Source organism: Hypanus sabinus, chromosome 25 (genome assembly GCF_030144855.1).
Source record: "Hypanus sabinus isolate sHypSab1 chromosome 25, sHypSab1.hap1, whole genome shotgun sequence".
Classification (NCBI taxonomy): domain Eukaryota; kingdom Metazoa; phylum Chordata; class Chondrichthyes; order Myliobatiformes; family Dasyatidae; genus Hypanus; species Hypanus sabinus.
In genome coordinates, this window is record NC_082730.1 from 18815744 (window position 1) to 19221743 (window position 406000).

The following is a 406000-nucleotide window of genomic DNA, read 5'->3' on the forward strand; positions in this document are numbered from 1 at the left end:
TGCACGAAGTATAAGGAATAAAGTAGATGAGCTTGAGGCTCAGTTGGAAATTGGCAAGTATGATGTTGTGGGAATAACTGAGACATGGTTTCAAGCAGACAGGGCCTGGGAAATGAATATTCAAGGTATACATCTTATCGAAAGGACAGACTGACTGGCAGAGTGGGTGGGCTGGCTCTGTTGGTGAGGAATGATATTCAGTCCCTTGCAAGGGGGGGACATAGAAACAGGGGATGTAGAGTCAGTATGGATAGAACTGAGAAATTCTAAGGGTAGAAAGACCCTAATGGGAGTTACCTACAGGCCCCCAAACAGCAGTCTGGATGTAGGGTGTAAGTTGAATGAAGAGTTAAAATTGGCATGTCACAAAGGTAATGATACAGTTGTCATGGGGGATTTCAACATGCAGGTAGACTGGGAGAACCAGAATGGTACTAGACCCCAAGAAAGGGAGTTTGTGGAGTGCCTCCGAGATGGATTCTTAGAACAGCTTGTACTGGAGCCTACCAGGGAGAAGGCAATTCTAGATTTAGTGTTGTGCAATGAACCGGATTTGATCAGGGACCTCGAGGTAATAGGAACCATTAGGAGGTAGTGACCATAATATGATATGTTTTAACCTACAATTTGAAAAGGAGAAGGGAAAATCGGATGTGTCAGTATTACAGTTGAACAAACGGATCTATAGAGCTATGAGGGAGGAGCTGGCCAAAGTTCAATGGAGCAATACCCTAGCAGGGAAGACAGAGGAACATAATTGGTAGGTATTAAATGGTAGGTATTTCTGGGAATAATGCAGAAGGTGCAGGATCGGTTCATTCCAAAGAGGAAGAAAAATCCTAAGGGGAGTAAGGGGCGGCCGTGGCTGACAAGGGAAGTAAAGGGCAGTATGGAAATAAGAGAAGAAGTATAACATAGCAAAGATGAGCGGGAAACCGGAGGACTGGGAAGCTTTTAAAGAGCAACAGAAGATAACAAAAAAGGCAATACGCCAAGAAAAAATGAGGTACGAAGATAAACTAGCCAAGAATATAAAGGAGGATAGTAAAAGCTTCTTTAGGTATGTGAATAGCAAAAAAATAGTTAAGACCAAAATTGGACCATTGAAGACAGAAAAGGGTGAATTTATTATGGGAAACAAGGAAATGGCAGATGAGTTGAACAGGTACTTTGAATCTGTCTTCACTAGGGAAGACACAAACAATCTCCCAGATGTAATAGTGGCCAAAGAAACTAGGGAAAAGGATGAACTGAAGGAAATTTATATTAGGCAAGAAACGGTGTTGGATAGACTGTTGAGTCTGAGGGCTGATAAGTCCCCGGGACCTGATGGTCTGCATCCCAGGGTACTTAAAGAGGTAGCTCTAGAAATCATGGATGCATTGGTAATCATTTTCCAATGTTCTATAGATTCAGGAACAGTTCCTGCTGATTGGAGGGTGGCTAATGTTGTCCCACTTTTCAAGAAAGGAGGGAGAGAGAAAACAAGGAGTTTTAGACCGGTTAGCTTTACGTCAGTGGAGGGAAAGATGCTGGAGTCAATTATAAAAGAGGAAATTATGACACATTTGGATAGCAGTAGAAGGATCAGTCTGAGTCAGCATGGATTTATGAAGGGAAAATCATGCTTGACTAATCTTCTGGAGTTTTTTGAGGATGTAACTCTGAAAATGGACAAGGGAGAGCCAGTGGATGTAATGTACCTGGACTTCCAGAAAGCTTTTGATAAAGTCCCACATAGGAGATTAGTGGGCAAAATTAGGGCACATGGTATTGGGGCCAGAGTACTGACACGGATTGAAAATTGGCTGGCTGACAGGAAACAAAGAGTGGCGATTAATGGGTTCCTTTCGCATTGGCAGGCTGTGACCAGTGTGGTACTGCAAGGTTCAGTGCTGGGATCGCAGCTGTTTACAATATACATTAATGATTTAGATGAAGGGATTAAAAGTAACATTAGCAAATTTGCTGATGACACAAAGCTGGGTGGCAGTGTGAATTGTCAGGAGGATGTTATGAGAATACAGGGTGACTTGGACAGGTTGGGTGAGTGGGCAAATGTATAGCAGATGCAGTTTAATGTGGATAAATGTGAGGTTATCCACTTTGGTGGCAAGAACAGGAAGGCAGATTACTATCTAAATGGAGTTGTTAGGAAAAGGGAAAGTACAACGAGGTCTAGGTGTTCTTGTACATCAGTCAATGAAAGCAAGCATGCAGGTACAGCAGGCAGTGAAGAAAGCTAATGGCATGCTGGCCTTTATAATAAGAGAAATTGAGTATAGGAGTAAAGAGGTCCTTCTGCAGCTGTACAGGGCTTTGGTGAGACCCCACCTGGAGTATTGTGTGCAGTTTTGGTCTCCAAATTTGAGGAAAGACATTCTTGCTATTGAGGGAGTGCAGCGTAGGTTCACAAGGTTAATTCCTGGAATGGCGGGACTGTCATATGTTGAAAGATTGGAGCGACTGGGCTTGTATACACTGGAATTTAGAAGGATGAGAGGGGATCTGCTTGAGACAAATAAGATTATTAAGGGATTGGACACGCTGGAGGTAGGAAGCATGTTCCCGCTGATGGGTGAGTCCAGAACTAGAGGCCACAGTTTAAGAATAAGGGATAGGCCATTTAGAACAAAGATGCGGAAAAACTTTTTTACCCAGAGAGTGGTGGCTATATGGAATGGTCTGCCCCAGAAGGCAGTGGAGGCCAAGTCTCTGGATGCATTCAAGAGAGAGTTAGATAGAGTTATAGATAGCGGGGTCAAGGGATATGGGGAGAGGGCAGGAACAGGGTACTGATTGTGTATGATCAGCCATGATCACAGTGAATGGCGGTGCTGGCTAGAAGGGCCGAATGGCCTACTTGTGCACTCCTGCACTGTCTATTGATTGTGCTGAGGACTGCTCACGTGTCACAATGTTTCTGGCACTAACAAGGCAAGCCCACGACTCACTAACTGTACATCTTTTGGAATGTAGAAGGACACTGGAACACCCGGAGGAAACCCACACAGTCACGGGGGAATGTACAAAACTCCTTATAGAGAGACAGGAATTGCACCCCAATCGGTGATCACTGACGCTATGAATTGTTGTGCTAAACAAGTCTAGCATGTCATTTTACATACTCCTGCAGTCTACATGCTCACTCAGATATTAGGTCCAACATATCAGTAGCTGCATATCAATTTTATCATTTGTCTGCACACCAATCTTTTCCTGTGGTCTTGTAGATCGCCAAAACCTCTGGTATTGACAGATAACGATGTCTCTTGCACTTGAAGGAGCAATTAGCTTAGAATTTAATTGTTGAACACACTTGCCCCCACAGAGATATCAATATGCACGTCAAGCATGAGTGGAGTCTGATGCAGCAATTGCCTTTGAGGTAGATGTAATGTTCTTAAATTCACAGGAACTTTCCTGTTTAGTAACTGCACATCATACTTTATCCTCCAGGGGGCAATCTATCCCAGGCTCGCCACCTTACAGAGCTGGATGTGGTATTATGCAGCAAAAACAAAAACAAATGCAGATACTAGATAGTTGAAATTTAAAAAAAACAAATGCTCAAAATAGTTGGTCAGATGGTGCTTGTGGAGAGAGGAACAAGCTTTGTTCTTCAAGATGATGGTCTTTCATCAGAACTATTATCCTGCCTTATGGCTGTCTCCAGAGAGAATGCAGATCTCTGTATTTACAGTCAGAATTAAACAGATAAGTTAAACTTCTAGGATTATGCTGTAGAGTAATAGAGCCTTGGAGCAATGCAACACAGATACAGGCCCTTCGGCCCAACAAGTCCCTGCTGACCTCCATGCACACCCAGCTAGTCCCAATTTCCTGCATTTAGCCTATAAACCTGTATGCCTTGCTCCTCTACATAATTAACCAAATGCTTCTTAAATGATAGTACTGCACCCGACTTAACCACTTTCTCTGACAGCTTATTCCATATACTCACCAGCTTCTCTGCGCAAAAGTTATCTCTCAGCTCACTTTAAAATATTTCCCCTCTCATCCTAAATCCATGCCCTCTAGTTTTGGTCTCCCCTACCATCCACCTTATTTATAGTACGTTTATCATAACTTTAAATATTTCTATAACATTTCTCCTCATTCACCCATGCTCCGTGGAATAAAGACTTAGCCTGCCAGCCACTCTCTATAACTCAGGGCCTCTAGTCCTGGCAATATGCTCTAAATCCTTTCTGACCTCTTTCCAGTTTAACCTACAACAGGATGCCCAAAACTGTACACAGCATTCCAAGCTTGGCCTCAGAAAAGACTTGTACAACTGCATCATAATGCAACAACTCGTATGTTCAATGCCCTGACAGATGAAGACCAGCATACTAAACACCTTTCTCCCACTCTGTCTTTATGTGTTGCTGCTTTCAATGAACTAAGCACTTGTATTCCTAGCTCCCTCTGTTCCATTACACTCCCCAGTGCCCTACCATTCATAGGATGCATCTTATTCTGGTTTGACTCTACGAAATGCATCATCTTACACTTTTCTCTATGCCTGTGTGCTGGTCTGGGAGTATGCTTGCCTTTTTTTCCTTTTATTGTTCTTCTTCATTTTGATGATAATCACTCGCCACCAATGCCCATGTCAAAGGAATGCGATCTTCGATCCGACTACCTCAAGCAGATTCAAAGATGCAATGTGCTTTTATTATCAAAGCAGGCATGCAGTATACAACTGTGAGATATGTCTTCCCGCAGGCAGCCACAAAACAAAACCCGTTCACAAAACCCGTTCAAAGAAAACATCAAACACGCAACATACAAAAAAAAGGAACAAATTGTGCGAATGACACTCAGAATATTAAACATTAAACACAGTTGTTGAAGCAGTCTAGAACTGACAATTCTATCTATCTGCAGTTGAAAAGGCTCACTTTGGAACACACTTTAACAGTGTGCATACTCAGGAATCTCACACACAGCGCAACAGTTGTTATACACACAGATACCGCAAGCACCCCAAGGTGCCTCACGGGAATGTTACCAAACAAGAAACTGACTTTGAACCACATAAGCAGTGAGATAGGCAATTGCCAGTTGAAAAGGGAGGTCGAGAAGACTGCAGAGCCAATTCCATTATGCTGATCCTTGCATGTGAAGGCATGGCCTGAAATGGTGCTGTGATAGATACAGGAACTATCAAGTAGTGGATTACAAGGACTGGGTAGGCTCAAACTACCATTAATGCACAAGGCTTCGTATACACACAGTAATTTTCTAATATATCAAAATAAACTTTATTCATAATTAAAATTACAAGAGTAAACTGTGCATTGCCTTTCATTCTAACATTTATAGTCAATGTGTTATGTACTGTTCTATACATTCCTTAAAACTAATAGTACTGTTGTTATTCATGTGACCTCTTGTGGTGGTACAATAACTGAAGAGCTTCCTCACCCAACTCAATCCCTTCCTAATCAGTAGCAGGACAGATTTTTTAAAACTAATAGGAAAATTACATCCGGAGCTTACTTTACAATTCCTTTATTGCCATTCTGTGCCATATAGAGTTTTCCTTTCAAAGTTCAAAGATAAAAGTACATTTATTGTTAAGGTATGTTTACTTTATACAACTCTGATATTTGCCTCCTGACAGGTAGCCAGAAAACAAAGAAACCCAATAGAAACCATTAAAGAAGACAGTTAAACAAACAGCACACTCAATGTGCAGAAAAACAAAAAAAATACTGTGCAAATGCAAACGACATTCAGAACAGAAGTTCACAAAAGTGAGTCACAGACACGAAGCCAGGCATCACTGGAGCTGATTCAGGAGCCCGTAGCTGTAAGTCACCACCTCAGATCACGAAGCAGCAAGTTGAGATGGGCCATCCTTTGCCTCCAGCCTGACCCCCTGACTTTTTCAATCTAGCCTGGTGTTTAAATCAACCAAACCTCAGGTCATTCCTCACTCTTGGATCTAGACCCAGTCACTTCGATATGTTCGCAGGCCCAAGCCCCATCACCTTGATTTAGCCTGTACCCAACATTTCCAATTCTGCCCAGTGCTTAAATCAATCAAACCTCAGATCATTCCCCACTCTTCGTCCTGGGCTCCCTTCGACTCTGCCTTGCCTCGCCTCAGTCCTGCCACGGCAAATTGCCTCAAAGTCTGCCCCAGCAACGGCCATACATTAGCTCATTCCCCACCCTCCAGCATGGACTCTGCTGTCTCAACTCAGCCCAGAAATGCCATGCCACAACCATCCAGCATCTTCCAGACTCCAGTCCACACCTCAAAAACATCAGGCCATACAGATGGTTCAAAAATTCAACACTGACAGGTAAGTTACAGGCGATTGTTTCCAGTGATCGTTTACCAGAAGAAGTGTGATTAGTAAAGTATTTAGTTGTTTACTTTATTTTGTGTGCTGCCTGAGTTTCACCAGCACCATCTTTGCTGGTTCAAAGGCAAAATCCTAACTAGTGACCACTGTCGCAATACCTTTACCACAAGAGGGATAACAGTCACTCAAGCAGGTAGTTTGTCACTGACTTTTCTGTTGCATTAAGGATAGACATTAAATGCTGGTATTTGCAGTGGTGGCCACATCCTCATATGGAAGTATATTTCCTGCACACAATTCATAACTTGAAAGACTAAATGAAGAGTTTTCAAAAAAATTCCATGCAAGGAAGTGTGTGTTATTGTCAGAAAATGTTGAGAAGGCTTGACCCAAGCACAGAGCAGTGGAGATGATTTATCAGTGACCGATAACTAATAAATAAGCTGCAAAACAACAAGCCATGAAGGGCCGCAAAGCAAGAGAGAACAGATACTAAACACAACAAGGCAACGAGATAACTGAAGGCCAGGAGCAACTGGTTGAGGTTAGCTGGTTCGATGGGTGAACAAGAAATGTGGATGAGAGGTGGGTTTAAATAGGCTGCAGGTGATGAGTTGGAAATGAGTGGCAGGTGACTCCTGTTAGCTGTGCGGAGACTGGGAGGTGTCTGCCTGTGCGGGCCTTAAATTAGTAAATAACAAAAGGACAAAGGTGCAAGAGAAAAAAAGATGGATAGTTAAAAGTCATGGGAGGAAGGATCAGAGGGTTGAGAGGAGGTCTATGTGTTTTTTTTTGAGATTGGTAACATTATAAGCATTTGCTGTTTGAGTGAACTGGAGCAGTTATTATGATCTGAAGGTGTTGAACATACAAAAGGACTGCAGAGGTTGTTGTTCTACATTTACTATTCACTGCCGTGAAGCAAATGTTTTCTAGCTTTGAGCATGAACAAACAGTATCTATGCATGATGCTCCTAGAGGGGGTATCATGGGGTCATATTGCACAGGAATATCATCCATTGTCACATGTTCCTGTAACTGTCTAGCTGGTGCCAAGATGGCATGAAGCCATCCCTGTGAAAAAATCTCACAGCTTTCGGGTTGAAATCTATATTTTGCTGCTTCATTCGGCAGTAATGTCTATCATTTTATTGTGATAATACCTTTTTATTATGGACGAGGTTTAAAGAATCGTGGGGCAGTACTGAATGCTGCATGACAACAAAATTTTTATTTGTGCCACCTTGGGCATGTGTGGCACAGGTTTGTGACAACTGCAATCTTTCCTATCCCTGTACCTTTTCATTAAAGGAGGTACAGGAGCCTTAAGTTCTTACCTTGCAACCATCACACTCCTAAACCGGGTGGATAGCTTCACTCGACTCAACGTTAAATTAATTCCACAACTTACAAACTTATTTGCAAGGACTCTACAATTCAAATTCTCAGTATTATTTATTTATTTTTTAACTTGCAAGCTTTGTCTTCTTTTGCACATTGTCAGTCTTTGTTTATGTATAGTTTTTCATATATTCTATTGTTTTTTTATCTGTGAATATCTGCAGGAAAATTATCTCAAAGTAGTATATGGTAACATAAGCATACTTTAATAATAAATTTACTTTGGCTTTGAAATTTTGACTTGATAAGTTATATTGTACAACTCATTCCTTATACCCATCCTCTCTGTCTGGCAAATTTGCCCATCATGTTCCTAAAAAACCTTCCCCTACAGCTTAAATCTTTACCCTCTAGCTCGATTGCCGAAACCTACAAATAAGATTGTCTGCATTCACCATAATCTACTGTGGTCTTATACACCTCTGTAAGGTCACCCCTCAATCTCATACATCACAGGGAATAAGTACCTAGCCTACCCAAGTACTTTATATAACCCAGGCCCTCAGGTCCAGTTGATACCCTTGTAAATCCCCTCTGCAATCTCTCCAGCTTAATAGCATCTTTCCTATAACAAGGTGACTGAAACTGAACAGAATACTTCGAGTGTAGCCCCACCAACTGGAACATAACATTCCAACTTCTATATTCAATGACCCTACTGATGAAGTCCAGCATGCTTAAAGCCTTTTTCATCACCTTGTCCCATTTCCTTGCTTGTTTATTTATTTCTTTACTTGTTTGTTTGTTTATTTATTATTTCCAGCCTGATGAACCACTGACCAGCAACCCCAATTTACCTACTTACTTTTTGCCCATTACACTACTGGCGTTTAGGGCAGCAATGAAGGTCGTCTATCTCTGGTGGTGTTCAGGGCTTCCTTCACCACGTCTGTAGCTTCCTCTCATTCTTCACCACTGTCAGTCTTGCAAGCCCTGGGTGATGACTAAGGAATATCATTGCACTCAGATGTAGAACAATTCTTCATTGCTGTTTCTGTAACCATTTTTTTTACAAGCCAGGGTTGTTGGCCCTGAACTGAACCCCCCCCCCCTCCAAACCCAGAGGATCAGTGGACCACTCTTAGTCTGACCTCTACCCTTTGACCTGTTTTGCATGGGTGACCCTACTAAGACCCAAAGCAAAAGACCTTGACTCCAGCCAGCACAGCCCCCTGGGTCATTGAGACATACAAGCCTGCAAACTGCAACAAGGTTACGGTCCTCTTGGAGGTTTAACCATAGCTGAACCCAGATTTAATCTTAGGCTAACCACAAGACAATTTACAATGATCAATTAACCTACCCAGAGAAAAACACACCACCACAGTCCTGACATTTACAAGGTACATCATTATTTGGAACCAGGTTCAAGGGAACTGAAGGTCAGCGAAGAGTATGATTGAGGAACAAATGTGAGTTTTCAGTGTCCAGTTAATGAGCGATGACAACCTCTCTCTCTCAATATTATGTGTACTTGTATCTTCACTGGCTGGAGCTATTCTGCCACAACACCATTTAATGTAAACTCCAACGGCAAGATCTCCAATTCTTCATCATCTAAGTGTGTCCTCCTCATCCTGGCAAATAACTGAAATTTCTGATGCCCAGCACAAGCTCTCCTCTCATATGTTTGCCACTTTAGGAAACCTAATACATTAGAAAACTGACTGTGCCCACCCACTGTGTTAAAGTCATAGATGGATTGTACAAACCACCGGCCTTGACCCAATTGCCCCACTATTGGAAACTGAACGTTCAAGCAGACTTCGATCTCAACTTCTGTAAGTGCTTTATAGTCAATAAGGTGTTTTCAATGTGTGGCTATTGTGGTAATTGTTATGCCAAAACTAATTGAAAGAAAAAAGTGGAGCCAGGAGATGTTGTCTACTTCGTTTTTACTTTTAATGTGGATGCATATGACATGGTGGTGTAATGACGTATGCCATTCACGTACTTTTACATATAACCCATAATGAATTATTTAAATGAAAAAAAAACACTTATTAAAAATATATACATAACAGTAATGTATGAAAAGTGATAGTCAATGTATATATAGCAATGCTCATAAACAGCAGAGCACATAAGCAACATATCTGGCTTGCTAGAAAGGGGGAAGTACTGGAAACAATCAACACTTGAGGCATCATCTGGGTAAAGAGAAGGACAGAGCAACTGTTGCTACACCTTACCCATACCTAGCGTTCAGCTATATTTTGGTGGTTTCACTTCCTTTTTGCAGCTTTCTGGCCCCTCCGTATCCTGAGGCTTCAGTCTCACGGTTGTTCTATGATGCTGAATGGTCTGCAAGCGGTGCCAGACCACAGGCTGCAGAAACTAAGACCTCCTATGGACCCCTTATGGTGATCTGCTTGTTACCCCATTGAATTTGCAAATGTCCAAGTTTTTAAAAGATATAATTTTCATGCATTAATATAGAAATCTAAATTAGAAAAATAATGACTTCATTTCAATCCATGTGCAACATACATAAGTTTAAAACATTGATAAGATAAAGGAATACACTTTGTAAAGTTTGGTGACTCTATTCGGATGATGCAGTAACTATCAGAATCAGGTGTATTGTCACTGACATCTTCTTCTTCACGTGCCTTGCGCGTTACATGCTTTGGCGATCATGGCTCTCCACATCGAATGATTCTTCACAGCGTCAATGATATCTCGCACACTTCGATCCGCATATGTTGTGAAATTTATGGATTTGTGGCAGCAGTAGAGTGCAAGACAGATGAATGGATAAATAGAAAGATAAGGATGAATGAATAGATAGATAGATAAGTGGGTAGTTAGATGGATAAATACAGTAAACAGACAGATAAATGCAGTGGATAGATAGACAGATAAATTCAGTAGTGCAAAAGAAGAATATTGAGGCAGTGTTTATGAGTTAGTGAAGCAGGCCCCGGCTCAGTACTTCATGGAATGCCATAGCTGGATGTGGCAGAATTCAGAGATGGCAGAATCTGTCTCCTGGTCACTGTTGTACATCTGCGCTAAGGTGCACCATTATGGATGGCTGGAACATGCTGGCATACACACCAAATCCAGCCAGAACTTCTGTGCAGGATCAACGGCTCCCTATCAGCATAACGGTCAGCTTACGTCAGGCAGAACGACGTTACGAGAATGATCAACATCAGTACGAATGAAGCTGACTTAGTGCTAAGCAGGGTCAGGAAGCTGGGGAAACTTCTCCTTCACAATAGTGCCATAGAATCTTTTATGTCCATCAGTAAGTTCTCCACAAGTCAAAGGACAGCCTGCACTGATAAATAAACTTCTTCGCCATTTTTTCTGTGCACCACACTCCGGTCTCGGCGACCACTTTTTTATTCCAAGTGGTTGTCTTGGAAGATTCTGTGAGTGGTCCCCCACCTCCTTCTCACAGCACAGTTGTTTGTTTTTATGAGGCTGAGTCGCGAGCTCGACACTCAACCCAGTACGGATGGAAAGTGTGTCCAGGAGCGGCCCGAATGGATTCGAACTCGGGAACCTTCTCTCCGGAGTTCAGCGCTGATGTCACTGCACCACCAGGTGGCCATTACCGGATCAAAGTATTGAAAGTTTCAGCTCAAAGGCACTTTGCCACCTGTACAATGCAATCAAATCAACTGAAAATGGTGAATAAATACTGTCCCTTACAATAACATCCCCAAAAAATGAATAAAATAATGTCATTTAGGTCTTTGCTTTGTCAATTGGTTTCTCCCAGACCATCTATTTCACATTCTGGGATAAATAAGTAACAGCTTGTTGTAAGCATGAGGAAGTTTGTAGATACTGGAGATGCACACAAAATGCTTGGGGAGCTCAGCAGGTCAGGCAGCATCTTTGCAAAAAGAATAAAGATGCTTCTGCAGGACTGGAAAGGAAGGGGGAGGATGCCAGTTGATTGTGTTGAACTTCATTTGGTCAATATTCCAACGGGAACCCTAGCCTTTAATCTGAATAGGCTAAAAGTAAACCGTACAGTATATAAATGTTAGTTAGAAAATTTACTATACCCTCCAATAGCCTGGCTGCATTCATATTCCAGACCCTGTGCAAAATAATACTTTGTTTAATTTACTCATAAGATATAGATGCTGCTGACAAAATCTTTCCCAATTACCCTGAAGAGGTTGGTGGCCAGCTGGCTACTTGAAACTTTTCAATCTGTGTGCGAGATGTGCTCCTACAGTCCTGTTACAGTGGGAGTGCAGGGTTTCGGTCCCAGCGATGACACATGGTTGGTTGATTGTTTCCAGGTCAGCAGGTCTATGAGCTTCATTGGAAAGCGCAACAAAGTTAAAAGTTGTGGAACATCCCATCCTGTTACCACCATCTGAGAGGAGGTACAGGAACCTGAAGACCCACACTCAACATTTCAGCAACAGCTTCTCCCCTCCACACTTCGATTTCTGAATGGTCCATGAAGACATGAACACTACCTTCCTGTTCCTTTCTTTTGTATGACTTATTTATTTTGTAACTGTTAGTAATCATACATCTTTGTGGAGTATTGGTGCTGCAAAACACCAAATTTCATTTCATATACTTAAGTCAGAGACAATAAATCGGCTCTGATGAAGACTTTCACAGGGGCTCCCAACCTGGGGTCGATGCCCCTCGGTTAATGGTAGGGGTCCATGGCATAAAAAAAGGTTGGGAACCCTTGCTCCATCAGAATTTTGATGAAATCTGATGTTCCGACAAAGGGTTTTGTGTCAAGGACATGCAGATATGGACCAGGTGCAGAGGGAGAGACACTAAAGCTGACAAACAGGTCACTGACTTTTAATAGGAACTTTTAATAGGAAAATAAAAGGAAAAACTGTAACCTCTTGGCCAAAAAGGCCGTTAAACTTTCAAACTGGGTTGTGTCTAGACAGCCAAGGAAGGCCAAACATCAGTGGCAGTTCAGGTGAGTCAGCAAGATAGAAGGAGAGTTGTGCTTGCCTTCTAACACAGCCTGGAGGGGTTCACCGGAAAGGTGGATCTTGTCGCTGCTAGAGGTTAACCATCTAGAGCCTTAACATCAATACTGTTGCTCAATTTCCAAGTCAGAGCTCTCCATTCTTGAGCCAGAGAGATATCCATGAGGTTCCTGACTGCCCTGGAGTCAGTAAATGCCTGAAGTTCATGGGTCTGAGGTCTCCACAAAAAGGAAGCTGGGTGCATTACACAAGTACAGGAAGATACTTACATTGAGAATCAAACCATTGGAATTCCCCTTCCTGCTGACAGAGATCCTCTTTAACTGGCCACTTGGGCCGCAATGCTCAGAAGTGTTCTGGATTGCCCTGGTCAAGGCAGGAACCTTCCTCCTCAGGATCTAAGGAGCAAAGCTTTCTTTCTTTGCACCAATCAGCTGCCTAGTTGTCAATTCAAATGGCCAGGTTTATCAGGACGTCCAGGTGTCCTACTTGTCACCTACAGCAATCACACACTGAACCCCTGAGCTTAGCTCACGCTGGAAAGCCGTGATGAAGGATCTCTCATTCCATCCTGTCTCAACCCCAAGAATGTGGAACTTTATCACGTAGTCCCCTCACTGTCCCTTTCCCTTGGCACAGGTCCAAGAGTTGGCGGGCAGCCTCTGGACCCCGTACAGGAACATCAAAATCTCTCTTGACCTCGTCTACAAATTGCTGGAATGCCTGGGCTGCAGGAGGACCTTGTTCCTGTAGAGCATTGAACAAGCTGTGTGGGGGTCCATCTTAGAGATTCACCAATTCATGTATAACATCACCAAATTGACCTGACTGGGCTTGGAAAGTCAGCTCACACTATTTAGTAAAATTCCTGCAACCATCAGGGTCACCAAAGTACCTGCCTGCTGAAGGAATGCTCAGTTCTGGCTCAGGTGTTGTCATGGGAGCTGGAGCACAGGGTGGCTGAGGCTGACGAGACTGTTAAAAAGTAGGTTGTGGGCAATACTGGGAGGGGAACTGACCTGCCTGAAGGCTGCTGAATTGCGGGAGCAAGAGCAGTGAAGGCTGTCACCGGATTCTGGTCGTCGGTAGTAAACTGCCAAACTGCGGCTGTTAGAGCAGTGATTGCTGCAACCTGCTTCCGGTTGTCAGTAGCGAGATGCTGAACAGTCGCTATAAGGCCTGGCACCTGTTCTTCCTGCTTGGACTGGGCCTGCCGCTTTGAAAGTAGCTGTTACACTGCATGAGAAATTTCGGTCAACTTAAACTCTGCTGATGTTAGCTTCTCCTCTACGTACTTAGAACTGGGCTGGGTTTGTCATTCTGTGAGTAGCTGTCGCACTGCAAGAGTCACCTCTCCCATTGCAGCCTCGCCTGACTGTATCTTCTCTCCTGTCTGACCACTGAATGTCAGGGCCGTGGTCAGCTGTTTTCTCCCAGCTGCGTACATTTTCTTTCTGGTTGAATCTTGCTGACAAGGATGTTCAGTTATGGCCCAAGTGCAGAAGGAGAGACAATGAAACAATTCACTGGCTTTTAATAAGAACTGTGCAGAATTAAAGGAAAAACAATAAATGCTAGGCCAAAACTCTCAAACTGAAAGCTAACACATCACTGCGGCTCAGAAACAGTAATTTAACACAAAATAGGTACCTCTCCTTTGGTATGAATCTAAATTACACTCTTCTTTCATGGAACAAGGACAAGGGTAGACAAGGAACATTGACATTCCTATGCTTTAGGTCAAGATTCGGCAAACCTGAAATGAGTGGAAGGGAGTTAAATACAATCACAATGAAACACTAATGGGCAGGAGTGTGCATAGATTGCTGACCCTGTTCTCAGCCCGCCTGCAGACCCATGGTTGTAAGTTTTGAACCTGAAACAATAATTATGTTTTCCCAACCATGGAATTATCACACTATTGCACCAAATCATGGCATTACAACATTCTACGATAGCACAAAAACAGATCATCCATTGTGCCCACCAAACTATTGCCTGCATTTGGACCATATCACTCTAAACCCCTCCTGTCTATGTACTTATCAAATGGCTTTTGGATGTTGCTATTCTACCAGCCTTCACCACTTTGTTTTGCAGCTCATTCCACATATGAACCCGTCTCTCTGTGAGAACTGTGTTCTCCTTCTACAGATGCTGCCTGACTTGGAGAAAATTTCCAGCTTTTTCAAATTTTACCTCAGTTATCCGTCATCTGCAGTTTTTTTGTTATTATTCAGCATTGTTGTAGGGTAAAGTGGAGTTGGTAACAAGTTCAGGTTTAATTGTCATTCAAGCTTACATGAATACAGCCAAAAGAAACAGTGTTTCTCAGGAGCCAAGGCGCAAAACACAGTACCAACAGCTCACAGCACATATAGTTACAATTCCCATATGTCAACTGTTCTAGGGGTATTCAAGGCAATCTTAAGCGTTTGAGTGAAATACTGGAACAGTTTGTGTCTGTGGAACCAAATTCCTTGCAAAAGAGGGGAAACAGAGAACCGTAAACACAGAAGATTCTGCAGATGCTGGAAATCAAGAACAACACATACAAAATGCTGGAGGAACTCAACAAGCCAGGCAGCACCTATGAGAGGAATAAGCAGTCGATGTTTCAGGTTGAGGCACTTCATCAGGACTGGAAAGGAAGGAGGCAAAAGCTGGAATAAGAAGGTTCAAAGTAAATTTATTATCAAAGTACATTGATGTCACCATATAGAACACTAAGATTCATTTTCTTCTGGGCATACTCAGAAAATCCATAATAGAATAATAACCATAACAGAATCAGTGAAAGACTGCACCAACTCGGACATTCAACCAGTGTGCAAAAGATAACAAACTGTGCTAATATAAAAAGAGATAACAATAATAATGAATAAGCAATAAATATTGATAATGTGAGTTGAAAAGTCCTTGAAAATGAGTCTACAGGTTGTGGGAACATCTCAGTGATGGAGCAAGTGGGTTGACTGAAGCTATCCTCTTTGGTTCAAGAGACTGATAGTTGAAGGGTAGTAACTGTACCTGAACTGGTAGTGTGAATCCTGAGGCTCCTGTACCTTCTTTCTGATGGCAGCAGCAAAGGTGGGGGGGGGGGGGCAGAGAAGGAGTACAAATAGAGAAGGTACAGTGCAGACCTGATGACTCTTCTAATTCCTTTCACTGAAATGTTGCCCTGGATGTCCTTTAAGACAATTTCCAGTATGTGTCGCCTTCCCTCTGCCATAGTTGACTTCCCTGCTCTCTGTACTTCTGTTCTCACCCCATCTCCTCCCAGCTAGAACATGGATAGACTTTCCTTCATTGTGAACAGTTGTTACCATACACCCGTCAGACTCCTGAATCAGTGCGGATAACTCCACTCACCTCAATGTTGAACTGATTCCACAACCTATAGACTCACTTTCAAGGACTCTACAACTCATGTTCTCAAGATTATTTATTAATTATTTTTTACTTGTTTCTTTTTTTTAATCATTTGTATAATTTGCACATTGGCTGTCAGGCTTTGTTATTTATAGTTCTTTATAAATTCCATTGCATTTCTTTATTTTCCTGTAAATGCCAGCAAGAAAATTAATCTTAAGGTGACATACTGTATATGTAGTTTGATAATAAATTTACTTTAAACTCATCTTCACCATTCCAGTTTAACTGCTTCCAAATTTAACCAATTATTCTCCATAATTTCTGTGAAAATTGAAGATACTGCTGTGGAAAGTTCTGGCACTTCGAAAGGGATTTGAATGCCAGACACAATTTCTCTTCCCCTCTGCTTTCAGCATTTCTCTGGCTCACCAATTCATATCCACCAGCTACTCCCCTTCTCAAAGCATTTTCCATTGCAATGGCTGGAGTTGCAGCACCTACCCCTTTAGTTCTCCTCTTCCCACTGTCCATGGACCCAACACTTCCTGGACAAAGCACAGGCTCAGGCACACTTGTTCCAATTTAGTGTGTTGTATTTGGTGTGCACAATGAGGATTCTTACTGAAGAATCCAAATGCAATTGAGTGAACACTTTCAGAATTAGTTTCAGGTTTAGTATCTCTGGCATAATGTATGTCATGAAATTTGTTGTTTTACGGCAGCAGTACATTGCAATACGTAAATAAAAACAGTAAAAAATCAAAAATCTGATAGTGGAGGGGAAGAAAACATTGAGTGTGTATCTTCAGGCACCTCCTTGATGGTAGCAATGAGAAGATAGGATAGGGGTCCTTCATGATGCCGTCTTGAGGCATTGCCTTTTAAAGATGTCCAGTACACGGGGGAGGGTAGTGACCATGATAAAGCAGGCTGTTTACAACCCTCTGCAACTTTTTTCGATCCTGTGCAGTGGTTCCTCCATACCAGATGGTCATGCAAACCATTTAGAATGCTCTCCATGGTAAATATGTAGAAATTTGAGAGTCTTTGATGACATACCAAGTCTAGGCAGAGCACTCCAGTTGAATCTGGGTCTCTGGACTTGTGACGCAGTCACTCTACTAGCTAATTTATTCCACTGTATTTCAGATCAGTACATTAACCCTACTAAACAGCATAGTTAGTCTAGGCAGGTCTGAAATAGTATTTTCATTTGTTGTGCATTGTTTAATTGATAACTTTTGTAACATACACTTCTGAACTCAGTTGCTGTCTGGTGAAGTTTGCACATCCTCCCTGTGACCATGTTGGTCTCCTCAGCCATCTTTCCTATGTTACAGCTATTAGTATATTTGAAAGAATACTCTATAGTTATAGGGTGGGAGAGTGGCTCAACTTCCAACACCAGAGTCCCCAGTTCAATCCTGACTTCAGGTACTATCTCTGCAAAATTTGCAGGTCCCCGTCAACCATATTAGTCTCCTCTGGGTATTCCAGTTTCCTTCCACATCTCATAATGGAGGTTCAGCAGGTTAACTGGCCACTGCAAGGTACCCCTAGTGTTTGCTGAGCAGTGGAATGGGGGGGGGGGGGGCAGGGACTGCTGAAGAAAGGTGGGAAGTCTAGGAGTAATAGTCAAGTTCAATTTTCTTTTCACTCAACTGTATACATGTGTACTGCCAAACAAAACAACATTCCTCTGGACCAAGGTGCACACACAAAACACAAATATTTAACAAATAATAAAATAGATTTCAGAAGATTGACATTTAGCATAAAGTGCATTTACAAGACATGTTACAAAGAAAACAGTATAACATTAATGGCACTTCATCAGCGATGAGACCTGGCTGGTGGCAGGGTGTTCAGTCGTCTCACAGCCTGCGGGAAGAAACTGATTCACACCTTTATAGTCCTTGCCCTAATGCTACCGTACCTTCTGATGATGAGGGGGGTCAAAGAGATTGTAGGACGGATGGGAACGGTCCTTAACAAGGCTAAGGCCTGCGTAGGCTCCGTGGCCTGTTTCTCTGCTGAATCTCCATTATTCTCCCAGGGGTCATGTCAAACTGCGAGGTGCCAGTAACCCCAGGAGCTGCTTTGACCTTGGGGCGGGTGTCAGGTGCCGCGGGACAGAGCGCACCGGGGACTTCTTGCGTCGCTGAAAGCAGGTACCTGAAGATGCGGCTGACAGCTCTGCACCCCGGAAATCACCAAGACATCGGGTGGAAGCAGCTCCGGTGGCGACGGGAGCGCGCGGGGAAGCGCTTCCCCTCCATCTCCGCCAGCGGTGGAGGGCGCGCCCGGTCCACGGCGGGAGCGCGCGCGTACGCTGCTGATGTGAGTGAGTGGGTATGTGTGTGAGTGTGTGTGTGTGTGTGTGTGTTTTCCTTTGCAGTAATGCGGCGGCCCCGGTGAAATGCGCCTGAAATAGAGCGAGGAGGAGCGGGAGGACAGATCCATACCAAAGGCAGGCAGAAGAAGCAAGGAGGACGGGTAAGAGAAGGAGCTGCGGACTGGTGGGGAAAGGGAGCCTGGCTCGGGAACTGCGGCCGGCCGGGCGGAGCGCTGGTAAACTTGGTCGCTGCGCAAGCTGCGGTACCCGCCCGGAGCGATCGCGGAGCTCGGGAGTGGAGACGGGGACACCGGCACTGGGTGTCACACATAGGAAATACAGTGAGCATTGTAAGAATGGGGGAGCCCACCTCACCAGGAATCCATGGCACCTCTGTGGATGGCGTTGCAGGTGCAAAGGATGCTCTCGCCCCGTCCCTTTCTCAAGCAGTTGGAGACCTTGAAAAGATGTGCAAAGGTGGGGGACCTTGGGCCTCCTGGATTCTTAAATAAAACCCCATTCATGTAAGATTAGAGAGTTTCCTTACGTGGGGGTGTGGTGTGGATGTCCTTTTGACGTGGGCCCTTCTTCGCGGTTAAGAACCCCATCTGATACACGAGCGGTTTATCTAGGGCGATGACCAACCCGCTGTGGATTGTAGACCCCCTTTCAAAGGATCCTAAGCTGCGGAAGCGGCCCTCTGGCAGGGAGTAAATTTGCGCCCGTGGGTCTCTCTTCCAGGGCCGTGGGGACAGGGGGTTAGGTGAGGACGAGAACTCCTTAAGGGAGCTGCACAATCTTCAGTGCCTGCCAGGATATAGATCTCCATTGGCAAGATGATTTATGGGGTCATCTAGTGAGATTGTGATCAATCCCCCCCCCCCATCCCACGGGGAAGGGCGTCAATCCCCCATCCCTATCACGTGCCCTGCGCTCACCTGAAAGGCACCCGGGGGGGAGGGGGTGATGGTGGTCTTTGTAAGTTCTGTGGGCTTTGTGAGACCTTTCCTCCCTGTCCAACCCAGCCGTTCCTGGCCATCCAAGTAAACTGTAACTCAAGCCACGCGAGAGACGCCCGCGGTGCACAGGGGCTGGCTCACGTTACTCATTATTCATTCAGTTATTCACCGGGTCGTCGTTGGGTGTTTTTTTTTTATTCCGAGGGAGCGGAATCTATTTGCTATCGATTTGGTGCAGTTTAACGAGGCGCTCTGCATAGTTGGCAGCCGGGCAGGAAATGCTCCGCACTTTCTCCATCCCGTTGCTTTTATTCTGAAAGGCGTTTTGCCGGCGATCGAGCGCTCAGTTCGACGAGAGGTGCGGGGAAGTTCGCGGCCTGCCTCTTCATAAATTGCGGTGACCTCGGTTTGAGTTGAGCGAGTCAATTCCGCTTCAGCACCGTCCGCACTGCACAATCAAACCGGGTGATGTTTAGCTGTCAGCCCCAAACTGAAAAATGCAGGAAATTGCACATCTCAGTAGATGCCCTTTAACTGCTGGTCTGATTTCCAATCAATTCCTTGTACGCTATGATTAATTAATGTCTCGCATGCGCGCGAATGGACCCTGAGCTATCAGTTTAAAGCCGGTTCAGTGAGGAGGAGTGACTTCGTCCTACATTGAAACAAAACCTGGCTGTCCGTGAACACGCACAAAATGCTGGAGGAACTCAGCAGGCCACGCAACATCGATGGAAAATAGTAAACAGTCGACGTTTCGGGCCGAAACCCTTCATCGGGACTTTGTGTGTATTATTTAATTTCCAGCATCTGCAGATGTTCTCTTATTTGTGGTCAGGCTGTCATTTTGAGCCCGATGTCACGTTTGATTCCCCAAGGTGAGATGTGAATCTAGAGATCTAGAAAGCTAATGGCATGCTGGCTTTTATAACGAGGAATTGAGTATAGGAGTAAAGAGATCATTCTGCAGCTATACAGGGCCCTGGTGAGACCCCACCTGGAGTATTGTGTGCAGTTTTGGTCTCCAAATTTGAGGAAGGACGTTCTTGCTATTGAGGGAGTGCAGCCTAGGTGCACTAGGTGAATTCCCGAATGTTGAAAGATTGGAGCGACTGGGCTTGTATACACTGGAATTTAGAAGGATCTTATTGAGACATATAAGGTTATTAAGGGATTGGACACACTGGAGGCAGGAAGCATGTTCCCACTGAAGGGTGAGTCCAGAACTAGAGGCCACAGTTAAAGAATAAGGGATAGGCCATTTAGAACAGAGATGCGGAAAAACGTTTTCACCCAGAGAGTGGTGGCTATGTGGAATGCTCTGCCCCAGAAGGCAGTGGAGGCCAAGTCTCTGGATGCATTCAAGAGAGAGTTAGATAGAGCTCTTATAGATAGTGGGGTCAAGGGATATGGGGAGAGGGCAAGAACGGGGTACTGATTGTGTATGATCAGCCATGATCACAGTGAATGGGAATGCTGGCTAGAAGGGCCGAATGACCTACTCCTGCACCTGCTGTCTATTGGATCAGATATCCAGGCCTTTACTTCTTAGGCTCGAAAATCCTGTTCCTAGGCTGGGCTACCTCGAGATCTGACTATCCTCCTACACTCCTGACCGACCTCCCATCCGCTACGTAACTGAATTTTGGGTTCATCCAAATCGCTGCAGTCTGTGTCCCAACCTTGGAGTCTCATTTGCCTGACGACCCCATCCTCCTTAATCTACTCTGATTTCCTTGTTATTACAGTAAACTGATTTTGAAGATTTTGTTCATCTCTAAAATGCCCCATTCCTCATCTACGTGTCTCTTCCTGTCCTATGACAGTGCAACGTATCTGCATTCTTCTACTCTGGTCCTCTGGAGTTTTCACCCTTAGCAGTCTGTCTTCAGCTGTAAAGTCCTAAATTATGGAAAACCCTCTTCCTCCCCGGACTCCCTGCCTCTCTTATTCCAACTATGGCAGGATCTATCCCCTCTGGCCTAGCACAATTGTTATTTGTTTTTATTTCTGTGAAGCACCTGAATATTTTGCTTTGTTAAGGTTACACCATAATTTTATAACAAAGATGAGGGTTTTTTTTAATCCAGAGAGTGGCGAATCTGTGGAATTCATTGCCACAGGCAGCTGTGGAGGCCAAGTCATTGAGCATATTTAAAGTGGAGGGTGATAGGTTCTTGATTAGTAAGGGTGCAGCCATGCGATTGGTATATTTAAGTTGGAGGTTGATAGGTTCTTGATTAGTATGTGTGTCAAAGGTTACGGGGAGAAGATAGGGCAATGGGGTTGATGGTGCTAATAAATCAGCCATGATGGCAGAACAGACTTGGTGGGCTGAATGGTCTAATTCTGCTCTTATATCTTACGGTCTTATAAGAGGAAACTGATGAGATTGATGACAAGTGGACAGGAGATTTGTTCATTCTTGTTATTTCAGGGACAGTAATAGTAAAATATTACAATGGGGTAGTCTGTAGATTGAGGATGGTTTGGCAATCTGACTGCATATTAGTTATTTCATATTCACAGTCTTTCTGAAAACAGGTTCAAATTTCAAAGTAAATTTATTATCAAATAATGTATATTTTACCATATACTACCTTGAGATTCATTTTCTTGCAGGCATTTGCAGGGAAAAAGGAAAAACAGTAGGATTTCATGAAACAACTGCATACAAAGACTGACAGGCAGCTATTGTGCAACAGATGACAATTTGTACAAATAGAAGTAATCCTGTGAACAGGAGTTGAAAAGAATCTTTGAAAGTGAGTCTGGAGTTGATAGGTTCAGTTCAGAGCCATGGTGAATGAAGTTGTCCATGCTGGTTCTGGAGCTTGATGTTTGAAGGTAATAACTGTTCCTGAACCAGGCTGTGTGGGTCCTAATGTAGTAGTGAGAAGAGGGCATGGTCTGGATGGTGAGGGTCTTTGGTGGGTGCAGCTTTGTTGTGGCAGTGCCCCATGTAAATGTACACAGTGGTGGAGAGGGCTTTACCTGTGATGGACTGGGCAGTGTCCACCACTTTCTGTAGCCTTCTCCATTCTTCGGCATTGGTGTTTCCATATTAGGGGCTCATTCCAATTTCTCCCCGGTTATGGGACTGGCACTTGGCAATTTGTCCACGTAAAGAATGAAATAGTACAGAAGATATTCAGATAAATCAGAAATAAAGAAACTAGTGAAGTGGAAATGTTGATCTTATCCCTAACCTCCTCTGCTTCTGTCACACCTGCCATTGATAGTCCAATGTCACGTTCACTGGTTAAACATGCAAATTGCTTGAATATGATAGCAAAATGAAATTACCAATTTTATGATTAGGGAAGTTTTAGTACATACAAGGTCGACCCTTTAGAACAGAGGTGGGCAGGAATTACTTTGCCGGGGGTAGTGAATTAATTGCCACAGATGGTTGTGGAGGCCAAGTCATTGTGTGTATCTAAAGAGGAGGTTGATAAGTTTTTGATTAGTAAGAGTGTCAAAGGTTATGGAGAGAAGGCAGGAGAGTGGGATTGAGAGGGAAAATAAATCAACCATGATGGAATGGCAGAGCAGTCTCGATGGGCCAAGAGGCCTAATTCTGCACTTATGTTTATGGTCTTATGGCTGTACCATATCGATGCACTAAGATAGACAACATCTTTCAGTTAAAAATACAACATGTCATGCCAAAGCAGGCTATGTACTGAGAATGCACTCTGTTGGAATTAGTGATCTACAACATTGTTCTGGATCAGCAGGATTTCAGTGATCTGCTCAAGGTCAATGAAACTTTAATCCATGTGTAGTGAGGGAGAGGGGGAATTTCCAGATAGACTTGTTCAGTACACAGTCACACTCCAGAGGAAAGCAAAGGTTCAGGGAGAGATGTGGAAGTAGCATGGTCTGAGGAGAGGTAGAGCAGAATATTTTGCCAATTTCAGAAAGTGCTTGTTGTGAGGAAAGTTTCTTTCTTGAGGACAAAAGCAGCAAGATTTGTGTCCTAAAAGGCTGCCTATTCACCGTGAGGGTGTGGGATAAAGAGGAAATGAGAACTGTGATAGTACAGAGGAACACAAGACATAGCAGAAGATATTAGACATCCAGCCCCTTAAATCTGCTCCACCAGTCAGTAAAATCATGTCTTTTACCTCAGCATTTTTCTTCGTATCCTATAAAATCCAAATATCTGTTGTGATTTTTCTCAAAGGTTTCAAAGGAACATTTAATGTCAGAGAAATGTATACAATATACATCCTGAAATTCTTTTTCTTCATAAACATCCACAAAAACAGAGGAGTGCTCCAAAGAATGAACAACAGTTAAATGATAGAACCCCAAAGACCTCCAGCTCCCCACTCCCACGCATAAGCAGCAGCAAGCAATGACCCCCCTCCCCCGCAGTGAAATAGCGTTGGGGACCCCACCGAACACTCAAGCGTGCAGCAAAACATCAGTAAAGACACAAACTTGCAGTGCCCCAAAGACTACTCGATAACCCGGTAATTAGACATATCACGGGCTCTCTCTCTCCCTAATAAAGGAAAAAGAGGTGTCCTTGATTCACAGTGAGAGGAGAGGCATAACAAACAACTCACTGATTTAGGATGTTAAAAGTCTGTTGCGTCACTTCTTCTGAGTTCTGTGTCCAAAGATCGTAGGCAGATGTTAAAAAAAGGTAGGGTGAAGATACTTTCAAAAAGTTTCAAAATATCAAAAAAACTATAAAGAGCAGTAAACAGTTAAAAAACTAAATCAAATCAGTATTTAGTGTGACCACCCTTTGCTTTTAAAACTGTATTATTTCTCTTAAGTATGCTGTTTTGCAGTTCTATATGAAAATCAGCTGGTAGGTTGTTTCAAGCATATTGGAGAACTTTATTGTCACCAAACAATTGATACTAGAGCGTACAATCATCACAGCGATATTTGATTCTGCGCTTTGCGCTCCCTGAAGTACAAATCGAAGTAAATATAATAAAAATTTAAATTATCAATCATAATTAGAAAATAGAAAAGGGAAAGTAAGGTAGTGCAAGTCAGATCTGGATATTTGGAAGGTACGGCCCAGATCCGGGTCAGGAACCGTTGAACAGTCTTATCACAGTTGGAAAGAACCTGTTCCCAAATCTGGCCATATGAGTCTTCAAGCTCCTGAACCTTCTCCTGCAGGGAAGAGGGACAAAAAGTGTGTTGGCTGGGTGGGTTGTGTCTTTGATTATTCTGGCAGCACTGCTCCAACAGCGTGCGGTGTAAAGTGAATCCAAGGATGGAAGATTGGTTTGTGTGATGTGCTGGGCTATGTTCACAATCTTCTGCAGCTTCGTCCGGTCTTGGACAGGACAACTTCCATACCAGGTTGTGATGCACCCTAGAAGAATGCTTTCTACAGTGCATCTATAAAAATTAGTGAGGGTTTTAGGGGACAGGCCAAATTTCTTCAGCTTTCTCATGAAGTAAAGGCACTGGTGGGCCTTCTTGGCAGTGGATTCTGCTTGGTTAGACCAAGTCAGGTCATTTGTGATATTCACCCTGAGGAACTTAAAAGTTTTTGACCTGTTCCACCTGCACACCACCGATGTAGAAACATAGAAACATAGAAAATAGGTGCAGGTGTAGGCCATTTGGCCCTTCGAGCCTGCACCGCCATTCAGTATGATCATGGCTGATCATCCAACTCAGAACCCTGTACCTGCTTTCTCTCCATACCCCCTGATCCCTTTAGCCACAAGGGCCATATCTAACTTCCTCTTAAATATAGCCAATGAACCGGCCTCAACTGTTCCCTGTGGCAGAGAATTCCACAGATTCACCACTCTCTGTGTGAAGAAGATTTTCCTCATCTCGGTCCTAAAAGGCTTTCCCTTTATCCTTTAACTGTGACCCCTCGTTCTGGACTTCCCCAACATCAGAAACAATCTTCCTGCATCTAGCCTGTCCAATCCCTTTAGAATTTTCTATGTTTCAATAAGATCCCCCCCTCAGTCTAATAAATTCCAGTGAGTATAAGCCTAGTCGATCCAGTCGTTCTTCATATGAAAGTCCTACCATCCCAGGAATCAAACTGGTGAACCTTCTCTGTACTCCCTCTATGGCAAGAATGTATTTCCTCAGATTAGAGGACCAAAACTGCACACAATATTCCAGGTGCGGTCTCACCAAGGCCTTGTTCAACTGCAGTAGAACCTCCCTGCTCCTGTACTCAAATCCTTTTGCTATGAATGCCAACATACCATTTGCCTTTTTCACCGCCTGCTGTACCTGCATGCCCACCTTCAATGACTGGTGTACAATGACACCCAGGTCTCATTGCATCTCCCCTTTTCCTAATTGGCCACCGTTCAGATAATAATCTGTTTTCCTGTTCTTGCAACCAAAATGGATAACCTCACATTTATCCACATTAACTTGCATCTGCCGTGAATTTGCCCACTCGCCTAATCTATCCAAGTCACCCTGCATCCTCTTAGCATCCTCCTCACAGCTAACACTGCCGCCAAGCTTCGTGTCATCCGCAAACTTGGAGATGCTGCATTTAATTCCCTCGTCTAAATCATTAATATATATTGTAAACAACTGGGGTCCCAGCACTGAGCCTTGCGGTATCCCATTAGTCACTGCCTGCCATTCTGAAAAGGTCCCGTTTACTCCCACTCTTTGCTTCCTATCTGCCAACCAACTCTCTATCCACATCAATACCATGAGCTTTAAGTTTGCACACTAATCTCCTGTGATGTAGATGAGGTCGTGCGGTCCGCTTCTCCTTCTGAAGTCAACAACCAATTCCTTCGTCTTGCTGATGTTGAGGGATAGGTTATTGTCTTTGCACCATGCCACCAGGTTCTTAATTTCCTCTCTGTACTCAGACTCATCATTACCCAAGATACAGCCTACAATTGTGGTGTCATCAGCAAACTTATATATTGAGTTCGATGGAAACTTGGCTACACAATCATGGGTGTACAGTGAGTACAGTAGAGGGCTGAGTACACAGCCTTGTGGGGCACTGGTGCTCAGAGTGATTGTAGAGGAGAGCTTGTCCCCTATTTTTATAGCCTGGGTCCTGTCTGTGAGGAAGTTGAAGATCCAGCTGCAGATCTGAGTGCTAAGACCCAGGTTCCGGAGCTTAGGAATCAGTTTATTTGGAATGATGGCATTAAAGGCAGAGCTGTAGTCGATGAAAAGGAGCCTTACATATGCGTCTTTATTCTCCAGATGTTCTAAGGAGGAATGTAGTGCCAGAGAGATGACGTCTGCCATTGACCTGTTGCTCTGGTAGGCGAATTGCAAAGCGTCAAGGTTAACCGGTAGGTTATGGTTGATGTGTGCCATAACCAATCGCTCAAAGCACTTCATAGCAATTGATGTTAGAGCCACAGGTCGATAGTCATTCAGGCATGCCACCTTGCTTTTCTTCGGCACTGGGATTATCGTTGCCTTCTTAAAACACGAGGGGATCTTAGACTGAAGCAGGGAGCAGTTGAAGATGCCAGCAAACACTCCAGCTAGCTCGCTTGCACAGGCCCGGAGAACCCGTCCTGGGATGCCATCTGAGCCCATCGCCTTCCTTGGATTTATCTTCAGGAAGGCTCTTCTAACGTCTTCCTCGGTGACGATGAATCTTGATGCCACCAGGTCCGGTTCATCCGGAGGGGGTGGGACGCTCCTCTTCTGTTCGAATCTTGCGTCGAATACGTTAAGTTCATCAGGAAGAGAAGCGCTACTGTTATTGATATTCCCAGCCTTTTCTTTGTGCCCAGTGATCTCATTTAGACCCTGCTATAGTCTACTGGTATCCCTCTGGTTAGCCTGAGCTTCCAACTTGGCTCGATATTGCCTCTTGGTACCCTTGATGGCTTCACAGAGTTCACGCTTCTTCTGCAGACTTTGGCTGTCTCACTTCTCTCTCTCCAGGTAATCCCAGACAGCCTCAATGATGTTGAGATCAGGGCTCTGTGAAGTCCATACCATCTGAAACCATATAAAAAAAAGTCTAGGGTGTAGGCACCACTGACTGATAGTTACTGTGTGGTGAAAACCACCATATTATTCCTGTTACAAAACCACCATATTATTCCTTTTACAAAACCATCATATTATTCCTGTTATAACCACCACAATATTCCTGTTTCCTGTTTGAAATCCAATCAACACACACAAAATAGTGGAGGAACTCACCAGGCCAGGCAGCGTTTATGGAAAAAGTACAGTCGACGTTTCAGGCCAAGACCTTTGGGCAGGACTATTGTTCCTGTTTCTGTTTTCAATCCTCCCTCACCACATCAGTATATTAACCTGATTCCCATGTGTTTTCTTTTTGTATAGTAAACTCTTCTCGAGTACCTTACGGAAGTCCAAATGTACCACACCTCCTGGTTTTTCTGAATCTTCTACAACTTGTAAAAAAAAAATCTATAAACAGATTAAATAGGATCGCTAAACTCAAACGCAGTCACTTCCTTCAAGTGTCAGGCTGATCAACACATCTACCCAGTAACACAACCCACCACTCACCATCATTACATCCATATCGGCCACTCCTCTCCACAGCCCCTCAGCATCCCCCACGCACTGCCACTTCATGCTTAAACTGTACACCTCATACCCATACTGACACTGTCAGTGTCTTGTGTTTTCATATGTCCTGCTTCTACCTAGTCTCTCAATATCCCTTTGATCTCTGTGTCCTCCTGACCACTCACAATGTACCCAACACTATCGTCAGCAAACTTGGATGAGTGACACTCGATTCCTGCAATCAAGTTACTTAGAAAGATTGTGAGCAGAAGGTAGGGGGTGGGGGGGGTGGGGGGGGGTGGTGTGTGTGTGTGTGTGTGTGGGGGGGGTGTGTGTGTGTGTGTGTGTGTGTGTGTGTGTGTGTGTGTGTGTGTGTGTGGGGGGTGTGTGTGTGTGTGTGTGTGTGTGTGTGTGTGTGTGGGGGTGTGTGTGTGTGTGTGTGTGTGTGTGTGTGTGTGTGTGTGTGTGTGTGTGTATATATATATATCAGGGGGTTGTTAAGATTTCCTCTGGCCATAGATTTCCTATGGTGACATATACATACTTCGATAATAAATTTCTTTTGAACTTTGAGTCACTTTGTTGCTTTATCATTTCCTGTCAGAGTCATCTTATGTACAGATATTCTTGCACCTAGAGTCTCTTTATGTACATATAACCAGTCTATATATACTGCATATACATCTATATGGTTACACTCAACATTGCGTTTTATAGGATTATTTTTATACTTATATTTATTGTGTCTTTTATGCTTATTGAGGTTTTTTTTAAATGCTGTATTGGATCTGGAGTAACAATCATTTTGTTTTGCTGTAAACTTATGGACTGAAGAATGAGAGTAAACAATCTTGTATCTTGAATCCTGAATATGCCTTCCATAGATCATGCTTTATCGGCTGAAGAGTATTATTTTCCTAGTGCTCTGTTACTAGATCCTCAGCAATTGATTTTGACAGCCTGCATGGTTGAATGGGTGTCTTTCTTATTCATTGATGTTTGACTACAATGAGAGGCATTGATCGTGTGGATAGTCAGAGGCTTTTCCCCAGGGCTGAAATGGCTAGCATGAGAGGGTATTGTTTTAAGGTTCTTGGAAGCAGGTATAGAGGAGATGTCAGGGGTAAGTTTTTTTACGCAGTGAGTGCGTGGAATGGGTGGTGGAGACGGAAACAATAGGGTCTTTTAAGAGACTCCTGGATGGCTTCATGGAGCTTAGAAAGATAGAGGGCTATGGGTAAGCCTAGACATTTCTAAGGTAGGGACATGATCAGCACAGCTTTGTTGGCCGAAGGGCCTGTATTGTGCTGTATGTTTTCTATGTTCTAACTGGTCTGTAAAAATGTGCTTTCTTAAATACTGGTGTTGCATTTGCATGGAAGTTCAGGCAATAACTTAGAGATTCTAAATTAAGGAGATAGTCAGAGTCTTCTGTAGACACAAACAAGCTTCCACAAAGGATATGCAGTGTCTGGAGACTATCATGAGGCATGTGGAAAGTGATTTGGAACTCAAGGGGGTAATACCCAATTGTCATGGTTTATTTTTACCTACATCAGCAACATCAATAGAAACAAGGAGGAGATTGTGTTGAACGGATTTTTAAAAGTTAAGTTATAAAGTAGGGCCTGAGGATAATAATGCATAAAGGCTGAGAGTCAGGAGAATTAACTGATCAGCTGATGTTGGGAAGAGAGTTTTATTTTCACAAGAGATTGGCAGGAGTATTGGGACAGGACGGAGTCACTGTAATGGGGCGGGTTCCAGGCAAATGGCAATAAGTTGAATGCCCAAAGGAGAGGGTAGATAGTAAAGGCTTTGAACTCGTAAAATATGGTTTGTTAATTTAGTGCAAATGGCAGTAGCTTTAACAGCTGTATGATTGGCTCGATGATGATATTCTCAACTTTGGATCAGAGTTATAGATTAAAATTAAATATTCAATTTATACAACATTAAATATTTTATAGAAAATTCCTAAAATTTATATGTGCATGCAAATTTTGCAACAGTAAACAGTATTTTATATTTTTCCCTTTCTGCTGTCTACATGTTGTAGCCATAAACAGGAGATTCTGCAGATGCTGAAAATCCAGAGCAAATCACACAAAATTCTGAAGGAAATCAGCGGGTCGGTTCAGGCACCATCTGTGGAGAAGAATAAAGAGCCGATGTTTTGATCATGATCCTTTTTTTTGTTAATGTGATTTTATTACATTTTGTGCAAAGAGCGTAGGTGAGGGGAGGATTACACAGTAGCTTTCTCCTGGTTTAGACTAGAGCACACAATTTTGCTTGATTCTTAAATGCAGGACTGAGGAGATCTTGTGGTGTCAAGAGGTGTCATCTTGCAAACAGGGACTAAACTATGTCTAATTGGTAAAGTCTGTATGGAAGTGAGAGGAGATGCAGGAGAGTCCTCCAATTGTACCATCATTTAAAATGGATTGAGTGGCCATTTACAAAATGCTGGAGGAAGTCAGCAGGTCAGGCAGATCAATGGAAAGGAATAAATAGTCGACGTTTGGGCCAAGACCCTTCATCAGGACTGGAAAGGAAGGCAGACAAAGTCAGAATAAGAAGGTAGAGAGGGGCAGAAGCACCAGCTAGATGGTGATAGGTAACCCGGGTGAGGGTGAAGTAGGTGGATGGGAGAGAGGGGTTGAAGCATTTTGTGTGCGTTACCCTGGATTTCGGGCGTCTGCTGAATCTTTTGTATTTACAGTGGGCATTTATCATGTCACTGTTGTTTTAACTTCCCATGTTAAAATTTGCTACATAACAGGGTTTCAAAGGTATTTTATTGTCTGAACAAACAGACAATCTTCAAGAGGTGAAGGATATCATCAATGTGTTGCTTTGATGTTAGTCAGTTTTCTATATGTATTGTCACAGATACACACATGTAGCAGTAAGTGGTTTTCCAGTAACTATTTATTTATCTAGCGATACAGTGCAGACTAGGCCCCTCCAGCTCTTTGATCCACGACACCCCAAAATCCCCACACTAAATTTACACTGAATTAATCACAGGACAATTTAAGTCTTTGGATGGTGGAAGGGGAAAGCCTAGGCTTTCCATCCATGGAGCGGATGTACAGAGACACCTAACAGAGCGGCACCAAAATCAAGCTCTGAACTCCAACGCCCACACCCCCCGAGGAGTAATAGAGTCGTGCTAACCTATACGCTACCATGACACCCACTTTAGATGCTGCACCATGTTTTTCTGGTTGCAGAATGTACTATTTTCTCTTTGCTGTGCAGTTATATATGCCATAAATCGTAATTGCTCTTCAGAAAGTGACAGGAAAGGTCAAGAGTTTAACAGTCCTTCAAATCATCATCCTTGCACTCTTAGTAATTCCGCTCAGTGATTTGCAGACGTACTACCTACTGTGGTAAATGAATACTTCAGCTTATTTATCTTAACATATGGCATTGAAATTTAACCAGCTTGGGGCTTTGTATATTTTGGCATCTGTAGCATAGCACGTTTTCCCCAATGAAGTGTGATGACAAAGTGTGACAGGGAGCAGATGGATACTGTACACATAATACATTATTGAACCTACTGTGTAATTATTGGACTTTGCACGCCAAGCTCTGTCTGTATACAAATCTCTTTATAAAGGACCAAACTAGTGAATTTTGCACCTAGGTAGAAACTTCCATGTAATAAAACTATGCATTGATTTTTTTTGAATGGGAATGTTTTTTTTTTAAGAACATTTAACCTCTGCCCACTAGCAGCAGAGAACTGATGACATTAGGTGCCAGTGAGAGAACTCTTATTTCTGAGTCAGAAGGTTCTGGACACAAATCCCACTTCGAGAACCTGAGCAAATTAGAAACAAAAGTAAATCGATATCTGGAATTTGCAATGGTCAGTGCTTTTCACAGTCTTCTCACTGTGACTCAGATTTAATTGGTTGAATGGCTTTCTGTGATAATAATTCCTTAGTTTTATGACTCCTATCTTAAATGTATACTTTCCCTTTGGATCTATAACAAACAAAAGCATTTAGTGTTAGGGTGAAATGTATGGTTTTGTTAGTAATATTAATCAGTTTGGGGGCTTGAGAGATTGCAAAGGATTGGCCTGTGTTAGCCAAGTTTTAAAAGAATGATTCAAAGGATTCAAAGTACATTTATTTATCAAAGTATGTATGCAGTATAGAATGCCGAGATTCGTCTTCCCACAGACAGCCACGAAACAAAGAAAACCGAGAAAGAAAATCATGGAAATTGTTCAAAGAAAAAGCATCAACCCCCCTCCCCATGTGAAATTAGGATGTCAACCCCCAATGCAAAGAAACAAATCGCACAAATGGCAACAAGAACATCAACCGCCCCCCGCCCCCACCACCAACGCAGAGAAATGAATTGCACTGAGGAGCCTGTTTGTGCACTGTAGTGCAAGCACTCAAATCGAGTTTGACGTCCACCAAAAGGGGTTGTCTATTGGTGGGTCCTCAGCTGGCTGTGGATTCCCTTAATGGAGAATGCCTGTGCATGTCTTTGTTTAATGAGAGGAGGCTGATGGGTGGGCTGCCACCACACGGTGTTTGACAGATTGGGGTCAGGATCCAGTGGCATGGAGTGGGAGCCCTTCACTGCTGTAGCCTTCCTCCACCTTCACTGCCATTGTGATGTGTCATCATCTTCTATCAGCTCTATTGTTAAGGTCTTTGGTTGGATTGTTCTTTGTCTGAAATGTCCCCCTTGACCTTACCACCATGGGTGACCCTACCAGAAGCTATGTGGCCAGATGGAAATATCCATTCAACATCACTTACTGGATCTCAGGAACTCACATACCTCTCCACCATGACAAGGCAACGATCCTTGGAGAAGTCTAAGCTACATCTATCTACGATTCCATGGCAATGACCAAGACTGTTAGATGGACAGATGTTAAGGGAAGCAAAAGGCAATCATATGGGAAGGGATATTTGAATGGGGTATCACTCATGACCCTAGTAAATGACAAAGAAGGCTGGAGGGCCATGATCTCTTATGCTCACAGTCTATGTAAGTTCCAGTATCTGTTAGTCAATATTTCTGGACAGTTAGTTGCAAGAAACTTTGAGTTTTGCCCACCACACACAAAATGCTGGAGGAACTCAGGAGGTCGGGCAGCACCTACAGAGAGAAGTAACAATTTCAGGCAGACACCCTTCATCACCCTTAAAATGTCAACTGCACATTTCCCTCCATAGATGCTGCCTGACCTGCTGAGTTCCTACATCATTATGAGTGTATTGCTCAAGATTTACAGCAACTGTAGAATCTCGTGTTTAAGAATTTCCCATAGTCTTTTACCACAGAAGCAAAATCCTGTGTTTTGCATTGTGTGCAGTTTTTTCATCGATTCTATTGCATTTCTCTGTTCCTCTGTGAATGCTTGCAAGACAGTAAATTTCAAGGTTGTATATAGTGATACATATGTACTTTGATAATAAATTTACTTGGAACTTTAGCCTTTTGTACATTTCACTGCACCCAGTTGGTAGTCTGTCCTTGATATCAGGAGAGTTTTATATCTTTCCTGTTGCTGAGCTTTGAGAGATTGAAACACAGAGCAGTAATCTCACTCTGTAAGTGTGATCTCAGACTGATTGGAAGGTAGCATTTGCCAGCTCTCCAGAATTGGCATAGAATCTCCTGGAACTAATGATTAATCCGCAGGATTTCACTGGTAGGAAAACCCAAGAGCATTTGTTTGAGTAGTTCTGTTTATAAATTGTAAAAATATGAGCATTGGTACAAGCAAAAATACTGTTGAGTGGCAGTGAAAAAAAGACAATTTGTGTACTGAGGTGCATCATCTTGCTGGGGTTACCAACCATGTAGGATTTTCCAGGAACGATGGATGATTCTCATAAGCAGCTGTGGAGAAACCATTCGTAAGCATCTAGGATTACCAGCCCTTTTTATAACATGGAGCTTTACATTAGGTGTGGGGGTCCTTGCACCCCAGGTTGGGAGCCCCGGATTTAGATTATGAGACATAGAGTAGGAGCAAAATCAGGCTCTTTGGCCCATTGAGTCTGCTTCACTTTCAATCATGGCTGATTTACCTTCCGCTCTCAAACCTGTTCAAAACTAAGTTTATTATCAAAGTACATATACACCATATACAACCCCAAAACTTGTTTTCTTGTTGGCATTCTCAGTAAATCCAAGATACACAGTAGAATCATTGAAAGACCTCACCCAACAGGATGGATAAACAACCAATGTGCAAAAGACCACAAACTGTGTAAGTACAAAAGAAAAACAAAACAATAAATACTGAGAATGTGAGATGAAGAGTCATTGAAGGTGAATCAATAGGTTGTGGTAACAGTTCAGTGATGAGGCAAGTGAAGCTATCCATACTACTTCAAGAACCTGATGGTTGAGGGGTAATAACTTTTCTTGAAGCTGGTGGTGTGGATCCTGAGACTCCTGTACCTTCTGCTTTTCCCCATAACCTTTGGCACCCTTAATAAACAAAATCTATGAACTTCCGCTTTACCTATTGAATATTGAAAAGCCTAGATAGAGTGGACATGGAGAGGATGTTTCCAATAGTGGGAGAGTCTAGAACCTGAGGGTACAGCCTCAGAATAGAAGGAAGTTCCTTTAGAAAAAGGACGAGGAGGAATTTCTTTTGCCAGAGGGTGTTGAATCTGTGGAATTTATTGTTACAGATGGCAGTGAAAAGCTAAGTCATTTGGTATATTTGAAGTAGAGGTTGATAGATTCTTGATTAGTAAGGGCATCAGTGGTTACAAGGAGACAAGCAATATGCCAGAAAATCGGGTAGGTGGTGTTGGTGCCGCAAAAGATAAAGAAGTACCAGCTTCATTTGTCACCTGTGCATTGAAACCTACAGTAAAATCTGTTTGCATCAAAATAAACCAGCGAGGATTGTGCTGGGCTGCCTGCAATTGTCACCACACTTCAGGTGCCAACATTAGCAGGCCCACAACTTATTAATCTTACAATTCTTTGGAATGTGGAAGGAAACCGGGCACCCAGAGGAAACCCATACGGTCACAGGGAGAACATACAAACTGTTGAGAGACAGAATTAAGCCATTCCGACCACTGAATCCCCATTCTTTTTTTCTTTATTTCAAGCAATCGGCTGTGTTTTACTCATTAGATAACTGGGTGTCATTGGGCTGGAAGGGCTTGTTACCATGCTGCATCTGTAAATAAAGAAAATTAAATAAAATGAAACCAAGGATGAGAAGCACATTCTGCTGACTAGTTGGAGACAGTAGATCACGTGGTGCAATCACTGACATTTGGCAAGTCAACTTGCAGACAGCAGAGTTTCTGTCTGAAAGTTCATGCTGGATACTGAGTTCTGATCTGTGATGCTGTCTGTCGGAGGATGCCAAATCGAGCTACCATCTGCTCTTGCAGGAGGGATGTAAATGATCTATGGAAAAGAGACTGGGGGTGTTCTCCCTGGTTTCCTGGCCTATATTTCTACCTCAACAACTGCAACCAAAAGGACCCTTTCAATACTCTTTAGCCCATCGTTTATTGTCATTTTTTGTGTGATGTTGCTTTGTGCCAAATTTATCTAAAACTCTGGTTAGGCCACATCTGGTATATGGCATACAGTTCTGGTTACCCCACTAAAGGAAGGATGTTGAGGCTTTGGAGAGGGTGAGGAGGAGGTTTACCAGGATGCTGCCTGACTTAGAGAGCGTATGCTATCACGAGAGGCTGGATAGACATGAGTCGTTTCCTCTGGAAATTCGGGGACTGAGGGGAGATCAGATACAAGCTTACAAGATTATGAGAGGCATAGATAGAGTGGACAGAGGGTATCAGTTTCCCCGATTGGAATGCCTAATACCAGATGCAATAAAAGTGAAAGGAGATAGGTTCAAGGGAGATGTGAGGGGTAAGATTTTTACTCAGAGAATCATGGATGCCAGGAATGCGCTGCCTGGTAAGGTGATAGAGGGGCTTGTAAGAGATGTTTGGATAGGCTCATGGATATAAGGAAGATGGACGGATAGGGACGTGGTGTAGGTAGGAGTGATTAGTGTTTGAGTGTTTTAGGTTTGCTTTTTAGCTGGTTCGATACAATATTGTGGGCCAAATGGCCTTTTCCTGTTCTGTACTCTTCTATGTTTTTAACAGTGACTGAACTTGAAATTGGTGTCTAAGGAAAAGCTGAAATAATGAAAAGTTCTATATAAATGCAAATCTTTTTAGATGTTCAATAGCTTGCACATTCAGCACATACACAGTCAATATTGCGGTGTGCAAGAGATCAGAACTGAACAAAGATATTTCAGAGGATTGGAGGGGGTTCATGAGGGGTGTAGATAGGGTAAATGCAATCAGGCTTCCTCCACTGAGGTTGGGTGAGACTAGAACCCCAGGTGATAGGTTAAGGGAGAAAGGTGAAATATTTAAGGGGAGCATGAGGGAGAATTTATTCACACAGAGGGTGTGGAGGAAGCTGCCAGCAGCTGTGATGGATGCTGGTTCAATTTCAACATTTAAGAGAAATAAATACATGGTGGTGCAGGACTAGACAGAATAATGGAATGGCATGGACTAGACAGGCTGTGCTGTTGTGCTCTATGACTCTACGAGATTATGGAAATGAGGGGAAAGGCAGCAGTGGGACTGAAGCCAGTGTTGACATTGTAGAATGCAAGGCACAGGTGGACCGAGAGATTACATAGCTCAGCAAGCATGATATTGATATGGGAAGAAGATTTGATGCAACTTAGAAAACAGGCAGCAAAGTAATGGGCCAAATATTTATTATTACAAGATGTGACAGGATCTGCGCCAGAAGATGTGGAATATTTTTACTGCTTTACTCTTCTGGAACACAGTGGAATAGAATCGGGACAAGGCCACACAGTCTTTCAGACCTGAAACACAAGATTCTGCAGACCCTGTAACTCTTGAGGAGCACACACAAATTGCTGGAGGAACTCAGCAGGTCAGGTACAACTGATAGAGAGGAATGAACAGTTGATGTTTCGTGCCAAGAAGGGCCTCAGCCTGAAATGTCAACTATTTATTCCTCTCTGTTGATGCTGCTTGACTTGTTGAGTTCTTTCAGCATTTTGTGTACGTTTCTGTCAAACCTGCTCCACCATTTAGTAATATCTCATCTGAAATTGTAAAACTCTTTCACTTTCCAGCCTATTCTTGTTCTTGATTCTTCAGTGTATCTTAATTTTGTTCAATGATGAAGCACCCAGAACTTGTGTAGGGTATTTCAAAAATGCACAGAAAAAAATTTATCTTATCTCAGTGTTAAATGTCTAAATCTTTGTGCTAAGTCTATAGTTTTCCAATAATCAATATTTCCCAGGGAAGAGAAACAGCCCCTCAGCATAGAAACATAAAATAGGAGCTGGAGGTACCCACTCAACCTCAAGATATCTCGGGCAGCATGTTATTCCCTGCTCTTTACTCTGCCTTAACCTGCATCAGCAAAATGATCATTGGCTCTCTCATCTTACCTATGTTTCAGAAACTGTGGCCTGAGTTCCAAACCAGGTCTGTGAAATTGCCTGACACAGGATTGTTGTTGTTGCGTATTTAATATTTAAGTAATATTTGAGTACTCTTGTAAATATGGTGTTTGATTAAGCACTATTGTTCGTTGCAACAATTCATTACGGGGTATATGTATAATTACATGAATTGCATATATTGTCACACAGCTACGTGATATGTGTATGCCTCACTTAAAATAAACACCACAAGAACATAAGATATAGGAGTAGAATTAGGCCATTTGGCCCATCGAGTCTGCTCTGCCAATTCATCATGGCTGATCCAATTTTCCTTTCAGCCCAAAATCTCCTGCCTTCTCCCCATATCCCTTCATGCTCTGACCAACCAAGCATCTATCAACCTTTGTCTTATATTTACATAAAGTCTTAGCCTCCACAGCTGCCTGAGGCAAAGAATTACACAAATTCACCACACCTCCATTCTAAAAGGATGCCCCTCAACTCTGAGGCTGTATCTTCCTTACTTAGATTCTCCCATCACAGGAAACTGTATCACAGAGTTAGATCTGCATTCCCAGACTCCTGCATCTTCCTTTGAATTAATTTAATGTTTGGAAGTTACAAAACATAACCGTCATAAACATGTTCCTGAATCACTGAGTGTATGCCTCTGGTTTCTGTGCCTCCTTCCTGATGGAACAATGTCCTGGGTGATGGGGTCCATAATAATGGACATTGCTTTTCTGAGGCACCACTCCTTGAAGGTGTCTTAAGTACAACAGTGGCTAGTACCCAAGATGGAGCTGACTAATTTTACAACTTTCTGTAGCTGTTTCGGTGCTGTGCAGTAGCCCCCCTCCCTCTTACCAGACAGTGATGCAGCCTGTCAGAAAAGTTTTTGAGTGTTTTAGTAGACAAACCAAATCTCTTCAAACTCCTGATGAAATATGGCTGCTCTCTACCTCACTTTTTTTAATATACAGTATTTCTGTTTTTGCACGTTTTTAAAAATCTATTCAATATATGTAATTAATTTACTTGTTTATTTATTATTATGTTTTATTTTATTTATTATTATTTTTCTCTGTGCTAGATTATGTATTGCATTGAACAGCTGCTGCTAAGTTAACACATTTCATGTCACATTCCAGTGATAATAAACCTCATTCTGATTCTTGCCTTCTTTATAACTGCATCGATATGTTTGGTCCAGGTTAGATCCTCAGAGAATATGACACCCAAGATCTTGAAATTGCTCATTCTCTTCACTTCTGATCCCTCTATGAGGATTGGTTTATGATCCTTCACTTACTCTTCCTGAAGCCCACAATCAGCTCTTTTGTCTTACTGACGTTGAGTGCAAGGTTGTTGCGGCGATACCACTCGACTAGCTGGTATATCTTGCTCCTGTACGCTCTCTCATCTCCACCTGAGATTCTACCAATGATGGTTGTATCCCCAGCAAATTTATAGATGGTATTTGAGCTATACCTAGCCACACAGTCATGAGTATAGAGAGAGTAGAGAGCAGTGATCCAAGTATGCACCCCTGAAGTGCACTAGAATTGACTGTCAGCGAGGAGGAGATATTATCACCAATCTACACAGACTGTGGTCTTCCAGTTAGGAAGTCGAGGATACAGTTGCAGAGGGAGGTACAGAGGCCCATGTTCTGTAACTAATCGATCAGGATTGTGGAACGATGGTGTTAAACACTGAGCTAGCGTCAATGAACAGCATTCTGACATAGATGTTTGTATTGCCCAAGTGATCTAAGGCTGTGTGAAGAGACATTGAGATTGCATCTGCCCTAGATAGGCAAATTGCAATGGGTCCAGGTCCTCACTGAGGCAAGTGCTCATTCTAGCCATGACCAACCTTTCAAAGCATTTCTTCACCGTAGATATGAGTGGTACTGGACAATAGTCATGAAGGCAGCTCACACTACTCTTCTTAGCCATTGGTATAATTGTTGCCTTTTTGAAGCAAGTGGGAAGTTCCGACCATAACAGTGAGAGGTTGAAAATGCCCTTGAATGCTCCCACCAGCTGTTTGGCACAAGTTTTCAGAGCTTCACCAGGTACTCCGTCAGGGCCTGCCACCTTGCGAGAGTTTACCCTCCCTAAGGCAGCCTAACATCGGCCTCCGAGGCAGTGATCACAGGGTCATCGGGTACAGCAGGGGGTCTTCACAGCTGTAGTTACAGTCTCCCTTTCAAAGCGGGCATAGGTGGTGTTGAGTTTATCTGGCAGTGGAGACATTGTTGCCATTCATGTCATCACCCTGATTTTTGCCCTTCAGTTTTCCATCCCACCTGCACTGAAGTTGCTGATACCCGGTGAGGTCCTGATATCGTGTGCCATTTGATGGGTGGAGGGAGGAGAGGCACTTTACAGTCAGTGGCCACTTTTTAGGTACTTGATCATTAATGCAAGTATCTAATCAGCCAGTCATGTGGCAGCAATCCAATGGATCACAGCATTCAGACATGGTCAAGAGGTTCAATTGTTGTTCAGACCAATCATCAGAACGGGAGAAGAAGTGGCTTTGACTGTGGAATGGTTGTTGGTGCTGTATGGTGTGGTTTGATTATCTTAGAAACAGCGGAGTTCTTGGCATTTTCATGCACAACAGTCTCTAGAGTTTACAGCGGATGTTGTGAAAAACAAAAAAAAAATCATCCCATGAGTGGCAGTTCTGTGGGGGGAAATGCCATGTTTGATGAGAGAGGTCAGAGTAGAATGGCCAGATTGGTTCAAGCTGACAAGAAGGCAACAGTAACTCAAATAACCACACATTAACAAAGCGCTGTCCGGAAGATCTTCTCTGAATGCACAACACATTGATCCTTGAAATGGATGGGCTACATCAGCAGAAGACAACAAACATACACTCAAAGGCCACTTTATTTGGTATAGGAGGTATAGTATAGGAAAGAGGGAGAGGTATTATATAGTGGAGTGATTCTGCTGTAACAGGAGAGTTAGTGTGACTCTCACACTGCTAATGCGGTGGAAGCAAAACCAGTACAAGTCTGTTCATTCCCATCCACCTTCCCCAGTCCACAGGAACAAATCTACTTTTCATCTATGAGAAAGAACGACAACATTCTCATTGTTATCAAAAACTTCACGCGATCCTAAAAATTTCTTCCCCCAGTCAGTTAACCTGATCAACCTTTCTAGTTACTACCTCAGCACTCCCATCTCTGCATTGCATTATAAACAGCACTTTTTATAAAGCTATTTACATTGTAACAACGTGCTGGTAGTTATGCATATTTTATTCCATATCTGTACTTTAACTGCCAACTTTTTAAATATAGTTCTTTATTCTTCGTAATTGTTGAATGTTGTTAGTTAGTGCATGTTGCAGCCTGACCAACACACCACAGCAAATTCCTAATACATGTAAATATAAATGGTAAGTAATTTGTGTTCCTGAAGTAAAATCTTTTTAAAATCAAGTACAAAGGGGATGCCTATGTGAATGATGTGTAGACAGTAATGTCATGGTTGCTGCTTCTCCATAACCTGTCTGCTGATTGCTTCTTTGAAGTTCTGATTAGAACAGTTTAATTTTTATGGGACCTCGTGCTGCCCTAATGTTTATTTCACTTTTCATGACAGATATAATTGCTTTCCTGAGCCTAACAATCAAATAGCAATGTGCCTACCAAAGCTGCAATAGATATCTTTTTCTTTCAGTTTTGTTCATGCGTGTACATTGAAATGGGCAGACTATTATTACAGAGACATCTATAATCGCTTGTTGTGGCTGCAAGCTTAAATCATTCCCATTGCCTTTGTGTTTGATGAACTAACGTAATTGCCTTCTCAAGACTTGACATAACCCAGGAGTAAAGCAGCGAATGGAAGAATTGAGGATGACTGCATAAAAGCAAAATATATGCACCGAAAGTTACAGTATGGTTCCCTCTTGTTAATAACATCGTGGAGGAGATACAAGAGCCCGAAGACCAGAGCTCAGCAATTCAAGGACAGCTTTTTCCCCTCTCCTATCTGCACAGAGTCTGTGTCCATGAGGGGGTGGCGTGGTAGCGTAGTGGTTAGCACAACACTTTACAGTATCAGTGACCGGGGTTCAATTCCCACTGCTGCCTATAAGGGGTTTTTACGTTATCCCTGTGACTGCGTAGGTTTTCTCCCACATTCCAAAGGTGTACCATTTGGTAGGTTAATCAGTCAGTTTGAGTTGTGACATATATGTACTTTGATAGTAAATTTGCTTTGAGAATGTGGGGAGAATAAATGAAATAGGATTACTATTAAGATGAGTGTAAATGGGTGGTTGATGGTCGCTGTGGACTTGCTGAGCCCGAGGGCTTGTTCCATTTCTGTGCCACTCTCACTTTTGCTCTTACATTTGCTAAATCCTTGTCTGAAAATTCTTCATGTGTTACTGAGTCATCAGTTCCACACGCAGAGTCTGTGTCCATCAACGTCCAAGCCTGCAAAAAGGGGTTGCATATCGCCAGCAAATTTCATCATGAGGATGGAAATCTTCCTGCAGAAACATAATCCTCCATCACAAAATTACATGGGTTCAAGATTGGCAGGAGAATTAAACCAATTAGTCTGATCTATATCTGCATCCAAACCCACTGGGATATCAACATGTTACTTTGCCAGATATTATTGATGGGCTTGTGTATTGTGAAGTAAAGCAGTGATCAATTATACTATGTGACAGCTTCCTGCTCCTGTCTTTAAATTATTCCCTGCCCCCTCCCCCCCCCCCCCCCCCCCGTTGCTGTTAATTGTTATGCTACACACGGACTGATTTGATGTGATGCTCTTTCATATTAAAATACCTCTGTAAACTGGCCATAGAGTCGTAAAACTGTATGGCATGGTACAGTCCCTTCAGCCCAACTCATCCATGCTAACTAGGTTGCCCAGCTGAGCTAGTCCATTTACCTCCACTTGGTTCCTATCCCTCTAAATCCTTGATATTCATGTACCTATGCAAATGTTTTTTTAATCTCGTAGTTGTACCTTCCTCTGGCAGTTCATTCCATATATTCAGCATCCTCTAAAGGTGGAAAAAGTTGTCCCTTGGGCCACTTTTTAAATCTTTTACTTTAAACCTGTGCTCTCTAGTTTTAGGCTTGCCTACTCTGGGGAAAAGACTGAGGCTAATCACCTTATCTGTGCTCCTCGTGATTTTAAAAACCTCTATGAGATCACCTCTCAGCCTCCTATTTTATATGGGCTACAGAAGCCATGTTAACCTCTAACCTGTCAACTGAATGACACGAGATGGAAAACTAGCCCTTATGGTGATCAAGGAGCAAATATAATACTGAATATTTTTGAATCAATTTATGAAGGAGATTGTGGTGTTTGGCTTCTAATCATGTAAAATTTGGTACATAGTTTGTGATGCAGTTGGAATGAGATCAGCAAACCCAAGTTGCTTTGATTCCAATGCTCATTATGTTTATTACAGCGGTTCACATTGGCTTGTACTGAGACAGATAGAAGAGGGATGACAAAGCTATACTTGTGATTGAAGGATGTTTGATGTCAGCAAAGCTGCTGCTTATTGTCCATCTTATGTGGGCTTCTCTTGGAGCCTTTGCAAGGTTAAGGATAAAGACCAGCTTTATTAGTCACGTACTGTACTGTGAAATGTCCCATTTGATGTGGTGCTCCCACCATTGTGTCAGGAAGGGCATGCCGGAAAATTGATCCAGTAATGGTGAAGGAATGCCTGTTCATGTCCCACTCAGAATGATGCATAACGTGGAGGTGATGCCATTTCTGTAACCATTTGGCCTTGTCCTTCAGAGTTACACGAGTCATGGGAGAGGGAGGTCATAGTCCAGTTGGGTTCATTATCACGTGCACAGCTGTAAGGAAAAACTTGCTTGCAACAGCATCACAAGCACATTGCATTAGAGACACAACTGTAACCCTCAGGCTCGGCCAGCACGTGTTCATCTAGGGGAGAACAACTCCTGGCCCCGCCAAACTGAGAAATCTCGGTTGTGTGGATGCTGCGTGATGTGTTGCCCGGTTACAAATCCACACCGCAAAATATCAAACCGTACTCAATTTGCGATTAAACGATTGATCTTTACAATTCTCAATTTGACTATATGGTGAGGAAAGAAACAAAGAAGAGGGCCCGTTCTCGTGAGACCGTCTATTGCGCATCGTTGGAGCTCACTGTTCATTCATTTGTTCCCGTCGACCTCCAAGCATAGCCGGCCCTCAGTCCCTCACTCTTCAGTTCACTGCATCTGGTGGTCTTCCGACTTTCTTCATTCGCATCCTCTCTCTCCATCGCTCCCCGACCAAAGACCGTGAAAAACCCAGCTCCCAGACACACATTTCTCCCATTGGATAGCCCCTGCATTCCAATGTCCTGTAATCTCTCGTCATAACCCAAACGTTGCTGCTACAGAGGAACCGTTACATAGAAGCCATTACATTAGCCTTAGCAGTGAAACCTTACAGCGCGTTACACTGCATTTACAAGAACAGCACAAATTAAACACAGCTGAGGCTGCTATTGGTCAGCATTGACCATGTATGTTGAGAGTGAGCTGTCTAGATATGCAAGCATGGGCAGTAGGATATGGAGAACAAGCTGCTGCCCATGTAGCAAGCTCCCCACTCTCCACGCATCTGATGAACCTAAAGGAATGGCAGAGATACAGTATGGCTCCCGCAGTATCACAGAGTTGCCAGTCAGCGTTGAACTCAATGAAGGACTGCCTAAGGGACGCGAGCTCTGGATTTTTCCTCCGGGTTTATTCCCTAAGCCTTTCCCGTTAGTGTGTATAGCTGAGATTTGAGAATAGAGTTTTTCTTCTCATAGGTGAGCTGATAACCACGGCTGATGAGCCCCATCTGCCTAAAGTGACTGGTTTTAACGTGCCAGTAACCCATCTTTGCTCCTTCTTCTGTCAGTAGAAATGGTTCTGCTGGGCTTAATTGCTAAGCCACACACATGAAGGCCTTGATTGTCAGAGGCTACATGAGACACATGCTATTGGGAGCATTTAATAGGTAGTGGGTGCTTTGTCCCATTGCCATCCCCAGCTATAGGAACCTTAAGAAACCAACTAAACATAAATTACACAATTAGATATTTTTTTTAATGAAATTCATTTTAGTGAAAAATGTTCAGAGTGTTTACTATACTGATGTAGTGATTAGGGGTGTGCAGGTTGGTTCAGAAACCAGATGGCTGAAGGGAAACAGCTGCTTCTGAACATGTATTAAATTTTTTGTAGAACTTCTGATATAATATTGTTCCGTTTTGGATGGGTGATAACTTAATGGGGTGTGGTAACTGAAGTGGCAATCAAATAAATTGTATTCTTTGAGTGTTGCTATGGCTTCACTTGTCCTTTGATCTCTGCACCCCTGTCTTGAACCTGGTGTGGTGAACTACATATACCTGTCTGGACACGCCCCCTGCTGACTGCTCTTGTGGCTCCTCCCACAGACCCCAGTATAAAGGCGATTGAGGCCTGGGCCTGGCCTCTCAGTCTCCAAGATGTAGTATGGTGGTCAACCAATGCTTGTTCCTTCGTCCAGTCAATAAAAGCTGATATCTCGCCTTTATGTCTCAGAGAGAGTTATTGATGGTGCGTCACCTGGTAGATGTAGGAGAGGCTGCAAAAGGAACTGGATAAGCACCAGAGGGAAATAAACTTGCAGAGCACTGTGGATAGGGCAAAAGCATGCTGACAATTGAATCGGGAACAATAGAGTGTAATGATTCTGTGACCATAAAAAGTCAGGAGATCAGCCACTTATCTTAGTGAACCCTGAACTATTGTGGATGTAGTTCATAGTTCAAAGGTTAAAAGAGTATAGAGAAAATTTACAAGGATGTTGCTGGGCCTGGAGGACCTGAGTTATAAGGAAAGATTGCATAGGTTAGGAATTTATTCCTTGGAACGTAGAAGACTGAGAGGAGATCTGATAGAGGTGTACACAATTATGAGGGGGTATAGATAATCATATAACAATTACAGCATGGAAACAGGCCATCTCGGCCCTTCTAGTCCGTGCCAACCACTTACTCTCACCTAGTCCCACCTACTTGCACTCAGCCCATAACTCTCCATTCCTTTCCTGTCCATATACCAATCCAATTTTTTTTTAAATGACAAAATTGAACCTGCCTTTACCACTTCTACTGGAAGTTCATTCCACACAGCTACCACTCTCTGAGTAAAGAAGTTCCCCCTCGTGTTACTCCTAAACTTTTGTCCCTTAACTCTCAACTCAGGTCCTCTTGTTTGAATCTCCCCTACTCTCAATGGAAAAAGCCTATCCACGTCAACTCTATCTATCCCCCTCATAATTTAAAATATCTCTATCAAGTCCCCCCTCAACCTTCTACGCTCCAAAAAATAAAGACCTAACTTAACCAGCCTTTCTCTGTAACTTAGGTGCTGAAACATAGAAAATAGGTTCAGGAGTAGGCCATTCGGCCCTTTGAGCCTGCACCGCCATTCAGTATGATCATGGCTGATCATCCAACTCAGAACCCTGTACCTGCTTTCTCTCCATACCCCCTGATCCCTTTAGCCACAAGGGCCGTATCTAACTTCCTCTTAAATATAGCCAATGAACCGGCTATAAACCCAGGTAACATTCTAGTAAGTCTCCTCTGTACTCTCTCTATTTTGTTGACATCTTTCCTATAATTCAGTGACCAGAACTGTACACAATACTCCAAATTTTGCCTCACCAATGCCTTGTACAATTTTAACATTACATCCCAACTCCTATACTCAATGCTCTGATTTATAAAGGCCAGCATACCAAAAGCTTTCTTCACCACCTTATCCACATGAGATTCCACCTTCAGGGAATTATGCACCATTATTCCTAGATCACTTTGTTCTACTGCATTCCTCAATGCCCTACCATTTACCATGTATGTCCTATTTTGATTAGTCCTGCCAAAATGTAGCACCTCACACTTATCAGATTAAACTCCATCTGCCATCTTTCAGCCCACTCTTCTAACTGGCCTAAATCTCCCTCCAAACTTTGAAAACCTACTTCATTATCCACAACTCCACCTATCTTAGTATCATCTGCATACTTACTAATCCAGTTTACCACCCCATCATCCAGATAGGGTAAATACAAGCAGGCTTTTTCCCACTGAGATTGTGTAGAACTACAACTAGAGGTCATGGGTTAAGAGCAAAAGGTGAAAAGTTTAAGGGAAGCGTAAGGGGAAACTTCTTTACTCAGAGGGTCATAAGAGTGTGGAACAAGCTGCCAACGTAAGTGGTACATGCAACATGTAACATTTGATTCCAACATTTAAGAGAAATTTGGATAGGTAATGGTATGGAGCATTATGGGCCTGGTGCGGGTCAATGGGAGTAGCCAGATTAAATGGTTCATCATGGACTAGATGGGCCAAAGGGCTTGTTTCCGTGCTGTACATTTCTATAACTCTATAACTCCAATTCTGCTTCTGCTCACTGGTGAACCTCAAGATGTCAGTAGTGGGTGGAAAAACTATTGTTAAAGCATTTTGCAAACAGAAACATTGATCTACATGTTGAGTGGTCATGTTATGGAGTCAAAGTCATAGGTATCATTTGCTATTCATTGAGGTGGTTACAACTGTATGGCAGGTTCAGTGACTAAACTCAAATCCTCGTTTCTCCCTTGAGGTATTATGGGGTTTCTTTTGGTACTTCAGTTGATAGGAAGAAGCTAAAGAATCAACTATTATGACTAGCATTTAATCTCCTGAAAGGGGCGAATTAAAACCGGAACCTGAGCAGACACACTGTAGTGGGAGACCCAGTCAGTGCTTGTCCTTCTGAGTTATACAAGTCATGAGAGACAAAGGTCATGTTAAAGTTAAATTCGTTTTCATATGCACAACTGGATGTATGCATAGGAACAGTATAATGAAAAGCTTACTCACTGCAATATGAAAGCATGTGGCATTAGAGGCACAGAATTCACAAGAAAAATCACAAGCTGAGCATAAATTATGTAAGAAAGAACACAATTAGAGTTTTTTAAAAATGAGATCCATTGTAGTACAATGCTCATAGTGCTATTATACTGATATATTGATTAGGGTTGTACAAGTTTGTCAAGAAACCAAATGGCTGTTGGGAAGCAACTGATCCAGAACCTGCTTTAAATTTTTTATTGGACCTCTTGTATATTATAGTTGCATTACGATTGGGTGATGATTCATTGGGGTGAGGTGACTGAAGTGGCAATGAGGCAAAATGTGTTACTTGTGTGTTGTTGTGTCTTCCCATATATTCTGTTTCTCACCACCCTAAAGTAATAAATTACATCTTCTCCGTCTATTTTCTCTTTTCCTTTTCCCTTTCCTGCATTCCTTCTCAATTAACTGCTTTTGTGGCTGTTTATTTCCCTTTAATAAGTGAGGGCAAGGAAGGGAGCTCCAAGCCTTCAAAAGGGAAGTAAAATCTCTGTCTTAAAGTCATTGGTCCTAAGCGATGGTGGCAAAAATTGTGGTCTATATGTCCAGAGCAGTATTGGGTCTCTGGTTCTTTTGGTTCCCAGATGCAGGTATGCTTTGAATCTTCTCTTGACTCTCTTCATACTAAGCCAGAGAAAGACATCATTAATGAAAACAAGGGCTTACAATTCTTTGGGCCCTTGTTTCAGAATGACTTCACATGAAGGAAATGAAGTTCTTTGGTAAACATGGGCAAATTACTGGATAATGGCATTGAGTACAATATAACTATCACTATTGCCCCGGGACACCAGCAAAAACTCCTGGTGTACTTCAAAATAGTGCCTTAGGATTTTTCTTATATACATCTGAGATGGACACCAGCTTCCTTTTAACATTTCCTTCTGAAGGCAGCACCTATGAAGTTAACCAGCACTGCCTCTACTACACTGAAATGCAGACTGGGATTTTGCATACCTCAGAATCTGAATCAGGTTTAATGTCACTGACATATGTTGTGAAATTTGCTGCTTTGCATGGTTGAGGTCCTTAATGATGGCTGTTGCCTTTTTTGAGGCATTGCCTTTTGAAGGTCTCCTCAGTGGTGGGGAGGCTAGTGCCTATGATGGAGCTGAGTGAGTGTGAAACTCTCTGTGGCTGTTTCCTGATACTCCCCCTCCATACCAGACGGTGATGCAATCAGTTAGAATGCTCTTCACGGTACATCTGTAGAAATCTGCGAGGGTCTTCGGTGAATCAAGTCTCCTCGCATTCCTAATGAAATCTAGCATATCTCTGAAGGAACCACACACACGAACCTCTGACTCAGTGATGAGAGGACTCAAGACAGAGCTACACACTTCCCAGTACAGATGATGCACCTCAGAGGAAGGAGTCTGTCAGCTTGGCTCATGTATATTGACGGTTTTAACTAGTCAGATCATTAAACATTAATACAAAAGCAAACACAAATGAGAAATCAGCAATTAGCAAGAAATGCAAAGGTTGAATCAGACTGTCTTGTTCATTTCCACATTAATGCTTCTAAGGGAACATTGTAAAAGGAAGAGAGCCAAATGGAACGGCTGCCCAGAGTCCAACCAGGACAAGATTAGAAATTGAATTCAACAGACCTGTATATTTATGGGAAAGAAGAAGGAAACCCTAACCCTAACCCTAATGCTGGAAACTGTCAATTTATTTTACAGCTACAGGTTCTTCTTTAAGCCCTCCTACTTGTTTCTGGGTACCATGGTCAGCATGGACTGGTTGGGCCAAAAAGCTAGTGTCCATACTGTGTTGCTCTATGTCTAACCCTGATCTAGTTTGACTGCTTCCGGAATCCACTCCCAAACAATGCGATTGGCCTCTGAAATGCCAACATTCAGCCATGCCAACAACAGACTGGTAAGATACCTATCACCACTGCAAAGGCAAGTGCAATGTTAGCATTCATTTCAAGAAGACAATATAAAAGCAAGGCTGATAATGCTGAGGCAATGGTCAAACCACGTGCGGAGTGGTGCAAGCAGCATTTGGCCCCATATCTAAGAAAGGATGTGCTGGCATTGGAGAGGGTCCAGAGAAGGTTGACAAGAATGATCCCAGGAATGAAAGGGTTAATGTATGTGGCACATTTTCTGGCTCTGTGCCTGTACTTGCTGGGGTTTAGAAGAATGAGAGGAGGTCTCAATGAAACCTATTGATTATTGGAAGGCCAAGATAGGGTGGACATGGAGAGGATGTTTCCAATACTAGGAGAGTCTTGGACCAGAGGGCACAGCCTCACAATACAAGGATGTCCCATTAAAACAGAGATGAGGAGGAATTTCTATAGCCACAGGGTGGTGAATCTCTGGAATTCAGTGCCACAGATGGCTGTGGAGGCCAGGTCATTGGGTATAATTGAAGTTATAGGTTCTTGATAGATAGATATAGAGGTTGACAGGTTCTTGATTAGTAACCGCATCAAAGGTTATGGGGAGAAGGCAGAAGAATGGGGATGAGACGGAAAATAAACTGGGAATGATCAAATGATGGAGTAGATTTGATGAGCCAAATAGTTTAATCCTACTCCCGTGTCTTATGGTCTTACAGACTGTAGTACCTCATAATAACATGGCACAGAAAAGGCTTTTCAGTCCATTTTGGTATGCTGTCATTGTGAAAAGTCTATTTAATTATTCCCACCCATGACAACTCCAGCTCCCAAGCATGGCTCTTTCCCTACGGCCTTATTTTCCATGCAATTCCCAACACAAGATGTCGTAACCTAAATTTACAATTGCACCTTTCTAATGAAACATTCATAATAAACACAAGAAATTCTGCAGATGCTGGAATTGTTGAGCACCACACGCAAAATGCTGGAGGAACTCAGCAAATTAGGCAGTATCTACGGAGGGGAATAATTAATCCACATTTCAGGCTAAGTTCCTTCATCAGGACTCAACAGGCCAATATTTATAATGCCATTCACAAAACTTACGGGATTATAAGTAGAGCACTGAAGGAAAAAACTGCTTTATTTCTCCTGCTCGTATCTCTGGACTGTTACTTCATTATTGCAGAAGGCCAATCATATTATTTGTTAACAACAACACACCCAAAATGCTGGTGGAACACAGCAGGCCAGGCAGCATCTATAAGGAGAAGTACTGTTGACGTTTCAGGCCGAGACCCTTCGTCAGGACTAACTGAAAGGAAAGATATTATTTGTTATGTTTTTTTGATCTTTTTATTATTGTGTCCTTTATATTTATTAAGTGTTTTAAGTGTGTCATATTCAGAGTAACAATTACTTCATTCGCTTTTACACTTGTATACCGAATAATGACAAGGAACAATCTTGAATCTTACTGCAGTAGGGAAGTATCAGCTGAGGGAATAGAATACAAAAGAAGTATTTTCCTGATCGGTCTTTTGGTCCTAATGTTGCATTTTCATTGAGCAGCTTTGCAGTTCATGATGATTTTATTGGCTTCAGCCACATTGTGAGAACAAATTTAAAACTATCATTTCCTTTCAGAATTTTTATCAATATCTGTTTTTGTTGTTGGTCAAAGGGAGAAGGTCCTTGTGATTAAATTTCTTTTAAAGCACTCAGATGATACCTTTGTATCTCCTCGCTTGCCTTCCCTTTCAGCAAATGCCTTTTCCAGTGATGAATAGTGCAGAGACTCTATAAAACTAGCTTCTGTCATTGTCCTTGAGTAGAATGAATGCAGCCTTGAGGAGAATTGGATAAACTGGCCTCTGGCTCCTCCATTCTCCAAGCAAGGTCACTCTCTAATAACTAACAGGAAGAAACTAACCCTCCATTTCATACTTTTAGTTAGAATTGTTTGTGGCTTCTTTGGAGTGACTTGATCACTGTACTCTGCTCGTTGAGTGGCTTTGTCCTTCAGAAAAGTTTGTCAAATCATGGAATTGTGTAGGATGAATGTGATCAGTAAATGGACTGCTCACTATTTTGAATTTCCTAGTTGGAATAAGGCTACTCGAGTAAATTGTAAACACGAGATTCTGCAGATGCTGAAAATTCATATCAAATTATTTCTCCCCTCCCCCTTCCCTCTATTTTCATTCCCCACTTTGGCTTTTCTCTTTCCTCTTATCTTTTCATCTGCCTATCATCTTCCCTTTCTTCCACGGTCCACTGTCCTCTCCGATCCGATTCCTTCGTCTTCAGCCCTTTACATTTTTCATCCATCATCTTCCAGCTTCTCACTTCAACCCCTCCCTCATCCACCTGGTTTCACCTATCACCTTCCAGCTTCTCACTTCAACCCCTCCCTCATCCACCTGGTTTCACCTATCACCTTCCAGCTTCTCACTTCAACCCCTCCCCCATCCACCTGGTTTCACCTTTCACCTTCTGGGCTTGTACTCCTTCCCCTCCCCCTACTTTCCTACTTTGGCTTCTTCCCCCTTCCTTTCCAGTCCTGATGGTTTTGGCTTGAAGCATTGGCTGTTTAGTCTGGAGTTGCTCCAGCATTTTGGTGTTTTGCTTCATTAAAGTATAAAGTTGAAGTTTTGCAAGGAGAAAGCAGTGTGTCAGAGCATTGATTTATGGGTAGTGACTGTGCTGTCAGATTGAACTAATAACACTGGTCCTTGCAGCAACAGATGAGACCTAGATTAGTCAGCTTGGTAGTCCTTCATGTGCTTAAGGGCCTTTTGGGTGACGGCTGTCTGACAAATACTTCATTGGTGTTCCAAAGAAAAGATTGAAGTCTTGTGGCCTGTGTTGTTCACCCAGCGGGCCAAATGCAATCTTTCATGTTTCTGAACAACTCAAAATGAGGTTTCATTTCAACAGTTTGTGATTCACTGCAGTTGCTAATATTCCATCACATCAAGCTCTTTTGATTTCTGCAATCTTACCATTATTTCCCTTGCTCTGACAATATGGCCATTTGGGATTATAGATTCGTGGTGGTGCAGGTGATAAATGGCGATACAGGCGATCATTGGCCATTCTAGCTGCTCCTGATCAGGAGTGGCCTGCTTCAGGGGTAAGTTTCAGGTCAGCAGTGTTGATATAGGATTGGAGTCACATGCAGGCCAGAGGGGTCAAAGGCAACCTAATACCCTCCTTGGTGGCACAGCATTACAGCTAGCTCAGCTGCATCCTCGAGGGCTCAACCCTCACCTTGCCTGCTGTCTTTGTGGCATCCACACATTGTCCCTGTGCCTCATTGGTTTTCTCTGATGTCGTCCATGTGCCAAAGACAGGCAGATCAGCAGGATAGTTGCCATCTGCAAATTGCCCCTCATGTAAGGGTGGAATCAGGGGAAATCGATGGGAATTTAGGGAGGATAAAATGGGTCGAGGTTGCACGGTTTGATCAATCTAAGTACCGGGCCAATTTCAAAAGGTTGTGTATAGGCCCGAAACATGGCAGCAGAATCCAGGCCCTGAGTCTATTGATAAAACAGGGCATTTTTAAAAGCAAGAAACGACCTGATTCAAACGCTGGGCTAGATGGATTGAAAAGGCAGGGTGTCGGCTCCAGGGGAAGGGTCAGGCCAGTCACTGCTGTGGCTGTGGATCTGCTCCTGCTGGTCTTTGCTTCATGCCTGTGGACTCCCTTTCATTGTAAATGCCATTTGCTTATATTCATTGCTTGCACAATGTCTCTATCTCTACCTCTATCTCATCCCCCCACCCCCGCACACACACATTGAGAGTTTGTCAGTCTTTTTTTAATGGGTCTTTTGGGTTTCTTGTTTTGTGGCTGCCTGCAAGGAGATGAATCTCAAGGTTGTATAATGTATACATAATGTGATTATAAGTGTACTTTGAACTTTTGAACATTAGCGTAACAATGGAAAATTGATTATTGGCTTAGGCTTGGTGGGTTGAAGGGGCTGTTTATGTGTAGCATCACCCTCTGACCATGTCTTGTACGATCTTAGAAAATTGTTGGATGAATTTTTTAAAACTGTTTTCATTTCTTTCATTATTTTATCATGAGTATTTTAGAAACTAAATTCAGCTGGCAACGCTGGAATTAAAGTTCTGTTCTCTGGACCTGCAGCCTAGGTTTATGGATAAGGGCTTCAGTAGTTCTCATTTTCACTTTACCAAGGGAATATAGAGATGCTGTAACAGCAGTATAAACAGACTTTTCTGGAGTCCTTAGAAGGTTTCAGAAATACAGTGTATCCAAAAAGCTTGCATGGAAGCTTTGGAAAAGATGTAGAAGAGGATTATTTCAATCATTTCCAGTGACTCCCAAAGCCCCCAGCCTTCACAACAAAAGTAAAAGGGCAACAGGCAAATTTAAACCACTTCACCAAGCATCTTTGCTTAATCTGATACAAAAAGCAGGATCTTCCAGTGGTAACTCATTTCAATTCTGATTCCCATTCCCATTCCAATATGTCAGTCCAAGGCCTCCTCTGCTGTCATGATGAGGCCATACTCAGGCTGGAGGATCAACATTTTATATTTCGCCTGGGTAGCCTCCAACTTGATGTATGAACATGGATTTCTGGAACATTCCGTTCATCCTCCCCCCTTCACCATTCCCCATTCCCATTATCCTCTCTCACCTTATCTCTTTACCTGCCCATCACCTCCCTCTTTTGATCGTCTCCCTTCCCTTTCTTCCATGTCTTCTGTCTTCTCCTATCAGATTCCCCCTTCTCCAGCCCTTATTTCTTCCACCAATCAACTTCTCAGCTCTTCACTTCACTCCCAGTTTCACCTATCACCTGCCACCTTGTACTTCCTCCTCCCCTCCCCCCACCTTCTTACTCTGATTTTTCCCCTTCCTTTCCAGTCCCAGTAAAGGGTCTCATCCCAAGACGTAAATTGTTTACTCTTTTCCGTAGATGCTGCCTGGCCTGCTGAGGTCGTCCAGCATTTTGTCCTGTGCGGCTTTGGATTTCTAGCATCTGCGGATTTTGTCATGTTTGTGAAACTTAAACCAGGTTTGCCTCCAGGTTGCTCACCATCCTGACCTGGAAGCGTATCACTGTTACTGCACAGCTGCTAAATTCTGGAATTCTCTACCCAACAATGCTGTGGGAGTGCCTTCACCAAAAGGGCTGTAAAGGTTTAAGAAGGCTGCTCATCAGCACCTCCTCAAGGGCTATAATGGTAGTGACGAGGGTGGCACACACACACGATGTTTTACAGTACCAGGGACCTGGGTTCGATTCCTGCCACTTCTGTAAGGATTTTGTACATTCTCACCCTGATCGTGTGGGTTTCCTCCGGGTGCTCTGGCTTTCTCCCACAGTCCCAAAACATGTGTGCAGGCCTCAGTTAGTCTCGAAGGACCATGGATTTGCACCTGGAAAGTTTCCAGGGCGCAAACCTGGGCAAGGTTTTTTTTCTGGAAGACCAGCAGTTGCCCAAGCTGCAAGTCTCCCCTCTCCACGCCACCAATGTTGTCCAAGGGAAGGGCATTAGGACCCATACAGCTTGGCACCGGTGTCGTCACAGAGCAATGTGTGGTTAAGTGCCTTGCTCAAGGACACACACGCAGCCTCAGCCAAGGCTTGAACTAGCGACCTTCAGGTCACTAGACGAACACCTTAACCACTTGGCCACGCGCCAACACCCCAAAACTTACCGGTTGGTAGGTTAGTTGTCCATTGAAAATTGTCCTGCGGTTAGGGTAAATTTAAATCAGGGCTTGCTGGGCAGCATGACTTGACTAGTCTGTTCTGCACTGTATGTCAATAAATAAATGAAAATATCTCTCAGAGTCAACATAAAAAGTTGCGTATTGCAGATGTGGAATATCAGTGAATTCTGCATAAACACAAAAGGAGAACTTGAAGTATATACTGATGGTGTGGGATGAACTAAGGTGTAAGGAGAGTTATGTGGAATTCAAAATAAGTTTATATCTAAGTACATATATGTCACTGTATATGATCAGATTCATTCACTGTAGAACAAAAGTGCAATAGAATCAATGGAAAACTACACACAAAGACTGGCAAGCAAACAGTGTGGAAAAGAAGACAAACTATGCAAATAAAAATACAATAAATAAGTAAATAAATAATGGTGAGAAAATGAGCTGTGGAGTCTTTGAAAGTGAGTTCATAAGTTGTGGAATCAATTCAGAGCTGAGGTGAGTGAAGTTATCCATGCTGGTTCAGGAGATTGGGTAATAACTTCCTAAGCCTGGTAGTTTGGGATCTAAGGATCCAGTACCACTTTCCTGATGACAGCAGTGAGAAAAGAGCATAATGTACTGGTTAGGCACAGGAGTACATTCAGCCAGAGACTCATTCCACCGAGATGCAACACTGAGCGTCATAGGAAGTCTTTGCTGCCTGTGGCCATCAAACTTTACAACTCCTCCCTCAGAGTGTCAGACACCCTGAGCCAATAGGCTGGTCCTGGACTTATTTCCACTTGGCATAATTTACTTATTATTATTTATGGTTTTATATTGCTATATTTCTACACTATTCTTGGTTGGTGTGACGGTAACGAAACCCATTTTTCCTTGGGATCAATAAAGTATGTCTGTCTGTAAGCTGGATGGTGGGGGTCCTGAATAATAGATGCTACTTTCTTGTAGAGGTGCTCAGTGGTGAGGAGGGCTTTTCCTGTGACAGAGTGTAATTATCAGTATTGAACAGTTAGGTTGCTTGATCAATTTATTTTAATTTAGCACAGTAACTGGCCTTTCTGACCCAATGAGTCCATGCTGCCCATTTACACCTATTGACCAATTAACCTACCAACCCGTACATCTTTGCAATATGGTAGGAAACCGGAGCACCCTGAGGAAAATCATGCAGACATGGGGAGAACATACAAACTCCTCACAGAGAGCAGTGGAACTGAACCTGGGTCCGTTATGCTAAATGTTATGCTACTCTGCCTCCTCAAGTGCCAGCATTCTGTGTAATTCTGTATAATGTAAATATAACATTCCCACACTCTGCTCAGAAGCAATTGCCTCTGGATGAGTCCAGTGGTGATTTGCAGATGTTTTGCCATTAGCTGAGGCGTTATAGGGCATTTGTCAAACTGCACTTGGAGTGTTTCAAGCAGTATTAGGCCTCATTTCTAAGAAAAGCTATGCCTGCATTGGAGAGTTTCCAGAGGAGGTTCACAAGATAGATCCTAGGAATGAAAGGGTTAACATATGAGGAACATTTGATGGCTCTGGTCATGTACTCACTGCAGTTTCGAAGAAAGCAAGAAAATGTCATTCAATCCCATGAATATAGAAAGGCCTAGATAGAGTGTTTGTGGAGAGAATGTTTCCTATAGTGGGGGAGTCTAGGACAAGAGAATAGAAGGATGTAAAGAGAAGAAAGACTTTTTGAAGATTTTATATGAAAAAAAGCCACTAATCTATACAAACAAAAACAAAAAGGACTGGGCAGTCCATCCTGAGAATGAAACCAAGAAAATTTAAAAAGTCTTTTTTCTCTTTATGAATTGTTAAGAGGAGAATTAATTAACTTTTTCCTTATTATACATTCTATATCAGATTAATATTATGCATGATTTTGATAATGTTTATTTCACCTCTTTATGTATTGTTACTGATAGATATATTTGAGGTAATTCTCCTCTTGCTTGTATATATGTGCTTTTTAAATCAATAAAAAGATTGAGAAAGAAAGAAGGATGTGCCTTTTGAACAGAGAAGAGGAGGAAATTTTTTAGCCAGAGGGTGGTGAATCTGTAGAACTCATTGCCACAGGCAGCTGTGGAGGCCGAGTCATTGGGTATATTTAAAGTGGTGGTTGATAGATTCTTGATAAGCAAGGGCACAAGGTAGGAAAATGGAATTGAGAGGGATAACAAATCAGCCATGATAGAATGGTGGAGCAGAATTGATGGGCTGAATGGCCTAATTCTACTCCTATGTCTTATGACCTATTCATCAATTTTAAAATGGGCAGTTTAATGGATTTACCATATTCACATGAGAGATGATTCCTTCCCAATAAGTTGTTTCTGAAGGTGTGGTGTTAATTCTCCAGTTTGATAATTAATCCATTCAACTCTTCTAGTCATGGGGTTCTGCATTTCATTGTAAGGTGTGTAATTCTAATTATACCGAACTGAAATATGCAAAACAGAAGCTTCCTGTGTGGCTTTGTGAATACTGTAGATTAATGAATAAAAGATAAATCAATTCTTTTATCGCAAACAAAGAAAAGCACTTCCAATTACTAGGTGTTGCCTGTGTAGCAACATCATCAATTCTCTGGAAAGAGCCAGACATGGCCACGATTTTCCGGTTGGACAATGGGGGGTAATTATAATTTAATTTACTGAGATGAGGTTTTACATCTGACCTGACAGTATTTATAAATGACTCCAAATGACTTGCCGCTGTCTTTTTGTGGTTGTGCACACAAATGAGCGCGCTCATGCGTAGACCCTTCACCACACACGTGCAGACTCGCCAGTCCCAACTCCCATTCATAGACTCAGATAGTTCAGAGACGTCCACACATGCTCATACTACACTTCACCCAAACAGACAACTTGGAATTTGTTTACTGTCGCCTCGTTTGCTGAGGTACACTGGAATATTTACGTTTTATTTTATTTCGCAATACATCTGGCCCTTCGAGCCACGCCGCGCAACCCCCAAAAACCCGATGAGCCCTAACCTAATCACGGGACAGTTTACCATGACCAGTTAACCCACCCAGTATGTCTTTGCAGGGCGGGAAGAAATCGGAGCACCTGGAGAAAACCCAGGCACTCCTTAGGGAGGACGTACAGATTACTTACAAAGTGGCTCCAAGAATTGAACTCCAAACTCCGAAACGACCTGAGTAGTAATAGTGTCGAGCTAACCGCCCCATTACTGTGGCACCCGTGCTTTTGCATGCCGTCTAGCCACAACATCAGGATATCAAGTAGCAAATTCAAATTTATGGTCAATAAACATGTATGCCACAAACAAGGGAAAGTCTGCAGATGCTGAAAATCCAAGCAGCACGCGCAAAATGCTGGAGGAACTCAGCAGGCAAGGCAGCATCTATGGAAAAGAATAAACAGCCTATCTTTCGGGCTGAAACCCTTCAGCAGGGCTGGATAAAAAATGATGAAGAGTCAGAGTAAGGAGAGGAGGAAGAAACACACGGTGATAGGTGAAACCCGGAGTGGGGGGGGGGGGAGCGGTGAAAAAAAGAGTTGGGAAGTTGATTGGAGAAAGAGATACAGGGCTGGAGAAGGGGGCATCTGATGGCAGAAGACAGAAGACCATGGAAGAAAGGGAAGGGGAGAAGCACTAGAGGGAGGTGATGGGCAGGTAAGGAGATAAGGTGACAGAAGGAAATGGGAATGGGTAATGATGGGGGGGAGAGACATTACCAGAAGTTCGAGACATTGATGTTCATGCCATCAGGTTGGAGGCTACCCAGACGGAATATAAGGTGTTGCTCCTCCAACCTGAGTGTGGCCTCATCACAACCAGAGGAGGCCGTGGATGGACATGTCAGAATGGGAATGGGAAGTGGAATTTAAATGGGTGGCCACTATGAAATCCTGTTTTCTCTGGCAGATGGAGCATTGGTGCTCGGAAAAGAGGTCTCCCAATCTGGATCAGGTCTCACCAATATACGGGAGGCCACACTGGGAGCAGCAGACACAGTATTTGACCCCAACAGAGTCACAGATGAAGTGCTACCTCACCTGGAAGGACTGTCTGGGGCCCTGAGTGGTAGTGAGGAAGGAGGTGTAGCACTTGTTCCACTTGCAAGGATAAGTGCCAGGACAAATAGGGCACCAGGAGATTCATTTTCTTGCAGGCATTCACAGTAGAACAAAGAACAAAAACAAAGAAATATAATCAAACCATTCACAGTAAAACAAGAAATACAATAAAATTACTAGAATAACAATAGAACAAGGGGAAAACAATAGTAGAGTGCAGGATGTAGTGTTACATGTATTTAAAGAGAGTACAATGCAGTTAGACAAGGTGCAAAGGTCATGTTCAGGTAGATTGTGAAGTTAGACAAGTTAATCTTTAACGTACAAGAGGTAAATTTCAGAATCTTACAAAAACAAGTCAGGAGTCATCATTGAACTTGGTGGTTCAAGTTTTCAATCTTCCTGATGGAAGAGAAGAGAGAAGGTCCAGGATTGGAGGGGATTAGCTTCTTTCTTGAGGCAACGAGAAATCTGGACAGTGACCATGGAGGGGAGGCTGGTTTTTGAGATGGACTGATCTGTGCCCACAACTTTCTCTGCAAGTTCTTGTGGTCTTGCTGTCACACTCATCCAAAACATCCTCAGCCTCCTTTCGATTCCTCTCCCCCGTTCGGGATCCATTCTCTGCACCCTGCCCATGAAAAGTCACCTTCAAGGAGCGTCTGATGCTTTGTTACGTGTCTCAAATTTGCCAATCCCTCCAGTTTTCCTTTCCAAATCCTCCAAATTGTTGACTGATTCTGGGAGTGGATTTCAGGAACACTTGCTGCACTGCAAGTACAATCTGGGTTCTGAGCCAATATAAAAATGAACTCTGACAAACTCTGGTAAGTTTCACTTTGCCTTGCTGGAACTGATGCTGAAACTCCACATTACTGATGTAGTTATTAACATGGATGGGTGTGATGGGGAAGCCTGGCTCTTAACAAGCCAGGTGCATGACAAGCTGTAGGCAGGTAGAAGCAGATGAAGAGAAAGGTGCATAACTAAAGCTGGTACAAGGGAGGGACAAAATAATAAACAAGAACCGAGAGAGGGAAAGAGGAATGAAAAATGAAAGAGAATGGAGGAGGAAAGGCTGAAAAGGAGAAGGAAAGATGAGAATAACGCGAGGACGGGAAGATGTGAGACGGATGTAGTTCCACTACGTGCATTTCTGGTGGCCCTATTACAGCAAGGATGTGAAAGCTTTGGAAAAGGTGCAGGGTGCTGTTTAGGATTAGAGGTGATGAGCAGTAAGGGTAAAGTTGCACAAACTTGGGTTGTTTTCCCTGGAGTGTCGGAGGCCGAGGGGAGACCTGATAGATAGACCTGGAGAGGCATAGATAGGATAGAGGGACAGGATATAATAGGGTAAAAATATCAATTACTAGGTGGCAAACATTTAAAACAAAGGGGTAAGTTTGAAGGAGATATGGGGAACAGTTGTTTTTACACAGAGAATGACGTGACTGGAATAGGGTGCTGTAGGAGATAGTAGTGGAAGCAGATGTAACAGTGGGTTTAAGAGGCTGTTAATATGTGAAGAATGGAACAATATGGATAATATACAGGCAGAAGAGATTTAGTTTAATTCAGCATAGTGTTTGGCACAGACACCGTGCATCAAAGGGCCTCTTCCTGTGTTGAACTGTTCCAACGTTCGAAAGGGAAATCACTGAGACACAGTATTTGTAGGCAGAGATCATCTTTAAATAGTCTTAAAGCGAAGTTAATGGGTTTTCAGGCTCTTAGCAGAGGAGCATGAATAAACTACCAGAGATTTATCTGTCCTGTAAAACTGATCCTTGCAGCTGACAGATTATTTGGCTCTGGGTCTTGTTTTAATTGGGTTTTGAATCCACTGTTTGTCAAGTCAGATTTGATCCTAGCCACTGTTAGGGTCAGTCTGCAGTAATTAGGCAGGGGGGCTCAATTTACTCAGGAAATGTTAGCACGGTAATGAAATCAGCATCTGGGATTTGGTCTTTCAAATAATAAATTTAGTTGTGCATGATGAGCTGCGAGGGAAATGATTGCCATCACGTATCATTGTTGATGTTGAAGGCAATGTGGATTTTTAAGATTAGGAGTCCAAATTTTATGCGGTACTGGATGTCAGAGGAAGGAGGGTGGGTGTTGAACTTAACCCACAGCCAGCGCGTGCTGACTACACCAGTTACCTCCCACCTCGACAGCTTCATTAGCATATCCTTCAATTCTTTTTATTCAGTCATAGAAAAGTACAGCACAGAAACGGGCCCTTCAGCCCACTCAGCCCATCTAGTCTGTGCTGACCCATTTAAACTTGCTACTCCCATCGTAATCGATATGCTACGGTCATTAGCATATCGTTTAATTCCTTGTACTCACATGTTTCATTTCACAAGTGCCTGAATCACTCTCTGCTCTTGCAAATGGCACTTGATATTAACATTGACGGATGCACTTTGGTGCAGGACTGATGCACGGAGCATGGTTCGATTCCCGGCCAGCGCACCTTTTTCAGTGTACCTGTGCTCGGCGATGTACCTGTTTCTAGAATGGTATGTATGGCGTGCGAAACCGTGTTTCTTCACTTATCTGAACAATAAGCCAACTACCAATAACACTGTGGTGCCCCGAGAAAGCTGCATTGTGAGTTTGTCCAACAGGTGATAGGTATTTTCCAATTACCTTAAAGTTACACGTGACCTTTATTCGTCACGTGCGCATCGAAATGCACTGAAGTGCGTCAGCTAGCGACACAGATTGCTGATGTACTGGGAGCAGTGTCATCAGCATGGCATGCCCGCAGTTTACTAACCCTAAACCGTAGTGTTTGGAACGTAAGAGGAAACCGAAGCACCTGGAGGAAACCCACGTGGTCTCGGGGAGGATGTACAAACTCCTTATAGACAATGGCGGAATTGAAGCTAGGATGCTGGCTCTGTAATAACATCTGCAAACTGCTATGCTATTGTGCCACTCCATGGTAGAGAATTCTAACCCCATTTAATGGCCGAGCAGGTTTGAGTAGCTGAATGCTTGATCTGAGTTTTCCTTCTCCTGGGACAGATGCTTGGTATGGTAAATGTGTGTGTTTATCTGTTGCAGGCATGAATGATGACTGTTCACTGCAGTAAAATAAAATTCACCAATTTCCCTGGTGAAATCTAATCCAGTCCCATTCATGAGGCACATTTCAGTCCACATTAAAAAGACAAATTAAGACACATGCTGATAAATAATATGGCACAAGAGCAATAAATTACTTTTAGCTCCTCCCTTCCACCTTGGATCCAAGATCCACTCCATGTGCTTAACCCCAGCTAAGCTAACTTTCAAAATCACAGTCATCACACAGAAATGGGCCCTTTAGTTCACCGTGTCCATGCAGGCCCACCCAAGTTCATTGTCAAGGGCATACATGCTCCGAGTATAAATGCCAAAGAAACTTGTTTTTTGCAGCAGCAGCACTTTATAAGAGTCTTGGAATGCTACAGCACAGAAAAAGGCCCTTTGGCCCATTTAGTCCATGCCAACCCAACCTTACACATTGTCGCATCTACCTGCAGCCTGACCATAGCCTTCCAACCCCTCCCCATCCATGTAGCTATCCAATCTTCTCTTTAAAAAGTTACAAATGAACCCGTATCTACCATTTCTACTGGCAGATTAGTCCACCTGCACCACCATCTTGAATGAAAAAGATCCCCCTCAGGTTTTTCTTAAATATTTCACCTTTCATCCTAAACCTACAACCTTGAGTTCTAGTTTCACTCAACCCAAGGGCAAAGAGCCTGCATGCATTTTCCCTATCTATACCCCTCATAATTTCTAATACCTCCGAAAGATCTCCCCGCATTCTCCTGTGCTCCAGGGAATAAAGTCCTAACATGGGTGATGCCAGCAGGTTCGATAAACTGATTAGAAATGCTGGCTCTGTTATATGAGTCAAACTGGACACACTGGAGGCTGTGATAGAACAAAGGACCCTACGGAAAATCCTGGCAATTCTGGACAATGTTTCTCAACCTCTGCATGCCACCTTGGCGCTTTTAGTAATAGACTAAAACAACTTCGCTGCTCCAAAGAGCGCTATATGAGGTCATTCTTACCCTCGGCCATTAGGCTTTATAATGAGTCAACCTATAGCCAGGGAAGTGATTGCCCCCTCCTCCGCATACTTTCAAGCTTATTGACAGCTTTCCTGTAGCTCGATGATCAGAACAATACTCTAAATTCAGCTTCACTGGACTCTTTTGCAACTTTAACATACCATTCCAACTCCTGTACTCAATCCCCTGAGTTATGAAGGCCAATGTACCCTATACTGCCTACATAAATTACATAAACTTAAATTAACAAATTACACATAATTTGCAAAACAAAGTGAGTGAAATAGGCATAATGAGATTAATGCATCAGGTCCTCAAGTACCCATCTAAACTAATCCCTCTTTCATTAATTCAGCCAGTCTGCAGGGTGATCCAAGGCTTCTTCCTGAATCAACAGCAGTTCCTTTTCGCCTACACTGCCACCACAGATGCTATTGAACTTGCTGAGGTCAGCAGATTGTGGCTTCAGCCTGTATCCTTCTCTGCCCTGGGTGATTCAAGTGCTCTTCATCTGTGGACTAATTAAATGGCTTTGGAATTAATATCTCCACCACCCCATCAGGCAGTGTTTTTGAGATTACAGCCATCCTCTGAATGGAAAAAATAATACTTACTCTAATTTTTATATCTCTTATCCTTTGTCTTAAACCTATGCCCACTGGTTATAGGTACCCCTGCTGCAGGTAAGATTTTCTCACTTTCTGCCCTATTTTTCCCCTTAAACCTAGCCTATCCAGTTTCCCTTTATAATGGAAATGCCTCACCCTCGACAATGACCTATTGAAGCACCTCTGTACCCTCTTCTACCCAACCACATCCTTCCTATAGTGGGATGACCAGAGTTGCACACAGTACTCCATCTGTGGTCTAACTGTGTTTTATATTGTTGTACAATAATCTCCTTGCTCTTATCTTCTTGACCTGGCAAATAAAATTACCTCCATGTTTTTTTTATTAACTAGCTTACATACTTAATGCTTTTTTTACTCATCCTTGGACTAGAGTCATGATCCATAGCCATCTTGTCTGAATGGTCCATAAATGCCATGAGACTGCCTGCTCCCACTACTTCTTCAGGCAGTGCAATCTAGACTCCAACCAGCTGTCCTCCTCAGATATCCTCCAACTTTCCAACTTCTCACGTTGAACCTATGCCAACCAGTCTGAGAGTCATGGTGTGTGTTGGCGATGTTGGAACCCAGGTGTGGAGGAGGGGCAGACTCCAATGGAGAGATGGTGACCAGAGTCTGTTCATAACAATTCCAATATAACATTGGTTGCTCAGCTGAGCAACATCACAAGACGTAACATTCCCAAAACTAGGACCCTGTGGTTAGCACTAATCAGGAGTCCGCTTAAATAATACAAGTAACATGGCATTCCTGAGCCTATCAAAATAAATTTAACAAGCTTAGACTGAAAGCAACCAGGAGTCCGCATTACAAAAAGCAAGTCGTTCAAGAAAAACACAAGGAACTCTAAACAACTAATAACTCTCATTAAACAACAATTAACTTATTCAGGTGCTCTGAAGACCTTGGAGCCCAGTACTCTCCTGCACCCCACACAGGCCCAAACAGCTCATTACACTTAGACACTGCCACTATGAGTGTTGCTAGCAAACGTTGTACATTCACATACATCCAGTCATTTAATGGTTATTACATCGCAGCACTAACCCTTGAGTTCAATGCTGGTCATAGGTTTCCAGATAGAGAAGCCACCCTCTGCTTCCGTTACTAATCCAATTTGGATCCAATTTGTGAGTGTGCCTTGGATCTCATCAGCTTCAACTTCATGGGCAAACCTTCCAGGTGGGGTGTTTGGAAATGCTTTACTAAAGTTACCATTTATCACACTCCCCGATTAATTTGCTTTAGTGCCTCCTCAGTCAAAATGCTGAGACAAGATTTCCCAATGAAGAAAGCTGTGCTATGTCTAATCAAACCCTCCACTTCCAAGTGAAGATAAATCCTTTCTCTTAGAATTGTTTCCAGTATTTCCCATCCACTGATGTACACAATTCACTGGCTTGGATTTATCTAGCTTATCCCTGCTTCCTTTCATGAATAATCATGTCTGTGCTATCCCACAACTATCTGGTACTTCACCCCTGGTGAATGAAGGTGTCTGAAATCTCATTTTGTGCCTCCCAGAGTGGTTTGGGGCTACATTTCATGTACACCCATATCCTTCTGTTCTTCTGAGCCCCATATTGTTAATTGTTTCTATTTTAGCCTTGTTGGTCCTTCAGGATGTTGAACCTCACATTTTTCAGGATTAAATTCCATCTGCCATTTCTCTGCTCATCTTCCCAACTTGTCAATATTGTTCTGCAGTCAGAGATCATCCTCATCACCATCAGCAATGGCACTAACTGTTGTGTCTGTGGGGTGCTGCGGTCCTTGAGGTCCCTAGTTTCTGGATGAGACAATTCAACTGAAACCCTGTCTGCCTTTGCAGAAAATCCCTAGCGTCATTTTGGATAAGAACTATGGAGTTCCCAGTTAATGTTCCCATATTTGTCCCTAAACTAACATTATTAAGAAACGCATGATGATTTCTCTAAATTACTTGAGGGAATACACTTTGGAAAAGAACTTCTAAAATGCCTATGAATTAGGAGCAAGATCATGGTTAATTGATAGTGACCTCAACCCTGTGTTCCCATCTAACTAAAATAATATTTCACCCCTTTGCCTATCAAGTGTCTACCTATTGCTACCCCAAAAAGAGTCGATTTACATTGCCCTTTGAGAAGACAGTTCCAAAGACTAGCAGCCCTCCAAAAGAAATTAAATCCTCTCACCTCTGTCTTAAACGGGCAGCTCTTTTTTTTAAATGTGGACCGCTTGTTCTATATTCTTCCGTGAAGCAACATCTTCTCCACATCCCCGCCAAGTTCTGTCGGGTTCTTGACTTTATTAGTTGTCCTGAGGTCACAAAAGATACAAAGGAAATGGAAATTTTCTGTGATGGGTAGTTGGAATTGCATTGAGCAAACAAAATATGATTGTGGAGATGGTTTCACCTTTTACCTAGTGTGGAGTGATGCTGTGGGTGGACTGTTGTCCCTTGTCCACTTTCAGGAGACTCTAGTACTCGGCAACCCAGTCCCTTAGTATTCCTTTCCACCTTTCCCTTGACCAACCTCCTCCTCTGCTGGATGTGCTACATCCTCTGCATTCTCATCCCCACCGTGCAAAGGGAGTGGGGCTTGGCATTCAAGCAGCAGCCTGGCCCAGGTCCACGACTATCTGTTGAAAGAGCTGAAGCATCTTGGAATGCCTGCCCTGATTGAAATTGAATCTTGTTTGATGAGAGGTACCATTGAAATGGATGCTGCCCAGTTTGCAAACTGGTGACCTAATTTCTTGGGGTATTGATTGTATTTTTCCTGTACGTCATCACCTGGATCTCTGCACCAGCACTTCAGTGAGAGTTTTGCTCACTCAGGTTTAGTCATCTGATTCATTGTTTCTTGTGTGTGTGTACTTGCATATACTGTTTCTGTTTATCTGCCTGTCCCTCATTTGTTTATCCATCTCTCTCCTACGCACATGGGTATGTCAGTGCATATACAGCACATGTGGAAGCTCCTCCTTCGCCTGTGTTGGATCTCTCAAGCCATCTTCTCCTTGCACTTCTTATTCATAATACACTTGGAAAAGACCATTGAGGGATATAGGTCAAACACATGTAAATAATTAAATAAGCTTGGGCACCAAAGTTGGCATGGGTGAGTTGGGCCTAAAGGCCTACTTCCTTGCTGTATGACTCGCCTGCTTATCACTGCATCTACCTTTCTGACTATCTGAAAGTGCCCAATTCCTGGTTTCGTCTGACTGTTAGTTCTTCATTCTTTATTTTCCACCCCTTCGGGGGGTGGGCAGAATTTTAGAATGCAGAAGTGTGTGAGGAAACATCAACAAGCGTTGGTTTAGCTGTTAACTAGCCATTAATTATTAGTTTGCTGTGAAAGGGAGCACAGGTGGATGCCATGGTAAATATATAATATAGAACAGTCCAGGCCTTTTGGCCCATGATGTTGTGCCAACCTTTAAACTTACTGTAAAGTCAATTTAACCTTTCCCTCCAATTTTTTTCATTCATGCCCCTATCTAAGAGTCTTTTAAATGCCCCTAATATATCTATCTCTACTACTACCCCTGGCAGTATGTTCCACACTCTGTGTAAAAAAAAACACTTCAGATATCACCCCTATACTTTTCTCCAATCACCTTAAAATTATGCCCCTCACATTCGCCATTTCCACCCTGGGAAAAACTCTCTGGCTGTCCACTCAATCATCTTACAAACCTCCAAAGAAGTCACTTCTCATCCTCCTTTGCTACAAAGAAGAAAGCTCTCGCTCACTCAACCTTTCCTCATAAGACATGCTTTCTAATCCAGGCAGTATCCTGGTAAATCTTCTCTGCACCCTTTTTAAAGCTTCCACATCCTTCCTGTAATGAGGTGACCAGAAATGAATAGAATACTTGAAGTGTGGGCTAACAAGAGTTTTATAGAGCTGCCACAAGTACCATGTGACCTTTGAGCTCAATTCCCTGTCTAATGAGGGCCAGCACACCATATGCCTTCTTAACCGGTGTATTAACTTGTGCGGCAAGTTTAAGGGATCAACAGATGTAGACCCCACAATCCCTCTGTCCCTTCACACTGCTAAGAATCCTCCATTAACCTCATATCATGCCTTCAAGTTTTACCTTTCAAAAGTGTAACACTTCATACTTAACCAGATTGAACACCATCTGCCGCTTCTCAGCCCAGCTCTGCATTCTAATAATGTCCAGCTGTAACCTCTGAAAAACCTTCTACAATATCCGCAACTCCACAACCTAATGAATGAGTACATCATGCTTGTCTTCTTTGGCCAAGGCATTGAGTGTAAACACTGGGAAATTATGCTGCAGCTATATAAAGCTGAGTTCGGCCATATTTGGATTTTTGATCAATTTGCACATTACAGGAAAAATGTGGTAAGTAGGCTAATTGGTCTTTGTAAATTGTCCCGTGATTTGGCTATGATTAAATCGGGAGATGCTGGGCAATGTCCCTCGAAGGCTGGGAAGGGCCTAATCTGTACTGTATCTCAATAACTAACTAAATGGAGCAAGACAGATAAGGCAAAGGATTATGGGATTTTGCAGTGCAGTGTTTGGTTTTCATTACCATGGTGATGATGGTCCATTTGCTGTTAAAAAAATTTTGATGTCAAGTTAGATGCTACATCTTTTTTGTTGTCCAAGGCCATGGTGAAGCTTGGAAAGGATTATATTAGTGGATAAAGTTCGAACACAAGAGGGCAGCTTGACACTAAATGCAAACTAGATAATCTGACACCAACATGTATTTCCTCTGGCAGGAGGTAGGTGAATTTTTCTTTCAAGCTGCATCCAAACACCTCAAGGGTTAATGCCTAATCAGCTCACCAGCAAAGACAGAAAAGGCACCAATGATCTTAAGCTATTTCTCTAAGATCACGTATCCTTGCGGGATTTTTTAGTCATCAATCAGATTGTGTTCCTTACTTGTTTGGAAAGGGAATGCATAAAGGGTCATCAAGTATATCAATATGCCATAAATGACAGTGAACTTTGAACTAAAAATTCCAATATGTTTACACCAGCAGTATGGTGAGGGGCCATTAAATTACTGTGCTATTAGCTGTGACTGCCAATCACAAGAGATAGTTGCTATTTGACAGAAACGTCTACAATCTGCTCTGACTTGAATCAATTCTTTGGATCTTCCTTTGCCACACTAATTTCCATTTCTCGCAGCAGTGTTTGCAGCCTTTGTTTTTTATTTTAATTGAATCAACTAAGAAGTTGGTTATCCTGGAGCTGATCTGGGGAATTCCACTTACCCTTGATTCTACCTCTCAAATGCCAAACATTTTAATGCCAAGCACTGAAATGCAAAACGTTTTAAATCTGATTCCCATTCCGGTTCCGACATGTTGGTCCACAACCTCCCCTTGTGCCAAGATGAGGCCTCCCTCAGGGTGGAGGAGCAACAGCTTATATTCCATCTGGGTAGCCTCCAACCTGATGGCATGGATATTGGTTACTCTTTGCAGTTAAAAATAATCCCTCCCTCTCTCCTCATCTTCTATTTCCACTCTGGCCTTTTACCTCTTTTCACTCACCTATCACTTCCCCCTGGGTCCTCTTCTCCTTCCCTTTCTCCTATGGTCCACTATCCTCTCCTGTCAGATTTCTTTCTCTCTTCCTAATCACCTGGCTTCACCTATCATGTTCCAGCCAGTCTCCTTCCCATCCCTTCACCTTTTTATTCTGGCATCCTTCCCCCTTCCTTTTCAGTCTGGAAGAAAGGTCTCAGTCCTAAATGTTGACTGTCTGTTCATTTCCCGAGATGCTGCCTACCCCGTTGAGTTCCTCCGGTACCTTATGTATGTACTTATACACCCTATAGGCAGTTTAGCATCTCCAACTGGCTTACTAACCTTCACCTCTGTGAGCTACAGGGGGAAACTGACACAGGCAAGGGAGATCGACACAGTCACAAGGAGGAAGTGTAAAACCCACAGACAGTTCCAGAGGCCAGGACTGAACCTGGCTCACTGCCTCACCCTATTAATTGTGCCATCATGTCGATATCTTCTTTACTGATCATTGGTAACCTAGTTGAGTTATTCTGAAGATCTCACAGTTTCATAGTCGCTGATATTGGTAGCACCTCATTACTTTTCATAAATTTAATTAATTTAATTCATTTTACATTTTCTTGTCAGGACTTAAACTCTTACTGAATAAAGGTCTCTGCTGATCCAGTAAAGCACTAGAGTAAATTTTTTTGCTATCAGTCCAACCCAGGGAGTGGAGGTTTTTGGGGAAACTTAACCCCAGTATCTCTGAGTGTTTGTTATTACAAACAAATTTTGTGCTGATGGGTGACAATGACAACAGAAGAAACTTTGGAGACATCCTGAGGATGGGCACGTTGTTACATAAAGTACATGGGAGGTCCTTAACTTCCTGGTTCATGCTAATTGAGGGCTTAGGGTCCAAACTGCTGTATGTCGTCACCTCTCAGGCAACTCTCCAAAGGAGACACAAGCAGTGAGTAGATCTGATCATTGAGAAAGATTGCCAGCTGTATTCCCAGAGGACTCAACTGTGGCTTTCACATCGGACATCAATGATCAAACATCGTTTTACTCAGTATTAAGCCACATGGAAGCATTTAACCAGTGTGATTCAGCTGGGCTTTACCGTGCTCAAAGAGTAGCTGCAGTCTTGCTTGTTCGTGTTTTTTCCTTGTCTCTCTTTTCATCAATCCACAACCTAACTTATTATGTCAATAAGAGAGAGAGAGACACCAGGTGTTAGGTGAAGTCTGGAGGGGAAGGGATGAAGTAAAGAGCTGGGAAGTTGATTGGTGAAAGAGACAGAAGGCCATGGAAGAAAAGAAAAAGGGGAAAGGAGCACCAGAGAGAGGTGATGGGTGGGCTAGGAGATGAGGTGAGAGAGGGTAAAGGGGATGGGAAATGGAGAAGGGGGAGACTGAATTACATATTTATATTGGGGGCATAATGCAACATAATTCAGAGGACCCCTCTGAATGCCCAAGCACCTTTAATGGGACAAAGTAATCACATGGATGGTCTAAAAGCTTCTGAGGACAGAGAACCCAAAGATCCAGAATTAGTGTTGTCAATCACTGACTCTATACACTTTAGAGTTTAAATTTAATTTAAAAAAATGTTTTGAGCTGGTAGCTGAAAAAGATCTTTATCCATCATAGTGAATGGCCATTCTGGAGGAGGCAGGGTGGAAGTCTCCTACAGTAGAACATCCAGAAATCAAGGCACATTTTTTAGACTTTTAAGAAAAAGGATAATAGCAGGTGATTCGATACAATTTCATTATCTACAATGACACGGTTGGACTCAAAATACTGAAGTAAACAAATGTTTCTACTGACAAACAAGGGAAAATCTGCAGGTGCTGGAAATCCAAGCAACACACAAAATGCTGGAGGAACTCAGCAGTCCTGACAGCATCCATGGAAAAAAGTATGGTCGACGTTTTGGTCCGAAACCCCTCAGCAGGACAGGAGAAAGTAGATTTAAAAGATGGGGGGAGAGGAGAGAGAGAGACACCAGGTGTTAGGTGAAGTCTGGAGGGGAAGGGATGAAGTAAAGAGCTGGGAAGTTGATTGATGAAAGAGACAGAAGGCCATGGAAGAAAAGAAAAAGGGGAAAGGAGCACCAGAGAGAGGTGATGGGTGGGCTAGGAGATGAGGTGAGAGAGGGTAAAGGGGATGGGAAATGGAGAAGGGGGAGACTGAATTGCATATTTATATTGGGGGCATAATGCAACATAATTCAGAGGACCCCTCTGAATGCTCAAGCACCTTTAATGGGACAAAGTAATCACATGGATGGTCTAAAAGCTTCTGAGGACAGAGAACCCAAAGATCCAGAATTAGTGTTGTGAGGACTAATTCTCTGGGTACAGAAATATCCCAGTTAGTGACAGTGCATCAAACATGCTCATAGGTATATTTGCTCTAAGTGAGAAAATAAGAGCGGTTTCAAACCTTCTTTAATGATGTAAATTAACTGAGGGTGTCTGTCGCCTGGTTCAATGTAGGCCAGTTGACACAACTCCACTTTCTTATCTTACAGTCATGTCAGTTTGTAAACCACATCTTCTGACTGGCCTCCTACTGTGGACCAATAGTCTATGCTTTGTACACAGTACTGCTTGTTGAAAAGGTGTCCTTTTAATTTCAAAACTGATTACTGCTTGTAATTTACATTTGAACAGATTTTTTGAAGATGAATTCTAGTTTGTGTTAATCCAGGTAATTCCTAAAAGATGTTCTGTCTAACATTCCTGAACACCCTCCATGTGTTTTGTCTTTGAAACTAAAAATGATAGTCTCACAATGACTTATCGTGACAACAAAAAGTCACAAATGACATTTTAATTAATTTATTGGGTATTTATTGAGATACAGTGCAGAATAGGCCCTTCCAGCCCTTCGAACCACATTGCCCAGCAATCCCTTGATTTAATCCAAGCCTAATCCTGGGGCAATTTTCAATGACCAGTTAACACACTTTGGAGTGTGGGAGGGAAACCGGAGCACCCAGAGGAAATCCACGCAGTCACAAACAGAAAGTACAAGCTCCTTACAGGTAGTGGCAGGAATTAAGCCCAAGTCGCCTATTCTGTAAAACATTATGCTAAGCACTACACTATCCTGCTGCCCCAAGCTGCACAGGGAAAACCATTTCTCCAGTTTTGACGTGCAGGGTTTAAACGTCTAATTGTAGAGAAGGATGGCAACACCGTCACTAAATGTCAGAAACACTGATACACACGTGGCTGCCAATTAGTTCCAGACCCAGAACAAATGTCATTGACTCCAGCTGGGCTGGTGACTATCTGCATTCATGCACCAAGGCTGTTTATTGTCATTCGAATCTTGCGTGATTGTACTTTCATCTCGCTGACTTTACTGATCCATGCTAACTGCACGCTGGAGCCGGGTAATTTTCTGTGTCAATGGGTATTGATTCCCGAGCAGCTGCTGATCCGTGCTCGGTGCAGATGGGATGCTGCTTGCGAAATTGCCTTCAGTAACGCCCTCCCCCAGTGCACGGCAGGCTGCCAGCTGGTCCTCGTGTTGTCACAGTAACAGCAGACACCTATAGGAGACTGAGTGAGGTCTAAATTCTCATGAAAGGCCACCTCTCTATGCTGGGCTATCCCAGAGAAGGGTGTGGGGTTTTGCTGGGGCACTGGTTTTGTGCACTTTTCATGTTCATTGCTGTATTGACATAACTCAGAGTTTAGCAAGAGGGCTGACTTTATTCAAACCTACATGGTCCTAAAAAAGTGATGTTGAGATGTTCTCACTAGTGGGAAAGTTGTAAATATTGAGAAACAGTTACAAAATAAAGGACCAGTTATTTAAAATTGAGGTGTATAGAAAGCTTTCTAACTCAGAGGGTAGTGAATTAGTGGATTCTCCACCCTTGAGCGTGGTGTGGATTGCAAACTGTTAAGGCTTAGGAGCAGTTAGGCCAGTTATTCGTGTGGTGGGCAAGGGATAGATGTTACAGTGTTCCCTCTCTCCCATTTTCTCTCTTCAGCCTGCCCTATTCCATACAACCACGGCTTGCATACTCTCCATTTTCCCAGTCTATGCACATATTCCTTGTTTTCCATGAAGTCTAAAAACCTACCAATCCCTATCCTTGAATAGACACAACAGATGGCCAACTCCTCTCTCAGGGACCAAGAATTCTAAAAATCCATAATCTTCTGAGTGAAGAACAGGTTAGCTATCCCTTTAACTCAAGCATCTTCACTTCATCTGCCACAAAAGGCGGGATATCCCAGTGAACACCCATTTTAATTCTACTTCCCATTCCCATTCCACCATGTTGATACATGGAGTCCTCTACTACCATGATGAGGCCACTCTCAGGTTGGAGGAGCGACACCTGATATTCCATTTGGGTAGCCACCAACCTGGCTGCATGAACATTAATTTCTCTTTGGTAATTTTTTTCCCTTTTCCCTTTCCTTCTTTACCATTCCCCATTTTGACAATCCTCTTAACCCTTTTTTCCCTACCTGCCCATCACCTCATTCTCCCGCCCTTCCATTTCTCCATTGACCCACTCTTCTCTCCTATCATACTCCCTCTTCCTCTGCCTTTTAGCACCTTCCATCTATCACTCTCCAGCTTCTCATTTCACCCCACTCTATGACATCCACCCACCTTCCCCCTCTCTTGGCTTTACCTATCACCTGCCAGCTTGTACTCCTTCCTCTCCCCCACCTTCTTATTCCAGCTTCTCCCTCATTCCTTTCAGCCCTGATGAAAGGCTCCCAGCCCAAAATGTCGACTGTTTATTCTTTTGAATAGATGCTACCTGACCTGCTGAGTTTCTCCAGCATTTTGTGTGTGTTGCTTTGGATTTTAGCATCTGCAGAATCTTCTGTGTTTTATCTTTAGCTTTAGACTCAGAGCCAGGAAAAGGCTACCAAGCTCCTCTGGCATGTATTTGTTTTAATGGGGTCACTGCATTCTTCTTGCACCTTTTGTTTAGCTATCGATTGTTAAGGCTGATTTATACTTGTGCGTCACATTGACGCCATAGGTAATGCGTCCCCTACGCTGTAGGGTGACATGCACCTCTCCAGAAAAGATACCCATGTGTCGCGGCAACGCAGGCCGCAACAATTGTGACTGGTCCGCTTGGTAGCATGGCATTTCCTCCTACGCGTTTCCGGTTGCTTCTTCTCCGCCATGTCTGTAGGCTTTGCATACACCAACGCGAAATAGATGAACCACATTGTCAAATCTACCTGCCGACATGTGAAAATGAACACAACGCTGGAAGAACTCAGCAGGTCAGGCAGCATCCGTGAGAAAAGTGTAGCCAAAGTTTCGGGCCGAGACCCTCATCAGGAATGGGGGGGGAAGAGAGGGCCGAAGCCCAGTAATAGAGATAGGGGAGGGGGTAGGGCCTAGAGGCGCCAGGTGGAAAACCAATCAGAGGAGAGATAAGGGGGGAGGGGGAGGGGATAAGCATGAAAGAACTGCAGAGATAAAGAAGCAGAAAGTTGAAAGGGGAGAGAGGCAGAGAGGGACCTGGGATAGGGGAAGGGGGAGGGGGAGTGAATTACTGGAAATTGGAGAATTCAATGTTCATACCACCAGGCTGGAGGCTACCCAATGTGTATGCATTCTTTGATCCACAGCACCTGCAGTTGTATTTTTGTGTTTTGACATGTGAAAATGTTTGAAATGCATTTCCTCGTCCATGTCTCTCACGAAGAAACTCAAAAAAGTGGCATAGAAACCCCACAGCCAACTAGCGTTTTGGCGCACACCACGCATGCTCGCTACGGTAGAGCAACGCAGAAGTGAAAATCAGGGTTACGGCGCAGGCTGTGGCATAGCCCATATGCACAAGTATAAATCAGCCTTTACTGGTTGCCCACATTCCAGTTTATAAATGTTAGTGTAGACCTTGGGTGGGATTGGATTGAGGTCAACTGTGATTACACACCTCATCTCACTGGTCAGTGATGCTGAGGGTGATGGTGATGCAATTCAGTGAGGGTAAGAGTCAGTCACACTGCCAAGGCACTGGAGTTACAGAGAGTCAGGGTGCACCATTTGGATTGGGCAGTGTCTCACAGTGTTGTGATCAGACTTATTCCAGATCCTGCAGAATGCCACAATGTACATTACAGCTAACAAAATCCTGATACTTTGTGCAAGGCAGGAACGGCACAGTAGCATCGCTTGTACAGTACCTGCGTTCACCAGTCTTAGAGTTCAATTCCCACCACTGCCTGTAAGGAGTTTGAACGTTCTTCCTGCAATCACAGGGGTTTCATCTGGGTGCTCCAGTTTCCTCCACTTTCCAAAGACGTATGGTTAGGGGTAGTGAGTAGTGGGCATGCTACGTTGGCATTGAAAGCGTGGTGACATTTGCAGGTTGCCCCCCAGCATATCCTTGAACTGTGTTGATCTCAGGTGCAAACAACAAATTTCACTGTATTTTTCGATGTACATGCGACAATAAAGCTAATTCCTTACTTTCATTTGTAGAGTCGCTGCTGCAAAGTAGAAAATTCAGCAGCCACTTTGCACGCAGCAGCCTCCCACAAATGGAAAAATGAATGTGATCAGATAATATTTTCTCCCAGTAATTAATTGTGTAGTAAATTTTCCACATTGAGGACATTGGTCTTCAAGATATTTCCGTGGGTTATTTTTCTTCCCCACCCTGGAGGGAAAGCAGGACTCTGGCATAATGTCTCCTTCTGAAGAATGCCACTTCTTCTCCCCTCAGCACTCCAATGGAGCATCAGCTCAGATTTTTTTGCTCAAATCTCTGGATTAATTTGAATTAAGAGACTTCAGATTTCTAATAGTGCCCATCGTGGGATTTAAATTTGCATTGGCTTAATTATTCAGGCCTCCAACATGTGGTTATGCTAAACATGAATATTATATCAAATTTAGAGATGAACGGTCAGATTCAGTGATCAAGCCTGATACAGCAGGTAAACTTATATATTGTTTTATGAATTGGAATTTTCCCAGTTCCCTCTGCTCTTCACTCGTGGGTGGACAAGACTGGGGAAGATCAGCCGTCACTGCAATGGTGTCTTTAATTTGGGAAGCCATGACAACCTGTGGCAAGAGCCCGGGGAATCCAATTTGTTATCGGCAGACCCAGAAGCAGCTCTATTTATGGGATTACTGGCCTGCAAATCATTTAAATTTAAGTAGGAGATTATTGAATTTGAGATCCTGCTGCTCCGTGGGTCAGTCTGCCTCATGCAGTAGTGCTGGGTTTCTGGTCGTGTACCTGACTCTCTGCATCTGTGTGTTCACAGCATTCTCTTCCCCCTTTCCGTAATTTTAATGTTGTTCAAAGTGTTTCATTGCCATTTCAAAGAAGCAACAGGAAAATTAGGCCATTGTGTTCTATCAGAGTTCTGTTGTTAAACAGAAATTGCCCTTTAGACTCAATGAGGACAGATCCAAAGTGAAGTTGGGAGAACCAAGCAATATACACCAAGGTGGAAAGGGATGCATTTCGTCTGCTCTTCCATTTTATTAAGGCTGGGCAGCATTTTATTTCGGATCCAATGCTACCAAGAGGAAGCAGAAAGTACAACAAATGTATGATGGTCAAACAGATGATAATTTCCCAATGTCAATAACAGATGCTGTTCTTCAGCTTTTGCTATGGTGACACAATCAGTCATAGAAGCCAGAATGATGCCTTGCCGAAGGAGATTTCGTGTCTCACCATTCAGGGTTCAAATCCTGCCACTGTCTGTAATAAGTTTGTATGTTCTCCCCTTGACTCTGTGAGATTACCCCAGGTGGGGTTTCCCTCATGTTACAAAGATGTACTGGTGGTGTTGGTACGTTGTGGTACGTTGGTGTGTTAGAACCGGAAGCATGGCGACTCTTTTGGGCTGCCCCCAGTGCAATTTGGGCAATGATGCAAACAATACATTTCACTGGCTGCTTCAATGTACATGGGACAAGTAAGGCTAAGCTTTATAAACCTAATCTTTCTATCCCTATTTCTTTGCATCAGTCTATATGTTTCATTAGATCATAAGACATAGCAGTAGAATTAGGCCATTTGGCCCATCGAGTCTGCTCCACCATTCCATCATGGCTGATTTATTATCCATCTCAACCCCATTCTCCTGCCTTCTCCCCATGACCTTTGACACCCTGACTAATCAAGAACATAACAACCTCCAACTTAAATCTACCCAATGACTTGGCCTCCACAGCTGCCTGTGGCAATGAATTCCACAGATTCACCACTCTCTGGCTAAAGAAATTCCTCCTCATCTCTACGTGTACAACAAGCTGGAGGAACTCAGCAGGTCAGGCAGCATCCGTGGAAACGAGCAATCAAAGTTTCGGGCTGAGACCTTTCCTCAGGACTGAAGAGGGAGGGGGCAGGGGCCCTATAAAGAAGGTGGGGGGGAGGGTGGGAAGGAGAAGGCTGGTGGGTGTCAGGTTAAAAACCACTCAGAGGAAAGATCAAAGGATGGGGAAGGGGAAGCAGGGAGGGGATAGGCAGGAAAGGTGAAGAAGAAATGTAAGGGAAAAGCACTATGGGTAGTAGAAGAAGGCAGAATCAGGAGAGAGGTGATAGGCAGCTGGAGGAGGAAGCAGAGTGAAACTGGGATGGAGGAAGGGAGAGGGAGGGAATTACTGGAAGTTGGAGAATTCAATAGACAATAGGTGCAGGAGTAGGCCATTCGGCCCTTCGAGCCAGCACTGTCATTCTATGTGAACATGGCTGATCATTCACAATCAGTACCCCGTTCCTGCCTTCTCCCCATATCCCTTGACTCCGCTATCTTTAAGAGCTTTATCTAACTCTTTCTCGAAAACATCCAGAGAATTGGCCTCCACTGCCTTCTGAGGCGGAGCATTCCATAGATCCACAACTCTCTGGTGAAAAAGTTCTTCCTGAACACCATCCTAAATGGCCTACCTCTTATTCTTAAACATGTTCATGCCAAGGGGCTGGAGACTACCCAGATGATATATGAGGTGTTGCTCCTTCAACCTGACATATCCAAATGGGAAGGTGAGGCAGAGTTGAAGTGGGTGGCAACCGGGCGATCCTGTCTGTTGGGACGGACAGAGCAGAGGTGCTCGATGAAGCAGTCCCCCAATCTGCGTCGGGTCTCGCCAATGTAGAGAATGCTGCACCGGGAGTACTGGATGTAATAGATTACCCCAACAGACTCACAAGTGAAATGTTGCCTCACCTGGAAGGACTATTTGGGGCCCTGTATGGTGGTAAGAGAGAAGCTGTAGGGACGGGTGTAGCACTTACGCTTGCAGGGATAACTGCCGGGTGAGAGACCTGTGGGGAGGGACCTGTGGACCAGGCAGTCAGGGAGGGAACGATCCCTGCAGAAAACAGAGGGGTAGAGAGGGAAAGATAAGCTTAGTGCTGGGGTCCTGTTGAAGGTGGCGGAAGTTGTGGAAGATAATATGCTGGATCCGGAGCCTGGTGGGGTGGTAGGTGAGGACAAGGGAAACTCGGTCCCTGTTCTGGTGACGGGAGGATGGGGTGAGGGTCGAAGTGCGGGAAATGGAGGAGATGCGGGTGAGGGCATCATTGATGATGGCAGAAGAGAAACCATGATCCTTAAAGAAAGAGGACATCTTAAGAAAGTGGGAAGAGCCAAAAGAGAAGTTATTAAGTGTGAGTACCAGTTCGGCCAACCAGAGGAGTGTGGTGGTGTCGGGGAACTGGTGAGGTCTGTTGTCAAGAAAGTAGCAGAGGGCTTTGAGGCCTTCTTAATGGGAAATGGAGGTGTATAAGGATTGGACATCCATAGAGAAAATGAAGCGGTTGGGACCAGGGAACTGGTTTCCCCTTACACTCCTTCTTCACCTTTCCTGCCTATCCCCTCCCTGCTTCCCCTGCCCCTCCCCTTGATCTTTCCTCTTATCGGTTTTTCACCTGGCACCTACCAGCCTTCTCCTTCCCACCCTCCCCCCAACTTCTTTATAGGGCCCCTGCCCCCTCCCTCTTCAGTCCTGACGAAGGGTCTCGGCCTGAAACGTTGACTGCTCGTTTCCACAGATGCTGCCCGACCTGCCGAGTTCCTCCAGCTTGTTGTACGTGTTGATTTGACCACAGCATCTGCAGTGTACTTTGTGTTTCCTCCCCATCTCTATTCTAAATGGACATCCCTCTAGACTGATGCCGTGGCCTCTGGCCCAGAACATACCTTGTATGGGAAACATCCTCCCTGCACCCACTCTATCCAGACCATTCAATATTTGAAAGGTTTCAATGCGATGTCCCTCATTCTTCTAAACTCCTGTGATTACAGGCTCAGAGCATACATACGCTCCTCATCTGTTAAGCCTTTCATTCCTGGAATCTTTCTCATGAACCCCCTCTGGACTCCCTCCAATGTCAATAATTTGTCCTTGGTAAGGGCCCAAATCTGTTCACAATGCTCCAAGCGCAGTCCAATAAAGCCTTTGCATTACATCCCTGCTCTTATGTTCTAGTCCTCTCGAAGTTAACACTAGCATTACAATTGCTTCTCAACCTGCATGTCAACATTTAGCAAATCCTGCATAATGACTTCCAAGTCCCCAGTTAGAAAACAGTTCACTCTGTAGCTTTATTCCTTCTACCAAAGTGCACGACCATATACTTCCGTACACTATATTCTATCTGCTACTTCTTTGACCATTCTCCCAATCAATCTAGGTCCTTCTGTAGATTCCCTGCTTCCTGAACATTACTTGCCTCTACATCTATCTTTGTATTGCCTGCAAACTTGGCCACAAATCCATCAATTCCATCATCCATGTCGTTCATATATAACATGAAAAGAAATGGTCCCAACACCCACCCATGCGGAACACCACTAAGTCACTGGCAGCCAACCCAGAAAAGATCCCATTTATTCCCACTCTCTGCCTCCTGCCAGTCAGCCAATCTTCTGTCTATGTCTGTATATATCCTTCAATACCATGGGCTCTTATCTTGTTAATTAGCCTCATGTATGGCACCTTATCATTGGCCTTCTGAATATCCAAGGTCACCACATCCACTCACTCTCCTTTGCCTACCTTGCCTGTATTTCCTCAAATAATTCCAACAGATTTGTCAAAAACCATACTATGAGAAAACCATACTATGGCCTATTTTATCATGTACCTTGAAGTACCCCGAAACCTCATCCTTAAAAATGGACTCCAACATCTTCCCAACTACTGAATTTAGGCTAACTGCCTGATAATTTCCTTTCTTTTGCCTTCCTCCCTTTTTAAAGAATGGAGTACATTTGCAGTGTTCTAGTCCTCCGAAACCATTCCAGAATGTAGTGAATCTTGAAAGTTCATTGCTAATACCTCCACAGTCTCATCTGCTACCTCTTTCAGAACCCTGGGGTGTAGTCCATGTTTTTTATCTACCTTGATATGTTTCATTTTCCCAGCACCTTCTCCTTAGTGATAGCAACAACAATCACTTTTTCCCCTTGACACTCTCTAATTTCTGGCATACTGCTTGTGCCTTCCATAGTGAAGTCTGATGCAAGATACTTATTAAGTTCCTCTGCTGTTTCTTTGCCCCCATTACTACCTCTTCAGCATCATTTTCCAGCAGTACTCTTTATATATTTGAAAAATAACTTTTGTTATCCTCTTACTTGATTGGCTAACTTCCCTTCATAGTTAGTCTTTTCTTCTTATGGCTTACTAGTTGCCTTCTGTAGGGTTTTAAAATATTCCTAATCCTCTAACTTCCCACTAATTTTTGCTACAGTGTATGCCCTCTGCTTTGATTTTTTTGCTGTCTTTGACGTCCCCTATCGGCCATGGTTGTTTCAGTCTCCCTTTAGAATACTTACTCATCTTTGGGATATCTCTGTCCTGTGCCTTCTGAATTGCCCTCAGAAACTCCAGCTGTCATGATGTTTTGCCATCATCCCTGCTAGTGTCCCCTTCCAATCAACTTTGGCCCCTTACTCCACTGAAATACTGATACATCTGACTTTATCTTCTCCCTCTCAAATTTTGGGTAAATTATGATCACTGTTTCCACATGGTTCCTTTATCTTATGCTCCCTAACTTCATTACTCAACACCCAATCCACAATTGCCTTTCCCCTAGTGCACGCAACACAAGCTGCTCTAAAAAGCAATCTTGTAGACATTCAGCAAATTCCCTCTGTTAGGATTCAACACCAATCTACCTGCGTATTAGTGCCTCCAGTGCTCTGTGGGAGAGGATGTTGCTAACAAAACTGCTGTCAATCCAAATGGTCACAGATGGTAGGGGGTGAAATGACAAAAAAAATTGCATCTCTTTAAAAATATGTTAATCTGGGTATCTTGAATATGTGAATTAAAGGTCTCTTTAAGGATCCCTTAATTATGTTAATGAGTGACCCACTGCCAACTTACACTTTGAATAGGTTAATAAAAACCTAAAAAAAATGTTGGAGCTGGAGCTCTTGTGTCTGTCAAAGTGCCTTGTGAAATGTGTTAATAAGCAGCCCAGCAGCCTATTTCCTGTTTAAGGGGTACTTGAACATGTTGAATAGCTGAACTAAGATAGCGCCATTAAGTGGCAACCATGCATGCAGCTCTGATGAGAATCATGAAATATTCCTGTTTAGGATTACTACAGCTAAAATTCACAGAAACAGCAATAGATGCATCAGTAAACAGCATCATTTTAAGGCATTTTTAAAAATCTATTGATTCTCAAAATCAAACCTCACTTGGCAGGCTCAGGTTACAGGTGCAGTTCCCCTTTAAGAAAACAGAAGTGGGGACACCGTATTGATTTACAGGTACGATTGAGACACAAAGGCCTTAGACTTACACTTCGGACTATCCCGCTGGTGAATGTAGAGTCTCTGGGAAATAAAATTGATTACCTCAGACCAAGATTGCTCTACCAGAGAGACATCAGAGACTGCTGTGTATTCTACACATGTAAATATGGCTATCCTCTACCATTTCAGAAGTAATGTTGCAGCCTGCCATTCTCTGCAAAGACATGGCAGCTTAGTCTTTTAAAGGCAGAAGAGGTGGCATATGCTTTATGATTAACTCATCATGATGCACAATTGCGGCAGTTCTGCTCACCTGGCATGATCTAGCAGTCAAATATCATCCATTTTATCTACCAAGGGACTTTTCGCTATCATCCTGGTAGTGGTGTTCATTCCACCTCAGGCCAATATCAGGCAGACACTGGAGAAACTGAGCAACATAATTAGCAGACACGAAACTGCACACCCTGATATCTTCCCTATCGTTGTGGGAGATTTTAGCTAGGCCAGCTTGAAGAAGTCGCCACATGACTACCACCAGCATATCGCCTGTGAACCACAGAGGCCAACACACTTGACCACAGTTATATCACATCAAAAATGCTTACTGTGCCATCCCATGTCCAATTTGGAAAGTCCGATCTCCTGGCTATACATCTACTCCAAATGAATAGGCAGGGATTAAAGGCCACATTACCAGTAGTGAGGACCAAGCAGGTATGGTCACAAGAGGTGGAACAGTGCTTACAGCACTGTTTTGAGTTGGTAGACTGGTCTAAATTCCAGGATTCATCTTTGAATCTGAATAACTATGCCACAGTTATCACTAACTTCATCAAGACCTGTACGGGTGAGTGTGTGCCTTCAAGAACACACCAGACATACCAAAACCAAAAGCCGCAGATGAACCAGGAGATTACTAATCTGCTGAGGACAGGAGCTGTGGCACTCAAGACTGATGATGCAGAAATGTACAAGAAAATAGGTCCAGGTACAACCTATAGAAGGTTATGTTAAGTGTGAAAAAACAATTCCAATTGAAATGGAATTGAATGTAAGTCAGCTCTGCTGGGGTTACAGGTCATTTCTTCCTACAAAATGAAACCTAACATCATGAATGGCTGTGATGCTTCATTCCCAGATGAGGACAATGCCTTTTATGCATACTTTGAAAGAGAGAGTAAAACTACACCTACAGCATCTGGTGACCTTGTGGTCTCTGTCTCAGAGGCCGATTTAAGAACATCTTTCCAGGGGTGAACCACCCCCCCACAAGGCATCAGGCCCTGATGGTGTACCTGGTACGGTTCTGAAAACCAGTGCCAATCAACTGGTGGAAGTGTTCAAGGACATCTTCAATCTCGCAGTGCTGCAGTAGGAGGTTCCCACCTGCTTCAAAAGGGTGGCAATCATACCCGTGCTCAGGAAGAGCAGAGTGAGCTGCCTCAAAGAGTATCACCCAGTTGCATTCACATCTATTGGGATGAAATGCTTTGAGAGGTTGGTTATGGCTGGAATCAGCTCCTGCCTCAGCAGGAACCTGGACATGCTATGATAGATCTACAGAGGATGCGATCTCACTGACTTGGATCTTCTGGATAATAGTAAACCTATGACAGGCAGCTGTTAATAGACTAGAGCTCAGCGTTCAACATAATCATACTCACAGTCCTAATCAACAAGCTCCAAAGCCTGGGCCTCTGTACCTCCCTCTGAAACTGGATCCATTACTTCCTCACCGGAAATAACATCTCCCTCCTCACTGACAATCAATACTGGTACACCTCAAGGATGTGTGCTTAGCCCACTGATTTACACCCGCAACTGTATGGCTAGGCACAGCTCAAATGCCTTCTGTAGATCTGCTAACGAAACATTGTTGGCAGAATTTCAGATGGTGACAAGAAGGTGTACAGGAGCAAGATAGATCAGCTGGTTTAGTGGTGTTACAGCAACAGCCATGCACTCAACGTCAGTAAGACCAAGGAATTGAGATTGTGGATTTCAGGAAGGGGAGGTCGAGGAACTCAGAAATGAAAAGGGTGAGCAGTTTCAAGTTCATGCATGTCACTGTCTTTGAAAATCTATCCTGGGCCCCACATATTGATGCAATTACAAAGAACACACAACAGCTCTATGTTTCATTAGAAGTTTGAGGAGAATTGGCACGTCACCAAAGACTCTTGTAAGTTTCTACAGATGTACTATGGAGAGCATTTTAACTGTTGTATCACTGTCGGGTATGTAGGGGCCATTGCACAGGATTGGGAAAAAGCTGCAGAAAGCTGTAAACTCAAACAACTCCATCATGGGCACTAACCTCACCAGCATCCAGGACAACTTCAAAAGGGAATTCCTCAGAAAGGTGACATCCATCACCCAGGACAAACCCTTTTCTCATTGCTACAATCAAGGAGGAGGTACAGGAGCCTGAAGACACACACTCAGCATTTCAGCAAAAGCATTTTTTCCCCTCTGCCATCTGATTCTTGAATGGACGTTGAACCCATGAACACTAACTCAGTTTTTTTTTTGTCTTTAATTCATCTCTTTTTGCACTACCTATTGATTTTATTTTTTACCATTGCTTAAAAATGTTTTATATATATATATATATATATATATTACAATATATAGATATCTGTTGTAACTTATAGTTTTCATTATCATTTATTGCAATGTAGTATTACCACAAAACAGCAGATTTCATGATACATGCCAGAGATGTTAAACCCGATTCTGAATCTGTTACTGAGGCATCCAATTTATTGGCTCCTTGGGGAAGTTGGTCAGTGGCCATTCCCAATCATGAATTTGTTGTAAGCCATCACCTCACTCCTTTGCACTCCAACTACTGGTGAATTGGAATTGCTTTATTGTTGTCTCATGTACCAAGGCACAGTGAAAAGTTGGTCTCGCATTCTGCAAATACAGATCAATTCATTACACAGTGCATTGAGGTAGTGCAAGGTTAAAATAAAAATGGAGAATTAAGCCTAACAGCTGCAGAGAAAGTGCCAGACAGATAGACAATAAGATCATAAGGAGGTAAATTGGGAGGTCACTAGGGAACCATTGTAGTACTAGGGAACCATTCAACAGACTTAAACAGTGGGGTAGATGCTGTCCATTTCTCCCTCAAGCATCATTTTATAGCACCACCAAAAGTTTCCCACCAGCGACTTTAGCTCTCCTCTGCTCACAGGATTTACCTGAGAACTGCTGCCCAATAAGGCGGTTTAGTAGAATGGGAGGGATCTCATTGAAACCTATCAAATATTGAAAAGCCTGGATAGAGTAGATGTGGAGAGCATGCTTCCTTTAGTGGGGGAGTCTCATCAGAGGGCAACCTCAGAACAGAGGGTTGTCCTTTTAGAACAGTGATGTGGAGCAATTTATTTAGCCAGAGGGTGGTAAATGTGTGGAATTCATTGCCATGACAGCTGTGGAGGCCAAGTTATTGGGTATATTTAAAGGGAAGGTTGATAGGTTCTTGGCTAGTAAGGGTCGCCAAAGTTATGGGGAGAAGGCAGAAAAATGGGTTTGAAAGTGATAAATTAGTCATGATAGGAGCAGACTTGATGGGGCATAATTCTGCTCATATGACATGGTCTTATAGAAAATTAATCTGAGGGGTCTTTATTGACGAGACAGACCTTGAGTTTTGCAAACTAGGCCCAATTACAGCTGAACTTCAGGCAATGATATCACCTGAATGTACTGAACAAAGGCATTTGTGCATTTTTAAGGCTTGACCTATTTTACTTCAGAATACTGCACCAAATGGCCAGAGAGGGGTCTCTTAGTCAGAATCGGCTTTACTGACGTGTTTTGAAATTTTTTTGTAGCAGCAGTACAGTGCAATGCATAAAAATTGCCATAAGTTATGATACAAAATTAAAAAGTAAATGAGTAGTGAGGTAACGTTGATGGGTTTATGGTCTGTTCAGACATCTGAACAGAGGGGCTGAAGCTGTTTCTAAAATGTTGAGTGTGGGTCTTCAGGCTCCTGAACCTCCTCCCTGATGGTAGTAATGAGAAGAGAGAATGTTCTGAATGATGTGAGTCCATAAAGACAGATGCTTGCATCTTGAGGTATTGCCTATTAAAGTTGTCCACGCTGGCACTTTCTCTAGCCTTCCCACCATCATTAGGAGCATGTTGGTTACCACTCAGAGGTATCTAAAAGCTATTGTGAGGGTGATCTGCTTGCTTTGGGCTTAGAGTGGCGGGGAGGCATAGAATAGAAATGGGTCCTTCAGCCCATTGAGTCTGTGCTGACCCTTAATCCGTTTTCCTCTAATCTCCTACACCATGATACATTAAGATCTACGTTAATTTTTTTTTATTCTTCTGACATCCCCTGCAACTCTTTCCAGATTCTCCCACTTGTCCATCTTGAGGCCAATTTACAACAGAGAATGAATCTACCAATCCGCATGTCTTTGAGATGTGGGATGAAACTGGAGCACCTGGACTAAACCTATACAGATATGCAAGCTCCATGCTTGTACCGAGAACTGTAATGTTGATGTTGAGATACATAAGACCATAGGACCATAAGAAATAGGAACAGAATTAGGTCATTTGATCCATTGAGTCTGCTGCACCATTTCATAGAACCTTAGAAAAGTACAGCAGAGAAGTAGGTCCATGCCAAAACCATTCAAATTGTCTACACCCATTGACCTGCACCGGAACCATTGCCCTTCATACCCCTGCTATCCACGTACCTATCCAAAGTTATCTTAAAAGTTGAAATTGACCTTGCATGCATCACTTGTGCTGGCAACTCGTTCCACACTCTCTGAGTGATGAAGTTTCCCCTCATGTTCCCATTATGCTTCTCACCTTTCATCCTTAACCCATAACCCATCCAACTTCAGTGGAAAAAGCCTGCTTGCATTTGCAATGAATCTTAGCTGATTCATTTTTCCTTCCTGCCCCAATCTCCTGCTTTCTCCCTGTATCTCCTCATACCTTGACCTATCAAATATCTATCAACTTCTGCCTTAAATATACATAAACTTGGGCTCCACAGCCACCTGTTGCAACAATTTCCACAGACTCATCACTCTCTGGCTAAAGAAATTTCTCCTTATCTCTTTTTTAAAAGGATATCCCTGTATTCTGAGACTTTGTTCTCTGATTCTAGACTTTCCGTCCACAGGAAACATCCTCACCTCATCCACTCTATCAAGGCCTTTCAACATTCAATAGGTTTCAATTAGGTCACCATCCATTCTTCTAAATTCTTGTGAATACTGGCCCAGAGCTATAAAACACCCTTTAATATGACAAGCCTACATCCTAGGCTACGTTGGGACATGTCACCTGTGATGTAACCTGGGGTCATCAGGTGTAATGACATCAGATACCCTCACCCTTGCGATCCAGCCAGGGTTGATCAGACCCAGGCTTGTGTCCCAGGAGCATTGGTCTGCAGGTCACACCTTTTGATCCATAGCCATCTGGAGGCTCACTCAGCAACCTCTGTGATGGTCCCGATGGCTCTTCTTTGCAGGCCTCATAATGCCAAGGAGAGAGTAGGTTCTGCACAGCGAGCAGCCAGCAAAACCTCTACACCCACCTCTATAGGTTTGTATTGTGCCCTCCACCCCTGTCTCTGGCACTGCTCTGCCAGCTCTTGGCATTTGGCTTTCTTGTGCTCAAAGACCTTCTCCATCCCGTCTTTCTAAGGCACTGTCAGTTCTGCCATGACCACCTGCTTCAGGGTTTCTGATAGAATGACCACGTCAGACCTCAGTGATGATGAAGTCAGGGAACTTTAATTGCTTGCCAAGATCTTAACTTTCTCCTAAGACTCACCACAGAAGTCTTCTGTCCCTGTACTCAGCACGTGTATTGTACTTGGTTTTACTCTCAGTCAAGCCCAATGAGTTTTCCCTCATCTTGCACCAAGGTTGCTATGTTTATTTTGTTTACTTTGCCATGTAAGTTATGTACAGTTTATGTTAATTTATGCTTATCATGGTTGCATTGCTCTGGCCATTTATATCCATGTTGAAGAAGAAAGCCCTTAACTCTAAGTGGAGTCATCAGGACGCCGTTGTGATGGCGTTTTTTTAAGCAGGCTTTCTTATTTTTACGAGGCCGGGTTGCTAGTTCGAAGCTCAACACTGCACAGATGGAAAGCGTTCAAGGGAGGCAGCTGGCTGGATTTGAACTCGGGAGCCTTCGCTCCAAAGTCCAGTGCTGATGCCACTACGCCACCAGCCAGCCTATATCCATCTTGATAGGGTTGTTAAGGAAGATGTGTGTTGTGTTGGCCTTCATTAGTCAGCGGATTGAGTTCAAAAGTCATGAGGTAATGTCGCAGCAATTCAAAACTCTGATTATACCACACTTGGACTATTATATTCAATTCTGGTTGCCTCATTATAGGAAGGATGTGGAAGCTTTACAGGGGATGCAAAGGAAATTTACCAGGATAATTCCTAGATTAGAGAACATATCTAACTAGGAAAGGTTGAGCAAGCTGGGGCTTTTCTCTTTGGAGCAAAGTAAGATGGGAAGTGATTTGACAGAAGTGTATATGATGATAAGGGGAGGAACTGACTAATACGAGAGGGTGTAATTTTAAGGTGATTGGAAGAAAGTATATGGGGAATGTCAGAGGTAGGTTTTTTTTACACAGAGTGATGGGTCCATGGAACGTGCTTCCTTGAGGTGGTGGTAGAGTCAGATAATACTATGGACATTTAAAAGACTCTTAGACACATGGGTGAAGGAAAAATGATTGTCTTTGTGGAGGGAAGCATGAGATCGATCTTGGAGTAGGTTAACAGGTTGGCACAACATTGTGGGCTGAAGGGCCTGTACTGTTTTCTATAACAATAAACTTCAACTTGAAATGCTGGATGTCCATTTCACTCTGCAGAAGCTGTCTGAGCCCCCGAGTTCCTCCAGTATCTTGTTTTCCGTATGTGAAATAATTTTATATGTTTTGTAGCTGAGGCACTGAGAAAGACAATGTCCAGTGTAATAAAGAATCTGCGTTATATTTTAAAATCAAGCCTACACACCTTACTTGCGGGAATGTTTTCTGCCTGAACGATGAATGAAGTGGCTGTAAAAGAACTCCCACTCTGGCTGAACTCTCCCTCCCCCATCCCAGCTGCATCAGAATAACTGTGATCTGTAAAAGGCCACTATTTTGGTGTTTTAACAAAAAATAATGTGCTGTTGTCATGGTGAGCATTGACATTTAGCCAAAGATGATCCCTTCTGTGTAACCGGTGCCCAGTGGCAGTCCCGACCACCTTGTACCAGTCCATGACTGGAGCCCCTCGGAATCTGTTCGCAGTGCAGTCCCTCTTTGCTCCCAATGAAGAGAGTGTTTGGAGTGAGGAGCCCCCTCCTCCTTCCTCCTTTCATCCAGATGTTTGGGAGGAGTGTAGGCAGGGAGGCAGAGTATGCTTGTGTTCACTGTTCAATATCTTCCACTAACTTCACGGACCTCCCCCCCACCAAACACTGTCACTTTCTAACATGAATGATTTATTGCTGCACAACTTCTCTTTGTGTTTCTGTTTTTCTTTGAGCGTTCGTGCGTTTTGTTCTCATTCAGCCTTCAAGATGCAGTGACGTCTTGTTTTGACACCCTGGCGGGAAATTCTCTTGTGAGGCACTTGTCACCGATAACCCCCTTTAAAAGGACTACAAAAGCACACTACACATCTTGGCATCAGTATGTTAGATGTTAACTGGTGTGGTATTGGAAGAATCAGGGGCTCAGGAGGTTCAACAAGTAAGCAAATTGCCTCGTCGAAACACAGCACAATACAGGCCCTTTGGCCCACAATGTTGTGCCTCCTTGAGTTTCTGCTGTAGGCCTTGTTCTGTTGATGCTGGGGACATCAGTTTACTGGAGACATATATGGAAGGGAGACAACCACTCCCCAGACTGTATCAGTGTACTGACTATTGAACTTTCTGTGACATTCTCTAAAACTGGGGAATTGCATGGTACCCCAGTAACTGTCAAGGGTTCAGATTTAGTTTGATTAGGCTGTGAGACGGCCCCGGCTGCTATGCTTGGTGTCTGTGAACTTTGTGGCAATTTGCTCCGCTGATATTATGAACTGATACCAAGGCTTTGGGCCTACTCCAGGCTGATCTGGGGATTTGGCTCTAAGGACTCAAGTTGGTTCGGAATGCTGTTGTTTTTGCTCACCTCTGTTGTTTACATAATTTGTGTTTTTCTTTCTATATGCATTGGAAGTTGGCCTTTATTTTTGGCTTTATTTGTTTTTAATTGGGTTCTTTCAGGTTTCTTGTTTTGTGGCTACCTGTAAGTAGACAAACCTTAAGGCTGTATAATTTATACATTCTTTTGAATCTTGATTGCTGCTCCACAGAAGAGCCTTACCAGATAAGTAGAATCCTATCATTGCAATGATAGAACTTGTCTCTTTGAAGCAAAGGAGGCTGAGAGGCGATATGATCGCAGTATCTAGGGTTTTAAGATGGCTATATAGCATGAACAGTTGGCACCTTTTTCCCCAGGGCACTAATAGCTGATACCAATGGACATACTTATAAGATGAGTGGAGGAACATTAGAGGAGATGTCAGAGGAAGGGTTTTTACACAGAGGTAGGTTCCTGAAACAATGCTGGGGATGATGATAGATGCAGAAATGTGTGGGACATTGAAGAGACTCTTAGATTGGGACATGGGTGAAAAAAGAATTGAGGGTTATAGGCTATGAAGGGGGGAGGGGCGGCTAGATTGATCATGGAGTATGTTGAAAGGTCATGGTAGGCCAAAGGATCCATTCTGTACTGTCCTATTCAATGTTCAGAGTGATGCAGGCTCTGCTTCTACTGTCATTGCACAGGCGCTCTGATCTCGAAGGTGGGCAAGGCAATTAAATGTAGAGGTGAATTTATGAGGTAATTGAGAAGAAGTTTACTTGGGAACACCACAGGGTGAGGATGTTGCATTGTGTAGTCAATCCCACATTCATAAATCTGAACTTGGCTGTTTACTCACTTTCTATTCATGAACCCAGCCAAGCTGTAAACTGGCCAATGGCTTTGTGTCGAACAGCTCCCGCGCAGAGTCACTGATCTGAATGGCACAGGCTTCACAACTGGCTCGTAACTTGTTCCTCAATGGTATCTGGATCAGTTCCCTGTACTTCATCTGAAAGGCCGTGGGCCTTAGGCCTAGCTGTAGTTGCCAACATTGTAGTTCAACATGAGGGACAGTTTGTGGGTGGGGCTTGTTGGCTTGGTCTTATTGTGGTCACGGAACAACAACCCCCCAAGTCCCCCCAAATTATCAAAGGTGTTGAGGTATAAAGAATTTGAACTCAATTTAAAAGCCCTCATACTTTTTGCAGAAATACATTTTGCCTGAATATTGAAACACGTGCCTATCAAAAAACTTTTACTTTACCAGAACTCTTCCTCACAAATTTGATGTAAAAATAATCTTGATAATAATCTTGCAGAGATGCATAGTAGTATCAGAAAGTATAAACTGTTACTTCTACTATGGTGATAATTTTTAGTTATATGGCTCTTTTAGTAAGACCACATAAAATGCACTGGAAGAGTGAACATTGCCACAAAAGATGAATAGCTTTATATTTATCTTACTCCCATAATATTTTGGCACACAGAGCCCATTAACCCCATTAAATTTATGTTAGCTCTTGGAAATTCCTGTTCAATCCCATTCCCCTATTTCTGTGAATCTAATTTATTGTCTCTCGTGCACACATATTCTCCTGCTAACCACCTACACTCAAAAAGTAGTTTACAGAGACCAATTAATCTACTGACCAGCATGTCTTTGGGATGTGGGAGGCAGACTGGAGTCAGCAGGGAAACCCAACAAGTCAAGTTTATTGTCGTTTAACCATGTACACATATACTGTACCATCAAACAAGACAATGGTTCCCCCAACCAGGGTGTAAAGCACAGTAGTACGCATAACACACAATAACTTAGGAAAATAAGGATAAAATAGACAGATGAATTGTGCATAAATGAACAAACTAAAGTAAATTCAACATTGTAAGGTACAGCGCAGATCAACCAGTGACACTTTGAATATAAAAAGCAAACACGAGGAAATCTGCAGATGCTGGAAATTCAAACAATACACACAAAATGCTGGTGGAACACAGCAGGCCAGGCAGCATCTATAAGGAGAAGCACTGTCGACGTTTCGGGCCGAGACCAAACTAACTGAAAGTCAGTTAGCCCTGACGAAGGGTCTCGGCCCGAAACGTCGACAGTGCTTCTTCCTATAGATGCTGCCTGGCCTGTTGCGTTCTACCAGCATTTTGTGTGTGACACTTTGAATATGATGCAGCAGGGAGTTCAGAAGCCTAATGGCCTGAGGGAAGAAACTGTTCCCCATCCTGACCGTTCTAGTTTTTATGTATCAGTGTCTCCTGCCTGATTAGAGAAAGTGAAAGAGGATGCTGGATGGATGGGTGGGATCCTTAGTAACACGAAGGACCCTGTGTACACAGCGCTCCTGATAAATGTCCCTGAAGGATGGTAGGGAGACCCCTATGATCCTCTCAGCCATTCTTACAGTCTTACAGTCCTTCCAGTCCGATGCTCGTCTGTTCCTACACTAGGTGGAGATGCAGCTTGTCAGGGTACTTTCAGTGGTGCTCCTATAAAATCACTTTGGAGGGAGAACTTGCAAACTCCACATTGGATAAAGCCTGGGTCACTGCAGCTGTGAGGCAGCAGACTTATGTGTAGAACTACTGATTACAGTCTGCTGCCCACAGGTGTTTTCAAAGTGAAGAGAGGAAGGCTGGAAATTATGTGTTTGGAGCAAGTTCTCTCCTCTTCTCACGGTGTAAACATGATGCAAGTCCTCAAGCAAACTGCCATTTCTAATAGCACTGGGGCACTTCTTCACCGGGTTATTAAAGAAGGCAGCTCACCACCACTGTTGTAGAGATAATACAAGAGAGGTAATGAATGCTGGGGTTGATGCTCTATGAACCCAGTACTTGTCAACCTTGCAGCAAAACAAAAGGAGAAATCTGACTGAACAATCTACTTAACCATGTGTGTAAGAAAGGAGACTGTATAATTATCAAAACAGGCTGTTGATTGAATTTACAACAGAATGTGTTAATGATCTACTAATAAACCAACATCTGGCACAATGATGAAAATTGCTGAGCACGAAAATGCTCGAGAGGAATAGAATTACACATTTTAGATCTGAAAGGGGCCAGGGATGAAAAGTATATAAAGAGGCATTGTCTGATTCATCACTTATCCTTACCACAACACTCAAGGGTTCAGGTGTTGAGTATGAAATTAAAGCTTTTGTTTTGTAGATTAATAAGGCACAGATTTAACATCTGACGTTATGGTGTCTCTGAAGTGTTTGGATTTGCTTTAGGGCCTCAGTGAGGTGTCACTCTAGACATCCTTACAGATGAAAAAAATGTGCCACAGTACATCAGCTAATTGGAGGTGTGATGTGGCAGTCTGCCAATTAGAATTAATGGCATCCAGTGTTTGTTGGTGGGGGTGAGGTAGGTGACAGGACTGTGTGGAGGACCTATTGATTGGAGCCAGCAGGTGGCTGCTGGAAGTTGTGGGGCCTTTTAATTGTGGGTATCTGTTTTTTCATAATTGGGATGTATTTTTATAAGTGATGGACTTTAAATGAACTTTGATAAGATTGCTGGTATATATGGGTGTTGGAATAAGTACAGAGATCATTTACAAGGATGTTGCCAGGACTTGAGGACCTGAGTTATAGGGAAAAGTTGAACAGGTTCAGAATTTATTATTGGAGTGTAGGAGAATGAGGGAGATCTTATAGAAGTTTACAAAATTATGAGGGACAAAGAAAGGTGAATGTATGCAGGCATTTTCCCTTTAGCAACACACACAAAATGTCGGAGGAACTCAGCAGGTCAGGCAGCATCCATGGAAATGAATAAACGGTGGATGGTTTGGGACTGAGAAGGAAGGGGAGAAGATGCCAGAGTAACAAGGTGGGGGGAGGTGAAGGAGACCAGCTGGAAGGTGACGGGTGAAGCCAGGTGGGTGGGTAAGGTCAAGGACTGGGAGAAGAAAGAATCCAATAGGAGAGGAGTGGACCATAGGAGAAAGGGAAGGAGGTGGAGGCCCAGGGGGGAGTAAAAGGCAGGTGAGAAAAAGCAAAAAGTCAGAGTAGGGAATAAAGGGAGGGGGAGTGAATTTGTCTACTGGAAGAAGAAATCGATATCCATGCCATCAGTTTGGAGGGTACTTTCAGGTTGGGTGAGACCAGAAGTAGAAGTCATAGGTCTAGGGTGAAAAGTGAAATATTTAAGGGGAATTTGAGAGCACTACTTCACTCAGAGGGTGATGCGAGTGTGGAACGAGCTGCCAATGGAAGCGATAGGGGCGGGTTAAAATTGTAACCATTTAAGAGACGTTTGGGTAGGTACTTGGATGGGAGGTGTTTGGAGGGAAATACAGTGAAATTCCATACTCATGTGAAGGTCCCCAGTGTTTATCTGATTTCCACCTTTCAAAACGTTGACTGTTGAGTTGACCCTGCTTGCAAAAACACTTTCTCACCCCACACCCTGTCCCCAATAATATTTGCCCAGAGCTTTAATTCTGTGCCTTTTAGTGTTTGTCCCTTTATCTTAAGATCTGAGAATGGACAACCTCATTAAAATCATTTCAAATGTAATTGCAGGAATTTATTTGAAAGCATTGTTGTTTTCATTTTCTAATTACTGCATCATTTGTTTCTAGTGGAGTTAGGACGGTGCATTGGGAAAGGCTGTTTGTTCCCTCTGGCAAGAGCGTCATAAGCCAGAAGAGGCAGATTGAACAGAATTTCCTGATGAAACAGAGACCAAATCCTCTGAATTGTTAGGGTCAGGAATACTCTGGCTAAAAGGAGATTTGTTTGTGTTCTTAGGAAGGGAGTTAGATAAAACCACAAAGGAAAGAGTCTGACGGTAGTGTGGTGGTTAGCAAAATGCTTTACAGTTCCAGCGGCCTGAGGTGCAACTTCCGCAGTGTTTGCAAGCTCTCCCCGTGCCTACGTGGGTTTCCTTCAGGTACTCCGGTTTCCTCCCACAGTCCAAGGATGTACCAGTTGGTAGGTTATTTGGTGATTGTAAATTGTCCTGTGATTACATGAGGATTAAATCGGGGGGGGGGGGGGGGGAGCGGAATTTACTGGGCAACGTGGCTCGAAGGACTAGAAGGGCTTATTCCACACTGCATGTCAATAAAAAGGGCAGTGTAGGAAAATCAGGATAGTAGAAATCATCAGTCAGCTCTTTAAAGTACATTTTAGCATATGAGGGTACAGTTCTATAAGATATTTTGGGTTCAAGGTTAAGAATAGAACTGAAGAGGTTGGGGAAAGGATTTGGTCTCATGTCATTGGCATGACCACTGTCTTTTGTTGATCATCACTGCTGGTTGTGTAATGTTAATTATTCTATTGTTGGTTTTGTATTATGGTCCTGTGTTGCTTATCAATGATCGATGCAGACAGACAACTCTGATTTGTTGTTTGTTGGATATGAGATCAGAACCACTCAATGGCAAGAGTGAAATAAATATTGTCCTTAATGCAACCCATACACAGCCCTATAAGAAGCAATTCCTATAGGTGACAAACTTACTTCCTCTAACACTCTCCACGTTACACTTTGCTGATAGCACACCTGTTGTTATGAACAGTACCTCTCACTCCTCATCAATCACGCCCGTTGATTTTTTAATTACATTTTTCTCCCTCTTCTGTTTCTCTTTTTACCTAAAAAAAAAGTAATTAAAAAAATAATTTAAACTAACAACCAATGCAAATTTACAGTGACAGCTTGTCAATGTCTTTTTTGGAACATTGGACAAATATCTGTCGAACGGTGCCTAGTCTCGTTGGGCCCACAGTCTCTCTGTGGTTGGTTAGAGCAGGGGTTGCCAACCTTTTTTAGCCATGGACCCCTACCATTAACTGAGGGGTCTGCAGATCCCAGGTTGGGAATCCCTGGGTTACAGTTATGGAGAGATACAATACAGAAATAGGCTCAACCTGGTCTATCCCAAGTATCAAAACACTCAGTTATGCTCTTACAAAAAATCCGATTGCTATTCTTCCCTCAGTTCAAAGTATATTTATTATCAGAGTATGAATAAATTATTCAACCTTGAGATTCATCTCCTTAAAGGCAGCCAAAAAACAAGAAACCCAAAACAGCCCATTAGAAATGGATCAACAAACACCCAACGTGCAGAAAGAGAGAGAGAGAAAAAATACAGATCGTCCAAACAATAAAAGCAAGCAGTAGCACCCAGAATGAAAGTGAGTCCATAGACACGAAACCTGGAGCAGCCTCAGTTCAAAACGTCGTGGAGCTTGCCCCCTGGAGCAACCAGAGCAGGTCATAGCCTCAGCCTCGGTGCAGTGAAGAGCGGAGTAAACGCAGTGGAGCAGTGAGCAGAACTGGCCCAACCCTCTCCTCCAGTCCTGACACCCTGGTTTCTCAATCCTTAGTACTATCACCACTCAACTACAGACTAAGGGAAATTTACAATACCCAGTTGACCTACTAACCCTTGTGCCTCTGGGATGTCGATGGAAACTGGAACACCTGGCGGAAATGGGAGAGTCCAGGAAAACCCATGGAGTCATGGCAGGAATGTTCAGACTCCACACAGAGAGCAAACTTTGTGGACTGTTTGTCCAACTCCCATCATGGAGGAAGGTACACAGCAACCATGCCAGGACCAACAGACTGAAAAACAGTTCCTGCAAGCATCAATATGTCCAACCACTAAAGGTTGATTTAAGCTTCTGTGTAGTAGCCTATGCCATAGCCTTCGTAAGTGGCCTGCACTGTTGTGAGCATTTATACCTGTGTGTTGGAGTGTCTGCATCGCTCTGCAATTCACCACCAAAACGCTAGTTGGCGGTGGGGTTTCTATGCCACTGTGTAGAGTTTCTTCCTGTACTTCAAACAAAGGCGACTGAGCGCATCATGTTGGAGTTGGAGCTAGTAAATGTTGAACAAGGGTTACTTTTATTGAAATTACTGCAACACAGAAAAGAGAGAAGACGTCGGAGGAGATGGTAAGTACGACCATTGAACGTATTGAGACAGAAGGAGAGTGAATTTTCTGTGCTTGTTCGGCCACTGAGAGCCATGGGCGAGGAAATGCATTTCAAATATTTTCGGATGTCGGCAGGTAGATTTGACGATTTGGTTCATCGTCTCCAACCATTTATTTTGCATCAGTGTATGCACAGTATGCCTATAGACAGGAGGAAATGTGATGCTACCAAAGCGAACCAATCACAGTTGCTGTGGTCTGCGTTGCCGCGATGCGCAGTTCCATTTTTGGAGAGGTGCACATCAGGCTATGGCGTAGGGTAGGGCATAGGTTATGCAGCTATGCTGTGCCTACGGCGTCCATTTGACGCAGAAGTATAAATCAGCCTTAACCCATCTACCATACTCCCCACCTCTACTACTTTACTGTTTCCTATCAGAGTTACCTTATGTACAGACACTCCTGTAACTAATGTCACAATGTGTGTGTGTATATTTCTTTTTCTTTATTTTTTCATTTTCTTCATTTTCTTTTACACTTTGATACTGGAAATGATGTTAAACAATCTTGAATCATTAAATGATCTTGAACCGAGGTTAGGGTTGAACCCTTGTTCTTTGGCATTGTGAGGTAGCACCTCTTCCCTCCACTTTTGAAACTGCCTTACCTAATCAACAAATCATGCGTGGCAAGATCTTCATTTTCAGAATCCTTGATGCCTTATGAGGTGAATTTGTTGTTTTGCAGCAGCAGTATAGTGCAAGGCATAAAATTAAGATAATTACAAAACAAATAATTATGGAAAGCGAAGGAATAATGAGGTAAAGTTTATAGACTTTTCAGAAATCTGGTTGCAGAGGGGAAGAAGATGTTCCTGACTGTAGGTCTTCAGGCTCCTGTACCAGCTCCTTGATGGTAGGAATGAGAAGAGGGCATGTCCTTAGAGATGAATGCCACCTTCTTGAGGCACTTCCTCTTGATGATGTCTTCAAGGGTGGGGAGGATTTTGCCCATGATTGAGTTGGCCACCAAACTAGGCTGTGATGCAACCAGTCAGAATCCTCTTAACCCTGCATGTATAGAAATTTCAAGAGTCTTTGGTGACATACCAATTCCCCTCAAAATCCTGCCGAAGTAGAGCTGCTGGTGTACCTTCGCTGTGATTGCATCAGTGTGTTGGGACCAGGATAGATCCTCTGTGATATGGATACCAGGAACTTAAGAGTTGCTCTTCCTTCCTACGGCTGACCCTCCAACGAGTTCTCTCAACTTCCCCTTCCTGAAGTCCACAATCAGTTCTTTGTACTGCTGGTATTGAGTTCAAAGTTGTCATCGCAGCACTGAAATATCTTGCTCCTGTACACCACCTCATTGGCACCTGAGATTCTGCCAGCAGCTCTGGTGTCACCTGCGAATTTATAGATACTGTCTTAAGTGTGTGCTCTGCCACACAGTCATGAGTGTATAAAAAGAAGAGGGCTGAGCACACATCCTTGAGGTACCACTGAGCCGGTTGTCAGGGAAGAGGAGATATTATTACCGATCCATATTGACTCTGGTCTCCTGATGAGAAAGTCAACGATCCAGTTGCAGAGGCCCAGATTTAGAAGCTTGGTGATTAATACTGAGGGGATGCTGGGATGGTTTTAATAATTAGCCATGAGTGTTTTTAAATCAATGCAATTTTACAGTGTGGCGGAGATTCAGTGTTCACTGAATTCAAGCTAGACAGCACATGAAGTAATGATATTGCGTTACAGAAGATGGCAGAGGGCTTGGGAGAGTGATCAGAGGTCTTGGAGAGAGTGAATAGCAGGAGCTGGAATGTGAGGGGATACTGGGCCTGAATTTTGGGAGAGGCACAGGGGAAGAGCACGAGAAGGTCCAGGGGTTGGTGCCCTGAGTGTGTGAGGGAGTAGCAAGGTGGAAGAGGGCCTGTTTGTCCTCTTGTTTTGTTCTGGTGTTTTTGCTGCTTGTGTTGTGTGTTGTGCTGAACATTGTGGGCAATGCTCTGTCGGTGGCAGGATGCGTGGGTGTGTTGGTTGTTAATGTAAACTACGCACTTTCCTATATGTTTCAATGTACATGTAATAAATACATCTGACTCTGAATTAACAGAGGAAAGGAATAAGAGAGTGGGTGGGGCTTGTGGTGCTGAGTGAAGAGGGAGAGGGAAGAGTGAAGGAGGAAATTGAAGTTGGGGAGTGTGAGTTACAAGAAGATTAGAGTGGATATGTGAGGGAGATGCACCAAAGGAATGGGTGTGTGTGTGTGTGTGTGTGTGTGTGTGTGTGTGTGTGTGTGTGTGTGTGTGTGTGTGTGTGTGTGTGTGTGTGTGTGTGTGTGTGTGTACATATGCTTTCTAGTGCACTGAAGCATCCACTTATGCAAAGGTTGCGTGACAGAGGCTTGTCTTCATTTATCAAGAATCCCTTTGTCATTAGACTAAATCTCAGACACACACTATGTTAAAACATGCACAGGCCTCTTCCCTCAGAACTGTGATGAACACAAATCATCCCAGATCTCCAGGGACTGCCTAGGAAAATGTCAGGCCAATAAGGATCTGCTCTGCAAAATTTAACTTTCCTTTCTGAATGAGAAAAAGAGGATACTGGCAGATTCAGCATTCATGTTTTATTTTGCATTCCTTGTGTAACACTGATTTAATAAGTAGGTATTTCTGCTGATGGTATTGTGTCTCCATGGACCAAAATATGATAATAGATCTCCTTTGTTTCTTTCAAGATCAGATAAGATGGTACACTTCAATCTATTTTAAATGAACACATATTTCACTGAAGTAACAACATGCCCCAGTTGTAGTTTATGCCACTAGTTCATCATTATAGTGTGAGAATGTCCCGGTCAACAGTGAGGAGCCTCCAGCCTTAACACTGATGTTGAGAGGCAGACCCTGGCTAATGGGGTCTTCTTTTGACAATGGGTATAGTTAAAGCAAAGGTTGATGGGTCCTTGATTAGTAATGTGTCAAAGGTTACGGAGAGAAGGCAGGAGAATGGGGTTCAGAGGGATAATAAATTAACCATGATAGAATGGCAAAACAGACCTGATGGGCTGCTCCTGTGTCTTTTGTCTTATGGTCTTATGGATTTCCCTTGAACTTAACTTGATAGCGCTGTTTTTGATTAAAACTCCACATCACATTTGGGAAATGCCTTTGGCTGCTGTCTGTAAGGAGCCAACATTGTCCTAAGGTTTGCCAGGATCCCACAACACAGGCAGCTAGGGCAGAATAATTGTCACTGACTTATGTTGTAATTTGGTTTTTATTTTGGTGCAGCAGTGCGGTATGAGACACAAAAAATATGTTACAAGAAATAAGGAAATAGTGCGGAAGAGGAAGTGCGAGGAATGTTCATGGATCATTCAGAAACCTGATGGCAGAGGGAAAGAAGCTGTTCCTAAAGCATTCAGTGGTCCTTCAGGATCTTGTACCTCCTCCGCTGGTAGTAGTGGAAAGAGAGCATGTCCCAGATGGTGAGGATTTTTCAATGATGGATACCACCTTCCTGAGGCACTGCCTTTGGAAATTGTCCTTTGATGGAATTGGCGGAGTTGATCTCCGCAGCCTCCAATCATGCATGTAGGAGCCTGCATATCAGGCTGTGATTGCAACACATGTTTGCAATCAATGTAAACCCATAGAGTCTTTGGTGACTTGTCAAATCTCCTCAAACTCTTAGTGAAGTATAGCCACTGGTCCACAATGGATCCTCTGAGATGTTGACACCCAGGAACTAAAAGCTGCTTACTCTCTCCACCACTGACTCCTTGTTGGCTTGCTTGTGTGATGCTTATATACTTTTTTTTCAATTTCTTTCTATATATTAACTGTCTAACCACTTCGTTTCATATTTCTAAAGCTGTAACTGTTAGCTGCTTGACAGAACTGTGCAGTCCAGATTAGAAAACCCTGCAGTAATGAGTTTAATACAGCTAATATAGCTTGGGCCAGCAGAGCTCAGAGTCCAATTGCCGTCTGTAAGAAGTTTGTAAATTCTCCCTGTGACTGTGTAGGTTTCCTCTGGGTGCTCCAGTTTCCTGCTACAGTCCAAAGACATACTGGTTAGTAAGTTAATTGGTCATTGTAAATTGTCCTGTGATTAGGCTAGGGTTAATATAGGTGGGCTGCCGGTGGCAAGGCTCATTGAGCTGGATTGGCCTGTTCCACTATCTCTAAATAAATTTTAAAACATCTATTTCCAGTATGTCATCTCTGCTCTTGAGCTGAGTGAGTGCCTCTTCCTAGCAAAGGCTGTTCAAAATGATTAGGAATCAGTCCCTGTAAAAAAATTAGTGACCTTTCCGTCTGCGCTTTATTGCGACCAAAATATTTACTTGGCCTTCAGATGGGAAGTGATCTGAACATAATGCTTTGTCAGGCAAGAGAACTGTTATTTTAGGAGTTTGCTGTTTCTTAGCTTGAGGTAATATTCAGCATTGTCACATTCCTTTGATGAATGTTGGCTAGCTTGTAGGGCTACTGGGCACAACAAGAATTGTGCCCACGCCATCCACAGCCAGTGTCTGCAAAAACCGAACTGAGTAATACTGTAAGAAGATGATTGTGGGAACTTCTGGAACCTGCACCTTCATTCAATGAGATCTTCTATCATCAGTGTGGTAAATCCTGCGATGTTGTGACAGATATTTTTTACTTCTAGGCATAGGACTAGATTGTGTGTGTGTATAAATTAATATTCCAACTAAGGCACAGAAAGATTGTTGGAATAACTTATTTAAAGTCTTTCCTAAAGAGTTCCACACAATCTTAGATAAATGGAGAAATTTGAGAAAGTGAAAGGGACACTCTAACTTCTAGTAATTTCTACCCCTCCCCCTTCATTCTTTTTCCATTCCCTATTCTGTCTTCCCTGTTTTCAAGTAGAAAAGAAAAACTTCACATGTTTGGCACCCTTCTCTTCTCCTCACCTGCATATCACTCCATTTGGGTCCCCTCCTCCTTTCCTTTTACCATGGTCCTCTCTCATCTCCTTTCAGATTCCTTTTTCTTCAGTCTTTACCAGTTCCATCTATTACCTCCCAGTTTTTCACATTATCCACCCCCCAAACTTCCCCCTCATCTGCCTTTACCTGTCACCTGCTAGCTTATACTCTTTCCCCTCCCTCCCGTCACCTTCTCATTCTTGCTTCCCTTTCTGTTCCTATCCTGATGAAGGGTCTTGGCCTGAAATATTGACTCTTTATTCCTTTCCAAAGATGCTGCCTGATCTGCTAAGTTTCTCCAGCATTTGTTGTGTGTTACAAAATAACAATTTAGAATCAAATTTTAAATGCTCTTAATCGCATATAAGGCTCTGAATAATCTAACTCCTTCGTATGTTTTGAAGTATCTATCCCCTTACATCCCTAATCATAATCTTAAATCCATGAATGTTGTTCGTAGAGCCATGCATATCTCAAAGAAATCTAATAAGAACATACATTTGCAAAACACACAAAATGCTGAAAGAACTCAGCAGTTCAGGTAGCATCCATGGAAATGAACAAACAGTCAAAATTTTGGACCTAGACCCTTCTTCAAGATGTCTCGTGTTTAAAACATGCATTTGTAAAGCACCATTAACCTAATAAGTTTCTGCGCGATGCTTCACAGGTTGATCTAGGACCAAGCCACCATAAGACAGTGTTGAAGCTGGTAACGAAAAGCCTGGTTAGAGGGACTATTTATTTCTAAGGAGCACACACAAAAAGCTGGAGGGACTCAGCATGTTAGGCAGTATCTACGGAAATGAACAAACAGTCCTTCAGGACAGTTATTAAGCTGTATATGGAATTGGAATGGTTTAGTGGAGGTTTGAGGATTAGCGATGCCCCTGAAGCTGAGAAGAAGGCCAGTCTGATAACTCCATCATTGCATACAGAAGTTGAGGCATTTTGCTGCACTTGTACAAGACAATGGTGAGGCTGCATTCCAGATATTGTGCTTACATTTACTCACCCTGCTGTAGGAAAGATGGAATGAAGCTGGAAAGAGCACAGAAAAGATTTGCCCCTCCTCCCCTTCTGACCCCATCCCTGATTTATTTATTTTTCCCCCCTCCACTTTTTGTTCTCTCTCTGCCCATCACTCTACCTGTTCTCCATCTCCCTCTGGTGCTCCCCTCCCCCTTTCTTTCTCCCTAGGCCTCCGGTCCCATGATCCTTTCCCTTCTCCAGCTCTGTATCCCTTTTGCAAATCACCTTTCTAACTCTTAGCTTCACCCCACCCCCTCCGGTCTTCTCCTATCATTTTGCATTTTCCCCTCCCCTCCCACTTTCAAATCTCTTACTATCTTTTCTTTCAGTTAGTCCTGACGAAGAGCCTCGGCCCGAAACGTCAACACTATTTCTCCCTACAGATGCTGCCTGGCCTGCTGTGTTCCACCAGCATTTTGTGTGTGTTGCTTGAATTTCGGCAGATTTCCTCGTGTTGACAGAAAAGATTTACAAGGACATTGCCAGACTTGAAGGACTAAGTTACAGAGGGATGTTGAGCAGGCTAAACCCAATGTTTGACTAGTAACGATGGGACAATAAAAGGCAGGGTTACAGAACAGGTCAGAATCATCTTAGACTGTTGTAATCTAGAGAAGTGTAAACAATATGAACGTAGTAGTTTTGTGGTCATTGGAGGCAGTCAATCAGAGAGTCCATATTTTATATGGTATTTCCATGCACCATAGGAGACCATTCAACCCATCGGGCATATGTAAGCTCACAGAGCAACCCCACTACCACACTAATTTTCCCGTTAACTTCTTCTCACCACATTGCTATCAACTCCTTCTAAAGATTCAATGGGAAGAATTTACAGTGGTCAGTCAACTCAACCAACCTGTAAATCCAGGGGATGTGGGAGGAAACCAGTGCATCCAGAGGAAACTCGTACAGACACAGGGAGAATGTGGAAACTCCACATAGACAGTGCTGGAGGGCAGAATTGAACCCTGGCCATTGAGGCCTACAACAAAGGAATGGGCCCTTCAGCCCACTATGTTCATGATGACTTTCTTGCCATCTTCCTCCACTAAAGGCCATATAAGGATCATTGGAGCAGTGTTGCCATGCGGTCTGTAAGAGAGGTATGTACAGTGAGGTTTGGCAGAAGCCTTTCAGCCAATCGACAGGTAGTTATTTCCCAGGACAGATGGAAACACAACAGAAATTATGGGCGTTTCAATGACTTTGCATGAAGCTCAACTCTACAAGTGGAGAAGAATGAAAAGAAAACTGTAAATGCAAAACCGGTGAAAGAAAAATGGTTTAGAGATGAAGCAAACTGAACAGAGACTGGAAAAGAATAAACCCGTGTCCACTTGATTTGGAGTGGCAATGTTAATCCAAGCCTGCATGCTTCAAGCATTTTTATGTTACAGCTAAAAGGAAGTGTACCTGGCAGTATAGTGGTTAGCGTAATGCTTTACAGCTGTTGTCAGTAAGGAATTTGTAGATTCTCCCAGTGACCGCATGGATTTCATCAGGGCGCTCTGGTTTCCTCCCACATTCCAAAGATGTATGGGTTAGTAGATTAATTGGTCACATGGGTGTAATTGGGCAGTGCAGGCTCATTGGGCTGGCAGGACCTGTTACTGTGTTGTACCTCTAAATATGAAAAATAAAATCTGCACAGGAAGAGAGTGTGTTAAAACCATGGAGGAGGCAAGAGAGTGAAAGAGAAGATTGAGTGTTCAGTGGGAGAAATAGTTTGAACCTATGTAGGCAAGAGGATGATGAAACATTATTTTTTAATAAGTACAATTTGATATGTCCAGTCAGTAAGAGAGAATGTGATTCCCCGCTGGTGGACTGAGTCGTCGAGGACAGCTCTTTGCTTGGAATTATGGGTGTGTGGCATCACCATGATCCCCTGACCTCTCTCTCCCTCCCCCCCAAATCACAGGGGAGCATTTTCATTAAGCAGTAAAGCTGTTGTGGAAAGGAGTATAGGGGGTTGGTTATCTTCCACAGGGGCTTTAAGTCCACCATTACATCAATTACCCACAATTCTTGGCAGAAAAAATGTCATGGTAACCAAGGTAGTCTAAGTAAATGAGGACAAAATGGCCCTGACTTGATGAAATGAGAAGAGAAAGTGGTGCATTGTCACAGTAAATTAAATGAGGCAAGTGTGTAGTGAAAGCAATGACTTTATTAATGGGGGACTATTTGAATAATTAAAGATAAAATATTTGTACATTGGAAATACCAGAAGGGCAGGAACTGTTAACGCTAATACAACCATGAATGTAGAAAGCCTTCTCTAATTAAATGTATTGTCATTATCATAAATTATTTTATGATAATGACAATTAGTTGTAACATTGGTTGTAATATTGCGTGTGACTCACATTAAGACAACTATGCAAAGTACAAAGAGAAGGATGATTGCAAATTGAATACACGTCTCTGAAGCAGTGAGCAATATGATTTCCAGCTGCTTTTCAGAAAAGAATCAGAGATCACATCTCAAATCCTGATAGTTTTGCCTGTGATTGTAAGTCTGCGCAGAACAAGAGAAAGCTCAAGGCTTTGTTAATTTGGGTGTTTTAAACAGCAATGCCTTCCTATAATTAATTTGTTTGTTTCAATGATAAAAGAGGCTTGAACAAAAAGGACATGGTTTCAAGATGAGGAGCCAGCTCTGTAAAAATGGGGTACTTAAAGGTTCTTTCTCACAGAATATAGCGAATCTCTCCCCTCTATCAGTATCTTCAAGAAGGCAACAGTTATCATCAAAGCTTCCCACTATCTTGTCATGCCATCTTCCTGCAGCTACAAAAGGTACACAAACCTGTAGGTACACAACCAGGTTCAGGAACAGCTACTTCCCTTCAACCACTGAGTTCTTGAACCAAAAGGCACACTCCTAATCACTATACTCCAGCAAGCCTTGGATCACTTTGAATTAAAGTGGACTTTTTTTTAATCTAATTGTGTTCTTTCTTGTAAAAAAATTAGTATAATTTATGTTTACTTTCTTTGTGAATGCTGCTTATATGATGCTGTATGCTCCTGATGCTGCTGCAAGCTAGTCTATATGTACATTTGACAATAAACTTGACTTTGGATGTCAGGAAATATCTGTCACAGAGAGTTGTGGTGACTAGATCATTAGAAGTACTTAACGTGGAGCTGGACAATTCTTTGACCATAGGAGGGTTGAGGACTGTGTGGATCTGGTGCATGGGAGGATTTGAGCCTGGGGTAGATTTTCTTGTGTTTTCTCTTCTACAGATTGTCAGTTTTGTAATAAGGGTTCAGCAGCGTGGCAAGTTTGTTTTCAGTTCCATGTGTTGTTGCATGAGGATCTCTATGTCATCCAGCCACCTCAGTATTACACACAAGGTCCATTGGATAATGAATGGGCATGTTCATGAATATTTAGATGGTATCCTTAATGTAGGAGAATGACCCAAGGTATTTCAAACTCAAAGTGCAGCTGAACACAAAATGACGTGCCAAAGAAATATTGAATGTGTTGTTCAAAGGTTTGATCATGGAGTATAGGGAGATAGAGAGGCAGGGTTGTTAAAGAGAGAATTCAGATTCAGAATCAAGCATAAAATGAAAGGTAGGACACTTAGAGCTTCGAAGTAAAGAGGGATCTTGAGATGTAAGATCCTGAAAATGGAAACAGAACTGGATAGGATGGTAAGAAAGGTATGGAGCACGCTTACCTTCATTGGTCAGGGCATTTAATATAAACGTTGGAACCTCATGTTGCAGCTGTACAACACTCCAGTTAGGCAAAATACATATATGTCACCATATACAGCCAGAAGATTTATTTTCTTGCAGGCATAGTCAATAAATCTACAGAGTAATAACGATAACAAATTCAATGAGAGGTGGTGCCAACAAATGACAACAAACTGCAAATACCAAAAGAAAAGGAATCAGGTGTGTCCCCCCCCCCCACCCCACAAAGGTAGAGGTATGAAACCTTTCTTAAGCTGAAATGGTGTAAAATGAAGAACCATTAATGTATATGGGAAAAATTTTCATAAAAGCAAAAATCCTCTTTGTAATGCAAAAACAGGTTACTATTATAGGTCTTTTGTAAAAGCGAAGTAACATAAAGCGAACATTCGTAAAGCGGGGGACACCTGTAACAACAAGTATTGAGAGCCTGAGATGAAAAGTCATTGAAAGTGAACCAATTAGTTGTGGGAACATTTCCATGATGGGGCAAGTGAAGTTTAGTGAAGTTATCCCCTTTAGTTCAAGAGCCTGATGGTTGAGGGGTAATAACAATTCCTGAAGCTTGTGGTGTGAGTCTTGAGGCTTCCATACCATCTCCTTGATGGCAGCAGCGAGAAGAGAGCACATCCTGGGTGATGGGTTCCCTGATGATGGATGCTGCTTTCCTGTGACAACACTCTGTAAAGATAGACTCAGTGGTGGGGAGGCCTTTATCCACTACTTTTTGGAGGATTTTGGAGGGTATTGATGTTTCCATACCAGGCTGAGATACAGCCAATCAATATACTCTCCACTACACATAGAGAGAAGTTTGTTAATGCTGAATCTATACAAACTTCAAAGGAAGTAACTAACTGTGCCACCGATGTATGTCAGACATGGGTGGCAAAGTTACACTGAGCCAAAGTGTGCAGTTGGTTGAAAGGGGGAAGTTTGCCTGCAAAGGATTGGGATGGTCTAGAATGAAGGTGAGAAAGACGTTGGTGAAGATGTCAGGAATGGATGGGATACTGGTACAGAAATGGAAAGCAAATATTATTAAGATGAGATTTTTAGGTCAGGAGCCCATCTTAAGATGAATAAGTCTTTAAACTCAGAGTCTTTGTCCACAACCGTGTTTGGGATGGAAACGGAGTAACTGACCATCATGTTGCCCCAGTGAATAGGTCTGAAGGCAATTGCTGTGGTCTTATTGTATGATTAAACAGTGGGATAATACCCCAACCAAGCTCCACTATTAAATCAAAGAACAACAGCTTCAAGAGATGGTGTGGAAATGTTATAGGAATGGTAGTCAACCCTCCCGGACTATCCATCTGGCCTGTTTCCTTCACTAACTGATTCTTTTAATGGTACGTACCATCTAATTTTGCATTAAAACTCTTATTTCCCAAAAAAAGCTTATCATTTAAAACCCCGCACTACTCCTTGGAGTAGTGCCAGACTCTCATTGTATGGTGGGGAGAAGTAATCAATTTGCTCTTAGCTGATTGTCAGCTACGTTGTTCTTGCAATAGTCTTTGTACCACAGGGAAAAGTTATTTTCACCATTTCTCTTCATTGCTTTAAATTTAAACTCTTGAGTTTACATGAAGCTGACTAACTCAAGGAACGGTGGAGGCAAATAACTTTGATATAATTAAAGCAATAGCCAGCCGGCAGTGTAGTGGCATCAGCAACAGACTTCAAGGCAAATGGTGCCATGTTCGAATCCAGCTGGCTTATTCACGCTTTCCATCCGTGCTGGGTTGAGCGTCAAGCTACCAAATTGGCCTTGAAATGCTATGGAAATGGCAAAAAATGCTGCCCGATGTGCCTCAATGCATGGAACCACAAGTTAAAGGGATGCAATTTAAACATAAATAGGAAAGGAACAAGATTATTTTGATGCAGTTAGATGAGGCAAATAATGGAAGTAACTAGTGTGGAAAACAAATAGCTATTGACTATTTGGGGTCAATAGCTTGTCTCTGTTGCAAATTCTATCCTGGTTTTAGATTTCCATGCCGCTGTTTGATTTATTGAGAAAATGGAAAAGCCAAGTACTACGATCATTTGTTGGCTGAAGGTGCTAGCGTCAGGTTTTCAGGAAAGAGCTACCCAGAGGTAATATGCTAAAGTGCTGGAAATAATGAACAGGCAAGATAGCATTTGTACGGAGAGAAACAGAGGTTACATATAAGTTGAAAAGTTATTGGCTTGAAATATTAAAAGCAAGGATTTAATGTTGAGACTTTACAAGGCACTGGTCAGGCCATACTTGGAGTATTGTGAACAGTTTTGGGTCCCTTATCTGAGAAAAGATGTGCTGGCATTGGAGAGGGTCCAGTGGAGGCTCACAAGAATGACTTTGGGAATGAAAGGGTTAATGTATGAGGAGAGTACTTGCTGAGCCTTGAGAGTAGTCAGAAAGTACTTGTGAGTACCTTCTGACTAACGAAGTTCCTCCTCATTTCTATTGTGGAACTTCTTTAGTCAGAAGGTAATGAATCTGTGCCAGAGACAGCTGTAGAGGCTCATTGGGTATATTTTACATATACTCATTGGATATATTTTATGCAGAGGTTTATAGGTTTATATTTTATAGGTTCTTCATTAGTCAGGGGGTCAAAGGCTACATGGAGAAATCAAGAGAATGAAGTTGAGAGGGACAATAAATCAGCCATGATGGAATGTTGGAACAGACTTGATGGGCCGAGTGGCTTAATTCTGCTCCTATAGCTCGTGGTCTTATTAACTCTGTATTCCTCTCTGTGAAGAATACTCTCTACTGGAGTCATAAGGTCACAGAAGTACTGTCCGATGTTTTTACTTTAGACTTCCAGCATCTACAAGATTTCATTTATGGAAGGAGTTACTCAGGCCTGACTTTGATTCGTGTGTATTGTAAACTGCCACAGATGCACAACATTAGGCTAAAAGGAATTATTCATCCGTGAGATCTGTTGTAATGATCGGTGTTAAACTGTGTTCGTTTGGTTAAATGGTAGCTGAAACTTGAGACCAGAGAGCAGATTAATGCTGTGAGACAAGGATTGTGATGCTCACTTGTACAACATCTTAGATCATTGCAACATCTAAACAAACATGTGTATTATCATTCTTTCTTGTAAAATGAATATGCTTATTGTGCCTGCATAATAAATGTCTAATCAGTTTCAAACACAAAGAGGGACCAGTACGGTACCATAGCAGTTAGCGTAATGCTATTACAGAGCCTGTGAACCGAGTTCAGTTCTGCTGCCGACTGTAAGGAGTTTTTAAGTTCTCCCTGTGACCGCCTGGGATTCCTCCGGGTGCTCTGGTTTCCTCCCACATTCCATTAGTAGGTTAATTGGTCAGATGGGTGTATTTAGGCAGTGTGGGCCCACTGGGCCAGAGGGCCTATTAGTTACTATGTTGTGTCTCTAATAAAATAAAGCATAAATACGCAAACTGCATTATACACATGCAGATTTGTCTTTGGATAATATCTCTATCTATTTGAAAGTTTCTTTGCTTGTCTGGTATTATAAAGGACAGGTACCCCAACACAACTTTCACAAGCTCAGGCTATCCCAATGTATTTTATAGCCAATTAAATATTTTTGAAAAATAGTCAATTTAACAATGTAAGAATTGCAGCACCGGTTTACACATGGGGCGAACTTACAACTAACTCTGGGGCAACCAGGCATTCTCTATTTTTAGTGATGTTGATTGAAGGGGAGAACATTTCTCACCTTCAGAAGAAAGCTATAAAATCTTTAACTTCACCGGAGGGAATAGACAAGTCGCAATGAAAGATGGTACCTCTGGTGATGCAGCACTCCCTCGGCATTGCACTGAAATCCATTTGGATTCTGCGCATTCCAGTGCCTGAAGCAATCAGAACAGGATGGTCCTAAAAGATTGTTCCAACAGGCTTTATGGAACAAAGTGGCATAGCGCTGCCTCATGCCTCCAGTTTAATCGGGCGGGTTGGTGGGTTAATTGGCCACTGTAAATTGCCCCTAGTGTGTTGATGAGTGGTAGAATCAAGGAATGGGAAAAGAGTAAAGAAATAGGATTAGTGTAAGCATGTGTTGGTTGGTGCAGATTTGATGAGCTGGAGGACCAGTTTCTGTGATTTTTAACTCCATGAGGCCAGGCACTATGTGTATAACGTATTGCTTATTCTCTACCCCAAGATCAGCTTTTATTTGTCAGAGGAAAATCGAAACATACAGTGACAAGCCTCATTTGCGTTAATCACCAACACAAAGGTGTGCTTGGTAAGTGCCCGCGTGCCCATGTAGCCCCGGGGAGAGCAGAACAAATTCCTTCCAGATTGCGGTGGGGATTTCAAAGTGTCGCCTTGGCTGCTGGCATGCCAGCCTCTTCACATTGCACACGACCAAAGTGCGGTCAGCCCTCCTGGCTGATGGCGAGAGTGACAGATGGACAACCGGCCGGGGGAGTATCACCGACTCCCCGGCCGAAGTTCGCGTGCGCGCGCAGCGGAAAGCCGGCCGGCCGGCGCCGCGCACGTCCTTTTGTGCAGAGGATTGCCTCTGCTGAATTATTTACGAGCAGCTGAGAGGGCGAAGGAGGGGCTGAGGGAGTGGGGGTGGGGGGGGGGGGGGAGGACAGCTGTCAATAAATAAAACATGATATTGCCCACCCATTGTCAGTGGCGATGATAATCTGGAGCAGAGATATTCTCGGTTTGGAGGAGAGGGAAATGCCAGGTTTTAGCAGGAGGGAAGATTTCACGGGAGGTTGTATGAACAACTCCATTGAGACGGGACTTTAACCAGCAGGTAACCGTGCGTTTCCGTTATCTGCTTGCGGTTTCCATTCAAAAGTGGCTTATTAATTTTTAATAACTTGTAAAGAAAACTGTTCCAGCATTTCTATACATGTTAGGTGTGAAAGACAAGCAGCAGTTTAGCGCGAGTGTCACTCAGTGTGGCTAATCCTTCATCTCTTCAAGTTCTGCTGACTCTGAACAAGAATAAATTGAACCAAGAGGCATAATAGACAAGTGACAATAGAAACAGTGTCTGGCAGACTACCGAGAGCGGATTTAAAGCAAGGTCTTCGCAAAATCTGCAAAAATTTAAATCACAAATCGAATTAAAATTACGGTTCCTTATTAATATACGTACAAAGTGCTGGAGGTGCTGCCGAGTTCCTCCAGCATTTTGTGTTGCTGTGGATTTCCAGCATCTGTAGAATCTCTTGTGTTCATGTTGCTTACTGATATGGGTATTGAAGTACAAAAATGAAAATTATAGGAGGAATCTAATGAAGAGGTTCAAATGTAAAGAATGGCAATCTGGGAGTATATTACGGGCTGGAATACACACAAAAGACTTAGTTGATAACTGGGAGTGGGCTGCAGACTGGGAATTATAGGAAATATCAGGTGGTTTATAGACAGATTAAGAGGGCAGGGCGTTGTGACAAAGTGGAATCTAATTGAAAGATGGAAGATTTGTATGAAGATTTGTAGACAACAATAGATATCTAGGATTTACTGGCTGCAATTGAAGTGTTCATAACATCATAAATATGCAAATAGATTGTATATTTTATATATCTATTATTAGATTATTGCAATGTGATCTATTGTGCTGTCTTATATTGTTGTCCTTATGATATAGCTTTCCTCAATGTTTGGAGAATCTTGTGCTGATGTTGAAAGCAACATGTTACAACATGTTGCTCTGTACAAGGAAAAATGTCTGGATTTCTCTCCCAAAGTGCCAGTATAGACACAAAGGGACAAATAGCTTCCTGTTGTATTGTATCACCCTGTGATTGTGCTGTTGTTGGTGGTAATTTATATGCTCATGTACACTGCTTCATCTGCTCATTTTTATCTATAACTGAATGTTATAGATAAAAGTGTGTGTGTGTGTGTGTGTGTGTGTGTGTGTGTGTGTCCGCTACCCTGTGCGATGAAATGCAAGTTTATCATAGAGGTGTCAAGGTAATTGTATAAAGAACACACACAAAATGCTGGAGGAACTGAAAAGGAAGGAGAAAGGGGTAAGATGAGCATTTTCCCCTTCCTTTTCAGTCCTGATGAAGGAACTCAGCCCGAAACGTCAACCGTTTATTCCTCTCCATAGATGCTGCCTGAGCGGCTGAGTTCCTCCAGCACTTTGTGTGTGTGTGTGTGTCTTTGGATTTCGAACATCTGCAGACTTTCTCGTGTTAATTATATAAGGAGTTTTTTTATGTATAACTAATTCCCGTTTTCTTGGTGACACAGTTACTGTACAAGAATCTTTGGGATGTATACAAGTATTAATATAGATCTATGAGTGATATACTGGTATGTAGATCTCTGTGAAGCTATGGACAATAGAAAACTGGAGGGCTATATAGGTGGGAAGGGTTAGATTGATCTTAGAGTAGGTCAAAATGTCAGTGCAACATCGTGGGTCAAAAGGCCTAGACTGTGCTGTAGTGTTCTGCGTTCTAATACACAATCACATTCTGTACAGATTTGATTGAAAGGTGATTTGAATGTATTCGTTTGTTGCTCTGATGGCATTGCCCCATCCTGTTTTTATTACAAAGATTCAGTGGTCTTTAACGCGAACAAAGGCAGATATTTTTTTGCATAAGGTTAGAATGTAAATGATTCTTTACCCACTTGCCAATAATCACAAAATCCTGGCAACTCAATAGGACCCAGGAGTCCACATGTCAGTTATAAAGCTGCTTCACTTGTAGTTTTCCGCTGGATGACTGGGACCGATCTGCAGAATCTTGGGTCAGCAAAATGTGGATTGGCTTTCTGTTAGGCTGACCCTTGGGACTGAGGGTGAGTTGTTTCTTTCTCAGTTCTTTGGGTTTTAGGGAGGCTGATGAAGGCAATGTGGGTGCCTGCAGATACTGCAACAGGGAGAGCAGGGCTTGCTTGGTGGGATGGGTGGTACACTCCTTCTGTGATTTAGGGAGGGCTTCTCTCCATTCCCAAAGATCAACTCCCGTTTCTCAAAACTAACTTCAATGTAACTACTTCATTTTGAGTGGTCATGGGCCTGAGGTTATCACTGATTATTTGGGATCTCCCAGATGGCTTTTTAAGGAGGCTTTGGGAACAATACTGGATTGCTTCCTCTGCCTACTTGGTGATATTGTGCTATGATGGAGCTCAAAGCCGAATGTCAGGATCAAGAGTCTGGTGTGGGGCATGTCAAAGAAGTGGCCTGTCCAATGAAACCAGCTGATTCTAACTAGCACCTGGCTGCTGAGGATTTTGTCTGGGAGAGGATGCTGACATTGGTTCACTTTTCCTAGTAGTGGATTTGGAGAATACTGTGATTTTAGTGTTTGTGTTGGCAGCCCAGCGTTTCAAGGTGTTTGCCATGGGCAGTTCATTGCTGAATAGTGTATGTGAAGGAATGGTTCACTGTGACTAAGTAGACCACAAATTTCATGCAGGATTTTAATCTTCAAGTCGCTTGAAGATTATTGACAATATTTGACAATAAACTGGACTCGTCAAAGAACACTGAGGCTGTCTACAAGAAGGGTCAGAGCCGTCTCTATTTCCTGAGGAGACTGAGGTCCTTTAACATCTGCCGAATGATGCTGAGGATGTTCTACAAGTCTGTGGTGCCCAGTGCTATCATGTTTGCTGTTGTGTGCTGGGGCTGCAGGCTGAGGGTAGCAGACACCAACAGAATCAACAAACTCATTCGTAAGGCCAGTGATGTTGTGGGGGGTGGAGCTGGACTCTGTGACGGTAGTGTCTGAAAAGAGGATGCTGTCCAAGTTGCATGCCATCTTGGACAATGTCTCCCATCCACACAATAATGTACTGGTTAGGCACAGGAGTACATTCAGCCAGAAACTCATTCCACCGAGATGCAACACTGAGCGTCATAGGAAGTCATTCCTGCCTGTGGCCATAAAACTTTACAACTCCTCCCTTGGAGTGTCAGACACCCTGAGCCAATAAGCTGGTCCTGGACTTATTTCCACTTGGCATGATTAACTTATTATTAAATTATTTATGGTTTTATATTGCTATATTTCTACACTATTCTTGGTTGCTGCGGCTGTAACAAAACCCAATTTCCCTTGGGATCAATAAAGTATGTCTGTCTGTCTTTTTCCTCATGTGAACTATGGTATTACTAACAGAGCAAATCACCTCCATTTATTTTGACCTATTTGAATTGTCATACATAATACATTATGAATTATTGCTAATCAGCCATTCTTAGTCAAATAACCAACCCTTTTGGATCTTTTTTTCTTATCATTAGGGTTTTCTGATTCCATAGAGAAGGCTTCTCATTCAGTGGTTAAATCATTCCATGCTCTTCTGAGATGGTTTAATTCACTAAATTTCAGAATTTCTATCCTGAGATTTCTCCATCTCTCTATCTCTCTTAATTCTGACAAGACCCTTTTCAGAGCCTGCATTCTTGGCAAAGATCTTAATAGTTCTCTATATGGTGCGATATTAGGTGTTTTCTAATTATGCTGCCTGTGAGATGCCCTGGGACATTTTTCTCTATAAAATTCTGTCTTGTTTCTGGTTGTGTTGTCCTTGGATGGGATGGGTAGAACAAAGAAATTGGTATTAGTTTACTATTGTCACATCTACAGATATACACTGAAAAATGTAATTTTGCAAGCCAGCCATAACTTCAAAACATAAGTACATTAAGGTTAGGGTGGCACATTAGCATAGTGGTTGGCATAATGCTTTACAGTACCAGTGACCCATGTTCATTTCCTGTCACGGCCTATAAGGAGTTTGTACGTTTCCCCCCGTGAATGCGTGGGTTTTCTCTGGGTGCTCCGGTTTCCTCCCATGGTCCAAACACGTATCAGTTGGTAGGTTAATTGGTCATTGTAAATTGTCCAGGATTAGGCTAGGGTTAAATCAGGTGATTGCAGCTCAAAGGGCCAAAAGGGGTCTATACTGCACTGTATCTCAATAAATAAATAAATATTCAAATCTTAACTTTAAATTGCACCAAATGTTAATTCTGAACCGTTGCTTAAGTTCACTGGAAACTCACCCAGTGTCTTCAAGCCATCTTGATTCTTCCATTCAGAGATTTGCAATCCAGTAATTGTGCCGATTTAATCACCTTAACCTTCGAAGTGACCTTTACAGTGATATTACCTCAAATGAATGAAAGCATCTAACAACCAGTTTAAGGCCCCAGTTCCTTCCCATTTACTTCTCTTCTGATGGTGACTTTTGAAGCAATTAACTGTCCAATCTTTGGAGCATGAAGATGTAGATTGAGCTTTTTGTTACTGGCTAGAAATAGGGTTGAGTTTATTTGCCTCCACACATGTTGCAGGAAAGTAACCTGATGATTAAGCAAAAGCACTAGTGAATGCATAAGAGCAAGAACTGACCTCTGTTTGACTTTTTTTCATTAAGTGTTTCTTGACCTGATGTTCTGAAAGGATCATCTTTCCTCTCTCCTTTAATACAAACTGATGATGCTGAACTATTGTTATTACAGATCCTGTCAAAGCCACAGCTTTGCAAGTTTTATGACCCAAAGCAATCATGTTGGTCGGTTAGTTAGCCGTTATAAATTGCCGGTATTGTGGAGATGAGTGTTTGGAATCAGTGTTGGAACTTAGAAGTGATTGTAGATTGTTTTGGTGATGTCACATCTGGAGTGAAATGCACAGAATTTGTCCTTTAGTCTACAAAGGAGATACTGGCATTGGAAGCAGTCCAAAGTAGATTCATTAGTCTCTGCAATGAGAGAGGCTAAAAGCATTGAATCTATATACCTTAAACCTTAGAGAGTGGGGTTCCCAACTGCTTTATTCCATGGATTGAGGGATCCATGGACCTTAGACTGGGAACCGCTGCTCTAGAGGAATAGTAGGTATCGAACTGTACAGCATTCAGAAGGGGCATGGTTGATGTTGTGGTGTTTCTGCCAATGAGAGAAGCTTGGAAGAGGGCACGCAGTTACAAGCTGAAAGGGTGATCATTTCAAACTGAGTTGGGTAGGAACTTCCCGCAAAGGGTGGTGAAGCTCTGAAATTCTGTATCCCAGAGAGCTGGGAGACTATTTAAAGTAGGGGGTAGATACGCTTGTGGAAAATCAGGGAATTGAGGGCTGTAAGGAACTGACATATTTTAGGAGATGAAACCTGGGCAGATCAGTTGAGATTGTATTGATGAGTGGCACAGTAATGTAGCGGTTAGCACAATGGTATTACAGGACCAGCGACCCGGGTTCAAGCCCTGCCACTGTCTATAAGGAGTTTGTAAGCTCTCTTTGTGACCATGTTGGTTTCCTCTGGATGGTCCAGTTTCCTCCCAAATTCCAAACACGTACGGGCTAGTAGGTTAATTGATCACATAGTTGTAAATTGGGTGGCGTGGACTACTGGGCCAGAAGGGGCTGTTACTGAGCTGTGCCTCTAAATAAGTGGCCTAATCCTGTTTCTATTTTTGTAAGTTAAGGAATCATACAGCTCATTGAGTCCATGTTAGCCAACACTATTTATACTAATTGCAGACTGTGTTGTTCAATTAACTTACCAATCTGCATATATTTAGGATGTGGGAAGCAACTGGGGTGCCCAGGCAAATCCCACTGTTATCAGTCTCTTGGATGGAGTTCTGGTATGACAAGATGGACTCTTGACCTCACAAACTACCTCTTTATGATCTTGCACCTTATTGTCTACCTACACCGCATCTTCTCTGTAGCTGTTACACTTTATTCTACGTTATGTTATTGTTTTACCTTGTTCTCCCTCAGCGCATGATCTGTATGAACAATGTGCTAGACAAGCTTTTCACTGTGCCTTGGTATATGTGACAATAATATAATGTCATCATAGGGACAATGTGCCAACCAGGGGTTTCCCAACCTTTTTTTTATGCCATGGACCCCCTACCTTTAACCATGAGGTCTATGGACCCCAGGTTAGGAACCCCTGGTGTAAACTCTACACAGATAGCACCAAAGGTCAGGATTGAACCGGAGTTGTTGGAACTGTGAAGTGGTAGCTCTACCAGCTGTGCCATTGGGCTACCTTCGTGTTCTTGCGTAATCAAGTGGAATTAGTGTTGATGGTCAACACAGACTGAATGGCCTGTTGGGGCTTGGTCGCTCATGTCATGGAAAATGGACTTCCAAGACTCTCCATTTTTTCCTGTATGAACTGACTCACTGAAGCACAGTGTGGTGATGTGACAGACAGAAGTGCTATACCTTTCCTATCTAGTAACCAGCAGGTGTGTTAACCCTTGGAACTTGATTTCATTTAGGACAGGAAGCTCATTTGTTCAGGAGGCACAGTGTCATTGAGCACTATAGGACTTTCAGCACATCTATTCCATGCTGACCTGTTCTTCTGCCTAGTCCCATCTACCCAGACCCAGGCGATAGCCTTCCCATCCCATGTACCTATCCAAACTTCTCTTAAATGTTGAAATTGAACCCACCTTCACCACATCCAATGGCAGTTCATTCCACACTCTCACCACCCTCTGAGTGAAGAAGTTCCTCCTCAAGTGTTCCTTAAGCAGTTCACTTTTCACTCTAAACCTATGACCTCTAGTTCTAGTCTCACTCAACCTGAGGAATCTATCTAGTAATTCTTTGTTGCACTCACTCCATCGCAAGTATGTCTTTCCTCAAAAAGGGAAGTCTAATTTGTATAGAATATTCTAAATGCATTCTCAATGATTTCTGAGAAGCCACTTTTGATCTTGTGCACAAGTCTTCTTACACTAAAGCCCACCAGGCTAATATGCCTTCCTAATTGCCTGATTTAGTTGCATATTCACTTTCATTTTATCGTGTACAGGGTCACCCAATTCCATCTGAACACCAAACTCTTTTGCCATTTATAAACCATTCTGTTTCTGAGTGGATGAGGTTGTATTTTTCTATCGGGCATTCTAGGTTTATGATAAGTTACTAATATATATTTTATTTCTTTAGCAGATTTATAGACTAAATCTCAATTCACACCATCATCATAGAAGTTAAATCCATATTCTCTGGATTACTAACTTAGCAACAATACCATACACAAATAAATTCCTTTCAATGTCTTTAAGAAAAACATGCAGAGTCAACAAAATAATTTCTTGATTATTGATCAGGCTGGGAGCTGGTTCCAAATAGGTTATTGATTGACATTGGGCTGATATTTGCATAGTGTAATGATTCTGTTGAAATTCAGTATTGAATTGGGTGATATTGATCAGTTCAGAGTGCAGTGTTCAACACGATATTGATGTGAATAGCTATCAGTAGATTGCTAACTCTAATGGTCCTTGGGAATGCAGCCTGTGTTCTGGACTGGGATTTTTCTATGCCAGTTACCATAGAAGTACTAGATTAGGTAAAGGTGCACCCTGCCATCACACATCCTGCCTCCTCTAGACTGGAGTAAGCTAAGGAAATAGATACTTTATTAGGTACACCTGCTCAGTAATACAAATATCTAATTAGCCAATCATGTGGCAGCCACTCAATGCAGTAAAGCATGCAGACATGGTCAAGAGGTTCAGTTGTTGATCAGACCAAGCATCAGAATGAGGAAGAAGTGCGATCTGAGTAACTTTGACTGTGGAATGATTGTTGGTATCAGACAGGGTGGTTTCAGTATGTTAGAAACTGATGATCTCCTGGGATTTTCATGCAGAACAGTTTCTAGAGTTGACAGAGAATGGTGTGAAAAACCAAAACAACATCCAGTGAGCGGCAGTTCTGTGGGCAAAAATGCCTTGTTAATGAGAGAGGTCAGAGGAGAATATCGAAACTGGTTCAAGCTGATAGGAAGGCGACAATAACTCAAATAACCATGCATTATAGCATTGGCGTGGAGAAGAGCATCTTTGAATGTTACAGCACTTCGAACCTTGAAGTGTATAGGCTACAATAGAGAGAACACAAACATATACTCAGTGGTAACTTAATGAGGTACAGGAGGTACTTAGTAAAGTAGCCGCTGGATGAAGACATTATGGGCTACTCTTTGTAGCTGGAATATTGGTAATCTGTGCCAGGACAGTTTGCATTATCTCCTATTCCCTAGTGTCTTAGGACACATTTCCCTCTGAATTAATTTGTTTAGCAGGTGGTTTTACCAACTGAGTGGGATTAGAAGGAGCATCAAAGCCAGTGTTGTACTTCAGTCTGTGACAGGAGCACTAATCCAAGCTTTTGTTTGGTCACAAATGTAGAAAACTAACAGCCGTACGTGTCCAGCTGATCTATCAAACTGAGCACAGCCCATCATTATCACTAAGCATTTAGGATTGTCAGCCACTTCCAAAGCCTTGTGAAAGGCAAGATCCTCTGATGTAAAAAAAAATCCACCAAAAAGCAGAAAGGTAGAATTCAGCACCAAAATGGAAATTAGAATTGTGCTGGATTGTTCTTCCTCCACTGATGAACCCAATCATAAAAATCAAGTAATGCTTCTAAGATTTTTGCTTCTGTATGTGGCAGTCAAGCAAGAACCAATGCAGGACCTGCTGGGAGGCACCTTCTTCTTTTTCTGTAATTTATTTTTTATTGAAACTTCCATAAGATGCATTTCAGACATTGTACAGATATTTGCCACAAATCTCCACATAATATTTATCTGAGGTATACACTTGTAGAAAAGAAAGGAAAGAAAGGACAAGCAAAAGGAGAAAACTATGTACAAGTAGGGAGTGATCTTTTTTTTACAACCTATTCATTGATTTGTGAGAATAAAATCAGGCCTATGAGGTGTTATGTAGTTAATCAACAGCTTCCTGAAGACACGAGATGCTGGTGCCTGGAGCTATCAAAAGAAAACTGCAGGAGAAATTCAGCAGGTCAGGCAACAGCTGAGGAGGGAGATAGACAGCCAACATTCTGGGTTGATACCCTCTTCTGCTCATCCTCACTGCTATACTCCAACCTCAGCTAGTCAACACTCACTGGAGGCAAAGTAATTAAGCTGGAGTGGGGGACCAATTTAGACCATTACTTTTAAGTTATGGTGGGTTCCCAAGTTGGTAGAATCTGCTTTAAAACATTAAATTAAGTGGAACTGAAAGAGACCAAATTGACCTATCTAGCCCCTGCCAGATGCTTTGATTCAGCAACCAAATTATTCCACAAATCTGCTCCTTTTCCTTAGCCTAGCAATGTTGGCCTATCCAATGTTTATTACTTTGTAAATTTTATGGTTAAATATTCCTCCACCATCCTTTCAGGACATTTAAAGAAGAGTTTCTTCCATGTTATCTCTGATTATTTTGCCAAATATCAGTGTCTCTGGTTACCAATCTTTCTACCACTGGAAGCAGTTTCTCAAATTTCCACCATTAAAACTGCTTCAACTTATAGCTTGCTCTTAATTTTCTCTCCTCTGAGAACAATCTCAGTTTCTCTAGTCTCTCCTCATAGCTGAAGTATCTACCTCTGCAGTATTGTCACCTGGACCTATTTCTAAAGTGTTCACCCCTGAATTAACATTCTTCCCAAAGTGTGTTGGTGTAAATGAGCAGAGATTTCCTGTCCTGCCAAAGGGTTTCAGCCCAAAACATCGACTGTGCTGTTTTCCATAGATGCTTCCTGGCCTGCTGAGTTCCTCCAGCATTTTGTGTGTGTTGCTCGGATTTCCAGCATCTGCAGATTTTCTCTTGTTAGAGATTTCCAGATGGGGCCTCACCAGTGTAAGCGCTATTAGCAATCTAATCAGCCCACTGCCCAGTAAAATAAAACAATGACAACTTGCTTTATCACGGATCTCCCCATTATTTTTCCCTTCACTGCACCTTACAGCTCCTGCTTATTTTTGTTCTGATGAACGTTTCTTGACCAGTTTCTCTACAGATGCTGCCTGACCCATTGAATATTTCCAGTATTTTATGTTCCTCACTTTGGATGGGGATGCTTCTATGCAAATCATTGAATACTTTCTGTCTTTTCTAAATTAGGGTCACGCTGGATGGAATCCGGCCCTTTGGCCCAACTCGTCCATGCCAACTTGCTCAATGAGTTAGCTCCATCTGCTCGTATTTAGCCCATAATCCTCTAAACCTCTCCTATCCATATACTTAACTAGATGGCTTTTAAATGTTACTAATGTACCTGCCTCAACCACTGTTTCTGGCAGTTCATTCCAAATATGCATCATCTTTTGCGTGAAGAAGTTACCCAACGTCCCTTTTACTTTCACACCTCTTATTTTAAACTTCTGCCCTCTTGTTTTTTTTCTGCGTCCCCTCCCTGAGAAAAGGACTATGGGCTTTACCCTGCACACAGAATGCCCCTTATGATCTTCGATACCACTTGTCAAGGCCCCTCTCAGTCTCCTACATTCCAGGGAATAAAACCCTCGACTACACAACCTCTCCTTGTAACTCAGGACCCCAAGTCCAGGCAGAATCCTACTGAACAGGAGAAAGCCTGCAGGTGTTGGAAACTCAAAGCTGCAGAAACTCTGGTGCTGCCTGACCTGCTATGCAAATGAACAAACAGGAGAAGTCTTGGGCTCAGACCCCTGCCCAGGACTGAAAAGGAAGGGGAAAAAGATGCCAGAATAAAAAGTTGAGGTGAGGGGGAGCATCCTAATAAATCTTTTCAGTACTCTTTCTAGTTTACTAATATCTCTCTTATAACAGGGTACAAGAACTGGACGCATTACTCCTAAGTGCGGCCTCATCCGCATCTTATTTAAATGCAGTGTAACTTTGCAACTCCATGACTCAGTGCCCTGATTGATGAAGGCCTGCATGCGGAATCCCTTTCTCACCACCCTCTCTACCTGTGACACTGCTTTCAGTGAACAATGCACTTGCTCTCCTAGTTCCATCTGTTCCATTTCATTCCCTAGAGCCCTACTCTTCAATGCATAAGACCTACACTGTCCTATCTTCCAAAATGTAGTATTCCATATCTATGTGGATTAAAAGCTATTTGCCAATCCTCAGCCCATGTACCTGGCTGTTTAAGATCCCACCACAACTTTTCATAAGCTACAGCACCAATTATTATAGTGTCATCCACAAATTTACTAACCGTGCATTGTATACACACTTGCAAAGTGTTTTTATAATTATAAACCACAAAGTTCCCAGCACTGACGCCAGTGGCACACCACTAGACACAAACCTCCAGCATGAAACCATAAACCCTCAGTCGATACCCATGTGCCATTGGCTATTATTTAGAAACTTCATAGGTAACTTTTACTTTCCATTAATTATGAAATTTTCATTCAAGCAATGAAATTCTGGATTCCCCTTCTCATGCACTTCCTCTTTCATTCTTCACTGCCCTCACTACTTACTCTTTCACCCTTCACAAGTGCAAGAGACTGCATGGATGCTGAGACCAGCATACTTTAGGTCTGTGGCTGAGGTGTCAATAGGAATGCCTTTGGAATGTTCATTCTCCTGAATGGATGCACCTGAACCCTTCCATCAGCCTGCAAATAACAAACTTATATTTATCATTTGATGTATAAATCTTTTTAAGCTCCTGGGTTTGTTTCCAGTTGGTGAGCCATTCCCAACAAGAACATAACCCTGGGATTTGGATGGATTATATGACGGAGATGTAGTCAGCTGAATTAAACATGGTGAATATGCAAATGGTTGTTGACTGATGGAGGCATTTATATGCTTCCATTCAGAATAATGAATACTTAAAAACTGAGCCAAGACTTAAATCAAATTTGGATATTCTCTTAAATAATGATGGCAAATTCAAATGGTTAATGTCATTTGAACCTTTAAATAAGATTCTTGTTTGGAAATCATTCCTTGTGTCTGTTAATTCTTCTATATTCTACTTTTTACTAATGATAGATATTGTTGAAGGGCTTCATCCAGGATGATTCTAACACAACGGGATTAATAATCCAGATAAAACCAGAGTGCTTACAGAATAATTGAGTTTTCAGGCAATAATACTAATAACAATTAGTGTCATTCCCTCATGCCTCAAATGGGTATGAACAACTTCCTCCTTTTGTCGTTTTCAATGACCTGGAGTCAACATAAAAATGAAAGAGTCACAGGGAAGTCTTTGGTCGTCAGAAAGCAAATGATTAATGGCAGGTTCCTCATGCTGCAAAACACTACCCTGTCCCAGAGGCATCATTTACTACACGTATCAGACAAAGAAAGCACACCAGAGTTAATTATCGCATGAGAATGATGCTGAATGACAGCGGGGGAAACATCAGTGATACCAGAAAAAGTCGTGGTTTGGGGGCAGGAGGACAGAGAGTCAGTTGGGGGGGGGGGGCGCGGAGGAGGTAAAAGGTGAGGAAGCATGCTGATTGTTGGGGTTTAATCATAAATCTGTCGGTCAGCTCATTATAAAAGATCTGGAGGGAGATGGACGGAAGCTGCTACAGAAACAGGCTTTTGATATTTTCTCCAGGGATCACCACTTTCAGACTACTAGAGATTTGCATAACCAATAAGGGATTTGAGCCTCATATAACATGTTATTGTTTTGTTTTGATGAGTGGTTATTAATTTCACAGAAAGGGGGAACCTTACACTCTCTGTCACCCTGGACAGAAGGAACTGAGCAGAGCCTCTGGGGTTCTCACTGAGAAGGAAAGTGCTTGCTTTTCCCACTGCATCTTTGATGCCTTTGGGGTGTCTCAATGCACTTCACAGCCAATGAACTACCTTGAAGTATTGCTCGCTATCCAATTTACACATTGCAAGTTTCTACAAACCGCAATGAACAATAGGAATCAAACTGTTGGTTCAACTTAGAAAAATCTCCTAATTTGAGTACATAACAATATTTATGCTGGATGAAAATGTTTTGCTACACTAGGTTACAGCTTGTTGAGCTATGTTTGATGTAGACCTGGACTTGCATTTAATCCAAATAGATACAACAGCAGATTTCTTTTTCCCAAGGGGCACGATTTCTGCTTGTATGATAATCAAGTGATGCTAGTTTTTATCTCCACATTTTGAAATCTTAGTTCAACTGTAATGGTGGATTTTGATGTTACTTTCTGCAGGTCTCTATTGTGTAATGTAAAAACTATGGGACTGGGCCCGTTGAAATTATGATGTGTGCTTGTACCCCTTCTGACTGTGGAATGAATCTCCTTGTTGAACAGGCCTTCACACACTGTATTAACACTCACCTTAACTAGTCTTGGTTTGCATTCTTCCACTCTGCAGCCTCTTCTTCCTGACTAATCTTGTACTGTCTTCTTCAAATGCTTCATTCTCAGCACTCTCAGAATCAGGTTTGCTATCAATGGCATAAGCCATGCATATTATTGTTTTGTCACAGCAGTACAGTATAAGATATTAAGATTGCTATAAGTTATGAAAATAAAAAGTGCAAAAATGATTCACATGGAAGTGTTCATAGGCTTGCGGACGGTTCCGAAATAAGTTGGTGGAGGGGAAGATGCTGTTCTTAAAATGTTGAGGGGGTGTCTTCAGGTTCCTCTACGTCCACTTTGATGGTAATAATGCAGAGGGCACTCCCCAAATGGCAGAGGGTCTTTAATGTTGGATGCCATTTCCTTGAGGCACCACCTACAGCTTCTGACCATTTCTCTTCATCAATCCTCAGAAACTCTCTGCATGTCTCTTTGTTACTACTTTTAATCTTACCCCACTCTCTTTTCTTCACTTGACCTTTCTTGATGGAAAGAGAAATTTAAAATTATGGGCAACACACACAATATTTTGGAGGAACTCAACTGGCCAAGCAGCATCTATGGAAAAAAAAATTGCAGTCGATGTTTCAGGCCAAAACCCTTCGGCAGGACTGGAGAAAAAAGCTGAGTAGATTTAAAAGGTGGGGGGATGGGAGAGAGAACTACCAAGTGATAGGTGAAACCTGGAGGAGGAGGGATGAAGTAACAGGCTGGGAAGTTGATTGGTGAAATGAGGTGAGAGAGGGAAAAGGGATGGGAAATGGAAAGGGGGAGGTGGGTTGGGGGGAGTATTACCAGAAGTTTATGAAATTGATGGTCATGCCATCAGTTTGGAAGCTACTCAAACAGAATATAAGGTGTTGTTCCTCCATCTTAAGTGTGGCCTTCTCACAATAGCAGAGGAGGAATGGAAATGGGAATTACAATGGGTGGCTAATGGGAGAGCCTGTTTATTCTAGCAGACAAAGCGTAGATGCTCAGCGAAGCAGTCTCCCAATCTACGTCAGGTCTCACCGATATGCAGGAGGCCACACCGGGAGCACCAAACACAGTAAGTGACCCCAACAGACACATAGGTGAAGTGTTGCCTCACCTGGAAGGACTGTTCAGAGCCCTGGATGGTAGTGAGGGTGGAGTTGTAGGGGCAGGTTTTGTACTTGTTCTGTTTGCAAGGATAAGAGCCTGGAGGGAAATCAGTGGGGAGGGACGAACGGACAAGGGAGTCGTGTAGGGAGCGATCCCTGCGGATTTTCTCTTGTTTGTTGTTTAAAATTATGCACTGTTTGCAGAATTCTGCTTAATTTTCCACGTGGTTTTTTGTAACTTCAGAGCTGACCGACCATGCCAATGTGAGAACTGTATTCTTTTCCACAGTGACTGTGCAGTTGAATAGTTTTCTGCCATGTACCTGCCTAAGTGTATTTCTGATGATGCAATTTTACTTCCTTTGGCAACTCATTCCATGTACTCACTATCTTCTGTGTGAAACACTTACTCCTCAAGTCCCCCTTAAATTTTTCCCCTTTCATCTTAAAATTTGTTTTGGAATTCCCTACCCTGAGCAAAAGACTTGCCTGTGATTCATTTTACTTTATAAGCATTCTTTAAGGCATCGGTCAGACCGCATTTAGACTATTGTAAGCAGGTTTGGGCCCCTCGTCTAAGAAAATATGAGCTGGCATTGGAGAAGGTCCAGAGGACGTTTACGAGAATGAATCTGAGAAAGAAAGGGTTAACGTATAAGGAGCACTTGATGGCTCTGGGCCTATACTTACTGGTGTTTAGAAGAATGAAGGGGAATCTTATTGAAAGCTATTGAATATTGAAAGACCTGGATAGATTGGATGTAGAGAGGATGTGTCCTATAGTGTAGAGTCTAGGACCACAGCCTCAGAGTAGAAGGAGGTCCCTTTGGAAAAGAGATGAGGAGGAACTTCTTTAGCTAGAGGTGGTGACTCTGTGGAATTCATTGCCATGGATGGCTGCGGAGGCCAAGTCACTGGGTATACTTAAAGCAGAGGTTAATAGGTTCTTGATTAGTAAGGTTGTCAAGGCTTACGGGGGGAAAGGCAGGAGTAAGAGGTTGAAAGGGAAAATAAGCCAGTCTTAATGGAATGGCTGAGCTGACTTGATGGGCCAAATGGCCCAATTCTGCTCCTATGTCTTGTGGCCATCATTTTAAGATCACCCTTCAGCCTCCTACACTCTAAGGAAAACAGCCCCAGCCTCTCCTTAATACTCAAGCCATCCAGTTGCAGCAACATCCTTTTGATTCTGCTCTGCACCTTTTCTAGCTTAATGATGTCCTTCCTATAGCTAGTGATCAGATTTGCACATAGTACTCCAAGTGTGAGTTCGCCTCCATCTTGTGCAGCTTGTGATCACAAAGAAGTCTAATGACCTTAAGTGATCCAGTTTGGTATTTTCAATGGTGAGTTTTAATGGTATGTAGAGTTAAGCAGAAGGCACATGGGACAACCATTTACCCTTCAAGACACATGCCTATGCAATATAGAGGAATGTTGTAATTCCTTGAAAGTAAATTTATTATCAGTGAACGTATGATATATGTTACCTTGAGATTCATTTTCTTGCAGGCATTTACAGGAAAAAGAGTAGAATGGAATTTTACAAAGATACTATATGTAAACAAAGACTGACAAGTAACCAGTGTGCAAAAGAAGACAAGGCGTGCAAATAAGAAGTAAAGACTTTAACATACCAAATACTTCCCAATGGTCTCAATCACTGTCATTAAGGAGGAAAGCTGGCAACAGTCTATGTTGGAGGAAATAATCAGAGCGAGTGTTTAAGAAAAAGAAGAAGAATGATTTAGGAATGGAATTCCATAGTGCAGGCAAACAGAGGTGTGTTCATCAGCGATGGAAAGAATAAATTCAAGGATACCAGTATTACTGGAGTGGAGATGACTCAGATAAGGCAGTAGATGGGAAGGGGAGGAAGGATTGAGTGGGGCTTGAAAACAAGAGCCAGAATTTTAAAAGGGTGCATTTATTGATCTGGGGGTCAGCAAGAAAGCCTGAGCAGGGATTCATTTGAGTTAACAGAATAATTGGGTCAAATTCCATATATTGCTGCTATTTTCTGTCACACCTGGTGATGCTCCACTAATCAGTTCAGGGGTAATTAGAGATGGACATGCTGGTGATCTCCATCTCCCCAGAGTATTATGAAGAAGAAATTACTCCAGTGGTTAAATCTCATGGGGCTCTTTCTTTCTCACAGACAGCTTTCCTTACTCGATAAGCCTTTACAAGTCTTTATTGTCTTATGGCATCCCCAAGGCCACCGTGCAGCCTTACCTCATTATCAGGCTTCTGTGGTGTTGATCATTTACTCAGGGATGCTGGATCAGGAGTTGTGACAACACAGTCTCCATCAGTACAGTTATTCTGGTCTTTGTCATTATGTAGAATTATTATTTACTACTTGTTTTTGTTTATCTTCCCATTCTTTCTCTGGAAGAGGAGGAAAGCCAACATTACTACAAGTCCGCTGTTCCATGGTTACATGTTAAGAGGTCAGAATGTGAGCATACTGGAGACTTAAAGTGGCAAGAGACCAGCAGCTCAGGGTTGTACATGCAGACTGACTGTTCACTAATTCCTACTCATCTAATCATTTTACTTAAATTATTGCAATTCAGGACATTTGGCCCAAAAAACCTTTTCTGCCTCTTGGAAAATGCTATGCAATTATTCCCACTCCAGCTGGCGTCCCTGTACCCTGCAAACTTCTTCTTAAGCATCTGAAGAATCTCTTGTGTTTATCCTTCTGATGTACCTTTTGAAAGTTCATAAACAACTCACTGCATCAGAAAATCTGCTGGAGGAACTTGGTGGGTCACGAACCATCTTCCTGGGTCCTGATACAGGGTCTCAACTGCAAAATGTCAACAATCGCTGACCACTGAACTCTTCCAGCAGGTAGTTTGTTGCTCCAGATCCTAGCGTATGCTGTCTCTTGTGTCGCCGATAACTACTGCCATTTTTAAAAAAGTATTCTCTCCCTTTCTTATCCACTTATTCAAAAAACTTAAATCAGTGTCCCTCCCCCATTACACTTTGAAGAACCTGTCATAATTTTAAACATGTTTATTTAGTATTTTATTTAATTAATTAACTGTGCTGATAATTAAATAATTATTTTGATTTGTGTATTTAAGTATTTACATATTCAGACATATTTAATATTTATTATTTTATAAAAATATAATAGTTATATATTATAACAATTTATGAAAAAATGAATAAGCAGTAAAATAATAAAATAATTAAGCATGTTGATGTGTAATAATAATGAGGTATGTTAGTGCAGTCACCCAGAGAAACCCAAATGAGAGGGAACAGAGAGAAAACCAAATAACACACACAAAATGCTGGTGGAACACAGCAGGCTAGGTAGCATCTATAGGGAGAAGCGCTGTCGACGTTTCGGGCCGAGACCCTTCGTCAGGACTAACCGAAAGGAAAGATAGTAAGAGATTTGAAAGTAGTGGGGGGAGGGGGAAATGCGAAATGATAGGAGAAGACCGGAGGGGGTGGGATGAAGCTAAGAGCTGGAAAGGTGATTGGCGAAAGTGATACAGAGCTGGAGAAGGGAAAGGATCATGGGACAGGAGGCCTCAGGAGAAAGAAAGGGGGGGAGCACCAGAGGGGGGTGGAGAACAGGCAAACAACTAAATATGTCAGGGATGGGGTAAGAAGGGGAGGAGGGGCATTAACGGAAGTTAGAGGTCGATGTTCATGCCATCAGGTTGGAGGCTACCCAGCCGGTATATAAGGTGTTGTTCCTCCAACCTGAGTTTGGATTCATCTTGACAGTAGAGGAGGCCACGGATAGACATATCGGAATGGGACGTGGAATTAATATGTGTGGCCACTGGGAGATCCTGCTACTTCTGGCGGACTGAGCGTAGGTGTTCCGCGAAATGGTCTCCCAGTCCGCTTCAGGTCTCACCAATATATAAAAGGCTACACCGGGACGCAGTATACCACACCAGCCGACTCACAGGTAAAGTGTCGCCTCACCTGGAAGGACTGTCTGGGGCCCTGAATGGTGGTGAGGGAGGAAGTGTAAGGGCAGGTGTAGCACTTGTTCTGTTTACAAGGATAAGTGCCAGGAGGGAGATCGGTGGGAAGGGATGGGGGGGGGATGAGTGGACAAGGGAGTCGCGTAGGGAGCGATCCCTGCAAAAAGCAGAAAGGTGGGGGAGGGAAAAATGTGTTTGGTAGTGGGATCCCGTTGGAGGTGGCGGAAGTTACGGAGAATTATATGTTGGACCTGGAGGCTGGTGGGGTGGTTGGTAAGGACAAGGGGAACCCTACCCCGAGTGGGGTGGCGGATGGATGGGGTGAGGGCAGATGTGCGGGAAATGGGAGAGATGCATTTGAGAGCCGAGTTGATGGTGGACGAAGGGAAGCCCCTTTGTTTAAAAAAGGAAGACATCTCCTTCGTCCTGGAAAGAAAAGCCTCATCCTGAGAGCAGATGCAGTGGAGACGGAGGAATTGTGAGAAGGGGATAGCATTTTTGCAAGAGACAGGGTGGGAAGAGGAATAGTCCAGGTAGCTGTGAGAGTCTGTAGGCTCATAGTAGATATCAGTAGATAGGCTGTCTCCAGAGATGGAGACAGAAAGATCAAGAAAGGGGAAGGAGGTGTCAGAAATGGACCAGGTAAATTTGAGGCCAGGGTAAAAGTTGGAGGCAAAGTTAATGAAGTCGACGATGCCAATGCAGTCGTCGATGTAGTGAAGGAAAGGAAGGGGATGGATACCGGTATAGCCTTGGAACATGGACTGTTCCACAAAGCCAACAAAAAGGCAGGCATAACTGGGACCCATACGGGTGCCCATGGCTACACCCTTGGTTTGGAGGAAGTGGGAGGAGCCAAAGGAGAAATTATTGAGAGTAAGAACTAATTCCGCTAGACGGAGGAGAATGGTGGTAAAGGGGATTTGGTTAGGTCTGGAACCCAAAAAAAACGAAGAGCTTTGAGACTATCTCAGTGGGGGATGGAGGTATATAGGGACTGGACGTCCATGGTGAAAATAAGACGGAGGGGGCCAGGGAACTTAAAATCATTGAAAAAAATTCAAAGCATGAGAAGTGTCATGAACATAGGTGGGAAGAGATTGAATGGGGGGGGGGGAATAAGACAGTGTCAAGGTATGCAGAAATGAGTTCAGTGGGGCAGGAGCAAGCTGAGACAATAGGTCTACCTGGACAGGCAGGTTTGTGGATCTTGGGTAGGAGGTAGAAACAGGAAGTGCAGGGTGTGGGAACTATGAGGTTGGTGGCAGTGGATGGGAGATCCCCAGAGCTGATAAGGTTGGTGATGGTATAGGAGACAGTGGCCTGGTGCTCCTTAGTGGGATCATGATCAAGGGGTAAATAAGAGGAGGTATCAGAGAGTTGCCGCTGTGCCTCTTCCAGGTAGAGGTCAGTACGCCAGACAACAACAGTTACCCCCTTATCATCAGGTTTAATAGTGAGGTTGGGATTGGTGCAGAGGGAGTGGAGAGCAGAGCGTTCAGAAGGAGTGAGGTTGGAATTGGAACAGGGTGTGGTGAAGTCAAGACGGTTGATGTCCTGTCGGCAATTAGCAATAAAGAGATCCAGAGCAGGTAGAAGACCAGAATGGGGTGTCCATGAAGAGGAGGGTTGAACATGGGAGAAGGGATCATCGGTGGGGGTAGGAGAGTCCTTGTCAAAGAAGTAAGCTTGGAGACGGAACCGGCGGAAGAAGAGTTCAGCATCATGGCGTACGCAGAACTCGCTGAGGTGTGGGCGAAGGGGGACACAGCTGAGGCCCTTACTGAGGACAGAGCGCTCTGCCTCAGAGAGTTGAAGGTCGGGGGGAATGGTAAAGACCCGGCACAGATGAGAGATGGGATCAGAGGGGGGAGGGAGGCTGGTAGTGTCAGTGGAGAGGGAAGGGTTGAGCTGAGAGGAAGATGGAGCCTCTGAGGGCCCCGGAGCTGACGATGGGATCTGAGGGAGAGGGGATTGCAGAGTGGTGGTGGGGTGGGGGGGGGAAGCCAAATAAAGCTGTTTTTTGTTGAAGCAAAATAAAAGTGGTATTTTATTTCCCCAATTCTTAGAAAAACAAATTTCAAAGACAGGCACTCTGTTCGGACACTGAACATCCAAACAGTGGGAACATGTTGTTCTGGTTCTGGTACCAAACAAAGCGCCATTGTTGGAATGAGCATTTGTCAGAATGTCAGAAGGCAATGCTGTTACACGAGTTGTGTTCAATGGCATCGAGTGGGCGTCTTCTGCTGGCGTGATAATGTCGTCAGTACTGAGTCCATGTTATATACACAGGATGGAAGTAGCAGGTTAAGGCACTGTAGATTTGTCCGGTCTCCCCTCAACACTTGCACCATTGGCTGCTCAACATGCCCGTCACTGTAGTTCCCCATCCTCTCTCAGCCATTTGGAAAGTGAAAAGGCTCTGTCACGCCCTGATATCTTTTCCCTTTCTGGATCATGCAGTCGGCAACTGATCTTCACTTTCAGGAGATTTCAGCCAAACAAGAATGGTTGTCAATATTTCAGCAACACCAAGAAGACTCCAAAACAGAAGTAATGTATAATTTAAACTCATTGGGTTTTTGAAGAAGGTGACAAAGATGATTAATGAGGGTAGGGGGTGGATGTTTATACATGGACTTTATAAAAGCCTCCCTCAAAGTCCAACTTGGTATGCTGATCCAGATGATTACAGCACAAGGGAACCATAGGTTGGGTTCAAAATTGGGTTGGTCATACACAACAGAGAGTAGTGGTGGAGGGGTGTTATTTGGACTGGAGGTCTGCGATCAGTGGTGTTCCACAAATATCAAGGCTGGGACCTCTGTTTGTGATTTACATATAAGTGCTCTGGATGAATGTGTAAGTGAGATGATTAGTAGATTGGCACGGTAAGGTAGCGGTTTGTGTAATGCTTTACGGTGCCAGCGATCTGAAGCTCCGGGTTCACTTCTCCCCACTGCCTGTAAGGACTTTCTCCTCATGGTCACTTGCGTTTCTTCCAGGTGTTCCAGGTTCCTCGCCCATTCCAATGAACAGATGAGTTAGGGTTACTAAGTGTTGGGCATGCTTTGTTAGCGTTGGAAGCATGGTGACATTTGTGGGCTGCCCCCAGCACACCCTCAGGCTATGTTGCTCGTTGACGCAAATGAGGCCTTTCACTGTATGTTTTAATGTTTCAATGCGCATGTAACAAATAAAGCTAATCTCTTTTGTGAGATGGTATACTACATAAAAATTGGTGGAATTGTGGAAGATTGTCAGAAGATTTAATGGCATATAAACCAGTTGTAAATGTGAATTGAGAAATGGCAACTGGGCCAGTGTGAGGTGATGTACTTTGGAGGCCAATTGTAACTAACATAGTAAATGGCAGGACCTTTAGGGTCATTGATGTACAGAGAGAGATTGGTAGCACGGTAAAGAAGACAAATGGCAAGCTTGGGAAAAGAGTTAACAGTCGACATTTTGGGCTGAAACTTTTCTTCTGGAAGTAGAGTCCCAGCACAAAATGTTGACTGTTTACTCTTTTCCATAGATGCTGCCCAACTTCTGAGTTCCCCCAGAACTTTGTGTATTTTGCTTTGGATTTCCAGCATCTACAGATTTTCTTGTGTCTGAAATGGCATATTTGACAGGTATTGAGTATAAGAGTAGGGAATTCCTGTTACAGCTGGGTAAATCTTCTGGAATATTGGCAGATTTGGAATGTTGCATGCATGACAGAAAGGATGTAGAGGCTTTGGAAAGGGTGCAGAAGTAGTTCACTAGGATGTTGCCTGGGTGGACGGATTGCTAGCTACGAGGAGAGGTTAAATAAACCTAAGCAGCACACACAAGATGATGGAGGAACTCAGCAGATCAGGCAGCATCCATGGAAATGAATAAACGGTGAAGTTTTGGGCTGAAACCCTTTTTTATCACTGGAAAGGAAGGGGGATAATACCAGAAGAAAAAGGTGGGGTGAAAGGAATGAGGATAACTAGAAGGTGATAGGTGAAGCCAGGTAGGTAGGGAAAGTAATGGGCTGGAGAGGAAAGAATCTGATAGGAGAGGAGAGTGGACTGTAGAAGTGAAGGAGGAGGGCCACCAGGAGGAGGTAATCGGCAGGTGAGAAGAGGTAAGGGGCCACAATGGGAAATAGAAGAGGGAAGGTGGAGGGAAAAATATTTTTACTGGAAGGAGAAATTGATAATCATGCTATCAGGTTGGAGGCTACCCAGACTGTATTTAAGTGTTGCTTCTCCACCCTGAGGATGGCCTCTTCTTAAGAAAACCTGGATTGTTTTCTCTGGAGCATCAAAGGCTGAGGGGCAACTTGATAGAACTTAATAAAATTACGAGATGCATTAATAAGGTAGATTGAGTTCTTTACCCAGGGTGGAATTGCTAGGGTCACTGCTTTAAGGAGATAGGGGGGAAAGTTTAAAGGAAATTTATGAAGCAGTTTTTGACAGAGTGTGCTAAATGTCTGGAATGTGCTAAAGGTGTTGAAAGCAGATATAAAGGTAATGTTGAAGAGGTATTCAGAGGGACATATGAACCAGCAAGATACAGAGCATTATGGATCATGTCCAGGTTAGCACAGACAGAGTGAGCTGGAGGGCCTTTTCCTATCCTCTACTGCTCCATGTTTATATAATGAACAAATCTTATAGAGAGCAACGCTGTCTTGTTTGGCTGTGTTCACGCATATTCATGTACGGTTGAATGAATTAAACTTGAATTAAATTGAATTGAGAGAGCTGGCATTAAAAAATTCTGATCTCAAATATAAACATGCTGGACATTCTATTTTAATGACTTTGGTCCAAGAATAAACATTCTACTCAGTGAAATATCACCACGTAGTCTATGTACATCAGTCTGAGATGTCCATGGGCAGAGGTTTGGAAATCTTTACTGCTTCTGAAATTATAAATCGACCATTTCCAAAGAACTGCTTAGAGCAGGGGTGGGCAAACTTTTTGACTTGTGGGCCACAAAGGGTTCTAAAATTTGACCAGGAGCAGATAGATGGAGTGTTTTGGTAATACACCTCATAAGAGAAAATAAAATATCATGGGATATGTAGAAAACATGTGCTTTAATTTCAATTGAAAGTGAACAAATGCATTACAACAAAATATCTGTCTTTGAGGTCCCATGGTATTTAGCTATTTATTGAAATGACTTTTAAAACACTGAAAATTAAATGAATAAAATACAGCTTTTTTTAATAGTAACATTTATTATTTTAAAGCACTGAAAATTCTGTTATCCTTCAAGATATTATCATCATCACTCTCCTCCTGACTGTCTTTATTTCAAAAACGGTAGGAGATGCAGGTCTACTTGTCCTGCTCCTTCTTATTCAATTGTCCCCTGTGCCAAAACTCAACAACGACCAGCACAAAGACAGAACAGTGATAGCGCGCCAGTATGCGGAGCGCGTTATTTGATCTGGAGCGCATTTTTTATTTTGAGAACGTACGTGCACCTGCGCACTACTCATGTCCATCACTTAACAGAAATGACATGTAACATGTAAGGCTTATTGAAAACAATATTTTCAAATGCATTTTTTACATAACACAACGAAGAAACTTATTTTTAATTTCAGTGGGAACAGTGTTGTTGGTCTCCCTTTTTAGCCAGCGCATCAAAGTCTGGGTTTAGTTTTGTTGTGGCGATTCTCAGGATGGATCTGAGGTGTTGGTCAGTTAACTTGGATCTGTGGCTGGCTTTGTTGATGTTCATGACGCTGAACGCCTGTTCACACAAATAGGTCGAGCCGAACAAAGAGTAAAGCGCAAATGTGGAGTAATACGCTGCACCTCAACAAAGGTCAATGTATATAGAGTGCGTCATCTATTGGGAAAACGCCAGAATTGCAGGGAAAAAACGTTAACAAGGTTTATTAATATAATTTCATTAAGTTCTGCGGGCCAGATTAAAAAGCTTAACGGGCTGCATATGGCCCGCGGGCCGTAGTTTGCCCATGCCTGGCTTAGAGCTTTGGGAAGACCAGAGGTGCTGCCCTGATACACTTGTCCTCTCTCTTGTAATAGAATTGTGCAAGGTTTGTTATTTATTCAGCCGAGAAAAGGTTACTTGGTGTGTAACTTCATGGGATGCCTGTTCATTCAGTGGGGTTACTCACTGTGTAACTGTACAAGCTTCATGCTTATTCAAGGTAAAGATTAATAGGCAGGGAGCAGGACGATACCCTTTATTCAGCACTGCATGCATGTATGTGGTACATGTTACATCAGTCGCAACTAATTGTTGTTTTATCACTATAAAATGGTTCTTTGACCAACTACCCTCTGGGTAACACCTTGTTCAGTGTGGAACTTGCTAAAGAAGTGTTTTGTTGAAACCATAACCCGCTCTTTCATTTAATCAAAGTATTCTAGCCTCAACTCATGTTTTCAATACTTATTTATTATTATTTTGATTTTTAAAATAATTTTATATTTGCACAATTGTTGTATTTTGCACATTGGTTGTTCATCTTTGCAGTGTTTTATTGATTCTATTGTGTTTCTTTGTATTTACTGTGAATACAGGCATGAAGATTAATTTCAGGGCTGTATATGGTGACATATATGTGCTTTGATAATAAATTTACTTTGAACTTTGCTAGTTTATATTACCAGCTATTTTATTGTTATCTTAGAAGGAGATATTGAAACAGGTTACCATGATGTTAAGTAATGGTTATTCAACTGTGCACGTGTTGATTACCATATAACAGGACAGAATTGATGCAGATTCAGCAAGTTAGCTCATTATTCAGCAGTGATTGGGTTACTGACAGCTTAACTGTATAGAGTCACTTCTTGGGATAGGGCAGGATTACCCGCTGTAATAAAACAAAAACATAAAAATAGGCTCTTTGGCACATTATGTTGTGCCGATCAGTATAAACCGTAACCATGATCAGTCTAACCCATTCCTCCTACACAGCCCATTTTTCTAATATCTATTTGCCTATCTACGAGTTTATTAAATGTTCCCATTATATCAGTTTCTACCATATCCTCATCTGTGTGTTCCAGGCATCTACCACTCTGTTTTAAAGAAGAACTATCTCTGACATCTCCCCTAAACTTACCTCCACTCACCTTAAACAGATACCCTCTGGTGTTGGTTATTACCACACTGGGAAAAAGGTGCTGGATGTCCAGTCTGTCTTTCCTCTCATACACCTCTAACAAGTTGCCTCTCATCCTCCTTCGCTTCAAAGAAAAGCTGGAGATCGTCCAACTTTTACTGGGAAAACATGCTCTCTAATCCAGACAGCATCCTGGTAAATCTCTTCAGCATCCTCTCTAAAATTTCCACTTCCTTTGATGAGGTGATCAGAAATGAACAGAATGCTCCAAGTGTGGCCAAACACTTGGAGTATGTAGGTGTTGCCACAGTTTTACTGTAGAAGGGTTTCTGTAGAAACTGGAAATGTACAGTAACACACACAATACTGGAGGAAGTTCACAGGTCAGGCAACACCTATAGTGGAAAATAAATAGTTGACATTTTGGGCCAAGGCCCTTCATCGAGACTCAAGAAGAAGGTTCTTGGCCTGGAACATTAACTGTATTCACCTCCATAGATGCTGCTTAATGTGCTGAGTTCCTCCACCATTTTGTGCATTCACTGTATAAAATTCCTGCTAGTAGGGCAAGGGTCACTCATTACTTATTGAACAGTGCAAGGGTTACTCACCCTTTATACTGGAGAGTAAGGGTTATCTCACAGAGTCCTGCTTGTAGTGTAAGGGTTACTCACAGTTTACTCTGCAGGGTAAGGATTATTCTCTATTTATTTGGGAAGAAATGAATGAAACAAATACAGTGAAACCTATGAGACGACTCTTTGTACTGATGCTGGGAGGGAGCCTTTCAAAGTTAAGTGTTTGTGTGGGATGGAGCCTAGCTTCACATAATCTGGCTATTGTTCAGCTGAACTTCAGATTGCTTTCACCATCATTGTTTGCCCATGGAGAAGCGATTTATAAGAAAATGAAGTTGATGCTTACACTTTGATGTGGGTGATGTTTCAGCAAGAAAATGTTGCTGGAAGCTATTACGTTCATGTTGATACCGTTGCACAATGGCTATCAGAGTTGCCGGACTGGGAAGGAAATGAGGGCGTACTGCCATTTGGGACTGGTTGTCTGATTTCTAACCATCTGGAATCCATCACAGTGACCTTTAACTTGCAGGTAATTGCGAAACGAAAGCAGGCAAGGGCAGTTGACAGGATGTCAGTAAGCCAAATTTCACTGTAATTAAACAGCAGGCTCCTTGTCTGGGGAGTGAGGACTCGATCACTTCCACATCTGGGTCATCCTAATTCTCGGAAGGCTGGAACAGGAAGGGACTGGCATGGCTGCTTCTCAGACAGCAGTCCACTAAAGCCTACTTAATGCACATTAAGAGTCACTCTGTGTTCACAAAACCTGGAGCTCTCTCTTATTTGTGTTACTGTGAGTGTTGGCGCTTTCAGGCTGAGTGGCTGCAGTATGTGGGAGGCAGGGAGGCAGGGCGGGTAGTGCTTCTACCTCACAGCTCCAGTATTCCAGGCTGGATCCTCGCCTTCAGCACTGTTGTAGACATGGAGTCCTACAGCAGTGACCCAGGCCTTTCAGCCCACTTGTCCGTGCCAGCCACAAGGTTTCCACCTGGCTCAGCTTTCTCACACATTCCAAGGGCATGCTGCTTGGTAGCCTAACTGGCTGCTGTAAGCTCCTCTGGTGTAGTTGGGTGGGCAGGTGCTAAGGCATAGACTACAGGAAAGTGACTGGGGGAATGGGATTGGTAGGAGAGCGGATGTAAACCAGATGTGGTACAACCATGTTGTATGTAAATGTTAGTGTAAAAGATACGAATTTAAGAAACGACACACAAATTGCTGGAGGAACTCAGCAGGTCAGGTAGCATCCATGGGAACGCATAAACAGTTTCAGGCTGACACCCTTCCTCAGTTCTGGAAAGGAAGAGGGAAGATGCCGGAATAAAAAGGTGGGGGGCGGCGCGGGTGAGTGGAAGGAGGATAGCTAGAAGGTGATAGCTGAAGCCAGATGGGTGAGGAATGTCAAGGTTGGAGAGGAGAGTGGACCATTGGAGAAGAGGAAGGAGGAGGGGACCCAGAGGGTGGTGATAGACAAGAGGCCAGAGAGGGAACAGAAGAAGAGGGGAGGGGGGAGGGAATTTTTTTTAACTGAAAGCAGACATCGATATTTTTGCCATCAGGTTGGAGACTCCCCAGACGGAATATAATTTGTTGCTTCTGCACCCTGGGGGTGGCCTCATCATGACACAAGAGGGAGCCACTGACCAGCATGTCGGAAAGGTTTGGGAATCGGAATTAAAATGTTTGGCTACTGGGAGTTCCTCTTTTGGAGTGGAGGTAGATGTAGAAAATAGCAGGAAGTGTCCATTCAAAAAGAACACAGGTGATCTAATTCTGCCTTCAGCTCTGATTATCTGTTGTTTTCCCATAACCTTTAACTCTCCTACAACATGTCTCACTCACATGGCACGTGGATACAATAGGGTCTTTTAAGAGATTCTTGGATAGGTACATGGAACTTAGAAAAATAGAAGGCTATGGGTAACCCTAAGGAATTTCTAAAGTACGTACATGTTCGGCACAGCATTGTGGGCCGAAGAGCCTGTATTGTGCTGTAGGCTTTCTATGTTTCTACCTTAAAAATATAGATCCACGAGACTGCGGATGCGGAAGTCTGGAGCAACACATTCCTTTCCCCTCACTAAGTTCCTCACGGCTTTAAAAATATTCAATACCTCTGAGGCCAAGAGCATTCTAAAGACTGCTGAACTTCAGAAAAGTTCCCTTCCGTTTGCTCTTTAAATGGATGTCCACATACTTTAAAACTCTACCGCTATGATCTTGATTTCCCCTCTCTCTCCAGTAAGATATGATTCCAGCACGTGACTTAGCGACTGAGCAGTAGATCCGGGGATCGCACTGTAACTCTGTGTAGGGATCACCCAGTAACAAAAGATGGAAGAATGCTATGGTGTTTGACCCCGGAGATATCCGTCCTGTCCACACATGATCAAAACATTGAGGTTCTCCTAATCAGTTTTGAGAACTGTGTATTTTCTGTCCTTTGCGACTAAGAATGTTTCTTGTCACCTAATCATTTTCTGTCAGTCACCTTGTGTACAGACACTCCTGCACCTAGTGTCACTTTATGTACATATAATCAGTATGTGTATATAAGCTAATCTTACATATGTATGGCCACATTCAAACAGATATTTGAACATTGTGCTTTTAAAAAATTTTTTATTGTATTTTTGTTTTTTTATTGAGTTCGTTATGTTTATTTTGTCCTGTCTATTCTGCATTGGATCCAGAGCAACAATCATTTCATTCTCTTTTACACTTGTATTCTGACAAATGACAATTTATTTAGAGACGCAGCACGGAATAGACCCTTCCCGCCCCTTGGCCTGTGCTGCCTAGCAACCACCAACAACCCCAATCTAACCGTAACCCAATCACAGGACAATTTATAATGATCAATTAACTACTCAGTACATCTTTGGACTTGGGGAGGAAACCAGAGCAAATATAGATAACCCACGCATTTCACGGGAAGGATGTACAAGCTCTTTACAATGGATGACAGAATTGAACTCCAAACTCTGGCACCCCAAGCTGTAATAGTGTCGTACAAACCACAATGAGGGGAGAGGTCCCATGTCAAATTCATCTCGCTCTTTGCATGCTTTCCATCTGTGTGCTGGGTTGAGCATTGAGCTGACAACTTGGCCTCATTTTTAAAAAAACATAGACAAATGCTAAAGAAACTGCAAGGTTGCTGCCCGAGGAGAGGAACTAACTAAGCACTACACTACTGTAGCATCCAATTCCAGTAATAATCTTGAATATTGAATCTTCTTCTGGCCAATAGTAATAAAGCAGTTCTGTGGGAAGGAGGGCAAAAATCTGTCCTGAGTAGTGGGCAAGAAAAGTCACTGTGGACACTACCCAGCCTGCAAATTTTCCTAAACCTCCCTTCTGGAAAGCTCAATAGGACTAAAACTTCACACCACCTTAAAAGTTTCTTCCACCAGACTGATCAATCAGTTCAGTTAGCCCCCCCCCCCCTTCCCACTCTTTTTATCTATTACTCCCCAGTCACTGCACTGTATTGTAGATACTTTACCCACATTTTATAATGCTGTTTACATTGTAAACACTTGCTGGTATATACGTACAAATTCCTTATCTGGAATTTAACCTCTAATCTTATATTTATACATCATTCTTTATTGTTCATAATTGTTGTATGTTGCTGGTTTTGGATGCCTGTCATGCCAGCACCCCACAACAAATTCCCAATACATGTAAATGTGTATGGTGAATGGAGTTGATCCTTGATCCTTGAACTATCACCACGGAGCCTGTGTACATGCGCATGAGAGTGTCCATGGGCATTGGATTGGAATCTTGCCCAAAATCTGTACTGCTGTCAACATTATACTGTGACCTTCCCCAAAGAACTGCATAGAGACCTGAGATGCTGTATTAATGCATTTTTTCATTTCTTGTTATATAATTGTGCAAGGCTGGTATTTATTCAGCAGGAGACAGGTTACTTGGTGTGTAACTTCACAGGATTCCTGTTCATTCATTGGGATACTCCTATGTAATTACCATCTGACTGTAATCAGATGACATGGCAACTTCAGGACTGTAACACACAGTCCTCCCCACCAAACAAAAGTGTGCAGGAGCCACAGGACTCAACACCGCCGGTTCAGGAACAGTTATTGCCCTTGAACCAGAAGGAATAACTTCGCTCAACCCCATCACTGAAATGTTCCTACAACATAGAGACTCACTTTCAAATACTCTTCTTTGCATGCTCTCAACATTTATTGTTTATTTATTATTATTGTACTTTTATTTTTTCTCAGCTCAAGCTGATAAATCCTGAGGTACAGCCACACCCATTTCTCGATTGCTAGGGACCTTCAGACTATTCTAGTGGTGTTTTGAATTGTGACTTTCTGAAGATTTACATAAATATTGCTGTGTAGGCCTAATTGTTTAAATGTAACGACTTTAGAATGATACCAGTTGTAGATATTACTATTTGGACAATGTATACCTTGTTCATGTTCCATAGTCTTTGAATTTCCTCTTTTAATTTTGCGTATTTATGGTATCACTTATTGATTTCAGTGTTTGGAATAGTTATATCTCTTAAATAAGTTGTACTTGTTTATCCTTTATATCTGAATGGTTATAATGGATTGTTCTATCTATAATAATGGATCAGTCATAATATAGATTGTAGACCTCTGACTCTCAAACTGGATCAGGCTTGTATTTATAGTAAGATATGGTTTCTTTTAAGAATTTGTACTTCAAAGCAAGATTTTGGTGAATGATGTTTGTCACTTATGTAGTAACATATAGGAACTTGGCTGATAATTTGACTTTGATACTGAAGAAGGCAATAACCAATTCATTGCCCTACTGAACACTCGCCTAAGCCCTGTACTCGCGTGTTAAATTATTGAGATGATTGTAACTTATAACATGCACTTGAGAAATGATATTTACCATTGCTTTTACACCCTAATCAATATTACTTTAATTTGTAGTCATCTTCAACTTGTATCACATGTACGTGAGTGTTAGGATTTGATGGTAATGTGGAAAGAATAAAATAGAATTAACATAGGATTAAAGTAAATGATTGATTCCTTATGATTGTCATAGCCAAGGGAGGTAGTGAGGATAAGCTCCCAGTGGATATTAAATGCTCCCAATAGTGTGTGTCTCAAATAGCCACTGACAACTAAGTTCAGCTCTTGGCCTTGATGTGTGGCTTAGCTACTAAGGCTGGGGGGAACTGTTTCTACTGACAGGAGAATGGGCAAAGTCAGGTCACTGGCTCCTTAAAGCCGGTTGCTTTGGGCAAATGGGGCTCGTCAGCCGTGGTTGGCAGCTCATCTAGGAGAAGGAAAGCTCTGATCTCAAACCTCTGCTGCCTTGCGGCTATACCCACTCACAGGGAAGGCTTCAGGAGTAAACCCCAAGGAAAAATCGGGAGCTGGAGTCCCTAAGATAGTCCTACGTTGAGTTCAATGCTGAATGGTAACTCCTGCAATGCTGCTGGTGCCAAACTGCATCAGTTTCTGCCATTCATTTGGATTATTCAGCTGCATGGTCAACAGTTTGCTTTCCATAATTGTACTGCCCAGGCTTCTGTAGCATGATATCCATGGTTAACCCAACCAATGGGTGGCCTCATCAGAGTAAATGGCTAGTGAGGATGTGTTGGGCTGAAGGGTCTGTTTTCATGATACAGTCATCATGTGGGTTTCTAATGCAGCTACATTGGTAAAAGTTTTTAATGTAAAATGTTATAATTGTATAATATGTCCCGGGAGATCATAGATACATAGAAAACCTACCATGCAATACAGGCCCTTCGGTCCACAATGCTGTGCCAAACATATACTTACTTTAGAAATTACCTAGGATTACCCATAGCCCTCTATTTTTCTAAGCTCCATGTACCTATACAGGATTCTCTTAAAAGACCCTATCGTATCCGCCTCCATCACTATCACCGGCAGCCCATTCCACACACTCACCCTGACATCTCTTCTGTACCTACTTCCAAGCACCTTAAAACTGTGCCCTCTCATGTTAGCCATTTCAGCCCTGAGAAAAAGCCTCTGACTATCCACACAATCAATGCATCTCGTCATCTCATACACCTCTATCAGGTCACCTCTTATTCTCTGTCACTCCAAGGAGAAAAGGCCAAGTTCACTCAACCATAAGGCATGCTCCCCAATCCAGGCAACATCCTTGTAAATCTCCTTTGCATTCTCTCTATAGTTTACACATCTTTCCTGTAGTGAGGTAACCAGAACTGAGCACAGTACTCCAAGTGGGGTCTGTCCAGGGTCCTATATAGCTGCAACATTACCGCTCAGCTCCTAAATTCAATTCCATGATTAATGAAAGCCAATACACGATATGCCTTCTTATCCACACAGTCAACCTGCGCAACCTTTTGACATGAGAGAAGAGATTGTTTACTTTGTTTTTCTTTTTCATCCCACAGTATATTCAAAACTGGCAGTTGGAACACATTCGGAGATAATTTCCTGGGAATAATATACAGTTCATAATTAAGCTAACAGAAGATCTTGGCTTCACATATTTTTTCTTCCTCTGGTTCTGGTAAGTGGAAATATCATAATGCATTCTCATTAGAATAAATTGGTCTTTATTTTATTTATTGAGGGATACGGCATGGTAACAGATCCTTCCGACCCAATGAACCCACATCAACCAATTACACCCGTTTAACCTATTAAATGGAATGTGGGAGGAAACCAGACCACCCAGCAGAAACCATGTGTTCATGAGAAGAACATACAAATTCCTTATAGATATCTGATAGAGTTGAACCAGGGTCACTAGCGCCTTCATGCCATGTTACTGTGATGCCCCTAATCTAACTGTGATGGGACGTATGCTCTTAAGGGTTGAAATCATTCTGGAATGGTCCCCAGCCAGATACTGGCTTGTGCATTAACTTGGGTAAGGCCTCTATAGGAATAGTGCCTGCCCTGCTCAATGTATCTTTCTGGTTGCAAACTATCTGAACTATTTTCTTAAAGGTACTTTTGGCTAACTCTGTGATTGCTTTTGTGCAGGCAGATCATTAGACAAAATCATAGTCGAAGTAAATGTATTATCACTGTCACTGTTTGCTACCTTGAGATTCATTTTCTTGCAGGAAGATAAAGAAATACAATAGCATTTATAATAAATGTATAAATAACAAGGACTGCGAGGAAATCAGAGCACCTGGAGGAAACCCATGCTGTCATGAGGAGAACGTACACACTCCTTACAGACAGCGGCAGAAATGAACCCCAGTTGCTGGTGCTGTAATAGCATTACACTATGTGCTACATTATTGTGCTGATCCTAATCTGTAGGTCTTTAAAAATAATTGAGAAATGTACGTAAGAGGGTGCACTATCACAAAGACTGTCGATGTAACACCATTCTGCATTCTCTTACTGCATTTCCTTTATACTACCTCAATTAACTGACCTGATGAAATAATCTGTATGGATGGCATGCACAACAAAGATTTTCACTGTAACTCAGTATATGTGACAATAATAAACCAACTACCAATTAATTATCAGATTCTAATGAGCTGGTGTATTAATAGGGATTAGAGCAACATACACAAAATGCTGCAGGAACACAGCAGATCAGGCAGCATCTGTGGAGAGGAATATCCAGTCGACAATTTAGGCCAAGGCCCTTCATCAGGACTGCGAAAGAAATGGAAGACCAGAATAAGAAGGTGGGGGAAGGAAAGGATGGCAGGTGAAAGGTGAAGCCAGGTGAGGGAGAGAGAAAAGGGGTGGGGGGAGGATGAAGTGAGAAGCTTGGGAGGTGATAGGTGGAAAAGGTAAAGGGCTGAAGAAGACAGATGAGGAAAGTGGGCCATGGGAGAAAGGGAAGGAGGAAGGCTTCCTCAGGGAGAAGATGGACAGGTGAGGAGAAGAGAAAGGGTAAGAGGGGAGCTGGAATGGAAAATGAGAGGATGGGAGGAATGAGAAATTTTTTGTAGTTAGAGAAATTGATGTTCATGCCATCAGGTTGGAGACTACCCAGACGGAATATGAGGTGTTGTTCCTCCAGCTTGAGTTAGGCAGTCAGGCCAGGAACACCATTACTGTTGTAGATCAGCGGTTCCCAACCTGGGGTGCACGGACCCGTTGGTTAATGGTAAGGGTTCACTGCATAAAAAAGGTTGGGAACCCCTGAGATGAACCTCTAGGTTAGTGTGATGTCTTTCTATGTTAGGATGAGCAAGAGAAGATGACTGAAGAAGCAGAAAGAGGAGTACGCTATGTGACATCTCATTTCTGATCCACTATTCTGTCAGTTGAGGCAGTGCCACTTCAACTTGCACACAAACAAAATAGATACCAAGGACAATATTTAAACGCAAGCCATTCTGCAGATGCTAGAAACCCAGAGTACAAACCCAAAAGCTGGAGGTCTCCTGAAGAAAGCTCTCAGCCTAAAACATTGACTCTTCATTCATTTTCATAGATGTTGCCTAAACTGCTGAGTTCCTCCAGTTTTTTGTGTGTGTTACCAAGAACAATTTGCAAGTAAACAATTAAAAGATTAGGGAATACCGGCATAAAGATTTGACACATTTTTTGAAATTGGTTTCAGGCAGCTGACATGAACAAATGTATTGACCGACAGCAGGAAGTGAAGAAATCAGAACAAAGACCTTGGGCATTGGGTTGTTCCCTGAGGTCTTGGAAATTCTGTCTCAAGTGGAATGTCACATACATGGCATTTAAACCATTGCTTCCTTGCATTTTTATTTTAAAAATAAGTAAAACATTTTGTTTTTCATATTAACTTTAATAACAAAGAGTTTGGGTTCTGCTCCACAGAGAATCTGTGATCAGATTTTAAAATTTGAGGTTCCAACTTGCCTTTTATTCCTTCCTTTCCACAAATGTTGCAGGATTTATAGTAAACAGAGAAAATCAAATGCTTAGATGCTGAAGCAAAGCCAATGATGCATCGGCATGCGCTGGAACTGTTTCCACTTGACGTTTATGAATTGGGGCCAGAAGTCCAAGTCAAACTGTGCAGCTCTGCAAAGGCAGGCAAGTCAGTTGGATAAGAGGCGGCTGCTCTGAATTTATAGAATGAACTAGACCAAATATGAAAGTGGGCAGAACAATGGGAAATGCATTGCTAAAGAAAAATGCACAGTCCTACACATTGGTAAGAACCAAATTGGCAACACATGCAGTCTATGAATGATGTTGCAGAAAGCTGAGGAACGAATTGAGAGAGAACTGGTACCCTCCAATTACAGTAAGATCATCAAATCAACATCAGTATCTACTTCCAGGCCAATGTTTTTAGCAACGAAGCCTCAGAGAGAACAACAGAACAAGTACAACTCCAAACTACCCAGCACTGTCCTGTCAAATGCCTGGATTGGTCTGCCACAGAGCAGTGGTCCCTGTATTCTTGAATGCATCGGAGTTGTGGTTCACCTACAGCAGGCACCTTAGTTTCCTGCAGAGATATTACCAAGCCTCTCTGCAAAATTCTTCAGAGTCTGTGATTCTTACATTGGTCTCATCAGCCACCGTAGAACTAGGGTCTGAGCAAGTTATCTTTACTGCCATGGGACGACATCAGATGAAATAGAATCCGTATGTGTTTATTGAGATCCAGTGTAGAATATGCACTTCCATCCACCTAGCATTTAACCCTAGCCTAATCACAGGACAATTTACAACGATGAAGTAACCCACTAATTGGTACGTCTCTGGACTGTGGGAGGAAACTGGAGCACCGGAAAGGAACCATGCTTTCCGTGGGGAGAACGTTCAGACTCCTTACAGATGATGTAGAGTTGAACTCCAGACTCCGATGCCTCAAGCTGTAACAGCGTTGTGCTGTCCGCAACGCTACCATGACTTCTTTGGAACAGCAGCATTTCAGCACTAAATCCAGATCTAGGGCTTTCACAAGAGAAGCTATTTAGTGTTCTTGGCAGGGGACACCAGTAACACTTTAATCCATGCCTCTGAAACTTCACTGAAAACTGTGCTCCACCACGCATGGCTTTCTGATAATGCTGTTTTCTTTACTTTGCCACTTCAAACATCCTCACTGTGAAGCTCTGGAATTTCTTCCCTAAACCCATGCCTTTCTCTCTCATCCCTGTAGGACCTTTCTCAAATCTTAGCACTTTGACTAAGGTTTGTTAACAATCCTGAGATTAGTTTAGTGCAAATTACTGTCTGAGTTCTTATGCAGACACTTGGGACAGTGTTTCTACATTAAAATATAATCAGATTTATTATCTCTAACATATTATGTGACTTGTTTTACAGCAGAGTATGGTACAAAGATATAAAAATCTATGAATTACAAAAACAAAGAATTCAGAAAACTAATAATGAAGTAGTGTTTATGGGTTCATATACCATTCATAAATCTGAGAGGGGAGAAGTTTAAATCATTGAGTATAGGGTCTTGTATTTCCCCCGGATGGTAGTAATGAGAATTGGTTTTGTCTCATATGTGAGGATCATTTAGTGATGGATGTCACCTTCTTGATGGTGGAGAGGGTTGTGGCCATGATGGAGATGGATGAGTTTTGTTATTCTGTGCAAGGACCCATGGGATCTATGTGATGCAACCTGTCAGAATACTCTCTTCTGTACACCTGCAGAAATTTGAAAGATGTTATATAAATGCCTAGAGTCATAGTTGTTGTTTCTCTCCACACCTTGTGTGTGCATTGGGTAGCAACCTTTTGCCATCTCCTTAGCCTTTGTCTGCTTTTTTTAACGAGGGCGAGTTGCCAGCTCGATGCTCAATCTAGCACGGATGGAAGGCATGTAAGGAGCCGGTCGGATTTGAACCCAGGATCATTCGCCTCAAAGTCTGGTGTGGATGTCACTACCCTATTTACTCTTGCCCATGCTGCACCATAATATGTGGATCCCGGATCAGCCTCTACAGTCACCTCAGTGATAAATGACCATTAGAAGAATATCAAACTTGACTCTACTGATCACACTAACATAGCTGATAGAAGTTTATGCCTTAGCAGAAGTACAGATGCTGAAGAAAAAAAGGGAATGATCAAGAGAATTAGATGGAAGATAGAGACAGCTCAGAAAACAAGTACCTAGCCTTGAAATTCCAGTGCACTTCAATGGGTGACCAGTGACATCCTCATGCATCAGCACGTTGTTGCAAGTTTCGGCTGCATCTGAGAACTTGGGCTCTGGCACAACTAAAAGTTTATTTGTTGTCAAAATGTATGGCTGAGGAGCAGTGCTATCTCTGGGCAGAGCTGAGGGCTGACTGGCAGCTGAAGTCGTGGGTCTGGACTCGTCATTGGCTAACTGCAAAGTGGGATGGATATCAAGGAGGGGTGGAGTATATGGAGAGCTGTTACTGTGCGCTTGCACTCTAAGGTTGGTATGAGAATGGGGTTCATGGCTTGAGCTTAGATGGGTCCAGGGAGAGAGGCATTAAAACCATGCTGGGATAGGTGGGGGGGGCATAAAATCACAAGTAAGGTGGGAACATAACTTCACAAGCATCCCATTTCAGTGCTGCACTGTGAAACGCTTGTTGTCCAAAGTCAAAGTCAAGTGTACTGTCATATGCACAAAACTTACTTGTAGCAGTATCACTTGTACTTGGCATCAGCAGCGTTCACAGGAATAAACAGAAAATAAATTAAATATAAATTTTACACAAATTATACAAGAAATAGCGTAATTAGAGCAAGGTCAATAGTAATGCAAAGTGACAGTCTTGCTAAACTGGGCCGGTTCGTTCAAGAACTGAATGGTTGAACCACACAATATGGGACTTCAAGCTCCTGTAGGTCCTTCTGGATAGTAACTGTGTATGGCCCAGCCTGGATGATGGGGATCTTTGATGATGGATATTGACGTCATGAGTCAGTTCCTCCTTTATATACTATTGATGGTGGGGAGCGATGTGCTCGTTATTTATTGGGCTGAGTCCAATAAATGAAATACTCAGCAGGTCAGGCAGCATCTGTGGAAAGGGAAACAGCCAATTTTCGAGGTATGAGATTCTTCATCAGAGCTGGGAATAGAAAGAGCAAGTTAGCAGAGAAGGAGGGGGAGGGACTGACAGAACAAAGAAATTGGTATTGGGTTATTATTGTCATATGTACAGCGATACAATGAAAAATGTAATTTTGCAAGCCAACTATAGAGATAATTTCAAAACATAAATACATCCAGGCAATTACAAGGCAAAACCAATAATAGACATTGCAGAAAAAGTGTTTTTCCTAAAAGGTTGATAGGTCAATTGGTCATTGTAAATTGTCTGATGATTAAGCTTGCATTACATTGAAGGACTGCTGGGCAGCTTGGCTCAAAGGGCTGGAAGGACCTACTCTGCCTTGTATCTCAATAAAAGATAGTACTGTGCAGCTAGACACTGAACTGATGAGGGTGATTTGTGAACAAAAGTGTTTAATGTACAAGATGTGCATTCAATGGTATTAGAACTGTAGGATAGAAGCCTGGTGGTGTGTGCTTTCAAACTTTAGCATCTTCATCCCGACAGGAGGAAGAGAGAATGACTGGGGTGGGAGGGGTCTTTGATTATGCTGAGGGAAAAAAATAGAATGTCTTTCATCGGGTGAGACCAAATTCATTAATACAGCAGTTAGAGCACATTATGCTGCTTTATCGTTAGCAAGGCTATGGGACCGACCCAGTAGGCCAGAGAGGGCAAAAAAAAGCAAATCGAGCTAAAATGATGACAGAAGTGGCCACTTCTGAAACAGTCAGAAAGAAAGAGTGTGTTACCTAAAGTTGGAGAAATCGATACCGAATCTGGCAAGCTCCCAACTGCCCAGACAAGAAGTGTTGTTCTTCAAAATAGTGTTGGGCATCAATGTAATTGGAGAATTTCAAACTGAGTCTTGGAGGGTGCCTGATCAAATTCCCAGAGGGAAGTGGAAATAGTCACGAGTGGTCTCAGTCCAGGAAAGTTACATAGCACAAAAACGATGAATGTTACACAACCTAGTTTCTAGGTCAATATTAAGGAGTAAGCACATATAAAAGTGATAGCAGAATTCAGATCCACATCATGTGTTAAGTTCCAAAGGATCTATGAAATAGACTGATGCCAATTCACATTAATATCTCCTTTAAGTATCTTCTGTTAACTGAAGCTTGCCAGAGCTCTGCTTACCAGATGGTGTTGGGTTTGCAAGAAAGCAAGACATTTTTGGAAGCTATTTCTCATCTCATTAATCATTTCTTCTTGCCTGCTATAGCAATGTACTTATTTAAAACAAAAATCTGTTTTGCAGCAAGATAAAAGCCATTCTGCATTGAGATAGCTTGACACATAGTTACAATGTTCAAAAAGTCGAGATAATATTAAAGGACAATGGAATAGCCACTCCATCAATCAGAGAAATGAGGAGAGCAAACAGAAAAACAGACAGTGATCAAATCAAGAAATTGAAGGCCAGCTAGCCTAACCTTTGTCATTGGGGAAAATGCTGGAATCTATTGTTATGAAATCAGTAATGCAAAACTACTTCTTAAGCCCATCACCCCTGCTGGGGCACAGGTCACCAACAGCAGCTCATCCAGAGTGCTCTGTCCTGGGCCAGTCTTTAAAGTTTTTCCATTTGCAGCCCACCCATCCTCTTGCTTTATCCTCCCTCTCCCAGGGATGAGATCTTCAGAGCTTCTGTGGACATTTCTGCAGCACTGTACTTTTATGGGATGAGGCTGCTAGTCCATGCCCAACCACTGTCCTTCCACGGCCAGGGTTGGGATCATCCACAGTGGAGTTGACGCGACACTTAGAAAATCACAATCAAAACCAAGCAGAGTTAATGTGCTTTTATGAAGCGGTGATGTATTTGACAAACAGGGTGGTTAAAGCTGAACCTGGTAATTCCCCAAAACATCGGGTACAATGCCAAAAAGGTAACTACCCAATGTGGCTCATGTGGTTAGGGGTAATTCGTATGAATAACAGTCAGGGTAAATGGGTCATTTTTTCATGGGTAAGCTGTAATGTGTATGTTGCCATGGGAACTGATGCTGGGGCCTAATGACGCAGATGAAGGGACCAGATGTACTGGAGCCAATTTTGCTGATGGTGCAGAGGTAAGTAAGAAAGCAAGTTTGTGAGCGGAGTAACTTGCAAACGGGCATGGAAAGGTAAAGCAAGTGAGGAAAATTTAATAGATGGAGCTTCATGTGGAATGCAGAATATTGTTGAAATAGTGTGTCATGTATTGGAAAGTCAATGGTTCAGAGGTGACCCCTGAGCAATCGTTAAGTATATTTTTGATTCAACTTCCTATTTCTTGGTTCTATCAGGGAAGCAGTTATGTTTACCCATCTGCAATTTGCCCTTTTATATCATAATCACTGTCTGTCATCTGAGGCTGTTCACTGCTTTGTCAACGTAATTAACAGAGAAAAATACTGTAACAGCAGCCCCCCTCTTCTGATATTTGCTTTCTGTTTGACCAAGCTGTACTTATTGAACTTGCAATATGTGATAGTGTTCTGTGCCCAGCTGATGTGCTAACTATTGCAGACTTCCCCAGCATCTCCTGAAACAGTAAAGAAGTATTAGTCATCGGGTTACTTAAATAAAAGGTGTTATTGAGGTCAGCGTTCTGAAAGCACTTAGACCCCTCATCAACTTTTGACCTTGGACATCGGTGGTAGGGCACTGAAAACCTGTGCCAGCCATCTGGTGGGGATGTTCAAGAACATCTTCAGTCTCTCACAGATACAGTAAGAGATTCCCACCTGCTCCAAAAGGGTGTCTATCATACCACTGGCCGAGAAGAGCAGGGTGAGCGGTCCCAATGACTGTAGCCCAGTTGCACTCACGTCTACAGTGATGAAATGCTTTGTGAGGTTGGCCATGGACAGAATTAACTACTACTTAAGCTACAACAGGTGCACAGCAGATGCAAGCTCACTGACCATGAGACTTGTAAACAGACAATGAACCAACTCATGAACACTATCTCTCTGTTTGTGCGACTTATTTAATTATGTATGTTTCTTACCGTAATTTATCACTCTGTTTTTAAGTATTGTTACTACAAAGCAACAAATTTCATGACATATATCAGTGATATTAAACTTGATTCTGATTGTACAAACATCTTGAACAGTGATGCCACCAGTAAAATACGGTCATTCAGTTTGTGCCTACGAAGAATAGTTAGGGCTGTCTTCTACACACAGATATACAGATTCTTTAGTTTATGAAACGATTTTTAGAAGAGTTTTATGGACAGATGGATCTTTTCAGGAGGGAGACCAAATCCAAGCCACAAACATAAGTTAAACCCAGTTGTGAATTCAGGTGTAGCTTCTTTCTCCAGACCTGAAGGCATGTTTTCAATTAAGGAAAAGCTCAAAGGTGCACCAGGCAAAAGCAGTGAAGGGTTCTTCTAGGGTTAGTAAAGAGGGCTAATGCCAGGCTTAGATGGATCAAAAATATTGATATAAACCATTTTGGTCCAAATGTTCCTTTTCAGTAGGTTCCCAGTAAGTCTCATGGTTTTGCACCGCATAATTTACAGAGAATCTAATAAAGGGCCATAATGAAGGGTCTCAGCTCGAAATGTCAACTGTTTATTAATCAGCACAGATGTTGCCTGAACTGCTGAGTTCTTCCAGCATTTGTGTGTGTTGTTCCAGATTTCCAGCATCTGCAGAATCTCTTGTGATTATGGTGTAACAGTGTTTAAATTGTACTCTTCCAATCCAGTTGTCAGTGAGTGACTGCTGCTCTCTGAACTCCCATGATTTTCTGAACCAGACTTTTATCCAGGACTTTTATACCTGGGAGGACATTGCATGTATCTATGGAAAAAGCTCTAATTTTGGCAAGAGCAGTGACCATATGTTCATACTCATGACCCACTACCATCATTAACAAGTTCTTCAATGTTTTAGTTTCTTTCCTCTCTTTTCATTTCATTCTTGCTTTGCCTTGTCCAGAATCAGGTCTTTAAATCTCTAAGAACCAGAGTTAGCTACTCACTGGATCCCTTGTGATGACATTGCTTCGTACACTTCCATGAAACAAAGTTTGACAGTGCCTTGTAATGGAACATTAACTGAACATTGGTGTGCTGAATGAGAGAACTCCATGGACCGTGTATAATTCATTGTCATATTCTGCTTGCAGTGGGCTACGGGCTTGGTGGAGTTGGTTACTGGGGTATTTTTGATTGACAGTTGGAGCCATATGGCTGCCTGTGGGAGGCTGAACACTTCCAAGGTAACAATGGCCCCGCGAGACAGATGGACAGCTTTAAAACAGCAAGAGCAAAAAACTGATCAAAGACCTTTGACTTCCTGGTCCTGTCATGTCAGCAAGTGAACCCCTCTCCCGCCACTCTGTCTGGAAGGCAAAGAGCTGGGTATTGTTTTCCATCCCAAACTCTGCCTGAAACCAACTTAAAGTTTTCCACTGTCAGCTCTGATTTCTAAGGGATAATTTCTGCAGACAGTGTGGCCAGTGGCCCCAGGCAGAAGCTCCCTCTGATACTGTTGGTGTCTGCATGAATTCAGTCTAGAAGCCGCCACTGCTTTAAAGAAAATTTATTTCGAGTTGTAGCTTGGTAACAGGCCCTTCTGACTCAGTGAGCCCGCACCACGCTGTTACACCCATGTGACCAATTAATTTGCTACCCTGTACGTCTTTGGAATGTGGGAGGAAAACCTACGGCAGCCAGAGGAAACCTACATGGTCACGAGAGTGCACAAAGAACTTAACAGACAGCGATGGGATTAAAGCATTACAGTAATCACTACATAACTTTGATGCCCCCATACAGGCATAAGCCTACTGAGAAGGTGAAACTATGAACTTTAACTCCAAGTAAAATTTATTATCAGCGTACATACGTGTCACCACATAAAACCCTGAGATTCTATTTCTGCAGTCATAGTTGGCAAATCCATAGAACAGTAACTATTAGCAGGATATGTTAAGTATAAGCATAGGAAATTGTAAACTGTAAGTTAATCTGTGCAAATGCAGATAATAAATAAATAGCAATAAATAACAAGCATGAATAAACAAGATAAAAGAGTCCTTAAGTGAGTGTAGCTATCCCCTTTTGTCCAAGAGCCTAATGGTTGAGGGTTAGGAACTGTTCTTGAATATGGTGGTGCAAATCCTGAGGCTGTTCTCCTTTCGACCTGAGGGCAGCACCAGGAAAAGAGCATGACCTCGGTGGTGAGAAGCTTTGAGGATGGATGCTGCTTTTCTGTGGCAATGTTTCCTTAGAGTTAATAAAGGGTAGATAAATACATTAAAGATTTCTGCAGCTGGAGAGAGGTTGGGAATAGAGCCTGGGAAATAGACAGCGGCATAAATGAAGGGGAAGGGGAGGAAGATGTCAAACACACAGTATATGGTAAGGTAGTGGCTGAGTGCCCCATTAATTCAGAATTATTTATCACATGTATATTGAACAGTGAAATGCGTCATTTGCATTAACAACCAACACATCCAAGGATGTGCTGGGGACAGCCCGCAAGTGTTGCCACTCATTCTGGTAGCAACATAACATGCCCACAATGTTTAATAGGACAACACAATCAGCAACAACAGCAAAAAAAAAGCTCCTTTTGCACCCTCCCTCCCCACCACACAGACAGGCCTCCAGGACAGGCAACTTTTTGACAAGATCGTATGGGGCACCAAGTTTTGGCACATACTCCCGGCCCCCAGGACGGCTGTGGAGCAGTCCCAGAAACACAGCTGGCAGGCAGACAGAACACTGCGTCACCTATTACACATGAGAGTATGCCTCAGTGGTGACAAACACCCACCGTGCCTTGCACTTGCACAACATGTTGACAAATATCCCTCATTAAACTGTTAGCAAAGAAACTTCAGCAAAGAGCACATTTGCAGTTCAGCTCTAAGGACCCCAATAAAGGGGAACAGAACTGGTGAAGGCGAAGGAGTTTGGGGGAAGAAATTCTGAAGTGTAGTGATTCAATAGCTGTGATGAAGCAATTAAAGTTCAAAGTAAATTTATCATCAAAGTACATACAATATATGCCACCATATATCAGCCTGAGATTCATAAAGTAACTTACAAGCCAATATTGAAGGAGCTCAAAGATCTGAGTGGGTTATTGCTTAAGAGGGTTTCAGAGATACAAAAAGGTAACAAATACTGGAAGGGATGGGGCTGTAGAAAGATATGAAAGGCATGTGAGAGTTTTAATAGAGTCATACAATCATTAGAACACTGGTGGAGTGAGAAGTATTATTCATGGGGTTGGGAGAGAGATGTTGGGGGGGGGGGTGTTGAGAGGGATAATGCAGTGCCTATAAAAAAAATTCACCCCCATGGAAGTTTTCATGTTTTATTGTTTTACAAAATTGAATCACAGTGGGTTTAATTTGGCTTTTTTTCAACAATGATCAATAGAAAAAGATCTTTCGTGTCAAAGTGAAAACAGATCTCTACAAAGTGATCTAAATTTATCACAAATATAAAACATAAAATAGTTGATTGCTTAAATATTCACCCCTTTCAAGTCAATATTTAGTTGATACACCTTTGGCAGGAATTACAGGAATTCAATGGTGGAGCAGGCGGACGAAGTTACTTTGAACTCAACGGCTGTGAAGGCAGATGAAGGCTGCAACAAATCCATCAGTTCCAATCATCGTGGTTTCCATGCCATTGGAATCAGTTGGTTGATTTGTGAAGTATCGTGTGCTTTTTGGAGTGGAACATCAAGTACACGCACAGGCATCTTCGCTCTGTGCGTCACATAGATCAACGGAACAAAGACCATCATCCTCGACCTTGAGTGATAACCATGACAACAGCCTTCAGTCTGTGTGGATAGGTCTCTTATCAGCTTTGCACATCTGGACCTTGCAATTTGTCCCCATTCTTCTTTACAAAACTGCTCAAGCTCTGCCAGATTGCATGGGGATCATAAGTGAACAGCCCTTTTCAAGTCCAACTGCAAATTCTCAATTCTCAATTGGACTCTGACTTGGCCTCTACAAGACGTTAATTTTGTTGTTTTTAAGTTATACCTGTTTAGCTTTGGCTTTCTGCTTGTGGTCACTGTCTTGCTGGAAAACGTATCTTCTCTCAAGTCGCAGTTCTCTTGCAGACTGGATTTTCCTGTATTTTGCTGCGTTCACAAGCTTTCCACGGCCTGCTGCAGTGAAGCATCTCCTCAGCATGATGCAGCCACCACCATGTTTCACAGTAGGGATGGTGTGATTTTGATGATGTGCGGTGTTATGCTAAACTTAGCATTTAGTCTGATGGCCAAAAACCTCCATTTTGGTTTCATCAGACCATAGAACCTTCTTCCAGGTGACTTCAGAGTCTCCCACGTGCCTTCTGGCAAATTCTAGCCAAGATTTCAGGTGAGTTTTTTTTCAACATTGTATTTTTCTTTGCCACTCTCCCAAAAAGCTGTGACTGGTGAAGCACCCAGGCAACAATTATATGTGCTGTCTCCCCCATTTCATCCACTGAAGCTTGTAACGCCTCAAGAGTTGTCATAGGTCTCTTGGTGGCCTCCCTCACTAGTCCCCTTCTTGACAGTCACTCAGTTTTTGAGGGCGGCCTGCTCTGGGCAGATTTACAGCTGTGCCACATTTTTTCCATTTTTTGATGATTGACTTAACTGTACTCCAAGGGATAGTCAAGGTTTTTTTTTGTATCCATCTCCTGACTTGTGTTTTTCAAAAACCTTTTCGCAGAGTTGCATAGAGTGTTCTTTTGTCATCATGGTTTCGTTTTTGCCAGGATACTGACTCACCAGCAGTTGGACCTACCAGTTACAGGTGTATTTTTACTACAGTCAATTGAAACACCTTGACTGCACACAGGTCTCCAAAAATGATCTCCATTTAACTAATTATGTGACTTCTAAAATCAATTGGCTACACCTGTGATGATTTAGTGTGTTATGTGGTGTGTTATGTTGTGTTTTATGTTGCGCTTTATATTTGTAAGTCAATTTAGATCACTTTGTAGAGATTGGTTTTCACTTTGACACGAAATAATCTTTTCTGTTGATCAGTGTCAAAAAAATCCACTGTGATTCAATCTTGTAAAACAATAAAGCATGAAAAGTTCCAAGGGGGAGGGTGAATACTTTTTATAGGCACTGTAACTGTTCTAAATAGATGTCTTTGCATCCCGTGGTTATGCCCTGTGGTCATAGACTCCCCCACTAGTGGAAATATCTTCTCAACATTCACTCTGTCTGGGCCTTTCAGTATTCAATTGGTTTCACTGAGATCTTCATCATTCTTCTAAACATTAGCGAGTACAGGCCCAGAGCAGTGACAACAATCCTCATATATTAATCCTTTAATTCCCATGATCATTCTTGTAAATCTCCTTTGGACTATCTCCAAAATCAATGTTTCTGTTATTCTCTCCCTTCGTGCACATTTCCTGACATCATGCTTAACTCTCACTTTAATCCCATCCTTCCTAATTTTGAACTCTGCCAGCAAGCATCCCCATAGCAAATTAACTTCCAATTGCCTAAATTAGATCACCATTAGCATTCCATTCTTGAGGGAATGGAATAGCCCTCATTCTTATCACTTTCAGTTTGAGCATCATCCCCTTGAATCTGCTTAACACTTTCTGCAAGGGCACTGGATCTGCCCAGAATGAATACAGTCTGGATCCAAGCAGAGCTTCCCACAGCTGCTGCACAGTTTTGTGTTTCAGCCTCCTTGAGAGAAAGGGCAACATTACAGAAATATTTTAGAATATTATCTGTCTCAATCCAGGGATTTGATAGGTTTGTTACTTTCATTGATTGTGACACAAAAAGGATTAACATGATGTTGTATTTTCCTTCTTATTTTGGCTGCTTGGTTTTGAGTGTTTAATCCAATTTCTGCAATGTTTCATGATTAGGACAGGTCATCCTCAATCATTTTCATTCTAATTCTCTCTCTGTCTCTGTCTCTCCTTTTCTCTCTATCTCTGTCTCTTTCTCCTATCTGCCTCTCTCTCTCCCCACCCACTTCTTTTGCCCTCTTTCTCTCTCTCTTTCTCTTTGTCAAAACTGTGACATGTGCATGCGATGTAGTGATGTCATCATGCCTGTGAGACAAGCAGATGCCAGAGATAGTTGGGATGCAATAAAGAATGTGTTAACACTCTGAAACTCCTGATGCCTCCAGAGTTTGTTATAATAATCACAGGAGCAGAAGGGGTTTATAGACCAACTCCAATCACATTCCTGTTGCCCATCCCCTGTTTTTCTCACTCATCTACACTCTTGGGGCAACTTAGTGGCAATTAACCCACCTTTGGGGTGTGGGATGAAGCAGGGGCCCCTGAGAAAACCTATAGGAAGAATCTGCAAACACAGACAGCACCTGAGATGAAGTTTGAACTGTGTATCAGCAGCTCTACTGTCTACACTATTATACTCCACAGATGAGCTGTGAATCTTTTAACAAGCGTGGAAATGTTCTTTGGAGCTGTGACTGCTCACAATGTAGAAGAACCTGTCGAAATGCATATGCAATGAATACCAATATTAGAAAGGGTAAGAGTGTGACTTTGACATTGGGTCAAGGATCTGTCATACACTGACAAATCCAGTAGTTCCACAGAAAGTGAAAATATGCTGTTCACTGATTAGTGAAGAAATTAGAGGAAAGAACATAAAGTTGCAATATTTACCATAGGAAACAAGAAACATACCAATGACTTTTGTGATGAAAGGTGTATCTGGACTTGCAAATTTGGTGATTTCTTAAACCTTTCACTACAGAGCAGATTATGTGTGATTTAAGGCAAACATATTTAGTCCAAGTTGTTAAGGGAATGGAATTTTACTGTTTTTATTGATAGACCTGATCACTGAGCCTAAATATCTTGCAATTGGTGATGACAAAGTAGAAAGGAGGGGATATAAACATGAAGCCAAAAGAAGTAGTTGTAGCCCTTAATGGGTACTTAGGATCAGTGTCCATAACAAAGGAAGGCTTCAGTAATGGTGAGATTAGGGTGAAGGATGTGGATATTATGAGATATGTTGTTATTAAGAAGGGGGAGGTGTTGGGTGTTTTTGAAAGACATTGAGGGTGAATGAGCCCCCAGGACCAGACGGGATTTAGAGCAATAATCTGCTGGTGGATCTCAGCACCTCAAGAAGCAGCAGCGGGGACGGGTGTGCAGAAGGAATTATTGATGTTTTGGATCAAAACCCTGCCTGATGCTGAGGGAAGCAATGGAGGAGATTGCTGGCACCCTGTCAGAGATTTCTCTACCTCTTTAACCATGGGCGAAGTGCCAGAAGACTGGAGAAGAGCCAACATCATTCCTCTGCTTAAGAAGGGTGACGGGGACTAACCAGGAAATTATAGACTGGTGAGGCTTACTTCAGTGGTAGGGAAATTACTGGAGAATATCCTTAAGGATGGGACTTGCATGTGTTTAGAAAAGCTTGGCTATTTAAATTCCTTAATGTTACCACATCAGAGAATCTGTCCTGGGACCAGCATGTAAATGCCATCACAAAGAAGGCATGGCAGCACCTCTACTTCCTTAAAGGTTTGTGTAGATTTGGCATGTCAACTAACCTCTATAGATGCAATGTGGAAACTATCCTAACTGATTGCATCACAGCTTGGTATGGAAACTTTGAATCAAGGACTAATTAGGGACAATCAACACGGCTTTAGATCCAAGATTGGTTTGGTCATAATGGTGGAGATGTGCTTTTCTAACTGAAGGTCAGGGGAAAGTGATGCTTTGAAAGGATCCATACTGGGACTTTTGTTATTTATGAATATCAAATGAACAAAAATGTAGGTGATCTGATAAGTAAGTTAGCAAGCACATTGAAATTTGCCAAAGGTGAGGAAGGATGCCAAAGCACACAGCAGGATATACGCCTAGATCAGTGGGAAAGCTGGCGGGAGAAATAGTAGATGAAGTTTAATCCAGTCAGAAATGAGGTGATGCGTAATCGGAGAGCGAATGCAAGAAGAAGGTATGCAGTAAATGCAAAGAATGTTTGGAGCATTGATGTAGAGGGGGATCTTCTTCAAGCCCAGAGCTCACTGAGTGTGGCAGCACAAATGAATAAGATGTACAGCGTGCTTACCTGTATCAGTCAGGACATTGAGTGTACATTGCAGCTGTGTAAATCCTCAGTTTACATTTGGAATACTCTGTGCCATTCATTATAGGAATGATATGGAGGCTTGGGGAGGGTGCAGAAGAGATTCTCCAGGGTGTTGACTTGATTGGAGAGTCTTAGCTATAAGGAGAGGTGGGACAAGTTGGATTGCGTTTTTTCATGAAGCACTGGGTGATGAGGTGTGACTATAAAATATAGAACTATATAAAATTGTGAGACAGAGATAGAATAGGTAGTCAGCCTTTTTTCCTTCGGGTGGAAATGTCAAATACTAGGTTTAAGGTGAGATGGGGACAAGTTTTTCAACACATTAAATGGCAGGTGCCTGGAAAGGTCTGTCAGGGTTAGAAGATATACCAGCAATGTTTAACAGGCATTTCAATGGACTCATGAGCAGTCAGGTGATACAAGAAAACAAATTATGTGGAGGCAGATAAGTCTAGCGGGACATCATGATCAGTTCAGTCTTGATGGGATAGCAATGATGTTCCTGTGCAGCACTCGTGTGTTCTTACATTGGACTGGCATTGCAAAGTTACTACATCAATGCAAAAGTGGCAATAGCAAGTGGAAATTTAATGCATCACTACATATCTTCTCGCTGAATATTCTAAGCTGCACTCTGTCGTGAGAGATAACCAGAATCAGAACCGGGTCTGAATCAGGTTTATTATCACTGACAAGTCATGAACTTTATTGTTTTCTGGCAGGAGGACAGAGCAAAACATAAAAAAAAGACTAAGTTACAACGAACAAATATAATAAATAGTGAAAAAGAGGAGTTGGAGAGAGCGAGTTAGTGTTTGTGAGTTCATGGACCATTCAGTAATCTGATGGTGGAGGTTAAGAAGCTGATTCTGAAACATTGAGTGTGGTTTTCAGGCTCATTCAGCTCCTCCTAGATGGTAGTTAAGAGAAGAGAGCGTATCCCAGATGGCCAGGGTCCTTAATGATGGGGGCTGCCTCCTTGAGGCGCTGCCTTTTGAAGGTGACCCCATAGTTGAAAAGGCTTTTGTCTCTGATGGAGTTGGCGAAGCTTTGGTGAAGTAAAACATCTTCATTGAATACCAGGAAACTGTGGCCCAAAACTAACCAAAGTGGAGATGAAATATTCAGGATGGTATGAAGAATGCAAAGGCCATGCTTCGGGAACACACTCAGGCCCCATATAAGCAGCAGATCTGTCTCACTGAGCAGTTCCTGTCCCACTTGTGTAAAATTCTTTAGTTCCCGCATCACCCACCATTGAAGCCATAAATCCTGAGCAGAAGCATCCTTAGTGTGGGTAGTCAGAAACTTTTTTTTTCCCAGGGCGGAAATATCCTAAACCAGAGGAAAGTATAGGGGGATGTCAGAGCTAAGTTTTTCACACAAAGAGTGGTGGATACATGGAATAGTCTGCAAGGAATGGCAGCAAATGCATGAGGGATATTTAACGGACTTTTAGATAGCCATATTGATGATTGAAAAATGGAGGGCTATGTAGAAGGGAAGGGTTAGATTGATCTTCAAGTAGGTTAAAAGGTCGGCACAATGTCATGGGCCGAAGGATCTGTAATGTGATGTAGTGTTCCATGTTCACTCTTGGGGAGCTGCTGCAGACAGCAGACCCATCGTGACACAAGGACAGCACACCATGAATGCAGGTGAGACAGTGATCGCTATTCTGACTCATGTAAAGATTTAAAACCGTAAAGGAATTAGTCTTCCTTTATGCTGCTGAATGGTTGCATCTGTCAGAAGGAAGGATGAAAAGTTAATCAGAGCAGTGTAAGCAATGCAGATCCTGCGGAGTGAGAGTTGCATAACACTAAAACCGATACAGATAAAACAAAATAGATTTTTATAACATCTATGTTACATGTAAAGTATACACAGTTGGAAACAGGAAGGGTTTAAGATAAAAGTATGAATAACTATAAAGATGAATATTAGTATTACAGTGATATTTCATTTTCATGGGTGGAGACACCTACTGCAGGAAGTTTAAGCATCTAACCTTAATAGAAAATACAGTTAATTCCGAATCAGGCCGGCATATGGTGATAGTGTTACGTAGCATAGAAACAAGCCCCTTGGCCCACCTTGTCTTCAGTAAGTTCTTTACACTGAGAGTCGTGGAATGCCCTGCCAGGGTTGTTAGTAAAGGCAGATATAAAGGGACATTTAAGAAACTCTTAGATAGACACAGAGGAGACAGAAAAATGGAGGGTTATATAGAAGAGAATAGTTGGATTGATTTTAGAGTATGTTAAAAGGTCTGCACAATATTGTGGGCTGAAAGGCATATACTGTACTGTAATGTATGTCTATGTTGTCCTCCTTCCCATCTGTACTACTTCCATTTAGCCGTGTCATTTTTTTGCTTCACCCAGCCTCACCTTCTTCGTATTGTCCAATCCACTATCAATCACCTCACTGACCCTGCTTCACCATGCATTCGATTACTGTTGTGCCTTCCTGGGTTAGTTACCCTTTCCCTCTCCCCATAACTGTCTCTGCTTTATTCTACACATTCTGCTTGGCTATCACCTGTTTGGGTCCACTTGCACTCCTCCCTACCATCTTACTTTTGATCCACTTGAGCTGCACTGTTCCCTTCAGATCTGCATGAAACATTGGATAGGATCCAGAGGAGTTGAATGGGGATGATCCTGGGAATGAAAGAGTTAACATTTGAGGAGAGTTTGATGGTTCTGGGCCTGTGTGTTCTGGAGTTTAGAAGAATGAAGAGGGATCTCATTGAAACCTATCAAATATTGAAAGGCTTAGATAAAGTGGATGTGGAAAAGATGTTTCCTATAGTGGGGGAGTCTAGGACTGGAGGACACAGCCTCAAAGTAGAAAGGCATCCCTTCAGAACAGAGGCAGAATTTCTGTAGCCATTTGGTGAACCTGTGGAGTTCATGGCCACAGATGGATGTGGAGATCAAGTCATTGGGTATATTTAAAGTGGAACTGGATAGGTTCGGAATTCTGTCAAAGACTACAGTGAGAAAGCAGGAGAATGGGATTGCAATGGATAATAAATCAGCCATGACTGAATGGCAGAGTAGACTCGATGGACTGTATCATCTAATTCTGCTTCTATGTCATCTGGTCTCACTCCGTGCCAATTCACCTTTGGGTCCACATGTGCTCTGCCTCTCCCTTAAATCCGCTTGACCTCTACACTGCTGGATCTACTGCTGGATCTGCCTCTACACTGCCAGATCCACTTCATTCTACGGCTTCTGTGCTTCTCCTGGCTGCCTGCTACCCATGTGCTGTACGTGGGTTGCTTGTGCTTTGCTCTGCCTTGTCAGCCTGTTCATGCTTCCCCTTACCCGGTGTACTGGCTTATCACTCCGCACCTCCTCACGTGCTCCGTGCAGTTCCAGTCATTTGCTCTCTCTACTTCCACCTTACAGCCAACACTATTGTGCATCCCTTGGTTATTTTCCCTTCGCTTTGCACATCCTGGTACTCGTTCACCCTGCATGGCTCTTTAAGTCATCACCTTTCCACCCTACTGCCTCTGGCATGTCCTGGAGCCTAGGCCCAAAAGTCAAACCCATGATCAGTGAGGTTTGGTTATTAACACAAATGACACATTTCACTGTGTGTTTCAATGAATATACATGCTCTCTTCCCAATACTACCATCAGGGAAGAGGTACAACAGCTTGAAGACACACACTCAACTTTTTGGGAACAGCTTCTTCCCCTCTGCCTTCAGATTTCTGAATGGACAATGAACACATGTACAGTACCTCACTATTTTTGTGCTATTTATGTAATTTTTTAAAATATACCATATATTTCTTAATGTAGTTTATAGTTTTTTTGTAAGTATTACACAGTACTGTTGCCATAAAACAAGAAACTTCACGGCATATGTCAGTGGTATTAAACCCGATACCGATTCTGACTGGCATGGCTGTCGCGGTGATGCCTCTTACTTGGTGACCTCACGACACCTGCTTGCTGTTGCCATCTGTCCAACCTTTGCATTGAGGGTGAGGGGGGTCAGGAGTTGGGCAAGCGATTAAAGTGGAGGCAGGTTCCGGCTAGTGAGGGAGGGGAAGTCAGCAAGGAAACAGAAGTCAGGATGTGACATTTTCCGTGCAGTATGTCACGAGGGTCAAAGGTCAAAAGGCGATTTAATACCGAATTAATGAACACCTGGCTCTTGGGTTGACGGAGGAGGGCTTTGCAGGCAGCATCAATCGTGGAGCAGGTGGAAGGCATGCAGGCCACAAAAGTGAACATTTGATGCTCTCAAGCCTTGCGGGGTTTGATCCATACGGTAGCTTCAGTACGCAGCTGCACGTTGAACAGTAGATTAGTATCGGCCCCACTGACTCGTCTTTGTGGATTCCTCTGGTAAAAGAGTTCTGTCCAGTAACTTCATTCAGTCAAGTCGAGTTCATTGTCGTGTGCACAAGGTGCGGCTATAACACAAAACTTGCTTGCAGCAACATCACGGGGACATAGATTCAGACAACACACAGAACACAAATTACACAAGAAAGTGAAGAAACAGAGAAAAAAGACAGCAAAGACCAAGGAGCAACTTTATTCACCATACACGTGTTAGGAATTTGCTATGGTGTGTTGGTCAGGGCACAACATACATAAAAAAAACAGCATTCTACGATTATAAACAGTAAAAAAATAAAGTTAGAGGTTTAAGGATGGATATGGAATAAAATGTGCATTAATGCATAAATGCCAGCATGTATTGACAATATAAACACCATTATTAAAAAGTGGCTTAAAGTGTCTACTGGTAAACAGGACATTAGCATACCACAGAAGACTCAATAAGAGACAAGTGCATGCTTTTTAGTCTCCATATTTTAATTTCTTCTCTGGATCTGATCACCACAGGTCACAGCTCCCCAGGTGAGTGGATGGCCTGATTACCAGCTTGCTTGTTTTTTTTTATTTAGAGATACAGCACGGAACAGGCCATTCTGGTCCAACGAGCCTCACTGTCTGGCAACCCACCTATTTAACCCTGTCCTAATCTCAGGACAGTCTACACTGACATTTAACCTGCTTTGGACTGTAGGGAAACGGGAGCACCCTGAGAAAACGTGCATATTCGCAGGGAGGATAGAAACTCCTTACAAAGGATGCTGCAATTGAACTCCAAACTGCAACGTCCTGAGCTGTAATAGTGGAGTGCTAACCGCCATGCTCCCATGTTTGCAATGCGATCCATTTCTCACTTTCTTTGCCCCACCCAATCCCCTTGCCCTTCCCCTACGCTGGCTTTGCCCTCAGAAGCTGGGCTTTGCATTTTCTCTCAGCCTCTGCACTGTTTTATGACATTCTTTGATGCCCAGCTCTGTGAGCACAATATTCAGCTCTTTTCCTTATGTGTCCCTCATACAAAAACAAATTTTACCTAATTGTGCGTGTCTGGGAAGCTTCACATATATTCAACGTGTGCTTTTGGTATATGTTGCTTGTCAGTGTTTACTTGTGGGTAGTTTTCATTGATTCGGTCGTATTTCTTTGCTTTACTATGACTGCCTGCAAGAAAATGAATCTTAGGTTGTATTTCGTGGCATATGCATACTTTGATCATAAATTTACTTTTTATACCTTGAGACTAGAATGAAAGGATATACAGTAGGTCTCAGGTGAAAGGGGAATCTGAGGGGAACTTTGGGGGTGATGTGCCGAGGGTGGAACGAGATGCAAGTGGGAGTGGTAAGTGCAGGTTCAATTGTGATATTGAAGAGAGGTTTGGTGAGAGAGGTATTGAGGCTATGGTCTAGGTGTGGGTTGATAAGAGTAGGCAGAATAACAGGCTGGCATGTACCAAATGGGGAGAGGGGACTGTTTCTGTGCTCTAATACTTTATGACCCTATGTTATGTTTATAAACAACATAATGCATTTAATGACTGTTCTTTGCTAACAGGTGTCGTCCAGAGTACCCAGCCCAGAGGACAGCTTTGCTCTTGGGGAGCACTTAACTGGCAGAAATGCTACCAAGGGAAGGGATCCTACTGCACTTAAGATTGCTGCTCATCTTGACTCTAAGTCACCAAGTTACATCCATTGAAGTCCCTCTCGATCGTAAGTGTTGTAAGTCAGCAAAAGTGATTCTGCAGAGGTGAATAGGCAGGATAGGGCTGCTGCTTGGTGAAAATATTAAAGTCCAGTTCTTCACTCAACTTAACAGGGCTTTTGTTAATAAATGGGATCCATTAACACACATTTATGAAGGTATGTTCATGAATGGCTAACTTACTAGGAGTACAATAATTTCATCATAATCTGTTTTATTTATGCATAATATGTATTAATAATCAGTAAATTAATTGGCATTTTTAACAAAAGTAACTTACGAATCGTAATTTTAAAAAAAGAAACTCTGGAGATATTCAGCAGGTCAGGTAACATCTTTGGAGAGAGAGAAGGTTAATGTTCTCGGTCAGAACTAACGAACAATTTTCAAATTGAAACATTAATTCTGTTTCTCATTCTACACATTCTGTCTGACCTGCTGAGCATGTCCATCCTTGTTTTTTGTTTCCAATACCTAGAATCTACTGTTGCTTGCTTTTTAATTAGTGTATAAATCTGACCGATGTATTGATAAGGATTTGTTAACAAGTAGTATTTATTAATAGGCTATTATTAATATAAATGGTATATTAAGGAGTATGCATTAATAAATATTCACTAATAATCAGTATGTTAATAACTGCACATTAATAGGTCATTCAGTTGCAAGATATTGATAGTTTTTGTTGCTTTTACTAACCTGTTTTGTTTCCTCATCTGTATTCCTTCAATTTGCCTTCAATGGAACAAAAGCAAACCTTCAGAATCAGTGTAAGTTCTTCCTCTTTCTCTATGAACGTAGCCTTCAGGTCCTCCAGTCGGTAAACTTCCAGCCTCCGTATTAGTCATAAGGGACAGGGTGCTTTGATACTCTACAGTGAGGCTATGGACATAGTGCCATAATATTCAGCTGCAAAATTTTTGAAATGTGCTGCAGAGAACTGGCAGAAACCCACAAGGCTTAATGACTATGGAGCCCTATCCCATTAAAATAGTGTATTAGTAGTTAATTTAGAAGCTCAAGGGTTAAGCAGTACTTTGTGTGTGAGGTTCAAGGATATAGAGGATTTCTACAGAATAATAGCTTCCCACTCAAGCTCAATGGACTGTCAACTAAGAATCCCTCTGTATTCTCTGTAACCTTTACCTTCTCACACTGTACCGAGCTAAAGTGATTCTCTGAATTTTCTTTTTATTACAAGGGAGTTGAGAGTTGCAGAGAAATAAAGAAATGAATGTTTATTTGATGCTGGAAACAGGTCAATTACAATTTTACAAACTTCAAAATCAGCATCAGGTTTAATATCGCTGGTATATGTCATGAAATTTGTTATTATGCAGTAGCAGTGCATTGTAATACATAAATTACAGTTAGATATATACATCTAAAAAGGTAAATCAGTGCAAAAAGAGAGAAAAGAAGTTGTCTATTCAGAAATCAGATGGCAAAGGAGAAGAAGCTGTTCCTGAATCTTTGAGTGTGTGCCTTCAAGTTCCTGTACCCTCCTCCCTGATTGGAGAAATGAAAAAAGGGCATGCCCTGGATGATGGGGGTCCTTAATGATGGATGCCACCTTTTTGAAGCATCACTTATTGAAGTTGTCCTGGGGAGGCTAGTGCCCATGATGAAGCCGACAGAGTTCACAACTTCCTTCATCTGTTTCTAATATTCCTGTTTGCCCCTCTCCCCTACTTTACCTATTCCCGCTCCCTTCCATAAAGTGGGAAAGGACTTTTAGCAAAAGGAAGCTATAGATGCACACAAGAGCAAAGGGGACAAGAGAATTTGGATTGGCTGAGACAGACAGGAAGAGACTGGTGGAGTCATGAACAAAATCACAGATCAGTTATGTTGAATGGCCTGTTTCCTAGTTCAACATTTCACTATATGACCTTGGATTAGATCTGTCTCAGTTGATAGATCTGAGGCTTTTGGTGGTGTACTCAAACAAATTCTCTTGCTAGTGGGCATTTTATTTTGATAAAATAATTATTTTGATAACCCCTTTCACAACTTTAGGATGCCCTGAAACATATTCTTGCTGATCGAGTTATTTTCCAAAGCGTGAACTAGACAGCTTTGTGCCCAAAAGGTTAAATACCATCTGCTAGTTGAGATAGAAGTACCAGCTGGATTGTTGGGGCGGGCTGCTTGAAGTAATTACCATGGGATCTATAGTTCACCTTAAGCAAGCAGGAGGGCTGGTTTAACGTTACCTCCAGTGGTGTCACACTCACTCAGGAATGATCTGAAGTAGTCAGAAAGATTATTTTAACTTGTTACACGTCTATTGAAACAAACAGTGAAATTTGTTATTTTTGCATCTTGTCCATACTGCACCAACCACCGCCACTGGGCTATAAACGTGCAGGAACAGTGTGTGGTTAAGGGCCTTTCTCAAGGACACACACGCTGCCTTGGCTGAGGCTTGAACTAACGACCTTCAGATCACTAGTCCAAAGCCTTAACCACTTGACCACATGCCAACTATCAATGACCAACACAGTGTGAGGATGTGCTGGAGGACAGCCTGTAAATGTCACCATGCTTCTGGTCCCAACATAGAATGCCCTGAACTTACTAACACTAACCTATCATCTTTGGAATGTGGGAGGAAACCCAAACAGTACCAAGGAAGAATATACAAGCTCCTTACAACAGCTTGCAAGAATTAAACCCCAATCACAATCGCTGGCACTTTCCTAACAGCAATGCTACCATGCCTCCCAAATTAGGTGAATTAGGTGCCCGAGTCCTTGAATTCAGGAAGTTCTGATGCTTGAGGTCTATGCTTTAGCACACAGCAACTCAAAAGTTGCTGACGAGTTACGACAGCATCTGTACCTATGAACTGGCCATAATCTGTACAGTCTGCAAGTTGCAGGTATGGCCATGAACCAAATTTCTTGCAGGCATTCATAGTAGAACAAAAATAGTAAAAAAAATAATTAAGTTATAGAGTCTTTGAAAGTGAATCATTCGTTGTGGAATCAGTTCAGAGTTGAGGTGAGTGGGGTGATCCATACTGGTTCAGGAGCCTGACGGCTGAGGGGTAATAACTGTGCCTGAACGTGGTGGTGTGGGCCCTAAGACTTCTGTAGCTCCTTCCTGATTGCAGCAGTGAGAAGAGAGCATTGCCTGGATGGAGGAGTTCATTGATCCTAGGTGCTGCTTTCCTGTGGCAGCACTGCTTGTAGATATGCTCAAGAGTGGCGAAGACTTTTCACTGTGATGGACTAGGTTGGATCCACCACCACTTGACAACTTTTTCATTCTTAGTGTCACCATACCAGGCCCCAATGCAACCAGTCAGGACACTCAGTGTATAAAGTGGGAAGAGAGCATGGCCTGGTGGATTGCAGCTTTGCTGCTGTAACCATGGCTGCCAAAAGAGACATCTGAAACACGAGATCCTGCAGAAGCTGGAAATCCGGAGCAACACACTCAGAATGCTGGAAGATCTCAGCAGGTCAGGCAGCGTCTTGTGAAGGAAATGAACAATCAACGTTTGGGACTAAGACCCTTCTCCTTTAGGTTGCCTAGCTGCGTCATCTTCATGGGTGAAAACATAAACCTCGCGTTTCTCTCTGGGAATGTAAAATCCTCCTGAGACTCGTGCTGCAACTTGGCTTTGTATCCTAGCACTGAAACGTTTACGGCGGAGTTTTAATCCAGCATTGGTTGACTGATGCATTGTATCCTTTGTTATGCTTTACATTAAGGACTCGCTGCCAAGAGTTGTGTTTTCGTTGAGGCTTGGCTTTGGTCTGGCTGCGTCTGCTGTGTGGCCCGGCCACCTGGGGCTCCCTGCTCTGGTCCCCCATCCCTCGGCCTCATTCCAGCTGAGTCTTCCCTGCTGCTCGCTGTCACCGTGTTTCACTGCACGCAGACGCCAATCAAACCCTGCTCCCTTTCTACCCTGCTGTCAAGGCCCTCACTTTCGTACTTGTCAGCCAAATCAAGATGAGAACTTAATATTCAACCCCGCTCTCCACCGTCTGCCTCAGGAACTACATCTCCCCTGTGGGGCACACAGGACGCATGGCTTTCAATATATGTTGACATCATCATTTCTCTTTCTCTGGGGTGGTACGGTAGCAGAGCAGTTAGTGCAATGCTTTGTAGCAGCCAGCTGTAAGATTGGGGATTCGATTCCTGCCACTGTCTGTAAGGTGTTTGTACATTCTTCAAGGGACCCTGTGTGCTTCCTCCGGGTGCTTCGGTTTCCTTCCACAATCCAAAGACATACGGGTTGGGATTAGTGAGGTGTGGGCAAGCTATTATGGTGCCAGAAGCATGGAGACACTTGCAAGTTGCTCAGCAGATTCTTCGCTGGTTTCGTCTGACACCAAACTACGCATTTCACTGTTGTTTCAATGTACGTTTGACAAATAAAGCTGATCCTTATCTCTTTCTTCCAAGGAAGGAGGCCATTTTTATTTGATCTCCCTCCTCTCTCTCAATGCCGTCCTTCTCTTTGTCTCCTCTCCCTCCTGCTCTTCTCCTCATCCTCTTCTGCTCATCTCTCTGCTGAAGATGTCGATTTCTGGGGAACCATTTCGCCCTCTCAACTGAGTAGTCATTTGAAATGCACAGGCAGTAAACGTGGCAAAGCAACAGTACAGTATTGTGGAAGAATTGTCAACATTTCCGGTCAAAACCCTGCACCAGGACTCAGATGAAGGGTCTGGATCTGAAATGTCAGCTGACCATTTCCCTCCACAGATGCTGCCTGACCTTCAGAGATCCTCTGGCAGTTAGCTTCTTGCTCCAGATTCCAGCATCTACACTATTGTGTGCTTCATGTAAGGCACTCTTTGTTCAGAAAAGATGGTTGATACCTTGCCAAGGCACTCCATACCTGGTTGCCTGTATTCTCACTCAGTATCTCAAAGCCCCAGCCAATACCAGCCACAGAGGATGGGTGTGATGCTCTTAGGAGAGAGCAGAGTTAGTCCCAACTCAAGAATGAAATTACTGTAGAATAGGAAACTTAACAAAAAGTACAACAGTGTTGGCCTTGTGTGTTGAGGCAGGGAAAGAAAGTTAGCCTTTTGCTCTAATTGTACTTGTCATGTACAGCCTGTTAATAATCTGCCATTTTCCCCCTTTAATTTGTCTCTTGCAGTGAACCAGCCTCCAACCATCACCAAGCAGTCTCCAAAGGATTACATTGTAGATCCACGGGATAACGTAATGATCGTTTGTGAAGGAAAAGGGAACCCAACACCTGTGTAGGTACCAGTGACGGGGGCATGACATGGTCGGGTGGGTAGGGAGGGTTCTGACTATAGGTGAGGTTGCCCAGTCTTGTAGCAAGCAGATTCTATAACTAGAGACTACTTGTGAGCAACTGTAGAAGTGTAGAAGCAATTCTAAAGAAGGGTCTCAGTCCAAAACATAGATGGTGCCTGACTTGCTGAATTTCTCATGCATTTTGTTTGTGCTGCTCTGGATTTCCAGCATCTGCAGAATCTTTGTACATATATAGAACTTTATTGCCCTCCACTGTTGAAAACTGGTTTTGCAGACTAACTGTGGACCTCAAAGTGACTTTAAAAAAAACAGAAAACTATTTGACTAGCACATTAAGTCCCCACCAGCTCTTTGGGGTGCAGTCTACTCGCTACTCGAGTGAGTTGCAAAATCAGGTTGTGCTGAGTTTCCATAACCCCTTCTCAGCTTCTTGTATAAAGTACTCAAATCGTCAAGACCCCGGCAATTCTGAGATGCAGGAGATTCTGCAGATGCTGGAAGTCTTGAGTAGCACACACAAAATGCTGGAGGAACTCAGCAGGCCAGGCCCAAAGCTTTGCCTGTTTACTTCACATCACAGATGCTGCCCGACCTGCTGAGTTCCTCCAGCATTTTGTGCGTATTGCCCTTGCAATGCTAACCCTTCGATTCTGTACTCGGTCTCCTCCAGGAGGCTGAATCTGCATCAGCACCTGTCGGTCAGTGTCAAGAGTGTACCCACATACTGCACAAAAGAAACTCTCCCTATCTCGCCAATGCGTTTACCAATTATTTTATGTCTGGATCATCCGCCATTGTTAATGCTTGTTAAATCTATCAAAATATCCTCACATTTTGAGATAAGCAACAGAAAAAGCTTAAAACCCTCAGCAAGTCCGGCACCACCTGTAAAGGGAGAAATATCTTGAAATGTGGGTGGCACCAAGGCACGTGTGGTAGAGAAACTAATGGTGCAAGAGACCTCGGGTGTTGTCAGTGCACTTTGCACATTCCCCACCCCTCTCCCCATTGAGTATCCTCTGGCTGCACCAATTTCCCCCATATCCTAGAAATATGTAGATTGGTAGGTTAATTGTCCAATTGCCCCTAATATATAGGTCAGAGTTAGAATCTAGCAGGTGTGAGGGTATTATAAAAAGGGATTTATATAAACTAGTGTTTGGTTGGGCTAAAGGGTCTGCTTCCATACAGGACAACTCCTGCATGAATGCATGAATTTCATTTCTCTTTCCTCAACTGTTGGCCTGACCCACTAAATATTTCTGTTTATATTCGATATCTTTTTATGCTATGCTGGTGCTGAAATGTGTGGTAACATTTTAGGCTGTCCCCACACACCCTCGAGGGTGTTGGTTATTGATACAAATGATGTATTTCACCGTATGTTTCGAAATGTACGTGATAAATAAACTGGAATCCTGAATCTTGATTTCCCTCAGTTTTTTTGCCTGCATCTTGTTACAGTCTGTTTAAATGTTCCAAGGAGAACAAACCCAGTTTTCCAGGAAACAGAAGTGCCTGTTAGGCTGCAGTCGAGGTTGCGTGACTACACCGCCTCTGCCCTCTCCCTCTCTCTCACCTCGCCCTGAGCTACATTGTCGGCCAGTGGTCATGTTAATGTCGGCAGACCTGTGCATTGTGCAGGGGAGCTCACACCATCTTCAGCAGGAGAAATAGAAGAGTAATGCTTATATCTTTGCAACATGAATCTGCTGCCAGTGTAGCAGCTATCACAACTGTGCTTGCAAATTGTTTCCTGATGCAACCCTGCTAACCCTTTCATACAGACTAGAGTTTGCTTCTCATTATGTGATCGACACCCGATCAACTTTACTCGCCATATACATTTACAGGTATTAGGAATTTGTTGCGGTGTAGTGGCTCGACACACAACATAAAACACCAGTCAACAAATATATAGAAAAAAAGAATTATATAAATTAAAGTTAGAAATACAGATAAGGAATAAGTATGCATTAATACCATCATGTATTTATGATGCATGCAGCGTTATAAAAAGTGGTCCTAATGAAGGATCTCATTCAAAATTTCGACTGTTTGTGGCGACCCACTTCCTAGCGCACTCGAACCGGCTCACAAATAGCCAGCGCGCCGGCATAAAGGCCAGGTCTGCTTCACCAACAAAGGGAAAAGCTTGCGCGGGACTGTGAATACGTGCCCCCTACAGCATCCGCGCCCAGGGAGGGCGGGATCAGGGAGGCTTTAAAGCGAAGCCGCGAAGTTTGAATAAAATCTTTTTTAACTGCAGTTTACCGACTCCGTGTCGTTATTTTAGCGCTGCGTGTAGCACACCGCTACAATTGGTGACCCCAACGGTCCAAACGATCTTTGGACCGGAGATGACCGGCGCCGCATCTGTTCATGCGGTTTCGTTGAAACTGCCAAGCTTCTGGATGCTGCTACCTCACCTATGGTTCCAGCAAGCGGAACCCAATTCCACATTCGGCAGATAACCTCAGAGGACACACGTTACTACTACGTGGTGAGCTCCCTCGACCAGGACACTGCGGCCCAGGTCGCGGAATTCGTACAGTCTCCACCAGCGGACGGCAAGTACACGGAATTCAAAGCCCTGCTCCTCAGGACTTTCGGACTCTCATGGCGCAAGCAGGCTGCCCGTTTACAGCACCTGGATGGCTTGGGCGACAGACCTCCATCGGCTTTAATGAATGAGATGTTGTCTCTGGCCGGAGGACACAAGCCCTCCCTCATGTTTGAGCAGGCATTCCTGGAGCAGCTGCCTGAGGACATACACCTGCTGCTGTCCAACACGGATTTCAGTGACCCCTGGAAGGTGGCAGCCCGGACGGACTTGCTGTGGAATGACAAGAAGTTGAGTGGGGCGTCCGTCGCACAGATCACCAGGCCACGCTCCCAGCAGCAAACCAGACCAGGCCCGGCCACAGAGCCCGCTAACCCTAGAGACAGGGGTGGGGAGCTCAACGAACAATGGTGTTTCTACCACCAGTGGTGGGGCACAGAAGCCAGCCGCTGTAGCCCACCCTGAAAGTTCCCAGGAAACGCCAGGGCCAGCCACTGCTGATGGCTACGGCGGCTGGCCATCGGGATAGCCTCCTGTATGTGTGGGACAAGCGGTTGGGACGCCGTTTTTTGGTCGACACCAGTACCGAGATCAGCGTCTTACCTCCGATGAGTTACGACACCCGCAACAGGGCACCGGGTCCCCCCCAGAGGGCCATGAACGGCAGCACAGTAAGGACCTATGGCACCCGTACGGTGCAGCTACAGTTCGGCTCCAGCCGGTTCACGAGGGACTTCACACTGGCCGCCGTAGCCCAACCACTTCTGGGTGCGGATTTTTTGCGGTCTCACAGCCTACTGGTCGACCTGCCCAGGAAGATACTGGTCCACGCCGAGACCTTTCAGACGTTCTCCCTGGGAGCTGCCCAGTTGCCAGCCCCTCACCTCGACTCCATCACGCTGTCCGACAACGACTTCACCAGGGTCCTGGCGGATTTCCCTTCGGTTCTGGCACCGCAGTTCACAGCGGCCATGCCCTGACACGGCGTACAGCACCACATCCCGACCCAGGGACCACCCCTCCACGCCCGTGTTCGGCGGCTTCCCCCAGACAAGCTCCGACTGGCAAAGGAGGAGTTCAAGAGGATGGAGGAACTGGGGATCATACGGAGGTCTGACAGCCCATGGGCCTCCCCTCCCCCCTGCACATGGTGCCCAAAGCGACAGGGGGCTGGAGACCATGTGGCGACTACCGCAGGCTGAATGAGGCTACAACACCGGACCGCTACCCTGTGCTGCACATTCAGGACTTTGCAGCGAACCTGCACGGCGCACAGATCTTCTCCAAGGTAGACCTCGTCCGGGGATACCATCAACTCCCGATGCATCCGGACGACGTCCCCAAAACGGTACTCATCACCCCTTTCGGCCTTTTCGAGTTCCTCTGCATGCCGTTCGGCCTGAAGAATGCCACACAGACGTTCCAGTGGTTAATGGATGCGGTGGGACACGACCTGGACTTTGCTTTCATCTATTTAGACGACATCCTCATAGCAAGCAGCAGTCGTCAGGAGTATCTGTCCCACCTCTGTCAACTCTACGCCCGACTGAGTGAATACGGTCTAACAATCAACCCGGCCAAATGCCAGTTCGGGCTCGACACCATTGACTTCCTGGGCCACAGGATTACTAAAGACAGGGCAACCCCTCTGCCCGCTAAGGTAGACACAGTCTGCCATTTTCCCCGACCCACCACAATCAAAGGCCTTCAGGAATTCGTGGGTATGGTAAATTTCTACCACTGCTTTCTCCCTTCAGCTGCCCGAATCATGCGCCCCCTGTTCGCCCTGCTGTTGGGTCTGGGCAAGGACATAACCTGGGATGAGGAGTCCGCCGCCGCTTTCATTAAAATGAAAGAAGCCTTGGCAAACGCCGTGATGCTAGTGCACCCCAGAATGGACGTCCCTACTGTCCTCACAGTGGACGCATCTAATACGGCAGTTGGTGGGGTACTGGAGCAACTCATCACGGGTCGTGGCAACCCCTGGTGTATTTCAGCAAACACCTACGACCGCCCGAGCTCAACACTGGGAACTGTTGGCGCTATACCTGGCAATCCAGCATTTCAGGTACTTCTTGGAAGGTAGGCCCTTCACCGCGTTTACGGACCACAAGCTTCTTACCTTTACATTCACGAAGGTGTCCAACCCCTGGTCATCCCACTAGCAGCGCCATCTGTCCTACATCTCTGAATACACAACGGACGTCCGGTACGTCTCAGGTAAGGACAATGTCATGGCGGACGTGCTCTCTCATCCTAACATTCATGCCCTTTCCCAAGGGGTAGTCTTTGAGGCGCTGGCAGAGGTGCAGCAGGCAGATGAGGAGATCCCTAGTTACAGAACCGCAGTCACCGGTTTGCAGCTCCAGGACCTCTCCGTAGGCCCAGGTGAGAGGACCCTACTCTGTGACATCACCACCAGCCAACCCCGTCCCGTTGTCCCGGCAAACTGGCGGCGCCGTGTTTTCGACTCCAGTCATAACTTAGCACACCCCTCCATCAGGACAACCGTCCGGATGGTCTCCAGCAGGTTTGTTTGGCATGGTCTCCGCAAGCAGGTCAGTGAATGGGCCAAGATGTGCATGCACTGCCAGACGGCCAAAGCTCTGCCGCAGCAGATCCACCCCACCCACCGGCGTTTCAACCACATTCATGTGGATATCGTGGGCTCCCTGTCAGTGTCGCGTGGAGTGCGGCACCTCCTGACTATCGTGGACCAGTTCACAAGATGGCCAGAGGCGATCCCGCTCACCGACACCACCTCCGAATCTTGCGCCCAGGCACTGATCACCACCTGGATGTCCCGCTTTGGTGTACCAGCCCACATTACCTCCGACAGAGGCGCCCAGTTCACCTACAGCCTGTGGTCAGCAATGGTCAGCCTTTTGGGGACACAGCTGCACCACACAACTGCCTAACACCCACAGTCAAACGGCCTGGTGGAGCGTTTCCACCGTCACCTAAAGTCGGCTCTCATGGCCCACCTGCGAGGAGCTAACTGGGTAGACGAGCTTCCCTGGGTCCTACTCAGCATCCGCACGGTGCCCAAAGACGATCTGCACACCTCGTCGGCCAAGTTGGTGTACGGCGCACCCCTGGTCGTCCCCAGGGAGTTCATACCAGCCCCAAGGTACACGATGAAGAAACCGCAGCAGTCCTGGGCAGACTACGCGAGAGGCTCGGCAACGTGGCCCCCATACCCACTTCGCAGCATGGGCAGAACCCGACCTGCGTACCCCAAGACCTGCAGAACTGTAAGTTTGTGTTTGTACGAAGGGGCGGGCATCGGCCACCGCTGCAACGGCCCTATGAGGGGCCATTTCCGGTGCTCAGGAACAACGGGTCCACATTCATGCTGGACGTTGGGGGGAGAGAGGAGGTTTTCACGGTGGACCGACTCAAACCGGCCCATGTGGACGTGGCGCAACTGGTCGAGTTCCCGGCACCGCGGCACAGGGGCTGACCTCCCAAACAGGGTCCGGCCCAGACTGTGGACATTGGGGGGTGTATCGCCAGTTCTGGGGGGGGTTATGTGGTGACCCACTTCCTAGCACACTCGAACCAGCTCACAAATAGCCAGCGCGCTGGCATAAAGGCCAGTCCCAAAAGGGCGCCAGGTCTGCTTCACCAACAAAGGGAAAAGCTCGTGCGGGACTGTGAATACGTGCCCCCTACAGCATCCGTGCCCGGGGAGGGCGGGATCAGGGAGGCTTTAAAGCGAAGCCGCAAAGTTCGAATCAAATCTTCTTTGACTGCAGTTTACCGACACCGTGTCGTTATTTCAGCGCTGCGTGTAGCACACCGCTACATGTTTACTATTTTCCATAGAAGCTGCCTGACCTGCTGAGTTCCTCCAGCACTTTTTATCTGTTGCTTATAAAAAGTGTTGTATTCCTGGCAGGAAGATCACTGTTTGCTCCTCCTTACACCTTGGCTCCAAATATCCAATCTTTTTTAAAAATTATTTCTGTCAATTTTAGTTGGGTGTCCTAGATATCTGAAGCAAGGATGGTGCGATGGGTGTGATTCTACTTCATTGCAATTTCTCGTGTCCATTTACAGTTTGTTGTTAGCCTTAACCCGGTTGCCTACTTGTCTTACTTGGCATCATTTTTGTTCCTAAGGCAAAGATTGTGGTTTCAGATTCTGCCTCTGATAATTGAAAGAATAATCCAAGGTGATAGTGTTATCTATCACTGTTTTCATGGCTGTCCTCAGGAATGGGTCCTTTTTTTTAATAGCATCTGGAGTGTCTGTGAGTATTCATAAGAGGCAGTCATAATGATGGAAAGAGTGATTTATAAAATTATGTTTGTGAATAATTCTGAGCAAGAAGCCTGATTTGTCCTGAGTATTCTTGTCCAGGCAATAACCTGATTGTATTTCCACAGATTCTCATGGACTCGCAATGGAAAGTATTTCAATGTTGCCAAAGATTCCAGAGTGTCTATGAGATCGCGGTCGGGAACTCTGGTCATGGACTTCCGATACAGTGGCCGGGCAGAGGACTACGAGGGCGAGTATCAGTGCTCAGCCAGAAATGACCACGGCACAGCGCTCTCCAACAAAATACACCTCCAGGTTTCCAGTAAGTTTGGACTGACTCTCAAACTATTTGAGGGTACACTTAGAAGGGAGGGGGTGGTATGATTGCATAGCTGTAAGCACAGACACCTTACGGCGCTAGTGATTACCGATCGAGGTTTGATTCCTGGTGTGGTCGTAAGGGGGTTGTGTGTTCTCTCCACTACCACATGGTGCCGTGATTTCATTAGACATTCCAAAGATGTAAAAGTCAGGGTTTGCAAGTTATAGGCGTGCTATGTTGGTGCCAGAAGCATGGTGGCACTTTCAGGCTGTTTCCATCAAATCCTCGGATGCAATATGATGGACTTCACTGTACCTTTCAATGTTTTGATGTACAAGTGATAAATAAAGCAAATTATTAAATTTTTAGAAAACACCACTACAGTGGTAGTTTGATTTCAGTTGCATAACGTGACCAGTATACGCTCAATGGCCACTTTATTAGAAATACCTGTACACCTGCTCGTTAATACAAATATCTAATCAGCCAATCATGTGGCAGCAACTTGGTGCATAAAAGCATGCAGACATGGTCAAAAAGTTCAGTCGTTGTTTAAACCAAACAACAGAATGCAAAAGAAGTGTGATCTAAGTGACTTTGATCGTGGAATGATTGTTGGTGCCAGGCGGGGTGGTTTGAGTATCTCAGAAATTGCTGATATCCTTTTTTTCTATACAAAATATCTTCATTACAAATTCCGTGATATACATACAAAACAGTGACTAACACAATTACTTCACTACAAATAGACAAAACACATTAAACCAAAATGTTTCCATCTCTGTCAATGATGGCAATTACCCCCGCGGAGCCCATCAGTCACAGAACGCCTCTAAGGTAGGTCGCCATGGACTGCTCGTGTTTCTTCTCAATATTTGCTCAGGCACGAACATACTCCCTAAACGTTGCCAGGCAGTCTACCTGGGCAGATCCTCCATTTCCAAGACCCAAGGATGGCTGTTTTCACCAGCCCCAGGAGCAAGCTGACAAGGACGTCCTCATCCCTCCATGCATCCTTCTCACTGGATGACCATATATAAATAGGGGGGGCTAAAATGCAACCAGAATGCGAGAAGCAGATATGCAAAAAGGGGCTGCAGCCTTCCACACTCCATGTACGTGTGGTACACGGTCTCCTCCAGCCTGCAGAAGTGGCATGCGGCTTAACAAAAAGAATTTGTTACAAGGCACCACCCTATGCAGCAGCCTCCACCCTAGATCCCCAAGGTGCTTGGGAAGAACTCGTTCAAAAAAGGAACTTCCATTGCGGACCCCCCCTCCCCCCCACCTCCATGTGGAAAGACTGTGACGGCGGACAAAGGCTAGGAAGTAGAGGGTGTGGAGCAGCAGCCCATACAGGTACCTCCTGCTTGCATCCCTGAATGGGATTGTGGGTGTCGAGGAGAGACGGCTCAAGTTGTGTGGACACGGCTCCCAGATAAGATTGCGGGGCCTGGGCCTGACAAGCAGCTCAGCTTGAGTCGGTCGGCACACTTGAGCCGCACCAACATCCATTGAGATAGGGCAAGGGTTGACACGGACTCCACCCTCTGCCAGAGGAAGGGATTCCCAGCCTGAGGCAACCATGTTCCAGACTCTCAGTAGGTCCTGATAGAAGCCAGACAGACTCTGCAAAGCAGCACTGCTGACGCCCGCCGGTGGTAGCCACATCTTTTTGTGAAGACAGCAGCCCCTCCGGAGGAAGAATATCACTAACATGTGCCACCTGGGAGGGTGCTTGGCACACAGGAATCTCCGCAGGGTCCTGAGGCGGAGGGCCGCCAGTCGCCTACGTATGCATACCAGTGACTGCCCGCTCTCTCCCACTGGGAGACTCAAGACCACTGCAGAGACCAAGTGTTTTCTGTTACCCCAGAAGAAGTCCACTAACTTCCTCTGCATTCTCACTACAAAGGGGGCAGGAAGTGCCAAGGTGACCATTCGGTACCACAACATGGAGGCCACCAGCTGTTTTATGACCACCATCCTGCCTTGATAGGAAAACACCCTGAGAAGGCCTGACCAGCACCCCAGCCGGGTCATGTCTTTTGTCTCCAGGTCCTGCCAGTTCGCCAGCCAGGTCTCCCCAGAAGTACTCAGGTAGACTCCCAGATTGCGGAGGTGTCTGGTGCTCCACTCAAAAGCTCTCATCTCCTCCAGCTGGGAGTCCACCTGCCACTGACCCACTAAGAGTCCAGATCATTTCATCCAGTTGATCCTAGTGGAAGATGTTGCTGAAAAACCTTCTTGGCACTCACACATCCTCCGCGGGTCACTGGGATCTGTCACCATGAGGAGTACATCGTCAGCATAGGCCGAGAGGACGACCTCCATATCTGGTTCACGCAGAACCAGACCCGTCAGCCTTCGCCGAAAAAGGCTCAGGAATGCCTCGATAGCATACAATTGACCGGACATAGGGCACCCCTGTCGTACTCCTCTTCTGAAGGGAATGGGCGCCGTCAGTGATCTTAACAAGGCACTCTACGGCAGAGTATAGGAGCCAAACTGGGGCCACAAAGTGTTGTCCGAGCCCAAAAGCCTGCAAAGTTGCACACCAGGAAACTGTGATCTACCCGGTCAAATGACTTCTCCTGGTCAAGAGAAAGAAACACTGCTGAACTCCTGGGACTTTCACACACAATAGTAGAGTTTACAGAGAATGATGCAAGAAGCAAAACGCATCCAGTGAGTGGCACTTCTGTGACAAAAGTGCCTCATTAATGAGAGAGGTCAGTGCAGAATCGCCAGACTGGTTTAATCTGTCAGAAAGGCGATAGTAACTCAAATAACCACGAGTTACAACAGTGATGTGCAGAAGAGCATCTCTAAATCCATAACACATTGAACCTTGAAGTGGATGGGCTACAGAAGCAGAAGACCGTTAATATGGACTCAGAGTGCCACTTTGTTTACGCACAGGAGCTACTAATAAAGTGGCCAGTTAGCCTATATTTGCATGTACTAGGAATTTGCTGCCGTGTGTTGACATGACATATAACAAAAAACAATATTCAACAATTATACAAAATAAATTAGAGGTTAAAAATATGGATATGGAATAAAATGTGCATAGATACTTAAATACCAATATGTATTTACAATGTAAACAGCACTGTAAAAATGGTTTAAAATGTACAGTGATTGAGGCTATAGATGGTAGTGGTGGGAGGGTGGTAACTAGATTGATGCAGTTAATGATGTAGGATATTCCACAGCTAATATATCAGCCTACACTAAATGTCCAGAACTCATGATTAGAACACTGTGCATGCTATATCTTCAGCCCATAACAGTGATTTATGCAGCAGCATTTTAGTTTGTGTTTTTATTCACAATATAATCTCTGGACCTGCTGCCTTATATGAACAGTGACAAAAAGAGAACTAGAATTGAAAGACTAGTAATCAAATTCAAGTTCAGTTTTAATTACGTGGTAGCACCACTGGGAAGGGGATATGAAAGAGGTGATTTATACAGTAAACCAACACAGTCTGGTTCCTTATGGATCCAAACTCAGCTGTTGTGAATGCTTACCTTCTAACTGTTCCTTGAGCATCTCCTGTAAAGAGTGCTTCCTGTTCTGATGGGTCCTTTCATAGGCCTCCTACTGCCTGCTCCTTTGATGGCAAGAACCATGACACTTGCACTTCACATGACATCCATTTTCTTGTTGTATAATTAATGTGAGTTCTCTTGATTGACTCTGCAGGCTTCAATGCAGTGACTACCTTGATATTTTACAAAGGGACAGGAGAAGTCCTGGTTCTACTGAGATAGTGTATTTACTTGCTTAACACTCTTTTCATTTCCTTCCCCCAATTCCACCCCACCACCGCAGCCAAACTAATATTTACACCTAGCCCTGTCCAATTACTTTACAAGATGTAACAACACTGATTTCTCTAACTTCCTGTAATTTCTCCACCTCACTCCTCTCTTTTTCATTCCTCATTCTGGTTACCCTCCCATCCCTTCTCTTCCACTTACCTTCCCATCACCTCCCTTTGGGTCCCCTCCTCCTTTCTTTTCCTTCCATGTTCCACTGACTCCAATCAGCTTCCTCCTTCTTCGTCCCTTTACCTCTTCCACCTATTGCTTCCCAGCTTCTTACTTCATTACCCCCCTCCCACACCCACCCACCTTTCCCCTCACCTGGTCTCACTGATCACTTGGACACTGCCCATCCTCCACTTTTTTATCCTGGCTTTGGCCTCCTTTCCTTCCAGTCCTGATGAAGAGTCTTGACCTGAATCATTGACTGTTTTTCTCCCCCCTCCATAGATGATGCCTGACTTGCTCCTGTATTTCGTATGTGTTGCTTAAGATGTAATGGGGGACGTGATTCAAAGCTGAATATATTTAGGTTGGGAAATGTTATGATTTGACAGGGATATGCTAGAGCCCACCGCTTGTTTAAAGCCACTGGTATTTATTTCTGGCTGGGATGTACTGAGCCCTTTTACATTGATGACCTCTTTGTGACTTTGATATACAGAAGCTCCCCTGTGGCGGAGAGGGAACGTGGAGCCATTTGTAGTTCAGGAAGGAGCATCCGTGTATCTGCCCTGCCAACCGCCCGCAGGTCTCCCACCTCCTGTCATCTTCTGGATGAACAGCAGTAAGTTTCACTCTGTCACTCTTGGGCTTTTATATTCTTACTAATGTGAATTCTTTCTCCAGAAGTCATATCCAAGTTGCCTTTTGTGGCTTAGGCACAGGATGGTGTGGGAACCTACATGGGAATTTCCTGGACCTCTCATTTTCTCCCATTGTCATCCTTGTCTTCCTAAGAACACCCAAAACAAGCTGACAGTACATTGGACAACCCATTGGATTACCTTCTTGATCCCTGTGCAAAACCTGGTTTCAGCTTGGCACAGGCTACGAGATCATTTTCTTCCCTTTTTCCCTTATTGCTGGATCTTGCCTGCTACTCGCTCAACTCTCCACCTTAATAAGGTTCCCTTTCTCTCTCCTCCTCCTCATTTCAAGGACTCTACAACTCCTATTCTCAGTATTAATATTTGGTTATTTATTTACTTTATTTTTTTTGCATTGCACAGATTGCCTTCTGCACATTGATTGTCAGTCTCTGTGTGTAATTTTTCATTGATTTTATTGTATTTCTTTGTTCACTGTGAACACCCACAAGAAAATGATTCTCAGGATGACATATACATAAATTGATAATAACTTTACCTTGAAGTTATTCCCCTCTGGCTCTTCTGCTCTACGAACTATCACAATCTCCTTATTCTTTTTCTCATTTATACCCTTTCTTTCCTTCTCTGCACCTTACTCCCATCACGTTTCTTGCTCCCTCCCTCTACCATCTTACTTCTCACTCTCACTGATTTTCTTTTCCTCTGTCTCTTTACAGAAGCCCTTCTCCCCTTTTCTCTCTTTGTTTCTGTTTCCTTCCTCTCATTCCCTCAGCTTCCTGAGGAAGGGGAGGGAAAACAAGGAAAATTGGCACAGGGTGAAGACATAAATTCAGAGGTCATAAAGAGATGGGAATTTGATGGGTTGAAGTACTTAAAAAGTTTGACATGGAAGTAGGAGCACCAGTTTGTCAGGTGGGGCATTGTGAGGGACACAAAGTGAATGCAGGGGGGGAAGTTGCAGAGTAACCACACACGTTCCACATTGAAGCTTTCAGCTACACACAGGATTGTGTTTGTGAGTGGTGCAGTGTACTGTGTAAGCACTCGGAGCACGTAGCAAATTGAAGTATTAAACAAGTGGCAAGATAGCATAGCGGTTAGCGCACCACTTTACAGCAGCCAGCTGTAAGGTTGGAATTTCCAATTCCTGCTCGTGCCTCTGAGGAGTTTGTATGCTCTCCCTGAGAGTTTCCTTTCATATTCCATAGATGTACAGTATGAGTTAGTCAGTTGTGGCATGCTGTATTGGCTCACTTTTAACATTTAAGAAAAACTTGGGTAGGTACATGGATGAGAGGGATATGGAGGGATATGGTCCAGGTGCAGGTCAGTGGGACTAGGCAGAGAAATGGTTCGGCACAGCCAAGAAGAGCCAAAAGGCCTGTTTCTGTGCTGTAATGTTTCTATGTAAGTCTGGTGACACTTTGTGGGCTGCCCAGCACAAATTCTCGTTGATTTGCTTTGAAAGAAAAGATGAACTTCACTATACATGGGACAAATAAAGTTAATCATCTCTGTCTAGTATACTTGATGGGGGTTGGTGGTGTTGTGTGGGGTGAAGGGCTATGAGTTGGGGGTTCTGAGGGGAAGATTAGTCAGGGATTGACTCTAGAATTTCTTAGTGGGGGTTCCTGGCATTGTGTGGTGTGAAGAGGCAGGAGATGGATGGGAGAGGAAGATTAGTCAGGGAGTGAATGAGAACAAGTAACTTTATACAATGAGTTTTCTGTGGAGATTTCAAAAATAATTCGGGAATAACCTGTTGGAAATACAGAGGAAGGGAATTCATAGACTAGTGGTATTTGATTAAGAGTTAGTGGGAGCAGTGGTACAGAGGGGAGTGAGACGTTGGGCAGAGAGAAGTCAATGGATTGTCCATGCTGAGTGATGATCTGCTTGCTTTCAGATATGGATCTGATCCCTCAGGATACACGGGTCTCTCAGGCTCTGAATGGTGATCTCTACTTCTCTAACGTGAAGCGCAGTGATGCACACTTTGATTACATCTGCAATGCCCGATTTCCCTTCACTCAGACCATCCAGCAGAAAAACCCCATCACCATCAAAGTACTGACCAGTGAGTATCAATCCTCCTGCAATGGTCTTTCAAGTCATCAAAGAGGTTATTGATCAAGGGTTCGTGATGGAATTCAGTTGCAACCTACTATAATGACGGTAATGTTAAGAAATACAAATCCAGCCATCCAGTGTGGATGAGGAGCACTGAAAGGTAGAAGTGCTGAATACCTTACTGGACTGGTATTCCAACACCCTAAATCTTTCCATTCCAGTCAGAATATACTTCTGCATGTAACCCTCATCTCCTGTGCCAGAGCATTGTTCAATGGAGTCCCCAGCATTGTCCAGCGATGTGATTCTGCTGTGTGGGCATTCTTCAGTCACTCAGTGCCAGCTCCGCTGGTGGAGTCTATGCCGATTATACATACAGTCCCTATGCACTAGCTGGGGTCCTAATTTTCATATGTCCCGTCCATTCTCCGGAGCCCCGGTTTCTGGTCTGCTTTACTCACCAGGCTCTGGGTTTTGCTGTCTGTACACTCTCCAGGATTCCAGCTCTCACTCTTTGTTCAGTCACAGGGGCCTGCTTCTCACTCACTGGGGCCCGTTCCCCTCTCACTGGGGCCCATTCCCCTCTCACTGGGGCCCGTTTCCCACTCCTTTGTCCACTCTCCAGGACAATGATTCTACTCCCTCACCACTCACCAGGGCCCTAGCTTCCACACTCATTATAACTCACCCAGTTCTGTTTCCCATGCTTCCCTGAAACTCATTGGCTTTGCTGAAGTATCACTAGAGTCATTGAATCACAGAAAAGCACAGCACAGAAACAGGCCTTTCGGCCCATTTAGTCTGTGTCGAACCACTTAAACTGCCTGCTCCATTGATCTACACCTGGTCCATAGTCCTCCATGCCCCTATCATCCATTACCTATCCAAACTTCTCTTAAATGTTGAATTCCAGCTCGCATGCACCATTTGAGCTGGCAGATCGTTCCACACCCTCAAGACCCTCTGAGTGATGAAGTTTCCCCTTATGTTCCCCTTAAACATTTCACCTTTCACCCTTAACCCGTGACTTCTAGTTGTAGTTCCATTTGACACCCCCCCCCCATGGAAAAAAGCCTGCTTGCATTTACTCTTATCTATTCCTCTCTTAATTTTGTATGCCTCTATCAAGTCTCCCCTCAATCCTCTACATTCCAAGGAATAAAGTCCTAAGCTATTCAATCTTATCATGTAACTCAGGTCGTCCAGCCCCAGCAACATCCCTATAAATTTTCTCTGCACTCTTTCAATCTTATTTCCATTTTTCCTTTAGTGATATCTTTAAGAAAAAGTAACCAGTACACTAGAGTAGAAATCAAATTAACATCTGATGATCCAGAAAATCTGGCAGCACCAAGGTTTCAAGCATGCCAGAATAACCATGTTTTACTGTAGCTTGAACCCACAGCCCACCAACTCCTGTGGACAATTGCAAGTGCTCTGGGTCTGTGTTTCACCAGGAGGTTTGCTGCTGGCTGACCTTTATGAACATATTTAGGCCTCTTATAGCAGGCTGCAAAAATAGATATAATTGCAGATCTTCTGTATCTTGTGCTGATAATAATTTTAATAGAGGGTTTACATCTTTACTAAATTATTGCTGAAAGGATGTCTTGGAACAAAGTGCAGGGGACTTTTATGAGGAGAGTATCAGGAATGTGGTATCTGAGTTACATTGTTTTCCTAGAAACCCTCAGTAACTCACCTTGGAACAGTAAAGATTGAAGGAGATTTGGATTTTGATAGGGAAGGGAACTTTAGCTTCTAATGGAAAACGGACTTCAGGTAATTGACATAGACAAATGTCAGAAGAATAACGTGGTTTACATGGTGAGCTGTCATGCTGTATAATGCCCTGCCTAATGGAAGCAGATTCAACAAGCTTATTTGAGATGGAACTGGATAAGTCCCTGATGGAGAAAAATGTATAGCATTGCTGGAAAATGCGAGGCAAGTATGACTAATGAGATAGATCTTTCAAAGGGCTGACACAGAAATGATGGACAAAATGGCCTCTTTTACTTCGATGGCCTCTTTTAGTGTCGATCTTTACTTCTCTGTCATCCCATCCACAGAACTAGTCAGTATGGTGATGCAGTTGATTACATTTCAACAAGGTCACATCTTTGATCATTGCTTGAAATCTCTGTTTCCATGTTTACTTAAGACACAAGTGGAGGTTGTTTGGCTCGTTCAGTCAGCCCACTCACAAAGAAATGTCGTGTCCCTGCAAATTTTCCTGTCATGCATTCTCACGCGTTCCTGAAACTACACAAGGGGCAATTTTCAGTGGCTAACTAACCAATCTACCAGCAATTATCTGAGATGTGTGAGGAATCTGGAGCATCTGGATAGAACACAAAGAACAGGTAGAATCTGTAAACTCAACACAAAGATTACAGAGATTCGGAATTAGATCTTCTAAAGAATGTCTGAAAAACCATTCCAAAGAAGCAGAGAATAAAATCACATTGAGCGATCTCAGCTGAACTGCTATCCAGTGACCTTTGGAAGGTTTGGTGAGGGTGTCACCAGCTTCAAATAGGATGCATATCATTATCAATGAGCAGGCTTGTTTAGACTGTTTATCAGAAAGTACCATGCCCATGGAACACTACCCCAGTGGTGGGCCAGATGTTTCAGAACCACAAAGTGGGCAGCAGAAGTACTGATTAAATTTATAAATTAGAAATGTGAATATTTGGCAGCTTTCCTTTTTCCATCTTTATTATTGTTCTCCAATAATAAAGAGCTCTCATATCAGTACATCCGACATCTTGCAACTTGTGAAGTGACCCTGCTATGGAGCTACACATTCCTCAAGTTTCCTTCAGGAATTCATCAAATCTAATGGACAAAGGAGGACCCTTTTGCACAACCTTCTCCCAACCCACTGAAAGAAGTTGCACTCACATCAGATCATGTTTTACTCTATCATAATGCTGCCTCACACTGCTGTTTCAAGTTTTTAATTATGCTAACCTGATTAGTTTTAATATATACGTTTCAATATTTGATCTTCAGTTCACTGATCAGTAATGTATCACTGGACAGATGTTCTTTTTCTCATATTGTGTGTCTCTTTCATTTTTTATAAAATATACATCCTTCAGATAGTTTTCCTGTGATCATCCTGCTTATCTATTGTTGCCTTCAACCTCTTCAATTCTCCCTTGTTTCATAGGACATAGAACAGTATAGTGCACTTCAGGCCCTTAAGCCAACCATGTTGTGTCAACCTTTTAATCTACTCCATGATCAATCTAACTCTTCCCTTCTTCACAACCCATATCCCTCAATTTATCTTTCATTCCTGTCCCTACCTGTGTTTTTAAATGTCCATCCTATATCAGCGTCTACCACCCTCCCAAGCACCTAATGCTCTCTGTGTAAAAACACCTGCCTCTGGCATCTCCACTAAACTTTCCTCCACTCATGTCCTCTAGTGTTAGCCATTGCCACACTGGGAAGAAGGTGCTAGCTGTCCACTCTATCAATGCCTCTCATAATCCTATACACTACACCTCTATCCTCCTTTGTTCCGAAGAGAAAAACCCAGCTCGCTCAGTCTTTCCAGCCTTTCTTCTATATTCCATCTTCTCGTTGCACTTCCATCATCCCTCCACGTCTTTCCCCCTTGCTTCGCCTCTGCTGCCGATTCTCCCTTGTCTCACGTCCTTTTACCCCTCCCAAGTTTCACCATTTCTCCTGCTGTCCTGCTGATCCTGCAAGCTCATGTTATTTTATTTGTTACAGTGGATACCAATTACGAATCAGTGCCAACTGTTCTGAATGAAACTGATGGTGAGTCATGGCACCTTCCAGAAAACTTTGTGTTCTAACCCTCTAATCCCCTACTCAGCTTAACCTGTGTATTAACCTGATGTCTCTCTCTGAGGTGAAAGCTGCACTCAGTTTTTGATGGAGAATTTGCAACACTGGAGTATAGGAGGGAATCTGGTAACTATAAATGGAAATGGGCCCGAAATGCCACTGAGGTATATGGAGCAGCTTTGCACTTACTAGGCTGAATTTATTCCAGGGTTTACTGTACAACTTGGAGAAAATTACGGCCCAAAATTATGGAATGTAGAACATTTCAGGGAAGTACAAGCCCTTTGGTCCACAATGTCATGCCAACCTTTTAACCTATTTAAGATCAATCTAACCCTTCCCTCCTACATAGCCCTCCATTTTTATTAGGGAAGAAATTATAACTGACCTCAGTTTCTGCATGTGCAGCAGTAAAGCAAGGCAAGGTGTCCCAAAGAAGAAAACCAAAGCCCATGTGGCAATAATTAGCTCACACAACATCGCCAAAAACAAAAAAATGATAGGACAATGAGAGGAAGAGCTTTAAGGAGAGGTCTCTGGCCCCGGGGCACCTAGTTCCTGTCACTGAGAGATAGAAGAGGCAGGGGTAAATGTGGTCCATCATTGGTGAAAGTCAAGAACTCCCACCATGGGATTTGTGGATGAGTTTGTTGGCTTGAGAGAGTGTGGCCATATACATTCTGTCAGTGTGATGAATTCTCATGCCAGGTTTTTGACAGCCTGGTGACGCAGAACCCGTCAGTTTCACCAACAACTTGCATTGGACTCGGGTGAAAACCAAGGAAAAGGAGAACACTCAACCCCCTGTGCCTTCTCCTCTTTGCTGTGGCATCACAGCTGATCGGCATCTTAATTCGATCCAGCTGCCTTAACTCTTTTAGAGTTACTAACTTTGTCTCAGGGAAAGAAAAAACACATTACACCCAACTTTGACAATTTCAACAGCTTTCCCTTGAGTTGCCCTCAGAATAAGTTATGTTTTGGGGGGGAGGGGAAGAATGTTTCAAATTTCCAGCATTCTCAGTTACAGATTTACAGTGCTCCAGAGGCCATCTCACATCGTGTGTACCAACTTTCCATCAGCACCACCAGCCAATGAATGACACGAGAGATTGTGCGGTTGCTGGAAATCACGAGCAACACACACAAAATGCTGGAGGAGTTCGGCCGGCCAGACAGCACCTATGGAAGAAAGTGAGCGGTTGACGTTTCTGGCCTAGGCATACTGAAGTTCTGATGAAGGGTTTCAACTCCAAGTATCAGCCGGTCGTTTGAATTTCAGTCCATAGACTTTTCCTGACTGAAGGAAAATTCTCCAGCCTAATCACATCTTCCAACCACCAGATGGACAGACTCATCAAGTATTTGTCTAAGGTCTATTTCAATATCTTCAGGCTTTACCAGCTTTTGGGGTTATGAGTTTCATACTCTGAATGTTATATCATTTTCTTCATCTCCTTTCTATCCTACCAGACCCTGGTTTAGTGATTGTTCTGCCAATCAAAATTGCCTTTCTGAGGCCTGACAGGACACATCAGGTCTCACCCAAAACCTTCTTTGTTCCGAAGAAAGCAGTTGGCTTATCCAATTCTTGCTTAGAGCTATGGTTTTCCAGACCTAGCGTCATTTTTGTAAATCTCCTCGTCCATGTCTCTCATGTAGAAACTCAACACAGTGGCATAGAAACCCCACCGCCAACTAGCATTTTGGCGCACATCAACGCATGCTCTCTACGGCGCAGAGTGACACAGAAGTGAAAATCAGCCCGTACACACAAGTAGAAATCAACCTTTAGTCAGAATCAGAAACGGGTTTAATATTACCGGTATATGTTGTGAAATGTGTTGTCTTTGCAGCAGCTGTACAATGAAATACATTTGCACAAATAATCTAAGGTGTCCAAAGGAAATGTGAAACAATACAGTCATAGTTCCCCAATACCTCCTCTGTGTTTTGCCCATTGCGGTTACAGAGTCATTCAGAAACAGGCACTTTGGCTCATCACATCTATGTTCTTCATCAAACATACATTTGATAATCCCACTTTACTCTTCCCAGAACCTATCAGCTCCCCCCTCCCAGATTCTTCCACCCACCTCCACACAAGGGACAATTTATAGAGGATGCTTAACCTATATACCTGCACATCTTTGGGATGTGGCTGGGAAGCAGAGCAACCAGAGGAAACCCAAGAAGTCTCAGGTAGAGTACAGATTCCACATGGACAGCACTCAAGGTCAGGACTCAGGTTTCCGGAGGTGATCCTAGCAGATCAGCAAATTTTACGCTTCCGTCTACAAGAATGATTGCAAAATGAGGTCAGAGAACTAAAGCATTAAGAAAATGAAAATTGAATAAAGGTGGAGGTCAGGATGGGAGACTGAGGTGGAATCACTGCTTATCATTTAAACCAGCTTTGTCATGTTAGATTGAATATCCAGCTAAAGTAATTCTGTTAACTAGAGATGTGTTACTTTGAAGTTGCAAGGTATTCAGTCGCAGAGCTGGCTGACAGTCCTCTTGTTCTTTCTGAATATTTAAAATCACTGCCTTTTCAATGGAGCAAGTACGGGCTGTAACCAAGGGGAACTAAAGGCACATTCTAAAATCTCAGGAAGGCTATTGGTCAGAATAAATTTGCAAAAGGAGGAAGGTAGCTAGAATTTTGGAAAAGGGGAAGGTTTTACAGGGCAGCTTAAAGGAACTAATTTGTAGGGAGGGAATTTTGAAATTTGGACTTCAGTTATGTGACATGTGGCTGATACTGCTGGGGTGAAGGGTGTCATGGTCCCAAGAAACCTGGATTGGAGGAGGGTGGAAATCTCAGTCTGTTGGTCTGGAGAAAATTGTAATGCAAAGCAAGAAGTGAGATTGTGGGATTTGAAAAAAAAAGGCGAGCTTTAATAGCAAGGTGTTCAGGAAGCAAGGTCAGTAGATGTCAATGAGTACCTTAACGTTTCAAATGCATGCGCAGTTTCACTTGATTATAAGGGAGTCTCAGCATCTGGTAGGCAGCTTGTTCTCCGCTGATCCATTTTAGACAACTTTGGATCGCTTATCCTTTATTTTAATAAACTTCTTTTGATTTCCAAAGCAATTTTTGTACCAGTGCTTAGCCTTCCTCTGTTGCCATCTACCAAGAACAAGTTGTGAACCTCCTTCTGGATGACTGGGGGAAATTGAGGCCTGCAAACCAGACAGAGGGCTCAAAATGGGAGAGTTAGCCTTGGCTAAGCTAGGATGGGCCATAAATTATACCCTGTTCTTGTGTACAGTCATTTCCTATTATTGTGGCAAGCACAGTATATCAGGAGGGAGTGGATGTTAGAGACTAGAGTTCAGTTCTGGACTCCACTGAGGAAGGATGTGTTAAAGGGAGTGAACTGTCACCTTACCAGGCTAATATCTGAATGCCAATGGGCAAATAATGAGAAGAGACTTCCAAAAACTGGCATTATATTCTTGTGAATCTATGTTAAGGGGTAAAGATCACCATTTATAAGAGAATTGGAAATGATACAGTTATTGGAATAATATGTATTTCCATTAACTGGAGAGGCTAGAATTGGATGTTGGGGGGGGGGGGTGCAAAATCCAGACATTAGATCCACGCCTTTTAGAAAGTTAGTAGGGTTGCTACCTGTGGACTTTAATGATCAACTCTTTGATTTTCTGCCAACTCCACCTTCTGCTCAGAACCCTCCCACACCACAATGTATTTACCACAAAAAAAGTGTCCAAAGAAATTGAAGAAAAAACATTTCTCACAATTGCTCAATACCTTTCTCCTGAACTTTTTCAAGGCAGTTCCCAGGAAATTGATTCCTGGTAATCCTAGACAATTCTGGAAGTAAATTATGAAATGCATCAGAATACACTCAAGGGAATGAAAGGTCTACTGCTGTTCCCAGTGTGATGCAATTGATCAGACACCAGCCATTAACAATGAGAATATTTGCATGCTTAGTATTATATTAAGTTATTTGATTTGTACAAACCACAAAGGAGGCCATTTACTAAATTATGCCTGTGCTGGTCCTTTGACAGATCTGAACATGTTGTCACCTCCCCAGTAACTCTTAAGATTTTTACTTTTAAAGATGTCCTTTTTGGGAAATTACAGAATTTGCTTCCATCATCATTACAGACAGTCTTTCTTCTAGGCAACCCCTAGCTTTCAGGTGAAAGCATTTTGCTGAGTGGGGCAAAGTTTCCTCCATTACCTCTGTTTTCGGGAAACGTTCTCCACCAAGCCCGGCAGATGACTTTGTAGTTATGTTGCCTGTGTGGTAAAACGTGCCAGTTGCACTGGTGATCTGGTGTGTGAGGCTTTGTCGTTTTCCATCAGATACCATAGTCTTCCTACAGAAACAGAAAAGAAGTCACAGAGTAGCAAAGATAGAAATTTGCATGTGAGATTTCAGTAGGAAGCTTCACCCAAAGCACTAACCTTGTATTGTACTTCTTGTTGTATTGTACTTCTGTCTGTACTAATTTTCTGTTGTGGCTGTGATACAAGATCTATATGTGATTGTAACACCCACAAGTCCAGTATCTTAATCATTTATCTTAGCCCGTTGAGCTGTGCATTATCATTACCAGAAGGTATGACTCACCTTCTCCTTATGCTCCAGCTACCTGAAGCAAGAAAAGAAGAATCAAACATTATCAGCTCTCCTGAATACACAGTGCATAGTTTTGCCCATGATCACCGAATCCAATGCAGAAACCTCAGTGAGACTGAGATTATAAATGGTCCCCTTAGCTGGAGTGGGGAATTGATCATTTGATTGTCCACTCCCTGCTGCCACAGTAAATGCATGCAGTGAGTATTGGATAGGCTGAATTGGGCTGACCTGTGTAACTAAATGAATAGATGGTCTATGTTGATTCTTAGAACTATGCAGTGAGATAATGCTCAAGTTCAAGTCTATTGTCAGGTGCATAAATATGCAAGGTATAAATGCCATGGAAATTATCTTTTTGCAATAGAACAGTACATCTTGAACAAGAGAAACATAAGTTAATATAAATTAACATACCGTGCAGAGACAGCACAGTAGTTAAATTCCCTGACTAGTAATTCACCAATCTAAGTTTAAGTCCCACCATAGCAGTAGTGGATTTAAAATTTGGTTTTAATGTGGCGTTTAAAAAATAACTGGTTATGTGAAATGGTCTCCACAAAACCATTGGACATTATACACTCAAAGGTCACTATATTTGGTACACCTGCACACCTGCTTGTTAATACAAATATCTAATGCAGGGAAGTATTGGCTCCCTTCCTGTTTACCCTGAACACCTTGGACTTTAGATACAACGCTGAGTCATGTCATCTGCAGAAATTCTCTGATGACTTAGTAATAGTTGGGTGTATAAAGGATGGATGGGAGGACGAATACAGGACCCTGATGGAGGACTTTGTCAAATGGTGCAAGCTGAATCATTTGCAGCTCAACCTCAGTAACACAAAAGAGATGATGATGAACTTTAGAACGACTATGCCTGTACTGCTCCCTGTTATCGTTGATGGTGAGGACCTACAAGTAATTGTAGATGCACCTGGATGACAGACTTGAGTGGAGCACCAACACAGAGACTGTGTACAAGAAGGGCCAGAGTTGCCCCTACTTCCTGAGGAGACTGAGGTTCTTTGGAGTATTCAGGCCTCTCCAGCACATGTCCTACCAGTCTGTTGTCACCAGTACAATCTTGTATGTTGTGGAGTGCTGGGGCGATGGCATCAACACGGGTGATGCTGACAGGTACAATAATATGATTAGAAAGGCTGGCTCTGTTATAGATGTCAAACTGGACACACTGGAGGCTGTGATAGAACAAAGGACCGTGTGGAAAATCCTGGCAATTCTGGACAATGTTTCCCACCCTCTGGATCTCCCCTTTGCTGAACAGAGAAGCACTTTTAGTAATAGACTAAGACAACTGCACTGCTCCAAAGAGCTCTATGTGAGGTCATTCTTTCCCTTGGTCATTGGGCTGTATAGTGGATCACCCTATAGGCAGAGACATGATGATCCCCTTCTGTTAGACTGTTTGAAGTAACTTAGTTTCTATTCTTTCTTACTTCTCTTCTAATATATGTATATCTGCACACTTATAATGCTACTGTGACACTGTAATTTCCTTTGGGATCAATAAAATATCTATCCATCTAATCAGACAATCAATGGCAGCAATTCAAAGTATAAAAGCATGCAGGCACGGTCAAGAGGTTCATTTGTTGTTCAGACCTAACGTCAAAATGGGGAAGAAATGTGATCTAAGTGACTTTGACCATGGAATGATTGTTGGTGCCAGATGGGATGGTGTCACTAACTCAGAAACTGCTGATCTCCAGGGATTTTAATGCACAGCAGTCTCTAGAGTTTACAGAGGAAGGTGAGAGAAACAAAAAAAAAACATTCAGTAAGCAGCAGTTCTGCAGGTAAAAACGCCACAGAAGTTGAGAGTTGAGAGAACGGCCAGACTGGTTCAAGCTGACAGGAAGGTGACAGTAACTCAAATAACCATGCATTGTAATAATGGTGTACAGAAGAGCACAGCACATTGAACTTTGAAGTGGACGGGCTACAGCAGTAGAAGGCCATGGACATACACTCAATAGCCACTTTATTAGATACATGAGGTACCTAATAAAGTGGCCACTGAATGCATGGGTGACCAATGTGCTTTAGTGATGGAAATCTGCTGACTTTACCCAATCTTTTTTTTTTAATCCTTTTATTAATTTTAAACAAACATAAATGAAACATGAATGCAGAGAGTTTGAGAGTACATAATTAATAGGTTAAGTATACATTCAAATAAATGATAATCCATATATGATAACCTCCCATACTCATAGTAATTGTGAAAAAAGGAGTAAATAAGAAAAAAAAATCTCCAAAAATGAAAAGGAAAAGAAACCTAACCAACATGGGCCATTGCATTATGTCAAATATACACAGTAGCGTCAATAACTCCGTACCTCCATCCAAATAATTAAGGATAATAGAAGCAGGGTTTAGGAAAAGTCAGTTTAACTCATATGAAAATGTTGGATAAATGGTCTCCAAGTTTCTTCAAATTTAACTGAAGAATCAAAGACAACACTTCTATTTTTTTCTAAGCTCAAGCAAGAGATAGTTTGAGAAAACCACTCAAGTAGAGTTGGAGGATTAATTTCTTTCCAGTTCAATAGGATAGATCTTCTAGCCATTAATGTAACAAATGCAATCATCCGTCGAGCTGAGGGGGATAAACAAATATTATCCACCATTGGTAAACTGAAAATTGCAGTAATAGGATACGGTTGCAATTTGATATTCAGAACTGTTGAAATAATACCGAAAATATCTTTCCAATAATTTTGCAAACAAGGGCAAGACCAAAACATGTGGGTCAATGAAGCAACTTCAGAATGACATCTGTCACAGGTTGGATTAACATAAGAATAAAATCGAGCAAGTTTATCCTTGGACATGTGAGCCCTATGTACAACCTTAAATTGTATTAGGGCATGTTTAGCACAAATAGAAGAAGAATTGACTAACTGTAAAATTTTCTCCCACTGCTCAGTGAGACAATGAAGTTCTTTTTCCCATTCCTTCTTAATTTTTTCTGATACTTCTGGCTGTATTTTCATGATCATATTATAAATGGTGGCTACTAAACCCTTCTGGCAAGGATTCAGAGCTAAAAAAAATTTCTGTAATGTCCATTGGACATAATTTCGGAAAAGACTAACATATTATTCAAGACATTTCTAACTTGCAAATATCTAAAAAGAGTTTTAGGTAAATTATATTTATTAGATAGCTGTTCAAAGGACATAAAAATATTATCTAAAAATAGATCACAAAAACATGTTATACCTTTTGTTTTCCCATAATACAAAGGCTTGATCCATAAAAGAGGGCTGAAAAAAAAGTTAGATATAATAGGGCTTGATAAGATAAACTTATTCATGCCAAAAAATTTATGAAACTGAAACCATATTCACAATGTATGTTTAACTATAGGATTAGTTACTTGTTTATTCAATTTAGATAAAGAAAAAGGAAGTGAAGATCCTAAAATTGAAAACAATGAAAAGTCTTGTACAGATTTACATTCCAAATTTACCCATTGTGGGTGACTTTACCCAATCTAATAACATGTGAGTGCAGACGTCTCTGAAATGGCCTAGCAAATCACTCTGTTCAGGGAAAATTGTGGACAGGCAACTAATGCCCTTAATCCAGATACACAAGTGAATAAGTATGTGGGCAATGGATGAATGAGCTGTACCCATTGGGCTATTAAGCCGTTAAAAAGGGATGAAACTTGATCGAGTTACAGACTTTTCTTGGTGCGGTCTGGTTAGTGTACCTATCCTCAACAAAGGGTTGTTGGCCATATGGTCTGGCTTGTGGAATGAAGAACAATAAGCCATCTCCAAGTTGCTTGACTGGTATAAACTCTCATTGCTGATTGGATGGGCTCCCCCTCCATTTGACAAAATGTCCAAGCCATGAACAATCCACTCTGCATTACTCTGCACAAGGGGAAAAAGGAAGATAGTGAAGAGGGGGGAATCTCCCAAAGACAAAATGAGGAAGAAAAATCAACTAAAAGACTGAGCCAATGTCTCAGGTACAGGAGATGCCTTAAGCAGAGAAATATATTGTATTGCTCCCCTGTTTCATCAATGCCTGGTCTTTCTAATGGGCGTAAAACATAACTGCAATCTTTCACAGAGGAGTCTATATTTATCCTATTCCCAACGCTACTAAAACACATTATGTAGTCATTAATATATTAGAACATACATCACAGGCCCTTTGGCCCACCCTGTCTGTGCCGACCAAGATGCCAATCTAAGTAATCCCTCCACCCTGTACTTGGTGTGGATGCTTCTGTTGCCTGCAGTTAATGTGTCTATCTAATTACCTGTTAAAATGTTGCTATTATATCTGCTTTCACCACCTTCCCTGGTACTGTTTTCCCGGAACCTATATTCTTTAAAAACAATCTTATCTTTTGTATCTTTAAACTTTCCACATCTTACCTTAAGTCTATGCCCCCTGGTATGTGAAGTTTCCGTCCTATGAGAAAGACTGACTGTTTACTTGATTTGCATCTCATTATTTTATATGCTTGTCTCAGGTCACCTCTCGTGCTCTGAAAAAAATCCCAGCTTGTCTAACCTCTCTCTGTATGGCTAATACATCCCAATCCAGGCAACATGCAAAACCTCCACATTTGGACTATCATGTGACACACAATAGTTCAAATGTGACCTAACTCCCCCGGGTTTTAATACATCTAAGGGTTTGAAGGTTCAAAGTACATTCATTTTCAAAGTACGTATACAGAATACAACTCGAAAGTTCATCCTCCCACCAGCAACCACAAAACAATGAAACGCTATGGAACTCATTCAAGAACATATCAAACTCCAACACACAAAAAATGAGCAAACTGCACAAATGGCAAAAGGCAAGAGAACAACACATAGAATATCAAACATCAAGCCAAGAGTCCAGTAGTATTCAGTTTAGTTCAGTTCAGTACTGCGCCACCAGCCCGCTGCACTTCTTTGCTGAAGTGCTCCAAACCATATCAAACTGCACAGTAACAGCAAAAAAAAAAGAGTAACCAGAATCCAGGAACATAAACCTTAAAGTCCCCCAAAACAAGTCTAAGCCTCTCTGATCAATCCTGGTAATATGGACCCCAAGACTCTGGCACTTTCCTCCAATACCAGTGAGCAAGAGGGACAGTAAGTACAGTCAAACACAGGCAGACAGTGCTGAATACTCACCCATCCTCCACTCTCATCTGTGTCAACTTCAACCTTGCTCGACATCTCAGTCAGCGGGAAGCAGTGGAGCTGACCGTGAGATCACGCTCTTGATGCAATGTGACTTCTGGATTTTCATGTTTAAAGCCCTGACCAGTGACGGCAAGCATGCTGTAGAACTTATTAATCATCCAATCCGTTGGCATTGCCACTATCAGAGAGCAGTCCAGCATCTGTGTTCATAAATGTTTCTGAGAATCCTGCCATTCACTGGATATTTTCCTATTACTTTTGACTTACAAACTGCATCACCTCACACTTAATCGGATTAAACTCCATCTGCCATTTCTCTACCTAAATTTCCACTGCTGTATAGTTTGACAACCTCCCTCACTATCCACAATTCAACCAATTTTCATTTTATCTGCAAACTTATGTATCAGACCACCTTCATTTTCATCTCACTCAGTGGCCACTTAATTAGATATAAGAAGTCCCTAATAAAGTGGCCACTATGTATATTACAACAGAGGTCGCAGCATTAATCATTGTAGAAAAGCCACTGGTCACAGACCTCCAGTTTCTTCTATGACCAAGCCAATTTACTAACTCACCCTGGATCCCATGTGGATCTATCTCCTTGATCAACCTACCGTGAGGGGCCTTGTCAAATCCACATTGACGACATCCACCACCCTATCTTCATCAATCACTTCATCAGCTCCTTAAAAAGCTTAATCCATGCCGACTATCCCAAGTAGGTCTATGATCTTTCGAATGAAATGAACCTTGTCCCTGAGAATCTTCAGTAATTTCCCTCCCACCGATGTAAGGCTCACTGGTTGATAATTTCCTGGATTATTCCTATTGCCTACCTATAAAAAAGAACAGTGTTGGCTATAGTCCAGTCTTCGGGAACCTTGCTTGTGGCTAAAGAGGATACAAAGACCTCTGCTAAGGGCCCGGCAAGCTACTTCCTTGTCTTCCTTGGTAACTCAGAATGGATTCCAACAGTCCCTGGAGGCTAATCCACTTAATGTGTTTCAAGACATCCAACGCTAGCTTCTTCTTGATATCAACATTGGTAGCACCATGGTCCTGAAAAATGTTGTCTGGTTTTTACTGCGTACTGTACCAACAGTTATGGTCGAAATGACAATAAAAAGTGACTTGACTTGACATTGCTTTTGGCAGGTTTTTGCACAATTTTGCTCGCGATGTTACAATGATATAATGTTGCAAATACTTCATTGGTTCTAAGGTGCCTTGGGACTTCTTTCCATCTCTGCCATGGGCATTTCTTGCAAACCACTAGTCTACTTACCTCTTTCCTTCTACTTAATCCAAACAAGTTCAATTTCTATCCTTCAATTTTCTCCAGATATTCATTTCCACTTGTCCTCTGTTATTGTTACATGAAGCTCGATTACATTGCAATCTTTTAATACTCCCATTTAAAATTGTGAATCCTGCAGACATTCCCATGGATTGTCAGCTGAGTTGCAGCATTGTCCTTCAACGAAGTGTTAGAATTGCACTTTGTTGAAGTGAGAATTGAAAAAGCTAGAAATACTCAGCATAGGGTTATGCGGTGGCGCACAAGGAACTCCGGTTCAATCCTAACATAGATCTCTACGTAGAAGTTGCATGAATCTCCCTATAATCTATTATGTTCCTTTCTAACACTCCCATTTCTCCCCTTTCCCAAAGACATGCAGGTTGGTAGGTTATATACTATATATACTATATATCAGATGTAGTGATAGCTTCTTTCCAGTCCTGATGAAGGGTCTTGGCCCGAAACGTCGACTGTTTATTTCCCCTCCATAGATGCTGCCTGACCTGCTGAGCTCCTCCAGTACATTGTGTGTATTGCTCTAGATTTTCAGTATCTGCAGTAACTCTTGTGTCTATAGCTTCTATCATGTTGTTATAGAGTATTGGTCCCACTAGTAGAATAAGATGGACTCCAGGCTTCACAATCTACCTCGTTATAGTCTTGCGTCTTATTGTTTGTCTGCACTGTTTCTGTAATGCTTTATTCTGTGTCATTTATTTATGTTATTGAGATACAGTGCGGAATAGGCCCTTCTGGCCCATCGAGCTGCGCTGCACGGCAATTCCCCTCTTTAACCCTTGCCTAACCATGGGACAATTTACAATGACCAATTAACTGACTATCGGTATGTCTTTGAACTGTGCGAGGAAACTGCAGCACCCGGAGAGAAACCATGTGGTCACGGAGAGAATGCACAAAACGGAGGAATTGAACCCGCGTGGCTTGTACTGTAAACCGTTGTGCTAACCACTACACCAGTGTGCCACACTATTCCTTCATTACTTTCCCTTGTACTTTTCAGTGCACTATTGTAACAAAATAATCTGTATGAATGACAAAGTTTATCACTGTCCTTTGCTACATATGACAGTTGTAATCTAATTCACCATTTCAATTGATTATTGTAAATTGCATCTAATGTGGAAATGAATGGTAGAATCTGGGGTAAGCTACAGGGAATAAAGGGAGAATAAAATGGAATTGGTGTCAATGGCTGCTTCATGCGTGGCACAGACTTGGCAGATCTTCTTCTGTGCTGTGACCATATCCAGCAGAAAGAAAGATAAAATGAGAAAATGTTAAAGATAGAAGATCAGAACAGATGCCAAGATATGCTCGGGAGTACAACACGCACACATTGCTGGAGAAACTCGGCAGGTTAGGTAACATCTACAGAGGGAAATAAATAGTTGATGTTTCGGGTCGGGACACTTCAGCAAGACTGGAAAGGAAGGGGGCAGAGCCAGAATAAGAAGGTGGGTGAAGGGGAGCAGGAGGAGGAGGAGCACAAACTGACATTTGATAGGTGAGACCAAGTGAAGGGAAAGGCAGATGGGTGGGGAAAGAGTTTACGAGGTAAGAAGATGGGAGGTGGTGGGTAGAAGAGGTACAGGGCCAAGGGAATCTCATAGGACAGGACAGGGGACCATGGAATAAATGGAAGGAAGTGGTGAACTAGAGGGAGGTGGTGGGCAGGTAATGAGGATGAGGGATGAGAAGGGGTGAGAGGGTGAACAAAATGGGGAATGGAAAACAAGTGGGGAGGGGAGTAAAAAGAGGGGCATGACTACCAGAAGTTAGAGAAATCAATGTCCACACCATCAGGTTGAAGACTAACCCAGATAGGATATGAGATGTGGCTCCTCCAACCTAGCATGTGTTTTCCACAGAAAGTAGGTGCCAACTGCACAACTTCGTGATACTGAGATGACATAAAAATACACCCCTATGAACAGCCCAGACCGTATGCTTCTTTCAAAAATCTGACATGAGATTTAGAGCAATTGGAGCCTTTTATATTGGATTTGGATTTGAAGCTTTCTATATATTTCAACAGCAGTCATACTAATAATTATCTGGACAGCCTTCTTGAATGAGTTTCTGCCTGTTGCCAATTTAACTGATTGCTATTTGTATTCATTTTCAGCTCACCCTGTCACTGAACAGATTCCAAAGTTCATGGTGCCAGAAGGGACATCGAGCAGCAGAATCATTCTACGAGAAGAGGACCTATTACTGGAATGTATTGCATCGGGAGTGTATGTAAAGCCAGGGCTCTAGCCACCTTTTAAAATCTTTGACTGGGTGTGAGAATTGGACTTCATTCATATAAAACAAAAGAGAAAATGCTGCGAGCTCTATTCAGGTCAGACTACATCTGTGGGAAGAGAAACAGAGTTCACATTCAAGGTTGAACCCCTTTGTCAGAAGGAGGATAAAAAAAGCTTGTTAAGCTGCAGGAAGAGAGTTGGGGAGGAGAGGAGTTGTCTCCAATCGGTTAAAATCGGGGTGAACATGGTGATAAACTGTAAACAGGGTTACCTGATCAGTGAGTGAGGAGGGCAGTGAGAGGGTATGCAACATGTATAATATTGTGGAAGAACAAAAACATCTTCCGAGCCTCTTTTCCAGTCCCTCCATAGATGCTGCCTTACCTGCTTGGGGCATGTAGGTCTGCTCTTGTAGACTAGGCCATTGGGGTCTGAGCAGCTTGTACAAAGTGTTTGGCACTAAGAAGCTGTTTCATCCAGTAAACAACACCTCCAGCCTTGTTTTTTAGCATTCAGATCTCTTTATAAGCTCACAAACAACTACCGCATCTGCCTCAGATGCACAATGCTACCCCTGCACTCTAAGTGTAGGAATTCTTTAGAGTTAAGCCAGGTTCCCTTCAATCCATCTCCAGTTAATTCTGCAGGAACTCAGCAGGTCAGGCAGCATCTATGGAGACGAATAAAGAGTTCACGTTTTGGAACATGACTCCTCATTGGCCCAAAACATTGACTGTTTACTCCTCTCCATACTTTAGATGCTGTCTGACCTGTTGAGTTCCTTCAGCATTTTGTGTGTGTGTTACTCTGGATTTCCAGCATCTGCAGAACCTCTTGTGTTCCAATTCATTTTCCCTTGTTTTCTTTTCAGGCCCACGCCAGATATCGTTTGGTACAAGAAAGGTGGTGAATTGCCGTGGCCAAAAGTGCGAATGGAAAACTTCAACAAGACGCTAAGGATCATGAATGTTTCAGAGGAGAACTCGGGCGAGTATTTCTGCCTGGCATCCAATAAGATGGGGAGCATTAGGCACACCATCACAGTGAGAGTAAAAGGTGTGGACTCTGTTCAATTCCCTACTGCCACATTCAGCCAATCTCCCCCACCCTCTCTTTCCATCCCACCAAGTATTATGTTTACTTTGAAGTCTTCCTTTTCCCTGAATTGTATTTAATACAGTAATACATTATACAAAAACTGTACAGAACTGTTAGGTGCAGGACTTGAATATGTCCAGGACAAAGAAACGGGCAGGAAAATCACTGTGGGCACTGCTGACTCGGTAAACTTCCTTTTCCAAAAGCTCCCTTCTGGAAAGTTCTGTAGGACTATTAAAATAAAGATTTCCCACCATCTTAAAAGTTTCATCCCCAGTCAGATAATCTGATCAGCCACTCTAGTTACCCCCCACCACCCCATCCCCATCACTGCACTGTATTGTAGACACTTTAAACCATATTTTATGATGATTCAACGCACACAAAATGCTGAAGGATCTCAGCAGGCCAGGCAGCTCGTCAGCTTTTCTTCTCCAGTCCTGCCGAAGGGTTTCGGCCCGAAACGTCGACTGTACTTTTCTCCATAGACGCTGCCTGGCCTGTTGAGTTTCTCCAGCATTTTGTGTGTTTTGCTTAGATTTCCAGCATCTGCAGATTTTCTCTTGTTTGTGATTTTATAATGATGTTTATATTGTAAATGCCTGCTGTTATCTATTTATTTATGCACATTTTATTCCATATATGTCTGTTAACCACTACATCTATTTGCTCTGTTTTAGATAATACTTTATTCCATAAAATTGTTAAACGTTTTTGTTTCTATGTTGCACCTTGACCAATACACCACAGCACATTCCGAATACATGCAAATATATTTTGCAAAAGAAATTGTTTCTTTTTCCTTGATAACAGCTCATGTGGACCCCTGCCATTAAGTAGAATCATGGCTGATCCTATAAACATCACTTTCCTTCAATCTTTTAAATCCAGCACAACCAAAGCCTCTCATTACCTGTCTTTCATTGTAGTGTTTTGTATGACCAGAGTGTTAATCTAGCAGAATAACCATTTTAAGATTTATGAGACTCCTCCAAACAATGAGTGGTTTTAACTGTTACGAGGGTCTGAAATCCCAGCAAAACCCTAATGTTTCTCTCTTCCAAGAAACACAGAATTGTATACCAGTGCAATGTTTCCAGTGAGACAGATACTTACTGGCCAATGCATTCATCAGCATGCTAGGCATGATTTAATGGCTATTGGTTTCCCGTTTACAAAGTTTTTGGCCTAAGAAATATCGTATTTTGGCACAACCTAAAGAAGCATTCTTTAAGTGGATCTTTAGTGGGTTTAGCCATGTTCCAATCAAACTTGAGTGTGGTTTATTCTAATGAAACATTTCTAATCTGTCTACTGTTTTTCATTGGCTTTCCTCCATCATGTCCTGTTTAAGTTTAGAGAAAGTAAGAAGTCAGACATTTAATACATCCTTTAAATTTGAAGAAATCTGGTGACCTTTTATTCAATATTTTCATATGATTTGATTTATTGATTTTTGTATTGACTCTCTTCCAGTTATTTTTCCAAAGTTCTGGATTTGATCAGAAAGTCTTTCTCCTCTTGGTTTCACTCTCTGTATGGACTGCCCAGGCCCAGTCCTTTTTTTTTCCTTTTTGTTTTTGTTTGTAGAGAATAGTGGGGGTTTTGCATATAAACATTTCAAGAATTTCTCTTCATGAATTATTAAGAGGAGAATTAATTATCTTTTTCCTTATTATACATTCTATATCAGATTAATATTATGGATGATTTTGTTAATGTTTACTTCACCTTCTTTATGTATTGTTGTTGATATATATTTGAGATAATTCTCTTGTGTATATGCTCTTTTCAAATCAATAAAAAGATGGATAAAAGAAACATTTGAGGCTAATGCATAGATTTGGATTATTTAATCTCTCGTTTGTTTAATAAGTTTGTATTTATCTGTTAATTCTCAAAGCTGCTCCTTACTGGCTGAATGAACCCCAGAACTTGGTGCTAGCTCCTGGGGAGTATGGCAGACTTCTGTGCCGAGCCAACGGGAACCCCAAGCCCAATATCCAGTGGCTGGTGAATGGTGAACCCATAGAAAGTGAGTCAATGAATACAGTACCTTCCTTGTACAACTCACATATACACCATTGTTTCTCTGTTGGATCCTATGAAATTGTCAAGTCAAGGTGAGTATCTTGTCATGTGCGCAGGTACGGTGAGGTACAGGTACAAAGAAAAACTTGCTTTCAGCAGGCACATAAGTTCAGACATTACACAGAACATAAATTTACATACATGCAATATAAATTGGTATGCATTTAGGAGGGGAATTTAATATAATTAAGGCATTGTAGAATATAGTGAAGTTTGAGTAAGCGAAACTTACTGTAAAAATACAGGAGCTTCAGACAAGCTATAAACTCTAACAGCAAAGAGCTCCATCTCTGCTCATGTTACTTACATATGCATATCTAATGCCTGTTACGCCGTTGGCGTTTAGGGCAGCATTGAAGGTCCTCCATCTCTGGCGGTGTTCAGGGCTTCCTTCATTGTGTCAGTAGCTCAATTTTCACTACTGTCAGTCATGAAAGTCCCAGATGGAGACTCAAGATTACCGTCGCACTCAATTGTAGAAGGATTCTTCATTGCTGTTTCTGTAGCAGTTTTGATTTTACCGGTCAGGGTTGTCAGCCCTGAGCTGAGCCCCTGAACCTGGAGACCCCTCTTAGTCTGACCTCTTCCCTGTTTGAGATGAGCAACTCTACTAAGAGCCAAAGCATAAAGCCCTGACTCCAGCAACCATAGCTCTCCAGGTCATTGAGGCACGCAAACCTCCAAACCCTACGACAACGTTGTGCTCCTCTTGGAGGACGTCGCACAGGTGGATGTATTATTTTCCATGACCATAGAACTTACGGTATTCAAATACATACTTCTCATCGTGAGCAGCTTTTCACACTTCATATTCTGGGAGACAAGGGAGTATCTGAGAGAATGTGAATTAAACAATGACGCATTTATCTTTCTTTCTCTGAAGAGGTTCGTCAGAATGTGAATCGAGACGTCTCTGGGGACACGATCATCTTCCGAGAGGCACAGATTGGAACCAGTGCCGTATACCAGTGCAATGCTTCCAATGAGCATGGATACCTGCTGGCCAATGCATTTGTCAGCGTGTTAGGTATGACTTAATGGCTATTGATTCCTCTTTTACGATGTTTCTTGAGTGGAAAATGTTTGCCTGCTGCCAGAGAAAGTGGTAAAGGCAGGTACAATTACACATATAAAATACATTTGGATAGGTACATGAACAAGAAAGGTTTAGAGCAGACGTCCCCAGCCTAGGGTCCATGGACAAGGTTCCATGGCATAAAAAAGTTTGGGAAACCCCTGGTTTAGAGGAATATGGGCCAAACACAGACAAATGGGACTAGCTAGACAGGTATCTTGTTTGGCATGAATGAATTGAGCCAAAGGGCCCAATTCTGTGCTGATTAACTCCATAACTAATTTCATATAATAGTGGTGTCCAATGATTTAGATTTCACATCAGGATTTTTAAGTGTCAGATCAACAAACTCTGCCACAAATGTTTCAGAATGGGACTAATTAAACCCACCTGCATGTGTTCAGTGCAAATAAGGAGCTTCTCAATGGGTTTAGGGAATAAAATTTTTCTGAAGATAGCAGAAAGGCCTTTGACTCCCCCAGCCTCCAGGCCACACTGACACATCCACCATCCTCTTCTCCCCTCTCCTGGGACCCATGACCCATGAACTAGGACTGCATTCTATCCAGTCATCTCTAATTGCTCCTCAAAGGCAGAACTCACAAAGGAAAGGCTGTTCAGTGCTGTTGTTTATTGGGGATTCTTCTTTAACTTGGCTATTTAGCTGAGTATTGCTGTTGTTCATTTACCTTCTACATCCTGGAGTACTGAATATACGTAACCTTTCACTGAGGCAGTTGTTCTTTATTTAAACAGCATGCACAGTGCATTGTTACAAACACTCAGTGGCCAATTTATTAGGTACCTCCTATACCTAAGAAAGTGGCCACCGAGTGGATGTTCGTGGTCCTCTGCTTCTGTAGCCCACAAATTTCAAAGTTCAATGTGGTGTGTGATCCTAGATGCTGTTCTGCCCACCACTGTTGTCGTGCGTGGTTATTTGAATTGCTGTTGCTTTGCTGTCAGCTTGAACCAGTCTGGCCATTCTCCTCTGACCTCTCTCGTTAACAAGGCGTTTTAGCCTACAGAACTGCCGCTCACTGGATTTTTGTTTGTTTGTTTTCTGCATTGTTCTCAGTAAACTCCAGAGACCATCATGCATGAAAATCCCAAGAGATCAGCAATTTCTGAGATATTCAAACCACCTCGCTGGGCACCAACAGTTACTGTATTCCATGATCATGAGAAAAAGGAAACAAATCACTCAGATCTTTTTTCATTTGGGTATATATACTTACCTGGCAGGGGAGAGCCTGTGATCAGAAAGATCATTCTCCCAGGATGAGGCTATCCCATTGCATTTTGTGTGTGCCGATGCCTGTTGGGAGAGACCATGATCGGAAAGATTGTTTTCCATGGATCGCACGATATGTCTGCTGATGCCTGCGATGTCCCCAGATGAAGTTTGCTCAACTGCAAAATTTGTGGTGGTGGGGCACAAGCTGCTTTCGCGCTGAGGTCAGCTTAGTATGATAGAAGGGCGTGATGGTAATGTAGCGGCTAGCACGATCATTTTACAGCGCCATGAATCAATGATTTGTGCTTTGTGTTTTGTGATTTGTGTTTGATTCCTGCTGCTGTCTGGAAAGATTTTCAATGTTCTCCTGTGACTGCTTGGGTTTCCTCTGGGTGCTCTGGTTTCCTCCCACATTCCAAAGATGTACAAGTCAGGGTTAGTAAGATGTGGGCTTGCTGTATTGCCACCAGAAGCATGGAGACACTTGCAGGCTGACCCCAGCATAATCTATGGATTGTGTTGGCCGTTGACTCAAAATGGTGCAATTCGCTGCATGATTCAATGTTTCGGAATCAGTTTTATTATCACCGGCATGTGTCGTGAAATCCAAAGTACATGTGACAAATGAAGCTGAATCTTCTTCAGTGGTGAAGAATGGTGTGCAGTGCTATCCACCCGCGTTTGACTGGTCTTCCTCTCCCTCTTGCTAGTGCTGTCAGAGGAAAGTGCAGGAGTTTTAGGATCCACGGTGACAGGACTGATCAGCGAGGCTGTGGACTCGTATTGCATGTGTTCCTGGATTCTGGTTACTGTTTTTATTGCTGACTTTGAGTGGCTTGTTCAGGGTGATCGATGTGGACTGGGGGTGCTTTGGCGAAGAGTGGCCCTGTGGCCTGCATTGGCTAGCAGCACAGCTTTGAACTGAACACCACTGGATTCCATATGTTGCTCGCTCACTTTTTGCAGTTTCACAATTTGTTCTTTTTTTTCATGCATTGGGTGTTTGATGTTTTCTTGAACAGGTTCCATGGTGTTTCTTTACTTTGTGGCTGCCTGTGGGAGGACGAATCTCAGAGTTGTATTCTGTATACATACTTTGATAATAAATATACTTAGAATCTTCATAGTCTTCTTCAGTGATCATTTTCTCTAATATGATCCATTCACTGTCAAAGACCAGTCTGCAAAGACAGTGGTACCACTGAATGCAAGAATATCTATGTTGAAAGGACACTCCGTGAAGCTAACTCGTACGTGCTTTCAGGAAGTTTGACATGGGCAGCTGATGGAATTTCTTTGTTTACAGATGTAAAACCCCGGATCCTTTCCAAACGAAACCAGGTCATCAAGGTGATTGAAAATAACCGGACGCAGCTCGAGTGCAGGTTCTTTGGCTCTCCAATCCCCGTCCTGCGATGGTAAGGAGCAGCTTACTGAACTGTCAATCAGTATTACATTATAGTTGTAGAATTGATATAGAAACAAGTCATTCAGTCCATCAGCTCCTAGCTGAAGTTCTTGTTCTATATAAGCTTCTTCCAAACATTACTGATCTAATCTAGCCTTCTGTTTCTCCATATGGGTTTATCCATTTTGCCCTTGAATCCATCCATGCCATTTCATGTTGAAAGCAGTTTGAGTGGATGCAGTGGAGATTAGGTGGAGAATTCTAGATACGATGGGAGATTGTCTAGGCTTTATCTCTCTGGAACGCAAGGTTCTGGGAGAGATTTAATTGGGCTAAATAAAATTACCAAAGTTTTAGTTAGTTTTGTTCCCTCCCTGCAATCCCCCAATTTAATCCTAGCCAAATCACAGGACAATTTACAATGACCAATTAACTTACCAACTGGTATGTCTTTGGACTGTGGGAGGAAACCCGTGAAGTCACACAGTGAATGTAGAATCTCCTTACAGACAGAGGTGGGAATTGAACCAGGGTTGCTGGTATCGTAAAGCATCGTGCTAACCACTACACTATCATACCACCCTAATTATTGTTGTTCAAGTGTACAAACATATATAGCTAAACAAAGCATCCCTCTAGGACCAAGGTACTAGACAAAGTACATGCATCACATACAGTACATAAAATTAACACAATGATATTAACAGCTAATAAAACACCTGTAGATGTACAAGTTGACATAAAGTCCATTGACGACATATAAAACAGTAAAATGCTACTGGCACCATCATAAGTAATGTGTACTGGATGGTAGCAGAGTGTTTAGAAGTCTCAGATCCTGGGGGAAAGAAGCTGTCACCCAGCCTAACAGCCCTTGTTCTTACACTGTGGTACCTTCTGCCTGATGGTAGGAGGTCAAAGAGATTGTGGGACAGATGGGACAATGCTGAGTGCTCTGCGAATGCACTGCTCCTGATGTATGTCCTGGATGGGGAGCCTCTTGAGAAGGACCCCTACCATTAACCAAAGGGTCCGTGGACCCCAGGTTGGGAACCCCTGCTAAAATTGCGATCGTTGGGGAATTAGAGAAAGAAAAGGGATCATGAAGAGTAAGTTTATTGGTCTGGGTGGGGGATATTCCTAAATTGACATTGCCCTGTACATGGATTTCCATTCTCCCGCAGAGATTTGGGTGGGATGCAGCACATAAATATTCTATTAGACACAGTGGGACACCCTGCATGAGCCAAAGTATCTTTCCCTGTGTGTCATTGCTCATCACTCTGTACCATTAATTGAAGTCCCGTTCTCTCTCTGAAGCAGTTCTTTTGTGATTTGAGGTTTAAGGATGGACAGGGCAATAATCTTTATGGTGGGAACTACATCATCCACGACAATGGCACTTTACAGTTGCGTCGGGCTCGGAAGTCAGATGAGGGAACCTACACTTGCATAGCAACCAACGTATTGGGAAAGGCAGAGAACAGGCTGCGGCTGGAAGTCAAAGGTAAGGTTTGCTGTGCAATGCAGCAAAGACTCTGTCACCTTTAGAGCAATTTGACATCAAATTTGTTTTCCTTTTTGAAAGATGAATTCTCCATTTTCTGTTCACCTGCACCCCTTTGTCCCTGTTCTTTCCCCTGATCTACCCAGTTCTTCCTACATTCACGTCAGCCCCCTCTCATCACCCATTGCATCTGACCATCATCCGCACACTCATCCCACTGGGTACCCTCCTCCCTCTGTTCCCATTCACTCTACCTACCTCCTCGCTCCATTCCACACTCCACCCTCCCCTCCTGTCAAATTCCATCATCTACAACCACTTTGCCATCTCCACCAATCAGTTCCCAGCTTCTATTTACACTTTCTGACCTTCCATCCACCAATCACTTGTTTGCTTTTGTTCCACCACATCCCTCCACCTTTATACACTGGCCATCTTCCCTCTTACTTTTCAGTTCAGATGAAGAGTCTTGACCTGAAACGTCGAATGTCCATTTCCTTCCATAGATGCTGCCTGACCCACCGAGTTCCTCCAGCATCTTTGTGTTGCTTGTATTTCATTTGTCTGTCTTTAATATAGAACCAACAAGGATTATAAAGGCCCCAGAATCCACCATAGTTAAGAGATCACATGCTGCCAGATTTGACTGTAAAGTGAGGCACGATCCAACATTGCGACTGAAGGTAACCTGGCTGAAAGATGACAAAGTTCTCTCCTTACCATGGAGGTGAGTGCTGCTTCCTCCTGGCCACCATCATCTTCATGTTGGCATGGTTCATCTCCTGACCCGATTCGTTCCCGGGTAACTGGAACTATGGCACAGATTGTTTACTTACTTTGTTTTACTTTTAAGGCTGGTGGTTAGATCATAAGATATAGGAGCAGTATTAGGCCATTCAGCCCATCAAATGTGTGCCACCATTCAGTCATCCCTAAGGTTAATTTGTAGGTCGAATCAATGATGAGGAAGGCAAATGCAATGTTAGCGAGAGGACTAGAATTTAAAGCAAGGTATGTAATGTTGAGACTTTATAAGGCACTAGTGAGGCCTCACTTGGAGTATTGTGAGCAGTTTTAGGCCCTGAAGAAAGGATATGTTGACATTGGATAGGGTTCAAAGGAGGTTCATGAAAATGATTCTGGGATTCAAAAGCTTATCATTTGAGAAGCATTTGATGGCTCTGGGCCTCTACTCACTGGAATTCAGAAGAATGAGGGAGGGGGGAATCTCATTGATACCTACTGAATGTTGAAAGGCCTCAATAGTGTGGATGTAGAGAGGAAGTTTTCTTTGGTGAGGGAGTCTAAGATCAGAGGACACAGCTTCAGATTAGAGGGATGTCCATTTAGAATGGAAATGAGGAGGAATTTCTGTGGAATTTGTTGCTACAGGCGGCTGGGGAGGCCAATTCACTGGCTATATTTAAGGCAGAGGTTGATAGATTCTTGAATAGTTAGGGCACAAAGGGATATGGGGAGAAGGCAGCTTATTGGGACTGAGGGGGAAATGGATCAGCCACGATGAAATGGTGAAACAGATTCAATGAGCCAAAAGACCTAATTCTGCTCCTATATCTTATGGTCTTATTTATTTTCCTCAACCCCATTCTTACCATGACTCTTAACTTTTTTACCAATCAAGAACCTATCAATTCAGAGAAGAATGAAGTGGACGTTTCAGGCTGCATTCATCCCCAGCTGGCTTAACCAATCACTTTCCAGTTTGTACTCCTTCCCCTCCGCCCCCTTCCCTCTTCCTTTCCAGTTCTGATGAAAGGTCTCAGCCTGAAATGTAGGGTCTTTATTCTTCTCCACAGATGCTGTCTAACCTGTTGTGAGTTCCTCCAGCATTTTGTGTGTGTTACTCTAGATTTTCATCATCTGCAGGATGTCAGTACTCAGAGTACAAAGTCAACTTTAATGAAAAAATAAATTGCTAGAAACGCTCATCAGATTAAATTGCCTGTGTGGGAAGAGAAAGAGTTAATGTTTCAGGTTGAAGGCCCAATGTCAGTTTTGTTCTTCAAGATTTTATGTTAGTTGCCAAACACAATTTCCTTTTCCACAGAAGTGGCCCCACCTGCTGAGTATTTTCTTTTTTTAAAAATTTTAGATTTACAGTATCTGGACTTTTTTTTTGTTTTCAACTCTGCCTAGCTGCAGGGTCGCATTAAAGTCCAAGTTTTCACTCATGGAAAATAATGTGCAACCATCGAAGAGTGGGGCCTACTGGCACTGTTGTGAATTTGGAAAACCAGTTCCATTGGCACCAGAGAATTGATAACCAGTCAACTGAATCCAGGCCCAGCAGGGTTACCACCTTTTTCCTTTTAAAAGGAATCTGAAGGGGAACTTTTTCACTCAAAGGGTCTGAAACAAACTGCCTACAGAAGCTCGGATAGGTACATGGATGAGAGGGGTATGGAGGGCTTATGGTCCAGCCACAGGCAAATGGACTAGAAACAAGACTAGTTTGGAATGGACTAGATGGGCCAAAGGGCCTTTCTCAGTGCTGCAATACTCTATGACTGCAAGTGCCTCATCAGATTCGATCAACATCTCATTGTTGTGGGGAAGATACTAAGGTGAGACAGTCACACACAGAGATGTCATCTCCTGGTTTGGATGCACCAGACTTAATTAGGTTGGGCCAAACCCTTGGTGATCTAAGTCAGACTCTGTGTGTGACTGTCCCATCTTAGTGAGCATCTTCCCCATGTCAATGAGGTGCTGATCGAATCTGAGAGGGCACTTAAGGTCGTGGAGTACTACAGTTCAGAAGAAGGCCCTTTGGGCTATCCACTCCATCCTGACCTGGTATTCTTCCTAGTCCCATCTACCCACACTGGGACCATAATTCTCCTTACCCATCTCATCCATGTAGCCATCCAAACTTCTCTTCAACATACAGTTGAACCTGCTTCCTCTGGTTTGCTGGAAAGAGTCAGATCCTCAAACATTTAGGTCTGAACCTTAACCCCAGTGGTCCCCTTATGGGCCAGTGCTTGTATGTGGACTAGGAAAGAATAAAAGGAAATGAGAAGACCGTGTTTAATTTCAGGGCAAAGGAAGATGAGGATTCTTTAACAATCATCAATGTGTCAGAGCGAGATGAAGGAACCTACACCTGTGTTGCCCGCACAGACCTGGACAGCGACTCAGCCAAGGCACGTCTCACTGTTCTAGGTAAAGTTAATGATCTTGTTGATTCTGCAGTTCCAAATCACCAAATGGGAAATGAAGTGAACTAATCAATCATTTCAGGGGAATCTGAGCTACATTACGAATAAACCCCTATTGGGCTTCCAGCTGGGTACAGGAATCATTTACAGCTGACGTGTCAATGACAAATTCTGCCTTCTTCTTCAGCGGTGATAACTGGCAAGTCTAATCCGGTGGCACTTCCCTGCTGTCCGTCCCTCCTAATTGGTTAGTCCTCATCCGATCAGGTTTCAGCTCTCCCACCTTGTTTACAATTGAATTCCAGTTCTTACTTAAAGTGAGACCTCCATCTTTATTGAAATTCTTTTCCTCTAGTTTTATTTCAATGGCTTCCTTTACAAGCTGGTTCCAAAAGCCAGTGGTGTGGCACAGTAGTTTTGTGCCATCCAGGTCAATCCTATGGCCATTGCCAATGCCATGTTCTGTTACTGCCGATTTCTCCAAGAAACCCAAATGGATACACCTCCTGTGCTCCAGAAACTGCAAAGGTCTCACCCTAAGTAAGAACTGGAATTCAATTGTAAACTAGGTGGGAGAGCAGAAACCTGATTGTGTGAGGACTAACCAATCAGAAGGGACAAATGACAGCTGTATAAATACACTGGACTAGATATGCCTAGGCATTATCCCTGAAGAAGATGGCAGAGCTTGTCATCGAAATGTCAGTCATAATCGATACCTCTATCTGGCTGGAAGCCCGAGAAGAGTTTATTCGTCATTTACGCTGGGAAAGGAGTGGATCCTTAACAATAAGATACATTGTTAAGTCCTCATTGTTTGTCCATCAAAGTTCAAATCCACAGCAGATCAGGCAAAATGACAAACTTTAAATGATGGACAGCTATGAAAACTGAGGCATGTAGACCTTTGCTTCAGAAGTGCTGATCTGATTTAAACATTCTTTCCATGAGAACTCACCCAAAATAATTTCAGTGCTGTTTTACTTTAGTACTGAAATCTTGCATATAGGCCAGTATACCTCTTGCCTTCCTAAATGCATGGCGTACTTTCAGTTATTCAAATACATGGTATACATTCAGTAATAAATGTACGTGGACACCATCTGAACACCAGCACCGTTGCATCTCTCACCAATTATCCTACCAAAATGATACATGTTTTTTCCACACATATTCCATCTTCCCTTCCTTTGTCCATTCTCCGAGCCTGTCCATATTTCCCTGAAGCCTCCCTCCAACCTCCTCATATTCCTACTATTGCCAGCCAACCTCACATGATCTGTAAACATGGATATAATGTACACCGGTAATCACATCCAAAACATTTATATTGTGATCAGTTGAGGGTCCAGCAGCAATCCTCAGGCATAATCACCTAATGTGCAAATTATTTTATTATTTCTGCTCCATTTTCTGACGTTTAACCAATGCTCAATCATCACTGTACATTATTCTCATTGCTGTGTGCTCTAATTTTGTTTAATAAGCTTGAGGTTAATTAACAATAACAGATTATTTCAGAAGACATGAGATCCCCTATTAGAAGATGCAAGTAAGTTAATATCAAGGATGACCTAAGTTCCCTTGTTCCATCAACTATCAAGTCTTTAATTTAGAAACAGATGGTAAAGTGGGTTGGTGCATATCATGATGTTGTTGTGACAAATACTGAGTTGTGACATCCTTAATTTACACAATCCAAACCAAACTAGTTCCAGGGCAAACATTTTTAGAAGATAGATAGATGGTAAGTTGGTCCTGAAGATTTGGTCATCTGGGAAGCATGGTGATTTGGTAAATTGGAACCAAATCTGGCTTAGTCATAGAAATCAGGTAGAGGAGTGTTCCTCTGGATAAACTGAGGCTTTTTCCCCTGGAGTATAGAGGGCTGATGGGTGATATTATAGAGTTATAAAAGATCATGAAGAGTTATAGATAAGGTGACGTTTACAGTTCTTATTCCCGAGGATAGAGGTGTGTAAAATCTAAGAGATAGATTTTGTGGGAAAGGGGGGGAAAAATAAAGACGGTGGTGGGTATGTGGGACAATCTATCAAAAGAAGCTGTTCAGGCCCTACAACATCAAAAAGATATTTGGACGGGTACGTGAGGCAGCTTTAGAGTCACATGAGCCAAATGCAAGAAAATGGGACTAGCTCACACAGGCAGCTTGAATAGTGTGGATGAGTTGTGTTGAAGGGTCTGTGTTCAGTTCCTGCAGCATCTGTGTTCAGAAAGTGTAATCCTTCATTTTACCATCAGTCATTAGCAGGAAAATGCATCACACCACACCTTCTAATTCCACCAGAAACAAAAGTTGAACAAGGCAGAAACAATGGATTAGCTACCCAGAGGTGGAGTCTTTAGTTTTACAAAAACCCTGTTGCAGATTGAAATATATGTGCCAGTTCTTAACAATAATTTCTTTGTTTAACAAAATAATAGTTACTGCTTCAAAGCAGAACTATTTGTAGGCTTTAAGGCAGACAATTTGACTACAGAACTCCTTTGCTGAAGTTTATTCATACCCATTCTGTGTGCGGTAGAGTGGTAGGTTTATTCAACTGGAATTAGGTAAGTGAATTAGTCAAAAATTCCCAGTTATGGTGTGATTCAGTCAAGTGCTGTTGGAAGGGGGGTGCACAGAACAATGCGACACTGAAGTGCAGCAGTTAACGCTGTTGTCTCATTGCTTTAGTGACCCAGGTTCAATCCCAACCATGACTGCTGCTTGTGTGGAGTTTGCATGTTCTCCCTGTGACTGCTTGGGTTGGCCTTGGGTGCTCCAGTTTCATCCCACTCTCCAGAAATATGCAGCAGGTGAACTGGCAACTGTAAATTGACCTGAGTTTGGGCAGGTAAATGAGGGGAAGTTAATAGGTGTGTGAGAGAGAATAGGTTACCGATGAAATAGATTCTTAATAATGCTCTCAGAACCAGCATGAACTCAGTGGGACAAGGCAACTCTGAATCAGGCTTATTATCACAGACATATTAGAAATACATAGTTTTGCATCAGCAGTACTAGTGTACTATAAATTATAATATGTAGCAAACATTTATGTTATGGATATACTATATTAATTAAGTTTATACACACAAATGGAACAATATGCAGTGCAAAAAGAAAGCAAGAAAAGTGAGGTGGAGTTCATTGTCCATTCAGAAATCTGATGGCAGAGGGGAAGAAGCTGTTCTTAAAACTTTGAGTGTGTGTCTTCAGGCTCCTGTATCTCCTCCCTGACAGTAGCAATGAGAAAAGGGCATACTCTGGGTGGTGGTGGTGGGGTTCATTAGTGATGGATGCTTCCCTTCTAATTCATCACCTTTTGGAGTTGTCTTCGATGGTAGTGCCCATGATTGAAGCTTTTTCTGATCTTATGACTCCTTCCAAGTCACATGAAATACAAGACAATGTGAAGTCACTTGTAGGAATGACTAATTGCAGAGAAGGGCAATAATTCTCAAGAAAAGTTGTGTTAGTTTGAATGCATTGGGAATTTGACTATTTGTCTGTGCTAACTACATAATCCGATACATCTCTTGATGGTTATGTGTTATTCCTCAACGTAACTGTTATTTTTATATTGTGCATTGTACATATAACTGCATTTTCTACTGATCAATGCTAAACTTTATCAACCTTCCTCTTACATTCACAGTTGTTCCTTCCACCCAAATTACCCCGCTTGCTGCTGTACTAAAAGGTAATCTGTTTACTAACTACGTCAAGCCTTTTAACAATGTGTGCCAAGTACTATCAGAATCAAATGGTCCACAAGACAGGGGTAACTGTGACCAGGTCTGGATGTAAAATGTATTTGACACCCTTACCGTAACAGGCACTACATTCACTGCAGTGTCCTTGTATTCTGGGGAAGGTCAATGACTCCAAATAAAATGAAGCCTGAAATAATATGAACACTCAACCTTTTATTTATTAAGTCTACCAAACTATCAGTGAATTAGAAGAAAATGCATTTCAATTATACCATTAACACAAATTCCTACACATTAAAAAAAAAACTTGTACCTTGGCCTGAAACATCAACAGTTCAATTTCCTCCATAAGCAATATCCTTTATCCACAAGCTAAAAAAAAACTACTTCCAACCAAATGAGCGCATCAGCTTTCAAATGTTTAAAAAAAATTGAAAACCTGCAGATTAGCAGTGAAACAAAAAAATGAATGCATTCAAAAATTTAAAGGTTTGTAGGACAGAGAACCAATAAACTAATGTATCATCTCAAGTGACAAATTATAACTATGCATGAAGGGAAAAACACAGGAAGTGTGAGAGTCAACTCATTAAGCACATCAGTGCAGTTTAAACAGAGGAGCAGGGCAAAGTCATTGCCTGGTACCTGGAAGTTTTTAGATCCAGAAGCAAATGACAGCAATGAGAGAGAGAAATTGGATTGCAAGTTACAAACAGGGATGAGAAATTGTTTAATCAAGCTCAATAAAGACAATCACTAACAAGAGCTTCAATATTCCAGCTGAACATACACCAAGCATTATAAACAAAACTAGCTAAAGACAGGATAGTGAGGAGTAGTAAGTAAGTAGACTAACCAAAAATCTTCAAAACAGAACCTAGGTGTTGTCATTGCAGAGTTGCATAACAAGTTGAGAAGGTAAACTCACATCTCTTGTTCTCATTAAGATCAAAGGCCCCTATTCCACAAGGCTGAACAAGAAAGGTCAGATGAAATCAGATAGAGTTGTCATTAATCACTAGATAAAAACATTGGACTCTAAGAAACACAAAATAATATGGCCACAACAGGAGCAAGATTACCTTTCTCCTCCATGAAATTATTTCCCTGAACATAACACAGCAACTAGAGGCAGGTAAAGGTGATGGAAAGTGGGTAAAAAGCAAGATAAACACAAACCAAACTAAGTGACCAGGGAAACAATGAAATCCAAAGAAGGTGACACTAAAATGTAAAAGAAACAGGCTCTGAACTCTCGTACTAATGTCACTCAAGCCTAGACCTTTCACCATTCTTCCCCAGACCCAGCCAGCCTCAAGACTTTGACCACAGGTCCCTAATCCTAAACAGATTCCTGACCATAAACTATTATTGTTAAAAATGAATCCTATAATCCTAGCCCCTCATCCTAATCATAAAAGCACTGCAAATCTATGAGCCTAACTGAGATCACATTTCTTCCTCATTCTGATGTTTGATCTGAACTTCTTGAGTATGTCTGCATGCTTTTATGCATTAGATGCTGCCTAATGATTGGCTGATTACGTATCTCTATTAACAAGCAGGTGGGCAGGTGTAACTAATAAAGTTGCCTTTAAACATCAGATTAAATTACCCGCCAGTGAAATGATAGGTTAATTACCTCAGAAAAAAACAAGTTAAAGAAATATTTTTATGCCCCTAGATACAAGAAGTTTCAGATCAAACTCAGATCTCTCAGTTCCATCCTGTTAAATACTAGTGCTCTTCTCTTCCGGGTCTCATAATTAAAGAGGTTATATTGCGTTGATTGCCTGACATGTGGACTATGGTTTATTATACCAGGCCACACAGTTTCTCTGAAACCAGTGATGATCAGTACACCAGTTTCATTTAGAACTGAGAAAAATTATCAATATATGGTTCCTAAATGCAAACAGAGGAATATACCCAACTTAGAATTTGTAGGATAACATCCATGGTCTTGCCCCCCTTTCTAACACATCACACAACTGTGCTATACCCTCTAACCCCTAAGGTTCTGTGGTAAACTATGTATACATGTCTGGACACGCCCCTCTGCTGACTGCTCCTGTGGCTCCTCCCACAGACCCCTGTATAAAGGCATTTGGAGCACTGCTCCTCCCTCAGTCTCTGAGATGTTGTGCTCCCTTTTTGCTGCTAATAAAAGCCTATCGTTCACTTACAGTCTCTGAGAGTTATTGATTGTGCATCAGGTTCTAACTGCAATATTTTGATGGTTTTTAAAAAATGGCCTGGGTCAGAGAGAGGGGAAAAGGGGATTTAACAAATGGCTTAATTAATGTTGCTCTCTGGAGCATCATTAAACTGTTTATACATTGAGAACAGGTAAGAGAATTGGTAAACTCATCCCATTAGGTTTAATGAGGAGACTATGGTGTTGCAACTTCCCCGTTTAACCCATCCTTAGGTACAGAACACTATTTCAGAACAGCAAGTAGAAAAGTGTTTGTAGTGTTCTTTTCATAGTGCTCATGTCTTTTTCACATTATAGCTGAAAATGCACTCAAATTCTCGAGACAAGTGTGCAAAGTTAATTCTGCCTCCTGTTCCCATTACCTCAAGGGTTCAAGCACTGAGGTGTGGATCTCACTTATATCCGATGGAAAAAGCGTTTGTAGTGTTCTTTCCATGGGGCTTACGCCTCTTTCAATTTGCTGCTACCTTTATAGCTGAGAATGCACTTAAATTCTCGAGACAAGTGCGCAAAGTTAATTCCTTCTCCTGTTCTCATTAAGCTTGAAGGTCCAAGCACTGAACTATGGATCCCAGTGGAGTATATAGCTCTGATATAAACTTTTGCCCCAGTAAGCACCAGGAGAGGATAATGTGCCATCATATAAATTTGCATATTTATGTGGTACCACGATGAGGTCATGTGATGCTCAATTTTATGTACTATTTGTCCTTGCTGCCTTATGGGTGAGTGACAATAAGGTTGCTGCAACAATCTACTAGAAACCTGGTAGTTCTATTCTATGTGCACAGTGTGATCACTTTATTGGCTACTTCCTGGACCTAATAAGTTGACCACTAATCGTATGCTCCTGGTCTTCTGCTACTATAGCCCATCTAGGATAGTTTGTCTGTTCAGAAATGTTTTTCTGCCCAGCTCTGTTGTAATGCATGGTTATCTGAGTTACTGTCGCCTTACTGGCAGCCTGAACCAGACCGGCCATTCTCTTCTGACCTCTCTCATTAACATAGTGTTTTCTCCCACAGAACTGCTGCTCACTGGATGCTTCTTTTTTCATTTTTTGCACCATTCTCTGTAAAATCTAGAGATTATTGTGAGTGAAAATCTGAGGAGATCAGTTGTTTTTGAGATATTCAAACCACCCCATCATTCCCCGGTCAAAGTCACTTAGATCACATTTCTTCCCCATTCTGATGTTTAGTCTGAGCAACAACTGACATGTCTGCATGTGCTTATGCATTAAGATGCTGCCGCATGATTGGCTGATTAGATATTTCCATGAACAAGCAGGTGTAGAGGTGTACCTAATTAAGTGGAAACTTAGTGTACATTTCAGCAGTTGGTTCTTTCCTTTCTCCATTGTTTCTGCCATCCAGTTTCTCTCCCCACCCCTTCTCTGTCCTGCCTTTCTCTTTCTTCCACTATAATACAGAGGAATCAATACACTGCAATTTAAAATCAATTGTTACTTGCTCTCAAAGTGGGTGATGGTGTGAGCCCAAAACACAGACAAAAACAGATAAGCAAGCCATTTGGTATAGGTCCACTGGAATCAAACACAAAGAGCAGTTCTGGGGAACAGAAACTTTGGTCAACCACATTCACTAAGTCAGAGTGAGTTGAAATCTCACGGTGCACCCTGATTCAGTACTGAGGGTGAATCGTGCACAGTCTTAGCTGCTGCCCTGAAACAAGACACAGTCTGCTTTCTCAGATGGATGTAAAAAATATCAGAGCACAATTTTGACAAACAGGAAAATTTTTCCCAATGTGACCTCGATCTGAACATTCTTTGAATGGCAAATGTAATAATTATCAAAGGTTCAAAAGTTCATTTATTACATTGGACAACAATTTTTTTCAAAAGTGTTGCTTCCTCAGAACATTTTTTTTGTTCATGATAGACTACTTGAAGCTGAGTACAAGTATAATTTCCATCTACTTGTCTCATGTAGGAATTTGGAGAAACAAGAAGTTAACTTTTAATAAATATAATGAATTTAATTGCTTTACAGTGCTGTTGCTTGGCAATAGTTCAACTAAGCAAAAAATGCTTTGTTGATGATTTTCATTTGTACTCAGTGTCTGAAGCTTCTTGCTTAAGTGCCCAACAATAATCAACCAGCATTAAAGGATTCCAGTTGCCCTGATACTGCTTCGGCAGTTGCCTTGTGGACCAAAAAAATGCCTTCCTTAATCTTAGTGTCAATTATTCCGGGAAACATCTGTCTTATATATCGAAATCCTTCATGGTAATTTTTGTGCCTGGTGACAGCAGATTCCATCCTTGCAGTCTTGAACGTTATGCTTCTGCCTTTGACAAACCCAAGTCATTGACCAGCTCATTTAACTCAGATTGAGTTATCAGATGAGACTCACATGACATAAAGGGTTCAGAATCTGTATCAGTATCACTGTCATTTTTTATTCCTAGTGCATGCATCATGCCATCTTTGTCTGTCTCCTCTGGGCTCTATGTCCTGTTTTTCTGAAACTTGTCCTGCCATGCAGCTTCTGCACTGCCTAAGCATGCCCACACATGCCCAACAAGATACAAAACTTTTCAGCTGACATTGTGGGCAACATTTTAATTGACTTAACTTATGAATTGAAATAACAAATATAGGTGATTTTTTAAAATGGTGTGTGGTCAGTAAATTTCACGGTGACTTTCATGATTTGGCAGTCCAAAATCCTTAGGATACACCAAAAGGTGTTCAGGAAGCAAAATCTTTATTGTCCAGTGTTATCAAAGTATACAACTCTGAAATTATCCTTTTCTGGGTAGCTGTGGAACCAAGAAAGAAAAGAAAGGCCACACGATCATCATTCCCCAAATTGCGCTTCCCTGCAAAACAAGACAAACAAAAACGCAACAGGCATATTAACCACCAAGTCCCTCCTCCCCCACAAAAATTTCACAAAACAGATCAGCCACATTAACCATCGACCCCCAAGTCCCTCTTCACACACACAACATTGCAAACAAAATGGATCAGGCACCTCGACCTCCAAATCCCTCCTCCCACCCAAAAAAATGAACAAAATGGATCAAGCACATCCACATCCCACCCCTCGAAATCCCTCTTCCTGCACAAAAAAAAAGAATGGAACAGGAACATCGAACCCTCAAATCCCTCTTCCTGCATAAAAAAAAATGAACAAAACAGATCAGGCACATCGACTCTCCCCCAACTCCCCCTTCCCACACAAAGAAAATGAGAAAAGTGGGTGAAAAAACATAGAATATGAAATAAGACATAAAAAAAAGAGTCTGGAGTCCAAATGCAAATCCAAACTGCAGAAAAACCCTGGGCAGTGCTCTCTGGATGCAGCCAGCGCTCAACCTCCGCACTCGCTTTGATGCTTCAATCTCTCTTGACACTTTAACAATGGGAGCTTTCATCGGCAAAGTGGAGCCAAACCTCGGCTTGAGCCCAGTCCTGCAGCCTGCCCGCTATGAGGTTCACACAGGCTACCTCTGTTTCCTGGAATCCTCTCGGAGACTGCAGAAAATCTAGATAAGACTATCGGACATAGGAGCAAATTTAGGCTATTCAGCCCTTTAAATCTGCTCCCTCATTCCATCCTGGCTGATTTATTATCCCTCTCAAGTTCAAGTTCAAATTTATTGTCATCTTATTATACATTTCTATAAACAAATGAAACAATGGGCCTCTGGACCACAGTGCACCCACAAAACATATATCATGCACAGCACATAAAACTAAATATTACCATAAATGTGGTAATAAAATATAATTCAAAATGCTTGTAGTGTGCAGTACAGGTAAACAGTAAACAGCTCATTGTCATTGTGACAAGACTTTGGTGGTGGCAGGGTATTCATTTGTCTCGCAGCCAGAGGGTGCCCCTACTCTCCGTAGCCTTTGACACCCTCACTAATCGAGAAACTATCAACCTCCCCTTTAAATATTCCCAGTGACTAATTCAAAATACCTGTACCAGATAAAGTGTCTCTTTTTTATAGATAGATTCTTGATTGAGCCCAAAGGAAATTGCAGTGTCACAGTAGCATTACAAGTGCACAGGTATAAATATTAGAAGAGAAGTAGAAAGAATAGAAAACGTTACCACAAACAGTCTTCCAGGAGGGAGTCATCACTCTCCCCAACTATAGGTTGACTCATTATGGAACCTAATGGCTAAGGGTAAGAAAGACCTCATTTTGAGCTCTTTGGGGCAGTGCAGTTGTCTTAATCTATTATTAAAAGTGCTCCTCTGCTAGGCCAAGGCCAGCATGCAGAGGGTGAAAAACATTTTCCAGAATTGCCAGGATATTCTGTAGGGCCCTTTCTTCTGCCACAGTCTTCATTGTGTCCAGTTTGACTCCTAGAACAGAGTCAACCTTTCTAATTGGATGTGCTAGAAGCAAACAAATATCTCTCAAATTGAGATGCATTTACAATATATGTTTACAATTTTGTTCTGTGTAAATATTGTACATTATTTTAATAACACTATCCCTTCTACAGTGTCTTTATGACATCCCAACATGTTACAGCAAATATCGTACTTTTAATGTGTATTGCTGTGGTGTAGAACACATGGTAGCCAATTTATGCACAGAAATCTCCCATAAATAGTCAAGTGATTGTACAAAACCAGCAATTGTCATATTAGTGGAGAGATAATTATCAAGGTTCAAAGTAAGTTTATTATCAGATTACGTATATGTTACCAAATACTACTTTGAGATTCATTTTCTTGCAGGCGTTCACCACAGAACAAAGAAATACAGTAGAGTCAGTGAAAAGCTACATACAAACAAAGACTTGGACCATGTCACAAGGAAAATGCTCATGTTTTTTTTAACAGAGTCATGCAATTGATAAACCCCAGTTTAATAGGTCATCTTAAAGTCACTGTCCATGACTCATCTTGTCTGGACTGCCTGACAAGGTTGTTGGGCTCAAGGCACCGAAGTGAGATTGGAACATCTCTCCTCTTAACTTAAAGCTGACAGTAATAAGGTGCTGATGTTGTACTTCCTCTGGTTTACATATCATCTGAGTCAGATCATGCATTTTTAAATGTAGTGCAGCAATTGATCAAGGGGAAAAATGAATGGGATAATTTGGATTGACATCATCTGCATTTGCAGTGTGGGGTGGTTAATGTTAGACTGGGTTTGCAGAATCTTAGGATTTGTCATTATTGTAAAGCAAGAAACTGTACATTGGCTTTCCAAATTCCTTTTCTGTGAACAGAGATAGACAAGAATGGAAATAAACTACTTATTTTCTATCTCCATTCTTTGTGTAAAATGTTTTGTTGGATATTGGTTCTCATACTTGACTATGAACATTTGTGTTGCAGAAGATCTGTTTTGGTTTGTTTGACTTGTTTGGGAAAGCAGGGACACATCAAAGGTGGGCTTGCATTATTACGTGCGGTTAACTTTAAGTTATTTTTTGAATTTGTAAGTTTGAGCTGAACTTTAAAAGATTGGTTTTGCTGATTTGATTGAAAAGGATGGATTCATCAAGATGCAATAATAAAGTTTTTGACTTTGTAGACCGTCCTGCACCTCCTCGAGATCTGGAACTAACGGACCCAGAAGACCGTAGCATAAGATTGACCTGGATTCCCGGTGATGACAACAACAGCCCAATCACAGGTACAAGACCTGTAGTTGTGTTCAACAAGATGCAATCCTATTTTTTCTATTCCTTTTTGCATCTACAGTTTTCCCCTTTAGGTACTCTGTTAGTTACACACTTTAATAAACTTGTCAAATATTTTCCCTTTCATAAAACGATGTTGGCTCTGTTTGATAATAATATGACTTCTTATAATTCCATGCGACTATTTTATAATATTCTAATTCCTCTAAGTTTGATAGGATATTTCCCCTTCAGGTTAATTCATGTGACTTGGTCAGATCTTTCCACATTTCCTTTTGAGATTCTGAACAGGCGTTAGCAAATCCAGATTGCTCTGAGGTTAAGTAAGTAATATTGGTGGAATTACCAAAACAATTGGTAACTGTCTCCCTGGCATGTGTTCCCCTTCTGTACATCAATGTTGGCATCCACACCAAATCCAGACCATCAGTGGAAGATCATAAACAGAAGAGATTCTGCAGTTGATAGAAAATCCAGAGTAACACACACAAAATGTGAGAGGAACCCAACGGGTCAGGCAGTATCTATGGAGAGGAATAAACAGTTGGCGTTTCAGGCTGAGAACCTTCATCAGAACCAGATCATGACTGTCCATTCAATCAACTGTTTATTCCTCTCAATAGATGCTGGCTGACCCGCTGAGTCCTTCCAGCAATTTTTGTGCGTTATTTCATTGGATGGCGGAGTGGAATTACGTCTCTACTAAAGGAGATGTCAGGCGGTCCTCCCTCTGCTAGCCTGCCATTCATCCTTGGGCATGGTGTAGCTGCTGCTTGGCCCCCCAATCAGGCTCAGGTAAAGCCACAGGAGCTGGTGGTGGATGGTCATATGAACAGCCGGTGCATATCACAATTCCTGGTTATGCAACCACTGATGCCAGGCAGACAATCTCTGAAGAGCATTGATAATGGCTGGGGTCACCCATCTTGTAAAGACACTGCCCAGAAGAAGGCAATGGGAAACCACTTCTGTAGAAAAAATTGCCGAGAACCAGCTTGGTCATGAAAAGACCATGGCTGTCCACATCTTATGACACAGCACACGATGGTGATGATGATAATGACTTCATTGGAAGACAGTCTCCGTCTCAGTGGTTTTGTAAATACTAAGGTATAATAGATAACACAGGAAATTAAATAAGGAGAACATCACAAGTAGTTGAAATCCACTGATAAGGTCATGTTCTTGTTTTTATCTCTCATTACAGAATTCATTGTGCAGTATGAAGAAAATAGGTATGAGCCCTGGAAGTGGCATAATCTAACCAGAATCCCAGGCAATATCAACTCTGCAGTGCTGCAGCTTGCACCATACATGAACTATCAGTTCCGGGTGATCGCTGTGAATGAAGTTGGTGAAGGTGCCCCCAGCGTGCCCTCCGAGCGTTACCAGACGACTGGAGCAGGTAGCAGTTCTGCTCTGCTCTTCCACTGCTTTGGATTCAATGACTTAGCTCATAGGCTTCAACATATGATGTGAAAATATGATGCCTTCGGAGCAAAGCCCCTTAGATGAATTGTCAATATTCTGGGTTCATCTCCTGAAACATATTCCTTTATTTCATTTAGAAAGTTACTTTGGCTTCAAAGACGAGAGTTTTTTAGATTTTTGTTTTCCCCAGAGGTACAGCATGGTAGCAACTCCTTCCAACCAGTGAGCCTGTGCCACCCAATTGCACCCATTTGGCCAAATACATCTTTGGAATGTGGGAGGAAACCAGAGCACCTAGAGGAAATCCATGCGGTTACGGGGAGAATGTACAAGCTCCTTACAGAGAGTGGCTCATTTGAACCTGGATCACTGGTGCTGTAATTGCATTCCACTAACCACCACACTACCATGACTCAAATAGAAGGGGTTGGGAGGGGCAGGACTCGCTCTTACTTCTGAACCAGCCTTCTTACCAGGTTAATTCTGGCAGATCCTCTGTAGAAGTGGCTGAGATACCACCAGCCTAACCAGAATCGGGGCATACAGTACTGTACCAAAGTCTTAGGCACGTAAATATAGCTGGGGTGTCTTAAGACTTCTGCATAGCACTGTATTTGTCAGCATGGAGTAGAGGACTAGTTTGTATATCTGGTGGAAGCAAAAGATGTTGGGAATGGTGAGGGTGAAATGCCGGCAGGAGGGTTGTGGGATAGGTGGCAGAGGATGAATGCTAGGGGCGGGGTGAGGCATGGGTGCAGACACATCCAGCTCTGAGACACCAGGCAAGGTCAGTTGATTTCAAGCGATTGGTTTATTGATCATTACAGAATGTCTCTCTGGTGTTTTCTTCTCTCTCCCTATCTCTTCCCCTTTTCCAACCATGATTCCCCTCTCCCTGCCCCCTTCCCACTCCTAGTCCACAATACAGACCCATATCAGCATCAGCAGGTCAGGCAGCACATGTAGTGAAATCTATTTTTGTTTTGCGATAGCAGTACAGTGTAGTAAATGGAATTACTACAATATTGTGCCAATGCCTTACGAGCACATACATACATATAGATAGATAGGTGTGCCTAAGCCATTTGCACAGTACAAAATATACAGAAAGTTGCCAGACAAAGACCAGCGATATCATGAAAGATTCCAACCACTCTGCTTATGGATCGTTCGTCCCACTCCCATGAGGGAGGAGGCTGCGCAGCATCCTCTCTGGGACCACTGGAGACAAAACCAATTACTTCCCCCAAACCATCAGGCTGATCAACACCTCCACCACCTAGCGTCACTTTATGTACAGTCCATGTAATTAACAGGTACTTGTACATTGTGTTGTATAGGAGTGCTTTTTATATTAGTATTTATTCTGGGTTTCTTTGTGTTCCTTATGCTATTGTGCATCAGATCCGGAGTAACAATTATTTCATTCTCCTTTACACTCGTGTACTGAAGAATGACAATAAACAATCGCATACCTTGAAAAAAAAGGAGAAAAATGCACAATTTTTATTAATGTATTATGAATTTTCTCCTGGGTTTTGCTCAATGCAATATGTTAAGGATAAACCTTCACTTCTTGGAAGCTCCTGGGAAGTACTGGAGGCTTAGGAGGTTGACAAGCTGACTTTAACATCACTTTGTTTCCCAGCTCCTGAGATGAATCCCGTTGATGTGAGAGGAGCAGGAATAACGGAATCCAGCATGGAGATCAGGTGGACGGTAAGCACAGTTTGTCCACATATTCCAAGAGGAAGCAGGGGAACTGCAGGATGTGCACAAGGCTGCCTGACAGAGATGACTATTAACTCTGAAATGTCCGCAAAGTTCTATATGGGGATACAGGAGACAGGAGTAACACACAAAGTGCTGGAGAAATTCAGCAGGTTGGGCAGCATCTGGAGGGGGAAATAGGCAGTCGGTGTTTCAGGTCGAGACCCTTCATCTAGACAGGGATGCCCAATGTTTCAGGGTCGACTAGACACGGATATCCAGTCCAAAGGGAGGGTCTCAACCCAGAATGTTGGTTGTCCACTTGCCTCCAGAGATGGTGTCTGACTCGTTGAGTTCTTTCAGTGCTTTGTGCGTTTTTACCTGGTGATCCCTGTGCAATGGGGCTTTAACATGCGGACGTCTAATTATTACATGGGCAGTCACGTGGAGATATTCAATTATATTATGGAACGATCTGAAAGGGATGTTAAATGATTAGCTAGGGCAATCTTACTTCCATATCCAACTGTTTTATCAGGGAGTATGAATTGAATGTGCTAACTGGTTGAAACTGAAGCAGAACTCTACTTACTAGAATGGAGCAACTTACAGTTCATAGGAACATGATCATAGAATTATCCAGTTATAGAACACTAGAACACAGAAACAGGCCATTCATACCATCTAGTCCATGCTGAACTGTTATTCTGCCTCGTCCCATCGACCCATACCTACACCATAGCCTTCCATACCGATCCAAATTTCTCTTATTGAAATTGAACCTGCATCCACCACTTTCTCTAGCAGCTCCTCTCACATTCTCACCCCTCTCTGAGTGAAGTTTTCCCTCAGTTTCCCCTTAAACATTTCACCTTTCACATTTAACCTGAGACCTCTAGTTCTAGTCTCACCCATCCTCAGTGCTTGCTTGCATTTATCCTTTCTGTACACCACGTAATTTTGTATATCATTATTCAATCTCTCTTCGCTCTCCTACACTCCAGGGAATATAGTCCTAACCTATTCAAGCCTGATCTATAACACAGGTCCAAAAGGCCCAGTAACATCATCATAAATTTTCTCTACTATTTCAATCTTACTACTATCCTTCCTTTAGGTAAGGGATGTGAACTCTACACAATACTCCAAATTAGGCCTCCTGAACATCCTATACAAATTCGACAGAACACCTGAACTCCTGTACTCAATGCTTTGATTTACGAAGGCGGCAATTTTGAAGATTGTGCTCGTGTTTCACTGAAATTTGTGGTACGTAAGTTGAGAGCAGGCAGAGAACGGGACGGAGACTATGCTAGGTCCAAAGGAAGAGAGGCAAGATCCATTTTAGCCTCTTTCTTATCATCAATGCAAAACACCTGTGTCTTTCTGGACAGATTTCATTCTGTTCATAACTAAAGGAGTAGAGGGATTATGTACTCACTTACAATTGGGGGAACAATTACCTTCACAACTGGAGTCTGCTGTGCCTTTATCTGCCAAACTGTTTTCTCTTTTTCAGCCTCTGAGTGGCACCCAGGTCAGTGGTCCCAATATCAGATATGTAGTCAGCTGGAGACAACGGGGCGTGCGTGGAGAGTGGTCAACGGTCACAGTGACCAGGCCCAGTTACATTGTCTCTCCGACACCCCTCTTTACACCCTATGAGATTAAAGTCCAGGCGGTGAATGATTTTGGGCCAGGTCCGGAGCCAAACATCATAATCGGGTACTCAGGCGAAGAATGTGAGTATATTAATTGGGTATGCCCTACAGTTGTTTCCATTTTGAAGACACAAACACTTCACAGGCAGAGCTAGTCTTACCTGACCCGACTACACATTTACATGGTGATCTTCTGACATTGTTGGGATCTCAGGGTTACCACAGAGAACATTGTTCTAGCCTCAGGATCATTGGGTGAAGAAGGGAGATGTTCAAGAGCTTAACACAAAGACCCAAGCACATAGCCAAGACGATTACATCAGTACAGTGCAGAAGGGATGCTGAATGGTCAGAGGTGTTGCTTTTTGGATGGGATATTAAATCAAGGCCTGAGTTCCTTTTGAAATGGATGTAGACAATCCCATTGCAGTACTTTGAAGAATAGATTAATCATTTCCAGTGTTCTTTATAATATACCTCTGAACTAGTGCTATGTAAACATAATAATCCAAATCAATGACTTCATTAGCTTTTGATGGATCTTACTCCATAACAATTGGCTTCAAAGTTTCTTGCATTTATGACGATACTGCAAAAGTACTTCATTGGCTGGAAAATGCTTCTGTACACTAGAGATCATGGGTGGTGGTGTGTAATGACAAGCTTTTCTGTGCTTTGCTGACGTGGGAGCTTTGATGCCGCACACGTTAATGTTTTGAGACAACATGTAGGCAAATTATTAACCAAACATTTCATTCAAAAGCTCAGCTGTGTGGATTTCATCAGCAGAATAAAATAAGATAACATTAAATAATTCCTTTAACATCATAAAACTTCTTTAGGGTGTTCTTTGGAGAAACTAACCGAAATGTCACAAGATATTAGGACAGGGAACCAAAAAGATGATCAAAGAAGTAAGTTCTACAGAGCATTTGAAAGGAGGGGAAATGGGAGATATTGAGATGTTAAGGAATAAGATTCCAGAGTTTAACCTCCAGACAGAGTTTAACACCAAGTGAACTGATGACAAACAGGGCCAGAACTGGAGGTTTGCTAATGTTTTAAAGGTATGTATGGCTGGAGAGATTTGAGGGATGGGGAACAGGAAGGCTAAAAAGAAATGTGAAAACAAGGTGAGAATTTGATATTGTACTGTTCGCTGAGCTTGGCAATTGGCTTGAAGACGTTTCATCACCAGTTGAGGTGATGTCCTCAGTGTGCATTTGCTGGTGTTTCTCTCTGGGAGTGCTCACACTTATAGAGCCCCCAGTTTGCTTGTCTCAGCCCTGAGACGTGATCCACTGTTGCTGATCTCAATACATGAAGACGGCAAAGGACATCACTTTAACTGGGACACCACGGAGGTTCTGGCACAGGCAAACACGAAGCAGGCACAAACATTATTAGAAGAGTAGTTCTCTTATGGTAACTCCATTTACAAACATATCAGAATAGACACCATCTGCGAACCCCTAAGAGCCGAAGAAACGTGAACCAATAGAGTTCAAAGGTCAACTGCAGTGGTAGCCAATCAGGACTGAGGCAAGCAAACCAGGGTGTAACTATACACAAGCACTCTCAGAGAGAAAGACCTCGACTGGTGATAAAACGCCTGCAAGCTATTGCCAAGTATGACGAACACCACAACTTCAAGCACCTCAATCTGAGCCACCAGTATTCACCACCATCCTAACCAAAGTGAGAGTCTTAAAATCCAGACATGGCCAGATGAGCACCTATTGTACTCGCCAGCAACAAGAGCAATGGACGATTAAGATCTAGTGTCGAGATGCAGGTGACTACAGGTACTGGGATCTGAGCAGAAAACAAACAGCTGAAGGAACTCAGTGGGTCAGGCAGCATCTGTGGAAGCAAAGGGATAGTTGACATTTTGGGTTTGAAATCCCGTGTCCAAACTGGGGATATATAGGATAGATAGCCAGTATAGGCAAGGGACGGGAGCTGGCAAATGATAAATGGATGATTGGTTCAGGTGAAGTTTAATTGACAGACGGAAGCAGCGGTGTGATTTCATGTTAGTGGGCAGCAGATCGTTGGATAAGCTCAGGTTTATTTAAGATGGAAAACAGAGATGATTGTTTGAGCAGCTGTTGAGCTGAGACTTGTTAATTTGAAGGTAATAGTCTAGTGCCTGCTTTTCCATTCCAAACAAACAACTGCCTTAGACCAACAGCAGAAAACTCAGCCAGTCTCTGTCTCAGTGGCTCACAATTAAGACACAAGATATGGGAGCAGAATTAGGCCATTCACTCCATTGAGTGTGCTCCCCCATTTGATCATGGCTGATTTATTATCCCTCTCAACCCCATTCTCCTGCCTTCTCTCCATTACCTTTGATGCCCTGACTAATCAAGAACCTATCAGCCTCCGCTTTAAATATGCCCAATGACTTGACCTCCACAGCTGTCTGTGGCAATGAACTCCACAGATTCAGCACCCTCTGGCTAAAGAAATTCCTCCTCATCTCTGTTCTAAAGAGATGTCCTTCTCTTCTGAGGCTTTGCCCTTTGGTCCTAGACTCTCACGTTATTGGAAACATCCTTTCCATGTCCACTCTATCTAAGTCTATCAATTTATTTGAGTAATAATATTTAAGCTATTTTTGTGCTTGCCTTTAGATCCTAATGCAACACCAACTAGCATCTCTGGAAGGAATATTAACAGCACTGCCATCCTACTGCAATGGAGGGGGCTGCCTCAAGAAAATATCCGAGGATACCTGATAGGCTACAGGGTAAGTAGCCTCTGGTTTCACTCTTGAGCACTACTGTTTGCAGGATTCAGCCATGCAAATGAACCGAGATCAAGGACCAACTTTAATCACCATGTACATTTACACATATGAGAAATTTGCCAAGGGGTGTTGGCATGACTTGCAACAAAAAAACAACAATCAGCAATTATAAGGATAAAGAATTAATTTTTTAAAAAAGCTCAGAGGTTAAAATACTGATATGGAATAAAATGTGCATAAATACAGAAATGTCAGCATGTATTTACATTGTAAACAGCTTTATAAAATTGGTTTAAAGTCTTTACAATGCAGTGGCTGAGGTAATAGAGAGGGTGTGTGTCACTAACTAGAATGGTTGATCAGATTAAATGCCTGGGGGAAGAAATTTTTAAGATGGCATGAATTAATTTATTTGTTTTAATAGCCGCATAGCACTTTCCAGAAGGGACCTTTGGAAACAGGAGTTTGCTTGATGTGTAGAATCCACAATAATTGTCCTGCCCGCTTTTTTGTCCTGGACACATCCAAGACTTGTAATAATGGTAGACCGCAGCCAATGACCATTTCTACTGAGTTCCTCTAGCATTTTGTGTGTTTTGGCATTTTCTGCTGACCTGACAATTCACTGTCAGGGCTGCAACGCAGCGAGGGAGACAGATTTAACAATATAGCATCAGCACTAGCACCTGTGAGGCAAAGCCATGGCATTATTAAAAAACCCCACACTTGCTCGGTCTTTGAATGTGGCCATCCAGCTTTAATGACAAATTAAATTGGTAAATTGATCAACCACTCTAACGTCTGTTCTAGACTAGATGGATTAATAATATCCAGAATATGATGCACTTCATGCCTTCATGATTAATAATGTTCAGGGCCTCACCCAATGAAAACTCTGACTGACCACCTACTTTCTCCAATCAGGTCTCTGAACTGGAGTAGATGAAGTGAAATGGTTGAGTCATAGAATCATAAAGAGGTACAACAAAGAGTCCATGCTGGCTATCAGTAATACACTTACTGTAATCTTACAGAGATTTCATTCTCCAGATACACTCAGAGGCCACTCTGCTAGGTACAGGAGTGGTGTCTGGTCTGGTCTACGTTTGCTGTAGCCCATCCACCAAGCTTCGCCAGGTTGTGTGTTCAGAGCAGCTCTTCTGCACTCTACTTGGTAACACATGGTTATTTGAGTTACTGTCACCTTCTAATTAGCATGATCCAGTCTGGCCTCTCTCATTAACAAGGCCTATTGGCCAACAGAACTGCCAATCACTGGCTGTTTTACTGTTTCTCGCACCACTCTGTCAACTCCGGAGAGAGCTGTGTGTGATAATCCCAGGAGATCAACAATTTCTGCGATACTCAAACCTCCCCGTCTGGTACCAACAACAATTCCACGGTCAAAGTCACTTAGATCACATTTCTTCCCCATTCTGAAGTTTTTACAGCGACTGAACCTCTTGACCATGTCCATTGAGATGCTGCCACTTGATTGGCTGATTAGATATTTGTATTAATGAGCTGGTGTACTTAATAAAGTGGCCACTAAATGTACGTATGTTATCACATCCCTCTAGGTTCTACCACTCACCTGCACACCAGGGGATGATGTACAGTGTCCAATTAACCTATTAAACTGCATATTCTTGGGATGTGGAAGGAAACTGCAGTAGGACACTGTGTAAACTCCAGGCAAACAGCAGCAGAGGTCAGGATTGAACCCAGATCTCTACAGCTGTGAAGTTTGTTCCCTTCCCAGACCTTGCGATGCTTCAGGTGGCAAGCTTGCCAATTCCTTAGCATTTATCTTCGAGGCTCAACCCAGCATGGTTAAAGGAGCCATCCGGATTCGAACCTGGACCATTTGCCTCGAAGTCCAGTGCTCATGCCATTATACCACCAGCCAGCTAGAGCTGTGAAGCACCAGTTTTATTTCACTTGCAGCACTGTGCTGCCCTTGGTGAGGACTTGGCAGCAACTGGGAATTGTCATTGCAGCCATGTACAGGTGTTTATCCATGGGGTGTGAATAGAAGCGGAGATGGGCCTGGAGGAATGAATTTTGCCCTTGGTCCCTGCTTTTTTACCCAGTTAAAACTGAATCCCTTACAGATTTTCAAGCCATAACTCTTAGCAATGGTAATTATGTATAAATTGTCAACTTAAATTAATTCAAATTTCTTAAAATATCTAAAGATCAGTAAGTCTTTGCTGTCAGGCATTGTAAGGTCACCTGAGCCCCCAGATAAAAATTTTAAAAGAAAGTTCACATGTACATTGAAATATTGGAATATACAGTAAAATATGCTGTTTTGTAAATTGTGGTGGAGCAGCCTACAAGTGTCACCAAGCCGCCGGAGCTCACGTTGATCCTCACAACTTGTTAATCATAACCGGTGATTCTTTGGAAGCCCGTGTTTACACGTGGAGAACATACAAGTGCCTTCCAGATGGCGGTGGGAATCCAGACCTGATCAGTGATCGCTGGTGCGGTCACTAACTGCTATGCTACCGTGACGCAACCTTGATCTTATTTACTATCTGAAACAATATATCTTATATGCGTTTGGGATTGACCATCCTTGCGGCGGACTTGCTGCTCACTGCGATTGTCCTATCACAGAAAGAACGGACAATCTGATTGAGACTCTTCTTGTGCGCAGATTCAGTACTGGAACGAGGGAAGTCTGCTGAAGTCCACCCGATACCGGTCCCGCGTGGAGGTTATGGAGTCCACTGGGCAGCGCCCGCGTGCCATTGTCTCGGGACTGCAGCCGTACAGTATGTACAAGATGCAAGTGGCAGCAGTCAACGGCAGAGGCGCTAGTCCTTGGAGTGAAGTGTTTGCGATTAACACCACTGAAGGAGGTAGGTGGTGACTTTGCCCAGAATTTCCTGCTTAGTGCACGTTCTGGCTACAACGTGGTCTGATAGTAATGAGTAAATAGAGTGACGACCTTCTGTCCCTGCAGGAGACCATATGTGTGTAGCATAGAAAGTGTTTAGTTTGGCCTTAGTACAGTAAAACACTGACGATGTACAGTACTGTGCAAAGGTCTTGGGCACACACACCTATATACACATATAGTTAGGGTGCCTCAGACTTTTGGTCAACGTGGGGCGGAGAGCGAATTTGTAAATCTATTGGGGGCAAAGGATGTTGAGAATGGCAAGAGAGGGGTGTGGGACAGGTGGCAGAGGAGTGCCAAGGGTGGGAAGTGGCGTGGATACAGACACACTCAGCCCCGAGACACCAGGTAAGGTCATTTCATTCCAAACAATTGGTCTATTGATCATTACAGAATGTCGCTCTGGTGATTCCCTCTCCCTTCCCCTTTTCCCATTCATGATTCCCCTTCCCGCTCTCAATCCATAATAGAGTCTCATATCAGAATCAGGTTTATCATCACTCACATACATCATGCAATTTTAACTTTTTTTGGTGGCAGCAGTACATGTTGTAATGCATGGTTATTTGAGTTACTGCTGCTTTCCTGTCAAAATTGGAATCTAAATCAGATTTAATATCACTGGCATATGTTGTGAAATTTGTTAATTTTACAGCAGCAGTACAATGAAATACATGATAAATAAATATAGAGAAAAAAAGCTGAGTTACATTCTGTATATATGTGTGTCTATTAAATAGTTAAGTTAAAATAAGTAGTGCAAAATAACAGAAATAAAGTAGTGAGGTAGTGTTCACGGGTTCAATGTCTATTTAGAAATCAGATGGCAGAGGGGAAGAAGCTGTTCCTGAATCACTGAGTGTGGGCCTTCAGGCTTCTGTACCTCCTACGCAACAGTAACAATGTGAAGGGGGAATGTCATGGGTGGTGGGGATCCTTAGTGTTACCAGGTTCGGATATGGCCCAAGTGCAGAGTGAGAGACACTGAAGCAGGTCGATAGTTCACAGACTTTAATACAAACAGTGATAAAGGAAAAATAAAACAATGAATGCTAGGCCAAACAGGGCCGTTAACTAAAATTCCCAAAAGGGAAACGAAGCCTACACTGCGCTGAAAGGAATATCTAAACATTAAACAAATACCGCTAGTCTTCAGAGTCAGTTGACTTGAAAGTCCAGTATCTCAGGGAAGGCCGAATGTAAAAAAGCAGTTAAGCATTGCTATGCTCTGTCCAAGTCTCGACGAGCACTACCAGGACAAGTATGGAGTTAAATACTATCACGATTAAATAATAATTAGCTGACACATGCAAATTCACAAGTGCAATTGCCGTATCTACTGCACTGCTGAATCTGTGGTTGTGACACTTTGAGCTGCCTTCCTAAGGCACCGCTCCTTGAAGATGTGTTGGATACTACGAAGGCAGGTAGCCATGATTTAAAGGTTAAGTCTGTTCTGAGCCGTTGCTTATGCCATTTTCTGTGGTGTGAAGCAACTGAGAGTACGAGACTCCCCTCCCCCACCCACCCCCAGATAGGATGCCAGTCTATCATGAAGTTAACCCCCATCGTTTTGCTCATACCGATTTTCAGCTGGGTGGACTGGAGCAATGTGTAGTTAAGTGCCTTGCTCAAGGACACAACACGCTGCCTCGGCTGGGGCTTGAACTCACGACCTTTGGATCGCTAGTCCAATGCCTTAACCTCTTGGCCACACACCACACAGGTACCCATGATGGAGTTTACTAGTTTTACAAGTTTCTGAAATGTATTTGAGCTTTGTGCAGTAGCGCCCACCAACCCCGTACCTGATGGTGATACAGCCAGTCAGAGTGCTCTCAATGGCACTTCTGTAGAAATTTTCAAGTGTTTTAATTGACAAACCAAATTTCCTAAACTCATAATGAAATATAGCCACTGTCTTGCCTTCTTTATAGTTGCATCAAAACGTTGCACCCAGGTTAGGTCCTCAGAAATATTGACACCCAGAAACTTGAAATTGCTCACTCTCTCCACTTCTGATCCCTCGTCTTACCCTTCCTAAAGACCACAATCATCTCTTTGGTCTGGCTGACATTGAGCGCAAGGTTGTTGCTGTGATACCACTCAACTAACTGGTATATCTCACCCTTCCACACACTTCCCTCACCATCTGAAATTCTGCCAACACTGGTGGGATCATCAGCAAACTTATAGATGGCATTTGAGCTGTGCCTAGCCACTCAGTGATGGGTGTAGAGAGAAGAGCAGTGGGCTAAGCGCACATCTCTGTGGAGCGCCAGTGGTGATTGTCAGCGAGGTGGAGATGTTATTTCCAATCTCCATAGATTGTGGTCTGCTGGTTAGGAAGTCGAGGATCCATTTGCAGAGGGATGTACAGAGGCCCAGATTCTGTAGCTTTCTGATCAGGATTGTGGGAATGAAGATATAAATGCTGAGCTACAGTCAATAAACAGCATTCTGACACAGGTATTTGCATTGTCCAGGCGGTCCAAGGCTGCATGGAGAGCCATTGAGATCGCATCTGCTATAGACCTACAGTATTGTGGCGATAGGTAAATTACAGAGGGTTCAGTCCTTCCTGAGGTAGGACTTGGTTCTAGCCATGACCAACTGCTCAAAGTATTTCATCTCTGAAATGAAGGTGCTCAATGATTTTTTTTTGTTTTCTTGCACCATTCTCTGTAAACTCTAGAGAGTGTTGTGTGTGAAAATCCCAGGAGATGAGCAGTTTCTGAGCTACTCAAATCACCTCATCTGGCACCAACAATGATTTCACAATCAAATTCATTTTGATCATACTTAGTCTGTACCTCTTGGCCATTCTGTGTATTGAATTGCTGCCCCATGATTGGCGGATTAGATATTTGCTTTAACGAGCTGGTGTGCCAAGTAAAGTGGCCACTGAGTACACTACTTCAGTGTAAAAAGAAATGCCAGAAGTTTGGGTAGTGGCTCAGTGGATGTTGATTCCCAGACCTCCATTGGTTCCGTGATTCTTGGTCTCCTTTTGATACCCTGGGAGGGGCCTTAGGGGCCCTAAATTAAACGTTTCTTCTGACACACTGGGTTAATGGCCTAATTCTGCTCCTATTTCTTATGGTTTTATGGCCTTACTTCCCTCGCTTCATGTTTGGACCTCTGAGAAACATGTTGATGAAGGGTCTCGACCCGAAACGTTGACTGCTTCTTTCAACGGATGCTGCCCGACCTGCTGAGTTCATCCAGCTTGTTTGTATGTCTTCATTGCTATTGTTTGCAACTGATTACTACAATCAGTTATTGAGCCAGTGATTCTAGCATCAAGGTAGAATGTTATCTTGGAGTACCTTCTTTCATTCCTCACTATTTTATTTTTGTGTAATCTACTTACAATCCTTTCCACACCTCACTTCTAAGATCTTTCTACATAGGATTTGGTGACAAAGTTTTTTCTTTATCTGTAGCCTGGTCAGAGAATGCATTAACAATTTAAGTTGACATTCCCCCAGAAGGACAAAAGTAGCACCTTCAGAAGGCTGGGAAATTGCCATTACAATTTTTATTACAGATGCTGTTGGTGTGTGGGTCATCCCACAGAATTCCCCTATTGGTTGGATCATTTATTTCTACATCCTACTGTCCACCAATGATTTTGCAGCAAGCTGCTGGAAGAGAGAGCCAATAACATCAGGAGAATCTAGGAGTATTTCTCTAAAGTTTCGGTTCCCAACCTGGGGTCCACAGATCCTTCAGTTACTGGTAGGGGTCCACGGCATTAAAAAAAAAGTTTGGGAACCCGCTGTCCTAAAGCATGCAAAGGAGAATCTCTGCCATGGACAGTCAGAAGCCCAACTGCAAAACGAGGAGTGTTGGGCATGGAGCTAGCAACTCTATCCTGTTAAAACCCCGACCTACTGAAGTGCCAACAGAAGCTCCTTCCTAGGAAAGGAAAGACCTTCACCTATAAGCCATTCTATTGTGAGGTGAAAGCAGAAGCTATGGGGTTTGGGCTAGGACAGAGGACTCTGGCAAGCTGTTGTCGACAGTCTATGCCCCAGTAGTGGTGATGGTCTTAAGAAGCAGAATGCAAAAGAAAAATAAGTGTAATGCCCCAGTTAAGATTTTTACTGGTAATACTGCAGAGTATTTCATTGAGTACTTTTCTGTAGAGGCAATTTGTCCTGCTCCTGGCATGTTTGGTTTTGGGTAAAGGCAAAGGGCTGTGATGTTCAACTCAGGAATGTTGCGTCAGCCATTTGGGAGGATAAGGTCAAGAGAAAGCTGGGCAGAGAGAGATTTGTGACGGACACTGGGGCTCAGCGGGAGCTACATATAGGACAGGAGGGAAGTTGGCTGAGGATGCCATGGGAAGGAGCATCCCTGTTGCACAAAGTGCTTTATGCAGATGAATGGCTCTAAGGAGGAAGGGCCAATACTCCAGAGAGAACACTCATTTGTTTGTGGTGGACTTCGAGCAACATTCCGGGATGTGGTGTGTACTTTCACACAGACCGTGGGTCCAGTGCATGAGTAAGAAGGACAATTTCAAGATAAGCTCCAACTTTATATACACATTTGGACTGTAATGGGCCCTGATATAATTTTTTTCCTTTTATTTTTTCCTACTGACTGTTCAATAAGGCTGAAATTTGGAAATATAATTAAGAGAAATTCGGCAGATGTTGGAAATCCAAGCAACACGCACAAAATGCTGGAGCGACTCAGCAGGCTGGGCAGCCTCTATGGAAAAGAGCTGAGGAGTCAGAGACCTCAGCTTGACTCCTCATCTTTTTTCCAGTCATGATGAAGAGCCTCGGCTCAAAATGTCGACTGATAGATGCTGCCTGCCCTGCTGGGTAATTTTTAAATATACTTTCTTCTTTGTGCGGTATGCAGTCTGTTATTTCTTGCCGACTGACAATTGTGTATGGGCAGTATTCACATAACAATCGCTCAAATCAAGATCTCTTTCATTAGAACATCATGACGTGCCTGTTTGGTTGAACCCCAAGTCATACCAATCCTAGACACCTATTGTTTATGAAAGGTGGCCAAGTCCTGTGGCTGTTAGTGGGGCTGTCTTCAAGCCAAGTTTCTATATAAGCCCGGAGAGGGGGCTTGGGGGCTTCACAAGAGAGGGAGAATTAATGCCAAATTGGAAACAGATTGGGGAATAAAAGGGAGAAATTAAAAACAAAATAGGAATTATAATAATCACAAAAGAAAAGTGAAAAAGAAATGTATTTAACATAAAAACAGAAAATGCCAGAAAACCTCATCAGATGTGATAGCATCTGTGGGAAAGGGAATTTATAAATCTTTCAGTTCAAGGAATCTTCGCTAGAATATGGTTTGTTTTTATGTCGGATATCCAGCATCTGTCATTTAGTTTGCTTCTCGCAGAAATTTATTTGCAGAGTTAGAAAACAGCCAGCAACAATTTATCACCTACAGAAGTATGTTCCACTTTCAGGCAGTATCTATGGAGGGGAGTAAATTGTCGACATTTTGAGGCAAGATCCGTCAATATATCTTGGCCTGAATCATTGACTATTTATTCACCTCCATAGGTGCTGCCCAACATGCTGAGTTCCTCCAGCATTTTGCGTGTGTTGCTCTGGATTTCCAGCATCTGCAGAGTCCCTTGTGATTATGTATCCCACCTTAGTTGTGCTTTTTCTCAGCTGAGTGATCTGTCAGGAACACGCAATGTCAGTATATGAGTCCTTACTTCATAAATATGAGTACTAATCCCATTTTAACCCTTCAGAATGCACCAGTGGCTTAATACCCAGGGAAAAGTTGACCGTGACCACTAGCTTTATGGCCAGTCACCACAAGTTGTTAGCTTACTTAAACACAATCGATGATGTGCACTTTTCAATTCTGAGTTGCTGCATTTGCTTAACGAAGTAGCAGAGCCTGGCTGATTTTGATGCGATTCTATTCAGCTGAGTGAAGGTCAGGAAGCATCGACAACAACAGAGATTTCCACTCCACTGGATTACTGCTCAGGCAGTGATGTCAACAAACATGACACACAAAAACATTTAAAACTGCTGTACACTTTATTTTGCTATATGAAATATTTTGTCTTCAAAAAGGAAGTGAAAAGAATGGCCAGTACAATTTTTATAAAAACCAAGCAATTAAATTCAGATAGATTAATTAATTATATATAATTTATATAAATTAATAATTTACACACACACAAATATACATATATACACATACACACATACATTCATACATATATATATACACACACTTTTCGAGTCAATACAGAATTCTATTCATGGATCAGCTATCATAAGTGTCCCAGAATAAGGATCCAAAGAACTTGTCTTCATTCTTATGCAGGCAGCAATTGATGAGTAGCCCCGATTAAGGGTCTCAGCTCGAAATGTCAACTGTTTATTCCTCGCAGCGCTTGACCTGAGCTCACCCAGCATTTTCTGTGTGCTGCTTTGGATTTCCACCATCTGTTGTGTTCATGGGCAATTAAATGCCGGCCTACCTGCGAAATTCGCATTCTTTGAATGCAAATACAAGTGGCCCCCGTTTTCCGAACGTTCGCTTTATGACACCTCACTTTTATTAAAGACCTACATTAGTTACCTGTTTTCGCTAACCAAAGAATTTTCACTTCCATGATAAAAGCAGCCACGCTCCTCCCCCGGAACTGCATTCAGCATCAAGCCGCCATAGTGTAAACACATGTCTGTGAGCATCTGTGCTTTACCTCGATTTATTTTGTGCATCTGTTAGCAAAATGTATCCTAAGGTATCAGAAAATCCTAAGGGAGCTCATAAGGGTGTTACGCTTAGCGTAAAACTGGACGTAATTAAGCGTTTCGATTGTGATCAACAAAGTAAGGACATTGTCTGAGCATTGAACTTGCCTGCGTCCACCATTCGCACTATTTACACGCAGAGAGAAAGAATCTTGAAAGCTGCCAATGTTACTATTGGTTCTGCTCATAGCAAAGTCTGCTGGGATCTTTTCGGCAACTTCATAGCTTAACGTTTACTGGAGAGATACTTCGGCTGATACTGAAGCTGCCGAAAAGTTCCCAACAGAACTGAAGAAAGTAATTACAGAAGGTGGTTATTCGTATAAGCAAGTGTTTAACTGTGACAAAACTGCAATTTATTGATTAAAATTGCCAAGCACCCCAATCTCTGACAACTCAGCCTAACACACCATCATCAGTGTGCTTGCTGTTTTCCCGATTCCGGTAAGTCAAACTACACTGTACATACATTATTCCTACTTTATATAGGCTGTGTATTTTTATGTGTTATTTGATATGATTTGGCAGCTTCATAGCTTAAAGGTTACTGGAGAGAGTGCTTCCACTATGCTAGTAGTGCTACATAGTGAGATTATACACTACGTGGGAGGATTTTCGCTACGCTAGACAGTGCTGCAATGATTGCAGAAAAGTATTTCTATTTTATATAGGCTGTGTATTTATCATATCATTCCTCCTTGTACTATATAATACTGTTATTTTAGGTTTTTGTATTATTTGGCATGATTTTGTAAGTTATTTTCTGGGTCTGGGAACGCTCTCAAATTTTTCCCATATTAATAAATGGTAATTGCTTATTCACTTTACAACATTCTGGCTTACGAACCATTTCATAGGAAGGCTCTACCTTCAGATTGTGGGGGAAACCTGAATAACAAAAAAGTAAGGGTTGGATTCTGCTGAACTTTAAGCTGGATGTCAGTGCTGGGAACCGACAGTAAAGATTTATCTTTCATGAGCTGCCTTATATCTTTCCCGATTCACAATCCTGTCCAATTTCTCCCACAGTGCCTGGGAAGCCGGCTTCCCTTCGGATCCGGCAACCGGATTTGGAAACGATCACGTTGCAATGGACTCCCCCAAGGGATCCAAATGGGATTATCACCGGCTACACGATAAACTACCACCCACGTACGTATCCTGAGTATTCTCCAATTTGATCGTCAGTGTATATAAAGCAAAACAAGTGTACAAGAACTACAAGGTGAAGTTAAAGTGTATTTGTTGTATATTCTGCACAGCTGCAGCACATCACTGATGGGCACTTTTGCTGAGAGTTTATCATTACACTACGTAGTCTGAGGTGATTTGATTCTTGCCACACAAATGTTAAAGGATTATTATTGCAGGAATATGATCCTTCTGCTGCCTTTGTTATGATTCCTCCATCCTTTGTAAATGTAATTTGGGGCTATAGGAAGTGACAAGGAGAGGAGAGCCTGCTAAAGGTGAGATTTCTGGTCTGTTTGCTTACTTGAGATGAAATCTTGTCCAGGTAAAATTATTTCCCCTGTGCCTGTGCCAGTTAGAGCGTAAAGTCTAATTGCAAACAACCATTAGCTGGCCGGTAGGACCGCAGCGGTTGCCAGTCGCGACACAGAACAGTGAATCAGAATCAGGTTTACAATCACTGACATAGGTTGTGAAATTTGTTGTTTGTGCAGTGCAAATCACCACAACATTGCAAATTAGATAAATAGTGCAAAGGATAAATCATGAGGCAGTGCTCACTATTCAACACCTTTCAGTTTCTATCATGTTTGGTGCTATCAGTCTCAAGCTTTTGAGATGATTCATCAGTTAGAGGCCCAAAACAAGTCAAAGACCAGTAATATTCATGCTTCTGTTGGAATTGTAGCCACATCCATTTCTTCCCCATTGCCCATCCACCCTCCACAATCTCTTCTGTCTCTGCCAAAATGGGAAGAGGCAAGTGGTGGTGATCCCAGTAGGATATTACCAGGTGTCTCAAAGCTAGAAGGGTTTTATCTTGGTCTACCTTTAACGAAGATTATTTTCAATCTAGGCACTTGCTCAAGTCCAGGGGGACCTTGGGAACTTGATGGAAATCTCCTACAATCCAAATCTCCCTTAGCTTATGGGTTCATGGACCATTCAGTAATCTGAGCAATGAGAGGAAAAGATGATGGGTAAATCAGTAAATTGAACCAGTGGGCACTGATGTGCCAATAATGGGCTGAACCAAGGCAACATTGCCAAACAAATAATAAATGAATATTGGGATTACACCAAATAGAAACTGTTTTCTTCTATTTCATCTTTGATTGGACTTGAAAATTAGTTTATTGGACACAACTTGGGAAACTGCCCTGGAATTACAAGTTCTTTCTGTCTTTCTGAAATGGCACTAGTGAGTGGTGGCCTGAATACAGGAAGGTTAGTTGTTCTGTGGTAGACTATGAAGAATCATCAAAGGTGATTAAGATTTTGATGCATATGTAGTTATCACGTGTACATCAATACAAGTGCTTTGTCAGCATCGAAGTAGGGGCAGCACAGTAGTGTCGTGGTTAGCACAATGCTTTACAGTACTGGAGACCCAGGTTCAATTCCTGACACTGCCATGACCCGGTTTCCTCCAGTCACTCCAGTTTCCTTCCGCAGTCCAAAGGTAAGTTGTAAGTTGTCCATTGTCCATTGCAGTCCATTGTAAGTTGTCCATTGTCTATTGCAGTCCATTGTAAGTTGTCCATTGTCCATTGCAGTCCATTGTAAGTTGTCCATTGTCCATTGCAGTCCATTGTAAGTTGTCCATTGTCCATTGCAGTCCATTGTAAGTTGTCCCGAGTTTATGCAATGGTTAAGTAGGTGGGTTGCCACCTGCAACATGGCTCGAAGGGCTGGAAGGACCTACTCCATGTTGCATCTCAATAAATAAGTAAAATCAGCAAGGATTGTGCAAGAGTCAACATGCTTCCTACACCAACATCGTACAGTAATCTTAAACTGTACGTCCTCGGAATGTGGGATGAAACCAGAGCATCCAGAGGAAACCCACACTGTCATGGGAGAACGTCCAAACTCCTTACAGACACGGTGGGAACTGAACCCCAATCTTACTTACTACTGGTGCTGTAATAATGTTACACTAACCGCTTTGCTACCGTGCTGCACATCAATAGGTTTGGCTCTTCATTATATTTAAACACGGATTTTACAACATCAGCTACCAAGAGAACTGTTAACCTCATTTCCTTTATTTCGTTTAGTAACTGGTTCCCGGGCACGGCGCAATTCCACAATTCCCAGACTTCCGCCCGACGTGACTAGTTACAAGCTGGAGCGGGCTGATGCGAATACCAGGTACAGGTTTTACGTCTTCGCTCAGACCAGTCAAGGTAACGGAGAAGCAATCATGTTGGACTCGCCCCTCTTTGAAAATGAAGGTAAGAGAGCATGGCCTGTTCAGTCTGATTAAATACCACAAGTGCCTCCTTTGGTTATGAATCACACATTACACTATTGAGAGCAGATTGCGTCCTAGATAAAGCGTGGGAAGAAAGAGAAAATGAAATCAATGCTTGTAAGCGGATTAGCGTCTGAAGAGAACAGCAACATTCATGTCATTGAAAGCACTGAAAAGACAAAAAATTTCCCCTGAAGACACATTAAAATCACTCAGTATTATTGGCTCAACCTTTCGCCTCACCTTCCCCACCAATTGCACACTACACACGCCAATGCACACCTTGAATGGGTCGTGCACAGTTTATTCCCTTTACACTCTGTGCATGTGCATGGTCCTTCCCAACCTGGAATCAGCAAGTTACTACACATAAAATGCTGGAGGAACACAGTAGGTCAGGCAGCATCTATAGAGGGGAACAAACAGTTGACATTTTGAGCCATGACCCTTCATCAGGGCTGGAAAGGAAGGGGGCAAAAGCCAAAATAAGGAGGAGGGGGAAGGGAAAGAGTACAAGCTGGCAGGTGATGGGAAATGTGGGTGGGTCGGAGACAGGGGATGAAGTAAGAAGCTTGGAGCGGATAGGTGGAAGAGGTAAGAGGCTGAAGAAGAAGGAATCTGATAGGAGAGGACGGTGGACCATGGAAGGAAGGGAAGCAAGAGAGGAGATGGACAGATGAGAAGAAGAGAATCAATGAGAGGGGAATTTAAAAAGAGAGAAGGTGGGGGGGGGGGGAAGAAATTACTATCAGTCAGAGAAATCGATGCTCATGCCATCAGGTTGGTGACCAGAAGATGAGAAGATCCTCTAACCTGAGTACAGCTTTATCATGGCAGTGGTGGAGGCCATGGACAGGCATGTCAGAATTGGAATGGGAAGCTGAAATGAAATGTGTGGCCCCTGTGAGATCCTGCCTTTTTCAGCAGACAGAGTGAAGGTGCTGGACAGAGTAGTCCCCCCAATCTACATTAGGGTCACCAATTTCAATTCAGTCCTTTACCTCTTCCAAGCATCACCTCCCGGCTTCTTACTTCATCTCCCCTACCCCTCACTTGGTTTAACCTGTCACCAGCCAGCTCTTACACCTTCCCCTCCCCCACCATCTTCTTCTGGCTTCTGCCCCCTTCCTTTCTAGTCCCGATGAAGGGTTTCAGCCCAAAACGTTGACTGTTTATTCTCCTTCACAGACGCTGCCTGTCCTGCTGAGCTCCTCCAGCATTTTGTGTATACTGCTCTAGATTTCAAGCATAAGCCAAATCTCTTGCGTTTCTGATCAGCAAGCTACTGCTGTGATACCTGCTAATAAGAGCAACGGGTTTTAGGATCACACCTGGAATGCAACTCTTTACCTACCGTATATCAAGCTTTAATCCAAAGTCAGAAAGCGATGCAAATACAAATTGAGGGAACAACGTTTCCCTGATGTCAGTTTCACTTCTGCACAGCTGATTGGTCGTACATCAGATCTTGTTCAGCCACTCTCCAGCAGGAGCAGATACGCCAGCCGCTCAGTAGAGCAAAGAATTCCTTCTGAGCTTAATTAGTGTGTCACTCTACGGTGATATCTGTGGTGCCTGTCGGACATCCACCATGCATATACATAGCAGACTAGATATCTTCTTTTCATTCTTTGGGCAATATTGCATGATAAATTTTCATGCAAATGTAAGAAGGTCTTTGTGATCCCAAAATCTGATGTACTTAAACCCTTCCTTCTAACCTGCTTTTTTTTTGGTGGTCCAAATCTGTTAATAAACTTGCCAGTTTAAACAGGTTTTTTAAGCAATATCAAGGCGTGCTGCCCAAGGTTTGGTTCTTTATGACTTTCTGACTTCAGTGACCCAACTGTACAGAGAGAATAAAGGCAGTTCAGTGCCACCAGTAACATCTGGTTGACTTTCTATACTCTGGTAAGTTTGGAGATAGATTCCCGTTGTCTGTAAACTATAACTGTTCAACCTTTTTTCACGTACTGGTGCCATTGATCTGAAGCTTTTGAGATAATTTATCAGTTAGTGGCCCAAAACAAGGCAAAGGCTATTGATATTTGTGTTCCTATTGGGAGAGTAACCACATCCAATTCTTCCCCACTGTTCCATCCACTCTCCCAAACTCTTCTGTCTCTGCCAGAATGGGAAAAGGCAAGTGATGGGATCTCAGTAAGATATCACTAGGTGTCTCAAAACCAGAAGGGTTTTATCTTGGTCCACTTGATTATAATTCATTTTCAACCAGGCATTTGCTACAAGTCCAGGGAAACCTTGGGAGCTTGATGGATGTCCCCAGCAACCCATATCTCTGTCAGCATGGGGCCGGCATTCCTATATCTTGTTACAGCCCTCAGTGGCATTAATGTGATCTTGTCTTGGAATTCCCCTAAGAGTTGGCTCCAGTCCATACCCTGAAATGGGGCAGAATATAAATTTATTCTCGGCATAGCCAACCTGCAAACCTCCAACAGATATTTGAAAGTCAGTGTGTTACAAGCACTCCCAACAATTAATGCCAACCAGTGAAGCGAGTCCTGCTGTCCCAGTGAGTAGGCAAAGCTTCTGAAGAAAAGACCAAAACCTGGCAGTTCCTAATTACCTTTTTCATCATACCCTCTCAATTTACCAGAGAGGTCAAGCGTTCTGGGCTCCATACTGATCAGAGTTGAGAATTCCAGCAGCACCTGAGATCGGGAAGGGTGAACCGTGTCATGACATCAGATAAGAAAAAGTGAAAATGAGGGGATTGATATTGAGCTGTCATTCCGAGAATCCTCTAAAATTATTGGTTTCCAGTGGGGAAATGAAATAAACTGCCGGAGGACCTCAGCAGGTCAAGCAGCATCTTTGGAGAGAAATGTTCAGTTGACTTTTCAGGTCGAGACCCTTCATCTGGACTCAAAGATAGTATGAAGAGGTGAGGGGGAGGAGTGGAATAAGGGCTGGAAAGTGATAATGGATCCGGGTGAAGAGTGGTGATTGGCAGATGGAGGAAAGAAATTGTGGAAGTGGTGACATAGGCTGGGAAGTGATAAGGGAGACAGCTGGAAGGAATCCTTTAAACTGGAAAGAGGACAGAGGAGATTTACGAGGATGTTGTCAGGCCTCAAGGGACTTAGTTACAGAGTGAGGTCGAGCAGTTGGGACTTTTCGCATTGGACCATAGGAGAATGAGGGGTAATGTTATAGAGGTGTATAAAATAACAAGGACCACGGAGGGATCAATGCACAGAGTCTTTTTCCTAACTGGGGAATCAAATACTGGAGGATATAGGTGTAAGATGAGAGGAGAGATTTCATAAGAACATGAGGGGCAACTTCTTCACCAGAGGATGGTTTGTATATGGAATAAACTGCCAGAGGAAGCAATTGAAGCAGGTGCATTAACAACAATTAAAATGCACTTGGATAGGTCGAGGACAAGAAACATTTAGAATGGAGATTCCCAAACTTTTTTATGCCATACCATTAACCGAGGGGTCCATAGTCCTCAGGTTGATTTAGAGGGATATGGGCCAAATGCTAACAAATTGGACTATCTTAGATGAGATTCTTGCTTAGCACAGACCACTTGGGACAAAGTGCCTCCTTCTGTGCTGTACACCTCTATGATTCTTTAGCAAAGGGCTGCACATGATAGAATCTGATAGGAAAAGAAAGTGGAACATGGAGAGTGGTATGTGCAAATGGGAATTTTGGGAGGAGGGGACCCAGTGGGTGGACTGTGTGAGCGATGGGCAGATAGAGCAAGTGGAGAGGGGGAAAGAAACTGGGGGTGTGGGGGGTCTGGGTTTGTGTGTGCAGGAGGAACTGGGTTGAGCAAGAGAAAAAAGAAGGGGACTGAAGAGGAGCAGGTTACCTGGAATTTGAGAAATCATTGTTTATGCCATCAGGTTGCGGCTGACCCAAGTGGACAAATAAGGTGGTGGTCCTCTAGTTTGTATTTGGCCTTACCCTGGTAGTGGAGAGGTGAAATTTTGTGAAGGAGTTTCTACTGCTCTTGATATTAGTGATAGTATTGCCCTAGTCTCAAGACCACAAGTCTCAGCTAAGCCGCACCATGAGGTTAGGGTGGGTGCATCTACTAAAACAAAGCAAGCCATGTGGAAGAGCTGAGGAATGACAGAAATGATGAGAGATCCAAATCATAGCGGACAGCATCCTTTGCTGGGAGTTTCAGTCCTTGGAAGAATATGGCAGAGTTATTCTTGGTGGTTCCCAAGTAGGAACATGCAGTACACCTAGTATTTTTCAATAAGATTCCAGAACACCCTGTCATCTCCACTCCAGTCTCAATCCTCTTCAACAGAGGATGGAGTGTTAAGAGTAAGAGCTGCCTCCTCTCAGAAACCAAAATCATTCCCTCCGACACTATGAGCTTCAATGGATTCTCAGTGATGTCCTCACAAAATTATTCTTAAGCAAACATTGCTGCTAACCTTTCCCCAGTTCTTTCTCTCATTTGGGTCAAAAGTCCATGAAGAGTGACCTCTCTTCTTGTGAGTTGTGGGGATGAGTATTTGCAGGTTATCTGGCCTTTGGGGAGATCTTGGCTGACCATTCTGAGTCTTTTGATGGAAGTGAGCTTTTTTATTCTTATCAGAGATATAGAACTTCTGCTCAGCAGGTGACTGTTCACTGCAGAATTCAGTGACGTGACTGTTTAATCATTGAATACCTCCGTGTTGCAGCGCAAGTGCTTTCTCCAGGTTTGCACCAACCTGCACTGTTAAGGGGTGTATAAGAAGACATCTCCTTTTGATGGGACCCCATGTTCTTGCCAGCTGAGACTTGGCCCCCAAGGAAGATTAGAGTTAGAATCAGGCTTCTTATCACTGACATATACCATGAATGTATTGTTTTGTGCAACAGTGCAGTTCAACACATAAAAAAAACTGCTGTAAGTTACAACAGCAAATAAATAGTTTGAAAGATGAATGAATGATGGTAGAGGGGATGAAGCTGTTCTTGAATCTTTGAGAGAGGATCTTCAGGCTCCTTTACCTCCTCCCCAATAATATACAAGAAGAGGGCATGTCCCAGATGTCGGGGGTCTTTAGTAATGGATGTTGCCTTCTTGAGGTTCTGCCTCTTGGAAGATGTCTTCAATGGCCTCTTCTGCCCATAATTGGACCCCTTATATCATGGAGGTACTTTTTATGAAGTGGTTACTTTCCTGGCTTGACTCTCATGCAGTGAGATCTGCCTGTGTCATATGGAGGTTAGGACAATCCACCTGTCTTTGTCTTCCCTCACCAAGTAAAGTGGGGTCCTTGCTTTGTTTCTTCAGACTAGCTCTGTACAGTGTAGGCTGACCCGCGGTCCTTCGGATGCCAGTGTGGAAATTGTCTATATGTTTGTGCTGGCATGTCCCATTCCCAGCCTCTTCAAGTAATTCTGCTGTGTCCGTAGATTCCTAAAGTCCTACAAAAGTACAGCAGAGAAAAAGCCCTTCGGCCCATCTAGTCCATGCCAAACCATTTTAACTGTCCAGTCCCATCAACCTGTACCCGGAACATAGCCCTCCAATCCCCTCCCATCCATGTACCTATCCAAACTTCTCTTAAAAGTTGAAACCAAGCTTGCATGCACCACTTGGACAGATAGTTTATTCCACACTCTCACGGCCCTTTGAGTGAAGAAGTTTCCCTCATGTTCCCCTTAAACGTTTCACCTATCACTCTTGACCCATGACCTCTGGTTGTCGTCCCACCCAACCGCAGTGAAAAAAGCCTGCTTTCATTTACCCTATCTATACCCCTCATAATTTTGTATACCTCTATCAAATCTCCCTTCGTCTTCTTTGTACCAAGGAATAAAGTCCTAACCTATTCAATCATTCCTCATAACTTAGATCCTCCAGTCTCAACAACATCTTTGTAAATTTTCTCTGTACTATTTCAACCTTACTTGCGTCTTTCCTGTAGGCAGGTGACCAAATTAGGCCCCACCAAAGTCTTGTACAACTTCAACATAACATCCCATCGCCAGTATTCAGTACTCTGATTTATGAAAGCCAATGTGCCAGAAGCTTTCTTTGTGACCTTATCTACCTGTGCCACCACTTTTGATGAACTTGGGACCTGTATTCCCAGATCCCTACTGCACTTCTCAGTGCCCTGCCATTCACTGTGCAAGATCTAATCTGGTTGGTCCAGTTGAAGTGCAACACCCCACACTTGTCTGCGTTAAATTCTATCTGCCATTTTTCCCTGCTAGAGTTAGATTGGTAATCCAATAGGACAGGCATCAACATCCAACTTTCCGTATCAATCTTCAATCCAGGACTGAAAAACTTAATGAAACATTGAATTTCAGGGAGCTAAAATATCTTTCTCCAATTCCCCAGGAATAGTCCAGGTGGCATTACTGCTTACAGTGCCTGTGAAAATAATTTACCCCCCCCCCCCCAGAAGTTTTCATGTTTTATTATTTTACAACATTGAATCACAGTGGATTTAATTTAGCTTTCTTTGACACTGATCAAGAGAAAAAGACCATCCCGTGTCAAAGTGTAAGGTAATTGAAATTAATTACAAAAATAAAACACAAGATAATTGATTGCCAAACTATTCACCCCCTTTAATATGACACCCCAAATCATTTCTGGTGCAGCCAACTGGTCTTAGGAGTCACATAATTAGTTAAATGATGATCACCTGTGTGCAGTCAAGGTGCTTCAATTGGTTGTAGTAAAAATACACCTGTATCTGTGAGGTCCAACTGCTGGTGAGTCAGCATCCTGGCAAAAATTATACCATGAAGGCAAAAGAACACTCCAAGCAATTCCGTGAAAAGGTTATTAAATATGGAACAAGAAAATTTCCAACTCACTGAATATCCCTTTGTGTACAGTTAAGACAATCATCAAGAAATGGAAAGATAATGGCATGGCTGTAAATCTGCCTAGAGCAGGCTATCCTCAAAAACTGAGCGACTGTGTAAGAAGGGGACTAGTGAGCAACTAGAGAGACCTATGACAACTCTGCAGAAGTTACAAGCTTCAGTGGCTGAGGTGGGAGAGACTGTGCATACAAAACTGTCTCCCGGGTGCTTCACCAGTAGCAGCTTTATGGGAGAGTGGCAATGTTGGAAAAACTCACCTGAAATCTTGGCTAGAGTTTGCCAGAAGGCATGTGAGAGACTCTGAAGTTTGCTGGAAGAAGGTTCTTTGGTCTGATGAAACCAAAATTGTACTATTTGGCCATCAGACTAAACCGCTAAACCACTACACATTATCAAAAACACAACGTTCCTACCATAGTGACTGCATCATGCTGTGGGGATTCTTCGCTGCAGCAGGCCCTGAAAGCTTGCGAGGGTAGAGGGTAAAATGAATGCAGCAAAACACAGGGAAATCCTTGATGAAAACCTGATGCAAAGTTGATATCCTGGAGTGGCCACGTCAGAGTCCCGACCTCAATCCAGTTGTGAATTTGAGGCTGGACTTGAAAAGGGCTGTTCACTCATGATCCCCATGCAATCTGACAGAGCTTGAGCAGTTTTGTAAAGAAAAATGGAGAAAAATTTCAATGTCCGGATTGAAAAGCTGAAGAGACCTTTCCGCAGAGACTCAAGGCTGTAATTCAAAAGTTCAAAGGCCCAGTTCATTGTCAGAGAAGTGTATACAATATACATCCTGAAATGCTTTTTCTTCACAACTATTCACAAAAACAGAGAAGTGCCCCAAAGAATGAACGATAGTTAAATGTTAGAGCCCAAAATTCCCCCCCCCCAGCTTCCCTCCCTCCCGCGCGTTAAGTGGCAGCAAGCAACAACCCCCCCTCCTCCCACATAAAAAAAAGCAACAGCACCCACCACCGAGCACTCAGGTGTGAGCAAAGTAATAGCAAAGACACAGACTTGAAGTTTCCCAAAAGACTTCGTGGGTCACCCGGTATACTACATACCACAGGCTTTCTCTCTCCTAATAAGGGAGAAAGAGGTGTCTCCGTTTTCCCAGCGAGCAGGGGGACATAACAATCACTGGTTTACGATGTTAAAAATCTGCTTTTTCCAAGCACTTTGCCAGAAGATCTCCAAGATCTTGGGTCTTCAGGCACAGCAGATATCCCGACTCCCCCAACAACACACGGGTCTCCTGTCATGACATCAACCCTCGATCCGCCCGTCTCCAGAGCCCCGAGATCCCAGGCTTCCACATCCGAGCCGGACTCTTAGGCCGAGCCATTGGTGTGCCGAACAACAACGGTCGGTTACGAAACCCCAAAAGCAGGTCCTATTCTTGCAAAGAACCGAAGTCAGCATGTAACTCCAGGTCAGGGTCTTCCAAAGAACCCAGAAAGGGAAAAATAAAGATATTAAAGATGGATATAGAGTTTGTTTCTGAAGATGCAAGCAAAGGAGTTGCCATTTACTCTGCTCCACTTCTTTGCTGCCAAAGGTGCATCTACTAAATACTGACTTGAAGGGGGTGAATACTTATGCAGTCAATTATTTGGTGTTTTATATTTGTAATTAATTTAGATCACTTTGTAGAGATCTGTTTTCACTTTGATATGAAAATCTTTTTTTGATGATGAATCAAAAGAAATCCAAATTAAATCCGGTGTGATTCAATGTTAAAAAACATGAAAACTTTCAAGGGGGAGGTAAATATCTTCTATTGGCGCTTTATGTCTGCTACTGAAAGTTATAAAGGGAATATTGTTGATATCTGAGAATAATTGGCAGATTGTAAGTGGATTGGTGATCAGATGCTTATTATGCAACACATCTCACTGGTTCTCTGTGAAAAATTCTGACTGTTAAAACTGCAGAAAGTCAGAAGGCTTATATATAAAATATTAAGGTTGGTTATCTAGGAGATCAGAAGATGTTCATATACCGTTACAAGGAAGCAGGTTCACGGGTTTGGTGAGTGAGACAGGAGACACTCATTACAAATAAGTACATTAGTCATTTATTTACAGGCAAAACAGTGAAACGTTCAACCAAACAACAAAGCCATCCTAAGTTACACAAACTACAAAAGCAAACCTTCAACAAACAGATACTTAGCTAAGAGAGCGCATGGACCCTCCTGTATCTGCAGTGTACTTTCCCAATGGTTGGAACCTCAGTGTACCTGGAGAATAAGGGAGGGAACTGAAACCAAACACCAGTGCTGTGACACACGAGGCAACCAATGGGAACGAGTTGATGCATCCTTCAAACAGGCCAACCGATGACTGGCACAGTAGAAGCGGCTTTTGACCGTCAACTAAACCAACCTTTCTCATTACGTATACCGAGCAATGAATACTTGGAATGAGACGACCACAGAACCTAATCGAGGGACTCGCATTTGGTAAAACTAGGGACCTTTGCAATTTGGAGTCAAGCGAACAGAAGTAACATGATTTCAAAGTCATACTGCCCAAAACAGATGTGCAATCACAAAGCAATCCCCGGTTTATAACATTCCTCCCATGAGTTGTGAATAATTCAATCTAAAAAAAGATAGTTTATACAAAGAATTTTAGATGCCTCAGAGAGGTTTATTAGAAAGAATTTAATTGAGCCTTCAGATCAATTCAGGTAAAGAATATACCCTGTATACAAATAAGCTGCAAGCTGCAGTCGAATCAATGGGTTAATTTAGGTTGTAAAGACTGTGGAATGAGCTGCATTCCAGAAGCTATTGAGAAATTAAAAGTAGCTTAAGTATAAGAAAAATGATAAAGTGGAGTGAGGTAAATGTTAAAAACAAAAAAAAGTTTGTAACGTATGTGGTGAACTACATATACCTGTCTGGACGCGCCCCCTGCTGACTGCTCCTGTGGCTCCTTCCACAGACCCCGGTATAAAGGCGATTGAGGCCTGAGCCCGGCCCTCAGTCTCCAGGATGTAGTATGGTGGTCAACTACCGCTTGTTCTTTCTTCCAGTCAATAAAAGCTGACATCTCGCCTTCACGTCTCAGAGAGAGTTATTGATGGTGCATCAACGTAGAATGACAGTACTGTGCAAAAGTCTTTGGAACACATACAGCTAGGGTGCCTAAGATGAATGCATAGTACTGTACTTGTCAATATGGAACGGAGAACAAGTTTGTTAATCTGGCAGGAGCAGAGGATGTTGGGAATGGTGAGGGTGGAGTACCACGGGAGGATGTGGGACAGGTGATTCACCTCTCCCTGCTCCTTCCCACTCTCAGTCCACAATGGAGACCCATATCAGAATCAGGTTTGTCATCACTCACACATGTCATGGAATTTGTTTTTTATTTTTGCAGCAGTACAGTACAATAAATAAAATTACTACAGTACTGTACAAAAGTCTTAGGCATCCTAGCTCTATACAAATATGTGCCTAAGACTTTTGCACAGTATTGTATGTACATTTATTTAAAAGTGAACTGCAAACCAGAACATAATCAAAAGTTTCAGATAGTTTATAAATAAGTAATATCTAGGAGTGAGCCACAAAAAAGAACCAAATCTGTGTTTGAATAAACAAGTTTGTTTTAAGCCATTATGATTAGATTTCAAATTGTTTCAGTGTATACAATTTTTTTCTGTATACAGTGTAATGTGGTCTGAACTGATGACATTCCTTGCTACTGACAGATGTGATCGTGGCACCTAAGGTGCAAAGAATCTTGATTAATGCCTGTCAGCATAACAATTGAATATTTCATAAGAAATTGCAGTGTGTTCTGTATATTCCAGAATATGCCGTATGTACTGTCAGGTATACTTCAATCAGCAAATATAATATTTAGCTCTTGAGAAATGGCAATCCAATCTGAATTCTGTGCCTGTATGTAACTTATATCTTTTTAATGTGGAGTCTTGTTTCTTTTCCTTCTTTCTTCCTCTTTGCCTTTCTCTGAAGTCACCCCTACCGCTGAGATTGCAATAACAGAAGGAGGTAAAGGGAGGAGTGGGAGACGGGGCTGCAAGGAAATAGGGTTTGCTTGCGCACAAAAAGGCATTGTGTTGGAACGTTGGAGAAGCAGGTACTGGAACAAAAGTGGGTCAAAGGCTCTAATCTGAAAGAGTTGAAGATCAGAAGTAGGCAAAGCAAATCTCAGCCATGTTTATAACAGTTTCCTAAGGCCAGAGATTAGGTTAGAGCCTTAAACTTGCTTCTAAGTATCTGCTATCCTTCTATAATATATACTGTTTGCAGTTGAGACATTGATGTCCTTTTGAATTTTACTTGGGATCTGTTGAGTATCAAGAGGGGATTTGATATCCTTTGTGCAGCAAGAATATAGTGTAAATTCCAGTGAGCTGTTTACACAGTATATATTATAACTAGGCCACACTGACTGTGACATTACAGGGATAGTGTGTGCCGCAGAATTCAACCCAGCTTTAATGCTTTGAATGTACATCAATACCACATTCCTCAGTTTGATATACACTCGTGTTTGTGGCTGAATCATCATTTTCATGCAATGGGGACTTGCTGTTCCTACCATTCTGTGATGCATCCACTTGTGTTTCATGTACCTCAGAGTCGTACTATGTCTGAAAGGCATGGGGGTGGTTGAGAGGGTAGACACCTTCTCTTTGAATTCCTTTCATATCTGGGGCGCAGACTACAGTATGTCCTTGGATGTCCATGTCCTAAGTGTCTGTAGTTATAAAAATCCCCTGAAGGAAAAGTTATACAAAAGTGTGTGTGTGTGTGTGTGTGTGTGTGTGTGTATGCGTGTGCACCTGCTTGTGTGTTCACGTGTGCAGTGCGTTCACATGTCTATGTGATGTGCACGTGTATACATACACAACAAGGTGAGGAATAGGATACTGGGAAATAGGGTATCTACCACTTATTTATTGATCAATCAATCATCTATCAATTATCATTATCAGGCAGTCAAAGGTTATCAGAAGGTTCTGGAAATGCTAAGAAAATCAGGCAGCATCTTTGCAAGACAGGCACAATTAACATTTCAAGTCAAAGTTTTTCATTGGAACTGTTATGTGACCTGCTGAGTGTTTCCAGCACTCTCTGTTTTGCTCTTATTTCAGATTTCCAGCATCTGCAGTTTTTTTTTAAATTTCTGTTCAAGGATGGAGCTCAATGCAGAACACAGTTCCCTCCCATTTTCCCCCTTAATTTTCCTCAGGTCTTACCATAAAAGGACCACTCAACCCCCCCCCCCCCCCCCACCACCACAATTAACTCAACAATGTACTATAGAAGGAGGCCAATTGGCCCATCTTGCCTGCACATTTCCCATATCATTCCACAGCCATTCTAAGTGGGGGATCGCCAGATTTACAGTGATATTACGCAGAGGCCTGGATATTTTTTAAAAATTCTGGGGTTAATTGATGGATGAAAGAATAGAGGAGAGCTGTAGCATTTGCAGCTTCTCCCTTTTCCTCTTCATAAGGGAAGGATTTTATGCAATTCCTTATATTTCAAAACAGCACTTCTGAGACTAAATTGAGAAATGAATCATCTGCTAGTGAAACAACTATCTTCAACTTTCAAAACCTGTTCTGGATTGAAGTCAAGCCTCTGATTGGGATCATGAGTTGGAGCTGAGTCTCTGTCAAATACTCTGTGACTCTGGTGTCCCTTTGCTGTTTGGCTGTACTGAATCTCTCGCCCCTTTGAGCAGGGCATCTGAACCTTCTGACGAAGCACGTCTGTGCCATGCAATAACCCAGTAGGGTTGTTGCAGCACCGGAATTGCAGGGCTTACCAGCTTTGACCTGCAGAAGCGGCAAGCATCTGGTTTCTTAGACCCTTGCTAATTAAACTGGGAAACGTAATGCCTACCATATGTAAAAAAAATTGACAGGATTGTGGGTGCATTGTGACATTACAGGCACAGAGTACAATAGGACCAGGCTTATTGGACCATTTGGTTCTTGTCGATCAAGATGCCCATCTCAGTTAGTCTCGTTTGCCTATATTTGACCAATATCCCTCTGAGCATCCTTCTCTGACCTACACACTCACCTCCAAGGAGTTTACAACACATATTCTCAGCATTATTTATTTTATTTGCTCAGTTTGACTTCTTTTGCACGTTGGTTGCTAATCAGTCTCTGTTTATGCCTGTGTCTTTTGTAGATTCTGTCATATTTCTTTACTTTTCCTGTAAATGCCTGAAAGCAAATGAATCTCAAAGTAGTATATGGTAACCTATATGTACTTTGATAATAAATTTAATTTGCACCTTTAAACATTTCCTATCTATGTACCTCTTTAAGTGTCTTTTAAGTGTCGTTATTGTATCACTTTCTCTGGCAGCCATTTTCATTTACAGACCATTGTCTCTGGAAAAATTTGTCCCCCAGGTTCCTATTAAGTTCTTACCCTGCCTCCTTAAACCTCTGCCCTCTAGTTCTTTATTCCCCACCATGCGAAAAAGATTATGTGCATTCACCCTCTCTATACCCCTTATGCTTTTTTGTACCCTTCTATTAGATCACCCTTCGGTTTCCTACATTCCCATTTCCTTTCTGACAGCTTATTCCTGTTTAATTACTCCATGCCAATGAAGTCTGGCAAATAGGTTTGACAATTATCATATCTTAAGGACCATGAGCTAGCTGTTCTGAAGTTAAAGGCCACATGAGTTCTTTGTTCTTCTCAGACTGCATCTCAACTAACACGTTCTGGATGATATACATAGAGAAGGCAGAGGTTGATAGATTTTGGATTGCTCAGGGCATAACGGGATATGGGGAGAAGGCAGGAGAATGGGGCCAAGAGGGAAATTGCATCAGCCATGATGAAATAGCAGAGCAGACTCGATGGTCAATGGGTGTAATTTAGCTCCTATACCTTATGGTCTTATGATTAGATGGTGTTGTACACTATTTATTGAAAATGGATAGAGCAACTTAATTGAAATAAAAACAACCCTAAGCTCAAGATTTCAATTAATGCGCTAATAATGGTGTTCTGCATTGAGATATGATTCATAACCACAAGAGGAGCGCAGTTACACTGTTAGTGTGAGGCTTTGATGTCATGGCAAAGATGTTTGACCTCTGATCATTCACAGTTCAGGTCACTAAACATGAATTCAAGGCCTCAGCTGAGGGGACGTGGTTACAGGATAAAGTGGCTGTCATTTAAAACTGTAGTGTGTAGGAATTCCGTGTAGAGGGTGGTGTCTGGAATTCTGTAGTGTGGGAGGTTTTATTTATTTATTTATTGGGATACAGTGAGGAATAGGCCCTTCTGGTCCATCAAGCCCACCGCCCAGCAATCACCCAATTTAATCCTAGTCTAATCACGGGGCAGTTTGCAATGACCAATTATCCTTCCAGCTGGTAGGTCTTTGGACTCTGGGCTGTAACCAGAGCACTCGGAGGAAACCCACACAGTAATGATGAGAACATACAAATTCCTTACAGAAGGAATTGAACCTGGGTCACTGGTACTGTAAGGCATTGTGCTAAGCACTGCACTACTGTGCCAGGCTGTGAAGGTTAGATTGCTAGGGATGCCTTAAGATACTTTGGAAAGTCAGTAAATTCTGGGCTCTGGAATTGAGACCTGGGGAAGATCACCCATGGTCATATTAAATGGTGGGCCAGACTTGAATGGACAAGTGTATGCTCCTTCAGCTATTTCCCGTGCATTTGTGTTCTCTATATATTGTATACTGGCCACACAGCCTTGAATTGTCAGCTCAATATAAAGGAAAATATGTAAGCAATGCAAGACTGACTAAAGAAGTACAGCCCATGATCCCACAGTTTCTTCCTACATAATGTAGAGCTCACAACAAGGAAAAGACCTCTGTGACCCCACGGGTGCATCCTGGGAAATCTGTACAATGCCGAACCTTTTAGAGAGAGCAAGGAGCAGAGTAGCTAGTGTAGGAATCCCTTGGGCTAACCAATAGCAAACTGAAATGTAGAATCCCAGGAGTAGATTAGGCAGACTGAACCTCTGGGATGAAGTAAAAGTAAGAGCCTCATGAATGAAACAAAGGTATTAGACTTTTAGAAATTCATGAGAACATAAACAATGTGCTAACTATATCAAGTTCCACCAGGGTTCTTCTGGAGTATTGAGAAACTGAAGAACCTCAGAGTGAAAGTCCATTGAACCATAAACAGGGCAGCGCAGGTAGGCAAGGAAGGAATAGAGGATACTGGCCTTCCTTAGACAAGACATTGGACACAGGAGTGGGAGTGGGGGTTATGCTCGATCTTTATAAAACCTTGATCAGACCTCAGCTGGAGTACTGTGTACAGCTTTATTCACCAAGTATAGAAAGGATGTTACTATGCTGGAGATGCTGCTGAGGAGATTCACTGAGATGTTGCCCGGGTTGGAACAGTTCTGTTATGAGGGGAGATTTGGAGATGCTAGGATTTTACTCTCTGGAATGGACGAGGCTAAGTTGGGACATGACTGAGGTCTATAAAATCGTGATGGGTATAGATGGTGCAGGCCGCAGAAAACTTGTCCGCATATGAGTGGTAGATAGACTTTGGTTTAGGATAAGGGGGGAGAGATTTAAAGGGGAAATAAGGCAGACTTTCTTCACCCAAAGAATGTTAAGTATAGGTAGTTCTGCTATAACATAATTGTTACATTCCCATGAAACCTTGTTTTAAAAGTTCACATTATACAAGAGTAGTCTGCTGTGGTTGCCTTCAAAGCACCGATTTTCCCAGTCACGGTTGTTCAATAAACGAATGCTGCCGACATAATGCAAATAGTATTCCTTAATCCAGCAGGTGCAATATAACAGATTTGTGTTATAGAAAGGTACTATAGCAAAACCACCTGTAGCTGGAACTTGCTGTCTGAATGAATGGCTGAAACTGTGTCACTTCAGCAATTAAGACAAGTACTTGATTTGCTTAGGGATAGAGTGATCAAGTGCTGGAAGAGTACCCGCTGGTCAGTATTGACAAATTGGGCTGAATTGACTGTTTCCAGATTGCAGGCTTCATATCTCGAAGTGGCCTGAATGTCTCTGATCGTAATGAAGCCCAGCAGGAGACTAGACTGCATCTTATTTGTTTTACTTGGGCCATGAGAACGAAACTGATGTCCTGGAACAAGAAAGCAGGGATAGGTCTTGAGCTGTTCACTATTCAACATAATTATAACCCATCCTTGCCTCCTCTTATTCACTAAAAATATCCCATAGTTCAACCTTGAATTCATCTGCTTTTGAGTATCCATTGTCCTCTGCTGTAAAGAATTCCAAAGTTAAAATCATTCCACATCTGGTATGGATCCAGTATTTACAACATCGATGCCACTAATGGATGTCTGAGAATAACACACATCTCCAGGAAAGGGCGGAACATTTCGTAAGTACATAGGAATTGGCCAGTTAAGAAAAGTTCTGGTGAGGAGTAACACTGCAAAACAGCACTTCAGTCCAAACAGACAATCATAAAGAGACCTGCTTAATTCCTGACCTTAGGTAGGACAGTCTTTAGCTGATGTTATTCACCATTAAAAGAGTACCACTGATCAGAAATTTACTTTCAGAAATCTTAAACCAGCCTGACTGAGATTTGAGTTGAAACTGCTTCAAATTGGACCACTTTTTTGGTAGAACTTAGCAGTATCTGGATTCTAAGGTTCTTGCTCATGCAAAGCACAAAGCTGTAAGTTGGTGGTGAGGCTAAAAATTGAAGGGCAGATTTGGAATTAAATTAAGGAGTTCCCGTTTTCGACACAATTGCGGAATCACTTAGTTTTGTTCATGTCTATCACTGCTCATAATTACCAGCTGTACTGATGATTATCTCCATCAGAATCTTCAGATTCAGATTACAAGGTGTTTTGCCCAAAATGGAAAGGTTATTCTGTGGAACTTTACAGAATAGACTCTATCCTGCCATTTGAGATTGTCTGTTCTATTGTAAGTAGTCAGCACTGGGATACTCAGGTTTAGTCTGTAGCCAACCTTTGACTCCAATGGGACTATGAGGCATAGAATTAGGCCATTCAGCCCATTGAGCTTGTTCCACCATTCGTGCATGGCTAATTTATTGTCCTTCTCAACCCCATTCTCCTGCTTTCTTCCTTTAACTTATGACATTCTTACTAATCAAAAACCTATCAACCACCATTTTAAATATACCCAATGACTTGGCCTCCACGCCCATCTGTGGTAATGAATTCCACAGATTCACCACCCTCTACCTAAAGAAGTTCCTCCTCATCTTTATTCTAAAGGGATATCCTTCTATTCTGAGGATCTGCCCTCTAGTCCTAGACTCTCCAACTATTGGAAACATCTTCTCCACATTCACTCTATGTAACCCTTTCAATATTCATTGGGAGTCAATTGCACCTTCTTATAATCTGGGGATGGGGGTGGGGAGATTGGCAGCACACTTGAAAAGTTGTTTTGGCTTTTGCTCTGATTGACCACTGCAGAACGCATAATCTGGATGCCCCCAACCCCACCATCCATAGGCACTTTCTACTCCTCCAACAGTCCAGCTTGATTTGAGGAGCTGGATTAGGAAACACTCTACATCTGAAAATCATTTGATCAGAAGCATCTTTTTGGACTTGTGTCTCAATCCCACTTTGATCTTCTAACCTTCCAGCAGATTAACAAAAAGTAGGGAATTTCTGTACACTGACTCTACATGGATGCAACCTTCTTCATTCTTTCTGAATCTCTTTCCTCCACTTTTACAGCTCTTTCCAATGCTCTCTGCTGGTAAGTGTATAAGAGGACAGGATGTACTAGGATTAACTGTCCTAGAACCGGCCACATTTTTTAAAAGCACTTTGTATCCATTCCAACAGTCCAGCCTGACTCAGAACAGTTAGCTTAGGCAGCATTCCCCTCAGCTGATCAACTGACCAGAAGTGTCCTTTTGGACTCCTGTCTGCATCCAACCTTGTGTTTTAAAGCACAACATCCCAGTGTGACTGAGTTTGTAACACCACTGAGTATCCCTTTTTTGTCTGGATGCCTTATCACCTCTGAATAATTGCTTGTTACAGTACTGAGTGTCCTATTGCTGACTACTTGTGTAACAGTACGGAATTTTTCAGAACTGACTGTGTGTTTAACAGGAATGAGTATCCCAAGCAACAAACAAACCGTTGGATTAACTCGATGGGTCAAATGGCATCTGTGGGGCGGTGGGGGGGGGGGGGAGAGGAATTGTCAACATATCAGGTCAAAACCTGAGGCATCAACAATTCTCTTTCCTCCCCCCACCCCTACCCACAAATACTGCTCAACTCCTTGAATTTCTCCAACAGATTGCAAACGCAAACAGTAATTGCAAGCATAAGTGCCCCAGTAATGACTGGGTGTATAGTAGGACTGATATCACATTGCTAACAAAGTGAATGACAGAACTGACTGTCCATTTGCACTGGCATGTTGTACTGGCCAATAAGCTTATGTGTCTACTGTACTAGAAAATATTGGCACATTGCAATAAAACTTCAATCCTAGAAATTAGAAGTTTAATGAATGGGAGCATGCCAGTCAGTAAGAAAAACTAGGCTGTATGTCTAGTTAGATTTAATTCTATATTTGTGAAAGAACATGAGGACCCCAACAAAAAACAATGTGATTTACTTACCCTTTGCTGAGAAACTAGAAATTGCTCTTTTAGTCCGACTTGTAGAAGCTTTGGTGCGTGTGTGTGCGTGTGTGTGTGTGTGTTTGCGTGTGCATGTATATATAAACTCAAATCCATTCTGAAATACAGGAAGTGGCTGCATGCTGTCTAACACCATCAGTGAAATGCAAGTGAGGGGGCATGTTGCAGCTCTGTGCTAGAGCATGGCAGCGCTTGACCATGGAATGATGCCGATATTTTGTAAGATGCTTTTGCAACAAGGGCAGTCACTGCACTCATTCCCCATTTCCACTCTCATTCATGTATGGCCTTCATCAGCATGTTCTGGACTTGTAAATTCACTACTCGTGGCAGAAGTGCTTCTATTTGCAAGTAGAATGAACCAAGTTGTAAAAGGGATTAAAACAAGTGCTGCCAATTAACAGGACAGTGCATCCTTTTGACAAGCTACAAACAGCAGGCATTTATTGTAACTTTTAACAGAATATGTTTTTTGAATGAAATTGGAATGTTATTTATAGAACCATGACATGTTTACAAAACTTTAATCACTTTGCTCCCATGTCTAAAAAATGAATGGTAGTTTATTTGTTAGTTTATTAATTTAAAAATAATAAATCTTAACATTTTTTTGCAAGTAATACACTTGCTGTCCAGACCAGAATGGAGTAAAGTAATTTGTATTGATAAAGGAATTCATGGTGTTGATTCAGCCTGTGTGGAGCTTCAAAAAGGATGATGTCTCTTTAAACGAAACTGTTTATTGATTGCCCTCTTGTGTGCAGTGTGGTGATGCAGTGATGGCTCTGGACAGCCAGTTATCAGGTTGGATGACACTCTGTTTCCCCCGAAATAACCTCACGCAATGCAAGACCAGTGGACGTACTGTGAGTGTGCCTCACACACTGACGAAGACTTTGCTCTGTGAATCAGTACGATTCCAATGGCTTCTGCTGCTACCTGGGTCTCCCTACTTCTGATTATTCACAATGCAAGGACTTTTTTCTTCTTGCCAGTTCAGTTCACTCATGCAGGTCAACTCGCAGTCTTCTCTCAGGAACATCTGGTAAGGTTACCGTTCTCCGGTGTTGTCTTGGAGAAGATTGTTAGAATCCTCTGTGGCAGAACTGGGGAAATCATAAGAACAGTAATATATATAGTGGGACCTTTTCATTTTCTTTCTGTATTTTCATTTTTTTCATTTATAGAACATTACAACACAGGCCCTTTGACCCATTATGTTACTACAACCAGCAGTGCATTCCAGGCCACCACCACTCTGTGTAAAATAACTTCCCTTGTACTTTCCTACTCTCATCTTAAATATATGCCCCCTAGTATGAGACACTTCATAGAACACAGAACACTACAACACAGTACAGGCCCTTCAGCCCACAATCTTTTGCCAACTTTTTACCCTAGTCTAAGATCAAGCTTACCATTCTCTCCTAAACACCCTCCATTTTTTTCTGTTATCTACATGCCTATCTAAGAGTTTCTTAAATGCCCCTAATGTATCTGCCTGTACCACCAGCCTTCGCAGGGCATTCCACACACCCACCACTCTCTGTGTCAAGTCCTGGAGAAAAAACATTGCCTGTCTCTCTCAATGAATAGCATAATTTAATTCATTTCTATCAAATCTGCTATCTTCTATAATTTTTTTTTACCTTTCATAAGAATTAGTTAAGCTAAGGTAATGAATATGCTTGATTACCTGAACATCAGAAGGAACAATGTCCAACTTGCCATGGGTAAGCAGCACATGGGCCAGTGGCAAGGGGAGCGGATATGATGAAATCTCCATTGTACAAGTCTAGATCTGGCAACCCAACCCTCAAGGTATCATTCTCTAGCTGATTCATGCTGTCTGGCTGCAACAACCTCCCCGTTATGCAGAAAGAGAATCCATACCCACATAAAACAACTGAATAATCATTGAACACACAACAGAGCTTGTCACAAGACACATCTCAGTGGAAGGGCCAACCAGCCCGCACTAACAACAAAGCCCTTGAAGCCAGATACCATAGACTTAGTCTGATGGAACTCTGGATTAAGCTGTTCTCCAATTAATACTGCTGTTCTATCCCTTACATCTGTACCTCCTGGACAGTTTGTGGATTACCTCAGAATATCTATTGGCAATCCTAATCTAATCATGCTCAGTTAAGGCAACAAATTCCATCCAGGATTCAACTCCCTGATTTTTTTTTGAATTCTCTTAGCTTGGTAAATGGCCGGCTGGTGGCGCAACAGCATCAGCGCCGGACTCCGGAGCAAAGGGTCCCGAGTTCGAATCCAAGTCAGGCCACCCCCGAGCATACTTTCCATCCATGCCGGCATCGAGCTAGCCACTCGGCCTCGTAAAAAAAAAACAAGGGTCGAGTCAGGAACGTTCATACCGTCACCCGGTTAATCCGAAAGGAGACCGAAACTGGCATCACGCGCCAGACAAGAATGGCTGACTCTCTGGTGCGACACGCTTAAAAGAAAAGCTTGGTAAATATAAATTAACTCTTTCCTGTTTGGTCTCATGACCACTTTCTATTTAGGGCTTCCTTCCACCTCCTGGGGTTTTGGCTTTTTGAGCAACTCCAGACATTTGAGCGCAACATCTAAATCGATGCTGCCTTAGGGCTCAGCTGGAGGGCCCAACTGTCAAAGACATTTCCAATTTGGTGTGAAATGGAGACCCTCTTCTGCCTTCCCAGCTGGACAGAGCTCCACTCAGATTTAGGGCAGGGATTTTCTCCTGCCTTCCTGTCCAATAGTAATCCTGGAGGCAAGGACAGCAATTCAGATAATCTGTCTCTTATCATGCTGTTGATTGTGCTATGAGCTAATTGGCTGGCATACATTTTACACGGTAACAACATCCTTAAATAAAGCTGCCAAAATCATGATCAAAATATCTGCTTTACTAAATTTAGATCATAGAACAGTACAGCATAGTACAGAGCCTTTGGCCCACAATGTTATATCAGCCTTTTAACCTACCTCAAAATCAATCTAATGCTTTCCTTCCCCCACCTCCATTTTCTTTCATCCATGTTCCTGTTCAAATTTCTCTTAAAAGTTGTTAAGAGCCATCAGTACATCCCAGGATTAGTGTCATTTTCAATTCAGCCAGGTTACGGTGATTCAATTCTGCTGTTTCTCTTTTTCTTCCTGCCTTCGTCTCAGTCATCTCAGGATTTATTCCCATGCCAACCATCTCAGCTGAAACCAGCATAACAACCGAAGCCACTACCACCACTACCACCACCACCAGCGTCGCGCCCCCGACCACCACCATCACCGAATTCGTTCCACCAGCCATCACAGGCACTCGCATATATGGTATCTGATCTTTGCTGGTACTATTAAGTCTTATATCCATGATGAGTGTAAACATTCTCTGAGCTGTTGCCGCCAATCCCATTGAATTAATTGGTGCTTACATGTTCAAGCACCTCTGGTTTTGAAGAGAGTTTGTCTGGGTCAGTATTCACCAGAGTTCAGAAGAATGAGGGGTGATCTCAATGAAACCTATCGAATGGTGAAAGGCCTTGATAGAATGGATGTGGCAAGGATGTTTCCTACGGTGGGAGAGTCTAAGAACAGAGGACAGCCTCAGAATAGAGGGGCGTCCTTTTAGAACGGAGATGAGGAGGAATTTCTGTAGCCAGAGAGTAGTGATTCTGTGAAATTTATTGGACGGGCAGCTGCGGAGGCCAAGTCTTTATGAATATTTAAGGCAGAGATTGATAGATTTGTGATTGGTCAAGTGCTTGAAGGGAGACAGCAGAAAGATTGAGATTAGAGGGAGAGGAAAATTGGCACAACTTTGTGGGCCGAAGGGCCTGTAATGTTCTGTAGCTTTTCTGTGTTTCTTTGTTTCTATGGATCAGCATGATGAAATGAGGGAGCAAACTCGATGGGCCAACTGGCCTAATTCTGCTCCTATGTCTTCTGGTCCTGTGGTCTAAGGATTGATTTAAAATGTAAATTAAAAACTGTGGAAACCAAATGTACACTGATGGTGCAGTGCAATGGAGTGAGTTTGCTGCAGGAGTCAGTGCCATTTTTAAGGAAGTTTTCCAAGTGATAGTCTCACTGTGCTGTCACCTTCTCAGCAGTACCTAACTACCTGTCACTGTTAGCTCAATGACAGCTCAAACCCACAGCATGTGTTTGTAAATCTAGCATTATGCTGTTCAGCCAAGCATGCTACTTCTGAGTCTTCATAATGCATTGGTCAGACTGTATTTGGAGTTTAGTGAGCAGTTTCAGGCCCACATTTAAGAAAGGGTGTGCTGGCATTGCAGAGGATCGAGAGGAAGGTTATAAGGATGATCCTATGAGTGAAATTGTTAACTTTTTGTTTAACTAGGAGTGTTTGAGGGTGCTGGGGTTTAGAAACTGGGGCTTAGAAGAGTGAGGAAGGAGCTCATGAAGTCTACCAAATATTGAACGATCTAGATTGAATGGATGTGGAGAGGATGTTTCAGATAGTGGGGGAGTTTTGTATCAGCTGTCACAGCCTCAGAACAGAAAGACATTCCTTTAGAACAGAGATGAAGAGGAATTCCTTTAGCCAAAGGATGGTGAATCTGTGGGATTCATTGCCTCAGGTGGCTGTAGAAACTAAGTCATTAAAGCAGAGGTTGGTAGAAGTTCTCAATTAGTAAAGGTGTCAAACAAGTTGAGAGAGAAAATAAATCAGCCATGATTGAATGGCAAAGCCAACTCGATGGGCCAAATGGCTTAATTCCGCTCCTGTGGTCCGCTGAAAACTATGCTGATACATTACGAGCATATCTGCAGAGGCTTGTATTTAGTGTCCATCCCTGAACTTCTCCTATAACTGCTGCAATCCACGTAGTGAAAGGGAGCCATTATATATTAATGACAAAAAAATACAGTGAACCAGTGAAGCACAGGATGTATCTAAAGCATCTAAGAATGGGAATAAACAGTCCACGGTTCGAGCTTAGACCTTCATCAGGACTCATTATTAAGTAATTATAGTGTGCTGCATTTAGATTCGTGTTTGTAGATTTCAAGATGAAGTGCAGTAACAGCCTCTCTGACCCATCAAGTCCGCACCAACTTTTCTTATCTTAATGTTCGTTCAAGTAATCACTTACCTGTCTTTCTTTTGTATTAAATATGTTGTAAGTATTTAATCATACTGTAACTATTATACCAAACACTATGACCTGGTATGGAACTGAATGGGACAATTTAACAGAATTTGTTGTTCTGGCTAAATGTCTGTCTTAATTGGATGAGTTATTGAATCTCAGAAGTTACAATTACGCATATAGACGATTTAGTTATGTGGGTATTTGCCAGCAATTTACTGCGAAATCCATTCCAAAATATTTTCTTTTTGTGAAGTCTACATCTTTCGTATAGATGAAGGACATCTTAATTCTCTGGAGATTGTTAACTAATGTTGCAATATCTGCCAAATAACTGCTTGAATTTGTTTGAAGCAGGGATTTTTTCATTGCAATTAATGTGCAACCCAGTTCTGGGCACAGTATGTTGAAAGGACAACAAGGCAATTTGCGGAGCACCAATAGCAAGAAACGAATTGCTGGAAGAACTGGCATCTGTGGAATAAAAGGTTTGGTTGACATTTCAGGTCACAGCTCTGCACCAGGATTCAATAGTCTAAAAGATAGACCTCCACAGTTGCTGCCTGACCTGCTGGGGTCATCCAGTGATTTGTTCTTTGTTCCGGATTCCAGCATCCACAGTCTCTTGCATCTCAGTGTGATTGACCAAGTTGGCACCATTACTGTGAAGAGCTGGAATAGTTTGCTTTGGCACAGTGAAACTTGTGCAGAGATTTACTGAGGCATTGAACATGAGCATTGAGCTCTGAGAAAGTAAACAGGGATGAACTATTCTAACAGGCAGAAGGGTTTCTAACCAGGAGGCAAATTGAAGATAAAGGGCGAAATAATTAGAGGGGATATTCAGTGAATAAATTCAGCAAGCTTCTGTGGAGAGAACTGCCTACTTGAAAGGTAATGGAACCAGATTAAAGATGAAAGTTCCAAAGGAAACTGTAAATAACATCAAGAGAAAAGCTATATGAGAAGACCAGAGGAGCGGGGCAAATTGGAGACCTCAGACAGCCAGCATAAAGCTACATGGGAAGACCAGAGGAGAGGGGGGACGAATTGGAGACCTCCTACAGACAGCCAGCTTAAGCAGAATAGCTGAAGGTGCTGAGTGAATATCCCAGGCTTCAGTTGAACTCTGACAGTGAGGGTGACAGCTTGTTTGGAAGGATCCAGTGGTTATTTTTACTTAGAGATACAGAATACCTTCAGGGGCCTGCATCCAAAACCAATTAACCTAGTAACCTGTACATCTTTGGAATGTAGGAAGAAACTAGACCATCCAGAGGAAACCCACATAGACCTGGGAAGAAGATACAGTCTCCTCACAGACAGCTGGTCACTGACGCTGCGGCAGCATTATGCTAACCATTACGCTCCTTTGCCAGGCTTTGTTAGGCTTCTGGTCAAGGTGATTTAATCCCACAGAAATAATTTGTATTGTAGGCATGAACCCAACAGTGACTGGACAATCGTTGCATGCTCTGTTTGGGAATCTGACCCCTGCTCCCCTCCACCTAACTCTCTCTCTCTCTTTCTCTCTGATGCCTGTTTAGTGGAAGCTCCTGGTAGAATTTGGAACCTCACTACATCAGCAGGCAATGACTTGGTCAATATCACGTGGAATCATGATTTCTCGAGCGAAATGGCCGAGTTTATGGTTGAATACATTCACAGTAAGCACTGCTCTATGCTCTGTACACATGCGGCCATTGATCTGGATGGGACAGGAGTGCAGCACTAGCAATCGCAGTTCTGCGTCCCAGTCTGGCCCTGGGTGGAGTTGCTGCTATACAGAACTACAGAGCCTTGCCCTTGTGGTATGGTCAGTGAGGAAGGGGAACTTCAGGTGGTGAGACACTGCTAGTACATGGTTGGAATTAAGGGGAAGCATTATCAGTGGAGGGGGCACTGGGCATTTTACAGATCTCTGAGAGAAGAGTGGAGGGGTTGGAAAATAATCAGACGGGGTGTCACTTAAGAGGTCAGAAAGCCTCTGGAGTGGGATTTCTGACACTGGGGACTTGGGCCATCCCCAATACAACCCTCCACCCCACCACACACATTTTGGGTCCATTCACAGGAACAGCAGCACTATGTCCACCCTCCCTGGCCCAGTGGAAGGTCGGCAATGGGACCAAAGTGGGGGATCAGAATCGAAGTCAGCTCTTTAATGGCAACAGACGGTCCCTGTGTTACATTCAACTCAAGAAGAGGGGAGCCTCATCTCCCCATTGACTGAATAATCCTGATATTTGCCTGTCCCACTGGAGATGGCATCTCGATCAGCTCCAGTCAGCAACAGAAGGGCTAGAATCCCCCATAACCCCTCTGTGTGGGTACTGGCCAGCATGCTTTGTGGATTACACCCCCTTAGGTGATGACCCAGAACATAGCGCCTCTGCTGTCAAGCTGGAACTCCTGGGATAGATCGGAAGATTGGTGATAAATGGCAGGAAGTGTGTAGCAGGAGGTCTCTTCTGGGCTGTGGGGGTGGGGGATGGAAGGCTCTGAGGAAGGAATACAGGGAGCTTTGTCTCACCATCCTCACTGCAGGACAGAGTTGTAATGCTGCACCCCCCCCCCCCTCCAGCAGAGGCAGCCTCCAAGGAGTTGACCTGAATCTCTTGTCTCCTTCACGCACGACTGACAGGTAATGGCACGGCGAAACAGCAGCAGGTGAAGGTCGGTCAGAACTCTACCCAGATCCTGGGCTTAACGCCCGGCATCCTGTACAAAGTGCGAGTATACTCCGCCCTGTTCCCGTTCGTCACCAGCAACACCACCACCTTTGAGACCAGCCCAGGTGAGGTTGGACAAACCCTTGCACTTGCATGCCTGTGTGCCACGCTGCCCTTCCTCTGCATCCCCCACTGTCCTCCTGCTCTCGGCACAGTGGAACCAGGCACGGGCACGAAAGCCAGCAGAGAGTGCAGACTTTACCCTTGTTTGGCCGTGCATGGCTTGTCACTGCTCCTTGCACTAGGAGGTTGCCTGATAAAATCCAGCAGGAAGAGTGGGCACCTCCTGATGGGACGTATCCAAGGCACCTAAAGCCGAGGTGGGACAGTGACCAGTGGAGCCAAGCTCCATGAGGCAGGAGCAGTTTAGGGAGTTATTTGGCAAGGCCATCCTATTCCAGTCTCCTCCAACAGCATAAACATGATGTCCTCCTCTCATTTGTACCTTGAAACTCTTATTGTATGTTCATTCTTGACTCGCTGGGACATCAGGCATATGTGAAGAGTTGTATAGCACAGGAACAGGCCCTTTAGCACATCAAATCCATGCTAACCATTGGACGTATCTATACTAGTCCTATTTATCCACATTTAGCTCATAAAATTCCAGTTCTCCAGATTCTCCCTGATGTATTTTTTGTACTTGAACGTACCTGTGAGGATACTTGTCTCCACCACCTTCTCAGCAGCATGCCTCTGCGTTTGAAACTTCCATGTGCCCTCCCATCCCTCGAGGCTTTGCATCAGCAACTCCAAATAGGAATGTGTCCATTAGAAATAAAAATGGAAGATGGACCAAGGTCACAAGCCCACATCCTCCATGGCTCCAGTCGGTAATGACAGGGAGGTGCAACTCAGAGAGGAGCTTCTTCACAAAGATGACTTTTGGGACATCCATGTAACCATATAACAATTACAGCACCGAAACAGGCCATCTCGGCCCTTCTAGTCCGATCCATCTTGGAACGATCTTCCCCCAAACAGATTTTCCCCAAATAGATTTTGCCCTCTCCAGGACCACCTCTTGAAGATTCTGTATGAAGGAGTGCCCCCTGATGTCACTAGTCTTTTATACATTATTTTAAGTAGTTTTATCATTGCTGCACATACAGTGACAAACTCTGTTTTGCCTGCCACCCATACATTACATCTCATCAGTACATGGAGGGAGGTAGTACAAGTGAAAACCAAGAACAAAGTGCAGAATAAAATGTTAGTTACAGAGGAAGTGTGGGCAGACGACAAGATGCAAGGATATAACAGGGTAGGCTGTGAGGTGAAGAGTCCATCTTATCGTAATAGATAGACTTTTCCTATTCCTATGAAATTTCCACAGTCTTGTCCCTCTCAGGTCTATTGTCCACAGTGATTCAGAAGTTTACTAGCTTATTTAAATTTACACTACACTCGCTCTGTGTCCCACGTGGCTTTGCAGTGAGCTCTTTATGCCATTTAACAGCCAGACTGGTGCAGAGGGGTTGCTTCCTTCAGAATTCACTGTCCACAGCAAATCCTCCCGGGAATGTTTTGAAGGAAACCTCCAACCAGTTAATATTCCAGTATAGTATGCTCTCCCGCCCCCAACCCCACAAGTCTTGTTTTCAGAAGCGTCTCCCACTCGCTACACCAAGCCGCTCCATTCACCATGCTCTGCATGTTTCATGGACCAAGCCTGCATGATGAAGGTGCAGGTGGCATCTGCTGTGCATGTGAGAGGGTGTGTGCGTACACTTGCAAGTGCACGTCGTTACCTGTGGAGCTGTTGCTTCCTGCATTCTACCTGATTACTGTCCGAAATACCGGTGTAAACAACATGCATTTCCATCTGCTCCACAATACAACCTCGTTGCCATTTCCTGCTCGATTGCTTGGCTGCATTGCCAGTGGCTTTATCACATGATGGCTTTCTGCTGTAAGCACATCTCTGTGTAAGTATCAGACAGCTGCTTGTTTATAGGACCTCTCTCAGCAAGTACTGGCATTGATAATGGTATTGGCTTATTATTGTTACATGTTCAAAGCAAACTTATCAAACTACATTCATGTCACCATAAACAACCCTGAGAGTCATTTTCTTACAGGCAATCACAGTAAATACAAGAAACACACAGGGCAGAACCAATGTGCAAAAAAAAAGCCATGCTTTACAAAAAGAAAGAGAAAACAATTCATCATGTACCAGGATACAATTAAAAGCTTATATCCTATTCATACAGATCAAATTATTGCACAATGCATTGAAAGTAGAACTAGGTATAGCGATAATATTGCAGAGTAAAGTGTAACAGCTACAGATGCAGGTAAACATTAAAGTGCAAGATCATATCAAGGTAGATTGTGAGGTCAAGAGTCTATCTTATAATACGAGAGCCTGATCGCAGCGGGAGTTTGGTTAAGAATAGTGTTGGTAACCGCAGTGTATACTGAACTGTTGTCATCCATAGTTCGCAGATGACAAGGGGTTATAGATCATCCAGATCCAGATCGGGATCGGGGAGGACAGGGAGACCACAATCAGTTACCAGGTTGGGATTGGGCAGTTCAGTGATCGAAAGACCAGTAGGTGTCAGCCTGCTTAGTTTGATGTAGCGCATCATCTCTAATAGGGAGCCGGGACTTTGATGAAGCTCGCCAGGGGTGCAGATTTGAAGCAGGCATATAATTTGATAGCTACGTAGCAAATTGAGTCAGGTGCAAATGCTGCCCTTACTGGGAAGGTCCTGTTGATTTTCAGAAAGATGCAAAACAACCCAGGAATGGTCACTGAGGCACCAGTCCAGAAAAGGTTTGTTTTCAATAATGTAGCATTAAAGTAAACATTGTCATACCCTCGAATTTAAAGGTCAAGTCACCTGCAAAGTTTTATGTCCCCTTCATTTACCAATAAATGTTTTAGAACTACTGTGGTGAACTTCTGGCCAAAAAAAACGCACCACTTCAAACATTACTGAGTTGTTTTGGAGGTGATTTTGCCTCCTTCATGTTCAGTTGCTTCATTACTCAGTTTTACTTTTCAATGGTAAAAACTGGAAATGCTCCACAGATCAGACAGCATCTACGGAGAGAGAAACAGGGCTAACATTTCAGTTTGTTTCTCCAGCACCAGAGCTGGAGGAGTAGGAAAGTGCACGGGTGTTTCTTTGCGAAGATGGGGTGGGGTGGAGAGAGCGAAGGGAATGTCTGTGCTGGGGGTGGAGAGGACACAATCACTCCTGGTGCTGTCCAGAATAGAAACATTAATGCTTATTGGTTGTAGCTGATTTTTATAGACGCGTGAGACACAGAACTCAGTAGATGCTGAAAATAGAACACGGAAGATCACATCATAGTGCAGGCTTTTAAGTCCACCATGTTGTACCATCCTTTTAACCTACTCTAAGATCAATCTAATCCTTCCCTCCCACATGGCCCTCCCTTTTCCCAAGGACCTATCTAAGAGTCTTTATTATAGGTCCCTAGTGTATTTGCCTCTGTCACCACTGTGGGCAGTGTATTCCTCACACCCATCACTTTCTGTGTAAAAAGAATACTTCTGACATCCTCCCTATACTTACTTCCAATCACATTAAAATAATGTGCCTTTGTGTAGCCTTTTCCGCTCTGGGGAAAAAAATCTCTGCCTGTCCACTCGATCTATGACGTTTATCTTCTTGTACACCTCTAACATGTGACCTTTCATCCTCATTTACTCCAAAGAGAAAAGCACCAACTCACTCAAGCTATTCTTATATGGCATGCTCTTCAATTCAGCAGCATCCTGATAAATCTCCTCTGTACCCTTTCTAAAGCTTCCACATCTTTCCTGTGAGGTGACCAGAACTGAACACAATACTCCATGTGTGGTCTAACCAGAGTTGTATAAATCTGCAATATTACCTTCCGCTCTTGAACTCAATCCCCAACACACCACAGGACCTTCTTAACTGCCCTATCAACTTGTGTAGCAAGGCTGAGAGATCTATGGATGTGGAACCTAAGATTCATGTGTTTCTCCACACTGCTAAGACTCCTGCCATTAACCTTGTATTCAAACTAAAGATGAATTTGAGAGTATTCAGCAATTCAGACAGCAGCTATGGAGAGAGAAACACCGGATTATTGTCATAGGTAGATGGCCTTACAGCAGAACTGGCCTTTTATAACTGAACCAGGAAAATCTGGTCATTTACCAATCCATTGTCCTTACTGCCCGTTTCCCTCTCTGTAACTTAACACATGTTCATTACTCACACCTTGAAATGCTTATTCTATTTCTTATTCCAAAAATGCTGCTGGAGCTACTGAGTGTTATTATTTTTTTGCAGTTTTATTTCAGGATTCCAGCATCTGCTTTACCACTGCACTTCAGTTAGCTGCACCCTCTGGTGGTGACTGTGTGTATTACTGTAGACTGCGGCAGACAATGTATGTCGCTCTTTGTATGCTGGAACCATCTGCTGCTTCAGATAGACATTGCAGTTCTGTTTTGTCAGATCTGTTCTGTGTACCTGTTGTACCAGAGTTGTGCTGTGAGGCCCATTGGTTGTGCTAACAATCCATACCATGAATACATGGGGTGAAATTCTGCTGTACCAAGCAAACAGTAGACTTGTGGAATGCTGCAGGTATACAACGTATCTCGGCAAGTTGTTATGACAGAAGTTATACAGAAGTGTGAAGAGATTCCTCTGCATTCATTCAGGCAACAGTACAGAAGGGATTTGAACTTGAATCCAAACACTATCCATTTTCACCCAGTCCCAAGGATCCATTTGATTCTAGCTCCAAAAACCCACTGGTGGAATGCCGAGCCCTTAGCCCAGGGACTCAAGTTCAGGACACAGTGGTGATCGACACCTGCCTCCTCTGATAGGGATGGTGTGCTTCAGAGCAGTTCAGAACCTCAGTGCTGGTGGCCCCCAGCACGAAAAGGAACCTGATTGTGAAGGACCTCATCGGAACCTCAGAGAACCTCACGCCATTCAGGACCTTGGTGGACCTCATAGTGATGGTGTTGGCACTGAAGGACAGCATCCAGTTCCAACGCCAGTTGGAAGGAGGTTTGTTCTGCTGATGTGCCATTATTGTTGCTGCTGCCGCTTGTGTTGTGCTGCTGAACGTGGTGGGCATGCTGAGCTGGCAACATTTCCAGGCTCCTTCCAGAGCATCCTCGGGGTGTGTCGCTTGTTAGCACAGCAATGCATTTCACTGTATATTCTAATGTACTTGTGATAAATAAATGAATTTTAATGAGAATCTCAGCCTTGTGTAAATCAGATTTGCATTGGGGTTCTGGTCGGTGGGAAGTTGAATCGAGGAGCTTTCTCCATGGCAGCATGGAGATTTACCACATGGTGGGTTTGTCAGCTGCTCCTTTCCAGCAGGGGTGGAGAGGATATGCTAGGTTAGAATTAGCTGTGCCAAAGCAGGAAACCGAAGAGTCACGGACTTATCAAATAGGCTGTGATTACATGTGACAGAATAGTAAATTAATGAGCGGAGAAACAGAACACATTATAAACAAATTTATGAAGGATTTTTATGGCTGTTTTACAAACAGGATTTTGAAACTCAGATCAAGGTTTGATTGGAAAGTGTTAACAATTGTTGGTCCACTGTGGTCTCTTCAGATCAGTCCAGGAGATTACTGTGAGCAGATTCTCCCACATAACACCATGTTATTTTTTCCAGCCTACACCAACAACCATGTTTCCATTGCCACTCAAGGCTGGTTCATCGGCCTGATGTGTGCGGTGGCTCTCCTGGTCCTCATCCTACTGATCGTGTGCTTCATTAAGAGGAGCAAAGGAGGCAAGTACCCAGGTAAGAAGCAGAAACTGTAACCTTCCACTCCTCCCTGCTCTCTATTCTAGTGATCCCATTGGGGGAGGGCCTTCCACTCCTCCCTGCTCTCTATTCTAGTGATCCCATTGGGTGAGGGCCTTCCACTCCTCCCTGCCCTCTATTCTAGTGATCCCATTGGGTGAGGGCCTTCCACTCCTCCCTGCTCTCTATTCTAGTGATCCCATTGGGTGAGGGCCTTCCACTCCTCCCTGCTCTCTATTCTAGTGATCCCATTGGGTGAGGGCCTTCCACTCCTCCCTGCTCTCTATTCTAGTGATCCCATTGGGTGAGGGCCTATCTGTCATTCACGAGGCCCTGCCTCTCATTCTTGGCTTTCTATTCTAGTGATCCCATTGGGTGAGGGCCTTCCACTCCTCCCTGCTCTCTATTCTAGTGATCCCATTGGATGAGGGCCTATCTGTCATTCACGAGGCCCTGCCTCTCATTCTTGGCTTTAGTTCCAACCAGGCAGCAGGGTGGACAGCTTCCTGATGATGTTAGCCTTGTAGACCTTCCACCTTGCCTCCATGGTGTGATTCTATTGGTCAGTGCCTTTCATCAGGGTGATTTGATTAGCAGTGTTGGCACATCCTGTTCTTTAGACATAGGCCAGTTAGATCAAGATCAGGCATTGAATCTCTTACCCATCTTTCTCGCAGTAACCCAAATGGAAATCTCTAGAACCATCATGTCAGGACATGTATCTTCAAGAGGAAGTTTCAAAAGTAGATCAGTCTGTTAAAAGTTGACGGTGAGGGATTGATATTGTCCCTCCAATAGCCCTGGACCTGGATGGTGGACCTAGACCATTTGTGCAGCGGCAATAAGGGTCGGTTTTCCTATTCTTCTCGTCCAAGGAATAAAGGAAAGTGTTGGTCTCTGACACCATTGCTCTGTACAGTTTCATTGTGGCTGTACGTGGAGCGGGATTTTAGAGCAAGTTCATTTGGTCCAAGATCTTCTCAATGTGCTCATGTTTCTGTGATAGTCGAAAGTAATGCACGCATTCCCAGCCTTGTTTATCTGGGCTCAGAATGATAACTGGAGATGGGATAGGGTCAAGCACGTAGTGGTGGGACATAAGAAATAGTAATCGGCCACACGGCCCCACAACACAGTACCCAGGCCCCACAACACACGGCCCCACGGCCCCAGTTCAGTAACTCCCCTATAGCTCAACCATCCTCCCACCTAAAAGAGATTAAAATATTAGCTTTATTTGTCACATGTGTATTTAAACATCAAAATAGCATCATTTGCATCAATGACCAATACAATCCAAATAGTTGGGGACAGCCTGCAAGTAATGGCATGGCTCCGGTGCCAACATCTTACTAACCTTAACCCATATATCTTTTTTGGAATGTGGGAAGAAAGCAGAGCACCCAGAGGAAACCCATGTGGGCACGGGGAGAGTGTACAAACTCTTTACTGGCAGCAGTAGTAGTAATGGTAACCACTACGCTACCATGCTTATCCTGATATTACTTGGATCCAAAAATCATTTCACTAAAGGCTTGAATGTACGTCTGATCCACCGTGCAAAAAATTCAAAACTTAAAATTTTTGAGGTCAGCGATTTCGTAGGCTGCGATTTTGGACGCAGGTCTCTACAGAGAAGTGGTTTCCGCATTGGAACAACCCCAGTTGGTGGAGGTGGACTGACCATGAAATTCAGCTGGGGTCAGCTCAACTCAGGGCTTTCATACATCAGGTGTGCACTGACTGCTTTACTGATCGCTAAGGTAGGAATGAGGAGGCGGGTGAGTGTATACGGAGAGTTGTGGCTGAGGGCCAGGTTTCCTTGTCGAGCCAAGGCAGGCACACTTATGCACCCTGTTTCAGAAACCGAAGCGCAAGGTGTTGACTGGAGATGGGAGAGGGTCAAGCACATAGTGGTAGGACGTGAGAAATAGTAATCAGCCACGCAGGCCCCCCAGCTCACTCCCCAATCCAGTAACATCACAGCTGGGCCTATAGCTTATCCATCCTCCCACCTAAAAGAGATTAGGGAGTATTGCACAGTCAGAGGTGCGATCTCTCAAATGAGACCTGAAATTGAGGTCACTACCTCTCTTTGAGGTAGCTGTATGAGATTGCATGTCACCATTTCCAGGAAGATTAACACAATTCTCCCTGGTGTCCAATCTAATATTATCGTCTCAACCACCAATTAAGAAAACATCACCTGATCATAAGACATAGGAGCAGAATTAGTCCATTTGGCCCATTGAGTCTGATCTGCCATTCCATCATGAGTGATTTATTACTCCGCTCAACCCCATTCTCTGCTTTTTCCAGGTAACCTTGAACACCCTTACTAATCAAGAAATATCAAACTCTGCTTTAGATATACCCGTCTATTTCAATGAATTCCATTCATACACCATCCTCTGGCACAAGAAATTCTTCCTCCTCTCTGTTCTAAAGGGATGCCCTCTGGCCCTAGGCTCCCCTACCACTCAAAACATCCTCACCAAGTCCAATCTATCTAGACCTTTCAATATTCAATCAGCTTCAATGAGATACCCGCTCATTCTTCTAAACTTCAGCAAGTACAGGCCCAGAGCCATCAAGTACATCTCAAGGCATTTTCCCCTTTGTTCCTAGGATCATTCTTGTGAATCTCCTCTGGATCTTCTCCAACACCAGCACATCAGTTCTTAGTAAGGGGCCCAAAACTGCGCTCAATACCCTAAGCGTAGTATGTCCAAAGCCTTCTAAAGCCTCTGCTGTATCATGTTGCTGTATGTGGGGGCTACTGACCACATATTGTCCGTTGTACATTTTTCTGCAGCAGTTGTCTACAGTACTTCATTAGCTGCAAAGGGCATTGAGACCTCTGGTCATTAAAGATGCAGTAGGGGCCAAGACCTTGATCGCATCATTTTTCATGAATTTTAACACCTGCTCTCTTTTCTTTTTCTTTGTGCAGTTAAAACCACGGAAGAGAATCGGCCTTCACAGGATGACAATGGATACCTGTAGGTCATCACCTTGTGACTTATTGAAATGCTCACAATGAGACAGAGAGAGTTTCACCTTCCTCCAGCTTTCCTCCCCATCCCAGTGCTCCTGAGCCCAGCCATGGTTTGGCCAGGTTGCCTGATGTTGATGGTATGAGTAATTGCACAGTGCATGCACCCCGCCACACGGCACCGCGTTGTTGTCTGTGGCTAGAAGGATAGCCTTACACTCAGCAAAACCAGGCAGGGAGCAATTCCACATTCAGAGATCAACCCTTGAATTCATTCAATGGGAGCTGAGTTTAGTAATGTCCATCTGGCCCAAAGTCATTGTGCTGAAGCAGCTGTGTAACCTCAGTCACCTTACGTGCCCCAGAGATCTTCACGACAGGATCTTATTGGAAGTTCAAGTGTTCCATTGAAAAATGGACTTTTTAGTATAGATATATTGAAGTAGCAGTATGAATTCCTGCTGCATGGTCTATCATCATTGTCCCACCCAGCTATGGCTTCCTAGTTCATGTAAAACACAAGCTGCAATCTAAAAGCTCCTTTGCTTTTCAAGAGACGGCAGTGTGTCCGGCAACAATTTGCAGGCTCGTTCAGTCAACTGCAGTAAAATGTATGAGATCTGTCTGCCTCCTTTGCAAAGACTGGGTCATTCCTTCAGTCAGCACTGCTACCACGTTGAGGAACAAATCCTAAACCGGAACAAAATTATCTGCGTACTTAGCATCTGTCAGCCAAACCATATACAAGCTCTGATCTTTTGTAGTCGATCAAAGTTCTCCCTCACAACTCTCAGACTAAGACTAAACTCATTCAAAGTTTTAGAGATACAAAATCCATTAACTTAATATGGAACATAACTAAATTGTTATCATGATTATTTCTATAAAATTCACTTTTTTTGTAAGATAAAGAACATTTCCTTCGAATTATATGATTTAGTCTGGTGGTACAAAAACACTGATAGTAATGTCTGTAAATAAGTGTTTCAAACAATCAGCTCCATTCTTTAATGTTTTTTTTCCATCAGAGTGACGTTCAGTAGTTGCACCCAGTTTTACATTTCATACCAAGGTTTGCTTAGTCTGACCATTCTTGCTGCTTGATCCATATTGGAATAAACAGTTTGAGGTACAGCGCAGCAAGGGGCCATTCAGCCCATCAGAACTATGCTACCTTATGTATTATTTGGTGTCATGTTTCTCCTCTCAACAGTTGTTGGTCGGACTCTTGTTCTTCATGTTCATTGCTTAAGACCATCTAGAGTGTGTTGAATGAGGGAATCCTAAACTTACACATTTGATTCACACACCCATTCTGACTCCCTGGCCCTGTCTTCAGCCATTCCCGATCCCTGCCCAGACACGACTTACTGGGAAACCATGAGAAATGGGAACCTTGACCAAAGACATATGTGGGTTTCTATATAATATTGGCAAACTTGGCCCAGACTGGAAATTAAATTGCATATTCCCTCCGTGAGAACCTTTAATTTAGTTCCAGTTTCCATTCCATTCAATCCCTGATGTTTATGACAACAGTTATTTTGCTGTCAAGTCACCATGGACTGGTGTACAATTGAAGCTGGTTGTACTGCTGAAAAGAATTCCCACAGAGCTAAATTCCTCTGTGAAAATAGATGGCAAAGCAATTTCATATAGAGATGCTTGCTATGTTGATTGGAAAGGACTCCTCTCTTTATCAGTTGAGCATGTATAATGAAGGAGTTTGGCATAATTCCTATCATGTTCTTCTACCAGATCAGTGCATAGGTCATTAAATCATTTCAGTCATGTGTAACTCCTATTTCAGTCCTGGCAGCTTACACTTTCAACCCCTTCTGGGGTTGAGCTCTTGTCCACTATGGCCAGTAAACTCACATTGCATGCTTAAGGGTCAAGGATGACTGTAGAAGGTCTGATGAACTTTAAAGCAATGTGTCCAGCGCAGGGCCATACTAACACATACTGTGCTCCTAGCCCTGGGTCATTTGCAGCCACTTTGAAACTTGCCTTGCTCAAGTTCTCGCAGGGATCAGTTAATTCATCTTAAGACAACAACTGGGTCTGGTCCATTTATAGACCAGTGTACCTCAAGACACGGGGCTCATCTTTCCACAGATCCATTGGTGTTGGCAGCTGGGAAGCATTGGGATGTTAAAGTTGTCAAGTTTGAAAAAGTTCAATTTCAGTCCCCTCTCCTCTCCCTGCTTGTGAGGTGGTGATTTTGCCTCATTCATTCATTTTCGAATTACATTCATTCCTTGTGACGCAATCCATCTTCTGACATTTGTAGTTCGCGTTGGCCCAGTCTTGTTCTGCTGTAGAAGTGTCTTTGTGCATGCTTACACTCACCGATGCCTTTATGTTTCTTTATTCACCGCTCCCTAGACCCAGGCTGGACAAAAGGTATTACTGTGATCTTCAGAATTATACAAACCAGTTATCCGTCCTGCTCATGAGTTCCAATTAGATGACTTTCACTTATACACGAACCATTTGTGGGTGGAGATTGATTCTGAATTACTTTCATTTATAAGCAGGAGACCCTGGGGATATTCTGTCTCTCTCCTCGTGGAATTTGCTTTGAGCAAGAGATGCTTGAGGAATCCAGGAAAAGATTGGCTTATCTCAAATGGGTCTCATTGCAATAGAAAGAAATGGCCATCCATCACCAACCTAAAGTGCCCCTCAATCTGCATTTTTAATTCAACATTGATGCAACAGGCTGGAGAACTTATTGAAAACACAGGGTCTAGGGCACACTTCAAGGTCTTAGTGACCACTTTAGAGATTGTTGGGGTGGCTCAGTGATATCACCAGAGACCTGGGGTTATTCCTGACCTCATGTGCCGTCTTTGTGGAGTTTGCATCTCCCCATGGACTTCATCAGAATGCTGTGGCCTTCCACCCACATCCTAAAGAGCTGCAAGTTGGTAGATTAATTGGCAGCTGTAAATTGCTCCAACTACGATTGAGTGATAGAATCTAGAAGGAGATTGTGGAGCAACTAAGAAATGGGATTACTGTCAGACTAGTATAAGGGGGCAGTGAGCATGCCTAGTACTTGTAGGTCCTCACCTCTAGCAGATTTGTTTTTAAGGCAAGAGTACTGAGGGGCATGAAACCATTGGCCATTAAGGGAGAAGAGTGCAGATTTACTATGATCTAATTGAAAGACTTGAGGGGCCAAATGGCCTACTCCTATTTGTTAGGAAAGTTTATGTAAGGTTGACTACCTATAGGTTTAGCTATTCTTGCGAGTTAACCAAAGCAAACAGAAAGAAACATACTGTAGATGTAGTACTATCTAATGGTATCCATTAAACCAATTATTGTTGCTGTTTGAATCAATTTTTCTTCTATCTACACAAAGTTATTTTCTCTACATGTTACCTTCTTCATTAGTGAGGACACCTTTGCATGTAAATAGCAGCACTCACAATCTTTAGGTGGGATATATCAGCAGGTACTTAGGACATAGTAAAAATGGGGGAGGGGAGGGTGAGAAAAGTGCTGGGATATGTTATTGTGATGAGCAAAAGCATGAATTTGTGAATTCCATATGGTAGTTGCCTATACTGCTGATAGATATTTATAGCCAGATAGAAATGCATTGAACCAGTTAACTTCAAGTAGAACACAAAGGCAAGTGCAAAAGATCCAAAAATATATATATACCCTGGGCAAAGCTCACCTTAAGTTTCACTTTTTCATAAGTGAAGTAATTTGCTAATTGATTGATATCCACATAATATTCAACTTGATGTAAGATTTCAAGAAACAATCTATGGCCACAGCATTACCTAAAAATAAATGCATGTGCAATTTTCATGGCTATGATCATAGACCAAGCTGATCTTGGCCAATATAAATCGTGATCTTGATACCAATTCAAGCCAAACATCAAATAATGCCTAGAATATGGGTGCCTCTTTGAAATCTTTAAGAGGCTAGGCCCTGGCTATTTCTTTGGCCTCATTCAGTTTAGTCGCTGGTCATCCCCAAGCATTCAGCTCACTGTAAGTAAGCATTATGTGCATGGCCACACTGTACTCCATTTCCATCATAATGTCCATAAGAGCATGTCTTGCATTGAAAACATCAAGTTAAGATAGTGAGATTGGCATGGAGGGGATTTACATCTGGACAAAGCAGCATTATTGAAAGAAAATCAAGTTAACTGTGCTTAGTATAAGAAACCTGGAATTTTTATTCTAAAGGCCAAAGAGAAAATATTTGTGTGATTTATCATCCTCCTTCATCTATTGCCTTGTTAAGGCAATGGAAATTCTAATCTGAGCAGAATGACTTAATATATATTTTGAAACCGTCTGTGCTGAGCATAAAATAATGTTGTGGTCCCCAAATCTCTGTAGCCCAGTGGAACAATTGGCCAGTAAAAGAGATCCAAAGGTTTACATCTTTGTTCTCAGTCACTCAATAATCATAGAGAATCTAATATCTATTCATGTTACTCAGAATAAGTGTAAATTATGATGGGGGGGAGTGGAAGTAAAGTTTATTTGCTCTTGCTCTGAGCCATCAAGCAGAATTTTTAACAAGTGGAAGAATCCCTACCTTGCCAACCAGAGGCACCAGCCTCAGCCGAGGGACACAAACTAGACAATGCTTTTTGGTGATAATCTCAGTTCGAATATAATTTTCTTGATGTACCATGATGATTTTAGAGCACAGTTCCTTCTAAAATTATTATTAGCCTCAATTTCTGCTCTATTTTTATTTTTGTGTATTCAGCCTTCACAAACCAAGAATAGCATTTTTATAGGAGTTTGAGAATACAACGAAGAATTTGGAAACTTTTAATTTAAATAATGGGAACCCACTTTCAAAATTTGCTTTAACATCTTCTCATTGGCTTTAGGATTAAGATTGAATTCCTTGTGTTTGCCGTTGACATTGGGATTAAGTGGATGGCTATCAGCGGTTTGGACTTGGAAAGGATTTGTTTGACTTTTTATAAATGATGAAATGTTCTTTAGAACTAAATTAAGAAAATAACAGTAAACTATGTCCATGAGCTTAAATATCACAATTCTAACCAATCTTCCTGTTCTGTTTCTCTTGTCCTTTGTCTGCACTGCTGTTCTGTTCTGTTTCTCTTCCATTCCACCAATGGGAAATGTAGGTCTCTAGAAAGGTAAGGAAACATGCTTGCTTCTGAAGTGTTTTTGAAAAGTCTTGATATCAGGCTGGGAATGATATTTGGTCATTGAATTATCAGGATCACAAAGTGAATATGTCATTTTATGGCAATGTTTGGGCTGTGTTTTAGATTAAAGCCAATTAAAACCCAACCTTCAAGCCTTATGGCACATTCTTTTTGGTGCTTCTCCTAACACTAGGAGAAAGCGGCCATTACATTTATCATTGTACATTGATTACAGTGGTAGTGTAGTGGCATCCACACCAGACTTCAAGGTGACTGGTCCGGGGTTTGAATCTGGTTTGCTCTTTACACACTTTCCATCCGTGCTAGGTTGAGCATCGAGCTAGCAACTCAACTTCATAAAAAACAAATTAAAATGTTAAAGAAGTGGCAAGGTTGCCACCCGATGTGCCACAAAGCCACAAAGAATGGAACAACAGCACATTACCATTGATTTGAAATAGAAACCTTGTAGTTGGTTGAGTTAAGGATGGGTAGAGAGTTGTCACTGCCATTAGGAGATGGCTTAAGGACAACAAGATACAGTTGTTAAACTTTAAGCAATAGTTCCAAGAGAGATATGGAAAGAAGTATTTATGCCAGGAAGAGTTATGATGTGGAGGATTGTTGGAAAGAAATAGAAGGGTTGCTGGAAAGAATTTGCATGAGTTACAGATTAAAAATGGGGAATTGTGACTGGTATGTTTGTTCCATTGGGAGACAGTATGTACATCATGGAATGAATGGCATTCCTCTGTGCCATATGAATTTGATGTATCAGTTAGATTACCACTGACATTGGCTGTACCCCCATCCCATCTCTTCCAGTGACAACGAAGACAGCAAAAAACCTCAGGGCAGCCAGTCTTCAGTGGATGGGACGGTGAAGCAAGAGGAAAGCGATGACAGCATCGTCATTTATGGTGATGGTGACGAAAATTCCCGCTTTGGTGAGGACGGCTCCTTCATCGGCCAGTATACGGTCAAAAAAGACAAAGAGGAGACAGAGGGCAATGACAGCTCAGAGGCCACGTCTCCAGTTAACCCGGCCTACTCCTTGGCACAGATGTGAAGGGAAGAAAAGACACCAGAGCATATGGGCACAGGTGCTACCAAGGCAGTAAATACATTTGATTTACCTACCAATATTCGTACACCATGGAAAAACAAAAATTTGATTATCCAAATTTGAAAGGCCGAGCAGTGAAGAAGACAAGATAACACCTGAAGAAAAGGAGGGAATGAAAGGATGCAGTGTGGAAATTAGAGCGGTTTACTGGGCTTTGGAAAAATGTAGCCACCGTTTATTGCGACTGTATTCAATAATCATGCCCGCAAGAGTAAGAAATGCTGATTTTTCTCCCCATTCACTTTAGATTGCAAGTAACACCACATTGGGGTAATGTGTAACACTGTCTATAGATGTCGCTAGCTAGCACCTTGTCATTCTCCAGTTATACACTCTGGCTATGTGTGTTAGATGCCAGCTGACCACAGCTCTACATCAGAAGAAAGCTCTGGGAGGATTTTTATCATTATGCTGTTTTTGACAAAAAGCGTACTCTGGGATATGACAACTGAAATGATATAAGGGGAGATGGTTGTGTTCACTGGTTCCCCTCACTACCCTGTCTTGTTTTGGACTATACACTCCTTCAAAACCAAAGGTTAGGCCAAGCTGATGTTAAGGGAGTGATGTTTATTAAGAGCAACTGGACTTGTAAAACCTCTTGCATGCATGGAATTACTTAAGTATGGTGCACAGAAACAAATTCATCAGGCGTAATTTTTCAGGTCAAGCCTTAGGGAGAAAAGTTCCATCTCACACTTTGGCATTGTTAGTTGGCAGCATTATCATTGAAGGATCAGTTCCACCCCTTGTTTCCATCCCCAGAATCAGCAGAGCAGAATGCCCTGGTCTCACCCAAGAGAGCCCTTTGCTGAATCTGTTTCTCGCAAAGGGAAACTAGGCAGTCGCCATCATTCCACAGATAATTTTGCTTCAAAGGGTTTGAGATACAAATGAGCAGACTTCCGCTGAAATTTCTCACACTCTTCTCAGCTGGCTTCCTGTAAAAGTTCAGGCGCCCTTAGTCATTTGCAGATATATTCAAAATGGTGGGGCTCCAACTCCCAGCCACTTGTGAGATAAACCATAGCTCCCATCTAGAAGTAAGTTTCATCATTTCCAATCCCAGTGGTGACATATCTCCATCCTTCAGCAATTTTAATTCTTGACCTCGGATTGCACATCCTTCAGTTAAAAATTCTTGATATTTCCTCTGCTCAGATTCATTTTGTCAAGTTAACAACATCTTTGCTCCTTGTTCCTTGCAGATAAACACATCAACTACTGTAACTTATGTTCTGTATTGATTTTTGTCCAGCTTAGTGGAACAGACAAGAAGAGTAGGCAGCCATTTAATGATCCATATCTAACATCCCAAGACCAATGAGGCACTAAAAATATCAAGACATGTGCTGTCTTAATCTACAGCTTGTGACCTTACACTGAACCACACTTAACATGGCACCATTCTGAGAATTATTATTCTAGTGCCAATATCAATCAGATGTTTGGAAGTCAAGATTCAATTTCCTATTCATAGAAGCAACAATATTTATGACGTCCAGGAAGATTTTTATATTTAACAGTTCAGATTGCTTCCCTAAAATTAGAATCTCTGTGCCAAATTCTCTGTGCTGTGATGTTATTCTTAAAGTAGAGCTTTTCAGCTCCAAATTGTTCATTTTAATCAGTTCCTTGACACTCTGGTTAAGAGCTCACAGGGTCTATCTACTTAGTTCAGACCCTCGAACACTTTGCTGCCCTTCTTAATTATGCTGCTTTCCACCTTCTTCAATTCCTTCTGGGGTGGGGGGCAATGGGATAGCAGTGGCAAAGACGAAGAGGGGCACAGGTAACCAAAGTTGTAGAGTCATAGAAAGTACAGCACAGATACAGGCCCTTTGGCCCATCTAGTTTAAGCTGAACCATTATGCTGCCTTATCCCATTGACCTGCACCTGAACCATAGCCCTCCATACCCCTCTCATCCATGCTCTTCCTCTGGCAGCTCATTCCACACTCTCATCACCCTCTGAGTGAAGAAGATCCCCCTCATATTCCCCTAGTGTGTGCGCTCGTGCTTCCCAATTGTTGTTGACTCAGCGCCAATGGAATTGAATAGATAGGCATTCAGAGATAAGCACTATAATAGTCACCTGGCCACCAGATTCAACAGGAAGGCAGGTAGAGAAGGTTATTAGACCTTCAATGACTGCTTAAGCAGTTAAAACAATGCTAATCTGCAAACATGTATCCACTTCCGCCCTCCACAATTCCTTCATAGTTTTGGTTAATAAAAAAGACATCAATCTGACATTTAAAATTAACATTGATGATGGTTTCAAACTTCTATCACTGTTGATCCTCCAGCTCTCCATCCAGCAGCTGGGATAGACAGGAATATCAACATGTTCCAACCAGAAAATTAGGTCTTTCTTTTTTAATCAGAATCAGCTTTATTATCACTGACATGTTGTGGAATTTTTTGTTTTGCAACAGTGGTACAATGTAATATCTAAAACATAATTACTATGTGCCACAATAGGAACTATTAAGAACAAATAAGTAGTGCAAAATTATCTGCTTTGATAAAAAATGCATATATTGGAAAGAGGAAAAATCAAAGTCCTTGATCTAACCATTCACCCTTTGTTATTTATTTTAACCTGTAACGTAGTGATGTATATGTGGTGTCACTTCGAGGCAAGCACATTTCTATTAGCAAGTTTCACTGTGTATAGGTTATTACAGTATGTGTTTATTGCGTACAACAGATAGTGAATTTTCGGCTCCTTAATCCTTAAAACTCATTTTGTTTGCATAAAGCAAATTCCTTCTACTTTCCTAATTGAAATTGCTAAAGAGTTCCATGTCCCATACAATTATATGACATAGAAAGTGGATGCTAGCTATCAACCACCCATCTTTGCATGAATCCCATCTGGTTCTCCCCGTATTCCCATCAATTCCCACTCACCAACATACATCTTTGGGATGTGGGAGGAAACTGGAGCTCCCAGGGTCACAGGAAGTGTGTGCAAACTCCACACAGACAGCACCAGAGGTCAGGAATGAAGGCAGGTCACAACAGCTCTACCTGCTGCACCAGAGTGGTTTTTCATCCAGCTCTTTACATCCTTTCCACTGCTCAGAAAACTCTGTTCCTTTGTTTCCTCTAGACCTGAATCGTCCAATATCTCATGATCACTCAGCCTCATTTTATTTTCTCTATACTTATTATCCAAAGTTCGCCCACCTGTGTGGCTAACTCAGATCGCTAGCGATTATTGCAATGCTATTGTATCTTGGGGCATTGGAGTTCAGAGTTCAACCCTGATCAAGTCAAGTCATTTTTATTGTCATTTCAACCGTAACTGCTGGTACAGTACACAGTAAAAATGAGACAATGATTTTCAGGACCATGGTGCTACATGAAACAATACAAAAATTACACTGAACTACGTAAAAACAGCACAGAAAAAAACTACACTAGACTACAGACCTACCCGGGACTGCATAAAGTGCACAAAACAGTGCAGGCATTACAATAAATAATAAACAAGACAATAGGCACAGTAGAGGGCAGTAAGTTGGTATCAGTTCAGACTCTGGATATTGAGGAGTCTGATGTTTTCTGTATGGAGTTTGTACATCCTCTCTGTGGAATGCATGGGTTTTCACCAGGTGCTCTGGATTCCTCACACAGTCCAAAGACATACAAGTTAGTAGGTTGATTATTAATCATAAATTATCCCATAATTACCTTAGGGATAAAACCAGTGGGCTTCTGGCAGTGTGGTTCAAAGGGCCTATTCCGCACTGTATCTCTAAATTAATAAAGTCGGATATTTTCCCTGAGGTCAAAGGCCTATTATGTGCTCCGGGTTAAGATCTAATTTTCACTCTTATCAATCCTTCCAGTACATAGAGAAGCAGGAGGAGACCATTCATCACCTCCTCCCCCCATCTGCTTCATCAGAGAGTAAGATTGTGGTAAATCTTTTGCATGTCCCCCCCCCCCCAGCCTCCGTAATCCCTTCCAGACCAACAACTCTCCAAGATACCTGTGCTTTCTCCATTGTTGCTTTTTGATCCTTACAGTTCTGATTAGACAGCCATCCCTTCAAACAAGAAAATAGAAGCAAGTGTGGGCAACCTGGCCTTCCAGTCCTGCTCTGATAATCAATGTGACCACTGAATTCCCTCAGCCCTCAACTCCTGCACCAATTTCCCATCGTCCTTAATTCCCCATTCTTTCAAAAACTTAGCTGGTATTAATGCTGAGACCTTTGGAGTTCCTTCACGGTTTCTCCTCCTCTCTACCCTACTTTAAAGGAATTCTGAAGCCAGTTCTTAAAACCTACCTCCTTGACTGAACATTCACCTATGTGTTGGCCTGACAACACTTCTACAAGGCGCATTAGGATGTTTCACTGCGTTAAGAGTATGACATATATACGAGGTGTTATGCTGACGCTCAGTATTGTCAGGAGCCAACTTCAAAGAATTTTCACTGCCTTTGCTGAAACTTAATAGTAAGCTTAGTCGACTAAAATGTTTACAGTAACCATGGTGAAATAACAAGCACTGTGTTGCAATCCATACCTGACCCCCACCCTATCCCCAACCTTGCTCCGTTCCACTTACCAGCTCTTCTCAGGCCATGTCAATAACTCTTTGTTGGGGCAGGGTCAGAAGAAGTAAGCTGCCTGCAAACGTCGGTCAGATTGACATTGCAGACGCAGCGAAGTTGCAAGGAGATACCAGGGGTAGCTGTGAGCTGTAGCCCATTTCACACATATATCCTGCCTGTCCTATGCACGAGAGAGGTCTACATTTTACACAAAGAGTGATTGTCATTATGTGCCATTACAGGAACTGGAGCAAATCAGTACTTTTCTCACCAGCACAGCCAGCCATCTTCCCTGGTATAAATTCCCACTTCCTCTTTATGAGGAAGAACTGCACACATGGAGCAGTACATTGTGCATGGATGGTGCCTTGTTTTAATGTACCTTGCCACTTGGTTTAAACCCATAAACAGTCACATCTTAATTAATGAGTGTCCAGTTTGTTCTTCTCTTCATCACTTTTATTCTTGTCTTCTGCTCTGCTACATGTCAGTGGAATCATAATGCTTTCTCCCCGAATGTCCATTTTAACAGTGGCCTTGAGGGAAAAGAAAACAGCCCATCACATATCTATTGCACCAACGTACTTGTGTGTATCAGTTAATCATTTGCAACTTCTTCATCTATAGAAATATTTATATATTCAAGCACGTATATTTTGAATTTTAATGTTTTACTTGTTGGCAAAGCCCACGGCTCATTTGTTTATTCTGACGAGCCCTATTTATGTTCAGTCAGCAAATCATTTAGAATTCTGGGATGGATTATGGACAGGACTTTCACACTGTTCAGGTGAGGGAGGTGGTCAGAGAGACAATGAAACTTGATAGTCAATTGTTAGCCTAACAAAGATGAGTAAATTCCTATGCAAGAGCTGCTGCCTCCCAATCTTTGGTCCTGCACCCTATATCGTTTCTTTTGCTGCTTGTTTCTGTACATAAGTGTAAATAATCACTTTTCAATTTGGTGCCAAATTTTGATTGAGGAACCTCAGGATATTGCTCCAATAGACACCATGTCAGTGGAAAACATTGTTGATCTGTGAAGACTAAACATTTAATATATAAAAAAGAAATATAATTTACATGGCATTAATAGCTCTTAAGAACCTTTTTTGGCTCAGTGATTAAATCAATGGATCTTCTCTCACAAAGCAGGACAGGCTAGGCTGGTTGAACTGAATACTCCAGTTTTTAAATGTAACCCATGTCAGAGGACTGTGCATTTATTTTCCCCCATTGGTTTCACATGGCAATCATTGAGATTACTAAATGTTGTGGTGCATTTTCTATAGAATCCAGCTCAGTTAACGATTTTAAATCTGACTGATAAACGTCATGTGCAATAGAAGGTAAGGCTGGAGTTAGAACACTGACCAGCCATCATCTTACGGACTGCAGGAAGAATAAGCTTGAGGGGCCAAATGACCTCCTCTTGCTCCTGTCTGCAGCAAAAAAGATATTGGACCCTTAACTGAGATCTGAATCATCAGTCTATTCCCATCATTCGTTTGTTTGTTACGTGTCATGTCTTTCCATGACCATGATTGTTCTTGGCAAATTGTTCTTACAGAAATGGTTTGCCATTGCCATCTTCTGGGCAGCGTTGTTCCAAGATGGGTGACCCCTGCCATTATCCATATTCTTCAGAGACTGCCTGCCTGGCATCAGTGGTCGCATAACCAGGACTTGTGATATGCACCAGCTGCTCCCAAGGCTTCGTGTGACTCTGATTGGGGGCCAAAGTAGGTGCTACACCTTGCTGAAGGGTGACCTGCAGGCCAGTAAAGGGAAGGAATGACTTAAACCTCCCTTGGTAGAAATGTATTGTTGACTCCTTCTAAAAATCCACATGTATGTTAGGGGTAATCTTACAATTCACTGCAATGTTTGTGTTCTGGTTTTTGCACTCATTCTAGGCAAGGCACTTAGTTGTGGTTCTGTTTTTTTTCCTACTGGAAGTTGGCATACCTGCCAAATGACTCATATTTATAAAGCAAACCCAGTGTGGTAACTCATCCTAAAGTGCTTCACATGGGGCAAATCTTAAGGAAATGTATGTGTGTAGGCCTCCGTTAGTCTCATGACTATGGATTTGCGCCTTGGAAGGTTTCCAGGGTTCAAGCCTGGGCAAGGGTTTTTTTTTATGGAAGACCGGCAGTTGCCCAAGCTGTAAGTCTCCCCTCTCCACGCCACCGATATTGTCCAAGGGAAGGGCATTAGGACCCATACAGCTTGGCACAGGTGTCATCGCAGAGCAATGTGTGGTTAAGTGCCTTGCTCAAGGACACACACGCAGCCTCAGCCAAGGCTCGAACCAGTGACCTTCAGATCACTTGACGAACGCCTTAACCACTTGGCCATGTGCCAACCTTAAGGAAATATTGGGACAGTGATAAAAAGGTTTGGTCAAATTTTGTGAAAGTCACCCTGAAGTGTTGAAGAGCCAATGGAGCCCCAGAGTTGGAAGCCAGGCAGCTGAGGGTCATAAACATCTGTTGTGGAATGATGAAAATGGAGATGTCAAACACATATTGGATCTTTGATCTGAAGGAAATGCAGATAAGTGCAGTCACATGGTCTAAGCCTGGGGGATATTGCAAAGGTTACAGGTTGGCTCTGTCGAGGGACTTGAAGTTGAGGAATTTTAAGCTGAGGCTTTGCCATTGCATTAGTACCCTGCCACAGACCATTGGTGGTATTAGTAACCTGGCATCACAGGAAAGAGTCAAATTGAAAATAAAAGTCAGCAAGAGTAAGCACAGCCATTGTGTGAACCTTCACTGAGAAAATTAAATTATATCTTGAGCAACAAACATAGTTCAGCAAGTCAAGCAACATCTATGGAGGAGAAGACCCTTCATAGGATTGGAAAGGAAGGGAGCAGAAGCCAGAGTAAGAAGCTGGGGGGGGGGGGGGGGGGAGGCGAAGGAGTACAGGCAGATACGTGAAAGGTAAGGGGAAAACGTGGGTGAGCAGAGGGATGAGGCAAGAAGCTGGGCAAGGATAGATGGAAGAGTTGGATAGGTTGAAGAAGAATGAATCCAATAGGTGAGGATTGTAGACCATAGAAGAAAGAGGAGGAGGAGGGGCCTCAGAGGGAGGTGATGGGCAGGTGAGAGAGTAACCTTTGGTGATTGATTAATTGGTAGAAGAGAGGACCTTCCTCCTTTGGATACTGCTAATCTGAGAAAATTGAAAGGATAATGACAGAACATATTTGGCAAGTGACTGAAGATTCATTAAAATATTTGTATTAAATGTATGTATTCATTGACATGCTTCTTTACAAGCAATTTCCATTCTTTCTGTCTAGATATTTTCTCTCCCTCATTTGAAGGTACAATAAGTCAGTACTAAAAACAATATCACAGCAGCAGAAACCTTCCTTGATACTTTTGCCAAGAGTCCCAGTAGCCTTATTAAAAACCAATGTGTTTGACTATTTGTAGTAATGCTTGAGTGATTTTCAAAGTAATTTAAAGTGAAAATGAATATCAAAGTAGGTATATGTTAATGTATACTATCTTGAGACTTATTTTCTTGCTGCCATTTACAGAAAAGAAAAATACAATAGAATTTATGAAAAATTATACATAGACTAACAGACAACCAATGTGCAAACATTCCTCATGTATCATTATTACATTCATTAGTGTTGTACTTCCTTTTCGCTCGTGCAAGATGTTTGTCTTCATATACACGCAGGGAAAATTCATTAAATGTTAATCTTGCTGATAGAGAAAGCACCCTCTCTTTTGTCACATGCTTCTCTCAGGCTATAATTATATCTATAAAACTCTAGTAATCAAGGATATCTCTGTAAACTGCAGCCACTCAACATTCCTGGTATTTCAACATATTCCACTACAAATTGTGATACTATACTTTTCAAGACATGGTATTTCATCTTCTGACTTGAAATTTTTAGCTTTTATTTCAGTTTTCCAACATTTTCAGTTTTGTATCTCATGGTCCCAAAAAGAGCTCTTTTATTTCATTTTCCTCTCTGCTTTCATTCATCTTCTCCACATAAATATCATGAGTTACAAGCCTTCATCATCCCCTCACAGCCAACACCAGGATCACTTCTCCAGAAGTCCCTCTCTTGGATCTCACCCAACCTCAGACATTTTCGTTTCCATTCCTTCCCTTCCATTGGCACTTAAAAGATGTTTGATTTCTAGCATTTCTCAGTTCTGGACTGAAATGACTGGTTTTGAGTACATGATTCAAAGAATTAGTATTCTGCATTTTTGGCAGAGGTGCTCTGATTATGCTAACCAGTCAGTCAGTCAGTTTCTCTACAGTCAAAGGAAGTTAAGTTTATTGTCATCTGTGCAAGTTCAGTGAAATGCAGATGGAATTAAAATCTTGCTTGAAGCAGCATCACAGGCATGTGGTTCAGACATTCAATATAAATTATAAATTAATTTTCGTGAATTTTACAAGGCAGTTAAAAGAGAAGCAAAAACAAGACATTAGTACAAAGAACAGACACATTCAAGGACAAGTCCATTGCAAGGCAAGAGGTGGTCTGTGGTATTCTGTTGCTGAGGTGAGGTTGGGGTTGTGCAAGGTGATTCAAGAGCCTGACGGTGGTTGGTAAGGAAGTTTTCCTGAACCTAGTGGTGTGGACTTCAGGCTTCTGTTCCACCTGTCTGATGATAGCAGGGAGGGTAAAGCATGACCCAGATGGCAGGCATCCTTCATAATAGATGCCACCTTCCTGATGCTATTAAAGGTTGGGACAGGTGTACCAGTGATGGTCCATGATGGAACAATAAAGGATAGCAAAGACATTTGTAAACGATCAGTGTAGATATGACCTTGTTAATGAACAGAGAAATGATTACGCTAATAGATGCAGGAAGGAACTTAATCTTGCTAAAAATACTTGTTACAGACACTATCCCTCAACAATAATGATCAGTTAGGCGCAGTGAAGGATCTGTGTTAAGCGACAGATACTTCTTGGTTCAATTTACAGCCAGCACATGGATTTACAAAACTAGACACCTGTGCACAAACTAGATTTCCTTGACCCTCCCTGAACAGTCAAGGAATAGACAAGATAATTCCCTGGAAAAAGAGTCTACATTGGCCATGTGTTCCTCTTGATCCCAATGTATACAGTGGTTGGTCTCCAGATTTTTGCTGCCTGTACTCCTGAAATCTTCCATTCTTATTATTTTCCTTGTTAGATCAATCTGTTATATTTCAATTTTGTTGGCCCAGGCTCTTCTGACTGACCTGTGTCCACTGATTGCCCAAGGCTACAAGCAGTGTTCTGATATTGCTCTTCCCTCAGACCTGTGCCTTTGGTAACTGCCATGTTTTGTAACTCCAAAAAAAATTGCAAGAAAGACACAGGAGCCCGAGGGAAAACACATTGACTTCATTTTTGCTTTAGTGAAGTGTGCACTTGTGACGTGATGACACAATGACATATGCCATTCACATCCTTTTACATATAACCTGTGGTGAACTATGTTAACAAAGAATGCTTAGCTAAACAATGTATGTACATTATTGCAGAAATTTAAATACACAACAGGAATATCCTTTGTTCTTTCCAATTCAGAATAGCTAAACCAGTTTAGCCAGGTCAGCCAAACTCCCAGCTTCTTACTTCAGCCATCTTTCCTCCACCCACCCACCTTCCCCCTAACCTGGTTTCACCTACCATCAGCCATTTTCCCCTCTCCTTTAGCTTCTTATTCTTGTTTCTTCCCTACTTCTTTCTAGTCCTGATGAAGGGTCCTGGTCGGAAGCACAACTGTTTATTCCCCTCCATAGATGCTTTTTGACTTGCTGAGTTCCTCCAGCACTTAGTGTGTGTTGTTTGAGTAACTGCAATCTCTTGTGTGCCCACAGTGCTGGATCTCAGTAAAGCTTCTGATTTGCTTGCCAATGGCAAAGCTGAAGGTGATGATTCTATTCTGATTACTCTTGTCAAACACAGAGTGCTGTTGTTTCTCCTAGTACTTCCTTGTTACTGTGTAGGGTGGAGACTGTATGCCAGCATATCCAGGATGCAAGGATTGTGGCTTTATATACGAACAATTTAACCACAGTAATTAAAACAATTACAGAGGCACTTTCTACCTGAATATTGGGCACTCTGAAAGAATATCCCCAGTAGTCATTGATGCAATAATATCAATCAGACTTTACTCTGATTAGATCCTAATAAATTCAGAGTCTTATTTGGGTCTCTTATTATTGATGAGAGAGGATCCATTAGCATCAATGATTTTGGCTTCAAACTTGTTCAGTGTTCTTCTTTGCTGTGCATTGGGAATGCAGTGTTGCCAATTTGTATTCCAGCTCATTTCTGCACTAGTTCAATGCAACTGAAGAGCTATTGTTTCTTAAACAAGAGATTCTACAAATGCTGGAAATCTTGAGTTACACACACGAAAAGCTGGAGGAACTCAGCAAGTCAGGCAGCATCTATAGAGCGAAATATACAGTCAATGTTTCTGGTGGAGACCCTTCAGTGGAGAATCTATATTAACTGGCAAATACCTTTATTTGGTCAGTTAAATGCAAGTGCATGAATTTACAAAACTAAATAGCTGTGTACAAATACACTATATTTCCCTGAATCTCCATGAAGAGTCTAGGAACAGAAAAGTTACTATCTGGGGAAAGGAGAGCACACTGCCCTGGCACTTTTCTTGATCCTGACATAATTTCCACAATTCTGACATGGGGTCATCCTCTTGTGTGATGGTTGGTCTCCAAACTCCCATGTACTCCCAAAATCCTTCATTCTTCTCCTTTTCCTATCAGATCAATTTGTTATGTTTCAACTTTGTTGGTTCAGAATCCTCTAACTGACCTGTGTCAGCTTCTCATTGGATCTAGCCCAGGGTTATAAACAATATTATTTATGGCTCCCCACCCCCCTAGATTTGTGCCTCAGATAACATCATTTGTTCTTTCTAAATCAAACCAGTTCAGCCAAGTCACACCAACAATGGGCTCAGACTGTTCCAGATCACAAGGATGTCTTTTCTGCAAGCCTGTCACTTTTACATAAATGAACCGCTGCTCAGTGGCCGATAATAAGCAGGAAATTCAGTGTGTCCATTTTCAATTGCTCTGATTAATCCATTCCTGAGCAAGAACCAATTCACTAAACAGTTCACAAAGTGATGGCTGCATGAATAGTCTCACAAAATGGCAGCCTCCATTCCTTCGACAGCATAGCAGAAACAAAGACATTTGCTTTCTCTGCTTCCATTGTCCTTGGCTCATTCCTGTTCACTGATATGCAGATCTTAGTTCTTTCTGACCAACATACTGAATCCACTTTCATTACTAAAACATTTGGGTGATTCAAGTTTGGGCATAGTAATGTAGTGGGATTAAAATACTTTGGAAGATTAGTTTGACTGTAAGGACAAGGGGGATAGAAAATACAATTTAATGTAAGAAGTTAAAGGGGTCCTTTTTGATTTTCTGACATTTAAAAGACACTTGGACAGGTTTGTGAACAGGGATAGTTTAGAGGAGGATCAGCCAGTCGTTCAATTGGTCAGCATGGATAAGTTAGGCTGAAGGGGCTGTTTTCTTTGCAGTATAACTCATTGATTCTATGAGAGGAAAATGAAGTATGGGGAACAGGGCATAGAAAGAGTTGGAAATACATAAACAAGGCATTTAAATACTAGGAAATGTGACCTTCTGGAATAAAAAAGGCCAAATAGAAGTTTATATTTTGTTGTCATTCAGCTTTATTATAATTAAAGGACACAGCCACTACACAGTGCCAGTTCAGAGATAATTTTTGGAAAACCTTGCTATGAGGTGAGATGTGAAATTGAGATCATTTCCCCAAGGAGAACTGGGACAAGAGTTAACCAATGTTCTTGAACTTAAGGAGGGGTAGAAGGAAAAGTCGATATCTGTGGTTAGACAGATGCAAGGCGCTAGGGGCCACAAGTGTAACATTATCATTAAGAGAATGAGGAACGACATCTGGAGAAGTATCTTCATGCAGTGAACTGTTGGAACATTGAATGTTTACTTACTAATGGGCTTTTCAAAGTAAAGGTGAATAAATCTTAGTTTTGGATTGCTTCTTCAGAGAGGCAAGGCAGAATTACTGAGGCGTAATTGCTTTTTTCTTTGCTGGGGTCCATCACTGTCCAAGGGGTGCAGAGTAAAAGTCCCAGAACAATTATCTTAACAATCAGATGTGAGTAAACCCTACCTTTGTTGCCATTTAGTGAGGATGTCGTCTTGATTTGAGCATTTGGTTTGAAACTAACTTGTGTGCATTAACCAAAATTGCTGGGTCTGTAACAACTTTGGCTCATGTGAGAATGAGGAATACTGGACTAAGTTGCACATTTTCCTTTTCTCCCGTTTATAAAGAGATTAATATATTCCCTATATAAGATATACCTATTGCTGAAAAAAAAACCTGACATTCCCAACAGATTGCAACCAAGAGTAACACAAGGCGGTCATAGAACGCATAGATGAGTCTAATAAACATGGTTATTTAAACTGACTGCATGGAAGGTTGAAATAGCCAAACCATCCAGATATACTGTTTCCCCTGGGAAAACTGTAAAAAGAAAAACTGACTGTTTTTGTACAGAAACAAACTAAACATAAAATAAAAGCATATTGTTCTTCAAACTAAGTTTGCAGCATATCTGATTCTTTTCCTTCATAATTTGCACTGTCATTCCAAAGTGCCCGACTGCTGAAAGTCAACTTGTTGTCTTGATACTGTGTTGAGGATAAAGGTTTGCAGGTGTTGGAACGATGTTCATGGCAACCATCAATACTTTAGATCCAGGTCACTTTACCTGGATGGGAAACCAGAATTCTGACCTCGAGGCTCTCTAGTGCATCTCAGGAGGATTTAAGCTAGTTTGTCGAGGGGTAGGAATGGGAAGCAGAGCATCAGATTTGAAAGTGGAGGGATTTCAAGCAAGATAGATGTCATGATCAATAAGAACAGGGCAAAGCAAGGTAATAGACTGATGGGTTGAAATACTTTACATTGGAGAATCTAAAGCAACACACACACAAAATGCTGGAGGAACTCAGCAGATCAGGCAGCAAGGATGTTGAAAATGAAAAAACAGTCAACGTTTCAGGCCGAAACATTTCTCCAGATACAGATGGAGTGGAAGTGGAAAGGATGTTTCCAAGTCAGGGAGTCTAGGACCAGAAGTCATCCCTTTGAAACAGAAATGAGGAAGAATTTTTTAGGTGTGATGTGGCCATAACAGAGACTTGGTTGAGAGACAGATAGGATTGGATACTTAATGTTTCAGGGTTTTGATGTTCTTTGAAAAGAAAGAGAAGCAGGTAAAAGAGGGGATCGAGTTGCACTCAGAGGGGACATAATGGAGGGCTCACACAATGAGTCTATATGGGTAGAACTCAAAAATAAAAAAGGTGCAATCACTCTGATGTGATTATACTCTAGACCCCTGATTGCCACTGGGACACTGAGAAACAGATATGCAGATAAATTAGGGAAAGGTGTAAAACAATAGGGTTGTTTTAGCAGGTGACTTCAACTTCCTAAATATAGACTGAGACTTACATCGTGCAATTGGTATATATGAGGCAGAATTTGTTTGGTGTATCCTAAGGTTTCTTAAATCAATATGTAAATTCTCCAACAAGAGGACTGGCAATACTGATCCTGGAGTTGGGTAATGATCATGGTCAGGTGACTGACCTTTCAGTGGAAGAACAGTTAAGGAACAGTGATCAGAACTCCTTAAGTTTTAAGATAGCTATAGACAATATGTATGAACTTTACAGGAGAGTATTAAATTGGAGCAAGGAAAATTATGAGAGTATTAGGCAGGATTTAGGGAGAGTTAATTGAGAACAGCTGTCTGTGCAAGTCCACACCTGGTGTTTGCTCAGAGAACAGGACAAGCATGTTCCAGTGAGAAGGAAGGACAAGGATGGCAAGGAAAAGGAAACGTGCAGATGAGTTGGTGAATTTAGTCAAGAAGAAAAAGGAAGTTTATGTAAGATTTACGAAGCTAAATTCAAACATAGCCCATGAAGATTTTGAAGGTACCAGAACTCAAGGAGGAGCTATGCAAAGTTATCAGCTAGTAGGATTAAAGAGCATCCTTCAGCATTCTACACATACATAAAGAGTAAGAGAGTAACTAGAAAGTGAATAGGTCCACTCAAGGGTAAGGAAGGGAAAATACAAAATATTTTGCCCATTGCTCCCAAATTTTTGGTTCCTTATGTATTGGAGTTTGAGAATGTTACATCATGCCCCATGAGGTAACTTCCTGTTTTATTAACTTCCTTTGACTTGCCAGCATTGCAGGAAGTAGGTAAGTGTCATGTTTAAATCTGCTTGGGTTTTCCTGAAGGTATGGATCATCAACTCACCATATGCACTGCTTGAGATGCACTTCTTAAAGATACTTACTCACGTGTTTTCCAGAAACTGCATGATTTTAAGCATCAGAAATAGACAAAGAGATATCTGGGATTTCAGTGAACAGACATGCCAATAACGACCAGCCTCCAACCCCAAAGAATTCTATTGATCAACAAGAATAAAGGAAAATCAATAGAGAGGGCGCATTAGTATCAAATTGAGAAGGGAGAGAAAAATGAGTCATAAGAACATAAGCAATAGGAGCAGGAGTAGGCCATCTGGCCCATCAAGCCTGCTCTGCCATTCAATAAGATCATGGCTGATCTGACCATAAAGTCATCTCCACCTACCTGCCTTTTCCCCATAACCCTTAATTCACCTCCTATGCAAAAATCTGTCCAATCTTGTTTTAAATATATTTACTGAGGTAGCCTCCACTGCTCCATTGGGCAGAGAATTCCTCAGAGTCTGCACCTTCTGGGTAAAGCAGTTCCTTGTTATCGCTGTCCTAAATCTACTCCCCTAAATTTGAGGCTATGTCCCCTAGTTCCAGTACCAGAGACCTCCAAAAAAGTTGTTTACATATAACAGCTTTTAATTGCCTTGAATAATTTACAAAACCCCGAATTTCAGACTTAGATTCAATATATATCAAAACTTACAGTGAGATGCGTCATTTGAGTTAACAACCACCACAACCCAAGCAACACGCACAAAATGGTGGAGGAGCTCAGCAGGTCAGGCGGCATCTATGGGAATGAACAAACAGTTGATGCTTCAGGCTGAGATCCTTCTTCGCAACCTAAGATTGTGCTGGGGGCAGAACACCCATTCCAAAGCCAACATAACACAGCATGAATAACATTTAAATGATTTTAAAAGTTCCCTTTCTGGACCATAGAAATAGTTTGACATTTCTTTAATAATGATGGATTTGCTGAACGGGTACTTACAGATTTATGGATTAATTTCTGTGTTTAGCGTGCAAATCTGGCAACTTCTGTAAACTGGTGTGGAGCGTTTCGGCAGGCTAGGATTTTCATTATGCGAACAGTGGAGCAGTACAAACCGCACGGCAATTTGTGATGAGGAGATGTCATGAATTGTGAATCTCAGTCAGTCGCTCTTTTAATAACGATGAGAAATATTAAACCAGCCGTTGGTTTTGTGGCATTTTCTAGGCCATTGACTTCATCTACAGAAATATCACTGTTGTACATTTTCACACAGCCAAGCACACCACTGGAATATAAATACAGTGGGGTCTATGCAGTCGTGAGGGCTGTTGTGTGTGATTAGCATTCACACCTTTGTTCCAGTACAGTCAAGTGCAAGTCTTGCTGATCATTATCACCTGAACCCTCATGCTCTGTGCTAAAAGTTGGCTCTTCCTTCTGGCATACAAATTGGGAATGGGAGAATCTGCTTGGTCCCTCGAGCTTGCTCTGCCATTTAATAGGATCACGGATGATTTAGATTGAAACCTCAGTTCTGCATTCCTGCCTTCTTCAGTTAACCCTTCACCCCCTGAAGAATCAACAACCTTTGCCTTAAAAATAATCAGCGATTCCTTCCATTTGCACTTGGAGGAAGAGCTTAGAGACTGAAAAAGCAGTGCTGCATGTGCACTTTAAATGGATGACTCTTATATTTTGAGCAGTGGCCCCTATTTTTGGAATATCTCCCCTCCCCCCCCCCCCACCCCACCAAGAGCAAACTTCTCTTCCACATCCATTCTATAAAGAACCCTCAGGAACATATTTGTTTAAAGTGGAACTTGTGAGGTTCTTGATCAGTAAGGGGAGAAAGCAGGAGAATGGGTTCAAGAGCAATAATAAAACAGCCATGACTTGATGGGCTGAATGGCCTGGTTCTGCCCCTATGTCTTAAGATCTCATGATCTTCAATCAGGTTACCTCTCGCTCTTCTAAATTTCAGAAATTACAAGCGACTGCAGATACTGAAGCAAATACAAGCCTTGGTGATGCACCATCAATAACTCTCGGCGATGGGAGGTGAACTATAGGCTTTTATTAGCAGCAAAACGGAGCACAGCATCTCGGAGACTGAGGGTGGAGCAGTGTCTCCAATCACTTTTATACAGGGGACTGTGGGAGGAGCCACAGGAGCAGTCAGCAGAGGGGCGTGTCCAGACAGGTATATGTAGTTCGCCACGTTTGGAAACGCCTCTTATTTTATAAATCCTCTCAGATTTCCCTGAACCGTTTCCAAAATATTTATATATTTTGGTAAATAAGGAGTGTTATCCTGTACACAGTACTCCAGATCTGGCCTCGTTGGTAGCTGTTATAACTGTAGCATAATCTCCCTACTTCTATATTCAGAGAGAAGTTTGGATAGGTGCATGGATGAGAGAGGTATAGAGGGCTATGGTCTGGGTGCAGTTAGGCAGAAAACCAAGCTGGTTGGGATGAGAGGCTCGTTTCTGTGCTGTAGTGCTCTAAGACGATAACTCTATACCCTTGCAGTAATCAATAACATTCAGTTTCCTGCTGAATGTACTGATTGAATATCAAGTGTTAGGTCAGCCAGATGCCTATGCATTGCATACAGTAACACTCTGTACAAAATATTTCAACCAAGAAACATTATTAGAGCAAGATAAAAATAATTCCCTTGTTGGGCTTTCACAGTGAACTCTAATTAAGAGTAAGAAAAAATGAATTATTGAACCAAACATGGCACCATGAATTCAGACACTCACACAATGGTTGCAGTTCAGAAGGAGCTCCCATTCAATCACTGCAAATGAATCAACCTTGAATAAAATGGCTGGCAGTATATTCCAGACCCCTAACCACTCGCTGTGTGAAAGGTTTTTCCTTATGTAGCGTTTAGTGATTTTTGTTCATTGAGCTTTACTTTCTGTCCCCTGGATCATATAGGAAAAGAAATTTCAAAACCGTGATTTTTGTTTTGAAGGTTACATGTTTAGGGGATAGATGTAATGTACATATTTCTTGTAACAGATAGAAAGAGTTCAAGGGGCTGAAAGGCCTAGCCTTGTTGCTCCATTTCTGAATCTGATCTCCAGACCATAATACAGCATACACTCAGTGGCACCTTCCTAGGTGTACTAGTATATTTATGGTCTATAATTATCCCACTATTTCATTTACAGTATATTACTCTTTAAATAAACTGTAATAATATTTGTAAAAACCCAGAAGTTCTCCCTCCAGCACTCATTGGTTGAGCATGTACAGACTTTTTTTCTTGTCATTATTCCCTAAACAATACAGTATAACACTATTTACATAGCATTTACACTGTATTAGGTATTATATGTAATCTACAGATGATTTAAAGTATTTAGGAGGATATGCGTCAGTCCGGAGCTCTACCAGGTCCTAAAGTCCACCCGCACTGAGCCAGGTTAATTATCAATATGATTATCAATTTTCTGAAATCTGAAAAATTCTGAATTCCGAAATGCAACTGGCCCCAAGGATTTTGGATAAGGGATTGTGGACCTGTACCTCCATGTAAAGTGGCCACAGTGTGTATGTTTATGGTCTCCTGCTGCAGTAGCCAATCCGCTTTAAGGTTCAACATGTGCGTTCAGAGACCGTCTTCAGTAGACCTCTGTTGTAACGTGTGGTTATTTGAGTTACTGTCGCCTTCCTGTCAGCTTGAACCAGTCTGGCCATTCACCTCTGACCTCTCTCATTAACAAGGCACTTTGGCCGACAGAACTGCCACTCACTGGAGGCTTTGCTTTGCGCCATTCTCTATAAACTCTAGAGCAGGAACCCCATGCTGCGGTCCACGGGCCCCTTGCTTAATGGTATTGGCCACTGAAATTTTAAAAAGTTGGAAACCCCTGGTCTAGAGACCAATGGGTGTGAAAGTCCCAGGAGATCAGCGGTGTCTGAAGTGCTCAAACCACCCTTTCTGGCACCAACAATCATTGCATAGTCACTGTCACTTAAATAGCATTCTTCCCAATTCTGCTATTTGGTCTGAACGATACCTAAACCTCTAAACCATTTCTGCATGCTTTTAAACATTGAGTTCCTGCTACATTAGGTATTTGCATTAACCAGCAGGTCCACAGATGTACCTAACAAAATGGCCGCTGAGTGTAGGTTGAGCACCTTTTCCCCAAAGTTGACCATCAAGCAATTTTATAAGCAGGTTCATTCGTGTGATAGGCCAGTAACTGGCATAAAATATTCTATCCACAGTTTAAAATAAAACAATGGAGAAGGCAGAAAAACAGCTAGTTTTGTCATCTCTGGCAAAGTCCAAGTGTTTATGAATCACTGCATTATCTCAGAAGACCATCTGCCTACAGAACACTGAACTCTTTCACTTATGCATTGGAGAGAGGAGTAATTGACCAACTGTCTACCTCTTAGACCTCAGGTTTGTTTGGGGAAGGCAGACGGGGGTTAAACATACTTACAATGACAAAGCCATAAAAACAAGACAGTCTACAGATGCTTGAAATCTAGAGCAACACATACAACATGCTGGAGGAATTCGGCAGGTCGGGCAGCATCTTGGGAAATAAATAAACAGTCAACATTTCGTGCCAAGACCCTTCTTCGGGACTTAAAAGGACGAAGAAAGATGACAGAATAAAAAGGAATAATGGAGAGTCCGTTATGGAGAGTTACAGAATCATACAGCTTAGAAACAGGCCAATTGGCCCATCATGTTAATGCTTTCTATTGAGAAACTCAATAGAAAGCCTGTTTTTTACGTTTTAAGTCTGTCCCATCAGGCCGGAGACGGATGCCAGTCTATCACAAGGTTAACCCTCAGCTTTTTGCCGGTACCCATTTTCATTACCAATGGACTACAGCGATGTGTGGTTAAGTGCCTTGCTCAAGGACACAACATGCTGCCTCAGCTGGGGCTCGAACTCACGACCTTCAGATCGCTAGTCCAACGCCTTAACCACTTGGCCACACACCACACAGGTACCCATGATGGAGTTTACTAATTTTACAAGTTTCTGCAACTTATTTGAGCTTTCTGCAGTAGCGCCACCCACACCCACCCCCCCCCCCGTACCTGATGGTGACACAGCCAGTCAGAATGCTCTCAATGGCGCTTTTGTAGAAATTTTCAAGTGTTTTAATTGACAAACCAAATTTCCTAAACTCCTAATGAAATATAGCCACTGTCTTGCCTTCTTTATAGTTGCATCAAAATGTTGCAACCCAGGATAGGTCCTCAGAAGTATTGACACCCAGGAACTTGAAATTGCTCACTCTCTCCACTTCTGATCCCTCGTCTTACCTTTCCTAAAGACCACAATCATCTCTTTGGTCTGGCTGACATTGAGCGCAAGGTTGTTGCTGTGATACCACTCAACTAACTGGTATATCTCACTCTTCACACACTTAGCCTGTAGCGACCCTGAAAATCCCAGATGACGTGCACACTAGCAGAGTATTGGAAATTCTTGCATCTTGCATTGTTAGGCCAGCTCCAGTTAGTTGTTTATGTGGAACAGTGTAGCTTTGGATAATCAGATACGTTATGCTACTTGGTTTGGAGCTGTGTTGAGATGTAAAGGCTTGAGTTTTTTTCTTAAAGATGCCAGTGAGTCAGGTTAACATATTGCTTGATTATACTCCCACCCCTTGACCCCCACATCACCTGGGATCATTCTAAACACTCACCTTGCATGGAAAACTGAAGGCAGATAACAATTCAGAAGGGAGTAAATGTGTCAGGATGAATCTATCATGGTACAGGCTTTTAGTGAGGGCACGGGGCTGGGGGGCGGGGGTGTCAGAGATATTCCTTCAAGTTCACTTGTCTTTATGGCCAGCCATTGGTTGAGCCCTGGTTCACAGTGATGCAACCCACCAATAAGGCTGAAGGAAGAATTTGACCCAGTTGACCTGAAATACTCCAATTTGGAATTGTAGGTTCTTCTGCAACTGGGATTGTAGGAATCTATATAACTCATGGAAGGAAATATTTGAATTTCTAAAGGCCCACATCATCCCATAATGCTTTATATTAATACTAGGCTTCTTCATCTGCAGCTACTGTTAGAATGCAGCAAGTGCAACAGGCCATTTATGCACAGCAAGATTCCACAGTGGAAGATTCCAACACTGAACCCTTCCTACAGCCTATGGACCTACTTTCAAGAACTCTTCATTTCATGTTCTTGATATTTATTGCTTATTATTTATTATTTTTTCTCTCTCTTTCATATTTGCACATTGCTCTCTTCTGCACATTGGTTGTTTGTCAGCCCTGTTGGGTGTGGTCTTCCATTGGTCTTAATATGGTTCTTGGATTTACTGAGTACCCCACAAGAAAAAAAGTCTCAGTGTTGTATATGGTGACATATACAGTAAGTACTTACATAATAAATTTATTTTGTACTTTGCATAAAGACAATATATTTGCATATTGTGATGATTTGTCTTATAGACAAAGACAAAATCAAAGTCAAATTTGAGTTTATTGTCATAGACACAAGTACATGTATGGATAGGTGCAATAAGGAAATTACTTGTAGCAGCATCACCTGCACAAAGCATTAGAGTCACAACATTCAAAAGACGAAAATTAATTAAAAATAATTTAACAAGAAAAAAGGAAAAGTATGTAAAGCTTCGGAAGTTATGATCAAACGGAGCACATGAGGAGTATAAAGAAGCCAGAAAAGAACATAAGAAGGGAATTTGGAAAGCCAGGAGGGGCCATGAAAAGTCCTTGGCAAGTAGGGTTCAGGTGAATCCCAAAGCATTCTATACATAGGTCAAAAGCAAGAGGATAAATAGTGAGAGGGTAGGACCACTCAAGGATAAAGGGGAGATGAACATTTGCTTGAAGGTGGAGAACGTGAGTGACGTATAAATATGTTAGAGTGTTTAGAGGTCAAGGAAGATGAAGAGTTGGGCCTCCTAAAGAGTATTAATGTGGATCAGACCCCAGTGCCTGATGGGATTTACCAGAGGTTATTGAAAAAGGCAAAAGATGAGACTGCTGGGCTTTGACCAGCATCTTCATGTCCTCTCTAGGCACAGGTGAGATCCCAGAGGACTGCTGAGTGGCTGATGTTGTACTTCTATTTAAGAAGGGAACAAGAGAAAATCCCAGAAACTATAGGCCGGTGATTCTCATGTCAGTTGTAGGGCAATTGCTGGAGAAAATTCTTAGGAACAGGATATATGAACATTTGGAAACCCGTGACCAATTGAGGGAGAGCCAGCACGGATTTGTGCGGGGCAGGTTGTGTCTTACCAACTTGGTTGAATTTTTTGGCAAGTTGACGAGAGAGATTGATGCGGGTAGGGCAGTGGATGTTGTCTGCATGGATCTTATTGAGGTGTTTGACAAAGTCCTTCATGGGAGGCTAATCCAGAAGGATAATCGGTGGCAAATTGTTTGGATTCAGAACTGGCTAGTGCATAGAAGACAGAGGGTAATGGTTGAAGGAACTTATTGGAGCTGGAGGTCTGTAATTAGTGGTGTTCCACAGAGATCTGTGCTGGGACCTCTGCTGTTAGTGATGTATGTAAATGACCTGGATGAAAATGTAGTTGCTTGGGTTGGTAAGTTTGCAGATGATACTAAGCTTGGTGGAATTATGGAGAGTGTAGAAGATTGGCAAAGAACTGCAGAAATGGCAGAGGGTGTTTAACCCAGATAAATGTGGAGTGTTGCACCTTGGTAGGGAAAATGCAAGTTGACAGTACACTGTTAAGGGCAAGATTGTCCGTAGCCAAGCATTGCAGAGCAGAAAGATCTTGGGATCCAAGTTCATAGCCCCTTGAAAGTGGCTACACAGGTCGATAAGGTGGTTAAGAAGGAATATGGAATGCTTACTGTTATTAGTTGAGTTCAAAATTCAGGAGGTTATGTTGCAAGTTTATAAAACTCTAGTTAGGCCACATCTGGAGTATTGCATACAGTTCTGGTCGCCCCACTATAGGAAGGATGCCAAGGCTCTGGAGATGGTGAAGAAGAGATTTACTAGGATGCCGCCAGGTCTAGAGGGTCGAGATAAACTTGGGGTTTTCTGTCTGGAGTAGCAGAGACTGACGGGAGATCTGATAGAGGTTTACAAGATTATAAGAGGCATAGATAGAGTAGACAGGTAGTGTCTGTTTCCCAGGGTTGAAATGTCTTCTGTACCCCCTGTCGAATTGTAGCTGTGAAAAGATGGCATGGCCTGGATGTTGGGAAACTTTGTTAATAGATGCTGCCTCCTATGGATCCTATCGATAGTGGGCAGGGATGTGCCCATGATGCATTGATCAGAGACCATTAAAGACTGCAGCTTCACACATTCCTGCACATTCAAACTGCCATACTAGAGGATGTGCAACCAGCCAGGATACTTTCAACAACACATCAGTAGAACGATAACACAAGTGAATCTGCAGATGCTGGAAATAAATAAAAACACAAAATGCTGGCAGAACTCAGCAGGCCAGACAGCATCTATGGGAGGAGGTAGTGATGATGCTTTGGGCCGAAACCCTTCATCAGGAGTGAAGTAACATGGGATGGTCGAGGGGAGATGAGAAGTGGGGGGAGGGATGAAGTAGAGAGCTGGGAAGTGATAGGCTGAAGGGAAATGGGCTGGGAGAAGGTGGAGAATTATGGGAAATAAAAGAGAAATAAAGGTAGGGTTGGGGGGAGATTATAGTGAGGGGAGGAAAGAGAGAGAAAGAGAACCAGACAAAAGTTATAGATAGGGATGGGGTAAGGGGGAGGGGCAGGGGTATCAACGGAGGTCTGTGAGTAGAAGTTGGTTAGAGTGAATCCTCTAACTGTGAGGCTTCGCTCAATTCGAGACAGAAGCCGACAACCAGGGATTGCCAGTTCCAAACTGGGTCTTGATCTCACAATCTTCGGTAACGAGGTGGAGCAATGCACACAGTGTGCTGGAGAAGCTCAGCAGAACAGGCAGCATCTATGGATGGGAATAAACAGTCAACATTTTTGGGACGAAACCCTTCATCAGTATGTGTGTGGTAACGAAATGGAATGCAACTCACAGGGGAAATTAAATGAGAAAGTAGATAGTTATATACAGGACAATGGAGAAAAGTAAGTGAATAATTAGTCACAAGATTTCAGCAATAGAAGAGCAGGGTTCAGCCAGGCCACAAACATGCCTGTGCACATGTGTGGATAGATGTGATTGTAAGAGAATACAGCACTAGAGGGAGCCATGATACAACATTTCGTACCTGAGTACATTGCACAAGGCATCAGAATCCCATTTGGACCATTGCTTTTTTTAATGCAGTATATGTAAACGAGACAAGCATCTACCCTTGCTTGACTGAGTTATATACAAATAACCTCAATAGCCTAATGTGAGACAAACAACTGTCATATTATTTCATCTGGTCATGTCTTGCTTCACCATCTTGTTCTAGATTGGTTTCCTTCCCTCCTGCTTTCCACTGGGCTTTAAGTCCAGGGGTACAGATGGCCTCCACTCGAGCGTGGCTCTGAAGAATAAGTGATTTCTCTTTGGGAGATTGAATGCATAGGGACAGAATGCTATTAGTGGCAAGTCTTTATGTTGCTGATGTACGGAGGGATCTTGGAGCCTGAGACCATAGCTCCCTGCAAATGGCAACACACAGGTTGACAAGGTGGTAAAGAATGTGTATGGCATGCCTGCTTTTATTAGTCTGGAAAGTGAGTTCAAAAGTCAGAAAGTTACTTTGCAACTTCATGAAACTCTAGTTAAACTGCATCTGTGGTATTGGATTCAGTTCTGGTTGCCCCATTACAAGAAGGATGTGGAGGCTTTGGAGATGGTGCAGAAGAGGTTTACCAGTATGTTGCCTAGATTAGAAGCCACTTGGACAAACTTGAGTCATTTTCTCTGGAGGATTGCAAGCTGAGTGAAGACCTGACAAATGTTTATAAGGTTATGAGAAACATAGAGAGAATAGACAGTTGATATCTTTATCCCAGGGTTGAAATGCCTAACACTAGACATGTAAATTCTATGACTCTCTTGTCAAGAGAAATTTGCAAAGGCAAATGGATGGAAGAGGTATGGTCCAATGCAAGGGACTAGACAGAATAGTTCAACACAGAATAGATGGGCTGAAGGGCCTGTGCCTTTGCAGGCCCTTCATTACTATTCTTCTTGGCTCAGTGTTATAAACATTTCCTCCATTGATCGCCTGGTTAACCAATTGATGATGATTTTAGGTTCCACTCCACGACCGGGCCATCAAACCTAGGGTAGAAATGGTGTAACACTGAGGCCCCAGACACCCTCTCTGCTACACGGAAAGATTTCACGGCACTCTTTGAAGATGGAAATAGTTATTCTGAGTGACCTGTCTAAATAGTTATCCATCAACTACCAGGTGTTCATTGGGCTCATTGCTGTTGGAGAGTGCTGTCTTTCTCTTTCATAAAACATTGCTTTAGTTTCAGCATCCTGCAGAACATGCAGAAGTCTTGCTTACAAAAGAAACATAAGTCAGTCTTTAAAAGGAAGTGCACACTTGTGCATTCAATCTATCTCAAGTGGCTCAGACAAAAAGCCTACAGAGATATCAATTCTGGAACAAATGCTTCTGTGTGATTTCATCAAGAGGGCTGAGAAAATCCATACTGTTTTTATAGAGAGTTTCCCATCTTTGTATGTGATAAGTGACCAGTGTTACTGTACATCAGAAGGAAATATCTACTTAACACCCTCAGGTCATCAGAGTTAACTTCCTATGTGCTTGCCACATATCATTTCATTAACAGCTATCCGAGATTTAAAAAGAACTGCTGATCTATCATGGCTTGCCATTTCCAGAAGAGTCACAGAGTACAACAGCACAGGAACAGGCCCATCCAGTCCATGCCAAGATATTAATCTGCCTGGTCCCATCGACTTGCAACCAGGTCATGGCCGTCCACACCCCTCTCATCCATGTACTTGTTCAAATTTCTCTTAAATGTTGAAATTGAACCTGTACCCACCACTTCTGCAGGCAGTTAATTCCACAACTTCACCACCCTCTGAGAGAAGTTCTCCTTAAACATTTCACATTTCACCCTTAACCCATGACCTCTAGTTCTAGTTGTACCCAACCTCAATGGAAAAAGTGTGCTTGCATTAATTTCAAATTTGTACTGTCTTCTTTATGTGAGAGATATTCCTGACTTTGCTCCTGAAAGGGCGAGATCTGTTTTTGAAACAGCCTCTTTCTCAGGGCTTCCAAAAGCTGTGATAATAGTCTCTCCAGCTGTCATCTTGATATCTCAGTAATTTTGCTCAAGTTTCCCCTTAATGTCCTGAATTCTCAGCCGTTTCTCTGTTATGTATTTACATAGCAGCTTTTTGTATTTACGTAGTGGTTAGTGCAACACTATTATTGCTTGGTGCATCAAAGTTCAACTCCGGTGTACTCTGTGAGGAAGTTTATACATCTTCCCTTGTGCATGTGGGTTTCTTCTGGGTCGTCCAGTTCCCCCCCACCCCACCAAAGATCCAAAGATGTACTGATTAATAGGTTAATGGGTGATTGTAAATTGTCCCACGGTTAGACTAGGGGTAAATAGGTGCGCTGCTGGGAAGAAAGATCTGTTCCACACAGTAAGACTGAAGTTCAATTCCCACCACCGTCAGTACATAGCTTGTACGCTCTCCCCGTGACCAAGTGGGATTCCTTTGGTTTCTGCACTTTCCTCGTACATTCCAAAGATGGGCCATTAGTGTTAGTGAGTTGTGGGAATGCAGTATTGCCACTGGAAGCATGGTGCAGACTGCCGAGCACAATCCGTGCTGATTTGATTTGACGCAAACCACACATTTCATTGCATGTTTTGATGTATCGATGTACGTGACAATTAAAGCTAATCTTTATCTTTTTTAATCTTTATTTGCTCCTTGTAATTCATTTAGTCAATCTGTAATGAAAGATTCTAATACCCGCTAATCTCTTAATATATTCTTCCACTGGTTTTGTTTGTAATCACTGAAGTTATTCCATCTGTTCAACCTTCATAGAAAACCTACAGCACAATACAGGCTCTTTGGCCCACAAAGCTGTGCTGAACACGTACTTACTTTAGAAATTATCTAGGGTTACCCATAGCCCTCTATTTTTCTAAGCTCCATCTACCTATCCAGGACCCTCTTAAAAGACCCTATCGTATCTGCCTCCACCACCGTCGCCGGCAGCCCATTCCACGCACTCACCACGCTCTGCGTAAAAAACTTACCCTGACGTCTCCTCTGTACCAACTTCCAAGAACCTTAAAACTGTGCCCCCTCGTGCCAGCCGTAATCCGGATTTTCATCTGGATCAGGAGTTCCCAACCTGGTGCCCACCAACCCCTTGCTTAATGATATTGGTCCATGGCATAAAAAAGGTTGGGGAGCCTTCATCTAGATGGACACGCTAGGCCAAAGCCAGTTTCTGTGCAGCATAGCACTGTGAATCTATGAATCACAACCTTGTATCTACTCCTAAATTGAAGCTTGGATTAGTTTTACCGCTAGCATCCCAGTGAGCCCTCTGAGATCACATTGATCTTGTTGTGAACTATCAGCAAGCCTCCCGAACTAATTAACAATACAGGATGGTGCGTGATTTTATTACAGTTAGTGAGAGAGTTGGGGCACGCATTGAAACAGATTGGGAACACAAACTCCCAAACTGGCAGTGCGTGTCTGTTGCAAGTTGTGCTTAAGGATTATATATGGAAAGGCTTGTAGTGCAAAATCCCGGTGGGGATCCTTCTTTGTACTGAATGTACTTCATAGAATGATAATGCAAATAGAAGGAAGTGGTCAGGAGCAATTGATTTATTCAGAGGTTTACTCCATTAGTAACAGGGGCTGGAGCAGAGTCTATAATAACTTTTTAAATGGATTTGAAAAATGAAAATGTAAAGAGATCAGGTGGAATTGGATGGGGCTGGTGGGAAAGCACAAGGGAATGGGAGTAAGTGGATATACAGTCCTCTAGGGGAGTCGGCACCAGTCCAGCAGGCTCCGACAGTGCTGTAATATTCTCTGATTCTATAAATCTTGAGGAGATTTAAAGGAGAAGCTTTTAAGCATATTTAGAGGGCCATAATTATGACAGTGCTGTTGGATTTGCCGGTCTTGATTGGGGTGGGAGAGGGGTGGGGAAGAGAGTGTCTGGTGTAAATGATGGATAAGGCCTGTGGCAGTTTGAATGGCTTGGATCGGGTCTATTCAGAGATGCAGCATTGAACAGACCCTTCCCGCTCAATGAGCCCCACCTCTTTCACAGACGATTTACAATGATCAATGCAGCCTACCAACGGGTACGTCTGTGGTCTGTGGAAGGAAACCCGAGCGCCCGGAGGAAACCCAGGCAGTTCACGGGGCGGACATACAAACTCCTTAGGGATGGCCCCGGAATTGAACTCCCAGCTCCGGAAAGCTCCAAGCTGTAATAGCGTTGTGCTAACAACGGTGCCTGGTTTTAGACTCACTTTCCCATCAAGGACAATTTGATTATTGACACGCTCACTTGACATTTCCTCCACAGGCTGTAATTTGGCTCCGAATTTCTGTACCACCAGCACAAGGTGAAGTAATCATTTCCCTCTGCTGCCTAGTCGTGTTATACCGAGACTCTGTACCTGGCTTGCAGGCAGCTGGAACTTGTGTTCACGTCGACTTCTTCTGGAGTTGTAACAAAATTTAATATTGTTTACCCCTTGTTTTTGATATTGGTTGAATTTCGTATTCGAAATCATTTCCGGCAGATGGAAGACCTTTCAATTGTTACACTCTCACCTTGAATTTAGTACGGATTTGAAGCAGGCTGGAGATAGTGAAGCTGTGGAATTCCTTGTCTTTGAAGGTGGTAGAAGCTGGATCATGAGGTGTAATTAAGGCTTCTTTGTTTTTTGTTGTTCCTCGCTGCAGCTTGGGGGGCATCAGGTGACCCCCTTTCCATTTCTTTTAGCATTTTGATGTTTATTTAAGAGGCTCAGTTGCTAGCTCGGTGCTCAACCCAGCACTGATGGAAAGCGTGCAAGGAGCCGGCGGGATTCGAACACTGGACCACTTGCCCTGAAGTCTGGTGCCAGGGCCACTACGCCATCAGCCGGCATATATTGAAGGTGGAGGTAAGATAAATATTTGAAAGGTTAAGGAATCAAGGGCTATGGGGAACTGGCAGAGCAGTGGCGATTAGAAGAGATTGGTCTTGATCATAATAAATGGTGGGACATGTTTGAAGGGCTGAGTGGCCTACTCCTGTTCCTATCTTCTTAAGCTTTGGTGTTACCATCAAGTTTTCTTGATCTTCCCTCATCATATACTTTGGTTCTCATGCTCCACTTTCACTTTCAAGACTGAAGAACAGATAAAGATTAGCTTGATTGTCACATATACACTGAAACATTGAAATGTGTCATTGACCAAGACTTTCTGAGCATTGTGCTGCGGGCAGCCTACAAGTGCCGCCATGCTTCTGGCACCAACACGGCATGCCCACAACTCTACCCCAACCGTCGGTAACCAGAGCACCCAGAGGTCACGGGAGGACCTTTCGGACAGTAGCGGGAATTGAACCCTAAATGGCGGCTGCTGGTGCTGTTACATGACTGCACTAGCCACTGTGTTACAGTGCTCCTCTTTATTTGTCCTCTGCTTCATTGCGGCATCCAGGGTCAGGGTTCTCATCTCTCCCCTGTGTGCAAGTGGCTTTGAAACTGATTTTTCCAGGGATAGAATGGAGGTGCTCACTCTTTGATCTCAGTTGTTTCTGCTTCTGGGTCTCAAAGAGCATTAACACAAGGAAGGAGCAGTGGAGATTCTTTCATGCACACAAGCTAAGATACGGTAAAGTGAAATCCGCTATGGAGTAGCATAAATCAGTTCAGAATCTGAATCAGAATTGGGTTTGTTATCACTGTCTAATATGACATGCAACTTGTTGTTTGTAAGGCTGTAGTACAGAGCAAAGACATAAAATTACTATAAGTTACAAAATGAATAAATAGTGCAAGAAAAACACACCAAGGTAGAGTTTGTGGACAATTGACAAATCTGATGGCAGAGGGGAAGAGGCTGTTCCTGAATCATTGAATGTCAGTCTTCAGGCTTCTGTACCTCCTCCTTAACGGTGATAATGAGAAGAGAACATTTCCCAGATGGTGAGGGCTGCTAATGGGGAAGGATACAAAAGGGCCTTTTAAGAGACTCTTAGATAGGTACATAGGGAAACAGAGGGCTATGTGGTAGGGTAAGTATAGGCAGTTTCTAGAGTAGGTTACATGGCTGCCACAACGTTGTGGGCCAAAGGGCCTAAATGTGCTGTAGATTTCTACGTTCCAGGTTCTACTATCATTGACATAAAGTGTATTTCATTCCCATAAATATTCTTTTATAAAGGTTAGTTTTATCTGTTACACGTACATCGAAACACTGAAATGTGCCAACACAGTCCGAGGATGTGCAGGGGAAATTCTGCAAATGTCACCATGCTTCTTGTGCCAACATAGCGTAACCACTATATACTAACCCTAACCCGTAGGGCTCTGGATTGAGAGCAGCGAGGGGAAACCCACGCGGTCACAGGAAAGAACATACAAACTCCTTACAGGCAGCGGTGGGAATTGAACCACTGCAAAGAGTTGCTCTAACCATCACGCTATTGTGCAACCCATTACCGCTAACGCGAGTTAGGAATAACACACTCAGGAAGTCTTGTGTTAACTACGGACAGTGAACGATCAGATCAGAATTGGGATGAGATAGCGATTTAGCAGATTATAACGAACAAGGGAAAGGGAAGGTGGAATTGAGAACAAATCTTTGCAAGAAGTACAGCCAGTGATTACTAGAGTTACACAATACAGAGCGGGCCCTTTGGCCCATCTCGTCCAAGCTAACCAAGATGCCTATCTGTGCGGTGGGTAGAAATTCATCTTTGAGTGTTCATGGTAAGCAGACATTAAATTATTACCAAACATTACATGCACGCCCATAATTCAGTCCATTTGACCACTAGCTGGTTGTCTCAAACAATTTTGGTGTTAGCTAGTCAGTTGCCATTTATATCTAAAACATAAACTTATCTGTTTATTTTTTCACTGGCATTCCAGATGAAGTCAACGTCTTCTGTAGATACATCAAGTAATTACAGATGCAAACCACAGCATTTTAAGTTTCCCTCACTGGGGAAAGACCGCATGCTCGCGATGTACATTGTCAGATTCAGATTTGGAATTATTTATCATATGTACATCAAAACTTATATTGAATTACGTCGTTTGCATTAACAACTGTGGTAAACCATGCATAGCTGTCTAGACACACTCCTCTGCTGACTGCTCCTGTGGCTTCTCCCACAGACCCCTGGATGAAGGTGATGTGTCATTGCTCCTCCCACAGTCATCCAGCATGGACGTGCTCCGTTTTACTGCTAATAAAAGCCTTTACTCTACTTCCAGTCTTTTGGAGTTATTGATAGTTCATCAACAACCAACAGGTGCTGGGACACAAGGATGTCCTGGGAGCAGCATGCAGGTGTAGCCTCGCATTCCTGTGCCAAAGTTGTCATCTTACAAACAGATGGAAAAAAAGGACTGAATATCCAGCTCAGGTATAATGGAGGGATCAGCAACAAGACCCATCTAGTGTAATGTTGCTTGACCCTCACCCCTTGGTAATGTTGTTTGTAGACATTCAGCTGGCCATAGCTAAAAATTTTGACCTATTGGCACTTAGTTGCCTAATAGCCCAGTATCCCAGTGCATAATGGCTGTTTAGTATATAGAACTTCAGATGTCCAGTGGGTTTATAATTAACCTTTGGCCTAACAGATGTAAGTCTTGCCCTCAACAGTCCCGTGTGTCAGACAATCAATCAGATGCCTAATTGACTTAGGAGCCTTGTGTTGTGATGCCAGAATCAAGCCTTATTGGAACAGGGATTAGAGAAAGAGTAATGCACTTTGAGTGGAAAAAAACTTTTAGAGTTTGCTGGCGTGGGAGGTTATGGATTATCTGCCTTGTTTCAGAAATCTAACCAGAGATCTATAAAAAGTGCTTTTCTCTGCCACATGCTTCACACTGTAAGCTGTTTCTTGTGATGAAATAAGTCTGGCTGTCTGAGTACCTGTCTGCAGCAGTGGACTGCTAATTCCTCAGGTAAGTCATATAAGTGCAAACACACACACACACACACACACTGAAGTATTCACACTCTGATACACTCTCACAATGATTCCCCCGTTCTCACTGACACATTTCCTCACGTACTTTAGGATTCACTATCTCATTTTCTCACTCTCTCTCTGGAACACATAATTTACTTTCTCAGTTATATATACACGCACACACACATACACCTTCCCCGTTCTCACTCCCATACACTCTCACTTCCTCATTGCCCTCTTGCCCTCCCCCGCCTTGTTCCCAACTAAAACTGTGAAGAGGCCTTGTTTTGGCTCTGATCAGATAAGAAATGACGAGGAATTTCTTTAGGCAGAGGATGGTGAGTCTGTGGTATTCCTTGCCACACACGGCTGGGGAGACTAAAATATTCAGTATATTTAAAGCAGGAATTAATAAGTTTTTGGTTTAGTAAGGGCATCAAAGGTTACGGGGAAAAGGCAGAAGAATGGGGTTGAGGAGGATAAAGAAATCAGCTGTGGTGGAATGACCTATTCCTGCTTATGTCTTATGATCTTATCAGTTTCAATGTTTCAAAAGCACCTAAACATGACTCAGTTTGCTTTCAAATGGATAGTATGCTATTTTATCTCCATTTTTACTTATAACTCAATAGTTTTTAAAAAGAAAGCATATTCCATTTTCTGGCATTGCTAACAAACTACCCATTCCAATGGAGTGAAGTTTGTCCTGATAAGCATCATAATTCCTCAGAAGATAATAAAGAATGCTATGTACTGTTCATCTTCCTCTGAATGAGCCACTAGCAAAGATTTAGCCCAAAATTAGTTCTGATAATGAAGAAAGAAATTCTTGTGCTTTTTTTTAAAAACTGTCCTTCATCTAACTTTGGAGGCAGTGCAGAGGAAATTCACCAGGTTGATTCCAGACATGAGCTTATGTGCAGAGATTGAGTTGCTTGGGAATATACTCACTGGAATTCAGAAGTATGAGAGAAAATTTTATCAAAACCTCCCTCTGCAATTGGATCCTCAACTTCCTAACTGGAAGACCACACCCTGTGCAGATTGGTGATAACATATCCTCCTCATTGACAAACAACACTGGCGCACCTCAGGGGTGTGTGATTAGCCAACTGCTCTACTCTCTATATACATATGACTGTGTAGCTAGGCATAGCTGAAATACCACCTATAAATTTGCTGATGATACAACCATTGTTGGTAGAATCTCAGATAGTGATGAGAGGGCATATAGGAGTGAAATATGCCAACTACCTGGCATTCAACGTCAGTAAGACGAAAGAGCTGATTGTGGATTTCAGGAAGGGTAAGACGAAGGAACACATACCAATCTTCATAGAGGGATCAGAAGTGGAGAGAGTGAGTAGCTTCAAGTTCCTGGGTGTCAAGATCTCTAAGGATCTAACCTGGTCCTAACATATCAATGTAGTTATAAAGAAGGCAAGACAGTGGCTAAACTTTATTATGATTTTGAAGAGATTTGGCATGTCAACAAATACACTCAAAAACTTCTATAGTTGTACCATGGACAGCATTCTGACAGGCTGCATCACTGTCTGGTGTGGAGGGGCTACTGCACAGGACCGAAAGTAGCTGCAGAAGGTTGTAAATCTAGTCAGCTCCATCTTGGGTACTAGCCTACAAAGTATCAAGGACATCTTCAAGGAGCAGTGCCTCAAAAAGGCTGCGTCCATTATTAAGGACCTCCAGCACCCAGGACATGCCCTTTTCTTACTGTTACCATCAGGTAGGAGGTACAGAAGCCTGAAGGCACACACTCAGTGATTCAGGAACAGCTTCTTCCTCTCTGCCGTCTGATTCCTAAATGGACATTGAATCTTTGGACACAGCCTCACTTTTTTTTACAGCATTTCTGTTTTTGCATGTTTTATTAATCTATTCAACATACGTAATTGATTTACTTGTTTATTTATTATTATTTTTTAAAATTTTATTCATTCTTTTTATCTGCTAGATTATGTATTGCATTGAACTGCTGCTGCTAAGTTAACAAATTTCACGTCGCATGCCGGCGATAATAAACCTGATTCTGATTCTGATGGATAAGATAGAGACAGGAAAGTTGTTACCACTGGTGAGTTAGACCAGAATTAAGGAACATAACCTCAAGATTGGGGGAATAGATTTAGGACGGAGATGAGGAGAAACTGTCTTTCCCAGAAAGTAGTGAATCTGTGGTATTCTCTGCCCAAGGAAGCAGTCGAGGCTACCTCATTAAATATATTTAAGACACAGTTAGAGTAATTTTTGCATAGCGTTAGGGAATTCCAGTCAAGATGGTGCCTGCGTGCAACTCTCCTTCAGTCAATATCTTCTGGATAGATCAGGAGACCATAATTTTCACTCCTTCACATCTTTTACATTAGTTTTTCATCTTGAATGTGACTCTGAAACTGTTGCAGCCTGTGTTTTTTCTGTTTGGAGATCATTTGTGTGTTCCAGCACTCTGCAGTCTCTGAGAGGATTCCGGGAGGCAGAGGCAGCATGCTCGAATCTTGTGGCGAGAAGGCCGCGAGCCAATGCTTAACTCCACTTCGTCGACTAAGGTGATGAGGGAGATTGAAACATCGAGACAAATGCAGAAGGTGAGCGATGGCTGCTCCCCTCTTAATCGCTGGGGAATCACTCTGCTGCGGAGAGGGGAGACTGGGTTTTGATCACTGGTGGGATTGCTCTGCTGCGGAGAGGGGAGACTGCCTTTTGATCGCTGGTGGGATCGCTCTGCTGCGGAGAGGGGAGACTGGGTTTTGATCACTGGTGGGATTGCTCTGCTGCGGAGAGGGGAGACTGCCTTTTGATCGCTGGTGGGATCGCTCTGCTGCGGAGAGGGGAGACTGGGTTTTGATCACTGGTGGGATCGCTCTGCTACGGAGAGGGGAGACTGCCTTTTGATCGCTGGTGGGATCGCTCTGCTGCGGAGAGGGGAGACTGGGTTTTGATCACTGGTGGGATCGCTCTGCTACGGAGAGGGGAGACTGGGTTTTGATCACTGGTGGGATCGCTCTGCTACGGAGAGGGGAGACTGGGTTTTGATCACTGGTGGGATCGCTCTGCTGCGGAGAGGGGAGACTGCCTTTTGATCGCTGGTGGGATCGCTCTGCTGCGGAGAGGGGAGACTGGGTTTTGATCACTGGTGGGATCGCTCTGCTGCGGAGAGGGGAGACTGGGTTTTGATCACTGGTGGGATCGCTCTGCTGCGGAGAGGGGAGACTGGGTTTTGATCACTGGTGGGATCGCTCTGCTACGGAGAGGGGAGACTGGGTTTTGATCACTGGTGGGATCGCTCTGCTGCGGAGAGGGGAGACTGCCTTTTGATCGCTGGTGGGATCGCTCTGCTGCGGAGAGGGGAGACTGGGTTTTGATCACTGGTGGGATCGCTCTGCTGCGGAGAGGGGAGACTGGGTTTTGATCACTGGTGGGATCGCTCTGCTGCGGAGAGGGGAGACTGGGTTTTGATCACTGGTGGGATCGCTCTGCTGCGGAGAGGGGAGACTGCCTTTTGATCGCTGGGGAATCACTCTGCTGCAGAGAGGGGAGACTGGGTTTTGATCACTGGTGGGATCGCTCTGCTGCGGAGAGGGGAGACTGGGTTTTGATCACTGATGGGATCGCTCTGCTACGGAGAGGGGAGACTGGGTTTTGATCGCTGGGGAATCACTCTGCTGCAGAGAGGGGAGACTGGGTTTTGATCACTGATGGGATCGCTCTGCTGCGGAGAGGGGAGACTGGGTTTTGATCACTGGTGGGATCGCTCTGCTGCGGAGAGGGGAGACTGGGTTTTGATCACTGGTGGGATCGCTCTGCTACGGAGAGGGGAGACTGGGTTTTGATCACTGGTGGGATCGCTCTGCTGCGGAGAGGGGAGACTGGGTTTTGATCACTGGTGGGATCGCTCTGCTACGGAGAGGGGAGACTGGGTTTTGATCACTGGTGGGATCGCTCTGCTACGGAGAGGGGAGACTGGGTTTTGACCACTGGTGGGATCGCTCTGCTACGGAGAGGGGAGACTGGGTTTTGACCACTGGTGGGATCGCTCTGCTACGGAGAGGGGAGACTGGGTTTTGATCGCTGGGGAATCACTCTGCTGCGGAGAGGGGAGACTGGGTTTTGATCACTGGGGAGTCACTCTGCTGCGGAGAGGGGAGACTGCCTTTTGATCGCTGGGGAATCACTCTGCTGCAGAGAGGGGAGACTGGGTTTTGATCACTGGTGGGATCGCTCTGCTGCGGAGAGGGGAGACTGGGTTTTGATCACTGGTGGGATCGCTCTGCTGCGGAGAGGGGAGACTGCCTTTTGATTGCTGGGGGTTGTTATGCTATTGGAGAGGGAAAGGCCTGCCGCTATACCCATAGAATGTTACCCAGATTTTCTACATTTTGGATATAGACCTGGACTATAGACTTTTTTTTTCCAGTCATACAGTTTTTTATATTTCTTGTTTTTTTGTGTGTGGGGGAAAGGGTTTAAGAGGTTGATGGGCCTGTTCCATTTTTTGTTCATTTTTTTGTGCAGGGAGGAAGGATTTAGATGGTTGATGATTGTCCTGCCATTCTTATTTTCTTGGGTTTCATGGCTATCTGGAGAAAAGGAATTTCAGAGTTGTATACGTTGATAATAAATGAACCTTTGAATTAAGGATTATGGGGAAAGGGCAGGTAGATGGAGCTGAGTCCATGGCCAGATCAGACATAATCTTATTGAATGGCAGAGCAGGCTAGACAGGCCAAATGGCCAACTCTTGCTCCTATTTCTTATGCCCTTATGAGATATTCATTTATGCCTCATAGTCAATGAATTATTTTGAATTTTAGTAAAGTTCACGTAGTCAATCAGTTTTCACACAGCAGATGGCAAAGGAATGAATGGGCTTTGGAGCCTGTTCTTGATAGTGGTGGGTTAAGTAGATTTGATCCTTGTGATCAGCTGAGGTAAATAACCTTACACAAAAGAGCAACTGAAGTATGAGTTAGGATTTAGAAACAGGCAACCAAAAGCTTCTTCAAGCTCATCTCCTCATTCGATTTAATTATGGCTCATCTGTTATTCAACCTCCTCTTCCTGTCCTTATCAGTGTCTGTTAAAGCCCTTACCTATCAAACAAATCCTGCCTGTTTGGAACCTATACTCCCAGTGACCATGTAGGTTTCCCCCAGCTGCTCTAGTTTCACTGTCAGTCAGGTAAATGGATCACAGCAGGGACAGAATTGTAGGGTGTCAATAGGATTGCAGGTAGAATAAAACAAGATTAGTAGAGATGCAAGTGTGTGCTCAGTGGTCAGCATGGAGTCAATGGGATGAAGGGTCTGTTTTTGTATAGAATGTGTGGCATCCGTTAGTCTCGTGAGACCATGGATCTGTGCCCTCTCCAGGGCGCAGGCCTGGGCAAGGTTGTATGGAAGACTGGCAGTTGCCCACGTAGCAAGTCTCCCCTCTCCACACCACCGATGTTGTCCAAGAGAAGGGCAAGGGCCGATCCAGCTTGGCACCAGTGTCGTCGCGGGAGCTGCCAGAGCGAGGTTGAAGATGGCGTTGGACTGCTTTAGGGACTCCAGCTCCAGATTTGTCCTCAGGGTTTACTCCCGAAGCCTTTCCCATGAGTGGGTATGGCCACACGGCAGCGGAGGTTTGAAATCAGAGTTTTCCCTCTCTTAGATGGACTGCCTTCCCAAGCTGACAAACTCCATCTACCTGAAGCACTGGTTTTAAGGCACCAGGACCTGCCTTTGCCCCTTCTCCTGTCAGTAGAAACAGTTCCGCCGGGCTTAGAAGCTAAGCCACACGAGAAGGCCCGGAGCTGGTCTTGCTTGTCAGAGGCTATTTGAGGCACATGCTGTGAGGAGCAGTTCTAGGTAGTGGGAGCTTGTCCCCACTACCACTCCTCGGCTTGACAACCTCGGGACCAAGAATGACTATATCACCTTTTCAACCGTTTCTCCAACTTCAGCAACTAGAAAGGGCTCCGTCAAGGTACCCACCTTTGTAAGAAGGACAATTCACATCATCCCTGAATGGAAGAATTCTACTGGATTAACTCTGACATGGACTGTGAACTAGTGGTCTTAATCTGATTCCATAATTTCAAGACGCAAGCACTTCACTTGGGACCCTTCCACCAGACGAAATACTTTTTATCGAATCAAGTATTTAATCAGTTGATTAGATCACCTGTACTCAAAGGAGTGCAATGTAGAAGCAAACCTCCGAGCTCCAGCTCCCATCATCACATCACTATTTTTGGGAGATTGCTGTTTCGCACACATTCCCAAGCGATTACTCTCAAACGCTGTAAGATACCTTGGGATGCGCTGAGAGGAACTGCATAAAGGAAGAGCCTTATATAACTAAAAGACCATAGGTGAAGAATCTGGAAGCAAGGCCAAGGAATCAGCCAAGTGGGAGTTGCATCTGAAACTGAAGAGGTGTTTTCCTGGAGGGTATCCATTTTAATTCTACTTATTCCAACATGTCAGTGCAAGGCCTCCTCTGGTGCCATGTTAGGGCCACCCTCTGCTTGGAGGATCAACTTCTCATATTCCATCTGAATAGCCTCCAACCTGATGGCATGAACATCGATTTCTCTAACTTCTGGTAAGTTCTCTCACTTCCCTCTTCTAACTTTTCCATTTCCCATTCTGGCTTCCTTCTCTTTTCCTCACCTGCCCAGCATGCTCCTCCTCCTCCCCTTTCTCGCACAGTCCACTCTTCTCTCCTACCAGATTTATTCTTTACCCCTTCCCAGCTTCTCACTTCATCCCCCCTCCCTGATCCTCCTACCTTCCCCTATAACTGGTTTCACCTATCTCCTGCCATCTGTGCTCCTTCCCCTCCACAACCATCTTATTCTGGTTTCTGCCCCCTTCCCTGCCAGTCCTGAAGAAGGGTCTTGGCCTGAAATGTCAACTGTTTATTCCTCTCCATAGCTGCTGCCTGACCTACTGAGTTCTTTGAGCACTTTGTGTTGTTGCACAGGAGAAATGTTTTTGCTCAAAGGAAATGGAATCTTGGGATGTGGAATCCCACAGGTCTGTGGATATTAGACCATTAGACCATAACATATAGGAGCAGAATCTGGCCATATGGTCCACCAAGATTTCTCTGCCATTTCATTATGACTGACCCAATTGTCCTCTCAGCCTAATTCTTCTGTCATCTCCCTATATCCCTTCATGGTCTGACTAATCAAGAATCTATTAAACTCTGCCTTAAATATACCCAATCTTTTTTTCCTGCACGGCCACCAGTGGCAATGAATTCCACAGATTCACCACTTTCAGGTTAAAGAAATTCCTTCTCATCTCCATTCTAAAATGCCCCTCTATCCTGAGGCCATGTCCTCTGGCCTTTAGACACCCCCACTATAGGAAACATCCTCTTTACATCCACTCTAGCTAGGCCTTTCAACATTCAATAGGTTTCAATGAGGCCATAAAATACACAAAGTTCGAAATGGAGATCAATTGATTTTTGGGCCTGGAAGGAATGAAGGGAAGCTAGGAAAGTGGGGTTGATGTGTGAAGGGGAGGCTAGGAGAATGGAACTGATGTAGAGTTAGTTAGGATCTCATTGATGGTAGTGCAGACTCAGGAGGACATAACTCTTCCCTCCTTTTCTTCTGTGATTTCATCGTTTACTGAGGTCATGTAAAAAGTAATTTAGGCACAGAGGTTAATTATGACCAATAAGAACTGCCTGAAAATAATTCGGAATAGTAACCCAAAGATCACATATTTTCCAAAAGCAATTAGAGAAAGCTGAATTTACCTAGTGATCATAACCACGTTAGCAACGAGTTTCTGCAGAAGTATATCCACTTAGATCTTTGCTATTTAATAAGGGACATTTATCATTGAGTTTAAAGTCTTTGTTGAGCAGTATCTCTTGGGTAATTGTACTGCCCATTGATCTACCTCCCAAAGACAATGCAGAGCAGCGATCAAGTGCTTTAGTATTATTTGATTCTTTAAAGAATTTAATGGAACCATTTGTATGGAGCTTTGACTGAGATGCAAAGCTACTACACGGGTGTGAAATTTCCATTTCACACACCAGCCACCCTGGTCGGCTCTTTGACTGAGATGAATTGCAAAGTGATTTGAGCCACAAACCCAGACACAGGCTCAAATGGATTTTCAAAAAGCCTTAGTAAAATCAGATTTCTCATTCCCCTCATACCTGCTGTACAGTTTTGGTAACCTCATCCTGTAGTTACCGAGCACTGCAGAAGTAAGTATGCGTGTGTGTGTGTGTGTGTGTGTGTCCTTTAGTCCCAGTACTTATAATGCGAGATGTCGGTGTTCTAATCAATAACTCTCCTCTCTCTAATCGTGAGGTGATGAGGTTTAAATGTATCATTTAGCCTAATAATTCTGTGTGAAATGGAGGCAAGGCTACGCTTTCAGATGAGGCATCTTTATGAATTGCTTGCTAACAGCAAATTATTTATGAAGATGCCTCATTTGAAAGCTTGCAATGATATAGCGCTGCTTATCTTAAACCACAGCATTATAAAGAGATGGAAAATATTCTGAGCCACAGGAAAGCCCAGTAGGTCAGATGACAAAACAGTGCAGTATTGAAAGATAGAGATTTGGGCTCGGAACACCAGGTTCTGTATTCAGGATGTCAAAGAAATGGCAGAACTTCAGGATCTGAAGGAGGAAACCAAATCAAAGGAACCATCAGAACAATTTGGGACATTGAGGCATAAAATACTTTGGAGGATTAGAAGATTTTCTTTTTTGGTTCAGTGTTTCACCCCACGAGAAAAAAATCTATTGATTTTCAAAGCCATGATCAATTTACCCATTTTTGAGACATTGGTTGATAGGTAAATACCAACAAGATCTCTTAAATCCAAGGGATTGTGCAGATACTGGAGATTCAAAGCAACACACACAAAATGCTGGAGGAACTCAGCAGGTCAGGCAGCATCTACGGAGGGGAATAAACAGTCAACGTTTCAGGCCAAGACTTCTTCAGCACTGGAAAGGAAAGGGGAAAATTCACGAATAAAGGAGGGAGGGGAAGAAGGTTAGCTAGAAGGTGATAGGTGAAACCAAATGGGTGAGAAAGGTCAAGGGCTGGAGATGAAGGAATCTGATAGGAGAGGAGAGTGGACCAAAGGAGAAAGAGAAGGAGGATGGGATCCAAAGGGGGGTGATAGACAGATGGAAAGAGGTAAGAAGTCAGAGTGGGGGATGGAAGCAGAGGGGAGGGTGAATGCAATTGTTTTTTAGCTGAAGGAGAAATTGATATTCATGCCAGCAGGTTGGAGGCTCCCCAGCCACAGTATAACGTGTTCCTCCTCTTCCTTGAAGATGTCCTCATCGTGGCATGGCAGAAGAGGAGGCAACGGAGTGACATGTCGGAATGGGAATGGGAATCAGAATTAAAATGGTGGGCCACCAGGAAAAACTGCTTTTAGCAGAAAAAGTGGAGATGCTCAATAAAGTGATCCCCCAGTTTATGACGCTTCTCACCAGTGTAGAGGAGGCCACATCGGGAAAACCAGTAGATTACCACAGCAGATTCCCGGGCGAAGTGTTGTCTTACCTGGATGGACTCTTTGGGGCCCCGAATGGAGGTGAGGGAGGGGGTGTGTGGGCAGATGTAGCACTTTAGCTGCTTGCCGGGGGAGAGATTAGTTGAGGGGGGGTATGGTGGTGACAAGGAAATCATGGAGGAGCAATCCCTGCAGGAAGTGGAGAGTGGAGTTTAGGTAAAGGTACATTTGGTGGTGGGATCCCTTTGGAGATGGCAGAAGTTGCGGAGAATGATGTGTTAGGTGCAGAGGCCCATGGGGGGGCGGGGTGAGGGGGGGTTAGCTAAGGCCAAGAGGAACTCTAGACCTCTTGTCCTGTTTCACAACAATGTTTTGGGGCCTTTAACAGCAAAGAAGACCTTGATTTAGTCTTCACTGAACTGTCAGTCTAGAATTTTGTCCTCAAGTCTAGGAGCAGGGGCCTGACCCCAGAATTGGCCAGCACTGAATTCAGGTTCAGAATCAAGCTTAATTATTTGGCATTTTGTTGCTTTACGGCAACAGTACAGTACAAAGACAAAAAATATTATAAATAAATAGTACAAACAAAAAGATTGACAAAGTCATGCTCATGGGTTAAATGTTCATTCAGAAATCGTATGACGGAGGGGAAGAAGCTGTTCCTGAATCATTGAGACTCCTGTACCTACTCCTCGTTTACAGTAATGACAGGGAAAATTTGTCAAAGTTCAGGAAACAGCCTCCCTAGTGGCACATTTTGTAACTGCAGCAGCCAACTTGAATTAATCCCAATCTGCCTCCTCTAATATCTCAGATTCAGATTCATTTATCACACGTACATGGAAGCATATAGTGAAATGTCTCAATTACTTTAAAATAGAATGCAGAACAGTACAGCACATTAAGTACAGCATTTAACCCTGTGACCATGTGGGTTTCCTCTGGGTGCTCTGGTTTCCTCCCACATTCCAAAGATGAATAGGTCTACAATCAGAAGGCCTATGTCATGAAATTTGTTGTCACTCAGCAGCAGTCATACATAATAAAACACAGAAAAATTAGATTAAATAAGTAGTGCAAAAAGAGAGAAAAAAGTGGTGAGGTAGTGTGCATGGGTTCATTGTCCATTCAGAGAGGAAGAAGCAATTCCTAAATTGTTACGTCTGAGTGTTCAGATCCCTGTACCTCCTCCTTGACGTCACTAAAGAGAAGGGAGCATGTCCCGGGTGTTTGAAAGAGCCACCACAGAATAGCACAACTGACAATGAACTGCAACAGAGGTTTGGTTGTATACTCTGGTTAGAAGCCGCAGTGGATATAAAGTGGAGCTTGTGTTTCAAGCAGGCAGCTGAAGTGTGCACAGAAAGGCTGTGCTCAAATTATACATGCAGTGTTATTGGGAAGTGAAATTACTTCGGAGGTTTCCCTCAGTACACCCAAGACTTTATTAAATCATATTTCTTTGAAGACAAACCACAACAGCCTCTCCCTTAATTATCTTTGAACATTTTTATGTTAGAGATTCTACATCAGAAACAGGAATGCTCAGCTGGCGCATTGCTCTCTCTTTTGTAACCGGTGATGGTGTCTGGTGCTGACCAGAAGGATCTTTAATCACTCTAGCATGGAGTCCCACTTCTGAGGGTTCAGTGCTCGCATGCGTCAGCTACAGGGGAGGGGGAAGGGGCCCACTCTGCCATCTACAAACAGATTCAAGTTATGTTTATTGCCACGTGCTTAAGTACAGTGAAAAATCTACAGTAGCATCACAGACAATACACAGAAATTAACATATAGAAATAATACATAATGTTTTACATAGAGTGTAAAAATGACCGTGCAAAAGCAAAACCCGAGAGCAAACAAAAACAATGACGCCATGTCTGTGGTGGTTGGTGCAGATGCAGGGCTCTAGTTGTGAAGATTGATTCAAGAACCTGATGGTTGTAGCATGGTAACTGTTCCTGAAGTTAGCTATGCAAAATGAACAAAGTTCAAAGTAAATTTTATTATCAAAGTACATGTATTTCACCTATACAACACTGAGATTCATTTTCTTGTGGGCATACTCAACATATCTATAAAATAGTAAATATAACAGAATCAATGAAAGGCCGCCCAACTACGGCATTGAACCAGAGTGCAGAAGACAACAAACTATGCAAATACAATTTAAAAATATATATAAATAATTATTAAATATGGAGAACATGAGATGAAGAGTCCTTGAAAGTTATTCTATAGGTTGTAGGAACATTTCAGTGATGGGGCAAGTGAAGATATCTCCTTTTGTTCAAGAACCTGAAGACTGAGGGATGATAACTGTTCTTGCACCCATGAGAACTGAGGCTCTTGTACCTTCTTCCTGATGGCAGCAACAAGAGAGCACAACTTGGGTGGCAAGGGTCCATCTCACAGACCACAAGGAGAAATGTTTAAAACTCTTCATTTTCTATAAAATGTTTGGAAATAAGTTGCTGATTATGGATTAAATATGTGGTTAACATAGAAGCTGAAATATCATAAACGTGAAAAAACATTAATGTTTTACAAATAATGGAACTATCAAATAATACCAAGAATTAAGTTGTTTGTACAAATTTAGATATTCAGAGCTAGAGAGGTTGTTCAAAGATCAAATTATACTATCAAAGTACATATGCCTGTCTGTTTCTATATAATACCCTGATATAGATTTCCTTGCAGGCATTCACAGGAAAAGGAGAAAAATCAAGAGAATTTTATGAGAAACTGCATATGAAATGACAGATGTGCAAAAGGTGACAAACAGAGCAAACAACAATAATCCTAAGAACACGAGTTGTGGAAGTCACAAGAGTCAGTGAGAGTGTCTGTAGGATGTAGAATCAGTTCAGAGTTGTGAAAAATTAAGTTATCCATACTGGTTTAAGACCCTGACAGTTGCAGGGTGATAACTCTTCCTGAACTTGGTGGTATGGGACCCAAAGCTTTTGTACTTCCTGCCTGATGGTAGTAGTGAGAAGAGGGCAAGGCCTGTATGGTGAGGGTCTTTGACAGTGGATGCTGCTTTCTTAGGGCAGTACTCCTGGAAAATTTACTCAATAGTGGGGAGAGCTTTACCTGAGATGGACTGGGCTCCATCCACCACGTTATGCCACCTTTGTTCAGAAATAGTTATGACTCAATTATAGATCATTAAATGTCTTTTATGGTGCTTACAAGAAGGATTGTTTGGAACTGATTTCACCCACTAAGGCTGGAAGCAGCTACTCTGACAAAGAGCTGAATTTCGCTGTCAGAGTTTAGATAAGACAACACCACATGTGCCATCAATTTTACCGAGCAGTGAGGGAGAGCACTCGTAGTTCCACCATTATTACAACTACAAAGTCCCAGAGACTGTGCCCGTCTCCTGTGCCTTATAAAATGGCCACCGAGTGTATGTTCATTTTTTTTTACTGCGCTAGCCCATCCATTTAAAGGTTCAATGGGTTGTGTATTCAGAGATGTTCTTCACATGGTATACATGGTGTGACACATGGTTATTTGAGTTATAGTTGCCTTCTTGTCAGCTTGAACCAGTTTGGCCATTCTCCTCTAACCTCTCTCTGTAACAAGGCGTTTCCTACAGAATTGTCACTCAATGGATTTTCTTTTTGGGGTTTTTTTTGTACCATTCTCTGAACACTAGGGTTGGTTGTGTGTGAAAAATCACAGGAGATAGGCAGTTTCTGAGATACTCAAACCACCCCATCTGGCACCAACAATCAATCCATGGTCAAAGTCACTTAGATTACATTTTTCCCTATTCTGTTGTTCAGCCTGAAGAACTGAACCTCTTGACTGTGTCTGCAGGCTTTTCTTCATTGAGTTGATGCACCATGATTGGCTGATGAGATGTTTATTAACAAGCAGTTATACCTAATGAAATAGCAACCGAGTTTAAAAGCACAAAAACTGACTGAGAGCAGTCTACCCCAGTTACCTGTTACCCTTCCCAATTTCTCACTTCTTTAATACTAAATGCTCTGGAGAGCTTTCCTCCATTTTTCTCTTTACTGATATCAATTATATCACTTCTTCATCTTGCCTAACCTAAGCGCAGACTGTGGATGGGAACTCTGTTGAAACCCTTTAACCTCTGAATCAGAAGGTCAAAGGTTTAATGTCCAGATACTGAGCACTTAATCAAGGCTGACAATCCCAGTATGGCACTGTTATTTAATTTAGCCATTAAAATGAAGTAAATCCTTCTCCCTTTATTGGTGGGTGTGCATAAGAACATTCAGGATGAGGATGACTTGGCTATTCTCCAGCTCCATGAGTTCTGATTTCTCCTGTGGGCCAGTCTGGGTGCCTGGGTAGTTGGCATCATTATTGCTTGGCTTCTGTGTGCTCCTGAATCTGACTCAAGCTGCTGCCCTGAACAGTCATAGAAACATAGAAATCTACAGCCTTTCAGCCCACAAGGTTGTGCCAACCATGTAATGTACTCTAAAAGCTGCCTAGGATTTCCCTACTCCATAGCCCTCTACTTTCCTAAATTCCATGTACCTATCCAAGAGTCCCTTAAAAGACCTTATTCCACCACCTTCATTGGCAGTGTATTCCATGTACCCACCTGTGTGAAAAACTTACCTCTGACATCCTCTTGTACCTACTTCCAGACATCTTAAAACTTATCAGCCCTGGGAAAAAGTCTCCAGCTATCCACAAGATCAATGCCTTTGATCATCTTATACGCCTCTATCAGGTCACTTCTCATCCTCTGTCGCTCCAAGGAGAAAAGGCCAAGTTCACTCAACGTATTCTCACAAGTCATGCTCTCCAATCCAGGCAACATCCTTGTAAATCTCCTCTGCACTCTTTTTATAGTATCCACATCCTTCCTGTAGTGAGGTGACCAGAACTGAACATAATACTCCAAGTGGGGTATAATCATGGTCTTATATACCTGAAACATTACCTCTTTTTCCATCTTTGTCTGTTAATGGATCAGTGAGTCCAGAGAGCTGTGGACTAGCTCAGCACATCACAAAAACCACCCTCCCCTCCATAGACTGTCCATATTTGTTTAGAGCAGGGTTTCCCAACCCTTCTTATGCCATGGACCCTGACCATTAACTGAGTAGTCTGTGGACCACAGGATGTGAACACCCACTGACTTAGAGATATAGCTCAGAACAGGCCCTTCCAGCCCAATGAGTCAGACTGCCTATTCAACACTAGTCTAATCACTTTACTGCTTCATTGAAACAACCAGCATAATTAAAGACTCCACCCACCTCAGATATTTCCACTTCTCCCCCTCCCATCAGGCAGAAGATACAAAAGCCTGAAAGCACATACTACCTGTTACACAAGCGAGGCAGTGGACAAACCCAAGTGCAGAACACGGGCATGAAGGCAGAGTCAGGAGGCATTCTTGACATAGTGAGCGTGGAATCAGTATCCAGGAGCAAAGCTAGACTTCAAACTGGCAGTCCTAAGAACCATGAAACAAGGTTACTCACACCTGAGTCAACCAACAAACTGGCAGCTCCTTGTTGTGATCACAGGGTCTTTATCCTGCATTTTCTGATGGAAAGCAGGTGTGTGTAGTTAGTGGAACCTGGGGATGATTGGAAACTAAATGAGGGGATTGAGGCCCAATTCCTGAGGTAATTAGTAAGGTGGGGGATTGCCAGAAGGGACCATGACACAACCAAGATCAAAGACAGTTTCTATCCTGCTGTTATATGCCTAATGAATGCTTCCTTAGTATGATAAGATAGACTCTTGATTTCATAATCTACCTAGCTATGATTTTGCAACTTATTATCTAACTGCACTGCACTTTCTCTGTAGCTGTTATACTTTATTCTGCACACTGTTGTCGTTTTACCTTGTACTATGATGCAATGTACTTTGAATCAATTTATGTGAATTATGCAAGAAAGATTTTTCACTGTATCCCAGTACATGTGACGATGATCAAAAGGTCGGCACAACGTCATGGCCTGTACTACATTGTGCTATGCTATGGTCTATGCAGTCTGACCCATTGATTTCCTCCAGTGCGTTGTTCATTGTTCCAGATCTCCAGCATCTGCAGTCTCATATCTCCTGAATGTTCTGGGAGTCTGCCATCTGAAATGATAGTACTTTGGAGCTAGCTGAGTGTCAGTGTAACCTCTGTGCTGGGGATGTTGGCCTGATTCAAAAGCTCGTTGAGGCTTGCGCGTGGTGTTACTGGGAAAAAGACCTAGAAGATTGTTGGAGCAATGGCACAACTTTGCTTGATCCTAACCTCCATTGGGATTGGGTCTGTGATGAATCCATTCATTAGTTTCATGGCTGCGACTGTCAGACAAGACATGGTCAAACTTGAGGAGTATCCTCCATAAACTTCTTTGGACTCAAACACTTCAGTGAAGTCAAAGCAAAACATGAATTTTCTTGATGCTGGTCCCACCTTGGAATTGGTCAATGAATATTCTGTTGATTGTAATTTCAGGTGATGTAATTTGTCAAAACGGTCTTGATCGGCAACATCTGTTGAAATCACGGCTCAGATTTAGGCATCAGTTTTAGGTTCATAGGGATGGTTTTGAGGAAAATTTTGGGAGTTAGGGTTTAGGGAGAGAGATGTAGGGGAGTTAAATGACAGGAACAGTAAATAAAGATTCTGAGCAGGAGACAATTTTCAAGTCCAGTCAAAGTGTTCTGCAGCTGAAGGTCAGCGATCCTGGAGGTCAGATTAGCAGGTACTGAGGAGATCAGCAAACCCCAGGCTAATGAGTCCTGGGTCAGAGGTCCCAAAGGGTAGGAGTCACAAAATCTGTGACCCTTCAGCTCACTGCAGATGGAGGTCCGTGTGAGGCCTCAATGTCAAACCTGTGATGGGAGTCCTGAGGTTGATATCAAGAGATCAGCAAAGTCTCAAGACCAATGTCTGAGAGTCCAGGGCCAAGGACTGGAGGTGGCCTGCCCTTGGCTTGAAGGCCTGTCTCTCTCTGTGAGTGGGTGGGTGGGAATGAAGCTTCATTCTGTTCTTCTTTTGTTTTTGTTTTTGTTATTGGTTTTTGGTGCTTGTGTTGTTTTGCTGAACTTGATGGGTATGCTATGTTGGCATTAGAACGTGTGGAGACTCTTATGTGCTGCCCCCACATCTTTGGGTGTGTTGGTTGTTAACACAAACAATACATTTCACTGTGTGTTCCAATGTACATGCGACAAATAAATCTGACTGTGAATCTGAATCTGAAATTCTGATCGCTTTCAGCGAACTGTGGGTGGCAGTTGAAGTAGATGCTTGCAAAGGTGTTCCTTACAGGAGAAGCAGGAAAGCCCTGCTCAGCTGACTCCAATCAAATTTGGTATTTTTCTTAACAAAGATTATGATTACAGCATTCCCTGACAACTTCTCCACATCTCGGATGAGGGTGGTTTGTTTATTTTACTTTATTTCTTTAGAGATACGGTGCAGAATCGAACCTTCTGGCCCTTTGTGTCGCACTGCCCAGCAACACCCAAGAACCCCAATTTAACCCTAGCCTAATCGCAAGACAACTTACAATGACCAATTAACCTACCTTACTTCTTTGGAAGGTGGCAGGAAAGCAGAGGGCCCTGGAGAAAACCAACGCATTCCACAGGGACTCCTTATGACTCCTTACAGAGTTCACCAGGATTGAACTCTGAGCTCTGACACCTCACACTGTAATAGTGTTGTGCTAACTGCTACACCACCCAGACACCCAGTGGTAATGTGGCTGTGATTTGGAACCAGATGTCATATCCACTAAGTATTAGACCATATGCTCCATATGCTAATATGCTCCAGGCATATTAGTTGTTGTGTGATAATTTTCTACCTCAACTCTTCAAGTTTGACTGTACTCGGAATGGCAGATGGAGCTTAATTCTGATAAGTACATGGTGCTGTATATCAGTATAGCAAACCAGGTTAGGACTGGTCTTGGGATGTGCTGCGAGACAGTGAGTTAAAGGTTAAGGTTAAGGGTCCCTTGAAAGAGATGTAAGAGGTCATCAGGATGGCAATGGAGGTATGTGGCATACTTGCCTTTATTTAGTCAAAGTATTGGGTACAGGAGCTGGGACATCATGTTACAGATGTATAAGATCATAAACATGAGGAAGTCTGCAGTTGGCTGGAATTCCAAAGCAACACACACAGAATGCTGGGGGAGCGCAGCAGGTAAGGCAGCATCTATGGAAAAGAGTAAACAGACAACGTTTCAGGCTGAGACCCTCCTTCAGAATTGGGGAAAAAGATGTATAGAATGTTGTTAAGGCCACATTTGGGTTACTGTACACAGTTATTTCCTTCCTGGTTCTAGTCAGTCTGCTATAAGGAAGGACTTCATTAAACTGGTGTAAAAGAGATTTATGAAGATGTTACTGGAATGGAGGGTTGAAGTTATAAGAAGAGCCTGGATAGGCTATGATTTTTTTCCTTGGCAAGTAGGAAACTGAGGAACAACTTTATAGAACCACACACAAAATGCTGGAGGAACTCAACAGGCCAGGCAACATCTATTAAAAAGAGCAATCAGTCAACGTTTCGGGCCGAAACCCTTCTTCACGGTTTTATAGCAGTTTATTAAAATAATGAAAGGCATAGGTAAGGTTAATAACCACAGTTTTTTTCCCAGACTAGGGCAGTCCAAAATTAAGGGGCACGGCTTTAAAGTGAGGGGAAAAGATTTAAAGAGGAGTAGAGCAGAAACCTTTTTCATTCGGAGGTTGGTGTGTATTTGGAACGAGTTGCAGTGATGGGTACAATTGAAACACTTAAAAGACATTTGGACAACTGCTTGGAAAGGAAAGGTTTAGAGGGATATGAGCCAGACACAGGCAAGTGGGAGTAACACAGTTACTTGGCAAAGAGGAGTTGGATCAAAGGGGCGATATAACTCTGTGGCTCAGTAACATTCCCAACAGCAAGGCTACAGTTACACTCCATCAGCTCCAATGGACTTCCAGTTCATGCCTAATGCCAGTGTGCTGGTCAATAGTTAATGCTCAACAATATTAGGAATCACAGTATTTGGCCATTGGGTGCTTACTGGACATGAACTGACTGTAGCCTTTTCTACAATGGGTAGGCCTCACAATGCTCCACTGGGTATAAACCAATTTGCATCATTCTACAGGGATGAACAGCACGATATAAATGTATGCTGTTTCATTCAGGTACCCTCACAGTATCATGGCATTCTGTGTAGATTAGGTCTCAAATGTACACAGTGTGCACAATGTGGCTCACATCTTCAGTGCAGGTTGCTCTTGGCAATTTATTAAAGACACCACACTTTGGTGTTGGTGAATTTCAAGCTCAATTAACTTTTAATATCCAACATGTTCAATCATTGGGGGATAACCATAGGTTATTTCCTTCCTCACTGATGCCTTCCAATAAATCGCAATAAAAGTAGCTCCCTATTAATTTTTGATGAGCCTTTCTCCTTTTCCTTTACTGGATGTGAATACTTATTCTTAATTTCTCTTGAACCATCAACCAGATTGCTGTTGGTCTGGAGACAAATATTGACTATAGTGCATTAGTGAACCAGACTGGTATGTATGACAGTCCTTTAGTTCCCTGGGCCCATTACAGATTGTAGCTTTTTAATTCCAAGATTCATTTAATTAACTGGATTTAACTGCCCATACTTTCAGGCTGGGACTCAATCTCAATCATTAGATCAGGCCTCAGGTTAAGTCACATAATGATAGAACCATTATACTAGTTCTCTCTGGGTTTCACTGTTGTGTAGAAGGCACAAGATCTGGGATTAGCAAGCACAGTCTAACCCGAAGCACAGTCAAAGTGCAATAGATTCTAATAGCTTGATTTTATCTCGTGGCATTGTTTATAGACATAAGGTGCTCCAGTGGCACTAAACCACAAAATGTGACGAGTAGCTTGTTGCCTTTGGATCATAGTTCCTAAATATGGATCGACAAGGAGATTGAAGGTGAAAGTTCAAGAGAGTTAACTCCAGCAATGCCTGACAATGCCACACAACAGCCTCCCCAACTGAAGATAACAAAGTCCTGCACATCCTGTCCTTTCCTTTTAGCCTCTTCACAGCCAGAGGAGGAGTTGATGACAAAATCAACCCTTGCCCAAATGTACTGAGTGCAAGCAGTCCGAGTGAAGGGTCCTGACCCAAAACAATGACTGGTCAGTCCCTTCATAGATGCTGCCTGGCCTGCTGAAATCCTTACGAGCTTTGTGTGTTGTTGAGGACAAGCATGTCGGATTCCATCCTAATGGAAATGAGGAAACTGAGTATGAATGACTGAGTTGCTACAGGCAATATGCTAATTTTAGCAAATGGTACAAAATATTGTCAGTTCCTTTAAATCAAACTATTTTCCTGGTTCTAAAAATGAAATAACTTACATTAATTTACTGCCCTTGACTCGTTCAGGATGAACAAAGTATTTTGTAACTAGCGATTATTTTTAGTGCTCTCCCCTACCACTCCATTTTCATAGAGCAAGATTTCACAACCAACTCTTACTTTGAATTGATCCATTAATTGGATGTTCCCATCCGTATTTACGTTGCTGTTGATAATCTTTCTCCAATTGTTCCTGATCTGAGGAGATGGTTGAAATCCTATCTTGAGTACATCTGGAGTCAGTAGAGGCTGGTGAGAATGATAGAAGAATTCTTTAAAGGAATATATTTTTTAACAATGAGCTGCTGGTTTCATGACATTGTAATTGACATTACTTCTCTCTTAATATTCAAGATTTATTTATTAAAATTTAAATTCTTCAGCAACTACAATGCAATCTGAATTTACCTCACCCCACCCCCCCATCCCCAAAGCTTTTTTGAGGGCTTGTACATTGAGTTGCCCTATAAGCTGCCTCTAGTGCATAGGTGAGTAATGGAATCTGGGGCCAAGTTGATGGGAATACGAGAATATAATGAGTAGTTTAAATTAAATTAGTGAAGGTTTTAAAGCTACAGATGCTAGAAATCTGAATAAAAATAGAAAAAGCTCAAAAAATTTAGCAGGTCAGGCTGCAACAGTGAGAAGAGAAATATTTCAGATGAGGACAATATCAAACGTCCTCCACTATCTAGTCCTGAAATTTAACTGAATGAGCTGCCATTGTACTTCACAGTCCCTCTCACGTTATGGAAGGATTCAACAATGCTCCGCAGTCTAGGTCTAGATCCTTGAAGAGGATCTAGAAGAGCCCATCTCTGCTGACTGAGTAAAGTGCCTTTGTGAGATCAATAAATGCAATGTAGAGGAGCTTCTTGTCTTCTCTGTACTTCTAGAGTTGGTGGTGTGAGAAGATCATGTCCACAGCTGACCTTCCAGCAGGTAAGGTTCATCCAACTTCTAAAGGAAGACCACAAAGAAATAGGCGAAGACTTTGTCAATAACACTCAAGAGGGAGATGTAGTTGTTACAATCACTTCCCTCACCTTTCTTTTCATAATGGCTAATGATCTTGGCATCCGTCATATCCTGTAGTACAGCTCCTTCCTGCCAGCACTGATATGCAGCGGGTGCAGTAGTGTCGTCATGCAGAGCTTGATCAGGCCTGGGGGAGCCCCATCAATGTCTGGTGCCTTCCCCGAGGCCAAGCCGTCGACAGCCTGGCTGAGCTCCTCTAGGGTCGGCTCTGCATCCAGTTCTTTCATTTTCGGCAAGTACTCAGTGGTGTCCAGGACTGAGATGCTGACAGCGTTTGCTCTGGAGTAGAGGTCAGAGTAACGTCCCACCCATCTCTCCTTCTGTTTACCCCCGTGATGGATTTGAGCCATCTCACTCTGAGAGGGGCCGAGGCCTTTCATGATGCCATCATACATACCCCTGTTATGGTCGGTCAGTGCTGTGGTTTGGATGTCTTCACTGAGCCGGATTCAGCACTCACTGGCGCAGTGCCTGGAAGTCTGTCGAACTTTACTTGCAGCAGCCCTGAGCATCTGTAGGTTTCCCTCAATTATACTCGGCTAGGGCAGCGCGCTTGGCTTCAATGATGGAGGTCATTGGATTTGGCTTTGAACCAGCCATTTGATTTTGAGGGCTTCTTCCTTGATGTTGCTAAAGTTGTGCTGTAGGTAGTATTCTGATAAAGTTCCTATTTCTCTGAGATGGAATTTCCAGGCTGCTGACCACTTAGTTTGTTCATGAACAACTTAGCAAACTGCTCTAGTGGGTCTGGGTGAGACATCTTGCTGACATTAATGCAAGGATTCCCTTCTTGTTTAGCATGATGAAACTGTCCTGACTGCAGTCTGATCTCGCAACCCTCCAGCAAGTGGTCTGTCTGTGTCGTACTCTGTGCCTTGGTGTGAAAAGCGCATTGTTCAGGAAGGAGCATCTGACCAGGATCAAGTCCAGCTGGTGCAGAATTCATCTTGCACTCATTCATCTTGCCCATACCAAGTTGACCTAAGCAGGAGGGCCATGGGTCATGATCTGCACCCAGTCTGGCCTCGAAGTCACCCAGGAGAACAAGACGTTCCTTGATTGGAGTATTCCTGATGGTGGCCCCAAGGTTCTCATGTACCTCATCCTTTGCCTCAGTTGTAGAGCGCAGCGTGGGAACATACACACTGACAAGACTAACTCGACCTTCAGTGGCGTTGAGGCGAAGTGTACGAAGTCACTCAGACCCATGGCTGCCTGGTCCCATCATTTTCAACAATGTGTTCCTCACTGCAAAACCTACTCCATGCATTCTGGGCTCGTAAGGGCCCTTCCCTTGCCAGAAGAAAGGGTGCCCAAGACAGCTTGACGATGAATACGTCCACATAAGACCAAAGATCATTGGACATAAGAGCAGATTTAGGCCATTTGGCCCATCGAGTCTACTCTGCCATTTCATCATGACTGATCCATTTTTCCTCTCAGCCCCAATCTCCTGCCTTTTCTCCATATCCCTTCATGCCCTGACCGGTCAAGAATCTCTCAACCCCTGTCTTAATCATACATACAGACAGTGCCCCCACAGCTGCCCCTGTGGCAAAGAATTTCACAGACTCTCCACTCTCCGGCTAAAAAAAAAAACTCCTCCTCAACTCCATTCTAAAAGAATGCCCCTCTATTTTGAGGCTGTGTCAGGCAAGATTTTCCCTTGAGGAAATTATGCTGACTATGGCATTTTTTATTATGTGCCTACGAGTACCCTGAGACCTCATTCTTAATAATTGACTCCAACTTCTTCCCAACCAATGAGGTCAGACTAACTGGCCTATAATTTCCTTTCTTCTGCCGCTGTCCCTTCTTGGAGAGTAGTGTGACATTTGCAATTTTCCAGTCTTCCGAAACTATTCCAGAATCTAATGATTCTTGAAAGGTCATTACTAATGCCTCCACAATCTCTTCAGTCTCCTCTTTCAGAACTCTGGGGTGTACACCATCTGGTCCAGGTGACTTACCTAGCTTCAGACCTCTGAGTTTCCCAAGATCCATTGCCCTACTAATGGTAACTTCATACACTTCATGATCTCTGACATCTGGAACTTCCACTATACTGCTAGTGTCTTTCACAGTGAAGACTGATGCAAAATACTTATTCAGTTCATATGCCATTTCCTTGTCCCTCATTACTACCTCTCCAGCATTGTTTTCCAATGGTCTGATATCCACGCTTGCATCTCTTTCACACTTTATGTGTTTGAAGAAACTCTTGGTATCCTCTTTAGTATTATTGTCTAGCTTACTTTCATATTCCATCTTTACCTTCATAATGACTTTTTTAGTTGCCTGCCTTCTGTTAGTTTTTGAAAACTTCCCAACCCTCTAACTTCCCACTAATTTTTGCTCTATTATATCCCCTGTCTTTGGCTTTCATGTTGGCCTTAACTTCTCTCATTAGCCATGGTTGCATCATCTTGCCTTTAGATTACTTCTTCCTCTTTGGGATGTATATATCCTGTGCCTTCCAAATTGCTTCCAGAAATTCCAGCCATTGCTGCTCTGCCATCATCCCTGCCAGTGTTCTTTTCCAATCAATTCTAGCCAACTGCTCTCTCATGCCTCTGTAATTCCCTTTACTCCACAGTAACACTGATAAATCTGACTTTAGCTCCCCCTCAAATTTCGGGGTGAATTCAATGATATTATGACCACTTTCCCCTAGGGGCTCTTTTACCTTAAGCTCTCTAATAAATTCCGAATCATGCAAAGCAACCAACCCAGGATAGCTGATCCCCTAGTAGGCTCAACCATGAGCTGCTCTAAAAAGCTATCTCGTAGGCATTCAAGAAACTCCCCCTCTGATTTTCCCAAACTAACTGCATATTGAAATCCCTCATAACTACAGTATTGTAACATCGCCCTTTTGGCAAGTATTTTCTATCTCCCATTGTAATTTGTAGACTACATCCTTACTACTGTTTGGTGGTCTCTACATAACTCTCATCAGGGCCTTAGTTTTATCCACAATGATTCAATACCTTCTGACCCAATGTCACTTCGTTCTGATGATTTGATTCCAATTTTTGCCAACAGAACCACACCACCGTCTCTGTCTTCCTGTCTGAACTTTTGATAAAATGGCTATTCTTGGACATTAAGCTCCCAGGTATAATCTTCTTTAAGCCATTATTCAGTGATGCCCGTAACATCGTACATGCCAATCTGCAAACATGCTACAAGTTCCTCTACCTTATTCCGTACACTGCGCACATTCGAATAGAACACCTTCAGACCTGTATTCACCCTTTTCGATTTTGTCCACCTTTTACATTGCAACTCATCCTGCTTCCTGTAGTTTTGCCTGATCATCGGCCTCTCCTTGCCAGGAGTTTCACTACATATTGCCTGTTTGTAAACCAACTACCTCATCTTCAGCACTATCACTCCGGTTCCCTTCACCCTTCCAAATTACTCTAAACCCACCTGAACACCTCTAGCCAACCTGCTTACAAGGATATTGGACCCCCTCCGGTTCAGGTGTAACCCATCCTTTTTGTACTGGTCATACCTTCCCCAGAAGAGATCCCAATAATCCATAAAATCTGAAACCTTGACCCCTGCACCAATTCCTCGGCCATGCATTCAGCTGCCAGATCGTTCTGTTCTTACCCTCACTGGTAATTGGTACAGGCAGCAATCCAGAGATTACTATCCTGGAGATCCTTTTTTTCTCAGCTTTCTACTTAGCCCCTTAAAATCTCTCTTCAGGACCTCCTCACCTTGTCTACCCATGTCATCGGTGCCTATATGCACCAAGACCTTTGGTTTCTCATCCTCACCCTTGAGAATGCCATGGACGCGATCCACGACAGCCCTTATCCTGACACCAGGGAGGCAAAATACCACATGGATATCTCTGCTGCGCCCACAGAACCTTGTCTCTGATTAAGGAATCTCCTACCAGCACTGCAGTCCTCTTCACCTCTCTGCTCTTCTGAGCCACAGCACCAGACTCAGTGCCAGAGACCCAGTCACTGTGGCTCCTCCATTCCTTCCCCATCGCCTCAGTAGGCTGGTCCTCTTAACTTATTATTGAAGGGAATGGCCACAGGTGTACTCTGCACTGTCTGTGCATTTCCCCTCCTTCTTCTGACAGTCACCCAGTTACCTGAATCGTGCAAGCGAGGGGTGACTACCTCCCTGTAGCTCCTGTCTATCACCTCCTCATTCTCCCATATGAATCAAAGGCCATCACGCTGCAGCTCCAGTTCCTTAATATGTTCCCTCAGGAGCTGCGGCTCGGTGCACCTGGTGCAGATGTGTTTATCTGTCAGACTGGAAGTCTCCTAGACTTCCCACATCCCCCACACAGAGCACAAAACACTGTCCCTGGAGCCATTCTCACTAATCTACTCTGCCCTAACAGATGAGGAATGAACAAGTGAGATCAAAGAGAGAGAATAACTTACAAGACAATTTACCTCACCAAAACCCAACCTCGCCCAAGCCTGAGGAGTCAAAGCCACTCTAAAGACTGACACACTCCAAATGAGAGCACTCTGCTTGTGCTTGTATTATTCTTATTGGCCCTTTCTAATAAATCCCTCTTGCTGATTGGTCGCTCCTCAACTCAGAAAAACTGCCGCAAAACTTTGCCTTCAAAATCTCGATTGCTGCCCTGATCAAAAAGTAACTCTTTTCATGCACCTGGATTATCCAACTTGATCAAGACATGAAGACCCTTGAGCTCCTCATTTATTACACGGTCTTCCTGACATCACTAATGTCTTGGAGGTTATAAGAGAGGCCAGTCGTCATTGTCTAAACATCCCAACATCCAAGTTTTGGAATAGTCTCTTTCATTGTGTTCTCCTGCCCAGTGCAGTGCTTTTCGTCTGCATTTTGGATAATATCTAATCCCATTGCAGACCCAATGAGGGAAGCAGACGGTGATGGAACAGCAACTTTTTGACTGCGGTTTGCTCATTTTAAGGGATGGGGGTGGGGTAGGGTGGTAGCCCATCAGTGAGATCCAAGAATCTCTCCAATCATCAGAAGCAACCTCTGTCCCCACGCCGTGCATAAATCCAGCGTAATGTCTTACAACCGGTAACAGCAGCTTCCCGTGTTGTGTCAATGTCATGATGTGAAGCAGGAGTGTCCTCTCCTGATAGTGTCAACGTTACGAAGGTAAAGTCGATACGCAAGCCAGGGCAGTACAATATGGAGAACAAGCTGTTGCTCATGCAGCAGGCTCCTCCTCTCCACACATCTGATGAACCCGAAGGAACGGCAGAGACCTATATTGTTTGGAGTTACCAGTCAGTGTTGAACTCAACGTAGGACTGCCTCGGGGACGCCAGCTCCGTGTTTTTTCTTGGGGCTCACTAGCTGCGAGGCAGCAGAGTTTTGAGAGCAGAGTTTTCTGTCTAGATGAGCTACCAACCGTGACTGACGAGTCCCATCTGTCCGGTAAATTGATTGAAGAACGTAAATAGCATCATCTCCTTCGTCTCTCTGGGCAAATTAGTGAGAAACAGAATATAATTGGGTGGATTATCTAGTACCTTCTGAGCTGATGAAGAGTTGTTTGGTTTAAGTTTGCATTTATTGTCCGTGTCATTGCCTGATCAGCCTTTTTATTTATATAACCATATAACAATTACAGCATGGAAACAGGCCATCTCAGCCCTTCTAGTCCGTGCTGAACGCTTACTCTCACCTAGTCCCACTGACCTGCACTCAGCCCATAACCCTCCATTCCTTTCCTGTCCATATACCTATCCAATTTTGCTTTAAATGACAATACCGAACCTGCCTCTACCACTTCTACTGGAAGCTCGTTCCACACAGCTACCACTCTCTGAGTAAAGAAATTCCCCCTCATGTTACCCTTAAACTTTTGCCTTCTTTTTTGAATCTCCCCTACTCTCAATTTACAGTTACTCATTCTTGTGTTTTGGCCAAAGCATCAACGTGGGCGGAGCCTGCACTGAATGATGTCATCATTGGACCTGAGTGAGTTGTATTTGTCGTAGACACGCGCCTAATTCCACTAAAGCACAATCTGAAAATGTTGGAAATACTCAGCAGGCCAAACATTTCAGGGATATCAGAGCACACAAAGTCAAAGTAATTTTATTATCAAAATACGTTTACAGTGAGTAAGTGAGGCCTCCATCAGTCAGGATAGACCATGGATGTTGCACCCTAGATGTCTGGATATGCAAGCCAGGGTAGTACAATATGGAAAGCAAGCTCCACCCAGCTGATGAACCCAAAGGGATGACAGAGACCGATACAGTTTGGCACCACCAGCATCGCAGGAGCTGTCGGTCAGCATTGAAGGCAGTGCAGGACCACCTTAGGGCCTCCAGCTTCAGTGTTTTCCCTCAAGCTTTACTCCCAAAGCCTTCCCCATGAGAAGGCAGTGGAGGACTGAGATCAGCACTTTCCTTCTCCTAGATAAACTGCCAGCCATGACCAATGGACCCCATATTCCCGAAGCAACTAGTTTTAAGGCAGCAGTAAGCCGCCTTTGCCCCTTCTCCTGTCGGTAGAGACAGTTCCGCCGGGCTCAGTAGCTAAGCCACACATGAAGACCAGGAGCTGGACCTGGTTATCAGAGGCTATTTGAGTTGCACGCCATTGGGAGCATTTAATAGGTGGCGGGAGCTTGTCCCCATTAACACACCCGGCTATAACCACCTTTGGAACCACGTATACAGTATGATACTTTATACGTACTACCTTGGGGTTCATTTTCTTGCAGGCATTTAAAGAAATTCAATAGGAGATAATAGAATGTATGAAAATCAAATAATGAAACATGAAGGAAACCAACTTGTTCACTTTGAAACTCCACACAGACATCTCCCGATATCAGGTCTGAACCTGAAGGGCTGGAGGTGTAGGGAAGGACTACCCGCTACATCACTGTGCTACCCTCAATAACGTAAAAATATTGATTTTCTTTCATGTAATTTCTAGCTCATTCACCTCTTATTTTAACATGCATTCTGCCGTTATCAGCCTTTCACCATTTTCTCTAGCCGTACCTTTTATAATATTGCACACCGCTATCAAATTTCCCAAGTCTGTTGCAGAGAGGACAACTCCAACATCTATGTAGCCTGCCCAGGGAAATGTTATACCCAATCTCCAGAATCCTCCCATGTCCTTGGTTTCCTGCTTCAGCAGGGCTGTAACATCTAATACTAGAGGGGACGCATTTAAGGTTTGAGGGGGTAATTTCAAAGGAGATATGATGGCAAGTTTTTACACAGAGTGGTAGATGCCTAGAATGAGCTGACTGGGGTGGTAGTAGTGACAGAGATTAGGGACTTTTAAGAGACTTTTACATAGGCACATGAACATGAGGAAAATGGAATGATATGGATATTGTGTAGGCAGAAGAGATTAGTTTAGTTAACCATTTAAATGTTTCAGCACAACATTATAAACATCCAAATAACACACACAAAATGCTGGAGGAGCTCAGCAGGTCAGGCAGCGTCTATGGAAAAGGGTAAACAGCCGATGTTTCGGCCAAGGCCCCTCATCAGGCCTGGAAAAGAAGGGGAGAGGATAGTGTAAGAAGGTGGAGGGAGTGGAGGAAGAAGTACGAGGTGGTAGGTGAAGGGTGAAACTGGGAGGGGGTAGGGGCAAAAGAGATGAAGAGCTGGAGAAGGGGGAACCTGATAGGAGAGTTCAGAAGAAAGGGAAGCAGGGAGAGGAGCACCAGAGGGAGGTGATGGGCAGGTAAGGAGAGAAGGTGTGAGAGGAAACAAGAATGGGGAAGAGGAACAGAGAAAACCTACAGCACTGTGGTGAACTACATATACCTGTCTGGACACGCCCCCTGCTGACTGCTCCTGTGGCTCCTCCCACAGACCACGGTATAAAGGCGATTGAGGCCTGGGCCCGGCCTCTCTATCTCCAGGATGTAGTATGGTGGTCAACCACTGCTTGTTCCTTCTTCCAGTCAATAAAAGCTGATATCTCGCCTTTACGTCTCAGAGAGAGTTATTGATGGTGCATCAAGCACAATACAGGTCCTTTGGCCCACAAAGCTGTGCTGAACATGTCCTTATCTTAGAAATTACCTAGTTTACCCATAGTCCTCTATTCTTCTGAGCTCCATGTACCTATCCAGGAGTCTCTTAAAAGACCCTATCATATCTGCCTCCACCACTGTTGCCGGCAGCCCATTCCACACACTCACCACTCTCTGTATAAAAAAACAACCCTGACATCTCCTCTGTACCTACTTCCAAGCACCTTAAAACTGTGCCATTTTTAACCTCCGGGACAAAGCCTCTGACTATCCACACGATCGATAACTCTCATCATCTTATATACCTCTATCAGGTCACCTCTCATCCTCCGTCGCTTCAAGGAAAAAAGGCTGAGTTTACTCAACCTATTCTCTAAAGGCACGCTCCCCAATCCAGGCAATATCCTTGTAAATCTCCTCTGCACCCTTTCTATGGCTTCCACATCCTTCCTGTAGTGAGGCGGCCAGAACTGAGCACAGTTCTCATAGTGGGCTCTGACCAGGGTCCTATGTAGCTGCAACATTACCTCTCGGCTCCTAAACTCAATTCCACAATTGATTGTGAAGGAGAGGAAAATGTGCAGTTACCGGAAGTTCGAGAAGTCAATGTTCATGCCATCAGGTTGTAAGCTACCCAGACAATGATTGTGGATAAAAGGGCCTGTTCCTGTGCTGTACTGTTCTGTTACGTGTTCTGTCCCAAGTTACCCTCAGGTCTGCAGGTGAGATTACTACCTGTTTCCTGTGGTAATTTCTACATAAGGTCAGGATCGATCCCTCACTGAACAGAGCCTTCTGGAAAACAAGCTTTGAATCAGGTCGGTCTTTGATAGATTTCCTGGCAGCTTGATGTCTGACCTTAGAGGAGCACATTATCTCTAATTACGTATTTAAAAATTCATACATGTCAAATCTGCCTTTGTAAGAGAATATTTGTTACGGGAAACCTAATGCTCCCTTGTCACAATAAATTTACCATAAGACGTGGGCTGTGCGCAGATGTGCAGGAAAGCTTGTAAACAGAGGAGCAGATGTTTTTTTTGGGGTGGGATAGACTACAGGAAGACAGTCTGTCTGGAGATCCCAGATGTTATAGCATCTTTGGAAATAGTCATTAGAAATATGAATTCAGATGTTCAATATGAATCGTAAGGGTTGATTTAATGAGGCTCTGAGTCTGGATCATGAGAATAAACCTCAGCAAAGGAGCAAAACAGTTAAAGAAGATCAAGGATCTTTTTGTTGCAGCATTTAGAATTTTCTTCCTCAAATAGGAATTGAAGTGGGAAGAGATGTTTATTTTAAAACTGAGGTTGATAGATATTTGCTGGCCAAAGACATAGTAAAAGGTGGGTGTAAACACTCATCTTTTCATCATAAATCCCGATGAAGGGTCTCAGCCCAAAGCCTCCAAACCCTATGACAGGGTTGTGGCCCTCTTGGAGGTCAGCTCAAAACGTCAACTGTTTATTCCTCTCTGTAGATGCTGCCTGGCCTGCTGAGTTCCTCCCACATTTTGTGTCTGTTGCTCTGAATTTCCAGCATCTGCAAAATCTCTTGTGGTTGTGTTGGGTCACAGATCAGCCAGGATTGCAATGCATGGTTGAACTAGCCGAAGGGATTATATTTCGCAGCCCTGTCCCTACATTGTTGTTGGTTTTGGAAAAGTATCGCACACTCTCTGCGGACAGGCAGGTCCTGAGTGGAGCTTTGTGGCACAAGGAGAGGGAATTGGGGAGTATGGAAGGTGACCATTTGTGTTCTTTCAAACGCAACTGCATCTTTACATTAAAGCCTTAACTCAGGCTGGAGTTAAGCCAGGAACTGACTGTGGAGACCAGCTCTCTTAGGGATCTACAGGAACTGGGCCAGAGCAGAGGGAGCGAGGGAGTAAGCTCTCCAGCCTGCAGCCTCATGGTTGAACAAACTCAAAACCTTCAACTCCAGACTGCTACCTCGAGGCAATATTGAAGTGCATGCTTTAGCAAAAGCAGCTTGTATTTATATGACAATCTCAATGTAATGAAAAGCTTCAGGGGCCTCAAAACAGCAATATTACCCCCCAAGAAAACTCAAGTAGGTATCAGGATACAAAATAGTGAAAATAATCAACAGGTCAGTCAACACCAACAGGAGAGAAACAGAGTTTTGATGAAGGACATTGAAATGATTGAAATAGTAAATGATACCCGAAATGGTTTACTCCACAGATACTGCCTGACCTACTGACTATTCCTAGCATTGTCCACTTTTATTCTGCATTTCTGGCAGACAGTCATAACATCACATCAGACTCAAAATAAATAAATATTGAAAATTAAGAGACCATGCACCTGGAGACCAGGGATCTTTGCAATTGTCAAGCACAGAGCTCGAGAAAAGGAACGTGGCGGACTTCTAGCATTGTAAACCAACGAGTTGTTTGTTATGTCTCCCCGCTCGCTGGGAAAATGGAGACATCTCTTTCTCCCTTGGGGAGAGAGAGAAAACCTGTGGTATGTCAAATACCAGGTGAAACACGAAGTCTTTGGGGTAACTGAAAGTCTGTGTCTTTGCTGTTGCCTTTGCTGTCACCTGAGTGTTCGGTGGCGGGTGCCAATGCATTTTTTTTTGCCAGTGGGGGAATGGGGATTGTTCCTTGCTGCCATTTATGCATAGGAGGTAGGAGCTGGGGGGGATGTTGGGGTTTTAACATTTAACTGTTGCTCATTCTTTGGGGCACTCCTCTGTTTTTGTGGATGGTTGTGAATAAAAAAGCATTTCAGGATGTATTTTGTATACATTTGTCTGACATTAAATGTACCTTTGAACCTTTAAAGAGAATAATGTGGTAGTGTGTTTGTGAGTTTATAGACCATTTGGAAATTTGATAGAGTAGGGGAAGAACTGTTGCTCTGTTGTTGAGTGTGGGTCTTCAGGCTCCTGCACCTCCTACCTAATGAGACAATGGCCTAGCTCGGATGATGGGGGTCCTTAATGTTGGATGCCTCCTTTCTGAGGCACTGCTACTGGAAGATAACCTTGACAGTGGGGAGAATCGTGCCCACGATGAAGCTGGAGCTCTCGACAGTCTCTGAAAAGATTATAAAATAAACTCAGCTCTCAGTTCATGACTAGCTCACAAAGAACTCCACCCCTCTGAGGTTAAACCATCCAGCAGCGCTTACATGAACTGACAGCGCAGTTAACCCCCCACAACTGATCCAGGACCCCCATTCTAACATCACCAGATCGTCTGAGGGACTATTAATGCAGGGGAGAAGATAGGGGAGAAGATGCAAATAGGCATTCTAACACAGACTGACATGGGCTGTGACAGCAAGAGGAATGTGTATATAAGCACAGACAGGAGGGTACTCATGTACAGAGGTTTTGTTTTGCATATAAATCCTAAAGAGGAATAGACAATTTGGTCCAACTTGTCTGTGCTCCACGTGGGTTGCCTCCCATAAACTACATTTATATAGTCCCATAATAGTCTCAGATGTCCCAAAGTGCCTTTCAGTCAGTGAATTCAGTGAACTACTTTTCATTACAGCTACTAATCGTGGATCGTAGAGTTGCAGAACACAGAAATGGGTCCTTTGACCCACCAAGCCTACACTAAAGTATCTAACCATAGTAATCCCAGTTATCAGAACTTGTTACATGGCCTTGGTGATGTAAATGTCTAACCAAGTGGGTCCACATTTCCACATAGCGAGTTCCCACCAGTAGGATGGGAATGGGAGATGGACATTTAGATCCTCAAGTCTGTCAAACAGTTGAAAATGCTTTAGTTTTCTCAAATCCATGAGCTTCACCTTATATGGATGAGTGCATCAATATGAAAACTTCAGAGATACTGTATATGGGCAGAACACAAGCAAATTGGATAACATAGATGAGTGCTTTAATCAACATGGATGAGTTGGGCCAATGGTCTGTTTCTCTGTTGTATCACTGAATGAACATTATGATTCCACAAATGCCAATTAGCTTAGCATTGTGGAAGGAAGTTACAAATTTGTAGCATGGTGCGATCCTATATTGATGTTGTAATGTTACTATGTGTTATACTCACAATTATAGGCTGAGCAGTAAGTATTGTCTAGGATGCCCAATAGAATTTGCATTTCTTCTGTAGAATAATTTACAGACACTTAACATCTCATCGAGAAGGTGGGACTTTGACCAGCAAAAATGCTGCTCCGGTGAAGCAGACAGATAAAGAGTTAGCAATGTGGAATAATTCCGCAGAGCTAGAATTATCATTTTTATGATGTATCCATTTATGAGATTCCAGAAACACAGGCATTTCTTGTGCATCCTTTCATCTCTGGACTAAGAGGGTTGAAATCACGTCGAAGCCACACCAGCAGAATTCCTTCCACTAATTGTGTTTGTGAATCAAATGGGTTTTTACAATAGCCTGGATGTTAAAGGTTTACCATTACTGAGTCTAGATTTTTTTTCCCAAAATTGCAGTTCTATTTAATTAAAATTTAATTTCTCCATTTACCATAGTGGGATTTGAACTAACAATAAGAGATACCACAGTGGTGTCTGTGGATAAATAGTCTTTTTGTCTCAGTTTTAGTTCAGCAATTTAATCATTAGCCAGACACACTAAAGGCTGAGGAACTCAATAGGTCAGGCAGCATCTATGGAGAGGAATGAACAGTCAACATTTCAGGTCAAAGTTCTAACCTGACTTGCTGTGCTCCTCCATTATTTTGTGAATGTTGCTCAGGATTTCCAGCATCTGCAGAATCTCTTATATTTATATATTAACCATTATGCAACTCTCAACTTGCAGCAAAATGCTTCTCTTCACTCTTCCTGACCCTTCACTTTGCTCGTTCCCTTTCATTTTCCTCAGCTCTCTTCCCTTGCCACCTCCCCTTCCTCTAACTCCGTTCCCCTTCCTCTACCCTCTTCCTCTTCCTCTACCCTCTTCCCCTTCCTCTACCCTCTTTCTCTTCCTCTACTCTCTTCCTCTATATGCCTCTGGTCAGACCCCTGTTGGAGTACTGTGCTCAATTCTGGTTGCCTCACTACAGGAAGGATGTGGAAACTATAGAAAGGGTGCAGAGGAGACTTACAAGGGTGTTGCCTAGGTTGGGGAGCATGCCTTATGAGAATAGATTGAGTGAATTCAGCCTTTTCTCCTTGGAGTGACGGAGGATGAGATGTGACCTGATAGAGGTGTACAAGATGATGACAGGCATTGATCGTGTGGATAGTCAAGGGCTTTTCCCCAGGGATGAAATGGCTACCACAAGAGGGCACAGTTTTAAGGTGCTTGGAAGTAGATACAGAGGAGATGTCAGGGGTAAGTTGTTTACGCAGAGAGTGGAGAGTGGTGAGTACGTGGAATGGGCTGCCGGCAATGGTGGCGGAGGCGGAAACAATAGGGTCTTTTAAGAGACTCCTGGACAGGTACATGGAGCTTTGAATAATAGTGGGCTATGGGTAAAGCCTAGGTAGTTCTAAGGTAGGGACATGTTCTGTACAGCTTTGTGGGTCGAACGGCCTGTATTGTGCTGTATGTTTTCTATGTCTCTATGTTTTCCTCTACCCTTTTCCTCTTCCTGTACTTCCTTCCCTTTCCTTTTTCCCTCTTCCCCTTCCTCTACTCTTTTTCCTTTCCTCTGTACTCTTCTGCCATTTCCCTTTCTTCTAGCCTCTTCTCCTTTCTCTGCCTCTTTCTCTGGCACCTCCTCTACCCTCTTCCCCAACCTTTTCTCTTCTCTTTGCCTCTCTTTATCTGTCCTTTCACCTTTCCTTACCCTCCTTTCATTATTCTTCCCCTTCTCCTTTCACCTTTTTCTCCTAATCCCCTTCCTCCTCCGCCTTGCAATCTCCATTTGCATCTCAGCTATGACTTCATCTCCGCCAGCCAAAATGAGCAAACTGCAATACCGTAACTGAAGTCTGTAATCAGAAACCTTCAGCTAGGAAAAATTTAGCTGACAATAAAGCAACAGAGACCGCAAGTCGACTGATATTTTTGCTGGATGTGCTGTGAGTAGTTCTGTACTGGATCTTTCAATTACATTGAGAGTTGATATGGAAAACTGAAGTGTTTATACAAACACAAATGGTGAGGTTGGATTTAACTACATGTGTTCTTATCTGAACCCTTTGTGGTGTGACTATCAGTGAGTGTTTGCAAGCCATATGCAATAAATGATGTCAGTGTGGCAGGCCTGTTCCCAACAATGTTTTCTAAATTGCTATGATATACAACCAACCATGCCAGCTTCTGTAATTGTGGTGTTCTAACTCCCTGGAGTATAGATAGTTGGTGTAGCCCCTTTAAGGATTCAGAACCGTCCTGCCAATTGGCTGCCAGGATTTCAGTATTTAAGGAGCACCTGAACGGAGATTCAGTGCCCAATCGTTAGCTCAGCTTGGGTTATCGTCTAGCATCTTGTTCAGTGCTCAGTTCGCGTTTCAGTCTCGGACCATATCCTGATCCTAGCCTCAGATACCCCAGTACCGGGGTCCTAATCATCCTTGTCAAGGCCTCTCGTCACAAAATGGTTAACGTCACTGAGTAAAATTCATTCACCATCTTTACAAAGTGCTGATACATGATACAGGTACTTCTCCCCATCAAAGCATTTCTGTTGTGTTGTGGCTGAATAGCAAGCAGGTTATGGACCTGCAGTAGACAGACAGGTTGGAGCCTGTAAAATAAATAAAAACATTTACAAATTTTCTTTTTTTGTATTATAAAGAAGGACTCACAGAAGTTTTAGCAGATAGAACAGCACAGCACAGTACATGCACATTAGCCCACCTTGTTTGTGCTGACCTTTTCCAAAATCAATATAACTCTTCTCTCCTACAGAGCCCTCCATTTTTCTATCATCCACATACCTATCTAAGAGTTTCTTAAATATCCCAAACATATCTGCTCCGAAGACCTCCCCTGGCAGTTTGTCCCATTCACTTATCTCTCTGTTTAAAAATCTATAACACTGGCCTTTATAGTTTCCTCCAATCACCTTAAAGTGATGCCTTCTCACATTAGCCATTACCGCCTTGGGAAAATGCACTTGCTGTCCACTCCATATTTATTTCCATCAAGTTACCTTTCATCCTCCTTTGCTCCAAATAGAGAAGTCCATGCTCGCTCAACCTTCCCTGATAGGACATGCTTTCAAATCCAGGTAAATCTCCTCTGCACCGTCTCTAAAGCTATCATGTTCTTCCTGCAATGAGGCGAACAGAATAGATCACAATGCTCCAAGAGATATCTAACCAGGCTTTTGTACAACATTACCTTGTGGCTTTTGAACTCGATCCCCCGACTAATGAAAGCCAACACACCATACACCTTCTTAACAACCTGACCAGCTTTTGCTGCAACTTTGAGGGATCTGTGGACATGGACCCCAAGATTTCTCTGTTCTTCAACACAGCTAAGAATCCTATCTTTAACCTTCTACTCTGCCTTCGTTCAACCTTCCAAGATGTATCACTCCACACTTCTCCCGACTGAGCTCTATCTGGCACATCTCAGCCAGGCTCTGTATCTTATCAAAGTCCTGTAGTAACCTTCTTCATTATCCACAACCTTCTGCGAAGTTACGAACACACTCTTCCACTTCCTCCTCCAATTTTTTAAATAAAAATTTATATAAATGAGACCAGGAGTCTCGGACAGATCCCTGTGTAACTCCACTAGTCACAGACCTCCAGGTAGAATAAGCCCCATCTACTGCCATCCTCTGCCTTCTGTGTACAAGCCAATTCTGAATCCATATAGCTGAGTTTTCCAGGATCTCATGCCTCCTGGTTTTATGAATGAACTTACCATGAGGAATTTTGTCAAAGCCTTACTAAAATCCACATACACCACACCATCTGCTCTACCTTCATCACAAACAAGAGAAAATCGTCCTACTGAAGGGTCTCATCCCGGAACATGGACTGTACTCTTTTCCATAGACTCTACCTTCATCAGTTAATTTTGCCACTCTCTTGAAGAATTCAAGCAGGCTCATGAGGCATGGCCTGTACCTCACAGTTGAGGATAGGGCTGTTTACATGGGAATATTCCTCCAGGGTGAGTATTGTTCAAAACCAGAGAGGGAGTAAGGGCAACTTATAAGGAAACCGCACACAAGTAAGAACTGATTTTACGGATGGGGAATGGCTCCTTTAAAGAACCCCTGATATGAATTATGAGTGGGAAGTAAATATGAGTAGAACTCATTATTACAGTTAAGGGTTTAAAGTTTTCTAAGTACAGAGTGTCATGTTAATATACAAAACCCTTGCAGTATCTTATGTCACTATATAATACCTTATGTCACATCATTCCTCGTGCTTGCATTTAGATCATTTTATTTGTGCAGATTGCTCCGTCTAAATAAACATTTAAAAGGTTTCTGGGTTGTGTCACTTCGGGAGCCTAGACTAGTTTTTCCCATCAGTCATAGGTTGATGGGTATAAGAGACAACCTCCCACCATGGCATTTAGGGCTTTGGGAGCCTGGGGAGGGATGGGAATGGGGGTTGTTTAGGGATGAGCCTGGGTGATATCTTAGACCATACTGCACACACTAGAAACCTTGCTTCAGGTCAATAATAATTACCTTCTGAGCCCAATGACACGGACCTCCCAGAACTCAACAAGATTCAAGATTCAGAAACTTTGTCATTCTAACCGTAAATCAGCTCTGCAGGGCAGAATGAGACAGCGTTTCCCAGGAGCAGTCCAATCATAACATAACAAACACAACACTAAATAATAAACATAACAATAAATAGTAAAACACAACCGCCAACATGTCAGTTAAAAACAAGTTATAAGTGTCCAGTGCAAGTTAAAAGTGTCCAAAGCAGAGTCAGGTAGAGCAGCTACCTAGCAGTCTGACTGCCTGTGGGAGGAAGCTGTTTAGTAGCCTTGTGGTTTTAGTTTTGATGCTCCTGTAATGTTTACCTGATGGCAGAAGAACTAACAGTTCATGGAGAGGGTGTGAGGGTCTTTAATGATGTACCGTGTCTTCTGGAGGCATCGACTGTGAAAGAGGTCTTAGACAAAAGGTAGGGAGACCCCAATAACCTTAACAAATTATTAACAACTTAACAGATAATGGATTCAACCACTGCTGCCTTTGAGGACCTTACAAAGAAATCAGCTTTCCCGTGCAACTGAGGTGAAGTTTGCAATGGGCAAATGAGCTTACTCTCATCCTAGTATTCTTCTGGCAAGAAAAGACAATTAATTCTCTATTTTTGCTCTTCAACTTCCTTTATAACAGTGCAGAGCATTATGTGGATGATTGAGGCCACATCAGAAGGGATTTACTTTAATATTTGTTGGTGGCATGTTGATGTCACTAACAAGATCAGAATTTACTCTCCATCCCCAATTGTTCTGGAACAATGTGGCAGGCTGGGTCTCTTGATTAGGCAGTTGAAAGTTAACAATATTGCTTTGAGTTAGGAGTCACATAGAGGTTAGACGAGTTAGGGGAGGGAGTATTCTCCCCCTCAGGGTTGGTGAACCAGCTGGATTTTGACAATTGGGTAGTTTCATAGAAGGAAATATTAATTATATAATTACAGTATTTATTTAATGTAATTTAAGTACCTCCTTTAAAGTGAGATTTGATGTCTTGTCTCTGGAACATCAGTCCAACCCTTTGGTTTACTAGCCCAGCGTCATAACCACCATGCCATTATAGACCACCTCCTCCCTGGTGCCCACTCAATGACCCTGGGAATTAACTCCGTCATTTTTTTCTAATTTGGAGATTTACTGTTGCACGTTCAGATAATGATCCCTTTGAGATTCCTGACATTTTCAAAGTGGTGGGGAGACCAAATAAAAGAGTTTCTGCACAGATGGATATTCTCAGTGGCAAGTCCCCTATCTCAGTTCAGGAAGCTGGCTCGGTGTATCAAATTGGACAAAATAGCTCTGTCCTTGCCTATGAACAGATGGTGAAAGGCAGCTGAACAATAATGGACAAACTGATTTAGCTGCTTACAACCTTAAAATGGCTTCAGGCATCAACTGCGATCGTGTATGGCAGTGTTGTTCCTAGTGTTAAGACTATTGTAAGGATCCAACATTACTCTCAAGTGACCTACAGGCCTTTAGGCATTGCCATCATGGTTCTATTGATGTTTTGTAAAGACAAAGCAGCTCATTTAAAAACCCAGGCTGCTTAGTTAGTTTCCTTTCAATAAGTTTTCCAGAAATTGTCTTTTCTTTTCCACAAATAACAGACAGAGGTACAGGCATTTATTGCGAAAAGAAAAATCATTGCTATCAAGATACAGGTTACATCTATTTTTCTAAAGCATCCTCTGTGCCATCCTCCTAAAGCAGCTCCCTTTTAGAGAGGGATAGAGGGCAATGAGCAAGAGTCAGGAAACAATCAGACCATGTTCGGAATTTCCCAGTTTCCAGTTATAAATTAATACTCCTGGAACTTGTCTCAATATCGTTATGCACTGATCATTACTCTAGTCCATTGAGAGTTCTTAACAATGTAATCCTGACTGAAACATTTAAGATTTTGAGCAAACTTGAAAATATAATTCTGCTTGTCAGGGAGTCCAAAGCGTGGGGTTATATATATATATATATATATATATATATATATATATATTCAGTGTAAGAGTTCAGTTATTTAAGATGGAATTGTGAAGGAATTTTGTCTTCCTAAGTGCTGTGCATCTTTATACTTCTTTGTCTAAGAGAGTCAGGGAGGCAAAATCATTGAATATATTCAAGGCTGAGAGAACTGGATCGCGGGTGATAGGGAACAGCTAGAAAACTGGAGTTGAGAGCACAGTTAAATTAACAATGAGAATTTTCTAAACACTAAAGAGACCCAAGGGATCACATGGCCTATTCTTGATGCTATTTTGTATACTTTTAAGTTACATATAAAGAAGATTGGCACAAGGCAAAATTGTTGGAAATTTTATAATGATTGGGGAATAACAAGCAACATTACAAGCTACGGTCTAACAGGAACAGAGTTCTGAAAAAGCGTCTTGTCCTGGTAATACAGTGGAAAATTTTCATGTGCAGTAAGATAGTTCTGTATCTGTAAATGCGATCAATAACTCTGTGTGCACCGAGGATGTCTTGTATGCTTCAGTGACATTAATGATGTGTAGCAGATAAATCATGTGCCTGTTCGAAGTTCAAAGTTCAAAGTAAATTTATTGTAAAAGTGTTTGTATATGTTACCACATACCACCTTGAGATTCATTTATTTACATGCATTTACAGGAAAAAGGAAATATAATAGAAGTTCATGAAAAATTCTACACAAGCTTGATAAAACCCTGGTTAGACCACTCTTGGAATATTATGTACAGTTCCGGTCACCTACTTATTTATTAAGGTACAGCACAGAGCTGGCCTTTCTGGCCCTTCGAGATACGTCGCACAGCAGCCCCTGATTTAATCCTGGTCTAATCATGGGACAATTTACTATGACTAATTCACCTACCAACCGGTGCACCTTTGGTGGGCGGGTGGAAACCAGAGCACCCAGAGGAAACCCACGCAGGGAGAACGCACAAACTCCTCACAGGCAGCAGCAGGAATTGAACCCATGTTGCCTGTTGCCTGTACTGTAAAGCATTGTGCTAACCACTATGCTACCATGTTGCACAGTATAGGAAGGGGGTAGAAGCTTTAGCATGGGGTAGGGGAGATTTACTGGACTAGATAATCTGTTTTATGTCAATAGGTTGAGTGAGGTAGAGTTTATTTTTCTCTTTGGATTGAAGGAGGATGAGAGGTGACTTGATAGAGGTTTACAAGGCATGAGGCATAGATTAAGTGGACAACCGGGAATGACTAATACAAGGAATCATAATTTTAAAGTGATTCGAGGAAAGTATAGGGAGGTTGTCTACATGGAGTGCAGTGGATGGGTGGAACACCCTGCCAGGGGAAGTAGTAGAAGAAGATATATTAGGGCCATTTAAGAAACTCTTAGATAGGTGCATGAACGATAGAAAAATGGAGGGCTATGTAAGAGGGAAGGGTTAAATTGATCTTCGAGTAGGTTAGAAGGTTGGCACAACATCGTGAGCCAAAGGGCTTGTACTGTGCTGTTCTACAGTATGTTGGATATACACTGTAAGCAGACAAAGACTGATCAACAGCTAATGTGCAAAGGAAGACAAAGTGTGCTAATACAATTAATACTGCAAATGAGCATGTTATACATGTCCTTGAACCTGAGTCTGTAGGTCATAGAATCAGTTTAGTGTAGCAGTGAATAAAATTATCCACACTGGTTCAGGAGCATGATGGTTGGAGGGTCCTAAAGATTCTCTTTCTGAGGTAGTAGTGAAGAGAGAGCATGGTCTGGTGGTGGGGGATTTTGATAAAGGATGCTGCTTTCTAGTGACAGTGCACCATGTAAATGTGCTCATTGCGAGGGTGGGTAGGAGACTGGGTTGTATCCACCACTTCTGGAGCTTCAATCCTGTAACAGGAACACGGGCTATGTGTCAGCTTTGAAAGCTTCAGCAGATCTCAAAAGAAGGTGAAAGTGTCCCACAGCAATAATTTACAGCCCCAGGAACTCAGAAAATCCAGCAGTGAAGCAAAGCCTTGAGTCTTCAGAGATGGTCCATATCCATGTTGCCCTCCTTTGCTGTTGCTGGGCTCCAGTGATAGTTCTTCCTTCTCAGCTTTCAATGACACAGTACCCTATGGCCATTAAAGTCAAAGTGCTGGTCTAAAGGTCATATGGTCTGTCACCCACCTACAGTAAAAGACAAATTAGTCTCAAGGTGATCCCATTACTTCTCATTTCTCACTGTGTGTGATAACATATCATGACCCTGTGATCTTGCAGAAGCTGGTGCTGGAGCCCAGGAAGTACTACAATGTGCAGAGTTATTATGTGTGATTTGAGAATTTCGGTATGTGTTAGCTGGAGTGTGATTAACAGTTCAATTTGTTGAACTGTGTTGGAACTGGTTAAGCCACTGCCCTACAACAGTAGAGACCTGGGTTCAGTCCTGACTTTGGGTGTTGACTGTGTGGAGTTAGCATGTTCCTTCTGAGACTTGTGGGAAGGGAGCACTAGATTGAAAGGTTAAAAGGTTCGCACCACCTCATGGGCTGAAGGGCCCATACTGTGATGTTCTGCTCTGTGGTCTATTAACATCCTTATGGAAAATAAATGTTCTTACACATGAATGGTGTTGGTTGGCTCTTAACTTCCATCTTAAAGGTCCTAGTAGGCCATTTTGTCAAGGCAAGTCTGAATAGATAGCAAGTCTCTACTGTTATGACAAATCTTGGAAAACAGCTGATTGAAGACAGGTGCTCCAAGGTAGTACGATGAAAATCAGAGACTAGATTTGGATAGATGCCAAACTGGAAGGATTGAAGGCCAGAAGGAGCCCATACAAACATACCTACAAACTGTCCCAATGGATGCTTATCACAGCGCCTCAAGCCTGGTCCAGAAGATCACAGACTTCTGACTGTGATCTGTATTCCATGTTCCTGTTCCACCACCATAACCTTTCACCCCTCCCTTGTTTAACCTGACTCAGCCTTAAAAGTAAAGATAGACCCTGATTCCACCATATTTTAAGGGGAAAAGTTCAAATCACTCACATCCTAGAAGCATATACTGCTTTTATTCCAGGTTTTCAGGTACTGCAGTATTTTTCTTTAAGAATTCCACCCTCCCGTATGAGCCCATGTCATATTCTGTTTCCTAACACTCTTTTCAACTTTGCTTAGTTGCTTCAATAAATGCAACTAATTCTGAAACATGTCAAAAACACTACAGAGAATTCATGTTCTAGCAAAGGGTAAGAATTAAATAGATAAGGAATATTTTATTTTACATCCATATGCAAATACGGATGACAGTAGCATTAAACTGTCCTCATATTTAGACCACAAGACATAGGAGCAGAATGAGGCCACTTGACCCCTCGAGTCTGCTCCACCATTCAATCATGGTTGGTTTATTACCCCTCTCAATCCTATTTTCCTGCCTTCTCCCTTAACCTTTGATACCCTTACTAATCAACAACTTATCAACCCCTACTTTAAATATAATGACAGGGCATCCACAGCCATATGTGGCAATGAATTCCATAGATTCACGTTCCTCTGGCTTAAGAAAATCCTTCTCATCTCTGTTTTGAAGGGATATCCCTCTATTCTGAGGCTGTGCCGTCTAGTCTTAGACTCACCCACTATAGGAAATACCCTCTGCACATCCACTCTATCTAGCCCTTTCAATACTCAATAATAGGGTCCTCCCCTCATTTTTTTGAAACTCCAGTGAGTACAGGCTCTCTTGCACACAAGCATTAACTTGTTTCCACTCCAGAGTTCTAGCATCTGAGGGCATCTGAGGACACTGGCAGGAACAGGGTGGGAGGCTCCTGATGGATATGAATGAATTAAATGAATGAATGAACGAATGAAATTTATTTTGGTCAGTACAAACATAACAAAAAGCATCATTTATAACAATGATTTCATGGGACAAAATAACAACAAAAAAAAGTTGTAATGCATAAAGTTTGGGAGTTTTTGTGCTTTTTGTACCATTTTCACTTGGCCTCTTGCTTCCATCAATGAGGATCAATGCCCTCTGTGACTTTCCAGGATACTATTTCCCTATGCCTAATTCCAGTGAATAAATAAGAAAATTTTAATAGAGGATTTAAGATCATCCTTAATTCTAGCTGGAGCAGTAAGGCAAATATCTCTATGTTCATGGGCCCCAGTATTCTCGAAGGGTAAGAATGGATTACAAGTAACAACACTAAGAGAGAGATGTGATCATACAGAGCAACAAAGAGACAATCACAAAGAGAAGTGAGTAGATGAAGTAACAGTTCTCAGTGACAGATGAGAGAAAGAAAGTGATAGACATATATTAGCAGGTAGAATGCAAGGGAAGCAACTACATACATTAACAATGGAAAGGCATCAGCTAGACATTGAACACTATTGATTTTATACCTCACTCTGCCTCTCAAAACTAACGCCAGAAAGACTGAAAGACAACAATTGACATTTAATGTGTTTCCATATCACAGAGACATCATCAAACAAAATTAACAGCTAGCACCTGTAGAGATACCAGGGCAGATAACCCAAAGCAGGTTTGGAGAGACCTGACCTCAGAAGCAGATGGAGAGAAAAGGTAGAGAGTGATCTGAACTCTCCCCTTTAAGAAGCAGAGTCTCTGAACATTTTGAAGGTTGAGGCAGATTAATCAAGGCGGTGGAGGGAGGAGGGTTGGTGGTGAAAGGTTATTGTGCATGAATGGGAATGTGGAGTACAGGTTACAGTTACACCTGTGATCTTATGGAGCAGGCAGTGACAAACTTTCATTGGGATAGTTCGTAGGTGTGTTTGCATGGACTCCCCCGCCCCTCAATTCTTTCAGTTCAGCATCTGTCCAAATCTGTTCTCTGATTGTCATCGTTTTACCTTGGAGCACCTGCCTGGGCTGCAAAATTTTGAATTCTTGTCATTAGGATAGGGACTAGCTACTTGTTCCTAATTGTCTTGACCAAACAGTCTGCTAGGACCCTGAAGATGAAAGTTAAGAGCCAACTAATATCATTCACGTGTGCAAGCATTTCTTTCTCATGAGGATGCTAACAGAACATGGGGCAGTACAGCACAGTACAGGCCCTTCAGCCCACAATGCTGTGCCAGGCTTTTAAACTATTTCCCAGAAATAAGGCAACAAGCACACCCTCCACTGTGAACCATTGTTCAAAACAAGTTGTAAAGTCGTGCAGGTTTTGGAGATGAGGACTGGTCTGTCCATGGATGGTTTGGCTTTCCTGAAAAGATTTTCCAATCCTTTCAAATCTATCCAGCCAAGAATAGGCATAACAGATCAAAAGCTTCATAAATTCTCAATGTTCCACCATTGCAGTAGTCTGGAGGTGAACTAATTCAGAATGTATCAGTAAAAGAAATATTTATACATTATGATATCCATAAGAATGAGCACAGACACTAAACTTTCTTATTTCAGGTGTCACATTCCCCTTGCATTTCTTTCCTGCTCCCACCTGTTCATCCAGGTTCTCACTCTGTTTATTCACCTAATCCATCCCTCCCTCCACTTGCCACCTAGACTCATTGTCCTCCCTCACCTGGTTCCCACTTCCCATCACTCACATACTAACCCAGCTGGGTTTACTCTCTAGGTTCACTGAATACTCTCCCTCGCTCATTTGCTTCTATTTTCCATTCATCCCTCCCTTGTCTGGCGATCATCCTCACACTAGCTTGTGTCTCCACTGTCCCTCACTGGTTTTATCAGCCTAGTTCTCCTACCCTTTCACGCCCTTGTCTATATCCACCTAATTCCACCTCGGCATCAACAGTCCATAGTCTCCCTCCCCCTCCTAGCTCCATCTGCCATCAACCCCCTACCCCCTTAGCTGCTTCCACCTCACACCCACCAGCCTCTTTCCCAACTCTCCATGCTCTGTTTCCATCATCACCCCCACCCATGCCCCCTCCTTATCGGATTCCACCAAGCATCTACCAGTCTCTATTCGCAGGCCACCCTCTCACTTCCATACGCGGGGTGATTGATAAGTTCGTGGCCTAAGGTAGAAGGAGTCAATTTTAGAAAACCTAGCACATTTATTTTTCCTACACTTACACACTTAGTCCAGAGGTCATGGAGCATATGGATCCCTTCTTCGTAGAATCCCCAGGTGGTCCACAGCAGGGGTGATTGATAAGTTTATGGCCCAAGGTGGAAGAAGATGAGATATTAACTTCTGCCTAATCACTAAAAGCGTTGAACTGCACGTGCATGTAACGAGAGCTGTATAACTCATCTCCTTCTGCCTTAGGCCACGAACTTATCAATCACCCTGCATGGACCACAAGGAAGGGATCCATATGCTCCATGACCACTGGACCAAGTTTGTAAATGTAGGCGGGGACTATGTTGAAAAATAAATGTACTAAGTTTTCTAAAATTGACTCCTTCTACCTTAGGCCACAAACTTATCAATCACCCATCGTACGTTGGCTATCTTCCTTCTTCCCTCTCAGTTTTGCTGTGTCTCAGCCCAAAATATTGATCAACTCCTTGCCTCCACAGTTGAGTTCTTCCAGCAGTAGGTGTTTGGCTCCAGACTCCCTAGATTCCTGCACCTGTGGTCTTGGGCTTCCTCTGGCCTCAGACCAACACTGACTGGAGACTCACAGATTCACACACCGCAACGTTCACAGCAAAGCAAAGTGGCAGATGTGCAGATATCAAGGAGAATACAGGTCTAACCTGGTAGAAGGTTCAGTGAGTTGATGCGGAGCAGGGAGGATGAAGGGAGGCAAAAATCAAGAAGCTTCACTCCGATTAGCATAACACTTGTCATTGGGAAAACTGTCAAAGACATTATTAAAGATGGCATAGCAGGCCACTTAGAAAATATTAAGGTAATTAGGCATAGTCAGCATGGTTTTGTGAAAGCAAAATCGTGTTTGACCAGCTCAGTTGTGCCTTTCGAAAAGTAACATGCGCTGTGGGTATAGGATGAGTCTATTAATATTTATTGAAGGTATTAGATAAGGCTTTATGTGAAAATTATTGAAGAAATAACAACAGTTATTTACAGGACTCCACAACTCATGTTCTCAGTGTTACTTATTCATTTTTTTCTGAGCTCAAGCTGGTTAAAAATAAAAAAAACAAATTATTTAAAATATTATTAAACAATATTGATTAGCATTATTTTATTTTGTATTTGCACAGTTTGCCTTCTTTAGCAGAGCGGTTGTGGGTAGTGGATTTTATTCTATTGCTTTGTTCTGCTATGAATGCCTGCAAGAAAATGAATCTCGGGTTGACATATACACACTTAGATTTTAAATTTGTTTTGAACTTCAGTGTGCATGGAGGATTGACTGACTAACAAGGAAAAGAAACGCTGGAGCAACTCAACAGATCAGGCACATTTGTAGCGAGAAATGGACAGTAAACATGTCAGGTCAAGACCATTCATCTGGATGGAAGGCAGCCCTGGAAAAAGAGAACAAGCATAGGTGAATCTTTTTCTGATTGGTAAAATTGTCGTATTTCTCAGGGAATGGTGCTGAAGCTTCAATTTTGCCAATTTACATAAATGACTGGGATGAAGCACCTAAATTTTCCAACGATGCAAAGTCAGGAAGGAAAGAGCACAAGAAAGGAGGTTACAGTGGCATATAAATAATTGAAGTCGGCAAAAATATGGCAAGGGGAGTATAATTTGGGGAACACGCTGCACAGCCCTTGAGCATGATCCACCACTTAATAAGATCATGGCCGACTTAACTATGACATTAATTTTCATCCACATCTACCTGCGGTAACCTCTCACCTTTTCACATATTATGAATCTGTTAATATCTGCTGTGATTGGCAGCAGATTTAAGAATTAAAGAATGAAAGAATTAAAAAGAATGATTAGAGATTGCAGGAATCTGAGATGTAGAGAGATCTGGGTATCCTCACAAAAGGTTAATATTAAGAAGAGAACAATGCTAACAGAATGCTACCATTTGTTGTTAGGGATTTGTAAACAGGTTAAGTTTCAGATGAGATAATTCTGCAGTACGATGTACAGTATTGCTCTCCTTATTTAAGAAAGGAGGTTAATGCACTGGAAGCAATTTATAGAACATTTATTGGACTAGTATCTGGAATGGGATAGTATTTTATAAGGAAAGATGAGACAGGCTAGGTTTGTCTTTGTTGGAGGTTAAAAGAACAGGGATAGACTTCCCTGAACATATAATATCCTGAGCGGTCTTGACAGAGTATATGTGGAGGGGACTTTTATTGTGGGAGAATCTAAAACTTAGCGACCAATGTCTAAAAAAATGAATCGTCCATATAAGACAGCAATTTTGATTCAGATTTATTGATCACAGTGAAATGCATCCAAGGATATGCTAGGGGCAGCCTATAAGTGTGGCCACACATGCCAACACGCCAACGGCGTTCGGCAGGATAATGGTGTACACAACAAAACAGGAGAGAACAAGCAACAAAACACCAACAGCAAAATAAAGTGAGGACTGTAAACGTTTAGAACTTTACTCTTCACAGTCTTTGACAACTTTAAGGCATATTTTAATAGATCCATGATAAGCAAAAAGGTAAGAGGTTACCACCGGTAAGCATGAATGAAAATTAAGGTTACACTTAGGTTGACCATGATCTTATTAAACAGGCAAAGAGATTCAAAGGGCTAGGTGACCTATTCATCCTTATAATTCGCATTTGTGTGTTCCTATGTGTAAAGAAACACATGAAGGATAGAAGGATAGAGGATTTGAGCTGGCAGGATATTGCCCAAGGCAGATGGCAGGGAGGAGAAGCAAGTAAGGCACTTGTAGCTGGGAACAAGGATTTTGAACCTTATGTGGTTGGCCATGAAGAATCAAAGTAAGTCAGCTGGGAGATGGAGAAGCTTAATCATATATTGTTATTCCATCTGGGCCTTCTGTGGCATCAGTCCCACACCAACGCAGATGATTCAGGGAGCTCACTGAACAGCACATGCTGTTGGGTCAGCCGGCCATGCAGAATAAATAACAGCAACACCCACAACATGAAAATCATGCTTTTTAAAAGGATGACATTTTCTTTTAATTGAAGAACCACGGTTCAGGGTTCCGGATGCTATCAAGATCGGCTAACGCAGCACAGACCCGGGACTGAAATGATTGCTTCGCTGTGTTTCTTTGCTGTGTGCCGGTTGTTCTGATAAAACTGATGTATTTTCTTCAGCCTTCACCTCTTGGACCAGGCAGTGTTCACAAATGAGTCAGTAACTATTTAGAAGCAAGAATGGATGCCAGTTCTACCCCTGTGAAAGAGAGTAAAACACTGTTGCTTCCACTTGCAGAGTTTTAACAGTAACATTGAGCCTGTCTGGAACTGCAGCTTCAATAGTTTTAACTGATGCAATGCCAAACTGTTGGGTTTGTAATTAATATTCTGTTTATGTATTAGTGGCTAAACTTACAAAATCCTGGACGTTCTGGTTTTGTACTTAGATCTATCAAATCTGATGTTGTTTGAACCGGAGGACAGATGGAATCAGCCCCATGGGTTGTGACAGCTGAACATCTCCAAGAAGCAACCAGGAATAAAATGATAACAGTTCAAAAATATTGCAGTTTGTTAATTTTTTTAAAAAAATCAAAAGTTATTCTCATACTCTGTTATTTCTTTATATTACCACTAAATCTGGTAAATAGGCCAAGTTGTAAATGGCCTTGTTAAAATTAGATGGAGAGAGGATCAACTTTATGCATTTTGTTATTGTTGTTCCTTTCCACGCCTTGTTGTGCATGGGGTATCAACCTTGCTGTTTCTTTAGCATTTTGTCTGTTTTCTATGAGGCCGAGTTGCCAGCACGGATGGAAAGTGTGCAAGGAGACAGTCGGATTCGAACCCGGGACCGCTCATCTCAAAGTCCGGTGCACTTGCCACTATACCACTGGCCGGCGACATGTACATTTTACATGTGCTGTGTTAGGGATTTTCTGCGGTGTGTTGGCGCAACACGCAACAAAAAGCCACAACATTCAACAATGGTAGAACTAGAGAATTATATACCAGTACGTTTAACGTCTGAGGAATTTGTTGTGTTATGTTGGTCAGGGCACGACGTGCAACAAAAATCGATGTTCAACAATAAGAATAAAGAATTGTATACTGTATAAAATAATGTTAGAGGCTAAAGTATGGATGTGGAATTAAATATGTGTAAATGCATAAATCTCAGCACTTATTTACAATGTAAATAGCATTATAAAAATTGGTTTGGAGTGTCCAGTGCAGTGACAGGCTGACTGGAATGGTTGATCAGATTAACTGCCTGGGGGAAGTTACCTTTAAGATGGCGTGAAGTTTTTCCTTTAATAGCCCTCTGGCACTTGCCAGAAGGGAGCTTTTGGAAAAGACAGTTTGCTGCATGGGTAGTGGCCGCAATGACTTTTCTTGCCTGCTTCTTTGTCCCAGACACAAATAAGTCCCGCAGTGATGGTAGACTGCTGCCAATGACCTTTTCAGCTGACCTGACAGTTCACAGTAGTTTTTGTGTATTTCGAGAGCAATGTGCACCAGATCAGCTGACATGAGAACGCTCCCTGTAGAACTGCACCAGTATGTTCTGGGGAAGATGAAATTTTACCAACTTCTGCTTTGCTCAAGATGTGGATAGCTTTATCACAGCACCTAATGCCCCGTTTGCTCCTCAAAACCAACTTCTGTGACCTCTATTGATCACATTTCCTTAGCTTCCTTAGAAGTGCTTGGAAATTTGGGACTGCTTCCAAGTTTTGTCTGAAGTTGTGTTTAACTGCACTGGCAGTGCCATATACACACAGTGGCCACTTTGCCCCCCCATGCCAAATAAAATGATGCTGAGTGTATATTTGTGGTCTTCTGCTGTGTAACCCATCCCCACCAAGGTTCAACAGGTTGTGCTTTCAGTTGCTCCTCTGCACACCACTGTTGTAAGCTACTGTCACTTTCCTGTCAGTTTGAACCAGTCTGGCCATTCTTTTCTGGCCTCTCTCATTTTGCCCACAGAACCGCTGCTCACTGAATGTTTTTATTTGTTTTTCACAACATTCTCTTTCAATTCTAGAGTCGGTTGTGCATGAAAATCCCAGGAGTTCAGGAACCTTTGATACTCAAACCACCCCGTCTGTCACCAACAATCATCCCATGATCAAAGTCATTCACATCACATTTCTTCCTCATTCTGACGTTTGGTCTGAAGAGCGACTGAACCTCTTGACCACATCTGCATGCTTTTATGCATTGAGTTGCTGCCTCATGATTGGCTGATTAGGTATTTGCATTAAGAAGTAGGTGTACAGGTGTACCTAATAAAGTGGACACTGAGTTTAAATGCAAGTTATTGTTGATGTAATGTGATAGCTTATTTTACTTTTTTAATTGCATTCAGGTTTCTTCTAACTTAACTGAGTCCACTTTTCATTTCTAGGCCTAAGCTGCTGTCTCTGGAGACTCTATCAATTTCAAATATTGGAATGAGTTCTGTTGAAAGCATAAGTTTGTGAGTTGAAGCCATCTGATTTCCTGACATATTATTGGAAACTCACCCAGGACTCAAGTCAAACCAAGGCTCTAGAAACTCAAGGCTCACTGGGGAAGGGGAATGGCAGCGCTGTGGTTAAAGTACTCAGCTCGTAATCAAAGATATGGACAGATGTTCAAGAGTTTTGAGGTCACATTGCACCATAACAGCAGTGATATTTAATTTTCAATTAAAATTCATTGAAAGTGTTAGCACCAATAAAGTGGACCATGAAACTAATGGAATCTTGTTAAAAACATTACCAGTGATTGGAAGCAGTCCTCTCACCCTTTGCTATTGCAGTTTTACACTGGTGACCCCAGACTCTCAGAATATTGGAAGAGCTAGATAGAGTGGGCGTTGGAGAGGATGCTTCCTGTAGCGGTGGGGGCATCTAGGACCACAAGGCACAGACTCCAGAAGGAAGGATGTCCCATTTGAACAGAGATGAGAAGGGACTTCCTTATCCACAGAGCTGTGAATCTTCGGAATGCATTGCCGCAGATGGCTGTGGAAGCCAAGTCACCGGGGATACTAAAGCAGTGGCTGATAGGTTCTTGATTAGTAAGGACACCAAAGTTTACAGGGAGAGAGCAGGAGAATGGGATTGAGAGAGGGATAGTCAATCAACCATGATGGAAAGGCAGAGCAAACTCGACGGGTCAAATGTCCTAATTCTGCTCTTAGGTCGTATGGCCTAACAGCAATGGAGCTGTTTTTAAGTGCTCAATGTGGCAATATAACTGTGCTTCCAACCTCCAAAGAAAAAGACCAAAGCCCTGAAGGCACTGTAGGGTAAGAAATAACTATTATTGAAACTTTCTGCCGTTAACATTGTGCCCCTGACTGTGATCAAGGCTTTTAGAGGGCAGCTTTAATTATGAAACACGGCAAACGTTTCCGCTGCTAATGCCGGCTTTTCCAAAAAGTGGCTGAACTTGATCTCATTGCACCGTTCTCCACGCTCCCTCCGTCAGCTAAAATGTACTGATTGCCTAGCAACCGGAGGTTGTCATCCTTGGGTAGATCGGTTGTCAAGGTTGAATTGAGAATAAAAGATTTTTTTAAAAAGAGTAATTAGGAGATTTTTGTCAGTGCATGGCGAGAGATTAAGTGCTTTTGGACTAGAGACGTTGGTTCCCATTGATCTTGCAAGGGGCCTTCGACGTCTTTTAAAACCAACTGAACTATGAAAGATTGGCAATTAGATTTTCACTATAAGTGGGCCACAATGTCATTATAACTGGAGAGTCATTCCTTTTACTGACATGATAAGTGAATCAGAACAGCAAGTCCAATTGTAACCTCTTTACTTAGTCTTCTCAGGCTGTGCAGAATCCCTGACTCCAGTATCAAGTGTAGCTGCTGCTGCTTAATGGAGGAGAACCATCTGCTTCTCCATTATCACTTAGCTTCTGGATAATGGACATTGTTGGCTAGGCTCTCCTTACTACCCATGCAAAGCTGTCCTGAGAAGTTAGTGGATGGCCGCCTTCTTCTTCTCCCTTGCACCGAAGACGGCGCATCTGCAATCGTGTAAGGAAGTCCCGAGATCCGGACCCAGCAAGAAGTGAAGGTGAAGCTTTCGGGATCCAAGTGAGCTGCAACAAAGCTCAATGGAACTCATGTCCCCACACTTCTCAGAGATGGAGTTCGCTGGAGAAACAGACACTGGCACTGTTTTGTGTGGCAGAGTGGCACAGCTAGTATACCATAGAGTGAGATGGCATGGAATAGGCCCTTCAGCCCAACTCATTCATGCTGACCATGGCTTTCACCTTAGTTAGTTCCTTCTCCCCACGTTTGACCCGTATGCCTCTAAACATTTCTATCCATGGACTTATCCAAGTATCTTTTCAATACTGTTATTGTACCTGCCTTAACCACTCCCTCTATCATCTTGAACCATGTATCACTTTTGTCTGATGAAGAAGTTTCCCCTCAGGTCCTCTTTAAATCCTTCCCCTCCCAGCTTGAACCTGTGCCCTCTGGTTTTTGGTTTCCTTTCCCTGTGAATAAAGACTTGATGCATACACCCTTTCTACGCACCTCATCATTTTACATACCTCTGTAAGTTCACGCCTCAGAGGCTCCAAGAGGAATAGAGCCCTGTCCAATCTCTGCCCTTCGCTCAGGCCCTCGAGTCCCGATAAAATTCTCACAAGACTTGTTTGCACACTTTCCAGTTTAAAGATGTCTTGCCAGGTGACCGGAACTGTAGACAGTGGAGATGCCACCTCACAGCTAGGACAACCAAGGTTCAGTCCTGGGCCCTGGTGCTGTGTGGTGTTTGCACATTCTCCTTGGGACTGTGTGGGTGTCTTCCAGGCATTCCGGTTCCCTCCTACATCCCAAAGGTACGTGAGGTAGTGGGTTCATTGTAAATAGCTCCGAGAGTGAGGGTGACTGGTAGAATATGGAAGGGTTGGGTAGAATCTGGGGAGAATAAAATGGGATTAGAGCAGGATTAGTAAATGGGCTTTGGATGGTCACTGTGGGTTACTAGGCTGAGGAGCAATGCACCCTACGATTTCTCTAAAATCTGACAACCACTCCTCTGATTTCATTCTCCTTCTCCTTTCCTTTCTCTCACTCCTGTGAGCCTCTCTCCCTTTCTCTTCCCCTCCCCACCCTCATGCCTACCATGTCTTTCTGGTTTCCCACCACCTTCCCTTTATTCCTCTTTTCTTCTTCTTCTTCTTCGTCCCTTCCACCTGACATCTCCAGGCTTCTCATATCATTCCCTTTCATCGCCATTTCCCCTGCCCAGCTACCTTGCTCCTTTCACCTGGACTGACCTATCACTTCCAAGTTTGTGCTCCTCCACCCACCTGCACCTCCCCCCCCCCCCGTTTTATTCAGGCTTCTGCCCTCTCCCTTTCCAGTCCCGATGAAGAGTCTTGCCCCGAGATGTCAACTGCTCATTCCTCTCCATAGATGCTGCCTGACCTGCTCAATTCCCCCAGCATTTTGTGTGCGGTGCTCAGGATTTCCAGCATCTGCAGAACCTCTTGTATCTCTCTGGGCTGATGAGCCTATTTCGTGCCGCATCGCTATGCCTCTGTGTCCATGTGATTTATTGCTCTGACCTGGATGGTGTCAAACTTTGCATCTCAAAATCTGACGACAGAGAAGAACGTAGTCTGGCCTTTCATGCCTGTCCCAATACTTTAAAAGAATGTATAGGCTTGCCCTTTTTGCACACTATTGCAAAGTTTTTATATTTCAAGTGTATATTGGTTTGCCCTGTTAAATTTACTCCACCACTATTTCAGGCAGTGTAGTCCAGATCAAGAAATCGCGTTAAGTTAAAAACCATTCTCATCTCTGGAGACACAAGTGACTGCAGATGCAGGAGTGTCACAGCGGTTAGCATAATGCTAGTTTAGAATGCTAGCAATCAGAGTTCGGGGTTCGATTCCCACCTCTACCTGAGGAGTTTCTTACATTCTCCCCATGACCACTGGGGTCTCCTCTGCGTGTTCTGGTTCCCTCCCATAATCTAAAGACACACCGGGTAGTGAGTCGTGGGCATGCTATGTTGGCACCAGAAGTGTGGAGACACTTGTAGGCTGCCACAGCACACATTCGGACTGTGTTGGTTACTGACTCAAATGATGTATTTCACCGTATGTTTCAATGTTTCAATGTACATGTGACAAATAAATTGATCTTTAATCTTTCTTTAGATGCTAGAAACCAGAGCAACATACAAAAAGCTGGAGGGACGTCAGTCCAGGTGAGGATGCATGTGGATCTCCTCACCTCGCCTCACCTACTCACCTACAGCCAACCATCAATTACCCCAACTGCTGCCAAACATCCATTGCCCCAACCCTTCCCTCCACCTTTTTATACTGGCTACCTCCTCACTATATTCTAATCAGATGAAGGTTCTCAACCTGAAATATTAACTGTCCATTTCGCTCCATAGATGCTGCCTGACCTGCTAAGTTCCTCCAGCTTTTAGCGTGTGTTGCTCTTCTCTGTTTCTCTCAGTAATTCTGTTCAACCGTCTTTCCTGAATTACCAACCCTCCCACCAGCAGAGACAGGTTTTACTTTAATAAGCAATTTTGAAGGGGGTTTTTTTTTGGTATTTTTGTATCTTGAGTCAGATTCATTTATTTTATCACATGCACATTGAAACGCACAGTTAATGCTAACAACCAAGAAAACCTAAGGATGTGTTGGGTGCAGCCCGCTATTGTTGCCACACATTCTGACACCAACGTAGCATGCCTACTGTATTCACAGAACAACACATGCAACAACAATAACAGAACAGCACAAGCAACAACAATAACAGAACAGCAACAAGACAACAATAGCAAAATTGCTCTGACCTCCTTCCCACTAATCCACCCATGTATACAACAGACAGTGATCCAGGCCTCCAGCTGTCTCAAAGACACTCTTCAGGTTTTCAAATTCTCCAGTAGGCTCACAGACTCAGGGCTTTGGCTAATGAGCCTTGACTTCTGGACTTCTGATCAACTCTCAGGCTTCAGTCCTCAATATTAACTATAGGACTTGCTGATGTTGGTGAATGAAGACCCTGGATGAGGATCTCAAACTCCGGACTCACCAATGACGGGGCCCCAAACACTAGGCCTCAAACTCCGGATTGACTGATGACGGGGCCCCAAACACTAGGCCTCAAACTCCGGATTGACTGATGACGGGGCCCCAAACACTAGGCCTCAAACTCCGGATTGACTGATGACGGGGCCCCAAACATTAGGCCTCGAACTCTGGATTGACTGATGATGGGGCCCCAAACATTAGGCCTCAAACTCCAGGCTCACTGATGACTGGGTCCCAAACACTAGGCCTCAGACTCTGGGCTCGCTGGTGACGGGACCTCAAACATTAGGTCTCAAACTCTGGTCTCCTAGACTTGTGTACCTCAGGGTTCATCGGCCATTGTGCCTCCCACAAAGAGCTCCAATCCTGGGCTGGGCTGCTAGACTGATATCCAACAAGGGATGTCCTTCATCCCACAGCCAAGTCACTGGCCTTCGAATGCGGAGCATGGGGCGGATGCTTAAGGCGGGTATGACCTCTAATTCCCCCACAACCCTACCCCTAAACACCAATCTGATCCCTAATTCCCTGCTATGTCCCCAAAGCTGTACCTATGAACCGAAAAAACAACTAAGTCTGAGCGACAACCTTAACAGAGACCATAGCTCTGTGCCGTCTAGACCAGAGACTGCTAATGTTGAGTGAGTTGTTGCAATCCAATCTCTACCTTATATTTTTCCATGGAAATTCTGTTCCGAAGGAGTCACGAGAAGATTTAAGAATTTTCTGAGGAGAAAGACTGCAAATCACTTGCCATTCCTCTTTTGATAATTTTAAAGGAGCCCCAGGAAAGCTTACAAAGGGTTAATGTCGCAACTAGAGTAGACCATTCAGCCCCTCGAAGCCTTTCCATCTGTTACTAGAAATATATCCATTAAATATATACCCTTACTACGTAGCCTTCAAAAAAAACGCACAGTTTTGAAATTTCCTTTCAAGGTGGTACCTAATAAAGTGGCTACTGAATATATAGAACTAAATTAAGGGTAAAATTAACTTGTTTTAACAATGGATGATTATGACTCACCAGTGTTAATTCATGCCATTGGCTTTACTTCCTGTGTCTGCCCTGTTGCAAAGTTTTTCTGTCCTGATTGGAAATGGTCTCCCTGGCCAGAATAACAAAAAGCAAACTTTTGTAAGTAGAAGTGTTGGAACAAGTCAACGGGCTTCCATGGAGGGAGAAGCAGAATTAATGTTCCTTTTTTTATTATCGAGAACAGAGAAAACTTCATGTGAAAGGACATCAGCCAAAACCACAGCTCTGTTTTTCCCTCCGCTGGTGTTGCCTGACCTGCCACCTGGCTCCAGCACTTTTTGTTCTCCACTTAAATTACTCGTTCTTGTTTTCGACATACTGTAATCCCTGACTTCCTAAATGGAGCTATGAACTTTGAGATGGGGTGGAAGTTTATTGATACAAAGCCAGCATTTAACCTTGAAGCAACACACACAAAATGCCAGTGGAATGCAGCAGGCCAGGCAGCATCTATAGGGAGAAGCGCTGTCGACGTTTCGGGCCGAGACCCTTCGTCGGGACTAACCTTGAAGTTAGAATCCCAACAGGTACATTTGCTTGAAAAGCAGCATTTTGTTTTAACATTATGGAGGATTTTACTAGTTATTGCAATGACACCAAGTGAACATATTTTACTTTTACTATACAGTTTCATGTTGGTTCAGAAGCAATCCAACTGCCCCAGCTCGAAAGCTGAATCTTGATGAAGGCGATTGGTCATTCTCAACAGAACTGCCAGCATTTAGTGTTTAAGGTTAAATTAAGTCCCACAGGAAAACTCACAAAGCGCCGGAGGAACGCAGCAAGTCAGGGAACATCAATGCAGAGGAATAAGCAGTCAGAGTTTTGGACTGAGACTGTTCATCAGGACTGAGAAGGAAGGAGGAAGAAGCCAGAATAAGAAAGTAGAGGAAGGGAAAGGAGTATAAACTGCCAGGTGATAGGTGAGGCCAGGTATCGTTAGAAGGTAGGTGTGCGGGGGAAGGATGAGTGAAGTGAAGGGTTAGTGTAACTCTTTACAGGACCAACAACCAGGGTTCGATTCCCGCTGCTGCCTGTAAGGAGTTTGTACATTCTCCCTGTGACTGCATGGGTGCTCCTGTTTCCTCACATATTCCAAAGGCATACAGATTAGTAGGTTAATTGTTCACATTGGTGCAATTGGGCTGCATGGAATTGATCCAGAAGGGCCTCTTACTGTGCTGTATCTCTAAATAAAAACTATCTATAATAATCCCATTTCCTAGTATTTAAGCCTTAACCTTCAACACCTAGGTGAATCATATTTGGATCTTCCTCAAATATTTTGAGAGTCTCTGACTCCATCATATCCTCAGGCAATCGACTCAGCTTCCGAGCAACCTCTGTGTAAAAATTATCTTCCTCAAATCCCCACTTAATCTCTTGATCCATCTCGTTAAAACTATGTCCTATGGTTTTTGATACCTCTGATATAGAGACAAATTTCCTACAATTTATCTTGTCTATCCCCCACATAATTTTATTCGCTCAGTGTCCACTTTATAAGATTCAGGAGTGGAACGTGGTGAGGCCTTCTCCTGCTGTAGCCCATCCACTTCAAGGTTCAACATGTTGTGCGTTCAGACATTCTCTTCTGCTCACCACTGCTGTTAACACGTGGTTATTTGAGTTACTGTTGCCTTCCTGCCAACTCGAACCAATCTTGACATTCTCCTCTGACCTCTGTCATTCACGAGACACTTACACCCACAGAACTGCCGCTCACTGAGTGTCTTTCATTCTTCACATCATTCTCTGTAAACTCCATAGTTTGCATGAAAATCCCGGGAGATTCTGAGATATTCAAACCAGCCCATCTGACACCAACAATCATTCCATGGTCAAGGTCGCTTACATCACATTTCTTCCCCATACTGATGTTTAGTTTGAACAACAACTGAACCTGAAGTGTACTGGTGTATCTAACGAAGTGGCTACTGAGTGTATACCTTTAATCAGGTTTCCCTGTCGGGCTCCTCAACTCCAAGGAAAACAAGTCCAGCCGAGCCAGTCTCTCCCATATCTGAAATAGTCCAGATATGGGAGGAGATGTTTACTATCTTGAGGCAAGTAGGGGGTGGATAAATCCCAAGGGACTGACAAGATGTTCTCTCAGACCCTGCAAGAGACAGGTGCAGAAATTGCATGGGCCTAGGTAGAGATATTTAAAGCATCTAAGTCATAAAGAACGATTAAAAAGGTTTGGATGTCATTCCTTGGAATGTAGAAGATTGAGAGGGGATTTGATAGAGGTATATAAAATTATGAATGGTACACATAGGGCAAATGCAAGCAGGCTTTTATCACTGAGGTTGGGTGAGACTACAACTAGAGGTCATGGATTAAGGTTGAAAGGTGAAAGGTTCAAAGGAAACACAAAGAGAATCTTCTTCACTCAGAGGGTGGAACAAACTGCCACCGCATGTAGTGCATGCAAGCATGCTTGTTTAAGAGAAGTTTGGATAGGTACATGGATGGTAGAGGCATGGAGGGTTATGGTCCTGGTGCAGGACAATGGGGTAGACAGTTTAAATGGTTTGGCATGGACTAGATGGTCTGAAGGGCCTGTTTCTGTGCTGTAATTTTCTATGACCTTATGTTAGTGACCTTTGGGAAACTGTCCTAGGTCTTCCTGGGAGCAACCATCTTTGCACTTGGGATGTTTATCCAGTGGTGAATATGCACCTAATAAGGTCATCAAATGTGCAGTGGCTTTTTCCTCGACTGCCAGCAAAATTCACTGCTAAAGATGCAACCAATGACCTGCTTTTATAAATCATTGTAGAACAAGCGGCAAACGCAGCAACAAATCAGTAGAGGGAAATGAGTTAAATGGTGCATGTTACATTTTGTAACTCCAGAAAGTAATTGAAAGTAAAAAAAAAACACAAGAGTCGGGATATTTGTTTACAGCACTTACTTTTTTTTAGGGAGGCGCTCAAATAGGACGAGGTGGCGTAATGACGTATGACATTCATGTACTTCTTGCTTTTAACCCATAATGAAGTATGTAAGCAAAGCAAGATTGATCAAGCAATATATTCAAAGTATTACTCAAATATTACTGAAATATCAAATATGCTACACTCCTCCCTGCTCAGCTATAAACTCCAACTCAATGTAGAGTTCATCTCAACTGATCTATGTAACATATTGCTCTCTAGTCATTATATATATATATATATATATATATATATACACACAGTATAGACTTTATAATACAAATACTATATACAGATATCCATAGCACTGTAAATTTTAAATTGTCCCATTCAGGCCTAAAGATTTAATCGTTTTTGAGGATTTCTTACACGTAATGACTTTCCTGACGAGGGGAGGTCACTCTGCTTGGCAGATGAGACCTGTGGCTGTGAAACAATCTGGGGCTTCTTCCATGGTGGTTATAGGAGTTGACTTTGGGACTCCAGGAAGTGGTTCTGACAGCTCTGCACACCTTTCTTCTCTAACAATTGACTCTGCTATCCTTAACCGATCGATGTGTTGTCTCCAGTTGATATTAGATACGATTTCCACTGTATAGGAGAGTGGTGGAGTTCTGTCCTTACTATTTTCAAGTAGCCACTTCTGATCATATCTGTACTCTCTCTCCAGGGCTGCTTGTCCAGGAATGGAACATCAAACCTCCTTGTTTGAGGAGCCTTCAATTTGTCTCAGCTGTTTGTCTTGCGTACTCCTTCTGAGACAGGGTTTGAGGAGATCCAAGGTGATTTCAAGGGACAGCCTAAGAAAGCACACCTGTGAGTTTTTGTTTGCGGAGTGTGCTGCGTTGCAATATGCAAGGAGGACATTGGTGAGCTTCTGATTCAGAGCCGTGTATTCTGCTGATATTTCTCACAGTGCATTCCTCAGACTCTGGACAAACCTTGCCACAAAACCATTGTACAGTGCACTTGTCTTATTCCATTCATTTTCAGGAATGACTGAAACTGTTCTGCAACAAACTGTGGTCCATTGTCAAAGACTGAGTGCTCTGGAAAACCAGTCCTTTTTTTTAAAAACTTTTTTTTATTGTATTTCAAGTAGTTACAAAATAAAGTATGGAAAAAAATGTATATTATCCATCCCCCCTCCCTTAACCCCTCCCCCCTAGCATCCCTATAGAAAAAAAAGAGAAAGAAAGAAAAAAAAGAAAGAGTGCCTGGTTGTTGGAAGATCCCCACATGCTCCACGGAGTTCGTAATAACTTCAGTATATATATTTATTTCTTTCCCCAAATAACCAATTATTTCATCTTCGGAGCACCTATATACTTAATCCTGTCTTTTGTAAATAAGGGCGCCAAATTTTCAAAAATGTTTCATATTTATCTCTTAAATTATAAGTAATTTTTTCAAGTGGAATACAGCCATAAATTTCTTTCTTTCTCTATACTTAAATATGTATCTGATTTCCAAGTAACTTCAATAGCCTTTTTGGCTACTGCCAATGCAATTTTTATAAATTCTTTCTGATATTTATTCAATTTGGGTATTGGTTTTATCCCTTCTATATCACCTAGTAAAAATAATATTGGATTATGTGGAAGTTGTATTCCAATGGAACACCAGTCCTTGAGAAGAAGCTTCTGAACACATCAACACTGTCTGAGACTGTAGTGGAGGCTATTGGAAACACTTCTAACCATATTGTAGCTTCAGCCACTAGTATCAAGACATTTTTGCCCGTGAATGGTCCAGCAAAATCCACATGAATCCTCTGCCAGAGCAATGCAGGGATGAAGGGATGCTGCTCTTGGCATCTTCTGGATGTTGTGGCATTGCAATTAGTGCATGTTCGATCTGCTATCTTTCCCAGGACCCCAGACATAACATCAAGCCAACACTTTCATTTTTACCATGCCTAGATGAGCAGCACGTAGCACTTTAGCTCTCAGATTTGGATGGTACAACAACTCTCAATTCCACATAAGTCAACCCCCATTTAGGGCAGGCTCATCTCGAAATGGGCGAACTGGAATTTCTGCTACATATTCCAGCCATTTTGGTTGCCATGTAGATCTGAGGCAGTGTGGGATCTTTTCTGGTTTCCCTCTGCTATAATGGGGAGACTTTCGATTTGTATTAGGAAAAATGTGTTGAGGGAAGTGTCCTCTTTTGTAAAGTTTTCAGGTATTTCCTTTTCCAATAGTTGTTGTGCCTCTTTGTGCCTTTGTGCAACCACTTTGCCATTTCTTTTTCATTTTTGTTTTTTTTTACGAGGCCGAGTTACTAGCTCGAAATTCAGCCCAGCACAGGTGGAAAGTGTACGAGGAGCCGGCCAGTTCGAACCCAGGACCACTCGCCTTGAAGTCCGATGTGAATGCCACTACATCTCCAGCTGGGTTTTCCAAGGGTAAATGGGACAATACATCAGCATTTCCATGATTAGTTGCCCTCTTGAATTCCATCTTATAATTGTGTCCTCCCAGAAACATCTCTGCATTTGTGCTGCTGCTGTCAGTGGAACACCCTTCTGTGGAAAATGGATACTAGTGAGTGATGATCAGTGATGAAGATAAGCTCTCTCCCATACAGGTACCATTGAAACATCTTACACCCCAAACCAGACCCAAGGCCTCTCTGTCAATCTGTGCGTAGCTTTTCACTGCGGCAGTAAGAGAAGGTGATGCAAAGGCTATAGGGCATTCACTTTCATTACTCATTACTTGTGACATAACTGCACCAACACCATAGGGTGAGGCATCACAGGTAAGCTTCTCTAGACGACGTGGATGATAATGTGTGAGTGCAGTGTCTGATGTCACTATTTCCTTTGTCTTTTGGAAAGCCACCTCACACAGCTTTGTTCTTGTCAATTCTCCCCAATCTATAGTAATGAGGTAAAGGGGTGAGCACAGTAGCCAGGTTCTGCAGGAACCTGTTATACTAATTAAAAAATCCAGAAAAAGACCACACAATTGTGACACCTTGGAGCATCCATCACTGATTGAATTTTCTCCACATACTTGTGTAAAACCTTGTGTGTCAATGGTGTGACCACTGTAATTGATGATTGGTTTAAAGAATTCACAATTATCATGTTGTGCTCTGAGCCCAATATTGTCTATTTTAAACTGTCTTGAGATTTTGGAAATGCTCCTTGTCATCCTCACCAATGATGTCATCCAGGTAACAATGAGTGCTTGGGCAGCCTTGTAGCACTTGTTCCATAGCTTTCTGCCAGAGTGCAGGTGCAGATTCCACTCCAAAATTAACCCTATTACATTGATAAAGCCATTTGTGAGTGTTTATAGTGAGAAACATTTCAGACTCTTTCAACCTTGCTCAAGTGTGCTTCCAGAAAGGTTTGCAAAGATACCGTCTATTTTGGGCAGAGATTATTGATCTACTTTCAGTACTGAGTTGATGGTGACCTTAAAATCACCACAGATATTGACAGACCCATTCTTCTTGGCTACTGGGACTGGGACCACTGGTGTTGTCCATGGGATCCACTCAAGCTTGAAAAGAATTATTTCAGCCTCCATGTAATCTTTCTCACTTGCTACTTTATCACAGATGGTATAAGGGACTGGACAGGCTTTGTAAAACTGGGTTGTTGCATTTTCATTCAACACCGTTTTACCCTTGACGCATTTGAGTTTTCCAATGCTATCCCTGAACTTTGCTGTGGCTTCATCCAGTAACTTTCTTAATTTGCTTTCAATTGACCCAGTTGTACTGGATATGGCATGCAAATGATGGATGGATCTCCAATCAAATTGTAGTTGTCTCATGACCCCACAATGCTGAAGCTCCAGTTTTTACCACAAACGAGTCCAATGTGGTTGGTCGGTTGGTGCATTTCACTGTTACTAATGCCATTCCCACAGGAATTACCTTTTCTCCAGTATAAGTTCTTAGTTGGATATCTGCAAGCTTCAGTTTAGAATTTTTGAAATGACGTTCAAACTCATTTTGTGAAATGACTGGAACACTCTAGTTAATGTTCAATTCCATTTTAGTTAATTTGCCGCTCACTTCTGGTATAAGCTGTATAGCTTGTCTCCTGTTGGTTTTCACGTTGTAAACCTCAAGGCTATTCAGTCCTTTGTCACTCTCATCATTATCTGATTTTTCATCAGCTTGCAGATTAGCACTCTTTTTGAAACTGCAACTTGACATTTTATCTTTCTCTCTCCCCTGTGCAGTCCATTTATTTTTGTCTGCCTTACCTGCTCTTTGTATTGAACTGAATTGAATTGACTTTATTATTTGCATCTTTTATATGCACGAGGAGTAAAAATCTTTGCATAACGTCTTCGTCCGAATGTGCAATTTATAGTAATTTGTGATAAATAGTATGTACAACAGGACAGTCAATATAACATAGAAATAGAGTGTGTCAGCATGAATTAAGCAGTCTGATGGCCTGGTGTATCTTACTTTGTTGTACTTTCTGTGTCACATTTAAGCCTGCATTGGTCTGGTGTATGTGAGCTCCTGCCACAATGATAACACAATTTGTTTGGCCTGGTGGTTTCTGTTTCAATGTTGCAATTTTGTTCATGTCAGCTGAGCTGTGGTTCTGTTAATCATGCAGTTTATTGCTGTATTAACAAAGTGTGAATAGGCTTACCTTCAGGTATCACAGCACGGATTGAGATGGAACGGCTCTCGAAAAATCAACAATCATGACTCAAACACAAAGAGTGGGTGGTCCAATCTAATAGAGCACTGCCTGAGGTCCATCTGTCAGAAGGAATACTAAACCGAGGACCCATATGCTTCCTTGGGAAAATAAAGGTATTGATCCATCATCAGCTCCTCCCCATTCATCAAAGGTATGAATCATACCTTCAGCTGGTATGATTGTCTGGGCAAAGAATTTTTTTCTCAAATTAAACAATCTCAGAGAGGAAAGGAATGAGGAAGAGAATGCGGACCCTGATAGGGTTTATTTTTCCTGTCACTGTGGCTGGGGTACAAGTCAAGCACCTGCATCAAAACAAACATTACAATATTAAGAATTTAATAAATAGAAGCAGTATTTGTTTACATAGTCCCTTGAGTCTCTTCCGTCATCCTGAGAGATAATGCGATCTGATTTTGGTCTTTGTCTGCTTTCTTGCTTTTTTACCTGTGGCCTTTAGTTCAGCAAACTACCCATCTCATTCCTGAATATATCCAATACAGTATCCCCACAGTTCTCTGATGCAGAGAATTTCAAGGACTCACCTTTGTTCAAATGTGTGACAGCTTTTCCGAACACAATATCCCCCAGTTCTAAATTCTGTCATGAAGGTAAACAGGCACTCAGCAACTACACTTCAGAACTTTAATTACAATCACCTCTCATTCTTCTGAATGCCATTGAGTTTAGGATAGAGAAGGCTGTTGTTCCCCGAAATGCAAAGTGTTCTTTTAATTCTCCCTTAGGTGTAAGTACTGCTCGAAAGGCTGCCATTCATTCCCTGTCTCTTGTTACCCATCAGAAGGTGGTGACGGGCTGTCATCTCGGACTGTGCAGTGAACAGATAGATTTTGCCAATAACCACCCTCTTGAATTTATATCTTGATGGTCAAACACTTGTCCTCCTGCTGAACAAAGATAAGTGAAACAAAACTATAGATACGGCAATGATCATTGGGAATCAGATTAGGTACAAGGTTTGAACAATTTATAGAGTAACTTATTTCATTCATATTTGAATAATTCATTTTTAATATTAGTATATTAATATTAATATTTATCATTCAATGTACATTTGTGTAAAAACACTTATGGAAGCCATTGAATATTAGTCCTTCAATTTGGGCTTGAATTACGCAGCTCTCCATATTACTGAAAATTTATTTATCGATACCACCTGACCAATGTAATTAATGATTTACTATTCAATACATTATTTATACATCTATATAATTGATTGTGTTTGTATTATAATCAGCATGATGGCCTTTAATATTATATATCTCTTTTATGTTTGCCGATGACACTAAAATTTGAGGAATTGTTGATTGTGAGAAAGGTTATTTTAGGCTATCTGACAATTTTAATGAATCGGTAAGATGGACAGAATAATAGCATATGAACATTAATCCAGATAGGCATTAACTAATACTTTTTTGAGAATTAGTAAAGCTAATATGAAGAATGGTTAGGCCTTAGGGAGGGACCTCAGTGTAGAAATCCAGGGATCCATGAACGTCATGAGCCCTGTGGGCCTCTCCAGCATGCCACAGAGCTTTGGGCTTCTAGGTGTCTCGAGTTCTTGCATTTACTGATTGTTGTCTTAACTAGAGTCGTTAAGCCCTTGTGCTTTCTGTCTCATCTTGTCAAGTTAAACGTGACTGGCACGGGTTTTCTGTTTTTTAATGTGGACTCCTGTTTAGCGCTCATTGGGGAGTCCTTGTGTTGAGAATGATTTGTCTCGCGGTGTCTCTCAGTCGTGGCACCGACGTCCTGTTGGAATTCCAATGTATAACCTCATGTTTCTGTCTCTACAGGGGAGTCTGCTGTTCGGCATCTCTTCTGGCACTCCGGTTCCCATCCCCCTGCAACTCTAATTTAATTCTCCCATTGTGTGACAGCAGCAAACCTTTCAGCTAGGATATTAGTCCCCCTCCAGTTCTGGTGCAAACCATCCCTTCTGTACAGGTTCCACCTTCCCTGCTTGGAATTTTTTTCAAGCACAATCTAATGTTATTAACATAGATTTTAAGGACAAAATGCACCTAAAACCATTTATTTGTTTAGAGTTACAGTACAGAACAGGCCCTTGCAGCCCACCCATTTAACACTAGCCTAATCATAGGACAATCTACCGTGACCTATTAACCTACCAACCAGTATACCTTTGGACTATGGGAGGAAACCAGAGCACCTGGAGGAAACCTATGCAGTTCATGGGCAGAATGTACAAACTTCTTAAAGACAGCAACGGAACTGAACTCCAAACCGCAGAACAGCCCGAGCTGGATTATTGTCGTGCCAATCGCTACACCCAACATGCATAAGTGTGTCCAATCTGTGGTCATCTTTGAGTTGACGTTTGTTAAATCTCATTGTACACACCTTGGTACCAAATTTCTAGGCTGCATTCATGTCCAATCATTTATTTTTAAAACATTCTATTAATAATAAATTATATATACAAAAGGAACAAAAGAGCAAAACCTTTTACATTCTTAGCTTCATTGCGTCAATATGTTTTGAGAAGCATTGAGCATTTTTCACTGTTGCCTCATTGCCACTCATGTGGCCCCCTAGGACGATACACCATTTTGTCGTCTGAGGGGCGTCCCCACCTGACTCAGCCCCTCAACGTCATGTAGCAGAAGGACTCTTGGCTGTGGAACCTTCCCCACAGAGCTTTTGTGATGGCTGCACCAAGCTTCCCGTGATTAGACTTCAAATGTGCTCCATCAGCTGCAAAGTCTTTTGGGAAGTCCTGAGGGTGTAAATGGTGCAAGCCAGGCTTTCCATATTCCAGGGAGTCAGGCGTGATCATTTAATCCTTACCAGTATTATTAGTATGTTAGCTGATTACACACGTACAACACGTGCAGTGCTCAATGGGATCTAGCCTCATTTTCCTTGCTGGAGATTTCTTAGTGCTTGGAGATTAAAAGAGGATACAGTTCCAACTATCATCCACACTCTCCTATTGTTTCCCTTATCTGCATCTTGCAGTATTTTCTGCCATGGACTCCTCCTCCCATCTCTTCCAGGCCTGTGATTTTCTTTCACAGTGTGTGGATTATCTATTTAGCCCCAGTTCATCAGTCACATTTAATCCTGGTCCCAATGCACCATAGTGCCAGCTGATGCCTCCGCTCTGAAACAAAGATCAGTACTTACATAGCCACTTTCAGTCGCAAAATGTCTTCTGAACTGATTCCTCAACCCACAGGCTCACTTTCAAGGACTCTACAATTCATGTTCTCAGTATTTTTTTCTGTACAATTTGTCTTCTTTTGCACATTGTTCATTTCTCAGTCTTTGTTTATGTAGTTTTTCAAAAAATGTATTGCATTTTGAACATTTTCCTGTAAATGCCTGCAAGAAAATAAATCTCAAGGTAGTATGTGGTAACATACACTGTATACAACGAGGTAAACCGTATACAACAAGGTACAAGGCAGTATATGATAACATATGCTGTATATGCTTTAATAATATGTTAGCTTTAATTTCAAAATGTCTCTTGGTGCTTGACAAAAAAAAATTACGACTGTTTGTAAATAACCATAAGTTTGGTTAAAGACAGACATGTCTTTAAAATAAAGTGAAAAGATCTGTGAAGAAACTAATTAAGTTTATAGTTATAGCAGCTGAAGATCTAACTGGCAAGGGTTGAGCGATTGAGTTTGACAATAACTGGACAATAACTTTTATATATCAGATGTCTTAGGTACTGTAGCAGGGCTGGGCAATCTGAAGTGCCAGCTGACAGAGACAGCATAAGGAAATATTTAAGTAATCTCAGATCAGTTTCTGGGTCATTGCACCCTCAATCAAATCTTTGGTAGTAGGACACTTAAGCAAATTAGTCTGTGATAATTTTATCAGCCAGCTTATTTGTGACAGATGTGGCAAAATTTCTATTCCTTATAGGATGGTATTTTAACATAACGGTTAGCATAAAGCATAACAGGCCATTGGACACAGGTTCAATTCCCACTGCTGTGTGTAAGGAGTTTGTACGTTATCCCCATGACCTTGTCGGTTTCCTCTGGGTGCTCTGGTTTCTTCCCAAATTTCAAATATGTACGGGTTACTGGCTATGTTATGGTGGTAGAGGAAGTGTGGCCAACACTTGTGGACTACCTCCAGTACATCTCAGAGTGTGTTGGCCACTCACAGTATGTTTCAACGTTTCTTTGTGCATGTGACAAATAAAGGAAATCTTTAACCTTTAAAGGATTATAGGGTAATACAGCTCATAAATAGGCCCTTCTTCCCATCTAGTCCAAGCCAGAAGACCATAAGACATGGGAGCAGAATTAGGCCATTCAGCCCTTCGAGCCTGCTCTGCCATTTCTTCATGGCTGATTTATTATCCCTCTCAACCCCATTCTCCTGCCTTCTCCCCATACATAACCTTTGACTTATCAAGAACCTATTAACATCTACCTAATAATTTAGCCTCCACAGCCATTTGAGGCAATAAATTCCACAGATTCCTTATCTTCTGGCTAAAGAAATTCCTCCTCATCTCTGTCCTAAATGGATATCACTTTATTCTGAGGCTGTGCCTTCTGATCCTAGACTCCCCCACCTTAGGAAACACATCCACTCTATCTAGGCCTTTCAATAGGTTTCAGCAAGATCCCCCCTCATTCTTCTAAACTCCGGTGAGTACAGGCCCAGAGGCATCAAACACTCCTCATACATTAACTTTTCATTCCTGGAATCATTCTTGCGAACCTCCTCTGGACCCTCTCCAATGTCAACATAATCTTTTCTGCCCAACCCGTCCACACCAAACGAGCTGAATCAGAATCAGGTTTTATAAAACTGACACACATCATGTAAATTTGTCCTTTTATTCATCAGTACAGTGCAAGAAATAAAAATAAAATTACTATAAATTTAATAAATTTATATAAATAAATTACTATAAAGTTGATAAAAGGACAGCAAGGACAAAAGAACAAAAGAACAGCAAGGTATTGTTCATATGAAACCTATTTTGACCTTTAGAAAATCTGATGGCCGAGGGTAAGAACCTTTTCTTAAAACGCTGACTGTGTGTCTTCAGACTCCTGTATCTATGGTTGTAATGCAAAGAGGCATGTCCAGGATGGTGATGATCATTAATGATGAACGTCACCTTATTGAGGGACTTCCTCCTTTTGCAGATGTCCTCTGAAGCCTCTCTCTCTCCTGTACATTGTCGACATCATCATGGCTATCCCTCGAGGTTGAGGATGATGGTCTTCGTTCTGTTGATCTATTTATGGGCTCTCAAGTGGCTTATGAGTCCAATCTTGGCTTTGAAAGTTCTTCTGCATTCAGGACAGGCAGTTCCAGATGGCAGATCAGGCTTTGGTTGTTGCTGCCTCTCTTTCCATTTTCTTCTCTTTTCTTCCAATTCTGCACATCTGTTGGCTTCGAAAGTTGCTGTTCCTTCTCGGATGATGGCTTGCCAGAGTTTCCTGTCCCTGGCATTGGTTTCCCAATTGTTGATGTCGATGTTACATTTCTTCATGTTGGCTTTTAAGATGTCTTTGAATCTCTTCTGTTGTCCGCCTCTTTTACGTTTGCCTTCTTTAAGCTGAGAGTAGAAGATTTGTTTCAGCAGATGTTCATCTTTCATCCGAACAACATGACCACTCTATCTTAGTTGGTTCTTGATGATGTAGGCTTCGATGCTCGTTGTTTTGGCTTCATTTAGCACGCTGATGTTGGTTCTTCTATCTGGCCAGCTGATATTTAAGATGTTTCGAAGACAGCGTTGATGGAACTTTTCAAGTGCCTTCAGATGTCATCAGTATGTCGCCCAGGTTTCTGATGCATAAGGAGCATTGGGATCATCACTGCTTTGTACACTAACATACCAGACTGTGATACAACCAGTAAGAATGCTCTCCACAGTACAGCTGTGGAAATTTGCCAGCAATGTAGGTTGCCTAACTAGGCTAGTCCCATTTGTCTGTGTCCTTCAGAACTATTCCTATCTATGTAACTGTCCAAATGGCTTTTACAAGTCATAAGTGTATTCACATCTACCTCTTCCTTGAACAGCTCAAATTCCATGGCCAGCTTTCAAGATTCAAGATTGTTCAATATGATTTCCAGTACACAAGTGTAAAGGAGAACAAACTAATTATCATTCCAGATCAGCACTAAAAATACACAATAATATAAAGAACATAACAATAAAAACACAATAAGTATAAATACGTAAGATAGCTTATATACATATTATTGATTGTATGTACAGTAAAGTGACGCTAGGCACAGGGATGTCTGTACATAAGGTGACTGACAGGAGATGATAATGTTGTGGTAGGTGGTGTGGAGGGGGCAGGTTAGTGGGTGGAGGTGTTGCTCAGACTTACTGCTTGGGGGATGTAAATGTTTTTGAGAATGGTGGCCCTGGTGTGGATGCTACGTAGCCTCCTCCCTGATGGGAGTGGGACAAACAGTTAATGAGTAAGGTGGGTGATGTTAAACCAAGGCCACATCTGATCTATCATAGTACAATCCACCTGAAGTAACACACCCAGTAACCTGGCCAATATTTGTACCCCAGCCAACATTACCAAAGCAAACCATCTCACTGCAGGGATTTTACAGTACAAGTTTGCTGTCCGGTTTGCTACATTACAATGACTTGACTTCAGAAGAATTTGATTAACTGTAAATCTATGTATCTAAGCTAATCTTACGTCTACATAGCCACACTCAGTTAGTCATACAGTGTATTTTATAAGATTGCTTTCATATTTTAATTTATTGTGGGTTTATTTGGGTTTTTTTATTGTTTTTTATGCTGTATCGGAGCCGGAGAAACAATCATTTTGTTCTCCTTTACACTCGAGCACTGAAAAACAGCAATAAACAATCTGGAATCTTAGCAAACATGAAGGCCAGATATGAATACTCCTTTTTCCCCCTTTTTTTTCCCTAAAGGCCAGTCATTATTTGAAATGACTGTTGAATGAAAGGATCCTATTTAATTTTGCTTTCAGCCGGAGCAGGTGTGGTGCTTGGGCCACACAGATTATCCCGAGGCAGTCACTGTGTGTTTGAGCTCAGGCGGGTCTCTCCCTTTTAAGAATATAATCACTTTTCTTCAAGAAGTCCAAATAGAAGTTACCAATAATTTGTTTAATCATCCAGAAGCAACTCAAAATGCTTTGAACTGACATTCATAACTCTCCTTTGTGTGCGCTGTGGTGATTGAATGCAATAAAAGTTCAAATCAGAATCGGAATCAGGTTTTTTATCACTGGCATACAGTATGTTGTGAAATTTCTTGTTTTATGGCAGCAGTACAGAGCAGTACATAAAATAATACTGTAAGTTGCTGGAAGAAAAACAAGAAAAAAATAAATAAGTAGTGCAAAAACAGAGGAAAATTGTTTGGCAGCGTTAATAGGCTCATGAACAGTTCAGAAGTCAGATGGCAGAGGGGGTGAAGCTATTCCTAAAACATTGAGAGTATGATTTCAGGCTCCTGCACCTCCTCCCTGGTGGCAATGAGAAGAGGGTATGTCCAGGTGCTGGGGATCCTTCAGAATCAGAATCAGGTTTAATATCATCGGCATATGTCATGAACTTTGTTAACTATGCAATAAATAATAAATATAGAAAGAAAAAAAGTCAGTTACAGTAAGTGTGTGTGTGTGTGTGTGTATATGTATGTATATATATGATAGATAGATAGATAGATAGATAGATAGATACTTTATTCATCCCCAAGGGGGAAATTCAACATTTTTCCAGTGTCCCATACACTTATTGTAGCAAAACTAATTACATACAGTATTACTGTATATAAATTACAGTATATTACTGTATACTAAAATATAAAAATAATACTTTTAGAAGTGAGGGAGTGTTCATGGGTTCAATGTCCACTTAGGAATCAGATGGCAGAGGGGAAGAAGCTGTTCCTGAATCGTTGAGTGTGTACCTTCAGACTTCTATACCTCCTTCCTGACAGTAACAATGAGACGTGGGCATGTTCTGGGTGATGGTGATCCTTAATAATGGATGCTGCCTTTCTGCTCCTTGAAGATGTCTTGGATAATACGGAGACTAGTACCAAGATGGAGATGAATAATTTTACAACTTCCTGCAATTTCTTTTGAACCTGTGCAGTAGCGGTTCCCCCACCCCCCCCACCTCCCCATACCAGACAGTGATGCAGCCTGTCAGAACGCTTTCCATGGTAACATCTGTAGAAGTTTTCAAGTATTTTAGGTAACAACCAAATCTCCTCAAACTCCGAATGAAATATAGTCACTGTCTTACTTTCTTTATAGCTGTATTGATGTTTTAGGACTAGGTTAGATCCTCAGAGATCACCTAACACCCAGGAACTTGAAACTGCTCACTCTCTCCACTTCTGATCCCTCTATGCAGATTGGTTCATGTTCCCTCATCTTACCTTTCCTGAAGTCTACAATCAGCCCTTTGGTCTTACTGATGATGAGTATAAGGCTGTTGCTGCGACACCACTCAACAAGCTGATATATCTCGCTCCTGTACACCCTCTCATTTCCATCTGAGGTTCTGCCAGCAATGGCTGTATCATCAGCAAATTTATTGATGACATTTGAGTCATACTTAGTCAAACAGTCATGAGTATAGAGTGAGTAGAGCAGTGGGCTAAGCACACATCTCTGACGTGCACCAGTGTTGACTGCCAGCAAGGAGGAGATATTATTACCAATCCACACAGATTGTGGTCTTCCGGTTAGGAAGTCAAAGTTCCAATTGTAGAGGGTGATACAGAGATCCAGGTTCTGTAGCTTATCGATCAGGACTGTGGGAATGATGGTGTTAAATGCTGAACTATAGTTAACAAACAACATCTTGCCATAGGTGTTTGTATTATCCAGCTGATCTAAGGCTGTATGAAGAGACATTGAGATTGCGTCTGTAGTAGACTTATTGTAGCAATAGGCAAATTGCAGTGGGTCCAGGTCCTTCCTGAGACAAGTGTTGATTCTAGCCATGATCAACCTCGCAAAGCATTTCATCACCATAGAAGTGAGTGCTGCTGGACGTTAGTCATTAAGACAGCTCACACTAATCTTCTTGGGCACTGGTATAATTGTCGCCCTTTTGAAACAGGGTGGGAACTTCTGACTGCAGAAGTGAGAATTGAAAATGTCCTTAAATACTACCACCAGCTGGTTGGCACATGTTTTCAGAACCTTACCTGGTACTCCATCAGGGCCTGCCACCTTGCAAGAGTTCACCCTTTTTAAAATCAGCCTAACGTCGGCCTCCAAGATACAGAGATCACAGGGTCACCAGGTGAAGCAGGGATCTTCACAGCTGTAGTCATATTCTCCCTTTCAAAGTGGGCATAGAAAGCATTGAGCTCATCTGGTAGCGAAGCATCGCTGCCATTCATGCTATCGGGTTTCACTTTGTAGGAAATAATGTCTTGCAAACCCTGCTAGAGTTGATGTGTATCTGACCTCACCTCCAATGTCACTCGAAATTGTTTCTTTGCTATTGAAATATCCCTCCACAAAGCATACCTGGTTTTCTTGTACAGACCTAGGTCAACAGAATTAACTGCCCCAGATCTAGCCCTCAGCAGATGATGCACCTCCACAGATTTTGGTTTGCGAATGTAGAGCGAGTTTTCATAGGCATTCACCAATCCACACAGGTTTTAATGAAATCGGGAACTACTGTGCATATTCATCCAGATTTGAAGATGAATCCCTGAATATAGTCCAGTCCATCAATTCCAAGGAGCTATAACAGGGGTGTCAAACTCATTTTAGGTCACGGGCCGGATTGGGCAAAATGCAGCTTCATGCGGGCCGGATCAGTCGGGCGCGTGCGAACGCAGCTTTCATTGCCTCCGTTTTTTCAGCCTGTTCTCATGTGTCTCAGTCTCTGCTATAACTACAAAGTGTTTCACTTCACAAATTCCGTTTCTTATGAAGAAGACGGCTGAGCAAGCATTATTTTTATGATTGGTATTAACTTACAATCATAGGCTTCATATCGCCGGGCCATTAATAATTAAAATAATAGATCTATCTAAAATGATCTCGCGGGCCGGATATAATTGTACGCCGGGCCGGATATGGCCCGCGGGCCTTGAGTTTGTCACCTATGAGCTATAAGCACTCCTGTGCTTCCCTTGTCCATACCTTCATGGTCCTCACTACTGGTGCTTCAGTCTTCAGCCTCTGCCTGTATTCAGGGATTAGAAATACAGCCAGGTGATCAGACTTTCTGAAGAGTGGGCGTGGAATAGCATTACAGGCATGGTGGCGTAACAGTGGTCCAGTGCGTTGTTTACTCCGATACTACAAGTGATTTGTTAATTATTTAGTGACTTCTTCAAGCTGGCCTGCTTTATATCTCCCAAGATGATGGTGAAGGCATCGGTGTGTGCTCTTTCATGCCTGTCGATCACATCGCTCAGGTTATGTAGACATTGGCCCGAGTTGGAATGTTCATGATGGACGCCACCTTTTGAAGGCATCACCTTCTGAAGGTGTCTTCAGCGATGTGGAAGCTAGTGCCCGTGATGGAAATGGCTGAGTTTACACTCTGACTCTGTCCATTGGCACCTCTGTACAAGACAGTGATGCAGGAGTGAGAATGCTCTGCACGGTACCCCCGAGTCTTTACTGACACACCAAACCTCCTCCAGGAACTTGAAGCTGCTCATTCTTTCCACTCTAATTTCATTTAACAGTTATTTGGTATCGTAATATTTAAGGAACAAATTCCAGAGACTGGACTCCTGGCAGGTTAATGCCCTGCCTCGGCACCTCTCAGTACACTACTGGAAAGCAGTGGGTAAATCAAAACAAACAAATGTACCTTATTGTATAGAAAGATCCGATGTGGGGCACAGACCCTCCCAGCAGGTTCCACATTAAGCAATAACAAAGAGAATAGTTAGTTATGGGATACAAATCAACCTGATATGAATCAATATTACCTATGTTGCCGCTGTTACATCCTTCCAATAGAAGTGAGGAAACAGAAGTTTAAAGCACACAGTCACAGTGGTGGTCCAGTCTCAAAGCGTTACACAATCCTCCAACTAGTCTCCAGTGCATTCATTAGTCTTCTTACTACTTCCATTCTGTCAAAAACGTCTGCACCCAAGGATTCTGCCCAAGCCTCTTTTCAGGGTTATGTCCATGCCCGTGGGTCCCTGGAGAACAAACACATGGTGTCCATGGATGCAACGGGGGCTTTCCAGGAACAGGAAGCTTCACGGAGCCTCAGCGTGTCCTGGATAGTGATGACTGTGTAATCATTTGAAACTGTAACTGGGGTGAATCCCAGGATAGTGTACTTCAGGTCCTTACCCAGGCTGCTGAACCAGTGTGGATAATTTCATTCACCTCGACTATGAACCGATCACTCAACACAACCTAGGGACTCACTTTCAAGGACTCTACTCCTCATGTTCTCAATATTTATTTTTTTTTTAATTTATTTATTACTTGGCATTTTTTGTATTTGCGCAGTTTAGTTTTTCCACATTGGTAGTCTGTCAGTCTCTGAGTGTAGGTTTTCACTGTGTCTGTTACATTTTGTTGTTCGATTGTGAGTGCCTGCAAGGAAACCCAGACCTGGAGTTACACTCTGACTTCTGTTCTTTGTGGAAATGGAACTCGCTCTCAGGGCCGCTTTTCGATATCCCAAGGACATGGCCTGGAAGACCAGCACACCCGCAGGGTGCCGGATTTTCGTGGCTCTCGAGACGGGCTGATTCAAGGCCGTTGCCGCCACCCAGTGTTTTGGGGGAGTACACGTAAGACCGAAAGCAGCGAGCTGGCTGCTGACCCAAGCTCTTTGGGCACAGAGCTTGGAGCAAGCGAAGCAACAGACTTTTAACTCCGTAAATCAGCGAGATGTTTTATGTCTCCCCTTTCGGGTAGTGAGGGAGCGAGATGTCGGATGCCAGGTGAACGAGTAATCTTTGGGGTGCTGCAAGTCTGTGTCTTTATTGATGCTTTGCTGCATGCCTGAGTGCTGGGCAGAGGGTGCCGATGCCTTTTTGCTGGCGGGGGAAGGGGTCATTGCTTTTGCTGCTGCTTACTCACAGGAGGGAGGGAAGCTGGGGGGAGCTTTGGGGTTCTAACATTTAACCATCATTCATTATTTGGGGGGACTCCTCTGTTTTTGTGGATGGTTGTGAAGAAAAAGAATTTCAGGATGTATATTTTATACATTTCTCTGTCATTAAATGTACCCATAGAAACCTACTGAAATGAATCTCAGGGTAGTATATGGTGACATACAAGTACTTTGATCATAAATTTACTTTGAACTTTTATTGTAATAATATGATTGTTATAATACTATTACTGAATAAACCTCCTTTGGGAAAGGGAAAACATGTCTGTCATTATCTCTTTATTCTCATTGACAGCTCCCAGGTTCTCCCACTCACTTCCATGCTGGGTTCAGTAGCACAGCTGGTAGAGCCACTGCCTGACAGTACCTGAGATCGAGGTTCAATCCTGAGGTCAGGAGTTGTTTGTGTGGAGTTTGCACCTCCTCCCTGTGAGTGCAGAGGTTTCTTACCGAGCGCTCCAGTTATCTCCCACGTCCCAAAGCCTTGTGTGTGTGTGGCTTGCTAGGGCAACTGTAACATGCCCTTAACATGTAGGAGATGGTCAAATCTGGGGCGAGCTGATTAGAATCAGAATCAGATTTGGTATCACCGGCATATGTCAAGAAATCTAACTTTACGGCAACAGTACAAGGAAATATATGATAAATATAGAGAAAAACTGAGTTACATTGAAATATATACATATCTATTAAATAGTTAAATAAGTAGTGCAAAAACAGAAATAAAAAAAGTAGTGAGATAGTGTTCATGGATTCAACGTCCATTCAGAAATCCAATAGCAGAGGAGAAGAAACTTTTCCTAAATAGCTGAGTGTGTGTCTTCCAGCTTCTGTAACTCCTTCCCAGTGGAAACAATGTGGAGAGGGTATGTCCTGGGTGGTGGGCTCCTTAATGATGGATGCCACTTTATTGAGGCACCGCTCCTTGAAGATGTTTTGGATATTGTGAAGGCTAATGCCTAGGATGGAGCTGACTAATTTTAGAAGCTTCTGCAATTTATTCCAATTCTGTGCAGTAGCCCCCCCCCCCACCCCACCCTCCCCCACCATATCAGATGGGGAAGAGGATGTGGGGAGAATAAAAAGAGAGATTAATGTAGGTAATAGTGTAAATGTGTGTTGGTGGTCATTATGGCCTCAGTGGGTTGAATGGCCTGTTTCTGAGCTGTGCATCTCGGCAGCTTGAGATTTGACGACTTTTCCATCTCTAGGAAGGTAGCAATGTGCTTGTGGTGTAACTAAGAGATTCTCACTTGGTTTGTTTCAACACTCTCCCTGTGACAAAGGAGAAACAATAATATTTTTATGTCATTCTGCTCTTGTTTACCAACCATGGCCAGTCAATACTGAGTGTGAACTCGTCCCTCCACTGTCTCCATCCTTTGCGTTGGAAGTCTAGCAACTCTGCAGCTTTATTTGTTCCATTGTGTGCTCTCACCATCACATCACGCATTCCTCCATCTCCTCCTCAACCAGCAGGACTTGTTCCTCACTTGCAGTATCCTGACATATCATCCTGAACTTCAGGCATCTTGACTCAGTTTCTTGGTTAGCAGGAATGAGTTGGGCCAAAGGGCCTGTTTCCATGCTGTGACTCCATCTCTCTCCCTTAGATACAGAAGGCAGTCAGTGATTCAAATAGCAAGGGTACTTCACTCCATAAAATCTTTCAGTCAGAGCCCCTTTCTTCATACAGGTGCTCTCTCCATAGAGAGAGTCTCCCCAGCAAATTCCACAGTAAACAACTTTGCAAAAAAATAGAAACAAGAGAAAACGTGTAGATTCTGGAAACGTGGAGGAACTCAGCAAGATTTACGTATCAACGCCTACGTGTTACGTAGGCAACACCTACGTAAAAGAGTACAGTCAACATTTCAGGCCAAGACCCTTCAGCAGGGCTGGAGAAAAAAAGAAACGAGGAGTAGATTTAAAAGGTGGGGGGGAGGGGAGGGAGAAACACAAGTGATAGGGGAAACTGGGAGGGGGCAGAGGGGTGAAGTAGAGAGCTGAGATGTTGTTGGTGAAAGAGATACAGGGCTGAAGAAATGGGAATCTGATGGGAGAGGACAGAAAGCCATGGAAGAACGAAAAGGGGGAGGAGCGCCATAGGGAGGTGACGGGCAGGCAAGGAGATAAGGTGAGAGAGGGAAAAGGGGATGGGGAATGGTGAAGTTGGGGGAGGCATTATTGGAAGTTTGTGAAGTCAATGTTCATGCCATTAAGATGGAGGCAACCCAGACAGAATATAAGGTGTTGTTCCTCCAACCAGAATGTGGCCTCATCCCAACAGTAGAGGAGGCCATGGATAGACATATCGGAATGAGAATGGGATGTGGAATTGAATGGGTGGCCACTGGGAGATCCTGCTTTTTCTGGTGGGTGGAGCCTAGATGTTTGGCGAAGCAGTCTGCCAGATATGTCAGGTCTCTCTGATATATAGGAGGCCACACCGGGAGCACGGGATACAGTATATGACCCCGAAAGACTCATGGGTGAAGTGTTGCCTCACCTGGAAGGACTGCTTGGGGACCTGAATAGTAGTGAGGGAGGTGTTGTAGTACTTGTTCTGCTTGCAAGGATAAGCTTGACCTGTCTTTCCACCATTTGTACTTTTATATTTCATATTTTCTTGTAACTAAAGAGGCCATTCAAAGTTCAAAGTGCATTTATTATCAGAGTATGTATACTATATACAACCTTGCGATTCATCTCCTGTTGGACAGCCACAAAACAAGGAAAACCCAAAAGACCGAGAAAACCCAAAAACCCAATGCGCAGAGAGGGGGGAGAAAAACAACTTGTACAAACAATAAAACTAAGCAAATAGCTTCTGAACAAGAGTTTTATGAAAGACACAAAGCCAGGTTTCGCTGCAGTCAGAGCAGGCAACGGCCACAGTTCATCGCAAAGCTGAGCAAATGTTGTGAGGTCACTGGCGTGAGCCAGGCATTACCGCAGCCGCCATTGCTTTTCAGCATGGAGCTGAGTAAACGTTGGCTTGTTCAGTCAATGCCAGCTCTCAGAGCAATCCCATTAGTCCCTTTCCTGGAACCTATTTCCACGAATGCCTATTAACGCCCCCCCCCCCCCACCAACACTTTCCCCATAAACTCCTCCCCCCCACCCACACTGGGACGTTTTGCAGTGATCAGCTAACGTAAACAACCAGCGTGCCTTTGAGCTGTGAGAAGAAACCAGGGCATCCAGGGAAAATCTACAGGGCCACAAGGACAATGTGCAACACCGAAGAGTGTTGCCAAGGAAACTGGGTGAGGTGAAAGAGGCCAAAATCAGATTGGTGCAGAGATCTTGAATTGCAGAATTCTGAAAGAAAAGTAGAAAACGCTGGAAAATCAGAGATTTAAAAAGTGAGGATTTTGGGTCAATGGCCTTTTTTAATGAATTGTTGGCTTCATCTACTACAGCTATTCAAATCCTTCCTTCCCTTTGCCAAATCCCTACCTGTGCAACTTTCTCTAATCCTTAAAGCCTGGAGTTATTCTTCCTGGAATGTTGGAGGCTAAAGGGAGAACTGATAGAGGTTTATAAAATAATGAGAAGTTCAGAGAGTGAGACCCCCTTTTCCCAGTGTAGGAATGCCAAATCCTAGAGGACATAGCTTTAAGGTGAGACAGCAAAAGATTAAGGGAGGTGTGCAGGACAGGTATTTCACACAGCAGGTGGTGCGCAAACCAAGTATTTCACACAGAGGGAGGTGTGCAAGACACAGAACACTGTAGGTACCTGCAATGGGTTGCCAAGAGTAATGGTGAAGCAGACACAATAGCAGCATTAAACAGGCCTTTAGACAGCCTTGCACAGTGTAGGGAATGGAGGGATATGAAAGTAAACAGGTTTAGTTTAATTGGGTATTGTGATAGACACGGAGAGTGTGAACAAAAGAGCCTGTTTCTATGCTGTGCTCTTCCAGGTTCTCAGCATCCAATATCCCTGAGTTCCTCCAATTCTCTCGCAATTTGTCCTATTTCCACAGTCGCACCTTTGGAAGAAGGCATACATCTTCCCGCATCATTAGCCACCAAAATTTCTACATCTAAATCTCTCCGCCTTCTTCCTCCCTTTGTTCAAGCTACCTCTGCTATTTGCTCACTTTTATACCTTCAAGTTTATTTTCTTTCTTGATAGGATCTGCATGAAATGGCCTGACATGTTTTACTCCTTTCAAGGTATTGTACAACTCAGGGGGCACTAGATTGGACACCTCTGGTACCTAATAAAGTGGACACCAAGTGTATGATCATGGACCTCTGCTGCTGTAGCCCATGTACTTCAAAGTTCGACAAGTTGTGCACTCTGAGATGCTCTTCTGCACACCACTGTTGTAACAAGTGTTTATTTGAATCACTGTCACCTGAACCAGATTGCCTATACTTTTCCTTTCCACCCACAGAACCTCCACTCATTGAATGTGTTTTTGTTTCTCACACTATCCCCCGAAAACTCTAGAAACTGTTATGTGTGAAAATCCCAGGAGATCAGCAGTTTCTGAGATACTCAAACCACCCTGCCTGGCACCAACAATCACTCCACAGTCAAAGTTACCTACATTGTATTTTTTCCCCATTCTGATATTCAGTCTGAACAACAAATAAACCTCTGGACTATGTTTGCTTGTATTTCCTGCATTGAGCTGCTGCCACATGATTGGCTGATTAGATACTTGCATTAACAAGCATGTACAGATGTATCTAGTAAGTGCATAAAATCAAATTGCAGTTGTCTTCTCCCATGCATTTAAAGTTAGTTCTATTCATACAAGGCATGTTGCACCAAGTCACTCTTTACTGGAATTCTGCCAACCATTCTCTAGTGGGGGCTGTTTTATAGGGCATTGTAACAGTGGGAAATGTGCCTGACTGATTGCATAACAATCGAAAGTGAAGCACTGACATTTCTATTGGAACAGTTACTTGGAGTCTTGTGCACAATTCTGGTCACCCCCATTACAGAAAGAGACTTTGCAAAGGGTACAGAAGATGATTCCGAGATTAGAAGGTATGAGCTATAACAAGTTCTTGGACAAAATAATATTGTTTTGCCTGGAGTATCGGGGCTGAGAAGAGACCAGACAGAAGTTCATAAAATTATGAGAGACATAGTTAGGGAAGACAGTCAGAAACTTTTTCTCAGGGCAGAAATGTCAAAACAGTTCAATGTTCTATACTTAAATTCTAACTGTATAACCTGTCAGAATCAGAAGCAGGTTTATTATCACTGACATGCATCATGAAATTTATTGTTTTGTGGCAGCAGTACAGTGCAATACATAAAATATACTTTAAATTACAAAAAGAACTATATAAATGTATATATTACACATATATTACATTATCTCTCTCTCTCTCTCTACACACACACACACACACACACACACACACACACATACACACAGTATAAATAATTAAATAAGTAGCATGAAAATAGCAAAAACAGTAAGGTAATATTCATGGGTTTATTGACCATTCAGAAATCTGATGGTGGAGAGGAAGAAGTTGTTTATTAAATGTTGAGTGCAGGTCTTCCGGCTCCTGCACCTCTTCCCTGATGGTAGCAATGAGAATCTATACCCTTAAGGACAGGGTATGGCTATAAACCACAGTCACTCAGAATAAGAATCAAGAGCTGTGATCCTGTGAGATCATAATGCAACCAAGATATTTTGAGGAGGAGACAATGTGGAATTAGCCGTTTCCCCTGGAGAAAGGAGATCGACAACAACATATTTATGTAAGACATCTAACTGAAGTGACACTGACTGCCGTGGAATCACAGAGTCACAGAGTTGTGCAGCAGAGAAGCAAATCCTTCATACTGTGCAAACACGAGGAAATCTGCAGATGCTGGAAATTCAAACAACACACGCAAAATGCTGGTGGAACACAGCAGGTCAGGCAGCATCTATAGGGAGAAGCACTGTCGACATTTCGTGCCGAGACCCTTCGTCAGGACCGTTCTGGCCATTTTGTGTCTGTTGTTCCTTCATTCTGTATCTATGCTGATCACTATACTTACAGAACATAGAACACAGAACAGTAGAGCAGAATACAGGCCTACTGTACTTAACCTACTCCAATGTCAATCTAGCCCTTCTATCCTATATAGCCCTTCATTTTTTCTTCATCCATTCGCCTATCTAGGTTTTTCTTAAATGTCCCTAACATATCCGTCTCTACCCATGGCATTGTGGTCCATGTTCTGTGTAAAAAAACTACCTCTCACATGCCCCCTACACTTTTCTCCAATCACCTTACAATTATGCTTCTTGTATTAGCTATTTCTGGCCTGGGAAATGTCTCTGGCTGTCCACATTATCTTTTCCACTTACCATCTTGTACACCTCTATCAAATCATCTCTTATCCTCCTTCTCTCCAGGGAGGACAGCTCTAGCTCACTCAACCTATCCTCAAAAGACATATTCTCTAATCCAGGCAGCATCCTGGATAATCTCCTCTGCACCCTCTCCAAAGCGTCCATATCCTTCCTTGCACGTGGCAACCAGAACTAATAGAATACTCCAGGAATTTTATAGAACTGCAACATTATCTCAGAGTTCTTGAACTCGTCCTCTCGACTAATGAAGGCCAACACATCAGACACGTTCTAAACCACCTTATCAGGTTGCACTGTAACTTTAAGAGATCTATGGACGTAAAACACAAGGTCCCTTTATGCCATGGCAACATTTGGTGCACAGTGCTCTATTCCTCAGTGCTTGAACAGTCAGTCTATTAAGTACCACTGGCTCCACTTCGTCTGTGCCAATACTGTAATGTTACTGTGTCCACGTACATGCCAATTGTTGTGTGAAAGCTGCAGCTCTGATCTAAATGTTCCAAAGGCAGCTAACGACATTCACCTTCAGTGTTGGAGATTCTGGGTCAACCTTCATTCACATTCATAGTTTTGGTCAGCTAAACAAGAGCATGACACACATATACAAATACCGGAGTGCTGTGGAACAGAGAGATCTTGCATTACAAGCAGGTAGTTCCCCGAAGATGGTGACATGGGTAGACAAGGTGATGAAGAAAGATCTTCATGTGGCTTGCTTGCCTTCATCGATATGGCATTCAGTACAAAAATTAGGACATAATGTTACAGCTGGACAAGTTATTAGGAAGAGTGCGCTTGAGGTACCGTGTGCGGTTCAAATCATCTAACTTTAGGAATGATATCATTAAGGTGCGGACAAGATGAAGGGTCTTGGCCTGAAACATCACCAGTGTATTCCCCTCCATTGAGGCTGCCTGACTTGCTGAGCTCCACCATCATTTTTTGTATGTTGCCCAAGATTTCCAGCATCTGCAGAAACCTTGTATTTAAGACTAAGAAGATGTTGCCGGGATTGGAGAGCTTGAGTTATAAGGAGAGACTGGCTAGGTTGGGACAGTTTCCACTGGAGCTGTAACGGCTGAACAGCGACCTTATAGAGATTTATAAAATCAAGAGGGGGACAGAGAGAAAAAAAAATAGTCACAGTCTTTTTTTTCCAGGATAGAGAAGACTAAAACTAGAGGGAATAGATTTAATATAAGAGGAACTTTGAGGAAGCTTTTTACACAGAGGGCATGGGTACATGGAATGAGCTGCCAGAGGCAGTGGTGAAGGCTGGTACAGTTACAGTATTTAAGATATATAAACAGTTACATGGATCAGAAAAGTTTAGAGGGATATAATGCAGTCAAGTTGGACTACCTCTGGAAGGAAACTTGGATGAGCTGGGCCAAAGGGTTTGATTTGGTGCTATATCATGCTATAACCTGATGAAGGTACCTCACAGGACATACTGTAATAGGACACTAGGCCACAGGCCGAGATTGCAGTGAGAGACTTGGTCAGAGATATAGATTTTAAAGAACATTTTAAAGGGTGGTAGAGGGAGGCAAACAGAAGATGACAGCAGATGACACACAGCCACCAATGAGGATGGCTGAGAGGCCAGTACTGAAAAGTTACTGGATAGAGTTACAGACTGAGAAAGCCAGCAGGAATGAGAAAATAATGTTAAGTCATAATGTTGATTAACAGTCAATGTGGGACTATTCCTCAGAGGTGAAACCATAGATGTCTCTACAGCTTTGAAAGATATTGTTTTTGCTGCGTGTTGTCATTTTTGGGTAAAGAGTGGGGAGATAACAAAACATATTTCAATTTTTTTCCCTTACCTTGACCAACTTCATTGCCACCTTCCCGGTAACTGCATCTCAAACAGTGAGCCGCAAATCTAAATTTAAAAAGATATTTATAAAAGATTCAATACCAAGGATATTTAAACATAAGTCACATACCAGCTTCAGCTGGAGAAAAGATGAACTGAATTTTAATTTGAATTTGTGACTCTTTTTTAAGGCCTTCTGTTCCAACTTTTTATGTAAATGGGGCAAAGGCATGAGTGAGTATAGACCTACAGGTACGTGTGTGTGACAAAGGAGGCAAGATGTGTGTGAGAGTCAGGGACAGAGAGATTGAAGTGGGAGGAATTGGTAAAGGAGACAGGTTGTATGGGAAAAATTATGGAAGAGAGAAACACATACTATGTTTAAATATAGCTCTGTGTGTGTGAGAGAGAGAGAGAAACACAGACTGTTTGAATATAGCTCTGTGTGTTTAAGTGTGTATGTGAGAGAGAGAGAGAGAGAGAGAGAAAAAAACACAGGGTGTTTTGAATATAGCTGTGTGTGAGAGAGAGAGAGAGGGAAACACAGACTATGCTGAAATATAGCCGTGTGTGTGAGAGAGAGAGAGAGAAACACAGACTGTGTTTGAATATAGCTCTGTGTGTAAGTGTGTATGTGTGTGTGAGAGAGAGAGAGAGAGAGAGAGAGAGAGAGAGAGAGAGAGAGAGAAGCACAAGGTGTTTTGAATATAGCTGTGTGTGTGAGAGAGAGAGAAAAACAGTGTGTTTGAATATAGCTCTGTTTGTGTGT

General features: G+C 42.8%; 1 protein-coding gene across 1 annotated transcript; it reads left to right on the forward strand.

Moving 5' to 3' along the window:
- Positions 1-18392: 18392 nt before the first annotated feature.
- On the forward strand, positions 18393-293813 carry LOC132381067 (neurofascin-like). The gene is made up of 34 exons (XM_059950244.1): positions 18393-18532; positions 144042-144160; positions 166659-166816; positions 167561-167578; positions 171937-172042; positions 179019-179215; positions 183714-183836; positions 185789-185959; positions 203056-203167; positions 204051-204235; positions 206181-206312; positions 207252-207395; positions 209987-210098; positions 211429-211595; positions 212175-212322; positions 214657-214781; positions 218440-218484; positions 226255-226356; positions 227571-227768; positions 229443-229513; positions 231024-231246; positions 233805-233920; positions 236586-236790; positions 244637-244759; positions 246859-247035; positions 257884-257919; positions 268746-268901; positions 272236-272355; positions 273333-273485; positions 279091-279222; positions 282179-282227; positions 284609-284626; positions 287367-287378; positions 288216-293813. The coding sequence occupies exons 3-34, from the start codon at positions 166723-166725 to the stop codon at positions 288457-288459; spliced, it is 4014 nt and encodes a 1337-aa protein (XP_059806227.1). The 5' UTR covers positions 18393-18532; positions 144042-144160; positions 166659-166722; the 3' UTR covers positions 288460-293813.
- The last annotated feature ends 112187 nt before the right edge of the window (positions 293814-406000 follow it).

What these genes read in the sequence shown, in the direction of transcription:
- LOC132381067 (XM_059950244.1), top strand. Translation starts at nt 166,723, where the DNA reads ATGCTACCAAGGGAAGGGATCCTACTGCACTTAAGATTGCTGCTCATC. An exon ending in GAATGGTGAACCCATAGAAA is followed by an intron (nt 206,313 to 207,251) that starts GTGAGTCAATGA and finishes CTTTCTCTGAAG; the next exon opens with AGGTTCGTCAGAATGTGAAT. An exon ending in CAAAGGAGGCAAGTACCCAG is followed by an intron (nt 279,223 to 282,178) that starts GTAAGAAGCAGA and finishes TTCTTTGTGCAG; the next exon opens with TTAAAACCACGGAAGAGAAT.